Source organism: Serinus canaria, chromosome 1, assembly GCF_022539315.1.
Source record: "Serinus canaria isolate serCan28SL12 chromosome 1, serCan2020, whole genome shotgun sequence".
Lineage (NCBI taxonomy): Eukaryota > Metazoa > Chordata > Aves > Passeriformes > Fringillidae > Serinus > Serinus canaria.
In genome coordinates, this window is record NC_066313.1 from 87,699,302 (window position 1) to 88,142,358 (window position 443,057).

The 443,057-nt window shown below is 41.8% G+C and overlaps 4 protein-coding genes across 7 annotated transcripts; 2 read left to right on the forward strand and 2 right to left on the reverse strand.

The window, feature by feature from the left end:
* Positions 1–4,551: 4,551 nt before the first annotated feature.
* Positions 4,552–78,384, reverse strand: EDAR (ectodysplasin A receptor). Of its 4 annotated transcripts, XM_050971874.1 has the most exons (13): positions 78,025–78,384; positions 76,451–76,624; positions 31,827–31,895; positions 30,999–31,121; positions 29,744–29,925; positions 24,811–24,896; positions 13,975–14,061; positions 12,706–12,834; positions 12,497–12,571; positions 12,124–12,196; positions 11,240–11,399; positions 8,441–8,501; positions 4,552–7,097 (listed from the first exon to the last, which is right to left on the reverse strand). In XM_050971874.1, exons 3-13 carry the CDS (start codon positions 31,875–31,877, stop codon positions 6,778–6,780), a joined length of 1,347 nt encoding a protein of 448 aa, XP_050827831.1. In that variant the 5' UTR covers positions 31,878–31,895; positions 76,451–76,624; positions 78,025–78,384; the 3' UTR covers positions 4,552–6,777. The 4 variants fall into 4 exon arrangements, with proteins under 4 accessions (XP_050827831.1, XP_030090878.1, XP_009083695.2 ...); XM_030235018.2 differs by lacking the exon at positions 76,451–76,624 and having other exon boundaries at positions 78,025–78,383; XM_009085447.4 differs by lacking the exons at positions 76,451–76,624; positions 78,025–78,384 and adding an exon at positions 68,916–69,017 and having other exon boundaries at positions 12,706–12,831.
* Positions 78,385–113,733: 35,349 nt separating this feature from the next.
* SH3RF3 (SH3 domain containing ring finger 3) lies at positions 113,734–360,113 on the forward strand. The gene is made up of 10 exons (XM_050977714.1): positions 113,734–114,175; positions 268,093–268,368; positions 275,047–275,142; positions 297,616–297,984; positions 312,777–312,877; positions 316,868–317,038; positions 320,272–320,522; positions 324,612–324,916; positions 346,750–347,087; positions 356,801–360,113. The coding sequence occupies exons 1-10, from the start codon at positions 113,780–113,782 to the stop codon at positions 356,967–356,969; spliced, it is 2,472 nt and encodes an 823-aa protein (XP_050833671.1). The 5' UTR covers positions 113,734–113,779; the 3' UTR covers positions 356,970–360,113.
* A 19,501-nt stretch (positions 360,114–379,614) lies between these two features.
* Positions 379,615–403,471, reverse strand: SEPTIN10 (septin 10). Its single transcript, XM_030234772.2, is given in 12 exon segments — positions 379,615–381,322; positions 381,531–381,719; positions 384,081–384,213; positions 391,211–391,373; positions 391,925–392,021; positions 393,474–393,635; positions 397,129–397,315; positions 398,717–398,912; positions 399,589–399,706; positions 403,232–403,272; positions 403,275–403,374; positions 403,376–403,471. Coding segments are annotated over 12 exon segments (1,626 nt in total). The 3' UTR covers positions 379,615–381,178.
* Positions 403,472–403,496: 25 nt separating this feature from the next.
* SOWAHC (sosondowah ankyrin repeat domain family member C) lies at positions 403,497–408,474 on the forward strand. The gene has a single exon (XM_009085727.4). The coding sequence runs from the start codon at positions 403,602–403,604 to the stop codon at positions 405,108–405,110; it is 1,509 nt and encodes a 502-aa protein (XP_009083975.3). The 5' UTR covers positions 403,497–403,601; the 3' UTR covers positions 405,111–408,474.
* Positions 408,475–443,057: the final 34,583 nt, after the last annotated feature.

Here is a 443,057-nt window from a genome sequence, read left to right on the forward strand (position 1 = left end):
TCCCTGCCCTGAACATCTGCCTTTTGAGCCAGCCCACCCCAGTTGTTGACACCAGCCCTTGTCGTGGCCTTGCTCAAACATCCCCATCCTGTTATCATTCTCCTGAGTGACCTTGGCAGTCTCTGTGGGGAAGGGGAAGAGAGGAAGCCAGATGCATTCCCTGCTGTCATTTGTGGACTTGTTTTGACTTTTGGAAATTACAGATTTCTGTCAAGTTGGCCAGACTTTGGGCACCTCTTTGTATTGTCTTTCCCTCTCAGATGGAGTCCAGAATTTTTTGGGGATTTTTCTGCTTTTGTGTCATTTAGATACTGTGAGTATCTAAATTTCTTCTATTTTACCTTTCTTCCAGAAAACTGTCTACAAGAAGAGATACTTGTAAAAGTTAACTGTACCTCTAGCTATTTCTGCAGCTCCCTGTTCCCTAAGGAAACATAGTGTATGTGATCTCAGTTTTCTGGTTTCCTGCAGAGGAATATGCTATTTTAGATATGCCAGACACCTCTGTCAAGAGGTAAATTAATATCCTTCCAGAGAATATAATTTTTCAATCATTTTTTAGAGACATGATGACCACTTGACCTTAAAAGAAAGGCAGGAATCTTCACACTTCCTATGAGCTGATCCGTCAGAACACAGGGCTTCAAACTGGCTACAGTCTGCCTTGTCTTCCTTGTGTGTAGATCTCCAGAAGTGATCAACTACCATCACTGGCATGAAACAAAGAAAATTTCTTGCAGTCACAACCTACTATTTTAAGGAAAGATAAAGAATTAACAGACAATTTTGTCTTGCTGGATTTTTTGAACAGCTGTGAGAGTCCTCTTCTTAAGAAAATCTTCAAAAATATTGCATCTCTTCATGTTGAGACAGTTTTCATACCAGAGAAGTCTACCAAATATGATGAAAAATAATTTCCCTTTTTTTTTTTTTTCCTTACAGGCCTGTTTACTGTAGAATTGTAATCACCCTTGCTATTTATAAAAGGTTTCCTATTGATAAATTTTTCAGACCTCATCTACAAAGCCTAGATTTAGCAAATCTGTAAGAAACATTGTTCCCTGGGCACAGGACAGTTGTATTTGCAAAAGCTTGGCACAGCTAAATAAAGTAGGCTAACATGATCCAGCCTGCACAGTTGTGCTCTGTTTCTTCATATTTGTGACTTTCACCAGCTGATAAAAGGTCTGAAAGTGGGATTTCACAGTTATTTTCCCATTCCCCTGAGCCTGACTGACTTGCATCTCTTTCTAGTGTTATATATCTGAATTTGATATATATAACAGGGAAAGATTTCTTGTAGCAGATAAATTTACCTGGAAGGTGAAGGTATGCCGAAGGCAACATATTTTGAAGAAATTCTATTCATGGTCAGCATCAATGTCTAAAATATATGATTTAACTTACCAGACCAGATTTAAGAGGAGCTGTAAGTAGAGCTCATAATTCAGAGCTGTTACACTGAATCCTTTAATTACATACTGAATTTTTCACCTAAAACTTATATGGCTTTGGAGATTGATGATCTGATAAAAAGCATTTATCTTCAGGATAATGTATTTAAATGTAGTACAGAAAGCTGGAAATTTTGATCTATGAAACAATTTGGTAATCTTCCACTTTCCAAATGGTTAAAGGGACTACAGTGGCAGAGCAGTGACCCCTTGTGTTCCTCTGAATGATTTAATGCTCACGCATTTTTAAAACTCACAGAAATTATTGTAAAAGTAATAGTGCTGTGCAGCACTGAGGTCCTGCCTATTGCACAGCCCTGAAGAACCCTGTGATGGGCAAAGGCACCTTTATGTGTTACACTGACTCTTGTAGAGTGTTGTGTCAAAACCACCACTATCCATCTTTCTTTTGGGCTGATGAAACCCTTGAATGCCATCTCCTGACCATGGTTAGGAAGATCCTTGTTTATTAGACTTATGTTTTTTGCATAAGTTTGAAAGCAAGTGTATTTATGACTACCTTATTACTACTAGAAGAGATAGCTTTGAACAAAATCACTTTCTGTTTGCTTGCTTGTAGGTACTTTTTTTTTTGATTCATCCTGAGTTGAAATGTAAGACATAACAAGACATTCTGATTTCTAAAGTCACACTAAGAGAATTAACTGAGGAAAAGAGATCTGAGAAGCCATATATATTTTTTCTTCTCTTTGTGCCCATTACTCAAGCATATTTAGATGGACCCAAGGAATACCTCCCTTAGTATAACAAGTCTCTCTGATCACTGCAGCTTAATGGTAAGTAATTGCTCTGATAGATGTACCCAAGCTGGGGCTGCAAATTCAGTGGCCAGGGTACTGCTAGCAGTAGTTGAAAGGTCAGCACAAAAAAACCATTCCTACTAATTAGTTTACTTTAAGATCATCTTCAGGTCCATAAAATGGCATCCTTAGTACAGTTAATTATGGAGAAAAAAAAAAGTAAAAATAATCTTTCCAGCCTCAGGCAGAAAAAAAAGTATAATACAGTAGAGTTTCAAACAGTAGCATAATATCCCACCCACACATCGGCTTTTTGGAAAAGTAGCAGGCTTTTGAAGAAGGTTGCAGATAACTAGTGTTGCCAGACTGGTTTTTTTGCTTCAGAAGAAGCAACATTCTAGTGTGTGGATTCAAAAGTTATTTATATAAGAAATGCAATTAAACATATTTTCTCAGTTTATGATCCTTTGAAGCCACAGAGTAGCAGTTGGATGTCTGCTTGATTTCTCCTCCTCTCTGCTGAAGTGTGAGGAGGATTTTTTTTCACAGCAGTCTTGCACACCAAGGCTGAATTTCAGGAGCAGATGCTGAACTCTGTTTGCTTCCTGATTCAGTTGTCTTTCTACTAATCAGTCTTCAGCACTATCTCCTCCTGATTTTTTGTTTACTTCTATGTGGTAGATTAAGTTGGAAGATAATTCCTGAATTGTCTTGCTATACTAATTTGAATCCTTATACAAGCTTGTTATTATAACAGCTTCAATTAATAAAAAAACCCCTCCTTTTTAAAATAAAGCAGATGAACAAACGAGATGCCTGTGTGTGCCCTGTGTAACTAATCACTGATGTAGCTAATCACTGATGCCTTCTGCAGCAGTGCATACAAAGGCTTCTTACCATCTTCCCTAAGTATTCAGACAATCTAGTTTCACAGAACAGTGGCAAAAAGGAATCAACATTTTTCTGTCCTTGAAGAGTAGTTGATAGTGATAAATTAATGCCTGAGGTAACGAGTGCTATGCATTATAAATCACATCACAATAAATAATCAAAAGCACTTATTTGGATGTGGGGATAGAATATATATGCAATATTATGCATCTAGAACTAGGTATAGCCTGAGACAGTCCATTCTTGCTCTGATTATATTAATATATTTAGTGAAATGTGCACTAGGAAACCTCTCCCATATATAATGAGGGCATGGGCTCAATTTTTCTTTTTATTATCAAGACAAGTATAGAGCTTGCTTGCAGAAGAGTGACTTCTGAATACAGGAATCATTGAGGTACCTATGGGTAATGATTTTCACTTGCAACAGTAGGAATTTTTCTCATAATTACACCTTCCCTAATGGAAAGAAGGACTGCTGAACTGTCTGAAGCTCAGAGTTTGACAGGGAGAAATGGAACTGGCATGCCTTTTCAGTTTATAACCCAACTTATACTGCTGGGCATTTATGCATATTATTCTTTGTTCATGAATAATGTGAACATTATTAATCATCCCAAATTATAGAATACAAAGGCATTCAGCTGTGGCTTTATACTGCAAAGATAGCACCTACCCTTTTCAGCCCAGCTTACCTCTCTCCTTTTTATTTATGTCATCAGTCTGGGATCATCAGATACTGAACACTAGGTAGAGGACAGTCCCTGATTGCAACCTGAAATCAGAGAAAGTCTGCAAAGCCCAGCAAGTTTCTCTAAGAAAAAACTGGGACAACATTGGTCAGGCTAGGAAGCTGGGATAAGGTGAGGAAAGTCTTACAAGGTAGTAAGTAGTTCAGTCTGGGGGAAATCCAACTTGGTGCTCTGGGATTTTTGGTTTTTATATATTTTTTTTTTTACAGTATCTTGCAGTTCTTCTGGTCTTCCCACCTGTGCAGTCTAAGACTGCATGTACACAATTATCCTGTCATGAAATGAATGCAGCCAGTTAAGATTTCTGGTAATGTTGTGTAGTAGTGCTAATTCAAAATGCAGAATGAAGACATGCTAATGAGGGTACTGCTAGTGTCACATTACTCACCAGTCTCAGAGTCTGCAGAGTTCTCAGTACAGAGATAAAAACTCTGAGGAATTGCAAGGGGCTTGGCATTTTTAAATTACCTTTAAGGTGAAATACTGAATACAAATTCTCTTAACAAAATGGTTTCTGCTTTGAGTTTCCTAAGTGATGCAGAGCAGCAGTATCCTACAGGAATGCAGTTTGCTCCATGTGTGTTCTAAGACACTCCCATATCACAGGAATGTGCCTGCCAGCCCTTGGCCAACCTATTCAATTACAGATTTATAAGGAGATGTGCTATTTAATCAAAGAAATGGCTAACACAATTGTGTTTGACCTCTTTCTTTTATTAGTATATTTTATGTTCATATTTTACAATATAATAAGTTATATATACAGCATTAAACAAAGTTATTAGAAAGTAAGCTTTGGCAAGACCTACAGGATTCTTTTTTCAATCCCATACATCTCTTGTATAACAATAAAAATACTGTATACTAAATAAAATAACATTAAATAGTCTGTGTTCGCATTGGCACCATCAGTTTCAAAACCCTAACTTTTCATGGCCCAATAAACATAAAAAGAAGAAGATTCCTCTATCTTCTTTGTCTTCTTTTTAACAAATATGTGATGTGTTGTTTTAAATGGCATATAAAACATAGGAGGCAGTCCACTGAATAACACTGTAGTTACACACTGGCACAAGAAAAATTGAATCTTGATGCTTTTTTTTCCCTTTCTTTCTTTCTTTCTTTCCCTTTTGGCTTGGTTTTATTTCATTCTAGTAGCAATAGTAAAACCTGCAAATTCATGGTCTTGAGAATCATGTTGAAAATTGCTGAGCTGTAAACAGATCTAGAAATCTTATTGAAGCCTGTTGAAATCTGTATGAATTTGTCATTGATTTCAAGACAAGAATTTCACACCTAAATTCAACATCAATCAGCTAGTTAAATTTCAAATAAATGCAGCTTGCTGCATCATTGAAAGAAGAGTTAAAATCTTATCAAATTTGGCATATGCAGATTAATGAAGAGTGTGTTATGAAAGGGTAGAAAAAGAATTATGAGAGGGATAGGTTTTATGCTGCAGTATTTACTTCCCCTGATATACAAATCAAGTGCTGAAACAATACTAAATATAGATGTTAAAGGGTGATAATAAATGTTTTGCACAATTATGATACTATCATAAATAAGCTCTAGTTACTAAGTGATGGAATACTGGTTGTTAAATTCTGGGTAATAGTAAATATTTTTTATAGCATTTTGTTCAGTTGTGCATTTTGGGATTCAAGAAGTAATTTTTGTAATTGGCACATTTCTTAATTTAGAAGTTGCAGTTGGTGAAATCAATCATCACTATTTTGGCTATAAATTAGGCAAATAGATTTGGTAAGAGGCACTGACCTGTGGTCTGAATGAATTTTAGATAAATTTTAATGGTGAAAATAATTAAAAGACATTAGTTAAAAGAAAACCAAATTAGGTTAATTTTTGTACTTCACAAACTCACAGTAATTACCGTCCAGATGAGTTTAATGTCACTGGTGGATTCTGTGCTCATGGTCTAGGTTTACAAGAGTATAGCATAAAAACCACTTTTTCCTCCACATTTCAAGAGTCTCTAAGGAAATCTACTCTTTTTGCTCTTTGTGTTACATGTGCACCACTGTTGTCTGGAATTCCTCTGGCTTAAATATAATTTGATATATAGATGTCACTATTGAAAAAGTACATTTTTAATGGTAGTGGACAATCTGGTTTTGGTTTTGCTTTTTTCTTAACAGTAAAGAAGATTTTGCTCTCCACTTGCAAGAAGTAACTGCCCACTTTTACAGCCCACTTGCTAACCAGCTTGTCCTCAGCAAGTCAGCAGTTTGAATTTATAATTTCTGAAATGTCAGATTGGACCAAGAGTGCATTTAAGTGCATTATGTAGATTGTTTTGAAGCACTTCAATCTGTGAGTTATGGTGACTCTTTTTCCATGTAGCATAGTTAGTCAATCTGAGGACTGTGCATATACACCTATGCACATAATGCACATAATTCTAGATTCAACAAACCCATAATAAGTGTAGAAAATGAAACTGATTGGAGCAGATAGAAATGTATGTGCCTAATGTGTATTAATTGATGCTCTAGCTGTGGTACTGCTTCTGACTGTCACTGTTAAACCATTGAACCATTGAATGAAGCCCTATGAGACACGATTATTTTCAGAGAACTATTCAATGCCTTTCCTGAAGGGTTATTTGCCCTCCTACTCATACACAGACTGCAAAATGGATGTTTGTGTCTCTGCTTATTATCAATAACTTTTTAACTTTTTAATGACGTGTTTCATGCCAAGCTTCTTGGGAAATTTCTGCTCTCGATTTGGTAGATGTGTTACTTCACTTTTAGAAGTCAAAGAGAAGAGCTTCCCATTGGCTATGGTGAGCAATTATGCAGGTGAAGCATCAATGGTCTTTAGTCCAAAGTCTTTGATGCAGTGCTTACTGGGATCACACTTCTGATGTGGAGGTGCAGGCCCCAGGCAGGCATGTCAGGATGTCCCTGCTGGTTCAGGAGCCGGCATTGCTTGTGCCCACTCCAGAATGTCTGCACACAAGGATTCCACAGCATCCAATCGCTCGATTTGCACCAGTTTGGTGAGCAGTTCTGGGATGCTGTAGCCCGCCGTGCTGATGCGGTCGAACAGCTGCATGCCGTCTGTCATGCCGCCGATCTCATCCCGCTTCAGCCCAAAGCTCTCGGCCAGGTGGCGCCACGTTTTCACTATGGCCTTCTCTGTGTTGTAGGTGGAGCTGAGCATTCGGCTGGTCTTCTCCAGGCAGTCAAATGGCAGCTCTGTAGGGCTCAGACCTGCAAAGGGAGGGGGGGGATCGTCAGGTGCCTCTGGGTACAGGTCTTGATATTTATTAAAGTACAACAGATTATACTGTTAGCATTGAATACAGCTAAAATCTTTTAATTGATAGTACATGATTATGTCTAGGTCCAAAGTTACTACTGCATATTACCAAATTAATTCTTCATAATGACAGTAGGATATCATAATTAGGGTAAAAAGTTGCCTGGAAAAGAGGTAATAGATAGATTGTATGAGTTCCCATGGCTCTGCCCTTTCCTTTTACAATTTACGAGCTGTTAAAAAAAAGTATATTGCAACTATGTCCCTAGTGAGCAGGTCCATTAATAAACTTCTACACATCAGGCTCAGTGTTTGAGCTCCAGAGACAGCTTTGACCCTTCCCTGAGACTGTCACCAGCAGCTGCTGAAACATATCTGTAATTGAAAGTTGCCCTTGTAGGAAAGTAAGAAGTGAGGAAGCAAAGATGCCAGATGCAAGCATAAAAGTCCCTGCTTAACTGTCATTACTATAATGAATCTCTAGGGAGGATTTAACATTCATCCTGTGGCAAAAAGGCTATTTTCTCCTGGACATATTTTCTATGTATTCATGTTCAGAAAAAAGAGGCAAGAACCAGATACAGCATTTTTCCCAAACCAGACTTTTGCTTCTGTAGTTTTCTTGCTTCTTACCCATCAGAAATCTGATGGGAGACAGAGCTCCCTGAATTACAGCATATTCATAAACGTGTCCACAAAGTGTGTGTGTGTGTGGAAAGTAAATGCAGTCACACCTCCTGTTCTGCAGGGAACTTAATTTGTATATCTTGCTAAAACAAGTGCTAAACAGGGTCAAAACACAGCCTGGAAACTCTACATTTTGTTGTGAGATGTGGGACAGAATTTAGAAAAGCAGAGTAGGTTGAGATTGCGTTTTACCCTCAGTCCTGACCCTCCCCAAATCACACTTTCATATTTGGAACCTTTTAAAATCTGTTATCTAAAGAAAGACCTACAGGTTTCCTCTAGATGGGGAATGCAGAACTGCTTCTCTGCACCTTGGTCTGTTTGTGTGTCCCAGCCCAGCCCAACTCAACTCTTCCTGCTCTCCACAGGAAGGAAGGCCATGCACGTGCCTGGAGAGAAGCCATGGCCTGCTCCAGCCCAAGGCCAGCCTGGACAGCTCTGGGGTCAGGGCTGACCACAGGGTTCCTGGCAAGTGAATATCTGCCTACAGAGTGCCTTCCCTGGTTTGGGACTATTTTCCATAAATAGCCAGAGGCCTTTCTTACTTTATAGCAAGTGCTTGTGATCTGATTTCATATTTTAACATAGGTGCAAATTGTACACTCACCTTCTGCAACGTCACATACGTTAGCATACACGTCAAGTATCTTTTTCCTTCGACTTTGAATCTAAATGAGAAGAGATTTATTTCATTAATTTTTCAGTTACAAGATTAAACAATTAGCAGACAGCAGAGGAAAGTCTCTGGGACCTCCCAATTTCATGGTGTCTTCAAGGATCCCTTTTGAAGACTCAAAGAAAATGACACAGCAATTACTCCACGAAGCATAAACATATTACCACTGCTAGAGATCTTTCATTTCAACTTCTAGACTTTTTTTGAGAGCAAGTACTTTTCTGCTCCAACTCCTGAGAATGAGGACAAATCCAATACCATATATGCAATGATGAATATAGGGATGTCTAGGTAAAGCAGGTCAGAATAGAGGGAATTAAATTCAGACTGAAATTGCCTTCTTCCAATAATCTAAGAGGACTGTAGAGGAGGGGCTCTTCCTTTCTGTCTCTTGACATAGACCTGCTTAGTACATTACTAATTAACTGAAATATTTTACAGATAGATTAAGAAAAAAAAACCAAAGTGAAGTTTTGGAGAGGAAAAGTCTGAGGTCCAGGGGGATCTAGTCACTTTTGACAAGAAAGAAACAAGACTGAAAACCTGTCATCTTTCAAGCTAAAAATGGACACTTTTATATAGTTTCATTTAGCAAAATATTCTCAAGTTTTGGCTTTGGATTCAATGTGGAGTGAAAACAAGTGTCAAAATGTCATGAGCTCTCAGGGACTGAAATTTTCTTCCCTGAGCCAGCTCTCATTAGAAAAGCTGAAAAGCTGTCTTTTTGACAGGATTCTAGCATTATCTCCACAAATTTGTCACTTTTCACTGCAAACAAGGCTTGAATAAAAGCTCTGCTTTCAGGACTTCATTTTGTGGCAAGATTTCCCTCACTTTATTTGGGCAGTGAAGGTCAGGGTGCACCAGTGACGTGGATTAATGGAATTGCAGCTGGAGAGCGCAGCGTGGCCGCTCCAGCAGGAGCGCGTCTGGCGGGCGCCGTGCTGCAGGCAGCACAGTGCAGGCACTGAGTGTCACTCACTTCTGCCTCCTGAAATTTACCTGGGCTTAGTCAGCCCCGTTGCCATTGTAGGCTTGGATTGCCTGTTTCAGAACCTTGAAACTAGGAAATTTAATGGGGTTTCTTAAAACTCCTCCTAAGAAAGCTATTTCATTCTCCCTCCACCTCTAGGGTAAAGAAGCAGGTGAAGTAATTCCTTGAAGAATTGTGCAAGACACTCTTTTTACCAGAGCCAGAAGATGGGGGGGTTTCAAACCTTAAGCTGAAAGCAAATAGGAAATGTTTAGCCTGATGATCCTCTGTGTGGCAGCTCATTGCTTCTTCTTAGTTATAACTAAGAAGAAGAAAACTTGGTTAATAGCAAGCCTCTAATTTTCTTTATCCTTGTCCAACTGCTCTGAATACTCTTTCCTGTGCTAGTAATGCTTCTTAATTCCCAATCTTTTCTTCCCAAAGAAGAAAATTACTGCTTTTCTAACTTCTGGCAACTGGCTTAATTGTGACATCTTAGGTATGGAGTGGAGAATCTTGATGCAATCTGCTCTTTCATTGAAAAGTTTGTCTTCAGCCTTGTCAGCAGTCTCTAGTCCATGAGGATGTGTTAGAACAAGTCTGGAAGAAGCAGTCCATGCTTTAGGTGCACTTATGAGCTATCTATCTAAACCACTCTGGAGAATGTATCTATGATATAGGGTCTTTTGAAGGTAACCTGCTTCTTATGAAATATTCTGATTTCATGACTACCCAAGGTGCATTATCCTATTTCAAGCCAGTGCTTACAGAAGTATCATAAAGTTGGATATTTAGAGAGACCTCAAAAACCCGAACTTTAAAGTGTGAGCATTGAAATAGTAAGTTATTTTCAGATGGCCATAAATATCTACAACTACAAAACTGTTTATCTTGTGTTGAGATTTTGTGTGTGTGATCTCAGCTGAAAAGTGGTGTGTTTTAGAAATTTTGAGCTGATTCTCCCAACAATTTAAAACATGCAAACATGAAAAGATGCATTTTCAAACCTATTTTTTCTTAAACTATATCCAATGCTTGATATTAATGATGTGATTTGGACCTAGCTATAGCCATTTTAAAATAAATTAGAAATACTAAAAAATCAGAGCAGACACCTTCTTTTTAAGGGTAGTTTGATGTTAACACAAACTGTGTGGGTGAGGTGTGGCCTTAACTGTGCCTTAAAATACTCCAAGTGAGATAAAAAGCCCTGAGCAGTACATGCTCAGCAGGAAGAAGCAAAGGCCTTCCACAGCAAAACAGTGGATTACAGTGTCCTTCAGAGCACAGGAATCACCTTCAAACTATGTGTTTGTTTTTCAAAATTCCACATGGAAACCAAGCACAACACCAGATATCACCGAGAAATCTGTGCCGTGGAAATACCAATGCAGCTACTCAGATGTTCTGCTGTCAGCCAAATCCAACCTGCTTCATTATTTTACTGTCTTAGCATTAGCTATGACAGGGGATTGCTGCTATTTGGGTGTTTTCTTTCTTGAAGCTATAAAATATAATACTCAAAAAAGCAAATTAATTAGTCTTGCAGAAAAATTTATTTCTATCCCTGGACACTATACATATGCATATATGTCATTATGCAAAGGAGATTCTATAACAAATTTGTCTGCAGAAGCTCTTGTAAATCAGTCTGCTCTACCCTACTATGCATTTTGGGGAGTTGATAGTTCATATATTTTTTTCTTTAAAAAAAGTAGAAAAAGGCTCTCAATTTTTAAATCTCAAGGTAGCCTTACCCCAGTTGATTTATTGCTTGTAGAAGATTTATCTCTGGCCAAATGCACTAAAGATAACAAGCATCTCTCTGGAGTCCCTTGCTTGTCAACTGCAGCTTCTTCATCACTATCCATACTCCGGCTTAAAAGTCGTTCATTCTCAGAAGAGGCATCGTTTTCACTGGAAAATGAAGGATATGGTTATCTTAGTGAAGCCTCTCATGGGTTGACTCCAGTCTTCCTCTTTTTGCTTCCTGAGACTAATGAAATTAAAGTGTTTTCCATGTTTTAAAATGCCTTTCCTCTGAAGTCCTGTGACTGTAATGGCCTTCACCAGCCCAGTGTTTATGTGCAACACCTGCCAAGCCACACAGTCACGGGTAGCTTGCAAGAATCCTTTCACAGAGGGACTTTCCAACTGAGGACAGTGTTTAGCCCACCCTAATAATGTTACCCAGGCAGGTTTGGCTGCTGGGCAGAGAGAAGATGAAGAAAACTACCACACCATGCCATACAGATGATGCTAGGGACAAGGGGTTTCCTTAAGGCCTGTTGCAGTTGTTTTTACTCTTCCTGCCTAGAAGGGAAGGGGAACTTCAGTAAGGCCATGTGAGTGAGAGCTGCACTCAGGTCCCAGAAATTAAACTCTCAAAAGAGGAGATGGAGGCCAAAGAGTTGATGAATTGGTCACAGAGGGAATGGGGAGGACACAGGTGTTTCTTCACGACGTCTGTTATCATCTCTTAGAAACCAGAGGGAAAGAGCCTGCTAAGGCAACTGGTCTTTGCCCTGCTGCAGCAACTTGCCATCAAATTTGTTTATGTGTTCCACTGTACCAGGATGAATGATGACCATGTGCCTCCCCCATTTCAGTGAAACTGGCAATATATTTATCTTTTACCCACCTTTTGACAGCCTTAGCTGGAGTTGCTGTAAGTTTTTCAAACTCTTCTTTCTCAGAGAATATCACAACATTATCTGTTGAACAACAATTACAGAAGTTTAAATTGGCAATAAGTTTCCAAACCAGTGCTTTGTGTCAGGAGCTAGTTCTGCTGGCAACCCTACTGACAAAATAAATCTCTCTGCTATATTTTTAATTGCTATCAGAGGATTAAGTGACATTCTGGAAGCACAAAAAACTAGTATAGGCAATTCTTCAGTAAACTGATGAGGGTTTTATATACTCCAAAGGAGAAACTGTAGTTAAGAGAAAAGTATTAGGAATATTTAAGCCCAGTGTTGTCTTAGAAAAAGCAAAACTAAAACAACTTGTACCTTGCACTTCTTTCTTCTCTTCTTGAGTGCTAGCCTGAGCTTCAACGTTTTTTACTGAGTGGCTCTTGCAACAGGCTAGAATATACAAATATAACACAAATTATTCTCAGAATAACTCTAAAATAGAACTTAGAATATTCTAATAGAATAGACTATTCTAAATTCTAAAATAGCATTTGCAACTAAGATTTTACCTGCTGAACAATTACCTTGAGCAGATGGCTTTGTTTTTACAATGTAAAACATGATGATGAGGACAATGGCAATAGCCATTATGAAGATAGTAGACATAGCAATTATAAGAGCTGTAGCCAGATGTCCTTGTCCTGAAAGATCTGCTGGAATGAAAAAAAAAAAATAAATGAAGGGGAAACTCTTAGGATCAGAGACTAGTTAGCAGTTTGCAGTCTGCTCTACACATAGTTTACATAATCCTTTAGTTGATCTGAGTCTTGGTTGCTTGTAAAGCATTGAAAAACTTAGTGTTGTGTCTCAAAGGCAAGTTAATTGAAAATTTCTCAAAATTTTGATATTTATGCATAAACCAGTGAGTAGTATTCATTAAGAATATTTGATGGTATGATTTATCAGATACAAATATGTAGGAAATCATGTTTTTATATGGGAAGCTGTACATAAGCAAGAGTAGAAGCTTCTGTAGCACTGCATTCTTGGAATCAGCGTTGACAAGACAAAAGCCAGTAAATATACAAAGGGAATAAGAACTAAAATGACTATTGATTACTGTGGCTGCCTCAAAAGCTCTAACTTAAAAGGAGGACACAATGCACATGTAGAAAAATGGATGTTTTTCTAACAGAAACTTAAAAAACAGCATGGCTAAAGGTGAATTTAAAATAAGCTAGGTGAAAAGAGATGCAGGAAGAAAACCTGGATGTGAAAGGCTAGAATTGAAAAGCTGTGAAAGGATGCAGAAAATTACAGACATGCTAAAAGGCATGAAAGCTTTAATTTCTCTGAAAATGTGATCCTAACAGTCATGTTTTCAGACAATACCAAGAAGAACAGCATTGGCAGTACCTTATTAACTGCATCTTTCCCATTTTGTCTTCTCAGGTTCAAAAATTTTAAAAGCCAAATGATTGTGCTGGAGAACTGTTTATTTTACTTCAGTAAGAGACTGACCATATTTGTGCATGAAGTTATTTTCACCATTCTAAGCTAAGCTTTGCTGAGGCAGAGTGCTATTTCTGTAAAGCTACAAATAATGAGCTAAATTTATTGCTGGCATCACTGGGTACAGCTCAAATCCTTCTTACGTTCAACTGACAAACAGCAGTGTTGATTAACTGAGAAACAAAAATGAATTCTGAATTATTTCTAATAGCAGTTCTAGAAATCTGGAAACAGTGACAATGAAAATAGCAACAGATATTTTCAGTTTGGTTGCACTTTGTTGATGCCCTTTTGAAAGCAAAGGGCTGCTAAATTAACCCTCACAAAAAATGCATTCTTACCTTTGTGAGCATGCTGGTAAGGTGAGAAAGTGCTCGTACCAGAGGTGCTTGGGAAAATTGCTGAAATGCCAGAGTTAGAGCCTGCACCTGCAATATAAAGAAAAATGCCATAAAATTCCCTTGTTACTTTGTCCAGTCAAATTAAGAGGTTGGCTCAAGGAAAGAGAACCTTTACTTGGCTTGGTTGCATTCCCATTTATTAGGAAAGGACCCAAGAACTACTTGCTCTTTGAGATGTCCCTAATCCCAAAATGTGTTACTGATTCACTGAAAGTTGGGTTACAGACCATATTTGTGCACACTGTCCAGAAGGAGTGAAAGTCAAACTCCTGAACAGATATGAAGTCAGAAGAAAAAGCCATCTATGTTACTCATAGATTCCCATGTTACAGATCTGTACTGGGCAGCAGAGAGTTTTTCAGGGTCCAGCTGATTAATCACACGATTTACAACCCACTCCAGTATTTGCAACTGCAGACTGAGACTTAGCTGGTAGATTCATCAAACGAGTGCATCTCACAAGCAACCCCCACTAGCAGCATCACTGTAAAGTGGTATGCAAACCCTCATGACTCCACAGGAAAACTCAGGGAAGGTGACAAATGATGGTGCTGAGTGCTTTTATGTTCCATGGAGCTGTACTGTCCTAAAAGGGAATTTTAGAATTTCCTATAATGTAACTGGGCAGTATGTGTCTTATGATCTCCTGTCAGTTCAAATCTATATTCTGGGGAGAGTGAAAATTCACTGAAACAATAAATGAAGAAGTTATAGGAAAACTTCATCCTATCAGAGGGATGAGATTGTCCAATAGGATTTTCCAGGTCTAAATTTAACAGTCAAGGTTAAAGTTAGTCTTTCACTTGGTTTCATGCACCAAGTTTTCAAAGAATTAAACCAAGTAATAAAATAACATATCTTGACAATAGTGCAAGATTATTTGGGTAATCAATAGTGCATATTATTTGGAATAAAGCTGTTTATGGGAATGCTTTTATATAGGAGGGTTTTTACACAGTATTCCAAAACAGAACAAAAATATTAGGGTTGGGAGTAAATGTTATCTTCCTCCTCAAATGAACTTTAATGCCATTGGTTAGTATGTAATTCAAACAGCTACTATCAACAGACCCTGAAAATAATTTTCTGTCTTGGAGGAAGAATGAAATTCCTCCTGCTTTGTATTAGTTGTCTGTGGAAAAAGTCCAGTGATAATTCAATTCAGCAGTCTTAAAGGTAAATAGCTGTCCCAGTCATCTAGTAAGGTGTGCACAGCACATGGCTCCACAAGCTGGTTTGGCAACTAGAGTAGATGAGAGCTCACTGTGCCCTTCTTTTGACCAAATAAATACTCAAACAAACCAAATCATCAGGTAAACTGGACAAGAAATCAAGAATGGTCTGGAATGGTCTGAGAAATGTTCCATGATTAAGAACAAAGCAATATGCACATTCTTCAAATGAAGAGAATTTTTTTTAAAGAAAAAAAAAGTACTATCTAAAATAAAACTTGTCTTCATGTTGTGAATGAGAAATGTACACCTAAAGAGGCTGCAAAGTATGAGCTGCAGCTGTCTTCAAAAGAAATTTTCTCTAACAATCATAAAACTTCCTTCAAATATCATTTGTTGGAAGGAAATGGATTAATTCATTATAATTGGTATTTTTCAAACTGAATAAGGGTTTTCATTAGGTTTTAAATATACTAGTTTATTAATTCAGATGCATTTTGTATTTTGCAAATGAAGGCTAAGACTTATGTAATAAGTCTTGCCTCTGGTCCTTTCTCTGTGACAGATTTCTTTCTAAGAAGAATTAGTTATGAGCTCCAGAAACTGCAATGCAGTAAGACTATCTAGGGATCAGTAAATGAAGCTGTCATCTGCATGTAGTGGATATTAAAGACAGGTAATTTGTAAAATTTTCAGCAATTCTTCACAAAACTGAAGTGAATCATCCTTGGTCATGACCTCAGTGCTTACTCATCGTGGCTGGACAACAGAGGAAATTTAGCAAAGGGCCAGTGCTGTGGCCTGATACTTTCCTTCATGTGCATGCACAGACACCAGGCTTATGTCTATTCTTGCAGCCCCCCTGGCAAATCCAACTACAGCCAATTGGAATTCTGCATGGTCCTTGCAAGCTGCAACAAGTCAACAATAGCTTCTCTGACACTGCCCCTCAGTGAGCACAGGCAAGCTGTGCTGCTTTGTCTGCCTGGAGTTTAGCTAACAAACTTCAGCTCATCTCCCCAAGTGAGTTTTAGTAAACTTGCTTCTCTTTTCTTTCACTTGAAACATGAAGTCACTGAAGTATTTCTGACTAATAATCTTTCATTCTCTTGGTGTTGTTGACTTCATGTTTTTCACCCGTTTGTGAAAGGAAGCAGAGCCTTTCAAAGTGGGAAGTCAGGCAGCAGCAATTAGCACAGGAAGGGTAAGGAGGAAGGTCACCACTCTTCATTCAGCATCACCATCACACTTCACCCAGCCCCACCCCACACCAGGGCAGGGCGTGCTGCCCTCACCATGCACACACTGGACAGCAGACCCCACTCCTGTGCACAGCAGGGAGAGCCTTCAGCCCTGCCCTGAGCCTTCTGCTCCCATGTGAGGCACAATGTCCTCACATGGAAATGGAGCCACCTCCTTTGTTCTGTAGTGCTGGCATGGCAAAGTCAAGGCTGGCACTGGACTGTGGTGGCCTTTCACACATGCCTGGGAGGGAGTAAGCCGTTACACAGATTTTAAGCCTACTGTCAAATTTAATAATTTGGCATATCCATTATGAGCCAAAGTTTTTCTTTAGATGTGGCTTAGAAGAAAGTGCCAATTCGTGCACCTGCACTACAAGAGGAACCAAACTGCCACCTTCTGTTGAATTTCAGTTTATATCTCTTTTGTATGAGTAAAAACCAACTCATAGCTGCTGCTTTTTCCCTGTCAGCACCACACCATGACCACAACGTCAGTTGTTCCTGTGCACATCCAGTTTTGCATCCCAATCACATTATTAACTCTGCTTCCAATACAGATGACACATAATCTATAAAGACTTAGATATAGCTCAGGCAGAGGCATACTGAGGTGTTATAGAACACCATATGGAAGCAACTCTATTTTTTAAATAAAGACTGATGGCTGCAATATAGCTGTGCAAAAGAGTGGCTTATATTCCTAGACACCTGCATGTAATACTGAAGGAATGTGATGAAGAAATTAGGAAAGAAGTTGATCACTGGTGGTTGGTCAACTTTTGCATTATAGATGTTTTTATTCAAAAACATGGTGATTTATTTGTAACTTTCTTGGAGTCTAAACAATAAAAAATGCTCCATACTTATTGTCTAAAAGAACAATTGAATCTGTATTCACTTTTGAATGTTTGGGGATTTTAACTCAAAAGATAGCTTTAACTTAAATTACCATGCAGCTGCCTTTTGTTCTTTCAGGAAACAAATGTTGGGCAATAAAATACTTTTTTGTTGTTGTTTCAATGAACCTTTCTGCTTTATGTAACAGACTATTCCAGTTGTTTTTGTACCTTGAGACAGAACTTACAATGAGAAGTAACAAACAAAACCACCAGATTTATGAGAGGAAGAGGGGGAGGGCACAGGGAAAGGAGGTTTTACCACCATGCTCCCTTGCAAGTGTTTGTGAGTGAATAAAATCTGGTGCAGTAGGAGACCATATGTGCCCCTGACATCTGTTGCTGTGGGTATCAGCTCACTGGTCCATTCAAAGGACTGCTGCTCCCAACCAGCAACAGATTTTTGTGAGTCAATTTAATATTTAATAACATGTTATAAAAATCCTCAGAGTCTGTACACAACAGGCTGTCAGAGTGATCATAAAATAAGACACATTTAAAAAACCTGGTGTCTATATGGTATCTATTTGGTGCTCTTGAGTGCAGCTTGCTTTCTCCTGGTGCATCCCTCCTCTCCCAGGCATAGTCCAGCTGTGAATGGCACAGATGGGCTGTGAGTGCCATCACTGAGACTCTTTTATAGGCTGAAGTAGCATAAAGCTACACATGCAAATAAGTAACTATCAGTCTGAAATATGAGATGAAAAAGAAATTATACGGCGTTGAAATTTAATAAAAGTTGACAGTTTATGGCTGACAAAGTTAAAACTGAATTTTAACTAAACATAGTCATAAATACAGACCTAGATATGTAGAAAACAGGGGTCAGAACTTTTACATAATGGAAATATGTGTTCAGGTACTTACAGGAAAAGTTTGCTCTCAAGCTTAGGAAAACAACATTTCAAATGGAATGCCTGTGCACTTGGAAAGTCATGCAAGCTAAAGCAGCTGGCAAATTCAACCTGCTTTCTGAGGTGCCTGCATATGACTTCAGTAACCAAACATTAACCAACTCTGAAAATATCACAAATAATAACAGATAACAGAATATATCCTAGGTACTGGAGGATTGCCTGAGTGATCTTTATTTTACAGAATACTATCAGTTACTCTGATATTTTCTGGAGTCAGAGGTAGATACTTCATTTAGGTAGGTAGCTATTACACCAGGAAGAGCATGAAGCAAATTAATTCCTGATAATTAAACTTCTGAAAATGATGATAGGAAAGTTCCCCCTGACTTTTGTTTTCAGTCTGGTCAATCTCTCTGTAAGTAATCACATCACATAAAAGGAAATATTTTTTTTTCTGCTTTCTGTAATATCTATAACTATTTTATTTCTCTCTCCTTTTGCCAGGGCAGGAAAGTGATGATGATTATAGACCACATGGCCTTAATCTGACAATTTATTTGCATCTGTTGAAGTTTTTTTTTTAGGACTCACTGGGAGCTGTAATCATTGCACAGCACTGGAAAGTCACAGACAAACACTCCATGAACTAAGCCTCTGTCCAGGAATTCAGTGTTATCATCCCTTTCTCTGTGCAACATGAAGGGGATAATTGCTGTTTAAGCTTTGCTGTCCTGATTTTAGATCATCCTAAGGAAGAGAACAGACCTGCCTGGAGCTGGTCTCCCATTTCCCCGGTGTCCTGGTGGCCAGCCCGTTGGAATGGGTGGTCCAAGGCTGCAGCTCTGCAGGTTTTTCAGCTCCTGAGCCCAGTCAGAGCAATTCTGCAGAGACCTGCAGTGCCTCCCATGGGCAGGTGGTGCTCACTGTGGGAGCTACAGCTCCAGCACCAGTGAAAACATCAAAGCCATTGGAGTGGTTTTATGGGGAAGAATTGCACCAGGACCACAAAACCTCCTGAGGGATACCTGAGCTCAGCTTTCCCAGCAGCTGAGGACAGCAAAGCCCACATTTTCTCCTCAGATCCCTCCCCTTGGAGGCTGATGTCTGAAGCTGGCCAATTTTATCCTAAGATTAGGTTCCTTCCTAATATGGACAAATCCTTAGAGAAGAAGAACCAGGCCATAGCAGCAGTGAATAATAAAGCATGGCCTTCAACATTTCTCCCAGTACACATGTGAATAGGAAATGGGTGTTCAGAGATCAAGCAACTCAAAAAAAAAAAAGAAAAAAAGTATGTTAGTTCCAGATAACAAGCCTATTTGTTTGTAGGCATAATTTGAAACAGAAGGAAAAAAGGTCCTGATGTTGATTGTATTAAAAAAGGATAAAACTGGCAAGGAATGGAAATTAGTGATTCAAAGAATGGAAAGTTAAAATAAAAGTCTCTGAAATAATTATTTTAACTAATAAAGTGGTTTTGGCAATAGGCTTGTTTGTGTTAAGCCTTTCAGTTAAGGAATCTGAGTTCTGAGTCCTCAGTACATGGATTTGGATGTGCCCCCCTGATTACAGCTCGTCACATGGAACATCAATTGTTAGTCAATTGTTCCATCTCATCTGTTTAGTTATTTTTGAAGTTCTAATGATACAATGTTAAAAATAATATTTTCTATTTCTAGATGTCATTTGGTGTCTGGTATTTAAAAAATAGCCTGACCACATATATTTTCCTTTATCAATATTTTTCTTCTTTTTTAATTTTCCCAAGCTATCATTGGTAGCTGTGAGACCTAAAAATCTTACACAGGATGGTTATTGAATCTCTTTTCATATACAAATCTAGCAAAAAAGGTAAGATAAAATAGCATGAAGTATCTTATGCACATACACACTTATGAATATATACAGTAGATTAAAAAGAAAATCCTCAATCAGTTGCTGAAGTTCTCTAGACCAATAATCTGTGAGTGGAATAAGATTGGTATATTTGATGCAATTGTGTAAATTCAACTTCAAAGTGCTCCTAAAGTTAGTGTAGCAGGGTTTGATTTAGTTTTTCTCCAACATTTTTGAATTGGAGTGACAAATATCAAAGTCTGAAGAGAAAGAGAGTTAATATCCATAATTGAGAGTTTCAGCTGCTAAAAGACAAAATCTCTTCCAGCAGTAACTGTACCTCTCTTCAAGAGAAACTCCATATATGGCTAAATCTTCTGTCTTTTGCATATTCTTGTACACTAGATAAAAGAAAAAGAAAACGGAAAAAAAAACTCTCTACATAATCAGAGGCCTGAAGTGACTCCAGTTCCAGAGGTGTTGATGAAAAATCCAGCACCATTAACTGTGGGAAGCCACATCTCAGTGTGGTTTGGTGTTCATTACCTTAATGGTTTGATTTACATGCAAAACCTGCCTCCCTCTCTTTTGCAGTGCTGTTATTTATCACTGAGGTATCAGATCCCCATTTATGCCAGCAAGGGGCATTGATGGCTCATGATCTGCCTCAACACAGCTGCAGCTCTCACACCTTTGGCATTTCACATTGTGCTCCTCTGCACTCAGCACAGAGGCTCCTGCACAGGAGACTGAGGGAGCTGCATGTTAAGAGATCAGAAATCTTACACAGCTGTTTCACAGTGCTCAAGATGGGGCAAACTGCAGTCTTTATGGTGATGTTCCCCTCCTTCACAGTAAGAGAAAGCCTTCCTGCTACACAGCACACGTGCTATGCTCATGTGTGCACAGCCCTTTTCCCCTATGTGCCTGCTGCCCACAGGCTGCCACTGAAGCCTGTTATTCCTCCCAGGCTGCAGAACTGTGACTCCCATCCTTCAGACCAGTGAGATTTTCAACACCATAAACCAGTGACATGTTTGCCTCAATTAAACCTCTGGCCTCTGTGAGTCATCTCCCTCCCCCTCTTTTTCATGATATTTTGTGCTATTTATGTCTCAAGGCCTTTGAGAGGGAAAAAAACCCAACAAGGTGACACAGGCCCATCAAGGAATTTCTTTCTCACTTCTGGTCCTTTTTACACTAATATTTCCAGATGTGTGGGCGTGGGGTGTTCATCTTGTGTCCTTGGCTATTTCAAGTTTTATTGACTGCACATGAACGGAAAGATATTTTCTTGCCCTTTGATCAAACCCAAATAATTTTCTGCCAGATGAAATGTGTAATCAGAAATTCCCTGAGCAAGTTTCCATGCAGGGGCACAAAGCCCTGGACTTGGCCATCTGTAACACATAGTCCAGGCACTTCTCCAGCAAGGAATGTTTACAGCTAAGGAGAGCACCACTGCTCTCCCATCCTATCTCAGCCCTAATGAAGGCCTGACACAGGATTTATCTGCCCTCATTTTTCTGTATAGAGTTGTAAACTCAGAACTTGTCACCCTGAGCTTCCTGTTTTTAAGTAATTTTCCATTCTCATTTCCTTGTGACCTGCTGGGTCACCTTTCTCCAGTGGTGTGCTGTGTGCAGGAGAGTTTGAAGAACAGGAGCTCTGGGGGAGAGGCAACACTGTAGTGTGGGGTTCAGGCTCCTGAATGCTGTTCATTGTTATCCTGAAGTCTCAGCAAAGAAACAGAAGATTCCTGGGGCCACTTGGAGTTTTCATTCTGGGCTCTCCATCCTGAGAGCCAGTTAATAAGCAGAGGTTGTTTTGCACAAAGGAACCATTCCTACCAGAATGCTGGTATCATCCTTCATGTGACAGAAACCTCATCCTCTTGTTAAGGTTATGGGCTCAGAGCACAGCACTTAAATGAGTTTGGAATTTGCAAATCTCAAAAAATGCCACAGTTGCACAATGCTGATATGTCACTTCTTCTTTGCTCTGACTGGTACAATCTGATGACAGTGAAATGTGTGAAAAAGATCTTCTGCTACTGCCAGATTTTACACTACCTTCCACAGCAACAGGGAGCGTTTCAGGGGGTTCCTGCAGCAAGGCTGATTTTCCTGGAGCTGGAGTACAAATTAATGGCAATGAATTGGGGCACTGCCATTCCAAATGGGGTCTGGAGATTTAGATATCATAAACCAAATTACCTGAGCTTATTGGTTTGAGGGACTTGGATTTCGAGACACTTTCTCGCTTTTTGAACACTTGCAATCAAATGGTTGGCTTCATGTACTTGATTAAAATGGAAATATTTAGTGCTTCTAGGACTAATGTTTTCTTTTATCTTATTACCCAATCAATTTGTTGGTTTATGCACCTGCCTAAATGCCTCACAAAGATAGTACATATTTATTCTTGTGTTTATCAAGCTAAAAATTGCATACAGTTGATCAGTTGTGCTGATCATACTTTCCTTACAGAAACACATTACCCATTGTATCTGCCAGATATCCTACAAAACACAAAGATTTATTTTCTTTTAGGTGAGTAAAAGCCATTTTCTTCCCAAATCAGTAAGTTATACCATGCCAGATACCACTAACAACCCGTTTCAGCCTGTGTTTGAGACAGCCCATCAGAGCTGAGGAAGGGATTAATTTCCAGCTATGGGTTAGCAGTATGTATGGTTCTATTCCCACTAATGGGGCAGCCAGATGCAGCTGCACCCTCTTACCTCACCCCCTCATGTCCCACCATGACTCTCTGTGCTGGGTGTGGCTGGGGTACAGTTAATTTTATTAATTTTATTTATAGCAGCTAGTATGGGGCCAAGGTTTAGATTTGTGACCAAAAAGGTATTGATAATTCAGAGAGATTTTAAATATTGCAGAGCAGTGCTTATGCAGCACCTTTTGTGCCTCTCACCCACCCCATCAGTGAGGGGGCTGAGGGCACACAAGGAGCTGGGAGGGGACACAGCCAGGACAGCTGACCAGAGGGATATCTCACACCATGGTCAGCATATAAAGCTGGGGAAGAGGAGGCAGAGGAGCACACTCAGAGTGATTGTTGTTTGTGTTCTCAAGTCATCATTACATGTGATGTAGCTCAGCTTTCCTGGGATGGCTGGATACCAAACTGCCCACAGGAAGTGGAGAATGGATTCCTTGTTCTGCATTGATGGACGTGTGGAGCTTCTCCTTTACCTATTTAACTGTCTTTATCTCAATCATTGAGTTCTCACTTTTACCCTTCTGGTTGTCTTTTCTCTGTGGGTGGGAGTAAGTGACTGGCTGTCTGGGGCTGAACTGTCAGCTGGGGCTTAACAAGGACCATCCTAGCCTTGTGTTCTCACTTTCCTCTGCACCTTCTTCCCTTATCTCATTGCATTTGGGTCCTCCCTAGCACCCTTATCTCACCTCCTAAACAGATCTTATCTCACCAAAACCACACTCACTCTGCCCTTCACCCACTCCCACTGTCTTGGGCAGAAGGGCAATCTCAGGGCTGGGTGGTTTTCACCAAGTGGGACGAGCAGCTGTACAACAGAGCAGTCACTTGGCATGCAGACAGCTCAGAGAGATGCCTCCTGGACTGCTGCTGCTACCAGGAGCTCTGTGAGGTGGTGATCATCCCCTGGCTCCTCTGAGCTCTTAAACTGTAGGAAAGTGTTAGATGTCCATGTCCTATCCTCCTTTAAAATGACTCCCAGAGCAGCAGTGATACACAGTTCTGCAGCATCTGAACAAAGCAATCGCTATTTATGTACATAAATAAATGCTCTGGGACTTTCAGCCCCTGCTTCCAAATCAAGCAGAGAAAATATTGCCATTCCTTTTCATGACAAAGATTTCTAAAAGAAGAGAACACGGACAGGATTTTGGTTTTAGAGGCATCAGGTTTTGCTGGGGAACTACTCATTTTTTCTGTTTGTTTGGATTTTTGTTGTTCTTGTTTAGTTTTAAAGCTTTTTGTCCTGATCTTCTCCAGATCCTCTGAGGGCTGTCAAAGTAATTTGGTCATTCAGAGAGAGCCTCATTTTTTTCCTTTTCTTCTTTTTTTTCTTTTTCTCTTTCTTTCCCCCCTAAAGGACACAGTAGTTTTCTGGGGAGGTGTCTCTGCAGGACAGCTGTCCCTCACCCCATGGCATGAGGAGGGATAAGCCACTGCACTGTACATGGTATGCAAACGATCAGGTACCTCTAGGCTGTCACACACACATTCGTACATGATTTCCTCAATTGGCAAACTACAGACCCTTATGTCAGTGAAATCTACAGAACTAATTCTCTTATCAGTGCTGATCACCAGACATCAGTGTTAACCCTTGAATCACTTTGCAGCAAAAGGACATGAAAAGGTGTGATGCCCTATTACTCCTACAAATTACAAATCTACAAATTGTCCCATGTTTTTTTCACAGGTGAACTGAAACTCAGTTAAAAAAAAATACAGAGACATGGGATTTCCTGGACCTACTGTTTAAGTAACCCTAATAAGTCATGCATGGGATCTCTTAACAGATGCAAACTGGAGAACAAATGACCAATGGTAGATTCTAAAAGAAAATATTCTGATTTTTCCTCAAATGATAAGCATTCCCTCCCTTTCTTGGCAAGGCTAGTTGGAAGCAGAAATTGCTAAAGCGGAGCTGGGTTTATTGTTTGAACATAATTATCATTACTGAAAGATTTCACATTGAGCTTCCAGATGATTTTAAGTCAAAACCAGATGAAGTGCATAGAAACAGCAGAACACTTACATTCCTTGGTGTTGGGAGGCGCCAGCAAGCACGAGTAGCAAACCATCCCATAGATGTTCCGAGGTCTGTTTTCCAGCATGTAGTAACTGCAGTGAAGGGCAAGATGAGGCAAAACAGTGCAAATTAATATGATATGACTGAACATGGTTCAGCAGCAACCAATTATATGGAGATAAAATCATTTTAAAAAGTTTTCTAAGCAATCTGAGGCAAAGATTATTCTTTCTTTTTTTTTTTTTCCCGAATTGCCTGAATAAAACACTGTGTTTCTCTTCTTCCTTTCCTCCTAAAATGTAATTAATCAAACATCTAGACATGACAAGAAGTGGTAACATTGCCTAAAACAACATTAGTCTCCCTACTGAGTTCAAGCTGCAGTTTGGAGCATGCCCTGAAATAAGATTTTTCAAAGTAAGAGAATTCAGTTTTTTGAAGCAGTAATCTTTCAAGCAAGACCACCGGTTGGATATGGTTAGCTAATTTTACTCACAAACACCATAAGAATAATCTCTGTAATTTTAGAACCAAATCTGAGCCAGATCATAATAAAAAATACAGAAAAAAATACCCTCACAGGGCAAGGCAGATTAGGTTTTACAGGTTTGGTTCATTTTTTCAAATTTCTTTGCTGTATTGTTTATAAATTAGTCCTTGATAGTGAAATTACAGTGTGAAGGAAAGGTTTTCATGATTTGAACTTCTAGGCTGTTAATAAAGTTAATGTTGAAATATGGTAATTGGCTACTTAAGAGCTGGATCCACATGCACCCTAATGAGTAATTACATCAGAATCATACATATGTTGATGTAACATCGTACTGTTGATGTTACAGATATGTCTTTACAAATCACTTGTAAATCACTACATATTTTAATGAAGAGATGAATAAATTCTTAATCTATTCTGCGTAGACAGGAACTCAACACTACAAACATTTTATGCAACTGGGGATCTGTTTTCTGCTCTTATATACCTGCCTATGCATGTGAAGTATGGGTTTTTTTTCTAGAAAATGTGTGCATTGTTAGGAAATCACTGTTGAAACCGTCCATCAAACTCAGTTGGTGTATTAATGAACGACAAATAAAAGATGTAGGTCCAGGAAATGGAATACACAGAGATGCAAAGGGGAGACAGGGACTGGAGCAAACTCAGAGAGCAGGGGAACTACACATGGTTCCTCATTTCTTTCTTACTGGTTTTAAAAGACTCACCCTCACTTCATCCTTCAAATATCTCTTGTGCCCCATGGGCCACTCTACCATTCTCTCAGGAGCAAAATTTCATCTTTCCTCTCTTATGGGGCCTACATCATTTTAGGTTGTAGAACAGTTAATAAATACATAGGAAAAGGCTGCCAAACCACAAAACAAAAGAGTGGAAGCCCAAAGATACATATAAATCTATGAAGAAAAATAGAGGACAGTGAGGATCCACAGTCCAATAGCTGTGTTGGTTTAGGAAAGACAAACAATCCTTCTGAAAATTAATTAAATCAAGCTGCTGGGAGAATTCTTGGTTTTCATCACAATGCAGAATGGTGGAGAACATGTAAAGAAAACTGAAGAGGATGCTCATGGTAGGCAAACATTCACTCACGTGAGTAGGAAACTCTGCAGCTGCAAGCACAAAGTACTGGCACCAGTGTTTCTGGTTAGTTCCCAAAGCACCAGATATTAAAGGTAATGTTGGAGATATGCGATAGCTTTATATCACCAACTACAGAGAAGTGACCCACTAATGACAAAATGAATTTTCACAGTATTACTCTTCCACTATGATATTTATTCTTTCTTTCCTTGGCACCTGCCAGGCTCAGGTTTGGAGGGGCTACAGGCAAAATCCAAGAATAGAGGCTAGACTGGAAAACTGGACTTGTTATCCTGCTTAACACCATACTGGCTTATCTTGGGCTAACCTTGGCGGTGTCATTGCAGACTCAGGGACTTGGACCCGGGTGTAGGTCTGTAGGGAACCTGGGACTGGGGCAGGAAGTGGAGAGGGGTGGCTGCTCTTCTCAGCAAGGGACAGTCTGCAGAGAGACATCAAGGAGAAGCATCCTTGGTGGAGTCATCTGCTGCCTTATCCAGAGCAGCAAGGGTGGCACTTCATTTCATTAGAAATTCACCAGCTAAACCTTTTCACAGAGGAGCATTCACCCCTCTTAAAACCTCTCAGAGAACCGATCCTGCATTTGCTGTAGCCATGGACAAACACTTGAAATGGGGAAATGTCAGTAGCAGAGGCATTTCTGACTGCTTTTAAAAAGAAAAAAATGCCATTGCAATTCTGTCTTGTACGGGACTGGAGACTTAGCCCAAGCTGAAAATAGGTGCTGGGACAGCATAGGGAATATGTGTTATTTGTACTATGAGTACACATATAAGGAATTTGTGTTATTTAACCTGTTCTTACTCCTTATGGCCACTACTGAATGAAGACAGATGACCAGGCTAGAGGGACCCTTGCTCTGACCTGCCATTGCTGGTCATAGTCAGCTGTGATCTCAGTCTCACTCCAGGAACACCTAATGGATCACCTCACTGAGGGAAATAGTCTGAGTCACACCTAATTTCCACATTCTTAACCTGTCTGTTTGGCATGATGGAAGAGCTTCTGGGCAGGGAGCAGAGGACAAAGCCTGCAGTGTCCCAGGACGTTCAGTCCAAGTACCTCTGGAGTTCACTGGCAACTGGACTTTGGTTTTGAGGCTCACAGCTTTGGAACTAAGCTTTAAAATTGTCCCTGTCTTGCATACTTCCTGTGAGCATGACTGTGTTATTTCTATTTTATATGAGAAGGAACACAAAGAAGCAGTGGATGACCACCTCTCTTCTACCAAAGGCCTACTTCTTCCCTAAAATTGGTCATCAGTAATAGTGGGAAAAAAAGGAAAATAGAAGAAAAAATAGATAATTATCCAGCACTTATTTTAAGATAAAGTACAGAGTAACCACTCTTGTAACCACTGGGAAAGGCTGCCACTTCAGTCATATTTTGTCTGAAAACTTTGGTGCAGAATGTGCCATGTGCTCATCTTTTCCTCAGGCTTCTTTACTGAGCTGGTGAAAAATAGCAAAGGTAGGAGACGTCCTTAAGTGCAAACAGCAGCATGTGGGCTGTTACCTTGGGCAGGTCTGCAGTGTGTTATGGAAGCAATCCTCTGAAAATGGAAACTTTGTTTTTATCCCTCACATCCGCTCAGGGGCTCTCTGAGGTTTACTGCCCAGGCAAGGGAGCACCCTGCCAGCTGACACTCACCCTGGTACCTGGCTGTCCCTGTGGCACAGGGGACAATAAGGACAATCGGCTACTCACCAGCTCTCTGTTCTGACACACAGGCTCTGCATTTCACCCACCAGCACACAGGAGCAACCTCTGAGGACTCTAAGTAGCATGAGGAGTCAGGGCAGCTTCAGAGCTTGTTTTAGCTCATATTTAGTTTATCTAGAGAATTCCATCTATTCAAGCTTGGACTGAGAGGGTGTTTCTCCTTAACTGTTGGCTTTGCCAAACAATCCCAAGACCTGAGCATTGCAGGAGGAGCGGCACACAGCCAGATTCCGGCAGACCAGTTTCTGCTACAGGCTACACCTGTGCAAACACGATGTTTTGAGATTTCTCCCCAAGCACCAGCTGTGCAAGCTGATTATTTTCAGCCAGCACCCTGCTCCCACCTGGGTGACCTCATTAGTCCTGACAAAAATTGCAAAACAGCAACTGTGACCACTATTTAAGTTTCTTGCTCTTTATGATGTATGAGGGGAAGTCAAGAGGGAGCTTTTTCAAGTCACATCATCAGTCTGTTTGGCTGGCAGCTAGACAAGTCCTTCATTTTATTTGTAAACTGTGAAAATTTCACAAAGACTTACTGATAAAATAAACCTGGAAGCTTGCAGGGCCTCTTTAACAGGGTTTCCTGAGCTATAAGGAGTGTGGGTTACACAGCATCTGCAAACTGCACAAAAGCCAAATGTCAGTAGGAATTTCTCTCTAAACCAAAGGGGAATAGTGGCAGAAACTGAAAAGGTTTGTAAGGTGAGGTTGTATTTTAGAGTATTTACTCACCCTATAAAAAAAACATCAAGAGTGCATATGTATGCTTGGGTTTGCAGACTTTGAGATGTAATATTGTCAAGGATATACACATTCAATGTGTAATTTCGTTCTCACCATTATTATGAGAATTATACCGAATGTAAGAGACCATAACAAAGATGGACTTAATAAACAGCACCTATTTTAAACCCCTTCAGCTGGCCCTGAAACTTGTTTTGACTCTGAACAATACTGCACACACGACATTAACAGCTCCTCAGACTCCACTCTGTTGTGTAGAAAGGACCCAAGAGACTAAAATGTCTTGGTAAATCTCACTGAACAGCTATGTTAGCTAATACTGTCAGCTACTGACAAATGTGCCAGCTGTTCACATCTGGAGAGGAGATATTTTATGCCCCTAAACATGCTGTAGTGCCAGCATAGACCCTACAGGGTATTTAAGGTGCTGTCATTCAGCTCACATGTAGGAAGCAGAACTTAGAAGGTGGCCTCTGAAGCTACAGCTGGAGGCCAAGCTGGATTTCTTCGAGTATTTAAAATGGCACTGCACAGCTGTGCTTGTTCCCTTTCCATTTCTAGTAAGAGGGAAAAGTTTTCTAGTTGTTCCAAACAGTGAGATTTCAGTAAGATTTAAAACATCTTCTTTAGGGTCCCTTCCAGACCTAACTATTTTATGGTTCTCCATTTATTAAACTCACCAATGCTTTTAAAACATTTAAATGTATTGTTCTAGCAGAGATGAAAAAGCATAATTTACCAGTATTGTACCCACAGTCAGCTTTGACATGGAGAGGCTGTCAGAGATTTTGACATTAGAAAAGTATTTCCCAGTGCCTTGGGTAGAGCAAAGGTCCATGGATAAGTCCTTACCCTGGGAGACAAGGACCACACTCTGCATCATTCTCCTGATCCCCAGGTGTCATGACTGTGGCTCGAAAAAATCCCTCGCAGTCCTTGTGCCGTCGGCATATCTGGTACCCTCCTTTGGAAAACTTCTCTGAAGGGCAGGGGATGCAGCCATAGTCCTCATCTTTGGTGCCATATCCACATGTCTGCAACAACACACAGTCACTCAAAAGCAGTCTTGTGCTGCACACCAACTTCTAGCAGAAGGGAATGCTCACAGCCTGCCCCATTGGCCTTGCAGCACAAAGGGAGAGGAGTCTGTCGTTTGGCCTGTTAGTGTCTATCCCAAAAAGACCATGGAGGGATACGGGGATGCAGCATGCTGTGTGTTGGAAAGGGAGAAGGGGAACTGGAGAATTATACTCTTTGTAAGTGGCCCCCCAAACTACTTCTATCATAGTCCAGAAAGTTGTGGAAGTGAATTTCAGCTGCTGCTTGAATAGAGAGTGAGCTAAAAATAGAAGAGTAGAGAAGATTCCTACAGGAGAAACACAGCTGCAGCAGGGCTATCAGCAGTTTCAGGCTAGGAGACCCCAGAGGGAACAGCCCAAAAGGCAATGTTTGGATGAGATTTTTTAACTTCTGAACTCACATGTCCCAGCTGAACATTACATTTAGATTAAATAAAACTAAATCAAACTGGTTATTCAAACATACTTGTTTGGGACTACCAACTGTGTAAAAGGCTTGCAATAGGATGTTTATCCCATTAAAACCAAACAGGATTTCAGTAATTTTTTTTTTAATAAGCAACAATTATCTGCTGTAAATCAAATGGTTACTTAGGAACCATAATTTAAAATATTGCAGAAACAAGTTTCTCTATTGCTGAAATATCTTAGTGGGAGAGCAAAATTAACTTGTCAGTGTGAGGGACCAGCAAGCAAACCAGACTGACCAATTTATCACTCTGTGTTGGAATGTCAGCATGGGATTCTAAATAACTACTGAGATGAGAACAGCCTGGCAGAGACTGTGTATGGAACTTCTACCTTTCTATTTTCACAGTATCCCTTGTAACAGGCTCCTCCTGGGATACAGATTGCCGGCGTGCATGCAAGATGCCTGCTCCCACAGCACACTTGGAGGTGTGAATGCTCCTGCTTGGGCATCCACAGCCTTCCCATTTCCTTTCCTACTCATTACTTCCACGCAACAGAGCTTTTTTGCATTTGGTGCTTGGTATGTTCCCCCCCGCAGCAGAAGAAGCTGAAATTACCATGTAAGGTTCTTCACCCGGCTCGCACTTGGGGCAGTCATGGCACATGCCAGTGGTCTGGTTGTAGTACTCGTTCTCACCACAGTTGGAGTATTCGGCACTGGCAGAGTACACCAGGGAGACCTGTCAGCAGAGAGCATTCCAGAGCACTGTCACTGTCACTGCCATCGTCCTCCATGCCCCACCCCTTCCCCTTGCACATCTGCTGTGGTTCAACAGGCAGCAGGGCCAGCACTGCAGGGTGAAACACACCTAAAGCTCAGAGGCAGAAGTGGTGACACTATTTACATGGAAGCAGATGAAGGTTTCAGCAACCTGGTAGTTCCAAGATTTTCTCAGAGACTGACATTCATGCTTGTTGGCACTGCCACTCCTTAAAACACTGAAAGCCATGGTTCCTGACCTGTTAATCCACATGCTCTCCCACACAAGCAAATGCTGGAGTTCACACCCTCATCACTCCCAGCTCTAATGAGCCTTCATAAATGTGACTGCAAGGGGCAACTATAACAGCCAGAGATAATGCACTGCCTCAGGCCTCAACCACAATAGGGCTGTGCTTCATATGATAGCCAGGCTAATGTGCTCATCCAGCACTTTCTGTCTCTGCTCCATCCTGGGTCCTTCTCCCTCCCCCTCCTTCTTAGCAGCCACGGTTTAAACTGCTCATTCTCAGGTGTTTTATGGAATGAAAATTATCAATACATTGAGGTTCAGTACCCAGGTCATGTGTGGCTCTGCCACAATTCACAGGTGGTTATGAATAACCCAGGCAGAGCCCTGTTATCTTTGCACACTAGAGAGACACGTACACACAGAAATACCTACCATCAGGAAAGGGAACACGTGAGCCCATTTACATTCACCCAGGTGAGCCATGCTCTCTTGATATTTTACCTGAAAAGATAGAATTGGTGATTGTTTATGAACATGAGTAAATATTTGTGTGTGTTGACAAAATAAGAACAGAAGGGCTCATAAGCAGAACAAAGGTTACATGGGAGCAATGCCCAGAGGTCTAAACAAAGAGGGGGGGAGATGTGCACGTGCAGTCATGCACACACACAGACACCACACCCCCTTACTGCACATCTCTTTCCTCTCTTTGAGAAGATAATGGCAGAAGGGGATCCAGTCTTGCCATATTTACAAAAATCTGTGAAAGATGAGGAACCAAGTCTGAATTCTGGCACCCCTTGGCTTGCTGAGAAATCCTCCCATGGAGGAATGGACAGCTGTGTCTTGACCACTGAAATGAAGTAGCCTGGCTTGTGTCCACACCAATTAGTGCTTGACCACACTACATCAGGTTTGTCTGGGAAAGATCCGTATGGAGCAGCCAAAGCAGAGCCAGGGAGTGAACCAATGGCAAGCAGTGTGGGCAGTCAGAACACCAAGGCTGCACTTTCCTTGCCAGCTCCTGTAGATGCACTGAGAAAGCCCAGAGCTGCTTTCCCTTCTTTAGGAAGCATCAGCTACTTTTTGTTCTTGATAAGCAAACTGCAGATTTAAGAAGTTAAACCCAAGGAAGGAGCCAAACCCTATATTAGAAAAGCTATTGAAACAGTTGGGAAAAGGAAAGGCTGAAATCAATGTTACTAACACATGTGCTACTTTATTTAGTTTTAAAAAATTATTAATTTTGAATAAGAGCTAATGTTCCATGTTCAAGTACTGGATTTCTTTCTGAAGTGAAAAAGGAGACAGGAAAAGGAGGCTCAAATTGGTTTTTTAAAAGCATGATACAACCTATTTAATTGTATTGTTACAGCACGTAATATGCCCTGGGGGTTTTAGAGCTCCAAATTGCAAGTGTTTGAGATACAGTTGCCACATTTTGCTCCTACCAGATGTAAACTACTCTTTCAATTTTCCTTGTCTCAGACGCTGGGAGACTTTTAGCCTCCCAGAAGAGTACAATTACTGCTTTGTGCCACATTCGAGCACACAACTTACAAGAGAGCAGTGCTCTTATTTGAGATAGCTGCTAACATTTACATTTTTAAACACTAAGTAGATTAAGCAAAGATTATATCACTCCAGCATCAAGCTATGAACTTGCTTTATATGTTCCTTCCAGCAATTGGGCTAGCTGAGACAGGTAACTGGGTGGGTGGGTGGACAACCTGAATCATAAGTATATTCGTTTGTGCAGGAAATTGCACTTTGAAACCTTGAAACAAAAGAGAATCGGAGATAAATTGTCCTAAATCTGGAGGTAAGAGATGGAAAATAGTAATTCCATTGTATAAAGTGTCAAACATGAAGTTAGATGAAGGCTTTGTCTGTGGCAGTGCAGTTGCCTGGAAAAGTTCCAAGGATATTTTAATGCATATGTATGTTAAACTGTAGCCTAATTATAAAAGGTTTTGTTAAACTTAGATATTAATATTATTAAGGCCACACTGATACTGCTAAATTATCACATTTAATATAAATCTGGTCTGAGGCTGCTCAGAACCAAAAATTTTAGCAATAAATGTTAAATCTGTAACTTTACAGTAGGAGTGTATCTTAAAGCAAAACCATGCTTCAGTTGCTTTCAAGCCACCCAGATGTTCTCTGTTTAAGGTACTTGTATGCAATCATAGCCAGATTTGAAAAATGGAAACTAAGAATTGCAGCTCACTAATGTTCCATACAATCTTCTTCATTTGGCATTTATTTACATAAAATGTTGAAAGTGTCAAATTATACATACATAAATAAAATATTTTTGTCTCTCTTAATATAAATATGCATGTGGGGTATGTTTTGTATGTAAACATACTTTTCTTCCCCCCTGCATTCCTTCATTTTATGCAGCAATATGTCAAGCATATGGGAAATACATCTTTTAACTGGAAAAAGCCATTTCAAAATGCTAGATTAGAACTCCAGGGGAGGCTTTTCCCACAAACTGCAAGATCAAAAAAGTTAAATTTTGGTATTTATCCTCCTATTCAAGTACACTGCCATAAATTGGCTGTGTTGTTTCTGTTGGTTTTATTTTTTTGTTTGGTTGGGGTGTTTCCTCCTTTGGTGTTAAAACTCAAAACACTTATTTTATAACACTAGAGTGAACAAGGGAGTGGGAGGAGGGAGATGAATGAAGTTTCTGGCAGTAGGGCCCCAGGTAGTTACTCATCTGGGGAGCTAACTGAAGGTATCTACCAAGATATGCCAGTCTGCTCTTGGGCTTGCTGTCAGTTTTCAGGCACTGCAAGTTATATCTGCACCATGCTATCTGTCACTCATTAGTCCCATCCACACAACAAAGGGTCTTCTAGTGCCAAGACTGCTTTTGTTTCCAGCTGACACCTATGAAGACACGTTCAACCAGCCAGCTTCTGACAAGAAGCAGGGAAAAGAGTGACCAGACATTATGGCTCCTAACCATTAAAATAAATTAGTTCTTAATTAATTATTCTCCTTCAGCTGAAGCAAATGGCTTTCTCCTGTGGGCTGGAATGAAGCAGTGAGCAGGAAGGAGCTGGAGGTGTATTTTTTGCTGGGACTCTGGTACTGCTCCTAAGGAATTCGGGATCTCCGGCTGCTTGTCTGCCAAGCCCTGCAGAGATCCTGATTTGTGTTTTTGTTTGGGACGTGTGGGTGTCTCCAGAGAGGAGGTGTAAAACATAGATGGTGTCTTTGTGGATCAGGTGTGCAACACACAGCAAGTCTCGTCATGACTAGCGGGGGTTGCTAATTACAGCTATATTTGTCTTTTGGGCATATTCGTTAATAGCTGGTAAGAATATACCTGTAAGATGACAGGAAAAGGAAGACTATTTTCCCAGTGGCAACCACAGCAAGAAATGCTAGAGACTCCCTGTCTCAGCTACTTTCCTGTAGATGCAAGGCAGAAAGTTGGGCAACAGAAAAAAGAGATGACTGGGACCCTATTACTCTAATATTTCTCCTCTCAGACCAAAAATCTTTCCATACAATCCTTGTGTTTTCCTATCAAGAATGGGTAGGTACAAAGAAATAAGGAAATAAGTAAACCACCAGGTATAAAATGTTTAGTTCATGCTGTCTAAACATAGAAAAAGCATCATTCATTGTAGTTAGCCTTCGAATTTGGTAATTTACTTAGATTATTAGGTAGCACTGCCATGATTTATTTACAGCATCCATAATTATAATCAGAGTGAATACATGAAATGTGCAAACAATGAGGTTACCACAGCTGGTGGACTAAGCCAAAGCTCACAGCTTTCAATGGATGACCTTACATGTTCTTCTAATTCTCTGGCTTCAGTAAGTAATACAGTGGAAAAATAATTTCCTATCACAGACTTTTTTGGTTTTTAAAATACAGTTGAAAAAAGGAAGAAAACTAACACATGGACTGAAGCACAGGAATGTTTCTCATGTAGACAGATTGGGGCTTTTTCATATCTCTGTATTTCCTCAGTTTCGTCATTGACATAGATATACTTCAATGACGGAAAACAACCTTGTGAGAGGGAAAGGCACAACCACTGCCTCAAACAACTTTGCCAATTCCAATAGGCCTTTCTTTTCTGGGGTTCCTAAGCAGCAGTTTGGTTATCAGTGCCTAGGAATGTAATCTCTAAGTAGCTGGCAAATTGGCATCAATTATCAATCCACATCCAAGACCCCAGCTAACAACAGCAGAATGCTAGACAAAGGCTTTCATAAAAATAAAAGTGAGCACATTTCATGTCCTTCATAGGGCCACCAGCAAACTTGTCCTGAGTTCCCAGGATCTATGGGAAGAACCTCGCAAACCATCTCTTCCACATATTATCACAGGTTTTTGCATGAGCTCAGTAGATAATCTCTGTATGCTCCCGATGGTGCTAAATCCTTCTTAACTGAGATAAGTATATAATCCTCACTGCAGGGCCCCACAGGCTTCAGAGTTCAGCAGCAGAGTTCAGCCTGGCTCCAGACTTCTGAAAAAAGAGGCACTCTGAGTTTTGCTTTCAGGAGGGAAGCCCATCACTGAATGACAATGATGGCACTGCATGCTCAGGGACAGAATAAACTCAGCGAATTTTAATTAATGGAAATGGAAACACAGAGATGATGGAAGAAAACTATTTTGCAGCCTTAATTACAGTTTGCATTGTTGTGAAAAAATCTTCTAGGGGACATTATTACATTCGTAGGAAAACACCAACTATACTGTTTCCCACTGTTTCTTTATCACTTTGACCTTGCAAATACCTTAAGAATTTCTTCAGAGAGATGTAAAAAGTGCTAAAATGATACAACTCTATTCTCCCTTTTTACCCGAAACATCAAAAGGCAGTGAGAACAGCCCAAGCTACACATAAAACTTTAATTGCCCTGTGATCTGGCAACCCTGTCAGAAAAATAATTGATTAATCGAGCACAGAAACAATACTTTTTCCAGTGGGAACAGTATTGACAAGAGGAGACAAAAGATTCTTTAATTTGTTAATGGGGGCACTGTGTTTGGAGGACCTGGAGACAATCAAACCTAATGAAAAGCCATCCATCTCTTACAGGCTTGCTTATTTGAAAACCACGTCTGGAAGTTGATATTTGAACCCTTTTTTTCACTGTACACAAAGACACGTGTCAGCTCTCAGGTAGGTGGCCCATCCACTTTATGAAACATTCTTTGGGGAAAAAGGAGGCTACCATGTAGTAACAAAGCAAAAGCAGAAAAGAAGAAAGGCTTTTCTAACACACTTTGCACCACTGACACACATTTTGCAGAAAGGGGGCATTAACAAGGTCTGAGAGGACCCTGGGGTTTCCTATAGTGCACACACTGCTGTGCCCCAGCCCCCTTGCTGCTGCCATGGCCCTGATTCAGCCTCTCCCCTGGGCTGACATTGGTTTTACCTGCCAGCAGCATCCCTTCAAAACCTAACCCTGCCAGGCTGCTGGAGGATCACTGTGGTCTCCATTCCTGCTCCTAAGTCCACTCAGGGCACATGGCTTACAGGCTCTCTGTGCTGCTCCAAGCCACTTGGGGATGTGACAGGGGAGTGAGCATAGGATTGTTTTTTTGGGCAGGAAAATGGTAATTAATTAATTAATCTTGCAACCTGCCACCACAACATATCCTCATCAGTGATGTTCATGCTAGACAGACTGGTGTTTTACTGGGGAAGTGATACTGAAGGGAAAAGGCACTGACCTCCTGCCATGGAGACTACTGCAGTTGGAGACAGAATTTACTGAAATTGTAAATAGAAGAAAAGCCCCATGGTGACCATTCAACAATATTTTCTTTATAAAACCAGGAAAATATTAGGGCAAAAATGTGAGCAGGGATTTGCATCTCTCCCAGTCAAGAGGCTGCCCTGATCTTAGGAGAGGTTACATAGGCTCTTTTGCTTTCTTATGGGACGTTTTGCTACAAATAAATTAAAAAATGAAATAAATAAATCAATAAATCTGTGATGTGTCCTGCTGCATAGTTAAGTAAAAAAACCCAGAAACCTTATGTTTCTGACATACACACACATATTATATATATATATATATATAAAATGTGTGTGTGTGTGTATGTCAGAAACATAAGGTTTTTTTCCCCATTATATATATATATATAATGGGGAAAAAAATCTTGAATGCTTTGGTCAGTCCCCAGAAGGATTCTCCTCAGATTCTCCTCAGTGGTACAGGGCTTGCTTTCCAACTCTGCTTGTTTTTCTAAGGTGATTTTCAAGAAGACTTTCTGATTATTTTCAGCTCCTCCTAATGTCTTCTAGAAAATGCTACAACAGTCATATTATTCCTTCTGGTTTCCCTCCTTAGGTATTTATTTTCAGAGGGCTTTTCTTTTGAGAAGCACTGGCAAAGGTGGTGGTGCTCGGGGCACATTAGGGCTGCACCCCTTCCTCCCCAGCAGATCTCCTGCTCCACCACCCAGGTGAGCTCACCCTGCTGCCAGATCGGGGCTGCCAGAGGGCATCTGAGTTTTCCATGGAAATAGTGGGAGGATGGATCTTACATCACCATGAAAAATTGCAAGTGAACATGCTAGACTTCCCAGCCTAATGCTTCTAAAGATGAAAATTAATGAGCAGCCACACAGGCATTCACTGGATTTTTTCAGTGCCACATCTGCTCTATGCTCTCTCCATCACCATTTCCTAAGAAGTTTCCCCATCTACTCCTACCCGAGGGACGGGAAACTTGTTTTTGAATTTTGCTTCAAGAGGCAAGGTAAAACTGCTGATACAGAAACAATTTAAATTCAGAAGCTCTCTTGAGACAAGTATTGCTTTCCATTTGGAGCAGAAAATTAAAAGCTTATTAGGAAAGTACAAACTACCAAAGCAATGACTGCGCTTTTCTGACACCTTTTCCTTTTTGCTGTGCTTTACTCTTCTAGATGACAAGAAACAAAGTAAGAACAGTCTGAGTCTTGTTTTTCATCATTAGGACCAATAATGATTTGAGCTCACACTTTGCTTCCATTTCTCGGGGTCTGTTACTGGGAGCTGCTGATTACCTTCAAAGATCATAATATTTGGGAAGGAGCTGATTTTTAGCACAGTGCAGACATTGTCATTCTTTAAATACAACCATGGTTGATCATTGTATTTATTATTGTATTATTATTTAATACAATAATGGTTGAAATTTAGAAATACTTCACATGAAGGAACTGAGGTGAAATCCTGCAGTGACCATTGACAAAATTTATTGAAATTGTAAATAGAATAAAAGTCCCATGGTGACCATTCAACAAATAATGTCTCTTCTTAGGCCCACAGGCCATTTGCATTTCTTAACTAAAAGCCAAATATTGTCAGAGAGATCAACACGCAGTTCTGGTTTTTCCATGGCTTACATGAAAACATCTGAATTACTGCATGTGACAGGCACAGAGAATAGCAGCTGGGGTGCAGCAGGAGGGAGATACCCACAGCATGGTGGTGCCTCTGGAGGTACTGCAGAGCAGGCCCTGCGTGGGGCAGGATGTTATCGGGAGGGTCCTGCCCACGAATTCTCCTTCCTTGTACAAGTGCATTAAACAATGGTGCAGCAGTTTCACCGTTTGGCAAAGGTAATGGAGGCAGTATTATGTCATGGCCGTGTATACTTTGGTACTTGATATTAGAGTCCCAGAAAAGCCTCTTGTTTGTCAATGGGCCTGTCTTACAGACAAAGGGATACGTATGCTGCCAACAAACATTAAGTTTTTTATTATTCTACTTTTTACATAACTGTGTTTGAAGGGGACTTATTATTTTTGTAAACTAAAGGCTGGCTGCGTTTAAATTCAAAACTGCATCCCGAGCAGCCCGGGCCACCATTGTTGGGAAGAGCAGGGAGAGAGGGCAGAGGGAGGGGAGCTCTCCGTGGGGAGCAGGGCCCACACAGCGAGCAGGCGCCGTGCGGGGTGCCCGAGGGGAGCGGCGCCTGCGGGGCACGGCGCGGGCCTGCAGCACCAGCCCCGGCTGGCGGGCCCCGAGCAGCGGCATCGGCCGTGGGAGCAGCCCCCCATGAGCCCCATCCACCCACCCATCTCGTGGGCAAGGCTCCCCCCGGGGCTTCAGCGAGGGGAAGGGGCACAGAGGGTAAAACACAGCTCCCAGTCGCAGAGCTGGGCAGAGGAACACGCCTAAAGCAACCAAACCCCCGTGTCTGTGCGGAGCGGCGAGCTCCGGCCTGCTGAGGCTGCTCTTTATGCCAACCACCGCATGCACAGGCAGGAGAGGGAGCAACCACCACCTTGGCTAAGAAGAGCTGAAGTTCCAGCCCATCACATGGACATGCCTAGAGGAATCGCGTGTTTACAGGCATGAGTGTGTACACAAACACATCTGTTGATACACACAAGCCTTCAGAGAGGCTGACTGCCCTTCGCATCTCTCTTCAGCCAGGATGTCCCAAAACTCCAGGAATGTCCTAGTGCAGTGGCATCTCACGGTCAACATGCTTGGTAGGGTTGCAATTACAAAGTATGCTGCCTTTGCTCCTAGAGGAGAAGGGAGAAATGGGTTTCTCTGTTGGAATACTTTCTCTTTCGAGTCCATAATCATAAAATCTCTTCATAATTTCTCTGAGGCCCTCATTTCTTTTTTAATGAAGGTGTTTACATTCCTAATTAAGGAATGCATTAAGCCTAGTGGTACCTTATCTGATAAACCCATTAGTAGGCTATGTCAAGCTGAGCCTTTCAAAGTAGCAAGCTAGCTTTAAAACTGGTTATCCTCTGGGCTGAAATATGCAAACTAAGAGCTCACAATTAACTTGGGTTAATTACAAAATACCAGAAATGAAATAATATATTTAAAAATACAACACAGGTGCTAATAACTTTTTTTTAGTTTTCTCCTCCCCTTCTCCTTTTTCTCCTCTCTGCAGGAACTCACAGCCTGTCACTTTGTTCCCAAGTAACACCCCCCATGCTCCACAGGTGTTAACCACCTTTTTCTCTCATGTGGAGGAATTCATTAGCATAACAAGATTGATCCAAGAATTCTTGCTTCTGCCTTGCAGTTAGCATGAATTTAATGGTGCTTTCTGGACCTGATGAACAAACTAGGCCCAAAATGTTTATTTTTTCTAGGTCTGTCAGTTGGTCTAATAAAAGACATCCCCTATCTCTCCACTCCTATTCTCCCAACTCCACCATCGCACGACTCAGGAACACTTTGAGACATCACCTCCTTGCCACACAAAGTGTCAGCTGGTGGAAGTAACCACCTGACCTCCTTCCTATGAAGCAGCAGCCTTGTGACTGCGCCCTGCCTGTTTGGGAGCAGCTATTGCTTTCCAGCATGGCACACTCAGCTGCTTGTCATTGCAGCTTGCAGCCCGATACGCTCACTTAAATAAGAGTGGTTTTGAGGGACCAGGCAGGAGTCTTAATTCAGTGGTTGCTCTTTTGATGTGACCTGTAGGACCGGTCTCATGTTCTGTATGCATGTGAGCCTCAATATCAAAGTCCAAGGACTACATGGTACCCTCTTTATTAGGAATTAAAGCTTCCTGTCAAGGGAAACTTAGGAGCCAAGTACTACCTACCAAGGACATATTGCACATCTAATTTGTGCAATGTCTGTACTGTGATTTTACAGGAGAGGGAATAGGCTATGACCATCTGTCTTGGAAGAAGGGGCCAGTAGCGTCCAGGGGCTGCTTGCTGCAGGTAGCTGAGCAAGCCTCCTGTCAGGGCAAATGTGGGTCTGCCTTCCACCAGGTCCCACTGGTGCCTCAGCCTTGATACCTGTGGCCTGGGAACTGAGGTAACTGAAAACCATTGCACATGCTGCAGGCCACCTTGCAATATATGAAGGCCAAGCTTTGCCACCTGCTGAGCTGACAGCAAGCACTCCAAAAAGCACAGGTGAAGTGGGGAGCTCAGGCTGGCAAACTAATGACCTGGAAGGCAAGCCTGTGTGGTGTTCAGAAAATGTATCTGCAGAAAGGAAGCCACATTCCTGCTGCTAGTGTTGTGCCAAGTGAGGTTTTACCCTGTGCACTGCCAGGTGTCCATGACTCCCTTCCCAGTCACCTGGGGAGAGCTGCTGACTGCTTCTGGCTTGGGTACTGCTAACCCTAGCCTACATATTCTCTACAAATATACTGTATTTCAAATCAGCTTTATATTTCTTCTTCTCCTCACTTCATTAATTGTCCATTTAGCTGATTTGGATGCCTTTTATGGTGCTACAACCCAGCTAAGCTGCTGAAAAGATATTTTTATCACTCATAAGCACATCTACTGCCTCATCCCATTCCAGTGACACAGGCACAAGAAAACATGGAGATGCAGTTTCAGAAGCATAACCCTGTCCTGACACAGAGGTGATGTGATAGAAATATGGCAGAGCACTGTGGAGAAAATGAAGAGGATGACACTAGAGAATAATTGACAGAACAGTGAGTGTCATAGTCTTAAAGATCATGAGTGTCATGGTCTTGATTTTTATAATCTAGATGTTTAGTTGCATGTTTAAAAGTTTATCATCATCTAAAACTGCTTTTTGATAAGAATCTTTGGACATGTCGTAAGTCTGACTGTAACTGTGAACCTAACCTCAGGTTTTATAATATTCTGTGTTGTTGTAGGAAAAAACTAAACGAGGATAGGAAAGGGACCTCTGTGATGCAATGACAGTCCTAAGATGTATGGAAGACAAGGAGCCAGTGGGAGTATTTAAAGTTATCTCCAGAAATATTCGGTATGATCAAATAAATATAATATTTTCTGTTACCTACCAGAAAGTGACATGTTTTCCTACCAGATGCTGACGAAGGTTGTTTTGAATAAATACAGGTCCTGACAGCTGCTTTAATAGTTATGTGTAATACCTCATTGGCCCTAAGACATTTTAGACTTGCTATTCTCTAAAAATGGGAACTTCCTATAGCTCCTCCTAGAATCTTGGGAATGTGAAGCTTCAACCACAAATAGCTGAATACCTTCTGTTCCCTCTAACTGCAGTGCTTGCTGAGAAAGGAGAAATGCAGGGACAGCACTAATTGTACTGCAAATTTAAAATCGGGTGTGAATAATCCTCTCCATAAAAAACATTTGAATAGATTTAATACTGCCCCACCAATGGTTAATTTAATGTTCTGATTTACGATATGTCCCGTGAGTGTTCTCTTTACACACTTCACAAGTGAAGGCTGGCAAAGCTCAATCTCCTGAACAGGATTCCAGCTCCACTGGGGGGCAGTGCATTAGCACATATATTAATAATGCACTCACCTGCCTCTGAGAAAGCAAGATTTCCAGAGAAATGTTTAGCTAACGTGAGACGTTCTGCTTAATATATGCACAAATATCTCTCCTATATGTACTGTTAGATTACTGACTTGCTAGCTAAACAACCAATGCTAACCTGAGGATGAAACCAAGTCTGAGTACAGAGATAGTTTAAACTATTTATTGGCACCAGGATCAACAGATTCTAAATTATCTACAAAGCTGCAGGGAATCCTGAAACGTGAAATCAGTTTGGTGTGGGATTTTTTTTTTTTTTTTAATTCTTAGCCCCTCAGGAGATTTGAGATGGTTTGATCTTCATCTGGAGACTTGTCAAAATTCCATAGAAACCTAATAGCCTGCCAACATGGGTGGTTGCTGCTTGCAGGCATTTTGACATGGCAAAGGTCCTGTCTGCACACTGCAAACCTGTATCCGTCAAAGGCTGCCTGGAATGGCATGAAACCAGGAGCTGTGCGGTGTCAGAACGCCGTGTGCAGGATTGCAGGGTAATGTATGCACATCCCAGCTCTGCCAGGGCCGCCAAACTGTGGGAGGAATCCATCTGGCCCCTTAATTATTCTGAGCTCTGCCTAGGAGTTAAACCCCACAGGGTGCTGCCACACCTCTATACCAGGGTTTGGGTGGGACGGTGCTCCATGCTCTCTGGTTAGAAGAGAAATGAAGACTGGAGGGCAGCTGGGGAGGAGGGATGAAGCTGGGCAGAAGCAGAAACCAGGGCAAAAGTCTTGGCATGGAGTGCTATGTCCAGACCAGGAGACTGCACTGGAGACAGGGCACTGAGGGTAGAAACAGGAGTGGGAAATGTGACATAACTGGAAGGCAGCAGAGCTGAGCGCAGGCTGCAGTGGCCCTTTGGTGGGGTCCATAACGAGTTGTCTGGTGGAGTCTGGGTTACATGACTCTGGAAAATGGAATGGGGCCTCCAGGTCTGGAGGTAATCAGAGTGCATAGGGCCTCCAGGCTTGGAAGGAATCAAAGCGTGATGGAATGGACTGGGTTGCTGAGGTTTCACAAAGCAGAACTGGAGCCATCCTGTGCTGAGCAGTGAGAGGGGAAGAGGATGAGCCTTAAACTAGCCTTGAGATGAGGCTCAAGCTCTTACTTGCAGGCATGGGAAAAGACAGCTTGACAGAAAGCTGGGATGTCTGGCCCATGGCAGCACAGAGAGACCCACTCACATTTCCCCAGCAGAGCTCCACTGTGCTGTGCCAAGTGCCTAGGGATGGTGACAAGAATTAGAGCGGTAAATTATTCAGCAGGACAAAACTTAGTTACACACCAACCTAAAGGAAGACATGTAGGTATTCTGGCCTGAACCCAGGTGCTGGAAATTGAGGCATACACATAGAGCAGCTACCACAGATGAAGCACAGAAATTACATGGCAGGAAAGAAGGCACTTGGGGAGGACCTGCCTTTCCAAGTGAAGCCCTCACCCTGAGCAGTGCATGTGGAGGAACCGGTTAGCTCAGAGGAGCCTGAGCTGGCAGGCAGACTGGGACTGCCCAGGACATGTCCCTGGGAGAGACATGTGCTTTCTATAACTCAATCACCCTCTCACTGGGGCCTTAATGTGCTCTCACTGGGGTCCTCATAATGGTTTTGCAGTTGCACAGCTGAGGGGAGATGGATGCTTCCCTCTGTCGTGTTTCAGACAGTAGAGAAATGTAACATATCCACCCCTCACTACAAAAGCACATTGAGGTGCGGAAGTGTGTCCAAAGAATGTCAATGAAGCTGGTAAAGGGGCAATGATCTGGAGCACAAGCCTGATGAGGAGCAGCTGAGGAGCTGAGGATGTTTAGCCTGGAGGAGGCTCAGAAGGGACCAACAACCATCTAAAAGGAGCCTGTAGCCATTTGGAGGTCTCTCTCTTCTCCCAAGTGATAAGCAATAGAAGAACAAATGGTCTCAAATTGCACCCAGGAAAGTTTAGATTCTATATTATGAAAAATTTATTCATTGAGAGAGTGATCAAGCATTGGAACAGGCTGTCCATGGAAGTCACCATCCATTGAAATGTTAAAAAAAATCATGTGGATATGGCAGCTGGGGATATGGTTTAGCGGTGGACTCAGCAGTGCTGAGCTAATAGTGGGGCTCAGTGTTCTTAGAGGTATTTTCCAACCTTAATGATTCTGATGCCTGCACCAGGACTATACCTGTGTTGGATGGCTTGCACTAATCCCAGTCACTGTTCTTGTTCCCCTTTGGGTATATTTGAGCAGGTTTCAGAGCAGACTGGGGCAGAAGTGTTAGAGCTATTTAGCATCCCTCTAGGGTAGGAAGAGGCAGAACTTGCTGGAAGTTTGTGCTTACTCATCAGTCCCTGGATGTTTGGAGCTTGTGGAAGAGGAGGTTCTCACTGGACTTTGTGAGTTTTGTTTTGTTTTGTTTTGCTTTGCTTTGTTTTGCTTTGCTTTGTTGTTTTTTTTTTTTTTTTTTTTCAGGGCTGGACATGCCATGAAGGGCTTTGTTGGAGAGCCTTGCAGCCAAGAACGCAGATTTACCACAGGCTCACACTTGGACTTCACAAGGAAGAGAGTAGGGGCTGAGGAGGCACTCAGAGAAATGGCCTGACTAGGTCTCACACAGCTCTCTTAGCAGCTGTAGTATGACTGTGGCAGGATGAGGGGTGAAGTCAGACGTGCCAGGCTCTGGGAGGGAGAGATGGGCTCTTGGGAAACAGAGCAGTAGGTCCCTGGCAGAGGAGAAATGCTACATGTCTTACTGGAGGTATGTCATTCCACTCAGTTTGTGGATAGCACAGCAGTGCAAGGCAGAAAGCAGAGCTGGCTTAAACTAGCTAAGATAATTCTAAGAAGATTAAAAATAATTTTGGCAATTAATGGATAATTCATATTTATCAGGATTATAAGAAAGAAGAAGAATAGCTTACAGCTGTAGATTTAAGTGCTTTTTTTACTGTCCTGGCACTTAAGAATTCACTGTAATTGCAGTAATGAGAGGCTGAAGGGACTCCTTGGATTTCAGTTGCCTGCAATTCAGATGATACTGCAAACACTTCTTCAGTTCTCATGGATCTTTATTGGAAAACTTGGACCATGGATGCTTACTGGTGTGCATATTGCATCTCCATCTTACAGCCTTCATGCAGTTTATTACTAAACATGGAAGAAATTAATTCTCCCTATATTTCATTTCTATCACATCTGACAGCTTTGTAGTTTGTGTCTGTGTGTGCGATATTTGTGGCCAAGTATTTTAACATAAAAATTCCTTTTGCAAGGCCAGAATGGATATTTTCCTATACTTCATCTCCCACTTTTTTCAGCAATGTTAATGATGAAGTAACATTAATAGAATAAAGTAAATCTCAGAACTACATTAAATTAATCTAATTAAAACAAGATTCTTGTGTCTTCTCAGGTGTACTTTCTTTAAAAGTACATGTACCTCCAAGGCACACCCAAAAAGACCAGACTATAAAGTCATCATATTCTACAGAGAATTATAGAGACCTTTGATAATTCACTGTATTAGTACATTAAAGTACATCATGTCAGAAAAAGAAAAATTGTGTTTCTGTGATAAGTGCTTATTTTATATAAGACTTATCAAATTATTCAGTTGTCAAAAAAACACCAGGACAAGGTGGGACCTCAAGAAGTTATCTTCTGATTCACACTCAGAGAAGTTACCATTCTGATTCATACTAAGAGAACCATTCTCTGCCCCACCAACAAACTTTTATCTACTGCATCTTGGGAACCTCCAGTGATAGAGACTACACATTTTTCCCTCATCTCTATTCCACTGCTTTCCCATTCCTGCTGTTAGGCAGCTTCTCTGCATGTCTCATCTGCATATCTCTTTTCATTCACTTGGAGCTGCTGCTGTTTTTCTTACCCACCACACACATGAAGGATTATTTCCTTCTGCTCTGCAATAGTCTCCTAGGTATTTGTGACCTCAGCTTGGTCATATTTTATGTAAAACAGCTCTGATTCATCCAGTCTTGTACCATTACCCATGATTTCTGGAGCTCTGTCTGCTTGTGCTTCTACCTGGATGTTCTCCACCATGACCTCATCTTTCTTGAAATGAATGTCTAAAGCGGAACAGAGTAATTTTATGAAAGCCTTGGCCACCCTGGAGAGAGCATTGCATTAAAAAGTTTATAAGTTCTTCTTCACACATCTCCAAATGAGGTTGTGAGAGAGTAAAGGTCCTGGATTCAGCTAGGGATCTGCTGAAGACTAAAATCTCATGTATTAAGCTGCTACATGTTTGAAGCTGGTTAGTCTTTGACTTGCTCTTCTCATTTCTTCCCGATAAGCTGTTTGGCATTACTACCAAGATGAGAAAAAAATATCTTGCATTTGTAAGACATATATCAGTTTTTCAGTGTTTCTATTTATACCCCAGCAAATACATTCCAGTTGTGCCTAACAACTGTCCTAGGTTTTTCATTCTGCTGGAGTAAACTACTGAATTTTCTGTTCTGCCAGTGATGCCATAGCAACACATTCCCATTCTTCATGCTCCTAGCTTTGCCAGGCTGGTAAAGGGGATGTTGAGACTGCTATGGTAAGAGAGCTTTTATCTGGAGAACAAAAGCAATCTGCACCCTCAGAAAGCTGTCATCATCTCTCCTGCAGACTGCTGAGCCATGCCAGCTCACATCTTTTTGCTGTGATGCTGGATGAAAGCAGTGACTCCAGCAACATGAGCTGCTATTTTGAGTTGGATGCTCAAGTTGCTGAAAAATATTTTTCTGGCAGAATATCTTTGCAATATTTCCACTACAAAATCTGCTTTTATCCTCAAATTCTAGTGTCTCTTTTTTGAGGACTGAATGTTTTACAGGAAACACACTTGCATGGCCAGGAGAGAATATAGTTGTGAGGGCTGGCAAGAACAGTTCTATTTTAAACAGAGCTGGGAAATTGCTCCCCTTTGTCCATTAACTTCTCCATGTATCTCCTTTGTCACTTGTTGGCCAACTGTGCACTCAAACTACTGGAGGAGGCCTTAATAGATAACATCTATTTTAACAAAACAACACAAAACTATCAATGTCTGCAACTATTCATTGCTGCTCTTTAGAACAACTATGTTAAAATTTGGTTAACTCCTTAAGTGACCTGGGAGAAATGGGGTTGCTGATTGCATTTAACTGCCATCCTGAGTATAAAAGCAAAGCAGAGTTATATGTAATGAGTAGAGCCTAGAAAATGTTATAGTGGAGCTTATATCTTGTCTTTTTGGAGTACATTGGCAATGGCTTAGTTTTGGCTACAATTTTTTTCTGTGGAAGAATGAAGGATGGCTTTCACATGGAGACACTGAGCTTCTCAGAAGCTTTCTTTAGTATAAAGCAGTGACTGCTCCTCCAGAGCAAGCACCTCTGTACTTTTAAGATCAACAACTTAGAATAAATATGGGAAGCTTTGATTTCATACAAAACCCCTAATATTTTCCCATCATTAACACTATGTGCCCCCTACTAAACCAAAGTTAGGGCAATCAGAGAGGGAATTTTCCACACAGGTGGTGAAGTTTTAAAGGACCCCATCTTACAGGTTGCAGTAAAATCAAGCCTTGAGGGCAAAAGAGAGATGATGAAAATGTTTTTAGCTTTCTGGGTTTTTTCAGTCTCCTAAAAAGATAGGGCATTAAAAATATACTGGAGTGCCATGCAGGTGTATTATTGCTCACCTGACTTTGCACCCTGAGAAAGCATTTGCTGGAGTCAACTATCTGCTTTGAAAGAGTCAAATAGGTCAAAATTCTGCTTACACTATCACATGAGAAAGGCAGTGCTAACTGAATGTTTTTGGAGAAGTACAGGATGGTGGAAGACTGTGTCTTTTCTGCCAGCTACTCTCAATTCTGGCTGTTGGGATAGGACCATATTGTTTTGAGTTGCTGTTGAGTAAAAAGCTTGTATGTACCTGAAAGCCAGCTGGAGGAATGGAGGAAGCCTTCTCTTTGTCTGAATCAGCTCACACACAACTAGGCCATACTGGTAATACCTCCTGCAGTACTTTCTGGGGAACCTTGAGATGCTGGCTAGAGTCAGTTGATGTAGTAACCTCCCCTCGTGAACAGGACAGATTTTGAGAGCTACCTCCCAAATCAACTTGATATATTCTAATTAGCTACATTTTATGTTAAAAACATGTGTGTGTTGTTTCTGCAGGGCAAGTTAGGAAAAACCTTATACACAGCAAAGTGACTCACATCAGATCTGTGATCTGTGATGGGACAGGCACATACAGCAGTGGGGAATGGAGAAGGGTGGCACAGATAGGGCAAATGTGATTTAGGAAGATAACCAGCCCAAAAAGAACTGATGCTGGGTGCTCCTGGGCAACATGTGGGCTTGAGAGGAGCTGATGCTGCTGCCTGCACAGAGCTCAGTGTCCACACACCAGGAGGAGACAGGAGGCAAGGCAGGACATGCAGTGAACCCACTCTCTTAGAGCTGAGAATGGTAAATCCATCAAATAGCTTTGAAGAGCCAGAAGCAGAAATACATTGTTTACTCCTTAAAACTTAAAATATTGTACAATTTGGAAACAGAATGGATGAGACTTTGTAGAATGAGAAATTTTGAGGGCTTTTTTTTTTTTATAAACAGCTTTCCTCTTTGGTGGCTGGTAGAACAGCCAGACTTCAATCCTCAGCCATTTCTTTTGTCTTCTGTAGAGCTAGAACAGATGTTGGTAGTAACCTCACCTTAAACTAAACTGAGTTTTAATAAACATGTTTCTGGGATGCAGAACTCAGCTCCTTTTTTGTGGCCAGATATCTTGACCACCCTGAAATCATGGCTGCTGGATTACCATGTCTCTTCACGTCCTTCCACCTTCACTACACTATAGGCAGCAAGTCACAGTAATATTAACAAATTTGTTATACCTAGAAGCATTTTTTTGCAGCCCTATAGGCAACTAATAGTGATTGCTGAAGAGCTCTTGCAAACAACTCCATGGTTTCTGGAGTCCAAAGGCAAAATTCATAAAGTATTTTATGGTGCTGGTGAACTCACCTAGCCTAAATTTTTGGGAGGTAGTGTTTCTAAGTTAAAAATTGCAGCAAGGTGGTTATTCCTAACTGGTCACAAATAAAATTTAAAGTAATTCTGCCCTTCCTCCAGGTTAAAATGTCTGCTGCTATCAATATGTAAATAACCCAGACACAGACAGTTCTGGATCACACAGGTGACTGTGGTGTTCAGTGGATATAAATAACAAGGAACTATTACCTCTTGGAGAAGCTGTTTTAGTAAATTCAAGTCTAAGCATGAAGCAAGAGAAACATAAATTTTAGGTTTTTCCTGTCAAACATGCTGCCTCATCCCACTGGTTTGAAAAAGAGCAGTTGTTTCCCTTAGAACAGCATGAAAGCCTTGGGGAAAATTAAAATGGTGAGAGATTCAGTATGTAAAATATACACTGCAGAGAACTCTCAGTCTGGGAATGAAGAATCACTCTTGTCACGAGCCGGCAGGAATTTTATCCCTCATTTACACAAAATTGAATTTGGGGGATTGATCGGTGTGCCTGCTAGGTGAGCCATCTACTGGCTGTTCAATGCAGTGCCCAACAGCTGACCACCTCCATCAACTCCTCGTGTTAATAGGTTGAGGAAATCCAATGCGGGAGGATGTGTGCCTATGTGAAGCAAGATGTTGTCAATTAGTCTGTTGCTGGAAAATCTAATTCGAAGAATTTCTGGAAGAAGAAATGCCAAGTTTCTAGTTAAACTTGTTGAATATCTCTGGCAAATTTGAGTAAGAAACTTTCTCTTGAGAGACTATAAAAATAACTGTTCAAGCCAAGTAAACAATCTATTATATGTGACAACTTTTGTCATTGTCAGCTCTGATTTTCACATATTATGATGAATACATAAGCGAAGAGCTAAAATAATACTAGAGGCTTGTAAGCGGGGGGGGGGGGCGATTCTAGGACAGGACCTGAACTGGTAATATGAACTAAACCCATGAAGCTAAAGCACATTAAACATCCAAGGCTTCTTCTGAAGGTGACAGCTAGAGCATTCCCCGTCTGCTTACTTAATTTATTTAACATCCAGCATGAAGAAACCTGGAACAGCCAAAGACTCGCATTACTGTGAAGCTATGAAAACACTGGGGGCCACACATGTAGTTGTTCTCCCATGCTTGACATAGTTGCTGCTGCCATCCTGTGCTTAAGTCCTGCATGTTGGCAACCCTTCTAGCTGCAGCTTTATCTGAGATGTATCTGTATGAAACTCCCTGACTGTGCTGCAGCTGGAAAAGGGGAATCTCCTTTTGTAGGGAAAGACAAGGTCTTCCCATATATATATGTATGTATATGTATATGTGTATATGAGAAACTGCTCTACAAGTGTGAGAAAGGACTAATGCTGCCTTTCCAACCCATAGGAAATCCAGGCAGACCCCTGGTGCATATTCTTCAGGTGGCTCAAACACAGCATCCCATAGTGTAGTGCTGCTCTTGTTCTTGGCCTCACATTACTGAAGGTTATCCAGCAGGGAAGGGAGGCTGCCCTGGAGGTGAACTGCAGTAATGGAGGCTGGAGCATGACCTGTACAGGTAAGCAGACAAGCAGAATTGTTTGTTGTGTTGCATAGTAGGAGCTTGCTTTAAAGGGAGGGGCTGAAGCACAGAAGGATAATTCCCATGATAGACTGACTGCTGTAGATCGATTTGGAAGCAGCAAGCAGGGAAACATATTCTCTCTTATGTAAACATGCTTTTTTCTCTAAAGCTTTGGACCTGTCTGAAGAGGGTGAGCTCATGTGCAGCTGAGTAGACTTTAGTTATCTTCGTATGGATCAGTCTGACAAGTTGCCATAGATGCTTCAGATAACTTAGAAAACCTGTAACCATTACTGCACCCTGCCTTGTGCCTCCATGGTCCACTGGAGCCCTTATAGCTGGATATGAGTCAAAGCAGCTTCCAGGCTGCTTTAATATATTTTGGGAACTAAGCCAGGAGAGGCAAAGCCCAAGGCACACCTCAGGCTCTGTGCTGAGGCCCTTGTTACCACGTGGATATATTTCTTCTGCTCTGCAAACTACATGGTGGGCATGCAGCAGCTCCTGGTCACACTTTGCATGGTGCTTTTAAACAGATATTGTCAGCCCAACCTTGTTTTCTAGGTAGGATTTTTTCCCCTGTCCTTTAGAGATTTTTCTCTTGTATTAGGGATTTAAAACCTGTAATCTCCAGCATTTTTTTACCCTGGAAGGCACAGAAGGACACAGCTGTGTCTCTGTGAACAGGACCATGCTCCCTGTGTGACGGCACTCACTTCCATCTGCTGAGGGTGTATGCTGAGGTGTCTGACTCCAGGCCTGTGAGGAATTGACACCACTGTTCCTAGACTAGGAGGGGCTGAGACACTTGAGAGGATGTGGGTTGTCTGAACAGCCCTTTTTCAAAAGTACAGCCTGGCAGCTGAGGATGAACAAGACTGCTTCCTCCCTGAGGTGAAGCATCAGGCACAGCTGTGCAGGTGAAACCCCCTGAAGTCTGCAGTGAAGTTCTCAGAGATGCTGGAGGCATCTGGATTTGAGCCATGAGACACAAAGAGCACATTCTGTATGGCAGTCGACAGAGTTAATAAAAGAGAATCATATAGATAAAACTGGTGGGTGTTCAATGCACTCAAAGGAAGTAGTCTTATAATTTCCCTATCAAAACAATATCGCTATAAGCACCAGAGACCTACCCTAAAATAAACCTATACTTAGCAGGTTGATCAGAAACCTGAAAAGTGTCTTGAAAATAGCCAAATCTGAGCTCATAGACTGAGATACAACACTTTATACATTCCAAGTAATGGAATAATCACTAGCACATTAACAATTAAGTAACAGTTCAGTTACAGAACATATGAGAAGTGCCGTAGCCTTTGCTGTACCAAAGGGTTTATTTGTAGTCTGTTGCTTGCATTGAAATGACTTGTTACAGAGAGATGAAGGGAGCCTGTCAAAGCCCATTTGAAAAGTCACTTCTTCTAAACAAGGCCATCTGCTTTCATCCCTCTTTGCATTATCAGCTGAACTGCTGGCACCAGGTATTCAAGGAATTTCAGAGGGAAGCACAGTATTTCCTTGTCACTGTGATAGGTTTGACAGAGCATTTGGACAATACAGCTAGCATCCTGTCACACAAATTGACATCTTGGGAAAGCAACAGGCTTTAAAAACAATACTCAGTTTTCTCTAGGACTGGGATATTTGTTGATGACTAGTGCCTCTTTTACACATGAATCACTCACTTTCATCCTTTAAATGTGTTCAGAGAACTGGAGGTTGGGATGCTTCTGCTACAGACTATCTGGGTTTGTAATTAAAGTGCCCACCTCCACTCTTGTTTGTTCCCATATACTTCATCTCAAGGAACAGGTTTTCTCTGCTAGAGATTGAGCTACTCCCCAGGCTGCTGTACATCTCAGAGAAAATTAATCATGTTTGCAAAGGCTATTGTTTATGCGGCCTGTGGTTAGTGGGCACGGCCTTAGATGAGATCCTGGGCTTTACCAAAGGGACAGGTTTGGCACTGGTGACTGGAGACAAGACAAAGAGAAACACCAGCTGCTGTGCCAAGTGATGTGGGCACCCTTCCTTCAGAGGACTGGCATGCAGCCAGCAGCCTAGCACGGTCTTTGAAGTATCAGGCTGCTGACAGTGCTGTTTAAGATCAGAAAACAGGCATCCTATTTAAACCATGCTCAATGCTTGAGAAAGGGAAGGTTATCAAGCTCAAGTCTTGGAAATGCAGGCCCACAGAGGACCACCCCACTCCCTGCAGTGTGGCAAAGTAACCAAAGTCCCACAGCTCTTTCTAGATGAAATCTCTGAGCTCCCCCTATGAGGCACAGTCCAGAGCCCATTTTTGTTAAACCTAAAACATTACCCCTCCAGTCACATGCTCCAAACAGACACACCCTAACTGGAAATGGAAAGTATTTCTGAGCACAGCACAGTGCTATGTTTTCTACATATGTTTAAAAGGCAGTGGCATACTGCTGTGAAAAAACATTACATACAATTTGTATATCCTTTCATAAAATCCTTCCACATATTTTGGGATAGAAGTTATATGAATAAGACTGAAAAATATGTCCCTATCTATTATCTTCCATATTTTTAATGACTTCTCACCATCCCGCTGCATGCTGTTTCTCAGTAGTACAGCACAAAGTGTTGGACACATATGAACTTCGGGCTTCTGCACTTTAATGATGTCCTGAATGAACTCAAAGGACTCTTGAAACAGTGCCCTGACTTTGAATTTATCCCAGACAGACATGCACAGTCCTCAGTTCTGATAGTTTTTTCTCTCTTCCACTGCCTTTTCCCAAAAAACAGCTTGCAAACCACTCCTAACTCTGTCAAACTCTGCCCATTTTTACTTTCAAGTCAGAAATGTGTGTCCTAGCAAAGACCACTTCCATGGCAGCTCAAAGCTTTCAAACTGCATCTGTCTTTCTGTCACTTTGCCCAAGGAAGTGACACTTTAGGGAGGGCAAAATGGTTTCTCACTACTTGGAAATCAGAGCTAATTTTTCTCAATCTTTTCCTCACATGATTATCTTTTATGGAGAGGCTAATTATGGACAACTTGTGGGAAAATATTTCTAGGCAATTAGTAGCCAAGCATGCAAAGAATTGTGCTGCAATTACCTCCCCTTAGAGTTGTCAGGTGCAAATAACAATATTTCAAGGCTCCCAATATGAATGAATAAGCCCCTGACTTCCTTCAAGAACTTCTCCTATATGTAGAGGGAACAACATTAATTTCTTTTTGTTGTTTTGGAGGAGTACTGCATAGCAAAGGGCTTCTTTCTCTGTTCATTTTCTATACAGGATAAGGTTTCCTGATGATTTCAAAGAAAGTGAAATCAACCTGGCAGGACCAAGCCTGCCACCCTGTACCTGCTCGGGCCCTTTACCCTGTGCTGTGCAAAGATTCAAACCAGAGACTTTCTCAGATATCACTGACATTACAAGGAGGAAGCAAAAGGTGTAACTCTGAGTCTTTGATAAGAAGATTAATTTAAAACTGTACACTTTGCTCATTTAAATTTTTCTTTTTTTCTTTCCCAAGGAAATATAAACCAACACTGTAATTGTACTTTGGCCTGTGGGAATAATATCCCAGAAATAATGTCTCTACTGAAAGTTTAGTAGCTTAAGATCTCTGTGGGGCTGCTTCTTTCACTGCAAGACCTATAATTAGCCATCCATTATGGCATTGAGCAGTGATCCTGAGGAAGCCCATATTTTCCCCCAAGCACCCTGCACAGACATACCAGAGAGCAGGGAGGGAATGCTCTGGAGTTCACCCTCCTTCTCAACACCAGCATCTCAGGGAGACCTTCCCTGGTGCCCCTTTGCCAGGCTCTTCAGCAGGGACACCCTGTAGGCACTTCAGTGCTCTCAGGTGTCTGGTACTTGGCTCACACTGTGAACACTAGGATTGCTACAATCTAGGTCCTAAAGCCATGGTTATTTGAGCTTTTGAGAGCAGCTCAAATAACTTCTTTTTGCTTCAGGGTGAGCAAAGACAGCAGCTTTCTGGTTAGGAAGGATGGAAAGCCACTAAGCCAAGCACTCCTTTCCTCAGCCTTTGGAGCAAATATGGCTGCTTTGGAGATGAAGATGGCTTGGTGGTGCTGCTGCAGGTCTAGCAGTCTGTGCCTCCAGGCAGCAAATGCTTTCCTAGCATGACTGGAGGGCAGAAGGGCATACTTCCAGGGTATGTACTGGCCAAATTGAGGACTGAGCTCAGACTGGATGAAACGGTGCATACAAAGAAGGCCTGGCTGAAGGGGTTTCCCCATGGATTTGGGAAAGATTTTTGCTCCCCTTAAAATAAATAAGCAATTTTATCAGGTAAAATACTATAAACATGTAAACCATTTCACATAGCAAATCCTGCATTTGAATGGCTTTGTATTTTCCAAAGCCATTTCCCAGTATTGCTGTCTAAAACTCTTTCTGAATTAGAACTGAATTTATAATTTGGTTTAATTACTTAGAAACAGTGTTAGCAGGTTTTGTGTGTGTGCATGTGAAGAAATAACTGGCTGAAAAACTCCTTTCTATGTGTAATCTTTATTAACATTGATGCAAACACCTCTGCAAAAGTAGCCTGGAAAACTCTGGTGATGCACACAGGGCTGAGGAAACTGGTCCTCATCTTGACACATTTAAGGCACTGAGACCAGTGTACAGAGTCCCCAGATGTGCCAGACTTCACCCCTCACTGATCTTCCTCTGAACTGCCAGCCATCCTAAGCCTGAATTTAGAAAAGACATTGAGTTCCTAGTGTGAGACCTCCACACTGACTTCTGATGGGGATTGCCAAGAAGATGGGCTCACAAAGGCTCAGCAGCCCTGGGAGCACCGTTTCATAGCAGCTCTTCTGTTATTACCTTCTAGCACTGTGTGCAAGGTAAAGCAAACAATGTTTTTACAAGCACTTCATTACCACAGATCAATGCCATCACACAAATTTGCTTTTCATGGGTTCAGTGCAATGGGCACAAAGATGGTTCCTCTAAAGTACCGAAAATCTGGGATCCAGAGCAGGAAGGAATGCAAGACAGATAGTTCTCTGCTAGATTTTAAAATGTGATTACTCCTCACAAGCAATATTGTACATTGATCCTCCCCAGCCTACTACCAGGTCATGAAACAAATCCATGACGTGCCTCAGATGTAGATACACTTTGTCATGTGTCTTTAATAAAGAAATGGATCCAGAGAGAAGTGAGGTTTGACTTAAAGAACAGGTCCTGTTTTTCTGAAATTCCAGATGATAACACTAAGTTGAAGGTTTGAACAAAGTGCTAGAGTAAATCTCTAGGCACTGCAATAGGTCAGGCTTGAGAAAAAGCAGTTTAGGCTACCAGATAGGTGCCATTTCTTTATCTAGCAATTTTATATGTTGAAGTATACCTCATATTACTCATTCAGTAATGTCAAGGCCAGATCTTCTTCCAGGCATCTTTGGAAACATGAGGGTAATTTTCACAAGGCATAGGCAATGTACAATTTTTTGAAAATGGAGTGATTACTTTTTGGACATTCAATGTTATTGGTTCTCACACTCAAGAAACCCCTACTTTGATCCTATATTTTAGCCAAATTTTTATGTTCTGTTCTGTGATTTTCATAGAAGTTTGTTAGGCATTAATAATCAGTTCATATTTGTGATAATAAATTGCCTACAGAATTTTGAAATTCTACTAGGGTGTTGCAAAGGGATCATATTGACATTTAAGTTAGGAATCCACCATATCCAGTGGCAAATGTAAAAGTTGTATTTACGTGGGTAGCTGGGAATACCCATGAAAGCAAGGAAGAAGAGATGTGTGATATTCTTGGGGAAAAGGAGGTTGTCTAAAGACCAGGCAGTGGATGAGGAGCTTTCTGGATCTGTTAACTAAGAAATTCTTCTCATTGCTGGCCTCAACAAAGGCTCAACACAGCTGCCCACATACAGGGGGGTGGTGGCACCTGAGATGTCCTGTGGACATCTGCCTGACCCCAGTGTGCCACTTCAAAAGGCAGTGGGTCCCCTCAAGGTCCTATATCAGACCTGCCAAGCTCACATGGACATCTTACATAGCACAGCTTAAAAGGCAGTAGCCACACGTAGGCAGGCAAATGAATACACCTCTTCAGAAGATCTGGTATTCATTTAAAATCACAGGCAGAAAAAAACAACACTAGAAGATCTCATCTTTGAGACCACATAAAAGAAAGATGCAGGGTGATTTTCTGATTTGAGGTTATTATGGTAACCTGTTTTCTTTCGGGGAAAGAAGACAGATACAAACTTCCAGTGGCTGGTGCCCATGCAATTATTTATTTCTACATGATCTGAGAGACAAAATACTATTTTTCTACTTACTTCATACTCTTGCATGTCACCAGAAAAAAGAATCATGTCATGTGAAAATTGCCATACAGAGTCAAACCAGCTGTGTTTTTACCTATAAACAGAACATATATGTGTAGGGGCTATATGGTATAATAAGTAAAAGCCATCAAAGGCTCTGTTTCTCTGACTTTGAAGCAGGCCTGCGTTTTGAGGGCAGGATCAAAAATCTGGGGCCTCACACAGTAGATCTGTTGGATGAAAGGGGGCAGGCTGAAGAGGTAAAGAAAAATCCCCAAACACCTCATTTTCCTGAACAAACAGAGCTTGTTAAGTGTGAGTACAGTGACTGTAGCTTTCCAGAGCTCTCCAACTCCTCCTGAGAACATCCTTATCAAAACCTTTTCATCCTGTTGGCTGTGATGAGCATACAAGCAGCATGAGGCAGAAAGAAGCTAAGGTGCAGAAATGTTGTTGCACAGACAACCTCAGCTGCGTACTGACCAACGCTGCATTTGGAGTTCTCTGATTGAAATCTTCAGGGAGTTCCATGTTCCATCACTTTGTTTTGAACAAAAACTACAGCTTGTTCACACTGTTTCTCACTCCCTTCTTAATTGTTAGAAATTAATACCCTTGACACGCTCTTAAACCACACTGTTTGGCAACTATTTTACAGTGTAGGCAAACATTTGAACTTAGTGCTAAATATGCGGGTGCTGTACATACACAAATAAAGACTGTCTCTTTCTCAGAGATCTTACAGTCTGAAAGATAAAAGATGAAAGAGTGCTTGGAAAGATGAGTAACTGGGGGGATTGTGGGAGGGGTTCACCTCAGTTAAAATGTAAAAACCTGGATAACATTCAAAGAATGTACAGATTTTAGTCCTGGAAGTGTGCATTTTTTAATGTATAACAGTTTTCTAATTAAGAGAAAAGCTGAAACTGTTGACATTTTCTTGTGCCTGGTTTTGCTAGGACTGAGGTAGCATGTTGCTGCTAATTCTCCTGACACCTCCAAGCCATCCTGCTACAGTCATCCTCTGCACAAAGCCCAATGCTCTCGTTCAAACCACTGGCCCTGCCTGGGCTTTGACCTTGGGAGGGGTTAGATTTGGAGACCAGATGTTTCTTGTATATGATGGATAACTCCATTGAAATACAAGAATTTTTTACCCTTTTTTTCTTGCATATAATGAGGAAAGTTATGAGTCACAAAGTAAACAGAAATAAATGTGATGCATGCAGCATGTGCAATTCCATTATTTAATTTTGCAAACATTTCTTCAAACCAAACCTTTCTATCTTCAGGCATCAAGCATGGGTTAAATACAAAGACCCCCAGACACAAGGGTACAGAGCTGCTCACTCCTTGGGAAGGAGGAGTTGGGCTGTAGGCTGCTGCGGCACAGCGGCAGGGTGCTCAGCACTGCTCAGAACCCTTGCTCATAGTTGCTTCCAGGTTTCTAGACATGCACTTTTTTTACTCCTGAAGATGGAGAGATTTGTCATCAGGTAGCACTTTTCATGGTACAGCTATGGTGCAGTAGATATCCATGGGTTGTAACTTCTTCATATGTCACCTTTCATGTGACACTTGCATCCACAATGAAAGGACAAAGATTAATTCTTCTCTCATTCTTAATATGTTTAGTACACATCAGATGGTGCCTCTCTTGGTTTTTGGGATCACACCAGGTTAGCTTGTTCCTCAAACAATGTTTGACATCAAACTTAACTGCAGATCACAGAGATGACAGAGATCATTTTGCTTTAGCAGTGTAAGGAGAGTTCAGTTGGCAATAGGAATGATGCAGTTGCAGCTTTTCTTTTTTTCTTTTTAATCTAACAAAGTGCTAGCAGGATGCCACATGCATATGAAACAGGCAATCCCTGGCATAAGGATGCTGTGTGTCTGTTGTAAAGGCAAAGGCTGACGTTGCCTTGTGAATCCAAGTGACACACTTGGAGCCATCCACATTTTGATTTCAAGCCAGTGAAAGCCAGATTTTCTTTTTGCTAGAGTTGCTGAAAGGTTGGTGAAGTGAGAGGCAGCTAGTGCCAAAGTAGATCTATGCATGTTTCTTGTCATAAGTCTTCAAGTGATGCATTCCAGAGTTCTTCATTTAATCATCCAGAGATAAATAAGCTACTACTTATTAAAAACTAATTATGTTTTAAGCAGCCCAGCTAAAAGATAATCTGTGTTCCAGAATTCCTAGTGGCAAAACATCCAGGATTTTTTACATGTAAAATCATGAAACTGTTGTGATGCTTTTGAAGTTTTAACACACTTATGCATTTGCTTGAAAACTACTATGGAAGCAGTAAACACTCTTGTTTGGATCTGATTCTTCAAGGTGCAATACCAGTAGCTCTTCACTCAACTTCATGGGCTCGGTTCTCACAAGTCTGTCAGAGCTGATAATATTTTTGAACTATGTGTTTGACAATCAATGTAAAAAAAAAAAAAAAAAAAAAAGGATCTGTGGTTTTAGTATCGATTAGTTTCCTCACCAAAAATTACATTCCCAGCTAGAATACTGAAGAGGCTTAACAAAAACACTTTGAAGGGAAAGAAACCCCAACACAATGCCTTTTTCTTTACTTCTCTAATTGCTGCAGATGTTGTGCAGTTGCACCTATGAAAAGTTAAATATTATGTCTCTGTAACATTTTTGATCTTCATTAATTATAGCTCAGAAACCCTTACAAAAAGCAGCCTGCCTCTTTAATACAAATAAGATTAATTGCATGGGTGTTCAGAAAATGAGCCACCAGTAGTTAAACAAAAAATGTTTGTCTTTAAGCAGCCCTTGAATGATTTTTTTTTTTTTGAAACTGTTACAGGAAGTGAAGAGGCTGCCAAATTAGTATGCCCGTGAGCCCCACTCTCATTATCAGCATAAACGAACGCACACACCCCAGCACTTTCATCCTCTTCCAGGTCCAAGAAAAAGAAAAAAGGAGACAAAAAAACCCAACCAACCTTCCACACAAAGAGGTGTCTCTGAAGTCTGGAATGCACCCTGGCTGTTTGAAGACAAGATTTATACCTGACACCCTCCTTTAAGCTCATTGTTGAGACTCGCCTGCGTTCAAATCAACCGCAGACTGGCTGCTGCAGGTACCTCATCTTACAACAACCACATCATCCAAGATAAATGTGCCAGGAATTGCTATCACTTTGAGGTGAAAAAAAAAATGGGTGGGGGGAGCAGAAATCAAACCTCTGGTGCAGGTAGTGGGTGGAGGAAAAGACAGACGGGCATGAAGGAGTGTGTAAGGGTGTGACCAGGGAAGAAGCCACGACAGCCGCCAGCCTGCGGCATGGGGTGCAAGGATGAAATGGTTCTGGCTGCTTGTGTGGGCACCTGTGTTTTGGCCCAGCCTCTCCTTGCCTTTGGCAGCCAGGCTGTGGGACCAGGCGTTGGGCGGGATCCTTAAGCCACCCCAGTGCCAGAGAAATGGTAACCAGTCGGGTGCTTGGGAAGGACTGAAAGGAGCTATTTGACTTGGTGAGAGACAATGAGAAGGACTGTTGCCATCAATTCATGTCATTCCCATGTTTTCTGAGGCAAGCCTGATTTCTTCATGCCTGATTTCTTCATTTTAGGATCCTGTCCCTAAGTGAGCTGTGGTTAGCTACTTTAATTCAGCTTCTTAAATTTCTTTGGAGGAAAACCCTTGGTAGTAAGCACTTAATTTTACACTGGATCTGTCTGGTGGGAGGCAAAGCCATAGAGCTCTGAGATAGGGGAAGCAAACAATAGGAGAGACAGAAGAGTGTGCTCAGGACAGTTCAGGATATAAAGAAATACAGCTGAACCTCCTAGAGCTCAGGCTGCTGAAACTCTAGCATTAGCAGGAGTTGAGCTAGTTGTTGAAGGCTTTGAAGCGATGCGGACAGAAAACATCTGTCATAATGAGAGAATAACACCTGGCAATTGGCAGAGACACTTATTGCCTATATCATACTATTGCTCAAAGGCCCAATAAAAGCTGGGGTGTAAGGATGCAATTTGTGGTGTAGAACCAGCTATGGAGTATTTTCCATGGTGAAGAATTACCATGGCATTTGGAATAATACTCCATTAATCCAGGGCATTCAAAGGAGGTTTTGAGCAGATATTCTGAAATTAAACTGATAGAGAAAAGAAGGCAGAAAAGATGACAGCATACGCAGTTAATGCAAAACTTTAAAGTTAGAAAAACCTGCCCTTCTGAAGCATTTCATAATGCCTATTTTGGATCCAGAGATCAGAAAGCAATACAGGATTAGCAAAAAACTAAGGTTTCTACACAGGTTTGACCTGCTGTTGGGCAGGACCCATCAACATGTTCTGGATTTAACCCAAGAGAATGATCTTTCTTTGGTTTTCTGGTTCTCCTTTGTCAAGCAGTTAAGTCTCAGGGCTTTACAGGCTTCTTCCAAAACTTATGGGCTGACAGGGATGTTTGAGATCTGGGAAAAAGGAGCTGATTTAATCCATTTCAGTTATAGAAAACTTTCTATATTTAGGATTTTAAATTATGTTTCATTAAGAATGCAAATTATGAGCATTTCTAGGACTCCAGGTACTTGCATGTCCCAGCTAGCACATAAGCCTCATGCCATTACAAATCTGAATAAGGCAGGTTGAGTTTGCAGCAGAATTAAAATAGGGCAAAAGGGAGGGCAGGAAGAGAGCTTGAACAACACATTCAACATTTGCCAACTTGGGTGGGAGGAAAAACATCTACACTAGCACCAAACTGACACAACTGCATGTGAAGCTGCAGCATCAATCTTAGCTTAGCCACAGGTATCCTGTTACCATTTATAATTATTTTTTAATTATTTTTTAGATTTTTTTTTCTGTGGGCCATTTTGTAATTTTGTTTTGGTTTTTTTTTTTTCTGTCGGGGGATGATGTCTTCTTCCTGGTGACAGCAAAAGATTTTCAGAGAAATGGGTTTCATCAACCCATGACCGATGTATTTAAAAATGGAGCATGGCTCCGCTGCAGCAATCACGGGAAATGTTGCAGACACTTAGCCTGGAGCCTCCATAATTTGTGACACCAAGCTTCTGAGGAAATAGCATTCAGTATTTCATTCTGACATTTCAGCTCTTGACAGCTCTACAGAATGCTGCTTGAACCTAAAGTCAAATGCAATAAACTGTGCAAGCTTTGCAAAAAAAAAAAAAAAAACCAGAACAAAACCAAACCAAAAACACGAGCAAGGCCAGTTCAGATTGACATCACAGGGAGCCACAGGAGTGGGGAACAGAAATACCTGGCTCTCAGCAGCTGCTTCACTGCTGCCTGCCTATTAAAAATAACAGAATTTTCAAGAAACAGTTACAGGCACTATCAGGGCCTTCTGGCCTAAACACAAAATCATAAAACCATTTAGGTTGAAAAATAACTTTAAGATCATTGAGTCTAACTATTGACCCAGCACTGCCAAGTCCACAACCACATAGAATCATTGCATTCTTCCTTCCCAGAAGGATCTTCAGCCTCTCCCAAAACAAGAAAAGTTGATAAAGTATCTCACCAAGTAATAAAATACCATCAGAACATGCAAATATGAATATGGATGACAAACTTGTACATTAACTGAGATTGTTCACATAATTGTTTGTGATTAACTACTTGGCCAGGTTATAAATGTATTTTGTATTTCTACACAATGTGCATCTGCTGCTGGTGTTGAACAGCTCTTACTGCAATACCATGCTAAAAAGGTTCCAGGAAACTTCTTATACTGGTAACCACTGGAACTTTTAAAATTTCTTCTGAGCCAATGAAAAATGGGAAAACTTATTTATATATGTACAAATATGTTATATGTACATATGTATGCAGGGCTACATGATTGATCCATAGACACATTTTAGACTCAAGATAGTTTTTCTGCAGCCTATGAAATTCTGTTTGTACTTTCTCCCCTTTTTGTGTTTCTGATCTAATAATTTTCCTGTTCTGAAAATGGAACTTCAAAGTTTGGTGCTCATTATATTATTCAAGAATAGGAGCACCAGCAATGAATTAGACAGCAAATGCCCTGATTTCACCAACAATTCCTTCTCCACCCCTAGAGAGATGCAGTCTTTCTCCCTGTACACCAAGCATTTGCTGGTTTTGTCCCCATTCGGTCTTTTGCCTCTGAATGACTCAGTTTTTCCATCACCACACATGCTTTGTGGGGCAGATGACTCCTTTTTAATGCTGTGTAACTCCTCTTGCTGCCATTTCCCACTCCACTCTAGCTCGAGCAGCACCTCCGTGGAAAGCAGCAGGTATCCCTTCCCCCTGCCAGCACCCTGTGCTGCTCCCAAGCCACTGCTCATGTCCCTGCTGTTCTTCATACTTTTGGGAGCCCAAGCAGGATCTGAGCATCCTTTCCTACAACCCTCATGTTTGCTGCAACCCTGACCCTCTGTTCTACCTGTTCCCTTCATGCACCTGTTCTCCAGAGCCATTCAACTCCCCATAGAAAGAAGGTGCTGGACACAAATTCCTGGCAACTTACTCTCACCTGCTTGGTGCCTACTGCTACCAGGGCAATGTGGCACCATGTGTCACCAGCCTCTGCCTGCAAAGGGGTGGGCGATGTCAAGGTCATCTTGCAAATTGAAATACAGCAGCAGTCCTGTTTATGACTTGAGAGGGCTGTGAGAAGAGCCTCTTCCTGCCTCCTAGCACTCCTGTTTCTCTCCAAGAGTTGAGGACAGCCTGCCTGATTCAAAGTCCCTTGAAGTCCCCCCAGGCCTTGGTCTGGGGCAGCTCTTAGAGGATGGCTTAGTCTGACTAAATCAGACTCTGTGTTGCTCTGTGTAAGCAGTGGAAGAGTCATATTTGTAGTGGTAGCAATGTATTCTATACCAAATCCCATAATAAAAAATTGTTTATTTCCATGACTATTTGCTTGGAATAAAAAAAAGGGGTATAGGAACATAATTACTAGAAGATAAAACTATCAAGTGCACAACAGCAGCTGAAGAACTACATTTCTTTTACAGCTTGTCTGAAGTGTCACCTTGCAGGGACCTGAGGGCATGTTAAAGTGAAGAGCTTTAAAACAGCGAACAACGAAAGCTAATTCTTCTCCAAAAAAGGCAAACAGGAAACTTGTTTAAAGGACAAAGCTTTTGGTGCATAGCAAGTGCTTGTGTTCACATGTGTGCTCAGGTTGCTTTCAGAGTCTGTTTTTTTGGCTCTCTTGGCTCTGTCTCCAAAAGACATCCACAAAAACTCATGTATGTGCGTAAGTGCCAAATGTGTACACAGCATCTCAGTCACTTTGACAGCAAGCGACAGTTAATTCAAACCATGCACTGCAGAGAGCTCCTCCTTTCATGATAAATGATGGTATTCATAGATGAGTTATTTTTACATTGAACTTAATTTTATCAAATCTCAGCCCACAAGTGTGCAGCAGAAAGGGTAGCATTTTTCTTTGTTGCTAATAAGCTGTGTATGTTATTTTTCTTCTGCACTATTCACATGTAATTAAAAGTGACCCAAACCCACATAAATTATATGCCAATTAAAACTCTTTCATCTTTGTTGTCATGTCATGATATACTAGATATACAAATCTGTTTAAAAAAAAAAAAAAAAAAAACCTAACAAAAACCCTGCCAGAAGACCGCCCCATCTCTTAGCACCTCATGGTGACGTAAGTTTAAGGCCTTGAGGAAACAATGACTGAGTTTGCCTGTCTGCATGGAATCAGTTCTGTACATTTTTCTTGCCCAGATCGTTACATATACAAAGCTCCTCACCTGAAACCCTGATGTCCTGTATATTTCTCACACATGTATTCTTCTTGTAGGAAGAACTCAAAGCTGTATACAGAGATACAAATTTATTCTCTCTAATTTATGTGCCAAATAAATCAAACTTCCAAAAGGGAGTAGCTTCAGTTTTTAAAACATAAAGATAGAATTGTGCTGTTCCTGCTCCCAAAGCAGCATCAGCAGCTGGCTGAAGTCAGCATGCCTACTAACAGAAAGGTATATTAGCTGTCAGCAGTTTCTCAAATAAAAACAATTAGTTTACAATACAAATGTCAGTGTTTAGAAAGTGCAAGAACATTTAAACTTCAAAGCCATTCAAAAGCCTGGAAATACAAACCTAAGATGACCACATTGATACCACCTCTTACCCCTTCACTAAAGTCTGCCCTGCAACATCTTTTCCTAAATCTCTGCTGTGTTCTCTGCTTGCACTCTGAATAATTGTTCTTTAACAGATTAAAATGTATTTCTATAACTTTAATAAGGACTAAAGACTTGATTACAGGGTATGGTTAGCACATTTCAGAGGAGTATATGGTTTCCACAGATCAATTTATTGGTGCAGGAGTATGACACACTTTGAGTAAAATGGGATGACATCAAATACTCCCTCTGTTTAATTTGGAGCAGAGCTGAATTTCCAACACCTGCCTCTCAAGAGAGTGCCAAAGCTATGGGGTTATTGGATATTTGCAGCAGGGCTACTTTGTGGTTTTGGTTTTTTTAAGCTGGGTGTATTTACCCAAAATTTAAGTGGATTCCAAAGCAAATGGGCTTTGTGTGGCCATGGAGCAATTTCCCACACACTTCCACAGCTTAATTGGGCACCCTCAGCCCCTTTCCCCTGGGCACCCAAGATGTTTCATGGTGCACTACAGCATGTGACAAGGGTGCCTTGTGAACCACTGACAAATGCACATGGCAGCAAGGTCTTTGCAAATGTCCCAGTGAGAAGAGCTTCATCTGGAGCTGGCTATTGGCCACAAGACATTTAAAATCAGAAATCATTCTTCATGTTTGCTAGTGCTCCTGGAGCTATTTGCCTCTTAGCCATCTTTGACTTTAACTAGCCTGGACTAATGTCCAGCATTTTTCCCAGGAAAGTTTCCTACTTCACTGGGAATCAGGCCAGATTCACAACAGGAACAGTGCCGTAATGGACTCAGTCCTCCACAGCAGACACAGGAGGTGGCAGCATCCTTGCTACAGCCAGAGTCTGCGAAGAGACACCTCAAAACAGAAATCTTCAAAATGCTTTGGCCATGACCCTGGCAGGGCTTAGAAACCTGACAAGGCTTTGCCATAGAGTCCTCCAGACTCATTCCAAATTCCAGCCCATGGAACCTTTCCTACCACTGCTTCATGTCTTTGCACTTAATACCCCCATGATCTACAGGGCAGCGCAAGGCCAAACACCTGCACCTGCCAGGATCCTCCTTTGTTTGTACACAATTTTGTAAATCTTCCCTCTAAGCGGCTGGGAGCCAGCTGGGTGGGCTCCATAGAGAGGGAGCTGTTCAGAGCCCCTGGCCAGGCAGCATGGCTACACAGGCTCTCTTGGGTTTGTCCAGCTCCCTCCTCTTGCAGCTTTTCTGTTTTGCATGAGACAGTTTTTGTCTCTTTTTCACTCTCTCACATGACTTCCAAACCAAGTGACTGGGGCACCACCTGGGTCAGGGTTTGGAAACTGGGCTACAGTTCTTACTCCAAGCTAAATTTAGATATATTATTACCCAGAGCCTACATCTCCACACACTTTGGCAGGTGTGTATGGACACCCAGCCACCATATGGCAGTATTATTTTTCTTTTGCTCTCCAAATTGTCACCAATGCCTCGGAAAATGTAACAGTTAAAAAAGCAAAAGGAATAGATAGGCAGGCACCTCTTTTGGAAGGCAGATGAGCCTGGGCTGGGGACACTGCTGTGAGTAAAACAGCCACAGTCTTCACAGACTGAGAAACACACCGAGTACAGATTTCCTACCCGAGCTCCCTGAGCATGTAACATTGTGACCATGCTCAGTGGGAGGACTTGACGTGTGGCATGTGGGTCTGTTCATCCAGCACAGGCCAAGCCAGGCAAAGCATGTCCAGAAGCACACGTTCAGGCATGCAAGGAACTCACTGGATACAAACGTGGGTGTTGAGGTATGTAGGTACCTCTGCGGTGAAGAGGAGGCAAGCAAGATTTCTTAGTATCTAAGTTTCAGACTTCGCATGTGAAGTGACTTGTCTGCTAGGCATCCAAGTTCCTCCTTGGGATTAAGTCCTTGAGGATGATCTAACAGAAAGTGTCTGCTTCTCACTTCAGAGTGCTGCCGAATCAAAGACTCAGAGAGGGCCTGTTACTCTGTGCACTTTTCACACACCCACCACTAATTGCTCTTCTGTGATTAAGAAAAGTGTTTTATCTATATATACGAAAAAAGCATAAAAACTCCAGATGGAAAATGTAGCAGAGTTAAGCAGAATTGTTTATGAGTTTGCATCTGTTCTGCAAAAAGTCGACATACCTATGAAGCTAAGCAAGGGTCTGTGTGCACCTCTTGTTAGATTAATCCATCTAGAATTAGTAATGGTAGGGAAAATACTACAGAGAGCATCTTCTGCGCATATTTCTGGGAAACTTGAGCTGTTAGCAATGGCTTTGCACTTGGCTTTGCAAGGGGAAAAGCAGATGTCTTTCACTCATTTTGATTAAACTCATACAGTTTCAGCAGCTTGTGCAGGAATTGCACCTTTAAGTTTTAATCCATCTCTGACATAGGCACAGGCAACAGCATATAAAAGTACATCAACATTTTGTTAAAATAAATGGCAAAACCACCGACAACATCAGGACTGAGGCAGCATCTCAAGTCTTCCCAATCAAATCTTTATGCCAAACTGTTTTAAAAGGCACGAACAAAAAGTTCTAAAGAAACAAAACAAATCCAGACATCATGCTTTCCTCTCATTTTCTTTCCTTCTACATTTTAGAATTCCAGAAGAAAAGGCACGCATACAGAGAAATGTTTTTTTACTTTAGCTGCTAAACGCATGTATCATTCCACTGCTTTTGTCTTATTTTTGTCACATATATTTTAAGAAATAATTTTATGATGCTTCTTATGAGCATCTCTAAAATTCTCCAGGGAGGCTTGTATAATTAGCAAGATCTTACGGAATTAAGAAAACCAGAGCACTTTGGTAAAGTATTTAAATAATGCCAAGGCTGTGCTGTGGATGTTGAGCTCAACTACAGTGTTTTGTTGAAAGCAAGCACTCCCTTCCAAGGCAGCCAGTGTCTCTACCAGCTGTAAGCCCATCACTTCGCAGTCACAGGCTTTTGCAGTGATGCCATACAAAGCCTTTCGAGCCGCTACAAACCACAACAAGTTCAAAACCTGACTCATGTCTAGAACTTCGACTCACTCTCTGTTGCTGGCTTAGTCACTGCCAGCAGCCCTGCATGCATCTGCTAATCCTGTGGTAACCTCAGCACCGTTCCCTCCTGTGGGAAAGCCCTGGTTAGTCAGACTCGCAGCAAGGCAGGGTATTGTTAGATTTCTCTTACCATTGTGCTGCTTTGTTCTTCCTGCATTCTCATCTTAATGACGGTGCAAGCTGTCGGCCTTCCACACTTTCTTTGTGCCTATGTAAATTCAGTGTTTGATGCAGAAGAGGCGGAGACAATTTCTAAGTCAAGGGGCAGGTGTGAGTGAAAGGAGCAACCCAACAGCCAAACTATTTGAAAAAGAAACCTTTAATGTCTCATCAGCTCAGTGCTAAAAAAAAAAGCCTTCATAACTTGCCTCGAAAACTGGAAAAACAGGGTGTCTAGCTATAATTTAAGACATTAATAACAACAAGATATTGCAGTTCCCTGACACATTTTGACTTTTGCACGGCGCAATGCTATCTTAAAACTAGGTCTGATTATAAAAATGTGAAATACGGTCAGTGGCAAAGAAATTCCAGGCTAAATTTTAGAACACACCTGAAAAAACGGTTCTTTCCCTTTCTTAAGGGATGTTTGCAATGTAACAACTTTACATGACTGACCATGTCTTCAGAGGTATTTAGTGCAGCCTTGGGATGTGACATGTCAATTAACAAAATAAGTTTCAACAAAAAGTATTTTTTACCTGCAAGCAATGAGTACACACTTTTTCAGTCTGGGATTCTCCTCTCCAGCACAGAAAACACAGTAAAGCAAGAATGAACACATCCTGTCATATGGGAACAGAGGACAGTACAAGCTGTCTAAATCTCCACAGTTTTATTTCCCTGGTCTAGAAAAGGCTTTCAGGCCTGGAGTTAAAACTTAAGAGCACAAGTGGCTTATTTGCCTTCTTTCGGACAATGTGACTATTTGAAGTTGTGTGTGTGCTTATAAGCTCCACCATTGTAAGTTACAATTTACAGAAAACAGGCATATGAAATTTCCTCACCACAAGCATCTTTATTCATCATGGAAATCTCAACAAGAAACCAAAAGTCAAATTTCTTATTGGATTTATTCCTTCTGCTGAAATAATAATTTTTTTCCATGGCTGACTCATCTAGAAAATTTTTATGAAGTTAGTAGCAAATGCAAGCATCCTGCTCTTTGCCCCTTCAAAGCTATCAAATAAAGATAACAGTGTTTTCTTTTAATCTTTTTTTTCATTACTGAATATTATGCTTACAACAATCCTGCTTTGCTACAGATGGTTTCCTGTTGTTTCTGCCAAATGTGAAATAGCTATAAAACTTGAAAAGGTTCTGATGCTGTCACTGCATGAAAAATTACATCTACAAGGGAAAATTAAATATGAGCCTTAGCCTTTAATTTCTTTAATCTTACTCAGTAAGTGAACCTTTTTACTCCCACCCCCAACTCAAAGCTTCCGATAACATGACCTGAAGGGAAAAACGCAGCTATGTATTTTAGTCAGGTATAAAGCCTTCATTAACAAAAACAAAAAAAGAGGAAGGGGAAGTAGATAATTCTCATGTCCAGACCAACCAAACAGCCACCAACTCCAGCTGACAAGAGCAGTGCCTTTGGCTCAGTTTCATAAAATACATAAAGTCATTTCTGTTAGAAGACTGTGAAGTTCCTGTTTTCTGTGCTATAATAAGGAAATCTGTCACCTTAGCAGACAAATTACTAGAAAATGGCTCATACAATCCCAAGGGGACAGGGCCTTTGCTCCTTGCGTGGGCAAACCTCAGTGAACTCAATGACAGCTGTACTTGAACGCAAGAATATTAAGAAAGACTTCAAAGAAAAATTGAATTTTATACATATGATGAAAAAAACTTGTGATGCTCTGATGCTCTCTATTGGCATAGTTTAGAGTTAAATGGGCAAAGGGCTAGGAAAAAGGTATTTTACCAGCAAAGTAACTTACTAAGGCACATAACTTATGAGTGGAGCATCAATGAACAAGTGAGCTTCACAGCTCTCTCAAATTTCTGTCAGCGTTTGACTGGCAGCAGTCAAACATCAACAGACTCATTTTCTAGTAAAAAAAAATCAGGGAGCATTTAACCACATTCTTCTACCAACAAGGTAAGACTGTGCTCAGTGCCATGGATCTGCCTCTACAGGCACTGAGGGTAGAGACAAAGAGAGTAAATATGAGAAATTGCTCTGTCATTTTGAGTGCATTTGTCTGCTGCTGTACATAGATGGTCTGATATCTTAGAGCTCTGCAGCACGAGAAGCAAGGGTTCTGTGTTACATCGGAGATTTGGCGAGCTCCCATTTCTGCAGGAAAACAGGCATTTAATTGTAATCTCACCCAACCAAGACATTAGACCTCAACTTCCCAGATGCTCAGATCCCTACTAGGGATCATTCTAGGGTTTTGACCTGACACTCATTTGCTACAAGAGGAGTTTCACTCTTGGTTGGAAAGAGAAGTTGGTGGAGTTTTAGTTTTTTTTAACCTGTGGTGCCTTTCCCCACTGTGGAGGCTGCAATTTAAAAGTGGAGGTAGAGGTGACATTGTGGGCAGGAGTGAGTGGAAAATATGTACACTCATCAAGCTGCAAGCAGATGTCTCATCTACATGTGGACGTGCCTCTCCCATGTGCTGTACCCACAAGGGCACCACTCACTGCCTCCTCAAAGTTGCTCCTGGTGTTTCCCCATGCATAGACATTTGCAGCAGAGATACCCATTTGTTTGTTTAGTCTGACTTCCACCAAAGCTAAATTAGAAACAGCCTTATGCAAGCTCTAGGGGACCTGCACTATATTGGGCCCACTCCTGTAGTTCAGCCCAGTGGCTGCTTGTTCATTGTTAAGATTTCCAGGTCTGGGAGAGCAGGGCTGCAAGGCACCTGTAAGGCTGACACACTGGACCTTCTGCCTTCTCTGAGACCTTGCATAGTGCCTGATTATGTTGCCTGTGAAAACCACTGACTGATCACTTGAGCCAGGAAAGCATTCACAGAAAAGCACCCTTTATTTCACTTTTGCAGTGTAGCCTGTGCACATGAGGATCTTGGAAAAAAAATCAGAAATTGACAGGCAGGTTAGATATCTGCTGACATGACTGGAGAGTCTCCTGTTGGCTTTATTGGCAAATATATTGAGTCCTTTTACATTAATTTTATAAGGTTGGGATTTTTTGGTTGTCTTTTTAAATTTATTACCAATTATATAATTTGGTCACCAGCTGAATTATTTGCACCTTTCACATCCAGTTAAATACCACAAAGTGCTAGTAATGGATTTTTCTCACAACTGGTTAGAAACCATGATAAAAAACATAACCCTACCACATCAGAGACGTTCTTCATATACCATAAAATATTTGCATCTAGGTTTCCTTGTAGCTAGCCAGTGCCATCTGTTATCTGTTTTGGTCTGCTTATAAGAACTGGCAATTTTTGAAAATTGAGAGCAAGAGAAGAACAATGGCTTTTTCCTTTGTATTTTACTTCCCAAAGAAACCAACTGAATCTACACATGCACAGAAAATATACCCGTCCAACTGGCAATATATTAGCACATGCTTTTTCTGTATGGAAAATTTAAAGAGACAAGACTCATCACAGGGAAGTATTTGAATTTAACAAAATAAATCTGTGCCCCACAATGCTTGGATATTCAGTTTTACTTTTGTCTCTCTTGGAGGGTGTTGACACTCAGACTTGGTGATGGAATAAATGGTGACAGCTGAGATAGTTACTGCCCTCAGCTGTGCACTCTGTCCCTCTCTTGGAAATTATTACCCTCCTGCAGCTGGCAAAACTGGATGCTTCGTGAAACCAGCTTCAGACTGTCAGACTTCACGCCAGCCTCGGCTTACGCGGATCCGCCAGCCCATAAACTCCCGTGGCTTGGAGGTGAGCCCACAAGCCATTGAGCCATGCCTGCTGTGCAGGTGGTAAACACTCAGACAGAAAGGGGGTGGCCAGTTGAAGGTGCTGCTGCTTCGCTTGCCCCCCTGTCACATACCACTGTATGGGTGGCAGCCCACAGATCATTCTTTCCTATGTTTGTCAGTACAAATGTGTCTAACTCAGGGGACACATTGTCACCAGCTACCCACCGAGAGGAGAAATGGCAAAATCCCGAGTGACAAAAAGAGAACATGCCCCCAGCCTTTCCGTTTTTTGTGGACTCCAATAGGATGACAAATGTTACTTAAGGATGGTAATTTCAAGTTTTGCTTTGTTATAAGAGGTAAATTGAAGTCTCTCATATTTGAGGATGTCATCTGTTTCATAGTTGGGAACTATGCAGGCTATAAACCAGCACCAGGTATTTTTACAGACTCTGTCTATTTTAGCCTTTGGTATCATCTGTTCCTCATATTTTTGCAGTCCCAGTGTTTCTCTTCCAAGATGTGTGATATAGATGTACAGGGTCTTTTAGTCTTCTTTTCAGTGACAGAAACCAAATTCTAAAAAGCCTCAATTTATCAGCAATTACTGTACAGATCTTTTTCCCTCCCTGATCCTTCTCCCAAGAAGTGGGAGAAGGATCAGGGAGGGAAAAATTCTAAAAAAATTTTAAATTCTAAAAAGCCTCAATTTATCAGCAATTACTGTACAGATCTTTTTCCCTCCCTGATCCTTCTCCCAAGAAGTGGAGTGTGTATAGACTTCCAAAAGAAAAATGGAGCATGTCCTAGGAATGCATCCTTCTAGCCTAGATTATTAAAAATATCTAATCCTGAACTAATAAAATGGTTCTTGCTTCAAATGAAATGCAAAATTCTGACACTCAATCTGCAAATAATTGTGTGCTGCTTAACTGGCTATTCAGTAGTTTTTGTTTGTGATATATCCAGAGGAAAAGATGGATGGACTGTCAGAAGTAAAGTTCTCTCATTATTTGTCCATATGTTTCTGCTTTGGTCCCCAGCCTGTTATGTTGCTGTACAGAGGATAAGGCCTAGTCTTCATATGCTTATGGAGCAGGGAAAAGGGTGAATTATTCCTGGGTTCCTTCTTACTGAAGAGCTGGTTTGGACTTAGATGCAGCTGAGTTTTGCAGCACTGTATCATTCCTGGCTGCAAAGCCCAAAGAACCAGAGGCTCATTGAGATAATCTTCAGGGGATGTGCATTCATCAGCACTTGCACAGGAGAGACAAAACCAGCAAGAAACTGGAATTCATGGATCTTTCTATGCCAGGCTCCAGTAAGGAGCAAGTATCTCACTGCAGATTTGTTGGGAAGAGCTGAATGCCGAAGGGTTGATCTTGAAGATCAAAAGGGTCTCTAGGTCTATCAACATTCAGGATGCTGCAAGTATAATCAAACAAAGTTTTCTGAACTCTTTTGTTTTTTCTCCCCAATTCACCCATAGCCATTGAATGTATCAAAGTAACATTCTCAAAACAGTATACTGTGTACATTGTATTAATAGAGCAGGACCCTGGATAGTCAGGCCACTGAGACCCTCCTAACTTCCTATGCACAACAAGTGAAGCAAGGATCAGCTGAGATACCACCAACTGCTGGAGAGGTTCCTTGTGGGACAGGGAATGGGACAACATCAACCTCCTCAAAAAGTCTTTCTGCTATAAAACTTATACAGCTCTGGAAGTCCCTTCTGCTCCATAAACTCTTACCAGCCGTCTCCTCCCAAAAAGCAAATATGAAGAATTTAAGGCACCAAATAAAAAAAAAATCTCAGCTCTGCAGAACAGTCTAAAAAAGAATGCCAGAAATTCTGTGAAATCCACCAGGGACTTAGCTATTGATTTTGCACTGCAGATGGTCAGACATTATGGTAATGTGGCAATGTAAAACCTGTTGCTAGATTCATGGTGAGTGATTCAGTTCAAGCATTGTGGCTTAACTTCACAGAATGACACTTCTGACATTTCAAAACTAGCACTTGCTTGCGTCAGATCAGGAGGATGTGGCCCTGACTCCATCTCCACAGAGATTTGAAAATCCACTGGCAAAGCTTTAACTTCTTTATAAGACAATAGCAGATAATGCTTTTAAAGTCATTTTTGTTTATCTTTTATTCTTTTGTTTCTAATGGACTCCTTCTGAATTTGAAAATAATGCCCTGTCTACTTTTCTTCTGATTTCCCCTGTGGAAAGAAACTGAAAAAGCTGATCTACGTCAAGTCAGAAGTAATGTGTGCAAAGTTAATATAATTCAGGAAACAGCATTTGATCACTGAATGTAGCCAAAGAGCCAGCAAGAGCTGAGCACACCACCCTTGTGGGAGTTTTGCCATTGACTGCATCGGCCCAGAATCTTATCCATTTGTAATAAAATTGGATGAGTGATAAATCAAACAAAGGAACAGCAAGTTACTTGGCTTCCAAATAATATTTCTATGTTCTAGTCTTGGCTGTAGGAAGGTTCTTAGTTTTCTGGGATGAGTATAGTTGAACACTTGGTCCATAAAGTGACCATTGGCAGAGGTCAGTTACACTTTGCCAAGGTGGACAGTCTTACACATCACCATTCCATCCTTGTTAAGTAATAATCTAATTCTTGACAGGGACTTATCTTCTTGGACTGTACATGGCAAGAAAGTGTCTCTGTTTTTGCAAATACCTCCCTGGCCTATTGACACACCAGCCAGAACTTTTCTACATGTTGGGAAAGAAGGGTATTCTGCCACAAAAGCTGCTGCTTCAGGACCTGTTGAGTAAAAAGGGACCTGTTACCTTCTATTGCATCATAAAATATATACTGGGTCTTGAGGGCCAGGAGGGCACCAGAAGTCAGTAAAGGCCTGGTTTCAGAATAATCAGAAGGAGAATTTAGATACATTTTACAGGAGTGAATGAAAAGGCTGGTCTACCCTCAGCTTCACACCAATGACTCATGTAGGGTGGGGCCATGCTGGCACCTCTCTGATTATTCTGCGATAGGCAGTAGTTCACAATGAAATTTTTCTACCTTTTAGCTGGAAAGAGAAGTAGCATAGATATGATCTGAGACCCAGTTGCATCCTAGCATTGTTAAAGGAAACAACTCTGTTGATGATATTAGAGGGGAATTCCTCCATTGATGACAACATGAGAAAAACATTATCTTAATATTAATCTAATCTTCAAAAGCTTATGCTGCTATTTCTTGAAAACTGAGACCTGGATCATTTATCAGCACAGCTATATAGGTTCAGTTAGAAACTTTAGACTCCATTAAAATATTTCAGTCCTCCAAGAAATGCCAACTTAACACATAAAGTTGAAATGTTCCATGTGAAGTAATTTTCAGAGGAATTCTTAACAATGGTATGGTAAAATTGCGTTCAGTTCAACATTTTCAGTGAGATGATTTCCATGGCACACAATTCAGTATGATGCCTTGAAAATGACCATCTCACAATCCTATGTGAAAAATTAAAGCATCACGTGTTTTTCTTTTAGCTGCAATAGAGAAAAATCAGTCTATTTATGCCAGTGGTTTTCTGCAAAAGCTATCTACGTACTTAAAAAAAAAAAAAAAAAGCCTGCTGGCTTTTTCTGGGCACATTCTCATCTGAGCTCTTTCTTGTGGTCAGACTACATTATTGCAAACAGAACACAGCTACGTTGTGCCCTACCAACCAAAAGAACTGGGCTAAGCTCTGGTAACAGTTTCACCATTGCCAATGATCTCCAGTGAAAATGGGTTCACAGATGGTTACCTGAAGGTGGAATTGTTCCCACTGAGTGGTGTGGAGCCAACTTGCTGAATATATTTCCTTTATTTGACAGTTCTTGTGTTTTTTCAATTTATTGGTTAATTTCTTATTAGTATTGGTCTTCAGTAGAGGATACCCAAACTTTCTTTCTTTTCACTTTGTACAACTTAGGCATTTCTGAGAGAGAAGAACAAAGAACTGAGTAATCCTGATAACAGTCATTGGGTTTGACTCTGCTTTGCACAGTCACTTTAATTTCCCTTTAAAATTTGTGATCTCCCAAAATTTTCCCCAAAGAGCTGCCAGAGATTTCCACCATTTGCCCAAAACATTTCAAGACATATCATTCGAAACTGCAGCACACAACATCAACTCTCACCTCTGCTGTAGAGGAGGGGCAGCATGGTCATTGGCCTTGTCTACTCCATGAAAAGTAGCCAAAACTGTGAAAGATTTCCTTGTAGTTTGAGGTCCGTAGAGAGGTTTGGGGTGATACCCCAAGGAGGTGGTCGTCACTAAGCTCCTTGGCATTATTGTGTTATGGATGAGGATCTCACTCCATGGGGGACAGATTTCAAGTGCCATACATTGCCTTTTCATATAATATCTAAAGCTTCACTAGTTGTAAAAATGAAAACACCTTTTTTCTTAGGCATACCAGTGCCTAGCTGCACTTTTACTAATACAAAGTATCAGTGTTGTAGCCGTGGCAGCAGCAGCTAAAACCACCCAGCTCAGGACAAATGACAATCTTTCAGAGTCTGCAAGGTTCACAGAGGCCACTTCACCATTGGAGCAGGTTCTGCAGTCCCAGAGGAGCTCTCTGCTCCTCCAGGCATGGCTGGGCATTTCAAAGCTACTTTGGCACCACATGTGGCTACAGAGTCCTGTGCCTGGAGCAGGTATGCAACACCACTCTGCCCAGGTACTTCTCAGTGTGGGCAGCAGCCCGCTATCCTCTCTGGACCTCAGTCTGACAGTACCCTTCCACAGAGAGATTGTGGAAGCAGGGAACATCAAAATCAATGCTATGAACATGTATTCACATGCGTATGTGAATACATGTTCACAGCACACTATCAATACTGTGATATTTTACAGCAGTGGCTGGGACTTCAAAAGTATAGTAGCAGTGTAAAAAATACATGCAAATTAGTTTGCAATGTTAACACCAAACTCGAAAGAGCAGTTCCCCTATTCTCTGGAGAAATTTATTCTTCTGTTGAAATAAAAAATACACTGGATCCTCTAGAGTTTAGCAACCAGTCAGAACGTCAGTACTTCTAATAATGAAAAAGTCCACCACATTCTGCGTGAAGAAACTAACTTCTTACCAAAGGTACTAGCAGGAACTGCAGCTTTTCTACTTTCTAGAATTCACAGAAAAAAACCTGTTCTTTAGTCCTGTGCTAGCAGCAGAGAAACTCTCTGGATGGTAGACCTCTTTCAAATGAAGCTTAAACCCAACACGATATCCAGCCACAGCCCTCAGTGACATCCCGGTGACAAAGTGGATCCTGTACCAGAGGCACGCTGGCTCTGGGGAGAGGCAGCTGACGAACTCGACGGGAGCCTACCTTGCACAGACGGGCTCACGGCCTCCGAAGCCCGGAGAAGCGCTGCTCTGGAGGGCACAGAGAGCGAGATGCCCGCAGCCGCTCCGGCGGGCACACAGAGCGGGATGCCCGCAGCTGCTCCGGCGGGCACAGGGCTCAGGGTCCCGCTCGCTCGGGCTCTCACAGGTGCCAGCGCGCGTCTCCTCCTCTCGCAGAGTTTGTCATGAATGTCCTCAGCTGGGTCCCAGTGAGCCCAAACACCTCGGAGCCTTCAGCCCACGGCCCCGCTGTCCGCTCGCAACTTCTCCTTCCCTCGCGCTCCGCTGGGAAGTTCGGCAGAGCCGCGGGCGCCGGAGCGGGCTCCGCTCTCTGCGAAAACTCGCCTGCCCCACCTAGAGGAGCCCCGCAGGATGAGGAGGAGTCCCGAGCCCATGCCCGCTGCCGCCGAGCTCGGATTTGGCGGGTGAACAGAAGGTTTTATCTGGTTTGGCTGAGAGAAGGGGAGCCAGAGCCTGGGGTGCAGCGGAATGCTTCTGGGGAGCTCCTGAGAGCAGAAGTGAGTGGGAAGTTTGATGACTAAACTGGTTCAATTTAGTGAATGTTGCTATGGCAAAATCAAATTATCCTGCAGGAATACCTGATTTTCAGATAATTTGGGGTGGCTCCTCTGAAGCCCGCCTCAGTTTTATATTTTTCAATGTAAGTTTTGGAGACTCCCAGGACTTCCCGCAGGACTCTTACCAGGAAGGGATAGCTTGAGAGACATAAGGTGTCACTGGTTCCCCAGAAGCACACACAGCTCCCTGCTGCTTCTAGAAAATTCTAAAGAATAACCTAGACTTTTTAGAAATTGAAAATGTCATAAGTACCTTTCTGAACTATTGACTTTTTTCTTCCCAAGAAAAATTGAAATATTCTTATAGAGTTGTGCTTTCTAAAGGTTGCAAATTCTGGTTGTCAACTAGCTTTAGCAAGAATATTGCCAGTATTTCTGCAAAGGCAGTGTTCCTTAAAATCAGAAATTGTGAAATAACCTACTCAGATAGCATTATTTATCACTGAAGTGGAATAAATGAAATTAAAAACACCCAGCCCACCTGCAAGTGGCTTGAGAGCAGTTACAACATTTAAGTTAGAACATTTAATTTAGACATCATAAAGGGAAATATATCAACATTACATCTTTTTTGAACATCCAATATGTAGTATGAAAAAGTGACAGTGCTTGATCAGTAGAAAATATTTTTCAAATGAGATATTTGAGCCTTGTTGGATACAAGATTCTTAAGTGTGCATTGATGTGTGTTGTTCTTGTCATCGTGCAGCTGACCTCACAGTCACCATCCCACTGGGCAAAGGCATGCCTTGAAAGCAGGGGTGCTTTGGTTCTTATCTGACACCTACCAAACCTGATAGTGTGAATCAACATTAAAATATAATTGGGCATTTAAAAATTTCATTAAGAAACATATTCAAGACAATGGTTCCAGTTGTCAAAAGCTGACCCTGGACTACACAGAAAGTTGCTTCCTTCTTATCTGTAGAGAAGAAAAGATTATGGCTGGTATCACTACAAAATGGCTAAGCCTGTCTGACCTTCTACAGGGATCACTTCTCTTAGCATCAGGTGAATTGTTCTTGAACCTAGTTCTTTTCTGAAACAAAGTTATAAAAGAGACAAGGATGAAGGTGGTAGTATCAGGGCAGGTTCACTGGAAATGATGGAAGAGGTTGCTTCCCTATAGATACAGGGTGTATCCATTCATGAGAAGAGACAAAGGCAGCAGGATCAGGACAGACAGAGGATAGTGTAGAGCAGAGGGCAGAAGGAGAACAATAGTTGTTTATCCCCACTGCCTGGAAGCAAGGCTTATACAATGTTTGTGTTCCCTTCAAATAGCATTTGAATTTACTGGCCAATAAAGATACATTCTCAGAAGCCTCTAACAATAAGCAGCTGGGTAAAGACAGTCATCCCAAATCTGTTCCCTGGATTTGGAGAAAGCACACTGTGAACACACCTTATGAGAAGGCAACAAATCCATGCAGAGAGAGACCTCACACATTCTCCAGCCACCCAAAAAGCATACATCTTCGTAGACCACACAAGTCAGTCAACCCACAGAACACAAATCTGTAGGAAATCAGGATTCATTAGTTCCAGTACTTCTGGAGCAAAATGTTTTTCTGTGGATGGTTTATCATTGTGGGTCTGAGAGGCACTGGAGAATTTTATGGTTTAAATCATTGGGCCAAATTAGAATAATTTTCATTCTTCTGTTTATCCCAGTCTTCAAGGCAGCTAGGCTGTGCCAAGGGAAAAATCACAATGCAATATGGTGGCCCAAGGTCCCGCCTCTCAGTGAAATCCTCATGGTTTGGGTTTGGTCCACATTCTATCAGGGCTGACATCTGGCCCAGAGAAGCTGCTCTGCAAAGACACTGTGTGAAAAAGAGAAACTCGTATTTTGCTGACCCAGCCACAGTGGAAAAGTAAATAAGAAAGAAGAAGAGCTACTTTTGTCAAAGAGCTACCAAGATGACAGTAAGTTTTTTAAGCTGCCACATTGATTCCTGGCATAAGGTAACAGACTGAAAGGATTAACTACCCCTTTCAGCCCCTATGACATCCATATGTCACCCACCCTCTCTGACATGAGAAATTCCTGGACTGAGTACCCAGCTGGAATGAGGGGACATGCAGGTATTAGTGACAAAATAAGTATATGCAGCCACAAGAAAGGAAAGGAGGAATGAGCCATTGTGAACCTATGAACTCTGGACTTGTGAGGCTTCTTACTGCTTACCTTTTCTATCAGAATGGAGGTCTATATGGCACAAGAATATCTGTTGTCACATTATCATCCTTCCACCCTGCCTTCGGTCCCACCAGAGGCAGCCCAAGGGCAGAGCGTGTCACTGCAATATTTCTTAAGTTTGTCCAAAGGGCCTGTGTCTTCCCCCAAGTCATGGGAGAGGTAGAATGACATGAGAAGTGCTTGTACTCCATGCCTAAAACAGTGGGTTTGCCTGGTGTGTGTTCTTGCTGCTGCTAAGTAAAGCTGATGGAGCTCTCCCTTTTGCATTTTCTGTCTCCCTTTTCTGCAGGGGCTGGTATCCCCCTGCCCCACTGCAGCACAAGATACTGGCATCCAGAGGTGGTACATGAGGAGAAGGAGAAAGCATCATAGCCACTGGAGATATTTTCTCCTTTTGTGGTGGAAAATTGTCTGGTTTATAACAAAAATTGAGCTGTCTAAAGACCTCAGTTGTCTCAGAGAAGTAGTGAATCATTCATTTTATTGCAACACTGAGAGCTGAGAAAGATACTGTAAGAAGGAAAATGAAATAATTGAGCAGAACCTCCTAGGAATGAAAAGCCAACACTTCTGGAGGTGCTTGATAAAGGGATCCTTTCCTAGAGCTTACATTTATTTCCCAAAATACAAAATTACAAAATAACCAGCATATACCTGCAAAGGCTCCCATTAGCATCCTGTCTATTTCAAAAGCTGGACTCACTGATGTTGGACTGATGACTATACAGGAGCATACTCATCCAGGGCTTCTAACCCTGCTCCTTTCCTTCATAACCCACCCAGTTGTCTCAGTCGGATTTATTGCAACACCTACTACTGCCCTTAGCCTTTCTCCCTTAACACTTTCTACATCCATGGAGTTGCCCTTCACTGGTTCTATCTGTCCAAGACCCATAGTGCTGCTTTCAGATGCCACACTTTTTATTAGGCCAGAGGAAACACACATAGGTGCTGGTTTATGTAGAGACTAGTCCAATAAAAGTTCCTTACAGCCAAAAAATTTGGTTTCCTTCAAATGGCATTCAGGTTTAACTGACTCACTTCTTCAGCTGACTCATTACAAGCCCCCAGCCTTACACTTATCTGGGAACTGAAACTGCTTACCAAGTCACAAAATCCTACATAGCATTTGGAGAACTTCCTCCAAATCTTCAGGTAGACTGTTTCAAGCTAGCCCATTTAAGTATGTTTCTGATTTTCAGAATTACGTCTTTCGCAAGAACCTAGTTCCTAGTTCACAAGAACTTAGTTCTGAAAATTGCAAAGCAACTATCTTAGCTCAAACACCCACAGTAACCATGCCCTTGAGTTTGCAATAAATATTTCAAATAATTAGCAATGCATTTCTGTGCCTTCTAAAATGTGTGCAATTAACAAATATATTAATCGTTACTCCTTTCCTAAAAGGAAGAACTCATGACAACTACTGCAGAAGTAGTTAAAACAAAACAAAATGAAAATACCCTTTCCCTTGCTGCTGAAAAAGAACTCCTTATTTGTTAGATGGTATTTTCTTCCCAGTCTTTCAAAAGCTCAGGCAGGCTTTGGAGAATACAAGAGGATAGATCCAAGCACAAACCTTTCTCAAATATCTGAAAAGCCAAGCGAAGAGAGGAAGCTAGGAAAGAGTTAAACTGAAGGACCAGGAACAAATGGAATACAGGATGCTTGAAATACACTATGGTATCAGAAGTATTCTTAAGAGGCTCTTCATGCATCACAAATGTCTCCCAGAGTTTTACTATTCACTTAATAAAAACCCTGGATTCTAAGACAGTCAGTAGCTCAAACTCTTGATCTAGACTTTGGATACAGCATTTTAAACCAGTGATCAGTGGATATTTACTGTGTTACATATATTTGATTCTGCATTTGTACTTTCATTCTCTGCAGCATTTTTGTTTGCATGTATTGCTTTGTATTGTAGTTTTTCACTTTTGCATACATGCTGACCTTCTCTCTTCATTGACATTTCTGTACTTACTGTTGTAAAATTACTTTCTTTACCAATGTCTTTCCGTATTGTTTCCCTTAGTTTTATTTCTTGATGTATGTTCTAGAGATAAGACATTTGTCAAACTGCTGTTTTCTTTTTATTACCCTATTGTTATATCTAAAACTAGCTCACGTTTTTTGAGGTTTTATTATTTGGGGAGGAGAAAGAACTATGGGTATTAAAAACCATTTATCTCTGATGCTTCTAGATTTGTCATTTTTATTCGAAACTTTTTCAGTACTAGGAGAGATTTCTTCCATTGTTAATATTCTTGCCTATCTTATTTAATTTCAGATTTTCTCTGCTGAAATCATCCTGCACAGAAAGTGCCAATGGCAGAAATTTTCTTTAAACCCTAAACTTTAGGGGAGCCCTTAACATATGTGTATATTCAATGTAAGTTATGCATACTACACACATGTTAATGTTCTTTTTAAGCTGACCTTTTATTTTCTCTGTCTTTTGAAAACAAATTGTCAGAGGCAACAACAGTACTGGAAATTTTGCCTATGCTAATAATTACCAATGGCTGCCATTAGGAGACTTCATCATAACACAGATTTTGACTTAAGGATGTAAATTTTGGAGAAAGTAAAATTTATAGTTTGCTTTTTTGCTACTGTACACACTGATCTGAGAGAGTTGTGCATCTCTGAATATCACTATTTGCATTTTTTAATGAAAAGTGATTTAAATTAAATTATCCAAACTTCCTTCTTACAGTGAACGTGCTCCAACGTTGTGGAAACAGAACCAACTTTTTCCCCTGAAATTATTTCTTGTTAGTGTTATTGGCATTGTAGTCCTGATGCGCAAGGAAGAGAATCTCCTATGCTTGTAATGACTCACCCGTGTGTGCAGGAAAAATGCAAGAGCTGGGAAGAAACAGAATGTGAGAGGAAGGAGGAGGCAAAAGAAAGAAAGGAAGAGAGGAAAACATAGGGCAATGGTTAGGTTTGAGGCAACAAAGAAGAGAATGGGACAAGGACAGGTAGAAGGATGGAAACAGTAGCATAAAAGGAGAAGAAAGTTGTGAGGATTAGCAAGAAGAACAAGATGAGGGAAAACTTACAGAGGAAGAGAGGGAAAACACTGGGAGTGACTGAAGGTAAATATAATTTTGGTTTTTATTTTTTCAGTGCTTTGTTGTTTTTTTGAGTTTTTTTCTTTTGACTTCTGAAACTAAAATTTGCAAGTTTCTTTTGTTCATATGTATATCCATGGCTGGACAGCCACATACCTACACATATGACCACAAAGGGAAGAGGGGGACTCAGCAGGAGACCAGCACTAACATGGCAAAGCCAGAATCCACACTGGCTTACCTCTGCAGTTTCAGTCCCCAGACACTGGACATGCACCCACCCCAGTCAATGCACATTAGAACAGTCAGTCCTTCTTTTCTTCCTTGTGCAAAGTGCAAGCAGGAACATTATTAATGACACAATAGCAAACCCTGCTACACATATATTAACTTTCTTATGGAAGTTGCCAGGTACTATGGATGTCTCTTGTAAAACACTCAGTATTCCTCAGAGCTTTATGAACAATATGGATTGTATCAATAAATACAACTTCTCTCTAAAACGGGGGGTAGTTAACCTGATGTAATAGAAAAGGGAGGAAGACATAGGAGTAATGATAACCAAATATGCTCAACAATTTCAGATGTTTGATTTTGAATGCCTCAGGACTGATACTTCAGGCTATATCACAATACACAGCACTTGATATACTCTGGGGGGCGCTTGCATTGGCTTCAGTGGCAGTCAGAAATTGCATCACTCTGTCAGGCCTGTATAGTGCATGTCTTGGGGAACAGGGTAACAAGGCAGGAAGCCTTGGAGTTTCCAGAGCAGCACTGGCTGCCTGAAGTGTTCAAATATTCCTTCTTTTCTTGCATCTCTTTGCCTTTACTTTTGTTTAGATGTTGTGGCAGAGGAAGCAAAGTCTAGTAAAAAGCACAGCACAGCACAGCACAGTATGTAACCAAACAGAATACAGTATGTCACAGTTTGATATTGGCCAAATGCCAGGCACCTGCAAAAGTCATTTGCTTAATCTCTTCTCCATAGCTGGGCAGAGGGGAGGAAAAAAAAATATGAAGGGCTCGTGAGTTGAGGTAAAGACTGGGACAAAAACACTCTTAGGGAAAAACAGGTTCAAATTAAAAGACATAAGGTAAATTTATTATTAACTGTCAGAGGAGGATAATGAGAAGTTAAATAAGCCTTTTTTCACCCAGCCCCTCCCTCCTTCCCACTGACAGCTCAGGAAGACAGGGCATAGGGGTTTTGGTCAGTTCATCATTCAAATTCTTCTTCTGTTCACTCAGGGAGTCATTCCTCTGCTGTGCTGTGCTGCCATAGGCAAGCAGTCTTCCCAAAACTGTTGTGGCATGGGTCACTCGTCCATGGGGTGCAGTCCTCTAAGGACAGGCTGCTCTAGTTTGGAAGCAGGGGCTCTCTCTCTTGATTCAGGTCTCTGACTGGATCACAGCTTTCTCTGGCATCCCTCTGCTCCAGTGTGAGTGCTTTTCACACGGGCTGTGAGTGGATCTCTGCATCCCCCATGGACTTCATGCACTACAGGGGGACAGTTTGTTTCACCACAGTCCTCATCACAGCCTGCAGAGGAATCTCGGCTCCATCCTTGGAGCACCTCCTCCCCCTCTTTTTTTTTCCCACTAACCTTGGTGCTGCCATGTTGTTTTCCCTCACACATTCTCACTTCCTCATTTTCTCTGACCAGAAGAAAAACTGCTGCTCTTAGGTATTATTGTGTGAAAAATGCTTATTTTATGATTGGCTTTTCGCAAATATTAAAATGAATATGATATGTGTTGTGTTAGAAAGTAATGCTGCATTAATTCTCTTAAGTAGTGTGTTAAATATAGTTTTAGGTTATAAAAAAATGTTAAAATAGAAACTAGGCTATGTAGGATACTTTTTTTAAAGAAAGGACTTGCAGTGAGATAGCAGCCACAGGACACCTCAGTCTTTCAGAGAAAAAGAATTTATTGCCCTCTTATCAGAAGAAATGAACTTCTTCCCGCCTTGAAGGCGCTGTTAGGATTAGGAGGAAGAAGTTGATGATGACCAGACAAAATCCTGTGTTTGAGTGGAATTTATGCATCATGTATGAAGTGTATGAATATGCACAGGCTGTTGTTTTTAAGGGTTAATCCTTTGTTAATGGGTGTCCTTTTTCAGGCTTGTGCTGCCCAGAAACAGGTACCTGGACATCTGTAACTCTTTGTTTTTATTGTCTCATATTGTCTTAATTCAAATTGTCTAGATTATTATTACTCTAATGTATTACTATTTTTATAACTATTTTATTACTATTAAACCTTTAAAATTTTAAAAACAAGTGATTGGCATTTTTCACAATTGCAAACAAGTTCCACTAACTCGAAGATTCCTGCAGGATCCTGCAGCACTGAGAGGTTGATCTTGTCTAGGTTCTATGCCAGGGAATCGCTTGCCATGTTTCCACTGCTGGCCACGTGGCACTGCTGCCATCGTGTCAGTGGTGGCTGCCGTGGCACTGGTTCTATTTAATGCCTCTCCTCACGTGGGTGCCAGGAAGGAGATGCTGCTGCCACTGTCCCTGCCCTTCTGCCTATGGTGAGGCTGGCAGGGGTGGCCAGGCAGGCAAAGCCCGCCGTGCGCCGCGCCGAGATGGCAGCAGCCATGGTGGCGCATTGTCACAGGCCAGGATGGCAGCAGCCACAGCATCTCGCCACCTTTGGAAAAAACTGCCTGCGTGCTGTTTTGATGTTCTTCTTAAATACCTCATCACAGAGGTGTTACCAACCTCTCTAACTGGGCCAGAAGTGTGTCCATCTTCAGAGCCATTAGAGATTGGTCATGGTGGAAGCTTCTAGCAGCTTCTCACAGAAGCCACCACCTGTGCCTCCCCACCCCCCCCACCAAAATGAACACACTGTAGTTTGTACTTTCAAAGTAATTTGAGTAAGTCCTTAAGAATTCATCAGTAGGACTGATGAATTCAGTCTCAGATGTCTAATTCTGCTTTATGTTTGTATAACCTCTGCCAGTCAGACAAAGCTAGTCCCCAGCCCTCTCATACTCAGCTGGTGACTCCCTACACTTGGTTTGCACACAAATCACTTTTTATGGATTAGGGTCCATCCCTCAGAAGTTATTTGAAACTTGACCACTGCAAGCTTTGTTACCTGGCAAGAGCAGTCACCAGCATATTAAAACATATATTTCACTGTTACAGTCATGGGTATATAGGCATGGGAATTCTTTAGTGAGCAGTGATTCCTCTTCAAATGGCTACAGGATACTAAAGCTGTTTAGCCACCTAAAAAGTGAATTAACTTGCAAAAATATTTTGTAGACATTTCAAGCACGTCCTGAGCCTGTAAACACTTGGCTTTTAGCAGAAAACTGGAGTCTTTCAGCTTGGACTCTGTTTTTCTCTGTCATGTGTAAGCATTGTATAAAACCCTGGACTATTCTTGGAGGAATCACTTAGAAAGGGTAACTAGAGCAGTGTTTTAAGCATTTGTTTTAATGTTGATCATCACAAGTTTTTTTCATGCAAAATGGTCATCACTTCAATTTAATAGAAGAGTATAAACATGGTATTGAGTTTATAAACATCTTGCAAAATGAGGTTTTTAAATTGGTGGTGATTTTACCTTTGGTTCAAACCAAAATCTAATTGAAATTTGGACCATAAAATTAGGGGTAGAAATAACCACAGTGATGCCACAATTTGTCACTTAAGTGGTGAAAAAAATCAAAAAGGCTTAGGTCATGAGTCTGACCAAAACAAATTTCTATGTCTAGTAGAATAAAGCATTCCATTCACTACCAGTCAGCTCTTTCTCCAGAGTGACAAGAGAGTTTAAATTCACATCCCTAAAGGTCAATTACACTTTTATTACTCTTAATATATGTAATTAATCTTTAATCCAGGAAGCTTGTATTAAGAGGAATTATTCAGGATATTTTCAAATACATGCCAGCAGCACATTTTTCAAACACAGTGTAATGAATTCCCATTTTGTTTATAACTTCTTCCTTTGCGGATTACTTCCCTTCATGAATGCACACGGTTTGCACATTTGATTAATATTTTACTACAGTATTATATCACCTGAAATATATGACTGTGGTGTATTACTGAACTTCAAAATACATAATAAATTGAAACTGTCAGGTGGCAAAACAGATCAAACCCAGCCTCACAGTAACACTTCCATCCAAGTGCAGGTGACTCAAGGTTAGCAGGTAGTCAGGAGACATGGGTGACAGCACCATCTGCATCATCTACTGTCCACTGGTGGGCTGCTCTCCAAATATTCCTGTTTCTATTTTAGAGGTGAACTGTAAGGCCAGGTGCTTGCTCAGAGGTAGAATCCTGGTTCTGTTTGTGCTGAAGCAGTTCACAACCTCTCTCAGACCAGAACACACCTTCTCTACCTTGCCCTTGGCTCCTGCAGTGTATCAGCTGAACTGGGTGGGATCCTTTCCCAGAAGAAATTCAAAGCTTTTTTCAAGATAATTTCAAAATTCTAATTCCTGGGAAAATACCCTCAGGATAGAAGGCATATGTAGGTGTGTGAGAGACATATGTGTTTGTTTCCCTTTCCAGCACAGCTAGCAACACAGTAGTCAAAGTACTCCCCTGGTACATTGGGCCTGAATTAAATTGGACGCTTACACTGAGACTTCTACCAGGAGTTTTCACTGCTTGCTGGTTAAAGACTTTCATCTTCCTCATTTTTTCTTTTAAACTAAAGGGTGAAGACAGAGAAAAATGGATCCAGGTGTTGGCAGCTGCCAAAGATTTTGTTTTAAACTGATGCATTTTCCCGTGCATTCTCTGGCCCAGGGTATTGATTGCTGGCAAGATTCCTCAGTAACATCAGTGAGCATGCACAGAGTGTCTGTGAAGTCAGTGAGCCACTGCTGGAGCAGCTCCTGTTCAACAACAGTGGAAAGCATCTCTGTGCAGGCAGCTTGCATGGATGCTTTAAGGGCTTGTGCTTTCAGAGAAAGGTATGGGAGCCCAACAAGTTAAATTCACTTTGAGGGTAAGTTCACACTGAAGATACATTTGCCACAGCAAATTCACACCAGCACTTTGGTGTACCTAACAAAGACCCTCAGATAGCTGAAGAGAGTATGCAAAGTGCAGGGAGAGCAGCAGGAACAGACAGTGGCCAGGATGTGCTCCAGAGGTGCCTCACCCTACACACCCGCAGCAACAGCACAGCCTGGTCTGTAAAAACACAAACTTGTCTCTAAAATTGCAAATAATGGAAGACTTTATAAACTTTTTTTCCCCTCCCCCCTGCTAATACCACTTTTGCTTCTATAATGCATCCAGATGATCTTAATTTGTAATTTAGGAGAGACTTAATTACTGTAATTGTTAAGAAAAGTTAATTTAAATGCTTACAGAGTCAGTGACCCAACATGCTCAATGCACTGCTAAGGTTGGGCAGAGAAGAATGTAATCTTAACGTACTGAATTCCTTTCCTTCAGGCAAATGCAGGACCAAATGTTCAAAGCTGCTTCTTAAATTGCACATGCAACATCTGAGGAGACTTCTGCCTACACGTAAGAAACATGATTTGCATGCACAAATACATAATTTAATTTAAATATATCTATATATGATATTCACACCACGGGAACAAGCAAAAAAAAAGCACCCAGGTAAACACTGCAGGCAGTTTTCTCTGCTCCTTCACATGAATAAAAATACTAAATACTGTATCTTAATATTTCTGAGTTAATCCTTTAGAGTACCCTGTGAAATGTGAACTTTGTTTCTGCATCTACCTCTGCAGCTTGTGATCTGCTGGTTTGATGGAGCCTGTGCTGTCCTTCTAGCAGTGCTGTTAGGCTTAATTATTGACTGGCTTATTTTGAGATTCTTGATTCCTGGGAATATTTGGAACATTGCTCCTTCTTTAAATGCAGCTACAAATCACTCCCAAGCTGTTAATTTTCTTGAAATCTTAGGAGCCTTCTTTGGTCTTGGGTTTTTTGGTCCTCCTGCACATTTTTTACCCTCTTTCTTTCTACTAAAGTAGGCATTTCCATCCCCTCCAGGCCAACACACTTCAAATCCTGTTCTCCAGGAGGGTAATAAGAATAAGAATGTTCCAGCACTAGAAGACCACACTCAGCAATTTCAACAACTTTGCCAGTGCTTGGGAAGACTAGAAGAAAAATTATTTGAATTCAGAGTGGGCGAGGGGCAGGCATGCCAAGCAGATTAGGAGAAAAACCTTGTGAGGAAACCATGGTGTCCAAGGAGGAAGAGAAAAACTGGGACTGGAAGCTGGATAGAGAGACTGGGAATGGAAGTTGTGAAGCAAGATGAAAACTGAACGAGATCGCAGTGGAGGGGACATGGGGACAAGACTTGGGGTGCAGGTACTCACTGTGGGGTGGGCGTGGGGGACTGGGGAGGTGCAAGGGCTTGGGAAGGAGTGCAGAGGGCTGTGCTGAAGACTGCAATGAAGGAAGTCATTCAGATAATGACTGCACTCAATGCCAAAGGAGGGAGAACTGAGGTGGCCCTGGGAACTGTAATGCTGGCCCAGCATCAGTAGAGTTCACAGCAGAATTGCTGTGGTTCTGTAGGTTTTATCTACATATAGCCAGAAGCAAAAATGGTGTTACAAGACATATAAAAGCCCCAGAAGTGCTGGTGTATATTGTGAACAGTTTGAACTGCCCTTAACATCTCTATTTTATCAGAGTTATACTGTAGTACAACAAGCTGAAATGTAAACAGTCTGGATACAAGTAGCAATGATTAATCAGTAATTTTCTCAGAAGTGCCTCATCCAAACAGCACAAGCTATACTCCCATTAAAAGCACAAAGAAATCTACTCTTCATTAAAAAAGCTGCATAAAACTCCCCGAATTTCCCCCCAGAGCTCTAAATATCCTCCCTTCCTTCACGCCACAAATGCAGCAGACACAGCTGCTCCAAATGAACTATCAGAGGATTGTCTAAGAAAGTGAATTTGGTGAAAGCAAGACTGATGTGGATGAGCTGTTGGGGCTGCCACGTGCCAGGCTGTGTAGCTGTGAAGGTGCCCTGACACCTTGGGGCTGTGCCAGGCAGTCAGAAGGGGGATGGCAGACCCTCCACTTTGGCAGTAAATCAGCTTCTGCATGGTAAGGTTTGACATACAAGTATAGCCACTTGGAGCTGTGAAGAGACTTCTCCTGCCTGACTAGTGGTAGGTACTTGATGCTTTTGACACGGGTTAAAGAACTTGATGTTATGGCATGACATTTTCAAACACAAGGTATTTTTCTCAGTTTTCAGTACATGCTGTTCACTGACATCAGCTGGGCTCTTATCTTCACACAGGCAGAAAGGACAGCTAGCATCACCCATGTTTCTTGATCTCTGGTCGCTGATGGCTCAGTCATTTAGCCTTGGCAAATTCCTACCTGTTCTTATTATCTCTTAACCACTATTTCCACTGCAATTTTTTCAAGGTGAAATTAGCACAATCAGCAAGTGTTAATTTTTTTCCCTTACAATGCCAAAGGTATAGACTGATAAATACAGTCCCACATTAAGTCCCTGATCCAATAGGCTGATGATTAAAAGGCTTTTGGGAACTCTCCCAGTGACCAAAACACCAGGGTCCTTTAGCAGGCACTGGATCAAACTGTGCAGCTCAAAAACCCTGCAGGAAAAAAAAAAAACCTAAATCCTAATGAGTCTGGAGTAATTTCATACCCTGCTATGCCCTCTGCCTTCAGCTGCTATTTCTGGAGGAGCTGACCTCTCACAAGTCGTTTGTCATTCCTGCCAGGCCCACTCAGAAGCCCCAGATACTGAGGGCAAGTCCAATGGCAGTAAGTCACCTATTGTTAGACAAGATAAACCCACAATCAGTCCCATTCTTTCCTTGTGAACTTGTGGCAAATTTAAAAATAGATACATTTTGTAGACTTGCAATTCCATGGTGAGCGCTGGAGGCAAAGTCTGGGCCATACATACAATATTATGTCACTGTGACCCATCTCTATTTGTAAAGATTAAAACATTAGTCAGTGTGGACAGATTTAATATCTAAAGAAATGCAGATGTTTTACTGTTGAGTGACTAAAAGTCAAGGTTCTGTGAAATACCTGCTAATTTCCAGTACTTTAAATTGGTATTTCATTGTATGACATTAGCTTCATCTGTAAATATGCTGGTCTGTTGGTAGATAGGTTGCCCTTTTTCGCCTGCTGTGATTTATTTTTTCACTCTCCAGAGCCTAATTACATCTCCACTTTTATATGATAAGTTTGAACTCTTTCCCTGCAGACTTAACCTGTAAGATCCGGGGGCATAAAACTTAATCATCTTTGATAATTACATGATGGCACCCCTGAAAATTAAGTTAGAGCAGCTGCAAAACATGTGAAACAATGAGACTTATCTATATTATAGTCCTGATGAAATCTTGTAGAAACTTTACAATATGCTTTATTGACCTCTCTAGGGTACTATAATGATACATCCTATGTCAGATCCACATCACTGTAATTGAATTTTAGAGAATTTCTGTGATGACTCAAAAATTGAATCTGCTCCCTTGTGCCTTTTCTTTCAATACAATCTAAATCCTTTTTTCATTCCTCCTTTTAATTATGAAGGTGGGGAGACTAGACAAAATGTTATCAGTCTTCCTTGGCTTAGAGCCCTTTGCTTATGCTAACATTTTCCCATCAGAGACCAAATGGTGACTGCACTTTGTGCAGGATGGGCTCAGGAAGTTTTTTGCTTCTTTACATACAGCAGACTGGTACAGCAGACTGGTACAGCACATCAACAATTTCAGCATTCAAGCCCTAGCACTGCTCTGTATTATCCAATTGCCTGTTCCCAACTGGACTCCACTGTGCCTTGTGCAGCACACTCCTGAGAGGTGACGTGGATGGTCATCTTCCCTGTGCAATGCCAGGGAGGGCTGACTTCCACAGGGCAACCCTGCCATGGCTTAGCCCAGGTGCACCTCTGTGAATTAACTTTGGACATATCTACTGAACTTGGAACATATCAGAGGTTTTGGTACAGCCTGTAATACACCTTCAGTTTTGGCACATCTCTACTGACTTTCAGGAAGGTCATAGGGATGCTTGAACTTGGTGGTGTTCTACAAGTGGTTGTTGCAGCTCCCTCTCTCTTCATCTCAATGGACTTGTTGACGTATTTTGTAAATCAGTATAGACACCAAAAGATGAAGAGGGAGTACCAATATGGTTCTTAGAAAGCCAGCTTCAAGAACCAAGTTGACTGGAGTTCACTCAGAAAGGTGCAGCCAAATCACTTTCTCTCTCCAAGTTAATGATGGCTTTCAGTGACAGTGAATGAGAGCACATGCAACATGAGTACATGGCATTTCTCCTGCTGGGGCATCAACTTAGATAGCTTTCTCTGAACAGTGACTGGAGATCCCATCTCCTTTCTTGTCCCCAGCTATGCTGGCTTTCTCCTTACCTCTCCGCATTCAAGAACAGTCTAAGTGTCTTTATAAAATGACTTTTTATGATAGGAAGAAATTGCCTCAGTAGGGTTCTCTAACTGGAGCAAATGTGTGTTACTCATTACCCATCTCCTGTGCAGTGAAATCATTCAAAGGCACAAGCTCTTCCTCCTTCCCTCTGCATGAAATCCTCAAGGGACAGTGCCACTGCCAGGGCTGTGGCATTTCCCAGCAGAGCACACACTATTTACTTTCAAGACTCTCCACTAAAATCCATTTACTTCTGGTATAGAGCACAACAGATCTGTATAGAATAAAACATAAGGAGAACAGTTGCTTAATATGGTGGGATATTGGACTTTTACTCACAATGTTGTGCCCTTGTGCTGTTGTTCCACAGAGTCTGTTTTGTACCTGTTCATGTCAATTCAATATTCAGGGGCCTTGTGAATTCTCATACAAGCTCAGGAGCTGTCTTGCTGCAAGTTAGTCTGCTCCCTTATCTCTCCTCTCTCATGAAGAGTGGCAGAACTGTGTAATAAAACCTTTAGAACTGAATCTGGTTGAATTAATTTGCAACAATTCTTAAATGAAACTAGAGATTCCTCCTCTTGCTGCCTTTCTGATTTTTCCTTTATTCTGGAACTGTAAAGACAAATAATGATGCTAAAATCTGTAACTTTCTATAAATGTTCCACAATACAGAACCACAATAATGCAATAACAATGTTGGGAAGAAAAAAAAAATCTATTTAAAACAATACCATTTTTGCACTCTTTTTGCCACCTCTGATCTTCTCAGGCTACTTTTCCTCAGACCTCCTCTTCCCTTTTTTGTTGTTAAAATGCAAAACACAGAAGCCTTTGTCATCTCTGTGTTTGAAGGAAAAGATCCTGTTTCTGAGAAGAAGAGCTATTTTTGTAGCTGAGCAAAGCATGGTTATGTCTAGATTAGAGTGGGAAATGGCAGCTGGCAAAGAAAACCAGAAAGGGCATGAAAAGTTTATTTGCAAAAGCAGTAAATAAAGGCCAAAAATGCACATGGTATGTCATCATAATTATAAACAATTTTTAAAGAAACTGTGTTTTCACTTAGTTCTCATCCTAAACAGTTTGTGATATCTATAAGTATGTTACAGATCTATTTCTGCAACTATAACCATATACACTATGCTAAACTGCATGACTTCAGTAAATGTTCAGTACTTTTGATGAAATCAGGCACTTGGAGTATCTGCTTGTTTTCCACCATGAAAAGCAAATTTCTACATGTTCCAGAAATGAAGCAAATATCTCATTCCATAAATACCTCAGTGAGTCTTACATTGTACATGTTGCATTGGAGTTTGCCCACAGGAGATCTGCCTTTGCTTCTGGTACTAAAATGACTGATAAAGAACTTCAAATAAATAAATAAATCATTGATGAAGGTCACATAGTCAATCTTCAAACTAGAAATCAAATTAAATAACTATTTCTAAACCAGTTCATTCTACTGTTCTATTACAAGTAAGCCAGCACTGTAATCTAAATTCATTTTCTTGGCCTTTTATCCAAGACAAATCAAGAGAAGTTGATGTGTTAGATAATGGGCTTCAGGAGTCTGCCTTTTGATTTTGGCTCATTTGGTTTTAATTGGTCTGTTGATACCTTCCAGAAGCTAAGGATTCTGGCAGTATAAAATATGCATTTTTTGCACTTTAGATTTGCATCTTCTTAAGATGTAGACCTGAAAATTTAGTGGGCTTAGAAATGAAGAATCAGAGAATAATGTGTTCATGTGGCCTAAAGCTGGTATTAATACAAAGAAATAGTGTTGGGAATGTGGTTATGCACCGTGTTAACCAGGGACAAGTTCTGTGGTACCCACACTAGATGACTCCTAATGGGTCTCTGCCCTTACATGTCATCACAGCACCTGCAGGAAGGGCAGAAATATGGGGCAGGATAAAGGGCAGGCTTTTGGTTGTCCAAAAACCTGACCTAGGTGGTTCTGGGGTAGGAACTGCTCCAGGGGAAAACAGTGTGGGTACTCACTGTGGATGCTGTGCCATTTCTCTGAGCCTCATCCCATGGGAAGCTGCCCTGTGTGCAAAGGGTCAAACAAACACCACCTGAGCTATAGATCTCCTGCTGCTGTCAAGGCATTTCCACGCTCAGAAGGGGATGTGGAAAGTGAAGTGTGACTCATGCTCAGATGCAACTTCTTCCCTCACTTTTTGGGGCATTTCCAGTGGCCTTTTATCTGCTACTTTTAACAAGAACATACCATAATACTGTGGTACAGTAATGAATTTTTCCAGTTTCATGAATTACTTTTTGTGCAAATTGGTTCCATAGGTATGGAGATGGGTTGAAACCACCCTGCCAAATGCCCTGGTTGATGGGAAAGCTGATTAGTGCTCCAGCTTCCATACTCATGATTCAGGCCATCCCTCATTAACCAAATGAAATAAAGAAAAGACCTGTTCTGGGAGAAGGCAACAGTATTGTGTAATGCTTCAGTAATAAAGTGCCAACCAGTTTGGTGGCCAACTAAATATCTCTGTGCTTCTAAACCTATTCTAAAGAGGGAATATGTGCTATTGCAAAGTTCATTGATGACACACATGGACTGCCTGGGATGCACTCTATTTCTGGGCCATGCTGAAGTGCAGGATTTTGGCCCATACCACAGTTTCTTATGATCCCTTCTCAGTATATCTTTCGAGAGGAAAATGGGTTTACTGTCATTTGTTGAGTTTCAGTGCAAGAGATGGCTGTGCAAAAAACCAAGCCATATTCTTTAATGGTAATTAGGTTGGTTTTGTGATGCTTGATTAAAATACCTCCTAATGTCCTATTTCTATAAGTTATTAATAGCTTGACTTCAGCAAAATCCATGCAGGATGAAAAAAGTTTCTAGGATTAGGCCCTGAAAGTACATTTTCTCCAGGTTAACATTTTAGGTTGATTTTGCTTAAATAAATATCTGAATTCCTAGATTACTGCATTTCAAGTCTAGCCTATGGAAATGACTTGTAATAATGACTTTGCCTTTCATAATGATTTTCTCCCAAGCACAGAGTTATTAAAAGGCAGACAAAGTATATTACAAGTCTCATTACATTTCCTGTAAAGCCAGAATTATATATCAGATATGAAGAGATAGACTGCAATATAATTTGCTATGGGCAGCCTCAGTAAGAATTTGCTGGATCTGTCCCTCTCTCCAGAGAGCTCTGCCTGCAGAGCAGCAGCCATCCACGACGGCTGCCACTCAGTTCCTTCTGTGATTGGATTTTTTTACCTTGCAATTCCTACTCTTACAATATTAGCTGGAAAGACATTTATTATGGATAACCGGATTTAATTAGGTTACTTCAATAAATCTTCATTGTCTCCCATAATTCTAGTAGATCCAAGTCTTCTGAAACCATTAGTTTTTTTCAGAAAGAGGTCGATGTATTTATAAATTTGCTATGTATGAGTCTGTGAATGATAAAATAAGGAATTTGATGTACAAATTCTACATTCTTCAGATGATGTTGTGATTGTTCTTTTCCCAATGAACTCTAAGATTTTTAGAACACCAAATATGTATGAAATGGAGGGTGGAAGACTTTTAAACAGAAAAGTAGAGAAACTTCCAGATTCTCATAGAAGGCATACTTTTAATCAAGTTTTTTTAAAAACTACATCAATAACTTTCAATAATAAAGCTTTTTTTTTACCTCATCCAACCATGGAAAGATTTCTTGTTAAATTAAATAATGTCCTTCGGAGGATGTTAATTTAGTCTCCTTTACTAAATGAAATACCCAGCTAAGGGGAAAAGGTAGACCATAATTTGAATAGTAAAAAATGTATTAATGCCGCTAATTCTAGTTCAGGAGATACTAAAGTCAGAATGGATTACTGAAAGAAATAACTGTAGAGGAAAGAAGACTTATTATAATTTAAATTATGAAAAATTCTTAATGTCACTAATTCTATTGCAATCGCTTTTTGTGTAACAAGCCATTTATCATTAGGATCATTTCAGTCAGCTGTGGTGATAAATGGGTGCTGATTAAATGAGTGGATAAAGGAAGGTTTCTAGTACTGGGTGTAAGAACAGCACTAAAACCTGTACATCAATGTTCCTTTCAAGTTTTGGGGCCAAAAATGGTGTTCTTTTTCTTTCTTAGATGTTAGTTCCTTGAACATGTGAAAGTCTGAAGTCTCCTGGCAAACACAGGTCTTATGCGAGCTCAGGGACTTTTTTCACCAGCAGTGTACTCTGTGTCAGCCCTTGTAGATGCTGTTTAATCCCACTGGAGGATATATTTTCATATATAAGGAATAATCTAAGCACTGTCTCCTACTTCAGAGGAGAAGAAGCATAAAATTATTTTCTATTGTTTGGCATATCAAGTGTGTCAGGAATTTCTTTTTTTTTTTTTTTTTTCTGTCTAAAAGCCATGTGTAGAGAGAGCTTTGCAATATACAGGTTCCAGCCCATGAAAGCTGGGTGTGGGTTACCTCAGCCTAAATCACATCTCTGAAAGATGCAGGGCCAATTTCTCTTCTCTCAAAATAAGATGGAGAAGACCTGCACAAGTTCATTTCCCTGAAGTCTGGCAGCTGATGGAGTTGTCTGAGTCTGAAAGGAGAGGGGTTTGTCAAGGCTCAGCTATTAGGAGCATTGAGAGCTTTTTTGAACTACTCTGAGCTCTCAGGTTTGTTCTTCATCAAAGAGCTCCACGTCCCTCCTAGCTACTTCTCACAGCAAGAACTGCAAAAAGAAAGGGAGAATTACTGGAGACAGGTCTGTGATACACTGATAGCTGAAGCGGAGCTGATACTTTTCTGCTGCTTCTCTGCACCATCATTTCACCTAATATTATTCCCCTCTGGGTGTCTGCTGATCACCTGTAAGGTGTAAGGAGGAACTTCTTTCTATAATCTAAATGCTAAATTTGCCACCAGCTGTTTCCCACTTTTCTTTGAGTGGCTGGGAGAGAGGGCACAGACAGCTCTTGATGGTGTAACATACTCAGGTGAAACATTAACAAGTACATCCACATCAGCATTTTAGCCCAGACCAGGACTGTAGTTTTGAAGTGGTGGTCTTGGTGGTTCCCACTCACTGCAGTGTGAGTTGTGTCACAGCAATGCCACTGGGTGTGTGAATGGGGGTCCCTGAAAAAGAATAAACCAGGCGTGTCTCAGGTGCACACCCAATATGCCCCAATGTGGTCCTGGGGATCAGAGTAGTTGTTATCAGAGTAATTGTGTAATGTCAATGGCAGGTTTCAACATCAGTGGTTTTGCTCTAGAAATCCATATTTATTGAGTTTCTTACTTGTTAAAGTAGACATAGTCTGTCCAGTTCACATACTGAAAGTTAAGGCAGTTTGTGATCTGCAATCAGCAAGGTGTTACCCTGCTGGATGGTTTGGCTGGGAGGAGCAGAATGTGACCCTCATTTACAATACAGTGATCTACCTTGAAGCGTCCATGGGATATCCTGTGACTGTGGGAATTGAAAATCACAGAATAGGCTGAGTTGGAAAGAACCCCCAAGAATCATAGAGTTCAACACCTGGCTCTGTACAGCACCACTCCTCTTCCCCTCATAAGGAAGCTGCAATGAGGCCTCTCCTCAGTCTCCTCTCCTCCAAACTGAACAAACCAAGTGACCTCAGCTGTTCCTCAAAAGGCTTCCTATTAAGGCTCTTCACCATCTTCATTGCCCTTCTTTGGGCTCTCTCTAATAGCTTTAGTATCTTTTTTTTATTGTGGTGACCAAAATGTTCTCAATGTTTCCTAATTTTTCCTCTGCTGCATTAAAGATATTAGGGCTGGTCCTTCCATGGCAGGAGAAATGGCACTTTGATTGAAGCCTCTGTTGCAGTCAATGGGGACTGGAGTCAGTGACCCTGCAAACCCCATCCAGCCCTGCTCTTCTCTGCCTACACTTGGACAAATGTTTGAAAAGAGTGGATGAAAACACTCTGGGAGCATAGATCAAGAACTAACGTTGATGTAGGGTGCTGGATTCCCAATTAATTCAACACCCTTTTTCACAAATTTCTTTGTATGGTTCTCCTCAGCTACCTTAGAAAGCAGACACTGCTGACTTGAACTCTGCTTTGCTGGCATTGTAAGGAAGCTGATCTTCCTGAGACACAAACAGTCCATCTCCCAAGTGCTTGGGGCATTAACAAGTTTGTAGCTCTGCAATTTTCATGAATTTCATCCAAGAGTCTTTAAAAAAACTCACTCTGACTCAGTGCTACTGGTTCGCTACTTGAGGGAAAATTACCATCTTCAGCCTCAAGATTTTCACTAGTACCATATAATATATCAGAAAGAGATTTTTTTTTTTTACCCAGCAAAGATACTTCTGGAATTTAGCTCCCCACAAAATGCTGCCTGAAGAGAGTAGCATTTGCTACTGTTAGGAAATGGCTTTCCCCCTGCACTTTTTAAAAGGGGAAAACAGATCCCTGTCTCCATGAACTGTAATGACTTCTTTTCTCTCTTCCTTAAAGAAAGCCTTATTTCTCCATCAAAGCACAGTTGTATTTTTATGCAACACGACAAAACACATTGATGGATCTTAAATGATGATATAATATCACTCAAAACTTTCATAGACCTTCTGGAGTTACCTGACTTTGTAGGATAGAAATTACATTAGAATTCCCTCAAATCACTTTCAGCTATGAACGTGCCAATCACCTATGGGATGTTCCTGTGTGCCCCTGGTGGTACCCAGCCATTTCTGCAATCTCTGGAGGTGCCCAGCTGGCTCAGAAGCCACCCATCCCACCGAGTTTGTCCCCAGGTATACTCCTGCCCCAGAGCCTGCTGCCTCTGGCTCTGGCACCACTTCAATTGGGGTAGATCCAGCCTGGTAGTTCAATCTCCCTCTGCAAACCAGTCTTGCAAGTTGGGGAATTGAAAATGGGCCATTTCCAACAACTTTCTAGTGATGGCAACCCAAGGATAATTTTACATCTTTCAGTTCCTCCCACAGCTTTTGCAGCATGCATGTGTGGGTCTGCCCCTCAGATGTGGATCTGAGGTGCTTTCTTTCCAAAATTCTTGATTTTCATCCAATAGCTGCATCTTGCCTGTCCTGCAGGGGGGTACTCTCCAGTCTGACTGCAAACCAGCTCCTCCCATCCAGAGCACACCATCCTGTCCACATGCTGGTGTGATAAACAGGTCTCTTAACACAGTGCAATGGCAGAACATTGCTTCCTTCTCTCTATTTGCCTCTATTTCTGGTAGTGCATGCTCACTCTTGCTTCCTTAGTATTTCTCTAGGAAATATTCTTTGCAAAAACCTCCATCTATTTTCCTTTTATTTTCCACAGCCCCGTGGATATTTTAGACTTTCCAAATTCTACTATTTCATTATTTAGCTGGGTATTAACACAGAAAACAAGACCAGACTAGGCCTTGGGAGGTGATTTACTCCATCACTCTGCCTGAGGCAGGATGATCTGTACTCATGTTGTTCCTGGCATACATTTGTCTAACCTGTTCTTAAAGGAAACTTTTATCCTCCCTGGGACCTTATTCCTCAGCATATGGGAGATTGCCAGCAGCCATATCACCCTGCCTGTATTCAGCCCTGTGGTGTGCTGACAGCTGTACCTAATTCCTCCAAAACCCAGGTTTTCAAAGCACCCCTAAGACATCACAGCTTTGTCACTGATGGTTTTTGCACTAGTGATTGCATCCTGTGTTTCCCTGGGCTGTGGTACCTCTGAGATTCTACCTCCCCATTTGGCACACTCTTTGCACTGAGATTTGCTAATACAAAATTGATTTTGACAAAGTGGTATCTCCAACCATGCCCCTGCCTCTTTTCTTTGGTCTGTGGAAAGAGATACCACCTGGGCTGAGTTCTGCTCTTCTCCTCCCTGGTAGATGCTGCTCTCCTTTTGTCTAGCATTTAAAAAATGTGGCAAATTTAGCTTTGAGGAGTTAAATAATTAAGCTGCTTCAGTGTCTCCATGTGATGGTCATTCCTTCTTATGCAAGGTTTTAATATAACTCTCACTTCTCTTTTTGTACAGGGTAGTTTACCCCAAAACCTTACTGATATCTCTTTCAGTAAGAGCTGAACAGACAGCTCTTACTAGCCTTTGAAAGTCTCAAAGTTGTTTTTTAAGGCAGAATGCACTTGATTCTGATGAAGAAAAAAGATACTAGGCTTTTGCCTGTACCAGCTGTTCATGGGGATACACAACCATGCTGAATGATGGACTGCCTTCTCCATAGCAGGGCATTTCTTCAAGTTGTTGTTGTTGTTGTTGTTGTACATGTTGGAAAACATCCCTCTTTCTCACTCTTATGGGAACTGGTTACATAGGTGTCCATAGCATCTTTGGCAGGGATATGCTTCCAAAGGAACATCAGACCGTGCTGCTTAAGCTGTTGATTTAGCCAAAGTAGATTGAACTGCTGCAGGCCTTAGTTCTCTTTGATTTTTCTTGGCATCCAATTCCTCTTAATAAGTTTTCTCTATTACATAATGCCACAAAAGACAGTTAAAAAAAAAAAAACCCAACAACGCAAATCTGTTTCTGTGAAAGTAGACACCAATGCTTCCTTCAAATTTGAAGCTGCCAGGCATCTGAAATTAAAATAGGTAACAGAAGGACAAAAATTGAACCCCACTTGTCATAGAAAGCCCTCCCTGAAGGCACTAGACCTTGTTCTACATTTACCAGGAAAAAATTTGACTTTTTAGACCTCTTTTTCAAAGACAGGTGGAAGCTGACTTGTCAGTCTACTTCAGACACTCACAATGTATTGGTGGCAGTGTCAGTCCATGCTGTTATTCAACACCTCTCCACAGCTAAAAATTCATGTTTGAGTGCCTGCTATGGGAGCAGTGCCTCGCTGGCGTGCCCAGTCAGCATTTCAGAGATGTGTGCTGATTTCTAAACTAGGCTGGAATAGCTGCATGCTTGAAATGTCTCCTTTTAATCTCTACTTCTAAAGGTTTGTGCCAGTAGCTCCTGAGATCTGTTTTAGCTACTGCCTCCTGCCTCTACACTCTGCAGTGGTGAAGGATGCAGTTCATGGAATCACAGAATTGTTTGGTTTGAAGGGACCTTAAAGACTGTCTAGTTCCAACTCCAATGCCATGGGCAGGGATACCTTCCACTAGACCAGGTTGCTCAAAACCCCATCCAAGCCTCCTTGCATTTTCTCTCACAGGCCTGGAGATCATCAGCATCTCAATATACACATATATGGACAGTGCATCTCCAAGAGTTGCAGTCTTTGATAGAAAACTGTCCTTCTCCTGTCTATTAGAGAGCTGATAGAACACCTTTATATTTCAAGATCTGCATCCTGGCATACTAACATTTAACATAGCATGTTAAAATCAAAGTAAAATCAAGGACCAGTAAAGCTTTATAACTTTTTCCAGCTCTTTTTTTCAGAAATAATTATGGTAGTTTGGTCCATGTTACTACTATTAAAGGGCTTGGTGATCTGTTTGCACAAACAGGAAGTGATTAAATCAGTCTTGGCCCCATTTTCATGGAGGTCACATTACATTGCCTTCCCAACTTTTTGTTGTGTGGCTTCCTAAAAAAAACATGTGATAGTATTGCTTCTTAATATCCACCTGACTTTTGGCCAAAATGTATAATTTTCTATTAATATTTATTAGTTGCTATTACTTACCTGGCCATTGAAAACTAGTGTTTGGTAATAAAACCTCTGTTTTGTCCTGCATTAACCCAGGAGAGATGAGTTCCTAGACAAATTTTTCTGAGAAATGAGTTTGTGATATATTTTGTCTGCAAAAAAAATCTCTCAAATTTACTTGCATCAGCATTTCTTCTGTGTGCAGATTTTTACAATACACAGTAGCCCTGACATCATGCAAACATAGTCTGAAAGGGCAACACTGTAGCGTCTGTAGTTTTATTGATTATGTTCAGTTTTAAATTATGGGGTGAAAAACCTAATGTGCAATACCCTGGACTATATAATTTACACCTGCAAATGAGTTACAAATGCTACTCTGCTACTCCACATTAATGATTTTTGCACAAGGGTGAATTATTACAGAAGGGCTAAGACACTATGAGCTGGCCTTCCAGTTATAGGCTATTATAATTTGGTTTCTCAGCTGGGAAATAAAGAGAGGAAAATTATGGAGAAAGAAATACTTCATTTTTGTATTTCTCTTTTTTGTAAATAGGAAGCTGGGTACATACTAGGCATTTCTACAAATGAAAGAAAATGTGCTTTGATTGTGTCAAGACCTTTTGAGTTTCCTTTCTGTAACTCATGTAGCAAATAAACACTCTGATTGTAATGCTCATGAGGAAGGTAAATCCCAGAGAAGTGTGTGAAGAGTGCAAGCTGCTTTGTGGAGGGGTACCCACACAGAAAATTCCTTATGGATGATTGCTCTCCTCTGTCCAGAACACATGAGTGTCTCCACATAAACATTGCCCAAAGGAAAATCACCCTGAATGCTGGGCACTGAATAATTGATTAATTACTGGCTTCCAGGCAATGCATTTTTTACATAATTCCCCCAACTAATATTTCTGATGGAAAGGAAAGAGCATTTTAAAGATTTTGCTATTAGAGCCTTTGGAAGCATACTGCTCTAAAAAAACCCCAACAACTTCAAATGTATCCTGGATTGTTTAATAGTGAAAAATTGCAATATTTCAACTTGGGAAGTCACTTCAAGCTTAACAATGATATCTAAATTGGTATCAAAACTAATTTAAAGTATATAAAAATAAGCACAGGTCACATGAACAGTAGTGGAAAATTTTATTGCCTGTTTTGTTGAATCCTACAAATCTCAGAATCTGCAATTGTGTTTCCTGTAGAAGCAAAAGCTAAAGATACAAAATCTGAAATACTTCCTAATACATTTTCTTTATACAGAGGCAGAATGCACCCCTCCTATTTATTGAGGCCAGAGGTGATTTGAAGCTGCCACAACAAAGCACCTCCTCCTCTGGCAGCTTTTCATGAGGCATGCAGTGAAGGCTGCACCAAAACTGAACTTCAGGATAATTTTTGGCTCCTTGCCTTCTGCAAAACATGTAGACAGCATCTCACTACTGCTGAGAGTGACTTCCAGTTCATGGCTTAAGTGTGTATTAGGGGATAGGTATTGATCTACAGGGAATTGCATCAGAGTGGTCTCTGCTAGGGGAACATACCCTCCTTCTTCCAAGGTTTTGAGATGGCTCAAGTCAGTTGAATTTAGCATTTTCTCAAGAGAGACTGTGCCTTTTCACCATGTGATTAATTTCCTCTGCTATTTTCATGGAGTTGGTTGACTTCTATGACCTCATTTACAAAAGCAGGCAGTGACCACAACTTGCAGTAGACCCCAGCAAAAACTACTAAGTGTTCAGCTGTTCCAAAGAAATCTACAAAGCAGGTAATTAGAGCACATTATGAGGACAGAATAAGTCTTGCCACCAAATTTTGCATGCAACTGGCTGTTTCAAACTGGGTTATCATATCTGGCTGAGTTATCATATTTATTATTTCTGAGTGGAATCTTTGCTGCTTTGCTTTAGAGAGCCAATCAGCCTGCTCAATTTTGTATGCATCCAGAGAAGCTGAAAGTGAAATATAAGTAAATAACTAATTTTCTACCTAGAATGAATTTGGAAAAAGTGTTTCTTCAGAAAACTTGGCAAACTATAAAGAGGGTTCTTTTTTTTTCTTTCTTTCCTTCTTTCCTCTCCTCCTAGTTCCACCTGGTGTTTCTGTGTGGTATTGTTTTCCTTAGCTACCCTCAATGTTAAATAATTCAGAAATTATATCTATGGTGCTAGATACTTACAGGCTTCCTCTCAGACCAGTTTTCTTTCAATATTTCAGACTGAGTTTTTCAGTTCCCACAGCTAGAAAATATGAGTTAGTCTGTAGAAGTGCCTAATGTAAGATTGGCATCAAGAGGATTAGGGCACAAGGTTCCCTGGGAAGGTGAATCCAAGTGTGAACTGGAAACATTGCTGCGTTTTCTGAGCCATTTCTTGGTATTTCCAAACTGAAGGATACCATTTATGCTATTTTTAAAAATCTTGTATTGTGCATTAAGATAACAGCACATTATATACTGACTTTTTTTCTTTTACAATTTTCAGCATTTGCCTATTACAAACTTAGTGTTGATGTGCTGGAACTGTTATTACCAGGCACTGGTAAATACTGCAGCTTTTGTAGAGAGATGAGTTTGACTTTTAAAGATAAATATAGAGTGGAGAAGGACAAAAATCATAGGAGGAAATTAAATACCATGTTTCTTATTCCTCTCTTCTGGCACTGGGGAAGCAGTTATGCTAAATGACAGAGAGGAAGAGTTATAGCTGCAGTGAGTGAAATTTTGAAAACTCCTCTGTAGGACAGAATGTCCCTTTGGAGACATGGCTGATTCCTTCTCTTCCTTGATGTGACATTAAAGTGAAGACACTGCAAAATTGGGTTTGGTTACATCAAATCAGACAGTGGACTGGGGAGAAGAAAATATTAAGCCATACCTACTGTCCTTCCAAGAAATAAATGCTGTACAAATCCTTTAAGCCCTGTATTGAAGGCTGGCTGATACTCATTCTAGAAATCAAGTCCTCACAAGGCGTCCAAATGCTTCCTATGATACAAATGATCCTATGATCAAAGGATTTCTCCCTATGTAATAGACCACAGTATAATCCTGACAAGTTTGCCCTTATTATAGCAGAATTTACCTTTTTATATATGATTCATGAGTACATTATAGCATCTTCAGGAATATATTCTGCAGCAGCTAATCCAGTACGGGAAAACAAAAATGCGTACGTCTAATTATAAGTGACATTGAAAAGCTCCTGTAGCAGCATACTTCCTTGGCACTGGCAAAGTACTGCATTATAGATTAAAACAACACAAACACATTACAGTTTGTATAGTGTTTCACTGTTGCTAGATGTATGTTGCTAAGAAACAAAATTGAAACATCTCTTTTGAACCTGAAGCCTCTTGTGAGCGTGGAGTTGCATATGTCATAAATGTTTTTCACTTTAGGATGGATTAAATGCCAGACCAGGAGAAATAGGGAGGGTTCATTAGTCTTGCATGTTTTCCAATCTCCTGCCAATGAACCCAAATATTGCAGTAGTAAAACTATGTAAGGAGCTTCAGTGTGTTTTTCTGATGAAGTGTTGACAGCTGCTTGTTAGAATATTAATAAAGTCTATTTAGCTATTCCTTGCCTGTATTGTCTGTAGCTTGAAACTGTGAAGATTTCTCTGTATATTACATCTCTGCTTTTCTAGGTACACGCCTGTCTGTGGAGATGGTACCCATTTCATCCCTAGAGATGGCATGCCTCACTATAGAGAAAATTACAACCTTGTGCTCCATTAAACATTTATTTTGGCAGCATTGTTGGTTGCTGTTTCCCTTCTTCAATGTAAAGAAGTCAATGCTGATTGAAAGAACACGTGTCCTCTCTCACATATGGTAATTAATCCTTATTCTTCCAAACTTTTACAAATAAAAGTCAAAGTTATACCTAAACCACATGCAAGAAAAGTTAATTCTCCTTCAAAAAAATAAAATTACAAAGTCAAAAGTGTGATAGAGAAAGGAAGAATTTTACAGTGCACAGTATTGTTTCATGTGTTAACTGCAGATGGTTTGTTAAGTCGATCATGCATTGATTAGCTGATGGTGAAGCAGCAGTTTCTGCTGGCTGGATGTGCTGGTTAAAGTTTTGGGAAAACACTGACAACACAATGGTTCAGCTCCTGTTGGGAAGGGAGACCTGGGTTTTTCATTTACAGAGCTGAGAACCCAAGGACATGAAAACAACTGCTGTGCCCACACAGCACAGGGCAGATAGGTGAATGGGCATCCACGAAAAATCTGGGCTCCTGGCAAATAAGTTGTCTTAGCTGGTTGCTGCAAGTGGAGTAATCTTGATTACATATTCATGGAGTGGTGTTTGACTAAAATTGGAAATATTTGCCATCGCCAGCTGAACACAGCCTAGTCCCCATGAGGGCACACAAATTCAAGGAATTCAGGAGTCAAGTGCCAGTTTACTGCAACCTGGCCTTTCAAAGCAGCTGCAACACACTAAAATTAAACAGGAAATTTCAAACAGTTAAAAACCTGGCAATTTGAAACATTTAGGTTAACCACAGCAATCCTTTCTTACTCCCTGCAAGGGATTTCTCTAAAGCAACAGTGCAGGCATCTCATTAGTGGCAGGACAGTGATGAAACAGTTTATCCACTCATAGCTGTGACAAGTAAATCATAACACAGGATTAACCATGATGTTGTACCTGGGCATCTGCAGTCATGCAGCATGGGTCTCCTGTGGGCTCCCAAATCCTGTCAGCAAACCTGCTCCAGTGTGAGCTCCTCTCTCCACATGTCCACAGGACCTGCCAGGAGCCTGTTCCAGTGTGGGCTTCCCACGGGGTCACAGACTCCTTCAGGCATCCACCTGCTCTGACGTGGATTCCTCCATGGATATCTTCTATCTGTAAGTGGATAACTTCCCCACCCCTGTAGCCCCCCCTGCTACCAAAACCTGGCCATGCAAGCCCAATACAGAGACTTTGTCAGATATCCTCAAAGCTGCTGTTAATTTTACATGTGATTTAGTGGGAAGAAATCAACTAACTGGAAAAAGTATTTTGAAATGGTGTAAACTAATTAATCACTAACTGAAGTACCTTTCTCTCAATTTTTTTTTAATCTGGTTTTGCTACAGGAAGAAAATTCAATCATGATTGAGAAAGACAAAAGAAATAGAATGTGGGTTTTTTTTAGAACTGTAACTGATTCCTAGAGAGGACAAGGAAATACAGTTCTGTATACTGCATTCATGACTGGAAAAAGTTCCTCAGGAGTAGGATAATATTCCTCTTCAGCCTCTGATGCCATCAAGCTCATTCCCACAAAGATTAAAAACGCCTTGCAGCATTCATGTCAAATTCACTGCAAAGAAGGTAGTATCATAAATGCTTGAGGCTCTAAAAAAAGTTGCAGAAAAAGCTGAAGTTTACACTTTATAAAAGCCCAAGGTGCATCTTGAAAGCCATGCCCAAGGAAGGTTCTACAATCACTTTGGAAGGGCAGTGCCTTCCAGAAGGGCTGGATGTGTTGTAAGAGCTACACAAGAGGCAATGCCTCTGTCCATACCTTAAAAAAAAATCCTGAACGACCAGGAATGAGATAAAACTTGTCAGAAAACTGCAGTGATTTGATTGGCTGTCATACTGAGACTGGCAATGGAAATGTATTGTCAGAGGACATGCCATTTTATTTCATAAGATCATTGAAAAAAACCCACAGTAGAATGCAGTAATTTTTCTAATGCCTAGAGTTTTGACATTTAATTGTCATTTTTATGGTCAAAATTTTTTGATTTTTTTTTTCTGGTTTTTTTTTGGTGGGGGGGGTTGTTGTTTTTTTTTTTTTTTTTTGTTTTGTTTTTTTTTTTTTTTTTTTTTTTTTTTTTTTTTTTTTTTTTTGCCTGTATAAAGGCACACTGATTATACAGGCAAGGTGCAAGGGAGGTGACAGAAGAGCCAGCCTGGGCTGTTGGGGAAGATGAGGCAGGAGAGCTGAAGTGTCTGCTTGAACATCTGCTGCCATTCCACTGCACTGTCACACACATATCTTTCTGACCTGTGGCCTACATGACCAACATGCATTAAGGAGACAGCAGAAGTTCATGGATGTCATTCTCTTTCCTGCTGTCAGTGCTGTGGTTAAACACAAGGCAAGGAACTATTTTCTCCTCAGTATTAAAATATTCTCAAGAATAATTAAAGTAACATGTCCTTCTTAACAAGTCTTTTAAATTGGCACTCCAATAATCCAGAGCCCAAAGGAGTGGATTTTCTGTGGCTGTTTCATAGGGAGGAATCTCAGCTACCCTCTCCAGACCTGGAAGTGAGGGCAGGCTGTCACATACCTGCTGCCAGGACAGGTATTGTAAGAGGCAATGTACCTTGGGGCAGTGGTCCTGCTGTAGCTGCTGTAAGCATTTTCAGCCACCAGCTCTGTACAGTCTGGTTTTTGCCAGCTTGCCCTCTCCATGTATAAGAAAAAACTCCTTTATGGACTTTATTGCTAGGTTTCTGCATTGGAGGGCAATGTATATGTGCATGGATGGATGGATGGATGGATGGATGGATGGATGGATGGATGGATGGATGGATGGACGGACAAACAGAAAGATCAGCTGATCTTGGTCAAAAACCTTATCTCCAGTCCAAGAAGCAGAAAGAAGATTCCATAATCAAATTTGTCTATTTTGCAGTATTATTACCATGGTCAAAAACTTGGTATTTTTTGTTAGATATACCTGATTTTTTAGGTAAAATAAAAGGAGGAAAAGGCAGAGCTGACAAGTCGCCTTCTTTCCCCCTGTTTGGTATTAATATAACTCACTTCAGAAATCCAAGAATGCTTTAATTTTTTTGAATCTAAATGTAAATAAAGTAAGTAATGTAAGTATAACTGAATGATCATTTAAACATATAGAGATAATGCACTAGTAAAAATGAACTGCTGAGAATCCCACCAAAAGTTTAATCATTGAATAATCTAAAATAATAATGCCTATCATTCGTATCATACTTTCCAGGTTTGGGAAGAACCATAAATATAGATCAACTCATTGTTATTTAGTTGGCAAATGTTCCCTCACTATGCAAACTGAATAGTTATTGTGCTGTAGACTCTTAAAAGCAGAGCAAGCATACAAGCAAGAATTGAGAATGATTTCTGTATAATCAAATCCCATTCAACAGAAGACTTCAAAAGCATTGGTCATTTTCAAGAGCAGCATGCAAATACAGGAAGGCAATGCTGAAGGTGCAATGTTCATTTGCTGTCCTGAGAAAATGCCTTCAAAACCAACATAGATATAGCTGCAGACAGCAAAATCTGTCAAGTCTCTCCAGATCTGAGCTATATAGCAAGAGAGATCACGCAGGGAAAAGAACCAGGAAAGCAGAACACCCTTTTTTAATTTTGAATTGAGACACTAAGAAATACCTAGTACATTGTAATTTATGGACAACTACAAATGAAGACTTTGAATGCTTCAGCATCACTCTACTCTTCTGCAACAGTATTTTGCTTTTTTGAATCTCTTCTTGTCTCCGGGTACTCATCACTCTTTACACCCACCACGGGAGTGAAGCCTCTTCCACAGCCTGAAACACAAGTTGCTTATCAGCTGCCTTGTCAAACACATTCACCAAGGAATGTGTGGCAAAGTGGGGAGCTACATCCGTGTGTGTAAAGCAGCACCTCTGCTTGAGAGCCGTGTTAATCACATTACTTAATTAGTTCACAAATAATCACTTCACACTTATAATCTGTAGCTAGATGTTTTGGCATCTGAGACAGGGAAATTAATAAAATCCACATTTGTTTAGAGTAAACCTGTTACATCTTCTTTATCTTTTTCCTTTTTTTTTTCCCATGTGTTTTATCTCAGGCTTCTGAGAGTTTAATCTTTTTTCTATTTCCAAACTTAATACTCCGAGTATTTAATTTACTAATAGCTAAAGCAATTTTTCCCGTGGTCTCTTTGGCAAGAACAAAAAAGTATGTGTGATGGTATTTTTTTCTTTCATTTCCTTTAGGTCTGGCCTGGCCTAACTTCCATTAAGTCCCAGGTACAGAGAAGCACACAAACACACACTAAACTTGTAAGTCTGAAAATGCTTTTCCTGACATCAAAGAATTAGGAGGTGTTTTTTCTAGTTGGAGCCCAACTTGCAAGTCTCTTCCTCCTTTCATAAAAATGTTATTTTATTGTCTCCAGTCCTTTGTGACATTTCTGTATAAACCTTTCACTCTCCTAATCTTTGCCTCCCTTCTCTTTTCTTTACCTCTTTTTCATCTCATGTCCCCTTTTCTCACTCTTTCTCTGGTTCCCCATTTCCTCCATCCTCCTCAGTACCTCAGCAATTCCTTCCCTCACTTGCAGTCCTCTGGGGTGGTTGGAGAGCTCCCTGACCTCTTCTTCCTGCAGGGACCTGATGTAGCTTTGCTTCTGCTTCTGTGATGGCAACCAGTTCCTGTTGAAGAGGGTACTTTCCAGGTAGATTACAGCAGATTCTCATTTTAAGTGTGTCAGCAATTTCTTCTATTAAATAATAAATGTTTTGCTCATCTTCACCTATTTTAAGCCATCCCAACATCAAGGCACCCTCTCATCACCTTTGGCTGCTGGCTCTCCAGAGTGCTTAGCCTGCTCTGGGGCTGTGTAACTGGGCAGCTCTGGTGGCAGGCTAGTTTGGTTGTAAACTCTGGAGCAGCCAGAGGGAAGGAGGGATGAAAAATGTTCCTCTAATCATTGGAGGTATTCTGGTGTGTAACACAGCACTTTTGGCTTTTATGTTTTGACAGGGATATTTAAGGTTTCACCTCTGAAGGAAGCAATATGAGGTGCTGAAACAATTAGGCATTTCATTGCAGACTTTCCAGTATTTCTCTCTCTTTGCTGAAACAACGCTTTTTATCATTAAAGGTTCTCCAGTAGTTCTTTTTCTTAAATTAACAGTTTTACTCCAGATAAATTCAAAGTCCTTGATCCTGTGTGCCACATTTCTTCAGGAATCAGTATAACTTATAGTTTAAAACTGTTGTGCTTGGTATTTCTATCTGCAAGGGCATAGGTTCTAACCTTACTGGACATTACTCACCAACAAATAATGATCTGAGCTGTTTCTTCATTGGGAGTTTTTATTTGGCTTTACATATATTCCTTCTAGAGTAGAACAAGAATAGCAAGAGATTCGTGGCTTTTCACACACTGAAATTAAGTAAATTTTATTGTACAATGTCTAGATAACCATTATAACAACAGGTTCAACTTTTTGTGTGCACTGGAAGATAACTGCAGAGTCATGAAGCTGACAGAAAGATTTTGTGCAGCTGTCATGACATGGCCCTCACAAAAACCCAATTTTAAAGTGTCACTTAAGAGAAGGATAGGAGGGCTTCTGCAAGCACTTGGACTGCAATCCTCAATTCCAAAAGTGCTCTGTTGCAGCACAGGCATGTGTATAGAAGAAAAGACTGGGTTAGGGGTTGGACCACAACTGAAGAATCTTTTTGCCAAGACTACAATGTATTTCAGTAGTTTCTGGGTTAAGCAGGGCCCTAAATGGCATTAATAATCAAAAGTTAGACAAAAAAGGACTTGTCAAATGAAATATTTATATGAAAAATAGGGCTTCTTCAGCAGCTTCTCTTAGGAGAAGCTCTGTGCATAGTCCACACATGCAAGTGGCTGTATGTCATATTTTTAAACTTCCTGTGGTTAATAAACACCACAGATGCGTACTCTAAAAAGACAGGGTCTCTCCCCTTACTGCAGGGACTGACCACCAGCTCACACAGGACCCGGGCTCCATCCTGCTGCAGCCTTCGGGACACGGGTACCGCGACAGACTGGACGGCACCAGGGCAGGCAGCTGGCTGGAGCACAGGACACCCGGCAGGAAGAGAAGGCCCGACCCCCGCTCTTATTTTCACGCTTTCGGCCTCCTGAGGGTTGGGTACGATACGTTAACAATTAAATTACAATTATCTGGGGACGCCCCGAGGCACCGGAGGGTGACGGGCTGCGGCCCCGCGCCGCTTCCAGCCGCGCCCGCCAGGGGGCGCCGCGCTGCCAGGGATGGCGCGGCCGCCGGGCCGAGCGCGGCTCCCCGCGGGGCTGCCGTGCCCGCCGGCCCTGCCCGCCCGGCCGCCACCACCGGGGCCGCTCTCCGCGGGGCGCCGGGCCCGCAGGGGCTCCCCTCCGCCCCCGCTTCGGGGTCTTTGGCTTCCCCGAAGGGTCTCATCCGCCTGTCCCCGCTTGTCCGGGAGCCTCTGCCGGGAGGAGAAGGAGGGAGTAGCGGCGGCGGCGGCAAGCGGGCGGCGAGCCCTGCTGGGTCGGGTTACAGGGAGCCACGGAGCGGCGGCGAGGCGGGCGGGGACCGCCTGCGGGGCGGCCGCCGTGCTGCGGGCGCCCCCCCGGGGCTCCGCGCCGCTCCCCGCCCCGCGCGGAGGCGCGGCGGGCGCCTCGCCGGGCCCCGCCGTAGCTGCCGAGCCGCGCCGGGCGGCGGGAGGAGGCGCGGGCAGACAGGTGTCCTCCTCCCGAACCGCTGCACTCCCCGCCGCTGGCATCGCCGCCGCGCCGCACGGCGCTGGGCAGCGTCGCCCAGGCAGCCCCCGAGGTCGCCGCCGTCCGCCGCCGGGGGCAGCCCCGCCGCCCCGATGGCCCCCGCCGCCCCGCCGCCGCCCCTCCCTCGCCGCCGCCGGCCGCGGCGGCCCTAGGGGCGTCGGGGCCCTGCGCTGCCCCGCGGAGGGGAGGCGGAGGCGGCGGCGGCGGGGCGGGGGCGGAGGCGGAGGCGAGGGGGCGGCGGAGCGGCGGCGGAACGCCGGCGGAGCGGGAGCCGGCGGCGGCGATGGACGAGTCGTCGCTGCTGGATCTTCTGGAGTGCTCCGTGTGCCTGGAGCGTCTGGACACCACGGCCAAGGTGCTGCCGTGCCAGCACACCTTCTGCCGCCGTTGTCTGGAGAGCATCGTCAGCTCCCGCCACGAGCTGCGCTGCCCCGAGTGCCGCATCCTGGTGGGCTGCGGCGTGGACGAGCTGCCCGCCAACATCCTCCTCGTCCGCCTCCTGGACGGCATCCGGCAGCGGCCCCGCGCCGCCGGGGGCGCCAGCGGCAGCCCCAGCTCCGCGGCCCCCACGTACCCCCAGCCCGCCGCCGCCCCCAGCGCTGTCGCCGCCGCCGCTGCCTCGGCCGCTGCCAGCCTGCGGGAACTGGCGGCCGCCAGCCGCAGCGCCCTGCTGGGAAAGGTGGGTGCCGGGCCGGGGTCGGGCGGGCCGGGAGCGCGGCCGGGCGAGCGCGCGTCCCCGCGGAGCGCCGGGCGGCCCTGGTTCGGCGGCGGGACGTCCCGCGGGCGGAGGGGGTGTGTGCCCGCGGGCACCGGCGTGCGCCCACTCCGCACTTGTGGCCCGCTGTTGTGGTCGCTCCCCCGATCTAGCGATGGGACGCTCGGACGGGGGTGTCCTCAAAGTACTCTGGGCGGCCGCGGGCGGCGGGAGCGGCCGGGACCTCCCGGGGACACCCCCCTTTGGGTGGGTTTATACTGGCTGTGGGGCAGCTGCTGCACCGGCGGGCCCCGGGGCTGCCCCCGGTGTAGGAGAGCTGGACGTGGAGTTATGAACTGCAGAGTGCCTCGAAAGCGCTTTTACCCGGCGTGTCGGGCTGCGCCAGGTGCCTGTCAGGTGCGGGCAGGAGCCGGCTCCCACCCTCGAGCTGCTTGCGGGGCCAAGTCTCTGGGAGCGCCCGGCCGGTCCGAGCCCGGCGTGTTCCTCCCAGCCTGGAATTCTCCCCTCCACTCTCCGGGCGCTGCCGGTGCTGTTACAACCCCACAGAACCCTCCTGACAGACGGAACAGAGCGGGGTTTGAAGCTGAAGCTTCCCCTCTCAAGGGAGCGTAATTTCATTTTTATGTATAAGGTGGTGATTTATCGAAGGCCAGTACTGCAGCGTGTGCATTTATTTATTGAACTCTTCAATCGAGTGCCCCATCTTGCGCCCTTTAAAGTCCATGACAAGGGTTTTATTGGCTCAGAGGGGACAAGATCAGTTCCTTTCACTGTTCTGTATTGCTCTTTCATGCTATATGATAAAATTTACTCTTGGACCTCTTCAGAAGACTTAGGAATGGAGTCAGTCTTAAAACTGTGAATTTAATCTCACTTTTAATGTCATATATATACTGAATATGTTTAATTGTCTTTTGATCTTTTATGAAATCCACTTGAGCTGTAGTTTAGTGTACAGGCTTTTGATTTTAAAAGGTCAGTGTAGAGATTCCTTGTGGAGTTGTATTGCTATAGTAAACGTTTCAATTAATTGTTTTTCTACTTTTTTTCTTTTTTATTTTTTTTCCCCTGAAAAAAAGGAATAGACCTGTACTGCTGTTTTGAAGTTTTCACTACAGGAAATGATGGCAAATGCCAAACACTGTTCCATAAAATTCTGTCCTGAAGTTGGAATTGAAATATGCTAGGCAGGATTTCTGGAAGGGTAGATCCTTTATTATTGAGCTGTAGTCTTCAATGAGCTTCAGGTACTTAATAATGACTTGTCCAATTTAAAGAAAAAAGGCAATGGAATTCTGCCTTCTGCTTTTTTTTTCCTTGTTTTTCAACTAAGCTTAGTGCAGTAGCTTTTTCACAGCAGACAACTCCTGTCTTCTTAGTTTCAGCATTATAGAAAGGGAAGTTTGCATTCATTAGGTAAAGTACAATATCCCATGGTCAGGTTTGGAGTCCAGGCAGGAGTCTCTTGTGGGAGGCAGGGTCTGCTGATTACACCTGCAGTGTTTGTGTTGAGGGGGCAGGGTCTTGCACTCTCACTAAGCTTTTGTGACCATCCAACAAAACAATCTCTGGTTATCAAATCTTTAAGTCCTAGTCAAGCATGCAGATTACAGTGGTGTGCACATGTAATAAAATGCTCAATGGGGAAAGCTGTTTGCAAATTTTAAGGGAAATTGAGTTTTTGTGATTTTACCATAAATTGTCAGGCTTTTAAAAAGTTGCTTCCCTAGCCATTATTGCAGATATCATGTAGTAAATAAAAACACATTGCATTTTATAATTTTCTGTCTTTGATTGCAAAGCACTTTGGTGAGCATTGGAGTTCTGTTGTCCATTTCTGTGAGGGTTGTTACCCACCTGAATTTGACAGAAAGCAAAATTGCACGACTTGAGAATCACATTTTGGCTATTATGGTTAACAACTGTGTTGTTCTTTTCCTCTTGCTGGGGTTAATGGGTAATTCTGGGGCAGTGGGTCTGCTGGGACAGAGTGGGTCTGTGGAAGTGTTTGCTTGGCCTTTTGACTGATGGCACAATTTTATCCTGGAAATCAATGCAATGTGCTTGATCCTTACAAGGTTCATTACAGTGAAAGAAAGTCTGAACTAATCTGCTTTTAAAAAAAAGCAGCAGGGGAGAATAATCCTCCTTGGAGCTGCTGATACAGCTGATTGCTGAGCAGTCCTGGAGACAAGAGTGCAGAACCTCTCTCTGTACTAAACAATAGATGGTACAATCCAGGCTAGAATCAAGATTTTGAGGCTGATACGGAAGAGAAGAATTACATCCCTTTCTCTCTTGCATTGGTCTTTGACAGCTCAGCTGCCTGGAAGAAAGCAGCAGTGATTCTTTGTGATATATATATATTTCAGAAATTGCTGTAGATTTGCTGCCTGGGACTTAAATGCAAATTGCACTATTTTGCTAATTATTACCTTTCATTTTAGATAATGCACTCTATGAAATAGGACGTACCATTACGGGCTTTTTGGTACGGAAGGAAAATGCTGATTGTGAAGTGTAATGGCAGAGAGCCAAGGTCACTTCCATCAGACTTCAATCTTGCCCAGATCCTTGGACCGGTGTGTTAGAATCACACCAGGGATCTGTTTCTGTGGGAGTTTTAATTAACCTTAGAAGACAGAGCAGGGTCAGCCTCTGTGCTGCTATCATCATGCCTGTATTTTGCTTGTACACTTTATACTTTGGAGAAATCTTCTTCGCGTAGATGCTATTTTCTGAAATCAACACATATTGTTTATCTCATGGGCAAAACTCTGTGGGGTTTGTATTTCTTTATCGGGTCTCTGGCCTTTCTTTTCCCAGACTTGGTCTGTGCAGACTGCTGAAAGTCAGTTTAAGAGGGGCTGAGCTGGGGGTGAGCTGGCACTGGTGCTGTTTCTAAAGTTGTCCAAGACCATTCTTCAGAAGCACTCCTGAAATACTGTGGGTGTTTGGAGATACGTGGTGAACATCTTCAGTATGAGAGATGTGGGTTTGCTGTGTACCTACTAATGTATCATTGAACAATATGTGGGATCTTATCAGTATACAGTGGTGTGACCCAGTGCCTTTGTTTCAGCCTGTAAAAAAACCCAGTATTGTTGTAAATGATATTGCATATTTGAGATATTCACATTAAAGCTGTTTAAATGCAGAGTATGGTATTAGACATTATAAAAGGGTCCTGCTGCTGAAAGAGCACACTGCAAGAATGAAGGGAAGGAAATCCAAGAACTGTGTGCCTACCCACCCTGGGAATAGAGAGGAGGCTAAAAGTGGTTTATAATGGTAGGCACATTACTCACAAGGTTATAATTTATTGGCTCCTGTGTTTCCATTACCACTGTTGAATTGCTTGGGGAATTCAGGTTCTGTCAAAGTAAATGGCTCCCTTAGATTGTCAAGGCATTATGGTAAATCTGCCTTCTTTACTGAGTGTGGAGTTTGGTTTGGTTTTTTTTTTCCCCCACAATTATTGCAGTTTATCACTTTTTTTTTTTTTTTTTTTTTTTTTTTGTGTGTGTGGGGGGAGTTCTTAAGATCTAATTGCTGGCTAAATGCATGAAGTCTTTAGTAATTTCCTCCCAAACCAGGCGTCTTTCACTCCAGGTGCAAGGCTTACTGCTTGTTTGCTCATAATACAAACTGAGAACAACATTTGCATGAAAAAGAAACAAGCTAGTAAAACAAAACATGTCCTTTTTTCCAGAAGAGAGAACATGGCCAAAGTGATGGATAGGGATGTGGTGTGTTACCAGATGGGTTGTAGGTACTGGTGAGGAGTAAGATGTGCACATAAGGAAAATGATGTGTCAGCGTGCCTGAGCAAAGTGACGGATGGGCTGCACTCCCGTGTTGCACGGGATGCATCTCGTGTGTATCAGCTTTGCAGAGCTATTGCACTGTTTCAGGAGGAAGGCTGCCATTTGCTAGCCCTTGGCTTCATGCAAGTTTTGCGAGCAGAGGGAACAGCACTAGTTTGCTAAATAAGCTTTTCAGCTACACTGTAGAAATTCTCCAAAGGAGACATTTCTGTCACTGTTTTAAGAGTTCTGCCTCATCCTAGACTGGGTACTGTGGATTAAAGGAGTCAACCTCACAGTATTTCTCTGCTCCCCTGTTTTTTTCCTTTTTGGTTACATTGTCTATCAGGTGAAGATCCCACCCTGGGTTGCACAAGAGGAAGCAGATGGAATCTGGCATTTATATGCATTTATATATATTACAGCAGGAGAGGATTGTGAAGGGGACACACTTTGTCTTGGGCAGAGGGTAGTCTTCAGCTTGCCTTTTAAATGGTCAGGCTTGCACAGACTGGAGTGCTGTTCAGCAGTGTGTCATGTACATTAACCCAGGGACTTGCCTTACTTTTGTTCATTCTCTTTGATTTATTTGCTTCTGATGCTGTAGTTTCACTGATCAGCACTTGAACTTTGTCATAAGGCCATCCTAAAAGGAGTGATGTTCCATGTGTCAAAGGCTCTGATCTTGAGGATTTCCTTTTTGTCTGGCAGATGGCTAAAAATGTGTTTTGACACAGGAGATTAACTACCATACTGAAGGGTATTGTGGAGAATATAGCCAGAAGTATTTAAAACCCCAGCAGCTGAAGCTGTCTCCGCAGAAATGAGTGAGCAAAGGAGAGGGGATTGCTGAGGGGCTGTGTCAGAAAAATTCATCATTCACTGAGCACTTAGACTTTCCAGAAAATGTGCCATTTGCAGGTGTCATCTTTATGTCCATTACGTTTTCCAGAAACGGAGTATTTTTACTCATGATTTTTTCTGTGTGATGATGTTATTTTACTTGCAAGCTAGAAAAATGTGTGATGGACCTGATGTGACCAAAGGGTGCCAGTGCTGACAGTGGACTTTTTCTTCTTGAACTGGGGTGGCCAGCAGTGGCTCAGTCACACCTAAAAATGTTATGGGACAGTGGAGAGGGGTTTGTGTCAATGCAGAGTAACTATTAGTTTGTGTCAGTGTGACATGCCTCTATAGGAGCCCTCTTGATGTCAAATGTGAATGCTAAGTTTAATCCCTGCACGTCATCCTTCTGAATGATTCATGATGAATGCTGGTAACGTTTAGCATATGACAGGGTTCCATGTTTCGTAGCTGGTTACTCAAAGACAGATGGATAGGCTTGCTCAACTCAGCCCTAAAGTGCACATTTCAACCCTGGCAATTTTTGTTCAGCTACCCTAAAGCTGTGCTGTCATTTCAAGGTATATGCAGAACATGGTCATTGATGTCTAGCAAGCTGCATGACCTTTCTGGGCTTCGCATTTCCCAGCTGGAAACCTGCCCCAGTAGCACGAGCCCACCCTCATGTGCTTCTCAGTCTTCCAAAGGAAGCTGCCCTACGAACACAGAATTATTACAAGAGAAGCAGGGTTTTGGGAAAATTGAAGAGTGCTGGCTGTATACACTGAAGCTACAATGGTTGTTTTCTGTTGTTGTGTGGGGTTTGGCAGAGATGCTGTGCTTGGTTTGCGGGGAGCATCGGCGCAGGGATGCAGCGATGTATGCTGCACATGGACTGTAATAGTACACTGTATTCCTTGTTTCTAATCTTATCAGTTCATGTTCAGGCAGACTCCTGGCTCTGGCTTAGTGCCCAACAGGTCAGACAGGCTGCAGGCTCTGGCTGGTAATGCTGGGTGCCTGTACTTGCAGGTCAGGGGGAGGCTACACATGCTCTTTCTAGGTGAAGCTGTGTCCATACGATCAATAAGCTGCCACATAAAGTGCTACAACAATTTTTTATTTATGCCATGGAGGATTTCTTTCTCTGAGAAGGTATTTTCTTATACTAGAGAGTTATTTTTTTCTGCTGTCTCATAATTTTGGCTTTGTAATCCCATTACAGTTTCATTTTGAAAAGACTGGGTAGTTCTTGAGTTTTGCACTATTGTCTTTGTACTGTCCCCTCTAATTTCACTAGTCTGTTCAATATTTCATGTTGTTTCTCTTAAGAAACGGTGCTTAAATTTGAGGTAAAAACCATAGTCTACTCTTGCACTTCAGTGACCCACCTGAAATATCTTCAGCTGTGAGATGGCACTTGTTTTCAAAGCTGTAGATCATTCTTTCTTAGAAGCCTTTCTCTAGGCTTCAGGAGGCATTATAACTAATATTTCACTCTGGTTAATGTCTTTAAGCTTTGCAACATTGTAATTGATGACCTATAGAGCCCTGGATTCATTCAGTGTTCAGGGACTTTGTGACTTCTACAGACCAAAACTGCTGGGAGTGAACACAGTTTCAGCTTTCTTGCATTCACTCATCACAGATCAAGCTAAATTTTTGCAAATACGTTCAATGAAGTCCTGTTAAAATCTGATATTTTACAGCAGGTTTTCCCAATCTGCCATGAGCTGTCATGGGAAGAACTCAAGATTAGTTCTAACGGGACATGAGCACCGGGACAAAGATAAACTACAGGATTTGAGAAAATATCATGACCTTGGCATTGCCCAGCTCCCACAGCAGCTGTGCTTCTGCAGCTGGGGAGGGAGTGACGGGGAAATACAGTGCCAGCTGAAAGCTACCTATTTATCCCTAGTCTTGCACCAAAACAAACTGCTCCTGATGACAGAAGCCTCTTGCTTGGAGCAGCCTGGTGCTTTGGCTGCAAAGTTACTGGTCTGACCATTAGGCACCAAAAAAAAAAAAAAAAAAAAAAAAAATTAAACAATGAGAAAAATTTCATTCTAGTGCCTGATGCAGATGGGCCTGTGAACAGGTTCTCCCCATATGCCAGCCCCATATCCTCTTTCTTTTGCTAGTTTGGATTCCTCTGACAGCTTGAGCCATGCCTTTTCCTGACTGCATGGGGTGGTGGGGGGGTTGCTGATGTGCTCGTTTTACTCACTTGGCTCCATTACCATCTTCCTCAGCAGTAATGTTAAACTTGTTACCTCCTCTTTGTGGGAAGTTTTGCTTGTGTTGCTAGAGGATTGCTGAGAAACCTTTAAAATTGTTTGAGTAGCTTTAAAAAGAAAAACCCAGAGCGTGTGCCTAATAATTTAATCTAATTGTCTTTGTATGTAATTTGAATGGTTTTATTCCGTTAGACAGAACAAACATTAATTTAATGATGCATGTACATGAGATGGCTCTTAGGGGAAGAACAGAAGGAAAGAGTATTACTTTTGGTATTAAAAAGACATTTTGTTTTCAAAAGCAGAGAGAAAAATGTAAAACATCTGGATTCAAGAGCACTTTCTGACCAGTCTTTTGAGCATAATTTCCATTGGTTCCACAGAGCTTGCTGCTCACTGATTGCTATCAGCTGGGGTGACCTGTGAACTCAGGTGATGGGCAGCTGAATATCTGCCCAAAGGAGCTGATGGAGCTCTTCAGGTGAGAGTGGAAGGACTCATCACCTGGCCCTGGGCTCAGTCTTTCACATCTGCAGGCCAGCTATTGAGGGGTTAAATAGTGAAAAGCTTGCTTGCTTTGTCTTACAGCTGGTTTCTGGCACTTTCAAAGCAAGGGTTGGCCCCTGCTGGAGTTTGGCTTCTTGTCCTGTCGGAGTGGTTGGGATTTTTGGTGTGACTGGTCTGTTTGCATGTGGTTGACCGAGGGCAGGGGTTTCTGAGGGACACAGATCCTTGTGAACAATTTAAAGCTGTTTCTGCAGCAGGTCTCCATCTTGGCCCATTTTGGAAACAGGAGGGCTTAGCTGTCTGGTTCACAGAGCTGGGTGCCAGGAGGAGAAGGAAGGCTGTGGGATTCGCTAATTAAAAAAAGGGAGAGATGGAGCTGTTTTTGTTCACCATGGTGTTTGCATAATATAATTTGAGTCAGGAATTCTGAGGAATTTCTGTCCACTTGCAGTGGCTGTGGGACAAAGGTGCAAAATCCTTTCCTGCTTTGCAACATTCAGCCTCTTTTCTAAGATACCTAAAGGATTTGTGGTAGGGAGGAATTTGTCCCTCATGTTGGTTGTCAACAGGAATATGATTTATCAGACAAGTGAAACTAATGCTGTATATGGTTAAGGAGTGCCTTTCTGTGCACAGAGATGGTATTTATGAGAAGAGATTGCTTCTTAGTCAATGCTTAGAGTGCCTTTCCACTGCTACAGCAACAAGCACAAGAGTCTGATTATTCAGGCAAGTTAGCATTAATTTTTTTCCAAGTTTTTTTAAAATCTGATGCAAACCAATATGAATTTGCCATTGCTAATTTTAGAGTGGTCTGCTTGTATAAGATAACAAATCCCAGTTTTACTTTAAAGAGAAAGTATTTTAACAGAAGGCTGGCAAGATTGTTATCAAAATGCTAATGATCATTTCTCCTACAGTCTCAGTTATTTTCAGAGGGAGGACTAGAATAGATACATAATCTGAATAATATTGATTTTAATGTGTATTACTGTCTCATTAAGCTGTAACAGTCTTTCCCCTTCTGGACAAAGGTTCATTAATTGCTGCAGTTGATGTATCATTGAAGTAGGTGTAGGTGCAAGAACAGCACAGGGAAAGAGAAATGTAAAATGTTGAGTGTGCAGTAGTGGATGGACCTTTGGGTTAAGATATCACGGCCCTAACCAAACGAAGGGGACACTGCTGTGCTTGATGTGCTGCCTGCTGATTGCCTTCCCTGCAGCAGCCAAGAAGTCAGCCAAACACAGGCACTGTCGTATTTACTTTCCTAAATGATCATTTCAGTAAATATTGCTGAACATGTTTATTTGTGGATTACTTTCAGGCCAATTTCAGTAAAAAACTCCTCTGTGACTTACTATAAAAAGACATGATTTTATAAATTTACTTTTTAATTTCTAAATTAATTTTGAAACAGCTTTAACAGCTTTTAGTAGGCTGCCTCTTTACTGGCTGCCTTCATATGTATTTTGAAATGCTTTCATTTCAGCTTGTACCAGGTTTACAGTATTGTCATCCTTATAAGCAAATCAATATGTTTTCATTTCCAATAACTGCAATAATTTATGAATTTGTAATTATTTTAATGCAGTGAAGCCGAAGGAAGTAGAAGGAAGATTTTATTTTGATTGTGTTTTGATTGACTTCAGCTTACATTTAGCTGTCTGTAAACATGGTACATTCAAATATAAGTATGTATGCTATATATATCTATCTGTATACCTATCTCCCTGAATGAATGTTTTCTTGTCAGGCAGGCCTGTTCCATGCATTCCCGTGTCCATATTAGCAAACTGTGCATTATTGTCAGACATGGGTGTGTGTTGTGTCACAGCGCAGTGCCTGGTCCAGCCACATCTCTGGATGTGTGCTGTGGGGACACGTGTCCTCAAGGGATCATAGGAGTGCACCCACACACAGCCTTCTCTTGCACCCCAAAACACAGGCCTGTGCTTGTTGTGTGAGGGAGAAGGAATGTCCAGCAAGGGGTTGGTTGGAGAGGAGGAGGGGGAATGGGTCCCGGTGTGCTGCAAGGCACCTGTTCCTTGAGGATGCTGGGACAAGTCGTGACAGGCTCTTCTGATGCTCATTGCTGAGCCTCCCTGTGAGTTCATGCTAAAATGTCACGAGATGAGGCACAGAAATAGCACAGGCTTTCCTGACAGAAAGTGGGATCTGTAGCATGTTGAGTGGGCACCATGCATCAATGCTGGGGCTGCTGCTGCTCGGCCAGCTCTGTGTGGGGAGGGTGCAGCCCTGTGGAAGAGGCAAGTGAGGACATCTTTGTGTTCAGTCCAGAGCATCTTGCATTTCAGCCAAGAGTTTTTGTGTGGAGAGCCTCATTCTCTTGTATATGCTCTTTCTAAAACAAATCATAAATCCCCCCTGAGAGAATAGTGTCATACACACACACGTCATAAAATATAGTAAAAATAGTAGTTGACAACCGTGAGATGAATTTTTTTGCTTATTCTCTTCTGCTCTGTAGGTAATTATGGTGTTAGATCTTAGTGGGAAACATCTGACTATTTATATTTCACAGTCATGCAGCAATGTAAAATCTGAACCAATTACACCTTTTTAAAAATTAGTAAATTTTTATAAAGGGAAAACATGTTATCTTTGATCTATATTGCAGAAGGGAAAATTCATTTTTTTCTAGAGTTTTATCTGTTCTTTTGATAAACACAGGACTTCCTTTTATGTGCAGTTAGTCTCACTTCTGTCTGAGTGTAAACTTCCATGATGGTCGCTACTGTTAAAAATAATTCAACACATTTTAAAGAAGGGGCTGTGGAGGTTTCATCATCTGTAATAATATTGTTCAGCCAGGGAGAGGTCATTTTCTGCTTCCTAATAAACAAGAACTCAATGGCCAGGGTTGAATGGCCATCTCCCCTTCATCCCTGGCTTCTAAAACCAGGAAGCAAGTAGCTAAAGGGAAGGTTGGTGTCTTCCTCCCTTTGTCTTGTCGGCAGCACGCTACAAGAAGTACAGAGGTGTTCAGAGCCACAAGGTGTTCAAGAGCCGGTTTCTTTCTTTCTTTCAAGATCCAGTTTGCTTTCCAGTTTCTCCACATGTGATGTTCATTTCATATGAATTTTATACTATTGAAATCGCTGTTGCTAAGAATCGGTTTTACCCGTTGTATTAAAAAAAACCCAAACCAGCAAGGTATAGCATTTAATTTGCTGTCTTGTGCAGTGTGTAGAGCAGAGAGACAAGCCCTGTCTCCCCCCATAAATAAGAGCAGGAAATAGGTTTGGTGCCTCAAGCACTGTGATTATCTGGGGGACTGGGGGGAGTTTGTTGTGCTGTTTAATGCATCTCATCTCCCAACTGTTTCGCCCACCTTTAAAAAGACACAAAAAATAGGAATACCAGAAGCAAAGTGCTTTGTTTGTAGTGGTAACAGGAGATCCAGCAAAGTATCTGTGTCATTGTGTCCTTCCTGCAGTGCTTCATCACATTTGAAGACATCCAGCAGTCAGGAGTGTGCAGGAAGAGTCTGTCCAGGAGCTGGGCTCTGGTTCTCCTGTCCTCTTTCTCCACATGAATCCTCACTTTTCAGTGGGCTAGGGCACCTGCCTGTGCCTTCACTCCTTGTTGAATTTTTAACCTACCAAATCAGTACATCCTCTCTAGCCTATACTGCAGAGCCCAGCTTTCAGGATGAGCATGGTCACCTTTTTTTCTGTGTGATGAGCTCAGAGAAGGACCCAGAAGATGAGCTCCTTTGACGTGGGTGATTAAGTGCTTCATGAGTCGCTGGTGGTGCTAGTGGTCAGGGAGCCTGGGAGAGGGGGGTGCCTAGTGGTAGCTTGTGGATGCCATGGGACAGAGAGAGAGAAATGGCAAGTGTTTCTCACAGCAGCTTGTGAGAAGTTTTAGGGTGCTGGAAAGATATGATAACTTGTTGGCTATAAACAATTTGCAGGTGGTGTTTTTCTGCTTATTTTTCTGTTCCTCTCAAGGACAGTGTGTGGAAAAGATGTTTCTGTTAGTTAGCCAATAGACTAGAATCTATCGTACCACTCTATAAAAACCGTGCGGTTCTTTGGAATAAAGTCCTCTATGCCTTTGCTACGATCCTGCCTCTTGCCTGTTCCTGCCCTGACCCTGGCTCAAGAGTGACAGTAGCTAATGTTAGAATGAGTGTACCAAGTAGAGAAGAAAATGGGTAGAAAATGAAAGAGGAGCATTTTGGAAGTTTAGTTTCTTATGGGAGTAGAGCTTGTGTGATAGCCTAATCTTAAACATATGAGGAGAGTATTTAGGGAGAGTTTGCCCTGATAGCATTGTAGATTGGTATTTAATAATAACATTTGGAGACCACATTGAACTTTCTAAGTCTTTGTACCCCATTCTCTGAGCTCAGAAACCTGTGCTGAGCTAGGGACATGATCAGCTGTTGCTGATGAGCATCTTCCTCGTTGTTATAGCAAGAAAGGAGTTGGTGGGCTTGTGCTTTGTCATCGAATTAACACTCCCAAGACTCAGCCTGCTTTGACCACCACTCTTCACATAGGCCACCACCTACTTAGGAAACAGAGGCAGGGGCAGCTGTCTCCGGCCAGTGATCATGGGAGGAGAATTCAGGGTGCACAGAGGTGACAAAAAAAGGGGGACAGTACTGAGGAGAAGAGGGGATGTTCCCAATGGCTGATATTCTTCAATTCTTTGTAGTTCTTTGTTCTTCATCAAATGACAGTTAAAAATTCCAGGAGGTATTCCATTTGTTCCAGCCTTGTTCATGTGTTTTGGCTTTTTGTTAGTTTGGTTTTATACAAAATAGACGTTTAAATTCTTCCTTTCTCAAGTGAAGAGATGAAAGGAAATTACCTTAAGTTGTACTAGGAGAGGTTCAGATTAGAGATTAGAAAAAAATTCACAGAAAGAGTGGTTAGGCATTGGAGTGAATGGAGTCACCATCTCTGGAAGTGTTCAAGAGGCATCTGAATGTGTCACTTGGGGTTATGGTTTAGGGGTGATTATGGTAGTGCTGGGTGGATAATGTTGAAGGTCTCTTCTAGCCTTGATGATTCTGTGATTCCCTCAGCAATACCCTTCATGTAGTGAGTTGTTTCTGCACTAGAATGCTTCCCTGCCAGACAGCGTTTTCTTATATAAGTTGATCATTTGAGAATTAATTAATCTGGTTATGAAAATATTGGTGAAAGAGGGGTGGTTGTTTTAGGATCTTGGATGTAGGAGAAGCATACTTACTTTATACTCTCTGTAGTTATCATTTGGGAGACTTTTTGTTGACATAGGGGCTGGGGTGAAAAGCGTCTGAGCTCACAGTTGAACTTAGAGATAGCAGGAAATAGGATAGATTTGAGGTTCCTCAGCTGGTCTGATGCTTTTGATGAATATGTGCTTCTTTGATTGAGTCATCTCATGAGTTTTGGGTAGTGATGCCGATTCCCCAAATCAGTCAGTGCTGGTGAAATAAATAGAAGCTAAACACTGAGCACAGACTGTGGTCAGCCTGCAGTTGTCTCATTAGTGTGTACACTCTGAGCAATTGGCAGCGAGCAGATAAAGACCAGAATGAATCTCAGGTAAAACGCTAAAGGTTACTTCAGGGTTTTTTTTGGTGGGTTTTTTCCCTCCCCTGAAGAGTTTAAAAGAGCATTAAATGATGCCTCTATAGCAATGTTTCATTTTTTGATGTTATGTAGTTGCAGACCCAAGACAGTAATACTATGAGGAAGTCTGATCCTTGTAATGTTCAGTATCCTAGCTGTTTAGTAGCTTTGTCTGAGTGAGCTTAAATATACACTCTTCTGTTTTTTTGTGGCTTTTTTCAGTAATTAATGAAGGATTGTGAGTAATCTGCTACTTGACAGATCTGTTCTTTAGGACTCTGACTGTTTGGTGGGAGGTGTGAGAAATCACTACTGTAGTATGTAGCAATATTGTAGCACCTCAGTAGAACCATTTTGGAGAGTGTTGCTGGAAGGCAGTAGTGTCATTCCTAGGAATAAAAGCTTGAGAAATATCATTCATATAGCTTTGCTTCATTGACATGGTGAAAATATTATTCAAGATAATGGTTTGCACGATGGAGTTGCTGTATTACTTCACCATAGGTCTGTCAGGTGTTACTATTTTCTGCTCTGCATGCCATGAATAGATTTGCTTTTCCCCTCTTATTTAATGTCTTTTCTTTCTTTGCACATGCAAGAAGCAAAAGGAAGCAATTTTGCCAGGAATAAAAGACTCATATGGAGGCTGTGTCCTCATCACATGGGTTCAGGCCATGGAGGGGTTTGCTTTCATTGGGGTGTGGGAGGATGTTTTCACTCAGGCTTGATAGGAGGTGACAGCTCAGGAAACCCCCATGGCCCGCTCTGTGCCCCTGTCACGTCCCGTGCTGTTAGTGCCCCTTGCTGCTTACAGCTGCTTGAGCAGCAACATCTCAATGTCCCCATTGCCATCTCCCCTTGACATTGTCACTGCCCCATTGCCATCATCCCTCTGTCCCAGGATCCTTTTTGTGTGGGGCAGAAGACAGCCTCTGTAGCAGAGCTGATTCTGAGCTTTGACACTCCCCATTCATTTTGCATGTGAGCAGCGTTGGAGCAGAGATGGACCAAAGGAATGGCTGATGTCCAAATGGAGATGTGGATGCCATGTGGTGCTCCTGAGGTTCTTTACTGGGACCAGTACTGTTCAGTATCTTCATTAACAACGTAGACATGGAATTGAGTTCATCCTCAGCAAATGTGCCGATGACACGTGTCAAGTGGTGCCATTGATACACTTGAGAGAAGGTATGCCACCCAGAGGGACCATGGCAGGTTTAGGAGTGGGTCCATGTGAACCCCAGGGAGTTCAGCCAGGCCAGGTGCAAGGTTCTGCCCCTCTGGCAAACACCACTGTCACTACAGCCCGGGTTACAGACGGACTGGGAACCCCTCAGCCTAGGAGGACTTCAGGAGACTGGTGCATGGAAAGCTAGGCATGAGCTGACATTGTGTACTTGCAGACTGCAAGTTCAGATGTGTCCTGGCCTGCAACCAAAGCAGCATGGCCAGCTGATTGAGGGAGGTCATTCCACCCTACTTCACTCTCAGTAGACCCCTCCTTGAGTACTCGAGCTCTGGGGTGCCCCATACAAGACAGATGTGGACCTGTTAGAGGGGGTCCAGAGGAAGGCTGGAGCATTTCTCTTAGCAAGACAGGCTGAGAGACTTGGGTTTGTTCAGCCTGGAGAAGAGAACGTTCCAAGGAGACCTTATTACAGCCCTACAATACCTGAAAGGGGCTTACAAGAAAGATGTATAGAGATTTTTTTCATCAGGGCCTGTAGTTACAGGACAAGGGCTTTTAAGTGGAAGAGGGTAGATTTAGATTAGGAATAAGGAACAAGTTCTTTGCTGTGAGGGCTGATGAGGCACTGGAACAGGTTTCCCTGAGAAGTTGTGGATGCCCCATCCCTGGGAGTGTTCAAGGCCAGGCTGGATGGGGCCCGGAGCAATCTGGTCAGTAGAAGGTGTCCCTGACACTGGTAGGGGGATTGGAACTAGATGATCTTTAAGGTCTCTTCCATCTCAAACCATTCTGTGATTTTGTGACTCTGTGACCAGAGCATGAGCACAGAAAATAGGATGTGGCAGACACAGCTGTGGCCGCAGCTCTCTGGGCACAGAGAGCAACACAGAACTTTCCCAGGCCTTTCTGGGAAAGGCTGTGAGAAGATCAGAGAAAAGAATGAGAAACAATTCTTATCTTCACTTGCTGCACCTGTTATTGTGAACATGTGGAATGTGTTATGGAGATCTGTTTACCAAAGGGTGATTTCCTAATTAGCCAATGGTGATGGTGTTTGAAGGACCAGTTAGGTCCAGGTGTATTGTATCTGTCTATAAAAGCTATGGGTTTCTTAATAATGATATAATATAATAAAGGGATTGATCAGCCTTCTGTGAATCATGGAGCCAGTGCTAACTATTACCCAGCCAGGGGCCCATTGCAGTGACACACACAGTGAAAAGTAAATATTGTAAAGTGATGTGTATGTGTTTCATGAGGTTACAGTAGTGCACATCTCTACCATGGATTCTTTAAACATCTTGATGCAGTATGAAAATGCTACAAGGAAAATTGTATTTTTGTGCTGAAAGGTTTCTTTGAGTGTAATGCTTACAAATTGAATATAGAATTGAATAAAAATAGAGCCATTCTCTTATCTTTATTCCATCACAGCTTTGCTGGAGGAATTCCTTTGATTTGCAGAAAAATTTATAGTGGAAAAATAATTTGACATTCATAACAAATATAGTCTCATCTTTAATGGATTGTTTTTATTTTGCAATGAGTGCTCTTTTTCTGAACAATAACAGTAAATTCTTGACCTTTTGTTACAGTTTCCAGTTCTTCAATAAATACAGGAACCTTTCATTAGTGTTTCTAAACTCCATAGAATCCTTCATAGAAAATAGTAAATATCAGTGCTTCCTTTGTGGATGAGAAGTTAAAGCACAACCAAAGGGACCCACCACCAGCACTGCAGGACCAGGGAGTGATCACACACCTCCAGACTTGAGCACTGTGCTCTTGTGGCACTTGATGCACTCAAGCTCTTGTCATCATCCTCATGTTTGAAAGGAGTGTGACAGACATTTCACACGAGTTCCACCTCCTTTGCTGTGTGCTACGGCTCTTTTTGGCTTATAGTCAAGTTTAGTTGCTTTAGTTGCTGAAATGGTTTTCCTGTTCTATTTCCTAGTATTAAATTGCTGTAAAATTAACTGGAAAAGTACTATTATGTACCCTGTTTCTTTCTTTTGTCTTCACGTTCTGGGGATTGGGGTTTTTTGTTTGCATATGTTTAGTTTTCCTTTATTTTCTCTTTTATTGCATCTGTGAAGCTTTTGTTCTCAATTTTCATGTCATTTGACATATGAGAGAAGCCAAATAAAATATTTCACTTTTCTGTTTCAAGTTAAAAACCAGTTTTTATGCTGAACAATAACTGTATTACAAGGAAGCCTGATGTGCCCTCAGTGCCATTACAATATGTTGAATAAAAGGTAATTTAATGGAAACAGCGGAGTATTTGAAAGTTCACTGCATGAAAATTGGATTTTTGCCTTTTATTATTTACATTGCACCTTATTCATATTTAAGGCCACAGGGATTATCATCCTTCTTAATGGCTTTATTAAATAAAGACTTTGCATTTCACAGTATAGGATCGAGCACAGGCTTCAGTCTGTTATCAGGATTTCAATTAAGTAGCTTTAGCTTCAGTTGACCTATAAATCCGATAAATATATCTAAATAATTAATTTGCTTTCACTGGCTGATAGTGGCTACTTTTAAATACAGCTGCTATGTACTTAGCTGCTGAATGGTACACCAATGCTCATAACTTGCTTTTATAGTTGTGATTCCAAAGATTACATGTGTCTGTTGAAGTGACTGGCTGGGCCAGGGCTGATCTCTCGATTTGAAAGACCTTGTAGAGGGGCTGCAGTTGTGGCTGAGGACCATTGCAGCTGGGATGCAAATGCACCTTGAATTTTGGGAGGAGAGGCCAGGAACAAGTAGATGTTGTGGATCAACACTTCCCTTAGCTGGACTGAATCATCCTCTGGCTGTGATTATGTATTTTGTAAACCAGGGGTTGGATGTAATCGCTTCCAGGGTGGAGGAGTGGTGAAAAATACAAGAGACTGAATGAAATTCTGTTGCTCTTCACCTAAGAGTCATACACCAGTGTAATTTTGCAGTCAAGGTTCGGGGTTTTTTTGAGTCATATTTAAATCTTGCTAAGCACACAAAGCAAATAATGATGTTAATTTTTTGCTGCACCCTTTTGGGTATTGAAAGAGGCCGAAATTTGATTTTAAGTGAGTGTTATAATCAGACAGGCTTGAAAATGGGTTCCTCAAAAGTACAGAGATAGGATCCATCACTTCTAATATTTCCTCCTGTAAGTTCAATCCCTGCAGACCGAAATGCTGATACCCTGAAATAAGGAATCAGCCTCGTGCCAAGCTCTGGGGACAGAACAAGTACCAAATAATTAGTTTGGTGGGACTCATGAAGCGTGAGCTCATGAAGGCAGCTCGGGTGCCCCCTAAAGCTGCCCCCTGGCCAGAAGAGAGGAGCAGTCCATACCCCCGAGCCGCTCGGTGCTGCACACGGCGGGGCTCCAAGATTCACCCCAGAGCAGCAGGATGGCATCCAGACTGGCACCTGTGGAAAAGCACTGCTGCTGTGGGGTTCCTGCCCTTTCCAAAGGTATTCCAGCTGGCTCACGTCCTGAGGACCGAAGATTTGAGCCCTTCAGGGACCTGCAAAGACCAGAACACCAATCAAATTAAAAATGCCTAAGTTACAATACCTAACGCTTTAAAGATATTTTCTGCCTATCAATGCATGATTAACTGAGTGTATGTACTCAAAGAGAAATGTAATATTTATTAAACACAGTTAATTTAGACATTTTGGCATTTGGTATGCAAAGATTATGCATTTTTCCCAGGAGTTATGTTAATTATTTCAGCATGATAAGTTTAATTTTAAAAGGGTTTTTCGTTGCTAAAGGGAGGGTTATATGTGCGTGTGTACAAGGAGAACTTTAATTAAAAAATCTGTTCTCCATTGTTTCAGGAGTTTAAAATGCACTTTCTCCTCTGTGAGTCAAAAAGATTGCTTAAATTTGCAGGGCTCAAAGGGTTAATGTGTGAAAATGAAGACATTCAAGGTTATATTGCTGACAGTGCCATTGTGTTGGCAAAGGAAAAAGATGAAACACAGCCTCAATTTACTTCTCATGCTAAATAGTATTTTGTTCTGTATTGTTAGAAGAAATCATTCCGTATCTGGAGAATATGGAAAACATGGAAATCATGATGATGCCTCTGCTGACCTTAATATAATTTTGTTTTTAACTATTTCTTTCCCAGACCTCCTCAAAGGCTTGAAATAAAAACAACTCTGTTTTTCTGAGGAAGGTCTGAGAATTTTAAATCTGATCCTCATTTTTGGTGCTTACTGCAACAGATAAAATATGGGAAGTTCTCCTAATGTTTGTCTGTACATCTGGACACCAGGAAACTGATGCTCTTAGACACTTACTCCATGGGAAAATGGGATATGTTCAGGAAGTTTGGAAAATATTAATCAGTAGGTACATTTAATTTAGCCATGTTATAGGAGAGTGCTGCTAGTGTTATAAACTGGGGCAGAGGGGTGCCGGGATGGGGAAAAAGGCAAGGGAAGAGTTTGTGTCAAAGCTGTCAATTTCTTGTAGGTTCCTAAAAGTTCTTCTGAAAGCTTCTATGAATTTCAATGGAAAAGGAGAAATTCTAAGAAAAAAAAGAAAAAACCAAAGCAATTTCTTTCCTCTTAGCAGATGTTATTTATAAGACAGCTCTAATCAAAATACAACTGCTGTAAATCAGTACTTGTTGAGAGCAAGCTCCAGTCGTGGAGTACAACAGCCCTCCAGAGAACCCAAAGGGACACCACGGGTAGCTTCTCTCCTGGAAACCTATCATCAAGAGGCTGTAATCATTCACTGGGAGACGTTCACTTGTGCCTGCACCGCCCTCTCCTGTTGAAATTCTCCCAGAAAAGTCAGGAGGGAATAAATGCCTCTGCTGCTGCAGCTGTCACAGGTATCCTTCCGTGGTGCTCTTGACAGGGTTGTCACCTGTCCTGAAAGGATTTGTCACCCAGATGTTATTTGCTGAACCGGTAGCCCTTAAATATCATGTGCATCAGCAATACAGGTCAGAGAACCACATCACTGGAAACTGCTCATCTGCTAACCACCATCTGGCAAAGCAGCTCCTGTAACAACAAGAAAAGCAAATAAAGAAGAATATAAATGTTTTGATTCAGGAGTTGTATTTTCCTTTGAAGGTTGATAGCAAGAGGTCGGTCTGTTAAGAAGGAAACTTTTGTCCCACTTCAACTAACTGCCTCAGTGAACCCTTGTTTTGTTATTTTATTTCAAAATAAACGTTGCTATTTTTACCTTAAAAATAACAAATGTTGCTGATTGAAAATGGTTTGCTAAGACAAATGTTCATCTGTAGCTAGTAGAGCGCTATTGCTCCTTCTGTACAACACACGCACATCTTTCTCTTGGGTGTTTGTGATCAATCTGTTTTTCTGCTATTTGTCAGTGGAAAGGCCCTGGCTCATTTCTTTCTAGTGAATCATATTTTGATTGTCTCATTTCCTACTGAAGTGAGTGAAGTTGATTTGGGCATATGCAGGCTGTAACTTCTACACATATCTCTGCTAAGCTGCAATGCATATTAATCAAATTTCTAAAATTATCTTCTACTATGAACTTATTCAATGCACTAAAGCCTTCTAAATTAGTTCAGAATAAATTATAGGGTTATCCACATTCAGTACTTCTTACCAGGTAGAGGCAACATGCTCTGGGTTTTTAGCCCAGGCTGTGGGCCAGGGGACCAGGACTCCCGGGTGCACTGAGGAGCAAGCACACCTGGTAGGATGAAAGCAGCCCAAAGGGTCCTTGACAGGCACTGTAAAGAAGTACTGAAAGAGGGCTGATGTGCCTCACAGGCCGTGTGGAATAGTCTGGGTCTGAATATGGGGAGTGTGTCCCTGCACACTGCTGGCAGATCACAGAGTGACAGAGGGTTTGCCAGGGACCTCTGCAGGGAATCTGATCCAGCTGCCCATCTCCCCAGCCACCGGCTGGCAAGGAACATGAACAGAGGTACTGAACAGCACATGAATGCCACAGAGACTGTGCCAGGTCATGGCAGTGAGGCTAGTGGATTTAGAAGTAAGCAGTCCTTAAAACTGTAAACCTGTTGCATTGTCAGGCTCCCTCTTTGTCAGTATTTAAAGGATGCATTTGGCTAGTTTCTTGATTGGGTGTGTGCTAGTTTCTTGATTGGATTGCGCACACCCAATCAAGAAACAGGTTTTAATGTTCATACCTGTGCTATCAACAATTGGAAGCAGAGCTGGAAGGTGCAGCCACTTCAGCACCTTAGATGTGAGAGTCTTTCTTTCCTTCAGACTTTGGGAATTGTCACCTGTCCTGAAAATGTATAGCTTGTCTTTGCTTTGGTGGCTACCATGAGTTAATCTGGAGTATTTATAGCTATTATAGTTGTTTGATCAACAGGTTCAGCCTCATAAGAGAGAAATCAGAAGAGCAGATTAATAGCAGAGAGTCCTTTGTTTAACTTGGCAAGGCTCATCACAAGCCATCAAAGGAAGCAGTCACTTTGTCAGCAGTATTGAATGGATGAATATTATAAGCAAAGAGGTCACCAAGTCTTGCAGCCTAGTTTTTCTAAGAAACAGAAGGTTTGCCAAACAGCTTTAGGACTAGAATATAGGTGTTTTATATATTCAAAGCATATGGGGTTCATAACTACTGTTCCCTTTGGTATTGGCGAGTTTTCTGAAAATACAGGAAGGAAACAGGTTTTGAAGGAGCCCAGACATGACCTGCAACCCATATGTTTTTCTGAACCATTTCTCTAAATTAATTCCATTGCTTCCCAAGTAGAGTTGATAACAGGATGTTGAAAACAAGAGTATTTCAGAACCAATTTTGAAAGGAGTTCCCAGTGGCCTGTAAGAGATGCAGGTATTCTGACAATAATTCTCCATTCCCAAGTGAGGTATTCACTTAAGGCCCTAGTTCAACAGAGGCTTTAAAAGTATGCTTGTGTTAATCTCTGTTACTACAGTTTTGCCTGTGGTTAGCTTTAGCAGTGTGTTCTCAATTAAACATGTTTCTGATGTGTCCTCTGCAGAAATAAAGGGCTGACTTGAGGTTAGAGATAATTTCCTCTAAGTGGCTACTGAACTCTGTTCAGGCTGTACCTGTCTGCATCTATTTAGCACAAGGCAAGGCGGTGACTTACATCCTCCTATCAGGAGTTGTTTAAGAAAACAGCTGAAATCTTCCACTTGATTAATTCATAAGGGAGGAGCTGAAGCAGCTCTGCAAAAAGGAGGACTATAAAATGTAGTTTTGGGGTTACTGCTCTTTGTCAGCTGTTGGAGGAACAATGAGCATTGCAAGTGTCATAGGCACCTTTAATTATATATGGCCTACTTCCTGAAATATTCATAAGGAATGGAGACACAAAGTGACAGTTCTGGTTGGAAGGTATAAAGGTTATTCTTAAGTATCAACAAGGTGATTTCCCCTACCAGGTTCTCCATCTAGCAAAATAACTGAATTGCTGTGGTTTACAGGAAAAAAATGTCAAAGCTGTTCTTTCACCCATGCATCTTCTTTCAGCCATGCCTTCTTTGCCATCCCTCAATAATGATTGGTGTAGATGTGTCTGAAAGTCCTAAGCACTTCAGGTGTGAAAAAATCCTGGCTCCTGATGAGGAGCCAGGGAGTGAAGACAGTGATTTATAGGACAACATAAGCCTTGCAGAATTCAGAAGCAAGTATACTCTTCAGTTTTAGGTTTGATGAGTCCTGTGAGCCCTGCAGGATTAGTGAGCCCCATAAACCATATGGTTAGCAAGTTGTGTGAATTCCAGTCTGAAACAAATTCAAAAACAGAAGATCTGGGTTTAGCACTTTGTTTTTTACTACCTGTGCTTACATTAGGAGTGTGTTAGAAATAGGAGCACTAAACTTTTACAGCTGGCAACAGGTGGAGGGGGATGAACAGAAGGACTGTGTTCTGGATGTGCAAGATGCAGATTGTGGGACTTGAAGGTGCTGCTGCTTTAACGACATAATTCATTTAAGTGTGGCCCAGCAGTAACCCCCTAGGGGCAGTCATCAGTCATTTCTGCACACTTAACACTGCCTCCAGCTCAGCATGTGTCCCACTCCCAGCCCCTCACTCTGCTGGTCACACATCTGTGCTGGAAGGGGAGGAAGGGTGAACCAAACAACTGCAGTGTCATCCTAGTCCCGCCCATCTCTCCAAGGGGAATGCCTTTCACTGAATTTCATTTCTCATCTCTTATGCAAGCAGGGAACAACTTCTCTGCACTACCAGCCTGCACTGCACACTAGCTGTTCAGACATGGCAGCATTTACTTGAACCAGTGGTGCCCTGTCCCCTGCTGTCCCTGCAGGGTGCTAATGTGTTTCTCTGTCCCTGACACTGGCTCAGCTATATGTGACCCTGCAGTGCTTCCTCCCTGTCTGCTCACTGCAGGTGCCCTTATTCACTGACGCATCTAGCTGCAGTCGTACCAAGCCTCATTTGGCCCTCTTGAATGGTATTTCGAGCCAATTCATGGTCATTTTTAGGAAAAGATCCCAAACTTAAGCCTTGCTTTAACCACATGCTCAGAAATTTACTTGCGGGATGAGTGGTTTTTACTAATTCTGCCAAGTGGCTGCTGTTGTCTTACCAGCAAAGACCTTGGTACACGTGGTCTTAGAGACCACTCCTTCCTCAGGGGTGGCCCACCGTGACCCAGCAGGACCCTGATCACTTTTGGTGCCTCCTACTATTCTCATGACCTTCCTAAAAGTGGGTTAAGGCAGTAGAGCACACTTGTCCTGTGTTTGCCAATGCTACATACATGAATGGAACCACGTGGTCATTGCCTTCAGCCTTCTCTTAGGGGAGGGACACAACTGCAATGCAGAAGTCATTCTGGAAAGATCCACAAAGCACCTGTGTCCTGATGGCCTGATTCAGCAGAGGCTACAAGTCACTTACCAGCATTTTTTTATTAAATATAAGATCAAAACTCAAAGGAAACTGTAGGAGCAGGATGAGTCCTGCTAGTGTTTCTAGATCCCTAGAATGGAATGGAAAAATCCAGTACAATACACACAGATATCCAGGAAAACATCTCCCAGCTGGGACATCATTTGGAGTGTGGGAACAGAGTATGTCAGCCCAACTTGTGAGGGGTTTTAGTGCCAGGGTGTGCTGAGCTGTGCCCTGCCCAGCGCCATTGCTCCAGCTGTGGAATTGTGGACACTGCAAAACCCGTATTTTAAAATTGTCACAGGCTGGCATTTGGAGAGGTGCCTCCTCCCATGACTTGGAAGAGCAGCTGATTCCCAGCAAGCCTCAGCACTAGGCAAATTGCTGCTTTCCTACCCATTTGCAGCCCTTGGAGTTCTGTATGAGGTCAAATTGCTCAACCAGACACTTCCTCCTGCACCTCCCCCAGGCCTCATTTTAGGTAAGTCCTTGCTGGCATGAAGGGCTGCAGAAGTAATCTCAGGAAAAGAATAATCCTGAGCATGGATCCTGCCTGGCTGCATGGCATGGCACTTGGTTACAGCTCTTAATTAAAGCCTGAATGATAATGGACCATAAGGGGGTTTTACAAGACCTCTTGGGATTTTCAATTTATTTTTTTTTTTTTTATAACAAGGAAAAAAAAAATTATAATAGGAAATAATTGTCAGTAGTCCACATCAACAAAGTCTGGAACAGATGATAGGGACAAGCTGCTGGATCTCTAATTTGTCCTTTATCTCAGCAGTGCTCTAGACATCTGGTGATGGAGCAGTCAACATATTAGGTGTTGTCTGATTAGCAAAATGTAAAGGAATGCTGGGGGTTTATCCCAAATATCATTCTTCTGCTTGCTTTATGTGGCTTTTAGTATGTACGTGGATATATAGGGACAATACATTTGAAATTGTTTTAAAAGGTATGAATTCTCTGACTTACCATGAAAGTTCAGCCTGGAATCTGTTTCATTTGTACAGATACATTTAAGATGAGGGAGGCTTATGTTGTTTTCAGGTAAATGGAGTGCTCTGCTGTTGGTGTATCAGGTAGTTTGACAAAGGATAAAGAACTTCTAATTTTGTGACCATAGCTGTGCTTCATAGACAAGTTGGGATGAGTTGTGGAGCCAGAAGAGATTGTGATCTTTCTATATGCTTCTGCAGTGCATGTTTAACATTTATGCTGCTAAGTAAATCTCTCATGAAAAGCAAGCTTTAAAGGAAAAAAAGTCTAACTGTTTGCAGCCTCAGACCTGACAGCACTTAGGTTTTCATTATTATTTATCTGCAGGCACCATTCTCTGCAAGAGATCCCAGTTTCTCTCACACCTGGCGACACTACACTGTCAGGAGTCTGTAGGATATGTGTGTTTTAAAGAATTATGTGTATTGAAGGTTTACGGTAAAAGCATCACGTGTTTTATTTCAGATGTGTCAACCAAGGGGGAAAACATTAAAAAGAAGGAAGGAAGAAAAAATTACATCAGAGCTGAATAATTTTTGTACTCGATTGTTTCACAGTCAAATGTAGTACAGTGAGTGTGCGTAATTTACCTCTTCTTGTTGACTCCCTTTGCAGAACTGTATCTGAATCATTTCCTGTTAGTGAATAAAATCAAGAGGTTTTCGGGGTTGTTTAGTCTGGGCAACTGGGAGTTGGTGTAGCTAATGTGTTCCAGGAGGTTAACCACTGTGAACTCTCTTGTCTGAGCTGTTTCCCTTTTTTGGGTAGTTTTCTGCCCATACAGTTGCCTTTCAGGTAGCAAGTTATCAGCTGTCTCGCCTATAATGTGAAAGAAATGAATCTGTGGCAATGTAAAATCTCAAAAACATGTATTGTCTGTCTCTGCTATAGCCAGGGAGGAGGTGAAGGAGACTCTTTTACAGCAATGATTTTTACTCCCAGAATAAAGACATTCATGCTTTATGTGCAGCAGTTTTTGAAAGCCTCATTTTGTATTCACATAAAATCATGGTAACAGGCAGGGTATTTATGTGTGATTCATATCTTTAACTCATGGGAATGTGTTTCCTCTGAGGCATTTTAATGGAAATTTTTATTTACAGATAGCATCCAAAAATGAACAAGAATTTTTGGTGATGCCAACAATGGGGACTAATTAATACAGACTCCTTCTGACCTCTCTGGTACTCTTGCCATGGAAAACTGGGCGCGGGCAGTGTGGCTTTATGCTCTCAGAGCCATCTGGTACCGGTGGTGACACAGTTTGCATTTGGCTCCTGGTGTCAAGATCCCCAGGTCAGAGGGTTTCTTCAGCAGAGCGGATTCTGTGGCATCGAGTCGCTAATCACGCGCGGATGCCTGCAGGCGATTGCTGCTGGCAGTGCTTTCTTCAGCATTTAACCTGGGCGCTTTGCAACACCAGTGCTTCTTGTACTCCTTTTATTAACTACATTTGTGAGCTTTTCATTGATTTCCCCCACCCACCTTCTTTTTTTTTTCCTTCTAACTGCAACTGATGTATTTGTAATTAATTATTTAGCTGGCATAGTATGACATAAAAGGGAATATTGTACAAATGATTATATTTTTCTCCTTTGTGTGGCTTTTTCCCCTGCTCTCTTGTGATCTCCCTGCAGCTGATCTCATGGATGATGACAGTAACTGCTAATGGGCTTCCACTTGTCCGCAGTTATAGGTGTGCTACATTTCAGTCCCTGTATGGAGAATAAATTGTCAGGTTCCTTAATGGATATTTGGAGAGTATTTTTCATGTGTAACAGGAGCATGCTAATGGATACCAAAAGCTAATTCCGTTCTTGGGTTTCAAATTAATTTGTATAAAAGCTCTACGTTTAATTCAGTTCAGAATGTAGTCTTAAATCAGTAAGAGGAAGAATGGTGAGTATGGTGAATATGGTGAATACTAGAAAGCTGATGTTCATTATATTAATGTTTAGAAAAGAAATGCATTCTTATTTGTCATGCACTTCACACTAACAGGATGGCTGCAAACCATGGAACTCTATTGTAAGTACCTCACAAACCATTTCTTTAGAAATTTCTGTTTGGCTTAAAACAGTAATCAACCTTTTTGCAGCATTTTAAAAATGCTACATAAACCCATCCAGTATTTTGTGGTAGGCTCTTTTAATTAGGCTCAGAGTGGACCCTAGGTCTGTAGAACTAAATCAAGGTGAAAGCCCCTTAAAAAATCGTTTGTGTGCTTAACTATTACTGTAGCAGGTCTTACTAGCCTGAAGGTCCAAAAGAAGCACTGAATAATTTTATCTCTAAATACATGTACCTTGACAATGGCAGTTTTTAATGGCAAAGTTTCCTTCTTTATGCATGCTGGTATAATATAAGAGTGCTTCAGTTAGCTTAACAAAGGTTAATGAAAATATGCTGACAGTGATCTGTCTGTGGTGTTTACTGAAATTTTCAGTCAGCTTCTAGACTAATTTTCACCCTGCAAAGCCAGAGAGGTCATTGGATTTGAATAATAAGTTGGGTTTTATTAACAGTTCTTTTATGAATTTACTTTCACGCTTTACATGCACCCAACAGGCAAAAGAAAACATGGGAAGTTGTGTGGCAAATGCTGTCTCTGATCATTGCTTAGGGGTGGATGGTCTCGGTGGGTGGGGGAGGATGCAAGCTGGGACCACACTGTCCATCACATGGGGCTGTGGCCATACCTGTTCCTGGGACCCCTGCCATCCCTGTTTGCTTCTCCCCACTTCAGAATGTGAATTGAAAGGGCATGTCTACAGCTCAGACAGAGGCAGAATTTAACACAGGAATTGAGCAGGTTGTCTGGGGGAAAGGGAGGAATGAGAGGTGACCCCAAAGCTGCCTTCTATTGTTTCCCTTCTAGAACTTCTGATTAGGCTGGGAAAAAGGAGAGATCAATAGCCTTACTTCAGCTTTGAGAACCTTACCTGAATGTTTAATAATTAGAGCTCCTCTAATACCTTCTCTTTTCTGTGAACATCTTTGGACAGTAATAAGGGAGATGCATCCTACTCAAAATCTTGTTGTCTTGCATGCTCTTTCTAAAAGTTTGCTTTAGCTGCCTTATTTGGGCTCCTGCAAAAAACCCAAATGAAGAACATTTCAATTATGTGAAGTGTATTTCTGAGAAAAAGGTTAAAATTGGTCCATTTGAATGATTAAAAAATGTACCTAGTGATGGTTCTTCAGAATCAGAACATGGTTTGTCCTTTGCTGGCTGTTCTGAGGGCTCTGCTCATCAGATTTCCAGTGTTTACAGGACACATATCTTCTTTTTTTTTTTTTTTTGTGCAACTTAGACCATAAACTCCTGAAATCCAGGTTCCTGATTTAACCTGCAATGTCCCCTGTTAGAAGGCTGTTTGCAAAAAAGTATTACCATTAACACAACTAGTTGTAGTGCAGTAGTGCTGTTTTCCAGTGCTGCCAAGTCATTGAGGTGAACTCTCCTTACCTCAGTTTCTCTGGCTGTGAAGTTAATGTTACTTAGCTATCTTATCAAGAGGAGATTCTCTGGAGATTCCTTCATGCTTGCAGCTTACCATGTAACAGTTTTCTATGGTCTTGCTACTTGTGGATTGGTCTTTTTGAGAAGTCTGTAAAAAAAAGTGGGCATGTGGTTCTAAATGAGCTTTTCCTGCAATTCTGTTTTGGGGTGGTTTCTTTGCTTTTTGTTTGTTTGCTTTGTTTTTGTTTGCTTATTTGGGTTTTTTAGTGGTTTGGGGTTTTTTCTCTAGGTAAATTTGTGGTTCAGAAATTGGCTTAAAAAGCAGGAAAACAGCAGACATGGGGATGATATTTTTTTTTTCCCTTTATTTATGTAACCACTGCTTTCCAGAAACCTTTCATAGTATGTTTTTAGGAAGCAGTAAAGACTTCAGATTTTCACTCTTTTGCCTTGTTTATTTTCTACAGGCTCAGAGGATTCCCTGGGAATAGTTACAAATGCAGGTGTGAAGTTAGGTATATCGTTGAAAATATGTGGATGGGTGTTCATGCAGTCTCAGGGGAGCAGGCCTGCCTGCTCTGTTTGCAATGCACAGAGCACTTCAGCAGCCAGAGTTTTACAGCAAATTGGTGACATTTTGGGTAGGGCTAATGGAATCACTCTTGCACAAACACAATATGTGCTTCTGGTGTGCCGGGGGTTAAGGAATACGGTGTTTTGCAAGGACTCATCAACAGGATTACATCAGTAGATAGAAAACATGATTTTTTTCAAATGCTTATTCTTAGGTTTGTAAGATGAAATTTTATTCTTCCAGCCATGACATACTGTTGAGTTCCTAAGGTCTTAAAAGGATATGAGAATTGGAAGTGTACTGAGTACTGCCACGTCCTACAGTTGTTTTCCAGCTTGTTCTCTAGCCCTCTTAATTTTCTATGATGCTTTAACACAGCTCTTAATTTCTGGTACCTATGAATCTGGTAAGCTTGTATTAGAGCTTTAAAGGTGAATAGTTTTTTTGCTGTCTACTGTAAATGCTCAGCAATTTAATGATAGAAACACAACTCTCTAGGGACCTGTGGGTGTGCTGCAGTTACCTGGAGCTAAATCCCTTTGTCAGCTATGGAAAACACATGATGTTGCTAACACTCAAGAAATGTGGCTTGTTTAAATTAGCTGTACAGGGGAGCTCAGTGCTCAGCACACTTGCAGGCTGTGGTCAGAATCAACAGGTTTCCATGTGTGTCACCACAGAAAGGTGCACTGTTGGGTTCTGGGGTGCCACAGCCTTTGGGGGCGTGACCTGACTGCAGAGCACCTCTGCTTGGGTCCAGCATTCCCATAACCTCCTGTGGTGGGAGTGGGCATGCCATGATTAGAGACACACAGGAAAAGGTCTTCAGGTCCCTGGGACCTGGAATTTGGTTCCTTGTCACCAAATTCCCAGGTAGCCAAGAAAGCCAATGGCATCTTGACTTGTGTCAGATGAAGCGTGGCCAGCAGGACAACAGAAGTGGTTGGTCCCCTGAACTCTGCACTGATAAGGCCACACCTCAAATACTGGGTTCAGTTTAGGACCCTTCACTACAAGAAAGACATTTGGGTGCTGGAGTGTTTCCAGAGAAGGGCAATGGAGCTGGTGAAGGGTCTGGAGCAGGAGTCTGCTGAGGAGGACATGAGGGAGCTGGGATTGCTTAACACGAGAAAAGGAGGCTCAGGGGAGACCTGTCAGTCTTTACAATCACTTGAAAGGAGGTGTAGTGAGGTGGAACTCGATCTTTTCTCCCAAGTAACAAGTGATAGGACGAGAGGAAAGAGCCTCAAGATGTGCTAAGGAAGGCTTATTTTAGATATTAGGAAAGCCTTCTTCACTGAAAGGGTTGCCAGGCATTGTAACCAGGGAAGTAGTGGAGTCGCCCCTCCTGAAAGTTTCAAAAAACGTGTGGATGTGGCACTTGAGGACATGGATTAATGGTTAACATGATGGTGGTTGTAGGCTGACAATTGGACTTGATGACCTTAAAGGTCTTTTTTGTTTTAATGGTTGTACGATTCAACAATCTGTCCCCTCCTGCCTGGGCAGTGACAACAGCACTTGAGACAGATGCTTGAAACTGCTGCTTTGCAGTGTTGGAAGACATGGATTTTGTTTTCTGTTCTGCAACAAACCATGGTAAGGACCATGGTTTTTGTTTTGTGTCATGGCCTTTGTTAATCCTGAGCTGCAGTTTCAGAAAAAGTATATATGAGACATTAATAGTTTCAACAGATGTTTTAAACATGGAAATGGTTTATCAGCAGAGAGATCATAGAATCACAGAGTGGTTTGGTGGGGATCTTGGAAGTGGCCTGAAAGATCATCTAGTTCCACATTCCCTGCCATGGGTACCAGGGACACCTTCCATTAGATCGTGTTTCTCAGAGACTCATCCAGGCTGGTGTTGAACACTTCTGTGTAACCACTCATTTTTACTGATCAAAGGTAATGAAGCCACAATTTTATTTCCAGGTCAAAGGTGCAGGAGGGTTTTTTTCATGTTGCAATTGGGAATTGTAACCACTGTGCTACCATATGTGGAAATCACTCAGCTGTTACTTTTATTTTGTTGACCATCTGGTCTGCTGCTGCTGGGGACCTCCAGCCTTGCAAGGGTATATTGAGGTACCTTCCATTTCAATCCACATTGTTGAAACCTGGAGCAGTAAGATGCTTAATGAATGGTTCATTCAAACCACTTCAGCAATGACAGACTGGCAATGGTGTGTCCAAGGGATTGCTCTGTTCCTAGGAGCAAACATTTACAAAATGTTCTTTTGGTCATGGAAACTTGCATTACTGACTTATAGAGCAGGCTGGCCAGGTCTTTGTGCTCTGCAGACTGGATTAAATGGTAGAAGATTGCTCAGAGGTTACTCATTACCTTGTAATGTTACATGATGGTGGAAAATACTTTAAGGGTTAGATAAAATTGTCCTGTGGTCTTGAAGGCTGTAGGAATTATGGAAGAAAGAAGTAAAGCAAATGAAATTTGATATAATTCTTGTGTGTTTGGTGTAGAAAGCATTTTCAGTGTAAGGTTTATTGTTGTACCGTTCATCTTTTCAGAGGTATAGATGGAATTTCTATAGAAAGGCTAATGTTGATGCCAACAACACGTACATTCACTAACCCATGTACTGGGATCCTTGTTAAATAAGCCTGAGAAATAGTGGGAATTCTTCTGTTTAGAAGTAGACACACTTATCCTCATCTGTTCTGTTTTCTCTGGAAGCCACAGTTGGGCTCTGTAGCATAATGTGGTTATCAGTATCACTGTGCTGCCAGGACTAAAAATTAGTCTTGTGGTGGGCTTTAAATAGGACTTAATTCAAGTTTGAAGCAAGCTGTTTGTGTTTGCTTATGGTGAGAATGTTTTTGTTTTTAAATAAATGGCAGCAAATAAAAGAGAAAAATAAGTAAACCATTTATGTCTTTGTGCTTGGAACTCGTTTTACAAAGACTGCTGTGATTTTAGAACAAAGCCATATAGAAAGGAAGTGTACATCCAGCTTCAGTTAAACTTACCTTTTTCAACCACAGTAGGCATTATAACAGAAGGAGTACTTATCATGAAATTTATGATACAGTCAAACATTATAGAAATGCTTTTTCTTCAGATAGAATTTAAAAAATAGAAATCACAGAAGCAGAATCTAAGCATACCTCATCTGTCCAACATCTCTCGGAGGCAGGCTGTTAGAAGTAATGAGAATAATTCTTGCAAACAGCTCACTCTCCTTCAGGCTATTTAAAAAGCCTTGGCTTTTCCTACACAGTCCCTATGTTTCAATATCCATTATGGGATAGGATGCTTTTCTTCTCTTCACTGCCCTTGACTTGTGTGCCGTGGGTTTCTCTTCACAGCACACATCGTGCCAGCACATTCACGCCATTCTTGCAGGGATCTCCATTGACAACCTCCCAGCTATGACACGCCAAAGCTGCCTCGACCAGACAGATTATTTACCAGAAAGACATGGGGATCAGCTTGAGGTCTGCAGTTGTGTCTGCACTGCTGTGTGCGAGCAGCCGTGGAAAGGGGCCCAGTGCCAGCCTTGTCACTTTTCTATGTTGCTGTTCCTTGGGAGGGCACTGGTGGGAACACTGTGGGTGATGTAGCCAGAGTGTGGGGCTCCTTGCCTGCTCCAGCTGTCCCCTTGCATTCCATCTATCTTAAATGGGTACCACAGGACTTGAGTTTTAGCAGACAGAGCAGCACAGGATCCTCCCCAGAAGGATCTCTGTTTTTTCTTAAAGCAAAGACAGATGGGATTTGTGATTATCTGGAGCACAAGCTAAATTGTGTTCAAAGTGTCAGTGCAGAGAAACATAAACCTGCAGCTCAGGTAAGTTGAGATGTTGCCATTGAGACTAATGAAACAGCAGAGCTCAGAGCTACATTAAACAGAACTGTCTTGAGATACTCACCAAATCCACTGACGTGGAAATGTGTGTTAAGGGAGACGTGCCTCAGAGGCTTGCATGCAGCAGAGGTGAGACATGCAGTAAGTGGCTTTTGAGAAACAAAATTTCCAGTTCAGTTGCTGCAGTCCTAACTTTCTTATCAGGATGGCAATATGCCACACTCACACCTCAGCATGGATGGGAACAGCAGCGCTGCCAGTGGAGATGAGAGGGAGTGAAACTGAAGTCCCAACACAGAAAGCAAAAGCACAGCAGAAATAGTGTTGTAAACTGCTGTTGTCCCGGAAATAACTGTGTAAAGCCATAGTTATGACAGTGCATTGTGTTACTTTGTCAATAGAAGTTCGTGATACAGGATCATTTGTAAATGTCAGATTGAGTCCCTGCTTAAATAGCAAGGAGCTTGGAAACACTTCCATGTGCACATATATTCTGACCTGCCTGACAGTTGTAGAAAGCTGAAGTCTCGCTGCCTCTGCATGGAACTCTGCAGAGCATCATCCCCTACAGGTGTGTTTTGAAGGTCAGTAAGCATAGCTTTCCATCAGTTCTGTTGGCTTAAGTAATTGTGATTTGATAAAACACTATTTTAAGATTTCTCCAAGTTTAGAGGAGCATTTTCTTGCAAAAAGGAACATGGGCTGTGATGTTGTGGTGCACTGGTGACAATAAAGACAAAACTTTCAGTGCTGGGGACTTTCTGCACTGAGACTGCACCTCTGTTAAAGGTAGTGCCTGTTAAAGGTAGGCCTACTTTTTGTACATGCTACCTGTGTGGAGGGAAAGAAAAGAGCAAGCAGCTGTGATGTCTTCAATTTGAAAACTATTAAAGAAGCATTATTATGATAACAAGCCCACCATTATGTAGTAAAGCAGGCACCACACTTCTCTTTTGTGCAGTATACTTGTTTCTGAACTTCTTCTGTCTGTTCCCATGTCACACTCTGTGAGAGATGCCATGGGATCAGCTTCAGACTCACCAGGTTAGAGCTCACCTTATCTCCTTTCCTATGTTATAAATCTCATTTCTATGGGGATTCACTTTTTTTGTTTTAACTGCTGGCACTTTAGGACGATTTGTCAGGAGTATTTGTGAGATAAATGTTCTCCTGCAGATAAGGATAAATGTAGGTGTGTTACGGAAATAACTAATAGTGAACACTGTAAAACAGTGGGGAAGGAGTGAGGACAGATGGGTTTGTTTTTCCTCAGGGAATCTAAAATAAACTTGATCTGTCTTCTTTTAATCCTTACGCTCAGTTGACAAAAATATAGGAAGTGATGTTTATTCATGTAATAGAAATATCTTTAAAAACAGTTTACATGGGCTAAGGAAATTTGGCAGGTCAGGGATTTATTTATGTATGTATATATGTAACTGGGTTTAAGGGAGGGCTGATGCTTCACTGTACTCTCTCTGATAGTAACATAATCTTTTTTATTTTCATAGATGAATCCAAAATCTGTATTTGGCATTCTGTGTGTTCTGCAAAGGATATTTCTCTCTCAATTTAGGTCAGAGATTTTCAAAGGCATGTACAGCAGATAGGCACTTAATTTGCACTCATGTTAATAGAATTTGACCAGTTTCTTCTTTCTTGCTTTTTGGCATTTTTCATGTCACAGTTTTTATTTCAGTTGCATCTGCCTAGTAAAAAGGTGTAGGCAAAAGCAGCACATGTCTGCCAGCTCTACTGCTTCTTGTACTCTTGATAGACTATTGCTTTACACGTTGCTGTACCTTTTTTGTTGTTGTTATTTTTGTCGTTATTTTTGTCTCGTTTTGTTTTGTTTTTTGTTACTTGGCACATTTCTGGATGCCCAGTGAGTAGGATGAGCTGTAGCTCAGGCTGGAAAACTGGAAATCCAACAACCCAGAGCCAACAGCTGCTGGGCACTGGCTGCCAGTCTGGGAGGCTCCAGACACATCATGCTCCCTGCATCTGCGGGATGAATTGCTCCTGACCCACATGACAAATCTGACGTGTGTAATGCATGGCAGAGCTGTTGTGCATGATCAGATACACAGAATACCAGAGACATTGCCATGATTTTGAATTTATGGTAGAACACAGACCAGCTATTACCTTAATCTTACTTGCTCTCTTTAGGATACACTTTTCTTGTATGTGTGTAAGTGTTCCTATCTAAAATTGCATTAAAAGCCTACATTGTAGTTAAGTTTCTTAACCACACTTTTCCTTTGGGTGGGCTACTTGCAGAGATACCAAATTACTCACTCCGTTTTTATCCTTTTTTTTTTTTTTTTTTTTGCTATTTTAGTTTAAAAAATAGTTTCTGCAGTTGTCCAGATTGTGCTTAGCCATCATGCCTGTCAGCAGTGTGCTGTGGCCATCAGCGCTATGCCTTGCCTGAGGGAGTGTTCATTTGGATGTACAGCTTTGTCAGTATGGAACACATTCTGGGCAGGATGCAAGCTCCCAGCCCCAGGGCCACGGCAGATGTCTCAATTGCTTTGGACTGAAATTGGCTCATTATTGCCAGTGTCCTATTTAGACCAGTTAGAAATAAGCAGTAAAAGAGTAAATTGCTTGAACTCCGTTGCAGTGAGGGTAAGTGAATTTTTACAAACATTGGTGTTAGTAATGCATTGTTTAATAAGTAATAGTTTTGATGCACAAATAGACATTGCAGGGCTATAAGTGATTAAATGCTTTTCACATATGCTTACTTTATGTGACAAAACACTGCATTAGCTGCCCCAGTCATGTGTCATTGTTACTAACCTGAGGATCATATGTCAGCATATGGAAAAACACAAAGTATTTTCAGTGAGAACCAAAGCTTCTCACTTCTCATCTAACTAGATGCTGTACCTGTGTATTTATGTAAAATTTTTCAGTAGTTATTCCACAAAAGACATGTAATAATCTCAGACCAAATTAGTAATTAGTTCACTACAAATATATCTGTGATGTCTTCAAAAATAATAAAAAGAAAAGTCAAGAATTTGACAGGCACTGTTGTTTGCCCTCAAACATGTTTAGGAAAAAAGAGAATAGATGCATTTAAAGGCATAGTATGTACAGATTTGCATAAACATATACAGGTACTACCCACAGTTGACACTGGCTCTTGCTAGAGCATGAGAAGCACAGTGCAGAGGAGCTCCATGGTTGCACTTGCTGCCAGTGGCCAAGTCCCCTTGCTTCAGACCAGGTTTGCTGTGTGGTTGGTCTCTGGTGGCTTCTGACATGCTGAGCACCACTTGTACATCACAAAGGATTTGAGAGGAAATTCCTAATCCTATCCATTGAATGAACTGAGTGTCCAATAGCCTTTCTGTGAGACCAATACATCAATAACCTGGGTCACTGTCCTCTTCTGTGTGAGGGACTGGGGCAGCTCACCTCGGGCTGGACCTCTTGTCATCCCAGCATCCTTCCCAGAGCCCATCCCAGGGAGGACAGCACTTGCTTTGACTTACATGCCCAGAATGGTAGTGCCCACCCTGGAGCCAGTCATTAGGCACAGGCTGCCCGTCCTTCTGTCCTTCCTTGGAAACCTGCCTGCTGTCCTGCCTGCAGCCCCAGGGATGCTTGGGCAGATCTCCTGGAGTGGTCAAACTTCATGCAAACCTTTTTGTTAACTCACTGCAGAATACTGCTGGAGTCCTTTTCCGGTGGGTGGGATGGAAATGATGCAAAAATAGCCCTGTCACATCATATTCCTGTATTTCTACTTCAAATTGAACACAAAATGAAGGGTTAACAGTGAAGAAGGCTACAGTTGCTTTTGGAAATCCAGCTAACAAACAAAGATGCAAACTGCATTTGCTTACATTTTTGTTTAATATACAAAGGTTCAATTCTCTGTGTCCTTAGCCTGAAACCCAATAATAGGCTAAATCTGATTTGGACTGAACATGTTGTCTCCAGTTTATTTGTCCATTACAGTTTACTGATAAATTGATCTTTCTGTAATGGTTTTAGTGTAAGACATAGCCTGTAAATCCCTGTTTTAATGGAAACAAATACAATATTGATGCTAAGTTCTTACAAGCAAAGCAATGGAAGATAATTATCACAATTTATTAATAAACCAAAACAAACAAGGATCTGGTGTACTATCCAAGAAGCTTGATTTCTTTTGTTTAATCAGATGTTGTAAATATGTTTTCATCATTGTTTTATAATAAGGTTTTGTATTTCTGAAATAGTTTTCCCTTTGATGTATTCATCAAACTAGCCAATATACAGATTGACTCCTATGCTGCCTTTTTCATTTTGGTTTTTGTGCCCAAGTACAGAAAATTGCATCACTCTTTAAAGATACATTTGCATCAAAAGTAACAAGGTGTCTGGCTTGGAGCAGATTGTACTGGGCAAGTGAGGGACCCTTCCTGCCCTTGCTCTGGGCAGGTTCCCCCCGAGAGCTGCCTGGGAGCTAAGGGTGGCTCCCCAGCCAGAGTGAGCCCAGGGACAGCCAAAGGAGCAGCTCTGCATAAAAGACTGACTCAGACCCCATGAGGCACTTTTTGTCTTCCTGCCCTGGGGCGTTCCAGTGCCTTTTCTGAGTCCTTACCTACATTTGAACCTCACAGATAGAGAATGTGTGGGATGGCCAAGCCTTTATTATAAAGGACCACGTAAGTCAGTGGGTTTTGTTTCTGTCATGTCAATGCTTGTGCTTCAGATTCCAGCTCCACTATTCAGTTTTACAAGTGCTTTGCAGCCACCACCTTGTTCTCTGAAAGTATCAGGAATTTTCTCATGATTCTTCATGTTGCCCAAAGCATACCAGAAAGGTTTGTCCTCTCTCAGAAACAGGCATGAATGTCAAAATCACATCTGCTTGCCTATGTCTGAGCATAATATAAGAAGATAATTTTAAAGATAATTTTAATTTGCCGTTTTTTGATATAGCCCCTTTATGTTCCTTGTAAAGACACCCTGATAATTCCTTTTGGAGGAAGTCTGCTTAACCAAAGAAAAAGATGTTTAATAATTTCCATCTTTACACAATAGCTGTTGAATTAAGCTATTTTCAACCTTTGTGGAAGTTTCTCAGAATTTCTGGTTTGTTAATTGGAATTCAAAATTCCTGTTTGTTTTGACTGCATAGTGCCCAGTGTTGTACTTTGACCAACCTAGACTGGTGTGTTGTAGTGAAAAAATGGTTAAAAAATGGGGTTTGTACCCACAGCCACACATAAATGTGCACAGAAATCAGAGAAAAATCTCAGGCCCTGTTTCTTCTGCATCGAACTACATAGCATCCCTCATTAACTGAAATTGCTGTTTTTCCTCTTCTATCTTTGCTTTTCTTGAAACACCTTTTCTGAGCTTATGTAGCTCTCAGCCTCACATTTTAGATGTGGAAAAAGGAAGATAGGAACTTACATTGGTAAATCTAAAAGAAGCTGTTAAAGCCTGAAAGATGACTTTGGAAGGGGATAGAATCCTTAAGCTTCCACCACTGCCATAAATTAATTAAGAAGATGATGCTTAAAAGTCATGAAAGCAGGTTGCAAAATGTCCAAAGAAAGCAACCAGGGCAGTCACCATGGGTCTGGACCTGGTGTCCATCCCAGCTCCCACCAGCAGCTGTCTCTGCTGGGTGCTGGTACTTACAGGGATACTGGAGTTGGAGTGATGACCAGTACTGCACACTGGCACAACCCTCTGCCCCAGATACCCACCCTTGCCCTGTCATTCCCAGTAGCTGGGTGGGTTGCAGGTTTAGGTTTCAAGGCTGCTAAAATGCATAGGGAAAATTAAAAAGAAGACCCCCACTTTTCACTCCCTCTTTCTTCCCCCAGCTTCATATGATCTGGAATATCCCTCTGGTCAGATGGCTGTGTCCTGGCTGTGTCTCCTCCCAACTCCTTGTGCTCCCCCAGCCCCCTCACTGGTGGGGTCGGGTGAGAGGCAGAACAGGTCTTGACTCTGCATAAGCCCTGCTCATTGATAGCTAAAACATCCCCGAGTTATCCACATCATTTCCAGCACAAATCAAAATAATTAATTCTATCCCTGCCAAAAACCAGCACAGGGTGTTTGTGGGTTTTAATGCTGTGACACAAAACAAATAGTTCGCTTTCTTAAGGCACTCCAGAAGTAAGTTTGAAGATTTGGATACTGGGAAAGGGCATCTCCTTGCTTTTTTTACCTCCATTTTTGGAGTGAAGTTCTTTAATTTTTTATTAGTGTAGGACTTCTCATTTCCAAACTCAGCAGGTCTTTAATGGTGTTTGGTTATGTTACAAGACCTCCACTTCTGAATTACAGCTGTTTTTTTCAATGACATTAATACCTCAACAGGGTGTAGCAAAGCTGGCTGGCAAGGGTGAGATGCTGTCTTTGTACCCGTCTTTGCAAAGTTTATGATGTCTGTTGTAAGTCCCTTGAAAACTAAAAGCTTTTGAGAAATGTTGAGATGTCTGTTCCTTTCTTTTGTACCCTGCACACAAATCACCCACCCTAAGATAAAACTGGAGTCTAAGGAATCATAATGTAATCTTCTCTTGAGATGGCAATCTGCTTCAGCAAGTCCTTCAAATGTCTCTTGCAGGAGCCTGCTAACCTTCTCTGAATGACAAATTAAAGAACAATAGAACCAGCGACGATGCCTCTGGAGCTGCTGCAGCTTTGAGGTCAATTAATTGTCACTTAGGATGATATATCTGAATTCACCATTAGTTTCTCAGCCTGCAAGGGACTGGGGGCAGGCATGCTTGCCTTGTACAAGGCTTAAAGGCCTTGATGTCCTTGGTGCTGAAGCAAAGATGAAGGGCAGTATCACACAGTCGGCCTTATAAGCAGAGTCTCTTGTTGGTTTAAGAAACTTTGTGCATCTTTCCTGATGGTGAGAGACCTGTGTGAGAGCCTGGACATGGTATTGTGTGGGCAAGCAGCAGTCTGGTGTCCTGACCATTTAGCCAGGTGATGGGCTGCAAGCTATTAATTCAGGATCCAACTGAAGATGGGCATTTGCCCCCTCTTTTCCTTAGCAAGTGTTTAGAAACTCAAAAAGCAAATACACAGCCCAATGTGAACAAATAAGGTTGTTCTCAGGGATTTGTCAATTCTGGTTAATGCCTAAAGATGGTTGAAAAGCTGTTCTTGGAGACTCAGATCATATATTTATAAGCTGGGGGGTTGGTGATTTTTTCCCCACAAGAAAAGCACAATCTATTAGGTCCATAGACCACAGGGGTAAACTGCACTGTCTCATAGTTCATCTCCCTAGACTGCTTCTGGGCTCTGTCTCTAGATAGAGAGTGGCTGCTCCATGTGTGCTGTTCTTCTTCCAAGCTGCCTGACTGATCCCGCTGGCTTCCTTTGAGAAAAGAGTTGAAGCACGGCCTGGGTACAGGCCCCCAGGGCTGCTGCCTGCTGCCAGCTGTACACCTGGGCTCTGGCTCCCTCCTTTCTGTGTGTGCCATCACCTTTCCCTGCAGCTCTTGAAGTGTGCCATGAGTCCAGGTCCAGGCTGAGCCTTGCTGACTTCCCTGGTAAATGCAGAAGAGGAAAACTAAACATTACTGTGGATCTTGGAGGCTGCTGTGCAGGAACTGGAGTTGGGAGGATGAGAAGCAACATCCAGTCAGCTGTGTCCCCCAAAGTTTTATCCATCTGACTACTTGCTATGCAGAAGAAACCTGAAAGAAGTTTTAGTTTCACTCACCTGTTTGATTTCTGCGGAATGCTGGGACATTGATGTTGGAGTAACAGCTCTGGCAGTTTCAGTCACTACTTAGAGCTTCTCTTCAGAGGATGTATTTAATTACATCATGTTTTTAACTGCTGTATTTTCAATACTTCTAATGTCTTAGTATCACAGTATATATATATTGAAGAAAAAAGCCCAAGTCTTTTGGGGTGCAGAAAAATAGAGAAGGATCTGGGAGCCATCTGCTTGTTGGAAGTCAGTCAGTTATTATTAACATTATTTTGGAGTAGATGTTGAATATCTAGTACAGAAGGGGATTGCAATGGTGATTCACTGAAATATGACTTACAATAGGCATTGCAGAGGAATTCACTGTCCATTATCCACAGTGTCTCTTCAGTGTTGGTACTGCAGCCTGTGACAGCTCCAAGAGGCTTCTGGGCACCAGCAGCATCAGATCAGCCATCCCTTAGGGTTTCCTCTCCTTGCTGCCTTACCAGAGGCCAGCAGCTCAGCCAGCTTTCTCTGACACAGAAATACTTCCAGGCTTCAACATTGCCACTAACAGTTTGTTGTCACACACTTGTGTCATCTGCTGCTACAGCCTTCAGAGGTGAGTTAGACTGGGGAGAGCCAGAAAACCAAACATCTGCTTCACTAGCTAGTGAATGAATGGCTCATGGTGGAGCTGTGCCAGATGCATCTATTGTTTTCTACCCCCAGAAGTGCTGAGGCTGCTCAGTTACCCTCCAGGTCAGGAAGAGGAAAACTGGCTTAGCAGCCACTGATGCCTTGTCGCCCCAGGGAGGGCTGTGACAGCTGGGGTGCCACCCACCAGGCAGGAGGTCATGCTTGTGTCCCATGGCCAACACCAGATAACTGTCTCTGACTGTGAGACTTGTTCTGGTTGTCCCATGGAACAGGCAGTGGATTTTGATTTTGTCAATGTTGATGCAAAATTATATTTTGAGACATTTGGCAAGAGCTAAGTGCCACTTGTGAAGGGTGTATCAAAATGAAAGATGAGAAATCTTCGGGTTTTTTACTTTTTAAAAAAGTGGTGAAACAGAGCAGTTGGAGTTCTCTAAAATATTTTGCAATGTAACACATATCAAATATTTACCAGATTTTTTTTTAAATTCTAGTGGAAGTTGTGAATCCTTCTAATGCTTCTGAAACTGCATGTTTGACAAATAAACCCTTCATCCAAAAACTTCACTTGACCATCTTGTTAGCACTGTAGTATGTTTGCACTGCTAACAAAATCATCCCACTCACTAATCCTGATGCTTGCACTCTGCCATCTTCTAAAGCGGCAGCTCAGTTTGAGAGGGGAGCAGAAGTGAAGATAGTTCAAGTTAAATCTGCAGCAAGGACAGAGCTGCACAAAACCAAATCCAGGCTAGAGCTCTGCAAAAATTGGCTGTCCTACCAGCTTGTTATTCCCCAGAAGTCTTAGGGCATCTGAATCTGCTTGCTGAACCATTTTGGTTGAATATAAAATAAAAGTAATAATTTTGCATTGGTTGAAACATTGCCTTTTGACATTTTCAAAACAAGATCAAGTTAAATTCTTATTTTGAAAATGCCATTTTAATTGAATTAATGTGAGTTTAAACTGAAGCCAAGTCAACACCCCCAGATAAATTTCTGTAACTGGAAGATACCCATCCTTGCTCCCTGGCTGGGGAATCTGAAGGGTTATTGCTGTCTCAGTGGGACATCTGATGGCAGCATTTCCCTCCCTGGTGTGGTGATGCTGCTGTTGCCACAGCTGCTCCTTATCAGTGTGGACGGGTGGGGCAGGTGTCATTTGTGGGCCCTGGGGAAGGGTCAAACAAACCCTAAGCCAGTAGCTGGACCAGAGCTCGTGTTTTCAGCCAGCCTACTTACACAAAGGCAGCTTCCAGTTTCTTGAGGAAACATAAGGGCTGAGAGGTCCCAGACAACCTGGGCAAGCCTCTGTGGGTGGTGGGGTCACTCAGGTGCTCAAGAGGAAAAGGTTTGAAGAGAGTTCCACCACAAAACATGCCCTCAGGACAAGTTCTGACTTAGAAGTGCCTTTCTCTCCCTGGAGCCAGATTGGGCAGGGGGGAGTTGCATCTGATGGTGTCTTGCTGCATTTTGCAGCTTTTTTTCCTGTATCTTATTGTAGCCCAAGTGCTGCTGCAGCATTCAAAGTTGGAAACACACCCACCAGCCTCCCAAGCCATGTCCCTGGGTACTCCTGCCTTTCCCAGAGAGTGGGATCACTCTCTCCAGATGTGATCATATCCATTAATCACATGTTTAGAGGCCAGTCATCTTTCCTTAATGCCATTCCTTCTGATCACATCTCTCCAGATGTGATCATATCCATTAATCACATGTTTAGAGGCCAGTCATCTTTCCCTAATGTCATTCTTTCTGCAGATACCTCTCCATGCTTTTCCATAGTGATTTCAGCCAGGCCACAGCACAACAAGGAGTCAAAAAATGGAGCTGTTCTCACTAAAAAATTTCCTTTTTTGAGTTGTAGGAGCATTTAAAATTCATATGCAAGCAGACATGATATGGGAAAGCTTTTTTTATGCCACACCGCACTGAAATTTTTGTGGTGTTTGCCCAGACAGAGTTGTAATTCCAGGAAACAGATGGGACCTGTACTGAGTGCAGGAGCCTCTCCAGCCACTGCTGCCAGCCACCAACCAGTCTCCCTTTGCCCTCAGCCTGCAAAACAGGTACAAGTTCAGTTGCAGCTACCCCAGCAAACCTTTGCACTGGAATTAAGACAATTTTCTAAGGAGTTGAACAAATTTTTCCCCCAGTCTCTGTGTTAGAAATAATGGGAATACCATGGTAACAGCTTTCCCTTGCAAGAAGGAAGTGATGTTTTGATGGGGGCTGCTATAGAAGATGGAAACAAAACTGATACAAATGCTGTGATTTTGAAATGAACTTTAGTAAATTATAGATAGATCTTCTCTGGAATGCATTGTATGGTTATCTGTCTTCCACATATTTTATCCTTTTATAGATTTTTATAAAAGGAATGAAAAGATCAGGATGCATGGGACAAATAAAACAGGAAAAGCAAGAATAAAAAATAATAGTTGATAATTTTGATCGACAGAAGGACAAGATGTAAGGATTCTGCAAAGGACACTGAGATTGTTAAAAAGAAATTAAGAACAACCCAATCTTACTGTAATCCCTATTACAGCTATTGTAAATAGCTATTGTAAATCTCTTGCAGTTTGAGAAAATAGATGACAAAGTCTCTTCTCAGATAAGAAAAGCTTATTTGAAAACAAAGAATACAGACAAATCATGGACATTAAAGGTTTTCAATTATTTTAGTACCAACTAAAGAAGAAAACTGAGGAAAAAATCAAAGGAGGTTTATTTTCTGTAGAAACAGTGAAGGACTGTTTTCCTACATAATTTGAATAAAAATCCTGCAGAGGCTAGTGAAGACATCATTGAAGGAAGTAACAAAGCTCCAGTTACTAATGGTTCCTCACTGTTCTGGCACAAATTTCTCATTCTTATTCAGGGCTACTGAGCTCTTTTACCATGTGTAATTCTTCCCTCACAGTTGTGGGTTTAGGACCATGCACTTTGCAGTTGGAAGGACTGCAGAGTGGAGACATGCTGTCACTGGATTACATGGTGACAGTTCTAGGGGTGTATGAAGTCAGGTTCATGAAGCTGTGTCCAGTTTTGGTACGAGTGCCAAATGTGTTCTCATCATAATGTATAAACAGGGAAGGAAGGAAGGGATGCAGATGTTTTCATCCTCAGAATCTTTGGAGTAATGGAGTACATTAAGAGAATAGTTGTTTAGGTATTTTTTTCACTTTCATACCTAATGAACTGAGGCACAGACAGGCTTTCACAAAACCTGAAAGTTGGCCTGCTGTGCTAACCATTGCATTCTCTGCAGAGAAAAGGATTTTACAATTGCTTTGTAAAGGTTGGTATTGTTAAAAGTTCAGTGTTAGCAACAAAGAAGTACTAGAAGAGGTCAGATAAGAAAGGCAATGCAGTCTGGAGTTGTTACAGGACTCCTGATAAGCAGCAAGGAGCAACACTTTCCAAGAAGTATGAAAAAGGATGCTAGGAGTTACTAGCTGGACAATGTGCTTTGAAATACTGAATGTCTGTCTTGGCAGACAAAACAAAGGAGTCTTTTATCTCTCAGACCCACTGGATTAACACAGAAGAAATACAGGGACTAACCTTTAGCTCTGAGGCCAAGTCACAGATTGGTTTGCACCCGTATTGCTTATAGTGAGCTCTATCCAGAGCACACCTGGTGCATCCAGCCCACGTAGAGCCTAACCATGAATCTCCTTGGGGCCCCATGAGGTGTTCTAGTAGCCCTGAGGTATAAGCATGGTGGGTTTTGTGTTTTTTCTTTTCTATTTGGAGTGTTTTCTTTTCTGTTGGAGCAATGGTTTTATTTCATGAAGCTGAAGATGCGTGTTGCATGACTTGGGGCATGGCATGAGGCTGTAAGATCCGAACTTATGAAGCATATGAAACCTGTTGGGATAACATTACAAAGCTGCATGGAGCATAGACAGCCATTGTCTTCTCCATGCTTTGGAGGAGCACTCCCCAGAGTGAGTTATTTCCAGGAGGGTGCTGAAGCACTGGCTCAGGAAGAGCTGACTGGAGCAAAAAAAAGCCAGAACCAGACAGAACAAAAAGTAAGCACTGCGGATGATCAAGACTCACATGACTGACTTCACTCTAACTTAATCCAGAAAAAGGGGGAATAGATTGTAAATAGTTAAACATACATGATCAGGAAAGAAGAGCTGTCTTCATCAGATAATTTGCTTTTGTATTCACAGAAAGGGTAAAGAAATGCTTCTCATCAGAAGAGGCTGGGATCACTTAGTGCTGGAAGCATCTGATACGTACTAGGGATGACCAGTGCCACACCAGCCCCAGCCTAGAGCCTCAGAGCCCAGCCCCAGCTTGTTTTGCAGGGAAAGAGTGGGGCTGCATCACCCCAGGGCTGAGTACAGCTCCCAGCTTGAGACCTGTGAAAACACATGTGAGCGCACGAGTGGGAGGCAGAATCAGCCCAGTCCACCAACAGGTGTCTTTGCTACCCAGTCTCACCCTGGGCCTGCATTTACACCTGCTTTGGGAAAGGGAATGGCTGGAAATGGCTGTTGGGTGCCTGACATGGGTTATCCCTGTGGGCTGCTTCCCGACAGCTTGGAAAACACTCCTGCTCTTGGCAGGCAAGCGGTCATGGGGCCAACACAGCCCACTGGCCTCTCTGCTTTCTTTACAGTGCCCAAGTCAGGCCTTGAGGATTGAGAGATTGCAAGATACTAGAAATAAAATTTCTAATGGAATACCAGTTATTTGTGCATTCCTATGCAGCTCTTAAATTTATACTTGCCCTGGTTTGGTATGGTTGCAAAGCAATGAGAAGGTACAATGTCCAACAATTTTCTTTCTTCTTTGTTTCAAATACAGTGTTGTGAGCTTCATGGCAGAGCTAACAGAAAAGCAAAAGCCAGAAGGAAAGCGAATCCACTACCTTAAGAATTAAAAAAAAAACCAATACAAACCAAAAAAAGAATTGGTAAGTTACAAACAGCCTTAAAGCTGATTTCTAGTGAGCAGATGGTAAGAGACAGTTTTTGTCACTAAGAATGGTAGTGGTTAATTGAACACAAAAGATAAGAAAATAACAGATGCATTTATCAGTTAATTTGCTTTTCTTTTCAAAGACAAGAAAAATTATGGTGACTTCAAGTAGGAGTTGTATCCCTGTTACAATAGGAAAGGGCTTATTTGGAAGACAGCAAGAAAAAAAGGAGGTATTAAAGATATATCTTAAGTAGATGTCAGAAAGCAATAACTGGCTACATGTGCTGAAGTTTTCCATTTTTGTTGTTCTATCATGAAAAGTCAGATCCCTGTTGATGCAAGAGGATGAAATGTGTTTGTTAATTATGTCTGAATAAGATAACAAACTGTGATCCCAAAGCCATCTGTAAATGTAAAACCAGGTGGCTGAGCAGCAGAATGAAGATCGCAAATTGAGGATCATAAAAATTTAGGGTGTAAGAACCACTTGCATGCCTGGTCTGTTTATGAAAAAAATGCAGTAAAGAGTTTCTGTATTGGTAGGCTTTACCTTGAGAACAGAATTTCTCAGGATTCCCTTTTGCTCTTTGGCCCTTCTTTTTATTGAGAAAATTAAGTTTTGTGCAGGCTGCACTGTGAGAGAATTCTCCCTGAGGTGACCTTCCTTCAGTACAGCCAGGTTGTCATTGCCCCTCTGTGACCTCCTGTGCTTGGCCAAAGAGGCCACTTGAGCCCCTTTGTGGGACATTCCTGTGCTCCTCTCCACAAGCAGTGACATGAAGGCACGAGTGTGGCAGGAGATGAGACCTTCCCACAGTCAGTTGTGCGGCTCATGGAAAACGGTGCTTTGCATTTCTCTGCTTTCTTCCTCTGACCTAGATTTTAGCATTTGCTCCCCCTCCTGCTTTGGTTTGGGTTTGTTTTACTTATTCCTGGAAACCTGCTGCGATGATCTGAGCTACAGAGGAATGCTTGTCCTTCCAAATCTGAAGTCAGAACCCATTTTCTGCATTGTGTCTTTTCAGTGTTTACCCGTCCCTCTTTTTAAAGACACCAAAATTAACTGACTGAGATGAGATTTTACACACCATAATCTTTCATAATACAGAATTAATTCTTTTCTGTAACAAGTGGGGAAATCACACAGAATGGGAAAAAGTACTTTAAAAAGTGAAAAAGACTGTTTTTCAGGAACATTTGTGTATTTTTTTTTTTATATGAAGTACAGATTCACATTTTTAAGAAATCCATAAATCTTGACCCCAGATATTTCTAGTAAACAAAAGCCATTTCCATACACTTGCCAGACTTGCATTCAGTTGACATGTGCTTAAGGCATGGATGTATAAGAATGCTACCAAGATAAGTGTATACATGTTGCCTTTGTGAATATGATGTGCATATCTGTTAAGACCTGTTCTCTTCGTTACATGAAGTATGTTGCTGCAAACCTTTCCTCAGGGTTATTACTTTAGCTAGTAAACAAACATTAAAACTAGGTAATATTGGGTTGCAGTTAGAGCAGAATAAGATAGAAGTCAGTGTCATTTAATTGAACTTCTCGGTTTGCAAACAAAAAATGTTCCTCTGCAGCATTTTAACACATGCTTTGGAAAATAATCTTTCTTCATGAGTGCTGAGAGGCAGTGATATCCAGACATAATTTGCAGGAATCTTGCTCTGTGTATTGCAGGCATCTGCAAAGCTTATATTATTGCAGCCCCTCCCTGAAATGAGGAGACATTCAACATTGCCATGGTTAATGTTAAATAAACAGTGCTGGAAAGCAGCTTTCAGAGTGAGCTCTGGAGTTTGATATGGAGAAGTTGTAACTCTCTAGGAAACTTCAGGTCGTTTCTAATGTAGCATTCATTGTACCCTTAACCACAGCAGGAGCGTGTATCCCTGGATCATGTACATGGCTTTGGCTCTGTGTCAAAAGTAAGCAGAAAATTGGAGCTAATTGCATCATCTTGTGAAAGGGTTACAGGAAAAGCATGAAAGGTTTGAGATGGAGTAAAACATGGAACTTTGGAGAGGTTTGATTTTTGCCTCATTGTGGAAAGTCTAACCTTTCCAACATTTATCATAGTTTCTTGGAGTTATATAAGGTGTTTTTCCTTCTGAAATGCATGAATTAATTGATCAACCCAAATTTCAGTTTAATTAAGCTTTCACTTGTGACTTACTCTTTGATGTGTGTAAATATATTCTGTATAATATCAGCTTTTTTTTCATGCTGATTTTGAAGTCCTTTAAAAGTGAGATGGGGATGTCTCTAATTGAGGCATCGGCTCTGTATCTCTAAAGTATCGTGCCTCCTTATTATTTATTACTTCCCTCTAGAGAACTATCAAAGTGGTATTTTGATAATCTGAAATTCTGACTTTTCAGAATGCACACTTTATAAAAAAATGTTGGAAAGCTATTTGCAAGATTTCTTAAGCAATCAAAGCCCTTTAGGATGATTTCTGAATTGGCCGTTACAGTACATGACACGCACAATGAATTAAATTGTCATTATTAAAAATTAGCAAGTAAAAATGAGGCAGAAGCATCTATGTGGAGTGTCTCATTGCTGCAGATTCAGAATCTGAAATGCCTGTCACATCTGCAGCTCATTATGACCCGAAATGGGAGAGTGCCTGGTACATCTGCGAGAACAATGCCTGGTGACTGCTGGCGCGAGTGGACATAGCTGGTGCAGGGTGTGCAGGGTGCCAGCAAGTCTTTATCCTTGATGTCACGTCCCACATTGCCTCCTGACAGCTGGCACAGAAGGTCATCATCGCCTTTGCAGCACTTTGTCTGCATTTCTGTTGAAAGCACTGAGAAGCCCCATTATTTCTGCGGGGGGCATTTTCACGGGCGGCTGGTTGTTGCCCACGCGCTGCCTGTGGGACCAGGGTCTTGTTTTTCATGCCTGTGGCCAGCAGCTCCTTAGCTGTCTGCAGCAGGGAGGCCAGGAACATCTAGCATTGATAGGGGTGTGTGCAGTGGCTTGGTGGGACTCCCTTCCCTGGATCTTCATTCCAGTGTCACAGACGTGGTGAGGGTATGAGCATCCACCATTATGGGTTATGATCTTCATTCCATGTGGATAGTGGGGTTTGGAGGGATTTGAATACTCAAACTCAGTGGAAAATTCACAGGAACAGAAAGAGGTACGTCTTACTCATACAAACACATATGCCCCTCTCCTCCTGTTTTCAACTCTGAAACAAAGAAAAATAACAAAGATCTTGGGTTTAGTACCCACAAAAATTGTATTTTCCCCAGCCTTGTTTTTGGGAATAGAAGAATCATTTTAACGAGCACATCCAATGAAACCAAAGCAAAGTGCTTCCTTGGTATAAGCCAAACACCTGGCAGGGACACTGAAAGCCTGTCAGTTTAAGTTTGGCAGAACACTAAGCAACTGAGGGCGGATGGGAGGCAGCATCCGTCTGCTTTTCCCAGGAAGGACTTGTGCCAGACCCGGTCCACAAACCTCCTGCAGCCGAGGTGATGTCTCCAAGACAAGCAGCACTGCTGTGAAAGTTTCCACTTCCCTGGGTCACGAATCCCAGACCTTGCTTCTCTTGTCTGTAGTGTGCCACATGTGAAAAGCTGCCTACAGGACATAGGTATTTACTTCAACCTGTTGCTCACCAGAGAAATTTACGACTCAGCAGTACAGGTGGACTCAAGCTGAGCTTACCTCCATTCATCCGTGCACATGTAAACAGGAAAATAATGGCTAAATGGAACAAAACAAGTCACCCAGCTTGACTTGACAGAGTTTGCCTGAGCATGTGTAGAGAAGTGGAGGTGGAGGAGAGGATAGGGGGTTTTTTTGCAGGGATGGTGCTGGGCAGGAAGCAGACAGCCGTGTTTGCAGCAGCTCACTTCAGCGAGCACAATGCACACAATTACTGCAGTAAGAGATGTCAGTGAACAAATGCATTTGGCAAACTATTTGTGCTTAATGTATGCTGATTTGTGAAGTCTCTGGTGGTTTTCTTTGTCCCTTGGGAAAAAGGAAGGGGGGGAGAGAGAAAGTGTCCAGTTGCCATGACAACAGAGCAGGGCTGAGGAGAGATGAGACTTATCATATTTTCATTTTTGATGCTCTGTATGAAATTCTGTAGGTAATTACACATGTACTGATTTGCCATGCGGCAGAGCAACTTCTTTTTAGGACACTGCGTATCATGCAACACCATGCTGGTCCCCTTTTAGAGCAGAGACACAAATGTATTGACACTTTGCTGGGAATATTGCTGGAGAAATTACAGCAGCAGGAACGAAAGAGGGTGTGACAGCAGCCCTGCTCTCCTTTAAGAAACAGAATAAGAATCAATTAACAAGTTGCCAGTGGAAACCTGGCTATAATTATAGCTCTATTATGCTGGTCGTGTTGTTTTCCCATAGAAAATACAGTTTTTAATTAACTTGTGGATTTGGCACTGACACCTACGCGCTCCCTGGCAGGAATAAAGTCGGTGTTTCCCTGCTCAGCATTGGCACTTTTTCAGAACTGAAGGTGCCAGTAGCACCCACAGAGCTGCCCTGAAGCTGGATAATCTGGGCATGGTTTTTCCCAGTCTGGAGGGAAGCAGGTGTAACTCTTCTCCCCACATTGTATTGTGAAGATAAGAAAGCAGAAGACGTTTTCCTCAGTGGAAATGTTATCCTTCCTGGAGGGTGCCTGAACTGGCTGGTCAGTGGGGGGATGGAGGGAAGGAGCAGCTGGTGTTCCTGGGAGAAGAGTGGGGTGGAAGTGGATCTCTCCCAGTGCCCAAAGGCCATGTCCTTCATGCACTCCATTAGATGCTCGGTGCAGGAGCTGGGGGAGTACAAATTCTGGCCAATAGCCTGAACAGCACTGATTTTGCATTTTCAGGAAAGGGTAGGGAGGAAGCCTCTGCCACCTAGACCTCACCAAGATACCCATATGTTAAGTCTGTTGGGATTTTTTTTTCTTCCACTTCTTTGCCTGCCACTTTTTCTCAAAGGCAATGCTGAATTACTTGAGGGAAGTAAGAATATTTGAGCTGTGGCAAACATACTGCTTTTAAAATGCAAATGTGTTATACATGTGTACACCAGGCACTGCTGCTGCTTTTCTTCTGGCACCATTGCCTTGAGAGCAGTTCTGGTTTTGAGTGTAATGCAAAACCAGGAGGGGTTTTCCTACAGCAATGAGTTTCACTGAGTAGCGTGTTTCTAACAGTGACCTGTGTGGGGTGCTCAGGGAATGAGTCTAAAATGGAGGATGTTTTAAAAGCAATTTTTCTCAGTGGTATATTCTGCCTGCTGCTGGCAGCCAGCAGATTGGGAGTTTCCCAAGCTGGGTGTCGTGTGTAGTTTGGAGGTCAGTAATGGATTTCTCTCTGAAATGCTCTGAGAAACCTCTTTTTTTTTTTTTTTTTTTACTTTTCACATACAATTTTGGCTGTTACCACATCCTGTAGCATTCAGATTCAGTTATAATTATGCTTTCAGTAAAAAGATAATCCTCTAATTTATTTCAGGCCTGCTGACTGATAATTTTTCACTGAACAATTTTTGTGCAGTAAGAAACTGTGAATACTCATGCTGCCCAGGCTGAGTCTGTTCTGTGTCTTCTTGTGTGGAAGGCTTTCCAAGCCTCAGCCTATCCTTATTCTTCTCAGCCTTTTTCTCATTCTACTGAGTCCTGTCATTGCTTGGAAGCTCAGTAAACTGTGACTCACCATGCACGAATTAATGGAACCAAACAATTATTTTCAATTGTGTGATGCTTAGATTGCATTTTTAAGTCAAGTTAGAGGAAGCAGGTTTATCCATGTATATACAGTTTGAAACAGAGAGTTAAGAAGGATAATAAATGATACTGTAAAAATATTTTCTGAAACATTTCCTCAGTTTTCTTTGTGTGGCCAGTGAACTACAAAATCAGGAGTCAGAGCAAGCCAATAGGTATAAAAGGTGGTATGGAACTGGATGATCTTCAAGATGCCTTCCAACCCAGACCATTCTAGGATAAAAAAGCTGAAGGGTACCTTACTCTGTATTGAATATTTCTCCACCTGGAATCCATTGTTCGCTTAATTTAACATGTTTTCACCATGTGTCTTTGAGTTGTTGGTGTTACTTTATCATCTCTCTGTGAAAGAGATTACGCCACTAATAAACAATAACAGGAATATTGAGCTGTGGCCACACAGCAGGGAGATCCCTCTGTCCCTGCAGACTCATAAACAGTTCAAGGGTGTTCTTCCCTTTTGTAGTATCAGAAAACAAACAAAATGCAGAATCTGCACCGTGGTTGTTCTGGGCAGGAGAAAGCTGTACTGTGCTTGAGGGATTCTCTGAAGCACTCACAAGCCTTGAGCCTTGAATGGGCAATGAGGATGGTCTGGGCTTGGAAAGAGGCAAAGGCACTGCTCTAAGTACCTTCCTGGTCCTGGAGTGGGTGGGTGATCAGACCAGCCCAGGGATAAAATGCCTGCAGCAGGATGAAATAATGCAAGTTTATTTTCCCTCCTTCAGAATATCTCTGGAAGAAGTCCTTGCAAGGTGAACCTCAGCTGCACTAAACTGCTGGCCAGGCTTTGAGATTTGCTGTTTACAAACCTGGGTGAGCTGTCACTGGCTCAGAACTGGCCAGGGAAGGAGCATACTGTGGAGTGCTTTCATGGGACTCCATGTGGGATCACAGGACATCACTGCAAGTGCCAAGTGACTATTTCAGGTGTTACTTCTTCTGATTTCATCTTAATAGTTGGGGCAACCCTGAGAGATGTCCCTCAAAGATGGGAAAGGAGTCCTGGAAACAAAATGTTGGGTTTTGATTTGTTTGGAGGTGGGGTTTTTTTATTATTTTTGTTTGGTTTTTTTTCATTCTAATACCTGTGAATGAAAAGGAAACCTCACAGTTTACAGGCAGCTAGCTGCCTGTAGATTGCATGTTGGTAAATCACCTGGAGCACTGTATTTACAGTAATTTGGCTGTGTTGATTTTTGTTCTCACAGAGGGCAGAGGTGCTTTCAGAGCCTCAAGGTGATTTGTGAGAAGCAGGGTTGGGGTGCTTGGCCTCAGCAGCTCCCCAGGTTTTTCTGAGCCTGGCAAGGCTCATGAGAGGGATGGCAGCATGCTGCTGAAGGTGTGTTTTCTTAAGGCATGCCATCACCCTGATGCTGTTTGGATGGGAATGGAGAATTGTGGTGAATGAAATGATTCTGTGGCCAGGAGGAATGGGTTGGTTTTTATTTACAACAGTCAAAGAAATTAAAAAGGAAAAAAGTTTCCTGGTTCTGATCACCTTGTTAGGGTTAATGCAGTGAAACAGAGCAAAATACAGAGCTTTTTCAGAAATTGTTTTCCACCTGATGGAATCATTTCAATCTTTTAAGTCAAGGAAATCCTGTGTTTCCTCAGCAGCTGTTGCAGTAAAGATGACTGAATATATATTTATATTTTGCATATATATTTATATTGCTGGAGGTTCTTTTTAACTATATCACTGAATGCCCCTTTACAAATAACAGACATTCAGCTGCTTAAGTGGCTGGACATTTGACATCATGTTTGCTGAAATCTTGCATGAAAATATATTTGCATCAGAGATACATGACCATTATTACATGGCCAGAAAATTTACTAAAACAGCAGGAATGGTGGACAGAACTGGCAGCCTACAGGCTGTAAGAGAAGAGACTAGGATTCCAGCAAAGTCTGATGCCTGGCACATTTTGGCATAAGACACAGAAGCAGTCTGAAAGCAGAACACACATTCTTACTCTGAAACAAGGCACTAAATAGGGTGATCACAAATATACCAGTAATGGTTCAAAAATGTACAAAAAAAGAAGAATCCTAATTTTGCTTGGAATATGGAAAAGTGGGATGAGGCTTAGAAAACAGGGGCAATTCATGGAAGGGAAATAATATGAAAGAAAAGAAAAGAAAAAAGACTGAGAGGTGGAAGAATTAGCCTAGTGATTTTGCATTTAAAAGTTGCAAAATCTTCCCTCTCTGCTGGGTCTCTGGAGGGTACATGTCAGCAGATCTGTGTTTGTCACATGGTGGGGGACATGTGACATGTGCATGACAGGCACAACCTTTACATCAAGCATCAGTAGAGAAACTTGTTATCTGTTCTGGCTTTAAGATGTTCTCTGTATTTTTTTAAATCCAGTTGATTACAAGAAAAAGGGCAAAGTGGACCTTGTCTTTTGGGCTGTATGTCTTTTTAACAGGAATGGCACTGGCAGAGTTCCTGTACTTTTCTTGCCATTAAATAGAGCCATTAGTTCTGAGCTTCTGCTTCAGACCTTTTGTTGAAGTTGAGATGCTCAGTACTCCAGCCCTTGTGTGCTGTACAGTTGTAAAGGAAGCTTGTGCTTTGCGTGTCATTTATCTGAACTTTTGACTCCAGATAAGTGAATTTCTGGACACATGCCTTAGTGCTTGTTATTGTATTCACCATGGGCCAGTGAGCTTTTGGGCTGGCAGTGATTTTCAAAGTTCTTTCTGTCCTCTTCTTTCACCCTTTTCCAAGGGCTTTGGAGACTAAGCAAAGGTGACCCACCACCTTTGTAATTCCACTTCAGAAGTAAAAGATGATCTACTAGTAAAGTACCTACTAATTATCCAAACAGCTGTGTAATTCATCTTGGCTCTCTTCATATGACAGAACTACTTTTTTGTGGTTTGTTTTTTTTTGGTTTTTGGAAAAAAAAATTTTGGATATTTTTTTGTTGTGGTGGTTTTTTGTTCAGTTTGGATTGGGCTTTTGGCATTTTTGTTTTGGTTCTTTGTTTTTTGGTGGATTTTTTGGTGGATTTTTTGTTGTGGTTTGGTTTGGTTTGATTTGATTTGATTTGGTGTGCTTTGCTTTTTTTGTGTTTTTTGTTTGTTTGTTTGTTTTGTTTGGTTGGGGGTTTTGGTTTTGTGTGGTTTTTTTTTTGTTTTGTTTTGTTTTTGGGGGGGGTGTGGTTTGTTTGGTTTTGGGATTTTTTAAGCAGTGAACAGTAAAAGGTCACATTTTCTTGTGGTTCCTTGTGTAAGGTTTCTGGCTTTTGATAGGTAATGTCAGGTGTTACCAGAATAAGGTATAGGAAAGTTACTTAATTACTGTCATTTAATTTGAAATTGTCAAGGTTTTCTGCTGTTCACTGCCTCTTTAGTTGGTGTATTTTAATGACCTTCAATGGTAGGATAAAAGCCTCTTGGGTCATCATAATATTTAGTGTTTCAACCCTGCATGCAGTAAGGTATGGTGTAATTATTTTTTCCTCCTGTTTTGTAATGGATTTTGTACCTTCAATTAGGAAACAGAAGAAGCTGAATTACATCTGTGAACAGATGGAATTAGAGCTCCTCAAGCTGCTGTGTTCTCTGGGAAGACATGGCAACAACATACCAGAAGAAGAGGGTTGGTGAAAAAGTGCCTTTCAAGGAGACAGGAGGGATAAATGCCAGGAAAGAGGGCAACTAGCCTTTTTACTCTGAGGGATTTTCAAATGGGTCTAATTTGCAATGACCATCCAGAAATGTAGACATCAAGCTAAAGTAAATTGGTTTAGGTCATTATTTACCAAAAGCTGCAGCTCAAGATAAAACAGATCTACAGAATTGCTTCAGTGTTTTCAAAACTGTTTATGTTGAAATAAACTAAATGATGCAAAAAGGTAAAAATATGAAAAATAAAGTAAATGGAATCTTTTTTTTATTCAAATCAACGACTTGAATAGCATGGAATTTTTATTTTTTTTTGGTCGATTGGCTGGTTGGGGTTTTTTTGCTTGTTTGTTTTAGTTTGGTTTGGTTTGCCTGTTTGTTTGGGCAGAGAAGGTTCAGCCTGGAAAGAAGACAGTACAGCTCTGCTTAGCTGTTTTGGTTTCTTTTTCCCCCTAGATATTCTCCTTTTCAGGAGAAGGCTGGGTTACCAGTCTACCTGGAAACACCAATGTACAGAAATGTATTGCAAAGGTAGGACCCAGATCCATCAGTCTTATTCCACTCTGGCAGTTCGTTGTTGTTAAGGGCTCATGATCTCATTCCTTCTGCCTGTCTCCTGACTTTTCTTTCTCAGTTGAAATAGCATTTCTCAAATCATACTAATGTCAAAACTGAGACATTGTGTTGCTTTGCATGTATAGTAGTGTCAGCTGATCAAGATGAAATTTTCTTCTATAAATCTAGCTGTAAGTAAATGTACATGAGTTCCTTGAAAACACTGTGCTGTAACAGTGGAGTGCTGTAACGCACCATGAAAGTTCTTCAGGACTGTGCAAACTAGAGGAGGGACACTGTGTTAGGCTGAAGCTGTCTGATCTGGATGTTATCAGAACAAAAGTTGTTAACAAATGGCTAGCCCTGAGATACAGTGATATGGTATTTTGCTGTGCAGAGAGGTACTTTGTATGCATTTTTCTCAAAAATCTGGCTCAGTGTCAAAATACCTTCCTGCTGTTTCGTAACAGAAACTCAAACAGGAGTAGCACAAGTCTGTGACAATCTCTTGGAGGATTTACTCCTAGGAAATGTTTTGCTCCCCAAAGGTTAGCAGTTACTCTTGGGGGGGGGGGGGGCTGTTTCAGAGGTCCTTGTAACCCCTTTCTCTGCTCAAGTGATGCTCACAGTCAGGAGTCCGGTGATCTCCAACATGGTTCTGATTCTGAACAACAACTGGTTGTGCTGGAACTTTTAAACTTTTCATGTAAGCAATCAGCTGCTGAAAAACATGCTTCTATTTTCCATATCACAAAATTAAAGAGTAGTTGGCTTTCTGTCCTCATTTTTGTTTTCCTTTCCACAGTTTTGTATGTGCGTTTTGTCCACAGGCCAAGTCTGTGTGGTTCTTGGCAGACTGCTCGGACATTTTTCTACTGAGCTTTTATCAGAGCTTCGTAGTCTGGGTTATAGATGAAATAATGCAGAAAGGCTGAAGAAAGGAAACCTGTACTACAGCCTTTAATTAACGCTGGGTGCGTGTGATCGGCGATAGGCGAGCCACAGACGCAATTTCATTTTGATGCTCTATTGCTTTTTGCTCTGCAGTGACATTAATAAATAGATGCAGGCGAGCATTTTAGATTTCATTACTGCCTGAAATGCCTTTATTTTTTGGCTTGCCCCAGTTCTTTTATGAGGCATCATCATGCTCAAATTAGAAAGAAACTAAGCTGTATGTCACTGCTGAGAATTATTGGATTATTCAATTACTGTGAACGGTGCACGCAGAATAAAATATTCAAGAAATATTGAAGGAAAATGCCCTAGATAACCTGGCTACATAAAGGTTACATGTTCAGGCATGGTTATAGTCCAAAGGTAAGGCAGGGGGGTGAGATTAGGGCAAGGGGCAGCTGCAGGGTTGTGCATTGTGGCTGGTGTGATGAATGCTGCCCTGGCCCTTCTGGTGAACTGTCCTTGTGATTTAACAGAAGAGAGGAAAGAAGTCTGTGAGGCATTTGGGGCTGAGATCTCCCCAACAGTTTATAGGGGTGCTTATGGGTGCAAGGTGGTGTTCCCAGCCAGCCAGGCCTGGAGACCAGGAAAAATCCCATGAAGACTACACTGATTTCTTTGTCACCTGGTGGTTCAGGGAAATGGAAAAAAAATGGCATGTGGATACCTTCAGTGTGCTTCTCTTTAGAAAATGAACCTTTTTCTTAAGCTGAATGACTTAAAGCAGGAACTAGCCACAGTTTTCAGGCTGAACTGAGCTCTGGGTTACCTAAGGCTGAAAATCTAAATTATTTATATTGCCAGGCCTGCATTGGCATCAAGCATGGGATTAGGCTGTTTTGTTCATGTGTAGGCTAGAGTCACTGGTTTGAACCAAACATAACCTTATTAGGATTATGTCTGTACTTGCACTTCAAACTTTGGCCATCTTTCTCCCAGGAAATCTGCGTTGTTTTATTTTAACCACAACTCCTTCATGGTAATAAACATTCCTATTTAGTGAAGAATTTTAGGTAACTGAGAATACTCTGGATGGTGAAAATTTGCCTTCTGTTGTTTAATAGACAGTGCAGAAATAGGTAAGTCAGTCAACAGCAAAGTAAGTATTACAGGAAACCAAAGCACGAATTCATTAATTTTAACGATAATGTTGCTGTTTTACACCAAGTTTAAGTGAATATAGATGTAACTTCTTGAAGAGCCACTGGCAAAAACCATCTGTCCAGGTTTTTCGAATCGCATCTGTGCTAAAACCAGCTCTGCATTCTAAGAAGCAGCAGCAGCAGCAGCAGCAGCAGCAGCCGACCTTCAGCTGACTCCCCGCAGCATTTCCCCTTTCAGCAGCAGCCAGGGGCGGCCAGCAGCTCTGCCGTGGTTGTTTGGGATGGTGGTAAAACGTCAGGCCTTTTATTTTTACCACTAACACGGTCTTCCTATGTTTGTTATCAGCAGGTGGTTTGGCAGGATTGTTCAGATTTGATGCTTAGAGCAGAGAAATGGTGAATTGAGCTAATTCTTAATAAAGCTAGTTATCCCTTCACTGTTATTTGCAGTACTGTGGTTAATAGGGTACCAGGACTCAGTCCAAGAAGTTGAAAGAATGAAACAAAAAGCCCATTGTCTCCGTAGTGATGAAGGTAATTAAAAGAGAATGGGACTGAGGGGTTCTATATGATGCAAATCATTATCTTTGAGCTTTTCTTATACCTCACACCTTTTGACCCAGATGAAGCTGACAAGTATTTCTGCTCTATAAATTTGGTTCACAACTCAGTGATGGCTTTTTTGCTCATCAAGGGAAGCAAAAGGTTTTTGTTATGGTCACTGATTTTCCAAGAAATCTCAATAATTTGCAGACATCTGCATTCATTTAGATGCACAGAAGGAAAAAAGACAATTTCGTCTTGCTTCTTTATTTGTGGTGCATCTCTGGTTTTTATTTTTAAAAAAATTTAAAATGCACCCAGGGAAGAGGTCCTTAGGGAAATCACCGGAAACAGTTCCATGTTAAATTTATAGATCCAAATATGTTATCCTTGGCCCTTCTTGAAATGCTCCAGTGGGATGTCTACGCGAATATCTCCAAAGGTAATAATACTGATGAAGTTAAAGTGATATGGAAAACTGGCTGGTGTAATTATTCATTAAAATTTTTTAAAGCTGCTGTGAGCATTGAATCCCAAGTCATGCTAGCAGCTGCAAGACAAAGCAGGAGACATGCCAGTTTCGAGAGGTATTGTATAAATGGCATTTATTTGACTGAGAATGGCATAAGTCAGAGTTGTCAGTATCTTCTGAAGGATCTGGCAGTCAGACCACTTGTATTTTTTGTTACAATTATTACTAAGCTTGACTCGAACGGGCAGAGATCATTAAATATGTTTTTAATGCTGCTCCCACCCCCACACACTCCAAGGCAAGGTCAGAGGGCAGCCAGATAGCTGATTATTTCATCTCCCACCCTGCTGCACAGAGAGTGTATTAGAGCGGCACTAATGTCTGGGCTAAGATTAGTAGCAAGCCACTTTTAATCTTAACTTGCAGTTGGACACGTCTGACCTATAAAGCGTAGGTGATGAGAAGTGATGTCAGATTTAGTGGCTTTCCTCTGCTAGAGTGGAGATTGTCAATTTTGTGACATTTAAAACTGTTTCTTCTCTGCTGGGAGCGATGACTTAAGGCAGCAACTAAAGTCTACGAAAATGCAAACTGACCTGCAAATACTCGTCAGCAACCTGGCAGTTCCCGGCCTTAGAAGTGAGCACATTAAAGGAGGAGGCAGTCCACATTCTCCAGGGCAAGGAAGTGACTTTCTCTGCTTGTGAGGATTACATTTATCAGGGTCATTAAATTCTGATGTCAAATGTGACTTTTAAGACATGGCTTTTTGAATCAGCATGTCTGTAGAAAACTTTAAAGCGTTATTTGTTTTCTAGTTTCATACCACTTTCATAACGCATTTCTTTGCTCAAATGGTGACACAAAATAGTATGTTTGAGGCCAATGAGATCTTTTGAGGAACACTTTCTTTTATAATCTGTGTGTCCATAAACTCCAGGCAGCAGCATCTCAGATTCAAGAAAAAATGCAGAAGGTGTGTTTTGATGTCACTGGCTTACAAAAGTCATGTGTCTCCAAACTAGTAATTACATTAGATACGATTTTTCTTGTTAGTTTTGCAAAATATTGCTGTATAATCCTATGACCTGCTTCTTTTCCAAAATACCACCATGGAACACATGATAAAATTTCATCCTGTTTCTTGTTTATTGGCATCACTTGAGTATAAGGAAATGTTTCTCAGGGTGCCACTAGGACTGAATAGTTTGTCAATAATATATCCATCTTTAGTTGTCTTGTTACATTCTGATGTTGGGGTAGCTTCAAGCTTCATAACCCAGGCTTTTCTGTAGTGAGCTGTGTGTTAGTGCAGACACACCTTTCACAGGTATGTGCAAGTCTGCACATGTGATATCAAGAATTTTCCACAGGAAACCTGGTAAGTTGTCAGTGGCTCAGATGGTGTCATCCACTAAAAGATGGCCTCCTGTCAAATATCTATTTTGTCTTTTTTAAAACCTGAATATAGAGCCAGATTCCGCCTATCTCAAATGTGATCCTGGTTCCCATGTGAAGATGCTGGCTGCAGGTAATCCCCTTCTGAGCAAGGAATTCCAGAGCATGTGGTGCTGGAAAGGTCAAACTCATTTGCGAGGAGCTGTGTTTAACTGAGCGGTGCAGAAGTGACTTCATTACTTGTAATTAATCCTCACGGTTCCTGGATGTCAGTTTACAGACACAGCCGTGAAGGTAGCCCACGGAAGATAATTAATATTTGTTATTCCTGACTTTGAAAAGACTCTGGATAGCAGTGTTTGCAAGTCCTTCCTCCTGGGAAAGCCTATGAGGAAATTCCCTGATTAAATCATCAGTGCAGTTGTCTCTGCCTTAAACTGTTGCTTTACAGTAATTACTGCTCTTTCACAACAGAAGGGCATGGGGTGATATGGTGGAAGACACACATTGGCAGATTTTCACAGTTTCAGAGAAAATGTCCTTTGGGGAAAGGTTAATGCAGTTATCAGGCAGGTTAATGCTCTGGTGCTCCCTGAGGGCTGTTCATTGATATAGGTATGGGGGGGGGGGTCCTTTATAGTATTTTTATTTTAAAACTATTAGGCTGCTCAAAGAGAGTGAATGAAATCTAAAAATACATGTTTTATTAAAAGAAGACATTTCTTTTAGAAAATATAGGTCAAATTCTCCACAGTTGTCAGTGGGATGTTAGAACTAGCTGTAGCTGCAAGTAGAAAATAGTCTCAATTCTGTGAATTTCACCTTGGGTTCAGATGAGATTTTGGCTCCCTATTTGCATAGCAGCCCCTGCATACAATCTTACCATTCTTTTTCTGTATTGTATTGTAGACTGAACTGAAAGATTAAAGAAGAGTGATTTTTGTGCTTTGTAGGCCCATTATCAAACAGAAGACATAATCTTATTTCGTGTTTTGATGTTGATGTGAAGCATTTTTCAATTTTATGTAAACTCTGCAGCTTAAAAAGATGAAGACTGATTTTTGTGCAATTTTATGGGCTGCAAACTGAGAGATTATTTAGTACCTCATACAAAATTTTACTCTCTACAGTCTAGGTCTTTAATTTCTTCCTTTTTGCCATTTCTGTATGAGATACAAATATACAAAAGGTTTCTTCACTAGAAAAATGCTAGAGTTTTTAGAAAATATTTCTGGATTAATGTAGGTACTTAGTGGTTTTTGGCCAATTCTTAAGATGTAGAGTTGTCTGGTTTGAATCACAACTTTCTCTCATTAGAGTGATTCTAAATTACTGTGGAAAGAAGGAAAAGCAGTTAGAAAGTTTTGGGAAAATACTTCTGTTAGTGAAAAGGCTTCTTGAATATGAAGTACCCTATTTGATATCATGCTGGTATTTTATTGGTGCATGAACTAGGGTCAAACTTCTTGGCTATGAATTAGAAAACTTAACTGCCTGGATTTTAGTGCCATCTTTCTGGCAAGCGTTCAGTGATCCAGGGAAAAAATTTAATCTTTTTTCTACTTCACTGGTTTGGCCATCATAAGCAATGCTATTATGGACTCTAAAGTAGCAGCTTTTTATCTTTTGTGACCTAGTACTCACATTGTCAGAAGTGCTGCATTTGCCACCTTCATGGTACTAATTAGTATGTTTATAATGAGCCTCCAATACTGTAATCCTCATCAGTCTACACACCTGACAGCAGCTTGCATATCTCAATGGCAGACAAAGTCAGGGAGCTAAATTCTCTGCCATATGGAAGTTGGCTAGGAAAATGCACTTCTCTCTAATTCTGTCCCAAATGTATTGGTGTTTTGAAATGTACCCTTTCTTTATGGACAATGGGTTGCAAACAATGGAGAGTTTTTATGCAGAGGTTTTAAGAAGAAAGAAAGAAAGAATAGTTCAGAGCAAGAAAATAAATAAATAGATAGGATCATAGTCATAAAAGCTAGTGAATGGATGGATTTGGTTTTCAAGGTATGCTGTAAAGTTTGCTCTCAGAGTCATATGACAGCCATAAATGGCACAGGGTGCAGAGTTATAATTTCTGCAGGGAACTCATGTTTATCAGGAGTGGCTTGTTTGCCAAAGTGTCAAAAAAAGCTGACAAACTAAAACATCATGTTGTCACACAAGGGCTATGGTTGGGAAAAGTGCGTGGTGGAAAGTGACAGAAAAGCAAAAGAGAGAGGAAAAAAAGCTTTACCTGCAGTACACTGGGATACTTCCATCCAGTGGTAGCATTATGGTTTTGACAGTCCTCATTACAGGGTGGGTTGTCTTGCAATGAATGCAGCATCACCCAAGCAAGGTGGAGCAGGTGTGGGCTGAGAATTTGGGATCAAACAACAGTTGAATGCTGGGCTCCCTCTGAGTGTTGACACATGCCACTGGCTCTCCCAAGTGCTGTGGTGGTGTGGTGCTCTGCCCTCTGTGCCAGCAGGATTCATTTGGATCCACAGAGATGGCTGGTCTACTCCTACTCACCACCAGCTTCCTCCTGCTGCCTCTCAGAAATTTGCTTCCACTAATTTTGGGGCAATGATGCAAAATAAAAACTTCCCTTCTGATTTATTTCTGTCTAAGGATTTAGAAGCATAAGACCTGGAGCTTTTTTTGCCTTTGGCTCTAAAGAATTTTATGCTTGTCCTGCTAGACAGTTTCTAGATAGGGGGTCCTGTTCTCCTTACCCCATGTATTGCTCTTAGTATTTTTTCTCCCTCTCCTTTCCCTTTCCTGCTGCTGCTGGGGTTTGCTCAGCTGCATGAGGGAGCAAAACCAAAGGGAAATTAATTATACTTCATCCTGGGTTAATTTTCATATGGGTTAGTTCCTTGACCCAGCTCACTGCACAGCATCCAAATATTCATGCTGGCAGGAGGAGACAGGAGAGGAAGGAGCAGCTGCAGGTGGTAAAGAAGGCCAGAGCATCCTCTCCAGCAGCAGCACTGCTTTACACTGGGGCTTTGTGCTCCTCTGTCACAGCATGTTAGACAGAACTACCTCGGGAAGGGGGTTTGTCACTAGGATGTTGCACCGAGGACTGGGATGGCCGAGACACAGAGGTTGCCACCTCACAGAAGGCTGGCACTGTCCCAGCCCAGCTCACCAAGGATTGCCATGATCCTTCCCAATTTTCACTGATTTCTGTTTTTTTGAGTCATGGAAGGTATAGATAAATTCTTACTCTCAAGGCTTTTTAAAAGGAGCTGCACTTGGGAGAAACTTCTCTTAATAAGGTCCTGTCACTTTTCAGAATTTTCCAAATCCATAGTAAAAAGAAAATCTGTGATTTCCCCTAATAATAACTTCTGTATGTACTTAATACCATGTTTTTATTCATGGTTTTATGTTCTTATACTGTGTGAATTACACTTTGCTGTTTGTTACCTTTTATAAGAAAAACTACTTTTTCCTTACATTTTTTTTGTTAAATAATGCACTTTAGTTCTTGAGTTTTAGAATTCCCTGGGGACTTTTTGAATATTTAAAAGATGAGCTTGCTGTCAGCCTTCATACCTCTGCCCTTTTATTTGAAGAAACTATTGGCATCATTATGTCTAAGCTCAGGCAGAGGAATACATTCATACAAATTTCATACAAAGCTTATGTTAGTGTACATTGGATATGTAATAGTAATATAATTTCTTTAGGTAAATAATACATTTACCACTTGCAAAGCACAGACTTTGGGGGAGTTTCTTAAGGAATAGCTATAATATTGAGTTCTTGGGATTAGCTTGCTATTTTTATTCCCATCAAAAGTGGGGGGTGTTTTGTTTCAGCACCAGGGATGCGATGTGCACAGGTGCTGTGCCTGGTGTATGTGCTGGACCCAGCACTCTGATATGTGGGGTCTTCAGTTTTGACTGGTTGCCAGCCTCTGCACTGGTAAATGATCACCCTGGAGCAATGGAGGGCAGCATAAGGCTCTCTCAGATCCCACTGCCCACTGAACTGGGCACGGGTTTATGCAGTGGCTGGTGGGGCAGGGAGCTGGGATGAGCTCGTGTAACAACTTGGTGGGCAGGGCTGGAGTGGAAGGAGGGCCCCCAGGAGAAGGGACTGTGATGGTCACCTCCCATTGCTTCTAATGGATGGAGCCTCTTTGCAAGTCCTCCTGCAATCTGTGTGTGTGGTACCTCCTCATGGGTTTGTGTACTTACATACCTTAAAGCCAGACTGATTTCACAGAACTCTCTGAGTTATTATTTCCTGACCAGCAGTTCGTTAATGCAAAGTGCATGCATGGGAACGCAGAGGGCTCTTGACCTGCCTGGTGCCTGGCAGCGAAGTTAAGCGAGCATGAAATCATTAACACAAGGCTGCATTTGTTTGGAATCACAGTATAACACAGCCCTCTTGCAGTGACCATAATGTTAATAGATGTAAAGAGGTTGCAAGTGCTCAGTGGAGTGGCATTTTTGGGTACATGCTATGCCCGGTGCAGGCAGGGATGGTCCCTCAAACCAGGGCAGTTGGTATCAGAGGGTTTTCTTGAAGATTCTCCTCTCCACTCACATCCACCCTGGCAGTTTTCACTAGGTCTGGCAGCTCTTCACTGCTTTTATTCACAGATAAATTTGAAACTGACTTTTTGCCGAGAATCCACTTTTTAATGCAATTAAAAATAATGTCATTAAAATAAAAAGTCTTCATCATGTTTTCTGTTGGCGCTTGCTCTGGGAGAAGCCTTGTTTAAAGCAAATCCTACAGAGGGTTTTGCAAAGGTCTGAAGAATGAGAAGTACTTAGTGAATGTTTTCCTCATTTAAAAACAAATTCTGTTGGCTAGGTATAATTCTGTGACTTGGCGTGAAAACTCTGAATTTATTTGGCTCTGTTGGTCTTGGCTGCGGCGTGTGTCTTCTGCTAATCTTGGAGAGGTAATGAATTAAGTGCAGTTACTTATTAAAGCAGCTGCACGGTGCTGACTTTGCAGGGAGCCTTGCAGCCCTGGTGCTGCCTTCAGGAGGCTGTGGGGCAGGGGGAGATGGTGCTGGGGTTGCAGGAGCCATTGTGGGGCAAGGGGAAACTCTACCAAGGCCAGTGAGGACCATTCCCCAGCATCCATCTCTTTTACACCACCACCTCCTTTTTCATCATTATTCTGTTTTCATACTGTTCTGCTCCAGAGCTTACCTTGCACCTGTAGGAGGGGGTTGTGTGTGCCCAAAAGTGTGCATGCTTTTTTCCTAAAGGTGCATCTCTCTACCAATCTTGCCTGCCCCATATGCTTGGGCAGTCATGATTACAACAGAAGTGTTGCTACTCAAAAAGATAGTAAACACTTAATCTACCTGCAAGCCTTGTATTACAGCTGATGAGGTTTTGCAGGAGCAGCAGCAGAGGGCTGCAGGACATCCCCTTGCATGCCTTGTTTATCTCTGCTGTACCCCTTCAAGGCCTTGCTGTATGGTGCTTGCTTGTTCTTAGGAAAGGGATCTTTCAGCAGGATGGTTTAGTCAGCATCGTCTCTTTGGTGAAGCCTCAAAGAACTTTGTGTGTCTATAGAAAGGGATTTGGTTTATTTTTAATGTTAATGTTGATTGTTTTCATGTCTAACAGATATGTATGTACACCCTGTACTGGTGCAGGCCCCCCCCCTCATTTTTGTTGATAGCAGCAAAGCAAACAAGAAATTCTTTTACCTAGGAAAAGGTTTTGATATGTTAAACACAGGCTTTGAGTCTGAATCTAGATGTGCCATTAGATACTTCTGTGTGTTTTCCCCCTAGGTTAGAGCAACTTTGTGACTGGAAACCTCTTTCCGCTGTTACAACCTAAATGCTGTTAACAATTCACATCTGAGCTCTTTTGGGCAAATAAGAAAGTCTTTTGGTATTGTTTCATTTCCTCAACCTCAGATAAATTTTATATCATTTTCCTGAATCCAAGCTCTCTCTAATCTGTCAGTGTTCTCCCCTGATCCATGGGCAGCTGTTGGGACAGGGTACAGTGCTTGCCTAAGGACTTCACTGCTGCCACAGACCCTCATCCTTTATTCCTTTATCCCTGCCAGTACACCTAGGGCTTTTCATAGGGGTGCAGGGGTTTACTGTAGTTCAGAAGAACCCTCCTTGTCAGGCAAGATGACTTAAATAATTGGCACATCCACAGTTGTGTTTATCCACCTCCCCCCCTCCCCCTGCCCTGAATTTTGACTCTTCTCCAGCTGTTACCAAAAATTGATTGGTATTTTCTTTCAGATCATTCAGAAAACACGAAGCAGTTTTGTAACCAGATCCCTGTAGGCCCCATTAAAAAAGCTGCTCTCAGATGATGAAGCCCATTTATGATCAGAGGGGTTTCATTCATGTGGATGAACTCATTGTCAGCTTCTTTTTAATCGATTTGGCATCAGCTGCATTGATTTTGTGTAAGTGCTTTTAAAAACAGTCAGGGTTGCTAGTTATGCATGTCTGGGTGCTGCACAGAAGTCAGTCCTGGGATTGTAGATCGCTTCTGCCCATTGTTCTGTCAGAAAACAGCAGCAAGTTTGTTTGACCAGACCTGCTTCCTGTAAATCCATGTTGATTAGCATTAATTAATTATGCTATCATCTTTTCATTAAGTGTATAACTTGGACTGCTGTGTTTAGAAAGTAATGTTTCATTTGTTTTACAAAACACTGAGGATTCTGAGTCCAGCCTGCAGTTTATTATATATTGGAAAAATGGTTTATTTGTTTCTCACAGGCTTTCATCCATAAATTTAAGGGTGTGTGGAATGATGAGCTGTGATTTACCAGCCAGGCCATTGCTGAGTGTCTGCCTTTTCTTTATTTCTCGATTCATGTCCTCCAAAAAAAAAAAAAAAAGTCATGATACATTATGGGTTTTAAAAGGGTGTTTGTGTGTGTTCATTCCCCTTAGTTCTCTCTTCTGTCATCTCTCTACTTGAGAGCTTGACAGACTGTTTTAGCATTACTGATTGCAATAACACACCAACCAAAATTCATCCATGAAACAGAACTATAGTGCTGATTTCAAAAGCTTTAACAAAAGGCTTCCCATCTGGATCATTTAAAGCTCTCGTATGGTTTGTTTCAGAGTGTGAAAATTGAAACACTCCGTTCTGAGAGCCCAGAAGTAAAATTGGGTTTGATGTAGAGGGAACTCAACAGTTGTTTTCCAACACACTTGTTTTTTCTGTTCTTCCTCGTTTTGTTTAGTGTTATCATTCATAAACAGTTGAAGATGTCATTCCATTCCCTACAATTTTTAATTTTGTTACCTTGTTTATGCTGTATTAAACCTTGAATGGGACCATAATTTATGTAGTGACAATAACTTTGGATTTGATACTGTTCCAGACTATTTTATTTTATTGATTGAGACGTTTATAATTTCTAGTTCTTTTCTAGTTTTATGTTTACCAAAGATATTTTCTGTTTAAAAGGCTAACAGAGTGCATTGGTGTGGCACTTTCCATCCACACATCCTAGCACAACTGAAAATTAGGCATAGACAGGGTAGATGTGGGACTCAGCAGCAGAGTAAAGTGCTTCATTATCCTTTCTTTTACCGTACTTACCCAAGTCTGTGACCCAGCACAGGGGAGCTGGAGAGAACAGACCTCTGTGTCATTAGACAACTTGCATCGCATTCATGTCAGATAATTCTTTATATATTTTTTACCATAGAAAATATTTAAACAGTTGAACTTTCTGTGCTTTATTCACTCCAATGGCATGTATTTCAACCTGAAGGAGTTGAAATACATGCCATTGGAGTGAATGAGCTAAAATAAATCAGGGATGTTGCTGTAGGCTGAAATGGTGTTTTGGTCATCGAGTGGTATCCTTTGTGACTTAGGTCGACAGTACAACACAACAAAAAGAACAGTTTTATATTTGAAGTGTTCCAAGCTTGTGTTCCCAGCATCTGAATAACAGAGGACTTGACAAAGCAAGCTGTGGACACATTGAAATGGCAACCACCCTTCTTCCCCAAAGTTTACAGGGTCTGTTTTGGAAATGGACTGTACAGTCATGAATACACTGAAAGTGTCAGTCACTGATGTTTAGTGGAGAAGTCTCAGATGGCTCTAATTCTGGTGACAGTAAAGAACCTGAATATTGAAGCATTTAAATAGTTATACATTTTTGTTAAACTTACAGTACCAAAATACTCCACTGGTCTGGGACATGAATCCTGTGGTTTAGTTTTCAGTGAGAAGAGAAATAGGAAGGTCACTTGGCAGTGCAAAACTACCTTAAAGCTAATTTTTTGGGGTTCTATGTGCTTGTAATGAGTTAGTTTCCTTTAAAGCTCTGCTTAAGGCAGGGGGCTGGGGAGGATGTATTTGGGCAGCATGGCTTGTCCAAGAGCTGATGAAGGTAAGCAACAGCAAGGCACCAGCATTTTCCTACAGCCAGTGCTGCTGCAACACAGTCTTGGTGCAAATTTGTGCTGTGTCTCTCATTCTTAATGCAACCCTGAAACAGAGGGGAGAGACCTGTGATGTGACAAATGTAGCCCTGGTATGAGTGGGAGCAGCACTCATTTCGGCAGCACAGGAGTATTTCTGCCAGCTCCACATCTTTCCCTGCTGAGCTTTACAGTTTTGTTTTGCTGTGCACGTGGCTTCGTGCCCTGTTGAAAAGCCTTTCTCCCTGCAGAAGCATCCTCCCTGCTGATGCTTGCTGGAAGCATTTTGTGGTACCTTAGGGACACCCTTGGTTTTCAGTATGGTGCTAATGCACAGATAGCACAGGAAAGCAGGAAAGAGTTTATCTGGGTGTGCAGTGCTCACTAGTTTACTTGTTCAGTTTCTTCTTTGCCACTACAAAACATGTAGGGTGACACTAGTTTCTAAATTTTTTGCTCTCATTCTAAAAGGAGAACATTAGGTTGATTTAGCCAATATATGCTCCTTCTGAGCATATCTCCTTTTTAAAAGGTTAAGAGCACAGAAAAATATGATTCCCTTAAACAATGCATCTATTGTCTATTAAGGCAGAATTTCAAGGTACTTTGTCTTGGACAACACATAGGGAAGTGTGCACGGAGAAGAGAATGACTTGCAGTGTCATTTACATTGCAGTCTGTCTTAGTGGACACCCTGAAGAGAAGATCTTTTTTTTGTGGAGAATAGTTGCTCCCATATAGTAACATAGTGAGTTCAGTGTTTCTCATGTTTTCTGCAAATACAGCAATGTTGTTACTATCATTCTTGATGAAGGAAGAAGATGATATTACTCATTTATGCACAGATGACTCTCCCTTTCTTCACCTCCTCTTTGCCAGAAGAAGTATATGAAGTAGCACCTGGGTGTTTTTTAAATACAAACTTTCACATGGTCTTAAAAGGTGGGGTATTTCAAACTGATACCTTTTCATCTATGGATATCAATGAATGGATAGCACTGTGGCTTTCTCCCTAGCAGCTGGCAGAGAAAAGAAATTGAGGGGAAGAAAGGTCAGTGATTAGAGAGAAATGCCTTGACCTCTATTCCAGACTTAAGTGAAAAAATATGAGAAACACCCCCTAAATGGCCAAAACCACCTGTGGATAAGTGGTGGCTGTGGTAGTTAAGCTGTCATTCATGAAAACTGAAGAAAGGCAGAGAGATGGCTGTTTACTTTAAACATCTTAGGGAAGAGAGGATTTCCATGACAACACAGAGTTAAATGCTAGCACTGTATAATAACAACAAAAAAAGTGTCTTTCAAGATGCCTAGCTGGGTCTCCTGATGGAGTTCCTCTGTCACCTAAACAGTTTAAGTTTAGGATGTTGAACAGGGCATGTATGAAAGGAGTTAGCAGAAAATCTTTGAACCTGTGGAAATGTGCTTCAGCATCAGTACCTTGCCTTTATGGTTAACTGCTAGTACAGAAAGATCAATAATTTTTACCAGTGATTTGCTGTCTGATGTGGGCATTTCTGTTCCAAGATTTAGCCCTCTGCAGAATGCATGAAATGCTTCCTTTACAGAGATGTTGTGCAAGGGGTAATCAGGCTCTGGAACAGGGAACAGGTTGCCCAAGGGAGTGGTGGAATCACTGTTCCTGGGAGTGTTCAGAAAGCATGTAGATGGCACTAGCTGCACCAGGGACATGTACTGCTGGACCTGGCAGTGTTAGGTTAATGGCTGGACTTTATGGATCTTAGAGGTCTTTTCAACCCTTAATGATGAATGATTCTCTGATTTGATGAATGATCCCACACAAATCATAAACGCTCTGTGAAATGACCACTGTTTTAAAAAGTAAGAAATTCCCAGATGTTTTTGTATAGTGGTTTTGAAGACATCACAGCCATGTTTTTTGGGGGGGAAATAATGCTGAGATAGGCAAGGGAGTCAAAATCCACACAATGCAAAGTAGTCTGGTACATGCTGTCCCTCCTGTGTCATTCCAGCCATCAGCTGTATGGGAACAGTTCTTTTATAGAAAGAGTGACAACAGCCTGACCTGTGACATATAATTTCATTTTCCTATGACAAATTTAATTACCAAGATGGGAAGTTTGGTGCATTTACATGTTTTGGAATTCTGGTAAGAATAAGGCAATGTATGGCTATTACTGATCAAGGCAAAAGTGTTTTCCTGCCAATGTTTTTGCATGCTGTTGTTGTCAGCTCCCAGAGGGAAGGGGTTAGGGGAAAGATCTAATACAGACCTTGATGAACATCTTCCATTCACATATCAGTTGTGGGAGAGGTAGTGAGATCTGGACTAATACATGTGTGGTCAAACTCCATCCATGTGCAGGGTGCCTTCCTCCTTCCCAGCTGCCCCAGGCTCTGTCTGTAGAACCCTTTATCCTGCAGCTGCTCTCCTGATACAACCACGGTTTCACCCTCACATCAGTGAAGATGGAGACTGTTAATCTGGGTCAAATACACCAGAGAGCTGCTCCTTTGTAACACATTTAACCACCACCATACATTACAGTGTCTGGACAACTGGATAGAAAAAATGCCAGTTGCCAGTTTTTCTGTCTGCCAGTTGCTTTAGCCCCTTTTTTCTCAGGAAAAGATTTCCTGGAGAGTGAAGGGTGATTTTACTTTGGCAGGTGGTTGTGGGGCTGTACAGCCACTTAACTCCCTTTTTGCCTGTCAGATGAGTGCTGCATCTGACCCTGTCCTCTGCTCTCTTCTTGTCTTTTTTTTCCTCTCCTCTTTCCTATTTGCTACTTTATTTTAATAGTCTGGAGTAACTCACCAAGGCCAGCAACATGACTGGAATACAAGGACAAATTAGAAGCAGTGCTTTCAACTTTCTGCTTGTGAAGTTTGCTAGGTCTTGCTGAGACAGATGAGGCCATATTAACTGTCTTTAATGACATTTGCTAAATACTAATTTGCAAGAGAGAAAGGTGCCCAAGAAAAAACAAGTATTCCTCTTTCTGTTGAATTTTTTCCCTTTGTGTTTTAGGACTTAAAGGACTTTCAAAAACAACTTAAGGTCAACTACAACTCTTTATTTGTTCCCCAAAAGAATTGCAATATCCTTAAATACCACTTGAACTGACTGTGGTCAGGGGATACATAGATATATGGCTATATGATTTCTCCATTAAAAACAGAGTCATTAAAAAGAAGATATTTAGCATTTTTAACTTGTGCTTTTAATAGAACCTAATTATTTTATGTGACGTTTATTTGTTAATGTACTAAAAGTTTTGTGTGTGTGCATTGCTTGTTTAGTAGTGAAAAAAAAATGAACAGAGAGCTTGATATAAAATTCCAAACTGTGATTAATAGCACATTTATTCATTCTTTAGTTCTTTGACAAAGGGCAATCAATTGTGAAAAAAAGTGGTTTAAATCAAGACAAAGAAAATCTTTCTTGCCCCAAAAGAAAGAAAAAACCCCATGCATCTTGTTCCAGTGTTTTCTCTTTCTCTGTGTCACATTTCATCTTCAAGCTCTGAAATAAAAGCAAATGAGATAAAAGCCTGAATTAGAAAACCAAAGAGGAAGAGTGAACCCATTGCCTTTTTACTCAGTTGAAGATAATTATACCACTAACCCGAGACGTGAGAGGCTCAATTCCCTTTACTGCCTGGGGGAACTTGAACCCATTTCCAGGAACAGTTCCTATAAACGTGAAGGGGAGCGGCTGATCCCAGAATACCCTTTTTGCTTTGCCAATGGTGTTCCCACTTCGCACAGCTTACTTAAATATTCATTAAATGAGGGAGAAAGCAAGCTCTCTGCAGCAGAGGCGGATGTAGAGAGGTGCTCAGGGAGCCTGTGGTCCTTGGCTCACCAGCTGCTGCCAACAGCCACCACTATTGCATGGGGGCTGCAGCATCACCCAGACCCCAGAGCTGTCCCACTCTGGGGACTGGAGGTAATGCACTTCCATGTGCCCACAGACTGCTCTATTCCATCCAAGAAAATTTGTGGTCTGTTACACACAACCACAGTCCTGTGAAAGGATGCTGCAGGAGTGGTGGTGGTGTGTCCACCCATTTCCTGTCAAGAGGGGCAGCTGTGCTTGGTTGATGTGCAGCAGGCTCAGCAGATGGAGGAGGCTGAGGTCTGCTCCCTGCCCAGGCAGGTGCTGCCAGTCCATAGGGCCTTCAGCAGGGGGTGGAAGGTCCTGGCCAAGTCCTGCTCAAAGGCACAAAATTGGCCATTGCTGCTGAGAAACCCAGCTCTTGTACAGCAAGTGCATTTCCTTCTCTGGCCTTTACCCATGGCATTTCAGGATTCTGTATCGTTGCTGTCTTTGTTTTTATTAAATGTGTCTGAACATCAAAGCATTCTGGAAACAGTGCTGTGAAAACTTGGGTGGGTTTTTTTGTAATTTTACATACAGCACCTTGAAACTTCATTTCTCCGTAAATTGCTCTGTGTCCCAACCCTAATTAACTGGCTGGTTTTGCGGCAGTGGTCAAGGGCTTTAAAACACTCCAGGTAGGAAATATCTCTCCTAGCTTTATCAGCACATTGTATCATCCAGATGATACCTTATCTTTGTACTGCTCTTAGTAACTTCTCTCCTTTACCCATTAATATACAACCCTTTCCATCTATACAGTCCCTTTTACTTGGTGGGGGGAAACCAGTGAAAGATAGCATGTTGTTACTTTGTAAGTCCTTAATGGGAGTAAAACCTGCAAATTATTGCTGCTGCCTTCTCTCTCTGGACAGGTGGTCTCTTCTGGCTCCAGAGACTGCAGTTCTGTATGGGTACCTTGTCTACACCCTATCATTATCCTCATCTCTGTCCATTTGCCTCCTGCTTTCCTTGACATATTTTAATCTTGCTTCTTGCTCTGATTCTGTAGCTAAGAGGAACTCAATGCTTCCTTTGGAGTTCCAGATGTTACATCAGTAGAAATAATTTCAAATGTGTTTTCTATTCTGAGTACTTAACACAGGGAGTTCTTTCTTAGCTTTGTGTTTACATGCAATCTGCAATCCCTCTGGAAATATCAATGGCTGCTAATGTAATTTATAGATAAAGTGAAAGCATTAACAAAGTTCATAAGCAGTTTTGCTAGTATAAATATTGTAAATTCATTATTTACATGCAAATATCGTGGGGATGCTTCTGTTTCCTATAATACTATCAGTATTATGTGTACTTCCAGGTGTCCTATCCTCTGATTTATTATTGTTGTCTTGATGCTAAAAAATAACTATTGCAAAGCATTTTGCAATTTTTTTTTTTTTTGCAAACAAAAAGTATTGTTTACAAATAGAACTTTTTTCTCTTCCTTTGAAACCCAATAAAAACCTGGTACAGAAGCAAAAATCTAGTCTACTGCAATCCATGCTGTATACAATGATGCTTTTAAAATAAGTTTGAGATTGGAATGAAGTCAGATGAATCTAAACTAAATGCACCAGCTCATAAAATAAGTAATTAGCAGTTCTTCTCTGTGAAGTAAAAGATTTTACTTTAATAAAGTAACTCAGCTCTCAGCCAGCTGTATTTAAAATTAAATATATCAAAATCAGATTTAGGATCTTTGGAAACTGAAGTCAATTTATTCAAGTCAATAGAGCCACCTACAGATTTGACCCTGAATATCTGACGAGATACACAACCCAAATTTTCACAAGCATGTATATTAGAAATGTGTTCAGTGCAGATAATGTTTTGTAATATAAATGCAACCTTCAAGGACATGATACTGACTCCTGTGCTTTGTCACCCCCATACTGCTCACTTCTCAGAGCTGGCTCTTACACAGCCAAAGACCTTTATATGCAGTACTTGATTTGACAGTGAGGGGTGGCACTGAGACAAACTTGCACCTGTCACACCTGAAGGAATTTCACTCACTAAGAAATAAGTTCTATTGCTTTTCCTCATACCTGGCTGCAGGTAGGACACTCTTAAAAAAACAAACAAACAAACAAACAAACAAAAACCAACCAACCAAACAAGTCAATGTTCTAACAGCTTTGTAGAGCATGGAGATTGCCATGTTAATTCACTCTGGATGTTAAAAAGCTGGGGAAAGCCATGGAGAGGTAGGTGTGGATTTAAAAAGCCTTAGCTGCCTTTTGCAAATACAGATGTGAACAAATGGTTGCTGCTTGTTTTTATGAGGAATCTGGGGATCTGTGGCAACTCCTGGTTATCAGCAGATTAAATCAGAGCTAAACCTACCCACCAGCCAACCCAGACTGATGTCATGCCCTTCATCCTTCTGACTGGCTCTTCTATTCTGTGCCAGAGGCAGTTTGAGCAGTTTGGGGCTTTGATGAATCCTAAATACATAGTCAATACACTAACTGTGCTCAGCCACCAGCACTATGTTTTCGTTAGAAAGAGCTTTCTTAGCCAAAAGTGTGATGCTTTGAAAGCACATCACCTAATCAATTTCTCGTTTTTCAAAGAAAAACATGCAGGCTATGTTCTCAGTTGCTTCCCACTTTGTATAAATACTGTCAGTTGTCAAAAAAAAAAAAAAAAAAAAAAGATATAAAATGCTAATGCCTTGATTAGCATTCTTCACTGACCTATCTCTAGTGGCATGAACAGCAGAGGAGTGGAGCTCGGGGCTCAATGTGCTCAGCTCCTGGAGCACCTCCTCTCCATGGCACTTGAATTCTTTCCCCTGAGCCCCAACAGGGTTTTGCTCTTTAGTACAGTTTAGGCTTCTGTCCAATCGGTCCAGATTGGCAGATTTCAGTCCAGATGGTTATGATAGATATGGTATCCTCTCTTTTAATCTCAACTAAAGAAGTTTTGACAAAGGCCTGTGAATTAAGTGGGCTATGAGTAGCAATGACTGAGTGAATTTCACATTTTTGCCTGGTCCATCTGCCAGGCTGAAAAGAGGGAAGGCAAGCAAGCCGTTTCAGTATAAATTAGTGTGCCTGAATTGCACAAATCCAATTAGTTAACAGGCAGGACATTTCTCTGCTATTACTACTATTAAAAAAAAAATCTCTTTGGCAAAATGCACATTGAGTAGTAAATCTTTCCTTTTCAGTCTTGCCATCCATTTGGTACCTTTGTCCCACATTTACATGGAAATTTTACTCCCCTTGAACACAAAGCTTCTCCTCTCAGCATGCAAGCTGCATTAATTGTCAGTAATGTGGGCAGAAATATATTCCATGGCATTATATCATCAAAACTGAATGGGATTAATAGCCTGTCCTGTTGTTATAAGGAGTTTGGCACCGTGTGTTTTATCTGTCAGCGAGATGACTATTTATATTGTTTTGGGGTAACTGGCATAATAGCCTTTAGTATAATTGCTTATCTGAATGCACACAATTAAAACTATTTTCAGGGGGGAATTTGTGCTTGAAACTCACTAGGGAGGACACTTTATTTTTTGCCAGGAGGGAGAGGACAGCACAGTGTGCTTCATGTGGTGCCTTAGCACAGCTCTGCCTGCTGAATGTGACCCCTTTTCCGTGACAGTTGCCTTTCTTAATAACAGGTTGCCTTTCTTTTAACACTGCCCTGCCAGTCCTTCCTTCTTCCTCATGAGGAGCTGGTTTGCAGCCCTCTCAAGCTGGTGAAGTTCCCAGGGCTTTGAGTCATGCCAGGAGCCCAGATCCTTCACTCCTTGCTGCCTCCTCTTAAGCACAAACATCCACAGCCCCAAATCTCATCCCCCAAAAGATTTTGGCACCTGGTTCCCAGAAGCACTACTATGGACCTTCACTTTTGTTCTTGTGATGTCATTTTATGTAACTTCTTTCATAGAACTGTAAGGGCTGATGGAAGAGTTTTCTTCAGGCATGGTCTGTGTGTGGATCCCCCTCCATGAAAGCATTTTGAATCTGAGTTTCAGCAGATTAATTCAACCAGCCTCTGCATGGTGGAAAAAAAAAATAAAAATCAGTAATACATTCTGGTATTTATGCATATTTAAAAACATTAGTTCAAATAGGTATTAATAATAAGCTGTAAGTACTTCATTAGGAGAATGAAAGTAGGGAAGCCATTTACATTCTGCATTCAGCAGTAGCTTTGCAGCTGAAATGCCAAAGAGATTTCATGTTGGAGGTCCATTTTCACACTTTATGAAAACTGAGGTCACACTAATAAAGCATGAAGTTGGATATGCTGTAAATATGATAAGTTTGTTGCAAGTCTTAAAAAATTCATGTGTCCCAGTGTCCATCCTGAAGCTTATTTACCATAATAGGTTTTTCAAATAGAGAGTGCATTAATTTGACTGTGTAAAGTTTCTTAATCCTCTCCTATCAAATGCTTTAAGAAAGTATCAACTTGAAAATATCTGTATTCAAAAACCTGTATTTTTTTAGCCCTTTAGATGAACTGTTGGTTTTAAATAGCTGAAGCTCCTAGTTTGACAAAATATTAAGATTATCTAATGGAGATTATTTTTAGTATCAAAGAGAAAAATATTGATTCTTTGTTGTCTCCTCTATTCCTCAGTCATGCACAAAAATCACAGAAATATGAGTATTAAATAGTCTTTTGAGCTGTCACACATTAATACAGAGCTTTTTAAAATTAAATTGGAGATCAATAATAAACTTAATTTTAAGAACATTTCTCTGCCATGTCAAACTGTTTGAGTTTGTTGATATCTTAATGGACCTTAATGGAGACATTTTAAAAACAAAGAATAACTTGCTGAAGTAGTTGGCTATTTTTAACACACACATGCACTAGTTGCAATTGGTTTTTATTGCTATGGGAATAGCAGACAACAGAAACAACAACAAAAGATCAAGATTCAACATATTTGTTAAAAAAGAAGGTTGTTTTGAAAATAGAATTAGGAGACAGCAGAATCTAACTGTACATTTCCTGTAGAGCAATTCTTCAATTACTTAATGCAGTCTTGTTTCTTGGAATGTTATTTATTGAAAGCACATGATTATCTACAGAACCTTTTTGAGTATAGGTTGATAAAAGTCTTAGAACATGCAATTATTTGTTCTTGGTACTGCATGCTGCTTGCATGTGTAGCTTCTAATAGTAAGGTACTTTTTACTATGTTTAGAAATCCACGCTTGGAAAAGCACGTATACGAATGGGTGGGTTTGCAGAAGGATTTACAGACAAGCCAGGGTGTGTTCTTGGACCATGACACCTCTGCTCACAGGAGAGCCATCTCCTTTCCCATAAATAGTGCCAGACATGTGGGTTTCTGCAAGTGTCAAGCCAGCTGAGTCAGTGCTGGGTCAGTGGCGTGGGGACACTCAGCTTTACGGACCAGTGGCACCATCTGCATGAGCCAAACACCTTCAGTTTAGAGAGTGCTTGCTCCCTCTGTCCCCTTGCCTGAGCAGTCCTTTAGGAGCAGACTGGCCACATCTACAACACACAACCCTCAGCCCTAAATCTTCTTGAGCCCCAGATAGTCAGTGGTGGTCCTGAGACACAATTATTACTTGTTGTGCATCTTTTTAGTTCCAGGATTCTGGAAGCATCAGTGTGGTTCTTTGCTAACGTGAAATGGAGGACCTGGGTTCAGTACCTTGGGACCGTGGGAGGAAAGCACATGAGAACACCACGATGATGTGCTGATATAATGGTGGAGGGGGGATGCTATAAGGAAGACACAGAAAAATGTGGGGTGGTCTTCATCATGTCAGCCTTAGGGGGTGGAGCAACATATCCCAGGACCATGGCCAGAGACTGTCTTGAAGAGGCAAAACAGCAGGCAGCAAAGGGGAGTGAGCCATCAGGAGCCAGCTCTTGGCCTCACTCCTTGGCCTGATTTTCTTTGAAAATATAGTCAGGCAGTTCTGAAGGACAGCAAAACAAGTTGTTGTACCTAAGTTTTACTCTCTACAAAGAGGGAAGCAGGAGAGTGCAAGGAGCAGAGGATGTTTGACATCTGCGTGTTCAGGTCATGGAAAGGTTTGAGTAAATGTGTGACAGGTTAAATTAATTTAGGTTTCTTCTATCAACATGTCTGGTCAAAACTGCTGAGCTAATGAGGCTAGTTCTTTTACTTTTATCTCTGGTCAAAGTGACCTCAAATGTAAAGAATCACATGGTTGACAGCTGGGTATTGCTTTAATGTTGCATTGCAAGGTAAATGTGTGCACTTAATGAAAAAGGCTGAAAAAGTGCCTTCAGAACGATTTTCATGAAAACAATGGAATTTATAAGGAAAACATCTGCTTTCACAAGAAAATGAGGAGAGAAAAACTTGAAAATTGGAGCCAGTTGCTCCAAAGCTGTCCTGCAATGCTGCAGAGCAGTGGTAGTTTGGGTGTTTCGTGTTCCCAACCCCTTGGTGAGCTGTATTCCTGGCAGGGCTGTATTTCCCAAGAGGTAGCACAACTCTTAGGATGCGCAGGATTGCACTTCTTTTAAGGACAGGACTTCTTTTTGTCGGAACTCAGGACATACCTCTGGGAGTCTGGAGTTTCCTGGGACCCTTGCCAGGGGGCTCAGAGACCCTGGCACACAGCCCAAGAACACCATCGGGTTCGAGTGCGGGCCATGGAACAGCTTGGCACCTTTGCATGAGGAGATAGAGGCCACGGCAGTTTAGATGGTATAGGGATAAAGTATTCACAGAGTGTAAATGTAGGTTTTAGGATTTTTGGTATAGGGGTTTCTGGTGACAAGATGGAGGGATTTGGGCGTGTCTAGCCTTTCTTCTTCTTCTTCTCTACCTCCATCTTGTCTGGTGATGTTGGCACTTTTAGATTGGTCTAGAGTAGAAACTCACTGTCTAGCGTGGATGATAGGTATTGGAGAATAACTGTAAATATTGTACACGTAGTTTGTAGTATATAAAGATAACACCGCCCTGGGGGAGGGCGGAGTGCCTCTGACTGTCCTGCTGAACGGATCTTGGCTGGACAGGGAGAAAGAATTTTATAGATAAGATGTAATAAATAACCTTGAGACCGAAAAATGAAGAGCCCTGACTCCTTCTTCAGGCACGGGGCTGGGAAAAGAAACTTTCGAACTTTTTTTGGGGTCACTCTGACCAGCTAGATAGAGAGACCCTGGCACTTTTAAATACCAGGTGATAATGGTGGTGTGAGGTGAGTTTTGGTGCTCTCAGCCCACAAAGACCAGTCAATTCCCAAGTTTTAGTGCTTTTAAGCACCCGAGATATACAGTCTAATAGCACAGCTCCCTAACAAGGCTTGGCCCAGCCTACTCTGGGGCTTTGTGCCAGTATAACTCTGTTGAGCTGAGCCATGCTAAGGTACAATTTGTAGCTGGCAGGGCTTTGCCAGCCAGAGTTCCTGGAGAGGGCACAGAAACGCTGCCAAACCTGCAGTTGGAGGAAGCTTGCCTGGCACTAAGGCAGCTTGGCCCCAGTGCCAACTGCATCTGGGGGAGAAGGTTGTTCGTTTGGGAGAGCAGTGCATTCTACACCCAGCTTTCCATCCACCACTCCATGATCTGTCATATTTAATTTATCACATCAAATCTGACCTGGCCTCCTTGATCATACTCCCTTTCAAGGCAGCTGTGCTAGACATCACCAGCACTAGCTAGTGCAGCAGCCAAAGATACTTGGGGAGGAGGCAGGAACGTTAAAAACAACAACTTGGTTGTTGTAATTTGCAGTCTTATCATGCTTTTTTGGCTCAGCAGTGTCCCTGACAGGTCCCATACACTGTGTACAGCTGGCCGTTTTGGTTCTATGCCAAATGAGAATTTCCTGGTGTTAAAAGAATTCTCAGTTGTCTGCTTTCTGGGCTTCCAGAATAGTACAAATCATGTTTAACTTGGCTGTACAGCTAACACTGAATACCTTGAAACAAACCCATAAATTAGTAAGTGAAAACTGGATCTTATTGTCCACAAAATACAAAATTTCAATTCAAATTACTCTTTTATTGAGCCATATTGCAAGGATCATCACTATTCCTGAATGGGGTGCTAACATGTATTTTTTCCTCAGGCACAAAATGGTCATGCTTCCCTATCTAATCCCCTCAGTGGAAGAGCAGAAACAGGCTAGAATCTCTTCTCCTGCATCACTGTAAATCCAGGCAAACTTGGTTTGCTGGAGCAGAATTAATCTACTCTGTACTGACTCAACCCCAGTCATGGTCCAGCCTCTTATCTACAGTAAAGGCTTGTGGAGAAGTAGAATAGAGGAACAGAGTTGGACAACAAAACCTCAAATCAGAAAAGTCTTGGTTATGTCCATCTAAAACCTTCCCAGCACCTGTTCTGAGGAAAAAAAAAAAGGTAAACAGGTTTGCAAGCACAGTTTTCCAATTACAGCACTTCAGAGGCACTTCCACACTGGATTTTGTTCCTCCATTACATTTTGGCAGCATTTCAGAGCAAAGGTGCCTATTTCCTAAACAGATAAAGCTGCACTGCCAGCTACAGGGTTTGTGGCTTGGCAAGGTGCAAGCTGCCCTAATGAAACTAATTGGAGGTTCATTTGCAACGTGGGGAGTCCTGTGATGGGAGAAGTTTTGCCTTTAAATGTTGACTTTTAGGTACGAAACTGCAGCAGGCTGAACTAAGATGGCTCTTAGGCATTATTAAGTGCTTTTTGTTGACTGTGTTGTGTCAGCATTACTGTCATGTCCTGTATCCATGATGCTGTATGTCCCTCTGCACTGGAAGTTGTCCCATCTTTACAAAAGATGTGCCACTATGCAGCCTTGCCAGTGTGGGCTCTTGGTCACAGACTATGTCACACAGGAGTCTGTGTTACACCTGCTGAAGGGCCATGAAACAACAGCAGCAAGCCCAGACATCCCTGAATTCAAATATTTTGGATACAAAATCAAAAGCCATTTATGATTTCCTTGATGTTTGAAAGGTGAGTGTGAACCCAGCTGCACCTCAGCCCCACTCTTTGTTAAGCACTTCACAAAGTGCTTTGTGGTCTGTGTCAGAGCACCTGGACCCCTGCCAACCTGGTGCTTTCAGGGGTATTCTGTGATCCATGCAACCATCTGACCAAACTGATTAAATGTTGTGTATCCTGGCATTACCATTATACAGATCAGCAAGGGGAAAGCAGAACATTTTCCTCCCAGCACCCAGTGTTGCATCAGACTTTTCTTTAGGATTGCCTTGCAGTCAGACTGGCATGCTCTGCTTGTGAATGAAACAGAAGGTGAGTACTGGGAGGCCCTGCTGTGCACCCTGGCCATGTCTAGAATGGCCAGCAAACCCTTTAATTTTCCCAATCTGAAATCCTGCAGCTGGAAAAGTACTGCCAGTCACTGAAACATCTTACTACAAATAGAGAGAGAGTGTCACATAATGATGCTAAGGGAGAACCTGTGGCTAAAGATGACAATGTCCAGACCTGCCTGTTGGGTGGTAGAAACAACATGCCATAGTCTGATGAATGAGATTAGAAAGACCTGACTTTTCACCCTCTTTTTAAGGCCTTCATCCCTTAATCCATCTCTCTAGATCTCCTTCAGTTGGCGTCCCAGACTGCACACTGCCAAATATCAAAACACTTCAGTGTGGTCTGGAGCCCTGAAGGTCCCTCTCAGCGCTGCTTCGTGTGACAGGGTACCACGTGCTTGCCTGTGATGACCACTGCTGGATGATGCAGACAGGTGGGTCCTGATGGAACAGCATGGCTAAAGGAGACAGCATATTCCACTGCTAGGGGAAAATGGTAAAGGGACTGGCAAATCATATAGGATTATCATAATCAGGAGATGTGTGTTGGTTCATACTTTCTCCCCCCAGTCCCCATGATCAACATGCTGTTCCTCTTCAGATGGCTTTTCAGTGTCTCCTGCTGCAGCTCTTCCACATCTTCCTAAGTATTACATTCTCTTGGCCTGAACCATGAGATTTGATCCCCCAGAGTCCTGTGTGGGTCCTGTCTCCACAATGTAATGCTGTACTCACCTTAGCACAGCCAATATTGGGTTTTATAGGACACTGAACAGTTTGGTAAGAACCAGTTTGGAAAATTTTTGGGAGGAGATTGTGTGTAGGACCCTTCCCTCCCACCTGAGAGACTGATACTCAAACACCTGGGCTGAATTAGTCAGAGCAGGCAACTATGCCTGGCTGTCCCTGTTCTCATTTAACACCCTGATTCAGTTGCTGTGGAAAACACCAAGCTCCTCAGTTTTGCTTTAAAACAGGATGAGGGGAAGGGTAGATGCTGCCTGCTTCCCTAAAGAGGCAGAGCTTTCCCAACAGCACTCTGCTGATCTTACTGTGAGCAAGGGTGGGAACATTTGCTTCCAAGTTGGCTCTAGCACTCAGATCCCTGAAGATTTTAAACATCCCTTACTATGCATAAACAAAATTTGCCTAAACATAATCCCTCCCTCGTCATCCTGACTTCATCTACACATGCAGCTTTAGCAGTGTGACTTTTCTCTGGGCTATGGCAGAAAACTGTTTACCTGTGTCCTTGAACAGGACAGAGAAATGTTTTGAAATATATTGATCAGCATGGGGTAGTTGAGATCTCTGCAGTGATTTTTGTGTGTGTGTGTGTGTGTGTGTGTGTGCACAGAACATTAGAGATCATGAAAATAAAGAAAATGGGAAAGGATCTAGAGGCATCAAGCAAAAGGTGACCATGTACATAAGCTGTAAAATTTCTCACACCAAGCTCATGACATGGATTTCCTTGTTGCAGTCCTTTCTCCCAATACATTTTAAGTGCTGAGTGGATAATGTTTCCAGCTGGTGACAGGGGCATTAATCATCATAAACCAATATGCATTTAGTTTCAGGCCACCTTATATTTTTACAAGATACACTTTTTCTTCTCAGAAATCTATTTGATAGTGAGTTTGAGTAAGGGTGTTTTAATAGTACATGAAGCATGTGGGTGGCTTTGCTAGCTGTGTTTTAGGAGAAGCTGTGCCTTCAATTTTACGGACAATGCTGCGCTTCAGTAGACCATTATATTAGTCCACTATTGCTAACATAGCAGTCATATTGAAATTGTATTGCTACATTATACAAGTATGGTTAATTAAACCCAGTTATCAGCCCAAGTTCACACAATAGCTGTGAGTGGGTAGAGGAGAAGCAATGAGTTAGAAAAAAAGGTATATGTTCTAGAGAAAAATAAAGGGAGAAAGAGAGGGAAGGAATGAGCACTGTTGAAGAGAGACCGTGGATGTCAGGAGAGCAATTGGATGGTGACTGCCAGTGCTGCAGCCTGACCTGTGCTCTGCCCTGCAGCCATGCTGAGTAATTAGGGAGTCTGTTAATTTTTTGTATCATTATTGCAGTAAAAGACATACCTTACCACATGGAGCTAAAGAGGGATAGTACAAATGAAGCATAACTGACAGTTTTTGAAATAGATGTTCATCAAAGGCTTACTTAATGTCTCTGAAGTACAAAGCATAATAAGGCTGTGGGTTTAATGTGTCTGGAGTAAAAAATATGTATATCCTCTGCACTATCCTTCTTTCCTGCTCCAGCTGGCTTTTAATGCACTGTTGAAAACAATTGAGTATAAATAGTCGTGCTTGAAAGAAAAGTTGATATTCAGACTGTGACTGTGTGGGACTACAAAAATTACTTGTTAGGTCTTTGGTCATATTCCAGGGAGGCATGAGAAACCACAGCAACAGTGCCTTTTCCTGTTGAGCAGGGCACCCTCAAACACAAGAAGGGCAAGGCAATGTGGGAATCCTCTGCAGACCTTTGCAGTAATCAGGGTCCTGGTATGTTGTCTGATGTGGAATTGCCTGCTGTCCCTCAGCACACTGTTCTCATTTGAGTTTTCTTTTTATTTGACTCATTTAAGTCTAGTACCTGAGCTTCAGGGAATAGCTGACACTTTTAAGTGGCAGTTAAAAAAACTCTCTTTCTTTTGTACTCTTTTTATTAGGGCCTGTTGACCATAAACCTAAAAGGGAGAGTTCAGTCTGCCACCGTTCTCTTCTTTAATACCCCATTCATAGCATGAGATATCCAAAGAAATCCCAAAGGCACAGATGATCTTTTTGGGGGAAGAAAAAAAAAGGCTTTAGTATACTGAACTGTTTCATGAAAGGACTAGCATTGGCTGAATCATAAAACCAAATGAGTGTAGCTGTGATGCCAGCAGTTAGCATTGAAGTGCATTTATTCATGGCAGGCACTGCCAATTTAAACTCAGCTGTAGGTTGGTGGGCTTTCATTTACTGCAAAAGGCTTGTCATTGTTTACATGGCATTAATCCTTGAACTTCTGTCTTTGGAGCACCAGTTTAATGCAAGTTTACCTAACACACTGAGGAGGTGAGTTTGCAAATGAACATGTTGCTGCATGATCTGTCTAGTTTGCTGAGGTGGGTGCTGGGCATTGTCAGGGGTGAGCTGAGGGTCTGCAGGGAGGAGGCTGTGGAAGTAGGAGCCATCATGTCTAGCATAGCTTGGTCCTGGGCCATGCTGTTCATATCCTCTGTGGGGCTGGTTCTCCTTGTTCCAGAAGCCTGCATTGATGTACTCTTGGCTGGTCATGGTGTATGGGTGTGGCAAAAAAAAAAAAAAGGGAAGAAACTCATTTTTAGGGAAGGACACTGTATTTTGCAGCCTGGTTGCCTCAAAGGCAGACACAGGATGGACAATTTTCAATGCCTGTTTGTAGGTTTTAGACAACAGGGCAAAAATGAGCAGTTAAAACTGAAATGGATGGCAAAGACATTGCTAAGCATGTTGGGGAGACTCTCATGTGTTAATTTCACCTGTTACCAAGATCATTGTAGTCTTTGATTAGCTGGGTTTTGGTTTTTTCATTAATTACCTTCTAAAGTAGGACGCATGCAAAGTAGGTTTATGTATTTTTATTTTAGAAAAAGCTTTTTCTGATTTTTAGTTTTCTTTAAAACGTGAATATGGGACTACTTTATTTTTCTTGTTCATGAAGTGCTCCCCACTAAATTGTTGGTGATGTTAACCACTGAAAGATTAATTTCTTACTTTCTTTTGTTCATAATGGAAAATCTTTTTACTAGGCAAAGTTTCAGAAATTCACTAGCAAATTTGCTTGTCAGAAAAGCTTCCAGATAAATTAAGAAACTTCACACACAGGATACATCAAAATATATTAAAAAAAAAGGTTCTTCCACAATAAGGTTATGAACCTTTTTAAAACTTGTACCACATCCTGGGTTATTCGATATATGTCTATATTTTGTCAAAGCAGGTACAATTTAAGCAATTTTTGTTATAAATTTTCTCTGCTTTTCTTAATTCCACTGCCAGAACAATAACCTCTGACATAAATAGCCTGAATTTGGGATAAGTGCCTTATAGATAGAGACTATAGCAACATGTTTCATGCTCACACCTCAGCTTACCTGACAGTGAAATTGTCCAAGTTCACATTTGAATTTAATATTCATTGACTGGGACACTCTCCAATTTTTTTTTTTTTTTAGTATTTGGATCAGAGTAACATTTTTTTCTTCTCTTCAGCTTTACTTCCCCTCTTCTCCCCATCTCCCACCACCACCCCCCCCACCCCCGCCTCTTAAATTTATTTTCTTTTACTTCTGGATCAAAAATTCAAAAGTACAGTAGATTTTAGTGCATTTCTTTCTATTCCTGTCCAGCATGCTTTTTGACTGGACTATACTGATTGGTGAACTACTTGGAACCAAGCAGTCAGCAGTTCTGTCTCACTCCCCCCAAGTCCTGAAGTTGTTTTTATTCCCTCTGTGAAAATGGCTATGTCAGCAGAGAGTACAAAAGGAATCAAATTGTACTTCATCTTATTAGAAAACTACCTGGAAGCCAATGGAGACATCCCACTCCTCTTTGCCTTGCAGGTCTTTGATCCACTTGAAAAGCCTCATCCACTGTCAGGAGGGCTTACCTCCCTGCATACTCAGCACTACATAAATGTGTATTTAAACTGAAGGTTAGTATTGAAAATGCCCAGAAAACAGAATTTTCCCCACATTTCACCTTCTTCACAATGCTTGATTTGGTTATTCTACAGTCCTAATATTGCCAACTTCAAGTCTTGTGAATCCAAGATACAGCTTCCTTTTTCCTTCCTCCTCTCTATAAAAACCTACAATATTCACTTAAATTACAGGGGTCAGCAAGCAACTAATGTTGTTCCATCACTGGATCTCAAAAAAAAAAAATCTCCACAACTGGGAGAGTTGGTACCACTGCTATCTCTGACATGTCACATTGCTAGTGGGACTTAGGGGCTTGGACTCCTTCTGGAGCAAGTCCAGAGGAGGGTCTTAAAGAAGATCAGAGGGATGGCACATCTCTCCTATGAGGACAGGCTGGGAGAACTGGAGCTGTTCAGCCTGGAGAAAATTCCAGGAGACCTCACTGAGGCCTTTTAGAACCAAAAGGGGGTCTAGAGAAGAGGTGGAGACAGACTTTTTGCAAGGGCTTGTACTGATAGGAATGGCTTTAAACTGAAAGAGGAGAGATTTAGATTAGATATTAGGAATAAATTCTTTACTGTGAGGGTGGTGAGGCACTGGAAAATGTTGCTCAGACAAGCTGTGGATGTCCCATCCCTAGAAGAGTTGAAAGCTCAGTCGGATGTGTCTTTGAGCTACCTGGGCTGGTGGCAGATGTCCCTGCCCATAGTGTTGGAACTGGATGGTCTTTGAGTCCCTTCCAAACCCAAATAATTCTTTCATTCTGTGATCCACAGCCCATCCCTGACAGTTCATTTACCTCATCAGCAGAGTGGTTGCAAACAGCGCTTGACCCAATTCTTTCCCTTCCTGCTTCAGGCTCCTTACTCCTGGGGCAACTGGGAATGATGGGAATGAAAGACAGAGAGGAGGTTTATGGGTTTATTTACTGACCTTCAGGATGCACCCTGCTGTGCAGAGTCCCTTGCTCACGTACACAGAGGCACATGCACTCACACGTGCGCGTTACGGCTGCTGCGCAGTGATCATACAAGCCCCTTCCGGAGCCCGTGCTCATCTCTTTAATATTTGATAGCTGTTTGGCAGTCAGCAGAGAGGAGCAGAGCTTTGTGTTATGTAACTCCTATTAGAAGTTTGGGGTTGATAAAGCATTTCTCATTATGAGAAATAAAGTGTGTTTCTCACTTCTTTGCATCCAAATGCCAGCCTTTGATGTCTGTACTTGGCCCTCACTGCAGCTAAAATCTCTTGTGGCATGTACTTCATAGCCATGTAAAATAGCAGTGAGTTCTCTGCCCCGCTAGTTAAGGAGATGCCAAATGATGTCAAGTTGAGGCTGAAAGTGCTTTTCCACTCTACAATCAAATAGCTGAGCCCTGGAAGCTTATTGCTGCTTTTTCAAGGATCTCCATACCCAGCTGCAATGAGATTACTCCATTCCTATTTCTTCTGCCTTCCTCATAAACTTACAACTCCCTGTTTGCTTACTCTTAGTGCAGTGCAACAGAGGGATTAAATAGACTTCATTTTCCCTTTTTGCCTTCATGCTTTAGTGCATTTCAAAATGAAATAGGACTGTGATAAATTGCACCTTGAAGAAACCAGAAGCTTAGAAGGAGGCTTAAGTTTTAGGAAAAAATTAAAGTGGCTAAAGCAGCAGGCAAATAAAACACAATTTGAAAGCTTATAACTCCCTCTGCTTCCACACATCTGAGATTCTCTCCTGGATCTGTCCCCCTCCTCATCTATGTTCTTAAAGAAAATCTCTTGACAGCTATTATGCCCTGTGTTACCACAACACTACATTGAGTACTTTAAGCTTTACAGGGTGGGAGAAATGTCTAGTATGACCTTCAGTCTTCGATATCCTTCTTTCTTTATCTTTTAGAATTACTTCCCCAAGCAGTCTTTATTTAAGCTTTTTGGTTCACAGGGTGTTGAAGCCAATGATTTCACATAAATATGTGATTTCACATATTTTTAAGTTGGTAGATTGAGCTGCAGATGATAAAGGCTCTACTTTATCCTGTAAACCAAACTGCTTTTATTAATACCCCAGGCTTATCATGAGGCCCCAGACTTTTTTCTTCCTCCCTCCTAGAAGTGAGCTTCTTGTTTGAGAGAAGCAGCTAACTGATGGTGGAAAATGTGTCTCTCCCCTTGCAGGGTGCAGCCCAGATGTGCTCAGGAGGAAGGGGCTTCCAGGGAGAAGGGGGCAGCTGGCTCTTCCTGCCCATGCAGCACTGGGTGGTTTCTGTGATGTGGCCAGCTGTGCTGAGTGAACTGAGTTGAGACCATGCAATCACTGCCTGAAGGCTGCAGAGCAGCAATTACTGACACTAATGGCTTTTTGTGCTACTGATGTAGGCTGGAGTGAGCCCTTTATGGGCGCTGTCTCTGGGGATAATGGAGAAGTGTGGCAACCAGTTTCCAGCTTACCCAATTTAAAGGTCTTGCTATATCAGCAAGTGCTTGCTTTTTACAAACCTGCTTGGTGTAGCTTTTTTTGCCAAGACCCCCTCTCACTTAGCTCTATGAAGAAGATTGTGAAGACACACCATTTAGAATAGCTATTATCAATATTGCAAAGGGCATGACCTCTTGTGCACTAGGGAAGTTTACTTCCTTCTTTGGACTTGGTGGAGGATGTAATTTTGGAAAATAGAAAGGCAGTATTATTTTAAGGTACTACTGTATTAGATATAAGCTTTGACTAATCAAAACTGAAATTATTTTCTTCATAAGAATAACATTTCTGCAACTTCACTTTTCAGGTGCCAAATTACAGATATCTTAAATTGTCTGATCTCTAGAGTTTTCTTGTTGCCTAATCTTTGAAAATCAGTGTTGAGATACCCTAAAACCGAGGCTTTTAAAAACCAGTTTTGGCACATAATGATTATGCATTAAAAAATACAGCTATATTTTGAAGAGGTAGGAGCTGATACATTCCCCCCTCTGCCATTCATTGCAAACCAAGACTATATGTGAGATAATTAATTTCTAGTTTCTACAGCTATGAGATTTTTTTCACAACAGAAAACCCATTTTTTCCCCAAGACTATGACAATACTGTGCTTTTAGAAGTGGCAGTTTTTGTGGCTTGCAGGTTGTTTTGAAGGTAGTGTCATACACAGGGGGTTATGATACAGGATTGGTGTCACAAAGAGTAAACCCATGAAATTTGTCATGGGATATAATTGAAACCATGTCTTTAGCAACATGAAAAAGGGGACTGGAAGTTTATAAGAAATCCAGCAAGATCAATCCAGAATTTTTGTAGTACCTGCCAAAAGAGATCTGAAGTTCCTGTTGAACTACATCCTAAGACCTCAAGGAATAAAATACTAGTTAAAAGTGCTAAAGTTTTTGAAATTGTAGTAATCTATTTTACATGACTTGCAGAATATACCAGTATCAGGCATAAAAAGTCACCATAAATTAGGTACATATTCTTATGTGGTGTCTAATATATTAGGCAGAATATGCTTTGTCAGTTACATTAAACACCTCCAGCATGAAAAATTTAAGCTTAAGCTGAAGGATGAAAGTGGCCTGCATGTGCAATTTCTATGCTGCTCTCATGAGAACAGGTGAGCCACCAAGTCAGGCACAGCAATTCCTCTCCCCCTAAAGATTGCAGGACTCTACTAAAGATTTTAGGATGAATTAATGGATATTTTGAGGGTAGTCTTGGGAATTCAAACTGACAAATGTATGCAGCTGATGAATATGCACTTGACTCAATTCAAGTGAGCAGTAACACAAAAAATGTAGTGTCTCCAGTAGCATTTTGTAATCTGTGGGAGAGGGTGATGTTTGGATATAGAAACCTGGAAGGAAACCCCATCTGGGATACCATCCTCCTCTGAATAAGTGAAATTAAATAAACATTCATATTGTATAACATGCAGTGGGTGGTAAAACAGATGAATGTCAGAAGACTAAATTTCTGGAAGAAATAAGAAAAATACAGATGTGGCAAAAGGTTATTGAAAAGCAAGTGATTGTTAAAAAAAACCATGAAGAGACTGCCTTGGTCAGGTCTTTGTAGCTCTGGCTCTCTGAAGAGGTAAGAAAGGAGGTAAAAAAGTCTATAGCAAAATATTTCTTTTTAAAAAAGTGAAAATTATGTCCATCCCTTTCAATTCTATCTGGGAGCCTAATATAAGATATTATCTCTCAGTACAAACCTTGTCTTTTGTGGCAAGATTTACATGCCTCTGTGACATGAAATCCATTAAGCAGATCTAATTAGACATCCATGCCAGAATGTCCTCCGAATTAATGAAATACATTGCAGTCAAAAGGAAATCTCTGAGGAGCACCTAAACAGGAATAATGCCCGCCAAGTTATCTTTGGTTACCTCCTTTTCCTCTGATAATGAAAATGTTCAGGCAGCCAGAATTAATAACATCATGAATGGCAAATAATGAGTCCCAGAATGCTGGAAGTAAAAAGAGAATTGGACTTGTAGTCCTTTTACAAAGCAACTGAAGGAGTAAAACTGAGCATCTCAACCAAAATGATTGAAGCCTAAATGTCTGGTACATAAATATCATCCTTCTATTTTCTTACAGCTTTATTTTTTTCCCCAGTATTTTAGTATTCAAGGTTATAGCATGTCAAATATAACTAATATAGCAATTTAATCAGGAGTTGCATCTCATTTAAGGCTGAGTTATTTCCTCATTTGTGAGAGATAGATAGATAGATAGATAGATAGATAGATAGATAGATAGATAGATAGATAGATAGCTTTTTATAGATGTTATCCTCCTATGCCATATAGAAAATTAATGTCAAAGGAGTTAACAAAACCAGACACCGCTTCCTCTTGAAATAATGAAAGGAGGGACAGGTGGGAGAAAAGACATTCAGCACTGGAGAGTGGAACATGGGTTGGACAGGTACACTGTTTACTGGGTAAAAACTGGCTGGATAGCCAAGCCCAGAGAGCAGGGGTGAATGCAGTTGCATCCAGCTGGTGGCCGGTCACTAGTGGAGTTGCCCAGGGCTCAGTATTGGGACTAGTCTGGATTAATATGTTTTTCAATGATTTGGATGAGCGGATGGAGCCCACTCTCAGTCAGATGACACCATGCTGAGCAGGAGTATTGATCTGCTGGAGGGCAGGAAGGCTCTGCAGAGGGATCTGGACAGGCTGGATTGATGGGACAAAGCCAATTGCATGAGGTTCATGACCCTGCAAAGTGCTGGGTCCTGCCTTTAGATCACCATAACCCCAAGTGCTGCTCCAGGCAGGGGGAAGAGTAGCTGGAAAACTGCCCAGTGGAAAAGGACCTGGGTGTGCTGGTTGGCAGTGGCTGAACATGAGCCAGCAGTGCCCAGGTGCCTGAGAAGGCCAATGGCATCCTGGCCTGTATCAGCAATAGTGTGGCCAGCAGGATCAGGGCAGGGATTGTCCCCCTGTACTCAGCACCAATGAGGCCACACCTCAAATTCTGTATTCAGTTCTGGGCCCCCACTGCAAGAAAGACACCGAGGGGCTGGAGAGTGTTCAGAGAAGGGCAACAGAGCTGGGGAAGGGTCTGGAGCACAAGGCTGATGAGGAGTGGCTGAGGGAGCTGGGGATGTTTGGCCTGGACAAAAGGAGGCTCAGTGGGGACATTATGACTCTCTTACAGCAATCGCAAAGGAGGTTGCATCCAGGTGGGTGTCAGTCTCTTCTCTCAAGTGAAAGGACATAGGACAAGAGGAAATGGCCTCAAGTTGCACCAGAGGAGGTTTAGATTGAATATTAGGAAAAATTTCTTCACTGAAGAAATGCTTGACAAACCATTTGGACAGGCTGCCTAGAGAAGTGGTGGAGTCACCATCCTTGAGGTATTTAAAAGATGTGTGGACATGGGGACATGGTTTAGTGTTGAACTTGGCAGTGACAGGTTAATGGTTAGAGTTGATAATCTGAAAGGTCATTTCCAAATCAAATGATTCTATGAAAATTAGTGTGATGAGGAACAGAAGAGGCGTGAGGAGGCTTCCTCTCTGTTTGGTGCACACATAAGCCCCTCTGCATTATGGTCCTTGCACTTGGGGACAATACTGTCCCTGGGACCTGCCACCCCAATCTGAGCCAGCAGCTCCCTCACCCCATAGTCAGTGGGTGTCCCTAGGGGAACAGGTCTGCCTTGGATCTGCCTTGCTTACTTCCTCCTGTCTACTCCACTGCAGTGGGCTGCTCTAGAGCTGGTTTGGAGATGTGAGCCCTGAGGAGCACAAAGGGGGAGTCCCTGCTGCCTCAAGGGGCTCAGTGCCATGGGTGACAGCCTCTGTGCAGACAGGTGGATGGTTTGCAAGGCTGACCTCCAGTCAGGAGCACCCACAGGTTTTCATCACTCACTCAGCTGGTGAGGCTCCTGGCCATAGCCAGCACCATGCTGTGTGTGGTTGTGGACATTTATTTAAGAGCTCCTGTTCTGAGTTTAACTTTCTTGCTCATGATGAAAGAAGAGTTTCCACCAGATACTGTAACAACACAGAACACAATTTCTATTGCTTTGATTATTTTTTTTATTCCTGTCAAAAGAAAGCACATCTGCTCTAGCATCAGCAAATATGCAGCTTTTTATGGCTTTATTCCCTTGTAATATTTGTCCTAGATAAGGTCTGGTTGCTAATTATTCTGGCCCTGGTCCTTCCTTCCTCACCCCTGCTGAAACATACCCCCTGTCACAGCTTCAGTCAGCACACAGAGAAGAAGCAGTGTCAGGCCTTCTAGCACTTCCATTATTTTTGACTGACAGCCTAAATTAAACTCCTTTACTTTGCTGGCTTTCATTAAAAAGCAACAACAATTGGTGTTTGGGTGGAGGACAGGAGTAAAAAATAAATAAAATCAGCCTCCAAACATGAACTTTGCCATGCTTTTTACACTGCATAAATAGCATTGCCCCTTCAAATCTGTAGCTGATGCTGCAGAGATTACAGCACAGACAGAGCTACACCACGGCGTGCCAGCTGCCCCATCCTTCCTGGTTTGCACTGCCTCTGGCCACCAGGAGTATGATGCCTGTTGGATAAGCAAAATAGCTAAGCCTGGGGAATGTTAGTCTTTGGGGACTCATGCCATTTAGGTTCATTTTATCATGGGAAGGAGGAGATGAAGACCATACTTTGAAGTTTTCTACATAACTCCATGTGTGCGTGTGCAAGTGAGCATCTGGGTATGGGGTTTTCTGTGCAGTTCTCAAACAAATACAATGCCAGCTTTCCCTGACCCTTCAGAAGTCTCCAGAAGGATCTAGATAAAAAATCCCACAACAGCAACTGGCCCTAGCCAGGGTCTTTTCTTTGAGAAAGTTATTTTTCTGCCTAAAATATTTCAAAGGCACAAAATTGCTTCTTGCTATCAAAAAAAAATCTATAAAGCAAAATGCCTAGCATGCACAATTGGTGCAATATGCAAGGCTTCATATACATTTCTGGTATTAAACTAGGGGGTTAATTTAGGCTTGGCACATAATGAATCAAGGATTTATAAATAATTGCCTTGGAGATAAGTCATACAAAATCTTACATCTGCTTCTTTGTTAGTGCTTCTGGAGTGTAGTCATTTTGGGAAAGACTAAAACTAGCTGATGTTGATATATTCCCCCCTTCATAAGTTCTGGGCAGTTGGTTTGTTTCAGAGCAGAGGATGCAGGAATTAGGATTTGCATGTGATCCTGTTGTCTGAGGGATGTCCAGCCCCTACAATTCACTATTGGGGTTTTCCTTGAAGTACTGGCAACTGTGGCTCTGGTTTTAAAGGCCAGCCCTGTCCCAACATTAGAAAATAATTCTATCAACTTGCTTCCAACTCCCAGAACTGGGTAGCATCCCCCAAGCCCAGTTTTTGAGAGCAATAAATGCATCTATAGCCAATTTTCAGTGTCTGATAAGAGTATTTTTCCCATCAAAGTAGAAGCATGGGCTAACAGGCACTGACTGGCCCTACTTCTCTCTGGAGTGAAGTGAGTGTAGCTGGAGCAAAACCCTGGCTGGAGGGTGGAGAAGTGGCTGTGAATGCACCAAATGCTTTGTTCTCCTCCTGGGCGTGTTCTGAGGTCTCTGCAGAGTCTCTCATAAATCCTAAGCAGCAGCCCCAGGGCCGTGAGGGACCCACTGACATGAAGCCTTTTAAATCTGCCCTTTGGAGATGCAGGAGGGACAGCAGGAAAATCACCAGAATAATAGAGCCACCAGAAACTGCTAATGTTTGCTCAGTCCAGCCTCTGCTTCCAGATGAGCCTAAGCTGTTTTCCTTTCTATTTTAATTTAATTATTTTTTCTTGGTTCTCAGTGTTTCCAGAGATTATTTTGTCCTTTTTTCATAAACTATCAGTTCACACTGTGATCTGAGACACTGAGGGAACAGAGGATCTGATGCCAAAATGCTAACAGATTTAAGGTATCAAGAGGCAAGTCACAGGAAATAACTCATTTGTTCAGGCATTCAGAGCAAATATTTATAAATTTCTTCAGAAATAATTCCCACTTCCCAAAGCCAAAAGGCAAAAGGCATTTTTTTTCTGGATGTATTGAGACTCGTATGGGTAACTAAGAATAGCCTGGAGAGCAGGAAAAGAAAAAGCAATCTGCTTTGAATTTGTAAAACATCTACCTTAGACATTAAGTAAAGTAGGATGCATTATGTCTAGGCAAAAGGACCTGGATTATGAGGACTCTGAAAAAAAAAAAATGGGGGCCTTTTTTGACTGGATAAGTTTACACTGAAGTGAATGAAATGCCAGAATCAGGAAATGGAAAGCTGAATGCTTTGGAAATAGTCTTCCTCATAGATCTCTTAGGAAACACTGGTTCCTAGGCCTAATCAAAAAATATTTGCTCTGCTGGAAAGGTGTGATGAGAAAGAGAAATGTTTAACTGAAAACAGGAAATATATATATTATTATTATTATTATTTCCATCACAGTTGAGATTGTCATGAGTTTAAATCTTACTGCGCTAACTGTAGTCTGTCAGAAGTATTTGAAATAAGGTGTTTAAATTTTGTTTTGATTGGTGCAATTACATTTATTTAATGAAGTTAGGCCTGATTTGCACAGATGCAAATGAGAGCTGAACCACTCACATTCTGTCTTTTTATACATTCACCACCAGGTCTAGGGGGGGACAAATGAGTGACTGTTATATTGATCAGTGTACAATGGGAGTAAACTTCAAGCACTCTTAGACAAAAATAGCAAAAAAGCAAACCTAATCAACTTACTTTTATGCAAAAGTTGTTTATGGTCTTTCTCAGTTTGGACAAGAGTGGGTGGAATTGAGAAAAGCTCAGTGAATTTACACTAGATCCAGCACAGAGCTTCTGCACCATTTGTGAATGGACAAGGAGACTCCACAGAAAATGGACATTTTGCAGCTCCCATCCTCTCCTGTGGTGTCTGGCTGTTGCAGACTGGTTGGAGCTGTGATCTGCTGGCACAGTGCACCTTGCACTGAGGTTCTGGGCAGAGGGGGACCCAGGGGCAGGGTGTGGGCTGTCCCTAGAGCCCCATCATTTAGTGTTCCCCTGCTCCTCTTGGCTCATGCAATCAGACAAATATCCATTACATTGTCCCATGTATGGGACATGTAGGCACTCACCATCAGAGGGGACTTGAATGCCATGCATGAAGGAAGCTGAGAGACTTGAATGCCAGGTTAAGACAATAATTTATCTAGGTCATCATGGGTCTTTCCATCAGCATTCATCTTTTCCTGGAGGAGCCATTTGTTTCGGTGTAGCTGGGTCCTGAAGAAAAACCCAAACACTATCCAGAAGTCTCTCTGATGGCATTGCACAAAAATAAGCTGCTCCCAGATTGCATTAAATTTGTCCTAAAACCAATTTGGAATAAATATGGTTAAATCAATGCATGTGTTGCTGAAGCATTATTGTCTTAGGATTTGGGCCAGTTTTTCAGGTATTCCCAGTTTGAATTTCTTTGGCATTTCTGGCACACTCTTGGCTAGATTCAAACCAGGTAGGATCCTGGTGCTGGGGTGTTTTTGTGCAATTTAAAGCTGAGGTGCTTTAAATTTACCTTGCTGAATGCAAGCTTAGGTTAAAGCCTTAATGTGGTTTTGAGTATTGCTGCCTTATGCTTTTGGCATGGATTATGCACTGAGTATTATTTTAGCAGTGTGGAAGGACATAAAGTGATAGTTTAGAGCAGAAAAATTATGAAGGTAAAATACTCTGTTGAAACTGCTGTAGAAATAGAGGTAGCAGACAGGGTCTGACTGCACTGAAATCTGACCAAACAACCAGAAGCTGAGCAGCAGCTCTTCTGAGCAGAGGCAAACGTGTGGTTTGGTCCTCTGGGCAGAGCTGCACGGTGACCCCAGGAACAGGCTGAGGTGTGGGTCTGCTGCTGACTCAGAGGCAGAGGTGCCAGGAACATTTTGGGCAGCACGTTTGGTTTCATTTCAACGTTTCCTGTTCAAAGACCGCACCGGCTCAATGTGCTTATGTTCTCAGATGTGATACAGTCACAGCCCAGTGTGGGATGGCTCCAGGCAGTGAAAGCTGTAACTGCTTTGCCAGTGAAGTGGAAAGTATGTGTAATGCACATGGTATCAGTGACTAGTGTTTTATTCATTAAAAGCATCCTAGTTTTGTACCGCAATGTCCTCGGCAGGCCAGGCACAACATACACTTTGAATTGTGATCCAGAGGTTTGGCATATATTTCAGAAGGTCTGATGTCATCTCCAACTGCACAGAGCATTAAAATATTTCACAGTTGGTGCACGGTATAATAGCCATGTGTATGAAAATAATTCATGCCATCATTTAGAGGCACTTGTACTCTACTGAGATGCTAATTAAGGGAAGAATACAGCACACACCCAGTGCCAGAGGTCATAACATTACTGAGATTTTGCTCATCAAGTTGCTGGTCTTGGAAAAGCTTCATGGTGCTTCCCATTTCTTTCACAACCAGTTTTGCTGTCCATGGCAATACTCAACTGGACAATGGTAAACATGCCTTTACCAAGTCAAGTACATATATATTCAAATTTCTGTCTCTCTCCATCCTAGCCTTTCTGTAAGCCTGAGTCTGCAATATCAGCAGATAAAATAGAGATGGAAAACTAGAAACAAAGCAGAGCAACACAAATGCTTCCCAAAAATCCTCTCTTACTGCTGCTAGCACTTCTATTTTGCCTATGATCACCGTAAAAACAAACAAATGGAATTGTTTGTGCTTTCCCTGTAAATTTTGGTGCAACTTTTTTCATGGTATCTTTTGAAACCACATCTCCAGCCACAGAGGCTCCAACCACATCTGAGCTCTTGAAGCCCAGATTATCTTTTTGTTTAACCCTTTTATTTTTCCCTCCAGCCTTGCTGGCCAGTATTTGTATAGCATGTTGCTAGGCATATGTATAATTGTATCCTTCATGATTCTTGGTATCTGAGTGGTAAAAAAGGACTACACTATAGTTAAGTAGTGTAAATATTATTATGATCAAATAGTAATACCTGGTTCAGATCCCAGTCTTTTAGGTCCCTCCTGTGTTGCTGCCCCCTTGAGTAGTCCAGCCCATTTTGGTGGGATGAGTCCTGCTAGCAGAGCCAAACCTATTGCAAGAATGTGATGGTCTGATTCAGAACTTGCAAATAACCTTGTCACACCCTCACTGAGTCCCAAAGGAATATTGCTCCTGGAAGAACTGATGGCATGCTGGCTCTGTGCACACAGGGAGGAAATTTCTGTGGATTGTTTCTCCAGGTGCTCTTTCAGTTTGGGGAGAAAAGGACTTGAGGCAGAATTTCATGTATTGACGTTATTCCTTTTTTTGTAATGACCAAAACTCTTCCTTCCTGCAATCCACCAAGGCAATCAGCCTTACATATTGTTCTCAACACTGAGGCATTTGAAGAAAATGTTTTCCTGACAGATCAGAAAGATAAATTACATCTGTTTGCTTTCAGTATGTCTTTAAGACAGAGTGCCTCAAGTGCCAGAGCAGGCTGTGGGAGGTCTCCTTCATTGGTTTTAATTAACGTTACTTTGCCTCATTAAAATTGCTAATCACTTTGTTCCACCTAAACTGGAATAAAATATAAACAAAATATGCATTTCCAAAAAGGAATTAGCACAAATTTTAAATGAAAGTTATGAAAATCTGTATTAAATTTAGATATTCTAACTTGACTGTGTAACCAAAGTCTGATGTTATTCTTGTAGGTGTTCGCTTTGCCTGCCTCCATACTTGCATTTAGGAATAATATTGTCTCTTCTTGTTCTTCCTTATAACTCCCCAGACTTCTTTCTTACCTTCTCTCACCTGCCAGTACTCTTGTGGCTGCTCACTGATAAGAGTGGCCTTTTCTCTCCCCTCCCACCTATTCTAATCTCCATTCCAGCTCTCAGTGGCTGAAGAATGTCTCTTGGACATAATCTTTACGTCCCCTCCTTAGAGGACAAAGTACAATTTTTCCTTTTATGATCCCCAAAAATGTATAGAGCAATTTATGTGATGTACTGCCAAACAATTGCTTTCAGTTCACCATTAGTGAGGGACTTTGCTTTCATTTTAACATTTGATCTCCACATATCAAAATGACCTTTTCAGACATTGGGAAGCTCAACAAGGTGTGAAAAGAAGTCAAAGTGAAAGCCCAGGAGTCTGTCATAATGACACTTAAAACTGGCCTCATTGCAGTGCTCCTCAGGAAAAGCACATCAAGACTGGAACAGCACACATCTTCAACATTTTGTAATCTTAAGTTACCTTTGTACTGAGGTGTTATTAATACATCAAATCACTGGTTGTGTCTGACAGGAACACAAAAGCTGCCTGTTAGAAAAATTCACGACTAAAATAGCTCTTTGGAAGGAAGCTGACCAGTCTGTTTTGGGAAAATACTGTAATTCAAAGGAAGCAAATATTGTCAATTTTCTCTGGTATTTGCTAGCTGTTGACCTTTGTGAGGGACTAGCACACCTAACTCTTGTTGCAGAGGCCTCCTCCATGCAGTGAGGGGAGAGGAATAATCAGTTTCTGGAAGGCAGTTTGATTTCCATCTCTTTTCAAGAGAAACTCAATCCATCTATAATTCTGCATTGCCTAAATATGGAGGCAAAAGTGACTGTGTTTTCAGTCTGGGAGCCTCAAGAAGGTTTCTGAAGTCAGGAGGGATCATTCTAAGCCCATGTGCATAACTGTAGCTAGGCACCTTGTGTTTTTTTTTCCCTTTTGACTGCTGAAGTTGTGAATCCAGACATAGTTTACCATGGCATATCTGTGCTAATCTGCATAAATCTTCACATAATAACCTAAATGAAGTATCATTTATTCTCCAGCAGTCCTAAATGAACTAGTTGGGTGATATAGTTTATAAAATGAGAATGGTCAAATACGACATAAAATATAGACAGGGATGTGGCAGTGGTTATGCAAAGGAGAGCTCACCTGGGCAAGGCAGGAGTTGCAGGCTGCTTCAGCTTGAAGAGTGAAAAGGTCTGTCTGGTGTTTTGTCAAAGCATTTGCATTTGCACCTTTTCCCTGTTCTTTGTTCAGTTGTCTCTCTTGGACAGGGCTCATTGTTCCCTCTGTGATTGGAAAAGCAAGGTTCTTTTGAGCCTCCTGAGACATCTAAATGTTTTTGCAGTGACAGATTCAGTGGCCCTCTGGCGAGACACAGAGTTTGCAGTTACTTTGGACTGACTTTTCTTGATAAAAAAATGAGATTTCTGGTATATAAGTGCAAGCTAATCATCAGCGTAGGGGAACCTACGTGATTTTTTACAAGCCTGGGTTCTGACAATGACCAGTATTTGAAAGAAACACTCTTGGACAACCAGATCTTGTTGAAATACTAAAGGGAGAAATGTGTGAAAAGGAGAAAAGGAAAAATAAGGAATTTAAGAAATATGATGAAATGATGGAAGCAAACCAGAAGACATGCAGCCTTGCTAGAAATACAGGCCCTTTTTCACATACCCTCTGAAAAAAAATTATGGGAGAAACTTCCTCTTTTAGAGCAGAAGAGAGAGCCACTGGAGAGATACTTGTGGGGTTACAGCTTGTGGAATTGAGAATTTAGTCTGCTGCTACGAGGTTCTTCAGTTCAAGTAACACAGGCACTGCTATGTTTAGGCGAATGAATAGAGAATTCAGCAAGAAATCTGTCAGCTGTCTCCCTAGCATAAAAAAAATTGAATGAAACTGTGAGATTGGCAAGTTTCCACCAATGGTTACTAACAATAGAGGAAATTATTTGGGTAAATGTAGAATTATGCAAATTATAGAAGATTTTGGGCAAGGACATGGAGAAAAGCCATTTTGATTTTCTAAGATATCATTTCAAGTGAATGAGGGGAAAACCACTGAAGTTAGGAGACCCAGGGTGTGGAGAGATGACTGCCCTTCTGAGGTGAAGCTGGAAGTTAAGGTTCTGTGGAAAATGATACATCACCTCCCACCCAGACCATAGAGTCCTATACATACAAAGTGCAAGGAAAAAGAACTTGATAATTCATCAAAGGAGACATAAAACAAAAGAGAGAGCAGTAAAGAGTTCAAACTTAGAAATTTTTTGCAAAACAAAATGAGTCAATGTGATATAGAATGTCAGATAAAGAGATAATCTTAGTGCTTAGAAATTGCATAAATACTTCAGACAAGCTGTAGGAATGAAACATTATCCCTGAAGAAAAGATGCAATTATGGTACAAATGGCATTTCTAAAAACTAATAGGTTGGTTTATAACACTGAAATATTAAGGTCATTGGTTTCTATCTTGCTTATAAAAGACAGAGAGGACAAGAAGGGTGGGGAGAGAGTGGGGTGAATCTACAGTGCAGTCTGCACAAAGCCAGTGCTGCCTGTTGTATGAATATGGATGACACTGGGATCTTGAAAGCATGTGGGTCAATATTAATCAGCAGAGCCTCGGTGAACAGTGTGGTGGTGGATGTCCTCAGGTCGCTCACAAGGTTAACAGAAAGGGTAAAATCTGTAAGGTGCTGCTTACGTTTCTGTCTGTGATGGGTGAGGGGAAGAATGGCAGGGATGTAGGGCATCACAGTGGGAGACATGCTGCCTCATGAAGACAATGCTAACAGGTTATTAAAGTTTGAATAAAAGATGGATGAGAATGTCCTACCTCAGGAAGCAACTGCTTTCTAAAATTTTCTTACAGTGGATAAAGAAGTTTTGCCTGAGTGACTGGTGAGGACCCTGTGATCACAGCCTGGTTACATTCAGTATGGTGAAGCAGGTGCCTGGCACTAAAGAATGAGTAATATATCTGCACTGTGCCTCAGAAGGATCAATACACAAAGCTGAGGAAAACTAGTAGTAAAATAAACTGTGGGAAAATCTTTTGCTATAAAAATGCGAAGAGTTTTTAAAATGGATTTTATTGGATGAGGAGATATAGATTCTCTCACAGAGTGGGACTTTTTTTTGTCTAAAAGTCCATTCTGTTTCAGGATTATGAAAAGGCAGTAATTAGAAAGAAGCAATATTATAGCTAAATTTTGGAAAAAATGCATAGGAGATGGTAATCAATACAAGTTAGAAGTCACAAAGTGTAGATAATTGATGAGGGAAGCTAAAGACATCGGGGAAAAATCAATGGTTAGCAGAGCTGGGGACAGTAAAGATTATTTAAGTATTTTAGAAAAAAAAAGATATCCTAGCAACAGTATAAGGCATTACTTGATGGAGATGGCAAAATTGTTAATGATGCAGAAAAGATAATTCATCAATAAACATTAATGTTCTGTTTTTTTTCTGGAAAAAAGCAAGGTTACGTGTATGAAGCAGGTGATGATGGTGAAGTACTTTCCAGCTCAGTGGTGACAAAAAAGGACATAATATGCCTTCTGGGTTGGGCAGACTTACAAAACAATTACTATGACTTGCTGAACTGGCCCATTCATTAGGAAAGCCTCCTAATTCAAAGAAACTATGTAAATTAGGGTAGCGAGCTCCCTGTATGGGTGGAGTTTTAGGGTATTAACAACATTTCAGATGATGTAGGAGATAATAGTTACTAGATTGCAAGACATTTAGGAATGGGCTGATTTCCAGACTCCATACTCAGTTCTTGTGCTTAGTGTGTTTGTGTCTTCTTGAAGGTGTCCTTCATGCATTGCAAGAGCAGTGGGAAGTGGACATGCTGGGCCTGAGGACCAGCTGGAGGAGCACAGCCTCTGACAGCCCTACCTTGGCTGAGTTATGTCAGGGGAGGTGGAAAAGGGCTTTGCTTCAGGTGTGGGAGATGTACACATGGCCACATAGTTAGTCAGAATAGTTAAGGGACCAGATGATACTGAGAAGTTATGTGAAGAGTAAGATGCCATAAAACTCTGAGATGGCATTATCAGAAGGTCACTGTTTTTGTCTTTTTTGCACATTGGTTTTCATATGAATAATGGTTTCAACAGTGAATATAATATATTGCATAACCTCATCAGTACTAATGCTCTTGTTTTGATAACATTTAGGAAGGAGAAATAGTGGTAACAGAGAAGAAAACTACTGGCAACAATCCCTTTTCAGTGATAGATCTCTTCAACTTTCTCATAATCATCTGTATTTCACCACAGAGCTCTTGATATCATAGCATGGAGGGAAATTCTCTCTCCTGGTTGTGAAGGTGGCACAAAAAACTCAGCTGCCTTTGTTGTGTTTCCTATTAAATAATGTCAGGACAAAATTAAAAACTTGTTAACAGCTGAGATAAATTAACAGCCATGAATGTTTATAGTTTATGACCCTCCTGGGGGTTCCATGTTAGAAGAATTATTTTGTGAGAAGAAAATTGTTCTTTTGCTGGGTCTTTTCATATGCTTCAGCAAACCATGAAGAGCCAACATTGGCTTCCCAGCTCCTCCTTCTCTCTGACATGGCTTTGCAGCCAGCAAGACCTTATGTCTTTCTCTTCTGAGCCTGTTTCCAGCAGAGCCTTATTCCAGAAGGACACTGCGAATTGCACGCCTGCCTTGCAGGGCTTGTGCTTTTGCTAACCCCATCCTTTGGAACTCTAGCTGACTTGTGAATTCTTCAGTCAAGAAACCATCAAGGCAAGATTTGTTGTAAAGTCTTCCATATTGGGGTCTTTTGGTCTTCTTGTTTGGGGCTATTAGTGTGCTAATACAGCATGTTCTGAAGCTCTGTCGTTCAGGGAGAGCTTCTAAAAATAATTTATATGATTCTTTATCCATAACTGCTGTTTATTACATGTAAAGGAGGAAATTAAAGTAAAGTGGTTATTTAAGGTAGCTCTCATAAACCTTAAACCCCACATTATAGCCACACATAGCTTAAATTGTTGGGGCTTTTCCCTAATCTTGGCTTCCTTTCCTGTTTTTTTGCACTCTTCTTTTTTGTAGACATTTGTGTATAAGTCCGTGTTCTGCCAATACACAGAAGGATTTTCTGATCATTTAATGCCATTTACATATGTATTGCTAAAGTAATTATGAAAAGGATTGCTACCTTTTATGTCTCCACAACTGAGTGTATCTTACCAGTGAATGAGTAATTTTCAAATTGTACAAATGGGTGGTCTGGAAGATTATTTCCCATACTGCCATGTTATTTCAGCAATTTCTCTCCATATGGGTTTTCTTTTTATGCATTTTCAAAGCATTTTATTTCCCTTCAAAATGGGTATAGTCTTGATGAATCTCAAGATCTCAGAAACTGATAGACTTTTCACATGGAACTCTCTCATTTGCACATCATGTGGTGATAGTAATGAGGGCAGTGGTAAAGTGCCAGTGTGACATCTGTGGGTGACTCTGAGGAGGCTGGACAGGCACATGCCATTCCTTTGCAGCATGTACAGCATCTGCAGAGAAAATGAGCATCGAGCTAATGATACCTGTGGTCTGAAATGAGACCAGCATTACCTATCGATTGACAAATCAGAATCACTCTGCTTGTGCTCCTGCTAATTTCATGCCCATGCATTTACAGTCAGACACAAATTATAAATCTTCTGCGTTGGCTTTTTATTCATTCTTTCATATTATATTGTGAACTCCACTAAAAGGTGATTTTATGCCTGGGATACACACATGTGGAAAATTAACAGAGCTTGAGAAAGGCACTAAAGCTCTGCCAGTGCATTAATTATCTGGCAAGTATATCTAAAATCTGGTAAACCACCCATAACATCAGCAGACATAAGAGGGATTCAGACTAAATTAACAACTAACATTTTAGATGTGATTCTTACTTAGACACACAAGTAAGGAGAATAATTTCTGTAATAATCATTGTAATTCTGCTACTGACAATTAATCCCAAAAGAGACAATTCTGATTTCTGCAGCTCATCCTCTTTGATTCACTACTCAGAATGTATGTAAAGTGAGGGACATAAAGTGATTTGACTTTTCTCAGCAAATTGTACATCTATTCAATAAAATAAAACCCTGCTTTTTAGTGTGCTTCCCTAAAAGGAAATTCAAACATCATAAAAATTTTCTAGAATATACCACATTTAAATGGCACAGAATATATGTTTACTAGTAGAAGATAGCACTTAGATGAAATCTTTCCCAGTGCCTTCATTTCAGTTATTTTTCCTGCTTCAACTTACAGAGAAGTCATTGTAGTGGGGTGACAGCACACTTTCCTTGGAGAGCACTGGATCCAGTGCAATTCTTTATAGAATTCTGAGTATACTCTGGGTTTAAGTAGAAACACAGAAGAAGGAACAATTAGACACAAGTAATCCACAATAATACTACTGAAAATAAGAGAAAAACAGGAAATGTATTTTACTTCACAGTAATGGTCTTTTTATTTGAGTTTTCCATGGACTAAGATTTTTCTCTAAGTGACATATTAGGATGATTTTTATTTCCAGAAGAGCATATTTGTTACTCATCTTTGGCTCTAGAAAAACAATTTTCTCTATATTTCTTTCAGTGAATGGAATTGTGCCCAGACACACTCTCAGTGAGAAAGCACTAAGTAATATATGCTTTTTTTTTTTTTTTTTTACTAAAATGTACTGCAGTCAGGCTGGATGATACTGTTCTGCCTCGTGCCAAAGTTTAAATCATTGGAATGTGTAAAGATAAGCCAACAGGGGGAAAATCTCAGAAGTAATAATTTGTAAAGAAAACTGTCCTCAGGGCGACAGTGGAGAACATTTCTGTGTCTGGGAATCTGGCACCTCCTTGCCTAGTTCCAGATGGCCCTGGTGGTGCTTCTTTCCCCCAGGCTTGATGGTGGAATGGAAGGGATTCTAACCATCAGCAGACACGCAGGTGGGTTGCCAGGAAAAAAGCATGGGTACCTGTCAGGCAGGTGCAAGACCTTTTGCTGCATTTTGGCACATGCAGGCAGGGCAGCAGGCAGGCAGGCTTGCCCCCACAGGCATCAGCAGTGGCCAGCACCCTTGGAAGAGGGGTGCTTGCAGGCAAACACGAGTGTCCTCTCTCCTGTTGCTTCTGCTCTACTTCTTGAAGACACTGGTGGTGAGGAGGTTTATTGAGATTTCTTGCTCGGGTTTTGGGAGGGGAGGAAAGGTGACTGTTCAGCAGGGACACACTGTGAATGTGGAGAGTGTGGGGCAGGAAAACCCTCTTATACAGACTAGCAGAGTTCATTGAACAGCCTTTAAATGCTCTGTGAAAGGTGACTAAGAGAAACAAGCAATAGCTGCAGGAGCACCTGCTCCTCAGGTAGAAAACTGGAGGTGAAGCACAGAGAGCTTGATAAGTGCTCCTTTTGCTGAGCTTCAACTGGGAACAGGCACTGTGTTCGAGGCTTTTGGACTCAGATACACAGAAATAAATGCAATTTCCCTTATCTGGGTTCTTCTGGTGTTCATGATGAAGACAAGGGTGAGGAGCTATAGCAAATCAGCATTTCCATGGTGATGCTCACTTGGCCATGAAATGGGACCTGCTTCTCCATGGGGACTTGAGGATAGTGCACAAAGCTGGCAAAATACACTGCAGATATGGCCAGTGTTTCCCAGTTCAGAGCTATGGGAGTTTTTGGTCTGTGCTGGCTGCCAAAGCCAGACTCATTTGAAAACTAGGCATCCACCCTGAAATGCACTCAGCAAACACTCCCTTATAGTCACTTGCTAGTGCCAGAACTTCCAGAGGTATGTTTGAGACACCTTGTTTGACTTGTTTGACTTCCTTGTTTGAGACACCTCTCCCAGAACAGGATGAAATACTTAATTGAACTGCCTGTTTCTCTCCATTGCCTAGAGTGGAAGCCCCTCCACTGCCAGAAAAGCCAGATGCCTGCTTTTCAGGGTGGATGAGATACGTCTGGTCTTCAGAACCTGCATTACGCTGAGAAGTCACCTTGTGTGATGATACCACAGCTGCTACAACTGTGAAGTTGGATGGTTTTAAAGGCTGGTTGAATCCCATTGTCATTCATGAATTAACATGGCACAGGCTGAGTTCCTAGGCCTTAGACTAGGGGTTTCTAAGGAAGCTTCTCTAAATTGGAAGAAAACATGATCTGGGTATTTCTGTTGCTATTACACTGGGGGTATTTTCCTACCAGTAAAAAAGTATTTGAAGTACTGAGTGTGCCTTCCTTATATTAAAAACATTTTGTAGAATATTGGATGCTGAAAATGAAAAATGCCCACTGAGCAGAGGATGGAGAACGACAGGCATTTCTGTTTCCCAGTGCCTGTGAGGAAAAAAGGATGGTTTCATGTCAGAGTGAGAGTGAATTAGATGAAAATTTCAGTGAATTGAGAGCTAATAACCACTGTACCCCACAGACTCCGAAATGCTTTGAGTTGAGTGAAACATTTTGTTTGACGTGGAATGGAAGATTTTATATTGATTTCAAACAAATTCAAATATTCTATGAAATAAGAAAAAAATTTGTATATGGAAGTAACTTCAAATGAGAAAATCAAAACCTTTCATTTTCAAAATGTCAAAATGAAGCCTTTCCATTTTTCACTGATTTCTTTTGTCTGAAGCTAACAATTCAGCAAATTTGATATGAATTCATGAAATATTTATGTGATGATGAGTCTTCATTTTATTTCAATAAATAGCTTACAGTTAAAACTATGCACAGCTTAAGCATTGCATCATGTTGTCCAGCCAACCCTTTAACACCAGGTTCTTCTCTCAGATATTTTAAAACCTGAATTGGGGCTGTTACAGACACTAATAAAAATGACAAATATGTATAATTCTTCATAAAAATATAGATTTTTCTGTTAAAATGTGGAACAAGATACCTTAACTCATTGTAAAAGACTTAAATTACAAAAGTGGGTGAAATAAATAATTGAAATGTTGGGGCATGTCGCATAAAACTTAATCCATTTACTGATAGCTGAGTATTTTTAAAATCTGATTCTGAGAGTATTTCTTTACAGCTTTTTCTGCAGTTTCACTATGTATGTCCTTTGGTTTGGTCCTGCTTTGCTAGAGTTCTTCCACCACAGTTTCACCAAAGGGGCTGGGTAAACACTGAGGACATAAATTGCAAATATATATGCAATGACTTGCCCTCAATTTGCATGATTATTGCAGGAAATATAAACCTGGCATAAGGCAAAACAACAACCTATTGATAAGGCTGGTTGAGGCAGGCTTGGGTGCCTAACTCTTTGTGGACAGTGTCCTGATTTGTGCTATAAATAATCAGGGTAGGGTTTTATGTTCAAGCCTTTGTGTGGGAGTGAAATGGGATGTTCTAACCTTTGAATCATCTTTGGGCTTCAGTTCAGAGGGATGGCCCTGTGTTCAATGTCACAGAAAACATGGAAGGGTCTCTAAGGGATAGGAAGAGTGATGCAGTACGCCCCTGTTGCTGTTGATTTTTCCTTGGGGATCCTTCTCACATTTCTTTTTGCTGATTGGCTTCAAATTTTCTTGTGAAGCATTTACAGAAAATGATTGGGAGAAGATACACACACACAAAATTTATAAGTAGCAAAGAATATTTTCAGGAGGGGGAGAAGAGGCACTGTTAACATAATACATGCTGGTTTTGTTTGTACATGCATAGTCATATACAGAAAGAGGAAATGTTATTTGTCATAGCATAGGTGGAATACTATTTCTGTGGAAACTTTAGGTTATGGCTGGTGGGCAGATTTAATACCTAATGCAATTAAATAAGTGGAATGTATAGAGAATGTAAGATAGTATTAAAGTAGTTGGAGCACCTTTTCTCTTTGCTAAATTTGTTATGCAAGAAGAAAGTCTGTGCCAAATATAACGTATTCTTCCTGTGTGTAATCCTACTTGGTTTTGGGACAGTTTGAAGCAGTCCCTTTGTATATGTCTGCCACATCATTCTGTTGCTGGGGAGTAAACCTCAGTGTGAGGCACGTGCTTCTGTGGTTTCTGATAAGTTGTATTGCAGCCATGGCTTGGTCTTTTTGTTTCCCCTTCTGCCTTCTTTAATACCCTGGGAATTCTGGCTTTGCAGTATTAAAAATGAGCACAACATAGAAAGCAGCTACAAGTCTCAATGCATATTGTTCTTGGACTTTACAAGTGGCATCAAAATGCAGTCAGGATTCACTCATGCCATAACTGGAACAAGAAAAAAGCAAGGAACACAGGTAACTCCTCTCCATTGATGCACAAAGTCTGAGCTGTGGGGAGGGATGGCAAAACATGGAAAGCAGATACATGGAGCAAAGCCTTCTGGACTTGGCATGCCTCTTGGTCCTCCTGTGGACTGATGAGGTCTTTCAAATATGGATGCAAATTTCCCATGTCACACCTTGCTACTGAGTGCAAATTGAGTCTTATGTGAGGATTGCTAAAATAAATGGTTAGCAGGTGTATTAAACAGTCTTTGGGTTCCATATCACATCTGGGGAAGACAGGTATACAAATTCTTTCTTTGGAATTAAACCACATACAGCTGACAGTCTTCAAAAATTAATTTTGGTGGCTTGCTTTTCTTTTTCTTTTTCCCTTAGAAATGTAAAGCTCTAATCAGCTGGAGTAGTAGGTCACAGGGTTTCATTTTCATGGAGGAGGAGAAGGGTGATAAAGACATTTTTTATTCACAGAGAATGTTATCATGCAGCATGAATGGGCACTTGGAGCTCATTTAGCCTTTCTCTGCAGCCTCTCAGAGCTGTGCTTTACAGAAGAACATGTTAGAATTTATGAAAGTTTCATTAGTAGATTTGTCAAGCAACATTTGTCTGTTGTGAAAAAGACTAACCTGCTTAAATTCTGGAGATCAAAAGTCATGTCTCCTTACTCTTAGGTGACAGACCTTTGTGCCTGCAGCCTGCCCAAGATAACAGACTCAGGCCTCACTTCTGAAATTAGGTGTGGGTTTCCTGCTGGCAGTGGGGAAACAAGGCTGAGGTCTCCTACACAGGGATGTGTTGCCTGATGCATATTCCCTGTGTGGAGCTGCCTACCAGAGAGAGCAGCTTTTCACAGCACCAGACATGTTGCCTGCTGCAACAGTGTAAGAAATGCAGCAACTTGAGGTCTCAGCCCTGTGGCAGATGTTTCTTGCTCCCCTGACTTTGGAGATGCCTCACTAACTAAACCCAGGGTATCAATTCTCAGGTGGCAGCCTGACAAGAAGTTTAGGGGTGTAATTCAGAGGGCCTCATACAGCAAAAGGGTCCAAGCTTAGCCCAATGCCCAAATCCTTGCCCTCAAAGCCAAAGGCAAAGTGTGCCCAAATGTCAGTGGATACATTAGGATGCCCCAGAGGACTGGAGGAACTCCAGTGGCTGATGAAATAGGTTCTGAAGGGTCACCTGGTAAAGGAAAAACTCACCAATTTTTACATTGCTTAGAAAATAATGTATTTCAAAAATAAGATAAAATCTTCCTTTTGCTCAGCAGCTGACATTTTCAAATGAGGTCTTTCATTCTCTTGGGGAAAAAAGAAAGGTTTGCAAGAGGAGCTGTGGAGAGATCTGCCTCTAAGTGATGGCTGTGGCAGAGTGCTGAGGCAACTTGAACTCCTGAAGAAGTTTAGGAGGCTACACTCAATGCAGGGGATATGAACACAACCTCCAGAAATTCGGCTCCTGTTGTGTCCCCTCTAGAAGTGATACTGCAAGAGGGGTCAAAGCAGGAATATAGGACACACTGAAAGACTGAGGAACAGGAAAGAGGCACACATTTCCCCCAGTTTCCCACATGTCTAGTTCCATATGTTTGAAAATTTCTATCATGGTCCCCATATAATTATGCCTCTACTCTCTGTGAGATATATGGTATAGGATCCACGAAGTATTTTGGAACCTCCCACTAGAGACCATTCTGTGGGCACACAGGATTAGGCCCATATTAGATTTCTGCACTCTCTGGAAGATGGCATTTGAGCTAAATGTATTGCATTTAGCCCTCTTTTGGACTGCAGGGTGCTCTTCCCCTGTGGTGTGATGATGTCTGCAGCTGCTACGCTCTGCAGCCTGAGCCCACCAGCAGAACTGGGTCCCAGGATAGCTGCACACCAGTGAATCCTGTGTACATCCTCCTAACATGATCACTGGGTTTGTATGCTCAAGCCATCAGTTAAATTTAAATGTGCCAATGAGGAAAACTCTAGGAGTGTAGGATACGAGTGAGGGCAAGCCTTACTTAAAAACGTGTAGGTTGGCTGTGGTTAGATCACTGGGGAAGCCTGTGGCTTGCCCACATTTAATGTTTAGTCAGGCTTAAAATCACATTAGTTAAAACAAGTTAGCTAACACATTTGCACATGGAAACACTTTTCCTCTTCTGATGTGTCTAGAGGAAACATTTTCTTGTCTGCAGAAGTGAATAATGCTTTGCATTTATTTGCTCATCCTACTTATTCTTACAGTAAGAATAAGCACCTGATTATTATTAACCTCACAGTGTTATCACATCCCCGTGAGGCATTTGCCCTCAGATATTCCTGTGATGATCAGGTTGATCACTGCAACAAAACAAAACTGAAAGGAGAAAAAGGGTTATGTTTTCAGTCCACCTGAACCATCAAATGGACTGATTTTACTGGTGTCCCCATATGGGACACTCACTTAAGAGTTGGACTCAATGATCCTTGTGGGTCCCTTCCGACTCAGAATATTCTGTGCATGTGTGTGTGTGTGACAGAGACAAGGCTGGAGGAAAGAAAGAGGGCCCATCAGGAAGAAGGGGACCATCTCTTTTGGCAGCAGCACAGACAGAGATGGCTTTTGGTGAGCATGAACCTGGCAGGTGCACCAGGTCTGCCCAGGTGGCAGCTGTCTCCTGGGCCTGGTCCTCTGCTCAGCCTGGGGGACCATTCCCAGGAGGGAGCTGGTGTGCAAAAGGATGGCTGCGATCCTCTGCAGGTGCCATTTTTATGGTGTACTTTGAGATGGCTGTTTTCAAGTTTGATCTCTTGGGTGATCAGTGCAGCTTGGCAGCACTGCAAAACCTGGAGGGGCAGCAATTGGCAATGCAAGGGGACAGTGATGGTTGTGGGTCAGCAGAGTGAGCTTCTGCAGCCAGCACTGTCCCAAAGGTAGTGTGTTCTCCTGTGGCTCCTATCCCTTTTTCTGTCTCTCTCTATAATAAACAGCACAGACATTAGAGAAATTATGTTGTCTAAGTCAAGAAACTACTAGGGTTTTCCAATCAATTAAGCAAAGCATGTGTTAAACTACTTATCTGGGGGATTGAATTGCCTTTCTTAGACTTTCTTTTTTAAAAGACTTGATATATCTCTAGCACAAGAAAAAGAAATGGCCTAGCAATATAAAGCAAAAAGGTATTGGGAAGCTGGAAGCCAATAAGCATATATAAGAACTCTCAGCAGTTTTAATTACCTCTATGCCATACTGATGAGAAATTTGGAGAAGATTTCAAATTTTACCATAAAGTCCTATCTGTTTCTTAATGAACTGGCTGCCCAGACAGGGGCACCATTTTATCTAGTATGATTTACACAAACAATACTTATATGAGTATCTTCAGGTGCTACACTGAAAATCTTACTTCCCAGAGAGTAGTGAGATCTTTTCTTGCTATAATCTTGCTTATACCATTGCTTGCCTGGTTTTTGTTCTCAGGAATATACTCCATGTGTTTTTTATGTCTTTGTTTTCCCCTTCCCAACTGTTTGATTTGTGTGTTGATAGCAAATTATTCTTCTTTTCAGGTTACACGGTTTATTAAGTGGGGAAACTCTGTTATTTCAGGAGGCTAAGATGACATTAAAAAACAAGTACTGGAGATAAAAGTGCATGTCATACCAACTTATGTCTACAACATTCAAAGCTTGAAAACTAAGCCAGTGCATGCGCAGAGCCAACATTTGGGTCAGCTGTTTTAGGGCTGATGTCTGCTGGAGCAAAACTGGGTTATTCTTGAGATAAGCATTTTCTAACCACTGCTTTTGCCTCTCCAGCCAAGGTATCATGAGAATTTAGCAGGGGACTCAAAAAGGTCCAGGCTCTTCTGTGAACAGGCAAGTGGGACAGGGCTGTGGTGGAGCTGGTGCTGCAGGCCAGGAGGGAGGCTCCATGACTGATGCACACAGAGCCCCAAGATCCTGGAAGTGTTTTTGTGTGTGGCACTTTGGGCACTCGGCAGGGTGCCAATAACCAGCTCTTCTGTTATATTTAAATATAAGTTAAACTGAGCTGCCCCTGAAGGTACCCTCTTAACTGCAGGCATAGATTGTATGGTTGGAAGATGCTGTGGTGACTGCTTCACCTTTTAAATCAGGCTGCTTATAAACCATTCATAAATTTTTTTTTTGTATTTGTTAAAAGTAGTTTGCATCATCTCCATAGCTCAGGGCAGTTGTGTTTCCATCTGTTCTGCCTGCTGTAAGTTGTCAGTTCTGGATTTGGCAATGTGGAGGAAAACTGGCATATGACAAAGAGGAAGCAGGACCGACGTTGATTGGCAGAATATTTTCTCAGTGGGAAAGTGCAATGAACTCAGGCATAAAAAGGGATAATCCAAAAGATATTTATCTCTAGGGATCTAAATTATAGTAGAAAGTATACAAAGATCTGATTTCTCTCTAGATGCTGTGGGCTCTACACATTCTTGTGCTATCCTTTAAGATAGATCATTGCTAAAGGAATGAATAAGAGAAAAGTCTTTGTTGATAAATTCCCTGGGAATTCATTATAATTCTGTTTTGAGCCTTTGCATGCATTCCTGGAAGCATCACGTGTCACATTACCCTTATGTGTACTTGTGAAAATGTGGAATTTGAGCACAGTTTGTCCAAGATAATTTTTTAGGCTGTTGTGACTGTACCATTGAACAAGTCTGTGCTGGAAGGTGCACAGTCCTTACTCAGGAGGTTTGAGATTTTTTGTCTGGTCCTTAGCTCAGGTAAACTATGTAAGGTGGTAGGTAGAGAAACCTTTGGGATGAAGAAGCAGATGGTCCAAAGCTATAAGAAAGTTTAATGGCTATGTGCTTTACTGGGCTTCTGGAAGTTGTAATGCCTGTACATGGCAAAACAGATGGTGATGTGTACCAGTGACTGGCACTTCTGCATGCAAAGCTTGGGATATGGCATTTTTTCCTCTCAACTTTGTCTTTGGATACATTGCTGAACTTGCCATGGACTTACCAAGGGCATAAAGAAAATTATTCTGTCTGGCAAATGGTGGTGTTATTGTTTGTGTCAATGCCATCCTGCCTCATGGAAAGTTCATTGAATTGTTGTCAAATTGCATTGTGGCAAAATAACTTTCATAAGGCTGTGGGGATTTTCTGAACCATCCTAAAAAGTGGAAATGTGAAAACTAAAATTATTGATTCCATTTAATATCACTGAGAGAACATACCCAGCCAGTGCGCTCTGAGCCGACACAGATGGCACACTGCTCTTGTCTTGTCTTCATAGATTGAGAAAAGAACCTCTGAGAAGTCTCTCCTTTCCCCCTGCCCCCAGCCTCACTGTTAGTTTCTGCTGGAGGATTTCATTGCCATCGCTGCAAACACACTGGGAGCTCAGCACCACCAGTCCTGCTCAACACTGAACCAGGGCAGCTTCTGAGGGATTTGGAGAGTGGACACAATCAGCCTCTGTCCCACGTGATAAATAAAAGGGACCCAGTTGGGAGGATGAATAGAAAGTTATGATGTCCAGGCTTATCCTAGCCTTATCCTTTTTTGTGGTCATCTGCTTCTGGTCACCCTTCAGGGGTTTTTGAAAAGGTGCCTGGGATTTTATTTGGTGTTTTAGTTGACTGACAAACCTTTATTTACCTCTCCTGGAGGTCTTACACTGAGTGTTCATTCCTTGCCCTCTGCCATATGGCTCTCTGCTTGGTCATGTTGTCCAGGCTGACAGGTTTCCCCATGGCAAGAAGACAGTAAACTTGGTGTTCCTCTTTCTGTCCATCACCTTTCTCCTGAATCTCCTGGTGCTCAGGAGCTGTCTTCACCTGCTCCTCGGAAGGACACAGGGCTTTGCAGCACCGTCGGCACAGAGGGCAATCACCTGAGAGAGCCTCCCTGCAGCTGGAGCTTTCTCTCTGCTGACACCAGACTGGCTTTGCTACTCACTTCTGGGTTGTGGTTACATAACACAGCCGAGCCCATGCACTCCTCTGGAACACTCACCCAAAGCACAACCAGGAGTTTTCCAGGGCGATTCAAGCTCCCAGTTCCACACTAAGATGAGTCCAGAGGAAGCAAGGGTTGAAGGAGAGGTAGAGCAGTGAGGAGGAAGGAGACTGTGCCTGGCCCCAGCAGTGAGACCAGCAGGTTGAGTGGGGTGATTCTCCCCCTCTACTCCACTCTCATGAGACCACACCTGGAGTGCTGCATGCAGCTCTGAGAGCCCTGACATAAGGATGTGGACATGGACCTGTTGAGGTGAGTCTAGAAGAGAGCCGTGAAGGTGATCAGATGGGTGTACATCTCTCCTATCAGGACAGGTTGAAAGAGGGTGTTCAGACTGGAGAAGGCTCCAGGGAGACCTCCTGAAGGGAGCCCACCGAAAAGCTTGGTCTTTTTGGGGATTTTTCAAAGGGCAGGTAGTGACAAGACAAGGGACTAATGGCTTTAAACTGAAAGAGGGCAGGTTTAGATTAGATACTAGGAAGAAATTCTTTATTGTGTGGGTGGTGAGGCACTGGAGCAGGGTGCCCAGAGAAGCTGTGGATGAAGCTTGAACACTTCCCCTCCCTGGAAGTGTTCAATGTTAGGCTGGATGGGGCACTGTGCAACCTGGTCTGGTGGAAGGTGTTTTTTTAAGGTCCAGGAATTAATTTCAGGGAATGGAAATATCCATATTCCTAAATAAAGCACTGGTCTGAATTTGTGCCCAAATTTAATCAGAACCAAACCCATGTTTCTAAGATGAAATACCTTTACAGCAGAGGAGGAAATACCATAATGTCCCAGTATTCACTGACTCATGACATTCTAGCTCAGCTTTGTATACTGAAAACATTCAAAGTGTTTGACATAGACTTAAATAAACATTTACCCTTTTGGTGTTCCATCCAAGTACAGCCCAAGGCAGTACTTGAGACTTATCCATTCATAACTGTGAGAGGAATGTGGGACCTTCCTTCAGAGTCATTCCAGCTTGATCAGCTGTGGTTTGTAGTGCTAGGAACAAAAAGGGCTTTTTTTTTTTTTTTTTTTTTTTTTTTTTTTTTTTTTTTTTTTTTTCCCCTTGGTTTCAGGTTTTTACCTCCCAAAATGTTTCTGTCATTCTGGCTTTTTTTTTTTCCCCCTCTCCATTTTCAGGGGAAATGTGAAAACCAAGCTAATGTCTCAGCTAGACATGACCTTGTGCATGAGTTTTTCTGTCACAACCCACAGTGCAGCTTGGTCTTGACGATTTCAAATTCCTGAAGTATGAGAAATTCAGACTGAGCTACGTGCTTGCATATACACAAGTCATATTTGCCAAGAGGAAAGGAGATTTCCCTCCACAATGTATAGCTGAGTTTCTCAGGCTAAACCTCTGTAATTTCTAAATTAGAAACTTTGGCAAGTCATAGGAGTTAGAGAGTGCTAGGCATACAGTGTGCTCCAGGGGAAAAAGAGCATTGTTTTATCATGAGCTTCTGCTCTTAGAGAACAAAGCTGGGGAGAGGAAGAGGCTTCTTTATTGCTGCACTGAGTAACACAGTTATCAGGGAACACTGTATTATCTACACAGAAAGTATTGCTGAGGATATTGAGGTTCCCTCACAACGTCTGTTGATGCTTTCAGACTTTCATAAAGTTGTGATTCATTTCTGGAAACAGACCTCGCGTGTTTCCCACAGCTGTGCTAATTTCGTTATTTAATGTTTAAAGTTATCTCCCCCATTGATTTTAAGGGTAGATTTCACTTTCTTAAAGTACCTTCCTGCATACATATTTGTGTAGAGAGTGCTCTATCAATTTTTAATCTGAAAGGATCAGATCCCTGTTCTCTGCAAATTTTTGGAGGTCTTTACTTCTGCTAAGAAGTTTGAAAATATAAAGGACAGAAGTTAACTTCAGAAGCTTCACCAGGAGCACAGTTTATTTGTGAACCTTAGAAAAGAGAAAGGTTAGAGAAAATGAGATGCTGGAGTATAGATTTCCCTTGCTTAAAAAAGGTGTTTTAAAAATAAATCAATATACTAATATCTTTAAAGTGAGCAGTTAAAATCCAGTTCACTTCACATAACTCCTGTAATTGCCTGTGCATCAGTATTAGAAGCAGAACAAAAAATGCTTCATTTTTCTTTTTAAGAAATCCTTAAAGTCCTTTAACATTGTATATATTGGCAGATAAAACCCCATAACTTAAACACGGAGACATTAAATTAAGCTTTTAATTGTGATGGTATTTAGAATCCTGCAGAACAGAAAAAATATGTTTTTGCATGGAAAAGGAAGATGCACATGCCTTATATTTGGGGCTTTTTTTGTCACAGTGAACTAGATGAGTTCAATTTTTGGCTTGTGAAGTCAACTCTTCCCACTATTGTTTTATTGCAGTTTTAATTGTGAAAAAGACATATTAAATTTGTAGTCTTCTACTCATTATATTTGCTTCTCAGGTGATGCTTTCCTACTAACCCTAAGTGCCCCCATATTCTTTTTCAAGTCGGATTAATTTTTTCCTCAGCGTACCATTGAGAGAGGTGCTGTCTCAGCTAATAAGCAGATTGCTCCTTGAGCAGCCAAACTAACAATGCCTGCTTTCCAATGGATGCCTGTCTCTTGCTTGATTGACTTTTAACTGAATTAAGCTGCAGCTGCAGTGTGTGTGCATCCCTTGGTAGGCTCTCCAGCCAAAGTTGCTGCCCCATGAGGTTGCTCTGTTGTTTAGAAATACATGGTCCAGCTGAAGCTTTTCCACTATGCAAGAACTCAGACTGTTGCTCTCTTTTCCTTCCTCTCTCTGGCTCTCCTGGCTGGTGTGGATTCACCACCATGTCCTCTGCAGGGCCATTGTGCTACCTTGGAGCTCCACTCTGCTCCTCATGTTTGGCTGGAAGTGCCCAGCAGGCTCCAAGTCCCTAGGGCAGCTGGAGAAGCAGGCAATTTGTTACATCACATAATCTTAGAAAACCAGGCTAAAAACTGAAAAAAACCCAACTAAATTGGGTTGGGAAAATATTGGGAATAGTTCCTGTTTGGATTTTTCTTCCTGAGAATGGGTGCTTTATGGGACTTAAGCACTGTTTGCCAAGCCAGCGGAGAAGCCAATGAGCATGACAGCATGAACAGGAAGACATCCATGTCTGCTCAATTCCAGGCAAGTTTACACCCCAACTAGGACTATGCCTTAAGCATCAGCATGGTTGCTTTCAGCCATTAGTCCTGAAGGTGTATTTTATGAAGTACTAAATGTACTCACCAGAGCAGAAACAGTATTCATCCTGCCAGTAGTAGAGCTGGGAAGGGAGCAATGTGGATTCCTGCTCCAGTGAGCATGTGCTTTATAGAAAAGTGGAACTGTTCCAGTACATAAGCAAATAAATAAATAGCATCCACCTCCTGTGTGCTCACAGCTATCCAGAGACAGGGGCAATGTGAACTTGGGTCATCTGATTTTCAAACTCATGTTCTGCTCCAGAGCAATTTAACCCTCCGTCTCTTTTCATTCTGGAAGTGATGCCCAATTTCCCCCCTGAATGTGGCCTTTTGCTTAAGTATTCCACAAATAAAATTACAAACTATGTATTTGATTCTAAAAATGGTACATGTACTTGCTGGAATTTCTCCACAGCCTCACTCTCAGAGAAGAATGTATTTGGAATGCACACACACACACACACACACACACACATATATATAATCAAGCCAAAAAAGCCTCCTTGATTGTGGTGGGGTTTCTTCCTTTTAAAATCCTTTTGAACCAAGTTCTTACATAGTTATTGTATACCATTTCAGGACACATTTTTCCCTGCTGTTTTGAGAAGAAAGAAGTTTTTAAATGTTAGCATTAATGGCATTCAAATTTCATAATGGTGCATACAATGTTAATACATTGCTGAGCACGCCCTGGATTTCAGAAGTGATTTGCACAAGACTAAAGAGGGGGGAAAAAATTGAATGTAGTGGTGAAGCAAATATGTAGCTATTAGCCATAGAATCACAGAATCAAACAATGGTTTGAGTTGGAAGGGACTTTAAAGACCATCTCATTCCAACTCCTCTCCCACAGCAGGGACACCTCCACCAGACCAGGTTGCTCAGAGCATCATTCATCCATGCCTTGAACCCTGAGAGGGTTGGGGCATCCACAGCTTCTCTGGGCAACCTGTTCCAGTACCTCACCACCCTCAGAGCAAAAATTTTTTCTTGATATCTATTCTAAACCTACCCTCTTACAGTTTAAAGCCATTAGTCCCTTGTCCTGTCATTACATGCCCCTGTGAGAAGTTCCTCTCCAGATTTCCTGTAGCCCCCTTGTAGGTACTGGGAGGTGTTATAAGTTGCCTTTGGAGCTTTTTTTTCTCCAGCAGAACAATGCCAGTTCTTTCAGCCTGTCTCAAGTAGGATGTTCTCAGTTGTGGTCCTACCCTTTCTGTGACAGTTCCTAACAACACAGGTAATTTTCAGCTCACTTGTTTGAACAACTGCTGAGTTTAGAAAGGGTGTTGTTGTTCTTTTAAATGTGCACTGCTCTGGCAGAACTTCTCCTAACCCATAAACTGGAATAATACCTTTGAGATCAGCCAGCTTCTTTAGATTTATTATCAGACAACAGAGATAAAAGTCTGGCCCAAATACTCAGTCCCCCAGGACTTTCCAAACCAGACAGTAACCATGCAGTGAACTACTTTAGGAAGAGGAAAAACATTGAGCACACTTTAGGTTTTGAACTAAGGAGTGAATGAACACTATGTGTCCTCTTTTAGGACTCCTTTTTACCTATTTTGGTCCACTACTATTTCATTTACTGTTTTTACATGCTCAGATATTAGTGAATGAGACTGCTAGGGAAATTGTTTAAATCATGATTTACTTACTAAAGGCTGTAGGAGAAAATGACACTTTGTAAATGCCATAAATTTAGATTTTTTTTTTAGACTGCCATGATAAAATTGCTGTTAGTAGGTCTGCTAGCTCTTGTAATTATATATTTTAAAGAAAGCATTTTAAATGACCAGTGTCTCATATTTTCTCCCTCTAGTGTATAATTTGAATAATATAAAGGAATTAAATTCCTCTGAGGTTACAGGCGGACAAGGATTTGAAATATTGCCTGGAGATAGGTTGGGCTTTCCTGTTAATGGGACTCATTTTTATGCAGGGAATTGCCACATTCAAACAGACATCCTTTCATTTTAACGTTCCTTTTTGTTCTTCAGTCTCTGAGTGACAACGTCCTGAAAGAGCAATGTGTGGCAGATGATTAAAAAGGACAAATATTCCAGACAGCATCCTGAATTACCTTCTGAGCAGCACTGATGATTGCTTGAGCCCTCTCTGTGGCTGCAGAGAATTCAATAAGCTGTAATTGAAACAAATATGTGAAAAAGAAAAAATACGCTTTGTTGATTATCTGTACTTAGAGCTAGATCCAAAACCTGGTTTCCTCTGGGCATTTCTAGAGATATGTGCTCACCTGGTGGTGACTTAGTAGAGGCATTTCCGTGTGCTGTCAGGAACCAGCAGGCAGAGTGAGTGGGTGGCAGCAGAGGGGTTGCACCAAGACACATTGATCTAATGTGTTTCATTGTCTAGATCACATTTTGAATGGCCATTACAAAGTAATTCTGTATGGTCTGTGCATTGTGGATAACAAAAAAATGGCTACTAGTGGGATTCATTAAGCAGCAACTAAATTTCTTCCTTTGTGAAAACAGTTAAGAACAATTTTTTATAAAATATCTCCCCTAAAAATCTGGAAGAGATCTTTAGAGGTAAGGAAGAGAAGATGTGTAGAAGAAGGCACTGTGTTGCTTACATCTATTTAGTGCTTTTTCTTATCTCATTTTTTTCTTGCTGAAAAAATAATTGTCCCCCATGAATTTCAGTGGGACCACTGCTGGAGCAAAGTACTATGGTGAATGACATCCAGCAGAATTCAACTATCCCAGCATGAAATTTTATCAGGCCTGTTAGTCTATTCATCTTTTTTTCCTGTTATAGAAGGCATCAGGAAGTTGACCTGTGGTGCAGGGGTGGGGACACTTTGGCCTGTTTTGACCACTGAGAAAAACTGTCCTTGAGAGCAAACTCATAGAAGACAAGAACAGTGATTCTTCAGATGGTGCAAGCCCTGTGCCACCATCATTGTTGGTTTCTAGAGCTGATAGAGGGTTCTGTATCCCTCTTTCTTCACAATGGATTTGTTTCAATTATTAGGTCAGCAATGTCTGTGTTATGTGAAAGAAAGGACAAACTTGTTTTGGGAGTCAACCTTGGTATTCCTGCATGTTCCTCTGCATTGTATGTGTATACAGTCCCCTGGGATTTCCCAAGTGATGCTTGGCAGGTCACAGGGATGCAGTAAATGGCCTAGGAAGCACATTCAGGTGGCACAGCGTGCCCTGGTAGGGATTTTTACCTGCAGGAGAGCAATTGTGTTTGGATGGGACAACATTGATGCTTTACAGGCTTTTACCTTGACTCTGATGGGAAAATGCTTTAATGGGGAGGTGTAAGTGTAATTTTCTCTGGGCACTTAAATTAAAAAGGCACATGTACGCTGAAGCCTTTTGCAAATATTTGAGGCACCTGGGATATAATCTGAAAATTCCCCCATCAAAAGTGGCACTTAGGCTATTGAAGTGCAGGAGTGACCTTTGCAATAACTCAGCCAACGAGACAAATAGAAAGCTAAAACTCCTGTCTTGCTGGCAACTCACCTCTCTCTCCACAAATAAGCTATTCATAAAATGCTGCCGTGAGGGTAAATTGTGTGGCACATATTTCATTTCCCCTGTCTTCAGTATATCTTACCAGATGCCCTGTAGTTTCAAATAGATGCATTTTTTTCAGATTAAGCACTTCCTAAAAGTAATGGTCCTTGATAGCAAAACTGGAGAATGATTTGCTGCTTGATTAGAGACCAAGTCCATGAAAATAACCCTTTTGATAGATGCACTGTATTACAGTGAATGATCTTTCCCAGCCTGGTCTTTGCATGACTTGATTTGGCAAATAACGCTGATTGTGGGTGGACTATGACTGTCCAACAACTGTCACATTCACTAGAATAAATCATAGCCCAGAAGCTTAAATTTAGCTAAAACACCTAGTTGACAAGTTCTGATATTTTTTATCTTTCTTACATTTCTTTACATTAATTGCCTTGCCTGCAAAATCCTTTTATTTTATAATGGGTTATGAGTAGGAAATGTTGATGTAGTTCTTCTTGGGTTATGTAAGTCCTTGCTTTCAGCCTTAGTAGATTTCTGGTCTCTTCCAGACTTTCAGTATATTGCTGTTCATTGGTGGCATTCAAATTAAATGGGGCGTTTGGCCCTTGAGAATTCAAAATATGGGCAATTTAGGTAAATCACTTTATTAAACTCTGACTCACTTTGAACTTAAGATGTGTGCACTTCAAAGGGTCAGGCTGGATGTACAACTAGTAGTTCAGCAACCTATGCAGTATTCTTTAAGCTGCCAAAGGCAGCTGGAAATATGGTGAAATCAAGCTTTCTTTTTCTTTTTTGCAATTTCCACCTTTTCCTTTTTCACTTTGCAGTAAGCTAAAGAAATTTACGTATTTGGGGAAAAGAGAAGGAAATATTTCTTTCAATATTTTGGAAACTCAGCATTAGTTCAGATCTACTTTGAATCTAACAGTGGCTTAAGGAATCTTTATTTTTCCTAAGCTTTCTGTAACATCCTTATTTAGATCTTTCAAGTTTCTGGATCTCAATAAATCCAAGGGAAGTTGTGGAAAGGCAAGGCTGCAGGGCTTGCAAATACCAATCCAAGCCAATGTTCCTGATATCTCCAGCTTCTCCCAGCAGAACCAGGACTTGGCAATAGCCAGTCATTAGGTGCTGACTGAAATAGATAAGTCTCTGGGGAGGGAAAACTCTAACTCTGCTTCAGTTGGTAAGTCCTGAGATGGAACATTTTCCTTTGGGGCATGAGAAGGATTTAATATTTTGTGGTCTGAAGCAATCTGGCACAAATCCATTCCACAATGCCTGTGCACCAAACACACCTTCTTTTCTCTCCACCCCAACCAAAGAGTTTTGCTCAGCTTCATTAAACAATTCTGTATAAATTGCCATATTGACACACTTCTCATTTATCTCAGCTGGAGGATTTTATTTGGGCCATATTTTTGGAAGAACTCAGGTCTTCTCAAAAGTATTGGTCACCCAGATTGAGTGATTCTTTGGGCACTGTCTGGTGAGCAGGATAGTAAGTTAATTTTCATGCTGTCGGCTCACAGTGTTTGATAACCTAACCTGTGACAATTTCAGAAGCCTAATAAATGGTGCTTCAGTTTTATTTACTGATATTTCACTCAAATATGAATGGAATCTGACCATGGAAATATTAAATTAGCTCTATCATGCCCTTCTCTGTCAGAAGGAGGTGAATTATGAACAATAAATAAGTGCTGAATGAAATACTCTCACAGCACTTTGCACTATGCCTATGGTTTATTAGAAATGAAGCAATTCCACTTCATCTGTCCTGTCCAGGTTCTCCAGGTCCCTGAGACCTTATTAAGGGAAAATTGGTAACTCAAATGAATGACACACAAAACAGGAGGTTTTTAAAAAACATGAGTTTTTAAAGATCAAGTTCCCTCTCTTAGTTCCTTAGGACACAAGAGAAAAATAAATATTTGTTATATAAAAGACATAGATAAATTCAAAACATAATATTGTCAAAACTGGAAGATGTAGATCTACATGAACTGGAGCAGTCTTTTTGGGAGAGAAACTGGACAGGAGGAGGAATGGCTGATAAAAAAGCAGTGCTTTGAGTGGATTGTGGTTAATAGAGAATGGAATTCAAGCAGCTGAAGGATAAACAAGCCAGAGGGTTGTGTATTCATTCATTCATTCATTCACTCAGGATTTTGGGGCAGAGAGGCTATTATGCTGGAGGCTATATATGCAGCTATTATGCTGGAGATGAGGAAGCACATGGGAGAAAGATGTCTGGTCTGAACAGACTTTACTGCAGTGCTTCTGTTGCTGAGGCAGGAGGTGCTTCAAGAACTGCTGTCCTCCCCATCCTGCCGTATCTCTGCCTCCCACTGCAGGAAAAATCAGCTTGGTTTGGGGCTTCCCCTCAACTGACCAAATGTCTGTGGCTCTCCAAAAAGGATCAGGTTCCTCATCTCCATTTATCAAAGGCAGTCAGATGAGTGAGTCCTCTGGTTCTTCTCTACACTGTTATGCATCAGGGTAATTATAACATCTCATGGGGCAGCATAAATGGAGAGGAAAGCTCGATGAACTGCTGCTCATATTACAAGGGATGGCAGAATAAGTGCCGGTGGTGGAAATATGGGGCAACCCCAGCCGACTCCACAAGGTCTCTCTCATCAATGGGGCACTGCTGCTGCTTGGGCTGGAGGCTCACAAAGCTCCTACAGCATCGTCCTTAGGTCCTCAGTACCAGCTCTTCCACTCTGGCAATCCACTTCTGTGTCTCCAAACCATGTGCTGATGTAGGCAGACACTTCTTCTTTCAAAGTGTCCCCATGAGCTTTTGGAGCATGCAACAGAGTCTGCTGAGTCTTGCTTTTCCACAGGGTCAAAATTAGTTCCACCCAACTTCTTGAAGAGTCAAGGAATCATAAACCCAGGAATGGGGAAGTTGATCAGCATTTTTGAAAACCCTTTGGTTTCCCCTGTTCATTTTTTTTTAATCACCCAAATATATACATGTAACATTTGAGACTATGAAGTAGAATTGATGGGTACATAGCCCTTGTCTGTTACTTTTCAAAAGCCTGAGCTATTTAATTCTTCTTAAATAAAAATAGAAGTGGTACATTTTTCACTAGCTGACAGAGACTATTTTTTTCTGTCCAAGTCAAGTCAAGAACATAAATGTTAATTGCATTCATGTATGTTTCCCTGCTATGACGTTAAGTGAGGGCGGAATAGGAAGAATTTCTCTGGCAGAAAGAGAATTTTCAGCCTGTGATTAACATAAATCAGGAATTTAAATCTGGGTGGCTCCCAAGTGAACCAATTAAAGCATCACAGAGCCCTAGATCACCCTGTCTTTCAGACTTCCAAGTGGAAATGCAGATAAAACCACAGTGTGGTTGTATGGGGTAAGACACAGCTTTTAGGAGAGGACTGAGCAAGAGAGATTGGCTTTTTAGTCCAGCTGAAGATAATTCATGTCACCCTCACACTGGGCTTCACCTCACTTCCTCAGTAAAGCTCCCTTTGAATGCCTTGGCCTACTTCCATGAGAGAGGCCAGCCAATTCAACCCTGCTGTGATGAGCAGGTCACCAGCTAGTCCTATTTGCCCATCACTCTGAAAGTCTCTCTACTGTTTTGATTTTCCCTTCCTCTCCCTAACTTTTGTGATACGCTTCAAAACCTATGTTGGAAATCTACCGTGTCCAAAAGAGTGGCTTTCTAAACCAAGTCTCATTCAGTACAGAAAATTAAGTAGAGTGTACTCTCGAGGAAGTATTTTAAATTCAGTTGTGATGGAAATGGATCATTGTGAAGGTCATCACCTGAAGGAGATTTTAAACCTCAAACTGGTTGAAAATATGTAGTAAATGTTTCCTTAAAGTGGAGAGATCTACTGCAGTGTGAGTGAAAACAACACTTGAAACCCTTGAGTCAGATTTCAAAATTAGGACAAATGTGTTTGCTGTATTCCCAAATTAATGCTGTGTGGAAGTAAGAAGTAACTTTGCAACTGAAACAGAGCCAAGGCTGGCTTTGGAGTAGTTTTATTCCACAGCTAGCTAAAGGCCTTCCAGTTACTGAAAAACAAATGTGGCATGCTTACCACCTTTTATGTGATGGGGAAAGTGACCACCAGGAGGAATCCTGGAAATATTTCTAAAGCTGGAAGCACTCAAAAATGTGGAAATAATTACTGAAGTAAAAAAAAAAAAAAAAAAGAAGTAAGCTTGGAATACTCTCAAGGAATTAACATAATCTTTCTCAAAACTACAACAACAACCAAAAGAACCAGGAAAATTTGGATCCTTCATATCAAGAGACAGCCAAAGCCCTCAGAGCACATTGGCTGCCCTGAAAGCATATTTATTCAGCTTTCGGCAGATGATTAGCAGAAATGAGACTTAACAGGGCAAAGATCCTCGATGTAGGATCTGCCAGGAGAGTTTGGAATTTGATGTTAAACTGGAATAAAAGGAACTGTGCTTGGTTTAGTATGTCATTGAACCATTCAGAAGTTCGTGCTTTGAGATATGTTGCAAGTTTTCAGGTTTTGAATCTGAAAAACATTTGCTATTCTTTTAGTATGACTCATAAGAACAAGTCAGATGGATAAAAAGAAGTTGATTTCATATTAGTGTGTTGGTTTTGTGTGGAAGTGTATTCAGTAGATTAAATTCTTGGAATGGGTACAATAACTCCATACCCTTTTTGTTTTAGGCTTGTGCTGTTATCTTCAGAAAAACAAGATTAGTTTATTCCCTGGGAAAATGTCTCTACTATCATCTTAGACTGGTACAAATATTTCTAGGAAAGGAACCAGGACTTGAGTTTCTTTTTGCTTGACTGCAGATTGCTCCTTTGTTCAGCTATTTGTATGTTTTGTGCTGCATTTAAGATTTTTTTTTCTTGCTGCTGCTCGTGGGATGTGCTGTGCCTATGGCAGTGCAGGGCTGGCAGTTCTGGGGAGCACCTGCTGCAGCCAAAGCAGAAGCCAGCCTGTTGTCCTCCTTGGGGTGATCCTACTCTTTCAGCTTGCATGTACCCATGGCAAAGGTAAGACAGCAAATCTCCATAGAGTAGTACTAGTTAAAAGTACTTATTGATTACTGCTTTATTTATAAGTGCCTTCAATGCCTTAGGTTATATATTAAAATTAATTTCAGGAGAGGGAAAAATTAAAATTTTAAAATTTTAGAGATGGAATTTTACATTCAAAATTTAAAGAATTTCAGTGAGAGTGTTGCTTGCTGTAGTCATCCTAACTATTTTTCAGACAGTTCTATGTAATTTGGGGGCTCTAAAGTGGTTAATTTTGTTTTGTGATGTTCTGCACTCTGTACACATGCCAAATTCTTAAATTGTTCCTGCTTGTAGCTCATAGCTCTTCCTTTTTGTCACTGCTGCTGGTCCTGTGTTAGAAGTGGTGATGTGCACCACAGAGAGCGTAGCACTGTTGCCAGTGTTGTTAAAAAGCTCCACAGCCTCTCCATGAGTGATGTCACACGTGGCATCTCACAAAGCTCTGGCTGGGCATTAGCACATCCCCTCAGGTGCACTCTTCTGAGAGCCCTTGCAATGGACAATTCCAACCAGCAATGGACAATTCCTGTCCTCAGTGCTTCCCAGAATGAGTTTGCCCATGTTCACAAGTGAGCCTTCACGCTTGCATTTCTTGTGAGGGGTACAGGCAAAGTGCTTTCTTTTTAGAGCAAGGATGTGTGGCTCTGAAATTGTCAGTTTTATCATCCCAACAGAGCCAGCTGCCTCGCAGGTATCAGTAATGTGAGGCAGAAATGAGAAGACCAAGGCAAACAAACACAAGGGAGCAAAGAAATGTGTTTCCTATCTGGAAATGTAGAGTGTGCTATGGATAATACAGCTAGGAAAGGTCTGTCGCAAGATTCATAGTCCCTGGGCATATTTCATTTCATTTCCCTGGGCATATTTCATATTTCATTTCATGTGAATGGTGCTTACACAGCAGATAATTTGAGCTGGTTTTACCTTCACAGTGTTGACAGGGAAATATTTTCATCCCCTAAAACAGGCCTTAGACAACAGCCCGATCACATTTCGTGCACAGGGCGATCTGCTCAGGGCTCCGCGGGCTTTCTCCGGTTTCTCGCTGCCACGCGGATTTGTTATCACAGCAGACAACAGAGCCTGTAATGGAATAGGTACATGACTCCCTTCTGTCTGCAGACACATTTTTGAGTTTGTTCATTTTTCCTTTCCATCTTCCTGCTAGTAAAGCAACCACAGATGAACAGTAATACAGGGCATTTAGTATGTGGAAGCAGAAGGTGGGTAACATTTCTTCGCTGGATACAAAATCTTGTTGTACTTCCAAGGAAACGCAGAAACAAGCCTGATAATTTTAGACCATTTTTACAGCATGAAGAGGCTTCCTGAAAAGTGTCACTAATAGGAGGTGTTGATCTGTAAAGTTCAGACCTTGCCCTCAGTGTTCTCTTTGTGAAGTGCTGAAGCCCTGGTATCAAGTGCTCCTTACATCCACCACATTTTTCTCACTGCTGTTGTACTTTAAGTATTCCTTGAAAAAAAAAAAAAAAACAAACCCAAAACACACCCCCCCCAAAACAAACAAAAAACAAAAACAAATTGCCCAAAACAAACAAAAAACCATCACCACACCACAGTATAGTTAGATCAAAGGGGAAAAAAGTCTACACTTTAATTTCATGTTACTTGAAAAACAAATTACGGAAGTGTCCCAGTTATGATTATCATCTGTTTCACAATGGGCTTTCTTTTGGATATATTCTAAACCTCTCTTCCCACATTAGGGCTCTCTTCCCCATCCTCCTCTTTTGCCATTTAATTTAATAAATCATCAGAGCAAATGTGCCATGTAAATTGAAATATGCAGGAGGAGTCATATGGGATGAGAAAAGATGGGGATTATCACGAGAGAAGGAAATTCTATAAGTAAATACTGGCCTCTCTAACACTGACCATTTTTGGAGTGTTTTGAAAAATCAGATTGTGCTTTTTTCTTCCAGTAAAGAGAATCTCTTGGACTGGAAATGAAAATTGTTTACTTCATGGGATGAGATTATTAGCATTTATAAATAGTAAACAGCAATATTTATCTCCCAGTATTTTCTTGATTAGAGCATAAGATGAGTAGCTGGGGTTTTTTAACTATTTCTGTTAACCAAATAAATTTTTACAATTAATGCATGCACTGCGAGATAATTTGTTTTTCAGCAAAATTTGCCTTCTCCTTGTTAGACAGGAAAATCACCTGGTGGTGTTTCACCACTAAAGCAGACAAACTTTACCTACTCATATCCCTGAGGATGTGAGTTAAAACCTTCTTGATTTGTAGAACTATGTTTGTACTTTTAAAAACTACACTTACAACACCAAAATTGATTAAAGTGGGAATTTGCCACTGGCTTTTGCCTGTGCCTGTGGAAATGAAATGGCCAATGGACATGCCTATGTCATGACCTCCAATGGATTTTCCTCTTCACCAGAGCAGGAGCAGAAGGCTGCACTAGCCTCCAAGAACTTAGTCTTCTATGGAAGCTGAAAACCTGGAGACTCCTGATGGACTTATGAGACACAGCTCTAGCTGGGAGGAGGGTAGCATTTATGTGAGGAATAGTTGGCACTATCAATCTCATCATTTATTAATCTTTTCAGATATTTCTGAGCAAAATGCACACTTGTGCTAATCTGTTTCTAAGTGGATAAGGAGGCATGGGGGCTTGGCATGTGGTCAGATCACATCATCTCAGCAAGCAATTGCCCTTCCTTGAGATGTCAAATGGTGCCTTGACCCCATGACTGGGTGGGCTGGGAGCTGGCAGGGAGGACCAGGGAGGCTTCACCAACCCCAATTAACTCTTCAGCACCAGCCCCCAGCAGCACCTATAGCTGTACCTCAAAGAGCCAAGAGCAGCAACTTTTCTGAAGCAAGTTAGAAAGCTGATGTCTAACCAGTTATGAAAGGTGAAGCATTTTGGGCAACAATTTAGGGAAACAATGGGGGACTAAAAGGACTTGTACTCTGTGCATCTTCCCTTTTAAATAAAACTTGTGCTCAATGGCACACCCATGGCATAAACAAAATATGGTGGTAAAGATTTATGACTGAATTTTACAAACATTATTTAAAAAGTATTGCTAGATACAGTGTACACAGAACGCTGAAAAGGAAATCTATTTTTATTAAAGTTTGGAATCTGAACGTGGGAGATGCTGCCAATAATTTTTCTAAAATCTGATTTATAAATGAAGTGCTAATGAATAATTCCACAAATGGAACTGCATGGAGTAAACCAATGAGGCACATTTTCGCTGCTGCTGGTAAAGAATAAAGCTGAGTGAGTATATCTGCTGTGCATTGCCAATTTTTATCACAGTTGGGTGTGGAATTATAATTTTGTGCAATATTTAAAGAATGTAAAATCTTGGTACAGGAGGGCCAAGTGCTCTCCCAGTTGCAGAAGCATCCTTGACAGTGGCAGTCCTCCAGACAGAGTCTCACAGAGCATGCAGTGGTCTTCACTCTGCTGCTGGAGAACCTTATTAGGATTCAGTATAACAGGGCATAGCAAAATTGTACCTAAATTCCCTTTCCCAGCCCTATGGAAGAGCAGTTGTTTACATGAGTTCCTCTCCCTCTGTCTTTACTCCTGGAGAAGGTGGGAGCTGCCTGGCCTTGAAGGTAGCAGGTATGGGCAGTGCTGGCTGCCACCAAGGAGCCAGGGCTGGAGGACAGCACCTTTCTGACACACACAGGGGCCAGAGGGCATCTCCTCTTAATGCCAATTAGAGCTACACAGTGTTTGCTGAGGGAGGGGTTTATTACCATTGGTTAGGTTGTTATCTTAATGAGATTAGACAAGATCGAATGAAAGAAGACAAGTGCCTAACGAGTCTGTAGTAGTTAAACTGCTCTGCTCTGGGATTTTCTGGGGCTGTGACATGGCATGCTCTAATAGCCTGTTCCCTGTCACATTGTCCCATTCCCACAGGTGCCTGACTGAAAGCTGTCATATTGTCAGCACTGGTATTTCCCCTTGTACTGAGCTGGCAACGAGTTGTCAGTCTGATTTAACTGGCAGTCCTACATGTTCATGATCAAATGATGGCATCCTTTAATAAACCCTGAGCTGTGCAGCCAGTGATTCATTCCTGACAAACGGGTCAGCACGGCCCCACTATCCAGTTTACCCAACTCCCAGGGCTGCTTAGCCAGGAAAGGGGCAGCAGCAAAGTGACAACTGCCCAACACACAGCTAGCAGTGGGAAAAACTCAATGGAAACGTGTATAGCTAATGATGGTAGAAATGCTGACTGGGGGGTAGGCAAAGTTCTGCAGCTGAGATGGGGGGTTGGTCAGGAAGTCCAAGCAACAGCAAATGCCTCCTGCATAGCTGAGCATTGGCCACCACATTGTGGGGGACGAGAACAAAAACTTGCTCACCCTCAGCATCTCCAATGCACTTTTCAAATCATCTTCCAGACTTGGCTCCCTGAGACATTAAAAAAAGAGGGAAGGTGAAACTGGAACTATAGAGATTGGGAATAATTTGGTAGCCATCAGAAATCTGGAGCAGGTGACCCTGAGTTACTGCATTTTTAGGGAGTTTGGTGTCAAAGGCACCTCTGGTTTATGACTAGATGATGACAGAATCACAGAATCATTCAGAGTGGTAAAGATCTCTAAGATCATTAAGTCCAACCATTTTCATAGTACTACCATGTTCACCACTAAACCATATTCCCCATGCCACATCCATATACTTTGAACACTTCCAGGTGTGGTGTTTCCCTGGGCAGTTAATTCTAATATTTGACCACCCTTTCAGTGAAGAGACTTTTCCTAATATCTAGTCTAAACCTCCCTTGACATAACTTGAGGCCATTTCCTCTCATTCTGGAGGAATTCACAATAAATTAAAACTAAATGCAGAGGGGAGCTTTAATATCATTATGTATTTTTTTTTTCAGGAGGAACAAAATCATTACCGTGTTGGGCCAGCCAAAGAATTATAATTCTTTTGAACCTTTTTTAAAAGAGACTGGGGAATTGATAGGTGCCCCATGTGCCTAGAATCCCCTTGGGAAACTGCATTAAAATAGAGACAAGACATTGCAAGATGGTAGAGTATTTTCTGCTATGCCAAAGGGTCAGTGCAGCTTAATTAATTAGAGTTTCTCATTTCTCAAACACAGATATCCAGCTGTCTCATGCCCTCCCCTCTGCAGATGTCATATGTGTCATGTACTCAGAATTTATGTCAACATTTGCCATCTCATTGAGTGCCTCCATCCTTTAGCCATGTGATAGGCCATTGTTATTTGCTGCCTCATATTGCCAGTCACTCCCATTAGCACTATTAACACCAGAGCAGGGGGAGATTTTGTTTTGCATAAACACCTTGTGCTGACCTTCCTTGGAGAACTTCCCCGTCAAGGAAAGACTCTTTACAGATGTCACACTACTGTAAGGGTGTATGTTGAGGAAGTGGGGAAAGGATGTGAATCATCTAGGAGTTCACACTGTAGAAAATCTTTTATTTTTCTTCCTTTCAATGTGCAGTGCAGTCCTTTATCTTTTTTTCCTTAATGGTATTTTTGCTGGAATACTTTTTGCAGAACAGAAGACTGGAACTCTTCAAAGCTGCAGTGCCAAGTGTCTCCTCTCCCTCCTATTTCAAAATAAATCATTCTCCTGGTGGCAATGAGCAATACAGAAAAATGCAGGCAGTGAGGATTTTGCCAGGGAGAGAGATTTGTAGTGCTGTGCTTTGGCTTCTAGGCAAAGTTCTATTTAATGACACTGCCACAGAAGGAGTATTATGTTATCTGTCCCACTGCTCAAGCCTTCAGTCTGGGCATTGTATAAGCACACTACTTTTTTACATTTACAAGCAGCAAGCTATTCCAGAGAAATTCCTGTTCCAACTCAACAGACCACAACTGTGTCATTACCTCACCCTGCTGGGGCAAGTCCTGCTTCTGCAGCTGCAGAGGGTCTCTGCCAGCTGCCCTGGGAGGCTCCAGCTGCCCTCCCCAGGAGCCTGCACAGCCCACAGGGCGAGGGAGCTGCTCCTCCCTCTCGCAGCAAGCTCAGCATCGTGGGGGCAGCAGCAGGGCTACAGGCACTCTTCAGCATCTCTGGAAACCCTAGAGGGAAGAGGAGTCGGGGGGACAGGGCTGGTCCTTGGCTCTCAGTGGGCTCAGGGGGAACCTGTCAATACAGTGACACAGCCTGCACCCAAAGCAGTCTGCTGATCCCTAATGTTTGGTGTGTTTTCCTGCTAAATTTTTCTTGATTTTGGAGGGAAAGCTAGGGGATTGCTTTTTCTGTTGGATTAACCAGGTTATTTTGATATTCAGATAAAGTATAAATTTCCAGCGTTTTTGCCTTGGAAATCTGGAGCTTAAAAGAGCTAAGCTGTTGTTTGAACAAAATTAATTTTACTTTACTGTCACAACAAAATATTTCTGAAGATTTCTGTTTCTCACAAATTGCTTGAAAAGGCCAGCTTTCATTTGGGCAGACTGTGGTGAACTAGTAATATTCATAACTAATCTCTAAAGCCTTGTCTAGTTAGAAGAATCCCATGCCTGTCCCACCAGTACCTCTTGACCTCATTCTGAGGGACAGATGAGACCATTTAACTGCATTCCCAGCAGTTTCTCCCTGGTAAGACAACCGAGCTGGGCTGGGCTGCACTTCCATGGTGCAGAAGCACATCTGCTGAGAGCACAAGGAGAGCACATCAGCTCTGTCCCCCTCTTGGCACAGCCATTCATTCACAAAGATCAGTGTAAACCTGGGCTGAACTGTAGCCAGGAGTGGGAATGGAAGTGCCCATATCCTGTTACCAAGATCCTGAGCTGCTTAATCCCTCCAGCTGAAAGCTGACCTGCAGCAGATGCTGTCTCAGCAGCTTCCAGGAGTCAGAGATGTCCAGGCATGGTAAATTCAACATATAGGGCCACTTTCTCTGCTGGTGTTAGTAGCCCCAGCTCTAGTGACACCACCAGAATTATAATGAATCATGCCATAAATAAGACCAGGCCCTAATTATCTGAATTTGCCACGGCTCATGTTTCGTGTGACACAGAGGCAGATTTTTGAGTCAAGAGGCCCTTTGTTAACACATTCCTGCATTTCTCAGTATCTGATGTGCCAAAAGTAAAGTGGCTCTTGACGCTTATTTCCTCTGAGCTGCCTTTTCAGCAATGGCTTAACCTTGATTTACAGTACTGTCAGTGGATCACAAGGCCCATCTACCTGGGAGTTTCAGGGCGCTGTTATTTTTGGAGACAGGTGCCAGCTCTGTTTTTGGTCAAGTGTCTATGGCTGACACCATAGTGACCAACATGCTTATTCTGGGGACACTTGCCTGGGGCTCTGGCAGGGCTGGAGGGTTCTTTCAGTGACGCCTTATTTGCGGTGCCCAGGAGAAAATACTGGCCAACGTGGCCTCACAGCCCCCCATCTCAGATGAATATTCACATTTCTCCCATCATTATCATTTTGGCTTTTTAGCAGGAGATGAATGCACCTTAGTGCTCTAATAAATGAAGATACTGTCCTTAGAATCTGGCAGGAGGGAGGACAGCTTTGTACGTGAGGAAAGTGGTATTTATATTAATGGTCTTCCAATTAGCAAAAAGCAGTTGTAGTTTTCCTTGATTTTTACAATTCTTCATTTGGGGTTAAAGGTGCTTCATTTTCCCAGCAGGAGACCTGGAAAATGTGACTTGCTTTGGCATTTCAGCAGCACTTTCTGGCACATGTGGGATTTATGGCTGGTTTGATGAAGTTAAAGCTGGCACAGCTTTTCTGCAGGTGGAACATTTGAGCAGACAGGTTTATACAACTATGAAGAAGTGCATCAGACTGGAGCAGAACTTGATTTAGAGGAAATCTGGGGAAGGTGGAGTGTTATGAGAGAAGAGAGAAAAATAAATATAAAATAAATTCAAGCACTAGATTAGATGCCATCCTCTCTTTGCCGCTCACTCACACTTTGGGAGTCTCTGGCATCCCCTAAATAGAAGGCAGGCACTCTAAATCAAAGCAAATGTTTTATCTGTCGTTTCTGACACGACTCAGGGTTTTCTTGGGTGGGCTGGCAAATCAGGTGGGCTGTAACCATCTTTCTCACCCACAGTGCTGTACTGAGGTTCCTGCTAGTGTGGTGGCTGCCCATGTTTCAGAGGTACTGCCAGAAGGTGGGGGAGGCGTGGGGGGAGCCCCGTGTTCTCACCAGCATGAGGAAACATCACTCTCACATCCACCTTCCATGATAGCTCGGGTGTTGTCACTGTCCAGACCTTCCCTGAAAGCTGGAACAAAGCCATTGCATTATTTCCAATGTAGATGGGAGCTCTTTAATTGCTGCCTGCATGTCCCAGGGCATGGTGAACATAAGCTGACTGGTGTTTGTTTATGAATAACATCACGCTCTACCATGGCTCCTCTTCAATGAAGTTTTATTCATAAGCTTTCTTGGTTGTGGCAGAGAGAGTTCTCTGGTTTTCTATGATTCATAGCAAGTGAACTTTATCTCTTTATTCATAAAATTCCCAAATGATCACACAGAAATGCCTCATTCCTGCCACTATCCCCCCCAAGAGGTTTGTGTGCCAAAAAAAGACTTGGAATTGGCTGACAAGTAATTTCCTGATTCGCAGCCATTCCAGATTTACTCAGCTACCAGTCACCCCCACAATGAGAGTTGTTCCTGTTGGAATGGCAGCAGAGTTATTCCTTTTGTAGTTTTTTTTTTTCTTCTGTTCTACAGGTTTAAACCTGCCAGGTGCTGAACCTTAATCCCTGCAAAAGCTATCAATGAATTCTGACTTTTGTCATACAACTGGGTGATGAAGTGACATCTGGATTTCCTATTTTCTGGAAGTGTTAACCCCTTTTGAACCTTAATCTGCAGCAGATGGCTATGGCCCATGGATCAGGTTTATTTCTACTGCAGTATGTCAAGGAAAGGATCCAGATTGCTTTCTATCCCTTACCTAAATAATGTAGACACCTCAGCCAAGAAAATAATGAAGAACACCTTTTGTCCTTAGGTATCTAAATTCCTCATACACCTCTGTGTTTTGGCCCGAAAGTTTCCAAGATGCATAGGTGCAGGAGCACACAGCCAATCCTGCCTGCTTGGGCTCTGGGTGCATAGCACCCACACGTATGCTATCCTAATGCAGAGACAAGGCTCTGCTTTTCTCTTCCCCATCCTGGGATGGACACTGTGTTCAGAGCTCACAGATCTATTAGACAGAGGCCCAGGGAAAGGAGATTGCCAGACTTGTTAAAAATATAGCAATTATATACCCACCTACAGGTATCATCCATGAAAGACCCGATCTCTCCACGTGGTTGTCCCACCAGTCTAGAGGACATCTAGAGAATCTTGCCTGTGCCTCCTCTTGAATCTGTGGCACAGTCAGCTAGATTAGGGTCAAAAGTAGATCAGCTGGAAGTACCCTTAGGATAAGTGACTATTTTTGCCGAATCTGCCCGTTGCAAAGAAATTCAAGCCTGAAATTTTAGCCACTGTGACATAGCAGTGTTACAGGTACTGCAATGGGGAACATATTTTTTATGGAGTTTTATGATCATACAAGTTTCAATTGTCATTTTGTTTAAATTAAATAAACAAAACTTTGTAAGCATTATGTTTGCAGAGAAATCCCTAGCAATGCCAAGCCTGAAGAGTTCCATATCAATAGGTAAGCAAAAGTTACTACTATGTAATTATTTTTTACATCCCTTTTTCCCCCCCCAGCTTTAATTATGTTTTATTATTTCTTGAGTACAGTAAGTGCTGAAAAAGTATGCATAACTGATTAAAGTAGCCTTGAATTATGTGCTGAGTTTGAGAGCAGGGGCATGGGTTGTGTTTCTGTGTGTATCTGCAGGTTCAGATCGCACCTGCATGGCTGTGCACTGGGCTGTATCGGCACAGAGAGTGAAATGGACAGGCTGAAAATCCTGCACGGTTCTCCCCAACCTCCAGCAGAACTGCACAAAGGAGGGGCTTGGTGCAGTGATGTGCTGGAGGCTGTATTGTGTCAGTCATTTGAGCAATTGGCCCCTGGTCTTATCCTTAGCACATACTTAACACATCTTGCCAAATTATGCGGTTGCTTAGTAATGCGAACAAATATCCCCTGGAGATTCAATAACCAAACTCATTATCACTTGTCATGTAGGCCAGGAACTGAATCCAGATCTCCAGGAGTGAATGACTGGTGTGTTAACCTAGTCTCCTACTGCTAAAATAGCAGAATGAATATGTGCAAAGTCAGCTCCACACAGTGGGTAAAAATATGCCCATGGTAGGAGCACAGAGAAGGTCTATTAAAAATTATTCTCATTATGTAGATTCCATTATCTGAAATAAGTAGGGGGGAATTTAGCATTTTTTAATGTTCTGAAGAGAGACCCAAATGAAGACTGTTTTGTTTTTTTTTTTAATATTTACTTTTAATTTTTGAAAACTAAGCAATAGCTGTTCTTGTTAAGTGTTGCAAAGGAAGAGGTTGTTGCATGTGTCATCTTCTGCACCTCAAGAGGCCACTAAACCCCTTTGAAAACAAGACCTTCATCCAGTGTCGCTTATGGATGCTGTTAGGTAGGTCTACAACACTCACCTCAGCTATGTGCAGAGGCCCCTGACCTTGCTGCACACAGGTTGCTTTGCAAGGATAGGGCCACGCTATCCAAGCTCATCAGAATGTTGCTGACACTTCCCCAGGATCCACGCTCATATTCCAGGCAGAAATGTGCTGTGCTGCAGGGACATACCCGCTCATCTGGCACTAGCTGGATCACACTGCATTGTGCACACTATAAATCCATGATCTGAAATTTTTGCAAGTACTCTACCTCTCTTCAGCAAGTTCCTTCTGGTTCATCAGGAAAATGCAACGAGTCAGCCAGTTTGCTTAACAATGATTTTTGGCAGTGAATCCAATATTTGTAGATCTGCATACTGAATACATATGCTGTTGGCTATAAAGATACCACATTTTTTCACTCATAAGCAATCCCAGCTGCATATATGGTTTTTGGACATAAAAAAAAAAAAAAAATTATTCTGGAGTAAATTTCAGGCCAGCTGCTCAGTGTACAAATGCAAATTGGTTTAATTCATGTAGATAATGTATGCACATCAGACATTGAGGGTGTGTGTGCACTCATTATGATGGAAGTTCAGAGGAGATGCAGACTGATAATTTGCCTGAACGAGGTCGATACTGGCAAACAGGGAAGGGAAAATCTTAAACTTTTGTTGTCCTTTCATGTGGTATCTACTCAAAGGTAAAATGGGCTTGATGTCCCTTAAGGAGCATTTTCTGTAACTTCTGCTGGACATTGTAGTGATGATAAATTATTTTCTAGAGTTCAGTCTACAAGGTCTTTCCACTGCCATCAGCACTTTTCAACTTCTACTGAAATAACCCTGTGGGAAAGCAAGTTTGCAAAGCTGTGTGCAATTTTTTTTTAGTTAAAATAGCCAACAATTGTTATAATGGAGACCAAATTGAGGGGATGACAGCTTTGCAGCAGAATGTTTTGGAACTGGGTTTGATTTTTTTCCCCCTTTTTGTTCTATGAAGAAATTTGTGTCTTTGAACTATTGAACACATAATTTCTCATTTCCTACCTGTGTGAGAAGACATTGATCTAGTAGCTACAGGATCTCACTGGCTGAACAGTCCTTCTATATATCTGGGGATTTTTACAGTTATCAGGTTCTTGCAGGAGTAATGGCATGTTTAGTGCTCTAGAAGTATGAATCACTAGGTATGTGCTACACTGATATACCCAAAGGGCTTTTAAAGCTACTGTCACACTGGATCATGCTTACATTGCCTTCATCTCATGCTGCAGAACTTTTGCAGGTTGGGTGACAAAGCTTAATTGGGGTTGGCATTCTTGCAAGGATTAGGGTGTTGTCCATATCGGGAGCCAGGACACAGGTCAGGGTGCACTGGGGCACAGAGTCATACCAAGTGTCTGCTCAGGCCTGCATCATTCTTTACATCTGTGGTCAGAAAGAAGCTTTCTCTTCCACTCAGCTTACAAGGTACATTGGGGATAATTTTTTCAATTCTTCTTGGTACTTATCATCTCGTGGTGACCCAGCCCTCTTACCAAAATTCACTGAGCTCTCTTTTTTATCAGGAGCAGGACATCAACATTACTTCTGTATGTCCTGCTGTCTTCATTTACCATGTGAAAGTTGCAAGTTCTGGTCATTCCTGCTTGGTGTTCATGAGAGGGATTTGAAGGTGCTTTGCTGTCTGTGGTGAAGTGCAGCAAGTAGGAAAAATATGGCTGAGAACCTGTGAAATAAATCTATTTCAACATTTCTTGTTGATTGCAGAGGACTAGACTCAGAGGCCATCTGGGAGTCCAGCAGCCTCAAAGGGTCTCTCTCTATTGTGTCTTGACTTTCTCATATTTGCTCAGGTTCTGGATTTGCTCATACTTGCTTTGTTCCAGCCTGCACTGCAAGGTAATTACAGCTGAATTTTTGTTATGCTGTAACAGCCTTATGCATAATTTCTGAGCACAGATATAATCTTTCAAGTTCTAAATCCATAGAAACATTCAAACAAGGATATGGACAATTCCTAAGTTGAGATTCTGGCAGCTAGGGGGATAAGGTGGTGAAAAGAAAGCACTGGCATGATATGGAAATTAAATTCCCATCCTTTGAAATATAGCAGGGCAGTTCCCATCTGCTCAAGTGAAAGATCCAGTGCGCTTTCTCAGACTTGGAGCTATCACTTACTGTTGTACTGCAACTGTGTGTTTAGGGTATTGATGAGCCTATGGAGCCCATTTGGGGGCTGATGCTCTAAAAGGAGGTTCTGGTTCCCTTCTGGGCCCTCCCATTAGATGTGAAGTCTCATTGCACTCCTTGTGCAGCAGCACATTGTCCTCATCTCATAGCCAGAGGAGGCAGCTCAGGGAGCTAAATCCCCAGACACACTAACCAGCAAAGATTTGCCTGAAGGTGGGCTCACATATAGTAAAATTACACACTTGGCCACTTCTTTCTCCAAGTCTTTCTTCTAGGTCCCACTGCTGAGAGAGTCCAGGGAGTTGCAGCTTTCTCCAGTGTTCAGAGAGATGTGACTTGACCACAGAGCACTCACTGCTATTTCACAAAATGCACTTGCAGACCTTTGGACTTCAGATGTGCTGAGGTCATATGGCACACATAACTATGAATAGCTTTTTGAAGGCAGAATGATGGAGTAATTAAGCATAATGAACAGAAGAACAAAGCTGAATTGGTTGTGATGTCATGGAAATACAAGATGCAGACTTTTTCAGCGTATCTTAATATTTTTTTCCAAGCAACAATGAACTCCATACTTCACCTGTGCTGATGTCTTACTTCCATACCAGAGTCACTGTCCTGAAACAGGGGCCTAATTCCAGTGAGAAGAGTTTGGGCAGGCTGGGAGCCTGAGGTGCTAGCTGAAGGAGGGGAGAGGTAAAGCTAGTGTGCTGATTTAGCTGCTAGGGAAGTGTTGTATGTCTTACTTCTGCCCCTCTCAGGGGCCAAAGTCTCTCCTTCCTTTTGTGAGATATACCCTAATCCTTTCCCAAAGTTGTGCCTAAAACCTATCTTTGAAAAGCAAACTACTTTTCAGTTTTATAACATGGACAGAGAAGAAGCCTGTTTCATGCAATAACCCTGTGATTGTAGCATTAACCCAAGGTAGAGGCACAGGGGTTAAATTCTATTCCGAAGGGATTTGAAACCATACAGAGATGAATAAGTAATAAAAATGTATACAGTGCACTATTTTGCTTTGTTGTTAAGTTTGTTAAGTCTTTTTCTATTGCTAATATGCAGTGTGTCTAATTGAAAATCATTTCCTTATCAGTAGAGAAAACAATTTCAGTAAAAGCAGTTTATTTCACAGAGTTAGACAGTTACCTTCTTAAACCTGAAAAAGAAATGCCCAGACATCCTGTTATTATTGGTTTGAATTATTTATTACCTGTAGCATTTCACAAGACATTGGAAAAGCAAATGGATCCCATATTTTAAGTATTACTTGGTGGTAAAACATGCATGCAGTGCAGTATAGGATTGCTATTATGGCATTTCCCCTGGTGTCATTTGCCACAGAACTTGAGTGTGCTGCCACAACAGTGACAATCAGGAATACAGTCATTATGAGCAGTGGGAGAGCACTTGATTTATTTACATTCATGTAAGAAAAGTCAGAAGCTGGCCTTAGAAAACAGAAAGGTCATTGCATCTAGCAAGGTGTAGCTGCAGTTTTCAAAATGACTGCACAGCTTGGCAAGGTAGGGTTTATAAACTGTCTTTGTATCAATAACACATCTATGTGAAATATTTTTCCCTCTGAGCTTTACAGCCCCATATCCCCTCACAGAAAAGCAGGGGTATTAGCTTTGTTTGCAGCCCTGTTGATATCAAATGCAGGTGCTGATGATGCAGATGTCTAATTAACTGGGGCAAGATTTCAGCACTGGTTGTTTCCCCCCTGGCACTTGGGTCCTGAGATTTCCTGAGGTAGGTAAAGGTCACCAACATCTCAAAAATTGTACCTGAAGTCAAGCAGTTTTGTCCAGGAATCAAGTATTTATCACCAAGAGCCAGAGAGACCAGAAAACTGGGAGGGACATGGTGGGTAGGGAAGTGTGAGAATAGTGCTGACATTCCTGTACCTGTGCCTTTTTCCTCCAAAATCCCTGAAAATCAGGCACCCCTGATTATGATGGGGGTTTTCTAGCTGGTTTTTCTTTTTAATTTATTGTACTTCATTAGCCAGTGCTTAACATTGGATACTATATCCTCTAGGTTAGCCAGAAATTCAAACACTTCTGTCATTAATATCAATCTCTCTGCCAGAGGGCTGGTTACAGCACAAGCCTTTTCTTTTCCCTTTCCTAAAGACATTTTTCACCCAGATCAACGACTGGTGATTATCCAGTCTAAATCAGGATCCTATTATGTGAGGTAGAGGAGACTCTTTTGACTACTGCTGAAATGTATGTAATAATAATAGCCTTAGAGAGGAGTGAAATGTAGCACAAGCATCCTCTGTGTGTCTCTTTAATTAGAAACCATGCAGAGTTTGAAATCCAAGGTGCTTCCTAACATGTGCAGCATTCATTTTAATCATTCCTCAGAGTGCAGGAGGAAGCATCAATTATGTTCAGCATGAGAGAAACTCCTGGGAGTGGGTGCAGGAAATTAATTTTTTTAGTAATATTATGAAATTGAGGATGATGATGATTATGATGATGATGATGATGATTATCATGATGCCCAGGGACAGCACTTTGAAACCATTAACCTGAAAAGGCAGCAAGGAGCCCCACACTATGTCAGCAAGCAGCTGAAGCACTGAAAGATCCTTAAGGCATAAATTTGACCCATATTCTGTAGATAATCAACTTTCCTCTCCCCAAAGGGGATTTGGGAGAATGATATAAAAGCATGATTTGCATTAGGAAGCCTTGTATCTTCCTTGATGTTTTCCTTGTCCGCTCCAACTGCTATTGCTTCCGAACATCAAACTGCACAGGGGTTTGCTCCACGCAGGGCAGGAGCTGAGCTGTTCCTAATGGGAGCCCAGCACAGCAGTGGAGGGGCCTTTTCCAGCCCAGAGGAGATGAGGACTGGCAGCACTGGAGTGCAAGGTGCTCTTTGACCTCTTCAGCACAGTGGGCACCCCTGCCCAGCGTGCCCAGCACACGTCAGAGTCAGAGCTGATTAAAGCCCTCCTGGCAGTCAGCTGGCTGGCATGCAGGAAGGTGCCAGCCTGTCCTGTCAGCGGGACTGAGCCCTGAAAGCAGCTCCTCATCATCTGCATGAAGAAAGCGTGTGTCAGTAATTGCAGCTAATGAATCATTTCAGGGCACGGGATCTGGGTAGGAGAACAAAGTGGAGGCAGGGTGGGGGATGTCAGGGAGCATGCAGTGCCACCAAGGAGTGGGCAGGGATTCTGAAAAATAAGGAACTCTTTGAGGGAGAATAACAACCACGGGGATACTTTTGATAAACAGGGCTGAAATGCTGTGATTTAAAAAGCACGGATTTTTCATTTTTACTGGATAGCAGATATTTTCATATTGCTAATCACAGCAAACAGAGGGGAAGTAATCTCTCTAAATTCCTGGCAGCTGGTCATCATGTATGTTTCTTCAGACAATGAGAGAATGGACACTCCCAATGGGCTCTCACTTGAGAAGCTCTCCAACAGCAAGGGGACGAGGAGGCTGCTCACACAGTGCAGATGTGGATGAGCTAGCTCCTCTCACACTGACATTTTGAGCCAAGAATATTTCAACATTAGCATCTCCTAATGCAGTTTCTTCTCACTGGCTATAAAACCCATCCTGGTGCAAAAGAAACCTCTGTGATTTTCATTTAACTATGAGAAAAGAGCCACAGCCATTTTTGCTTAACAGGATTTGTGTGGGCTGTTGGTAAGGGCACGCTGCTGATAAATAAGGTTCAGTTGTAAATATTCTCCAGTGACATGGGAATTTATCCACCTATTGAGGTTTACAACTGAGCTACCAAGGAAACATGTTCTTTAGCTCCACTGTGTATGCAGTCCATGGTGCATTTATCAAACACCCTGTCAGTTCAGGCGAGGCACAGTTCAGGTAATACAGTATTTATGAAACTGTGAATACCACCTCAGAAAGTTCTCTTAGAGTACATTTTTTAAGGCTGTCTTATGAAAACTTTGGACAAGTGGAAAGCAGAGGATATATTTTCAGTTTTATAGCACAGGAATCTGCTCTGTGGTCACATGCAGTGAAAAGGATACAACAGAAATAGGTGCTTCCTAGGCACCACATTTATTTATCATAAAGCAAAAGTAAAAGCTGCATAAGTATATCAAATCTGATTTTTTGCAAAGCTGGGGTTGAAATAGGAATTTCAGATCCTCCCCTTCATCAGGTATAAAAATCAAGGCTGGCTTCTCATCCTTCACCCGTTTATCCATTTCAGTTTACAGGCCACCCTGACACCACAGGCAGGTTCTTTGGCTGGGCACTTTTCATGCCATTCCCATATCAGAGGGCCTTAATGGTCTTTTATCCTATACTGCCTCTCCCATACTCCTTGGAAACCCTGGCAGTGACCCTGCTCAATCCCCTGTAAAAAACCATCCCTGTTTCACCCTTCAGGCCTTGCAATACTCTAACTGCCTCAGAGACTCCTCAGCTCCTCAGTAAATGCAGGTGTCCATATGGATGAGTAACCCCCACCTGTGTCACCTCAGAAAGCTAATTTTAAAAAAATCCTTAATTTTTAAATTTTTCTAGATTGTTTTCTTTGCGTGCTGCAGCCTGTGAGCTGAGGCTGCCAAAGTGGCTTGTGCTGTTTCAGGCTCCAGTTTTCTTGATTCTCAGTGGTTGAAATTATGGAAGAAGCTTTTGTGTAACCTTTAAGTTAACATTTGTGGGAAGGGAGGGAGAAAGAGAGGACAAAGATTTTCCTAGTGTGAATTTATTTATGTTAAAAAAAAAAAAAAAAGGAAAAAAAAGAAATAATGAAGTCTCTTCTCTACGGGTAGCAATCCCAGCAAGATTCACCGGAGTGGGGCTCCCTCTGTTGAGCTCTGGGAGCTTTGCCAGATGGTAAATAACAGCTGCCCACTCCATTTTTGGGGCAGCTTCAACTCCAGGCCCTTCCTTACCCCTCTCCTCTCCCTGTGGTCCAGCTGAGAGGGAAAAAATTGCAATAGAAAAGTCCCAAAAAAGTAGGGTCTGGGAGTAGGACCTCTGAGCTGTGACCTGCCTGGTCTCTGCCAGGAGGAAAGCCAGCTCTGATAAGTTGTGGCAGGACTGGACCATAAAGTCCTTTCTGGGGTGGGAGGGGTTTTCTGCTTAGGAAACACTTGAGTCACAAGGCAAGGAGCCAAAAAGAAAGATGTGGAAAGGCTGGAAAGTAAACCAGAGGTATTGGGCTGGCTAGCAGAGTTACAAAGACACTGCTGGAAAATGTAAGCTATCCCGTGCTTCGTCAGCTTCCACCAGGAAAGATCAAATGAGGCAGTTACAGCAGAGATTCATGTTATGGGCTTTTATGCAATACTTCTTGTATTTTCCCCAAAGTATTCTTTTTTTTTTTTCTTGCTGTGACCTACAGCATAAGGAATTATGGAAAATTCCAGAGCTGTAAATGCTGCCATTGTGGAAGTGAGGAAGCCTGAAAAAACTTCAGGCTCTCAAAATTGCACAGGGAACTGACTTTTAACTCATCTCTTTTATTAAAAAGCAAGCAAGGACTGTTTCCATCAGGAGGCTGGGAAAACTGGGTCATGGTTCTGACCAAAGTGGTGTCATCTGGGGAGTAATCAATGAGAGATTTCATGTTTATTTAAAGGTTTTAAGACACTTTGAATTGAGAGCACAAGGCAACCTTAAAGATATAATGTTGCAGTGCCTTGAATATAAGGAGGTTTTTTTGTGTTTCTGTGCAGCCTCAAGGGAGCTCCTATTTGATTTGTCTCTATTGGTGGTTCTGGCAGGCTAAATGTAGCCAACTGTGCTGTCTTTCCTCTTTGAACTGCTCAAACAGCACATGGCTGTCAGTTTGCTTAGTAGAGTTGCACTGGAAATTTTTTTATTCTGTTATTTGTTGTTTTTTTCTGTGTTAACCCACCACCGGTTCCTGAAGCTCAGGAAGTGTTTGGTGCCTCTTGCCCTTGTGAGGCAGTCAGCTGAGGCATATTTTGTCTGATGGTTTCTCAGGAAGCCACACACACACACTGCAAACTGGGTTAGAAGTTGTGTCAGCTATTGGTTGGGATGTTTTGTAGACCAGCTTCTGCTCTGAAGTGTCTGAGCAATCCTTTCACTGAGATCCCTGCACAGGATTATCAGGGTCATATTTGCTCCTTAGGATCCAGTGAATGTTTTCTGCCTGAAAGGTGAAGGACAGATTCTTAGCACATACCTAGCTTTTTTGAAGGCTGTGGCCAGCACAAGACATCACTAAATATTCTCCTCAGTAGAGGCTGCCGACATTCAGCTTTGTTTCAGAGAAGATTACTTGTAAGGTAAAGCTTTATACCAGGTAGGAATTTTCTATACATCTACACCACTTCATCAAGGTCAATGGAATTCAAGTGGTTCAGCTGAAACCAGAAACTGACCTGCAATTCCAGCAGTGTCGTCACTGTACCACTTATTAAAGACCAGAGTTTGGAAGCATTGGGGTTTTGCAGAGCTGGAGGGACTTTGCACTAGCATGGTTAAACAGCTGGCTGGTGTTATCCACTAATTCTCTGGGCAGCCATAGCTTTGAACTCACTGCTGGAAGTTCAACCTGACCCTGAATATCATGTGTTGTTCAATAGGAGGGCATGTAGTTTGAAAATATTTCACTTAAACAACAGGTTTCTAAGAAATAGAGATCTTGAATGTGTAAATATGATAGATAGTTAGGGGCTGAAGCAATGTGAGCTGTGCAGAGGACATGAAGCTATTAGCTGCAATTATGAGATCAGATGCTCTCTTCTATTCAAGTGGTGAATCTTTCTAAGAGAAATGACATTGGACTGTAAAACTCACTCAGCTCTAATATTGGTAAAGTGGAGAATCCCAGACAGACCTATGTGAAAAGCTGTGCAGTGGAAAGCCTGCTGGCTTTTCTGTTGTGCTGCATGCATCAACTGCATTTGCTGGGAGAAACTTTGAAAGATTCTTTAATCTTGCTGTGTACAAATATGGACCTTATAAGGAGAAATGCAAATTGTGCCTGTTTGCCAGATAAACTACAAAACAACCTCGGCAGACACTGTTCTCTTGGAAGATCAGTCTGTGCTCCATTGGCCCATTGCTGAAGAGGATCTGAAGAGGATGAACACCATCCTGTGCTGTTCTGGGGTGGTGAGCACTGTTGTTCCCTGTTCGTTGGAGAGCAATGGTGATGTGCTAGAATGATTCTGTACCTGCCTGCCTTCATGCTCCATCTGTTGAGCAATTCCCCTGGTATCTTCCTGCTAATTGCAGAAGTCATTTCTGGAAATGGCAGATAGGCTCCTAATCTGTTTGGACACTTCCCCTCCATGAATAAAGGCTACCTCTTGCAAATGTGTAGAGACATTCCCAAACCTTTTAGTTTTGGAAAAGCATTTTCCCTTCTGCTCCAGGTGGGAGCCATGCACACACCAAGCGTGCATTGTCTGCATGTGTCTTCAGGTGTCACAAGGGCTGCAGCCTATCTGCAGCATCAGCAGCGAGGGTCATGGCCTAAATATTAGTTAACCATTTTGTCAAATAAAACAGTAAAGCTTTAGCTAAGAACTTTTATTTTTATTATGTTTATTTAATACCTATATGGCACTATCAATAAACATGCCCTTTCCGGAGTATATAAATGATTACATTCAGTTTTCATTCTCCATGGTGCTGTTTCTATTGTCATCTCAAATACTTTTGTTCTTAAAGTTGATTTCAAAAAGGTTGTACATGCAAAGTGTGACTTTTCAGGCTTTTACTGATCTGTCACGCAGAGCTGACTAATAGCATATAACCGGGTTTTGTCTTTGCTTTGTGTGAATTTAGATTGTCTTTGATTAATTTTCCTGCAATCAGCTTTCTGTGAAAGCAAACGCTGCAGTGTCACTGTTGAGATATGTCAGACAGGTGACCTGTACTTCTGAATCACTGCACGTAAGACGAACCATCTTACACAGAAGACAAAGCACTTTTGAAAGTTTTGCTGTGAGATATGATGATGATTCATGATCTGTCACCCTGAAAGTTCCTCTTGAGGACAAAAGCCACTAAAACTTCTCTGCAGGTCACAGATCTTGTGGTAGTATATATTTTTTGGTTTAACTGCACTGGCTAAAGTTTGCCTTGACCCCTTGTTTCTTTAGCTCGCTGCATGTGCAAGTGTTCTCTCCTGCTTCCCAGGGTTGACTAAGCAACATGTTTTAGTTTAGGTGAAAGGTGTAGCTCTGGAAAGGTGTTAAGCTGAGAGGGAGCACAGTGAGCAGGATGGCGAGGAGCAAGCAGGCAGTGCACAGTCCCTGCTGCCCTGCCAAGTCCGGCAGACACGGCTGTCACTGCCACCACAGTGGAGTTGCTTGTTGTGCCAGACTGCCTTCCACTTTTGTGTCCTAACGGGATCCAAGCAGGCTCATGATTTAAATTGCTCTCAGCTGATTTGAATGGGAGTTTTGGATGCCAAGATCCCACTAATAGGGTAGTTATAGGGAATAGAGTAGCCCGTCTCCTCCGCACCAGTCCTGCTGATGGGCGCTCCATCATGCAGCCCTTGTCCTCTCCAGCACAGCTGCTGGGATTTCTGTAGTTCTTATGGGTGTCAGGAAACCATATGCTGAAGTGCTACCCAGCCTGCTTGTGGGGAGTTTCCTACCAGTTGGAAAATGTAAATTCAGTCCAAACTGTCGCTGCTGAATCTTTGCTTATGTACACTGGGAAATTCAGAGTAATGTGTGATGCTTCAGAGTAATGGAGCAAAAAATTAGCAGTATGTGTTTATTATTTATGCTCCATAGTAATAACTTGTGTTTACTGTATTTTACCACTGAGGTGTGCATGCTTTTAATTACTTTTCATTACTTTTTCCTTTTCTTCTTTATTGACTTTGAATTTACTTTGGATGTTTACACTTGATAGTGCTTGATGAAAGAGATGAATGTATATACATTCATGCAGAGGAACAGACTCTTCAGAAATATATTTGGAGTATGGGGGATATGGAGATAGATCTTGGAGAATTTTGAAGGATTGCAACAAGCAACATGCCAGTGTGTTTTGCTGAAGTGACTTATTACAAACTTCAAAAAAAAAAAAAATATATTGTCCCTAGCAGTGTTCCTATCCGACTGTTCCAGTAGTGTGTTCTGAGGTTGTTTGGCTTTATCCCCTCCTGCTTCACCCCTAGCTCAGATGATGATCAAGACTCATGGAACAAAGGGAAAGAGGAGTTAAATACTCCACCTTTTGCATTTCTCCAATTCTTTGATTCTTTCACCCCCTGACATAGGGGTCAGGTGATGCTTCTCCCCCATGGGGCATGCGGAATCACTCCTGCCTCTTGTGGGGGATTTCCATGTGCAAGGGAACCCCCTGAAGCAGTGAGGTTGAGCTTTTTGCACAGTTTGAGCTTCACAAGGCAAGAGCTTGGGCAAGAGAAATTACCTTTCAGCATTAACAAGGCTTTCACACTACAGAAAAACAATCTTCTGCTTTGCTGTTGTTGAGAGGAGCCATAGCTGGAGCCTCAAGAGGTTTCTAGGCTTTCAAGGATCTAAACACTAATTTAGTTTAGAGAAGGGTTGGATCATAGCATTTCTGTCTGGTTTAGTAGCTGGATGCCTTGCCCTATTTATTTTATTTTTGATTTCTTGTTTTATAGGCACCTGCATAGCACTTTGGACAAGCATTAGACTTTTTTTTGAAGTGGTGACCTCCTCCACCAAGTCCTGCATGCAGAAGTTGGCAGGCTCTGACCCCTGTTGGAGCCTGCGTTGCTTTTGAGCACATAGGGAAAGAGTTTATTTTCTGTAACTTTTGAAAACTGAAGACCTGCTCTATCTGGGCAGCTCACATTCTACTAAGCTTTCTACTGGGAGAATTTATTGGAAGCAAGCATGTTTGGGTTTTTTCCCATTCCTTTTGTTCTTCAGGATACATAATGAAGAATGCTCCGGCTTTGCCAGTTAATTGCTTCATGGCTGTTATTTGTCAATTTGCCAGCAGGTTTCTGCTTAACTGCTGCTATTTGACATTGCTGAAACACAAATGCAGAATGATTGAGTTGCCAACATATCATTGAGTCTTCTGCAAGGGGGATTTTCAGCATATTAACGCTTCAGGCTTTCACGTCAGTATTGATTGCTGAAATAGAAAAGAAACCTTTGGCAGTATTCAGCATCGTGCCAGCATGGATTTAGTGGCAGGAAAAAGAAACTGGCTGTTGCCATTGACTGTGACTTCATCCCTTCCTTTCTTCCTCTCTTAATTTTTTTTATTTCTATACACACCCACACAGAGTTCTGAAATTTAATACACATCATAGCCAAATGCCAGTTAGCTTCACAATAAACCAGCAGGGCAAATCAGCTACTTGATGCAGTCAGATGTCGAGGCTGTTTAATTTTGCAGCCACCTGCGTTGTGCTCGACCAGATTTCATGGCAGCTGGGGAGGGGGTTGATGGCAGGGGGTTCCTCACAGTGAAGCACAGGTCAAGAGCTGAGTTGGAGGAAGGCAGTGTGGTGGTGGTCTCTGCTGAGCTCCTCACAGGACAGCCAGGCCGCCACCACATTTGTCCCTGGATGCAGGAGTGGCAATTGTGAGGCTGAGTGGCGTGGGGAGAGAAGCAGCATGATGCTGCTGGGGCCAGGCTTGGAAAGGGAGTTCCCCTCCCTGGACATGATGAGGCAAAAGATGCCAAGATGGGGCCCCATGGATGAGCAGGGACTTAGGTGGTGGAGCAGGGGATGAAGTGCATGCTGAGGATGTAGTGCAGAGGCTCAGTGTTGTCCACCAGCAGTTGCTGTGGCTGTGCTCATGCATGGAATGGGCACAGGAAGGGTAAGGAGGTTTTGCTCTGCTGAAGCTGGGAGCAAGAGGAAGATGTGAGCCTCCTGAGGAAGATGTGAGCTGGAGAAACATCTCTATGTGCTTTGCCTCGCCTGAACCTTGCCTGTCTCTGCTTTGCTTAAGTATGATCTCTGGGATGATACTTCATATCCTGGTTTAGATTAGAAGGTTTTGTAGGAAAGACCGCATGGACATTCTGAAGAGGATGATTTCTGACTGAAATGCTGCTGCAGGGAACAAAGACCTGAGGGGAAATAGGACAGGGCATGAGCCGAGGTTTTGAACATCAAATGGGAAGGCCATGCTCACCAGTAGGGCCTGGGGAGTTTGAATGTCAGTCGGATATCAGTCCTGACCAACCTCTTCTCCTTTGAGTTGGGAAAGTCGAGTGAAGAAGAGGGGAGTAGATAGGCCAGAATTGTCTGCACAAAGATTGTTAGTGAGGAAGATAATCAAGATCAGAGGAAGGTTTCTAAGAACCACATTACAACTAGCAAACAGCAGCAGAGATTGTTCTTATTCTGTTTCTGAAAGATGCTTTTGCTCCCTCCTTTCAGATGTAGTTCAGAGGAACTTTTGGAATCTGATCTGCTTCTCACTTATGAATTAACCAAAAATAGGAATAACAAAGGGAAACTTCCAAAAATATCCTTCTTAGGAACCATTAATATAATGTGACCATGAAAAGTCCACTGAAATCTAGATCTTTTGGCCAGAATGTATAATCAAAAAAGCTTCAAGAGTTTGTCTTAAGTGTTTGGGGTTGGTTGGTTGGTTGGTTTGTTGGTTGGTTGGAGGTATTTTGGGTTTTTTTGTTTTGTTTTGTTTGTTTTTTTAATTGTAATGTGATATTAAATTTCTCTCTTTGGTTGATTTCAGCTGGCGCTTAAAGCTTTAGAACAGAGCAAGTAGCTTCAGTTGAAAAGGATTAGAGGACACTGGTACCTGGGCCACAGTAAATGCAAGGTTTCCATGGGACACTCAAATCAAAGTGGGTACATAGAGCCTTACAGAAAGGCTGGGAAATGTCTCAATGTCGGAGGGTATCTTTTCCACTAAATAACATGTTCACCTTAAAAAATTCCTCTACAGAGTTTTTAGTTGAAAAGCTTTGATTCAGAATTAGAAAAGCTGTAGCTGATAATTGGAACATTTTGTTTTGGAAGTCCTTCCCACTGCCAGTTGCCCAGATTTTCTCTGTGTAGGACAGCTCCTAGATGGCCCACAGATAAGCCCATGAAAGAGAAGAGGAACACAAGCATCTAAACTGCAAATTCCCACATTAAGGGCTCCAAATAGAACAATGCCAGATTTCAAATTTATGTCTGGCAGTTGGTTTGTTTTTTTTAAAACGCTTCATGTGCATCAGGTGAAGTTAAAAACAGAGACCTGAGCCATCTTCTAGCCAGACCAATTAATTATCAATAAAAGCCCAGCATGTGTTGCATAAGAATTTCATTGAAAAATCCACTTTCTTTTCTGTAGCACTAGGGGCTACTGTGTTGCTTTTTTACACAGTAAAATGAGGCTTGGGAAGAGAAAGTGGCTAAAAAGTAAAGAAAGTGATCCGACCTTGAATTGCTACAAAGATCTTGGGAATAGGAAGGTCCTGTCTAGGGGGAGTGATACAGAGCATGTTTGCCAGGCATGTTTCTGGATCAGCAGTGTGCACCTGGCAGAAATCTTACTCTTCCTTTGACAAATTGTCTTCTCCCAGCATGAATTAAAGTAATGGTTCTTTTATTTCTAAATTACTACAAGGCTCTGTAGTCTTTCATTTTAGTGTGTTTTTTTTTTTTTTCTAGTTTCAAATAAGTGATGCAATCTATGCCTTACCTAAGGAGTTTGATGGTATTGTATGCTTAATCTTTAAAATGCTGTGTAGGGGGGCAACGCTTTGCTTTCAAGGGAAATAACCATCCTGGCAGAGAGAAAAATATCAGTAGGATGCTGCCACTGATTTGGCAGGGACTGTTTGATGTTTTGTTAGCTGGCTGTTGATTGAATGCTTTTTTAGTTATGTTGGAAGGAGCTTCCAAAATAACTGGTCTTTAAGTGGGTAGCTCCATTCAGATGCAGCAAAATCCAGAAGAATACAGAGGACTTGCAAAGGAACTGCAAATTGCTAATGAGAAAAGTTAGAACTGGGGACACATCTGAAAGAAATTAAATCCCCCTCCAGACAACATGGATCGTGCTCTGAAGAGCTGTGCCTCTTTGCCTGTCTCCTTCAGTGTGGGCTGTAGGCAAAAAGATCTGTCACACAGCATTCCAAGACCCGCACAGCTACTAAAGCCTTTCCTAATAAAAATGAGTAAGTTAATGCCTGTGTGTGAAGGTGCATTGAAGAAGGTGACTCTTTGATCAGTGTGATGGTGTGTGCCTGCTGCAGTGACCATCTGGCGCCCAGGAGCGGCGGAGGCACCGGCAGGCAGTGCAGGCGGCGGGCTCTGCTTCTCCTCCTCCTGCCGAAAGATGCAGGTGGAAGAGCATAAATCCCAGCCCACCAGAACAGGTCCATTTAATGCACCCATCAGAATTGAAAAATGTCTCTGCTTGTGGCTTTAACAAATACCATGAAAAGTCATCCCAGCATCTCATTTTCTGGAAGCGCAGTGTTTCTGTCGGGCCACTCCACCTTCCCCCTGGGGAATGCATCTGAGTGTTATTTTAGGCACAGGAATGTCATCCAGAAGTACAGGCATAGGAAACACCTGCGGGAATACCAGGGTGTTTTATTAAATATAGCTTTACTTTTTCATTGTCCCTCTAGAACACCCCATTGACAAGCATGATGCACAGGGAACAGACTACTCAAAGGCATGTGTATGCAAAAAAAACGGTGTCATTTTTGTAAATACAACTCTGGAAATAAAAAGCAAAAACCTTCTTACAGAAGGTTGATTTTTAAGGATCCCTCTAACATCCCTTGTGTTATGTGCTGCTATGTATTTACAAGCTTACTCTTAGTTCAAATGTTAAAAAAAATGAAAAATGGTATTGGATAATACAGCAATACACCTTTTGCACTCCAGTATGGGTTAAAGAACTATAGGACCAAAGCAGCAGGAAGTTGTGTCCAACACAGTTGCCTCCTGCTCTGTGGGACTCAGCAAGAGGAGGAGCAAGTAGATGGGGAGGACAGGGGCTGCATAAACCAGTACTTCCACCAAAATGTTGTCCATGCAGTCCCAGGTGGGGTGAGATAATCTACCTCTCACTGGGACAAAATGAACTCTGGGAAGAATTCTTCACACTCAAGTGGCTTCCATCAAATAGGTTTCACTCTTTTATCATACCAAACAATGAACTTCTTAGGCTTTTTTTTTTTTCTCATGGGCCATGATTTTTTAGAAAGTTTGTTTAATTTTTTTTTTATGACAGTGAAAGTTCAGAGCTCTTTTTAGTTCTATAAGAAAGATTTGGGGCATTCTGCCTATTCCACTTTTCCACAAGGACATTAATTCATAAGCAACAAAGAATATTACAACTGTTTACAGTAGCCCTCAGTGAGCAGCATGAGATTTGGGGATTTTGAAAGAAATAAGAGTATTTGGTTACAGAATCAAAAGATAAAAAAAAGGCTTCAAACTCAAAAATGTTTGGAGATTCTCAAACAAACACAATGAAAAATTACCAATTTGCCAGCTTTTATAACCCAGTGAATCATCAGGCATGTATTGTTTTGTCTCTCTTCTGAGCTTCAGAAACCAAAGCAATGCTAAAGGTCAAAATGTCTAATATTTTGCCTTTTGACACATCCAAGTTTAGTTGTTTAAACATATAGTTCTGCTTACATAGGATGTTTTGCAAATTAAGCGATGCTGCTTGGTGGTGTAAGAGGCACTGCAGGTTTCAGCTGAGCTACATGGGATGGACAGTGCCTGATTTGATGTAACACACCTACTTTCTCTGGCTTGTCATCACCTCCATCCTAATTTTCCTGAGATCCAGCGTGTAGCATTATGGGGCAGTCTGCTGCAGTCATTGGGGTCATTTGGCAAATGACCATGCCTGATCAGTTTGCTTCTAGCTAAACAATGACTCTAAGAATGATATTGGTGCTGGCTGGAGATTACTTAAAGGTGTTTGTTTTGTTTCCCCAGAGTGTTTCTCAGCTTCCCTATGGCAAAGCCCTGTACACATATGAGGGAAAGGAGCCTGGTGACCTCAAGTTTAACAAGGGGGACATCATCATCCTGCGGCGCAAGGTGGACGAGAACTGGTACCACGGGGAGCTCAATGGGAACCACGGCTTCTTCCCCGCCAGCTACATCCAGTGCATCAAGCCCCTCCCACAAGCTCCACCTCAGGGCAAAGCACTTTATGACTTTGAAATAAAGGATAAAGATCAAGACAAGGATTGCCTGACCTTCACTAAGGTAGGAGACTAGGTTTTTTTAAAAATGTTCAGAAGTCTGCTTAGGTAGGGAGTGATGGGGCACATGCAGTGCTGGCAGCTGAGCCAGGAGCACAGGGATGCTGGGACTGGTGGGACACCTTCCTGGTCTTCCTGGCCTCCCTGGCCTACCCTGCACTCTGTGAGATTGTGCCATGGATAGAAAGGCTGGTGTAAAGCTAGTGAAGCTCAACAAGTAGAACTGGCTACACGCTTTCTGAGAACATTTTTTCCTTCTAAAAAGCATGCACTTCATCTGCATTGAAATGTTCCCCAGTAATTACTCAAGTTTCAGAAAAAAAACCCTAATGGAAATGTGTCTTTTAATGTTCCTTATTGAATCTGATCTTCCAGTGTTTTAAAATTGCATTCAGCTTCAAAATGTGTATTGCATCATACCACATACCAATTAGCAGTTGAAATAAACTGTCATCATAATAGTATTTCCTATTTTAAGACCATAAAGACAGTAAAAAGCAGACATTTAAAAAACAGTCTTTGGCAGTTTTTTTTTAAACCAAAATGTTCAATAAATTCCTGTTGAAATGAGAGAAAACTGAGATATTGTAATTTCCTTTGGATTTAAAACGTCACGTTTTCCCTTTCACCCCCACCTCCCCACCTGCTTTTTGCCTCCCACTCCCCTCCCTAGCAATTTGTGTTGACCTTAGATGGGTTTCATGGATATCAAGAAACCCACAGTAAAATAAAGCCTATCCCCTATTGTTAATTTATGGCAGTGAATGCCATGGAGAACCTGTTCATTGTCATTTTCTGTTTTATTTCAGCTGTCTGCGGCTGTTATAGTATCACATAAAGTAATAACAGTTATGCTGAAAATGAATATGAAATAGACGATAAAAATATCCTTCACCAGGATTTTACTGACCTCCTCTTTTGAAGCTACTTATTATAGCTGAATGAATTATTTGCAGCATATAATTTTCTCACCGAATGTAACATCTTTTTCACTCATGCAGTGTTTCTCAGCAGAATGCAATTTCCTAGACTGTATACTTTCTCATATTTATTTAACAAAGGACTTGTAAGCACTTTTGTTCCATAGCAAGTGAAGTGTTTGATTGCAAACACTGCAAACCCTGCGACTAGCCAGCCTCCCTGGAGCCATGAATCTCTGCGAGAAAGTGGGCTGCTCAGTGAGAAGTAACAGCCCTGCACTAACAGAAAGTTAGCCAGAAGTTACCTCTGAGACCTTATCAGTAAATATATATTTTCTGGTGCGTTGTTTTTCTCACTGCCTGCCCAGAGGTACACTGGTGACTTCTCTGAGATGCAGTCTTCCTTCTCTGCTCAAAGTATTCCTTGCTTGCTCAGTCTTAAGAAATTTAATAGGTATGCCAGGCAGTGTGGTCTTTTTTGCTACAGCAGGTCCTTTCTTAGACACTTTGGTGTTTGATATATTTGGTGCCATATATCAGAAAACCTCGTTTACAATAACTGCCTTTGTATAGTGATAGTTCTCATTTTCTTGGCTGTCCAGTGTCATTCTCACATAGAGCATTTCTTCCTGCTGTATAGCTCTACTCTCAATCTCTCAATTTTCCTTGTTTTCACCCCTTGTGTTACTGTCAGCATCCTTTTATCCCTGATGACTGTGTTTTCCCCAAGGGGGTTTGGTTTCTCTTCTGCTGCTATTTTCTTCTTTAGCTCCTTCCACTACACACACTGTCACCTTGTAACAGTTTTTATGTCCTGCCTATTGTTCTCCCTGACAGTGAATAATCTATTTTTCATCCTGGGACTTCACCGTCATTTTTTCATCAGTTTTCTCAATGCTAATTTTAGCTGTCACCTGTGCTGATGAAGGTTCCTGTTTAGCCCAGATTATAGATCATCTGCTGATGCAGTCAGTTCCTCTGCACAGAGTCCTGAGCCCTGCAGTGCTGTAGATGTGATTTGTAACTTTGAGCAATACGCATCACTCAAATGTCTCAGTTTGCATCTGAAGATGCTGGACCAGGTCTCAGTTTTATTTGCACTATTTGTTCCTTCCTCTGTCAGAGGAGTTACATTGGCATAACACTTACACAAACTAATATAACCTATTTGTGTACTGCAACTCATTTAAGGCCACTAGACACTTGTGATTGGATTTTATTTATAAACATAAAATAAAGAAGAGTTTTCCTCTAAAGAGAAGCTACAAGAAGGAAACACAAACATGGGGATATTCTGTATAATTTTGTTTTGTTGTTCTTTTTCTGGGCTTTGCTTTGTCCCATCCTCCTTTTACTATGCACTCAAAAGAAAACAAAGGAAGGATATTTGGTTTTTCCTCTTGCTAATTTGTTTTGTTACATTTTTCAAAATGAAAATGCTTCATTGTTCCAGATGTGTATTGCAAGGAAATGAAGTCTATATTATACAGTACTTCATGAGGAGTGCTGCAGGGTGCTTCTGCCATTTACCTATCTCCTGTAGATACAACACTCTCCAAATAGAAGGCCAAAGATGTAAATGTAATTTATATAATAATTTTTAAAAGTAATTTATATAATACTTTTTATTTGTAAGAATAAAATCAGGAGGGGCTGAGAAAAATTTGTTTTGAGTATCCAGTGCAAAAAACAAAGCTCCCACATTCTTTTGCACCATTTGGACTGCTCCCTCAAGTCCTCTTCCTAGAGAAGCCATACATACAGGCATAGGGTCTCACCTCTGTTCTCTCCTCTGTGCTGTCTGTAAGATGATAGAACTTAGCCAGATTTCCTACTTAGTATGTTTTCCCTCAGTGTTTGGTAGATTAGCCAAACCAGGCAGTTATTTTTTCTCTGTAACAACTGGTTCCAGCATTGTGCACCAATTTAGTGCCAGTAGTTTCAGAAGTTCTGCTCCTGATGTTCTTTAGTGTAGTTGGGATCGTGCTGTGGCCTACAGATCCTAATTGCATGCTCTTGGGAAATACTTACTGGCTCGGCTTTCTAATCTCTCCCAACGTGGTACCACAGTATGGACATGGGACCCTGCTGTCTCTGTCTTAAAAAATAATCTATCCTCCTCTGGGCTGTGAACACTGGTACAGAGCACATTCAAGAGGATTCTGCTCTCAGGTATAGCAGTGCAAATCATAAGTAGTTGCAAGGCTGTCTGTGTAGCTGCTCCAGCCTTACCCTGAGTCCAGTTTCAGCCCACATGTTTGTTTTGGTGTTTGACCACCTTTTGCATGCACCTCCACAAGGCCATCAGAAGGTTGAGCGATGGTGGTTGATGAGTCTTAAACCTGTCAAGGTAGCATCAACTGTTCACCATGCTTCATTTCATCACATTTTTAATAACATAACTGTTTCCCTCCTTTTCCAACCCTTTCAATCCCAGCCCACAGTGGTGTCTAACAAGAGCCGTGCCAATCTCAGAACCATCACATCCAATACTTGTTCCTGGCTGTGGAGCAGCCCCTTAGCACTCAGTTCCAGCAGAATTTGCTGTTCACAGAGGGACCATCCCAGCAATAGCTGGTGACAGGGATTCTGGTGCCAGCTGGCAAGCGCTGTCTCTGGACTCAGCAAGCCCCACGTGGTGCCATCCTGCCGTCACTGCGATCTCCCCAGTGCTCTAGATGGAGTAGTTATCTCTGCAGAATAGCAGGCACAGCTGCTCTGTATTGCTTCGTTAATGGCCATTAATGACTAGAATAAAAATCAGGCTGTGAATCATGACTGTTATTGGACACAATTTTGTGCTGTTTTCTCAGCAAAAGGATTCATTTCTCTGTCAATCAGATAGCTTTTTAAGTGATTTATCTTTGACTTCTTTTCTGATAATGATTATAAACTGGAACTGCAGGTCCCACATGCCTGTCACAAGGCTGATCCAGCCCTGATGAAAAGAGAGAAACTCAAGCAAGAAGGAGAGAGCAAATAATTAAAGGGTCTAGCAACAGGCATAAAAGGAGCACGACATATCTTTGTCCAAACTATAGTGGATACCATTGGCTTTTGAAATGAGATTTGAGGCTTGGATTCCTTTATGCTGCCTGGAAATCAATTTAGTCAATGTGAAATAGTGAAGTGGTATGCCAAGAGATCTGTGGCGTTTTGCTATTCATGATCCTTTTGGGAACCTTTCTAGGAATTTATAAGTAGCACGGCTATCCAACTAATATAAGGGTCTAAAATAGTTCATGCTGAAGCTTTCACCAGTTCACTGTTATAGAATGATGTCGTTGGCTGCAAATTCAAAGAAACTTTCTAGTAATAAAAATATTTCAAAAGATTTTTTGGGATTTGCTGTAATTCTGAAGATTTTCAACACCCTTCTTAAAACTAATTATGTAATGCAAATTCTCAAGAATTTGCACTTTGCTCTCCCACAAAGATACTAATTTTGAATGTCAGCATATCTCAGGGTGCATTTCTCATATAGGACCATATTCAACAGCCAGACTTGGCTGAGCCAAATGAAGTTCAGTATATGGAAATGCTTCCAGATTTCATACATCCACAGAAGGTAAAGTTGAAAGGGATCTTCAAAGGTTAGCCATTCCCCACCCCATCCTTGAACTAAGTCAACACAGGATAAACCTTTCCTGCCAGGTGTCTGCACAGCCTGTTCCAGAGATGGGATTGCACAGTGCCTCTAGCAAAATCTGGTCAAAAGCTTCTGGGGTTTCACAGTTCAATATTTTTTTTTAAATTTCTTACATGTGTAAATAGTTGCAAATATATATACATTGATATGCAGTGCTGGGTTAATGGTTGATCTTAGAGGTCCTTTGTAACCTGAACAATCTATGATTCTATTCATTCCCCATGTGTATGCACTTACACACACATGAGATTATATATGTGCATGTAGTGTAGACTACATCACATTTTGTGTTTTTAAAAAACTCTTCTGGGGAAATAGCTGAGCAAATATAAAAAGTAGAAACACTCATAGCAGGTCCCTGAAGTGATGCAGTCATTTCTTTTCCTCGTTTACACCCTTTACCTAGATTCTAAATTTATGCTAATCGGTCTTTTGTAAGAGTGTGTGGAAGCTTTGCAGAGATGCATTACTGTCAGTTCTTTAAACAGATCAAAAATGGTCTGTGCAGACAGGGCTTTGGAAGGGAATGCTGTCTGTTTCTTCAGGAAATTAAATGCACAAATTCTTTTTGCATCCTTCCAGCTGTAATAAATAGCTGAAGGACTCAGTTTGTAGCCGTTTCTGTGAGCTTCCCCCTAATGGATCATTCAGATGAATAATGCAAAGGAAACATTTAAACTATTTCAGAGTGCATGTATTCAAAATGCACATGTTCAAAAACTACTAAGTACATCACATCTCTGTTCTGGTCATTTTTCTATCAAGGCAAATTCATGGTCTGAACATCCTGGATCAGGAATTTGTGGGATTTTTCTATGTGAGAAGTATCTGCAAAAAAACCAGCTGCCCTTGCTTGGCCACTTGACATCAGTATCTTGTTACATGGAGTGTGGTGGACCATACATAGCTCTTATTTTCACAGAGTGAATAGTGGAAATAAAGTGAGATCGGCAGGGAACTCTGTCTCAGCTTTCTGGAGAAAGAGATTTTCTTCTTTTTAGTAAATTCCTGCACAGGAGCAGAGAAAAATTGGAAGCCATGAGGGAACAAAGCTGACTTCCCAGCTTCTCTCAGCCCACTCCTTCCTTTTCTCATAGGACAGCTGAGCATCCAGGCAGAGCCCCACTGAGAGGGTTGCCTTCCACAGCTGTTGTAGAAAGCAGTGCTGGTTTAAGCCTGGGTTTAGTATGATGACCCCAGAAGAAAGGGGTGGTAGCAGAAATCCATTGACAAACTGAGTAGTTCAAACTGGGAAAAGTCAGGGTTTTGTCCTAGTCACTTGAGCTTTCCTTATGACTTGTACATTCTGGGTATGAACTATACCAAGTGAAAATTTGAGCAATATGAATCTGGTTTGTACTTTGCTTTATGGCTTGTTTTATAATCCCAAAGAAGTTCATAATCTGCTGAAATTCTTATAAAGTCCCCTGGATTAAATTTAATATCAAAATACCATCAGTTCTAGGAAATGAACTTGTATCTAAACTGAAGCTGATCAAACAGGTGAATGCAATTTGTATTTTTGACATGTTATCTTTGGCTTTTATTTGCTTTGCAGTTTTACCTTATAATATGTTTTTAAAGAAAAACTGACATTCAGTGTGCTAGCTGTGTAGGCTTGTTGCTGAGCACCTTGTACTATTCTTTTTTGGAAGTGTTTCCAGGACTACCTGTGCTGTACTGGTGCTTCCCTTTGAATTGTGTTCCAGAGCAGACAAGCATCACAACAGACCCTTGCATGCAGAGGGGCAACTTCATGCTGAGGAGTGTTCACCTATGATTTGTAGGTGACCTCTTGGGTCAGACATTCTTCTGTCCCCCTGATGAAGCCAGGAGTTACCTGTTCCCACCTGCTGTGCCCAGACCCTTGGAGCTGCTGACAGCCAGCATGAGCTGCACCAGTCTGCAGGGTGCTTCTGTGCACTTTGAGTGGGATGCCTGGGATAAGACACTGGGCCAGGGATGCTGCCAGCCCAGGATTCAGGAAACACTTTTACCTGGCTTATGACCTCCTCTCTGTACTCACTCTCTCAGCTATCATGTGGGTAACCAAAAATTGGCATCTTTCTGCTGAAAATATTTGATTATGTGTTTTGTGTATCTCTGATTTTAGGATGAAATTTTGACAGTCATCAGGAGGGTGGATGACAACTGGGCAGAAGGAATGCTGGGTGACAAGATTGGCATTTTCCCTATCCTCTATGTTGAGGTAAGTTTATAACACATGGTGGTGAATGCTGGTCTTGAAATCTTGTGGGGGCTTTGTGCCTACAAGGGCAGGATAACCTCAAATATTCTTAAATGAGAAGGATGAACTAAAACAGAATTACTGAAAAGGGAATTGTTTTGGTTGCTGTCTGCTAAGGCACTATGGTGGTACACCCATTTCAATTTAAAGTGGTCAACAAAATATGCTCCATGAACTCCTTCTAAAGGCTTCCCCTTTGGTGTAATCTCCAAATTGCAGAGGGGAAACAAGGGAGGAGGACTGTCTACCATGCACACATCTGAGGAGAGATGAGTTTTGGGCTGGTGGAGAGCCATGATCTAAATGCACAGACCTTCAGAGCAGTCTGTGTCTCAGCAGGGGACACCTGCTGAGGGTGACCTTTGCCTCAGCAGGGGCTCAGGCACCTCCACCCATGTGCCCAAGGACTGTCATTCCATGTGCCAGACCCATCTTTATCCTGATGGGTCTGGCACATGGAATGTGCCATTTCCTGTTGTAATTTCCACAGGATTCTTCTTTCAGAGTAAATGCTGAGACTTCACTTCTTCTGTGCAGACCTGTGGTTCCACCTCTCCCCACTGCTGCCCTCCTCCTGCTTGGGTCAGATGTTGCTTGGGTCCAGGGCTGCAGTGGTGGCCCTGCTGGTGCAGCTCTGTTGTCCAGGTGCCAGGCAGTGTCCTCAAAGAGCTTTCCTCCCTCATGGATGAACCAGGGGTCTGAAGAGCAGATGGGCACCACATGCATGTATATTTTTGTGAGGTGCTGCCACTCTGCACCCAGTACTCAGAGCAGCATCTCCCTAACTCTGCTTCCAGACATTGTCTGGTGCCTCTCTGCAGTGAAGAATCTCTTGTGCCCACAGCAGAGCCTGCTTTACTGTGTGTGGCTCTGGTGCCTGCCTCCAAAATTACTTCTCCAGTTTTCTTAGTGATTGGAGACAAAATAGAGATAATTAGTGCCTGACTACCTAATTATTAACTCTGACAATGACCAATTTGGAATAAACTGTCATTAATATACATTGCATTCCCACAGTTGACAAGAACAATAATATTAACACCAGAATGTGTAGGAGCCGTTATTGGGAAACCAGCTGCCTCACATAAGTTAATGACTAGTTTTCTTCTATTCTGAATGTGTGAGACATGTTCAGTTTGTTGTGATTAAATGAGAAAGCTGGGTTTCTCCCAGATTTCATCCTTTTCCCCTTCGTCTTCTTGTCCCAGGAAAGTGCAATGTTACTGTCCTGAATTTTGCTGCTGAAGGAGAGAACTTGGGACCTCTGCACAGCCAGCCACCATTGCACCTCACCACCTTTCCCCAGCTCTAGTTTCATCTGTAGGCTGGTACTGCCTACGCACTGTGCAGCATCCTGATCCTTCTCCCACTCCTAGGTATCTGTTCTCCATAATTACTGCTCTTGAAGGGTGAAGGGCTCATAACCTCAGAAGAACAGCCTGCAGGGAAGTCTTGCTGGAGACTTGCTGAAGTTCTCCAAGCACTAGCACATCCTGGGTGGCCACAGAGGAGCGGGAGGTAGCGCTGTGCAGGGTCAGAACAGTGATGCTTGCAGATTCTAAAGAGATGCAAACAGCCAGGTAGCCAGCACCAGGGACCAAGAACATGTGCAGCAAGGTCTGCCTGCATATACATTCATACCAGATACACACACAGAGTAGGTAAGGTAAGTACAATTGTATATACACTTATGTGTATATTCATGTGCATACACACACATGTATTGTATCTGTATAAATTTGAAACCTGGAGAATTGAAAGGCCTATTCAAATGAGATGCTTGGGTGCCATGGCATATTTGTGCAGTGGTTTATAAAACCAAAGGGAAGTGATCCTCCAGACTACAATATTGGACACCTGTTTTATCCACATAGTGGATGAAGGCCTTTTTTTGAATATGAGATGAGCTTATGCAAGCATTCAAGTTATACAATTATGTTGCTGTTGCCAGCTTCAGATGTTACTTTGCATTAAAAATTAAAAGGAATCAGCAGGTCAAGTCCCAAAGAAGCTTTTAAAATCTCAGTGCTGATATTTATAAAATAAATCCGTTAAACAAGTAGTACTTGAATCTAAAAACACTCCTCAGGTCTGTCTAAGTCCATTAGGTGGTTTTCAAAATCTTGGCAAAATGTGTAGAATAAGCAAAGTTTAATTCTCACAGTAGCCTTCCATTTGTGTCAGTTGTTTGGCTGAAGTGTGTGGGATTTCACATGGCATCCTAAGCCCTGCACTCTGGACAGAGGGAATTCCAGCTTGGCAGGCTCTGCTGTCCCCAGTTGCTCCCATGCCCAGACAAGAGCTCTTACCCTTGCTGTGCAAGCCAGAGCTTTGGAAAACAAGCTGGTCACTGAGGACCTCAGGGTTTAACGTGCCAGGGCTACAAACAGTGCATATAATCCTTGTTTTGGCCCCTGTGGCAACACTTTGTCCTGGCAATGTTCTGCTTTACCCTTCACACAGGTGCTTGCACAAAAGGCTTTTGCAGGGGCTTACAAAGCTTTTGCAATGGGTGGTGAGGAGGGGTGGTTAGCAGATTCCTCACCAGGACACCACTTCTGTAAAGGAAGGTTTTAGAGCCAGATCCTGGTGGCAGAAAGAGGCACAAAAAACCAGCAGGTATCAAAATACACCTTGCCCCTGAAGTGTTTTAGAAAGTCTCTATCTCAGCATCATGTTTGGCTGTCTGTACAGCCATATGAATGTAATGTGCCATGGATCTTATTCTCTATTCCTTACAAGTGTTTAACAAGGGTGCTTGCATGTCTTCAGAGAGGCTTTTTCCTGCCTCTGTAGTATCATCTCTGTCCCAGCCTCAGAGCAGCTACAAGTGGATAAGGAACAAATATTCACAGCTCACAATGATTACCTTTACAGCACAAGTCACAAACAATATGTTCTGTCAGGGAGAGTTGGGACTATTGTTTCTTCTTACTTTGTTGCTGTCCTTCATCTTCAGCAGAAGTCATTTGGGCTGGTAATTTATGTTTTCATTTGTCTACAGAAAAAAAACCCACAACATAAAGAAATTGATCCTCAATGTGCCTTCTGTCCTGAAATAAACACCTTGTTAATAATCTGTATGGTTTAAAGTCATATTCTTGCTCTGAGATTTTTGGACCTCTAAGGAATTCAAAGCCCTGACAAAATTTCTTTTATTTTACTGTCGTCAAGCTAGCTCCTTCATTCTTAATAACTGCTGCTATTATTTCTGTTTGAAAGTTGTGTTCTGCTGCTATGTGCAAAATTGAGAATAATGAAGAATAAAGTGTGTCCTAATAGATTTAAGTAACTGGGAGTGAAATTTGAGGGCGATGGTGTGACGAGTATTTGGAGAGAGACATCATGCTCAGATGGGCAGGAACTGGAAATTCAAAAATCTGAGCTGTCAGAGCAAAATTTCTGCCTGCAGCCCCCAGAGCAAAGAAGAAGATTGACCAAGATCAAGAAGCCTTATGAATCAATGGTAGAGCATGGCAATTATGTTAGGCACTACTGTGACTGTGATATCAGCAAATTACAATTGATGAAGTGCCAACCCATTGTTATAATGTTTTATGGCAGCAGGAGCACTGAAAGCTGTGATTAAGTAATATTAGGAGCTTTAAAATTCTTTTTACAGAGCAGTGAAGCAGGGTAATGAGGATCTTCTCCTGTTCTTCACAGTTTAAAAGGAAGAAAAAAGTAGAAAGGAGGTCTAGGAGAAAGAAGGAGGAGGAGAATGGGCAGAGCCAATGGGTTCAATGCCCTAAAGCATAGGTCCAGAAGATTCCCCAGGGAAAATAATTCTTGCAAGTCCGGGTTTAAAAAGAGTTCAAGCAGAAGTGAAAATAAAACAAAATCCAAAGGCAAATGTATTTCTTAAAGAAAACAGTGATTTTCATTCCAAAATTATCTTTGCAGAGCAGACTATCCGTTCAAGTTTTGTGTTGTACTGTGGGATCTAGGAGTCATCCTAAAACAGCTTAACCACGGAGGTGAACCCAAGCACATTTACCAGGATCCCAGCTGAGGTTGTTCTGTGGTGTCACAGAGGCCATGTTCCCAGCAGAAGAAGGTCCTTAGCTGTGTAACCATGTACTTTGCTGAGGGTAGCCTTTAGCTAGCTGCAAATGATGCAGATGGTTTACCCTTTCAGTCTGGATGGCAGATTTTGTCTTTTTTTTCTCTATGGGCAGGTTCCCATCAGCCATTTCTTACTATGAGTCCCCAGTGGCAGTCATCACAGTTCTTTATATTATTGAAAACTCAGATGTGTCTGCATGTGTATTTCTAGCTCTAATAGCTATTTTGACCATTTTCAACAAATGATTGTTGTCCTGTCCACTTCTTGTCTATTTTTTTTTTCTCTCCTCAGTCTGTTTGGCTTCTTCTTTCAGCTGCAGGACATATGGGTCCCTATGGAACTCTCATAATTAATTCAACCTTGATGTCTGACCCATCATTTATTTTTGTGTGGTCTTGGTGGCAGCACACTCTGAATCTTTCTGAGTATCTTTTATGAAAGACTTCCAAAAAACCTGAAGCATTAGATGTTCATTAAATACTAATGTTTGTTTGGTGCCCTTTTCAAAAAGAATGTGCAATCTCTGTTTTAAAGGACCATCAAAATTGTTCATTTTAGCCTTGCAAGTATCATTTAATGTGAATAAAAATGGAATCTTTTGAAAGGTGGGTAGATTGAAACTAATGTAGATGATTTTAGAAAAGATGACTACTAAATCTCAGAGGAGCAAATTCATCCAAGTAGTAAGTAGGTGTAACACTAATGAGTTAAGAATTATACCCATTAACATCACAATTGATTTTTTCTGTTCTCTCTCCTTTTGTATGTCAGATAAAAATGGAATAAGAACCTTGTAAAGCTGACAATAATGTAAGCGTTAAGAGATGTTCAGCCAATTTCTGTTGAAAAGCTTTATTGATATGCATTCTCAAGTTTTGTGCATATACTGTTTTAATAATTTCATTTCTGCACCTTCATAGCTTCTAAAAAGTTGGTCCCACTTGTTTTTATTCTGTATAGAATATTAAGATACCAAGATTAAGATTATCAAGATACTTCTTGGTATCACATTTTTCTGTGAATGGAGTACAAAATACAGTTCTCATGTTTCCCATTCAAACTAAAACATGCAGAATTTGTGTTGTAGGCTGCAAGAGGGACCTCTGTTTTCACATCAATCCATGAATAAAAGTCATTGATTTAAAGCACTCTTACATGCATACAAAGTAAAATAATCTATGGAAGTTCAAATAAAGATTATATTAGTCAGGAAAACTAAGAGTATTAGCTGCAAGAGGTGAGAAAAAGATTAAATATACAACATATTACAGTATATAAATATGTATTCTTCTATTATATATCTATAATTTTTATATATACACATTATTTTTAATCTGTGGCCCATTTTTCTGCATAACAGCTCGATTTCTTATGTTCCCTTTTGCCTATATAAATAAAGAACCTTGTGCTCTTTGATTTAATTTCCTATGTAAAATGTAAATTAGTGTGACATTGGGCAGAAAATTTGTTTTCTTTAAACTTGACTGGTTTCTTTTAGCTTCTCTTGATTTCTAGCACCCTTCATAAAGTGATTGTTCATACAGATTCTCTAACACTTTTCTCCATCTTCAGGATACAAAACTGAGTTGCACCTTTTGACTTAAATGTCAGGTTTCCCCTGGACTAGCTGAGCACCTCAGCTCTCTAGACCTTTTCGTGTCACTCAGTCCCCTCAGGCTGTGTCAGGACAAGTCAAAGCAGGGCTGCTTTCTGGTTTCTTTGTCAGGGAACACCACATTTACACTGAAGTTCATCTCAGGTGGGTTCCACAGAGGGGAAGCCTGCACACAGAAATAGGTAGGAGTACTGTCACATTTGAGTCATCCTCCAGACAATTATGAGATCTGTGTGAGCCATGGTGAGAGTCAGCATGTAAATTTAGACACAGCTGTAGGTTGTGAAAATTTGCCTTTTGAGAACTGACAGTTTTAGTTACAGGTCTTCTCTTGATTTTACTCTTGCCTGCTTTCATTTGAATGAGCTCAAATTTATTTGGATTTATATGTTAAGACCAATATTTCTATTCATCAAAACCAGATCCAAGTTGTTATCACCTCTTATTGTTTCAGGGTGCGTTAAACCAGAAATTTGTCAGCTGTCATATCCAAAAATATCTTTTCCACCCACCCCTCCTAATTATGAGTAACATCTGAATTTCCTAGACTGTGTTTTGTAAAAATAACTCTCTGTAGCAATTTATAGCAAGAAACAGGTTTCCAGCACAACCAACTCAAGCACACCACCTTTGCACATAAGCCCAAAGTTTTCCTGAGTCTTTCAGAGTCATATGTATCAATTCTATATCTGCACAGGACAATTTTGAAGTGCTGCGGCTTCCTATATACCAAAAATTAGGTTCCTTAGGTATCTAAGCTGATCTGATAAAAAGACTTTGGTCTATAGCCACAATCCACTGAAGGACTTCTGGCACTTCCCCTGCAAAATCTTGTTTGTATCCTGCCTGGTGCAAATGGACTGGGGTCTGGCCTACTGTGTTTTGCATCTGCTGCCACTTCCCTGTGCTCTCAGCAAATCAGCCCTTCCCTTCACCTCCAGATCACCTGAACCAGGCTTGTGCTTTAATATATCTTTTCTGGTCCTGGGTGCATTTCTGTCTCATTTCTGTTATGTCTACACCGAGTTTTGGGTTCTGCCTCAAAGCTTTTGTTCTTCTGTTATGGTTGCTGGATTGCTTGTGTTACAAAACAGTCACTAGTGGTGATCTCTGAAGTAAAAAGTAAATAGATAGGACATCTCTTAGAGAGAACTCCTGCCTGTGCAACAAATGTGTTGGACTTGGCAGTGGTGCTCAGAAACCACACAGCACACAACCATTGCAGTGACAAACCCCAGCAATGGTGCAGGTTTCCAAACACTAGAAATTAGCACTCCCAAGTGAGCATACCCACTGTCCCACAGGGCTCTGAGTGGGTCTAGAGCATATCATCAGTAGTCCATGCTCTCTAGAGAAAGTACTAAAGAGATCTTTTGTCTTTTCTGGCCGTTGATCACCTTTGACAGCTTCTAAAGATTGTTTCAGCACTGGTGACTTCCTGGGATCTTTTTCCTTTTGAAAAGAAAGTATATTTCAGTCTCACTTTCCTAGAGCTAATGCGTTAATGTATATTGAGAAGCTATATGTCAACAGATAAACTGTCTAGAGGTTAATTAGAGGATTTCATTATTTCTCACACCAGCATTCTTCATCTTTTTTCCTAGTGTTCTTGTTCTTCCTTCTTGGGGAATAAGCTCCCTTCTTGGGGAGTTTTCCTAATGCCTTAAAACTCTGAGTGGGGATCTTAAATCCAAATATAGACATTGAGGGTCAGTAGGAGGGTTTTGGGAGATGCCCCTGGCACACTGGCTGCCTTCTCTCCCCCTTTGCTTGTGGCCATAGCCCCATGAGCAAAAAGCAAAATGTTTCCATGTGATTGTCAGAGCACTGATGCTGGGAGTGATGAAAAATAGTGGGTTCTATATTAAAATCCTGGAATGTGAAAGGACCTGGCAGAGGTGGAAGCACATGTTATCCTTTGTTGTGCCAGTGGTGGGTAAGATGCTCTCCATCAGAGGGACAGGAGGGGCAGTGATGAGAGTGACACCAAAAAGGAATTATCAAGGAGTGCCTGTTAGAGCCCCCTCTGATCTTTGTTTTCAGAAGATAGCATGTTGCATCAGCATGATGGAGAGACATGGATTTGACAGATGAACCACTGGATGGAATGTAACCACCATAAGGAATGGTCTGGGTGGTTACATTCAACGAACTATAATCAACATCTTGATGTCCAAGTGGAGATCAGTGATGAGTGGCATTCCTTAGGGGTCAGTGTTGGGACCAGTGCTGTTTAAAAAGTTTGCTGGAGACATGGAGAGTGGGCTCAAGTTCATGCTCTGTAAGTTTGCTGGTGCCACCAAGCTCTGTGGTGTGGTTAACACGCTGGAGGGAAGGGATGGCATCCAGAGGGACCTGGACAGGCCTGAGAGGTAGGACCATGCAAACCTCATGAAGTTCAAAAAGGCCAAGTGCCAAGGTCCTGCATCTGGGTCAGGACAATCCCAAGCACAGGTAGAGATTGCAGGACGAATGGACTGAGAGCAGCCCTTAAAAGAAAGTCTTGGAGGTGCTGGTGGATGAGAAGCTCAACATGACTCAGCCATGCACAATCATAGCCCATAAATCCAGACACATCCTTGGCTGCATCCAAAGCAGTGTGGCCAGTGGGGTGAGGAAGATGATTATTCTCCTCCACTCTGCTCTCCTGACACTCCACCTGCAGTGCTGTATCCAGCTCTGGGGCCCAAACATAAGGAAGATGTGAACCTGTCGGAACAAGTCCAGAGAAGGGCCACAAAGTTGATAAGAGGGCTGGAACACCTCTCCTGTGACAGGGGGGCTGGAACTAGATCATGTTTAAGGTCCTTTCTAACCCAAACCATTCCGTGTTTTTATTCTACCATGGTAAATAGTCACAAATGTGTCTGAGCTTGACCCCTTGAACTTTTAAAGAGTAGTTTGAAGAATAACAGTTTCCTGATAGAATGTAGTGATGGATTTTACCTTTTTCTTTACTTCTTATGGTCACACATGCTAGAATGGTCAAACTGCTTTTATTCTAGACACAAAAAGATCTGTGAGTGTGTGTGTATGCTGAATGCAAGCTTCAAATAATAAAAATAGCAGATGAAGTTGGTCTTTTGCCTAAAAATGTCATTAGCTGTGCCAAAACCAGATGTTGAAGTCTGGAATCCTCTGACATTTTGTTAGGTGTTAGAGCTGAACATTGAAAAAACCAAATTCAAAAGACTAGAGGAAGGATCTGCAAATTAAAAACAAAAATCACAAACAGGGGAAGATAGTTGGAATTAATTTGGGAATCTCTATCTTTTCCAGATTTTCTCTAGAATACACAGGACTCTTGAAGGCTGACCCCTTTGTGTTTAGTCTATCCTGTAGAAGAAATTGCTTAGTTTTGCTTACTTTATTCCTTTACAAAGTAGACCAGCCATTGTTTATTTTATCTCCTGCTGCATTGTTTTTGAGTGTAATACTGGCATTATTTTAATCTGACAAAAGCAAGGGCTGCTGCCAAAGGGATTGTCCTGCTTTTAACTCATGTGTGACAATTCTTTCCTTTTGCCCTCCATGTTCCAGGACTACCAGATATATCTACATGCTGAGATGAGTCAGGGAAGTCACCCTGTTGAACACTATTCATTTAAGTTGGAATTGTTTTAGTTTCCAGTCGTATCTGTTACTTTTACTGCATAGTCACATGAACATCCTTGCTGATGCAGGCCAGAAAGAGGAAAGATGGGAAAGGAGGCGATGTGGTATCTCACACTGCAGGAAAACATGCCTATGAGGGCAGCAACTCCCACCCACAGTTATCCTGCAGTGATTGCTGCCATTGCACTGTGCTGTAAGCCATCAGGCAAAAATGCTGAGGTGAGGAATGTGGAACTTTGTGCAAGCAACCTCTTCCACCCCCGATTGTCCCTTGACTTATCTAATTATCTTATTAAGTTATAATTTTATGACAAAGCATACTAAATACCCCAGTTAACCAGGTTAATAATATTAGTTTTTGCTTAAGTGAGGCTGGAAGGAGTGTCCTGCTCTAAATCTGACTTTGAAGTCTTCCGATCTGTTTAGACACAATTGAATCAAATTGACAGGAAATTTCATGAGAGAGCTTTCTATAATAGAATTTTTCTGTAACAAAATTTTTCTGAAAACCTTGGGACAGAGCAGGAGATGTCCTAGAGCATTCAGACTATTCAGTGATAGACTCATGCTGGAGATATTCTTCTCTTACCACATGGCTAAAGGGATGGCACTGAGGGAAGAGGCAGCTCTGTTTCTCAAGAAGAACGCAACCATGCAGAAGGAGGGAGAGCACTCCCTGATGGTCATCTCCTTGATCCCTTTTCTCTGATCTGCTTCAGCCTCAACAACATAGTAAGGAATTTATAGTAAGTACAAGTATATGAGTTCCTCTTGTATCCTTTTTCTTTTCCTAGCCCAGGAAGAAGGACTATGACTCTAACCTTTGAGAAATAATTTCCTCAGCATCTTCCCTCCTTGCGCCAGTCTAGTGCTTAGATTTGTCTGTTCCCAGCCAAAGCCTTTCACTTCCATAGGTGCACGGCTTAGGAAAGAGATATGTGTGGTTATATTGATTTGGTGGGTGCAAGATTTTATTATTTTATTATGTATGAACTTTGGGAAAGGAAGAAGAGCTATAGAGATGATTAATGCTGAATTCCCTGAAATCTCCCAGGCCGAATGAGATCTGAGAGCTCTTGGTACTGGCATTGAGCTTCTCTGCCCTGGGGGCCTGTACCCTGGCCGGTTACTGCCTAGGGGTTACTGCTCTGTCTCAAGCACAAGGTTTTGTCCTATGGGGGTCCTTGAAGGCACAAAAGCACTCCTGAGGGATGAGTTTAAGGTCAGAGTAAAGGCAGCTCCACACCATTCCAGTGACACACAGGTCTGCCTTTGCACAGAGGAACTCTCACTAAGCACATACCTGAGTTATCAGTGCCATACACGGTACACAGTTAAGTGTGCTACTTTCTCTTTGGCCACTGGCTAAAGAGGGAACACTGTACTTTCATGGCAAGTAACAAAGACATTGCCAGTGGGAATCACATCCTCCTGAGTGGTTTCATTCATTCATGAGGCTAGCAGTTCTACCAGTCTTTCTCCAACCTGATTGCTGAGCATTTGCAAAGATCAAACTCTCATGAGGTCATACCCTGATTATGGCTACATACTTTTTGCATCCTTAGCAAATGCAGATGTGCCTTATTCTTAACAGTCTGAAGTGGTCACCAGCTGCTATTCCTTTCTTTCTCTCTGGAGTCTTTTTCTGTCCTCTAGAGCCCATAAAGCTTACCCTTACTTGCAACCCTTTGCCTATTGTCTTTTATTTATTACTGAATGTCAGCTATAACAATCACTTTGTCAGTTTTTTGATCCAAATTTTCTTCCATAGTGCTCTGTACTTCACTGTTGTGATGAATGCTTCAAACATCTGCATCATAATTGCTCCTCCGGTTTCTTCTCTAAAATTGCTCTTGGCTGTGATGGCTAGAGAAGATGTATGTTGTGCAAAATCCTCTGTCCATCTTGCTGATAAGACTGTTGCATTGTATATTTTGTCTATAACTATACTTTGTCACTTGTCCCCATCCTAAACTGTACTTTCTTTGGGCCAAGAGCTGTCATGTTGCTCTGTGTTTACATAATGCTTCTCACAATGGAATTCTGATGTGTGGTAGGAGCTTTTCAGCTTTTAATGGCAAAATAAAGTATGAATAGATGTCTCTGTGTGACTGTATCACACAATGTGGTCACAATTTGCAAAATTTCAGTTGCCTTGAGACTTGTCTCTCTGCCTGTGGACTGTAGGTGCAATGCAGGGCAGGCTGTTTTCAGAAAGGAATGCGTTAGGAAAATATTTGAGCTTGAGTAATTCCACAAACAGGAAAAAAACCCCAGTGTTCTGCAGTTTCAGAAAGATTTCCTACTGTGCAGATCTTCTGCTAGCCCATTCCTTTTGCCATCTCAGAGCTCAAACAGCATGGCCTAGAGCAGTGGTTTTGCAAATTCCTTCCACTTGTAGCATACTAGCATAAACAGCATTTGCATATGGATGTCATAAAAGTGACTAATGCTGGCAATTAACGTACTTTATTGCACTAATGTGACACATGTGCCTGAGCATCCTAAATGATCTGCTCCAAGCTCACTGGGGCTGAAGAAATGGCACACCTCTTATCTAGCAGTGACACCTGAGGCAGAGCAGTATTGGACAGAAACCAGAACACTGATCCAGGTGCAATGAGTGTACAAGAGGCAAAGGCACTAGCTGCTTCACTGCATGATTCCACTGCATTGGGTATGCATCATTTACCCTAAACCAGAAAATAAACTCAAAAAGTTGAACAAGTAACATTTCTAGTTTGTTAGCCAGAGAGTTCAATGCACTTTTGACTGCAGCTGTTGGCAAGTCAATGAAGAGACCTTCCACTCTGAACTCAACCTTGCCCCCAATCATATTTTAACATCTCAGATTCTCCAAAGAGGTCTATAAATGGGTTTTTGAGGTGAGGGGCAGTGAGTCATGCCATGACTGTGAGGCTGAGTGCTGCCATTTTCTGTCAAGAATTTGCAGAGTTTAGGGAATTTATCAGAGTTCACCCTTGTCAGATTTTTCTTCCCCAAGGTGAGGGGGGAGGGTTGTGAACTCAATTGCATCATCATTTAGCACAGCAAACTTATTTTCATATCTTACAGACTGGCCTTCAATTACTGGTCAGGCTTCCAAAAGAAATGAGATGTGCCTGTTGTGCAGTGTGCAATATGCCACGTGCAACGGCCCCTGCCCCATAATGCCATCCCAATCCATTGTCTGCCTTTTAGCACTATGACAGAAGTATAGAGGTCTCCAAGGTGAGACAAGGCTATGTCAAAACCATTTTAAAATAACTGGTCACTGCATAGTACAAAAAAGATGCAAATTAATGCTTCCACTGAGGAAAAAAGTCATGCTGCTGTACTAGGCATCAGCACATCTATGCAGGAAGAAGGTGCTTTAAATGTGCAGGCAATTCAAAGCAGAGTTTGCACTGTAATAATCACAGGAGACACAAACTCAGGCTGTCAAGTCATGTCTCCCTCAGCACAATTCCTTTTTTTATCTGTGTGCATAGTTAAGAAGACCAGTCTCCCTGTCACATAAACGATTCATGTATCCTGGTGCAGCTGCCCTTTTCAAACACATATAATTTATCCCCCATTTCAGAGAAGCATCTCGGAACTCTCCTTCTAGGGAGTCATCCCATAGTTTGGTGAAACAGCAGCCCAATCTGTCCTGACTCATACTTACACCCCAACTGGCAAATAACAAACCCAAAGGCTGGATGCATCTCTCCAAAGATGCAGCAGTTTTGTAACAGACAGTTGACATCCATTGGCTGCTTCCAGAGAAACATGCAGTGCAGCCCTGGAACTGGTGTAGGAGTCCTCCACCACAACCAGCAACCTTGCTTTACAGCCAGCTGTAGCAGGATCTCCATGCACACAGAATCTAACTATACAGCCCCCTGGGATGTCACACTATTGCAAATGCCATGTACCACATCCAGAAGTCCTTTTCTGTCTTGTGTTTGGGAAGCAGAAGGTAGAAGACTATGTAGAAAAAAGGTCTCTAAATATAGTACACACAGGGAAAAGGCTGCTTATCACAACCCTTTAGTTCTAATATCTGCTTGAATTATGTATACCTTGGTTCCTTTTATAAGCAATTGAACCAAAACATTTTCTTGGCATTTGCTTTCATTTTTCATTTCTGCTTTATCAGAGATAGAGAGTACAGTGCATTTATTTGTATGCGATTCCCCACAGGTAATCTTCAGTTGCAGCACATAAAACTTAATTTTCCCTGATTGCACAAGATTTCTTATTCTACACAAAGTTGTAAATCACTGCAACAAAGACTTCTTACTTGCTCAGTGTAGGCAAAGCCTTGCATTACTTGAAAAATTACTTTGGCTTTCCCATGGGCTCCTTGTGCTGCATTTCCAAGACCTCCAAAGATTTAGCCAACTTCATGCCTTTCTGCAGCTAGCATTGATGATGTGAGGTGATGGTGTAGGCCTTTTTCTCATTACCCACTAGAATACTTTTCTTAACAAGTTTATAAAGGACTTCAGCAAATACATGTTTTTTTTCTTTCCTCCTTATGTCTCATTATGCTAGAAGCAAGGGTTTTCCTTTTAAAAATGACATGATATTGATGCTTCTTTCACACAACCCTGCTCATTCCAAAACCGGCCTTTCCAAGAACTATATTTTCAGGAACAAATCTGAGAGTGTGAGCAAAAGGGCACAATGTCATGTTTGGTGGCATGTGTGCACAGTGCAGCTGTTAGGAAGAGAAGGGTCTCTGCAACAACATGAGCATGATGTTCCTGGTTCACAATCCCATTTATAATTACTTGGGGCCACACACCGTAATTTGGAAGCCATTTGCTTTAAGACCCCCAGGCTTGATGCATGCATTAACTCTGAAGACATCCTCTGCCCTTAGTTGGTGGTATTTAACTTCCTTAGCTGGTGGTATTTAACTTTTCAATTTTCAGTTAATTCATAATTTTATGGTTATTGTTGATCACTTGAGTAAGCAATAGCACAGGAGCCACGTGAAACATTAGGGAAGGAAGGAGGTAGAAAGTTGCCTGAAAACTCTGGAAAAACAAAGCTTGACTCTTTTTAAAGATATTGTGTAGAGTTTACATATGATCCATACAGGTCTGCTCCAGGATCTAAACAATCTTTCCTAGCCTGTGCTGAAGTTTCTAGGTACAGCTGTCTCACAGTGGAAGTTTTTACAAGTGAAGGGCTTTCCAGATTCAGCACAAAACTCCTTCAGAGGGCTTCCCTTCCTGGCAGTAACTGGCTGTAATGATACAGGACTCATACAGCTGCCAGGTTTTGGTGAGGAATGAGGACATCATCTGAACTGCTCCTCAAAGCCTCCTGATTCATCCAGGTCCTGCCGAGGTTGCTGCCCAGCATAAGGCTGCTCACACTTCTGCAAGCACCAACCTCTTCCCTCATGGTGCAGGGAGACACCTGGACTCAGGAGGGGAGTCACAAAGGTTTTCCAGTTTACAAGAACAACAGTGAAGGATAGTCAGCATGGACAGAAAGCTGGTGGCTTTTTATTTGGAAAGTTTTAGGGTTTCATGGCTATTCCCCCACACAGGGACTTTCATCCAGGAGTACTGTTGAATGCCTAAACCACTGTGGCTTTGGTAATTTCTTGTCTTAGCTGACAAACATCATCTGCAAAACAATTTCCTGATGGACATCTTGTCAAAACAGCAAGTTCCTGGGAAATACTTAAGTTCCAGTGAGTTTCATTTTTTGATGAAGAAATAGTTTGTCAGTAAAATCTACACAAGTTTCAACAGGGACTCTTCTGGTACTGAAATTGGTGCCAGATGGGCACCAGTCCTTCCACTGTTGAAGGCAGCTGGAGTTTTGCCACTGACTTCAAAGGAATTAGGATCAAGCCCATGAATTCATGACTGCACTTTTTATTTAGCTTTCTGAATAATTTATAAGTAAAAATAGGCTGTATTCTCCCACTCTTTCTGATGTTGAGTAAAGCTGTATTTGGTTACACTTCTTGCTTTCAAAGTAGCTTTGGTGCAGTCATGAGTGCCTCATTATGGAAAAAGGGTGTCTATAGGGGACAGATAGAAGGAAAAAGGAAATCCTTAGGCATATCGAAGGCACACAGCAGATCAGAGATTCAGAGATGACAGATCAGAGCAAGAGAGTCCTCATACTTAGAGCTGAAGGCTAAATAGCTAGCATTGTTTCAGGTAGTGGAGGGGGATCTAGAAGGCATACTTCTTTTTGGTGAAGTAATCTATCTTTAATGGTATTGCATTTAGTTTTATTTTCTTTCTTCTCAGTTCTTTAGACATTAGTTTCCATAAGCTTTCTTGCTGTGCTTAACTTCTGAACAGACTTTGCTGCAGATAATTCATTTCTCTGGGATACACCAAACTTGTTCTCCACCACTGCAAACCACTTTCCTTCTTAAAGCTATTTGGAAAAAAAAAAGGGGAAACAAAAAAAATTCCCAGTTCACCACCCAGGGCTTAGTGTTTACTTCTGCTGCACGCATCATTTATTTTCATTCTGCAAGATCATGATGACACGCTCGTCCAAGCACATGCTGTTCTAATATGCTACATTCCTTCAGCCCCTCAGTGCGTTAGAAGTGACATTGCTGCTAAATGAGAAAGATCTTGTAGGACAGGCAAATAGATTGCTAAGTACTGCTGCCTTTCAAAGACCCATGTTGTAGACAAAAATTATTGGCTTGCCTTTTCCGGACTATAGGTTGTTGTGGATGTGGATGGCCCTGGTTAGGAAGGCTGTCTGCTGTAGGGTTTTAGGGACTTCCTTCCTTGGGAACATGCTGACATATTTAGCAGGCTTTTGGAAAAGAGAACAAGACTTATGCCTCAACCTATGGCTGGAGGAACAGAACACTTGAAGTTTGAGATGTGTCCTAGGAAAGTATTTCTGCAGCTATCATTTCATTTGAATCTGTTCAAGCAAGCACATGTACTGCGCTTCTTATATTTTCTGGGAGAATGGAATAACTCTGCTCTCAATCACAGTGTGGGTTTCAGAAATCTATCTTTCATGATGGATAAACCACTTGCAGAAAATCTGTTCCAAATCTGCTTGTTCCTCTCTGGCAATAAATTAGAAAAGGCAATAGTGGATTGTTAGAGATTAACACAAAACCATTAAATACTGCTTTGGTATGTCTATAATATTTTCTCCTAAACTGTGCCTTACTAATTACTCTTCATAAGATGGTGCCTAAAATAATAATTGAGGTGAGATTTTGTAGGTTTTGCCGAATGAATTTAAATTGTCCATGGAGAACTTTGGAGGCTTTCTCTAAACACTTTTAAATCAGAATTAACAAAACATAAAAGATTAAAATTATAGATACATTCAATATGACTTGGTTGAAGAGCCTTTGGCACAAATTTGTCTGCTAATATCCCACTAGCAAGCTCTTGGATTGCTGTGTGTCCTCTGTACTAACCTACCAAAGAATATGTAAAGTATCAGGTAAAGAAAGTATTATGTACTTCCTCCTAATGTCCATTTGAATAAAAGGCTGTTTTGTCACTTGGCTACAGCAGAAGAAAGATTGTAACCTGCATTTGCCAGTAGGGATAATAGTAAGAAAAAGCTGTTTTAGCTCTCTGAAACACTACTTTTTGGGTCTCAAAATGCTTTTACAGATGCAGTCCTCTCAGAAACCTAGCAGAGACAGAAGAATCTTGTATAGTTATGCCCTTAGTTACTTAATAATCTCACTGTGCTTGAGAACATAAATTATAGTACTAGTAAACTTGTTTAATGAGTGCACTTTATGAACTTAGTATTTCCTGAAAGTACCTACTCTGAAGTGAAAAGGCAGTAATAAATTCAGACTGTTTATTTTAATCACAAAATCAGATATGGAACTGCAAGTTGCCAAAATCTCCGCAAGGCATAAAATAGGGATGTGCATGATCTTCTCAATATTTATGAACCATAAAGTACAAAAATCAGCCGTCCTGAGGTGAAAATATTTTCAGTCGTTCAGGGGGACATTGTGAAGATATTTTATTAATAATTTTAATTTTGTTTTCTGCTCTGCTCAGTGGTTCCTTTCTAAAAACTTGAGCATGATATCTTTTCTTTCCATATTAGATATGTAGAGATTTGAGGGGATTTGTAACTTTTTGCTTTTAAAACTGGTTTGAGTCTTATACCTGTATTTGAACAGCACCATTCTTTAGCTAATAGTTTCCATAAAGGCAGAAGAAAAAGATTTTGCAGCAAGTGAAAGTCTTAATAAAGTGTACTTTCTGGTCCAAATTGGCTCCAATTTATCAAAATACTGAATCACATGTGTAAAACTGAGAATTTAAGCAATCCTTTGTTATTTAGAGAAGAGTGACGTTTTAGTCACACATCAGTAACACTTTGGTCCGTACAGCATCAAGTACATGCTGAAGTATATTTGTAAGCCACACAGAGAGGTCCTGTCTCTGGTAGGGCAGATGTCAGTCAGAAATTAACCCCTTACCCAGACCTAAATGACTGGAAAGTAAGAGTATTCAATAGCAGAATAGTCCTCCTTCTTACAGAAGACAGCACTATCAGGGAAACGCCACAACCCAGGAGCTGCTGTTGTGATATAAAAACAGGAGCTGCTGTTGTGACCACAGTGTATCAAAGTGTCCCTTGGAAGTCTAAACTGGGAGACAATAATTTTGCCACTAACATGGAGTAGTAAATGCACTGGCATATTTGTCAAGGGAGATCTAGAAAGGATAAATTACTTAAATCTGACCTAAATTTTCCATGTTTCTCTTGTTCCATAATAATAACAACAGTAAATTCCAAAGTAATCATTTGCTATTTGAACTAAACCTAGAGATAGTTGTCACCCACACTGGACAAGAAGTAGGTTTTCCTTACTCTTCATTCCATCTGGGGTATGTAAGTAGGTGCATAATGTTGCCCATTGAAACTGCAGTTCATTGAGATATAAAGGACATATTTGGTCCCACATGGGACCATCCATGTAGACGACAGTTTCTCTCCTGTACCTGTTCATCCTTAAAAGAGAAATAAAAGGATTGAAAGGATTTACAGGTGGTCTCTTTTAACCCCACATGTATTAGAAATTAGAAGTGTGTGTGTATATCTGTGCCTGCAAGCATGTGCAACAGAGACTGAGAGAAACTCACCATGATACATTCTGCAGAAAAAAAAGAGATTTATGTGGAGACGAATAAAAAATAATTTTGGCAGTGGAGAAGTCCTGTATGATGTAGCTTAGTATTTGTCACCTATTGATAAAGTCTTTACCACATAGGATATAAATAGAGTATCTAAGACAGTCATATCTAAAAGCCAAAAGAAGGAGAAAACCTCTCACTTAGTTCATATCTCATGGGCTATCTGCTTGGACACTAATGTCATGACAGCTTGCATTGTGGCAAGGTGGGGAGTATGGCTTCCTGATCAAGGCCACCAAATTTTTAATGAAGAGCACTTGCTAACTGCTCCCATTGTAGGAGAAGGTTGTTTGGAGGTGAACAAGGCTCTGTACACAGAGCCACTCCCACCCTTCTTCACTCCCAAAATCAGATGAGCTGGAGCTGTCTCCAGTACGATTACTCACAGCTGGGGAAGGTCTTCCTGAGAAATAGGCACAGTAGCTCCATGAACTGAGACTGGTGCATCCTCATCTCAGCATGCAGGACTCACAGCCAGTAGTCACTGGGAGACAGTGGACAGTTTTACTGCACTGTCTCATCACATCTCTTGCATGATAAAGTCTCTCAGATAATATAAGGCTTGCTGTTGTAAGATTTTGCCTTTCTAGACAGGATTGCAGGGCTGCTGGGAATGTTTGACTGGTTTGGCATTCAAATCCAAGCCTTATCCTTCTAAATCCTATGTCAAGTTTTCTATGACATCCCCTTTGCAAAGAATGGATTTGTGGTAAAATCAGTCTCTCTGCAGTCTCAAGGGTATAAGTCTCAAGTCACTTTGGGCTTAGCAGGACCACAAACACAAATGTAAGATCTTTCTAGAGAAGGAATCAAAACTGAGTGAGAAAGTTGAGTTCTGGTATTAGAGACTGTCATAAGAGCTACAGGCTTCCAGAAATGTCAAATTCCTGACACTGACTGTGGGTCAGAACTTTCCATTAAGCTTCTCATCTGAAAGCAAATCTGCCTGAAGATCAGATGACAGACACCAGAAAGCAGTGCTTGTTTACATATTCAGAGTTTAAAATAAGAAATTTGCAATCATGTTTATGTTGAAAAAAAGGTTTCTAAAAGTTTTTTCTGAAGAGGAAGAACTGTTTGCTTTTACAAAGTAGTAAGCAGACTTTTCTCTGGCATTCATAGCCTATTTGGGAAGTACTTTCCAGCATCTGTGGGCAAAGCTGTTTAAAAACAGTTCTCTACAAAAATAAAGTTGTAAGGCTATAAAGCATTTTTTATCTTGGCAGACCAAAATAGTTTTTTCCCAGTATTTCAGGAAGCCTCTGACATTCTCAAAAGTTCATTAGCTTGACTGTTTGGGGAGGAGTTTTCTTTCTGTCTTCAATCTTCTACTGATATAGAGATTTACTTTTGTTTATATCAATACAGGGTTATTTTTTTATCACTTCATGTTTAGATGCTTACTTTCTTATTGACATTTCAACTAGGTGCCACTTTGAACAAAAAAAAATAAGGGATTTTGTTGTTTTAAAAAGAACAGCTTCAGGGTTAAATTGGATTCCAGACAGTGGGATTTATAATCTAATTCTTACAAGAGATTCAGAGCTTGATATCAAGAGCTGGAGCACTTCATTGTCCCCATGTAGCACGCTGTAAAACCAGAAGTTCTAAATTCTATTTTTTTAAATCTATTTTCTCCTATCTCAAAGAATTAAAATGTATTCTTTTTCTTCTTGCTGTTGATTAGCAAAAATTTCCTCACCCTCTGCTGTCGAAGAGTCATACATATTTGATAGCTTTATCCTTTTCTCCTTAATATTGCAAGTAATTCAGCTAGACTATCTTCATCAATGGGGTAAGCAGAGCTGTAACACTTACTTAAGGGAGGGGAACCATCTGGTTTCCTTGCAACTTGGAGCCTGCTGGCAAATATTAGGTTGTACCAATTTAGAGCATGATGAAGTGGGAAATAATGGACGTTTCTGAAGAATCTGAAATAGGATCAGCTGTTATCGGTGAAAATTGGCAGGTGCAGTGCACTATGCTGGCTGTAAGCATGGTCTCAAGTTGGACAGTGCAGCTGGGAAAATGACTTGCTAATTGAATGGTTGCAGGACTCCCAGCAGCTCTGAAAGTAGTGGAGCATCATTAATTGGAGGCTCTTGGTTGACTTACTGGAAGCTGTCACAGAAAGAAGGATGCTGCAAGTTGAGGTTTACTTTCTAGGTTAGTGTTCTGTTACACTGAATGAGTCCTTGTGGAGTCAGAAGTGCTTTCAAACGTAGGAGGACCGGCCTAAGGCTAGCAACATCTATTCTTTTATTTACAGCATGGTGACAGCAGTTGGGAGTTAGAAAACCTACGCAATTACACATTTGTTTAACTGCATGTTTTTGTTGTTATATTTCCCTTCCCTCTCTTTTTCCCTTTTATTTCCACTTGTGTTAAGTTTCAAAACTGGCTTGGCTTAGAGCAGAAATTAGTCTTCTTTTTTTTTCTGTTTAGAGCCTTGGAAGACCGTGTCCTCAACTGTTTCTTGGATGCTGCCATAATTCATAAAAGTAGTTACAGAAAAAAAACTGGCCTTATTTTGGTCCAGAATAGTATTACATACAACTCTGGTTTATGTGGGTCTCAGAACAGAAGTGAATGCAAAAGCACGTGTGCATTAGCTGCGGCTCCCATTCTCATATGTTGTTTTTGTTCATTAAATGCAAACATATTGCAGTGTATCCTAGTTTAATATGAAGGTCTGTTGGCAAAATGTGGCACTTTCCATCAGCTGTTAACATCCCTTGAGGGAAGATGTATTGGCAATGAGTGCTGTGCAGAAAGCACTGCTGACTTTAGAGTGCACTTCATGTATCATTAGTGATGGTAGCATCCCTGAGTGCCTGACATCTCTCCAGCTATGTACACTGTAGCTTTTCTGGATGAGTTATGAAGGCTGGGAGGTAAGAGACTTCAATGGTTGTGCCACCCAGCATGCTTCTGGCCTGCATAGACACCACGTTATCTGTGAGTGTGGATTGGATGAGGAACAGCAGGCTGAATGCTGGCCTGAGCCTCCAAGTGCGGAGTTCATGGGCTGTAGGTCAAGTGTTAAACCCTTCAAAAGAACTGATGAGACCACTTTTTCTAGCTGGACCCCGAGCAAATCTTACAGTGGCCATCAAGCTCTTCCAAAGTTTAGGTGATACAGCTAGGGAAAATGCATTCAGTTTGCATCTGCGTTTGGATAACCTGTGTTAGGTGGGAGGCAGGGAGATGAAACTGGGAAGATTTGGAGGCTGTACCCTTGGATCAAAACCATGTGTGGCAAATGTCAAGCACAGGCCTGTGATGGAAATGAGAATAGCAAAACATTGATGAAGAGGCTCCTGCCTCCTTCCCCGGGCTCTGACTCAGCAGCCTGGGACAAGCTGTTTTGGGGAATGCTGTGTTTTGAAATGTTGTAGCTTCATGTGGACCAATTTGTGGTGCCTGGTTCTAGCTTAATTCTTCTGGACGCTTACTTTGTCTCTTTCGATCTTACTGGCATTAACAAGTGGATGGAAATAATTCATATGGCCTCATAAATCAAATAAATTCATAGAATCATAGAATCATTTAGGTTGGAAAAGACGTCTAAGATCATCCAGTCCAACTGTTCATTCAGCACTGCCAAGCCCACCCCTAAACCATGGCCTTGAAGTGCCATGTCCATTAAGTCTTTGAAATACCTCCAGGGACAGTGATTCCACCACTTTCCTGGGCAGCCTGTTCCAGTGCTTGACAACCCTTTCAGTGAAGAATATTTTCCTAATATCATATTCTAAACCTCCCCTGGCACAACATGAGGCCATTTCCTCTTGTCCTGTCAGTTGTTACCTGGGAGAAGAGGCCAACCCACACCCTGCTACAACCTCCTTTCAGGTGATTGTAGAGAGAGATGAGGTCCCACTGAGCCTTCTTTTCTGCAGTGGAGGGAACCTCATCACTCTCAACAACTTCTTTATCTTTTCCTTTTCCTCCCCACACAGCTGAATGAATCTGCCAAGCAGCTCATGGAGATGGACAAGACGTGCTCAGCTGCGGCCTCTGGCTGTGACGTGCCGCTGGCCACGGAGACGGTGGCGGTGGCAGCGGCAGCGGCGGTGGGTCTGGCTCCGTGCCCCACGCTGGCCCCAGCGGGGGCTGCTGGAGCGGCCCAGAGGCAGGTGGAAGGCAAGAAGAATGCCAAGAAGCGCCACTCCTTCACCGCCCTCAGCATGACACACAAGTCCTCCCAGGCTGCCAGCAACCGGCACTCCATGGAGATCAGTGCCCCTGTCCTCATCAGCTCCAGTGACCCACGGGCAGCTGCCAGGATCGGGGACCTGACCCACCTCTCCTCCAGTGCCCCAGCCCAGGTAAAGTGGGTGCAGGGGGGTTTGGGCATCCTTAGCAGGTGGCATGCCCTTGGGTCACCTCTTCCAAAATGGGTCACCCTCGCATGAAGCAGTCACATGGCGCTGTCATCCTGGTGTGACAGTACTTGGCACCTTGCATTAATCACTGGGCAAGTGTGACAAGCCAGAAGATAAGGCTAAATTGGATTCACAATACTGCAACACTTTAAAAAACAAAAAATAATCCTACAAACTGTTGGAAGCAATGCAACTGTTACAGCAGTTTCTGTGGTAGAAGGGAATAATTTTGAGTGATCCCATTACCCTGAACATATCTGTTACTCTGCAGGGTAGCAATGTCAGTATGAAATTCACACACTGGGGATAAAAAAAGATTTTTGCAATAATTATTTCTGTACAGATCACTGGAGGATGAGCAAATGTGCTGCACTTTGACAAGTGTTGTACCCAGCAAGTAGGTGCCGTTCAGAAAATCCCAAGGAGTTTTTAAACTCCTTCATCACACATGCTTAGAGTGCAGCCCACTCCATCTTTCCCCCTCTCAAAGGAGGATGCAGAAGAGTATCCTCCCAGACACCCCCACAAGTCCCAAAAGGAACTTCCAAGAGGCTGCTTCTGAGGCCCTGGCAGAAACACCAGGGGTGCTCTGAAACCCTTTGCAATTGCCCGCTGTTTCTATGGATAAGGAAATTCAACTGGTAATTTGCAGTTTGAAGGTGTAGAAGAGAAGGGAGAATAGTCACAGTCCCAAAGATCTCCTGCCCAGTCATCTACACAGTGTGTGTGCAGATTAGCACCCACAGGTGGTTTATAGACCAGTTCCTCATAGTCTGTATCTCATAGTCTTATAGTGCCAAGATAACCTCAGCATGAAGGGTCTTACCACACATCATGCCTCTGCTTTAAAAAGCCCTTCTTGCCCTTTTCCTCTCCCTGGACATGCCTTCTGTGCCCTCACATCCACGTCCCCATACGGGGACCAACATGGATCATTTGCCAACCCTGTGCTGGCCCGGAGCAGGAAGCAATCTATGTTACAGCCTCTGCCCATGCTGGTATGCATGTAGATGGTTGGGAGAGGGATAAGCAGCAAACTGTAGTGGCTGCTTTGGGCAGAAATGCCTGTTTATGTCCATCTATCGTGCTGGTGGGTCTCCCCTATGAGGCCAGTGTGGTGCACCAGACCATGGGGTCACTCCTGATAGCTGTGCCCTGCTGTGACCCAAGATAGGAACCCCAGGCCCCTGCAGCACAGGTTTGCAAGGACTCTGGGGGAGGCAGGGTGCCTGAATGCACGCCATGTGCAATGCAGGGCCAACCAAAACTGTACTGAGAGGACACTGCCACAGTGGAGCAGTACTCTCTGCTCCTGCCTCAGCTGCTCACCTCCCTCCACTGCCCATCCACATGTAGGAGTCAGAGAGAAGGCTCAGTCCAACTGTAAAAGCACCTGTTTTCTTCCACATGACTTTTCCAGGAAGGCTTTCTGTGGTGTAAAGTCTTCCCCTCCTTTCAGCCCCCAGCAGGAGGGTGAAGGTGAGGATATGGCCCTCACACAAAGCAGCAGGGTGTCAAGATGTACTGGGACATGTATGAAGCATCATAAGCACTACACATGAGGGAAGGTCTCAAACCTGTCAAGTAAATGATTACCCAGGTTTTTGGCACTGAGAGTTACACATTTGGACTTCACAGAGACGTGATAGTGTCTTTTCTGGTCCTGTGCTAGTCATGAGAAACACAGCACACACCCTTTTTTCTTAGAGTCATGTTGAAGACTCATTCAGAGCTAGGAACCCACAAAAGTTATACCATGAAACAAAAAGTGCCCTGATTATTCTCCCCTGTTTTAATAGAACAACTGGTATGCAAGACCCCCCTCATTTCTCAAACAATTTTGTCATTTGCACACAAGTGGTAGAGGACAAGAAGGGCCTGATGTTCCCGGTGACAAGTTATGATTATCAAAATCCAACCCACGGGAAGCTTGGTTGGGCTGCAGATGGGAAGAAATGTACTTGGTGCCATGGTCAAAAGCTCATCTAAGGCTGGGGTGTAATGAAGCCCATGGTGGGAACAGGTTTGGGGAGTGGTTCTGCCTCAGGGCATAGAGCCAGCTTGCAAACAAGGCTGCTGAGCACATGCCTCTGTCACTGCTGGTCAAAGCTGTCTTGGCAAAAATCCAGGCAGGGAAGCAGAGTCTTGGTAGCTCAGATCAACCTTAGTGAAAAGAAGCTTCCCTCTGCCGAAAAGTGCCATTGCATCCTGTCACCCCAAGTGTGGCATTTACATGTATTAATACATATATCTGCTTTTGGGAACCTGGCTTTCTAATGTGAGGGATTAAAACATTTTCCTTTGAAAGCTTTGCAATGAGTGTGGATCTATAAGGGAAAAAAAGCGGGGTGAAGTTTCCACTATGTTCTCTTGACTCTAGGAGCAACCTTCAGAAAAATGCGTGTAAGATTAGCAATGAAAACACAAGAGCTACAAACATGCATTCACCTGTTTTTAAGCCTTCTTAGTTAAGTCTACAAAAAATACAGAATTTGGCTCTTACCAAATGTCCATTAAAATTGTGCAGTTATATTTATATAACTATTAATTCCATAATAATAAGGGTCACATTTTAATTAAAAATGTCAGAAATTCAGTCTCTGCCATCTGCTAAGACCTGACATGGCTCTGAAGCAATTGATGATGCTTCAGCCTTAGACAGAATATCAGTTCAGCACTTTTCTTTTATTCACATGGCTGAATGCCAGCCAGAGTAGCATAAACAATGGGCCCCATGAGCTCTTACATCAAGACATTCAGGGCAGTGAGAACCTTGTCTTCAGAATTTTTTTCTCTAAAATGCATTTGGCATTTCTAAGGTAAATACCCTGTATGTCTTGTTCAGCATTTGACATCTTGACAAATCTGCAAACTGATTTTACTGCTGCTTCAGAAGTGCTCAGGGGCGTTGCTGAGAGCATGGGCAGGTTGTAGGAAGGCTGTGCATGTAGCTGCTGAACTCACCAGTGAGCTCTGCTGCAGGAAAATGTCTCACCTTTGCTTTCCTCACTTGAAGAGGAGCCTCTGTGTCCTGCATGTCATTGTCACAGCCCTTGAGTGGTTGTCTCTGTAACCATCTCATGCCCTTACTGGTTTGCAACAGCAAATTCAGCCAAAGCTTATTTCTTATAAGGGACACAACAAATTTACAGTTTCAGTATCTAGCAAATTTATGCCATTTTTTTAACTAGAATGTAAATTTGGTTTATTGTGTCATTATATCCCATTCTTAAAATTTCCAGGCACTTTTTCATTGCTTATTTAATAGATCTCTTCATAAAAAGAAATAAAGGAATTTTGTTCCATTTAGTAGGTATGAGTTTCTCTGAAACGTATCAGGATTGGTATTTAGCTTGCAGGGGGATTCTGCATTTTGAAAAAGTTCAAGAGTTTTCTTATAGCCTGTCTTTTGAACAAGCAGAATTCAATTACAGGAGTTCTTGAATGGCATCCAGTCCCCTCCCTCGAGGCAAGCGCTGGTGCCCAGCGAAACAGTCTCCTCTAAACAAGCATCACTTTTCCCTGCAGACCTGAGGCACCTACATCTGGAGCACTTGCTTTCTCTCTGCTGACAGGAGAAGAAACAAAGACATCTGGGGCTAACTGCCTAAGTTACTGCAGGAACTTAAAATTTAGGTGCAAATTTTACATGTTCAGTAAATGTAGCATATATTCCAGCCCTTAGAAGTTATTTCATGCGTGGTGCTTTATTCTTGTGGATTTTGTCAATTCTTGTGAATTGAAACCAGACTTCCACACTGGGCTGACACGATTTTTTTTGGTTTTATGAGTCGTTAGACTAATATAAGCCTCCAGGAGGGCACAGATTTCTACATATTGTGCACTGACATGCAGACCAGACTATGAAATCACATGTTTTGAAAGCAGTTCTGCATATCATTAATTTAATAATTGAAGACTGCTGGCCTTTCACAATGTGTTTGTTGTTCTTTAAGCAGAACCAGCTCAGCTGTTTTCCAAAAGCCAAGATGTATTTTGAAATGAGTGATTGTCTTAAAAACCATCTTCACTGACTACAAACTTTGGGATGCTTGAAAAGTAGAAGAATCAACTTGAAGTCACCTCAGCTGTATAAAATAGTGACTGGAATTCCACAACAGCCAGGATATAAAGCATTTAATTTAAAAGAGGCAATGCTGGAATCCTAATTTTGTCTGCAACTAAATTTGCTTGTATGCTTTTTGCTGCATGCTAAGCATTACTCATTAACTGTAACATCTCCATCTGAAAGGTAATAGTGTCTTTCCATCATGCAGAATGTCCTATCATACTGGCAAAATGGATTTTTATTGAAGATGGAAGTAGTGCTGCAGGCCTGTGATGGAGCTGAAACTGAATTAGGTTACGGGTGCAGAGGAGTGGTTCGTAACTGAGACTCCTCGGGGAGTGGGGAAGGTCCCCCTGGAAGATAATCATGCCTAGGCCTCAGATGGCTTGTCTTGCTTCCATTTTCACCCCTTATGAATTATTCGTCCCTGCTAGTTGAAAAGGTCATGGGTCAGTCCTGCTCCAAATCCCTTGGATTTTGACAGAAAAAGCGTCTCATGAATAATGAAGCATGGCTTTGTTCCCACCAGGGTAACAGCTGAGTGAGGAAGAAAGGACCCTCCCCACAGAAGGAACTTCTGTGTGTGTTTTGAACAAGTCATCACCATGCACAACAAGTCAATTTGTATCTGCAAGTATTAGTTCAAGCTCCTAACCAGAGGACACATGTTCAGGAAAAGCTGAGAATAATGTCTTGCATGCTCCCAATCCCAAAGATTGACAGTATTTGAAATGAAAAATGTTCCTTGAAGTGTCTTGCTATATAAAGCATTTGGAAGTGTGTCCTTATCAGTTATTTAGAAGTGCTGAATTTTAGTTGAGAAAATGTAATAGCAGAACTCTGGCTGATAACCTAAATGTGCTGACCATGAGAGGCGTACAGATAATACCTAAAATCCAGAGACTAAAAATGAACCTTGAATTTTCAAGAGCACAACAAGTTCTGAGAAAATAAGTCAAATTCAGGTATTTTTCATCTTTGGCTGGGAGTCCAAATTCTATCCACCCTGCTCTGTTGCTGACTGTGAATGACAACTGACTGGATACAAGAGCGAGACAGGTGAAACCAAGGGCAGCTATTTCAGGGGGTGGCACCAGTCAAAGTGGCAAAAGAGAAGAAATACTCGCCCAACCTGTCTTTCTGTAATTTAGATCGAAATATGTTACAAAAAATGCATAAGAGCTTTTGCTAAGGTCAAATATAAACTAATTATTTATCTTTACATTGCCTATTCTAAATAACTTCATCTTGTTGCTGGGGGGGGGCGGTTGTAGGTGGGAAGGAGTTAACTTCTTTTAAATAGAAAGTTTTAGGCAGGAATGTAAGCAGCTTTTTTTTCTTTGGGCTACCAATAGGTCTCTGAATATGCTCTGTGCATATTGGGATATACTACATTATCTGTCAAAACTGTTGCAAATGAGGCTCATGAGCTGATTCAGTCTATGGACTGATTACATAAGCTACCAGGAATCCAGGTCAAAGCAAAATTGTCTTTAGGGAACTACCAGGTTAGAAGCAGTGTCATCTCTTTTTGCTACAATATGCCTTATCACAAATATATTTTGAAAGATTTTTCAAGAACCACATAAAACCTAATTTTTACAGGAACTAGGAAGACAAAGTTGTGCTTTAAAAGGGTTATTCAACTGTGCGTGAAATTCCATTGCCAGTAAAAGAAAAACAATATATTTTTTTCCAGATGCTCCTGAGGGTAGTAACCTGAAAACATTTTGCCACTAAAATAATTTTTGCACACAGCTAATCTTGAGGCTTTATAGTACCTGCCAGTCAACTACTGGTTTGAAAGTCTCAAGAGCAAGTGAGACACTTGGTATTTACCCCATACCATAAAATCCTGCTCATATGGCACACACTACGTCTACATATATGACATTTGAGCAGAAATTACTAAAGTTTATATTTTCCTCTTTTTTTTTTTTTTTTTGCTTGGAGGGTTTGTTTATTTGTTTACCACTATTTTCTCCCTGGACAGGGACTTCCTACAGGAGGCATTGCACAGGACCCTGATGAGTTTGTTGTACAGTTATCAAAAGGACGATTATGAGTGTGGTATTAAATTAACATCTTTTACAGATCAAGCTTTCACTTGAAGCCTTCCTGTGTCTCTGTGTTTGATTTTTCGCGTTCTTTGATCCCAGAATTACAAGAAACTATTTAAAACCTTGTGGTGGAGAGCTATACCCTGAGTATAGTCTGAGAGAAACAAGGCTGAATAAAATATAATTCTCATGATGCTCATCCACATGATGCTTAATTAGTACTCATTTGGGGGAGCTGAGAAGCTGTGAGCCAGAATAATCAGTGCTTTTATGGATGGTAATGTCAGATGAATCTTCAGAAGAAATTGACAAAAATATTTGGGTTTTTTTTTCTTCTAACTTTCAGGCATCATTAGATTGCAGGATAGGGGAAATGGAAGCTCAATAAATTAATTTACTTGACTTCTCCAGCTTTCTGCATAGCTCTGTGAGCTACTGAAAGAAGATATGATTAAGAGTTTTTGGTCTATTACAAACCAAAAATAATCAGGGCCAGCCTGGTCCTAGAAAAAGCTAGCATAAAATTGTGCCTCACCTTCATCCACAGCCACCGATAGTTTCAGATTGTAAGAACCCCTCAGTAAATCATATAAATTTAGCTCCAGTCTTTGCAGGAAGGAACTGGGTATTTATGCAGCTATTTATGCAGCTGCAGCTGTTATCCTGCACATTTGTTTGTTTTTCACACACACCGTTATGGAAAAAAAAATTCTTCCTCTAGAACTGATAAGTCCATTTCAGCCCCCACTTTGATAATTAGCATTTGATGAGGCTACTTGATCTTGCATGTAACACTTTTCATCAATACTTGGTGTCACTACCATGCATTCAGTGCTAATACATTATTTCTATGAACATTAAGGTTCAGAATGATTGCCAATCATTGTTTTATGGAGTCAGCAAATTAGAGAAACGAGTCACAGGAATCTTAAAGACCATTAGCCTGCTTTTATGATATTTCCAGAGGATGGTATGTCAACTTCTGTGAGTTGAATGGGTGTTTTTCTCTTATTTTAAAGTAATATTAAAGAGAAATTTAAAGTAAGCTGTAAATATGCATTCAAGACATTAAAAGAATTTTTCCTGAGAATTAATGAATGTGATAAGTGCCCTGTGGTGAGAGAGTGCTGGATTTTCTTTGAAGTCAAGACTGAAAATTCTGGTTAGTGATTTTCTAGATGATAAGAACATTCATCTGATAGCAACAATTATTTTTCAGTGAAGGCTACTGCAACCTGCAATATCATTGTACCCTGTTCCTAGTTTTATCACTATCTTCTAGACTTCTATTCCACTCGAAGACTGAGTCCCTTGCTTTTGCAAAGCATTTCACTAATCCCTACAGGCACCATGTCTTTTCAAATTAAACCACAAGTGTGGCCTTAAAGTACTGGTGAAAATCTAAAGTAAATCTGCAAGGGAAAGAAAAATATAATTTTTGCTGGAAGTCCAAGTCATTCTTATCCTTCCATAAATGTGTGGATGGGAAAAGAGAAAGGGAATGAGTTTGAGAAGATGTTTCAGCCCAGGTGAGTAGTTGTTACCCTTAATTTCCTGAATTCTCTGGGCTTGTCAGTAATATTTGGGGGGAGTAATGTTTCAGTGGTCATAAGGAAGCTGTTGAGTTTATGGGGGGAAAAAAAAGCAAAAAGCAAAAGGTTCTTTTAATATTATTCTCCAGTCCATGAATACATAATCACCTACTACACCAGAGTAGCTGGTAATAAAAACAGAGGGCACAGCATGAGCTGGGAGTGAAATACCTGTCATGCAGCACCGTGGTGCCTGTGTGTATAGTGTGGGAGTTTTACTCAAGATTTAGCCTTGCACAGTACAGCTGGTGCTGCTGTGCCACCAGTGGTCACCAAGAAGCAGAAATTAGTGCAGAAGGATCTGGAGGTGGCTTTCAGCACGCCTTTGTACAGCTGCTTTTCTCTCCTGGCTGGCATCTGGGTCTGTAGTGCCCAGAGGAAAAGAGCTGGTGCTGTTGAGCTGAAACAGTGGTAAGTGGTACTTGGAGGATGCCAGATTGAAGTGGGAGCATTGAAGAAGTCAGATTTGGCTGCTCACGGGCCCAAGTAAATGGGATCAGAGCTGGCAGTGACTGGTTCAGAAAACTGCATGCCACCATTAAACAGCCTCCTAATCAAGAGGTGTGCACATGTGATCCCCCAGAGGAGGTCACATCTGGAAATTCAATGGCCAAATGTTTAAAGGCATTAGAGGCTCATAAGGATAGAGAGGAGCACCAAATGGTATTTTCAGAAGTGACTCCTATTACTTAAATTGCAATAAAATCTGTGGGAATCAGGCAGTGAAGTACTTAATGCCACCCTGAGAAAACTCTGCAACTCTGTTTTTATCGGTAAGTGCCTGTGTGCCTCTTAAAATCCTGGCTGTCAGAGACATCTCCTACCCGTAAGGCTTTAGCAATGCTGAATAGCAGAGATTGAAGAAGGATTAAGACACAAATACTGCAGTGTTTGAGCCCTCCCTGTGTAATGTTTGTGCATGGCTCTATTTATGTGTCTGGTGCCACACAAGGAAGATGGATCATGTAGGGACATGCCGGAAGAAAGCAAGGATGTGGCACACAGACTTCCTAAAAGGTATCAAAGCAGAGAACAAGAAAATCAGAGCATTGTCTTGGATCCCATTCCCCTGAGCAGATGAAGAGGAAAGGAGGACATGTTTAGTACCTTGTTCCTCAGATCACAGTAGCAAAAGTACAACCTGGCTCCAGGGCTAAATAAAGAAGGAAAATGTACTAAGTCCTGCTCCAGCTGTGATGGAGAAAGGCCTGCTGTGTTCTCCAGGAGGATTATTGGTATTACTGGTAACTGGAGAGATGCACATAAAATTGCATGAAGAGTAGAAAGGTAAACTTCCAACACAGGTGATCAGAAGTATAAAGAAATAGGAGATTATTCTTTTGCAAAAACTAGTCTCTTCAAAATCTTGTTGCAAATACAATCTTGCAAAATAATCTAGCAATACTGTATTTTTTAATATGAGCTTTAGTGATACATACAGGACACAGCAGGACCTTGAAAGAATCAGCTTAGAAAGACTTCACCAACTATGTCAGGAACTGTAGTTTAAATACAAAGCTGGTGAACATTTAGATGCATAGTAGCAATCAAGCAGCCATCAAGAGAATACAGCAAGGAGCACAGAGACACATGAAGCTGAAGAGCAGAATACTTCTGTGACAGTAAGCATCAAGATGTGAACAGAGGAGCTGAATTCAATGTGTGGAAGGCCAGCAGGTCCTGTGGAGTAAAACCTGATGATGAAAAGCAGCGTCATAGACAGACTGGAAAGTACACAGTCATGTCAAAGCCTGTAGGGAGAGCAGCTAGAGAAAAAACAGAGCACAATCAGGGAGCAGAATTAGACTTTGGATGTATAGGATACTAGGCTGTACAAAGTGGCAAAAATGAATGGTTTGTAGGTGCCAGACTGGCACCAGATGCAGTAATATTGGAGTAACCAGATACAGGCAAGAAACTGAATGTCGGGTAGATATATATATACAGAACTGTGGAGACATCTTTGGGATTGTTCAAGGGAGGAAAGCAAAATTGTCATCCAGCAATGGTGAATGGCAGTAACAGGATTTCTTAATCCCTTGGACTGTATGTTAGTACAAGCATAATAGAAAGCACTTGAGATCATGCTTTCAGTAATACAGAAGACACAGAAGGCCCCATTGTCAGTGCAAACAGGCAAATAGATGATGCTTTGACTGCTGTTCTGCTCTCTTGGCTTGAACTCATCACTCTGCAGTCAGTCAGGCACAGCCCCGGGTGCCTGCAGTGGCCACTCCAGGCTGGGGTAGCTGCACCTCTGCAAACTGACTTTGCTTCAGTGTGCAGAGGGAGGATCATAGGAGCTAAAGAAGGGTTAGCATGTGTCTTACAAGAAAGATGAAGCATTGGTCAGCTCCCAGAGCTGGATATCATTGCCACTAGTGGAATGAGTCCTGTGATTGGAGCACTAGCACCAAGGGCTACAAGTTTCAGGAGGAGGCAGGACAGGTGAAGGGGAGGCATGACACTGTAAGTAAGGGAGAGGTTTGATTGCACAGCCCTTAGAGTTAGTGATGATGTGGTGAAGAGCCTCTGGATGAAGGCTGGGGTAAAGGAAAACAAAGCAGGTATTGTAGAGGGTGTTTACTACTGATTACCCAGTTAGGATGTAAGCACCAGTGAGTTATTCTATAGGCAATTAGGAGGCTTCTCTGGATCAGTAGCCCATGTTCTTATGGGAGATTTCAAGTTCCCAGATATCAACTAGAAATATCATACTTTTCTGACAAGTCTTGGAAATTCTTGAGGCTTATAGAGAAAACTGCCTGTCATTCATACTTAGTGAGCCAACTAGAAAAGATGCCCTCCTGGACTGGCTATTTGTGACGGATGTGACATCAGGGGGCTGTCTTGGTTACAGTGTTCATTAAATGTCTGAGATTAGGATTTTCACTGTAAAAAAAAAAAAAAGGTTGGCAGAGTTGCTTCCCTGGACTTTATGAGAGAAAACTTTAGCTGTTCAGGACATTAATTAGCAGAGTGCCCTGGGAATCTGCTTTTAAGGACTTTGAAGTCCACATGTGCTGGTCAGTATTTAAGACTCACCTTTCAGAAGCACAGGAGCAAATAACTTTACCATGCTGTGAGTCAAGCAAGCAGAGCAGAAGAACAGTTTGTCTGAACAGGGACAAACCTGTGTTTGGTGTAGGTCAGGAGGAAAAAGAAACTGTAAGACCTCTGGAAGCAAGGTGAGGCTTCTCAGAAAGCTGAGTACAGAGCTGGGGTTCATTTACACCGGAAGAAGACATGAAAGTCCAAAGCTCAATTAGAGTTGAAACTGGCCAGTGTTGTTTCAAATAACAGGCTCTTTTTTCAGGCGAGGTCTAAAGAAAATATTGGGCTGATACTTGGTGAAGGTGGTGAATACTTGATAGTACTTGGTCAATCTGACTAACAGGAATGAAGAAAAAGCAGATGCATTCTATGCACTTTTTGTCTCATTCTTTAGTAGACCTACAGCTTCCCAGTCCTCTGAGCTGGAGGACCACAAATGTGAGAACAGTGACTTTCTATTTGTGAACACTGGAATATTAAGGGACAAGCTGTATCAGCTGAATGTTCATAAGTCCATGGGGCCTCATGGATTCATCCAAGTGTTCTGAAGGAGCCAGTGAATGTTATGGCAGGATCCCTCTCAATAATCTGTCAAAGATCTTGCAGGTCTAGGGAGGTCCTGCTGATTGGAAGCTTGACAATGTTATTCCAGTCTACAAAAAAAAAAAAGGCATGAGGAAAGAAAGACCCAGGGAATTACAGACCTGTTAATTTAGCCTCAGTTGCTGGAAAAAATATGGAGATTATTATACTGGGTACTACTGAAAGGCATTTTAAGAATGATACAATCATAAGGAACAGTCAATATGGGTTCATAAAAGGGAAGTCCCATTTAACTGATTTTATATCCATCTATAATAAGGTCACCTGTGTAGTGGATGAAGAGAAAGCAGTAGATACAGTTTTTTTCAAAATTTTAGTAGGCTTCTGATATTGTACCTCAGCATCTTTCTGGACAGGTTGCTCAGCCACGGAATGAGTGGACTTGTGATGCACTGGGTGAAGAACTGGCCAAAGGCCAGATCTCAAAGGATTGCAGTGAATGGGGCTACAGCTGGCTGTTGACAGGTCACCAGTGATGTTCTATGGGGCTCAGCTTTAGGGCCAGTCCTGCCATATATATATATATATATATACACACATATGCATATATATCAGTGATCAGGATGCAGGAGTTGAATGCACCACTGGCAAGTTTGCTGATCATACCAAAGTGGGAGGTGCTTTTGACTCTCTTGAGGGGTCACAAGATGCCTTGCAGAGCGATGTAGATACACTGGAGCATTAGGCAATGATTAATGGGAGGAAATTATTTAACAATTCAAAATGCTGGATTTTGATCCCCCTGGGATGGGGTAATGCCAGGCACAAGTATGGATTAGGAGAGGAGTGGCTGAAGAGCAGCCCTGCAGAGAGGGATCTGGGTGTGCTGGTGGACAGCAGGCTCAATGTGAGTCAGCAGAGAGCAAACTCCATCCTGGGGTGCATCAAACAGAGCATCACCAGTCACTCAAAATTCCTGCTGTATTCCATGTTGGTGTGGCCTCACCTGGAGCACTGTGCAGTTCTGGGCCCCACTATGGAAGGAGGATGTGAAGGCCCTTGAATGCATCCAGAGTAGGACAACAAATCTTGTGAAAGGACTGCAAGGAATGTCCTAAGAGGAGCAGCTGAGGACATTGTGCTTTTCTAGTTTGGAGAGGAGGCTGAGGGGTGACCTCATTGCTCTCTACAGCTTTCTGAGGAGGGGAAACAGAGAGGGAGGCACTGAGCTCTTCTCCCTGGTGTCCACTGACATGATGCAAGGGAGTGATCCTGTAGGAATGCCCCACAGGACATTCAGACTGGACATTAGGAAGCATTTCTTTACAGAGAAGGTGGTCAAACTCTGGAACAGGCTTCCTCGAAAAGTGGTTGATGCCCCAAACCTGTCAGTGTTTAAGAGGCATTTGGACATGTCCTTAAAATTGGTCAACTTTGAAGTGATCAGGCAGTTGGATTAGATACTTGTTGCAGGTCACTTTCAATATAAATATTCTCTTCTGCTTTATTCCATTTTGTCCTATTCCATTCTTTCCTGCTGTGATGTTCTTTGCCTTTACATCTGCACCCTGAGGCTGTTCATTCAGATCTGTTTTTTCATGACATAAAATCTAATTTTTTTTTCCTAGCAAGGAAGGGTGGGGACCGATGCATTTTCTGTTTTCTTAGAGACTGTTTCTCCAGTCCAGAGCAGGCATACAGTGGTAGAACAACATGAAGAAGTTTGAACTAGTTGATTTCCCATTTACCTTTTGGATGAAGTAGCTGTCAGGTGTCTCAGCCCAACATCTTCTGCAATCCCTAAGCCCATTAACCAGCTCAACATAACAAATGAGGGATCATTCTCCAGCTATTCCTAAATTTTTTAGTGGGCTGGTGTGTTTTTTCTGTAAGTTGATACTAGCTCACTGACGTGACAGGCAGTATTAATAAAGCCTTAGTCACAGAGCTGGAAAGAATGCTTTTTACACATAGGACAAAGAGCTGCCTGGATCCTTCTTTGTTTGAGCAAGCAGCCAGAAAGTTTGAGGAAATAATGAGAAAAAGGAGATGTACTTGTCAATACAATTTCATGATTGAGTGTAGATGTTGGTGAGAGATGAGAAATCTTGCTGCTTTTTGCCAAAAGCTATGGAATCACAGTGCAGTGTTTCCATGTTTTGCTGCACGTTTTCCTAATGATAATGTGTTCATAAACAGCAAAGCAATATAGCTCAGCAATGCACTGTCAAGACAGAAAACTAATAATTATGTGGCTTCTTTGGAATGAGGTAACCTTGAAATCCAGTAATTAAGTAACAATGTGTGTCCTGGTTTAACTATGTGTCTTGGTTTAATTCAGTGTCATTTTTAAGTGCAAAAATTGTCCCCATGTTTGTGTTCCAAAAATCAATATTTACTGTTTGTTAGATAGAATTTTGAAACAGAAAAGCTGTAGTGGAGGGCTGTGAACTGCTCAGAATCTTTGCTGAATATAACACACCTGCCTGAGCTGCAATTTGTGGGAATTGGTTCCCACTTTGTAGAGCCATTCTGCATATGGACATGCATAAGCATATGGTTAGACTTTTTAAAAAACTTTTTGTTCTAGTAAACCACTACAAGTCCCATCAGCCCAGCTCTGCCCTGTCTGCAATAAAGATCTGTTGCTACAGGCCTTGGCATTAGTTCAGGAGATGTTTCCAGTCAGGATTCATTTTTGACATGGATGAATGAGGACTTCAGTGAGGCAACTCAAAAAGAGATTGCCCTATATAATTTGGCTGAGCATTAGGCTTTGAGAAATGAATGATTACATTTAGAATTGCCTTTTCACTTGAATAGCTGGAGAAGATATGTCCAGCTGTCTATATGAGAGATTTATTTTCTAGGGTAAAAGTGGAGTGAACTACTTTCTCCATTCAGAGAAAGTTTTGGGTTGAGTAGTCACCTTCTTTTGAAGGAGAAGAATATTCCTGATGATAAAAAGAGTACATAGAAATGAGTGCATTTTGGAAATCGAATAGTATCTTCTTCTCCAGAGATCCATAACCACTATCAAAAGAGTACCAATTTAAAAACAAGTTTTTGAGGGGAAAAGGTTACTTTTATCAGAGAAGGTACTATTGCAGATGCACATGCTGAGCTGACTTTACAAAGCAGTTAAGTAGTTTTACATTGTAAAACTTTTAATATGTGCATACAACTAAAATTTCTCTGATAGGCACATGGAAATTCTGCTAATCCTTTGTGTCAGAAATGTATTTTTGGAATGTGTAAGGCTAGAATAAGCCTTTTTTAAGGCAATATATTGAAGTTAGAAAATCTAGGTATTTGTAAAATATGTGGTTTATTCTTCTATGCCTTCACCCCATAGCAATTTAGGAAATGATGGGCTTCATCTTAAATCCTTGTGTGTTCTTCTTTGTGTATTTTCAGGATTCCTCTTTGATTGGAACAGCCACAGTGGCTGGTCCCAGGACAAGTGCAATAATTGGAGATCAGGGAACACCACCGAAGGTCCAGCTCCCCCTCAATATGTAAGCAGCTCAACTCAGTCATTGTGTACTCTTTGTTTCCGATTGTGTGTGTGCATGTGTGTGTGTGTGTCTGCTTGAAACCTGAATGCCCAAATCTCAGCTCAGGTGCATTCTGAGAAGAGAGAGATTGCAATTTCAAATGTGAGGCAGCCCCTGCTGAAATTGAAAAATTAATAGAGAAGGGCAGGGCAAGACTTCTCCCTTCCTGTGTGAGCTCTTTTAGACTTTACTTATTGTAGCTGTATGGATCACTGTGAAGCAAACTGAGTACCTCTGAGCTAGAGAAAATCTTCTTTCATTTAAAGCTCTTAAAAAGGTGTAGTCCCATGCAATCAAACACCTGATATATTCACAATTAACCAGAAAAAATGGCCCAATTGCACTTTTTTGGTGCCATCAACAATGAATGAACAAGGCAATGAATGAACTTCACATCACTGGCATATGGTCTTGTTGAATAGTGTGTAGAATAACAGAAGGTTCACAGGACAAAAAGTAGACTCCATCATAGCAAGCCTCTTCTAGCCTGGTTTAACTGGTACTTGTCTAATTAACTACTGAATCCTTTCCTCTCAACACATATACCTCATAAAAGGAGGACAACAATACACACACAAACACATATGCATATCCATATTTTTGGGTTTTATGATATGGCTAAACAAGGTCTGAATTCACAAAATCCTGAAAATAATAGATCTTCTTTAAGAAAAATAGGGGTGTTTGATCAGAGCCAAACAAATTTCTTCTTAGCTACTTATTTGAGGTCTTTAAACCTGAGGGATGCCAGATCACTGAATGCCCCACAGAAAGGTTTCATCATTGCCCTGTGCTCACTCTGCATGGCTTGTGTGGCACATAGTGGGGCATATGTTTATTTCAAGATTTGTCCTGACTAGGAAGCAGTAACTGGCAATATTTGAAGTACCTGGTTGCTGAATCAGGACATTTTCCAGCTCTCTAGCAATGCCCCTGACTCCATGCCTCAGCAAGCCTCCCCTGCTCCCTCCCATGCTTCTCCTGTCATCTCCCTTGTGAAGCAGCCTTGCAATCCGGTCTGTCATTCTGCATTTGCGAGCCAAGTTCCAGTCAAAGAAGATGCATTATTTGAAAGCTGTAGCAGTAGTGGGGAGGTGCAACTCTAGACAAAGCCCTGGGGCTTCTGCGTTGTAAGCAGAGTCACAGGCAGCTACCCAAGGCCAAGAAAACTTCACACTTCAACCTTTTTTCAGGGAATTTCTAATAAACATTTCAGATTCTTCTAGGTCCCACTTCCAAGCCTTAGCCTCACTGTTTCACATAGCCCAGAATAATCTGATACTACATTTTGCAAGATTTCAGATTGTTGTTTTAACACTTTCTTCTAGGCTGTACAGAGTTAGCTGGTGAAGTTTCACACCTAAAATCTAGAGAACAGTGAAGTGTGTCCAAATCCAAAGACTTTGCCTTAAGGCAAAATCATCCTCAGCAAATGGGACCACTAGACCCGATTTCCTGCCAGAGGAAAAACCCAGAAACAAATTCTGGGGAGGGAAGCTGCCAACAATCAGATTGTTTTCAGCCATGGATGAGAGCAGCCTCCCCCCCCCACCTCCTCCCTGACAGGAGTGGAGTTTATGCCTGCCCACAGGGTGTACTGCAGACCCAGGCTGGACCTGCCACTGGGTTTCGAGAACCCTGTGCCTCTGCAATTAAGAGGAGACCCCCAGAGATGGGCATCCTCACTAGCCCCCCACACAGGAGGTGGGAATGCTGGTCCACAAAGTGCTGATCACTTGTGTTTGCCAGGGTCACCTTATATGGTTGTCACACACAAGCTTTCATCACTTTAGCCATACAGAGATTGGTCTCTCTGGTGTGGCATCTGTGCTGGGCTGTTGTACACCTCCTTTTAGCCTCTGCAAGGATTTCAATACTCTATCCAGAGGATGTTTAGGCTCATTGTGATATTGGATATTCAGACTTACTGGTAGCTGATTTGGGGGAATTTACTGGGTGAAGCTAGTAGGAGAGAACAAAAAGAAACTAATAGGAGATCTGGAGATAGCTGCAAGGCTTGCACCTGCTTCCAGGATCTCCACCTGTAAGTTACATTATTACATGTAGCCCCTGGGGGGAAAAGGCTAAGTGAATCTATCTAAAATGCTCTATCCCTGACCCCCTGCTTTACGCAGAACTTCTGAACCTGAACCCTATGTAAGCAGCAATTTCAGGAGGGACAGTCAAAGCCACACTTTTGCTCCCTTGAGTGAGTGCAGTCTGGCACTTTCTGTTATGTCCTTGCAGAGCACAGTGCTGAAGGATTAGCACTGAAGCATGCAACCTTATTTCTTGTCAGGGTGATGCATTTTAATGTCCTTCAGATCATATGTAGCCTCATGTTTTCCGTCAGGTGAACAGCTACAGACCTGCTCAAGAGCACCCGATTACGTAGGCTAAAAAAAGGATGCACAGGGTGGTTTCTCCCATCTGTTGACTAATGAAATATAGTTTCTGATTAGGTCTTTGTACCCCATGCACGTGGTAAACAGAGCCAGGCACATCAGCCCAAGATTCCCCTAAGAGCTGTTACCAAACAGTTCATATTCTGCTCATTACTGCTGTTTATTTACTACCTTCAGAATAAAAATAAGGAAATATATGGTACAATAAAGAAGTAGAATCAAGAAAAATAACAGGATTTATTCCTCAATTATATTTCCTGGAGAGCAGAAGTAAAAAGTCATGTATCATTTTTATTGGCAGAAAATCTACAATTACAACCGGTATAGTTTTGGTTTTTTCTCTGGTTCACTGCTATAAGGTGGGCAGCAAGCCTCTTCTCACTCATCCCTGAGCCTAAGAGCATTCTGTTGCACTTTGTAGTGTAAATGCACTTTCTCTGTTTTCCCAGTTCTCTTAGTCTATGCTCACTGCCTGTAAATCACAAATAAATAAAAAAACTCAGGAAGGCACAACCTTGATCAAGAATTACCAGAAATCCCCTTTTGTATCTGTAGAAAAACGACAATACAAAAAAATCTGGTATTTACAAAGAAAGTGTTCTGTGTGTTCACTTTTGCTATTTTATCCCGACTTTCCATTATTTCCCAAAGTGCAAGCAATCATTCTTAATTTTCAACAAGAATCTCTCTAAACAGAGAGAGTCTCTGTAGGGATTTTAAACTGTAGTCATTTCACAACCCTAGACACATCCCTGAAGTAGTAACAGAAGAATAAAAGAGAGATAAATAGAAAGGTTCTAAACAAAGGGAATAAATAAAAGCTGTAATTAAATAAATAAAAAGTTCTACATATTAAATCCTTTATTAAAGATTTATTAGAATACTTGCATGCAAAACATCCAAAACCAAATTCTACCATTTCACTTACTTCAGTAAAAAAAAACCCTGCAGAACATGGCCCTTTCTCACTTTTTTTTTTTACCAACATAGTACAAGAATTACCATACCAGATCAGAACAGTTTGGTGTGCTGTTTCTAAACTTGGCCAGCATAAATAGCATTGAGAAAGCTGCAAGAAAAGCTTTTGAAATAGCCTACCTATTTATTTTCCTCTTAAACTCCAGAACGGAGGTGGATTCCACCCTGAAGCATATGAATATATACACCTTCCAGATGTCAGGATTTGCAAAGCCCTCTTACTCGAGCCCTTGTTACTCTGGCTGTCACTGTAATTGTCATGTTTTTCTGAAACCGTTGCTACGTCCTTAACTTCGGTGCTGCTTTGTGGCCCTGTTTTGCTTTGGTTATGCCCTGAGTGAGAAGCCTGTCTCATCAACTTCTAAGTTACCTGTTACTCTGATTAGTTATTCCCTTATTGTCTTAGAATCCAGTCTCTGCCCTTCCTTGTTTGTGAAGCAGCCTGAAATGATGTCTCTTTTTAACTACAACTTCTGAACAGCGCTTTCTGCTCTGCTGGAGTTGGAGCAGGACAGGTGGTGGTTGATGTCACCTGTGTGCTTTTTCCCTGTGTGACCTCTCCCCACAGCTACCTAGCCCTGTATGCCTACAAGCCTCAGAAGAACGACGAGCTGGAGCTGCGCAAAGGGGAGATGTACCGGGTCATTGAGAAGTGCCAGGACGGCTGGTTCAAGGGCACGTCTCTGAGGAGTGGCATGTCCGGTGTCTTCCCAGGCAACTACGTGACACCTGTTTCAAGGTGAGAGCCACTGGCCTGTACTGGGGCTGAGTGGGGTTCTGGATGGCACTGAAAACAATGCAGCTCTGCTTTTAAATCACATTCTCCTTCCAGAAATTCTCTGGTAGCACTGTGGACTTCAGTAATGAGACTTGCTGGTGGTAGAATTTGAGTTATCCTTTTCCTCAGGAGATTGCACTAGTTGTATTAGATGATAGCACTTATAACCTCTGATAGGCCCAGGTTTTTTATTCTAAAGAATCTGTTGGCTAATGATTTTATTGTTATAAAACTACTGGACACGTAACAAAATAAAAAATTCTTGTGTCTTGCTTTTCAGTAGCTCCTCATGTCAATTTAGTTCTTCTTTAAGCAGAGATCTGCGATAGTTTGGATCTAGACTAATGTTTGAACAGTTAAAATTCTAAAGTGGTAGGAGAGTTAAGTAAATTGTCTGATTTTACCTACCCCCACCTCAGTTGCAGCAGATAAGGAAAGGAAAAAAGGCATTTTTGAGAGAGGAATGCCATTTGTCAGAGTTCAGTATTGGACAATACCAAATCAAAGCTGAGAAGCTGAGAAGAAAGTCCATCTCTGTGTCCCAGACTGTTTGCCCTACGTGTTCCTTGCAGGTAAATGCTGGCATATGTATGCCCATATCTCCTTTAGAGCAACTGTGGATTTGCAAACTGAACTCATTCTTTCTCATGTGCTCTTAGTCTCTACTCCCACATGCACACTGTCTCCACCATCTTTGACTCCTCTCCAGAAAAGGGCACCTCACAACTCAGACACTCTTGATCTTGAAAAATTGATCCAGCTTTGGTGCATCTAAAGTTTATGTCAAGTCTGCCGCATGTGTTCTGAGTAACACCAAAAGTTAAGAACAGAGCAGAAGGCAATAACTAAGCCTGATGACAGTCCTAATATTGCATTTCAGTAATGAAACCCCAAATATTAATTCACTGGTTCTTCACTGTTCATCAACCTAAATGTATTTACCTTACTTTATAGAACCCCTTGGCTACCTTCACTCCTTGCTTCTTCAGCTCTTAATTAGTACGGAGGTTTGCGCTGAAGGGTCGGTTATCTGAATCAGCAAGACTTTATTAAATGCAGCATGTCACAGCTAGAACAAGACAGAAAAGTGCTAAAGGGCAAAAGTGCTTTCCACAAAACCTGAAAGCAGCATTATGATTATATTTATGATCCTGTGGGCCAATTAAATTGCTGTATAAATCAACCTCAGTGAGAACAGTAATAAAAATATGATAGCAACAAAATCTCCTATTTGCACTACATTCAACATACTTTGTTCCCCTTTGACAGAAAATCAGAGGATTAGATTCATACATGTTTTTCTACCACACCCTACAAAACCCAAGGAAAAGAAGTTGTGAATTTAATAACACTGAACTAGATTTATATGCTGCCAAAGCACATGTGTGAGTGGAGCATTATGGAAAAAGAACTCTTTAGATGGGCAGACAAGCACAGGGCAGCAGAGAATATTTGCCACATCCAACATCTATCCATCTCTGTTGGAGTCACAGATAGTTTCTGTACTTGTTGGTGTGCATGTTTGCCTGAACACAGCTCTCAGTGGACTGTTAGATGTGCTTTTCTGGCAAACTGAATCTAGTGCAGATGGCCAAGCCAGCTCCAGCTGAACCTTCCTGCCACCCTGCCAGCTCTTCACAGCAGATGACAGACAGTCAAGATTTCCATCTGGTGGGATTCCCAGCTTTTCCCAACCTGGGGACTTATAAAAAAGTTTAAGAAAATAAAAAATCAGATTTATTTAGCAAAATGTAATCCAGGCAAACCTTGCACTATGAGATGAGTGAAGTCAATGGTAGCACAGTGATGTCTTTCCTCTTGTGACTTTAGGGGGAGGGAGGATTGGGCAGAAGGTATAGCTATTTTTTGCCCTTTTGGACCATATCCTCCAGCCTGTGATTTGGTCTTTTTCCATCAGAATTCCACTCTTTTGGCTTTCCACTTTTTTCTTAGGGTTATTTCTTCTGTCACCCATGTCCTCTAAACCAGACCAGACTGTTCAACATACTCCTTTCTGCTCTTCTCCTCTATGTCTTCCCATGCAGTCTTGGGGACCCAGAGTTTCTCCCAGTTCTATACTCCATAGATGACTCTTAACACTTTTTCTGTTATTCTCTCCTCTCTTGCTGAACTCTTGCACTGCCTCATTTCCATTTCCTCCACTTTACTTTGTTCTGCCTCATATCCCCCATGCTGTCCTTTCCCAGAAGAGGACCTTGGCGCAAGAAGCAGCCCAGGAGAAGAAAACAGCACAAAATGATCCATCTGTTTCATGGCATCTACAGCTGGGGAAGGAAATTATTCAGGAACTTGAGTAAGAAACTCAGAGAAAGAGCTGCTCAGCAGCAACTGAGTTTGTCCACTGGTGTCTTTCTGTCTTCCTAAGTGTCCTTCTGTCCTAGTCAGAGTTTTTAGCTCAGTGGTAAGAGGATCAAGACATGCTGTAGTCTGAACTCAATTAATAGGAAAAAAAGCCTTGTCCCTTCCCTCTGAGGTCTACTTGGCCACTCAGGTGAAATACAAATTATGCATGCTGTTTAAAGTGAGGAGCGAGAGAGGTGTCAACAACTGTTTGGTCTTTTTTCCATTCAGGTCAGCTGCATTCCTGTCCCTTTTGCATTCCCTTAGCAAGCCTAAGCTTGTTACGTCAATAGGGTGGAGTGTTCAGCCAAGCCAAGCCAAGCCCAGCCCAGTCAAGTCTACAGCTTCTCAGTCCCCTTCCATAGCCACACACAGATTGTGTTATTCATCTTTGTTTCTTCCTGTAGGGCTGTATGCAGGTTTGGTCCAAAGAAAAGATCTCTGAGTCTGTTTTAATTATCACTCCATGTGAAATAGCCTCTGGCACACAAAATGACATCTGGGAGATACCCATTTCCTCTGAATTAAGATTTGTGATTTTACTAGAAACTATTCAGACAGAAATATAGGGCAATAAAAGACATGATGAGAAAAATTATCTTTTCTATTTTTACCCTGCACTTCTTCCTGTAGAATAAAGGGGTGAAAATATCCCCCACCTTGCTTATAAATGGGTCCTCTAAAGATAAGTATTTATCAATACCTCAGTTTACTTTAGCAACTGATAGGGTATCATGTTAAACCCCTTAAGTAACTGGGGGTACTTATCAGCACTGTGGTTGGGTACTGGGGTCTCTGCAGCATACTTACACCGTGCACTTGTCTCCATGCAGGGTGCCAGTGGGAGCTGGGCAGCCCAGGAACAGCGGAGCTGTAGGAGCTCCAACAACAAAAGTAGCCCCAGGAGCCATCCACCCCATTGTGGCTGGTCACAGCAACGCCACCACGTCCGTCAGACCAGTTGTTCCCATCACTGCTCCCCCGACGCATGCCCAGCTGCAGGCGGCTTCTCCGCAGCTCAGTAACTGCCTGCGGTACTCGGCTCAGCAGGCGGGCAGCCAGCCCCGCAGCGCCATGCAGATGGGTAAGTGCTCACCCGGGCCTCCTGCCCTGGCAGGATTGGTGTAGTAATCCAATGCAACCCTCCAGTGCAACCCCCTAGAATGTGCCCATCCCCACTGCTTTCCTCCTCGCTTCAGCCCAGGCAGCGTGGAGTTTGTCCATTGGTGATAGAGTATGTTTTCTTTGCTTGTAATATTTATGGGTTTCTATTGATCTCTGGGAACCACGTTGTGTTTATCAGATTGTTCTGTTGCTACAGCTGAAATAGATTGCAGTGTTTACAAATATTTATACAATTTATCTGAGCGAAAGCAAGCACTCTGTATACTAAGGAGATTAACAGTTCTGAGTCCGGTTGGCTTGCTGATAAAAAAATACTGTCCTTATTGCAGAGCAAGTGATACATGCCTTGAAATTAAGAAGCATTTCATTGGGCTTCAGGGATGAAAGGTATTTATTAGGCAGAATGGGACCCTGTGTTAGTGGTAAAGCAAAAGATCTGAAAACTGCTGCCACCTTTTTGAAGTGAGAATAAGAGCTTCTTGCACCAGGGGGCCTCTGTTCTTTCTAGGCTCCCTTTCTGATGTACAGCACAATTTTCTAGAGTACAATTTATTCCCCTTTCCCTGATGTTAAACAGCTTCTGATGTCAATAAAGTAAAAGCAAATCCTGTGGTGGAACTTTATACAGCAAAATTTAAAACATTTTGTTTCTGATATTTTATAGGGATGTGATCCATTGTATTTAGACTGTGACTGCTCAAAACTGAGGTCTTAGATACAAAACAGAGCAAACACAAATGAGAAATACCCTGCAGAGTAAGTCATGAATTCATACCTTTTGAAGTGAGAAGGCACGATACTGACCATCTAATCTCACCTCCTACACAGTCCAGACCAAAGGCAAGAAAACGTAATCAAAACTTGAGAATCTCAGTCTCAAACAGTGGAGACTCCTCTGCTCAACAAACAGTGCAGGGCTTTACATGGCATCCATGTCACAATGGGAATAATCCATTTATCCTCTTTTTCTCGGCTTCAGAAAGTGCTGCTTTCCTCTCAAGTCACACCCTTCCAAAAGGTCTCCTGCTCCCACAGCACAAAGGCAAAAATGTCCCCTTTTGGGTGCAGTGCTCAGGAAGTGTTCAGGTGCTCCAGGTGCCTCCTGTGCCCATGTCAACAGGCAGGTGACTCTCCTGAAACCAAGGTGACAGATTGCTGTGCCCCACAGGTCTGGCATGCCCCACACCTTCTTTCCACACCTCCAGCAGCTTCCCTGATTTAAGATTGCTCCTCTAGGTCACTCTGACATCTCTAAAGTGCCAAAGCTTTGGCAGGCAGGGTGATCCAGGGACCACAGAGCTGTTCCAAAACCTCCCAAGCAGAGAGTTTTCCAACCTTTCCAGAAGGTTCACGAGATTGTTGTTTTAATTAAAAAAATCTCTGCCAGCATAAATAAAGGAAGTTTTCATGATTATCAGTAATTATCTCCATAATGGCTGTCCTCACCAGCATCCTGTGGACCAGAGCCCATGCAGGACAGGTCAATGCACTGACTTTTGGAAAAGCTTTTCAAGAGAGGCAAGCTGGCACAGTATTCAAATCACGTTTCTGTTGGCTTGCAATACACATGAGTAACAAATCAATTTTCTACAAGGCCACTAATGTAGGAATACACCCAAAACGAAATACGAGTGGTGTAGAACAAAAATAGCCTTCAGTGAGCATTGCTAATTAATAGCATGTTTGATGCAGCGCAGTCCAGATCCAGAGATCCCAGAGCAGAGGCATACATTGTAACAGTAAGCAGATGAAACTACAGAATAAAATGTGAGAACTCTGCTCAGAGTTGATTTTTTGCAGGCCATTTCTTTTACTGTTTCTCATGTTTTATGTTTCCTTTCTGTCTGGAAACAGCAAGTCCTACATGAAACAGGTGATGTACCTAGTATGATTATCAAATCAGTGTTCTGCATCCAGGTACACGCAAAGAAAATCCACTAGTATGCTTTCTCTCTAAATTTAAGAAAGTCATTGCTTCCTACAAACAATAGTTCAAACCTAGATCCTACAAGTTTAACTATCCCAAAAAAATTAGAATTCTCATAGCAATGGGAAAATCAGGAGGAAATCGTTTCCAGATAACTAGTGAGTACCTTGCCTGGCTTTCTGGAAGTGAATTGCCCTTTCAGAGCATGTTCTTAGTAGTCCTGGGAGGGGATGATGATAACTAATAGTAAAAATAGTCTTGAAGGCATCTGTAATAATAGCTTTTAGGGCCTTCCTCATTCTTCATGGTAAAGTGATATCAAGTTACAGACTGGCTAAAGATAGTGTAGCTGATTTGCTATAAACATTAGTAAAAAAAGATATTATAGAGGAGCTTTTGTAAGAGAGAGTAATATAAACTTTGGAGGTGCTAATCTGATGATGACTGGCCCATCATGTTTAGTATCACATTAGATAATAGGATGGAAGGCTGGGAGATGAAATTCCCTCCTGGCAGGAGTGCTCAGCTGGTGTAGTGAGTATGATTAATGGCCCTCTATCAATCAAATCCCTGCAATGGGTGCCACTGATAACCACAGGAATAGAAACTAGTGGTTTGAGTTGTTCTAGCTTTGTTGTTTAGTTACAGACTGGGTGAACTCCAGCTGCATAAAAGTTTGTCCTCCAGATGAATTTGTCAGAAAATGACAGATCAAAGTCAGTCAGAAATTTTCCAGTAAAATGCAGCTTGGTCAAAGAAAAGCTGATTTGCTGGACTTAAAGTTTTTTTGTCAGGAATGGATGTAGTTCAACCAGACCAACCATGAAGCTGTACTGGCACATGTAAAGGGAATTGATGGCTTTCCAGAGCTGTTCTCCTCATAAGAGAACAGTGCAATGATCGCATTCTGTGTTTTCACATCCCAGGTGAATAACCTGACCAAAATAGAGTCTATTATGGGGTGAGTGAGCATGTTGTGCACAGAAAAATGTTCAGAGGTTCAAATTTTGCACTGAGACAGAACTAAACAAGTTTATGAAACCTTGAAAGCATTTATGAAATGGGCACTTTCTAGCCAGTCCTATTACTGAATAATTTATGTGAGGGCATGTCTGAGTATGGACTCGGCTTTTCATCTGTACATACTTGAAGTGGAGCTGCATTTAGGTAACACCTAAGCAATCAACCAAGCTGGAAGTCATAGACATCATCATTGTGGAAATGGACCTAGACCTTTGTCACACTTACTGCATCCTGAAGCATGCAACACACTCTGGAGTCCCTGGGGAGCTGACCTCATCAGTGTGTCACAGTCACCCTTAAATGGGCAAGCTCTAATTCCTGGTTCCCACTGCTTGCAGGCAGGATTTGCTTAGCAGGAGCAGCCAGACTAAAAGGCACTGCATAGTCCCTTAGGGACTTTGCTGGCAGAGGAGACGCTGAGCTCAGAAATCCTCCGGTAGATTTTTGCTTAATTTATCCTGTGCAGCACAGTGATGTGATGTTGATCTTTTTGTTAGGGCTGAAACAAGACACCTCCTTTTGTAATTGCTGTCTGCAGGGTCAGTGTGGATCATCTGGGCTAACCCCTTAGGTCCTGAGTTGCATTGCTCCAGAACCAATCATCTTAGGAGGAGAGCCTGGGGGTGCAGAAAACAGCTCAGCTGGAACGAGATAATGTATTTTTAAAAGGCAGCAGGTTAGATACTTATTTCCAGGCATGGGCAGGGATCGTGAATGCCATTCCCCAGTGACATCACTGGGCGGTGGTGGAGGGCGGGGATGGGGAGATAAGCCAATTTTGGTGAGTTCGGGCAGGGCTTTGTATCCAGGAGGGGAATTAGCCAAAAACGCTTGTAGGGTGAGATATCCTGAGCAAAGGCTCGGAGGTTGTATCCCCATCGTGCCCTTGACACCTTCACAGACAGAATCACATAACCTTTTGAGTTGGAGGGGACACACAAGGATCATGGACGCCAGCCCTTCAAGTGAATGGTCCCCAAGGGCACCGAACCCACGGTGTTGTTGACACCGTGCTCTGCCCAAGTGAGCTACGGCCACTGAAAGGCCCATCGAGGCAGTGCCAGGGCAATTTAACCGTGCTCTCTGCTCCTCCCGCAGCGCACCCGGCAGTGCCGGCCCCGGAGCGACCCACGGCCACGGTCTCGCCCCTGCGGACGCCCAGCTCTCCCTCCCGCCTGCCCGCCGCGGCCATCCGGCCTCACCCCGCCGTGTCCCCGCAGCACGGCCACCAGCCGCCCGCCCCGGGGGCGCGGCCCCTCATCCCGCTCACCTCCGCCGCCGCCGCCATCACCCCGCCCAACGTCAGCGCCGCGCACCTCAACGGGGACGTGGGCTCCGGGCCCCTGGGCGGCCCCGCCGCGCCCGGGCCTGGCGGCAAAGCCGAGGAGAGGAAGAACGAGAAGGTAAGAGCCGCCGGGCCTCCGCTGGGCCTAGTGCTGCTGCCGCGGCGTCCTCCCACGGGACTGTTGAGGAGGCACCCTGCGAAAACTGGGTTCCATCGCCAGCTGGGTTTCTTCGCCAGCTTGGGCATCCTCATCTCGCACCGTATCCACACTAAATCTTTCCCTCCACCGCCACACTCAACACTGCTGTCCTATTACCTGCTTGCAGATGGGAAACAAGGCTGCATGGGCTGCATTTGTGTGTTTCTGCCAATGATCAGCGCCGAAATCTGCAAATCTGCAGTGGTGCAGCGAGATATTATTGTAGCGGGCTCATGGCCATCAGAGCCCGTCTGCCTCCCTACGTCAAAGAGGCTGATGGTGGCACCAGCCACACAGCAGGTGCCTCAGGCACAGCAAAACATTGGCTCCTGAGTGGTGGTAGGAGCTGTTTCGCTCTTCCAGAAACATCTCAGTTTCTTCAATAAACTCTCATTGCAGTGGCACAGCCAAAAGAGAAGAAGGCAATGGGATACTGCTCGATGGGATGTAGGTACAGTGTACTGTAGGGTCAATCTCTTAGGAACCAGCAGTGGGACCGATAGCTGGGTACGTGTTCCCTGGCACACCTTGCTAAGGAAAGCCAGCGAGGAGAGCTGTTCTAAGCACCCAGCCTTTTAGGTTCTTGGCAAATATTTTGCTTTTCCCAAATGTTTACATTGTGTCAGCAGTTCCCATATATCAATGCTGAAGATTATCTCTGTACTGGCTAGCAGAGCAAGATCCTGGTTTGTATCTGAGTAGGAGGAAGAGATGTGGGGGCCTGGTTTTCCTTTGAACCTGAAAAAAATCCTTTCCATATGTTCACTGAGCTTTTTCATGGTGACAGACACATATGGAGTAAACAGTTTCTTTGTACATGGTAATACTGAGGTGGCAGGTCTCGTGTCCTCCGGGCCACAGATAACCCCTAGTTGCACAAGATGAGGAATATGAGTTTTAAAATGCTTTCCTTAATCCTGTCCGGAATTTTTTCTGAATGCATTTTGGTGAAAGAAGAAGGGTATAGAAGTTCTGCCCTGGATGTGACATTTAGGTATGTGCTTACAAAGAACAGCTCTCAGGTATGCGTCAAGGTCTGCATGGGGTGGAAACAGAACAACATCTGCTACTTCTGCAAGTCCAAGGAAGGGAACAGCATTTGGCAGGAGGTGGTAGAGCTGCACATTGCCTCAGAGCATTGTGTACTGGCTTATTTATTACTTCCTGAAACACATTAAGTGATAGGTCCATATATTTTAATACATGTGATACTGCACACTTAATGTCTGTAGGCAAAATTATATCGAGCACAGTCCTGAGATACTGGTTAATCTTTTCCAAGCTGTTACAGCCTAAAGTTACTGAATTGGGATGCAAAGAGGTTTTTGATCTCCATACATGAAGAGGAGAAGGAAATAATATACAACATCATTCCAATGGGTGTTGCCAAAGACCAGTTCACTATCTGGGAAGCATCAGAGAGAAGTAACTGTAAAAATTGTCATTTCTGACTCAACTGGGCAATGCATAACTGCCCCAGCTGAACAACATATTCCTGAATCTTGTCCATGTTATAGTTCACTTTCATTTTAGAAAGATCTGAATTAGCAATGTTTCCTTTCTTTTTAGAAATAGTGACTGATGTTTGGCCAGATAAGTTGTCTTACTCTTTGCTAAGCACAAATATTTCTTTGAAGAAATTGAGAGCTTGGATAATGCCAGAAGGAAAGCCATATAACTATTCAGAAAGGCATCTGTGAGTCAGAACTGGAACCATATCTGTAACAGGGCAAAAGGCTGTTTGGGCTGGTTTTTTGGTAAACAGGAAAGTGTCATAACACTCAGAGGGAATATCAGTGGAGGAAGGCAGTATCTGTTATCAGTACATATAATAGGAAAAAATCATAAAATGTTGAGGAAGAAAAACAGGAGAGACATAGCTAGCAAGCTGCCAGATAAGCAAAGATCAGAAGCAATTTTTCTGAGTTCAGTTTCATTATATTAATCAGTCAGGTATTTTGAGATGAAAGGAGCAGAGGGGAAGTTAGAAAGAGGAGAGGTAATAAGGTCTTCAGCTCTATTGAACACAGGATGGAAGAAATGCACAGGTAATTATCTCCTGAGAAACTGAGATTAGCAATTCATGTGTGATGTAAATTGTAATGTGTCATAAAATTAGCGTTGTTGTTAGAATCAACAATTTTTGGTGTCCCACGAAGTTGTTAGCTTTAATCCTGCCTTAGTCTTTCCAGTTTCTTTTGTAGGATACCATTGAGGAAAAAGGCTGAATGATCAGAGAATAACTGGGTTAGGAGACATTTTGTTGTGATTAACCATGGTTTTCTTTCATGCACAAATTGTCAGTGCGAGTTCACTATGGTACAGAGGGCACATAGTTCATAAGAAGTAGTTTGCATAGGGATGGACATGACATGCATCCATTGTTTTTCATGGTTCTTTTGATGGCTGTGGAGATAAATTGCATTTTTTGCATTTATCACTCTAGTAAGGTGAGATATATTGGTCCTTAGGGAATTTTCTTCAGATTATGACTTTAGTAATGTTGATTGTCTTCTTGAAGCCTGGGTTGCGAGACAGTGGGGAAAAGTGTTTTAAGATATGATCTTGTAGAAATTTATGTTTTGTGATTTCCCATGTCAATTCCACTCAGGAATATTAAATGTGACACCAAGGGGCAGCTTCTGCAGTGTGTCCATGTATGCTGTTCGTGTTCCTTGTTCCAAGATGGAATGACTTCAGCTCAGGAATAGCCTTGCTGAGTGTATGGTGCAGTCATCACTGCTAATGCTTTCCTCTGTGCAAACGTTTATATGCCAATATCACTGGCTCCTGTTGGTGTGCAGCAGTCACATATAGGCAAATCCCAAATTTCCCTAAAATCAAGGGACTCCAACTCCAACTTTTACTCATTTACTTGTGGCTTAAGGGCAACTGGCAGAAATAATCCTAAGGATTATGGTTTTCAGATCAGCATGAATGATTTTCTTGCTCATTTTCTATCAATATAGCAAAAAAATCCTTAGGTCTATTTTTTGACATCTCTAGTTCTTTGCTTCAGTTTATTTCTTGAAGATCTTAATCCAAATTTCCAAAGCTGCCGGTGAACCTTGGTACTTACATTCATTTAGGTACCCTAATAATAGTGTCTTACTGTCATATTCCTGCTGACTTAATCAGGAGGTTAAATTCTGTCCCCATGCCAGTCTTGACTTGTTGGTATGCATCTAATCCTGGAATATCCCATCTGCAACTGGGCTTGGGCTCCACGTCTCAAGCCTCCTGTCTCCTTAGGGAACAGTTTTGAGCATGGTCTCCTTTACCAGCTGCTGACAGTAGCTGATGAAAAGCTGTGCCATAGACAGTGCTGAAGTCCACTGTGCAGCAGTACTTGGAAAGTACTCTGGCAGCCAAGTAGGCTGAGAAGTAGAGCACTTGAAAATCAAAGAAGTTTCAGTGCTGTATGTGCACAGTAGGAAGCAGCAGGAAAGGCAGCTCCCGCAGGGACAGTGCAGACACTGCAGGAATGACAAGTGGCCTGAGTAAAGGTGAGGGAGCACGACAGAAGTCGAAGAGGTAGCAGTAGTCAGGGCAGCATAGGAGAGAGAAGAGCATTGGCAGCTGCTGGGGGATAGAGCAGGGAGCACCAGCAAAGGGGTGCCAGGTGAAGGGTGCTGTGCAAAGCCCAGAGGAAGGGGTCCTGAAACAAGAAAGTTGAAATACAGTGTGAGATGTGTCTAAAGAAGGTAGTGGAAGAGAAAAAAGCATGAAGGAAATTTATTCTTCTTTTGCTCAAATACTTCACACTTGAAGCTTTTTTTTTTTCCCCCAAAAAAGAGGTTCCTTTCCCCAGAAGTAAAATGATAATTTTTTCCCAGGGTCACTCTATGCCAGGTTAGTGATGGGAGCATTCCTAAGACATCACAGGATCAGGAGAGAGATAAAGAGCAAATGGACAACATCCGTTTCCTTTAGGGGTGTGGAGTGGTAGCAGAGTTCCTTTGAGTTCTTTGTCATTTGTTACTAATATCTACACATGTAGTGAAGATCTGAAAGTAAAAAAAATTCAGTCCCACTTCTTCTTCAGTGCCAAATCTTCTGAATAGCTGAAAGAAAGAGATGGAGATCTCATCTGTGGAATTGGAGCAAAACTCTACGCTTTGGGGGCTTTTTAAAATAGGGATCCTGCTTTTTTGGGCAGGAATACTACCCAGTTCAACTGGTAGATTACAGCTGAGAGCTTGTAATTATGGTATGACTACTGCTTTGACCTTGCTCAATTTTTGCTATAATAGTTTCTGCTGTACATAATCTGGGTTGATGCTTAATACCACTGATAAAACCACTTGTTTGAATGAATTAATGCATTTCTCATTAAATGAGCTCCTCATTATGTTAATCAAATCAAGCAAATCATGCTGGGTGGTTTGACCACTGTAATTAAACTTTCTTTAAAATCCAGTCATTTGGCTTTTGATGAGGATTTTGATTAAACTCTTCCAAAATGTCTGGCCCAAGAGCTGACAGGAGAGGAAAATAAGAGCTTGCACTATCAAGCAAGTCATTAATTTGTCAATGTGTTACGGCAACTCCTTACTGTTTTACCTAACCAGAGCATGTTGCAATATTTGAAAATTGGCAATGTAAAATTAAACATTTCTTACAAGTATGCTGAGAGAACAAGTCTGTTTGCAGCTTTAAATTTAGGAACTGTGTCCCTGGAATATATAGTGGATCTAGATTAACAAGTCACAACAAATGGGAAAATACACTAGGCTGCTGTTTCCTGATGTTAAGATAAGAAGAGATACATCTTCAGAAAATTACTTTGAACACACACCAACAGTTTTGCATGTGAAGACTAAATCAGTAAACATCTGTCTGTTTTCACCAGTGTCACTCACTTTCTCAAGTATCAGTCCTGCTCAAAATAAATGCATTCCTCAAATGATACAGTATGTTTGGCATGATGCTGGTGTGAGAACTACATTGCAAAATAGAACAAGCCAAGGCCTATTTTCTGGCCCTGCAGATGTCCCTGCATGACTTGCATCCATGCTTCTAAGCTTTTTTTTCTGCCCAAAATAGGATGGCTACATCCAGACTGCTCATCAAGAACAGTTCTGGTAAGTGGTGTGGCACAAACTATGCTCCTGTGTTGTCATGGGAGAGTGTTAGTTCATAGAATCATAAAATATCCTGAGTTGGAAGGGACCCACAAGGATCATCAAGTTCAACTCCTGGCCCTGCACAGGATAACCCAACATGCACACCATGTTCTCAGGAGCATTGTCCAAATGCTTCTTGAATTCTGTCATGCTGGTTCTGTGACGAGTTCCCTGGGGAGTCTGTTCCAGTGCCCAGCCACTCTCTGGGTGAAGAAACTTTTCCTGATATCCAGCCTAGACCTCTCCAGGAACAACTTCAGGCCATTCCCTCCAGTCCTGTCACTGGACCAGAGAGAAGAGATCAGTGCCTGCACCTGCACTGCTCCTCATGAGGAAGCTGTAAATTGATGTGAGGTCTCCTCTCATTCTCCAGCATAAGTTACGTCAGAAGCTCCTCACATGACTTCCCCTCAAGGCTCTTTACCATCTTCATGGTATACTCTCTAATAGCTTTATATGTTTCTCTAATAGCTTTGTATGTTTCTTATATTGGGGGCCCAAAACTGCACACAGGATTTCAGGTGAGGCTGCACCAGTGCAGAGTAGGGCAGGAAGCTGATATAAGCCAAACCCACAAAGGTTAATGGATGCAGACATAGGTTTGTTGCTAAATCCTGACCTTGTCTTTTATGCCAGAATAGACCAGAATGACCAGAGAGACTTCCCTCTCCACCACTCCCCCTTCCTGTCAGTGCCTTTCTCATCCTTCTCCTAAACTGCAGCCCAGTGCCCAGTCCTACCTGGCAGCATCCCTCAGTGCAGGCCTCCTGCATGCACACTTAGTTTCCCACCCTGGCTTTTTGAAACGTTGGAGACTAGATCAAAGGGCCTTTAGAAGTTTGGCTCCATGAACTCTTGAGATACTCTTTGACCTTAGTTCACAATAGCTGTCCAATTAACCTATCAGATGGTCAACCTGAAACTGCCTGAAGAACCAGATCTTACACAGTTATGCACTTCCAGTTTTTAGTTACTCGTAATCTCTGCATTGCAACTTCTTCTCATATTAACTTGTCCCTGACTGAAAGGGATTTGTTATCACTTCATAACCCCAAAGACATTTTAATTCCTTATCCAGAAAATGAAATATCAGTCTCAAAAGTGAAGCATTGAGCACTTGCAAGGACTTTGTAGATATAAAATTATGTGACAAAAATAGTGGTCACCCGTGATGAGTAGAGGAAGAGGAAGCTAAGGACAGAGTTGATGCAAGCAGGTTTTTCAGATACCAAGTCTATAAGGCTGACCTCGAGTTTCTGGAAGAGGAATTCAGTCTTAGCAGATATGAAATTATTTAACATTTTTCAATTTGGGAAAAATATTTCCCTTATGTTCAACTAAGAAAGCTCACTAAGTTACACAGTAGTGAAATGGAACGATAACAACTGAGTGATGAAATGAAAACAGTGCAAGACATAGCAATAAAAAAATTGCACAAGACCAGAAGAGCCTGACTTGAATTCTTAGAATAAGTGTAGGATGCCTTAAGAAGGAGCAACATTAGAATAGTAATCTAAAGGTTTGCATCAAAAAGAATAAATTCTGTGACACTAATTTTCCTGAGTAGTCTGTAAGACATCTGAGTTGATCCAAGAGCCACCAACACCAGCATTTCACTGATCATTTTCAGAATCAGCTATGAATTTTCAGTGTAATGTGTTCCAGTTTGTTTCTTGGTAAGGATGCTTTAGTCTGGAATATTTTAGTTCAGTTCTTTCAAGATTTGTGCACAGAATACATACTGTTAATCCATTTCCTCTCAACAAAGGCAAGGGGACTGTCTTCATCACGAACGAGCCACTGCTTCCCATGCTCCAGAAAGTGAATCTTGGCTCAGTGACCAGCAAGTGATTCACCAGAAACTTGGCCCTGGAGCAGAAACCTCTTTTTCTGGTCATGTGAACTCAGGCCACAAAGTTCTGTTTTAGGGCAGAAAAGTCATGCTTAAAATCTCTCCAGCACCTTCTCCTTCATCGTTAGAGCTCAGTTTGAAAGGACAAAAACCTGGCAACTCAGTGATGAATATTTTAAAGCTGGCAAATTACCCAGCCAAAAGCATGAGCCCCAGCTGTCAAAACATAGGAAACTTAAGCTTTACAATAAAACAGATTTTGTTATTTCTGACTGGCTAGGATTCTTTTGCTTAGATCAAGGGCAATAAGTCATTGATCAAAATTTCTTTTTCTTCTTCACATTTTTGATGTTAGGAAATGCTTTCAAACTCCCCACAGATATTTCAAGCGCTGACTTTTCTGCCAAGCAGTCTCCGAAAGCTATTCCTTTTTTCTCTCCTCTCCCCCCGCCTCTGCTTATCTGCCTCACAGTGCTGTCACAGGATTTCTCAAGTGTCCGCAGTGGATTTCTCTCACACTCTTTTGAGTGGTTCTGTGCTGCATTCTACAGCCTTAAGGGGAAGTGGATCCCAGGGAAGAGAAGCTGGAGAGTGCTTTAACTTCAAGAGGAAATTCAGTTTATCTCCTAACTGGAGATGAAGCTGTTTGGATGCCGAGGCACAGAATTCTCCTGGCACCTGTAGAGACCTAATTTTATAGCACAGAGGACCCACGAGCTTTTGCTAAATCCTTAGCACGGCTGGAGGAAGAAAGTAGAACTGACAAAAGAAAGAGCATGCAAGGGAGCACTGGAAGCAGAAGGCTGGAGGCGTATGTGTGCGCGAGTGTGTGTCTGTGTGTGAGCATCCCGGCACTGGCGTTCCCATGGCATTCCCCTGCCTGCAGAAGAAATCATGCAGGACCAGATGGCTAGATGGGGCCAGGCTGTGGTGGGGATGGCAAGTACGTCCTTGGATTAGTTGGGTGAAATGTAAGTGCTCTTGTGCTATCAGTGGGAGACATTGACACATTCCGCCTCTTGCGGGATCATAGGGGCCAATCCCCACCCCAGACCACACAGCTCTTCTGCCTCATGGCTTCTGACCTCTCCCTGCCCCGTTCCTGAAACATGTTTTGGTTTCTCATTCCCTCATGGCATCAAGGTCCCAGTCCCCATGCATGGGTTAAAAAGCCCAGAGTGTGAATGATCTTCCTGTCCCTGTAGTTCTCCTTTCTGCCTGAAGCAGTAACGCACAGAGCTGGCATGAGCTGACACTACCCCACCACTCCCAGGAAGGAAGACATGCAGGATGAAACCATTCCAGCAGAAAAACAGAGTAGGAAGCTGGATGCCCTGAAAACAATGAAACAACTTGCAGTGTGTCAGAGTTGGTGGCATCTTGGCATCCCACGCATTCAGGACTCACTTGTTTTCTTCAGTGGTTTTCCAACTGTGAATTCACAAGCCAGTAATTGTTAAACCACCAAGAGGCAACAGAGATTACTCACTGAGCTACAAGAAATTTAAGTGCCAATGCAGTTTTTTTATGGAGACAAAGCCTGAACTTTCCTGTGAAAATTGTCTCCAATCAACTTTTCAGTGCCCATGTTTCTATTTCCTAGGTGGGTTAAAATATCTACAGTCAATGCAAAAATCTTTCAGCAGGCTCTACTAGAAGAATTACGTAAACTGAAAGAAATTGCCTTTCTGAAAAGACATCAATACTGTAGGAATAGCATGTTGAAACAGTCAACAAATATCTGTGGCATGTTTCTATTTTTGTTGTGTAACTCAAGGGCATAACCAAGTTATAGAAAAGGGATATTTATCTTATTTTGTACACTTTTGTTTATTATTCATATTGCAGAAGCAGCATAAAAATGTACAACCTCTCAGCCTTTCTTTTGCCAAATGGTAAAGCCACTTTCAGTTGAAAAAAATAACAACCCAGACTGACTCTAATGTCTCAAGCATCGAGTAATTCTCTTCAGACCAAGTGAAGACATGGAGTCACTGATCGTTTCTGAAGGACTGAAAAAAAAATGTTACTATTTTGCCCTCTGGAGAAAAGATCAGTCTCAGGAATTCAAAAAGCACACCATGCAAAAGTCACTTTTCTGACACTACATCTGCAGGCTGCCTGTAATCGATTAATATAGTGTGTCAAGCAGTCAACCTTCTAAAAAGCAATTTATTATAAAGGCAGAACTCAACCTGTGGCTTTAACGTTTTTTGCATATATTTTGTTTGGTTCATATTCACTGACATGCTTCTGTAAGTTAATACTACAGAGGCTGTAATACTAACCTTCAGTCTCAGATCACTGTGTTCAACAGACTAGAAGCAGATTGGCATTGGGCTTCATCACCAGATGCCTCAGGGAGAGAAGAAGTAATTTAATGCAAGTACATGGCCAACTTATTTTGCAGTAGATTTCCTGTGCTGTAGTTTTTGTCCCAATTCATGATCAGTGCAGAACCAGTATATTTTTTAATGGAACTAGGTGGCTTTTTTATTACCTCAGAGATCTCTATTCCCTTCTGTACAATGTAATGTTATTTTTCATATCTTTAGTTTTGAGACAGAAAAGGGAGGAGGTCAGGCAGGCAGATCCTGTCAACACAATGGTGCCTGCTGTGGCAAGGGAAATGCATAAGCTAGGCTTTGACCACGACATAAAAGAGGAAACTGATTTTCCAACTTTTAAAATTTTCCTGGACAGGTTTTATATCCAAGCCAGATACTCCTGGTTGGCAGACTTAGAGTGAGCCTGGCTGAGAGATACAACTGGCCAGCAGAGACAGTGGCACAGGAGAGGTAGTAGGGATGGTGGCCCCGCTGAAGCCTGGAATGGATTTCCATTCATCAGCTGTGAGGACATCAGGTAGATGCTGACTTCCCACCACAGATGTCTAACTTTTCTTGACATTGTTCCATTAAGACAGTTCCACAACTCCTCTGAACAATCCATTCCTGTCCTTTCATATTCCTCAGGTCAGAAAATTCCCTATTATCCCTCACAAAACTTTCATGTTTATAACTCAGTCTTGCTTCTTCATGTCTTGTTTCAGATGGAACTGCTGATCAGCTTTCTCTTGACAGCCTTTCACATGTTAGAGTACTAATAATGTGTTTAGTCCTTGAGAATTCTCTTCTTTCAACCTCACTGAACCCAGTTCCCTGCCTTTCTTCACAGTAATGTTTTCTGGACCTCTGATTACACTTTCATCTCTCCCCTGGGCAGTCTTCAACTTGCTGGAGTCTTAGAGTAGAGTAGTGGAGTGGTGTCCCAGAGTGGAATTGTGCAGAGATCTTGTTAGTGCAAATGAGGGTGGAATAAGCACTTTCCATTACTTATATTTAAGTTGTTTACAGGTAAAGCTTGTCTTTTTCACAACAGCATCTTGACTCGCTCCCAGTTTGTGATCCAGTGTAACTTCTATGTCCCTTTACAGAGCTGCTGGCTGGCCAGTCACTCCTCATACTGCAGTATGCATTTGATTTCTCATTCCTAGCAGTTGCATATCATGCTTCTCTTTGCAGATTTCATTATGGTGATTTGAGATAATTTCTCAATTTTAGGAAAATTGTTTTGAATTCTTGCTGTTGTGGATTAACCCTGGCAGGCAGCTTAGACAGCCACTGACTCACTCCCTGCCACAGTGGGAAGGAGGAGAGAATCAGTAAAAGTGAGAAAACTCATGGAATGAGATAAAGACACTTCAATAGGTAAAGCAAAAACTGCGCACACAAGCAAAGGAAAACAGGGAATTCACTCACCATTTCCCACTGACAGGCAGGTCTTCAGCTCTGCTACAGCGATGGTGACTTGGGACAAACACTATCACCCTGAATGTCCCCCACTTCCTACCTCTTCCTCAGGCTTTCAATTGCTGAGCATATGGTCTGGGGCATCCCTTTGGTCACTTAGGGTCAGCTGTCTTGGCTGTGTCCCTTCCCAACTCCTCGTGCACCCCTAGCCCCCTTGTTGGTGGGGTGGCTGAGAGGCAGAAAAGGTCTTAACAATGTGCAAGGGCTGCTTTCTAACTAAAACAGGGTGTGTTATTACCATTGTGTGGTCACAAATACAAAATATAGCACCATACAAGCTACTATGAAGAAAATTAACTCTGTCCCAGGTAAAACCAGGACACTGCTGGTGGACTCAATCATCTCAGTGCCCACTGCTGGTTTTAGAACACTCAGTAGCTCACATAGCAAGTAATTAATGGAAAGATTGACTAGCACTGGGACAAGCCCTGATGGTATCTACTTGAAATGTCCTCATGGTTTGACAGAAAATCATTAACTGGAAAACATTGCAAAGCAGCTGGTAGCACCTGGTTATCTGTTGTTGGAATTCTGAAGCAGCATGAGTACTGCTGAGTAGAAAACAGGGAAACTGGAAGGATCCTCAAACAAATACATTGCTGTTCTGGGAGGAAGAAGAGTGCAAGATATTCATCATATCACCTACTCTGCTCTGGGAAGATTGTCAGATACAGCTAAGTAATCATAGTACAGGACCTTGAATAGAAGTTGTGATTGCTTAACTGATGGGCTACTAATTCTGTTATCTTTATAGGCAGAGACATTCCAATCAGCCAGGATCAAATTGAGGATGGGACAATTATAAGTAAATGTTTGCCCACTCTGTTTTGCTAAAATGAAAATCAGAAAGCCTGCCAGTCTGTCAATCAACCCCTGCAGTTTTGCACCATTATCTGACTTGTGTAAAGGGTGTTTCATCTTCATCTGTGGTAGGCAGGCTCAGAGATGGAATGACAAAGCTGTCATTTCTGCTCCAGTGCAGTAGGGATTTTACCTTTATACAGTTTCCATCATTTTCACATGTGAGATACATTTGCCCAACATCTTCGGAGAAGCATTTTTAACTTACATGTTAAAATTGACCATTTCTTTCCATTGGTTGGCAGGATTCACCATTTATTTCAGGTCACACTGGCCTCTTCTGCATCAGTCAATTAGCTGGCAGAGTGAAGAGGAATATGCTGTATATGTGCTGTCATTGGTAATTATTTCTGCAGTAGTTGCAAATGAAAACACCAACCAGATGTCACTGCCTTATTGCATAGCACAATCCAGACATGCAACAAAATTGTGTTCAGAGAGCCCTTGAGGTTACAGATGTGAGTCTGTGTGAGATGCTTCTGCATCACTGAGATGCTGGCTGCATCACTGATATTACCCTACTGTCAGCTCTGGCATAAAGCATATCCTTGCACATCTTGGGTTAACCAGATCAGTTTAAGCCTGACATTTGAACTAACATGTTTTGTCTCACAGTTGGGATAGAATGAGGCAATGGAGAACATTGGCTTGTGTAGCACACGTGACAAGTGGGAATTAGTTAAATCAGTGTAACTCAGCTGCATTTCATTCATGGTCGTATCTGCAGGTCATGTGGCAGGGAAAAAGAAGAGGGCTAAACAGACAAATGAAGGGAAGGTAAATGGAGGGACAGGATAGCCAGCGTTAGTAAAAAAAGCTGCAGTGCTATTGGTCCCCTTCCCTGCTTATGCCCTAGTTATTCCCTTTGGCTAGTTCTGTTTCTCATTGCTGATCGTTCTTGCTCTGCACTTTAATTTAACAAAGAGGAATTTTATATTTCTAAAGACCTGTCTTTAGTATAGAGTACTTGAAGCACCCGGGGGGGGTGTATTTTTTAAGCAGATAAAAAGATGAAACTAAGAAAAAATATGAAATATTCGTTTTTGATGAAGAGAGGATGCTCTTATGACATGTGCTGCAGCTGCAAGACATGAGAAAACAAGCTTTTTTATCATGGCAAAGTTCTCTAGTACTTTAAACCCAAATGTTGTGGCATTTGGAAAGTGACAGTTCCTTGGTGACTTTACCAAAGAGCTTGTCATTTACAACTCATTCCTCTGGTCATTCCTCTGACACTGACAGCCACTTTCTTTTCAATACTTGAAAATTATTCTGGGTTTCTTTCTTCATTTTTTTAAAGAGTATACTTGATCAATTGATCTTCATGTGAGAAAACTACTTCAGCCATCTTAGTGTGTCCTAGGAATAATTCACAGGGCTGCTTGGAAATGCAGTAAGAGTGAAAATGCCTGTAACACAGCTGACAGGGGAGGTTACAGAAACCTCAGCTGCTTTGCCTGCAAAGCTTATGCACTTCAGTAATTGATCACAAATCAGTGTACAATTCTGTCCCTGTGCAAGAGACATCCCAGTGGAGCCTGTGATGCCCATGGAAAAATAGCACCTGTGACTCCCTGTGTGCTGAGGGGCTGAGCTTCTCTTACACCCAGAACAGATGCCATCAGCTTGAGTGTGTTAGTAGTATTGCTTTGTTTGAGATATGCTGTCATGATGGTAGGAGGGAGAAGGGACAAGGCCTGATGGTTTTAGTGCATGAAATAAATCGGAAATGTTTGGGGAATGGTCAGATTTGATGCTGTGATAACTCCCAAAACTGGAGATCAGCCTTCAGAGAGAGAAAAATTTTCATGCTTGTGGCTTTGATGGCATCAAGGACCTGCTTCTAAAATGTCAGACCCTCTGAGGACTATCAGGGCCCCTCTCATTCCTGTCCCTCACTCAGTCCAGGCTGCCCAAGCAGCAGTGCAAAGCCCAGATAATTTTCAAAAAGACAGGCAAGAGGAGCTTCTGCTTTGATCCCCTCTGGGTTGCAGTCCATGTAAGCGTGATGTATTCTGTCAGTCTCAGCTGACTCCTCTCTCTACAGCTAAATGCATCTTTTAGGAGCTGTTTAATCCCTGGAAGGAATTATTTCACCATAATGAGTATACACACAAATTCTGGCAATTTTACACTGTCCACTGACAGACCTTCTTTTTCTTCCAATGGGGAATTGATTTTGAGAGGAAAATATACCTCTTGTGATACCTGATTTTTCCACAAGCAGTCTTCTCTCTGAGTGCAGGCCAGCCCAATACTCTATGGTTTGCTGGAAGCGCTGAAATTACAGCCTGAGGTGGCACAGCTGCTAGAACAAGATCAACCAAGCGGGAATACATACATCAGGGATAAAGCACAAGATGGCCTCCACTAATCCAAACCATTTATCCTCATGTTTCTGCTTTCCATAAAAGTACAAGTGTCACTTGCCTGTCATTTAACAAGATTACAAAGGAAGGCCAAGCAATTTTAACTTTCATAAGCAATTTTGTTTGCTTATGAAACAAAATCTATCCCTCATGAATGGTAGAGCCAGAGCCAGCTATGTGTAAGACTAAAGTATGTCAAAGCACATTGTGACTTCTGTCATTGATTCTCTTTCATTCAGGTATTCAGTGAGTGAGGGTGCTCTGGCTAACTGCAAAATCTGAGTGTTGCTTCCAGTGCTTCCCAGGACCAATAAATTGTTTTCACTTCCTTATGAGAGACAAGGAGCAGCAAGCTAACCAGTCAGTCTAAACCATCTTATTTAGAAACATTAATTTTAAGTTAATTTAATTGTACATCTTTTTCTCATTTCAGAATCCTGTGCTGTAGTCAAGCTGTGATGGCTTATCCTCTAGTTTGAATAAATCAGCCTAAAGTTTCACAAGAACGCTCATGTCCAGCTGTTTTGCTTCAATTCTCTAGAAAGTACAGTTAGTCTGCCACAGTTGATTTGTATTAAAACAAAGGTGTAACATTTCTAGGCTTCAGATTAGGTTAGGTCCTCAACAGGACCTAAGACAGAGTGTATCATAGTGCAGGAGACCCCCATGGTAGCTGCAAGGAAGCAGCTTGGCATGCACAAAGGTGGTGCAGTGTCAGGTTAGGAAGCAAGCTGCTATCCGAGATGGAATAAGGCCTTGTCAGCCCTGTCACCAGTACTTTTGTGGCTCCTTGGTGCAGTGTGAGTGCAGCAGCCCTGAATCCAATCTGCTGAGGTTTGCACAGCAGAGGTGGAGCTGAGGAGTCCAAATAGCAGTTTCACAGCAGGGCTGTGAAAGTGCTCTGGGGCTGAGGTTCCCAACCCTCTGTGTCTCTTCCTTGGCTGACACTGCATCCTGATGGCTGCCTTTTGCCCTCTCTCAGACCCTTGCAGCTGAGGAAGTCCCTGAACAGCTGATTTCCCAAAGCTGAGAAGGCACAAGGGAGGGCTCATTCCTGGTTTTGTCCTGTTTCCTAAGCTTTTGCCAAAATACCTAAATTTTTTAGCATAGCAATAATTCTGAGAATGTTACTGTTTTTACAGTCTCTTTATAGTGAGGTGGAGTTACCCTGTGTAGACTCTAAGTACTATTTTATTTACCTGTTGGGATTTACTGAGGCAGAGTTTGGATTCATACCACTTTTTAATAGTCCTTGCTAGGTCTGTTCTCCATTAATTTGTCTAATCCCCTTTGAACCTCTTCATACTTTTGGCTTCCGCCATACTATGTGCATGAAGTCTCCATTTAATTATGTGTTGTGTGGAAAAGTGCTTCCTATTTTTTTTTCGTTTCAACCATTTGCCTGATAATCTCATTTAGGTTCCCCCTAATTCCTGTACTGTGGGAAAAAATCAATCCATTTCCCAAGTACCATCTCCACAGGAAGGGATTTTGTAGGTCAGTATTTCCTGTCAGTTTTCTGCTTTCCAAGAAAGTATATACTTAATGCCTCTCTAGGTAGGCACTGTGTTGGGCAGGAGACTGGAGGAGAGAGGGGAGATCTCCATGCTTTGAGCTGAATTTCCCTTACTTGTTGGAGGATAATTGAAATCCAGTAGATTGCTGAGCAAAGAAAGAAGCTGAATGTCAAATGTACAAGGACATCAGGCCTACTCCTTTATTTTGTGCATCAAAGAGATTGCTCAGACTTCAAAGGAAGAGGTGGACTAAAATTAGGACTAAAACACATCCATCTGACCTTAGTTCTAGAAGGGGTGGCTGCTTGGAAGTAAGTGGAAATGTCACACAGTCTTCTTGAGAACCATGGTTTCATCACTTCTTCAGTGGTGTTCTTTTATTTCAGTTTATCGGTGCACAATTTTGAGTCACCTCATCACAGCAGTAGTTTTCAACTCCCTGTGCTGTGTTTCAGCTGTTTCCAGACAAAGTAGCACCAAAACTGCTACAGTATCACTGGAGCAGGTCATCTCATTCACACTTAACCCTGCAGAGTCTCTTTTGCCTTATACTTCTGCTGAATTTGGCTGCCTCCCGGAAGCTTAACAATAGCTGAGACTCCCTGCTTCCTCTTCAGTTGGTTTTGGGGTTTTTTTCCTTTGGGCTAGCCTTTAACTTTGCTCCATTGTTTGAAAGATCTAATATTCCATCTAAATTGAATATTGAAATATATTTTTAGATTCCCTCTTTATCTCTTTCTGTAGTCTCTAGAGCCTTGCATCCGCCTCAGTTCAACAGAAGCACATGATGAAGTGCCTATGTGCTTTGCTATATTGGGACCTGAACACTAATTTCTTATTCTCAGTTTTATTTTCTAAAGATTTAAAATTCCTAGACAGGTCTAGCAAGACTTACTTATTTTCCCCTGTTTTTAATAGTATCTGTCTTGAAATTATTAATAAATAAATCTAATATTTTGTGCACATCTATATGCATGTTACTGTCACTGGAATTTAAAAACTAAAGATACTATGATCCTAAAATCCTTTTTGTTTCTTGGCATGTAACATGTATAGTGAGATTATAATAATAGACTTGTGGCCAGTAGCAGTTGTCTCCATTAAAAACTAAATCTTTGGCAAGTATTTCCATACAATATATGATATCAGACTAGTCTTTCCCTAAAACCAGAAGAAATTGTGTAGTAAGTAATTGCTGTTGTCTTGTTCAATGCCTCATGAGAAATAGTGGCAAATTGCACATGATAAATACATATCCAAAGATATTTCAGACCTGAAGCTTCCCTTTGAGATTATATTGGTTTGGGGGTTTTGTCAGGGCTTTTTCAATGATTATCAAAATCTCAAGTCAAATAATTTTACAGATTTAAAAAGCCCAGATAGATTTTTTCCTCAGAGACATAATCCAAAATATGACCTGCTGTTTCAATGCAAGCATCAATCATCAGAAGCCGCATTGGAATCAGAATAAAAATGCACTGTTCTCCAGCCACTTACTTACATTTACTCAAACAGGCTCTGCCCAAGTTAAACAAGCAATAAAAGTGGTGTTTTGGGGGTACTGACTGATAGATGAGTTCCTGATTTGTGAGGGCTTTTGAGCCCTCATAGGGCTCAGGGCAGCATTTAAGCAGTTTTGTTTCTTTTTTCTTCATTTTTAAATGAAGCTTCTTCTTCTCCCTCTGGCTGTCTTATCTACTGATGTAACTGGTGTTGCATGAGAAATTACCTCATTTCAGTGACTGCAGACAGCTTTTCTATCAGCTGCAGTAAGGTTTCCTCATTTGTTTAATGAACCTGGATAGGCAGAAAATTAAGTATCAGGAGCTGCAGAGGAAGAAAACTAAACCAGAATGTTCTGCATATTGGGTGGCTTAAAAAAATATATCTGTATTAATATAGCCAGTACATGTAATTGGTATTTGGATTATGGCATGATTATTGCTTTGCAGACAGGGGACTCTGTTATCACTCAGTCATCAATGAAGTAGCTGCATTCTGTGCTCATCTCATCTCTGAAGCTGAAAGAAGAGCTAGTTATTATCTTCAAGTGAGTTATTAATGAGGGGAAAAATCATCCCCAATTACTGTGAAGCAAAATATTTCAACATTTACATATCTCAGACTTTAATTTTGATCTAATCCTTTATGAGTTTTTACGCTCAGACAGTATTCACTTTTCCAAACATTCTCACACTGGCATATTGAGAGGAACTTACACCTGTCCAAGTGCTGGCTTCCCTGAGGGTATGCTCCAGGGTCACAGAAGTGCTGCCCATCCCATCCTTGTGCTGCTAGAGACTGATATCCTCTGAGATTCCTTCATGCTACACCATAGGAACAGAGCCTCCACTGTCAGCTGTGCCAGAGAAAAAAATCTGAGTTGTCTATACTGTCTGTGTTCCCAGTCAGTTTTTTTTTCCTTAACTAGAAACAGCCTGGAATTTACTTGTAAGGGCTAATTTTGTTCCTTTGCTTTCCTTTGAATCCTTTTGAAATGAATGGTTTGGAAGTTTTGACTCTGAACATCCTAGAATAAAACCTGGGCAACACAAAGGTGATGATTTAAATTCATATAAACATGTGGGCAGTAACCAGGAGATGGGAGAAGTGCTGTCCACACTGTGAATCCATCTATCAACACAGATGTGAAGGTCTGACCTTGGCAGATTCAGGGGGTAGGGATGTCAAACACAGTTTGCAGTCAATTGGAAATGTAGCTACTAGACAAAGAAAACTCAATAATTACACAGCTGTTTCAGTAGATTACAGATTTCCTAGAAAACAATAAAACAACCATCTGTGAATGGAAAAGAAACTAAACTGTTTTTTTTAATTCAAAAACATTTCTGAAAGTCATCAGATATCTCCCCTTCTTATCTCTATTCAAAAGCGACACAGCCTGTAACCAATCGCTGTAGATTTCTCTACAGCATTTATGTCCATTAATGCTTCATTGATTTACAGTGAAACTGCTGAAGGACTGTCTTGAATAGACATATAAATATTAATTTCTAGTGAAGGATGGCTGCTATTACACTAAATATTAAATGAATTCATAATACTTGGACATTTGCAATAAATCACTGCTGGGACTGCATACTAACATTCCATTCCCTTTTTTTTAAAAATATTAAAGCCGTGGAAAAGAGCTCGTTACTCCCAAAGAAATGTAGAGCTTTGTAACACTAGAATCATGAACAAATTCCCATAGCATGAGGAGTTTCAACTTAGTCCCATTTTACAGACAGAGAGAGAAATGTCATGGTTTAGGTTGAACTGCTGATCACAGAAGGTTCAAACCCAATCTCTTTCTCATGGGTGACATCACAGTAAATTATCAGTTCCTGACAGCGCTTCCTTTGCTTGAAATGCTGTGAGCAGCATCAGCAGAGGATGTGGCCATGTGATACCAGAAGGCTGAGAGACACACTCAAAGAGAGAAAGAGCTGGACATATTGTCTAATCTCCACACACACAAAGTGGTTGGTATCAGGTCACCTCTAAGCATCTTGCCCAAGGTCACTACTTGAAGGATGGTACTGCTCAGGCTTTGACTAGGCTTAGCAATTGAATTAAGTCATCTTCTCTCTTCGAAGAGCACAGATCTTAGTTTCAAAAGTTCAGTAAAATTCTCAGCAGGGGCTAAAAATCAATTTTTTATTTTTCCTTTTATTAAAGTAGAACAAAGATAGATCAGCAAGTTCATTATAGCTTTCTGTTTTCTAAGGGATAGTAGCTTAAGGGTAGAAATTTATGCCAGGGCTAACCCTGTAGAGTGGAAGCCATTCTTGAAAACAAAACTGAATAACTGTCAGACTCATCTGGGTGTGAGTATATGTGCCTCCTTCATTCCAAATATTTCTGCTTCTGTGCCTTAAATGGTCTAAGTTGCACAAGGTTTTTCTAATGAAAATTTGCCAAGGTATTTAAATTAGAAGCAAAATGAGAGAAGCTGCTACCACATAGGAATATTAATTGTTTGTTATACAGGGCTTTAGTTCACATAGTTACTTTGCATTTGCAAGACTGCCAATTAAAGAGGCTCAAAGTGCTCACTGCTGCACAATAGCTGTTTCTCCAGAGCCCCACAATGGCTATTGTATTCTGTCACTGACCTTTGGACACCTTCAAATGCATATTGACACAGGATGCTGGGATCATTAGAGATATTGTTTCAGTGTGCCACAGGGAAAGAAGAGTTTTGCAATTTCATGAAGAGCTTTAAAATTTTATATAATGATGACAGCAACAATATTTCTTAATTAGACAGCGAGAGAAAAACTGCAGTATTTTTTCTGGTGTTTCAGATGCTTTCCACACAGTCCCTTCCCAATGTCTTCAGGAAAAGAAGATATTTATCAGGGGCATTTGGTCTGCTTTTCTATTGTTTCCAAGGGAATTGATTTAATTTTTTTGACCTGGTGGTGCCATATGGCCAGCCTCCCTTAGCTTCCATGGATTCTGCCTGGGTGAACATCTTGACAGGATGGATCCTTTCATCCTGTAGTTGCAAAACACTATTTTAAAAGCAGGAGACCAGGATCCGGATGCACAGATCACCCTAGGACAACAGTTCAGACTCTGCTCTTCAAAAATCAGTGGACTTTGGCTCTGTGACAACAACTGTGCTTTATTTTATGTCTTCTGTGTCTTGGCATCTAAGGTATTTCTGTTTTCTTACTAGTCCATGACAGTTAAGGAGTGCAGACAAGAACTTTGGAAGCAGAGATACCAGACACTCCAAGTACATTTACTGTAGTAAATCCTTGCATCTTTTAAAATCTTATATTTATTTTATTGTAGCCTTTCTATTCTTTAAAGCTGCTTTGAGAAACTACTTCAGCAGTCAGAACATAAAAAAGCATAATTTTAAACCTTGCATGGGACATTTTGTCTACAGAGAATAAATAAATTACTGGCTTGTATTTCCAACAAGTGTTCCTACTTGAATATATAGAGAGAGTTTCTGTTCCATAAGTCTTGCTGTTTCTGGGTTTGATTTTATCCCCTGGGATCCTATTATTGAACAAATTATCAAGAACAGCTAAACTTCACAGCTTTGAGACTCTGAAGATAGTTTGGGTAATGGCTTGCACTTCTGACAAAAGAGGAAGAAATCTAACAGACCTTTGCAAAGCTTCTTGTATAATTTTTAAAAAATGGAAAAATTTACTGCACAGCATTGCTGGTTTGCAGCTCTAACCTAACACTGTGGAGCATGTGCCAGAGGATGGCAAATTTCTACATATAAACCTCTAGGCAAAAAACTTTAAAGAAGAAGGACATAGTGTTTGGTATTTGTGTGTGCTTGAGGTAAATCTGCAGCAGGATTTCTCACACTGTTGTAAAATCCAAAAGGTCGGATGTGCTTCCTCAGGAGCACAGACTAAATTTTTTTCTTCCCATTATTGAAAGGGTGCTATTATCATCTTTTCATTTCTCTGTGTCAGAAATCCTTGTAGAAATTTGAAACCTCCCATGCACTGCCACTCCAATTGCCAGTTGTGAATTCTGTGGTCTATCTTCAAACATCAGGCTGATACCTTTACCTTAACACATGAGGGGAAGTGACCCCCTTCTGGGAGGGAGACATGAATAGTTATTGCTGTGTGATGCAGGATGTGAAGGGTAGGATGTTCTGGAAAGAGTTCTTAAGCTTATGCCTCCATTCTCCCTACTGTAAATCTGCATCAGGTAGTAAAAGAGGCAGTAATAATGAATCCTTCTTTTGCAGTAAGCTGGGATCCGAAATCTCTCCTTATCCCATGGTGCTTCCCAGCAGAGGTTTTAAGCCATGGGTCATGATTTCTTACTTGTGGGATGTATCTCTATTGAGGGACAGGATTCTCCTTGAAGAGAGAGGGCAGCACTCTGCTTGCTGTCTTCTCTGCATGGGAAGTTTGTATTTTTGCTATACTAGTGTAGTTGCACTCTCTTTGAAAGAGCACATGATCACTGCCTGGATAGATTTGAAAATGGGGATAATCTTTGCAGTATGTTTCGTCCTTACTCTACCAAATTAGTTGAAGCCCTTTTCAGTGAGGTGGGATTTTCATAGGATCTTTATTATAGAAAGTTCAAGTTCTACCTGGATCCACCTCTATGGCAGTTTTGAGAGGTTTCCTGCCTCACACATTGAGGTCCTCCGAAACGAAATCAAAGGGACTTGGTATGTCTGCTCACTGCCTATGTTTTGTTTGGTTCCTTTGCAGAAGGAGAAGAAGAGCGGGCTGTTGAAACTTCTAGCAGGAGCATCAACAAAAAAGAAGTCACGCTCCCCACCATCTGTGTCCCCCACCCATGACCCCCAAACAGCCATTGAAGGAGTTCTGCAAGGGGCAGTGGGGCCTGAGCTGTCCTCCCTCTCCAGTCATGGCAGAGCTGGCTCATGCCCCATCGAGAGTGAAATGCAAGGAGCCATGGGGCTGGAGCCTCTGCACAGGAAAACGGGCTCCTTGGATTTGAATTTTTCCATCCCTTCACCTGCCAGGCCTCCCCTCTCTTCCATGGCAGCTATTCGGCCAGAGCCCAAGCCTTTGCCCCGGGAAAGGTAAGTTGTGTTTCTCCAGAGGTTGCCTGCATCCACAGGGAGCAATTGGAGGAGGGATGAAAGTTTAGCTTGCTCAAGAGTTGTTGCAATTTTGGTGTTCTGTGGATTGACTGTACGTGGCTCAGCTGTCTTTTAGGAAGACAGGGCTTACACGCTGCCCATTGAAAATCATTTGATACACCGTGCAGGTTTAAAGTGTTTAAGAGCACCTGTCTGTGACACTCCACAGCTCTGGTCTAAATGTGGAGGACAGCAATGCTTTCTCAGCCCAAATGGTGTAAATGCCGTTGGCAAATGCCACATTTTAAATGGGATTCCAGTATTTGAACTTAAGGAATAAGTTAAAGGAATTGTCAAATTGTGTCCCATCTGGACATGTCCTATTCTGCAATACCAAAGACTGTTTCAAATTCTTCTTGTTTAGAATACATACAGATACAGTCATCTTCAGTGACCTGTTACCAAAAATGTAGCTTGTTTCTAGAGAGGGATGTACCAGTGATACTGGAGTTCATTTCAGCAGCCTGCTCTCCACCGTGGTATACCTCAGATTAACTGACTTCACAAACCTGAAAAAAGAAGAATAGGAATACCAAAATACAAAAGCAGGTGGAGAGAGAGATAACTGACCGGAAAGAGAGATAAGTGACCAGAAAAGAGCTGGAGGTTGCAGAAAAGAGATAGGTCTCCATGTACAGTCACACTGGCTTCAGGTAAATGTTTTCTACCAGACTGCGGCTTGAGGACTGGAAAGGGAATAAATAATACACAGCTACAGTGCTCTTGAAATGCTTTCTACTCAGAAGGTGTTTGAGAAAAACATATTTTTACAAAAGCATTGAGGAATTCTCAAAAAGCTGTTCAGGGAACACCCTTGAACTGGAATTAAAAACAATTTTGAAATAACATTAAAATCACAGAAGTTGGAAAGAAACTAGTTTTGTCTGAGTGTATGAAGGAGGCTGAAGGGAATGGATTGGGCAAGGCACCTGACCCTGAATTCTGTTGGGATCATGAAGCAGATAATGTGTAATAAGGGACATTACAGGACCATCCATATACAGTGTTTTACTCAATGCAGGTTGGAATTCAGTTGAGAAGGTGACAGTGACACCATAACGTACTTAAACTTTTCTAAGGTATCTGGTCTGTTACCGTAAAACCCCTTCTGAGTAAACTGTCCACAACCAACCCAGCAGATACTAAGTGGATTGGAAATTGATTCACTGGCATCAAATCTAACTCTACAGGAGAAATCACTAGAAAATAGTTATTAATGTATGTAGTACAGCCCAACAGGAGTGGGGTCCTGAACCTGGACTGTTGACATAAAACCTTTGCTGGACTGAAGTGGGAAGTGGGGGATGGGTAGGGCAGAGATGTTGGTACAGAGCTAATTCAGATCCTAGTCAGGTGAAAACAGAGTAACAGTATATTTCAGAAGAGGCAAATCTGATGCAAAGTGGACTCAGAGAAGCATCATAAGAAAAATGGAAGATTTAAAACTATATACTTGCAGTGAGAGACACAGGGAGCTCTGGCACACCTGGTCAAGAGTGTAGGGATGGCATGGTAATAGTGTGTAAGAGACTGCAGTCAGGACAGGCATGGAAATATTTTTACACTAGATTTGGCATTTTTTTCTAAAAGAGATGCTTTTGTTCAGGTGCAGCTGTTAGACTTGAATCAGAAATAAATACAGGCAAGTCTTTCAGCATTGTAATGAAGGCAGTGAGAACAGACTATCGCAGTAGTCTCTTGCCCTTAAAATCCATGAAAAAGTAATTTAGAAAAAGGAGTGAAAAACCAATTCCTATTTAGGCACACTTAATTTGGTCTAGATCAGTTCAGATTAATGCTATAAAAAAAGTTAAATCAATATAAACCAGATTTAGCACCAGTGTAACTGAATCAGTGGGCTGCTGCACCTTTAGTTAAATGTAACCATGAAGAGAAGCTGGGGAGTACAGCCCCTAATGTCTCCAGAGCTGGATGTTAATATGCTGCTCTCAAAGCTTTACTATAGAGAACTCCAGACACATTATGTAATATGGCAGGGCTAGTCCCATACCCTACACATTTCTCAGTCCACCTCAGGTGGTCCAGGTAGGGAAACATTTAACTGATGACTATTCTAAGTGGCAGAATAAAACCAGAGAGACAAAGGTTACCTGGATCCTCTTAGTTGTGCTGGAATCAGAAGCAAATAGATTTAGAGTGCTAAAACTGAGTAAATACTTCCAGCTGCAGTATATGGTGATAAGGAACTTCCTCTCATTTTACGTATTTTGATTCCTGAGTCTTAAATCTGAAAATAAGCTATAATTGAAGTAACCATAATTATACACAGCAGGCAAGATTCTTTAATTGATTTATGAATTAACTTCCATATCATTGGTGTATCTGCATTCCTTAACTGATCATATGGGTTTTTTCATGTCCATAATGGGAAATATTAATTACCTTCATGCACTAGGAAGGATAATGCTTAGTCCTGGAATAATCTGAGCAGATACATTAAACACTTGTCTGCTAGAAATTCATCCCACATCCATCTGTGCTCATTAAATCATCAAATTTCTCAGAAGTACCAAATTATATATTTTTTTAAACAAATTACGGTTTTCAAACCTCTTGTTCTTTTCACATCTGGCAATGGAGCAACTTGCATTCAACGTCACTCAGCTCCATATTTTGCTTGTTTGCATTTTGGTGCATTTCATACTCACAGTAGGAGCAATTCTCCGAGAAAGAAAAGGGAGGAGAGGGAAAAAAAGGTTAGATAAACAGATTCAGATGCTGGAAGAAATTTTAAAAAGCTGCAAAGCATTTCAGTACACTTAGCTGTACTTGGCTTTCTGTCTCCCAACGCCCATCTGTGCACACAGAAACAGAGCACTGAAAGGTTGGAAGAAGTAGCACATTCCTTAATATTTACGGCATTCAAAAAGGGGCTCATGCAGGCAGCAAAGCACCGCTACTTTTCCTATAGAGGTTGGCTTGCAGCTCCAGCACTCGCCACATCCAGGTTACCAATCAAACCCAGTGCACCAAGAGGTGCATTAAAGGGCTCTGATTGCTTGCAGCTCACTCACTATTTAAGGGATGAATTGCCTATTCTGCTGCCTGACAGTGCAGGCCTGTCTGGGAGCTGCAGACAGGTGAAGCAAGCGTCACCCTCTTGGAGGTACTGTTAATGTTTATACTCTTAGTCTTTTTTGGTGGGGTTTTTTGTTTTTGTTTTTGTTTTTTTTTTTTACATGGAGAGGAAAACAATTATCTTCTTGATATTCTGAAGCCTGGCTATGGATGACTGGATTAGGAAGGAAATTGCTCCTAGCTCTCCTGTCATTTAGCCTTCATATTTGTCTAGTTTGCTAGGATAGTCAGAGCCCGTCTCTGCCTTCTGGGTGTAGTTTCCACTACCAGTTTATAAAACCACATTCCTTCAGATGCTCTCTGCCATAAAGCATCCAGCAATCCAAGCAGCAGAGCAGAGAAATTTCCCAGGTGGTGTCCTTGTCACTTCATGTGGCAGTGATTGACTGCCAAGTGAATACCCCCCATCAGGCTGTGTGTGCCCCACACACTGTTTTCCACCTACAGCTCCATCCAGTTTTCTGCTGGTATGAGAAACAGGACCAGTACAGGGACACACTGTGGTGAGGCAGGCACTGGGCCAGAGCCTTGCCCACATCCCACAACGCTGTTGGCTCACAGGAGGGGTGTGCTGTGTGCCTGGCAGCACCAAAACAAAATACTTCCCTTGCCACCCCCTTCAAGAAAATGTGACTGTACATTAAGCAAAACAGGCGAGTTGAGTGTGTGCGTGTGTGTGTGCGTGAGTCATGTTCCCCTTGCTGCCTGGCACTGTTCCCAGAGGCGAACCTGAGTAAAACATGTCACGCATTGTTGACTCATTTATAGTAGCTGGCACTAACTCTGCCATGTTATATTGTGATAAAGCAGCTGTGGCCAGACTTATTGTCACGACTGGCATATCTGTACTGCGTTTCTATGGTTTTCATGCAGCCTTCAACCAAGTTATAACCACAACAGTGCTGCAGAATAAGATGGGAGTAGTAAGTTTAACCTTTAAAATAGATCTTTCCATGTTTCCATATATCTTTCTACAAATCACTGCCACATTAGAAATTGAGCTCCCAATTCAAGGAAGCATTCAAGCATGTGCTTAACGCCCATTGACTTCAATTTTGCTGTGCTCATATGTCTTCTATGCCAAAAAGGAAATTAGAAGAAGGGTTCTTTTCATTCCTGGAAAGTGATCCTAGAGAAATGACCCAAGGAGTAATTTCTGACTGAACAGTGACATGTATTCCTATGGTTAAGTGCTTCTCTGAGTAGGGATACCTGCCTTAGGACTAACCATCAACCATCTCAGAAATTGAAGCCTAAGATATTTCCAGCAGAAAGGTAAAAGACCCAACTGAGACTTGTTCTTCTACGGCTGCTGATTCAGTCAACACACTATGGAGAAGTAGGTTTTGGGTTGTAGTGTGAAGAGGTGCCTTGCAGATCCCTGCAATTTGCCAGTGAAAGGATAAAAAAACAGAGCCCCACTGGTAGACAAAACCAATGGTTAACTAGGCCAGATGGTCCATTGGCACTGATTATCCATTGCCTCCACATTAGGGGTGTGTATCCCTAATGCGTGAGAGACCTGTTGGAGTCACAGGACTAGACTCATGAAATCTGTCCTTAGTGCATGATACTTTGAGAAACAGGAGCTTGAATTAAAAGTCATCAAAATTCAAGCACCCTAAATGGGATCAGATTGGAGGTTAGCCCTGCAGACCTAATTTGCCTCATTGCACATTTTCCTAAGTTGCTCTAGTTCCATCAGTGTACCAGATACATATTTACTCAGTGAGTATTTTTGGGGGTTTTTAGAGTGTCCATGGCTGAGTTCAGCCATTAATTACTGATCAGTTCTGATCAATACTGTTCAGTGCCTGCCTGCACACTGACAGAGGGCGTGTATGAATCATTCAGACCAGACAGGACTCCTACGCAGCCAGTGTGCATGAGATGAGTCTCTGTGGAAAGTGTGGCACGAGGCTTTGCAGCTGAAGGAGTCAGAGAAGCCACTTTCCCCACATCTGCACTACTCAGTGCATTTCAGCATGGTCACTTGCTAAAGATATTCCAACCTCTGCAAAAGGTGGGGTGGCTCCCATGTCAGAGCCTTGACTCACATCCAGAGCAACATCTTGTGCACTAAATGAAGGAGGCATCCTATGGGAAAAATAGTATGCAATCATATAATGAAAGATTATATTGCAAGACAGCAGAAGTAAAGTCATGAACAATTTTATTTGCCTTTTTCTTCATCTCAGATGCATGGGTGTGAAACACTTGTGTTCTTGTAAGGTTGTAGATTTTTTTATGTATCTACACACGATATTTTTAATCATTTTGCTTCTTTAAAAGAAACAAAACCAGAACTTCCATCAGGTGACATCTGTTTGAGGTTAGGAGTCTTATTTGCACCTTCCAGATTTCAGTAGGAGTAGCAAAGGGAGGACTGGGTGGGAGAGGTGTTTCTTTTGGCTGTGAAAACAAGTGCTATGAAGACAGGGGACAGGGGGGTTGCAAGGTCTTTGCTGACAACAGAGGATAGACCTATTCCCAGCTCAGTGAGGTAATTGCTGCCAGGGTGCCCATCCCATCTCAGCCCCAGTGCCAGCCCGTACTGGTGCAGTCTCCTGCTTCTTGGGATGCAATGTCCCTGCCCCAGGCTCCCTCCCATCAAGGCTTTTTGCTCTCCCAGACTCAGCTCAGCAGAGCTTCCCCCCTCGGCAGCGATACCCACACCTTCTATCAGGGCTTCCAGTTTTCATCACAGTCACTTATCTTCCTCTGCTCCCAGTTTTTCTCCTATCGGCCTCCTTCTTCTTCCCCACTCTCCAGCTCCCTGAGGTTTCCCTGCCCAGGGAAAAACCCATCCCCTGTCCTTGCTGATACTACTTGCAACCTCTTCTCATGTATTATCCCTTGTGCAGCAAGGACCCTTCCCAGGCCACTGCCCCTCCTGGACAGTAGCCTCCAGGGATGAAGTGTCCAATCCAAGGATGCCACAGCATCCAGTAGTGGGGATGTCCAACGTCAAGTCTGTCCCCTAAGAGAAAAATACAAGTGGGGCCCAATATTAAGAAAGGAAGAGAAATTCAGATTCTGAGGTCCCACAGAGCTTGGACAGCTTGGAGCATAAATCAGCAGAGATTTTACTTTCCGTGCTCATGCAAGCCTAAACGTGCAGTTTTGGGGTGGTTTGAATGTTTTTAAACCTGGCTGTGAGTGGATGGTTTTCAGAAGGAACTCCATCCCTTACAGACCAGTGGGACCACATGGAGGTCTTTGCTCCCAAATATAGGACCTGAGAGCAGTTTGTGGAAGTGCTCATCTGGGTCCTCCTGGTGCTGCATAACCCCTCATGTTATTCTTGGAATGATGAGGCCGTTGGGCTGTATGTTGGACCCTCAGCCTGATACAGCCAACTGTGAAGAATTTGGGCCAAAATTATTAACATTTGTCAGAATTGTAACTATATAAGACAGATTTACACCATTTACAACAGAAAATACCAAATATTGTTAGTGTTGGTCAGAAGGGGTTGCCACATTTGTTATCATAATTGTTGCCCAACTAATTAGCATTTTTGAAAGTTGGTAATTTAGAGGTGGAATGTGACATAGACAAAATTGAGAAGACTGAGATCCATCTAAAATGCCAAGTGACAGTTTGGTGTAGGAAAACCTACAATTTTATAGCATCTTCTCAAAAAGGGGACAAAAGGAGAAATTAAAAGGAGAGATATAAATAGAAGTATCCCGGACTGCCTTTTTGGGAGTGAGGGAGGATGTCTGGGAGAAGAGACCTTTTCTGCCAAAAAACCACGGCTAATAGCTGTCCTTGGGAATTCCATTCCAGAGGATAAGCGAGGCTGAGGTGCCACCTGGAGGTGCGGAGGGGCGGCACAGCTCCCTGTGCCAGCGCAGGGCCGGGATGCTGCCCCTGCAGCCCCCGCCCGGCTGCCTCTCCCAGGCTCCGCTTCAAACCTCTCTTTTCCATCTCTCTCTTAACTGATTTGCAAGGTCTTTCATAGCTAGTGTTTTGTTATTCTGTCAAAAACCTCTTCGGTACTATCTTGTGAGGTACTGTAGTTAATTAAATTTAAACCACGGCATTTAGGGCTTCCCGAATGGGGAAAAGTGCCTCATTTTGTAATGCAGTGACTGAGATTTATTTCTCTAAATTGCTAAGAAGATGCTGTGTAGAACCCCTTTTATGACAGTGGGTGCATTCCTGTTGAGTGTGGTCACCTGCCTCCTTATGTGAACTATTTAGGGACTAGCAGCTCATCACTCTGAGGACGTAGTTTTGCTTTAAAAGGATATTTCTGTGCTTTTGGTATAACATGAGGTGCTGGCAGTCCCAGCTGGGTCTTCAGTATGACTCTGCCTGACACACCACCTTTTTCTGACTTTCTGTTTCCTGACTTGCCAGAACTGTCTGTGAGTTCCTCCGCAGGACTCAACTAATGTTGAGGTCCAACCTTTTTATTTCTCAAGGCCTCTTGAGTTCCTGATGCAGAGCTCCGATATGTGTGATTGTGCATAAGAGTAGTGAGATCTGAAACTTGGCATCATCTTAGCTGAAATTGTTCCACTCTGATAATTTAATTAATCAACACTGCAGCAGAGTGTTTGAAATAATGTGTGCATTCATTTGCATAATGAGTGTAATTGGCAAAGCTTCATATTATAAGTGTAGCAGTTCCACAGATGATAGCTTGATAGACCATTTTCCTGCACACGTTTCAACCCCTGTTATTTGCTTTTCCACAGAGGAAGGAAGTGACAACTGGATTTATTAACCAAGGTACAGAGAGGATCAGCAAATTTTTGATGGCACTTGAACACAAATATTTTCCATGACTGTGTTGCTGTCAAGATAAAAAAGCCATAGTCAGGTATTAGAACAGAACCCCTGCTTCAAATGTAGTTCAGTGCTTTTCCAAGCAATGGGTTGTTTGGCTGTGGAGATGTAAAGCTGATATTTCCAGTGTCATGCCAAAGTGGAGTGCCTAGTTTCAGAGCTGAAGTCACTAGGCACCTGAGCAAAATCTGCTAAGAAAATGGGTGACTGCCACTGGAGAGCCCCTTGCTTTAGTACTGTCTCACTGGGAATAGTCTCAAGGCATGGTCCACACTCTCCTGGGTGTGTTAAAGTCCCCAGAGACAGGATATGATCTTAAATAAGTACTCACCTTGTTACAAACAGGACTCAGGCATAGGTGCCAGGCAGCAGTTGTGAATATTAATTCTCAGGAGATGGACTTTAGGTAATCAATTGGCAACTTTTAACTATCTTACTATATTCATTACTTTGCAATTAGCAAGACAGTTACTGACTGTTAACCAAATGCCAGATGACTGCAGAAGTGCTGAAGGAAAAAACAACCATGCAGCAGAAATATATTCCCTCCTCTGCACACAAGTGCGTTGATATAAAATGGCCCGGTCTGTGCTCTCAGAAGGACGCCTGCTGATAAGCTCTGAGTGCAGAATAGCTGTATCAGGCTCAGACACATCATTACTTCATTGAAATGAAGTGACACTTGACAGCTAAGTTCCCGGAGAGCCCTGGGAATGGTTCAGGACTGGGGCTCCCCGTTGGTTTGGAGAGTGCTTTGAAAGTCACTTGATACCTCTCCATTTTGGCTTCCCTTCCAGGTTTGAGGGACTCAAAGTACATTCTCAAGACACATTATAAGGAGAAAAATGTGAACTGCTTTAGCTAACATGTGCTGGTGTCGCAGGCAGTGGGAGCATTGCAAACCCCATTTTTCATAATCAGTGGACAAGGGAAGAGAGTGTATCATTTATCTGGACTTCTGTAAGGTCTTTGAGTTGGTCCCTCACAACATCTCTCTTTAAATTGGAGAAGGATGGATTTCATGAGTGGACTGTTAGGTGGAACAGGAATTGGTTAGACAGCCACATCCAGAGGGTAGTGTCAGTGACTCAGTGCCCTAGTGGACATTGGTGACGAGTGGTGTCCCTCAGGGGTCCACACTGGAACCAGTGCTATTCAATATCTTCATCAATAACATAGACGGTGGGATTAAGGGCACCCTCAGGAAGTTTGCAGATGACACCAGACTGATTTATGCAGTTGACACATGGGCTCTGAGCAACCTGCTTGAGTTGAAAATGTCCCTGCCTCTGGCAGAGGGGTTGAACTAGATGACCTTTAAAGTCCCTTCCAGCCCAAACTGTTTTTTCATTCTATGATGCTATGATTTTTGGAGGGAGCAAATGCAGAGCTGAATAAGACATGTTACAGCAGAGATGCAGCACTAGGATAAAGCAGCCAAGTCCTGGCGCAGGCTCAGCACACAGCTGGGAGCAGATATACCACAAGTGGTCCATCCATTTGACAGCACATTTCTGCTTTCATGGACTGGCTCCAGAGTCATCCTGGTCAACTGTCCAGCCAAGCTGGCCAGAATTTTACATCTTACTCAGTTTTAGTAGAAGATGTAGCTGCATTGCATACAACTAGTGTGTGAAAATGTAACTTACTGATATTTCCAAAAGTTGTTTTTCCCCAAGATCTCTGGTACTGGTGCCCAGCTGCTCCCATCAAGGGCAGATTAACCAAGTCTTTGCACATTTTTCTCTCCAAAGGTACCGTGTTGTGGTCCCGTACCCACCGCAGAGCGAGGCAGAGATCGAGCTGAAGGAAGGTGACATTGTGTTTGTGCACAAGAAGCGGGAGGACGGCTGGTACAAAGGGACCTTGCAGAGGAACGGCAGGACGGGCCTCTTCCCTGGGAGCTTTGTCGAGAGCTTCTGAGGACAAATTGCCGCTCTCTCAACTGAGGAGCTTTCAGGGGAAACTGCATAGCACAAGAAGAGACAGAAAAGAGAAACTGGACTGATAACCACTGCCATTTTTATTTCCAAAGACTTCCCCCAGGCCCTTCAGTCTGCAGCTCTGGAGACACAGTGTCCCGCTGTGCTCCCGAGACCGTGTGCGGTGCATACAGTGGTATGTTGAAGTAGTGCCTTCCACCTGGAATCACAGACTGAAAGGACGCCCTTCTGGACTGTAGTAACCTAAACTCTGGCTGTTAACCTTTTGTGTAAATTATAGAGAAGATATCTTTAAAAAAAATTAAAAGGAAAGCTGTTATATTGCTGTAACTTATTTGTCAGAGCTGCAGTGTTCTTATTACTGGCCTATGCAAGATGGATTTGATAGTTCAAGGAGGTGTGCTAGGAAGCTCTTAAACTGGGATTTTGTTTTTACCAAGGCAAGAAGAGGGGAGGGTGGAGAAATCCCCAGCTAAAGATCAGTGCATCATTGTGCAAGTAAGAATGAGGAGTCAAAAATGTTAACGTCATGCTTTCTATATACCTCAAAGATATGCTGCGCAGGTTTGTTGGTGCGTGTTGGTGTTCAGTACTCAGAGTGCCACACCACCCCATGTCCTGGCACTGCTGCCAGGGAGGTCCTGGAGGAAGCACGGCTCCACCATTAAACTGTGGTTATTTGAGCAGAATCCCTTTTGCCTGTCTTCTGCCCGTATTATATGCAGCATGGATTTTTGTCCTCGGTATCACTTTCCATTGCTTTTTTGTACGACGTACCTTTTTACTGTAAGAATTGCTCTACTTTATATATATTCCTACCAGATCAGACATTTCCTCTTTTTCATACATCTGGTGCTATTTTTTTTAATTGTTAAAGATTTGGTTTAACAGAGAGGCTGCAACAAGATTTGCATTCAACATATGAAATTAGAAACGTACCTGAAGATTGAGATCAGACTGCTTGTTCTTGCATCATAGAGGAAAAGAGAAAAAGCTGCATGGTCACCGATAAATATACCTGGGGGGCCTGCCTGTGGAACACACACATGCTTGCTCTCTCCTGCATATTTAGAGTGGCTGAAGACCTATGCTGAAGCACAGCATTCTGTCTGGAGAGTGATAATGACTCCAGAATTGAAAGTAATTCCCAGAGGAGTCATTTTAATTGACTTTTTCATGGCAATAAGAAGAACACTGCAGGTTCTAGCACGCGCAGGGACCGTGGAGTTTTCCTCTGTCGTTGCATGACGGAGACAAGAGCTGATCTGCGACAGCAGTAATTAGTGTTATGGAAATGTGATTTCTTACTGTAGAAATGTACAGTTCTGGAGACTGTTGGATTTCTTAACGTCGTCAAGCTACAATACAAACTGTATCAGGCAATATAAGCTTCCATCTACCAGGGACTTAAAGGTGCAATAAATGTGAGTTTAGCCAGTAATTTGTATGAAAAAGAATGAGAAAAAAAAAAGTCATAATGCAATTGTTGAGCGTATTTAAAAAGACATCGGTTCTTGAGGAGTGAATTGTGTTGAAAGGCCTTTCATAGCTGTATCCATACCTTGCCTCTGACAGCAGCTGGCTGTTTGCCAAAGCCCACATGTGGTGGGTGTTTAGAAGTGTGTCGGAGGCACTGTAACCTGGAGATGATCTTATTAAAACAAAGAGGCCTGGTGGGTGAACGTCATCACTGCATTACCAGTATTTCATATGTGAAGGTGTAAGTTTTGTTTTCATTCAAGCCCTGTGTACTAGTACGTATCAAAACCCATGTAAGTGAGCATTCATGTTTAAGTTCAGCTCTGTGACTTTGTTCTCTGTAAAATAAGTTCTTCTTGCTGTCACATGTTAACAAACCAATTCCAGAAACACAGTTCATGGCCAAGTATAGCACCTTCAAACCAGGAGGCATCACTTTCAGGGTGTTTCTTTTTATACTTGATGTTGCCGCATTTGTTGATATTCCAGATTGTAATGAGTCAGTCACTAAAAATTTAGTTACTGTTAAGAGGAAATTGCCTTTTTATAACTAATAAGAGACTGAAGAAACGTCTTCTGGAAAGACTTGCTTGAGATTAGAGCCATATCTGTTCCACTTATTTGGTCCAGGTCAGAACTGGTGTCACTGCACCTCAAACAGTAAACTGCACAGTTAGGCAGTCAGCAATGCCAAAATGTGTGTTATTGATTTCAATAAAAATTCTGGGTTAGATCTGTCAGAGATGAGATTTTTTTTCCTGACAACTTACAGTGGTTAAAATGCTCTTAAAATTCTGTTCCATGGTATATTTACTACAGTCAGAAAAACAAAACAGGATGACAACTTGCATGCTGCCTATTCTGTTTAGCCAGATCTAAAATGATTCCAGATTTCCACTGTTTTATGCTTAACTCTAAGAGGACAAAAGTTGGAGTGTGAGAGGATCAAGGAAAACATGCAGATATCATATCATTAAATCAGTGCTTTAAAATATATTTTGCAAGAAGGATGATGATTTTTTTAATGGTCGACAACCCTTTCAGTCATATTTTCCTTCTAGGAAGAATATGGGGGGGAGGGGGAAGGAGGTGTTCTATTTTGATAGCAGCTGTTTCTGGGCCCTCTTTATTGCTTATCACAGTTTGGGTTACTGAGTAATCTTCTTGGACAAATCACTTCCATGCCAGGAGCACAAGTATTAAGGTGAACTTAATACAGCCCAGCGATACAAAAACATGACCCAGTGCCATTCAGAAAGTCCTGGACTGAGAGAGGTTTGACTCATACTGTGGTCTAGTTTTTACCTGTCATGCCAGGAAAAGAGGGAGGAGGGGGCATCTCCATCTCCTGCAACAGGGCAGGGAAAAGATTCCTTCTGGTGGCCTCGGTTTGTAAAATGCCAGGTTTGTTCTTCTAGAAGTGGGTTCAAGTAATTGAACAGTTCCTTTGAACTTTGCACAGCTCAGAAAATGTTTTTGTTATACATGAATGTTAATGTGGTTTAGGAAATGTTGGCAGATATGAGTACAAATGAACTACAATGACTGTGTTTCTGATTCTTTAAATAAAATAAGTATTAAGGCAACCTGACTGAGGTTTCTCTATTAGACAACAAGATGAACAAGAAGTGTAAGCAGCTCAGAGGTTTGCAAAGAAAATAGGGAAGATTAGTCTGCAAACCCTGTAGTAATTTCCACATAAATAAAAAGCTGTTAGGAGTCAGAATATCTTGTTCTTCTTTTGGCACAACTGGGATTTCTTTAAAATCTTGAGACGTTAACAGCTTACCTGTTACCTGTGGAGAAGAGGTGCGTAGGTCCAGAGAAAGAGAGTGAGTACAGGCCAGGAAGAGGCAGCAGGGTGGCAAGGGTAAGGCAGTGGCAGAGAGTCTAGGAGGGGATGTGGAAGCAGAAAACTGGCAAGGGAAAGAGCAGCCTCTAATAGTGTTACTGGGCTTCAGGGGTGCTCTGAGGTCACCTGGTGGCTTGAGCAGGTTTGTAGGCAGAGGAAAACCCCTTTCCTCCTGCCCTGGGTAGGATTGGGCACGGTGTTAGCAGGGTCCATGTGTCCTCTAGGCAGTGTACAGCTAAGGAACTGCAAGAGAGGGAAGGAGCAGGTTGTACCCTGGGCAACTGAATGCCCCCTAACTCAGGTGAGAGGGGTAACCCCCTTACTGGACAAGGCCTGAGATTCCCCTTCAGCAGCACAGTGCAGAGCATCTGAAGGGGGAACATGAGTCCATGAGCAGGTCTGGATGTGTTTGCGCTGATTTGGCTGAGAAACACCTCTGGAAAAGGCACCCACAGGTGGTGATTCTTCGCACAGTTAGGGAGCACATAGGGCAGGGATGAGTGAGGCACAGCTACTCACCAGGTCATCTGCATGGGAGGTGACACGAGTCTCTTTTTGCCCCAGCTGGATCCTAAGTCAAAATTCTGAAATGTGGGAACCACTAGAATTTAAATGTGGGCAGGCAACACTTCTCCCTCTGCTAAGCCTTTCTGGCTGGCTGACAAGCAGCATGGTGCAAAACACTGCACAGAGGAGCCTGCCAGCTACTTCTGAGCTGGTCTGGCGTGCCAGTCCCCTCCACACTCTGCCAGGTCCTGTTCCTCTGGCATTTCTCTGTGCCCTGCTGCCAACACATACCACACACCTCACACAGCCTTCGTACTGCATGTCACCCTGTGCTTCTGCTCCAGTGCCTGATAGAAATTTAGGCCATGTTTTGAAAGAAAAATAATCATTGTAAAATTGTTACACGGTTTGACTGTTTCTAAATGCTCATGGAGAGCAGAACCACCTGGACAACATCTGCAGGGCTTTCCTGCAGCCAAAAGCTCTTCCTGACATCAGCAGCTCCTTATACATGGTGAACCTGGCAGCTACATGGCTTGGTTAGTTGGTGCCAAACCAAATAAATGAGCTGTACTGGAAGGAAAGCCAAGAGGTGCTACAGTCTGGAGAAGGCTCTGTCCATGCGCCTTTCATGTAGCAAAAATAACTTTCCAAGTGGTCACAGATGTATTTCCAGTCACTGGGGCATGGGTGTCTATCCTCCCTTCAGAAAGCCACTTGATTTTTCTCAGCCACCAAGCAGCACCACCTGCCCCATGGTGCCACAAAGGGGCCACAAGCCAGAACACCAAAGGACTTGTACCAAGGTGGTCCCCTTGCAGCACGTGCCTGGCAGACTGTCAGTCCCCCACAGTACATCTCCATTGCAGGTGAGCCCCCACCTCTACTTGGGTCTCTTCTTTGCTCCCAATGGAGACCCCAGCAGCCCCAGGGAAAGAGAGCCAGTATCCTGCTGACTTCGCCAGGGAGTCACTGAAAGCTGTTTCCAACACAAATGGCTCTTTTGCACCAGCCAAGATGCAATGCAGTACTTTTGCAAAGGCAACAGGAATAGTTCTGCACACAGGACTCTGAGCTGTGTGACCTCCTGTGTGACACACACGTGTGTGTGCAGAAAAGCCCATGAGCAAGGAGGACTGCCAGGGAGTGGGGCTGCACCAGTGCTACCTGCCCACCCCCCTCAGAAAGAGCACTGGAAAGGACAGGACTGGCTTAGTTAAGGGTGAGCTTCCTTGGGGCAAAGGCCTGGCTTGGGGAAACCTTGGGTTGGTCAATGCCATCAATGCTGCCCTCCAGCAAACAGCAGGGGGGAGCCATGGGGGAGCTGCCTTTGGTGGAGGGGTTGCTGTCATGCATGGAATCCTCAAGGGGAACACAGGAGTGGTGGGGGCACAGCTAAGTAAGGGGGCAGAGGGAAAATGAAGTCATTAAGATAGGAGGGAAGGGAGAAGTATCTCTAGCTTACTGTCAGAGAAGGAAATCATATTACATTTGTGTTCTGCACCTGCACAAGGGCTTGGTAGAGCTGCTGTCAGTCATGCCAGCGTGTGCACCCCTCGCTGGCCCCAGGAGTGCAGCTGTGGGGTGTGCATGGCAGGAGTGCAGGGCAATCCCATCGCCAGGAGGGGATGTCCTCTGCCCTCCCACCTGGCCAAGGAGGACCACAATGAGTGCTTAAGGGCCAGGGTCCCCAAGGATGGCACTGGCACAAGACTCTGGAGACAGGGCATTGTCTGACAGCGCATCTCCAGCTGCTGGGTGGACACATGCCCAAGGAAACCCACAGGGACCCCTGGCTTTGCCACTGAATCGGGCTGGGAGTCAAAATCTGACACATCCCTGGCCCAGGGCTGGTGACCCTGCCCCACATCACTGCTGCGTCCATGAGGAACTTGGCTCCCATGTGTGATGCTGCACAACCAAGGGGTCTGGGAGCTATCCCCACACCTTTCTACCCAGCAACAGCTCCCTTTCTCCTCCTCCTGGGTGAGTCAAATTTGCCCTACAGCTGTCCACTGGAAAATCAGCCTTGAAGACAGCAGGGCAATTTGCTAAGGTTTTTCCCTCTCCCCTCCCCAGATAATTGTCTGGGATCTGCGTTAATGGAAACATAAATTGACTGCCACTCTGCTAAATGACAATCAGGTTTTGTTTGACAGAGCTAGGAAGTATCTTATCCTGAACATTGGCATCAAACAATCTAAATGCAAATTGCAAAGTGTTTGGGGGTAAGGAGGCTGTTTATCTTCTGATGAGGTTATATAATAATGCAGAGGGGGGGAGAGAATTGCCTTTCAATTCCTAAAGGCTATCAAAAAGCGTGATGGTTAAACCATGGGGCTAGTGTTTACATTTTATTTTAATGGAGCAGATTCAGTTATTTGGCATGTATTTTCCTTCTAACAAATCACTTTTTAAACAAGATGCATCACGGCGGCATTTCAACCATATTTCAGCAATTCTCAGGCACCCAGGTTAGCATGGAAAATGACAGAGCAGCCATCATTTTAATCCTGTTATGTCTATTGCTCCCAGCTTGTTCTCCTCTGATGTAACACGCTGCTGTGTCTCCAAGAGGCAGGAAAACATTTGCTGCACTCGTGGCTGGTTTCTCTTGTTAGATTACCAGGTTTATACACGGCAGCACTGCCCAGGTATCTCCAACACTCCTACACAGGAACAGTTACAGGACACAGCTGGAAACATGATATGAAACCAGGACCAGCTGCTTCCCAAGACACCACTATGTGCTGGGGTTACTTCTCCTGCTGGATGCCCCACGCTGGATGTGCAGCAGCTTTTGTGCCAGTTGATTGTGAAACAAAAGTCACTGCAGAACTCTCAGACATGCTCAGCACAGCGCTCCTGCACAACACTCCGCACCACCAGAGCACCCTGCCACGCGGGCAGAGCGCCAGGCTGGCATTTGCAGCTGTGCCCGTGCTGGCAGCTGTGCCCTGTGGCATTTTCCACAGGGAAATAGTTTTCCTTAGTCTTGTCCTGGGAGGGAAAAGGTGTCCACGGCAGCTTGGGGCCTTCAATAACTCAAAGCTTTCAGCAGCTTGCAGAACTGGTCTCCTTGAAGTTTTTCCACTCCAAGTTTGTAATCTAATCTTCTCGGAGCTTGATTTAGACTTCTGCATTTCTCCATAAATTAAGAAGCAGGCTTGAGTTTACTCCAAGAGTTTTGCTCATCTGGGAGGCAAAGGAAGGAAAGGATTAATGTGTCATTTTTATTTTCCCATTTAAATATGTCTCATACAGAAAAATGAGCATGACTCTCTGCAAGGCAGGGAAAAAGCAGCAGATCGGGGAAAGTGACACAAGTTGTGTTTGTATAAATTGCTGGGCCTGTAGACCACTTGGTGTAGACCAGCCAAATAACTCACACAAATCTACGAATAAAAGCGCATTTGAATGTAAGTGGATACCACTGGAAAGGCCATGATAATCTGGATTTGTAGAAAGGGAAATCAGTGAGTCGTGACTGTAGCCCCTTTTAGGAGGGGGATTTTGGTTTCACCCACTGCCTCTGTGATGGAGACCTTTAGGGACCAGCCAGGGCATCCCTTGAAAGGGACTCACTGAACCACGGGAGAAGAAGAACCATGGGCAGTTTCACAAATTCAACCAATTTTAGAACCCCTGTTTAACTTACTGCTGTTAGAAAACACAGCAGGTGATTTTCCAAAGGCTTGGATGACGCGGCTGACAACCTGCAGCTCCTGGGAGTGGCTGAGATGAGGGTTATTGCTCCACAAGCTGAACACAGGGTGTGACTCTTGGGGTGTCCTGTGCAGGGCATGGAGATGGACTCGATGATCCTTATGGGTCCCTTCCAACACAGCTTATTCTGTGAACATTCTGTGAGCTTTGCCTTGACTACTGTGATAAACACATATATGTAACACATAAACCACACACGTGTATATATGCATTTACATTCACATCTCTTTCTGCATATCACCATCACTCCTTCAGCACCAGAAAAGAGCCACGTGTTCTTGCTGAGCTGCATGCCATCTTGATTGATGCCATTTAAGCTGGTCCAGGGCTACCTGTGTTTGCAACTAGAGCATGGGGTGCACTGGAACAGTTTCAGATGTCAGCTGTAAAGCAACACCAGGAAGCTGAGGAAAACCACCCTGAGGTCTGAGCTGTGACTCCCTTGTCTGAAGGGCATGGTCATTCTGGCAGCTTCTGAATTTCCTCTGATGACCTCCCACCACTTTGGAGATGCAGAAATAGGATCCATTAAAGAAATCATGCAATGCCCAAACTTTCTATTAATGTCAGAGTACTCTGAAACAGGTACTTTAAACTGAAGCAAAAAATAAAGTCCCCCTTCCTTCAATTCTCCAGTCCTCACAGAAGGGCCCTTAATTAAATAGAGCAGTGCTCATTCAGATTTAAAGGCAGTAAAATGCATTCTTGAGCATTTCCCATGGCTTAATATGAAGAGCAGCTGCCATATTGTACCTCAATCCATTTACCCTGACCATAGCACAGTAAATTGCTCTGGAAACTCATACCAAATTGATGCTAGATGTTGCCCAAGACAGTTTGTTAAAAGCACTGCTTTGCTTTGTCTAAATAAATACTCATTAGCTGAGAGAGAGGAGCACAAGAAAGCCAGGGAGAGTAACTGGGGTGGGGAGGATCAGCTCTGGCAGGGTCTGGTTATTTATATAGAGCAGAGAGCCAGTGAGGGCACCTCCCAGCCTCCACATTCCCCATCCTGGGGGTCAGACACTGTGCTAGGAGGGGAGCCAGCAGCTCAGAAGGTTGTCCCAAGGATATGGAGAATCACATCACTGCCTCAATACTGGCTGGTGCCTGAAGCAAAGCCACCTTAGACATGGCTGGATACTCCAGCAGCTGGTGGGGCAGCATCTCCCACCACCCCTTGAGCACTGCCAGGCAATCCTGAGGTTCAGCACACGTAGAAGGGATGAAGCAGCCCACAGCAACTACCCAGGAGTGCTGGGATGGGGCTCATCTATCAATAATATGGCCCCTTCCTGTGCCAGCTCAGGCAGCAGCAGGGTGCAGGTCAGGTCAGGTCAGTCTTTGAGACCCCTGGGCAGTGGTGGGTCAGACACCAACCTGCTGGCACCCAGCAGTCCAGGCACAGCTATCACTGCTACTGAACCATGTGATCCCTGGGGGGCTCAGACCCAAATTAGACTGCTACATGTGGGCATCCAAACCCCCTCTGGGCTTTAGGGTGGGTGCAGGCAAGGGCCACTGCTGGCACGGCTGTAGCTTGAGCAGGAGCTCCGCAGGTCAGCCAATTTTCTCACCTGATTATGAACCTGCATCAGGTTCACACAGATGCAGAGAAGCTTTTATCATGCTGCTCTTCTCAGCAGTGAGAGGAAACTGCACTGGCACCCTTCCACTGTGTGTCCTGCTGATTTCAGTGCTGGTGAGGCTGGCAGCAGTGCAGGCTGCTCCTGCAGCAGTGCAGGCTGGTTTCACAGCCCTGCAGCCCGCAGCTGATGATGCCCAGAACAGGATCCCCCCTGTTCAGCACAGCCCTAGCAGGATGCAAAGATACAAACTCACTGGGTGATGGTGGGACACGGGAGCTACTGCTCCACCATTGCAGGGGCAGGGGCACAGTTCAGAAAGGGACACCCACCCAAGGGTTATAAAGTGATTTATTTTGTCATTAGCCTTATCTTGCTTTCTAAAGATTAGTTTCTAAACTATTCATTTTTGCACTTCCATTAATCTCTTTGGTTTGAAAGACTAAATTAACCTTTTTGAGGACAAATTAAATTTCTTTAACTTTTTTGTGATCAAAAAATTCGGGGGATTTTTTTTCCCTCAGTTATATTTTACTGAAAATCAGAATTATACTTGTGTGCATCTCTGTAATCCAAGCACTGGGGATTTTTTTTCCTGAGGCCTCTGCTAATTTTTGTAGTGAAGCCTTCCTACCACATCCCAGATGTTAATAAAATTGGAAATGAGCTGCACCAAGAATGCAAGGGAGACAGAAAAAAACATGATGAGGGACGGTGGCTCATATCAATAAAATCTGCCGCATTTCTCCAGGCAGTGTGTAAAATATAGCGGGCACATAATCCACACGGCAATAAAAGGCTGCCACATGCCTCCCCAGCACCCAGGGAGCTATCATTTTCAATTAGGAACAAAAGCCTCTGGCATGTGACAGCAGCAGCAGCAGCAGAACTGAACACAGTTAAGGCAAAATTTAGTTTCATTACGGCTTGATGCCGATTACAGCTTTTCCTTTGTTTTCTCCCTGAGTCCCTCTGTCATCGTACGGGAGTAATGTGGCAGTTCAGGTTTTTTCAGTGGCTTGAGCACAGCCAGAAGTGGGTCGAGGAGACCCTAAAATGATGTTTTTAAGAGGACTGCAGCTTTGATTTTAGCTCCTTTAAGCCATCACTTTTCCTTGGGCCAAACTGTGATAACATGCATTTGAAAATCCACTCTTGGTGCCTGCTCCTTTCCCTCTGCTGACAGCATCAAGTGCTCATATGATGCAGCAGTAAAGTGAAAGAAGGCATGGTGCCAGCCATGCCCTAGACTCAATAAAATTACAGCAAATCCAATATATTAGCCAGAACATATCTCTTTCATGTCTCACTTAAACCTCCATTGTACCCTAATAAGTATAACTCAGTTTTTACCTCAGGTTTTCAGAAGCTGATCAGTTACAACATTGTTTTGCGTTTTTTAAAGTATTTCTTATGTTTTCAAATTAATACATTCTGCAACTTAGTTCTATATAGTTCAATTTTTTTCAGTGTGTCAAATTAATATTTTCTCCTTCTCTTTTCCTTTTTCCAAATGTTTGCAAAGTCTTTTCAACACAGGCAGAGATGTGAGCTCAGATCAGCCTCTGCCATGCTCCTGACCCTGGCTGAGGCCCCCCCATGCTTTTGCATGCTTTTCTTGGGTTTAGTCTGGGCTCAGCAGGAGCTGGGGGACACAGGGGGAAATGGACTGGCTGGCAGGGCTGTTCCAGCCCCTGGGGGATGCCCAGTGAGGGGGCAGCTCTGGCCCAAGGCTGACACACTGGTGACCACAGAATCGTGAGTGCCAGCTGTGGGGCTGTGCAGAGGGCACCCCTCTGCCACCAGACCCACAGCCCCAACAAGGTCTGCAAGGAAGCCCATGGCTATTCTTCACCCAGTGGTGGGCCCTGCTGTGCTCTGCTTCTGCACCACTGGCTTTTTCCTTCCTCCTGTCCAGCACATTTCTATCCCCCATCCCTTGTGGTCCTAAAGTCACTACAAGTCCAACCCTTATTGAAGACCATTGGACCTGTGAAGCCTGTACAGACACAAAGCAGAATAGCACATCCACCACAAACAAGCACAGAAGAGCTCCTGGCTGCTAATGTTTCTAGCCAGCTCTTGTGAAAATATAAGGGTAGAAAAACATTAAATAAGTGCTCTTCCTGCTCTAATCTGCCATTTGGGGAATTATCATATTTTATGCATCCAGTGCAAAGTGCTTTACCTCTGAAGCAATGGATATATATGCAGAGACTCACCCATGTAAAATTGCCCACAGCCCTGGCTCTTATCACCTACTCAATTTTTGTGCAAGCCTGAAGGGAGCTCCAGCCCTGAGACAGCAATTACCATACTGATCCCATGTCTTACAAAATGACAGAAATTGAGTCTTTGATAGGTGCTCATATTAGGCCCAGAAAGATTATTTTCTAGCACTCCTAGCCACAGGGAAATGTCCTTGTTTCACAGCTAAAGATGAACAGAGATCCCAGGGTCCATGTGGGTCACAGAATCATAAAATATCCCGAGTTGGAAGAGACCCATAGGAATCATCAAATCCACCTCCTGGCCCTGCACAGGACAGCCCAAGAATGACACCATGTGCCTGGAAGTGTTGTCCAAAGGCTTCTTGAACTCTGTCAGGCTTGGTGCTGTGACCACTTCCCTGGAGAGCCTGTTCCAGTGCCCAACCACCCTCTGGGTGAAGAACATTTTTCTAATGTCCAACCTAAACCTTCCCTGATACAACTTCAGGCCACTCCCTCACCAGAGAGAAAAGATCAATGCCTGCCCCTCTGCTTCCCTTGTGGACATGCTGCAGAAAGCTATGAGGTCTCCCCTGTCTCCTCTTCACTAGATTGAACAAACCAAGTGACCTCAGCCAGGGAAGAGCAGGGAAGAAGGTTTAAATCCCAAGTTCATTCTCTCTCTCTCCATAGTACAGTTTCTTCCACTTTTTAATCACTGAGGCTTTTTGCTAAGTGTCCCTGGCTGGGCTGCTGCCATGCCACTAAATAAATACACTGCCATGCAAATAGTCTGTAATCTCCAAGCACCAGCAAAGGCTTAAAGTTCTCTCTGATATCAACAGTTCCAGTAGAGCTGTTGATATCAGAGAGATATCATTGCACCAGGGTCCCAGGCTCTTTGGTAATATACTGTTGATATCATTGCACCAGGGTCCCAGGCTGGGTCAGGAAGGACTGGAGAGCCCCCACTCCTCAGGGGTCCATCAGGCTAACCCAGCTGCTCACACCAGTGGCATACAGATGGCCCAGCCCAAGGTCCACCCAGCCACCCAGAGCTGAGCCAGCTGTGCCCTGAGCTGAGCCAGCTGTGCCATGCTCACCAGCAGGAGCACAAGGTACAACCCCTGGCTGTCAGATAAGCACCCACCAACTTGTCACTGCTTCATTCCTTCAGGGCACCCAGCAGAGGAGCAGTCCATTGGGGAGCACATGTCCTGGCACACATCCGAGCTGATGTCAAGTGATGTCTTCTCATTAGTGTTCATAGGTAATAGCATGCTGCATTTGGGGCCAGTATGGAGCCAGGAGGTGTTACAGCCATGAGCACACAGAAATGATACAACAGGGCCTGAAAAGTTTACAAATCCTGCACAGTCAAAAGATAAAAATATCACGGAGAAGGTGCAAGCCAATATTCCTGAGGAAAATAATCAGACCCTGAGACATTTCATGGAAGAAGCACTCAGAAAGCAAAGGTTAATATATGCCTACAAAGCAAGAGGTGAAGAATGAGCATGAGCATGTGTAAAAGAGACCAAACAGGAGTCTGGAAGAGCTTTTCTCAGTGGGAATTACACAGCACTAAAAGCATGGGGTCATATTGCAGTTTTAAGGACACTGAGATTCATATTTAATTTCCGCACAATCAATCCTGGGATAGCACTGTCTGCAGGGAAGGATGAAGAAATCCCTCTCTGCCCCTGGGCAAGAGCCTCTGCCTTGCTAAGAACCACAGTGCAGGGGGACACAGACAGCCTCATCAGGGCACGTGTCCCCAGAAAGGTGCCACCAGCACTGCACAGCTTCCTCCCTCCGGCTGCTTTCCTCTGGGTGCCATGGCACATGGTCCTGTGCTGCAGATGTGACAGACTGTGCATCAGTGCCTAAAAAAGTGGTGGTTTGATAAATAATGAGCAAAACCTCCCAAGCAGGACTCAGCAAAGTCTTATGTTCAAAACTTTTGCAGCAGGATGGCAATTGTTACTTCTCGTCCATGCTGCATTTGCATTACATGAGCCAAAAGCTTGCAGTTAATCACCATGAGCCTGCACTGCATTCCCCGGGAAGAGGCCCATCCCTCCAGGGCAGATTGTACAGCTGCATCAGCCCTGCTGCCAGCAGCTCCCTGGCAGGCTGCAGACACTAAGGCAAGGGGATAAAACCCTTATGACCTACAAAAGAAATCACGGAGAAGCATGGAAAGAAAAAGCAAGCTGGTGCTGAAATGGGAACCAACAGAGACACAGGTTATTTTTCTCTTTCCTAAAAGGCTCAGGTTTAATCCCCAAATTCTTTGAAAATTAGCCTCAAAATAAAAGCATCCTTTGAAAATCAGCCTGTTCCCAGCTACCACCAGCTGAGCAATTGGAGCATTTACCTGAAGGGCAGAGAGGTAGTGACAGCCCTTATTTCTTTCTGAGTGAAGACAGACCAACTCCATCAGGCTCTGAAGATGCTCCTCCAGCCACCAAGCACGGCTGAGGCTCAGGCATCCTGCAGACCACCTGGCATGAGCAGGGTCCCTTGCTGCCTAGCCCAGATCCTCTTCACCCCAGAGCATCATCAGGATGCCCAAGGCACTAACACACAAGCCCTGAGGAAATCCTCCCTGCAGTTTGAAAGATAAACTTCACACAGCAGATGAGTGCTGAGACCACACTGACCCTCCTGTGCCAAAGAACAAAATGTTTCATTGTGTCCAGAGGAGCAGTTTGTGCAGAATGAAATGAAATTACATGTTTTATTTCACTGGGTTTTGTTCAGAAAGGAGAAGAAAAAGCTTTCTCTTCAGGGTTCTGTAGGAGCCAGGGCTCAAGTCTTGCCTTTGACAGAAAGAGAAACTACTACTCCTGCCACTGCTGAATCTCAGCTGGTGAACTTTTTTCTTTCATTGTCTGTAATAGTCACTGCAACAGAACAACTCTTGTCCTGCTGCCCCTCCTTAAGAGGATCAGACATCACCCACTCCAACACCAAAGGAAATCACATCCAAAATCCCAGATGGAATTTCTTTGTTTTATATAGGGAGTTTCCTGTTGTCTTACCTGGTTATAGCTGCACTTTTAATCTCTACTTTGATCTACTTCCAAACCCATCCTCAGACACCACAGGAAGCACGAGCATCTGCACGGTGCTTGACAGAGCCAAGGTGCCTTCCAGCTCCAGTGTCAACACAGCAGGACAGGAACGTCAGCTGTGCACTTTTTACTTTGAAGGGTACTTTTTGGATGTAAACCACTGAGTATATTACCAAAGAGCATTCTTTTGAACCGAGGTAATGCACATTTTCAGCTTCAAGGCTGAGAACCTTCACCAGATTTAGTGAGCAAGCAGCTAAGATGAAAGAGGAAGGATATACTGTTATGTCTAGAATTAAAAGAAAATAAAAATGTGCAACGATAAAATACACTGTTAAACTGGTTTAAATCAAAATAATCTCTTGTGTGTTTGACAACTAAGATGAGACAGAAAAATCTCAAGAGCCTTCCACATCCAAGCATTAGAACATACTGTATCAAACTCCCCACCTTGGGAAGGTCAGGATTTTCCACACCCACCCCAGCCACTCTCCTCTCTGCCCACAGGTTGATCATGAAAACCTCATCCCTGCCAGACAGCTCTTACATCCCACACTGCTGAATCCTTCCTGCCACTCCACTCTCACTGAGTACAAACTGCCTGAGGATTTCCATTCTGGCTGCTTCTGAGGAGTAAAATCCTGACAATCCTTTAATGTTCGCTTTATAAAGTGAGGCTTTCACAGCTTTCCTTTGCTTGGGGGTTTGTTTTTATGCTTAAACATAATTTTTGGCTGGCAGCAGGACACAGATTCAGGAGCTCCATCATCTCTGGGGTAATCACGCAGCACCCCTCACTGGCAGCCTCCATAAAACAGCCTTTAAAATTCAAAGAGAAGAAATAAACCCAAAAATGTACCAAATAGAAGATCCAGCGAAACTCAGACTGACAGCAACCACAATTTACCTTTCCCTCCTAATTTCAAAGAAATTACGTTTCCAAGACAATTGTAATCTTTTTTAAAAACCAGTCTTTCCTGCAAACAGATCTAGTTTTTCAAAACACAGAAGTCCTGAGTCTCAGATCTATTTTTTTTCTGTGAAGCAACATGAAAACATTAAATTTAAAGGAAGTCATTATTTAAAAGTCATTATTTAAAAGACTTTTAGTCAGTTATTAACTGGGTTCCAATTATCAAAGGCGAGCAGATTGAGGAGATACAAAAATACACATCCAGAGGACACTTCAGTTGGTGTGTCTCTTACATTTGTCTCTTACATTTACATAGTTACAAGATTAGGGATAATTTTGTAGTCTTTGTGCAGTCTTGACTGAATGCTGGCCAGAGTAAAATTAATTTATTTGAAATCACACACATCTGTAAATTCCTCTGCAGTTTTGGATGGCCTGCTTGCCATTTTTAGTAATTCCAACTTCACTTCTTATCAGACAGGAAATACTTTCTTTTTCCTCTCCAGGTAAACTCACGATGCACCTGCAACCTCCCATGCTGCACAAGGCAGGGCCCAGAAATTTCTGCATGTGGGTTTTGTCTTTCTGTTAAGAGAACAGGGAATTTATTGCTTCAGGTATTACATTCTGAGATATGACATTTGTATTATTGCACCTCATATGGGCTTGTTTTTAAACATCCCATCCAGGCAAATTTCCAAACAAGGCTTTCAGCAACAGGCATATTAGGCTGTAATTCCTTTATTTGCCTAGTTAAAGAACACACAACTGCCATGCAAGCCCTTACTGGAGCAACCTGCTGTGCCACCCACCAGAACTACATTTCACTTACCAAGTATATTATCAGCATTGCCCTCAGGTTACTGTGATCTTTAGTTTCTGTGACCATATTTTCAATGACTAGATTCTTAAAGTGAACTATTTTTAGCCCTACCAAAGCCAGACCAGTGAGGTCAGGGATGAGCCTGACGTCTGACTGAGACAGGAGCTTACAAAGGGCTTTCTGGCAAGCACCAGCTCCCAGGGCCAGAGTGCTGCCTTCCCAGAAACAGAAGTTTGGGATGTAGTTTGTTAAAAGTGTTTTTTCTATTTTTTTTTAACTTCTGAAGACTCCAGAGCCTCCAAGAAGTCACACATAAAACTGCCTTCCCAAGGATCACTGCCACTCAACGACCAGAGAAAGCCCTGCCCTGTAAGAAATTATAGGAAATATATTCACAAATGATTTCAGAGTGTGAAGAGTTTTAAACCCAGCCCCTTGCTCTGCCAAACTTTGAGAAGTAATTGGAAATGATCTTTCTCACATTTCAGACAATGAACATGTCCACCAGGCTAAGGAATTTTTGAGATACTATTCATGCTGGAGCAATGAGCAAAATCTGACATGAACTTGGATTTTTTTTTTTCTTTCACAGTCTTTTTTTTTTTTTCTTTACCATCTTTACCAAAGCTGGAGAAGGCCAGCAAGATGGACTGACAACTTAGGACAAATTATGTATCAGGGAAGCTTTTCCTCTGGTGAGGACACACTCAGACACTTCAGGTCCACCCCATGAAAACCCAGTCTGGTTTTGGAGATGTTAAACATGTTTATGAGTTCCTCTCTAAGACCCAAGGGGCTGGGAAATCTAGATGCTACAGCATAAAGCACTGAAATTTTGTACTTAGAGAAACCAAGGTCTCCTATAAACCTAACTCAGAATTCAGAATGCATTCTCTTCCTTATGTAGATCACTTTCCACAAAAGCTCTTCTGTTTTACTTACCAGTCAAAAAAGCAGTAGGATTGAGATGCATTTACAAGTTTGGTGAGCAGAGGCCTGTGCTTTTCACTAGCAAAGGATGTTAGCCCAAGCACCTAGTCCATCCCAGATTTCCTGCAGGTTTTTAATTACACATAAAAACTATGATGTATTTACTTCCATGGCTCATCTTCACTGAATGGGTACAAATTACAAAAAAAAAAAAAAAAACCTAAATATGCTTAAAAATCTGAACCCTACCCATTGTGGATCTCATTTTCCAATGCAGTATCTTTTAACTTTTTAGTATATTCTGTGAGAATAAATACAATGAAGATTGAGAAGCAGTCAGAAGATACTCTGACTTGCCTAAGAGATTTTTTTCCCTTGAGAAGTTAGCATAGGCAAAAATAACTTCTGTAACTTTGGAGAAAAAATACACATGCCAATCTCAAACCCCACCAGGACAGGCAACGGAATTATTTCTCACATGTAGGTATTCACACAGCATTTTTGTACGTTTTAAATTATTAGGGGTATATATTGATTTGACCTTGGGGCAAAGCTTGGATGTCATTCATCTGCTGTGAACACAGCCATAAACCAGCATTGGTATTTTGCATTCCTCTGCACAGTGCATCGGTACTGCCTGCTGTGTTCCTAACCTGGGATGCATTTTTCACCAGAGCCTGCAAGTGAAATGAGTCCTGTCACGCCCCATGACATGATGGGGGTAACAAGCATTTGAGGAAAGGCTGTGGCAGAGCTGTGTGTCCTGTCTGCCTAGTGCTCACAAACCTTGTCAGCTGGAGAGGCCAAAATGCACTGGGATCCTTGTTTCCCCAGAAGTTCAAAGGACTGACCATCTGCACACTGTCAACACAAGTGGGAATGGAACTCAGGCTCTGCCCTTCCCCAGACTTACCAATGAGACCAAAGCAGAAGCCAAGAAAAACATCTATGCCGACACCAGCATCATCTCATCCTCTTTCTAAACTCACCAATTATTCTCTCTCCTCTCCAAAGGGGTGGTGACTACTAGTCTGCTGCTTCTAAGCCTTGGGTGAAGGACTTAACACCTTCCAGAGGAAGGAGCAGGGCCACATGACCACTCTGCGAGGACAGAGGTGTAAAATCTGCAGAGAGCTCTGCCCTGCTGTCTCTTCTCAGCAGAACAATCATCCCCCCAGAAGTATGTGGACTAATGGGGTAGTAAAAATTTTTGAATCCCAGTACAAGAGAATGCAGACACTGCAGGCAGACACCCAGACCAAGTGTTAAGCACTAAAACAGTCTCTTGAACATGTCAGGAACCACACAGCCCAAGGCCCACTCTTAGCTAACCTCTGTCACTTGCTGTGAGTGGTCTATATAGCCACAGACAACAGCAGGTGTGAGTATATCTCTCTATGTACACTTAAAAAAACATATGGATTTGTCTATATGAATAGGAATATATCAAAATCCTTCACACTTGGATATGCAAATCAGAGAAAGGCAAATTTCTGCCTGAAGCCAGAATTTAATTTTGAAATAATTGGTTTGGTGGGCTTCTCATTTATGAAAATTGCACCTATAAACTGTGACACATTGAGGTGCCCAGAGAGATTATCCTTGATGACTGCAAGAACCGGTACCACCAAAATAAAGAGATAATTAGAGATCTTTTGCCAAAAGACATTTGTGTAGCTCCATAAATACTCTTTTTTAGAAAGTCTTAAGCTCACACAATGGTCACCCAGAAACCATCCTGACACATTTCACCTGTATTTCTCCACAGAAAAAAATATGCTATTTTCTCACATCTTTCCAGGAAGTAATTTAAAAATATTCTGGCTCAGAATGAGGTGTAATTTTACTCTTAGGTTTTTCAAACTACAAAGCTTTCCAGCATCTTAATGCCCTAGCACATAATCAACCACATCAGCTCAGAGCTCTCACAGCACTTACTTTTATGTTGCCTTCTGTGCTTACACCTTTGTTTCTACAGAAAATAAGTTAACATTTTCGGAATATTTGAAGAAAAAAGAAATTGTTTGTGATAAATGAGTTACAGAATTATGGATGTTGGAAGGCGCCTCTGGAGCCCACCTACACCAACCCCCCGACAAAAGCAGGTTTAACGGGACGGGGCTGTTCAGGGCCAGCGCCACGGTCCTGTCCCCAAAGCCAAAGCCATGTGCTTCGAGCGCACCCTAGCGAACATCCTGGGGAAGCTTTTTTGGTCCGCCTTAAAATCCTGCAAGTTTCTATATTTAACCATCAGGGCTTTTCTGCCTTGATGCTGGTGTCTGGATTTAAAAAAAATACATTTATTAAAGAAAACGTGGAGACATAGATGCCTCAGTACTTCATAAAAATCCAGGTGGATATTCTACCTATCCATGAATTACACCGAAGTTGTTTTTGCAGAGATTCACTGAATGTGAATTACAGAAGTCTTCAAAAAGGTCTTGAAAAATTACTCTCTTTTTTTTTTGAGTATTCTTCCTTCTATATAAATATTATGTTGCTGCTGTTACAAGAAGCTTGTGTTTCCATAAGTTAAAATCATAGAATATCTCAAGTTGGAAGGGACCCATAAGGACTGAGCCCAAGTCCCTGCTCCTTGCAGGACTACCTAAAATTAAACCATATGACTAAGAGCATATTCCAGATGCTTCTTGAACTCTGACAGGCTTGGTGCTGTAACCACTGCCCCGGGGAGCCTGTTCCAGCCACGCTCCCAGTGAAAAGTCTTTTCCTAATGTTCAGTCTGAACTTCCTCTGAATTTCTGGCACTTAGTCCTGTTAATTTCCATCAGCTGGGGACTGCACAGCTTTGTAGCCTATCCAGATGTCTGTGTAAGGCCTCTCTATCCTAGAGGGAGTGCACAGCTTCCCGAATTTAGTACCATCAGTACACTTCCTTAATGTACATTCAACTCCTATGTACAGTTCATTTATAAAAACATTAAAAAGCACTGACCCTAAAAGTGAGCCTTGAGGTGACTTGGGGTGCCAGTCTGATGTAGCCCCATTTGCTTCAACTCTTTGAGCCCAACGTGTCAGCCAGATTTAAGATAAAACTCCTTACTGGCTGTGTCTTGTTACTGACAAAGTAACTTCAAATATAGAATTGTGAATAAATATACAAAATAACCTTAAGAAAAGAATTCAAAGAAATAAAGCCTTCAGATTTGTACAGGGTGTAAGTAATCTTGCATCAGCCACTTGCAAACCATAACAATAAAGAGACCTTAATAAGTGGTCCTGAAACTATGACACATGTAGGATAAACCTCTCTGAAGTGTCCAATTGAAAAGCACATGGCTAAGGTAAACATACATGGTTTTATTTACCACCACTATTAATTCTCCACTTCCAGACAATATTGCTAGTTGCTCCTTTTTAAGTCTTGGAATTTCATTTGACTGTCAGGCTGTGATGTGCACTTGTGCTCTTACCTGGTACCTCATCTTTGGGCAAACTTGATAAAATAAATAACAGTGGAATCTCCCACACCTACAGAGCATTCTCCACTGCTTAAACGAATACAAGGAAACTAAAAGGCAAACCCACCAGCTCTCTTTCTTTGTGCTATGTTGTTTTTGTGCTACAACTGAACAATCCCACCTGTTCCAAAGACCTGCACAGGTGCCTGCACCAGTTCTGTTTTGCTGCTGAGTCCTGCAGGGCCAGCACGTGCAAGTGCACAGAAGCCCATCTGACTAAGACATGTGGTACCACATGTCCCTATTCATGGTTCCCAGCTGTCAAAGCACAGCACATTCTCTAGCACTAGCCAGGCACAGAGCTATCTAGGTCAAACAGTACTTAACTATTCTCAGTCTTTGTCCTCAGCAAAGTGGCCAGACTATAGACAGCTAAATCTGTCTTTTGATGCAGTTTTGTAACACTCATCAAGAGCTGTGCTTGAGCTAACTAACATCAGCAGCTGGGACAGCACACCGGGAGATAACTGTGTGCTGACAACACACATCATTCAATTCTTACTACATTCTGTTCAAGATCACTTCATAACACTTCCAAATCACTTTAAAAATATCTTTTTATTTTGCTGTTACCTCCTTTGAAAAAGGCATATCCCTTCTTTCTAATCCAATAAATGCAAACGGCCCAGTCAATGGTACAAAGTCAAACAAAAAATAGTCTTTCATCAAGCTACAGTTTGGTCAGGAAGGAGCAATCACAGAACCTGGCCCTGCCCCATTTTCTTCTCTTGAACAAAGTCATATGCTGGCTCAGTGCGTGGGCCAAACGAGTATCTCCTCTTAACCCTTTCCTCCTATGTAAGAGCCTGTTCTGTCTGTAAAGACGATTGAATTAGCAGTTTGACCCTTTCCTGGTCAATGAAGGGTTTGTGTCTCATTATCTATTCCTTCTCATTGCAACTGAAGGAAAACAATCTTTTATATACAGGTGGGGCAGAGAACTGATTGAGAGCAGCCCTGCAAAAGACTTAAGGGTGATGGTTCATGGAAAACTGAACACGAGCAGGCAATGTGCACGTGCAGTTCAGAAAGCCTGAGCTGCATCCCAAGCAGGGCAAGGGAAGGGACTCTGCCCCTCTATTCAGCTCTTGAGAGCTCATCTCTGAGCTCTTGGATGGAATATGGAACTGCTGAAACAAACCCAGAGGAGGGCCACAAAGTTGATAAGGGGACTGGAGAACCTACCCTGCAAAGACACGCTGAGAAAGTTGGGGCTGTTCAGTCCAGAGAAGAGAAGGTTTTGTGGAACAAACCTGGCAGTATTTGGAGGAGCCTACAGGGAAGCCAGAGAGGAAACTCTGTCAGGAACTGTAGTGCTAGGACAAGGGGTACACATTAAGAGAAGGGAAATTAGGGTTAGATATTAGGAAGAAATTCTTTACTGTAAGGGTGGTGAGGACTGGAAGAGGTTGCCCCCAAGGAGGCTGTGGATGTCCCACCCCTGTCAGTGTTCAAAACCAGGCTGGATGAAGTGTTGACCAGCCTGGTGTAGCAGGAGGTGTCCTTGTCCATGTCAGGGGCTTGGGACTAGGTGATCTTTAAGATCCATTCTACCCCTCTAAATTATATGGTACATTAGATGCCATCACTGTGTGAGTAAAATAGAAAGTGAGATTGGTGACTGAACAGCTTCCCAGTGCAGTGGTCATGACACCAAGTCTGTCAGAGTTCAAGGAGTGTCTGGACAATGTTCTTAGTCATTTGGTTTGGATTTTATGGTAGTCTTGCAAGGAGCAGAGAGCTGGAGTCAATGACCTTAAGGGTTTCTTCCACCTCCTTATGGTCTTCTTCCAACTTGAGATATCCCATGATTATATGGTAAGTACAGTGGTATATGACAGGTATATCACAAGTCACACTGCTCTTCTGGTACAATTCACACAAATCACCTATTTTTTCAATCAATAAATGACTTAAAATATTTAAAACAGATGTAAAACCTTCATATTTTTCAGTTAAATGTGAAATCTTACTCCTTTTTAATAACAGGTGAGGGACAGGAAGCAGAACAAGAGTAACACTTAGGCAAAACCAATCTATTTTATTTCTGTCAAGTTAGTACTTCATTTTTAAACAGTCAAATAACACAACTCCAGAGAACTGTACCTCTTATAGTCTCCCATTAGTTATCATGACTACTGAAAACATACAAAGCACTTAGAACTTGTTTTAACCAACCTGGAGTTTTTGTAAATCTTCAACTGCAACTGAATACCACACTCAAAAACATCAAATATAGGTACTTTCCATATTGAGTTAGTAATATCAGATGAACTATCCTGCAACAGTTCAGCACTGCAAAAATATCTCAGTAAATTTTGATTTAAAAGACCGTATCTGAAATTTAGAACACGGCTTGTACATCAAACCATTTAAGCAAAAACTTATCAGAAAAATCAGTAAATGGTTCAAATATGTCAATAGTTGTATTAAATAACACTCAGTGGACTAACAAACAACACCATTTGAAAACAGCTCTTCAGGAAGCTTGTAGTGGATATATTCACTGAATACTTTTGTACTACACTATTCATAGTCTGTTTATGGCAGGGTCACCTCCTTTGGCACAATGCATTTAAAATTAAAGCAAGCTGACCACACTTATGTAAGGCAAACCCATATCAAGGCAGAGCTGTAACAGAAACCTTCTGATGAAAATGACAGTAACCACCACACTGTGTGTGTACAGATCATGCTTAAAAATCATTCTTTTGCAGAATGCAGCAAGAGATATTAACCAAACATTTAAGTAAGAAACTGGAACTCCTATACCTTCCAGAGTACACCATGAATCACTGCTTCCTCATGAGAAATTACCAATATTGTGTCTTCTGCCATCAGTACTACATAAAGCTGGAACTGAAAAACCACAGCAAGAATATAAACTTAGCATACTCTGAAGAAATAAGACTAAACCAGAGGGTTACTCATAGTAGTGCAGATAATGACTTCTGTTACCAAGAATTCCACTTTCATATGCAAATCCAGAAAAAAAAGGAAACGGAATAAATTTTGGCCAAATTAGGTTTCTAGCATACACCCCAAAAATGTCAAAGCTTGATGATTCTGTGGAAATATGTGCACAAACTTAGCTTCTAAAGTTCTTCAGAATATAGCAGTTATAAATAAATTCAGAACCAAGAAATCTGTTTTCAACTGCAGGAAGTTATTAATTAACAAAATGTTATCTGCAGTAAATTTGTAAATGATCAGGAAAGAAAATTAGTAAGTTAACTGACTTCTGGTTTTGGAGGAGAAAAACATTTAAGTCAGTTTAATTAATATATGGGTATTTAATTCAAAATTTTTAATATAAATCAGTTAGGACTGTTATTCTGGACACTACTTTTGAAAGCGTTTCTGAATTTTCAGAATTTATTCAAGTTTTTCTTTGAGCGTGGTGAAAGAAAGAAGTGTGTGGGGGGGAAGAAAGTAAAATCTTTATTGGGTCATACTCTGCACTTCGTGTTTTTACAGCCAATTTTATCATTCTCTTCTCTCAAAAACCTGTACTAGGAAGACACATCTAATATGGGCCAACAGCAGTTAAACCACTTCATAAAACTAACATACCCTACCATTCAAAACTTGAGTGCTGCAATCAAATACTACTCCTGAAATTCCCTGGGTGAATTTCTCTCTCTAACTCCTCCTTCTCACTCTCCCTCTCGCTCTGCTCTCCAACAGTCATAGCTCCTTCATCTCTGATATGAAAGCATTGGACTTCAAGCTGAAAATCTTGTTTCTTTCATGGAAAAAAGAAAAGAAAGACAAAACAATGCTCATAGAACATACAGCAATTACTCTAAAAGTAAATCTAAGCATGAGGGTATTTTATAAACTTCTGTCTTCTTACCACAGAATAGGAGCATCTGTCTTTTCTAAAAGATTACTGAAATTTGAGTTATAAATGTGAATGTGAAGAACTTTCTCATTGCTCTCTGATGACTTACTTTTCGCAGTCCTTGTGTCTTCAAACTAACAGGGCTAGAGACAGAAGACACTTGTGACTGAATCGATTTAGTGACAGCTTTCTTCTCAACAAAGTGAGCTTTATCATCTTCTAGAAGTTTTTTCTTTTCCCCTAGTTTCAGCTCCTCTTCTTGACGCATTAGCGTAAGATGTTCACATTTAGTCAGTACCTATTTAAAGAAAGCACGAAAAAACATTTCCAACTGGCAACACAAGGTGGTGATATCACAATATAAAAACCCTCTGCAAAATAACACTAAAACCCATGTCAGCTTGTTTTAAATCATCAGAAATTGCAGTTATTTCCCCAAACTGTTAAGATTAAAAAGCACCAATACAGAAAAATAATAACTTTTATCAGATTCTTCTCATGATCCAGGCTACTGCACTCGAAATACAGGTAGAAAACATGGAAGGCACTAGGTGAACACTAGATTCCCTGCTACATTTTACTGTAACTTTATTGTATCAAAATAAGGAGGCCTTCAGAGATGAACCAATTATCAACAGACAGATTAAATCTAGATGACTCAAGTAGAATATAGTGGGGAAGTGTATATTGATAAGATTTAAATATTATTAAGTACACAAAATTAGTCTGGTTGGGGAGTTACTGGTGGGCTGCAAGAGTTACCTACTTTTCAGCTCTTTGATTAGATTTTTTTGACATACTAATACATTTTTGTTTCCAGATGTATTTTAACCAGTTTAAACCTACTGTGAAGTTGTATGTGACAACAAAAGAGGTACTTCATCCTTCCTCATCTCCCACTTCCCCACACGCAAATTCTCCTAGAATCCTGCTTTTGCAAACCAGAAACTAAAGACTACAAATGTAACAGTATGTCTGCTGTACACAGCAGACCTGACAAATTTTATAGGTGCACCTGCAAGTCTTCTCTAAATGAAGGATGTGAAAGAAATCTGAAGTTCAACGGAAATTCCCGGGTTTTCTTTAGTTTCTGGATACAAATACAGCAGTAAGAGTACATGACAAATGTTCTTTAGGAGTGACTGCATGATCACTTTCCCACATCAAGAACTTAGAAAACTAATATACATAATTCTGCAATATGCAGAGTCCACAAACCACTTGGTATAAATCATACAAGGAAAATATCAAAGGGTTAGCACAGATACTGTGTAAGACCTTGCTGAGCCTGCTTTGAACATGACTAAGCATCCTTCCAACTGAACAGCCTCACACTGAGGACTGAACCTCATTTTTTTTACTCTACAAGTAGCATGGGGGTCCTAATAGATTTAGAAAACAAATATTAAGCTACTTTCTTATTTAAAACATGCACCTGAACATTTCAAAAAACCTGCTACAGCTTTGCTGGGGGACTGACGTACAGGAAAGAACACTAATAAAAATACACAGGTTTCCAATTTCAATTAAACCAGTGTTTGAATATAAATACACATGACCACGATAAGTGTCTGGCAGAAAGTAGATGAGAAGATCTTATCTTGCTAGTCCAGCTTGACAGGACTAAGTCTTCAAAAACAGAGCCAAGATATAATCCACATTTTTAAACAGCCTTAAGGCAGCTGGGAATAGATGAGATTTTGAAACCAGAACTGAAACAAACCAATAGAATACCAGACATACACACTTTCAAACCTCTTAGCATGAGGGCTGAGCTTAGATTTAATAACTAAATCAGGAAGTCAGGCAAACACACATGGCCCACTCTGAAAAGCCTCAGGAAAGACTTTTTCCTAAAATCTTGGTTTTTACAGAGCAATCTATGGACAAAAAGCACCTAAAGTGTTGTTATGGCATATCAATGTTTCTCAGCACACTGCTAAAGAAGACAAAAGAAACACAACCATTATATTCATCACTCTCTTACCTCACCATATCAACTCCTCCTCTACAGATGTGTTCCAGCTACCCACCAATGCCTTTAGACCATAAGCTCCTGCCTTCCCAAAACAAGATCCATTTACAGAATCACAGAATCATGGATGATGGGGAAGACCTTTAAGATCATCAAGTCCAAGCATGAATCCAGCACTGCCAAGTCCACCCCTAAACCATGTCCCAAGGTGCCAGATTTACACATATTTTAAATACCTCCAGGCATGGTGACTCACCACTTTCCTGGGCAGCCTGTTCTCCAATGCTTAACAATGCTTCCTTTCAGTGAAGATGTTTTTCTAATATCCAGTCTAAACTTCCCACGACACAACTTTAGGTCCATTTCCTCTCATGTTGTCACTTAGCAATTGGGAGAAAAGACAAACCCCAAACTCACTTCTCCTTTCAGGCAGAGAAGAATTTGAAGAGAGCAATAAAGTCTCTCCCCTGAACCTTCTTTACTTCATTCTAAACAACCCCAGCTCCCTCAGCTGCTCCTCATAAGACATCTCCTGTTTGCTGGTGTCTAATCAAACTGCTTTTGATTTAATGCATTACTGTCCTCAAAATATTAGGAAATTATAAATATCAACCAGTGATTTTGTTAAGAACTTAGCTGTTCCAAATCTCAGAAAACAAACTCAAGACAGACAGGCATGCTTGCCTGTTGCTCTGCCTCTTCCAACATTGTTGCTTTCTCCTTCACTCTCTGCACAAATCGTTGCTTAATCTCCTCTTCTTTTCTTTCCACTTCAAGGCAGAACTCCAGCCTCTTTGCCTCAATGACTTCCTGTAGACTGAAGTTCAAAAATGTAAGCAACTCTCCAGCATGCTGCTTTATTCAGTGTGGAAAACCAACAATCTAGAAAATTATTTAAACAATTAATACTCATCTGCAACATTAATTTCTACAGCTTCCCCACATAAAAATTCAAGAAGAAACCTCAACAGAAGCAAGCATCTTATCTTTCTTTTTTTTTATTTACGTAAACAACCCTGAGTAAAATTACTTATGCTAACAGCTCCTGGGCAATTTACATTTCAAAGTAAATACAGCACTTTAGGTATCTCATGTTCTAAAGACTTGATTTATACCTGACTCCAAGATGCATAAGCTTCTTCTTTAAGTTGCTTACTACTAAGACACTGAAATTGCCAGAAAAATCTCGCAAAATTTCCACTTTGTGAAATATCAGTCTTCAAGGAGGACCATACAAAAACAATAAACCTGGAGCACTAATGTAACAAAAAACTGATTGTTCCTATATGAAAATGGAAGAAAATAACAGGATCTTCAGAACATATAGCACTCTTTTTAAATGTCAAAATTTAAATATGGCAGAATTACATTAATATAGATTGAATTCCATTTCCTACATAGTTCAACATCTAAAGCACAGGGTTACTTTCTAACATGCAACAGCCAAAACCTCAAGACTGCTTGTTTTTCCCTGAAACCTCGCTTCCAGAAGTAAATAAACTGCATATATCCTATACTTATATTTGAAACTATATAGGAAGAGTAAACTAGTTCAGATCACTGAGCAAATCTCAGGCCAAAAAAAAAAAATGTCAGCAAGTAAATCAAACATTTCTTTACTTTTAAATCTATTCCATCCTTCTCTTTTCAGTACACAAGATATTTTTTTTTTCCTCCAAACAACAAGTACTTGAAATTGAGATATTTCTTTCATGTCAAAACATATCATGGCAAATTAAAAGATGCTAGTAATTTATTCCTATGAATAAACTACTAGAGGTTTGATATTTTCAGTCTATAGGACCACCGCCAGGCAGGGCTGGTGGGAAATGTTGTTCTTTTCAAGAAATACAGATGGCACTTTTACACAGATGTACTTCATACACCAAACTTCCTTGAAAAGCAAACCTGCTTAATGACGTAAGTTCTTCCATCAAAACATTTACCATAAACTTCTCTAAGTCATATGATTCCACAGAGCACAACTGGAGGACCACAGCTATTTTAATGGTTATTGGAAACTCAAAAGCATTGTCTTCTCTGACATTCAGCTTGAGAACAGATCAAACCATGGATAATGTTCTTTTTTCTGGGGCTGTTCTTTACATGTTTTGCTGAGTCAGCCCTTCCCAGCTAACATCAATTACTGTTCTTTGACAGGTAACTCATGACTTCCACTCTCATGTAAAATAAACAGGTATGTATATTAAGTATTTAATTTTTACTTTTAATATACATACACACTTATGCTTTTGTCCTATCTTTAACTGTTTCTATTTAAACCTTTTATAAATGGAAAAACTTACCTAAGAAAATCTAAAGAGTTAATTATTTAGAGCAACACTAAGCTTAAATAGCTCTTTTATGTTTAAATTTATGGTGACTGGGCAGTTTCTCAATCCTGAAGTTTCTTATTTGTATTCAAAATATCATCTCAGAGAGAGAAGAAACATCTTGAAATTGCACATGCAGACAATGTTCATAAGATATCATGGCCAGAGCACTCCTCCTATTCTATCTTATTCGAGCACTACATGGCAACAAAATTAATTCAGAACAATAACCCTTTTGTCCTTGGGCTTGTTTTAGGGGCTTTTAATCAGCTGTGAAATAACTGTGGTCACCCTGAAATTCTAAATCCTCAAATCCACATGAAACAGGGGCTTGGTTTTCACACAGATGTATTAATTCACACTATCTCTAAGTTTAGACAATAATGCTACAGCACAGGTTTTTCAAGTGCTAGCAATCTCACACTATTCAGGCTTCTGCACACAGTGTCAGTTCTGATAGATAAAATGCTGCCTTTGGGAATGATAAAGCTGCTAGAGCAAATGCTAGACTAAGTTAACATGCTACAATCACACCTTCATTTCTTTATGTGGACATGTTTAGACCCAGACTAGGTTTACTTTATCAGGTAAAAGCAATTTTTTGTTTAAAATTAGTAAAACATTAATTTTGAAGAGATTCAACTCAGTAAATAATAATATCACACATAAAAAGAAGAGAAGAAATAAAAGAGTATTTTTAAAATTTACTGTGCAGGTGGATGCCAGGTTGTGGATGCCAGTACGTGTTCAAGTGGAAGTGCTCAAGGCCAGGCTGGATGGGGCTCTGAGAAACCTGGCCTGGTGGGAGGTGTTCCTGTCCATGGCAGGTGGGTTGGAACTAGATGGTCTTTGAGGTCTCTTTCAATCCCAACCATTCTGTGACTCCATGAAATACCCCCTCCCCCTGGACTGAATTGTTCTGGGAATCACCAAGACAGAACGAAACCAAAATTTCCTTTTCTGTGTGTGGCATACCAGCAACGCAATAACCCAAACAACTCCTAAGTGTTAGGAGATTTGGGGAGCAAGGAAAAACAGTTCACCACTTCTTAAGCCAGTCCTTTCAACATTACTTCATCCACTGCTCATAGTAAAATATTTTTTGGTTTATCTGAAGACTGGTTTCACTGCTTCTCATTTAGCAGATTATGAAAATTCAAGTTCACAGGTACTCTCACTCTTCTGGCTTAGACATGCAGAATGAAATACTCTGTACAAAGACATTTTTAAAAAATTAAGTGTTATAACTAATTATTTAAATAATGTATTCTTACTGAGGTTTTGTAGTAAGGCATTGTGAAGAAAGTCTAAACTAATCATGCATACCAGCACTACCACCTGCCTTTTTACAGTAGCATATCTGAGACAGTTTTTTCTGTCTGCATGAGACTGAAAGCATGGAAGCCTAAAATTGCAAATCAGATCCATTATGTTCATAAAGACTCTGAAGTGAATTTAACTCTCAGTGGAACACAATGTGCACTTTGAAGAACACAGGTATTTAAAGTTTATTCAATTACACTTTTGAAAGCTTCCAAATCTGAAAGTAACACTTGTAACTTTTTGCAGAACATTTGACTATTAATTAAGGTATATCAGAAAAACTTTAAAAAAAAATATTAACTAATGGCAGGTCAGGCAGGTATTTCTAGCACCGTGCTTCGACTCAGTCAACTAGCTCAGTTGATATTGAACAATAATAAGGATGTGGTAGACCTAAAGAACTACCAATTTTTCAGGGGCAAGAAGGCCAGGTATTTTGGGTATGGTCCAACCTCATTCTAAGATGGTTAAAATATTTAGCTGCAATGCAAAGTTCTGTAGCTGGTCAGATGAACACCATTGCCAAGGACTTCTCAAGGAAAAGGTCTAACAGCCTTTCAAATGTTAGATTTCTTTTCTTAGACAAGAGTCACATCAACCTTCCTCTACATATAAACTTCTTCATGTCACTGAATCCTTCCTGGTTTTCTGTCATAATCTTCAGAACATACTTCAAAACAGAAAAATAAACAAGTTCAAGAACTGCAAGGTCTGAACATTCCAGTTTCGGGGAAGAAAAAAAGCAAGGAATGATTCCCCACATACTGAGAAACCAAGATGCTTATGTTACAATAATATTTAATTGCAATTATAATGGAGAACAAACTGTAATTATGATGACAGAAGAACTAACCCAGAAAATTATCAACATCAGCAAATCTAAACACGCAAGCATGCAGCCTAAATACCAATCCTCAGCTTTTTTCAACAGACCCTGGTCTATCAGTTTTCTTCTTTCAAAACAAAAATGTGCCCATAGGCAACAACTTAAATTGAAAAAGACTTAACAAAATGTCCAACTTCAAAACACTAGCAATCCTCTCCTCCCTTGCAAATGCCTAGGCTAACTAGGTATGTGTGTGTGTATATTTAGAAGTTTGTTTTCCTGGAAGCACTCTTCATGTCTAGATCTCTGTTTTCAACTATTCAAAATTTTACCATTGAAAACATCTCAGCAATTATCTCTTGTTGAGAATGACCAGAAACTAGGAATTCATGTTCCTAATGGGCATAATTGGACCATCAAAAAGGCAGGACCAGACCATGTGCACACACACACACAAGGTTATCTTTACTTTTCAACAACAAAGAAATGCAAATGCCAATTTTAAGTGGCAAAAAATTAAAAAATTATTAAAAATTCACTTCTGAATTTTATATCCAACAGATACTGCATAAAATGCATAAACCACACTCTAAATACTCTATCAATTGACTTAATTACTTCATTCTTAGAATGCAATTGCAAACTAACAAATTAAAAAGTTATTATGAAATAGCTTCACCAAAATTACAGGACTGGGGAATAGGTGTTTTTAAAACACAAGACAGTCACTTCAGACTACCTTTATTTTCCCTTCTCAGACCCAGTAATAATGATGCAAATGTATTTTTCTGTGGTATGCTGAAACTATCTCTTTCCACATCTCCCATAAAAAAGGTAAAACTTGCCAACATGTTTTTACACACATGTAAAAGCATAAGGGTTTTACACACATGTAAGAGTAAAAGGCTTTACAGATGCCTGCCCACAACCTACATCACAAGGCAGCTGGACATCCAAGAATTGCTGGTTTTGCCTTGCAGTGGCATACAACTTTGGATGAATAAACTACTGTCCTACTTCTAAATCCAAAAGGGTAATACAGGAACTTCACAGGCAGCTTCTTCCCAATATGCCAAAAATCATGGCACATTTGCTACTCAAGTGTCAGTGTTCAAAGGCTACAAACAGCCAATTACTCAAGTCTAGCAAAGGTTTTCTAAATCTATGTTATTATCGAATTAATATGTAGACAGCTACATCACAGGCACAAAATATGAATCCTCAACATGCATTTTGATCATTATTTATACAACTAGCATGAAACTTTAATCTTCAGGCATACACTGCTATGCAATATTAATTATACTCTAAAACTACAGGTCTTAGAATTCACATGTATGTATATATTGTAAACATATTTAAGGACAAAGAGAATGACAATTTAATAACACAATTTTGCCTAAAACAAGTAAAGTAACTGGATAGTCCCTATTCATTACAAGTTATTTAAATGTACAGGCAAAGCGGGAACCACTGAACTTCCTCTATGTAAGAAGACATTTTCTATCACATTGCTGAGGATGACACTTTTTATTGTTTCCTCAGTAACTTGATAAAGCACCTTATGGGTAACACTGCATTAGTCTGCTAATTACACTGCATCCACATCCTCTAAATTCTCTTCCTTTTTTATAGTATCATAAAATGTCTCTCCCAAAACAAACACCTTCTCTTTCACACCTCAGCATCATTCACTATGCCACATTACTGAAGGACAACCACATCTATCCTAGTCTTTTCTCTTCCTGTTGCAGTAAATCTGAGAAAAAGTTCATTTTTCTAGATTCTTATGGGATTTCTGTTCTCATCCTTCCAAAACAATGACATTTTCAATAAAACTGATTTACCAAAACTAGTAACTAAGTGTACTTTCTTGCCAAAACTCTCGCTGACATCTAGAGGGCCATAGGTCAAAACCTACACACCAGAGAACTCACTTCTGTATATCCAAGAAACAGACAACTTTTAAATGAGCTCTAAGTGAATATACTGGGACATTCTAATGTGAACCTGCCTCATCAGGCTCTTTACAAACATAAACTGTGTAAGGGTTTTACAGAGATAATTCCTTTGTTTGTAGAAGAAAACACTTCTAGGGATGGTGGGTTTTATAATTTAACTCTTATCCTGAGATGGCTGTACACTATGAAATGGAGCTTCAGAAAAGCTGAAGATACTGAAGTCAATATTGCCATGAACAAATCTCTAAAAAAATAAATCTTCCCTAGACAAGGATAACAAGACATCAGCTATTAACAGCTATTAACACACGTTCTTAAACGTAAACCAAATAAAAATTCTATGGTTAATTTCAGTTGGTTTAAAACCTCTTTCACCTTTGGTTCTCTTTTTATGAAAAGGATGTATTAATTCTTGTTAAGTGAAATGTCAAGAGACCACTGATTCAAGGTCAGCTCAACATCATCTAAATGAATTAATTTGCAAATGTGCATTGGTTCAAACAATGAGAAACTGTTTTTAAAGCAAAGTCTTATTCTGTTTTCATGTCTGTTTAAGTCAGTATTTCCCACCACAACTACACAGTAATGGTGCTTCACTAAACCAGGAAGGCTTGAACAATTCACAAAGCATCAGCTCTTCCCCAGCAGGACTCTGACCAGTTAAAAGTACAGTCCCATGCATAAAAAAAAAAACCAAAGGAAGCTGCAAGAGCGACACAAGAGAACTGGAAATAAAAGATTAAACAAAATGGATATAAAATTTTAAAATGCTTCCTGCAGAAAGCAGCTTTACTACATTAAACAACTGAGTGTCTATAACCTTCTGCTTAACTTTCCTTCAAAATCCTCTTTTAACTCCCTACAGTCCAGCAAGAGATTTCTTGATCTGAAAATGCCTAGACATTTGTTATTATGGAAGATAATGTGGGAAATCAAAAGTGTAACCACTTATTTTGTAAAAGTTTTTGCTTCAGTTCCTTCTGAACCTGGAGTCCAACCAAACTATTATTTATAACCAGACATTCTTAAGAAAGAAAGTAAAACATAATACTAATATATAATGAAAATAATTTAAAAGTTCATAAAGCACTGATACTTAAAGAAAACAGACATGCTTCCTGAGAAAAATTAAAATCCTCAGGTTTATTATAGAAGAGAAAGATTTCAGAAATACAACTGGCTTTTCTGAATGCTGATTTAAACACATATACTCCTCCATGAAGATAACTGAATGAACAGCTACAGTCTTCAATTTAAAAAAATATTCTTTCCTTCTTAGAAAACTTATTTTATGTATGAACGCTGCTCTGCACCGGGTTGATGTGAAGTGAATGGATGCTGAATGCAAGTGCTACACACCAAGTCCTTTACCTGACTGATTTGTTCTCAGGACCAATGTCTCTGCAACCCAATGTTTCCAGCCTGCAGCGCCTGTACGACTCATAATACGCACGAGTCTTCTCCTTTAAGTCTTCCATATTTGTGCAAAGCATCCTGCGGAGCTTTATTGTGTCACAGTGGTTCTCATTTTCCACTAATCAGTAAAAAAAGATGATTTTATTATGATGCAGAAGTAGCAAAATAGTCAAAATACATTTTAAACATCATCACTTTGTTCATTAAATGTACTTCTAGGAAAAGGTATCTTGTTGTTTATTATACCTCCTGTACTTCTTTATCATTTTTAATATACACACTGAAGTACTCAAGACCGGTAAGTACTGGTAAACATATTTCTGTCCTGATTTCCTGCTTGAGTGGAAGACAACCACATTTCTCTCTTTTTTTAACCCTCTTTACTGACAATCACAAATGTTTGAAGTTTGGTAGTGCTAGAGGTACTGCCACTATCCTAACCTGCCCAAATACTACCTACACCACCTCATACCTTGATCCTAAGAACGCATCAGTGTGGAAGAAATTACAAGTTAGTGGATGTCTCAAGTATTAATTGCTAAATTCCTTATACTGTTGATCCAAAATGCAATCAGCCTGGATCAGTGAAACAGCCCCTTGTATTATTGGTGAATATTATACTTCAACAACAGCAAAAGCTCATAAAGATACTTTTAAAAATTTTTTTACCTTTTACAATGCCCCAAGGGTATTGACGAGCTCTCACCATTTTGTTTCCAATTTTCACCTTCTCCATACTTCCTACCACGGCAAATGGCAAATAACCCTGTAGGAGATGTACCAATTAAGTCTTTATCTGTCAGCACTCTTATGTAAAAACATAGAAACACCTCAGAAATAAATTAGGGAGGAAAACACCATTTCAGGAAAAGCCAACAAGCAGTTTAAAACCAGAAACCATCCCTAGGAGACCAACCCTAGTATCTACTGATAAAAAAACTCAAACTACAATAGAAGCAGAAGGAGCAGTTGATAGATCCAGATGGGTGTGTTGAGGGAAACCCCAGCAGGCTGGAGAAATGGGCCAACAGGCACCTCACAAAGTGGAAATGAGAGCAATGCTAAGTCCTTTATGTCAGGAGGAATATGCCCACACCCCAGCACAAGCTGGGGGCCAACTGGAAAGGCACTTTGTAGAATAAGGCATGGGGGCAATGACCTGGTGAACAGCAGGTTGTTCCTGATTCAGGAGGTCTGTCCCAAGGGCAAAGGCAGCCAACTACATCTTGAGCTGCACTAGGAATGTCAGCCCCAAACAGAAAACTGCTCTAGAACATACCACTCACATTGAATCTGAGCTCATATCCCAGTAACACTCAAGTGACAGTCACACATTGGAACCTGTGCTGTGGTTACTGCTGTGGGCTTGGCACAAAGACAGGCTGGCAGCCTGCCTGCTGACCCACAACAGCTGACCAAATAAAGAAACACCATTACTTGGAAAATAAATCACTTTCAGAGCATGGAAGTGGTAAGTAACAAACCACCACATTTCCCCACAGCAAAAGGGCCTGTTACTGATGGACAGCTGCACACTGTCACTCCCTGGCCAGGTAACAGAGATTGGGAATGCACAGCCATGGCCTCCAGCATCCAGGCTCCTGTTCCCTATTTTCAAAATCCCCCACACACAAACATGGTCACGTGTACTACAAACACATGCACGAGAGCAGCAAATACAGAGCACTCAAGGCAAAGCCATCTAGCTTCACAGCCTTAGCTGAGAGCTGGCAGCTACCCCTGGGACAGCCGGAAAGGACAACCAAAAATAAGCCAGAGTCACATCTGACTTATTCATCCCCAGAGAAAATCTGTCCTAATTTCAAAACAAAGTACTAAATAAAAGAAGAAGGCAGGTGTAAGACTTGCTACTGTAGAAAGCTGTAGACATAAGGCACCTAAATATCTTCTCTACCAGATGTAAAATTGTATCTGTTGAGGAAAAGAGCAAAGTCAGTCTGTCCATCTATAATAGATATCAGAAAAACCATTTAGGCATGAGAACCTCTTTTCTGTTACACATATCAACAGCAGAGGGGCAGAAGATTTATAAGCAGGGAAAAAAAAAACACATAAGAGCTTTTTAAGGAGAAGAATAAACAAACTTGTGACATGCAAATTTACAAGCTTAAAGACAATGGTGAGAGTAGTGACATGAATCAGCATTAGATAATGATGCATTAGCACTGAAATATCAATATTTTTGTCATTTACTTACATTTGTGATGGTATTAATCTCAGAAACGGTTTCATCATCAGTAGGAAACTGGTATATTCGGATGCCATTGCTAGCTAATTCACTCATTATTTTCTTCTTGTAGTCTTGCAGCTCATTTTTAGAAATGCTGTCTGCTTTGCCTATAACTGGTATAATATTCACCTATGAATGACATAAATTATATGAAATCCATGAGACTTCAATTTTTAGGTGGAAACTTTTGTAAATAAAATTGTTTTTTATTTAGCTGTTTAAAACTTCCTCTGCAGTCCAAACCTTTCCATCAATTGATATCATATTTTCACAATGGAAAATATTCTCATGGGCATAATTTAAATAACTAGCAACCAATTACTTAATAAACTCCTTTAAAAGTAATTGATTCTAAGAACAAGGAAGGAGGTCTCATAGAGCGAAGTACTCAAATGCAAGCAATGTCTACTTATTAACTAAATGCCATTAAGTATTTGTATCTCTGTTAAAAAAAATAGATTGTTTAGTTTATAGCAGCAGGGGACATGGCTCAGGTGTTAAATGAAAGCTGGCAGTCCAAATACAGAAAGGAAAGGAAGCTGGCTACCAACCCCTGCCTACCCCTAAGCTCTTCCTTGGGCTCCTTTCGGCTACATCTTCCTCACCTCACTACTGCAGCACAGTTTCTCCAGTATCTGACCTGTGCAGAGGCATAACAAAGGATAAAGCTTCTTGCTTACCAGTCCTGACACTAATTATTCAGAACACAGAATTCAGTTCTATTAAACTGCCCTATTTCCTAAAACAGTGATGGCAGTAACTTGGAAGCAATAGATGCCAATTTTTTCTTACAAATACTATCACCACTCCCAAAATACACAGTTTTCAGAACTAAATGGATGAATACCCAAATGGGAAAAAAATGTAAATAATGAATATCCAAATATTTTCAAAGAACAACATAAATAACTCTTCTGGATTTCAGAAGATGAAGTGTTTTACAGAGTTCCTTGACCGCAGATGCAAAAACAAAGGAGAGGAAAAGAAAAAAACAAAACAACATACACACTTTCTATTCTTCTGAATATTCTGCCTGAATGGAAATGCCTAAATGTCAGGAACAGATTCAAAATGGATATTTTCCAAATAAGACTTCTGTCTTAAGCAGAATGTCCCAAAGAAAAAGAAGCAAGCCAGCTCTGAACTATGACTTCCAAGATTACCTGACAATAGTCCTTAACTGTGTAGTATGCATGATCTAAGCACATATGGGGTAAAAGATCTAAAATCAAATAAAATTATGGAATTTATATTTCTAATAACTGAACTAATTAAGAACTTTATAAACAATCTGATACACTAGCAGTAATTCACACCTTCAATCAAATTAGCTGAGGGACAACAACGTAGGTTTTCTCCAATGTAGGTCTAAAAATGGATGGAACACAGAGTCCTCAGAATTAAATTAACCTCTACTCTTTTTCAACATGAAAGTTGTCTTTTAAACGAGAACATTTTTTAAGCACTCACTAATTAGGAGAGAATTTCTTAGAAAACAGCAAACAAATAGCAGAAAGTCTACCAAGAAGAACAGTAAAATGCAAAATCATCAGAAACTGTGATCACAGCTATCAACATTGACATTAAACCACCACAAGTCTATAAAAATTGAAAAGCATAAAATTAACTCTGGCTTTAGCTAAGCAACAAAGAAGGAAAATAAATACATACAATTGAAATCACTGTTGGTTGCAAGAGCAGGCTGATTTAAGTGTACCTCTGTGAATCAGTATAAAAATTTCTGAAGATTCCTTCTGAAGGGAAAAAACCTAAATCCCCAAGAAACTTTACTGACTTAACCATAACCTGCATACAATTCTGTGAGAATGAATTAGAACTGCAGAGCTATTAGTTGAACAATCACTATTTCCAGGAAGAAATAGTACAGGAAAAGATCTCTTTGTCTGTGAATGAAACCTGGCTGGTCTGTAGTGATGCCATACTAAGCAAAACTGTAGGATTTTCCAGTGTCTAAAGGCCGAAGTCCAAATTCTCAGTAGTCATCCAATTCATAACAGAGAAAAATAAACTGACGATAGATACTCTTTTTTTTTTCTTCAAGGACTGCAGAGTACAGGATGAACCTAATCTATCCCAAGAACGCTCTGTACCTCCGAGCTGTGTAATCTGCTTTTGTGTTGTAGCAGCAGACTGTAAAAAAAGTACACAGTGTACACTGCAGTGGATTTAGGAAGAAACTCAAGACAGCTTTCCAGATGTGGCTGTACCATCTTCTCTTTATGGAATCCTGTACTTAGTGAATACACCCAGGGACTCCCACATCCTGGGAAATTCCAAGTTCTTAACTGCCACTAGGAAAATGCAGTACTGAAAGCACCACAAACATGCTCCACAACAAGATGGAAACAAAACTACAGTTAAAGCACATAACTCTTTCTGTGTGTACATGGATATTTCTGTAGTAAGATCAGAAAGAATCCATTGCAAAGGGATAAAACAACAGAGTTACATGTGGCTTATGCTCCCTCTGTTCCAAAGCAGAACTAAAATTTTTTGCAGTAGGTGGCTAGAAGCCAAAATTCCTCAAAGCAGAATTACTTTTGGTTTATCCTGATGGAAGATCTATATCCTTTTCTCTTGAAAGAAACACTGTTTTAAAGGAAGTTTAGTAAAGGGCAGACACAACCAGAAACCAACAACACAGCACACAGAAATGTTCTCTCCCCTACCTTTGTACCACCATACCTTCCCTTGTCTGCTATTGAGAAGTTCAGAATGCAAAAAACAAAGTAACAAAAATCCCAAATGTTCTTATCAAATGCAAATGTGGACTAGACCGCTGATTTAATCCTTGCTATCTTGGAAAAACTTCTCAGAAACCAGAAAATGCAAGAAGAAAATTTTGTGGGAGGGGTTCTAGTACAGCGCAAAGAAAAAGGCGAAGGGCACAGCAAATGCATTTAAAAGTTTTCAAAATTTTCAACATTTCAACAAATTAAATCCAAATAATATAAGGTTTCTTAAAATAGGTTAAACATTTAGCTTCACACAGCCCCATCACAGGAAGAAAGTTAAGGATTTAGAAAATGCAAGTAATTTCACTCGAAACTGCTATTTCAAAGCTTTCTAAACAAGCCAATATGTTAAAACACTGCTGCAGCCTATCACAGAAAAAGCCACATTGGCAGAGTGTTCTGTTCATGGCTCTTCATGCCTCTTCAGTTATCTAAAACGAAGATCTTCAGTGTTGCAGAGCTTTTTAGATGCCAACTTTCCAGCAGTCCCAAAACTAGAAACAAGCTTAATTAGAAATAGTAAAGTGGTTATAGAAGGTGCCCTATCCAATCTCACTACTATGCTTAGGGTTTAATAAAAGTAAAGTTGGTGTGGTTCTACTTTTTTTAGTATTTTTTTTAACTTCATTGTGCTTCTTTTTTCAATGTTCTTGCCATATACGTCTCTTTTTGATTTGTAAATAAACAAGTGATGAACTGCAAGCTACTTGCAGAACCCATGTATTCAGAACTTAAAGTATATCCGTACCAAAAAAAATTACAAAACCAAATGCATCAATATAGAACTGAAACATGGTAGTGGACCTAAAAGCAACAAGATGCTTTAGAAAGTAAGACAAATTCTTGGAACTGTTTCCAAGTCTTACCTTACTGTCTAGGCTTCTCATAGTTAACAAATCTATAGTTTTTAGAGAACGGCCTGTAGGTGAAATGAAATAGAGGCAGACATGGATGCGAGTATCATGGTAGCTAAATAAAGAACGTATAACTTTCAGTTCTTCCTCGAGATAGGCTTCAAATTGTGCATCTACATAATCCACTATTGGCTGATAGCTGTAGGAAATAAAATTTAACAACCAGATATTAGCTACTCCTTAACAGAGACAGACTAAGAAGGGAATTCTCTTATATTGTTCTGCAGATTTTTGCTTTACATATCAAAGGGCTGCTCAAGTAGGGCAGAAAATTACGCGTACAGAGTATTCCTAATTTCTGAAAAACTACTCTAAAAAGAATAGTGCATCTAATACAAACAAAATATTTCCTAGCTACCATTAGTGAAAAAAGCTATATAAAGTTAATTATGATTATAACCAAACTTCCCAAGTGATGTTTTTAAATTTTTGCAATTAAGTTGTGCAAATGCAGAACTCTTAAATATAAGAAAGATACAACAACCTCTTAGGTAAAATACAAGAAAAGAAAGAATATGCAACTAATAGTACCAAGAAACAGGATGAACTTTATCTTCTGAAGTACTGCATGCGAGAGGGCTCTTAAACAATAGATAAAAACTAAAATGAGAAATGTTAGAGAATAAAAACCCGATTTATAATAAGTACAGCTTAAGTATACTTTATCCTACCTAAAATCAGATTCTAATGTGCTTTCAAAAAGAAAGTTTTGCTAGATGTAGAAACAGTGCACCCTTACATTTCTTCTGCCCCACAAAATTTAGATCAAATCCTATCAAAATCCAGAAGCAGGTGTTACACACAAAATCAAAAGAACAAAAAGGCACCTCCTATACCACACATCAAAATCTCTAATAGCTATACTAGTATCTACTTGCATCTCCTTCATCCAATTCACCAGCAGCAGCTATTACCCAGTCATATCATAGTCCACAGCTGTCATTACAACCTTAACGTGACTCTCTAGCCTTTTATTATATGAGTACCACCATTTAGGTACCCACATGGCATAAATCCTTTACAATTATGTTGAAAGAAACAAAATCTGCTGAGACAGTTCAGTCCTGTATCATCATCTGATTAAGCTGACTGACACAAAACCCAAAGGCCTTCAGTAATCCACATGATTAAACTTCCAGTTTAAGGTCTTCAACAAGATACAATGAAATTGTTAAAAACCCTGTAGATCTGATCTGTATAATCTACAGTACTTTATAATCTGCTTGGCTGTTTAAAAATCCACCCATTGAACTCCCTGTTTTTCTCCACCCTAAAAGAAACTACTGCATGTACACACATTTATAAAAGATTAAGAAAGAAAGATTTCATAAAGAAAAGGGAAGAGTTCATCTGAATTATAAAATAATTTCTTACATGAGAAGAACAATGTGTTTACTTTGGCACACAGGGAAAACAGTTAACCATCTACTTGGAATACATGTAAGACAACCACTTATTGCAAAAGCCCAAAGAAAAATCGACTCGAACTTCAGCATAAGACCAAAACTTCAGCATAACATAGTGACAAGAGGGCACTTACGTATCTGCTTTGTTCATCTGGTCACCAAACCCCACTGTTTTTACAACTGTCAGCTTCAAAAGAACATTACTTTCCAGGAGTTCAAAAGTCTGGGCTCTAAGTCGCACACTTGACAGAAAATGTGTTGATGGAGAGTCCTCAAAATCGGTGTTAAACAAACTGCTCACCAAGGCTGATTTCCCAATTCCAGTTTCCCCTAAAGTTAAACAGAAGGGTTGGAGAAGACATTTTTCACATCAAATAAATACATAATAATCTCAGAAAACATACACAAAAATTCAACTGATTTCTCTGAGCAAAATTGTGCATTCTTTTAGTGAACACGAAATACATTTTCATTATTATTCTCATTATTTTCATTATTTCTCATCCTACATATAAGGGTAAATTATCAGCTAATGAGTAATGAGCAGAACAGTGTCGTGACACTTTGGTTTCTTTAAAAGTCTGAATTAACTTCCTACAGATTTTTAAAAGTTAAGTAGCTAGCTGTGAAACCAGCAATTCAACAAACATCTTTTAAGAATAAGGGTAAAATATTAGAGCAAAACATTTGATAAGTATAGAAACATTTCAGTAAAACCCCCTTGGAATTTTAGATTTTTTTTTAATCTGAAGCTCTTTATTACAGGTGTAAGCCCCATTTACTCAAAAAAATCCAAAAGGCTGCGATAAATAAATAAATAAATGACTGGCATACATTTTCAACATTTTTTGGTCTTCACATCATTTACAAAAATGCTACATACAAACCCAAATAAACAAAGCTGGGAGAAGGGGTAGAATTACAGTTCATGCTTAACAACTGGATTTAAATTCCAGTCACTTCCTAAGCTGGGTATACCACGTTTAGGCACCCGGACACTACTCACCAATGCAAAGAATGTTGAAGCAGAAGCCATGCTTGATGGATTTCCTAATCAGTTGGTCAGGTAAGCTGTCAAACCCAACATGTGCAGACAAGGACAAAGTTCGACAGCCAACATTTTCCTACAGAAAAATAATTTTAAAATATCAGTTAACAATGGCAATAAAAATTCTATTAAAAAGCTAGAACTTATTCCTTATGATTTCACAAGCAATGAAGAAAAGCCAAAGTCTGAAAAAAAACCTGTCAAATGAGCTTTAGTCCATGATTTAAGAAAAAAATTAAATTTATTTTACAGAACGATTTACAGGCTTAAAAAAAAGCCAACAAAGACAAAAAAAAAAAAAAACCCAAACCAAACAACTTTATGAAACGTGAATGAAATAAAGTAGACAAGTCCAACTGAAAATGTAAACTGAAAACTGTAGGGAGAAAATAGATCACAGTTAGTTTGCTCTTAGAAAATAGGAAAACGTACTAAAAAAAATCTAAGCATCAGAATTCAAAATAGACAGGATAATCAGAGGAAGGTGTGTGTTACCAAATGGAACTCATTCTGAGGAGCCGGAATTGAAATTGCTTTTTATGTCAACTAAAACATTATCTACACTCATTATATGTACCAGAACTCTGAGACAGCATTACATCTATTTCATTAGAAATATCTAAAGGTGCACATTCCTTTTCAAACATCAGCTAGGAATCTAGAGCCATGACATCAAGTGAGCACACTAAAATGCATAAGGCTAAAAGGAAATATCTTGATCCATAGAAATGAACAGTATTTTTAAACAAACATTACACACCAGAAGTAGAAATGGTGACAAGTCCATGCTATTCTTTCTCTTCTATTTCCAATCCACATGGAATTGGAAACCATTACTGTTTCCTGTGAACATGGACATGGTCAACAGTAGGAATTATTTTTATTTAACACTTAAAAGCCCATTAAAGTGACACCTTTTCTAATAAGTATGAAGAGCAAGTCTCAGAATTCTTGTAGCTAGAAAGATATGGATATTCCTCACAGCATATACTCATTCTCTTCTTCATTTGCACAGGACTTCCTTGTGTGGGCTTACAGACTGCAATGCACCAAAACTCATTTTAGGTTCCTCTAATTTGATAATTCCATTTTAAACTTATATGAGGGAAAATGCATATGCAAAGTGAACTGTTTAAAGAGAAAATATTACATCTTTGGGCTATTAAAAAAAAAAGTACATTCAAAGCACATCAGAAAACAAAATTTCTCAAGGCATTCTACCAGAAGAAAATTACTATGAAAAAGTGCTGAGAAACACTGAGAACTGTCCATTTCAAGACAAGTGCATCTGAGACAGAGTGGCTGAAGCATATCTACGAACTCCAGGTACTCAGTCTGATACTGAAGCACCTCTTCTGCCACCAGAATAAGACAGTTCCTCTAACACAAACCATTCAGCCTCCACACCAAAAGCCAGTGCAAGAGGCTCAGTGTGACTGCAGATGGGACGCCTTTCACCTTCATGTCATCAGCCTAAATCCCCACCTCTGCACTGCCATTTGTAACTCTCCAAACAAAAAAAAAAACCTCGCAGGAATAAATTTATTTCCTTCTGATGTCCAGATGTTAGAAAGATAAATTATTTTGTCAGCAGAATTGCTTTGTCAAGGCTTAGGGCTTCACATGCCTCGATGATCTCAGACCTGGAGGAGGTTAGCAAAGCCTGGGGTGAAGGATGTGCTAATGAATGGACACAAAAAATGCAAAATTTACGGGCCACAAGGACATTTGGCAGAACACCCAATATAAGGAAGAAACTAACAAAGCCAACTCAGCAACTCTGCTGAAATCAACTGACTCAGCTCCAAGGAAATTTTAGCAGGAGATTGTGACCACCGACTCACAGACCACCAACTCAAGAAACCCACCAACTCAAAAGAAGAGAAAAACTATGAATGTGAACTAATTAGCATGACAAACCAGAGAATCACTAACCAACAGAAAGTAGACCACTAATTAAGAAAACTATGCAACTAGTAGCCAGTGACCCTTGATTTCCTTGTTTGCTAAGGAAATCTAAAATCTACAAATGTAGTTTTGATGACTGGGCAGCTAGCATTTTGTGGGTTATCACCTAGCACCCCACTTTGCACAAACTAGAATAAAGAAATTGAAGTAGCTTGTCTCAGTGTGCAAATTGCTGCTGCCTACCAAGCAGTGAGCACTCATTCAGGACAACACCTCCTTTCCTTACACAAGAATCACTGTGTAAACCTATTCCACCTGATAGCAACTGAAGCATTGTCTCAAGAGAAAAGCAGTAACCACATTTTTCCCTCTGAAATTTTCCAAGGACATCGGGTGTCTGTCCCTCTGCTATTGTCTAACAAACAGCAGAGAAATTAAGTCCACAAAAATGACCACAGGATATCTGCATTCTTACTACTTCTAAAAGAAGAAAAAATATCACCTAGTTGATCACCTAATTGATATCACCTAACTCACACCTCATTCGTTCCCTCAACCCCATTTTTAAAGGTTGGTGGCATAATGTGTCTGGATTTCGCCAGATTCGTTAAATTGGATGGGGTTTTGAGCGACATGGTCTAGTGAAAACTGCCCCTGCCCAGAGCAAGAGGGCTGGAACCAATCTTTTTGAGATCCCTTCCAACCCAAACCATTCTAATATTCTGTGATTTAATAAAATATTTTGGTTTATATAAAGTTGTCTTGCCCATCAAAAACAGCATGAAAAAAGCCATAGCCTGAGACTGTGTAACACTTAAAAATTATTTCTTTCAGAAAAAAACCTAAAAAAGGTAGTAATCTTTTAAATTTACCACATGTTTTTCAGCAAAGCTGCACAACACCATGCTTTACCGAAGCAAAAGCTAAGTCTCAGACTACATGCATCACTCTGCGTAAACCTCTGCAGAACGAGACTAGCAGTCTAAGCAAGAAACTAGCTTGCTACTGGATTTGCAGAAGTGACAGAAATTTGCCCTCCAAAACTCGAAGAAAATCGTAACCAGTGTGTGATTATGCAGGGGGTGAGGGTCCCGGCAGCCCCAGAAGGCTACGCCGAGGTGCCGGGAAGGATGCCGCGCCCATGGACATCTCTCCATTAACGTGCCCACGGGCACCCCAAATCTGACTCTTCCTGAGCCCCAGGTTTTCCACTACTACCTGCAGGCATCGGAACTACGCTCCAGCACTGTCGTGTGGATGGGCTCAATGTCTTCAGAACATAAAGCTGATAGTTTTGCCATTACACAGAAATAACTCTTCAACAGACAAGATTCAGCTTATTACTTGAAATACGCGATACGCCACGGGAGCGCAAGGAAGAGTGACACCTGAAAACAAGTTCCTTTAGCAACAAGTGTTCTAAAAGCCTGGCAGCTCTGGGAACTAGACGGCGTGAGGAAGGAGCCTTCATCTCTCCCGCTAACCCGACCCGCACCCTAACGCGGCCCTCACCAGCGCCCCGTGCCCCGCAGTGAGGGCAGCACTTCCACCTCTTCGCACAGCGAGACCACCATCCTCCTTCTCCACCTGGTGCCGGCTCTGCCGGGCCCCTCCGTCCCCTCAGCCACAGCGCGCTCACCCTCGGCACAGGGGCTGCTCACCAGCTGCTCCCTGCACCGCGGAGGGGACTTACCAGGGGCTCGTCGGCATCGGAAGCGGCCATAGCCCCGCCAGAGAGACAGAGAAGGAGGGAGGAGAGTAGAGAGAAAAGGACGCGGCCAAAACTACCGCCGAACGGGAGAGCCACGCGGCGGGGAGGAGCGCGGGGAGGGGATGCGGCCGCGGCTCCGCCGCCGGGGCGGGCGCTGTTGGCGGGCGCCTCCCGGTCGGAGGGCGGCGCGGTGCCGCCTCCGCGGCAGTGATTGCCGGGCATGCTGCCGCCGGGAGGAGGGGCTCGGGCAGCGGCGGCTGTGCCGCGCCCGCACCACCACTGCCAGCACCATCACCGGCAGCGGCAGTAGCAGCAGGAGGAGCGCCGGCAGCGCGATGGGGTAGCGGCGGCGATGGCGGAGCCGGCGGAGCTGCAGCAGGAGTCAGTGGTGCGGTTCCTGGCGGCGCGGGGCGGGCGGGCGCGCAACGCGGAGCTGCTGGAGCATTTCCGGGACTGGCTGAACCCCGCGGAGCCCTCCCGCCGCGCCGCCGCCCGGCATCGCTTCAAGGAGGTGGTCAACGCAGTGGCCACCGTGCGCCAGGAGCCCGGCACCGGCGTCAAGTACGTGCACCTCCGCCGCCGGTACTGCGCCCCCGAGCCCCCCGCTGCCGCCCCCCTGACCCCCGGGCAGCAGGAGCCGGCGGCGGAGAACAGCGTGAATCTCCCGAGCCCGCCGCCCTCCCCACGGGCAGGCGCTAAGGAGACACCGCCGGCAACAGGCGAGGATGCCGGCAGCCGCCCGCAGCCCCCGGGGCAGCGGGGCGAGCCGCCCCGGCCGAGCCCGGCGGTGGCTGGAAGCCAGCGGAGGGGCTCCCGGCGGGGGCCACCGCCCGGGCGCGGCGAAGGCGGCGGCGGCGAGGAGACCGCGATAGCGACGGGCCCGGGGCGGCCCCTGGCGACGGAGGAGGCGGGGGCGGCGGAGGGAGCGCCCGGGGCGGCGGCGCAGGGCGGCGGCCGGCGGAGCCTGCGGGAGGCGGCGCGGGGCAGCTCCCCCCAGCTGAAGCGCGGCGCCCTCCCCGGCGGGGGCCGCGGCCGCGACTCGGACAGCGCCTCGGTGGCCTCGTCCTCCGCCGAGGAAGAGGGGAGCACCACCGGCTCCGTGGCATTGGACCCCCTGGAACACGCTTGGATGCTGTCGGCCTCGGACGGGCGGTGGGAGAGTCTGGAGGGGCTGCTGAGCTGCGAGCCGGCGCTGCTCTGCAAGCGGGACTTTATCACCGGCTTCACAGTGCTGCACTGGGCCGCCAAGCACGGGCGGCAGGAGCTGCTGGCCACGCTGGTCAACTTCGCCCAACGGCACGGGCTGCCTGTGGACATCAACGCCCGCACGAGCGGCGGGCACACGGCGCTGCACATCGCCGCCATGCACGGCCACGCCGAGGTCGTGAAGCTGCTGGTGGGAGCCTACGACGCCGACGTGGACATCCGCGACTACAGCGGGCGCAAGGCTGCGCAGTACCTGCAACACGGCACCTCGGGGGACATGCGGAACCTCGTGGGGGCCCTGGAGGAGGAGGAGGAGGAGGAGGAAGGGAATGCTGGCAATGGGAGCGGGCGCTGGAGGCTCTCCAAAGTGTTGCCATCTAATCTCATGAACTACCGGCTCTCCCATCACCATCACGGCGCTGGGGAGGAAGCTGAAGGTACGGATGGGGCAACGGTGCCGGGCAGAGGCAAGGAGATGACCAGGAAGGCCTCTGGCAGCGGACGGATGAAGCCTCGGCTTAATAAGATCCGCTTCAGGACTCAGATCATCCACAACACGCCCTCCTTTCGTGGTGACGCTGAGGAGGAAGAGCATGAGGAGAAATCCCTGAAATCGTCATTCAAGCTCAGGCCAAAGTCCAATGTGTTTGGATAAGGCCAGGGAGCAGGAGGTCTGGGAGGTGGATGCACGGACCAAAGTGCCCTCAGGTGTAGCACAGAAGGTGAGGCAGGTACGAGTGGGTGCTCATCTACACTCGTGGACGCTGGCCAGAAGGGTCCTGAGTATCTTGCTTTAACTCTCGGTTCGGCGTGGTCAGTGAGCCCAGCAGGTCAGCAGGGCTCTGGGAGCTCACTGCTCCTGGGAGCAGCAGCTGCTTCAGCCGAGCCCTCAGAGCTGAAATGGGAGGCAGTGGGTGGGTTGAGAAACACTGGGGTGTTTAAAAGCTGTGCTCCTTTCTCTCTAAAAGCAGGCTTTGGGATCGTAAACCTGTATTAGTGGATCTACTAGGATTAGTGAAGTGAGTGGGGGAAAGAAAAGTGCAAATGCTTTACTCTTACATTATCAACTGGTACTATAAACTATCAGCAAACAACTTGCTATGGCAGAAGAACACCTCAGTAATATACAAGTATACCTTAAGTTTCTCTTTAACAGCAATACCACCTGGCACAGTGTGGAGTTGGGTACACAAAATGAGATGGTACAGAATGGTTTCCTGTCAGAATCCAAGCTTCAATCCATCAAAGAGTTGAGCCTGTGTTGACTTTATGCATTGAAAATTGCTTGATTTGACATCATGAATATATTATTTGAAAAAATAATAATCCACTGCACTGCAAGCAATGAATAAAGTTAACCATGTGCAGAAATCTTTGCTGTCTGAGATACTACTGAGCTTGCTTATCGCTGTTGGAATACTAAAACAAGATAATAGAAGCAAAGCATTTTTATATCTATTTGGTATCTTATGTTTTGTCTTAGACAAAGCAATTTTATTTTAATCACTGTGAATTCTCAAGTGCCAGACCTAGCGCAGTTCCAGTTATTAAGTCTGGTCAATTCTTGTTAATGTTCTTTGTGTAACTCACTGCATTTAAAATCAGAAAACCATGTTGTATGTGTTACCTGTGAAAGTCATTCTCTTAGAATAAAAGAGCACAGGCTCCATTGCATGAAATCTTCATGAAACTCTAATATGGTTCTGTAATGTAATAGGTACTGGTCTGTGTTTGCTGTGTTCCAATCCCATCAACTTACACTGTGTGGAAATAGAGAAAAAAGGGGAAGAAAACAAAAAAAAGGAAGGCGTGTGAATTTATGCGTAGGGTGAAAAACTAAAACTCCAAAACCCAATCCCTGTTTATCATTCTGAATGAAGCAGCATAATTACAGATTCTAGTTAAGTGGTGGCAGTGGTGTTTGAGTTCTTTTAAACCTATATTTCTAGAGAAGCGATAGCCAAGGCTTTGAAATGTTGTTTGACAGCCTAGTGAGTCTTAATCTGATTGACGAGCCTATCCGTCTGCTAAAGCTTTCGGAAAGCTGGAATCTTGTTTCTCTGCTTTAAAGGTAGGAGTTCCAGTGAAATCTAGGAGGCAGATTTATATCCATATTCTGCTTTCCTTAAGAGCTGAGGTATTGAGCTGACCCTGGATCTCTGTTTAGTTGTTAAAGTATGGCCAGTTTCAATGCAGCATCTGTCAAAGCACGTTTCAAGTTGGCTTCCTTAAGGTGCATGTGCCTGCCTGGCCTGTAGCTAACCAAAAGTAGATAGGTTTTGACATGTTAAAATCCAAATTTGAAACACTGATTAAATGCATGCCACAAGCTGTAGAACACCTCACAGGAAAACTGCTGCTGGGAGTGTTGCTTTTGAGATAACAGCCAGGTCTCTGTGGCTGTTGCTAATGACTTATATTTCTTGTAGCGACGGGAAGGAAGTGCTTCAGATGCATTGGCATCAGACTTTCCATGCAGATAAACAACCAGTTTCTGCACTTCATATCAAGACCTAATAAATGACAGTGTTTGCACAGGCATGCAAGTGACATTAAACTATTTCTGGAAAAAGCTGCATTAAAAATAATATAGAACCTCTGCATAGGTGCTGGTCATTGCTTCTGTGCAAGAAGACTAGAAATTATAGAGAGGTTCAGCTTTAGTTTACAATTTATAAGCTATAATGTTATAGATTTCATGTGCCTTCAATTTGGGTTGGTTGCCTCAAATGCAATGGATAAGCTCAGTCTTGCAAAGCGCTTTTTCTTTATGTCTGTGGAACGGGACCAGAAATTTTCCCTCAGTCCTCCCTGTTTAAACTGTACACCCGTGCAGTGGGGTGTCTGAAACAGGGAGGATTAATCATACATATTATGATTCTGTTGTAACAGAAAAGATAATTAGATGGCAAAGTCTTAAACTTTCCCCTGCAAGATAAATAGCTTTTTAGACTTCTGTAGGAGGGAGGTTTTCTGACTGAACACTTAGAACATGAGTATTCTTCAGTATGGGCACATCTGAATTGAGCACATATTCCATGCAACTACTGATGTCCAAACCTTATTAAAGTTGTTTTCTGCTTTGAGAGTTTATGGTTCTTTCATACAGGCTGTTGGGTGAAGTGTTTATCTCTTCACATGCAAATAGCAAAGAATTGCACAAAAATACCAAGTCTTAGACAGCTATTGGGTTCTAGGGAAATAATATTAGGATTTTGAATAGAGCATACCTTGGATTTTTAGAGATTAACTGGAAGATAATGTTATATAATACAGTAGAACTTTTCATCATTTTTCAAGTTCTCTTAATAATTTGCAAAGATGTGTCATTTATATCATTATTTGAAGTATCAAAGTGAAATTGCTGGTCCACTGATACTGTTTAGCCGTCAGTTAATGAAATTTCACCATAATGATCCAAAGGTCTTTGCAAGGTGGGGTGCAACAGAGCAAATATCTCTTTTGGTGTTTGAGATAGAGAAAAGAATGGCTGGATAACCACTCATGTCTCTCTGCGCTATGGGCATAAAGCACTTTGATTTCACATTATGACTTGTCACATTCCACATGGTTACTTTTTATAATAGACTTAAAACTTAATGAGGTATTTTTTGTTTTGAGGTAGGGAAGACTTGATGCCGTATTTCAGTATATTTACAGTCTAAAGGTATGCTTGAGTCAAATATTTTGGATACATTGCCTAGAAAGATGTGACTGAAATGTGACTGAAATAAAGTTGTATGGTACAGAAAACTGGAGCACTTACTGGTATCTTTTTAATGGTACGCCTGAATGTGTTTGTTCACTTTTTATCATGGTGTGTAAGGCAGCAAACTGTAATGTAACATGTGGTATCTTTTTTTTTTTTTTTTTTTGTACTTTATGTTCAAGAAATTTTAAAGGCCTGGAAGCCTGTTGGGTTTTATTAATACACTTTTTGTGGTTGTCTCTCTGAATGGTTATGAGTTGAGAATCTGTAAGCTTTAGTTTTACGAAATAAAAAGAGCCCGTGAATGCTCTGAATTGGCTCCTGTACGCTACATACTTAGTTTTAACACCAATATGCACCTATCTACTGGTTTGTGTTGTTTTTTTTTTCATTATCAGGATGTTTGATGCTGTCTAGCACTCAAGCAGTAAGACATGGAAAAATACAGTAAAGTTGTTTGCAAGACAGTAACATTTTTCTTTGGCAGCTACTTTCTAATAACTCATGTCAATTTAAATGAAGAAGCAACAATTTTTGTTGTAGACAAATATGTCTAAATAAGGGCCTGAGAGAGTGGTATTGCTTAACTTTAAATAGTATACTGACCTTACTTCTGTGCTGCTTAATATTTCTGACCCTGGAAAGACTAATACTAGTTTTAGTCACTGTATAAAGGTCAACACCTAATTAAAAAGGGTTTAGGATTAAGGTATTTTGTAATGTGTCTTAACTACAGCTGGTGGCTACTGTAAAGGGAAGTTTAATCAGCGAGCTAGACTGTGGGATTTTGGTGTATCTAAAAATTCTCTGAAGCTATGTTAAAACCTCATGTGGCCAGTAGCTCCTAACAGACATCCAGATTTTTGGTTAAACTGAAGAAAGTCTCAGCTGTTACCATGCTTGTGAATCAGGATGCATGCAGCTCCAAGCCAAGCAACCCTAAATCAGTCATGTGGTGACACAAGTGAGAGAAGGGAGGAGGAAGTGTTCTTAGAAACTTAGGAGAGAACAGAGGCATGTGAAAGCCGCTGAGGTTATGGGGGAAGTAGAGAACTTGGAGAAGAGCAGTCTCCAAGAGGCTTGCTGATCATGCAGTGGCTTGACTAGTTCTTTATAAATTGTATCTAAACATACATCCCTTCTCCTAAAGAGTAATAGTTGACAGAGATGGCTTGCTGAGAGCTCTTAACATAAATTAATGTCTGTATTTGAGTTGGCCCTCTTACCAGCATTTCTTTGTGTGACTAGTGCTGTTTGCAAAAGCACAAACAACTCGTGTTAGAGTGTAGCTACGGCTGTTGCAGCACAGTCCTGGTACATCAGAACAGCCCAAATTAACTTCAGGCTTCTCACTCGAACAGAAGCTGTTCAGCATTGCATTGCTAACTTATTTTTCCATTAGCTAGAAAGGAGGGCTAAGGAGATTACTGTCCTGACTTAATACACCTTGAGTTATATAGAATGCATGTGAAGGCAATAGGCTAAACTTCAGAGACTTCATCCAGAAAAAAAGTAGTTGAGTTATGCATTTTGTTTCCTTTTTGGCATTGAAAAAAAACCTGTAAATATTTTCTTTTTTTTTCATATCCTCATCTAAATGTGCAAAGGAAGAAAGTGTGTGATTAATGGAAGGGATTAGGAGAGGGTCTAGCTTTTTAGTTTGTGCTAAACTGTGAACAGTTTGACAGAAAAAATGAAACATGAATTCCTAGTTTTTTTATAATGAAACATCATTTTACAGCTGTTCCACAATTTATGATTTTTCAGTTTAGCCAAATTTAGTGTTGACGTGTCCTAATGTGCACTCATTATTGGAAAAACTGCTTAGGTTTTGTGACTACTTTTAATAAAACTGTGTTACAAGTTAGGTAGTTCATCTCCTGTGGTAAGACCTTGAAGGAACCATATTCTGAGACTTTTACAAGGAGTGGAGCTGCAAGTGGCACATGAGATCCCCTTAGTGCAGGTAATGCTCAAGTCAAGGTGCAAAAGCATTCCATGTTCTTTCAGCTAGACCAGCCATGCCAAATGAGCCATTGTAGTGTATTTAGGTGCACCTGCCCTTCTGCACAGACAGCTGTAAACTTTCTCCTCCCTGGGTTGCTGGGGGCAAGTTACATAAACCAATTTTAACCTGCCCTTGTTTCATTAAGAGGCATTTGGCAAACCCGCAGTGGGACTGGTGAGAGTGGCAGAAGTGAACAGATCTGTGTCCATGCATGGCTCTGCATCAGTGCAGGTAAATTATTGAAGCTGACTGCTATCAGACTAAAGCAGAAAGCCTCTGGAATGTATCCTTGCATCAACCCTTGTCCATGAAAAGAGACTTTGTAAATCTAATCTCAAATGCTACTAACTACCAGAAGAATTCAGTCATGTGGGCTGTATCTGGGCATTTCCTCAGTACTTCTCTGCTGAAGCCAGAAGCCTTTCACTTTTTCTGGCTGGCTGTTGAGCTTTCTCAGTTATTTCACTTTGCAATTCCTTAAGAGTACCTGAGAAAGTGGTAGTAGGGTGGGCATAAATAACAGATGTCTATTTTAAAGCTGGGTGGGGTGATGGTTATTTGGGTGGAAGGGTTGACTATTCTGGAAGTGTGTTGGGGGGGGTTTCCTTTTAAAAAAGAGATAAAGTATGTCTGCAATATATGTTGAGGTACAGAAATCCCTTGGGACATTTCATACTAAAGAGGTGCTGTCCCTTTTACTGCTTTAAATACAGAAAGATAAAATTAACTGTACAGACTTAGGAAGATGTCTCTGTTCACTGGACATACACTTGGATGATATAAAGCGTCCAAGTACCAGAAAACATGCTTGTAACACTTGAATATATAAGGACATCTATATTTGCTATTTCTTTTCCTTGTTACCTGTAGCATAGTATCTTACTATAGATCTACCTAATGGAAGTGACTGTGACAGTTTGGGACAGTATAACTAAAGGAATGTAGGTAAGTCCTGCTGGTTCAGCTGCTTTGCACAGCAGGACCGTTAGCTACCAACCTCACACTTGTCTTCTGCATCTTGAAATGTCCCCTTCTGCCACAGCTGGGCTGGGTGGAACAGACTGTGGGTGTCATAGCTGCCACCCCTGCAGTCTGCAGCTGCACAGTGTGGCTCCAGCCCTGGTAAGTCTGAGGACTTTTGAAGCTGCTGGCAGTTCTTTGGAAGCAGAGATGCTACATCACTGACATTTACACAGGTATTACACTTTCACGTGTGAATGAAAGACATGAACTGAACTATGGGTGAAACTGGAGGGCTGAGAAGACTTTTGGTGTTAAATGGTGCAAAGTACCTCATGTAGCTGACGTAGCTAATTGTTATTAATCTCTAGCTACTGACAGAAATCAGCTGGATCAACACTGAACAGTAGCTACAGGAAACTAAAGTGTTGCTGCAAGATTATCATATCTGTTCATAAGATACATAATTGTTCTTAAAGATATCTCAATAAGGACATATTTTCTTTGCAAAATTAGTTGTATCATGGGTAAGAGCTTGCAGTACTACATCCTTAGTATGTCTTTTAAAGGCTGTATAGTAAGTCACTGACAGCTGTCAGCATGCTAGGCAATATTAGGCTTTTGGGTATTAACTTGAAATTTTCTCAGCTTTGAAAGTTGCTTCAAGTTTCTGCAGTAATCTCAACTTTCTTGCAGCCAAATTTTTTTTCTGAGATCATTTAAGAGCTGGGCAGTTCTTGAACTTGTGTATGCAAGAGAAATGTGGTAGTGGCCTTTATCCTGTGTTTACATTTGTGGGGCTTAAACAAAATGAGAACCCAAAACTTTTCCCGGATCTGGAGTAAATTTATCTGAAGCAATGTTTGCAAACAGGCAAACATTGAGGAGAGACTTCTGCTGTGTGCAGTGAGGGACAGCTTTTTTCTCTCTGATATATCAGTGGTACAGAATAGCAGTTGTTATTTTTTACATCATTGCAAAGTTTTCGATTTAGCTCAGAACAGATAACAAATGAGAGAATTTTAAATTAAAGTGTGATTCCTTCTAGACTGGAACTTTGGCATAAAACAAAGCAACTGATTTTCCACTAGGTAGTAAAGTCCTGCTATGAAAAAGTCTGCTGATGGTGCCTGGCAAAGCACAGAGCTCTTGGGATCTCAGTGCTGTGCATCTTTGTCCTCTTCTTTCCTAGCTACTTCCCATACATCCCCTTTTAGTCCTCTCTCTCTATTTTTTAGTGGCTTGAATTCTATGAATATTGATTAATAGCTCAGAAAATGGGGATGCTTCAAATAAAGAAATCTCTTTATTAAGAATTAAGTGGAAAAAGTAAACATATGCTTTCCTTTTCCACTTGAAATTTTAGGAGCGGAAAGAACAAAAATTGTGTTGATGATAAAGGTCTCCACATACATCATTTTAATTATAACAGAGACAAAACTAAAAGTTGGTGGCAAATGTGGAAAAAGACCACACTTTCCCATGGAGGTTTTAGTGCTGTGTACCTTAACATCAACACTGTGAATCATACTGTGCTTTGAATAAGAAACACTGCACATAGTTCACAGGATTTCCAATGTTATTTCATTAACCATGTCAAAAGTAGCATCTTTTACAGGAGCCCTTAATGGGATTTCTGGCTAACTGGCATGCCCACATCATCTTCTTGCAGATGAGCCCCTTTTGATCCCTGTGTAACTGAGTCTACATTCTGGAAAACTTTGCCTCACATCCTGTTGAAAGTCGAATACTGTCACTTTACAGATGACTAACATTTTGAAAGTTCACTTTCCTACACACCCTTCAAAGTGAAATGCCTGGTGTAAAGACAATGGAAAAAAAAAGCAACCTGTCTCAGACATGCCAGTACATACAGTGAAAAAGCAGTACTGGGCAACAGCTCCTGTCTTTATAACTGTTACAGTAGTAGGTCAGTAATGAAGAATTACCTATTCTCAGAATACTGCTTTGTCACCAGTGTTCTTTTTGGAACTGTTGCCATAAGCTGTGGAATTCTTGTTGCCAATGTTGCCAGTGTAGCTTTTTTCAAATGGCCCTTCATGGGTTTATGAAAGTTTTGCCTGCTTGTTTGACTCGAGATTGAATGAAACAACAGGGAAATGATACTGAAGAAGTGAAAATTGATTGACTGGGAGAGATGGAAATGCATTAATCTGTCCAAACATGCATTAAGCTGTCCAAACTTGTGCTGATGATGTTGTACAGTCAGCATCCCATAATATCAGATGTTGTTGAAATACAGGAAAGGATGTAGCTCACCTACAGTTCCTAGAATCCTTGTAGCCAGCTTAAATGGTCTCAGCTAGGCAGGGATCATGCCTGCAAAATAGAGCAAATGTTTGCAGACACATACCAAAAAAAAAAAGCAGTCGTAATGATTTTGGCTGGATGTTTTCCTACCTATCCCTAGCACCTCACTATGACTTTCCTGGGAGCCAGTCAACTCATTCCAAAATCTTCTAGAACATTTGACATTCATGAAATTTCAAATTACATCAAAGGGGTATCATTAAATCTTCAAATCTTTATCCTTGAAACTCAGTTTAAAGGACACAATTGCATTCAAGCTTAACTGATAAATTATTCTTAGGAAGGAACTTAAGCTCAACCTAGTCTATGAATGTATGTGGACATCAGTGTGTGACTGCAACACTGGCTGCAGGGCTTTCTCTGACAACTTGCATTTCTACCCTGGCATGGATAGCTAACTGCTGTGTTGATGAGTGCTACAGAAAACCTACTATGTATGTCTGAGAAACTAATTGCTGAAAAAAATACCTCTGCTGAAAAATTGGATTTTGAAATTTTGTCTAATTTTTCAGTGTAATTTTAACTATCCACCAGTTAAGAATCAAATTAACCCTGCTGCTCCCTCCAATCTGTCTGGGGTTTTTTTTTTTTTTTTTTGATTTGTGGAGTGTGAAGGAAAAGAACCCAATTGTTATTACAGGATCTTCAGGTTCCCATGCTTCATCAGAACAGCAGAATTTCCCTATTCATACAGAGCAGCTGTAGATTCTCTGCAGACACTACTGAACAGCTTCCAATAAGGATAGGAAACACTGCCTAAATGATACCCCAAAAATTAAAAGCCTGTATGAGTTGTCCAAATTAACACAGGAAGACTGTGAATAAGAAGTACTGTACCAAAACAAAAAAATCTGTTTCATCAAATTCTCATTAAATGTTCAGTCCTACAATCTTAAATATGGAATTTATGTGGGATTCAAATATTTCCTCATTTTAGAGTTTTTGACTAGTATCTTTAAATAGTCACAGTTTCTTCACTCCCACAAATGACAACTTTGCATTTGCTGGTTGTCTCCTTTTTTTTCCCTCCACCCTGTGGCTTGCTGTGACAATGTGGCAATTCACAAATGAGTGGGTGACATAAAAATGTCACTGTTAATCCCCACTGGTATTGATGCAAAAGGTCTATTTATGTTTGCTGGCTAAATCCTGCATCTAACAGAAGGCATTTATTAGTCTGTTCTTAGAATAATTGTTTCTTTAATGACATGTGATGTTATATCTGATTATGCACAGAAGCAGAAAAGACAGCTGACGGAATTATAGTGCAAATTGCAAATTGCAGTCTCACAGGGAGATAATAATAAAATCTTTGGGTTTCTTTTCCTGAGAATTGCTCTGTATTACACTAATTTACGTCCATTGCTTCTACTTCACTCCAGAACTACCATTAACTGGAACTTCCTTATGTTTGACCTTAGCTACACTTTGTTCATGTCAAGTGCAGGAGTAAATCTGGGGCAGATGTCTATTAGACAATTTGTATTTTATCAGCAGTAGCATCAGCATCTTGATTGAGCAGGATCTACAGGCCTGATATGGTCATCAAGAAGTTAAATTACAGAGTCAGTTATTCTTTTTAATCTTTCTAAAGTCAAAGGAGGGAACAAGGACTTTCTGAGGATAAGTACTTTTAAGCCAAAATAAATTGTTATGGTAATTGTGCAATAGAGAGCCAGAGTTCTCCATGATTTGCATACCACAAACTATGTCACAGCAAATTATGGCATTGCAAACCAATTGTAAGTCCACAGATTAGAGTAAGTTCAGGAAGTTACTCCATCCAACTTTTATTTCTTTTGCTATGTTCTGGTAATTAGCTTCAAAAGAGCCACATTAATGTACAAGCCCTGTACCACTGTGTGAATAACCAGCTGCTTCTCTGAGCTCAGCCACAGAATGCTCTGTGCTTCAAAGGTGAAGAACTGCTGCTCCAGGGTAAAAAGTGTTTCCTGGTTTTGGAAACACTAAAATAGTCAATAAGCAAGTTAGATGGTTTGGAATCCTGGCCATCAGAAAAACTCTGAAGTAGCAAACCAGAACCTGGAGATGACTTGATGCACAGTTCTTGATCCTATGCTGTGGTGTGATGTATACCCATGCAGGCCCACCTGGGCTTACACAGGAAAGACACTAATTCCCCCTGTTCCATCCCCATCCCACTCCCAGATATGAGCACCTACAGCCTCTTAGATGGAACCATGAAGGGAGAGCTCCTTTAGCCTGGTCCTTTAGCAGCTGAAAGCTGGGCTGCCATTGCCACTGAAATGCATTATGGTGTCCCTGAGCACTTTGGTGCTTGGGGGGTTTAGTTCTGCCTCAGGGTCAAAACCAGATGAACAAAGATTTTATGAAAGAACTTTTGATTTGGACAGTGGGGAATATTTCAAAACCAAAATCTACGAAGGTAATTGGTTCTTACTTGTTTTCTTGAAGGGACTTGGTTCGTACTCATTTCCTCACAAGGTATTGGGAAGGTCACAGGCAAGGATATAGAGCCTGTTCTTTCTGGAGGGCAACAGGCTGATGGATCTTGTATGAGTACCTAAATAATTTTCTATGCAACTCTACAATAATTCTCATTGGATCTCTTTTCAGATCTATTCCTTTTTCCTCTTCCAAGAGTTCTACCGACTTGTTTCCTCACTTCATATTACAGTGTAACCTGTTAGGCTCTCTGTACAGAGAGGTAATGGTGTTCACACCAGGGAGCTTCCAGGGGCAGAGGAATGTAACACTTTGCAGCACACAAGACTGGTCATCTGCAGCATTCTTTGCAAACTATTCAGCAGTCATTAATGTGGGGGGAAAAAGGAGATGACTTAAGAAGAAACCTAACACCTCCCTAGTTTTTACTCTGAGTGTTATATCAAGCTGCAGTTCTCCCATTCTTGGATTGTCAAAGAATGGGAACTTAAGCTCCAAACCCATCAAGCTACCTCTGCTCATGTAAGATTTAAAAGAAACAATGGCCAGAAATAGAGTAATGGAAATTTGCACTGAACTAACCAAGTCCTCCTTAACAAATTTTAGTGGGTTTGACAAAAAAAAAAAAAAAAAAAAGAAAAAAGAAACCAGAAGTAGTCAGAAGTTTAAGAGAACAACATAATCAGAGGTCCCTTTAAAATAAATTGAATGAACTCTAGCACAACTGCCTCCTGCTTTACCAGAAAAAGAATAATAACAGTAACCTTTGGTTAATGCTCCTTTTCCTGGCAAACTTTCTAGATTTCTAAATGCCAGCTTGAATTTAAGAACTTGTTTTATTTATTTATTTTTATCACCATGGAACATATTCAATTTATCAGCACTTTCGTATGTGTAACAATTTTTCTGTGTTTGTTTTCTGTCATTATGTTCTATGAGTTGGGTACTTATAAAGGGTCAGAGCTGGAGCTAGTACTGCTCAGGAAGACTGTCATTGTGCAGCTAAGTAATTTATATCAAAATATTCCAAACTGGACATGGGGATTTCCTCATACTATTTAATGGAAGATATGTGGTTAAATCTCCTTTCCTGTTCTAAGAGTCTCAAATTAATCTTTTCTACAGAATCTCGACCTCCCAAATACATTTGCAGTTTAAGCTGTTCTCCTTACAAACTTTGCTTGGACTCCAGAAAGTCCCTTCCCATCCACATTCCTCAGCATTTCATTTCTGCTGCTGTTTAGCAGCAGTGACTGTCAAGTTGGGATAGCAGCACGAGAGGCAGGAACTGCAACTGGTGTTGTGCTCTTAGGAATAGGCTGTGTACTGAAACCAGAACATTTGCACAGAAAAAAAGAATTGTGCCAGCTGTAACCTGTACTGACGTGATTGCATCTGAATGACACTTTCGGCTCTGTTCACATTATTTATCTTTTTGGGCTTTCTTGGCAGGGACAAACCCTGGGTATTTGAGGCTGGTTTGTTGACATGATGAGAAACAATGATGCTGTAAATTCACAGGAACTGGGAAAGCAAAAAAAAGACAAACTTTGAGCAATCCTAAGTCCAAAGCCATAGCTTTCTCTGGCACTGTTTAGAACATGCCAACTAACTACTCAAGGCCTCTGCTTCTTAGTGCAAGGGGTACATACTCCATGCCCCCAAACAAACTGGATTTTTGTCTAAGCTCAGAAGCTCTACACAGAGAAAAAGATATTGTAGAACTGTGAATCCTGGAGAAAGGTGGTGGGCTCTTACAGCCAAGGAACAGACTCATTAGAGTTTTACAACCAGAGTACAGTTAAAGTACATGAGCTCCCAGGTGCTGCAAACTGAGCTCTGTCCTGCTCACACTCCCTGAGAGACCTTGATCTCTTCCAAGTTCTGGAATGAAGCACCAACTGAAACAAAAATAACCCCACCAAAAGTAAAAGGTGAGCAGTGTCTGCCAGGTGAGAATTGGTTCACAGGTTCTCATCTGAGGGACAGAGATGGGGCAAAGCTAAGTACAGTGGAGAATGGCCGGGCTGCCCCTTCTGGCAGTGACAAACTGCTGGAACCCTCAGATGTGCTGTGCAGGTACCCCCAGTCATTGCTCATGTCCTCTGTGCATCCCAAACACCACATCACGGAGTTTAGTTTGAACCTGCTTTACTGTCATTGCCAGACCAATGGCAGTTATTTCCTTTGTGGTTTCCAGAGTTCTCTTAATGCCAGAATTCTCACAGATGTATTTTGCAATTATAATTTCTGCGCCTTAAATTTTATCTTACTTATGCTAATGCATTTCTCATCTAGCCCAGCTTTTCCTGCCTGTGAGGACTTCTGTCTTCTTCTTCCCAACACAAGTGAAGCATTACCTCTCCTGAGACCAGCAAATGCTTCCAAATGCAGTACTTGGCAAATGGCAACTCACAGAAGAGTGACCTGATGAAAAAATTATTGTGCAACTGAATATGCAGATGAAGGGGTTGGTCCCTTAAGTGTGCTCAGAGAGAATGAGTACAAGGAGACCAGCCAAATCAGAACAAAATGGAATGAAGATATCCTAACCACTTAAATATGCTTGCTTGTAAATGACAATGGAGTCTCACTAGCCAGAACCTGCTGTACCAGAAGACTGGTTTAGCTGAATACGAGCCCCCTGCTGTGCAGGGTGATTGCCATCAGAGTTTCTGTACTGGGTTTTATAGTTACTGTGTCTTTGCTTTGTCCTATGCCAAAATACTTTTTTTTTTTTTAATCCATGGAGTACATATTGTATGCAGAAAGCAAGCAAACACTACATTGCAGCAATATGTCCTTTCAAATAATGACATGCAGCCAAAATACTCCAATTGGAAAGTTTCCACTGAGTTATAGATGAAAATGAGGCTTTATCCTTACAGGTTCATTTATGCCTCACACACTTTACAGTCCCATCTTCCATCAGATTAATATAAATATGCCTCTGCAGGTGGATTCTTCTTCCTAGAAATAAGCATTTCCACCTCAAGTAGGGATCCCTCTCATGTATTTGGCAGAGATATTTTTTCCCTTCTCTGTATTAGCAGCAGGAAATAGCTGTTTGATAATGCCTTTGCAAATACAACTTTTAGGAAGATCAAGAAGAAGACGTAACCTGAAGCATAAATTGAAAATCAGACAGAAAGTGATTTGAAAATTTGGGGGGAAATTGAAGGGCAAACAACGGAGCTGCACCTGGGCCACCAATACCAAGGCAATATTCATGTTTTCCCAGCAGAATCACTCAAAGCATGAACTCAAGGTATCCCTTTGTCCCACTCCCTTTGCTTTTAGAAGGGAGAGGCTGATGCACCAACAGCTGACCCAGAGGGAGGGAGAGAGGAGGGCTCCTCCCTCTGGAATTTCCTCTGAGTCAGGCTGGCATCTCAGATGCCACACACAAACAGGCAAGGGGCTCACAAAGATCAGTGTTCTAGTGTCTTCCTCAAATCCATACCTACAGGAAATCTAAATGGGTGACGCTGTCAGGAAGAATTTCTGCTTGTTTTAGCATCCATATGGAGGTCTCTCTCTCACCAGATTAAAGTAATTTCAGAACAAGAGGTTTTGATTTACTTCCATGGCCTCAAGACTTCTCCATCTGTGCAGAGTGTAGGCTGGGAATCCCAGGCAGATTCATTTTCTATGAGTCCTGCCAGCAAACCAGGACACTCACCAGAGGAGATGGCAGCAGGGCATGCAACTCCTGTCTCCCTATGGCTGTTTGCATCCCCTCCTGATCTCTCCTCTTCCCATCTTACATGCACAAGTGTGGGATTGTTTCTCAGAGAAGTTTCAGTAATGCTGCAAGCTTCTGTGATTTGAGGCTGGGCTATAATTGTCTCTTAAGGAAAAAAAAATAATTTCTTTTTAAGAAAATTGTTTGTTTCACTTCTGCTTTTTTTTTCAAAATGAAATTTATTTATTTTGCTCTTTCTGCCTTGGTAGTTCCTTGAAATTTCTTTCTACTATGTTTCATATGTGTGGCAGTGCTCAAAGCAGAAAGAATAATGTCTTTTATTCAAATCAAGTATTTCATTTATCCTGAAATTATTTTTCTCAAAACTTTTAATTTCACCAGCCATTTCTGAAAGTTTTCTGTTTTGATGCAGCTCAAAATTATTTTTCTCTGTCATTTCTTTCAGAACTACCTGTGATTCAAAATATCCATTATCTTCATTATCCTATTTCTAGGTAACATGAATAACCAGGACCTGGTTTCAGAGTAAGATATTTTCCTTATTGATAATTTTATGGAGAAATTCTTAGCTTTCTCATAAAATAAATGGAAATTTTGGAAATCCTTCATCTTAATAATAGCCAGAACATACTGCCTGCAATAAGTCCTGTAGAAACTATGGCTCCTACATATTATCTGAAGCTGAGCCAGAAAGCAAAAGGACATGAGAAGAGATGAGGCATCTTAAGAAATGCTTTCATTTCAGATCTGGCTTTAGAGCATTTTCTCTGTCTGTTAAAGAGTATTAGAATTTGTCTTTCAGAAATCTTTAGGAGACAAATTCTAGACATTCAAATTCATGGCATTCCATGTGGATTTAATGTTTAGCTTATTTATTTTTTTTCTATGAAAGCAGTCACTGTTTCTTGTTAATGTGCAGGTCTGATACTCCAGTCCTTCCAGCTATTTTAAAACAATCTGTTAATCAGAGACAACACCAATATCTACCTCACGTGGTTTCTTTCTCTCATAAAGTTCATAAAGACACAGGATTTGTGCTGTCCCTGGGCTGGCCACAGGACATGATGGCTGAACCAGCATAAAGCTCGAGCAGCACAAACAGATACTAAAGCTCCTACAAAAAACCCCCAACCCTGCCAGCACAACAGATTAACAGTGAAAACTTGACTCAGCAGCAAGGGTTTGGTGTAAGTCAGCACTTTACATTGTGTGGCTGCAGTGATTTTGACCTCAGAGCCCTAATGCTGGATTTATTGCACTGTGAAATCATGGGTGCAGGAAGGGCAAATGAACAAGTGAGGCCAAAGCAGCCAGCACCTCAGGGATAGCAGCTGGTAGGACTAAGCCTGCAAAAAACTAGATCTGCTGGATCTGGCAGTGTTCAGACCTCTCAGCTCTATTGTAAGCACTCATCAGAGCAGATAAAGAGCTTGCCAAGTCCAGTGTCTACATGAAAAGTTGGGAATAAGGAATATGATAAATTATCTTTCCATATCCTAATTGCATCTAATTTGGTATCTGACCATCTGTCTACTTTTTTTAAGCTCTTTTTAAGTCTGTGATGTATGGTTGTTTTCAAAATCACTTCCACATATAAAATTCTTTTAGATACCAATCCCTTTTTAATTCTTTCTCATTAGATATTTGGGTGCAATGGGTATTGGTGAAATTATTTTTTTACCATTGCCTTGTTCATAAACTCTTCTTTTTTAAAGTGTTCCATACTCCAAAAAAAGAATGCTCTGCCACTCCTCTCACATAAGTAGCCCCAGTGCCTCCAATATCCACACTGACATCCAAAGTTGCAGTTCTACAAACTCCTCTGCACAAAATAAAGCTCCTTTAAACTAGCAGAGAACCTACCCAGCTCCTTGGCTCAGAGAAGGGTCAGAGAAGCACCAGTGTCCAGCCAAATGACATGGTACAGGAAATTTTGAGAGACTGAGAAAGAAGGCAGTGGTGGCACTGGCACAGCAGCACCTTCTTCAGCAGGCTTTATTCTGTGCTGGCTAACCAGCAGCACTACTTCCTAAAACTACTATGTCACAAACACTATAAGGCAAGTATGACCCCTGAAGCCTAAAACCAGGATGTAACACTGGATCTGTGAAAGGTGAGACAAACAAGTTTATGGTCATTTGTCCATGCCTGTCTCCATCCTGTGGCCTGTGCCGCTGGCAAAGGAACCACATTAATGTTTAACTAACATGTTTAATCAAGGGGGAGGATAGAAATTTTCAAGGCATTTTAACCACTCAAAACATTACTCCTCTCTGCCAGTGGAGCCCTCTGATAGGAGCCTATTACAGTTGCATTGCTCTGTCTGATCCTGGTCCAGAACTGTTCATCTCACCAGGTATCCAGGAAGGACAGATTTCATCTTGCCATGTTGTGACATTTTTCTATTTTATTTCCTTCTTAGTGAGGTTTAAGCTGTCAGAGCTTTCTTAATTTCCATGGTGATGCAAGAACTTATACTGTAGATCTACATCCTGGAAGACAGCTTTTTTCTGAGATTATTTCTGGCTTTTCCATTTCTGCAAATATGGTGGAGAATCTGGCAGCCAGTTTGATACCCCAACAAAATGGAAAATAACACAACTGCTCTTCAGACCTGCAGGAAGTGCTTTGGGCACTGCCAGATTTTCCAGAGGTACTTTGAAAGAGTGTTATCCCTCTTTAGTACTCCCTCAGCCATGGAGCCCATGGACTCCTTCACCAGCATACCAGGGCCTGGGTACTGCAAGCTGACCCCCTGCCAATCTGCAGGGCTTGTTTTGAGTCCCCTCTTCCTGCCACCTTCCCCTCTTCAAGGAATCTGTCTTGAGGGGGTGTTGCTGTCCTCCTTGTCTTCACTGAAAACTGCAGTTGTGGAAGTGCCATCTCAAACTTTTTTCTGAGGCTCAGTTGTTTTTTTTAATTTTAGCAAACTTTTGGCAGATCCCTGGCTTTTTCTTGCAAAACTGCCTTGAGAAACCCAGATGTTTTCCTTTTCAGTTCCAGGCATGACAATGCCCCACAATTTCTGGTGAAATCTTTTTCATTTCACCTCATGTCTGTGAAATGAAAAAAAAGCAATTAGTGCAGATATTAAAATAGACCAAAGCATTTTCCCTTGAGCTTATTTTAGAGGATACCTGATACAGTACAGGTTTGCAATCAGGCAGGGGATTAGGCAGTAATCCCTGTTACTCCTTCCATCCACAGGTATTGATGGGATGGAGCCCCAGCTCAAAAGAAAGACACAGAGGATAATAATTTCTCAGCCATGTGGTGCTGCAGGACACAATTTACAAGTAGAACCCTGTTGCTCCAGCCCAGCCTCCTGCTGATGGGCCAGCACATCTTCTCCTTAGTCATTTAACAAGGCAGCTCCTAGGTTGGCAAATTGCTTTTGAAGCTGTAAGCAGAGTACTAGGAAAGCTTATCAAGACCGCTTCCTGCTTGGAATAAGTCATACAGATCAATTCACTTGAGTATTGCTCTCCTTGAGATACTGCATGTTCTGTGAAACCTCCTCCAGATAAAAATAGATAGAGAAGATGGGAAATGCTTGAAGTGGTTCTAATCATCAGGATGAAAGCCAGGAGAAACAGACTGTCCCCTGTCTACTATTAACATAATTAATGGCCTCAAGTTATGCCAGGAGAGATTTAGATTGAATTCTAGGAAACATTTCTAAACATTTCTTCACTGAAGTGTTGTCAAGTATTGGATCAGGCTGCCCAGGGAAGTGGTGAGTCACCATGCCTGGGGGGATTTAAAAGAAGTGTAGATGTAGCACTTGAGGTCCTGGTTTAGTGGTGGACTTGGCAGAGCTGGATTAACAGTTGGATTCAATGACCTCAAAGTTCTTTTCCAATCTAATTTTTTTTCTGTGATTCTGTGATTTAGATTAGCTTGGATTTCAGTTCCTCCAGACTGGCAAACTTCATAGCTAGATTTCCTCTGCTTCAGGAATGTCATGGCAGAGTGGCTGGGATACTTCTGTCCCATGGCAAGGCTTCAGTTAGTGGCACCAGCACTTCTGGTGGGGCAGCAAGCACGGCCTTATGGAGCTCAGCAGTGCTGCCTAATCAGTGTGGATAGTGAAGACCTACGGCTTAGACCTGTCCTGATACTTCTGGCACATTTTCTTGTCCTGCTAGCAAGTTTTCCTATCATGTGTTGGTCTCTAGCTTTTCTATATTGTGAGGCTGCAAAATTAAATTTTAAAAGTCTGATACTTGCTTTATTCAAGGACTTGGCATCATTCTGGTGGCACAATTCATCCCTTTTTTTTCTGTCAAAGCAGAAGTGAAAAGAAAGAGCAGCAGGTACCAAGCACCTCTGCTAAATGCCCCTAGACTTGCACAAGAGCATTATTGTATTCTGAGCTGCACAGAGAACAGCACTGCAGAGGCACATACCAGTTCCTACAGGCCTGTTCACCTTTCTTACTCATCCCCTCCCAGCACTTTATGTGGACAAATTTTAGGTTAAGTGAAAACAGCTATTTGGGCCAATTCAGTGTTTGCAAATCATGTTGGCATGGTTACAAGAAGGGCACCTGGGAAGGGCTATGAAAGCTTTGCCAGCTTTCTGTTAACTCGGGAAGGCCATAGAAAAAACTGCCTCGCTTTTATTACACATCTTGTACAGACATGTTCAGACAGCAAACATGGCAATAAAAATGGATCATCCCTTGGAAAAAAATTCCCCACACCTGAAGCATTGCATCTGGTCAACACAGAGCCATGGGGTCCTGCCACCTGAGCTTCACACTTACTTCAATTTTGGTCTGGGTCTGTCCCTTCATGCCCACAGGCAGGGTGAGATGGGGAAAACAGCAAAAGGTTGTAGACTTTTAAAATCAAAATTCTTTGCAAAGGGGCACTTTTTAAACATAGCCACCAAAAACACAGCTGGAAAAAAAACCCAGCTCTTCTCAGTGCTTGTTGTATGGAGGTGAGACGTCCTGCTTTGATCCAGGTTCAGCTGCCATCTGCTGCTTTTCCTCCTTAGCCCTCTTCTCTGTCTGGAGCCATCTGAGCAGACACAGCACCCTGGGCCAGCACAGCCAGGCAGGGGGGAGGACAAGCAAGGAGCCAAGTTCAGAGCTCCAGACATTGCTGCTGGAAGATTTTCCACCTGCCCAAATGTGCTCTGATTCACCATCTGCTGCAGGCTGAACAAAAGAAGGATTACAGCTGTAACAGTTACTGAAGGATACAGCTAAATGTGACTGCGGTGCCTTTTGCCTACTTGGCTGCCTGGCTCCTTGTGACGGGTTTGTGGCACCCACCCAAACCTGACTCAGAGCTGCTCCAAGAAATACTGGGCATTTGTTAGTTGTGAAAAGCAAGGAGAGTTGGACCCTGCAAGTTTTGCAAATGAGTAGCTGACCTCTGAAACAGAGATGGGAATCACTCACCTTGGTGTCAAGCAGGACAGCTAGGGGAGAAAGTGATTGCCCTTATCCCTCCCCGTGGTGGGCACAGAGCAGAGTGAAAAGTCGTGTAACCACCTGCAGAAGTTTTAATAAATAAGGGTATGGTGAAAGTTTAAAAGCTTGCTGTCTTCTACTGAGCAGACTGTCTTCTGGGGCTGTGGCTGCCTGGCTCCAAGGAAGAAGTCTGTGGTTGGTACTGACACCCTGGCTGCTTACTGCAGAAAAGAGGTGGGTGCCATCCCACAAAGGAAAAGCTGAAATCTTAATGCCATCAGTAAGAAATGGGAGGAAGGAATTCTTTTACCACATATAGTGAGTGGTAAAATGAAAAGGAAGTTGCCACCTTCAGGTCTGAAGTTGAATCCCAGTTTTACAGCTGCAGAATGGCAGCTGTAAAATTTTTCTGGCCAATAACTGAGTCACTTCAGAGGTCAGAGATCTGCTGGTACCTGCCCATTGCAAACATCCATAATCTGATGGTGATTACTGGCCCATGTACCAAACACTAGATGAGGATGTACTTAATTCATCTATGTCACACTAAGATTGCTAGCTAATTAAAAATGGAAACTCAGCCCCAGATCTGCAGTGATAATGTCAGATGAGGATGTTATTGGCATTAAATTGCTTCACTCTCACATCCCATCCCTTCCAGATGGGAATTACTTGTACTTGGATATGTGCAAAGTCTTTAATTAGCATGTTCAGAGAGTCATAGATTAAAAAATCTACACAAGACAAAAATAGTAACAATTATTATTCCTATGGTGATCTTTTCCATTACTAACTGTTTAAAAATATGTATAATATGCTAAATACAGGTACTTATTACTTCCATTGTTTAATTCTTCATTATCTTAATTATTTTCAATTTTTTTTTTTTACTACTTTTGCTTTAGCTCCTTGATATCCTTATCACGAGCCTGATCCTGTTGGGCTAAGAGGTCCAGGGAAAAGGAGGAGATGGTCATCACTCCAGATTTTACAGTTTGATTGCAGTACAAGACAAGAGAGTATTCAAGTGCTGAGGAGTGCAGAAGAGGCACAACTGCCTTTGTGAAATGCTGTGTAAGTTTCCCTTTGCATAGAAGAAAATCATAGAAACTGAGAGGTGTCAATGCCAGTATTCTCAACACTTTTTTTGAAGAAGGATGAGACCATTTATACAGCAGTGTCACAGAGATTTGCACTTACAACCATAAAAAAGGGCCAAAGTCTAAAGGTTTCTCTCTCACCACTGCTTCTTTTTGTTGTTCTTCAGTCATATCAGTGAATGACTGTGTGGGCAATTGTTTACAAATACCATTCTGCAGCCTTTTACTGGATCAAATTCTTATGTTTCATGGAGAGATCACAGACTGCAGAACACTGATTTTACCTGTCTTTTTGGCTGACCACATTTTGGTTTGACCACATTTTCTTTGGGAAGAAAATGGTGAGACATCACCACTTTTTTATTTTGCTAGCTTTTACATTGTGTATGCCCAGCATTGGAGACAGTAATTCCTTCTAAAGAACATTCTATTCTTTCCATAGTACATCCTGTGACTCAGGTATAAAAAATCTCTGGTTAAACCCTGCTACCTGCCAGTGTACTGGAAATGAGTAATCCTCAGAAGCAGAACAAATACCCTGAAAGAGGAAAAAGGCCCCTCCTTTCCTAGGAATGGAAAGTTTGTTAACAAACATTATTTAACAGACTTTTTCATAAGTAAAGGAAAAAAGGGCATCCCAGGAGAGATACAACTAATACTAAGGACATTTTCTTAAAAGTCAGGCTGGCATGCCAGATTACTTTGACACCAGACACATGCCCTGCCTGAGAAGCTAATGTAAGGTAAGGAACTTCCACAACATTTCAAAGCTACAAAAATAACCATATATTAATATTACTGACCAGACACAATGAGAAAATAACTTCTTTCCTTTTCTAAGATGTGTGCACATTTTAGAGATTCCAACACTGACAAAAAGGCTTCATATGCAGAAACCCCAGGGCATTTTACTTTGAACATGGTTGCAGGCCAGAGACTCAAGTTCTTCCTTTACCTCCTCTCACTTCCACTTACAAAAAATTGAAACCCAACTGTCAGCCTTCTCACCATGAGCCCACAGACAAACAGGAAGGACTGTCAGTCTCATAGACTCAAAGAGTGCAAAATACATTGAATCAGCCACCCTAAAAACACCTCTTAAAAATGAGATTTGGTTTGCTTCTTTCATTGTTATTTTTTTAACAACAATCTACTTGTAGTTCAAATATAGCAGGCTAGAAATAAAGTGTTTTATTTTCCACTTTAATCCTTAAGGCTACAAACAATTAAAATTTTGCAATTTTTTTAAAAGAAGCTTTCCTCTCTAAAAGTGGGTAAAAAAACTTTCAGAATTAAAAGACCCAGCACGTACTTTTGGTAAAAAACCACAAAATTCTATAGTCCTGGAGTATTATAATGAGTATATGCAGTAATTAATGCTGCAGTACAATATTCTGTGGTATGTCTTAACATAAAGAACCCACTTTCAGTGAAGTTGAAGACCTCTGATGAAAAGGAATAGATCATTTCCCATTTGATGGAGAGAATGGTTGATGGTGTCTTCCTAAGGATATGTTTTCCTTTTAGCCACATCTAAGTTTCTCACCCTTGTCTGTGTCCTCAGCAGAGTCTAAATGAGTATAATAGATGCTGCAGGAAAATAGGATGTGTATTATTGGTCATTAATGGTAGAACAACAAACACTCAGAGGTTTTTTTTGGTGGGACAAGAATTACAAGTAAAACCCACCTTCCCTACATTGTACATGTGGTTAATATCCAAGCACTTAAAATATCATTAAACATTTTGTTTACTTGACAGATATCAGTCATCTTCAGGCAGGTTTCTGGAGCAGATTGGGCTGTAATGCCAATGCATTAGAGGAGACATTTTTTGGAGTGAAAGGAAGCCTCAGCAAAGTGAATAGGGACAGACAAAGCAGGACTGAGAATTCCAATGCCCAGCTGGTCAGCCTGCTCAGTGGTAGATAAAGAGGCTGGGGGTGAGAAGCTTGGCAGGACAGGAGCCAGGGCTGGCCAGCCTGAAGATCCAAGCAGAGTATTTCCCTTGATGCAGGTCAGCATAAGGCCTTGCCATCTGCCACAGCACTGACAAAGTACACTTGAGCCATGTCTTCATAAGGACTCCACTGGTGTGCTGCTACCATCAAACTCTATTAGGGCCTATGAACTGACCCTAATACTTGAGACTGGCATAACTCCTGGGAGAGTAGTCATCAAGTTCATGACATCTTTGAGTGTTGCTTCACCTCTTTAGGGAATGTGCTTGCAGACATGACAGGCCCAGTGAAGACTCCTGGAAAAGGCAATTCTTTGCAAAAGAAGCTAATGACTTTCTGCAGCTGTAAGTAATAGTTTTGCAGATGTAATATAAAATACAGTGCACCCTTCAAAAATATCTCTGAGCACCAAGATGTACAGTCAGTAAATCCTGTATCCATCACATTTCTTAACAGTCTGATGGCAGACCCTGAGATTACACATACACAGAGTATTCAATCATAAGCATAGGCAGGTTAGATGTGGGTGACAAGGAATGGTGCTGGGACAGATGGAATCAAGTGAAAATGCAGAGATGCCTATCCCTGCAGATAGAGGGCTGTGTGCATGTTTCTGAGGTACAGCATTCTGAGAGATTGACCCAAAAATGGTTGCTTAGGTTTCCTGCACAGGTGTGAGGGTCTGAAACAAGACAGGTGAAATACCTGCTGGAGATGCATGCACGTGGTTGTTGCTCCCTGGCCACAGCAGGAGTCCAGGCCCTGTGCTGGGAGGATGCACCAGTGCTCAGCCAGCCACAGCTGCATAGGGGATCCCACCCAGGATGATCAATTGTGTTGTGTGTGCAGTGCTCAGAGCAGGGCATCACCCCCCATTTCTTCTTGTAGGCAAATAGTCCTGTGACTACAAGAATGTCATCAAGAGATGTCCTGTCTCCAGGAGCAGGATTTCATGGGAACTGAGTATTTTACTGCTCCAGAGAGACACTGGTGTCCGGCTGATACCCCTGTAAGAAACACACATTTAAGGAAAACACATTTTGACACACACATTTTGAACTGACCCAACCAAAACCATCTCCTGCTCTGGGAGGTAAATGGAGGGCAAGGTCCTTGGGGCAGCACAGGAAAACTTTCATTTGTGACAAAACAGAGGGAGAGACGCTGTCTGAAGTCATACAGGAATGGTGCTCTCCTTCACATCCCTGCTGCCAGCCTGGGCTTTTCTGCTCTCCCAGTGCCAGTCGATGTGGAATGAATCACTAGAGCAGCTCGATGGAGCAGCAAGCCGTGAACGCATTTCCTTGTGTTATCTAATGGTGAGACACAGAGGATGTGGCTAATTAGGGAATCATCCTCACCCTGGCAGATTTGCTCAAATGGAAATGGGTTTTGAGGTTTGCTGAGGGTGAAGCTGCTGAGTAGGTAGTCACAGAAGCACTGAAGTGTCCATACTCCTCTGCAGGTTACCTGCTATGCAGCAATAGCCACAAATATGTCAAAAATGTAAAAAATGCAAGAGATTAAAAATACAACATTTTTTCCCCCTTGGGAAAGTTTGGAGACTGCATGCTGTTAACTCATCTGAAACCATGATGAAGCCGTGGATGGTCATGTCAAAGAGCCATGGATGGGGGATGAAAGTAATTTGCTGCCAAGGGTGGCAACAAACCCACACACCATCTGAGTGTAAGCCATTTCTCTAAGCAGATGCAGCTATGGCTTTTTTGTTTGTTTGCTTTTGGGTTTTTTTGGGTTTTTTTTGTGAACAGTCTCCTTGTTTCTGACTTGAATTATATTTTCTTTCTGTTCATCTTGTCAGGAAGAGGATTTTTGTATTTATTTGTTTTGCCTTTTCCAGGGTATTTGGAGCTCTAGATCACAGATGTATTTGTATGGGGATAAAAAGGAACATGGTTTAAAGAAACATAACTAGAACTAACCATTGTAGATATGGTTGATAGTTCTGGCTAGAAAAATACCTTGGTTTCAATTGTTTATAACTTTGAACATATGGTCTGAAATTTTCCATTTTCTGACTTCAGTTTGATTTAATCAAGGGCTTTGGGCAGGGGGAAGCTTGTTTCATTCCATGTCAGCTGAGGGAGATAATGCACTGCAGAATAACACTAAAGTGGGGGTTTTCACATAGAAAATTATTAAAAGTTTGTGATATCACCATCTTTGTGAGGAAAAAATTGCAGTTTGGCATGAAATGTGCTTTTTCCTGTTTCCAGGTTATAAATGTCAGAAAAAAAAGAGCTGCATATGCTCAGTAGAGATAAGGTAACAGCTTTAACATTTATTTTCTGCAAACATGGTCAAGTTTCGAATTACATAGGCCCTTCTCTTTAAATGCAGTTTCTCTACTCTCTTGACTGTTCTGGGGATAGACAGAGGAGCTGACACTAGGAATCACAGAATCACAAGGTTGAAAGAGACCTTCAAGATTATCAAGTCCAAGCCATGCCCTAACATCTCAACCAAACCATGGCACTGAGTGCCACATCCAGTATTTTTTTAACCACATCCAGGGATGGTTACTCCACCACCTCTCCAGGCAGATAATTCCAGTGCTTTATCACTCTTTCTGTTGAAAAAAAAAAAAAAAAAACCAACAAAAAAAGCCTTTCTCTTCTATACATTCAGTCCCAGAAGGAATTTGAGAATAAACCTTTTCCACCAGGCTTGCCTTGGGTTATACTGAACAATGCCCCCAAAAAATCCAAGCAAACTCAGATTTTAGCCCAGTGTCCAAAATTTTGGAGTAGGAAATGGTGATAAAATTTTCAAAAAGTTTTAGTACCATTTGCTCTGGTAGTTTTAAGTTACAGCCTTAGGAAGTGTCAGCCTCAAGTACAGCACACCTGGGTGTGCTCCCTTACCTGTTCCTGCCTTCTCTGCAGCAGGAGCTGGTCTGACTGTCCCAGTGGTGACCCTTGGCAGTGATGGTTAGAAGAGAATCAGGCACCTTGCAGAGATGACATCCCCTTGATTTACTCCTGTCTAACAGCAGTGACAAATCCCCAATGATTCCAGTGCCTACCACTGTAGTGGGGAAGGAGCCTGAATTTCTTACTGAAGAGAAACAAGTGCTTGTGCAAATACAAAACCAAAGCAAAACAAACAACAGCACAAAAAACCAGAACAAAAAGCACCCAAAGACTAACTATTTAGTACTAATTGTGTTGCAATAGCTGGAATTAAATGTAAAGATCTAAAATCTACTGGGGAGATGCAATGTGAAAGAAAGTTGTCAGCAAATGTGTGGTTGAAATATGAATAAATACATTGTTTATTGTGTGGGTAAACATACAAGAAGAAAACAGGATCCACAGAAATACCCACCATTCACATGGCCAGGGGAGCACCCCTGCCACCTGGGTAAGCTGGTGTCTCATTCTACCTAAATTTTCACTCTCTTTGACCATCAGTTCATGTAAGTGCCAACCTGCTTGATGGGGGAAGAATGGGGCACTCCCAGGAACATGGGCTTGATCTCAAGTTCAAGAAAAAAGTGCTGTTTTAGCACTGTGTTCAACAATGCCTGTGCAGAAATGAATACAAGGAAATGGCCTTGTTCATATCCCAGTACTGTAAGTCCCCAAAGCAGAGACAGGCTGTTGGCTTCTCTTTCATCTACAGTTGCAAAGTCTGAGGCATCTGTAACATATCTTCAGGGCTTTTTTACAACTCCCTGTGGGGCTTGTGGCAATGGACTGGAGTGATTGCAGAAATGTGCAGAGCAACCAGGTCCCTGGCCAAAAGCCAGCCAGCTTGCATCCTCTCTGCTTAGCAGATCTCAAGCATCAGGGAAATGAATGATGTAGCAGCAAGAACTGCTGAGGTCAACAGCTGAAATCTGCTCTTTGTTGGGTTTTACAGTGTTTCCCTCCAGGCCCCAGACAAAAGTTGCCAATACAGATTGAAGTGAGAACATTTTAAGGGAGCAGCATGTTGGGTACTAAAAGCCCAGCTCTGCAGGTGGGAGAGGATGTGAGCAGTGTGGCAGTGAGCGGGAAGAGCAGCAAGGGAAGGAAACAGCTGGTGCAGATGTTCCTGCCAGAGCACCATGGACAGGAGCAAACACTGTGTCACTAAGGTAGGAGTTGTTCTGCATCAAAACCAAGAATGAAGGGACAGTTTTCTGGTTTCTGACTATGTATAGCCAAAATATCTCCGGAACTCCTTCAAAATTGCACCCACAAACATATGAAATATGATCACTGGTCATTTAATGGGATTTCCAGCATTGTCAGGGAAAATTACACAGTGTTATTAAAGCAGAATTCAAACTTAAAGCAGAAAAGTAATTCAAATGCAAACACTGTCTCCTCGACTAATCCTGCTCAGAAATCTTTTCTTAGCATGAGATAAATACACATGTTAAATCTGCCTGTTTAGAGTGAGGACATTTTGGAAGTTGTTACTGTTGAACACGTAATCAGTTGTTACTGATTACATCCAAACAGCACTTAAAATGTGGCAGAAGTTTTAATAAGTATCAGTTAGCTTAATTTGAAATCAAAGTGAAAAGACATTCAAGGGTCACATATCAGGCAGTGTTGTTTCTACTCTCAGAAGGAAGTTTTCTCATCTGCAGAACCTGAAGTTCTTTCTCCTCTTCCTTGAGCAAGGTCATCTGTGAGCAAACCAGGGCCCAGAAAATCATCATTAAAATCAAATGGCAGCTTCATTCCTATCCTCACTTCAAAATACATCAAGTCTTGACACCTCACTGTACTTGCCAATAACACTTTAGGGTGGAATGTAGGTTCATCAACTACCAGTCAAGAAAAAATTCTGTAATTGGTGAGTCTGAAGTTCTACAGAACACAAGCTCTAGGAGTGTCCCAGAAGAGAAGCAATTTGAGTCAAAGTTATTCCTACAAACCAGAATTCATGCAGAGAGTCTTTTGTCTTAATGCTGTGTGTTTGGAAACAGGTGGGATTTTTAAATCATAACAGCTTGCTATAAGACTAAAAAAGAAAAAGACATTTTGAAGGAAAACTTGCTTTTGAAAATGCCAGTGGCAATAAAACATTCCATTTGCTCCAGTAAATTTAGCATCCAAAAAAGAAGCTTTAAGGCTATCTCTTTTTTTTTATGCTGAACTTGCATGGTTCCTCTCCTCTCCTCTCCTCGCCTCTCCTCGCCTCTCCTCTCCGCTCCTCGCCGCTCCTCGCCTCGCCATCTCCTCGCCGCTCCTCTCCTCTCCTCTCCTCCGCTCTCCTCTCCTCTCCTCGCTCTCCTCTCCTCTCCGCCATCTCCGACTCCTCTCCTCTCCTCTCCTCTCCTCTCCTCTCCTCTCCGCTCCTCTCCCTCCTCTCCTCTCCTCTCCTCTCCTCTCCTCTCCTCTCCTCTCCTCTCCTCTCCTCTCCTCTCCTCTCCTCTCCTCTCAGTGGAATGTGAATGCCTTCTAACCACACATTAAATGATGCCGCCAGGGGCTGTCATTCCTGGTTTGCTGTCTTCCTTATCATCTCCCCAAGGCAAGATGGGTATCTGTGTTGTTTCTGAAGAGGGTTTTTTTAGATCTACCTGCTGCTCTAAGTTTACATTAGATTAGACAGATTGAAGAAGTACACGTGATGCTCACAGTAGATGACAACACACTTGTGTAATTCCAAATGTCATCTTAGTTGTTTAGTCTATTTATTTCAACACTTGTTTATCACCTTTAACGTCCTTGTCCCTAACACAAGCTGCTTCCTAATTCTTTTGCAGACTGTATAAAATACTTTTTTAATAATGTGTTTTAAAGTTACTTGTCCTCTGCAGTGCATTCCTGTCCCAATCACAAGTCAGCATCCTCCTTGCAACTGAGAATGTTGGGGATTTTTTGTTGAAAGTTAACTTTGTATTTCTCTGTCCTGGCTTGTCCTACTCATATGCAAACAGTCAGCACAACCAAGAGGAACAGGGTGAACAGCTGGGCTGGGGGAAGAAGTGGGAAATTATTCAGCTGCTTTCACTGCCAAAGCAAACACATTGTGTACCTGCACCATCAGCACATGGTAGTCAGGCTTTAAAAAAAGAAAGAAGAGAAAAAAAGAAAAAAGGAACAAAGAAAACTCCTATGATCCAGAAGATGTGTCATGCACAGTACAACATGTGGTAAAGGACAACTACCCTCAGTCTGGTCCTGTGGTGAGGTTTCTGCATGGTGAGCCCCTTGCATGAGCTTCTGTGCCAGAAGAATGTTTGCTGCCCTGAGGTAAGTGGCAAAGGGTGCACCCAGTCATTTGGTGTGAGATTAACAAAAGTTCCCTGTGTTGTGTTGCTCTCTATAGCAATTGTAGCCTCAGAGTCCAGGCTCTTAATTCCCAGATCTGAAAGGAGGCAGAGAGAAAAATCTCACGTTTTTGGTGAATGGCATGATGTCCGATTTATTGTCCTAAGAACTCTTTCTAAAATGTCACACTTATATTGTCAGGAAAAAATGTTCTGGGAGTGCTGGCACGGTGGTGGATGTTGTGGTACTGTCTCAGCCAGTCCATGCACTCCAGAGCAGTTATTCTAACATGGACTGCTTGTTACACTGAATTGATTCAGATAAGCTGTGCTGGCTTTAACAGGAATGCAGTTTCACCCATGCTTGGAGGATGCATTGCTTTGACTTGAACTTGTCTAATTGCACTCATGGAAAAACCATGTGCAGGCGAGCCCTAAGATCCTCAATTCCCAGTGACTCGTTTTTGACTCATGGCCATGCTGAGAAAAGGCAAGACTGTGCTTGTTTAGTCAGCAGATGAAAGTTGTCATACTAGAAATACCATTATGGCAAGATTAGCACTGTGTGGAATTGTAATAATTAGTTAGCACACCAGCATATAAACAAAAAGACAAATTGCTGACAAAAAGGTTTTTTTTATATTGGTTGCAAATAAAAGTTGAGAGGATGGGTGCTTTCAAAATAAGGAGGAGGCATGACAGCTTTTGTTTGACCTATGACACATCCCTTGGGATGAATACTATTTTCCTCAGGAGGATTTTGATAGAATTCCCATGGTGGTGCACTCTGGCTGCTTTATTAGAATTTAGCCAAATATCCACAGGATATTAAACAACAAACTATACAGATTAAATCAGTTTTGGAAAACAGATCAGCATTTTCCTGCAAAGCGTTAAAAAGGAGGTGTTTATGAGCTTGGCAAAAAAAGCACAAAGCATTGAATTAATTATTGTAATTCAGGGAGGGGAGGTATTTTACTCTAATTTTTTCTCTTTTTAAATTGAATTGAAGATCAAAAAAATGCACTTGGTAAGTGGCACAAAGACTGTCCTACCTCCTGCTCAGGGCAGATGAAGGGCATGGAGGGTACTTTGTCAGCCACTCTGCAGCTTCACCCCAGTGATGTGTGAGCTGCCAGGGCTGAGTGTTGGAGGCACAGCCCTCTCATGGCTTCAGCTGGCCCTGGAGCCTGTGCACCAGCCCTGCCCTGCACAGCATCTGCTCCCCTCTCCTGCTGACAGTCTTAATTTTAGCTCCAAGCCAAAGGACAACACAGAGGCTACATACCCTTGTTTGTTGTTCCTGCACAAGTATTTCCTAACCCAGCATCTGAAGAGTATTCCAGCCTCAGCTGAGTGATTTGGCAGACAACCTAAGAGGTGTACATACCCAAGGACACAGAGTGGGGGTAGCAAGTGGAATCAAAACACAGCTGGTAAGCAATGAGTACTCCTCCTCATGGCAAAAGTCTGGCACACAACGAGGCTTCTACCAGGACAAGAAAACTGGATGGCAGATGGGAATTTCAGTAGCATGAGCACACATGCACAACTCTTGCAGCAAACCACACTGCCCATGACATGGCTCAGATGGGATGGGCCCTTTGTTGTGAACTATGCCTGTGCCCAATGCATTGCATGGATAATCTCCTCTAGTCTGAAATCTGCCATCAGTGGGATGGGCTTTCTGCAATCTTGCATATGAGTTTCCAAATTATATACCCCACAAAGTCTATCTGTCATGTCTCCACAAGATTTGAAGGTTTTTTCCCAAAGGCACACAGGGCTGAACACAACCACAAGCACAAAGCATATGTACATTTTTTGTGTCTATTTTAAAAGTAAGCAGACTCCAGAATTACCTTCAATAAAACTGTATGATGAAGAGTTTAAGCACCATGTCTTAAATGTAACAGGGATAAATACTATATTGTAAAGATGCTGAAATTTTTATGAGTTTGCCATTATTCACTTGGTTGTAAGGAGTTAAATCAGAAGCAGGTAATTGGAGGGGGGAAAAAACTGAGAAAGGCAATGATGGCAAGCAAGGTGGGGTTCAGCCAATACCATAAGCCCATTGCAAAACAGCAGTGAGATAGGGAATGCCCTGGTGAGTGACTGGCTGGTGAGAATCCTGATCTAGAGCTTGGACAAGAGAGGAGACCCAAAGCTGAGAGGTGCTGATCTACCAAAGAAGCCAGGTGGAGGGTGTGTGCATCTGTGTGTGTAAAAGGAACTGTCAACACCACCTGGGTGAAACACCCATAATAAAGGGTGACCTTGAACTCAAGAATGAGAGCAGCCCAACTAAAACCTACAGTTAATAGGGAAATGTATGCATGGGCTTCACTCTCTTCATCCCATCTTCTGCTCTTCACCTCCCTTCAGAGGAACAGTGTTTTATTTCAGTGAATTTGTGTTTGGATGACTTGGCTGTCAGTCATCTCCCTTCCTTCCTTTCTTACATGTTTGGGTCAGGTCTTGGCTGGACACCTGGACACAATGCCAGGGGAGGGGAGGTAGAGTCTGTGGTGGGACCAGCTCCTCCATCCCCAAGGCTGTCACAAGAGCCCCTGAGCCATTCCCTGCTGGTGCCCACCACATGCCACCAGCTGGAGGAACCTGGGCAGCAGGCTCAGGCCAAACAGTTAAAGCTAAACGAGATGTCATCTGCTCTTGGCATCAGCCAGACTCACTGTAGACAGAGGCTGCAGGGTGCCCAGAAGAGCTGAGACTCTTGGATCAACAAACCTGTAATGGCTGTGGGCAGGAAAGGCTGGAGAGTGCCCCAAAGGCACAGATATACCCCAGTGACTACCCTTAGAGAGATGCACTTGTGAAGCAGGGATATCCCTGAACACACCTTCTTCTAGGGCTTGGCTCATTTTAGGAGAAATAAGTGACTGTTTGGAAAGTCACATTAAACCATAAACCAATAAATATGGTGGGTTTTTTCCTACCAGAGTATCTTGCAGTGGTTTTGAGTACACAAATTAATGCTACCTGAACCCTGAGTAAGTTTGGTGTTGCCTGCATTGAAATGATTAAATTCACTCTCATCATCTTTGTTTAAATGATTGTGACACCATAATCAAATACGTAGAAATGATTCATGCCAATTTAAATTGGTGTATTAAGAAAGCACCATAGTTTCCAAGGACGAAAGAGACAGGCCAATGCTTTTAAAATAAAAATATATTTGAAAAATGAAAACCAGTAATATAAAGCAATTCAAGACTTACAATTCTTACAAAATTCTCAAGATTCTTCCTGTACACAATCAATGTAATCAAACTGCTCACAGGGGACACTGCCTTTCCCTGGGTTCAGCTCAGCTGCTCCCACAACAGGGCTTGGCTATGTGTGTCCTGCAGCATGGATGAACAGAGGTGTTTTGAATTTCTCCTCCGCCTGAGATCCTCATTCTTGAGAACTGGTTTATCATCAGGACCCAGCAATGTGCCAGCCTGACTGCCCCAGCCCACATCTTTCACATACTCCTTTCATACCTCGTGTACAACCAGTGACTCTCAGCAGAGTCAATGCTGTCAACCTCAACTGTTAATGCCAGAAATCATGTCCCACCAGAAATAATCTGAAAATACAAGGACCTTGTGAACTCAGCTTGCCTGCAGGGGTTTGAATTCCTTATGCATCACATGTGATGGCAAAACCAATTCTAACTGAATTGCTGAAGTACAGCCACGGTGACATTTAAGAACCGCCAAACACATTAACAATTGCATTTGGAGACTGGCAATTTTACTCTGCACTCCACCCAAGAAACTGGAACAGCACTATTTGCAGTCATGATTATTCTTAGCTAAGTTGCCATGGAACAAAGCCTGGTTAATCCTAATGGACTGATTCAGGAACAATCTCTCCTTCTAATCTTATTGCCTAATTCTCTATCACTCCCATTAGGTTAGTATGTATTTAAAATGTAAGAGGAGCAAGATTTTCAAGGAATCATCATTTCACTATGTAGAATGGTAGCAGCAGCACAGTCTTCACTAAGAATAATAAAGGATGTTTTTGTTTCTCTTTGAAGGAAGCAGGGTAAAGAATTTTTCTCTCTAGAAGCAGATCAAATCTCCATTGAATTTTCCTTGAATTCGTAGGATTTAGTACACATGAGTCCACGTGTTGCTTTGGAAATTACAAACATTTGGTCAGTGATACCTTTGCCAGAGAAATGAATGTTTTGGGGAATGTGTATATAATAAGACAGATGTGCTGTTAAAAGAAGTTACTGTACTTTGCCATTTTTCTGATGCCAGCTTCACTGGCACCTTTCTTCTATCACCTAAGCAATAGCCTGGCCTCTTCTATTTGTGATAGTAATACATAACATTGATTTCAAATACTTCACAGATCTCCTGGAAACCAGTCAAGAAGTGGTGTACATGCTAGCATTCCCTAGGGACTGCAGGCAGCCCAGCAGTACAGCAGGAGCCTGTTATAAATGGCCTCATGTTGCAATCAAGTTCATGGGGCAGAAGCTCATGCAGTGTCCAGTCACCCAGCTCCTCCAGACTCTGCCTTACAAGTGTATTGCAAGACTCTCAAGGTAGCTGACTCATATATTGTGACATAGCTCTTAGCAACAAGGTGTGTGCAGAAGTACCATGAGGGGAGGTGAATTCTTCATGGTTTTTTTGAGAATTGATTTATCAGAAATTAAATCACGGTCAGGTAGTGGAAAGGAGATACTGGGGAAAAGAATGTCATTCATGTTTGCAATATGCCTCCCACAGCAACACAGATATGGCCTTTAATAAATCTCTGGAAAAAGCCATGCAAGCTTTCTGCTTGCAGGGTTAAGCTTGCAGTGATTAAAGCCACAGCAATATTTTCTTTACAAGAAATAGCACCATAAGGTCACTGCAAACATCACCACTCAGCTCAGGGTTACAGAGAATAAAGTAATTTAATTTCAAAGTGCCTCATCACTGGAATAAATTTGAGAAAGATATTAAAACCAGCCCTGACCTGAAAATAGAGGTATCCAAAGCAAATAAAGGTTTTGATGAAACAGATGGTAACCATAATTAACTTTGGCATTTCTGCCGTAAACCACATAGTTTTAACTCAATTTGTTGGTCTTTGTTTCCTTTTTTTCTTTTTTTAATTAAACAAAGCCACTTCCATTTAATCAGCAATGAGTTCATAGCCAAACAATAAAATAGCCAGTTTTAAGAAATCTGGCTTAGGACACAGCCCAGGCCAGCAGCCATCAAAGGCTCCAGTACCTGCTTTCTCTTGGCCAGGAGGCTGCAGAGCTGCTGCTCCAGAGCCTGGCAGGAGCCCTGCCCTGTGCTGGGATCATATCTGCTTGTTTACACAAAATGTAAAAATCCCATCCTGCAGCTGCTGCAAAGCAATGTGAACTATGCTGCACAAGCCAGGGGCGGTGGGTTCATTTTCTGTTATTTATCAGCAAAACTGGAATCTTCACTTCAGCTGTTTGCACATAAATGTGCCGACATAAACCAGTTTAGATAAATAGCTCTGATTCTGTTGTAAACACATAGGTATTTGAATCTTTCCTTGCTGCTTCAAAACCACAATGAAGGCTATGCCAACAATCCTGCCTAAGACCATTTATCTTATTTTGTCAGTTCATCTTACAGTGGGAGACCATTACTGAAAAGGAGCATTTGCTTGCAAGTGATGTGACCATTGCTGGTGATCATTTCAATGCTATTAAGACATCCCTACAACTTTACTTCTGTTTCTTCAGTAGGAAGTTAAAATTTCAAAGAATTCTCACTGATAGGATGGAAAGATCAAATTATGAAAGTCTTCTGACTTTTTTGTCTCTGATGCTTTTTGCGACACCTATGAGTGGATGTGTGCCAAAGAAGTCTGAAATTGATTATGAAATTGAGGGAATTAAGGATTTCTGGTAATTTTTTACTATAAATGAAGCAGGAAGGTTCCCATGGCCAAGGCAGTATGTTTGTGTTTTTCCCCATTTCAACAACATTTTGACCATGTCAAGGCCAAGTTTGTAATTTCACTTATTCAGTTTCATTATTGCCTGGAGTAATGAGAGCAGAGAGGAAAAAATGCTGGAGATGGCCCAGACCACAGCAGTCAATGCAAAATGATGAAGGACAGACGTTTCAGGGCTTGTTTTTATTTTGTATCTGCAAACTGCTTTTGCCTCTGTAAGACAAGTTGTGCACAGCCTTACTCAGCCTAAATTCCCTAGGGTTTCAAGGGGAAATATGACTGGAGATGAGCATCTGAAGGCAATGCCTCCAAGCACGGATGTAACAGAGAATATTAGAATGGTTTGGAAAGAATCTCAAAGATGATCTCATGCCCCCTGCCATAAACACCTTCCACTAGACCAGGCTGCTCAAAGATCCATCCAACCTGGCCTGGAATAAATCCAGGGATGGAGCATCCACAAATTTTCTGGGCAACCTCCAGAAAATTGTGAGGTTCCAGTGCCTCACCACCTGCACAATAACTTCTCCCTTATATCTAATTTAATATTAGACAATATATTAAAAATAAATAAATATGTCACCAACACAGTGTCAGCAAGACAGTAACCTTCTTGCTGTGTATCAATAACAAATAAGTGCTGTGAGTGCTGGAAGTGGAAACATACTAAACCCAGCCACAGCACCACTGCCTTGCAGGCAGACTTCCTATGGCACCCCCAGTTCCACCTGGATTCGTACATTCAGATTTTTTACTTGGACACTGTCCTTTCTCTGCTCAAACCTGAGAGAGTTTAACCTGGACCTAAATGTGGTTGCTCATGTTTCTTCTCTTTTCCATCTCACTAGTTCCCTCCAGTGCATTTCTGTGTGACTGAATCACTGTGTGATTTCTGTGTGTCATTCTCAGCGCAAACCTTGGGTGAGAAACTCTGCTGGGGTCTTCCACAAAAGCAGTGGGAGCTGTAACTGCTGTGAGAAAGACTTGAGGGGAGCACTTGTGGCCTTGCTTCATCCCCTTCTCTCAGTCAACAGGTCTGAGATCTTTAAACCCCCTTGTCAGGCACAGGCTGTCTCTCTCTGTGTGCACCAGCTGCTGTGGACTGCACTGAAATCCCCTTTGCACTTACAGAGCTGATGTCCAGCATGGGTCCTTGGCACAGCAGGCTGGCACGGGGGCCTCGGGCACAGCCCAGCACTCCAACACCTCCATGGGAAGGGCAGAACTCCTCTGAAACTCCCTCAGAGCTTTTTCTTACCGAGATGAGAGGAGTAGTGGCTTAAAGAACAAAAGAGAGGTCATTTTTTGGTGATTACATAAGTGTTTTGAGCACCTTTGTAAATAATGCATGTGCTGAGGGAGTGGGAATACTGCACAGCAGGGAAGGGTGTCAAAGAAAACAAACAAGCGCTTTAAAACAAAGAACTTGGGATACAGTGGCAAGGAAATCAGTCATAGGACAGCCAAAATTAATTCACCAGAACAAGGACAAAAGCTCAGAGCCATTTCTGAACCAATTTTTGGTGTGTACTATTATTATTATTATTATTATTATTATTATTATTATTATTATTATTATTATTATTATTATTATTATTATTATTACTACTGTGTACTTAGCATGTTTAAAGCTGATCTGCTCATAAATTGCTCTGTGGCTCCCTCTAACGACAACTTTAAAGAATCTGGGCTCCGGGAGGCAGAGAACAATGAAACTTCTGTGCTCTTGATGCGGCACAGAATCGTACAATCTCTGAATGGCTAGGGTTGGAAGGGGCCTTAAAAATCCTCTAGTTGCAAATCCCCTAGTTACAACCCTTCTGCCATGGGCAGGGACACCTTCCACTAGACCTTCCACTTCCACTAGCTGGTCTTGAACACTTCCAGGGATGGGGCATCTCCAACTTCTCTGGGCAAGGGGCCAGAAAATAAAAAATGGCTGATACACTTGATCCTCAGGCAGATTTCTTTGCAGAAATCAAGAAATGTGTTGCTGGTTCCAGAGCAAATTAAAAGAATCAGATAATATGGAAACCAAAAATAATAATGACAGGCTCTAGCAATGCACAAACAGCAATGTCAGAGCATAGAATCATCTCAAATATAACATCCACACTGAATTAGTTGAAAATTAATTCAAGAAGTCCATATAATGCAATTCAATGAGAAGCCATAATTCCTCCTGTGGAGATTAAAATGTACATCAAATCTTGCAACACATCAATGAGAATTTCCACACTAATATTTTCTGACAATTTGCACTCCTTTAGTGGCTGTGAACACCCTGGGGATCAGAACAGTCCAAAGGGGGTAAAGTCTGTTCAGTTTCCAGCTCTGAAAATTATTTAAGTTGTGAAATCTTCGGGTAGTTAGATATGAGAGAAAGCTGTAACAAAACAATCTCTTACATGTGAACAAGTGATACTAGTAAAAGCCATGTAGCATTTGCACACACATAGCCCTTTCTGTCCAATGTGTATTTCTCTCATATGTATATTTTGTTTGTTTAAGGGTTTGTTTGTGTCAACTCCAACCTGCCTTTAGCCACAGCAATTATTTTTTTAGGCAAAATTAATATTCCATACTGTCACTTACTTTTAATGCTGACTTTGAAACAAAGGCACTTGTTTCAGAGTACAGAGGAAGAGTCTTAATGGACAGTAGGTTGGGTACAGAGCAGAACAGCATCTGGAAACTAGAGAAAAACAATATTTTACAGTTCATTTGGTGTAATTCCCACATAAATAATTGATTTATGCAGCAAAATACTTGAAGAAAACCAT

Coding starts and splice junctions, on each gene's coding strand:
- EDAR (XM_009085446.4), bottom strand. CDS start 68,948: ATGAGAATGCAGGAAGAACAAAGCAGCACAATG. Junction 31,896..68,915: donor AAGAACAAAGCAGCACAATG/GTAAGAGAAATC, acceptor CTATCTTTTCAG/GTAAAATATCAAGAGAGCAT. Junction 24,897..29,743: donor TGTGGTCCTTGTCTCCCAGG/GTAAGGACTTAT, acceptor CCTTCACTGCAG/TTACTACATGCTGGAAAACA.
- SH3RF3 (XM_050977714.1), top strand. CDS start 113,780: ATGGACGAGTCGTCGCTGCTGGATCTTCTGGAGTGCTCCGTGTGCCTG. Junction 312,878..316,867: donor GTCCAGCTCCCCCTCAATAT/GTAAGCAGCTCA, acceptor CTCTCCCCACAG/CTACCTAGCCCTGTATGCCT. Junction 324,917..346,749: donor AGGAGAGGAAGAACGAGAAG/GTAAGAGCCGCC, acceptor GTTCCTTTGCAG/AAGGAGAAGAAGAGCGGGCT.
- SOWAHC (XM_009085727.4), top strand. CDS start 403,602: ATGGCGGAGCCGGCGGAGCTGCAGCAGGAGTCAGTGGTGCGGTTCCTG.